The sequence below is a fragment of the Atractosteus spatula genome, chromosome 8 (genome assembly GCF_055471065.1).
Source record: "Atractosteus spatula isolate fAtrSpa1 chromosome 8, fAtrSpa1.hap1, whole genome shotgun sequence".
NCBI classification, from domain to species: Eukaryota; Metazoa; Chordata; class Actinopteri; order Semionotiformes; family Lepisosteidae; genus Atractosteus; species Atractosteus spatula.
In genome coordinates this window covers 31,838,096-32,392,232 of record NC_142713.1, presented here as the reverse complement: position 1 = coordinate 32,392,232, position 554,137 = coordinate 31,838,096, and the positions used below count along the sequence as shown (strand labels likewise).

General features: G+C 36.0%; 9 protein-coding genes across 17 annotated transcripts; 5 read left to right on the top strand and 4 right to left on the bottom strand.

The window, feature by feature from the left end:
- Positions 1-24,546: 24,546 nt before the first annotated feature.
- Positions 24,547-62,048, top strand: LOC148829432 (synapsin-3-like). The gene is made up of 4 exons (XM_088922599.1): positions 24,547-24,660; positions 47,567-47,892; positions 60,855-60,912; positions 61,905-62,048. The coding sequence occupies exons 2-4, from the start codon at positions 47,597-47,599 to the stop codon at positions 62,046-62,048; spliced, it is 498 nt and encodes a 165-aa protein (XP_088778725.1). The 5' UTR covers positions 24,547-24,660; positions 47,567-47,596.
- A 33,159-nt stretch (positions 62,049-95,207) lies between these two features.
- On the bottom strand, positions 95,208-124,404 carry LOC148829431 (metalloproteinase inhibitor 3). Its single transcript, XM_088923237.1, has 5 exons — positions 124,040-124,404; positions 107,155-107,237; positions 101,673-101,784; positions 100,103-100,224; positions 95,208-97,810 (listed from the first exon to the last, which is right to left on the bottom strand). Exons 1-5 carry the CDS (start codon positions 124,167-124,169, stop codon positions 97,613-97,615), a joined length of 645 nt encoding a protein of 214 aa, XP_088779363.1. The 5' UTR covers positions 124,170-124,404; the 3' UTR covers positions 95,208-97,612.
- A 35,214-nt stretch (positions 124,405-159,618) lies between these two features.
- Positions 159,619-190,661, top strand: LOC148829430 (synapsin-3-like). The gene is made up of 9 exons (XM_088922598.1): positions 159,619-159,672; positions 164,946-165,008; positions 169,451-169,593; positions 175,967-176,041; positions 176,860-176,962; positions 188,148-188,285; positions 188,712-188,775; positions 189,198-189,399; positions 190,529-190,661. Exons 1-9 carry the CDS (start codon positions 159,619-159,621, stop codon positions 190,659-190,661), a joined length of 975 nt encoding a protein of 324 aa, XP_088778724.1.
- Positions 190,662-241,351: 50,690 nt separating this feature from the next.
- Positions 241,352-286,548, bottom strand: rerg (RAS-like, estrogen-regulated, growth inhibitor). The gene is made up of 5 exons (XM_088924239.1): positions 286,328-286,548; positions 282,680-282,865; positions 252,071-252,127; positions 245,416-245,489; positions 241,352-244,046 (listed from the first exon to the last, which is right to left on the bottom strand). Exons 2-5 carry the CDS (start codon positions 282,738-282,740, stop codon positions 243,639-243,641), a joined length of 600 nt encoding a protein of 199 aa, XP_088780365.1. The 5' UTR covers positions 282,741-282,865; positions 286,328-286,548; the 3' UTR covers positions 241,352-243,638.
- Positions 286,549-298,903: 12,355 nt separating this feature from the next.
- ptpro (protein tyrosine phosphatase receptor type O) lies at positions 298,904-370,599 on the top strand. The gene is made up of 27 exons (XM_088923928.1): positions 298,904-298,978; positions 317,614-317,887; positions 319,306-319,464; positions 319,752-319,904; positions 322,323-322,826; positions 323,180-323,341; positions 324,418-324,635; positions 326,540-326,660; positions 329,065-329,258; positions 329,762-329,873; positions 335,285-335,448; positions 336,728-336,848; positions 338,209-338,342; positions 341,942-342,080; positions 343,865-343,985; positions 347,671-347,739; positions 348,795-348,878; positions 349,744-349,779; positions 350,702-350,783; positions 351,690-351,780; positions 352,320-352,396; positions 353,866-354,000; positions 354,256-354,378; positions 355,596-355,750; positions 365,804-365,939; positions 366,044-366,165; positions 367,276-370,599. The coding sequence occupies exons 1-26, from the start codon at positions 298,904-298,906 to the stop codon at positions 366,146-366,148; spliced, it is 3,744 nt and encodes a 1,247-aa protein (XP_088780054.1). The 3' UTR covers positions 366,149-366,165; positions 367,276-370,599.
- An 867-nt stretch (positions 370,600-371,466) lies between these two features.
- Positions 371,467-468,003, bottom strand: eps8a (EGFR pathway substrate 8a, signaling adaptor). 6 transcript variants are annotated; one of them, XM_088922875.1, is made up of 23 exons: positions 467,958-468,003; positions 467,734-467,861; positions 414,472-414,561; positions 413,839-413,918; positions 410,314-410,381; positions 409,555-409,716; positions 408,560-408,709; positions 404,896-404,978; positions 404,107-404,246; positions 401,467-401,540; positions 400,482-400,608; positions 398,988-399,076; positions 397,844-397,918; positions 396,578-396,726; positions 395,816-395,999; positions 394,729-394,862; positions 392,196-392,307; positions 391,625-391,768; positions 390,209-390,244; positions 383,249-383,483; positions 381,678-381,858; positions 379,331-379,463; positions 371,467-375,208 (listed from the first exon to the last, which is right to left on the bottom strand). In XM_088922875.1, the coding sequence occupies exons 3-23, from the start codon at positions 414,534-414,536 to the stop codon at positions 375,098-375,100; spliced, it is 2,532 nt and encodes an 843-aa protein (XP_088779001.1). In that variant the 5' UTR covers positions 414,537-414,561; positions 467,734-467,861; positions 467,958-468,003; the 3' UTR covers positions 371,467-375,097. The 6 variants fall into 6 exon arrangements, with proteins under 6 accessions (XP_088779001.1, XP_088779002.1, XP_088779004.1 ...); XM_088922876.1 differs by lacking the exon at positions 467,958-468,003 and having other exon boundaries at positions 467,729-467,754; XM_088922878.1 differs by lacking the exons at positions 467,734-467,861; positions 467,958-468,003 and adding an exon at positions 453,977-454,243 and having other exon boundaries at positions 394,828-394,862.
- Positions 468,004-472,636: 4,633 nt separating this feature from the next.
- Positions 472,637-504,042, bottom strand: LOC148829426 (uncharacterized). 3 transcript variants are annotated; one of them, XM_088922870.1, is made up of 24 exons: positions 503,738-504,042; positions 502,333-502,467; positions 501,159-501,284; positions 499,178-499,342; positions 498,448-498,567; positions 497,172-497,355; positions 495,463-495,570; positions 494,177-494,365; positions 493,169-493,309; positions 492,857-492,991; positions 492,188-492,376; positions 490,460-490,528; positions 489,712-489,849; positions 489,085-489,222; positions 485,560-485,751; positions 484,803-484,940; positions 482,155-482,286; positions 480,644-480,832; positions 479,328-479,441; positions 477,383-477,583; positions 475,450-475,590; positions 474,660-474,965; positions 473,965-474,117; positions 472,637-473,328 (listed from the first exon to the last, which is right to left on the bottom strand). In XM_088922870.1, exons 1-24 carry the CDS (start codon positions 503,927-503,929, stop codon positions 473,246-473,248), a joined length of 3,678 nt encoding a protein of 1,225 aa, XP_088778996.1. In that variant the 5' UTR covers positions 503,930-504,042; the 3' UTR covers positions 472,637-473,245. The 3 variants fall into 3 exon arrangements, with proteins under 3 accessions (XP_088778996.1, XP_088778998.1, XP_088778997.1); XM_088922872.1 differs by lacking the exon at positions 492,857-492,991 and having other exon boundaries at positions 503,738-503,969; XM_088922871.1 differs by lacking the exon at positions 501,159-501,284 and having other exon boundaries at positions 503,738-503,968.
- Positions 504,043-508,173: 4,131 nt separating this feature from the next.
- tbk1 (TANK-binding kinase 1) lies at positions 508,174-532,581 on the top strand. 2 transcript variants are annotated; one of them, XM_088923801.1, is made up of 21 exons: positions 508,174-508,236; positions 510,091-510,209; positions 511,075-511,215; positions 511,804-511,933; positions 515,832-516,013; positions 516,309-516,469; positions 516,915-517,025; positions 518,039-518,218; positions 518,855-519,051; positions 521,931-521,989; positions 523,355-523,446; positions 525,383-525,484; positions 526,559-526,637; positions 527,564-527,685; positions 528,252-528,328; positions 528,952-528,991; positions 529,084-529,185; positions 529,466-529,562; positions 530,324-530,424; positions 531,979-532,050; positions 532,223-532,581. In XM_088923801.1, the coding sequence occupies exons 2-21, from the start codon at positions 510,123-510,125 to the stop codon at positions 532,272-532,274; spliced, it is 2,184 nt and encodes a 727-aa protein (XP_088779927.1). In that variant the 5' UTR covers positions 508,174-508,236; positions 510,091-510,122; the 3' UTR covers positions 532,275-532,581. The 2 variants fall into 2 exon arrangements, with proteins under 2 accessions (XP_088779927.1, XP_088779929.1); XM_088923803.1 differs by lacking the exon at positions 508,174-508,236 and adding an exon at positions 508,573-508,611.
- Positions 532,582-550,905: 18,324 nt separating this feature from the next.
- gpr19 (G protein-coupled receptor 19) lies at positions 550,906-552,159 on the top strand. The gene has a single exon (XM_088924094.1). The coding sequence runs from the start codon at positions 550,906-550,908 to the stop codon at positions 552,157-552,159; it is 1,254 nt and encodes a 417-aa protein (XP_088780220.1).
- The last annotated feature ends 1,978 nt before the right edge of the window (positions 552,160-554,137 follow it).

Sequence of the window (554,137 nt, the reverse complement as noted above, 5' to 3'; positions counted from 1 at the left end):
TAGCTGGTGATTGGTAGGAAGTTATCGGGTAAAGTCCTAGTATCCACCCTGTAGGTCTCTCAGTGGTTGATCATCTTTTGGGTGATGGACAGTTACCTCTGACCCACAGTCCCGGGCAGAAGGGAACAGCAGATGGGAAGAGCCACGTTGTACCATATATCATTAGGGTGTTTCAGAATGAACAGAGCTATACAATTTCCTTGTCTGTGTTCTAGACCTGGAAGACATTTCTTTTCAGTTAGGTCCCTTTTAGTTGCATTTCTGTGCTTAACATACAGTAGATGCCCAGGGTGCTTGGTCAAGGCAACAGTAAGATTATTAGAAATCTCTAATAACACTTAATTCAAAGTGTATTACAATGGCTTGCTGCCATACATTTAAAGCAAAGCACAAAAAGAAACAAAAGAAAACACACAATGTGAAAGAAAAATGCAAAACATATGAATGCATATGTATTCAAACCCTTTACTATGGCAAAACTAAATTAGTTTAGGTGTACAAAATAACTTTAACAAGTCAAACGATAAGTTGAGTGTTATAGGTCTGGGTCTTATCAGACTATGAAACTTGTCAAGACGAATGGGAACATAAACAGAGCATAGTACTGGCAAATCTCAGGGGAAAGCCTGCTTCAGATCCAAAACTGACAAAACAGTCTCTCAATGACCCATAACAATAGGCTGAAGCTACACTGGTGTGGTTTAAGGATAATAAAGTGAATGTCCTTGAGTAGCCAAGTCAAAGTCCTGACTTGAATCCTATTGAAAATCAGTGAAAGGACTAAAAAAATAATTTCCATAACTAAGCTTCATGCAACTTGAGCAAGTCTGCCAAGATTTAGTCATCTTCAGTTTGAAAATTCAGGATTGTACAATGTGTATGCAGAATTTTATAATTTCATAAACGGAACACTATAGGAAGGCTCTGAATAGTTTTGCCAGGCACAATATGTCAGATTACATCTATAAAACCAAGAACTTCTTAACCGTCTTGATAGCTGTGTAGATGACTCACTGGCTGTAAATTAAAAGTAATAATCTTAGGTTTGAACAATATTTTTTAGCAAATAAATTTTAAAGGATAAATTATTACAAATGATCAAAATGTTAGCATATCCACAATTCTGATTTAATTTGCATTGATGTTAAAAGTGACATATGACATGCCTCTTGTTGTATTGACCTTTTTGAAAAGAAACTGCATAAAAAGAACAATGTTTTTGTTTTAGATGTAAATACATGTTTCTATATTTTATTTATAAGTTACCATTTCTCCAGATACACATTAATTGCTTATTGCTTTTTATTTTATTTTCATCAGCCTAGTGCATTATCATGAACGTTTAACTTCTGTTAGACATCAGGCTTTTCAAAAGTTACAACACTTTAATAAAACTAATGGAAGTCAGTCAAATGTATTGCTATTACTCTATGACTGGTACTGTATAGAAAGTATTCTTTCACTTTTGACTTATGAATACTTAGAAGTGTGTATAAAATATAGAACGGTTGTTCCACTGCTAATCCACAAGATTGTACATGCATTGACCTGGTAAAGTATAGGTCATTCTTACACATGTTGCAGAGTGGTGGGGGCACCATCGAGCAGCTGGTGCAGCATGTCCTGGACAGCCAGTGGGCCAAGCCACAGCCATGCACACACAGCTGCCTCTGCAGCAGCGGCCTGAGTGAGCGCCGTGCCAGACAAGTGTGGGAACAGAGGGGTAAAGAGGCAGAGAAAGCTCATGTCTAACTCCGGTTCTATTTTCTCTCTCCTTCCTCCTTCTGTCTTCCCCTCCCCCGTTGCACTCTCTCTCTCAGCCCTCCCTCTCCTTTCTATCCCCTTTCACGGCATTAGCTTGTTACCATGCTTTCTGTCTTTTCCCATCTTAGTTTTTGGGATAATAATTTATACATCCTTAACTTCAGTCTTAGTCCCTCACATGAGCCTGTTGCAGAAATCAGTTGTTACATGTCAAAAATTGGGGAGATACAATTAGAGGCCTGACATACTCATAAGGCCAATGCTGAAGAGGTATAGCCCTCAGCCACTACATAAAAATGACAGCTACTTTAACAAAGCAATGTGTATATAATAATATAAATAATATTTTCACGTTTCTCATAAGGCCAAAGCTGACAGAAGCCCTCAAAAGGTTTTTTAAAAAAAAAACTTGACCACAGATTTCTTCAATGATGGAGCTGTAGGTTTGTGCGTATTATATTTGTTTTGATCAAGTTGGTTTGAATATGCAAGAATTTAAGAGGAACAGAGATCAGAAAATTAGCACTGCAGAATGAGAAATGTTGCAGTGTAAGCCATCACATGCAATTTCTTTTCGCATACCCCAGTTTGCTCTCCACGAGACACACAGGCACAAAGATGGGGAGAGAGAGGCTTGGGGTCGGAGCGCAGGGAAAGCCATTTATACGGCGCCCCTGTATTCCTTGGAAAAGAAATTGATTACATGTCATGTATGTTTTCTTGTGTTCATCTTTTCATTTTGTTTTGAAAACAAGCTTTAATTGCTTATTACTAATATCTATGGTAATGCTCTTCCTTTCTTACACTTTATGAAGCTTGATTGTTATTGAACTCATGATGAGATGTTTGAAAAGGACTTTCTTGAAAGCAAGAAATAAGACATTAATCATGATTATCATGAATTTTATTTTAGCTAACATTTCAAGGTAGCAGTTTCAAGCTTTTTGAAAAGTATTCTTTTGACTTTGGCAACCTTGAAATGTTTAAAACACAAATACTTCAGATATTCTGTATATTTCTTTCATTTTTTCAATAGTTTATTTATATCACACCCTACTGCCTGAAGACAACCACCTCATTTCATAGCATTAAAAAATGACTTGTTATATAATGTCAGCTAAAAGAAAGACAGTACAGTATGTAAACCTTTTAGTTTAGTAGTTCAGGTGGGTAGCTGCGTCAGCATGCATAGGCTGCAAAGGAACAAGTAATAGGTTTATTCCATGCTGAAAAAAAGAAGAAAGAAAACACAACATTACAAAAAAAGAAGAAAGAAAACACAACGTTTCGGCCTGAAGAAGGCTCCACGGCCGAAATGTTGTGTTTTCTTTCTTCTTTTTTTCAGCATGGAATAAACCTATTACTTGTTCTTTTAGTTTAGTTATGTCATGTTGCTGAAGGTAAACAAATTCATACTGCATTGAAAGATAACACAGTAATCAACAAACATAAAACAGCACAGGCTGTAGAATCAGAAATGTTATGTCTGCCAAGACAATGACACTGGAAGGATCCACCAGACATTTTCCCTAGTGGCTTACTTGTCTTACATCTTTTAACAAGTTTATTTTGTTCTAAATAAGTCATAATTGTTTTAATGTATTTTTTTGTGATTATGTGTAAATGAATTTACTCACCTGACGTGCAGGAAAAAGTGGCAAGTTTAGTTAAAATGACAAGCAGTACTTTAAAATCATAATTTGTATAAAACATTAACATCACCAATACAATGTAATAGTTATAAATGTATTCCTTTCTCTGCTTTGAAAACCACAAGCAATATACTCCTTAACTATTTCCTTCTCTTTGACATGGAAATATTTGCACTTCTTCACCAGAATACGCATATACTTTTTTGGACCTGTGGTTATGTCTTGGATTTGTGTTTTGAATACTTGCAAAAGGAATTGACTTTTAAATGTATTTTTGTATATAGTATGTGTACAGTTAGTATAATAAGATTAATGAGGACCAGGAGCTGTCCCAATAAACTGTACATTGTTTGTGGTACAGTACATACTGTATATCACAACCCATTGCTACAGTAGCAGATTGTCATTAAAAACACTTACTGGCATTTTAAATTGTTGTATGTGTATGTAAACTGGAGTATTGTACGGTGAATGTACCTAATACAGCAATTAGTAGTTAACAAGCAACCACCTGCAAACAATTATAAAAAATAATTGAGACAGCATAAAAACTGGTGGGTGTAGGTACAGTAGGTCAAAAAGCTCTCCAGACTTTAAGAGAGCTGGAGAGTGAGAGTCAGGAAGGAAGGAAGGAAAGAAGGGATGATTTGCTGCACTATTTTGTAGATGGTATTTTTTTATTTGCTGTTATTGTTTACATCTTTGCTTATATCTCCAAAACGTCCCCTTTATTGTTGGACCAGCTCTCATTATCACAGTAATGTTTCCCTGAAAAAAATGTATCTTATGCTCCAGGCAACTACCAGCTTGTGACAAGACTATTTTCTAGATGTCCATTTCTTTTTCATAACATCACAAAGTACAGTACAACTACTTCCTATGCAAAAGTTGGCATATGTAAATTTGACTTTAAGTGAAACCTCCCATAGGTCCCACAATTAAACTTTCAAGTTACAGAAAGTGTATGTTCGATATGTAAAGAGCAATTAGTGCAGTGTATTCCTTCCGTGGATGAATAGTGTGAGGTTTATATATTGCAGTCACCACCAGCATCACCAGGACTCCATTTAAGTTCAGTCTTGCTGTGCCCTTGCACACCCGCAGCATCATCTTCTGCCTTTTCATTGAAAATTACCTCCTACTAATCAAGTAACTCATTTATTTCAGCACGCATATTTTTGCTGCATATTTCTGCAACCCTTTGAATACTTTGCTTTAACATAGTCCCTCATATTTTCCATTTGTATCCTCTGGTTTGTTTTCCATTCTTAGTTTAAAAGTCCATTGGTTTGACTTTGCCAGCTTTATTGTCTTTGAATATTATGAATACTTTGTTCATGTCCCCTTATAGTCTTCTCTGTTCAAGAATAATGGTTCTTTTAGCCTGATAGATTAGGAATTTGCCCAGTAATGATCTGCTTGTCCTTCTTGCACTGATTCTAGAAAAGGGATATCCTTTTGGTAACATGGTGACCACAGTTGTACACAGTATTCTAAATGTGGTCTTACTAATGCAATGTACAATTTTAACATAAAGTACCTGTATCATCCCTTGATTTAAATTATACTATTTTAACTGTCTATTTTGCATTCCTTTTAGATCATTTATCCAATTTGTCTAGGAAATGTAAATTATTCGTCAACATACAGAAAAATATCAAGCTCAAGTATTCCCAGTTTTGAGTATGCAGAATCATTTGTTTTCTCTACCTGCATGTAATATATTTCACTTGCCTACTTTGCACAAAGTGTTGAATGTTACAGTATCTGGTTGTTGTTTGCTTGGTGCACTAACTACCCCTTATGATTTAATCCAAAGTGTTGTGCATTTTCAACAATTTATCTAGACATTTATTCTGAAATTCTTTTTATTATATAATTTTTTTATTTATAAGAATTAAATGATTTTAGAATTCATTACTAAAACATATCATACAGTATGTGAATTTATGTTGCTATTGGTAAATTGGTAAAAATTTCTAAACTATAGTATAAAACTATATGGACCCTTTTTTGGAGAACCCAGATGTCTCGTTTGTGTTACTTCTGATTTATACAGGCTTACAGAGGCTTTTTTTCTATCAAATGATAAAGTAAAACAAACATCACTTCAGTAATCAGTACTTTCAGTGTGCTGGGTTTGCTTTATATTGTTTTCAGTTGCTCTACCTTTAATTTACATGAATTTACATACAGGCTAATCCAGATCTAATTTAAATTGGAATTAAGACTAATTTTCTTAATCTGTTCCGGTTAAATAACATTGCCTTGGAGAAACGAATAGTATCAGCGCTTAATAAACTTTCTTAAAACAAGTTAGCATTTTAGAAAGAGAAAAAAATGTTTAATTATTTTTAACAAGACATTTTGGAACCTAGTGTATTAATAACCCAGCCCATTTCAGAGACTTTGGGATTTAAGTAAAAAGATTTCTCTGTCAGTTGTTTTTCAAGAGAAAAATTCTCTCTTTTACAAATACAATGTAGCAACAATGTAATGGTAAAGAATATAGCCCCTAGTCATCATTCTGTACTTTGACTTGTTATACTAAATACAGTACTTAGGCATCACTTAAGAAAGAGTCAGGGGCACAGTGTTTAGCACTGCTGCCTGGCAGCGCTTGGACCCTGTGGTCAATTCTGGACATGGAGTGTTATCTCTGTGGAGTTTGTATGTCCCCCCTGTGTTCAAGTGTGTTTCCTATGGGGCCCTGATTAGCATCCACAGTCCAAAGACAAACTGGTGGGTTAATTGACTTCTGGGAAAATTGCCCCTCGTGTGAGTGCATACAGTATGTGTCTGTGTGTGACCTGCAATGAAGTGCCACCCTGTCCAGGAAGTATCCTGCCTTGTGTTCATCTTTGGACTTCTGCTCCCCTTTATTCGATGGTTAGAGGCTGGAAAATGAATGGAGAACGTTAATAGATATGGCCCCTCAGGACAATTCCGGATCACCCAGATGGCATCTTGTACAGTACCTCCAGCAACCTTATTTACTGTATTTCTTGCAGTAAATGCCCAGCCATCTGCATTGGAGAAACAGGAAGGAGACTCGGAGACCGCTTCAGAGAACATGTTAGGGCTGTGAAGATTAAAGATCTCTCCAAGCCCATTGTTTCCCACTTCACCTCTGACGGCCATGGCCACTCTAATCTCTCCGTCTGTGTTCTCAAAGATGGTTTTCCGAACTCATACGTCAGAAAGACTACAGAAACCAAAATTATCCTGCAGCTAGGATCACACCTTCCCCCTTCTCTTAACGACTACTTTTCTTCTAATTTTCTCTATCCATTGGAGGTTTCATTTCACACCTCTCTACACATATTCTGACTTCACACCTCTTGATTGGCCTCTCTTTCTGTCCCCTGCTCCCGCCTCTCGCTCCTCCTCTTTCCCAGCCCTTGTTCTCCCGCTACATTACCTCTGCTTATTGCCTTGTCTTTCTCACACCTGAAGAAGGCTCCACAGCCGAAACGTGTTTTCTTTCTTTTTTTTTCGGCATGGAATAAACCCATTACTTGTTCCTTTGCAGCCTACGCATGCTGACGCAGCTACCCACCTGAGTTAATAGAGTTAATAGATATGTGTCATAGCTTGAAAAAACACTAGGTAACACTACTTTAAATTGTATTTCCCAATTAAAAATATAAAAGGGTGAAATACAAATTAGAAAGATTCAGACTGCTTGGCATTAAGCTGTATCACTTCCCCAGTATCAGTTCCCCAGTTCCCCAATGTTTCGGCTGTGGAGTCTTTTTCACTCTAACACCCTTAGAAGGCTCCACAGCCAAAATGTTGTGTTTTCTTTCTTCTCTTTTCAGCATTACGTGTTTCTATTAAGCTGTATCTGCATAAAATGTATTTGTAAATATTTTCTTGGTAAAAATAAATTATGTTAATGCAGGTTAATACTCTATGAGCAATTCTTAAACATTTTCTTAATCTCACTGTAGATATTAGTTAAATAAAAGTTTTAACATGTTGCATATACTGTATCAGACTAAATGTTGAGATTCATTCTGTTCACAAACCATTCTCAGACATCAGTGGCTTAATAAAAATTATTAATAAGTTCAGGAGTTTAGTTCTTGTTTAGTAGTTTAACTACTATTGTACTATATAATATTATGTCTCATGGCCAGTTGTTGAGGGTTTATATATCTGAAGAAAATCAGATTTTTTTTTAATCTGTAGTCTGTAGATCATTTAAATATTAATAGAAGAAACACCCTCCATGAACATCATACTGTTTCTTAGAAGTATCCTGCTGGTATCTGGGTAATGGAGTGCACTTGGCGTCCAGGGAGGAATAGCAGGGTGTATAGATTCCAGCATCTGTCATACATAAAATATAGAATATTTTCTTAAAACACCTGTCCTCAATTAAAATAACCTGAACAAATGTGGAAAATAAAGCTCATCATGAAATTCAATGTTTTGTAGTACTTTTCTAATCACAAAGAGCTCTGTAGTGCCCTTACCAAAATACATAAAAAGAAAATAGATTTAAAGTGAAAGTAACATTACCTTCATTCTAACAACAGTAAAATGCTTATACAGTTTCCTTCAGGAATTTATTTTACTTTGTTTTCAATTATTTATGGTTAGTGTTGGGGAATTGATTTGCATTTCCCTTTATAAAATAGCCCTTCAAGAAGAGTTTAATGTATGTCTTCCATTAATATATTTACTATTTTCCCCACACTGTGAGACAAGGCAGAATAAATTAAAATAAGCCTTTTAGTCAATATGGATGGAGGTTTTATTTTGGGGCTCATCATTTAGAGTCCAGAGATCCAGGACTGCAATTCTGTAGCTCTTTAATATTTAATGCAGTCATCTTTTTGTCTCACTGATTGCAAATCATATACACAATGCATGTCTTAAGTGTCAGACCAAGCAGCCAGCTATGTTTTCTAGGAAAGACTTAAACAGATACAACAAAAACAAGTTCTTATCAGTCTACACTCAGAAACAGCTTTTCTAAGCTATCCTGCTATGTTGTTTTAAAGATCTTCATGGAATTTGTTTTTTTCAATATGTATCATTAATTTATTGTTCATTGGAAAATAATATCCTATAGGTTTATTAATAATATATTAATTCCTGTTATGATATTGATATAATTGAATAAAAATGACCCACTGTACTGTATATCAAATTAAAGCTTGGTAATCAAAATAATCCTACCACAACTATAACATTCTAGTTATTATAAGTTACAGTATACATATTATCAGGAAAAAATATTTTTGTAGCACGTACATTGACATTTTATTGAAGAGGTATGACATTAATAAAGTCATTAGGCAGATTAGCATTTCTGATCAAAAGGGGGTCTATTGTGACAAAGTACACATATGATAGAAGCTATATAATTTCAACATCTGTGAAACATGCTTTGCACTGTGATGCAGATTCTGTTTACCTTTCGTTGAGCCTTGTCAAACATATGCCATTTCACTGGTCTTGGAGCCCTAGAAGCCACACGTTACCCTAGCCCATCCCCCAAATGCTCAGTAGGGCTCAGTTCTGGAGAGTATAGCATCTACGGCATAAACTGGCACTGGACTTGATTAATCTAGTGCTCTGAAGTCAGGTTGACATTAATCATAAGGGGAATTCTGTTGTGAATGGACATTCCTGTGTACACCGTCATGCTCTGATCTCCCCATTAGTAAGTCTATTGTACAAAAGATGTACTGTAGAATATTGTATTTCTTGTCTGCATCACACTTGTCCACCTGGGATGACAATAGTTAGGGAAGTCTGTAGCAGCACTTCTCAACTGGTGTGCTGGATCACAATGGTATGCCTTTCAATATGAACATGTCTGCCACTGAATTATCACAGCTGAGCTGTAGTGGGGATAGGGGTTTCAGTTGAACTGCCACTAGAGGCCATTGACACCTCTGTTCTGTCACAAAGTGTTCTTTCAGGACCCTATGCAGACAACACAATCCGGGGAGGAGTGAGGAAAACACGGGGAAAAGGGCATGCAAAGGGGCTGGAAGGTAAACAGGGGTGTGTCCAGGGGAGGTGTGGCCGAGGCAAACAGTCCAAGGGAGTCCGAGACAAATCCATGAATGTACAGTAGCAATAGTCCAAGACCAGGTGATCCATCCTGACGAAGACAAACAAAGTTAAAAGCCAGAGTGGGATCCTGCGAAGGGTCAGGGGAATAAAAGAGGGGTAACGGGACCAGACGCTCCCTAATCCCGGACTCAGAAGGTCAGGACGCCGTTGTGAAGCCTATGCCATCGAGTTGCTCCTGGACTCACGGGTAGGCGGGCTTCCGGGCGCCCATCTTTCAAAGCTGAGCCCAGATTGGCAGGAACGTCTGGCTTTCATAGCACGTGGGGCAGGAACCGGAGGCAGGTGCAGGGGATCAGTACAGAATAAGGAAGGGTTGGAGTGTCCTTAAGAGGAGAGGTTTACGATTGTGACATGTTTCTTGTATTTATGTTTGTTTATGCAAGTGTACCATAGGCTGGAAAAGGTTAAGAAACTTTGGTATACACAACCCTTTAATTCATTTCTAAAGTAAAATTGGTTCCACCACTTAAAAAAATAAACCACATGTCAGGTGATTTAGTCCAGCCTCCAACATATCATAACCAGCACATGTTTGTTTCTTTCTGTTTTTCTTTTCTTTTTTTTCAGTAGGCTTGATAATCAAGGAGCTAAATCACTTCATTAATGATCATTAATTGCCTGATCAATTTGGTTGTTATGCAGCATTCAAAGTTACTATAGTGTGTCATGTCATTCATACTGTATATGATCAATTAATAAATTGACATCATAAACATGCAGGTTAGTTCCACTGATTCAAGCCTTTAGGAATGCATTTGATATGTGCCTCTCTGATAAGCAGTTTGCCCAGACTCTAACACAAACAAGGACGTTGGATCCATCTGTGGCACCTCCAATGATGAAGTGCATTCAGGTCCAGTTTGTCTGCCTCCCCAAGGAAAAGGCTCATCTGGTCTAGGACTGTGAGCTGGAGGACACCTGTCAATCATCTAACTATCACAAACTAATGAGGAACCTGCAAGGCTGAAAAAGAATACTCTGCCTGATGATGTTACAATCAATCACCTCTTGTGATAGCTGGACAAAAGTGTTGAAGGCCAAAATCTTCCTCACTCCCTCTCAGCTCTCTCACTTCAGACCTAATAAACCGACAAGCTAATGAACCATAAGACTGCTTCCACTGTTGTCCGAGTTTCAAGACAGAGAGAGTGAGTCTTTGTGTAAACAAAATTCTGCCCAAGACATTCTCTGCAATAAGAGAAATCTTATAACTCAGAAACTAAATGTACTTTCACCTGATTAATGAAATTAATACAGTTGATCTTTTTGTCGACAAGCCTCAGTTTCAGAGTACAGCAGGGTTTTGACATTTGCTAGGGTTCATTGATGACAATTGTTGCAAATAGTGGAATTCACCCATAACCAAGTCTACCTCTACACCATCACATAATGTATTACAGTTTATAGTATGTATTGTCAAAAGACATAAGTAACCAATCATTATATGATAACTAAAGTACTAATGCATTGAGTTTAAGTTTATTTAAATAACACTGAACATGTAAAACAAACATAAGTAATCAAAAATAAATTCATCAGCTAAAATAAACAACAGCTAAATCAACAATCAGCTAAAATTAACATTCCTCTGTGTCCAGCGGATACATGCACCTAATGAAAAGGGAAATACTACTGTCAGAGAGCCTGTAATGTTGTCCCCAGCCTGTCATTCCCCACACTAATGACACAGAACTAGGAGCTTTCATTATAATACAAAAACAAGCCCAGCATGTTGCTATCCAGGAACTTTCCTCTTTTCCCTGCTCCACAGGACATCCTTGGCACAGAGCAGGTGAAAGGATAATAGAACACTGCTGTGATGAGCCTAGTCCTGCATCATGTGTCTGTGTATTTTGAAATTGCTCAGAGAATGGCCTACCCAGTGTGTTTTCATGTTTTTGTGTTTTTGTTTTAACTCAATATTTACTTGTCTTCAAGAATATGAATGTATATATTATATGACACTGATTTGACTTATGAGGTTAACCATATTGAGTTTATAGTTGGTGTATATTAATCCTGTTATTGTTAATATCTTTGCAATCCCAGAGTAAATGATCAGCCATTTTTATCAAGGCAGATTAATTCAATTACTATTATTATAATTACAATTACTATTAATATATTTTCTCTTGTTATATTGTTGTGCATTTTTTGTTGTTGTATTAATAAATTGTATATTGTATATTATGAATCCTTGTGCAGATATTGCGTTTTATTTTGTCCAATTGATTCCTAGTAGCCATAAAAGCACTCTCACATTTTACTGTTTCAGATTGTAATTGTTGCAGTAAATTCCAACAATCACAGCACTACAAAAGTGCCTTCTCCATTCAATTTATTGGGATAAATGTGTTGATTAGAAGCTAACTAATCATACAGTATGCACCTGAGTTTGAGGTCTCATTGTTTTAGGAGCCTTAGTGGCTTTAGGAGATCTTCTGGACTTACATCTGTTTTTCTCTCTGTGTTTGTGCAGAAGAAGGGGGTTCTATATAAGATAGGTTTAAGAAGACAAAGAGATGAAATGGAGCCATCTATGAACACGCAGTGATGAGTATGTTGCTTTTGTGAAACAAATTGACATAATGCTAATATAAAACAAACATACAATACATGCTTTTAGATTATTTGGGTGTAACATTTTTGGTTATGTGCACCATGCTGGGTTGGCATAGTTAGACTATAAGGGATTCAAACATTTTAGCTTGCCAAAAAACTCGTAACTTTGTAATAAGGTTTTATGATAAGGCAGGGCCTGTTGGATGAATTCCCAGAATAGTACTGAGATCACTCAGAAATAGTTCTCACAGTTTCAGGGGAAGCATATGCATCATGCAATATAGAATAACCATTATAGATTTGTTCCCATTACTTCATACTTATTCTTGGTACTTTAACAAATCCAGACAAAGAAAAGGGTCTACAAAATTATGAAAAAATCTTATAGATAAAAATATCAATTGATATATCTAGTTTTGACAGCCTTACTATGAGGCACTAAAGTAGTTTTGAATTAGGATTGTAATATCACAAAATGGCATTACATTAGATTATATTTGTTATTGCAGAATATAAAAATAACTTCGAAGTACTGCTCTTGGAAGATTTTTCTTCTTACTTAATTAAACATATACTGTATTTGCAACTTTGTATTCCTCTTAAACCATTGCTTTAATTACAATAATACATAGAAGGAGTTCGTACATTAAAACTTTAGAATGCAATAGTCAGGTCTTATCAGTCTTCATTGTGGAAAATAACACATGTAGAAGTCAGGCTTGTGAAATAGAATAGATAAATGATTGATGATATTTGAAGAATCCATCAGATGTATAAATAGGAATATCTGTCTTACCAGAGATCACAGAATGGCATTAAAAATGTGGAATGCAGTTGCTCCATCCATACACTTTTTTGAACAATTATCTTAATATGATATTTAAATACTTTAAATTTCTATTGGAATGACAGATGAGTTTAAATTATTTTTAATTACTCTTACTATTGTGAATTGAAAACAGTTGTCCCATTACTTAAAAATAACCTAATATTTGCAACTGGGGGACAACTGAGTTTCAGATGAGTTTAGCAATGTGTGCATTTTCCATCTTAATCATCTTACACAGATGTTTTTGAATAATGGCTGTTGTTAGGTGGTATTGAAGTTTCTGTCCTTGGGTCATGAGGATAGTAAACACATCACAGATGAAGATGCAGATGATCAAATGATGTAGTCAGGCTAAATAACATCACTGTTAAACAATGACACCACCATATTGTTCCAAATACAGGGGTTAAGAAAATGGTGAATATAGGCTGAGTGGATTAATTAGTAAGTAAATTAAATAATTGTAACTCCCAACTTGTAAAAAAATGGCAAAAAATATACCTGAGCCTGAGAGGTTGGTATAATTAGAGACACCTGTTTTTTTTGTTCTCTGGCACTCTGGTTCTCTGGTGAAAAGACTAACAATTCAGGCACACTATGTTAAACAAACATTTATTAACAATGACAATGACACATTAAACAAAACACAACATAAGCATAAAACATACAAGTTACCCTATTTACAAACAAGGTGTCCCAATGACCAATGTCATGTAGTCCAGCCAGACTACTACAAAGTATACAAATCCTCTATAACACCTGAACAGCCCAACAGAAGACATAAAGCTGCTTTCTAAACCAACTGAACATGATCTACAGTTAAAACTCTCTTTATATACTGTATAAATCTGGGTGCTACAAAGTGAATGGGAAACCTACAGTATCTCGCTATTCTAAAAAGGAGAGCAGGAGAGGCTGTTTTAACCAAGGGATGGATTCTTTATACTGGAAAGCAGAGTTTTCTAAAACAACAGAATGGCAAGCTCTCTTAACAAGGTTACAATGTTTATTTCAAATATGTTTTTAATGGATAATCTAGACAAGGACCTCTCGCCTTCTGTCTTCCCCTACTCTCCTCTCTCTCATCTCTCTTTTTCCCTCTTTCTCTCTGTACTGTCCTGTTTTTATGTTGTGTTGCTAGACTGTTGATGACATTCTTATTAATTTACTAAGAACTTAATTAGCTAAGGTAAACCAAGATAAACCTTATGGTTGCTTTGATCAGTGAATCTCAGACCCCTACATCTTAGAAAACAATTCCTTGCTTTGAAGCTCTCAAAAAATGAAAATGTTGACACAGGCCAGGTGCTGACCATTTTAACTCAGATCACACTCCAATAGCCACTTCCCAATCAATATCCGTAACAATATTAAAGAATAATCATTCAACAGAGACCAGGCTATTCATAGTTATGACATTAGCCTCCATAATACTGGACAATAATATAAATACAGGAGCAGAAAGGGAGAAAAGACATCACCACTCATCATCAACATGTTCAAAGTAGACCTGTGAAACTCAAACTAAGAAACTTAATTCTTTCCAGGTAATCTAAGCACTGTAAAGAGTACCAGACTTTAAACATTATTAGCAGAGAGCTTTATGCTTTATTTATTTAATTAAATTCTAATTTCTTATATTGTCCACAATATAATCCACAGGCTAAAAATGTCTTTCCTGTTTTAGTAATATATTCTTAGGGAAATTGGTTCTCATTCACTTGTGGGTATTTAGAGAGGGAGATTTAGTCCTTGTAGGATCCATTTTTATTAGGGTATATTTTGTCTCTGGCCTGTTTAGTGGTTTTACAGTATTGTGTTTTAAGACATTCTGTGGGAAAGTTTAAAAGGAGGCTTGATCTAAGTAGTGCATGGGTGGTATGATGCACGTTCAACTTTGTAAGGATTGATTTCATCGTTCTCAAAGGGATAGCTCACTTTCTCCTCCCTCTGTACCTCTTTAAAACTTCATTGCTATATTGTTTTGAAAGCTCCTTGGTCTTCATGGGTAATTTGCAGTATCACTATGTACAGCGGGTGATAACTCGAAAATTCAATATCTATTGAAGGAATTTATGGAGACAGATGGGTTTGATCTGAAGTACACTAATTACACTAATTTGGCTACCTTTCAAACTATTCATTTGCACCTGAGCAAAGGGTTAAAAACTTACACAACTTGGAATCTTCAAATTTGAAAAAATCTCATTGATTTACAAACTTTATTTGTTTAGAGTAGTTCATGAGAATTCATAACACACCTTTTCAAATATAAGGACTGTAAGCTCAGTTGGCAACAAAATATAAAAACTTTCAGCGATGATGAATACATTTGCAAGGAACCGTATATTACAGTACAAGTACAAGGAAAATTCATTGGAATAAAAATTCAACTCAGCTGTGGATATTTTCTACAACTGAACAACTTGGTCTGTCTTAGTATTTTAGAGTGTAAACTGAGTTTCAATTTAAAATTGTGTCCTAGTAATATCATTATTATAATGTCTTCAGCTTGGCAAACACCATTTTAGGAACGTAAATAAATCTTGACTAAAACAACAAATGTCATTAATTCTTGGCTAATCCACCCTTTCACATTTACTAATCTTTTTTACCTTGAGGGATAGTGCAACTGAAGCTATTTATCAAGTTTTAATTTCCTTCTGAGGAAAAGAACGAATGAGCTTTATTAAATTGGTTAAGCCTGAGTCGAATTGTGCTTCACGGTGTATTTATCCATTATTGTGTCAGAATAAAAAGTGCACCAAATCAGGTCTAAGAACAAATTATTGGCAAAATTGATAAATTTAGAAACATTAAAACCCTTTCTATTTGTAATGACTTAATCACTTTTGTTTTATTGTTATTCATGGTTAAAATAGTTAGTTGCTGGAAATAATTTTGTTTGAAAAGAGAAAGCCTTGTAAACCAAAACATTATAATTTAACCTAAAAATTAAAAAGCGCGAGTGTGTGCATTTTTGCCTTGCTCCCATTGCTTGCTGCAATAGACTTTGGCTCTCCTGCAACCCTGTATTGGATAAAGTGGTTAGAAAATGGATGAATAGCTAATTTAGTTATGACTGATTGTCCAGGTGTTAGCCAGGATAAAAGGTTAATAGTCCTAATTTTACAAAAAGTGCCCTAGGACCTTTGGTGACCAAATAGTCAGGTCTTCTGTTTACCATTAAGTGTGACAGCACCTCCTAAAGCCTGATTTTCCTAGGAGGTCTCCATCCCAGACATGGTCCTCTGTTACGATCCCTGCCTCCCGGCAACGGAGGAGGCAGAAGTAGGCGTAGCCCCTATCTATCAGTTCACCTATCAGTTTTCCCATTTACCACCACACCCCCGTCTCATCCTACTTAAACACCTGTCCTTCCCTACCTCGTTGCTCAGTATTGGTTTTCCCTTTCGAGCTTCCTGGTTGCGCTTCTTCTACTCTGTGTTCGTCTTGGCTTTCGGTTTGCGGTTTTTCCCTTTGGACTTCGGCTTTTCGGATCTCGGCTTGGATTGGTTACTTTCGCTCTGTTTTGGATTACTGGCTACCCCTGGATTCTCAGATTGCTCTACGGACTACGACCTCGGATCTCGCTTCGGCTTCGGTACTCCTTCCCCTTCGGATTTCTGGCTTCCCCTGGACACTCGGCTCGTTCCTACGATTACGGTTTGCTTTCGGATTACGACTTGGTTTTGTTTGCTCCTGCAAGTGGGTTCACTCACTGGTTCGGTCCCGATTACCGAACTTATAACAGAATACTGAGCCATTTAACATGGACCCAGCGGAGCAAGAGGACATTCGCTCGGCTTTGGATCAGCACGGACAAGCCTTACTCCAGCTCCAGGCTTCTGTCCAACAGATCTCTGCGCACCTGTCTGCAATGCCGCCCATCGGCAATCGAGGAAGCAACGCTGGAGCTGCCGCTTCGGCTCCGCCCCCGCCAGCTCCTACACCTACTCCTCGGCCTCTTCCACTAATTCCACCTGACAGGTTTGACGGCAACCCTACGAAATGTCGGGGCTTCTTAGCACAGTGTACGCTGGTTCTCAGGCTTCACCCGGAGACTTTTTTTTCTCCTCAGGACAAGATCGCCTTCATAGTTTCACGGCTAACCGGCCGCGCTTTGGAATGGGCTATTGCTCTGTTGGATCGCAGGGCTCCTGAAATTCAGGATTATGATTTTTTTTAGAAAAATTTAAGGGGGTTTTTTGTCGTCCCATAGTTGGCCAAGACTCTGCCTTCCGCCTCTCCTCCATCCACCAAGGGCGTCGGTCTGTACATGATTATGCTATTGATTTTCAAGTAGCAGCAGCAGAGACTCACTGGGACGATGAGGTCCTTATTTTTTTTTTTCCGTCAAGGACTCAGTGAAGAAATTAAGGACCATCTGGTAAATATGCCGCCATTGGGCAATACCTTGGAGGAAGTTATTTCACAGGTACTGCAATTAGAACTCAGAATTCGTCATAGGAGTGCTGAGAGATCTCGGTCCCCTATACTAGAGGCTCCTCGGATATCATCTTTCAGATCTGCCGACTCAGAACAACCTTTGGAAATAGCCCGCACCCGGGTAACCCCTGAAGAACGTGAGAGGCGCCAAAGAGAGGGTCGCTGCCTGTACTGTGGGAAATTTGGACACTTTAAAGCGGCCTGCCCTGCTGCTTACTCATCTTTGAAGTGCCGCCCACCTTCTCAGAATCCTAAGGTGAGTGAAAATACTCAATTCCCTCACCTTTCCTCAGGATTTTTTATTTTTTCTACACTATTCTGGGGTAATGAAAGGAGACCTCTTCTTGCTTTTATAGACTCAGGGGCGGCGGGTAACTTTATAGACGCCGCCGTCGCTCGAGCTTGGAAACTACCCTTGACCCTGGTGTCTACCCCTCTTCGTGTCCAGTCTATTGATGGCTCCCCCGTATCTCCAGGACTTATTAGGTGGCAAACGGAAATTATAAGCCTGCAGATAGGCGCCACCCATGTGGAAGACATCTGGTTTTATCTCCTTGAGACCCCAACACATCCTCTGGTGCTAGGCTTTCCTTGGCTACAGCAGCATGACCCACACATTTCTTGGTCCCGTAAAGAGATAGTAGCTTGGGGACCCAGATGTGTTAGAAAATGCTGTCGCCTACCAGTGAAGATTGCACTCATGGCGACGTCCCCTTCAGGGGTTCCTACCATACCCCCTCAATACTCTGATCTACAAGAAGCCTTTAATGAGCAGGAGGCCTTGGCCCTCCCCCCTCATCGACCTTACGATTGTGCCATTGACCTTTTGCCTGGTACTATCCCTCCCAAAGGTCGTATTTTTCCACTCTCCAATTCTGAGTCTGAGGCCCTGAAAGTCTATATACAAGATTCTCTGAAGGCTGGGCTTATACGTCCATCCACTTCACCAGCATGTGCCAGTTTTTTTTTTGTGGAGAAGAAGGATGGTGGGCTCCGTCCCTGCATTGACTATCGTGGCCTCAATGAGATCACCATCAAGAATCGGTACCCTTTGCCTCTAATTCCAGCAGCACTTGAGTCTGTGCATGGAGCCAAGATCTTTACAAAACTGGATTTACGAGGGACCTATAACCTAATCCGCATTCGGGAGGGGGATGAATGGAAGACGGCGTTTATGACAACCCATGGACATTACGAATATTTGGTCATGCCCTTTGGTTTGGTTAATGCTCCAGCAGTGTTTCAATCTTTTATTAATGACATTTTTCGGGATCTCCTACAAAGATTTGTCTTGGTTTATCTAGATGACATATTAATTTTTTCTGACTCCTTCCAGGATCATGTTCTCCATGTCAGAGAAGTACTCTCCCGGCTCATTAAGAATAAGCTATATGTCAAACTAGAGAAGTGTACCTTCCATGCTTCGAGGATTCACTTTTTAGGGTACGTCATCTCGCCGGAGGGGGTGGAAATGGATTCGAGTAAAGTCTCAGCGATTACTGATTGGCCCACTCCCAAGAATCTAAAACACATTCAACGATTTCTCGGCTTTGCTAACTTTTACAGGAAGTTTATTCGAAATTTCAGCTCGGTGGTCACTCCCATAACCTCTTTGACCCGTAAAGGACCTAAACAAGGCAAATGGACCCCTCAAGCCGAAGAAGCATTTCAGCGTCTGAAACACCTGTTCACTACAGCCCCCATCCTAAAACACCCTGATCCAACTTTGCCCTTTGTGGTCGAAGTGGATGCTTCTGGCCATGGTGTGGGTGCTGTTCTCTCCCAACGTCATGGAGAAAAACAGATTCTTCATCCCTGTGCCTTTTTCTCTAAGAAGCTATCACCTGCCCAAATGAACTACGACGTCGGTAACCGTGAGCTCTTGGCCATTAAGCTGGCATTGGAGGAATGGAGGCACTGGTTAGAGGGTGCTCATCACCCTTTTTTAATTTACACTGATCATAAAAACCTGGAGTATCTGCAGTCGGCCAAACGTCTTTGTCCTCGCCAGGCTAGGTGGTCCCTTTTTTTTTCCAGATTTAATTTCTTGATCACCTACACTCCAGGTTCCAAGAACATCAAGGCAGACGCCCTTTCACGGATCCACGACCCCCCTGAGGCCGAATTGATTCCAGAACCCATCATCCCGTCTGGTAAGTTCCTGGCAGCTGTAAGATGGGACATTGAGGTAATTGTTCGACGAGCCTTGGTAGGACAGACGGTACCTCCTCAGTGCCCTCAGGACAAGTTATTTGTCTCTAATTCCGTCAGATCGGCAGTTTTACAATGGGGACACGACTCCCGCTTCGCCGGACACCCTGGATTCCACCGTACCTTGGATTTCATCTCCAGAGACTTCTGGTGGCCAACTATGGCCAAGGATGTCAAGGAATATGTCCAGGCCTGCTCTATCTGCTCCCAAACGAAGTCTTCCCGGATGAGGGCAGCGGGCCTTCTTCAACCCCTACCCATCCCGGACCGTCCTTGGACCCACCTCTCAGTAGATTTTATTACTGACCTTCCACCCAGCCATGGACACACGACTATTATGGTGGTGGTAGACCGTTTTTCCAAATCTGCCCATTTTATTCCCCTACCATCCTTACCGACAGCTCGAGAACTAGCAGAATTGTTTGTACAACATATCTTCCGACTGCATGGCATCCCTAAGGATATTGTTTCTGATATGGGCCCCCAGTTTGTCTCCCGATTTTGGAGGGCCTTCTGTAAGTCACTGGGCGCCTCAGTCTCTTACCTCAGCTTATCACCCTCAGGCCAACGGTCAGACTGAACGAATGAATCAGGAACTGCTGACCTATTTACGGACTTATATCTCCTCTACCCATGACAATTGGGTGTCCTTGCTCCCATGGGCAGAGTATGCACACAATTCTTTGTATACCACAGCTACCGGCATGTCTCCCTTTAAGTGTGCTTTAGGTTATCAGCCTCCTCTTATCCCTGACTCCCACCCCAACACAGAGGTACCTTCGGTTCAGGACTACATCTCTAACCTGAAGACCTTCTGGAGGAAGGCCAAAGCCACCCTTCTTCGCACCTCAGCTCAGCGGAAGAAGGTGACTGATCGGCGCCGTCGTATCCCACCCAGACTTCGACGCGGTCAGTTTGTTTGGTTATCTACTCGTAACCTTCCTCTTAAGCAACCTTCTGGCAAGCTTGCTCCCAGGTACATTGGTCCTTTTCGTGTCCTTGCCCAGATCACCCCTGTGACTTACCGACTGGCCTTGCCTCCTACCCTTCGGATCCACCCTACTTTCCATGTTTCCCTCCTTAAACCCTTTCACAGATCCACCCTGTCTAAACCGCAAAAAAAAACCCCACTGCCTCGAATAATTGATGGACTCCCTGCTTACACGGTCAATAAAATCCTGGATTCCCGATGGTCTCGTGGATCCCTACAATATCTCGTCGATTGGGAAGGCTACGGTCCGGAGGAGCGCTCGTGGGTCTCGGAGAAGGATATTCTGGACCCCAACCTCATCCAAGACTTCCACCTTAACTTCCCAGATCGTCCCGTTAGGGCGTCAGGAGCCGCCCGTAGAGGGGGGGGTAAAGTTACGATCCCTGCCTCCCGGCAACGGAGGAGGCAGAAGTAGGCGTAGCCCCTGTCTATCAGTTCACCTATCAGTTTTCCCATTCACCACCACACCCCCGTCTCATCCTACTTAAACACCTGTCCTTCCCTACCTCGTTGCTCAGTATTGGTTTTCCCTTTCGAGCTTCCTGGTTGCGCTTCTTCTACTCTGTGTTCGTCTTGGCTTTCGGTTTGCGGTTTTTCCCTTTGGACTTCGGCTTTTCGGATCTCGGCTTGGATTGGTTACTTTCGCTCTGTTTTGGATTACTGGCTACCCCTGGATTCTCGGATTGCTCTACGGACTACGACCTCGGATCTCGCTTCGGCTTCGGTACTCGTTCCCCTTCGGATTTCTGGCTTCCCCTGGACACTCGGCTCGTTCCTACGATTACGGTTTGCTTTCGGATTACGACTTGGTTTTGTTTGCTCCTGCAAGTGGGTTCACTCACTGGTTCGGTCCCGATTACCGAACTTATAACATCCTCTGCCCTCTTAGATTATAAATACTCTACATTTACCCCCCTTAGATCATAAATACAAAATGTAACAGTGACTGGAGCTTTCCTAGTAAGGTCACTAAACTGACCTTCAAGTGGAATGGACATACTGTATGACAAAGCAAGACTTTAGTCAGGATAAAATATGACACAATAATTTGAGGAGGCAGACAAAGGCAGAGCAAGGAAGAGTAACCTAAACAAAGACTGAAAGGGAACCATCTGAGTCATAAGAGAAGAACCTCTTTCTATAGACAACAGACTAAATTAGAATCTGTCCACATAATCAAGGTAGTAAAATAGCACTGAACACTAAGCGTTATTATCAAGGGGCTGGTTGTGTTATGTATTTGTGGATATATTGATTTTCTAATTGTTGAGTCCTAAGGTTAAAAGACCTCTCTCCTTGTTTAGTGACACGCTATTTTAAAAAGAAATATACAGTAGGTTTGCATTTCGTTACCATCTGTTACAAAAAGTATGATTAATTAGATTCATTATTGATAAAGACACACATTCCCTCCTTACTTTCATGTTATTTCTCATCCCTAGCATTTATCAAGTATAATATATATTTTGAAATGAAATTAAATATTCTGGTTTTTATTTTTTCAGAACAGAAAAGTCTATTTTCAAGTGAATAAACTCATACTGCAAATGGAGACTCCTTTGTATCGTGTCCAATCAAAAACAATAAATGTTGGTCAAGCACAATATTTTCAAATACCTTAAATATTTAAAGTGACAGCTTTTCAAAGGACATGAGAAATATGGAGGCAATTTAATTAGCAGATTGTTGGCCCTAAAGCAAAAGCCATCACAGCTTGTATATCAAAAACGGTGTGTGGGCGTTCTGAATTGACTGAGATCATATACACAGCAAAGTTAGCTACAGGGGACACTGGAAATGATATGTATCCATGTGTGAAGCAGAGGAGCATGTTGTTATGCAACATGGAGATAGAGGACCAGGCAAATCTTACTTTCATGTAACCATTAGGAAACTATGATCATAATGTGGTGTGCTTTGATGTGCACTTACTACACTTACTATAGGCAGAGTCCAAAACGAAGGTTTTCAATTTCAGGAGAGCAGACTATGAAGAAATGAATAATCTCAGACTAATAGAAGTTGAATGGGACAACATACAGTACATATGGATGACAACATACTGTACATCATTTGTGTCATCAAATGTAAACATCATGAAGGGAAGCAATAGAAAAACAAACATTATTAGGACGTACAGTATAATTAATCATGTTACAATAACTATTTTGTTGCTTCTAACAATTGCTTCCAACAATTGGTCAACTGATTGCAAGTACAGTAATTTCCCAGCAACTGCCATCTTGTCTTTATTTACCATCCTCTTACAGTAAATGTATACTTATAAACAAAGGAATACAAATAGTGTAAACCAGTATAAAACATTTGTTTTCTGTTTATTGAGATAATGTACTCACAGTAAGTGTACCAAGCAAAATTCTGGTCAAATTAGTTTTAATGGGATAAAGAGGGCTATACTGTATCATGAGTTGGGCGGTCTGCACTACAGTATACTGAGTTACATATTTTTTAATTAATCAGTATTAGGAATACAGTGTGTTACTTGTGTATTTCTATAACTCTACTTGTATTTTTGATCTTTGATATTTGTGGTATTCCTTTATAAAAAGTTTATATAATAGAATTAACAATGTGTCACTATATTAATATTTGAACTTCGCTGAGATGTTTTGTAATCAACATTGCAGTAAATGTTGCCTAATATCTGTAAGAGAGTGCTAAAGCTAAATAAGATGATTGCTTTATGAGATTTTGGTTGTTTGGTTGCTTGATACTGGCCTTGAAAGATTTGCTGACAGCAATCTATGGGAAAACACAAGATAAGTTTAGATAAACCACAGAAATTCACAGAGCAATAATATTTTTTTTGTCTGAATTAATACTTGTTTTAAAATATCATAATTTCTATTAATCAAAAATTGTCTCTAGAAACCTTAGTTACTTCTCACAAATCCTAAAACACCAATGTTTTCAAAACTCACAGGTAGATTCACAGGTAGAGTCACAGGTTTACAAATAATATGGACGTCAAAATGACTATGCAGCACGTATATTCTGAAGTATCAAAATACTAACACCCTCGATTGTGGGTTGATTCACCGCTTACATCTGGTCTCACTATTGATTCTACTAGATGTTCTCAAATGTCCTTGGAAATATATTAGGCCACTTAATTCAACCAAAAGACGTAGACGAATGAAATATATCATCTTTGTCAGAAGACTACCTTCCGAACAAAGTAAATGTATATTTTTTTCTGATTTCAAAGTAAATAAAAGTCGCTATCGTTTCTTTTAGGGTTTTAATTACGTTTGTGCAGCCCATTTATATTTTTATTATTTATGTATATAATATAAAATTTATATTGTCGAATTAATTGTAAGGAAACAGTCGGAGCTGTCAATGTTAATGCAAAAACCAAGACGTGCAAGGTAAAGAACTAGAGTTTTGTCCGCTTTTCTGATAATTGACTGGACTATGCAAAAGTAATAGAAGTACGAAATTAAAACGTCTATGAAAGAGCCATAGGTAGTTATAGTAATAGTAACAACGTACAAAAACACACGTTGTATTTGTTTAGATTAATATTATTAAGATGCAGGTTAAAAAAAATACAAATTCATCATCGTAATATAATATAATGGAATGACATACGTTTTTCTTCTCACACTATGACCATGAAGTGAGATGAAAAAAATGCCTTATAATACGCATCTAACCCTAATTTACCGCAAAGAAATATCAAATTATTTTATACATCTCTTCACATAACTCTATTAATGTCACCTTTTGAGCCAGCAACTGTACTCCTGTAAGTAATAAAACCCATCTTCTTATAGCTACTGTATGTGTGTAGCTGTGTATGTGACATTTGAGAGTTCGAAGCAGCTGTTCTCCTAAAATATTTATGTTCTATTGGAAAGCAGCTCATGAGTAAAAGGAGGGACCCTTTTTAATTTCAGTAACGATTCGGCCAATGAAATTTAAAGAGAACTGCGGAATGAAGGCAATACACAGGCTCCCATCATGCTTTGTTGGGTACCCAAGCGGAGAAGAATAAAGCCGTTGCCGTGTGCTTGTTCACCAATATTAGGGAGTTGCACTTGCGTTTTAAGACTCACAGGAGCAACGGGTTCTTGGAACAGGTAATGCAATTTAATAATGGTACCTACGCGACGACAAGAAATAAAGCGTGAAAAGGCAGCATGTTCAAAATTGCGTTGCTTGCTCTTGGAAGCACTTCTGCGCTTTTCTTTTCATGATGCGATTATATCAATGAAATGAACAAAAGCCAAGGAAGTTATTATTCAGTGATGGACAATTGCCCAAAATGAAAACTGACAGTTAAGGAATATGCATGTGCGTATAATATTATATCACTGCGGTGACTGGAAAATTTGTGTAACACAGATGATGTGCGTTAAGAACATGGTTCAAGCTTTGTGGAGAGGGAAATCCTTGTGATTGGAGCTAAGAAAATTGCTTAACCTACTATAAACATACTTTTATTTCCTATTTCATGCTTAAATGTCACAACCATTAAGAAGCCTTAATTGCATATTTAAGTGTCTGGTTTCATTCAAATATCTATGTATGTTGGCAGATGTTAATAAATGAACGAGTTTAATGCGTTGCAACGAAACGATAATTGGGGAATATGATGGATTCTGTGTGATGGGTGGACAGTTCGGTGCACTTGTTGAAATTCCAAAGGTTTGTCTCTTTTACAGGTGGACCCATTAAGAGGGTAATTTGTGAGTGAAACTCACTGGTCGGTTACTTAAGCAAAATGTTGTTCGCCAGAAACGTCATCTTCTATGAGACAGTGTAACAGCCACTTTCTACCAGCTTCAAAGCAAATGATAAATTCATGATGCACCGAGGCTGGAGTTTTCACTGCTCTTTGGCAGAAATCCAGGGTCCACCCTTCTCTCATGCTAAGCTGGGTTAAATGGGAGCATACAGGAAAGCTACTGAAGAAGAAAGGAGATCCTTACTCTTAGACAGACCTTGTGGAACATTACTTGTTGTAGTATTTTAGAACATGTTTCTGCTTTATTCTCCTGTGCCTGTCTCTGGCTACCAAATATACTGCTTAACAAAACAATAGAAAACAACTCCGTCATTGATTAAAATAGATGAAATTCTTTATAGGAGCAGGCATTGGGAGGGTTTTTTTTGTTTTTAATTTTTTTGTTTGTTTAGTCTTTTGTCTGTTCTGTATTTCATTATAATGGTCTTTATATTGATGTAAAGGGTGCTGGTTCTTTCAGATTATTTTGTAATATTATCCCTGGGGAGTCAAAGTAAATAAGATTGTCAGAGTAAATGAGTGTAGAATGTGTTAGAAAAAAGTCAGCCTAAACCATTTTCATGTAGTTTTACACAAATATTTCTGAGCTACCAAACAATTTGAAATGTTATGCAACATGAAAAATCTTTTTAATTGTCATATTACCCACCTCACACATTGATTTCAGATACTGGTCTGTAGTAAAAAATAATCAAATGTAAGGTGAAAACAGAATTAAAAAATATATATTTGATAAAGAAAGTTTGTATAATTGTTGAAAGTCATTCTTCCAAATATTTAAGAGATACAAGTGAAATACAATTTTAGTGATGAATGAAGGATGATGTCAATACATTGAATAATGAAACTGATGAATGTGTTTCTTCAATATTTGTTATTGTTCAGTGGAGATATACAGTGATATTGATATGAACTGTCATACTGGTTGAGGTAGTTTTGTTTTAGCAGTTACATGTGTACCAGATACGTACAGCACCTTTGTTTTAGAACTATCAGAATTTACCATTTTTTACCATAGTTAATTTTAGATAGCTGTGGTTAGGAGATCAGTGACTTAAACAGTTATTATGTAATACCTCTGTTCAAAAACAACTTACAAGTATTAACAGGGTTATCTTTAAATACATATATTGTAAGGATTAGATAGTTATGTAAACAAACAAAACATAAGGTACGACAACTTCTGTAGCTCTTCATTTTTGAGAAATAGTTCAAATATAAATTGTAACAGATCTCTCCTTACCAAAAACAATTAACAATGATGATTATCTTGTTTTAGTTTTAAAGTGGTGTATACTGTAGGTAAACTCAGTCTTATTATGTGGCTGTTTCATCCATTTCAGCCTCTAAAAGCTTCAGGTTATTTTAAACAAACTGATACAGGTATAATATTTGACGTTTCTGTTATTATGAGGCTTTCTGAAAACTAAATGCCATTAAATGTATTCCTGTTTTTTTTTCTTCAGCGCATGTTGCATTTTCTGGAGTCCAAGATTGATCAATCTGCTAAACAACACTAAATGCATGTGTTACTGTTTTTCTATAGATTAATATCATTTATGGAATTTTGTAAATACAAAAATATGTGCTAATTAAAATTCTACATTAAATGTACATTATATTAATTGGCAAATATGGTTTTACAGCCATGAGTATTGTGTACAGTATTCTTCACAATTCTGTGCAGGAAAAACTTATGCCAGGTGGTAACCTCCCCTCTCCCCAGATATCTAAAAGCTAGATTACAGTACTTGCTAGAGAACTAACCAGCTACAGTATATTATTATTATCAATATTAAACAGTATTATCCTGAACAAGACATCAGGTTTGACCACAACAACTAGTAGGAAACCTATGATGCTGTCCAAGGAAATGCTTTGTGCTTAAAACGCGTCACTATTTTCTGTTTTCTATATGCATCATGCCATCATTGTTCTCCTTTTACCATTGAGGAGCTGTTTCTTATTTTACACTCATTGAGGCAATAGGTCTTTTTTTTTCTTTGAAAATTCTGTGGCTTCCACTCCCTTTATTATTCTCATCAACCTCAGCAAGAGACAAAGGCACGCAATATTTGTCTGTAACCAGAGACAAATTCAGCTGAGAGGAAATTTTGTTTTTTTCTACACTGATTACTGACATAGCTCTCAAGGATCCAAAAACCTAATGTGTGAGATTTTCTGTCAAAAATCGCCTACTATTTGTATTGATGGTTTCTTTTATCCTAGTTCAACATTCTTTAATTAACAGAATCATGAGTCTCTACAAAAGTTTGAAATTTTCATTTTGTTCATTTATTCATTTGTTTTGTAATCAACCTACTGTAAGCTTGATGCAAATGCATGAGATTTTCAAACCATGGCGTGAGGCCTTCAGATGTCTCAATGTCTGGGACTTGAGGACTTGTGGGACAATGTGCTTACTGTTGCAGCTGCAGGCTGCCAGATGATCTTGCAGTGTACTACAAAACAGTATTTCAGTCCGGATTCTGGTGTACATTATAGCGGTGTTTGTGAATTTGCGTGGCCAGGTGGCCATACCAACTGTGGGAAATCATGGGGTGCATTTTTCATGTTCCGATTTTTTTATTTCAAATTTTAGAATTTAAAACCTAAGAATTGTCAGTTATTTTTTTGCTACTCTGCCTCATTTGCAAAAGCCAGTTGCATTTTTCACACCTCAGTGCATGGCTACAAACCACGCAGCTTTACGCAGGGGAGGTGTAGTCACACTCCTGCAAACTGCCCAGCTTTCAACCACTTGTCTTTTGTTATGTACCAGAATCTGTAGCTGGCTCCAGCAATGTAGCTGGGTAGTTTGTTCCATATTCCCACAACCCTTGGTGTAAAGAAGTGCCCCTTGTTTTTGGTTATAAATGCACTTCCTTATAGTTTCCACTTACTGTATGTCCTCTGGTGTTTCACTGTTGCTTCTGAAGAGCCCCACTGGGTTGACTTTGCCCATGCCTTTGGGGGCTTTGAATACTTGAATCAGGACCCCACTCAGTCTTCTCTGTTAATGATTAAAAATGATCAGTTCTTTTAGCCTGGCAGTAAAGGTCATTACTTTAAATTCAGGACTGTATCTGGTCACTCTTTAGTGGACTGATTCCACATTAGCAATATCTTTTTTTTATATAATGTGGTGACTAGAATGGTACACAATATTTTAAATGTGGACTTACTTGGCATTGTACAACTAAGCCATATTGATTTAATGCCTGTGCTTTAAATTATACTGTACAGTATATACTTATGTTTGTTTCCCTTTCTATTACTTTCCTACATTGTTTAGAAGATTTAAATGATGTGTCCACATTAATGTCTAGGTCTTCTACATAAGTTTGTTTTTGATATGTGCGTGTGATACTGTGAACATGTCTACATTAAACATCAGCTGTCACATGCTTCCCAAACTTAATTTGACAGTACCAAGACAGGGGGATTAGCAAACTTGATTAATTACTATCTATACCAGAATCTAAATCATTGATAGAAATTAGAAAGAACATTAGTCCTAGTACAGATCCCTGTAGTACTCCTCTAATTACATCACTCCATTTGGAGCATTCACATTTAATCTCTACCGTTTTCTGTTAATCCATTCATAATCCAAACACTCTCTGAATGCCTGCCACCTGTATTTAGATCATTAATCTGTCATGAATAACTTTATTAAAGCCTTATGTAACTGTAAATGTACATTATTGTATGACGTGTACGGTATGTCCATTATGGTTGCTGTTTGTTCAAACTCCTAAAGTTAAAATAAGTTAACCTAGGCCAACCTTTTTGAAAACCGTGTTGATCTAACATTGAGCATCTTGGTTCCATATAAGCAACTCTCTAGTTTAATTGTAATAACATTCCCATTACTTTAATTGCAGTAAAAATCTACCAATATAAATCAGATATATTGATAGTTACTTTAGATGTTTTTGTTCCATTTTTTGCATATGCAGAGCATTAGACATTTTTTCATTCCATTGGTACACCCCATGTCCAGAAGCAGCTGTTGGAAGAACCTTGTCAGTGGCCTGTGAATAGCATCTCTTGTTTATGTAAAATTGGTAGAATACCATCTGGGCCTGGAGATCTGTTAATGCTAAGAGCTTGCAGTACCTGAAATACAGCTGATTCTTGTGACGTGTCTAAGACTCCTCTGTTACCTGAGGCATGTTTTTGACTTTTTTTACTTTCAAAACAAATGAGTAAAATACACATTTAATACACTAGTCATTTCCCTTTTACTGTTTAGAACAGGGGTCTCCAAACCTGGTCCTGGAGATTTCTGGTCCAGCAAGATCTATACAGTAGGTAGCCTATAAAACAGCACTTTCTAAAGGTGAGGGACAATTTAACAGTGATCAATTGATAAGTTGCCATGTTCAGTGAAGTAAGTTAGAGAAAATCTGGAAAAATAATTCAGAATATCCTTCTACCATCAAGGACCAGTTTTCTCTTTGTTGAAACATAACTTAACGATTATTTTCTTAAGGAAGTGTTTCTAATCTGAACGTAACGATTTAAGGTGACAGTACTAGACCTCTCCAGGACCAAGTTCCCCATTACTAACTTGAATATATTTTACTCCATCCTTCAGTGTTCTTTTGCTGTTGTGATATTGAAGTAACATTTTATGACTCATTCTAGCCTCAAAACACACAGCCCTAGAAATGCAGTCCAACATTGATAAGCATCCCAGGGATGATCAACAATATTGCTGTGATGTACAGTGAGAAAAAGTTTGTGAACCCTTTGGAACTATATGTATTCCTGTAGTGATTGCTCCTAAAATGTGATCTGATTTTCATCTTTGTAATAATAAGAGATCACAATCTCATTAAGCAAATAACACACAAACAATTGTACTTTTTCATGCCTACCGTATATTGAGCACATTGTTTAAACATTCACTGTCTATGCTGGAAAAAGTATGTGAACCTTTAACCAATGTGCAAGACAGGTCAGCAGCTACAGGAAATGTTTGGTTGAGGTCATTGCTGCTGAAGGAGGTTCCACCAGTTATTAACTTTAAGGGTTCACATACTTTCTCAGCACAGACAATGAATGTTTAAACTATGTGTTCAATATAGAGTAGAAAAAGTACAATCCTCTGTGTGTTATTAGTTTAATCAGATTGTATTTATATATTATTATGCTTTAGATGAAGACCAGATCACACTTTATAAGTAATTAATGCAGGAATACAGATGGTTCCATGGGGTTCACAATTTTTTTTCTCACAACTGTAGTTCTTAAAATATACTAATAAATTAAATGTAGGAGATATGTATTCCTTCAAATACACAATTCAGTTACAGAATATATTTATTGGATAATGACCTCTGCTGTAGAACTTTATATAATTTTATTGGTAAGGCTGTAGGAGCATTACACTGTGACAGTGTCTATGATCTTGCTTGCTGTGGTTGTTCTTATCATAAAGTAACTTTCTGTAACATCCTGAAGGTTAATAGACTGGTAATACAACTGTCAGTGGTACCTGAAGAAGGCTCCATGGCCGAAACATTGTGTTTTCTTTTTTTTTTCAGCATGGAATAAACCTATTACTTCTTCCTTTGCAGCCTACACATGCTAATGCAGCTACCCACCTGAAATACTACTGTACATTATGACAGATTTCAAGCTTTCTGATTTAATGGCATGATTTTACAGTATGTAAATTGAGGAATGTGTGATGTATGTTGATAACCAACATTTATTACAGTACATATTCTTATTTTACAGTGAAGTGTTTATAAATCATTATATTATCGTGCATACCAGTTTTTTAACTGCATTTTTCAACACTATTGCCGTAAGTATTTGCTTGGGAATGGAAGATGTAGCATGGGATTACCAGGAATGTTACACTGCTGTAATGCGGAGATTTGTTTGCACCAGAAACGTACAGTAGTATGTACTGGTGAAGGTGTCTCTGCAAACTACAAGAAGCAGGGTTTTGGCAGAAGCATGGGGCAGTCAGGAGTGGTGCTGTGAAAACAAAACGCAGTCACTTTAGGAGATTGCAGAGGCAGTGCATCGTGTTCAACCAGATGACTCATATGTAATATTTTTTTGTGATTACCCAGTCATGGAGGTTGAAGTCTACAGTCTGCAGCACATTAAAAAAGAATTAAGGCTGGAGTTCTGGATGTGCAATAAGCAACGATTTAACAAGCCTGATTGTCATAGACGCCAGATCCTGTGACATGAGGCGCAGGTTATATTTCAGAGTGACTAAAAAGAGCTCTGCTTCAAGGATTGTTTGTTTAGTGAAACACTTTATGAGCCCTATATGCTCTGCATTCATTAGTGAGTGCCTTTTCATAATAGTGGTCTGCGGTGGCGTATTGTAGTTCTAATGCAGTGGCTATATAATATATGGTAGGGACGTACAGTACTGAACAATATAACCTACTGTATACCATTTCATACTTACAGTAATAAGGTTCTATAAAATATATTGGACTATAATTTTCTGTATTGTAGTTTAATTCTATAATGTTACTGGTCTTCAATATATTGTAGCTGTAATTCAATAATGATTAGTCTATTATGTGTTTTAGTTTAACTTAGTCATAGTGGTCTTATATTTGCTATGTATTGCAGAACACTACCATTATTTGTAGTGTCCTACATTTTAATTTGTTTTCAAAGCATTATCTCTCTGTTGGATTTCCAATATAACTATCACAAGCTATTTAGTGTGAGTAACATTTTTTACCCCTGTATAACTTTGTACCCTTTGTTTGAATCTTTTGAAAAAAATAACAATGGTGTTTAAATTAGAGTTATTATAATGTAAGATGTTGGTCATTTCTGACAGAATGGTCGACCTGAAATTTGTTTCTTACTTGAGATCTTTAAGCCCTTCAAGAAAAGAAGTGCAATGGAAAAATTATTCGGCAGTAATGCAGATATTGATGCTAGTGTAAAAAAGTGTGTACTTTTGTTTTGCAAATGGCACATACGGAAGCTTCCTCCTATGGTTGGAAGTGCAAAAAATGAGAGTAACCCTCTGCAAAGTGTTATGGTATCATTACAACAAACTTTTAAATGCTAGTATTTTGTTTCCTAGTAAATTTTACAGTTGCAATGTGGTTCAGTAAGCATTTCATGCATTTCCTTGTTTTGTTATTAAAGCTATACATTTAATTAGCAACATTTTACAAAATATATAATTCCCAGTGTTTTACCCAGTACCTCCATTCTCATATTGCAGCCTTCTTCAAGTTTGAAGTTTTCCAGTTTGACTTCAATGAGGAAAAATTACATGATACAGAGACTTTAGTTTTCTGTGCATTTTACAGTAAATGTTGGCACCAATGTGTTGAACATTGTGGATCTAAAAGACTGAATTCTTAGAAGATTGCAGAATTCATAGGATATTGATAAAAAATAACAATGTTTTTTTAAATCAAAGCCTTTTCCAAATATTGATATATATTATAGTTCATGTATACTGTATGAAACACTACCTGCTATCATCAGTAGATAGGAGATGCAGGTATATTTTGCTATCATTAGATCACATTGTTAAAACTGTATTGAGTATTCAAAGTGTACTTGTACACAGAGCAGTAATTACATTTCTCACAAAAGAGGGGAAAAGAAGCATTGTGTGGGTGTTTTTTTTTTTGCTGGGTATTGGATAGGTTTCTTTAGTGTTTCAAAGCAAGCAACAAAACAGCTCCAAATTGTGGAGGAACAAGTAACCCAGTAAAATCTTTGGGAAAACTGACCAGATCATTAATGGAAATGTACAAATTTGCATTAGGGACATTGTAGGGGATATAGAGATACCACTGAATCCATCCAAAAAAACATCGATTTCCAACTGGAGAAACAGGGGTGTGAGCAACCTATTCACACAAGTGGCAAGAATAAACAGCTGATATTTTAAAATTAGATACTGTATTTAATAAAATACTTTGTAGTTTAATGAAATGTCCTGTTGGTAATATATAGAATATGACAGGTCAAAACAATTTCTTATCCATTTTATTTGCTGAAGTTTGTTAAGGTAAGGTTGCTGTTGCAGTGAATGTTTTGTTTCTTTAAGAAACCATTGTTTACTGCCCTCTATGGCATGCTGTAAGCAGTTAAAAAGAAATAAGGACAAAAACAGGAACGTTGTTCCCATTTGTCATGTTGTTATAATCTACATACAGTATTTTAACAAAGTTCCAAGCCTTAGGGGCACTGCAGATTTCTTGAAATTGAGAATAAGTATGTTGTGTGAATGCATTTGGTTTTTTATATTTACAAATACAAATATAAAACATTCAAATTCAAAAATCCTTTTAAAAGACTAAATCATCAATTTCTTTCAAAGCTCATTTGTATATTTATGTGCTTTTTAGTTTTGTATTGTCATTTTCTAGCATGATACACAGTATATGTTTCAACCAGATTTACAAATGTCCGTAAAAGTTATAGAGTTATTGATCTATATTCTAACCAGTCATAACATAAAGTGTTTTATCTTCATAACTCTAAAAAATAAGTTTACTCAAAAATGATAGTAAATTTATATTCAGTAATATTAATTATTATAACATTGTTTTTGATTTTCAACCTTTAATTCATGGTAATCCTTGAATATAATGTACCAAAATTGCATACAAAAGTAAAATGTTACAAGACAGGACTGTGATCTTAGAGAGGTTATAATCTATTGTTGTGTAATTCTTTCATAACCCATGTGTCTGTATAAGAAATTTAGGCAAAACAGGTCGGGATGGAAATAATGCTGGTCAAATATTTTTATTTAATGTATGTGAAGAAAGTGTCTCTGTGTACTGCCAAGTTTTACAGTCTCTTATTGTTGCAAGTAAGAGACAGTGAAGAAAATGCTAGTTGCTAGGCAACACATTTGTTAGCTACAAAGTACATATTATCATTCAGTACCTACTGTATATTGACAAGGTTTTCTATAACTATTGTGAAAATTGTTTGAGCCACTTGTACAGTATATTCTGATTTTTGTAAGCCCAAGTTGGGTGTGTTGGAAACGAAAATATTTTCAGTTAAGAAAGCAATAAAATTATTTAAATCCACACTTTAAATGATTAGATTTATTTTAAATAAACCATTTATTAAAATGCAAAACTTGACAGAAATTTGAGCATAGAGTACATAATTTATTATCTAGATGCTACTCTTAAGGATCGTTTATATCATATAGATGATAAGTCATCTGTATGAAGCTGATATTCCTAGTTCTAAAATAGGGTTTACGTTTTTGCTATTTTGTCATTCATTCTTCTTCATACAATTTTATGTCACCAAAATAATTCAAAATATTCTTATTGATTCTCAGTTTTCCAGTTAGTCCCGTTAAGCAGCAGTGGACAGTTGCAAGTGAAATTTCCCATGCGATTTTAAATTGATTTCTTGACGAGATATGTTTACTGTATGGCATAAATACAATGTATTGAACATACAGAAGCACTTTTGAAGAATTGTCTTGGATATTATTTTTTGTCCTTTATCTGGGCTTTTTAATGAAAAATGAATTGAATGTACAGAATCATCTTGTATGTTCTCAGCAATTCTATGTGCATAACACATTTGCAATTATAATACCAAGATCTTACCTAATTTACCTTACCTAATAAAACTTACACCACATTTTTTTAACTCTTCAGAAATCACCTCATTCCCTTAGCCCTCATTTCAACATTCAGTTGTAAATTCTCAAGATTAAAGGATTTACTCCAAAATGTATTATCACCAATTAGAATCCTTGAAGACCATAGCTTCACACCCCAACAAAGCCTGATGCAGAATGCTGACCCTTGTGACTTCAAAGCACAGCTGTGTTCAGAGTTTAGAGCAGTATACGCACAACCCACCCACTGCAATAAAGATACTGTATATACTGTATAAAGGTCAGCTACAGGCAGTGCTTCATTTCTATACCTATAATGAAAATGATTTTTTTAACTTTTTGCTTGATGCTTCCTTGTATTATTGTGTCTGTAGAAATATTTGTAAGCCTGTTGTAATTAAATATTATTCGGAAATTGCTTATTAGTTTGTGTAATGTGCTACAGACCTATAAACCGGAGTTTGAATCACACAGTAGTGGTGTTACTTCTTGAATTAATGAATGCTTTAAATGAGTGATGAAATCTGTGTAGTGGGTAGATCAAATAATCTCTGTTAATGGAGAATATAAAAAGAAACAGAATATGAATATTACTTACAACCTTCCAGTTCTATTTATAGAATTAGGTACTGGATATAGATGAAAATGCTTGGAATTAAAACTTATGTTTTTCTTTAGATACATAGCAGTGTACTGCATTTCCCTAGGAGTTAAGGCTGGATTAAATGTTGGTAACAACAACTTGAAGGTTGTTTTTTTTTATCTCCAGGGCCTTACAGAATTCTTTCTCACATAAATCATTATCTTTTGTTGTATTTCAGTATTTTGACTTTTTTTGGAGATTTGTAAAGTGCCAGACATTTCAAGTCAGCATTTCAATGTTCAAGTGTTAACATTTAATATGCATATTTTATGTAAAATTAAATAACTGATTGTCATCTTTTCTGTTTAAGATATGACTATGTTTCTTGTAAAATCAATATATTTGGAGGGAATTCATCCCTCTGTTTTAAGATGTATTTTTAGAGTTTGTCGTTGTTAGTTAAATCTGCAGATGTTCTCTACTACAGTGACAAATCTAAATCCATTCACTTAAAGCAACACAAATGCTCCTGTGGCTCTCAGCAGCTTTGGTTTGAGAGTTATCATTTTAACATTGTCGTTAGAGATAACATCTATTTGCTTGGAATATAAGAGAAGGAAAAATAATGTATTTCTGTAACTGAATTATTCAGTTAACTCAGTTAATTATTCATTAACTCTGTTATTCAGAAATACTTAACTACAGTATATTGTTAAGAATCTCTTGGATCTTGATTTAAAACTCTTAAGAAGCCACCTGATAATAAACTGAAAAGTTTTCTCATGACAATGACATACTTTACAGTCAACAGCGAAACTAGGACCAAAACACAAATATTTCTGTTGTAAATACTGGTCCAATAGATTTTGATGGCTGTATAAGGTATTAAATAATTTAGTTGATATTTATACAGTAACGTGGTGTGAATACGTCTGCTAACACAAAAAGTTTTCTCATTCACTCTAACTTTATTATTTCAGTAGTTTGACAAAGGCCAAATCTCAATTCATGACGGAGAAGAAACATTTTAAAATGTAATTATTTTATTTGTGGTAAGTTCTCTGAGGGAAGAGTAGTCTGTCAACAAGGACAAGGCTGACAGGCCTCACCTTCTCTTCGGAGAGTGTGAGAGGGGGAGGGAGTGAGAAAGAAGTGAAAAGGGGGTGCTCAGCAGGGAAAGTATGTATGCATAGGAGAGTGGATATGGTGAGATTAGGAATTGCAGAAGCAGCCTGCTCATGAAGCCAAGGCTGACAGGACTACTTAGAAATAGTAAAGTAAGCCCATAATGGTGATGCAAAATTCTTCAATGGTGGAGTCTGTGATGCCTGAATTCTGAATATATATTCAAGCCTTTGGAGGTTTGACGGTTTAAGAAAAGAATACAATTGCATAAATGGTCGAAGATGATATTGCAGTGGCTCAAAAGAAGTGTGAATGTTGAGATCGGCTTGGTATCCTGACACAGGAAGGTGTGCAGGAACTGGTAGATTGGTACCACAATGATGCTTGTTGGTGATCAGACGGACTCAGAAAAGTAAAGGTAGTAATAAAGTACTCATAAGTCTAAAAGTGACATTGCGCTTGAACTATTGCATATAAGCAACATAACTGGTCTATGTTGGAATGACTGAATGAGTGAAGACAAATTTAAGGCAGACCCCTTCCAAAAAAGAAAATTGCTATTAAACAAAGGAAGGAGAGAAGTCAAAGAAATGTGTGATACTGTATATCTGAGCCTCTCTGGGCACTGGGATTTTGACATGTTCCCCAAACCAAAAAGTATGAGCGGAAAACAATCAAGACCATTGATCAAAGCTCTTACAAGTGAAAGAGATTCAATAATGCTTAGTTCAAGTCTTGATCCGACGACTCAGTTTTGGGATACAATTACAGCGCCACCCAAGCCCCAAAGAGTTTCTGGAAAACTAAATTCAGATAGGAGGAAAAAACACTCATCCTAAACCTGGCTTAGGTCCCAAAATCCCATGCTGAGCTTGACATTTTTTTAAGTAGTTTGTGAATGCTAACCCTAACCCTACCTGGGGTGGGGTGCAGTATTTATGCTTAGCAGAGTAGAAATTGTGAGATTATTTGACCTCCTCCTGAACTTTTGATTTAAAATATGTTATGTATTTTATATAATTTAATTAATGATTAATCTTGGAGAAAACTAGCAAAAAGGTTGCAGTGTGATTAGTATTTATGTCAGTATACAGTATGTAGCATAAGTTAGCTAATCTAATTACAGTACAGGCTAAATAAGAGCACAAACATACGTAGAGAAGTAAATACCTTTAGTGATCATGGAGGGAGATGAATAAAATAAAATGTGAGAGGGATGATTATTTGAAATAAATAATACATTAAAGCAAACTTTGCATTCAAAACATTTTAGCAGCAGCAATGTGCTCAAATCGCATTGCTTGATAACTTTTTTTGCCACCAAAACGTCTAAAATAGAATAAATATACTAAGAATGGAGTGATTATATAATAAAGTATATTTTCAGAAACATAAGTTTAATAATGCTTCAAAATGGGAATGTAGGTCCTGTCCTGTCCTGGTAAAGGAGGAGTACTTGATTCTTTTGGCTTTAATTCCAGCTAAATTGTTATGTAACAATTACTAAAATGTAAGTATGGTTAAAAATATGGAAATTATGTTGTTGGGATTTAAAAAAAACATCAGGAGTGATTTTTCCAAAACATTTCTTTGGGAGGTATTTAGTCAAATGCAACATACAGTAAGTGATTAACAGTCTGTTGTATATTGCATATAGATATTGTAAGCCTGGGAGAGTCAGAATATTTTAATATTCCAGTGTTCTAAATTAGATTTACTATTTAAAGACTTTGAAATATTAAGATACTATTTCTTAAACAGAGTAAAATAATAATTAAACTGGAAAGGGAGTAAAATTTTGTGATCCTAAAGATTTCTACAGCTAATTTTAGTGACTTTTTCTGGAATAATTTTAACTTGGCTAGTCACCAATCAGCTGATGTTGGATACAGACATTTCTGCAGGTGTTATTTTGACATGGAAAGTGAGCATGTTGATAGTGCAGCAAGAGAAGTGCAGCTGGCCAGGGAATTTGGCATTGTAGGTGTTAATTATATAGGAGCTGATGAGCAAACCACCAGTGAGTAGGAGGATTTATCAGTTACTCAAGACAGGATGGCAGTTGCAGAGTAAAGGGCTGGAATGGAAGACAAACAAGTGTCATTTTGGCTCCTGATTAATTACTACTGTTTCTAGGGGTAGCTGTAGGCTTTTGTTGGAGACTTGAGCTAGGATTCTAAAATACACATTCTGTCAGAATAGGACTAGAAACAAGGGAACAAATCTAGCAAAAGGTGTTGCAGAAGGCTTATAGTAGATATTTGGAATGTTTTGAAATTGTCAGTTCAGGGCTATTGATAAAACATGTTATCTTTCAATTTAATAGGTTTTGAAAAGTTTACAGCAAACTGTTACTGCTAACCAAAGTTTATTTATAAAAGAAATAATGCATACAGGGCAGCTCCGTGGTCCAAAGTCCAAAGATATATAGATGTGGCCATCAAGAATGTGTGAGGTGTCAGTCATTATACCACAATAGATGCTGCAGTATCACAGACAGCACCACGTGGGGCACGAAGTTTTTATTTTTTCAAATTATTTGATGCAGGACCACTGCTCTGTGAAACTGCCTGATGGTGCAGTGATTCCTTAAAAGCATCGAGGCTGTGTGTAGTTGTCAGACAAATCAGTACAGTAGTACTGTAAATGTTTATGTAAATGTATGCGTACTATACTAGCAACAATTTCATTACATATTATTGTTTTCCCTCGTTAATGTTTTTTTTTAAATGGCAAAAGGAGGAATAAGTCCAAGAAGTGTGGGGAGGAGTGTTAGGAATAGACTGTGAAGGCAAGGAAATGGATATCCACTCCTGGTAATTATTTTGTCAAATTTCAGGTCTCTTAACGACAATTTGAATGAAATAACGGCAAGAGTCAAGTATGTGGAAGGCTTCAGGCAAAGTAAACTTATTCTTAGGAATTAATCTTTATCTTATGAATCATGGACATCTACATGATTAATCTAAACCTCCGTCAGGACAACAGCAATGTAATGGATATACTGATATCGGAGCAGATGAAGACAAAACAGCATTGCAGAAATCGGTAGGGGCCTGTGCATCTGTGGCCATGATACTTGGGCTATGTTTTTGACTGTGTTGGAGCAGGTATATACTAAGCACTGCAAGATACTTACTATCATTCACTCTATTTTATTTACTCTGCAAGTTTAGAACGATAACTAATATTTTAGTTTATGTGCCTGGACTGAACATCAAGGAGGCTGCTGAATAGATTACTACTGTCTTATGATGCACTTTCACAATCAGCTGACCAGCTGTTTTTTGTGCTTGGAGATTTTAGTGCTCTTACTCTTTTAGTGTATCTTCTTACCCTGCAGCAATAGTGACCTGCCCTACACATGTCATGTATTTTGGATCAGTGTAATGGAAATATTGAAGATGCATACAAGGCTGTGTGCAGACTACCGAATTAGAAATCAGAGCATAATATTATTCATCTCCTCCCTACATACAGGCAGCTTGTGAAGCCTGTACTTAAATCTGCACAGATATGGACAGAGGAGAGTAATGATAAGCTTATGGAGTGTTTTGCTACCACAGACTGGCAGGTGTGTTTGCATGGCTTACATACAGTTCTGTGAAATCACTGTCATTACTTGTAAAAATATCTGCCAATAACAAACCTTGGCAGAGGATTTAAAAATGTGTTTGAATGCCAAAAAAGTCACCGTAAACCACTTTAGTTACGAAGAAAGGCAAGGATTTTAAGTAAAAAATGAGGAAGGCTAAAACGAATTTTAAGTACAGTAGTACTTTTAAAGACAAAGTTGAGAATAGTTTCTGTGTAGGCAATCCTAATCGAGCGTGGAAAGAGTTTAATGTAATGATGAGCAGAGGTTGAAAAACACAGAATGGGAATTGTGCTGTCAGCTTATCCTTTGTGAATGATCTTAAATTATTTTTTTTGAAGGTTTAACACTATTGATTTTAGAGATAAATGTAATGAGATAATTGAGGGGATTCCCAGTTCATCGACACAGCTGGTTTGAGACAGAAGTTGTTAAGTGTCTCTCCTAGATTAAGCCACACAAGGCACGTGGCCCAGATGGTTTGTGGGGAAGGGCCTGAAGATGTGTGCTAATTGACTTAGGGGAATTCTAACTCAGTTATTTCAGGCACTACTTGATTCTTGTATTGCATCAAATATGTGGAAAGTTTCAACTATTATGCCTGTAACGTAAAATCCAACAGCCAAAGCACTCAGTGACTTTTGACTGGTGGCTCTCACCCCCCTATCAGCTACAGTAAGTGCTCGGAGAGGGTTAATTGTAAAACATCTTACTCTCTCAACTGCAGATCATCTGGACCCCTTGCAATTTGATTATAAAGAACATGTAAAGATACAGCTTTGGGTTAAGTGAACTTAGTAGCTAGGCATATGTACATATTTTATTTATTGATTTTAGTTCAGCATTTAATAAAATCTAGACCTATATACTATTGGTGTGGGTTTGGATGTTAATGGGAGGTTTTTAAAATGGATTAACATTTTTCTAACAGATCACCCACTGTGGGTTCTTATAAACTAATACACTTTCAAATTAAAATGTTATAAATACTGGTGTTCCCCAGTGCTGTGTTTTGTTACCTTTACAATTTTCCATCTATATGAATAAAATGAAAATCTATTAAAGTACACAGATGATATTGCCCAAGTAGGATTGTTTACTGGAGAGTACAGAGAAGAGGTGGAGAATTGCCTTGAACAGATAAGCAAACTGGAAAGGTGGTGTCAGGCAACTGTGTTTCATATTAGTTTTGGCAAAACCAAAGAACTGGCTACTTGTGATAGTAATATGTCAGATTTTCAACCTCTTTACCTTACTCTCCCTTATTAATCAGCCTGTGGAGGTTGTTCTGTGTTAAATACCTAGGAACAGTAATAGATGAAAATTAAACTTTGTAGAGAATACAGTAATATCATCCCGAGTGCAGCGTCTTTTAGAGACGGAGCCCTCGTTGAGAAAGTGATGTGCTACCAAGGCAACACAGCTGAGAAGAGTGAGTGCCAACGAGCCTTATCAGGAGGGCTTTAAGATCGGGCACTTCCCAGAGTGGAGACCAAACCAGGACGTCAGTACTGAGTTGTCTGTTCTTGACTGCAGCTGTGTGATCAGGTCTCCCGTGTACCGAGGCTCGGTAGTGAGAGGACTGAGCTGAAGTTGAGTTACCAGCAGGTGCGAGACGCTGCTAGTGTTAGTTTTTAAGGCAAGCGTCTCCCTTAAAAGAGAGAGAAGGCAAAATGGCAGCTGCAGCAGACCCGAGGTGTTTAGGGGTAAAGAGGTGTAACATTTAGGATAATTCTTTTGGAAGCAGGTGGGTTCTGGTGAGGGACTAGGAAGCGTGATAACAAGGGTAAGGAACTAGAGTGGTGCCAAAGAAAAGAAAATAACAAACAAAATAGAGCTGGCTAGGACAGTGAGGGAAAGCTAATCGGACTACAAAAGAAAACCCGAAACACGGTCTTCGGCGTCTTCAACACCCTAACTAACCTCCCCTGACTACCCAAAACCATACAAGACAAATGGCACGCACCCGTACTAAACTAGTGTTACTAATACAAAGTCAACTAAGTGTGTAAAGTGTATCCAACAACCTAAACTAACCTTATATACAAAAGTTCACACAAAAACACAAGTGAACTAGGAATACAAATGAGGGAAAACGAGAGTAATCAACAGGAACAGGGTACAAAAGAACACAAAGGTTGAACATGTAACACGTTAGGGCAAGGTAATGGCAAAACAAGGATAAACACACAAACAAACGAAAGTACAAAGTAACTAACAGAAACCAACAAAACAACAAAGCTAAAGCTATACAAAAATACACACACACAAAGTAAAACAACCAACCAACAAAGCTGAAGCAATAACCAAAAGCGAAGCGAAGTGAAGCAATAATCAAAACCAAACGGGACCGAAGTCAAACGAAAGGGTCTTTTCTTCCTGAAAGCCTCCATGTTATATAGTGAATAAGATGTGTTCTGATTGGCTGATAGCTAATTGATGATGACATCATACTGAAACAGTGGTGTGATGGTGGGCCAATGAGGGAGGGAGAACAATCAAGGGACGTAACACCCAGATAAGGGAAGAGTGTGAGCACCAATCTCAGAGGAGTTTGGGAGAGCATATTGTGAGAGGATATGAACTATTGAACCTCAATAATGGGGCAGAGAGTAAGTAAGGTAATTCCAGAGGGGACCGTGTAATTGTGGAGAAAGCCTGTTGTACAAATGAAGTCTAATAAGATCTATTTGTTTAAAGATAGACAGCAGTCTGTTTAGTGTATGAGAGAACAGGGCTGTCTTTGTGTAAGCTGTGTGAGGGTTCAGTGAGGTTGACGTGTTAATGTTTGTGCCAGAATATGAGGTGAAGCAGAGGGACCCTCCCCCTGGCAATACGGGATAATGGGGGAGAGAGTAGGGTCTGTCTGGCTGCTAATGTCTGGTGGGGAGTACGAAGCGGTGACAGAGTGATGGTGCCTCCGATGCTGTACAGTATGTTAGAGAAGCCAAGTGGTGGTTGGGAACGGGAGGACTGGCAGCTGCGTATGTGAAATGGCAGTGGTGTCTGTGGACAGGAGAAAGTGAAACCACCAGCTGCATGTACACAGCCTAAGACACAAGAGTGAGACATTAGAGAGGCTGTGTAGATTTACTATGGAAGTGTGAGTCTCAACACTGAATGATATGCTAAGGAGACTGGGTGTTGTCTCAAGTCTCAGCACGAGAGTGAGGGGCTGCAGACTAGCTTATGTGAGAGTGTTCATGTCTTAGCGTAAGAACAAGGCACTTGAGACACAGACAGTGTGAGATCCGAGGGCTGAGGTGAAGAGCACTTGGCTCTTGCGGGGTGTGTAACAGCGAGGGAGCAGGAGGCTCCAGGATAAGAGCAAGGGATTAGAAGCCTCCAAGTGTGTGTCATCTGGGAGCAGGGGGCTCCATGTGTGGTGGCTACGAGCAGGGAGGCTCCTTGCGAAGGAGTGACAGTGTTGTTGAGGATAAAACATGTTGAGTTCAGGAATGCAAGCAAAGGGCTCAGCGAGGGATTTCAGTTATGATCCCAGAAGGGATCATAGTAGGATAGTGGTGTGTGTGAGTTCGTTTCTGGGCCTTAGAGTCCATGAGCCAAGGATCCAGAGGTCCCCGAGTATATGCGCCACATGACCTGATGCCGATAGTAATGCACGTTTGTTCGTGCCCACAGTGGCGGGAACAACACCTGTATTATCATATATTTTTGTTTAGGAAGCTTAAAGGTTTTTTGGAGTGAGCCAAAACATTTTAGAGAGGGTTTATAGAATGTTTTAGAAAGCGTCCTTACTTTATTGATTGGTATGGTAGCCTGAGTATTAAGAGTAAAGGGAAATTGGCCAGAATGGTTAATAATACTAGTAAAATAATTGATCAACTGCAGAAACAGCTTAAACAGCTGTATTATATTGCAGTTCCCAAGAAAGCTCAGATTATTGTTGATGATGCCTCCCACCCTCTTTCTTCCCATTTCCAACTGCTACTTTCAGGGAGGTGGTTTATTATGCCTGTGGACAAGATGAACGTGTACAGGAAATCCTATATTCCTTGTGCTGTCGGTATATTAAAAAGTTAAATGACTGTTTCCTGTGTGGAGCTAAGTGATAATTTATAATGGTAGTGTAATAGGGAAAGAGCGAGATGCTTGTATATGTACTGTTGCTAATGTGCTAATGACTAATGTACATTTATTTTATGCTGACTTTTATTTCTTGTTGTTTTGTGTGATGATGCCAAAGACAAAATTTTCACCTTTTCTGATGGACAATAAAGTTATATCTTATCCTAAATTTTTTACATTGTTGAGACACAAGGTTACCACTCTACTACCACAACTCCAAATAAGATACTGTATGTCACGATACTGAATAACACTAATAGAATGATCATTTTTTAATTACAAACCATATTCAAAATTATTATTAATTGCATATACATAGTAATTAGAAAACATTTTTTAGATTTTGATCAATAAAAATATATTGTACATTGTGGCTCTAAAAACATATCATATTTCTTAAAGCAAATGTACATGTAAAAAATAAGCCAAATTTAAATAGGTTTTGAGTAGTGAAGAATGACTTAGTTGGTTGCGTACTGTAAGTTGCATTATAGCTGATACAAGTCTGCACTATATAAAGGGTTTTTCTTTAATCACATACATTTGAATCCAGTACTAACACAAGATGCATCATTGTAATGTACTGAATGGTATTTTGAATGTACTGTATGGTATTCTGATTTATACTGTAATGTTATATGCAGGGATTTCACATAAATACCCACTGAACAGTAATTCTCACACTATGAACCGATGTACACGGCTGTTACTCAACTCAAACAAAAATCTAAGGTTTCTAAAACTGGAATTAGGTAATAGATATCATTACAGCTTTAGATGACTAGGAAGTGTCTAGTTTAAATAAAGTGTATGACACCTGTCAGAGTAAATACTTCCAGCTTCAAAGCAGAGGGAATATTTGCTGAGATGTGGGGAATCCCTTGATCAAAAACTGTTGCAATGCTTACCTTGGTGTACCTTGTTAATTACATTGTAGGTTAATGATTGTCAATGAGTAGTAAGAGAGGAGAGAAAGGAGGAGACCACAATAGAGGAGTCAGGAGGGGAGATCCCCTACTTCATGATCATCCAAACAAAACCTGACAGGAGCTAAGTATTTGAGCTGTGCTACAGAAAGATTGCTATTCTCTATTTTAGGAAACTTGGGTTTCCTGGGTAAAAGATATCTCAGTTAGAGACATCTTTCCTGCTTGTAGGTACATTTTCAGAATAGGGAGATAGGCTCCCATTTATTTTGTGGTATCTGTGTTTGCAAAGAAAGAGATTTAACTGCAGGTTGTATTGCATTTATTAAGAAGGCAGCCTATTTCTTATTTTGGCCTCTGTCTGCATTATTTAATAGTTCAATACTTAGTAGCAGTCTGGAGTTTTCTGGGTGATTAGGATGTTAGGCCTCTGATATGCCTTGTTTTACATACAGTAAATATAGAAACTTGTGTGTTGCATGTTTTGTTGTGTGTAGTGTAGTGTTTGTATTGCCCTTGTTAATAAACATTTGTTTAACCTAATGTTCCTGGATTATTACTCTTTTTACCAAAGCTGTGCCAGAGAATAAAGAATTCTAATTTTTATTATACCAACCGCTTGGGTATATTCTGGGGGCTATGAATATTTGTTTTACTTATTGACTAAAACGGTTGCCCATTTCCTGATATTCACAATTTTTGTAATCCTCCATTTGTAGCAAAATTATTTTTAACAAATTGTGAAAACCAAACCACTGATGTTTAATTGTGTTTTAAAGAAAACAAAGACAGGGGAGCATCAATAAGGAGATATCCAGTCCACACACATTGTATCTGTAATTTTAATGGTTTATTTTACAAAAGATAAAAAAACATACAATATGAGATATTACAGATTCTGTTTTCCTAATATTATAACTGGGTCATAAAGGACACAAGTACAGGTCAAACAGTATGTAGTGGGGAATGAACTCAGTTGCTTACTAATGTCCAGAGTCTTCATTCTAACATTATACTGATGGAAAAAAGAAACACAATACCTCCTCCTCCACACTCTGGCCGTCCCATCTGTGTGGAACAGGCTGAAGAGTGATTCATCCATGAAGAGGACCTGATGCCACTGTTGACGAGTCCATCGCAGCCTCTGTCTGGCCCAAGCCAGTCGGGTACGACGTCTACGAGGTGTGAGCAGAGGGCCTCTGACAGGTCGCCTTGCTCTAAGATCAGCAGCATGGAGCCTCACTGATGCGGGCATTGTGTCTGCCGGCAGCAGTGCGAGTGGCAGATCTGAAACGATCTGTCAGATGGACCAGTCTGATATATCAGTCCTGCTTTGGTGTGGTCACTGGAGGGCGACCAGATCTTTGGTCATCTGTCCTGCCAGTCTGCTGAAACCTTCTCTGCAGTTGGGACACAGTGGAGCAGCTTACTACATAGTGTCTGGCAACGCTGGCACATGACATGCCTGCCTGCAGCATGCCAATGGCCCTCTCCCTTGCTTCTGGTGACATTGGAGGCATTATGGAATGCACAGAAAACTGACTAAGTGTGTCCTTTGTCTTGCAGTGACCTAAGCTTTGAATTAAGGCCCTTTTACAGATGATCTGAGCAGGCATTGTTCCACCCAGACCTTGTTGGGTAAAAGTGCACCTAACGAGCTTTCGTGTGATTGGCAAGTTGCAATGCCTCACTGCACAATCTGTATTGCTGGTCAGAGGGCTTAAAAGAAATTGACACATTTTTGTCTCATACAACTATAGTATTCTCATTCCAGAAAATGTTGCGTTTCTTTTTTCCATCAGTATATAAACTAATAATTTAAAACAGAACAAATACATTACAATGTCTCCCTCCCTGTCTGTGTGTCTCATGGAGAGCAAATTGGGGTATGCGAAAAGACAAAGTATATGGCCAATAAAGTAATCTTATCTTATCTCAGTCATGAACATTACTGAATGTCCCCCACTCTCCTACACATTCAGTTGTCCAATCAGAGTGACACATTGGCAGTGCAGTGGTAGAATTCTAGCCTGAAATGCAGGAGGTCTTTATTTCAATTGAATAGGTCAATCTTGAACTAGGCAGTATTATTTTTTCTCTAAGTCATTTGAGTAAAGATGTGCCTGATTTTCTACCTCCACATAGTTTCCACTTAATATTTAAAATTTAATATTTAAGAATTGTCAGGTTCTTAGTTGTCTGCTCTTTTGTGTGCTATGTATTTTTTGTGTATCAGTCAAACTTTGTTTTTATTATAGTTAGCTGAAAAGAAGTAATATATTATACATTTTTTTCTTTCAGGAGAGGAATCTAGCCACAACTCAATCAATCATGAACTTCCTTAGAAGACGTCTTTCCGATAGTAGCTTTGTAGCCAATTTACCCAATGGCTATATGATGGACCTTCAGCGGCCTGAGAGTCCTACCAGCTCTCCTGCTTCTCCGGCTCCAGAGAGAAAGCAACAGCAGACACCAGCTTCTGCCACATCCACAGGAAGCAGCTTCCTCAGTTCCTTTTCTGGTGTTGTCAAGCAGAACACACCTGGCCAGACCGAGCCAGTGGTCACTGCTCCTGTTGTAAGAAAACCCAAGATTCTGCTCGTCATCGATGATGTCCACACTGACTGGTAAAACCTCTATAAGTATTATATAGAAATTATTAAGTGACAACTATACCGTAAAAAGTGTAAGGAAACTTTATATTAATGCTAGGAATAGATAGGATCATGTTCTGAGAATCACGTTCAGTTGAAATATTAATACAATGGCTGTTCCAATAATATATGCAAGTAAAAACCAAAATGTGCTGTCTTTTACCTCCATTTCCATCATGTTATGTGCAGTTTTGGTGGTCTAATAAATATGAATTATGTATCTACATCTAATCAAATCAAATGACGAAATAAGACCTCATTCAACAAAAGGACATACTGGTGGCAGCCATTTCTATTAACATGGTCTAAGTCCTCAGCAGAGTGTGCACAATGCTAATCTAATGAAATATTCATATAAACTACAAATAGTTGGCTGTGCAGCTTAAATATATCTCAGACCTCTTTTAAATATTAACTTTCTAGGTGTTCATGATAAATTTAAACATTAAATTTTCATTACTTTATCAGAAAATGTGCAGGGGAAATGTAGAACATTTCTCAAAATTGTCATACAGTGTATGTACATAAATGGAAAAAGTGCAGAAAAGAAAGAAAGCATTTGAAAATGTATAGACATATAGTCTTTACAAAACATAGGAGCAGATATTGAGAAAAAAAGAACTTTCTGATATACTGAAAATGAACAATATTTTGACTTTATAAAATGCTTTATAAAATGATACTAAGAAACTATTCCCTATATCCAACACACACAAGTACTGCATATACGTATTAAGTATATCAAAAAATACCCCAGCTACTCATCTTATCATCTTTACAAGCTCTAAAACATACCTGACAGTAATCTCTTTTAGAAGGATATTCTCTTAGGCTGCCCTTCCATACAATAAAAATACATTTTGCACAGGCAGCGTCTTCTGAAATGCCAGCTGATGCCTCTTTTTTTATTGTTTGTCCTGTATGATTTTTACTTGTATCTTCAGGCAAGTTTTCTTATGATTTTCTTCAGACAGTGTCTATTATTAATGTACAGTAGGTTTTTGAAAGATGAGGAATTTCTAAATTTACTTGAATCTTTAGCTTTTAAGCCTCTCTCGAGGAATTAACTACAATATAACATTCCAGGTTGCCAGAAAGAAGTTGCAGTTTATTGGTAAGGGTTGCTACACTACTGACCCTGATCCATATCAGACAATTTAAAACCTTAGCTCAATGAAAACTAAAGCATTTGACGAAAACCCATGGTAACACAGGTAGAACACGCAAACACCACACAAGGTTCCCCAGTCCAGAAGCACCCAGAACCCCAAAGCTGTTGGCACAGCAGCGTTAACTGCTATTCCACTGGGTCACTTCAGCATAATTAAAATACAACTGTGATGTGATTTATGACTGCAACAAACCTGCCTCGAGCAGACTTCCATTAGCAGAGTTTCTTGTAATATAGAATAGCTATTTAGGATTTGATTGAGAGCAGACTTTAGTTTTCTTAAAGGAACCCTTAGATGGACACCTATCAGAAAGATATTTCAGTCTCTGCATTCCAAAAAAAAAGCAAGTGATTCTCTCATTGCATAATGATGTCTATAAATAAAAAAAGTTTAAAAAAAAAACTTTGTTGAAATATTTGTCAAAAGTTTTGTTTGACAACAAATTGAGAAATGAGAAATTCCTTTAAAAACTACTTATTGTACTATAATGCACTAAATGAACAGTAGGTGGTGTTGTATGATAGTCTTTCTTGGTGTTTATTTGTAATTTCTCAAAAACATAATAAAAAAGTAAAACCAAGACTTATTACAAAAACAAGCTTGTTTCGTTTTTTGAAGGATGAAAAATCCAGTAAATGTAACAATCATGTATTCAATCTACTATATGTTCAAAATAATAATAATTATTAATAATAATTGCTTACACTTACTATATATAGCGCTTTTCTGGACACTCCACTCAAAACGCTTTACAGGTAATGGGGACACCCCTCCAAAATAGGTCTTGTAGGTAGCTGCCTCAGCATGTGCAGGCTGCAAAGGAACATGTAAAGGTTTATTTGATGTTGAAAAGTAAAGAAAAAGAAAAAAGAAACAACAGTTTCTTGTTGATAGTCATTCATTTTCATATACTGTCTTCTTTCCTGCTCTTTTTTCCATTTGTGTACAAATGACACTTTTTAATAATGTCATATAATAATGTTTGTATAATGTTCAACTAAGTCCTGTATATTTTCTTGTAGTGAAATTTTAAAAGTTTAAAATGGTCATGAAAAAAGTGTTCAGTGGCTTCAATATTATGCATTGAAACTTCTATTTAGAAGTACCTAATGTTAAAAACACAAAATTCCACAGGATGGCGCTGTAATTCAAAAGATTCAAGACAGATTATTATTAATCTCCATGCTATTAAAAATAAATAAAATAATCCATCATATAAGTATTCTATTTTCCAGTATTGTGTCACAATATTATTTGACTTTTACAAGGCATCTCATGTTACTAAATTACTATGTTACTATGTTTACTGAGGTCACTATAAAAGCTAATTACATTTATGCTAAAATTAACTAATGAAAATCAGAATAAGATCTTCCCTTACGAAATACTAAAATGTATTAAACATTTTAAAATGATTATTTCTCAGAGGTGTTTCTTTTATTCGACAGAAAACAAAGAAAAATAAGTACTTTATTTCCTTTTAACCAGCAATACATTAAACACACAGCAGGTGGTGCTGTCAGCAGCATGTTTGAGTTGCCTTCCCCTGCATTTTATTTTCTTAAAGATTCTTTCTGAAAATTAAATTAAAAACCAAGGTAACAAAAATATTGCAGTGGATTAAAAACTGTTCTCCAACGGCAAATAATAACCTCAGGATAGTAATCTTTGCATGAAAAGGCTGTTTTTTAGTCCACTCGAAAACATAAGCACAAAAGGAAGGTTAAAAAAGAAAGGGGGCCTCTCACCCCATGTAGTACATTTGATATAAATTAGATAATTGAACCAAGGATTCAGCTGGTTGGGTAAAGAAACGTCTTCCCATTTTCAGTTTTAAATACAGTACACTTCGTGAAGTTCCCACTTGTGTCCCCTGCTTCAAGTTTCACTGCTCATTCTGAAGAGGTCTGCTAGGCTGACTCAGTCAGTGCGTTTGAGGCTTTTGAATACTCGTATCAGGTGGTTCCCTTTGTAATTTTGTTTACTTAAAGTTAAAAGGTTGAGTTCTGGAACTGCTTGCTCTTCTCCAGACAGATTGAGAGCAACAATATATTTTCTATAGCATGGTGACCAAATTTGCACTAATATTATAATGATAATATAACCATTATCTGGGTTACGTTCGACTTTATGTAAAAACTTCCCATGGGTCCTATAATACAATTAGCAAATTATGGACAGTTTACATTACATATGTAAAAAACTAGTAGTGTTGTACATTTCTTGCTAAAGAAGTATTAACTGAAGTGTTGTTTCTTGTGTTATACTTTTCAGCATGGAATTAAGCTCTACCTGTTCTTAAATATTATATAAAATGTTATGGGAGACATTTAGGACTAAACAAATACAAAGATTAAAGTTGTGTGAGAGCATTTTATTAATAGGATAAATATTTATGTAAGAGAATCCTTATATCTTTTGTTTTGAAATAATTAAGGATTTTTGTATAAATATGTTATGTGGGTGCTTAATTTGGTTGGGTGTTCCTATATAATTGACTGCCAACATTTTTTGTATTAAAAAATGTCTTTACAGTAAGTGTACTCACATTTAATTGGACAGACGTGATATTAAGAAATTCATTATGCTTATTTGGAATGATCAAAAACAGCTCTTGTTTAACCACACTCTTCACATCACTTAGTTCTCACTTTAAAGTGCTTTAGCGCAAACAGCAACAGGTAACTTGATGGTGTGTGATGGAGTTTTTGAGATAATATGCACTGCACATATCAAATCTTTGAGTTGATGTTCTTCCAGCCACTGTTTTTCTGACACTTGCTAAATAAAGCAACGAAAAGTCTTTAATGTCTTTGGTTGTTCTTAATGTTTATATTGAACAAAATCTAAATTAAAATCAATAAAACTCTAAAACAAAAAAGCTACCGTATGGAAAAAAAAGAAAAATTAAATTAAAAGTGAAGTTCATTGCAAGGAATTTGTCAGTACAACTGCATTTATTCAAATTAGTCATTTAAAAGCAATGCAAATATTGTCAATCTTAACATTCTAGAAACGATTAAACAAAACCGTCTGCACTTATCAATCAGCCAAATACCTAGATATGAAAAACCATATCTGTAATGTCACTTGTGGGACTTTAAAATAAATAGCAGTTAAAAAGCTAAAAGAAAAAGAAACAAAAATAACTGCAGATCTGATGGGTTTATAGGCAAATGACTCATGAAGTTTCCACACTATACACTACCTACTACTAACAAAACTGTAACAACAATATACAGTGCTTTGCAATAGCATTCAGACCCTTGCACAGTTTTTACAATGTTGTGTCTTAAACCTAGAGGTAATTACAGTTTGAATTAGCAGTTAAGCCTGTGTGAGCTCTGTGAGGTCCTTCAGCCAGGTGGTGAATTTCAATCAAAGTTTCAACCATGTAGACAAAGCTTTAAAAACAATTCAGGGATAATATTATATAAAGACACAAGTCAAGAGAAGGAGATAAAAAAAATTCAAAGACCGATATCTTTTTGAGCTCTTAAACCATTAAGAAGTAGAAAGACATCCATAAAGTGTCTGAATCACGCTGTACCGCTGTAAACAGTCATGGTTTCTCGTTTGAAGAATATCCCAGTTACTCCTCAAATGGGGCTTGTATGGATCTGAAAACAAATCAACTCAAATTCTGCATGGGGTTTGTGCAAATGTGTAAAGCTTTTGTGGTCAGACAAGACAAAATTGGAATTTGTAGTCTAAATGCAAAGTCTTACATCTAATGCAAAACCAACAAAGTGCATCACTGAGTCAACACCTTCTATACTGCCAAGCATGGTGGTGGCAGCATTATGTTATAGGTTCTGCTTCTCATCAGCAGGGACTGGGAAGCTTAGAATCGATTTAGAATCAATTAAAAGTGTTGACCCCCAAGCAACATTAGAACGTTTGGGCAAATGTCTGTGAAGAATGAGCAAAAAATTATAGTAGAGATTAGACAGTTCCCCAGACCAGTACATTTTATTGCTGTAAATAAATCCTGGTGAGGTGTTTTGACTCATGATCTTCAGGCTATAGTGTTTAGCGGGTTAGAAATTGCTGTGTACTGTGCATTCTGGACAGTGTGCGCTCAATTAATTCAGCCATCAAAATATGAATTAGAATGTGGACATAAGTTGAGATAAAATTACTTTTGTGTATCATAGTCCATTATGAATGATCAATTAATCAAAACAGCATCAAAAACATTTAATCAGTATTAAATATTTACTTTTTTTCTTTTTGAACGAATTATTTCAGTGAATAAAACGAATCATTCCACTACCTTTAGGCTGGCACCATACTGTACATGCACACATCCACAAGGCAAGGTAACTTGGTAACTGATGCCCCTCCTCAAGAAGAACTACCAAGGTCATCAATTTGATGTAATTTCTTATTTTCCTTTTATCATAATACATGAATAAGCCTTGTTTCCATGATAATTTCTCTGATATGAATATGATTCAGTCAATCAAACTCCTTTTAGTTTGTGAGTCGTTGACTGACTGAATTGATTTGCTAATGCAAATTTGATTTGCTAATGCTATTTCATTCACTTGCTCGGATGCTCAGACATGGCCCCGTTTCGTTCAGTTGAACTGATGAATCAAATGCATGAAATGAACAAAGCTTTTGAATCGATTCATTTAACTGAAGAGAATCCAACGAATCAATTCATAAGAAAGAATCAAACTGCCCATCTCTATTTCACACACTACAAGAGCTATAGAGTGTCTACAGAGGAGTTATCTATGACTGGAGCAGTGATACAACTGTCACTGACAACAGTACGAGCTCACAGGAGCATGACACGTTAAAAGGATTATGCAGCATGCCAAGAGTAGCTTTGGCAACTTAAGCTGCCCCAATTGTGATGGAGTCCTGCCAATTATTTGCTGTTGTCCAGGGAATTCCAGTTGTAATTGCCTAATAGCCCAAGTTCAAGTCTGGTCTTTGAGGAGTTCGACTTGCATGTATGCCTGTAAAATGGTCACCACTGTTAAAACATTAAGGGTGTCTGTAGTGGCAGCACAAGAAGAGTTCTTCCTGAATTCTTCACTCTACCCTCAGGCTAATGGGCTATGAAATAATCCTAGGAACATTTTGTTGGATGGCAGCACATGTTTCAGTAGCATCCTAGACATAATGAAAGGACCTAAGGTCAGGTTTCACAGATTATGCTAGTGCATGGTTCTTTGGTTTCCTCTGTACTTTGAGATTGGAGGTTGGTAACATTAACTTGGATGATTCATATGTCCCCTTTTTGTAGGTAAGTATTTTTTTCACTGGTTTTATTTCCCTTTCCTGTCATTTTTTATTTAAAGAAATGCGTATGATATTTTACTGAAGTATTCTTATTTTGAAGTTTACAATCTTATATTTTAACTACTCCAAATGACTTACAAGAAGAGCCTTGCTGAACCCTGGTTTGATAACCTTTTCCCATCTCCACCAGGTCTCCTTTTTTCTGTTTGACAGTTTTTGTGTTTTAGTACCAAATAACTCATCTACAGTAATTACAGGTTCTTTCAAAGATATCTGAACAGTCTCGAAGCTTACACTCTGCTGTTCACTTTTCAGTTTTTGAGAAAATATAAATTTTAAGCATTTCTTACTGTACAGTCGTAGACCATATGGGGCCAATGCAATGAAGTGGTCAGGACTCCTAATTGGATGGATGTGCATAAAAGTCTCCACTGTATACAGTGCTGGTGTACCATTGAACAAGGCACTTTACTCTCTTGTCTATAGTTCACCCTGCTGTATAAATGCATATGATAATCCCTTGTTTCCCATTAAAGGGGTACTCCAGACTGATAAGCTCCTAAACTTGAGTGTGGGGAAAGACAAAATTAACATACACAGACTGATTAAAACAATTTTTATTTTTTTATTTTATAAAATTTATAACAACTATCACCTCAGTCAGATTAGCACAGCAAGGTGATGCAATTGGCAGGTTGATTGCCATCTCTAAGTTGTCACAAATATACATTCTGCCTTGCAGAGGACTGGCATGCCATCTAGGGGGTATCCTATTTTGTACCTGTTCTCTACTAAGATAGGCTGGGGTGACGGTAGCACTGTATTGAATTGAGCAGTTATTAAAATATGTTTAGGATTACCTTAAAGAATACGTAATGGTACTTAACTCTTTATCATAAAACAATAAATACAAGAAAATTCATTTTTCATTAATATGTTGAGTAATATGGCTGCTATGACGACTGTACTTTTCTTTGGTACATTTGTTTGTGTTGGGTTTGTTTATGAAAATTGGTCTGTAGTCTTATTTTTGCAATAATACATTAGAGTTGTCTATTAAATAACCTTTTATTTTGAGCTTTATATGTTTGTTGTTTGGTAATCTGTAAGCCCCATGACTTCTCTCTTTTGTTGCATATGGGACTTGGCTGACATTTCAGTTGAACAGCCTTCACATTTTAGTGCATTCTCTCTTACCGAGTCATTTTTCCATTTCTCCTAGTTCTTAAATAGATGTGGGCATAAAATCCACACATCAGTCATCAGTCATAAACAATGGAAACTTGAATAAAGAATAGATTATACTTCTCCCAGTGAAATGTACAATTTAAAGGCATATCAAGATTTGTATTTGGAAAGCAGACAATCTAATCTGCAGTGTGGTTTTGAAAAATAGCATTGTTATTTTACAACTTGCAGCTAACTTGTAAATAGCAATCAAGCTTTATTTAAGTTACTTTTTTTCTTGTTTATATTCATAGTAGCCAGAATCAGATAGGGTGTGAGGCGAGATTTTTCAAGGTTTGGCTAGGCTGTCCTGCGGATATTGAGCCATACTGTGAGTGTTTGGCACCAGCTCAGTTTGGGTGTGTCAGTAGAAAAAGGGCATAAATGCATTTGACAGTGGGAACTCTTAGATGACTTCTCAGGGGATGGAACTGTGATTGTAAATTGAAAATATATATACAGTATATTGTTACAGCTATTAAGTAAGTGATTATTGAAATGTCTTTAAGAATCTAGATACTGTAGTTAACACCTGGGTATGGTAAAAGTTTGAAGTTATAGGACCATCAAAGCAAGGAAAGAACTATGGTGTTTACTATGGTGCTGGGTAAGAGACACATTGATCAAAGAACTTAATTAAAAGAACTTAATTAAGTTATGGGTAAATGATTAAAGTGTCAATCAACAGTCAGGCATAAAAACAGGCAGGTACACAGAGAAAAGAGAGAAGGACAAGGAGAAATGGGACAGAGAGGTCCAGATTACCAGAAAAGACCAGATTTGAGTTGTGTATTCGAACCTTGTTAGAAAAGCTTGCTATTCCGCTGTTTTTAGGAAACTCCCATTTCTTGTGTAAAGAACCCTCTGGCTAAAATTGGACTCTCTTAGTGGATGCAATTTTCTAGAACATGGAGGCTTCCCATTCTCTTTGTAGCATTTATATAGAAAGAGATTTAACTATAGGTAATATTATGTTGGTTTAGAAAGAAGCTTGATCTCTTCTGTTGGCCTATGTATTATATAAAAGTTTAATACTTTGTAGCAGTCTGGGGTTGTCAGGACATTGGCCTCTGGGAAACCTTGTTTGTAAATAATGTCACTTTATGTTGTACAGTATGTTTATGTTGTGTGTTGTTTAGTCTGTCATTGTCATTATTAATAAATAGTTCAAGTAGGTAGTTGCGTCAGCATGCGTAGGCTGGAAAGGAACAAGTAAAGGTTTATTTATTTTCTTCTCTCTTTAGCATTGAACAAACCTTTACTTGTTCCATTATTAATAAATGTTTAACTCTGTGTGCCTGAAGTATTACTATTTTCACCAAAGATGTGCCAGAGAAAAAAAACCCAGGTGCCTCCTCTTATACCAACCTCTTATGTCTTGGTAAAATCTTTACTATTTGTGAGTTATGATTATTTAATTTATTTATTGATTAATTTGCTCGACTACTTCTGATATTCTCTATTTCCGTAATCTCCTATCTGTAACAATATCTAAAGAATACCATTTGCAAGCTAATCCTAAAGTAATAGCCCAGAATACACCAGATCAGCAATATGATTTTTCAGACAAGGCTATTGGATCTCCCTTCATCCAGTGGTCCCATCCATTATGTATTTAGCTCTCAAGAAACCTTTTGGCTCCTGTGTCAATAGAATAACACTGAAAGCACTTGACATTGTTAAGTTGACTGAATGGGATCAGAGGTGTTAGAGTAAGGGATAAAAGAGGTGGTCACCTAGAGACCAAGAGGGAACATAAATTGTTCCCTGAGCAGTCTTAGTTTAGAGAGGGGGAAAACAGTGCAAGCATTCATTTGTATATTCTGCTCTAGAAGGAAGAGTGCCTACAAATGGTCCATTAATAGTCGTTGCTTCTGAGAACTGTTCATTTTAGTTTACAAGGTGGTCAAACACTGCTTCTTTAATGATTCTTATTAAAAATAAACTCATCCAAACAGTTTACAGGAACCTTTTAGAATTACACAGAAGTCCTGCTTGTACAATCCTGGTCATCTATGTACCTTTATAGTCTCCTTTTCATTATATTTGATAAATGTACATGAGGTTTTTCTCAATATACAGAAACATATTTAATAGTAAAGATATCTCAAAAAGCATAACATCTCAAAATAAATCTCTAAGAGCTTTATATCCCTTTACATACAGGAAGCGACCTATGTGTGTGTTGTGCAAAAGCCATTATATGCCACCAACCTCATCACATGGCAAATCACAAAGAGAAAATGCTTCACCATTTGAATTAAGAGTGCCTTTACGAAAGCCATGTTGTATAAGCTCAGAGTGGAGTTTTGCCAGGACACCATGGTTAACAACGTGTTCTTTCAAAAAGTGCCATGAAATCTTTAATAAAACAGTAGTCAGTACCTTGGCACAGTGCTACTGGTCACCAGAATGGAAGGACTTGCCTACATAGTGAAACATGGTACAATTGTTATATATATTCCTGATTGAACTGTACTTTGCTTCCAAAGGAAATTTGCCAGGAAAAGCACAATATCATTATCTTCAGTAGTACTGCTATGCTGATATAGTGTACTGTATATTGCAGTACTTGCTGTTATTTATTTATGTGTTAATGTGGCACTTCTCTTTACCTTAATGTATTCTAGCAGAAGTTTTAATACAGTTGTTTTGACCTCAAAGTTTAATAGCTGTGTTTATCAGTGATAGATGGATGAAGCATAACCTTTTAATGGGAGAAGTTTATGTTTACATTTTTCTTCTTGAGTGCAGGGCCCAAAGTTATGTACAGTATTATTAAATAGACTTACCAAAGGTTCTGTTAAAATGAAATACATTTCTCAATGTGAAGGCAATAGGTACACAATCACGCTCTTATCTGATTCTAATATAGTTTCTGTTATTATGTTTTTCCACTTCTAAAGACGTGTAACACAAATTCTGAAGTAAATACAGCACCTGACCAACCTTTTTTGTTGTTGTTTTTGATGTATTGTCAGAAGAGGCTAACTGAAACACTGTCTGGTCTTCACTCCATTATATTAGTATTATTTTGAGTTTGAAAGCCCAATTTTTTTCATTGAGAGAGAACACAATGGAAACTGTAAATGTTTAAAATACTGTAGTATGGAAAAAAACAGTGTGACTTGTCTTAATTTTTAAATATAATTATCTGTGCCAGAGACGGACTACTTTAGTCTCTGAGGGTCATGTGGTTTTCATTGATCTTGATTAATTAAACTAATTATTTGATAATCACATATCACCTTCTTCTTTAGTTCTTAAATCAGTTAAACTTTCATATAAAACCTGGGCATCAAGGACCAGAGGTGCCCATCCCTGGTCTAAGTAATCCCTATACCACAAAATTACTTTACTTTGAGGTAAACTTTTTTGTGTGATTGCAATTGAACCCTGTTGTACTGTAGGTACAGAAGACAGTTAAATAATGTGCTGTCAGTGATCATTCAAAACTTTCTAGCCACATCTGTGATTTATTTTCTGTTATAGAGTTAATTCATAAATAACAGGTATGTTGGAAGATTGTTGAGTCCTGTTTTATCTAATCTTAAAGCTTTGTAGCTGAGAGACTGTTAAAACACACTTACAGCTCTGTATGTTGCTTTAAGTGAGGTAGTTGTCTCAGACCATTAAGAATAAAAACCTACATTATGTGAACAAAGTTGGCCTTTAGGATTCTACTTGGGCATTCCACAGGGAGTTTTCTGAGTATCTGGGGAAACCTTGCCTTTTTGCTTCTCACAGCCCTATTTTATCAGTGCCACAATCCTGATACACGGTTTGGCTCATGAGGGGATACTTTCCTGTTACACTGTCACTGAATTTTTAAAGGATTTGACCTTTTGCTACGTGAGACCTGATCTGTCCAATTATTAAGGCCACAGGATTTTTGCATTGGGCAGATGAGAAGTATTACTTTTCCATATCCCATCTTTCTCTTGCTTTAGAAATAGTGAAGACATCTGACAAATAGTAAACGCTTATACTAAGGCCACCAAGGAAGCCTTGTTCACATTTGAAACAGAGGCTTATAGTCAGGATTAACATGAAGAGACTCTTTCAGGAATGAGCCTTTCATTCTTATTAATTAAATTAATGCTGTGTAGGGTATTGTTATGGTGACTAAAACATCCGCAATCACTGTATTATTCATTATAAATGGAAATGGTCATTCTTCTTTTGAAGACCTATTTTGTAACAATACTCCTCTAGGTGTATAAATAACTTTTACATTTTAATATTGCCAAGTTTAAGCTTTGTTTCCCACTTATTGTAGATTAACTTTACTAATTTGGAGGTTTTCAGTGATATCTGAAAAAGCCCATAAACCCTAAGTTCAACCTTTCACCAATCATGGCTATCAAAATTAGTTTTATTGTCAATTACCATATGGCCTAATTATGGCACCTGAAGAAGGCTCCACAGCTGAAACATTATGTTTCTTTTCTTCTTTTTTCAGTATAGAATAAACCTTTACTTGTTCATATGACTTAATTATGTTTAATCCTAAAATGGATGTATGAGTTTGCCATTCCATTCCATCACATTTATTTTGTTAGCAGTAAAAGTAAGCAAGAGCAGTAAAACATTTTTAAACTTGATCATACGTTTATACACACAGGTGAAACATGAGAAAGTGGGTACACACCTAATAATAATCTACATCTGTAAATCGTTTAATATAAAAATAGTGTATCTAACAAAATAAAGTTCTCAAACCTAATGAATTCACCTCATATACTGTAGGATGTCCCAGCACTTTCAGAAGAGAAAATTATAAGGAGGAACTGCCTTATAATGAAATATCCAGTTTTCTTTTATGCTCACATGATTTTAGTTCTGGCTTCGACTTGCATTACAAAACACAGCTCAATGCTTTCAATGAGTTATGATAGAAAACTTTTCAGATATTTAGCAGTTACAAAAAAATCTGTGCAGAAAACAATTCTTACCAACAAATCAGCATTTACTTAGAAATTCAAAAACAAGAAAAGAAAGGTAACCATCTGATATGTTTCAACTCAACAAAAATGTAAAAGGTCATGCTGTTTTAGGGCTCATTTTGTCTTTAATTTCTTGTCTACCTTTCAAAATGTATAATTTTAAACTGATGTTTCCCTGGATTTTTTGGAATGCCAGAATATTTGTTGACATAAGCACAGAAATTCAATTAAATGATTACATTTTTTGATTATTTTATTCTTTGAATCACAATTAATTTTGATGAATCTCTACATAGCTTTTTTTGACACTACAACTCTCTCTATTTTGTAGGTCCAAGTACTTCCGTGGAAAAAAGCTGAATGGAGAGTATGAAATCAGAGTGGAGCAGGTATGTGCCATTGCTTACTAATACTGTAGGTCAGTGCCTTGTGTGTTTGCCTGGCTTTGATTTTCCAATTCAGTTAAACAACATAACAGCATGGGAACTTTCATTAAACAATTGGAAGATCAAAAGCCTGCTATTTTGCAGGATCTGTTGAAAGTATTTTATACAACAAAATATTAGCAATAATCCTGATCAGTACATTAGGCACAGGAATGACATCTTTGGTATTTCAACAACATACAGGTAGTAGACGAAAAAACTGAAACACTGGGTTAAATGAGGGACAGCACGTATATTGAAAGGGAAGGCTTCCACATGTGTTTAGTCATTTAGTCGAGTCCGACACTTCGTGAGCTTATGGACTTTAGTGTGCCAGACCTGTCTGTCAACAACTGCTTCTCTGAGCTCTTGCAAATTCATATTCATTACTTCAGTAATACTATCTATCCATCTTAACCTCTGCTGCCCCCTTCTTCTTTTCCCTTCAATCTTTCCAAACTTCATAGTCTTCTCCAGTGAATCCTGTCTTCGCATTATAGGGCCAAAGTATTTGAGTTTTAGTTTTACTATCAATCCTTCCAATGAACAATCTGTGTTTATTTCCTTGAGTATTGACTCATTTGATCTCTGTGAAGTCCAAGGAACTCTCAACAATTTTCTCCAACACCACAGTTCAAAAGCATCGATTTTCCGATGCACAGCCTTACCTATAGTCCAACTCTCACATCCATATGTTATTACAGGAAAGACCATAGCTTTCATTATGTGGATCTTTGTTGACAATGTAATATCTTTGCACTTTAATATCTTATCCAGATTTGCCATAGCTTTCCTCCCAAGAAGCAAGCGTCTTTTGATTTCATGGCTACAATCACCATCTGCTGATATCCTTGACCCTAAGAAAATAAAATCTGTCACTACCTTCACTTCTTCTCCATCTGTTTGCAAAGGATTAATTTGGCCTGTTGACATAATCTTCGTTTTTTTTTGTTAAGCAGCAGGCCATCTTTTGCACTTTCTTCTTTTACCTTCATCAACAGACTCTTCAACTCCTCCTCACATTCGGCCATCAGAGTGGTATCATCCGCATATCTCAGGTTGTTAAAATTTCTCCCAGCAATTTTGATTCCAGCATTTGATTCATCTAACCCGGCAATTCACATGATGTATTCAGCATATAAGTTTAACAAATAGGGTGACAATATACAGCCTTGTCGCTTCCACATAGGTGTGACTTATTTCTTAATTAAGCCCATAACATCTCATGTTAAGGATCATGTATAAAAATGTTGGGCAGGCCTGGTTGCCTATCATTAGACTAGCATGAAAGCAAGAGGAGACCTCAGTGTCTGGACAGAGGAGTGATTGTTGGGGTGCGCTCACTTCAGGCTTCAGTTACCAAGTTACCTTGTCTTCTAAGGGAATGAACGCACCCACAGCACAGGAAATGCTCCCCACTACATTATAGAACCACCAGAACCTTTCCATAATGCTGAAACTAAACACTCAAGGCCATAGAGGTCTTTAGGATGTCAACACACTGGGATTCATCCATTTGTCAAGAATATGGTGAAGGATGTTCATCTGACCATATCACGTTTCTTCACTGCTCTGTAGTCCATTGCCTATGCTCTTTGTACTACTGGACTCACAAACATGGTGTGATGAATGGTTTGTGCACTGCAACAAAACTATGGTATCGTGCTCTGTTCTCGGCAGACTGCTTTTGATTAAACAGACTGCTTGCATCCAGGTGGAAATTTACAGTATATGCAGTTGCTCACTTGTTTTGCCTTAGACTTCAAATTATTGCTTGTTTATCAAGATCCTCGAAGTTGCTGAAGACAACTTTACTCATTCAGACGTTATTTTCCAGTAACCCCTTTGTCACCCTTGCTCAAAACAGTACTCTGCAGAGCATCTACCTTAAACTCTCTACCCAGATGAGCTCAGATATGTTACTGGACCATTTATATCCCATTTTCTTCATTCACTCGAATTTCTCATTCATATTCTATTTGAACTTCGTTATTTAATAATTCTGCATCAGAGTTATGGGAACCCATTTGCTTCTTTGGGGACTCCAATAACATTATCTTCATGGCCAGATTATCATTCTCTCAGACAGGTGAGCTAAACCAACATACTGTAGTAAGTATAATTGAAATTATATATCCAGTACACTTACTGTACAGTATAAGGACTACGGAAAGTTAAATAAAATTATGGGAGTAAGTCATATCCTAATTTTATCCACTTCTGCTTACATATAATATCAATATTTACCCAGTTGAGCAGTTTGTTTTCATATCCCTACTTCAATCCCATTTTTACTGTTGTTGCAGGTCTGACATTCTCATTCATTCTCATGGTAAGGTTGTTGTTCACACAGCCAGGCAAGTTAAACCAATAAAGAATAATAATTCAAATTAGGGCTGTACTCCACCATAATTAGGGTTTGTCTGAAGTACTCAACTTTAAAACCAGATGGCATAAGAGGCACTGTTTTCCTCAAAGGGCTATAGGAATATGGCACAAGCTACCCAGCCATGTTGTTGAAGATGATACCCAGGCTTCTTTCAAGAAATGACTGAATGAGATCTGGAGATCAAATAGCTGCTACCAAACAGGCTAGATGAGATGAATAGCTTCCTGTTGCTTGTAAACTTTCTTTTGTCTTATGTTTCAATAATCACCCTGCTGAAAACATGATCTCCAGAGTGAGTCAGTGCTATGGAAGGAATGTTTCTTTCAAACACAGGTTACAAGAACTGATTTTCAAACAGTGAAATGTGGAACCACTTTGAATGAACATTTTCATAACATTATAACATTGCATAGTTATCCCTTGCTACTGTAGATGAGCAAACAAATGTTTGTTTACACGAGATGTACTGTAGTGTGTTTTTAACAAGCAAATTTTCACTTTTATGAGTTGAGCTCTCGTAAAACATTACTGAGAATCCTCATTGTCTTGCAATTTACTTTTTAATTTTTTATTACATTCTAACTATTTTTATAATAAAAGCTTGTGTACTACAGTTAGTACATATATTACAGGAAAGTACCTAATGTTTATGCATTTGCTAATGACTGTAACGATGTAACTACTGTAGGGTAAATGATTGGGAAACTTTTCATACCTACTGTATTGTTCATGCATTAGCTAATGATCTTAAGTATGTTATTTCACTTGTATAACAAGTAGATTGTATAACAAGTGGTTACTGTACAAAGATTTTTAGACAATAGATTTAATTTACTTGGTTAGATTACTTTCTGAACAACTAAAGAAGCGTTTTCGTCTGAAATGTGTACACACTGTACAGTATGTGAAGAAATGTCTTTTATTCTTAGTTTTGAATCTACTGGTACTTCATGTCCATTAATTTCCTCTGGTCCTTTTTTCTGTGGTGAATGTGTTTGGGATTAGTATTACCCTTTCAGAATTTTCAATATCAGTGGTTTAGTTCCCTTAATTGACTTACTTTTGAGCATAATTTCCTCCTCTGGTAATGCTCTAACATGTTGCCTTGACGAATATACAGTATACAGTATTGCAAAAGTTCTTTGTTTTTTGTCTATTTTGTAATGTTTTTGCTGCCTTACCAACTGTACTGTATGTGAGGGACTAAAGTGCACATTAACATGCTGAAAAGAAATTAGAGGTACATAATTTAACATAATATATCTGTATTGTGGGAGATATTAAATTTGATTTAGTGGAGAAATGGAGAAATAGGGTTTTCTATTTTTTTTCTATATATGTGAATGGTTACAAACTTAAAATATACAGTATTATTTGGTTAATTTAGCCTCATGAAAGATAAAAATGTAAAATATTACAAAATGTTTCTCTACATTTGTAAAGTTGAATAAGATTATTTACCATTTTACCAAAGACGCACAGGACTTACAGTATGAGACATTACAGTACAACAGCTGCTTTATATTTCATTTGAATACTTGCTGACAAAAATAGTGTAGATCATTTTTTAACCTATTTGAAGATAAAACATTTTTTGGGTGACATTGTGTTGAAGTCCTATAATTGCTTCTATTTTAAAGGTTTTTCTTTCCTAAAGGAGACAAACAAAAACTACAGTTAATTGTAAAGAAAACCATCTGTTTCCGCAGGTTTGGTCTTTTCTTTTTTGGTGACAGGAGAAGGTGGTGTACAGCATGTGTGGCAGGACTTCATCGGTTTAATATCAAGTTAATGGGCTTGGCCCTTCTAGGAAATATCTGGCTTCCTTACTGAGGGCATTTTTGCAGAGAGGCTAGATCTGATTGCTTCAAAATGCACGCCACCCTTGTGCTGGAAACCTTTTCCTGAGGGCTAACATTTGAAAGGAGTAAGGTGGAGCCTGTTCTGCTCTAGCAACAAATATTTAGCAACAGTGAGAAGCTGGGCCAGTTGCTGAAAGTTTTTTTTTTCTGCATTTAATCAGTTTATTATTGTTTTGTAGTAGATCATAAAAATTAGGGCTTACTACAAAGTGCCATTGCACCTAATTTGTTTATTTCACCTTTTATAATTTCTCATTTTACCTTGTGTAATCTACATAATAAACATACTCATTCTGAATAATAACCTAAAACTCAAATATTTTCTCATCCTAAGGTGTCAGTAAGAGAGTTTCTCATTTTTGTGTTTTTATTTGTTTATGTGAGCGTGATGGATTTTTAAGTTTCATACACCATTTGAATGTATTTGTTTCTATAAAAGCTTTCTCATCCATGCAAAATATTAAAAATTATATATTTTCTAGATAGAAACTTATTTTTTTTAAAGGTCATGATTAATCATACTTAATTCTGCCATTTTAGAAACAAAATATACAGTAGTTTTCCATTAGCTTTGTAAATATGCAATTATAGTTGCACACTGCTTTTGGGCTATTTGACTATAATGCAATCATTGTTTCGTAAGTAAATTCTCCCTGGACCTAGAAATGTGGCTGCTATATTGCGTGTATACAACAGATATCAAACTTTCTCTTTGATGTCTTTAACACTGCAGCTTTGGTAATCCATACCAAAATGTCTCAAAATACATATTGCATTACACATTATTATTTATAAATGCACTTTATACATGTAGATTTCTTCTACATTTAGTTATAAATAAGTGCTATACTGTTCTTTTTATTCATATCATGCTTTTTAGGAAACATAACATGTCTGCAAAGGGAACACAGGATAGGTTGGAGCTGAAATGTCACTAATTTATAGGATATACAGTAAAGTACAGCAAATAGCCTAATAGGGTGGAAGTGGTGTCTGTTATTGCCAAATGTCTGATAAATCACATATTATGGTTTTTTTAGTGCCAAAACACAAATTATACAGTATGATATATAAACAGTATACAGTACAGTATACACTACTATATATATACTGTATATATGCTCTCTAGATCTTTTGACAATTAATTCAAGTAATTAATCTCATTTCAGTACTTGAAGGTACATGTACAGTATATTGTATCATATTTTCTGTCACACTATAAGCAACTAAACAAAACTACTTACTGTATCTGTTTTTCTGTTACTCAAGACCAGGCGAAGATAGATGAAAGAGCTGGTTGCTTCATTATTGGGCAGGTGAACATCAGATGTGCCTAAGCCACTGATGTTTACAGAACAGAAGGGCAGCAGATGTGTATGCCCTACATGTTAGAATGAAGGCACAAATTCAAAGTTTTCAGGAGTGAGTTACTAAGAGGCAATTTGTCTCTTAAAGTAAGATAGTAAATGTGAAACCAACCAGACTGAATATGTAGTTACTAATGAAACAAAAGCTCAGAGTTAAAATTCTCAGCTTTCCCTTAAGTTTGAAGGAGGTGCAACATTTTTAATGAGGTTGTTAGTACTGTACATGTACATGGCATTAGAAAGAAATATAAAATCTTAAACCATAAATATCGAACCTGGAATAGCACTTTAAATCATAGGAAAGTGCGTAATTCCACTATATCTGTTTAAAATAATGCAAATATTTAAAGTAATCATTTTTATTTCACACTTTTATAATCTGCTCTCCCATACAGCTTTTTTTTTTTTGCAGCGCTCTGTTAACTGAACTGTTACCCACATACAGTACCTTAATCCCTCACCCATTGCTTGTACTTCCTTATAAGGTGGCAGTTAAAAGCTGCTAGTTGTTAAAATAACAAATCTCACAGGGCTCAGTGCTCAAGAACCGATATCTCTGTGAAGAGCTCTTGATACGGAAATAAAATTGAGAGACAGCTATAGGGACACTAAACGAGGTCCATGGAGAGTATTACAGTCTGAACACCCACATTTTCCTCTACATCCCAAAAACCATATGTTCTTTCAGCTCAGATATTCCATTTACAGTACATTCTTCCCATGCTACACAAACATTTCAATGCTTATGTTTTTATTTTTTGAAATATTTGTAATAAGTCTACTCCTTTATATTTCAGTCAGATTCTATTTAATGCTTGTTGTTCTACAGGCACCTTATTTAGTTTGGGTCTCTATTAGGTTTTTCATTCATGTGAAGCCCCACTTCTATCAGTGAACTTGCTGGGTTTAGGCATTTACTAATAAAACATTTTCTTCACTTATACTAAAATAAAACAAGGATAGAATGTGTGTAGACAGATGTGTGTATATTCCTAAAGAGGTCACACTTTTATATATACTGTATATAAACAAAAAATACAACCTAAACAAAACTAATGTTATGTTTTTTTTCAGTTATTCTGGTTAGTCAGGTTCCTTGAAATAGTTAAACCTATCTCACCTCACATGACCTCTGTTACCCATCCACTTATCCTTTTGCCAGATGACAGCTAGATGATAGTCTTGCAGACATGAGTAAAGGGGAAGTGGATGTGTATTTTGTTTCCTTCTTGTCAGGAGCATAATCATCATAGTCCCAGGGCCCAGACTCAGGACATACTTCAAATGGTGGTAGTGTTCAGCCTTATCAAGTCATGGGGGCTAGAGTCAAATGAATCACCAGTATCTACTAACCTGGAAGGTTGCTAGTCATTTATCAATCTATAAGGAATTAAACTGCATAATAAATAAAATATAAAAAAACAAGTATTGACTTAAATATTAAAGGATTTTGCCTTTTATTAAACAATAATATTGACTTGATAATTTCACCATTGTGAGGGAAACCTGTGCACTAATGTGTTATTTGACATTTTAAATATTCTTGGTGTATTGAAATTGAAATATTCTTGGAACAGTATTGCCGCTTCTGCAATATACCCCTGCTACCATTCAATAACTTATCAGTATCCCAAGTTCAGGAGTCTTTCACAAATGAGTTGTTTAATCCTCCAGTCCCTCCACAACCAATTATCCCCATCAGTCATTGGAATGCAGATGAGCCTACTTACATACTTACAGTACATACTTACAGTATGTAAGGTCTTCACTAGGGAGTATTACACATGGGTGACACTGCTTCAAATATATTGAACATATACAGTAGGGGTCTTGACTTTTGTTATGGTTCGATGCAAATTGTTTTATTTCTCAAGTAGCTAAATGTGCAGATAACCAAGTTCACCCCTATTCTGTTGCATAATGTACTGCAGCATATAGTATGTACAGTATAGTAAAAATACATAAGTGATCCTTTGTTATATGATAATTAAAGTACTAATGCATTGGCTTAAAGTTAATTAAACATGGATCAACTAAAACAGAAAAAAAACAGTAATCAAACGTATAAAGTAGTTTAAAACTATCAATGAGCTGTAAAGTCATCTCCACGCCACCTACACAGAACTGGGAGTGTTCTTTACAATACAAAAATTAGACCACATTGAAATGCAGATGCTGGGTAGTTGGTACTTGGGCAGTGTGCAGAGAGAGAATGACAAACTAGCATAATTCATTTGATGATCTAGTCTGTTCCTCGGCTAATTTGAAAGTTGCGCCTAATGACCTTTGGTTCAGTTTCATTCTGCTCTGCTCTATTTCCATCCAAGACCCCATCAGCCAGACTGAATGGTGAATAAATGAATTGGCAGATGATAAATTTGGAGACATAAATGTCAAGACCCTACTATACTGTGAAACTATCTGCTAGTTAAAGTTAAGGAGACCCCTGTCCTCTTGTTTAAATCTAAGAACATATTTGTTCTCTTTGTCTTTCCACTAATGTGCTAGATTTCTCACATACAGTTACTGTTTCTTTCTGCACTGATGTCTCTGAATAGTAAACTGTCCTTTTCTCATAATGTGTACTCTTATTGGTAAAATTTTAAATGGCACTATTCTTGCTAAATATTTTGTAATTTATATTTTGCTAGCTTCATACTTAAAAACAAATCAGCACGATCATTACTGGCTAGCTAAACTGATAGGTTAAAAAAGTGTGCAATATCAACTCATAGGACTGAGAAATGTGTCTGGGGTGGGCAATAAGCTGTGCTAGAAAAAAGTAGGATGCAAGACATAAGAGCAAAGTGCAAGAAATAGTGTGCCCAAGAGATCATGGCCAGAGGCCCTGCTTTCAATGAGTATGGCAGAGAATGCAACTCCAGGACTGGCTTGGCAAGCTTTTATCATTGCTGGAAGTAATCCCGAATTCAACAAAAGGATCAACAACATGCTGCCATTCTAAATGATGTTTTTGTTTTAGTTCAGTGTTGTACAGAATCATTTTCTAATGAGTCAGATGGTTCCTGTACATACAGCTGTACCACAGCACAGCAGCCTTAGCACATGAGTGTCCATTATGAAGAATTGCTGTATAAAGCATCATGAGGCTATGAACAAGTATTCTGTAAGATGAGAATTTATTGATTGAAGGGAATATCACAGGAACCTGAGACTTTGCTTTGTCTTTTATGGGGTAGTGCTGCTTCTTGAGATGATCACATGGAAACATTCTGGGTCAAAAGAACATTATTTTTCAGTCTAAAGCAGGCAGGTGGGAGGGAAGAATGTTTTAAAGCCAAATTATTCCCTTAGCACACATTGTCCATTGTTTATGATTTTTCTTTTCCAATTAAGAATATTATACAATGCCTTCATGTGTTTGTTTATATTCAGGTTACCATTTGACTACAGTAATTATTCTTTTTAAAATGTACATTTTACTTCATAACTGACTATTGATAAACGTAAAGAAAAGTTCAAAGTCCTTTGACTGACCTTCTAAATAATTTATTTGTTTTATTTCCTATAAAACAAGGAATTGGAAGCACATATGGTAATAAAAAGATGGCGTAAATTAATCCTGATTTATCTTAATACAAATTGCTAGTTTTAATTTAGAGAAAAAAGAGTTTTAATCCATGAAAATTAATGTCTGTAATAACACTGACTTATAAGTATTCAAGATTTAACAGTGTGCTTTGGGGAGCAGAGATTTGAAAACATGAAATGTTTATCTAATGAGAACAATAAACAGACTTGGCTGTACTTTGTTAGTCTCACTGGTGTAATGAGCTATGTTTAAAGTAGTGTTCCATGAAGTCTTTTGGGAGAATTTAATTTGACTGAAAAGATAAGCAGGTTTTTTAATTGTGTGTCCCAAAAACTAATTGCTGTGGTACAAATGAGCTAATTTCAGAAATTCAGCTTTTTTCCTCTTTGTATTTCTCATTCAATCCTCTTTGTTAATACATATTCTATCAGGAATACGTATTTTAAGAAAAGGGGTGACCAAGAAAGATATCTAGTGACTACTCTTTTAGAAACCAAACCAAAAATAATGCAGATAAAATCAAATCTTTGCCTTTTCATGTATGGCACTACATCGCAGTACAGAGCAGTGCATTGATGTTTGTTATTTTTTTAATGAAGAGATATAATTGACAGTTCCAATTTAAGTCCATTTGTTAATAGAATTTTCAATTATATCAATAAAATGTCACATTTAAATCTGACAAAAATAATTCATTTTTATCATGTGTATTATATTTTAGAAGCTTTTTTTCCTTTTTATATTTTTGAAGCTTCCTTCATGAACACTATTTACGGTACAATGAAGAGTTTATTAAGCATTTAAGTTATAACAATAATTCATGAGCAGTATTTACATATAGAACCAGTTTTATTAAATTCTTAAGTGCAGCACCAACCTGGGTGTCAGTAGAGTCAGCTCTACTGACACCCAGTAGGAGGGAAAGTGCTTTTTTAATTTAATTAATGAGTAACTTTAGGATGTCTATCCTGTTGTTTGTATTATGATATGTTTGTATTATGAGATATTTAAGATTAGAATTTCAGTTCAATGTTTTATCCAAAGGATGGCACCTACAAAATAGTATCACTGGTCACCATACTTGGACATTGATTTGGACATTCAGATCCAGAGAGAAAAGCACTACCTACCAGTCCTCTAACATCACTTATATCAGCAACCTGTTTTTTCTTAGAAATCTCAGTTTCCAGTACTGCCCAGGCCCGACCTTTCTTAGCTTCTTGGATATGTCAAGATCATGTTACAAAGTGGTAAATCTGCAGATCTGTTTCAGTCATTTATAAAGCTTATGAGTAAAATACTGTAAGAAAAGAAGAATACTGTTTTAGTAGTCATTTCTCTTATTTCACATACCACACTATTCAAGTGCACCTTTCAGACTGGTATAGTTTAACACAATATAGTCCAAACCCTGCAGGTCTGTTTAAAAAAGTGGAGTTGTGTCACTCAGTGATTATTTAACACTCCATCAATAATGGCACGTTGAAGTGGTGGATTATATTCTTTTCAATTATGTTCAATTTATCAATGTTGAATAATTTCTTACAGCGTTATGTGAAGAGGTGAGGAATATTAACTACTATAAAATTAGTAGTACTTAATACTATTGTTAGTATGACTTGCAAGCTGAAAGTCAAATAACACATTAGTGCACAGGTTTCCCTCACAATGGTGAAATTATCAAGTCAATATTATTGTTTAATAAAAGGCAAAATCCTTTAATATTTAAGTCAATACCTGTTTTTTTATATTTTATTTTTTTAGAATTATTTCAGCTAGGTGTCCAATAAGAAAAAAATACAAAAATAAACCTGCAGACACAAACAGTATTTATCAAAAGGTTAAGAGTTATGAGGATAGATCTTCTTGAGGCCAAGTGGAAAAAACAGTAAAATTCCAGAGTTATTTAAAACGTTTAGTAATAGCCCCAAGGTATGAGTCCAATACATACAAAAAATAAAGTTCCAAAAATGTGAAAGCAAAAGCATAAACACACAAAAATCTTGTTACATAATGTCACAAAATGATTCTTAGACCTCTTTTTAACTTCTGTGAGTAAGGTACTGTAGGTTACAATACTAAAAATTTTAGGTTAATAAAAACTAAAAAAAAATAACTGTGATTGCATAAGTATTCAGACCCTTGAACTCAGACCCTTGAAACATTTGTTGGAAGCACCTTTGGCAGCAAGTCACTGTCAACTTTGTAAATATGCTTGGTGCAATATTTGCCCATTCTTCTTAGCAAATTTGCTCAAGTTGCTTGGGGATTGCTAATGGACAGTAGTCTTCAGGTTTTTCCACACATTCTCAATAGGATTCAAATCAGGACTTTAAACTGGGCCGCTCAAGTTCATTCATGTTCTTATTCATAAGCCACTCCAGTGCAGCTTTGTGCAGCTTTGGCCTTATGCTTTGGAGCATCATTGTCCTGATGAATGGTGAATTTTTACTTTCTGTTTAAAGTTTTTGAGAGACTGAAACAGGTTTCTTCTTCTCGTGTTTCCCTGTACATTGCTCCGGCATTTTCTTCTTAATTCTAACTTTTTGTCACTGCTGAGGAGAAGCATCCTCATAGCATGATGCTGCCACCACAAACATTTTTGCTTGCATTCTTTAACTCGGCCACTTGCTGTGGTTATTTTGGAAAAGTTTTGTCATGCTGAGTAAAACTTTTGTGTGTTTATGTGAATTGTAAAATTAAATCGCTCTCCAATATCTCAATATAACTACAAGTGTGGCTGTTTGAGGCTTATGAAAGGAACATTAGGAAACACTTACATTTTCTTAAAAAAAGCTTTAAATAGAATGAAATAATACTTTGTAGCTGTGTCAATATTGTTTGAACCTGAAGATGTAATCTAAAGGGTTTCTCATTCTATCCTTGTGTATGGTTAAGTTAGACAGGGACACATCATTGTTTCTTATTTCTGATTTTCTTTGAAAGATTAAAAAATCAGGTGCTTAGCATTACGTCTGACATTGATATGTGATACAATGTTTAACCCTGCTGCACCCTGAATTTAAAAATTTACATTTACTTTTTTCACATTTTGTCCATCGCTTCCCTCCTCCACTCCATCTCTGCGTTTGAAGCTGCTGCTTAGTAACTTCTCACTCTGCAAGGGGCTTGAGCATCCTTCTTCTAAAAGGGGGTGGGCAAATTCAGCTGAGATGCAAACAAAGTTTTTCATAAAGTCACTTATCTTAAATCTTTCCCATTTATTGTCTTTATAATGCCATGTTGAGGTGTAATGGAAAATGAAACTAACTGTCAATACAACAACAGGCCAGCTAGAGAGAAAGAAACTGGAGTCTCTTTTTTAAACACGGACACGTTCTGTCCCTGGTGACAGTGCAGAATTTATATGTTCCTTCTGTTCTCCCTCCCACCTCCTTGCTCCTCGGTATGACTGCATCGCTGTGCCCCACATCAGGACATTCTTCTGGCTTTTAAACCCAGTTCATTCCACTCAATGCATTGTAGATATCTGACGGATTTTAATAAAAAATATATATTTTCTTTTCTTCTCGGTGTAACATCTGTACAGTTGGTTATGCACAATAGTGCAATAGTGTGAAATGCATATCAATTGGAGTATACTGTATCTTGTTTGGTTTTTTGTAGCAGCTTTTTGTTTTTTGACATTTGTTTTCTAAGTTTCAGCAATTATTACGTAGTGTTTCACACAAACGTGTTAATCTGCTTTTCAGTCATGCTGTCCTGCAGGTCCTGCATGCAATGTCTTTTCATGTTTATTCCTGTTTTCTTTTACCATTTACTGTAGATTGCATAATTAGCATTAAGACTATATATTATGATTTGGCAACTTTTCATGAAATCCGTTTGATGGTATTCAGTAGTGTATGGCTGGTGTGATGAGCAGTATTAAAATGTATGGGCTTAAGACTGTGAATGTAAAGTATACCCTGTCTGCTGAAATGGTATCTTCCAAATAAAAATTGGCAGCAAACTGTAAATGGTTTTGACGATCACAAAATCTTTTTCTCCAAATTTTTATTTTACATCAAATAATCCAAAAGAGGAATTAAGACAGATGAACAAAAACAAAACATAAAACAATACAAGGCCAGAGGTAATTACTGTACAAATCAGAGTGCAATAAGTTAAGGTTTTTACATACATCAATTAATTTTATGCTTTCTTATTTTTCAAGTATTTAAAGATGTTCAAGTAAAATGCAATTCCATTTTATAAGCATAAAAGAATGGAGTATGTTAGAGCATTTTGGTTAGAAAATAAGATATCTACAGTACCCAGTATTACTAACAGATTAATTATACATAAATGTTATTTTTCTATTTTATACTCCTTAAATCTGACATGAACATTTAAATGCTTAAAGATAAAGGTTTAGAAGTTTTAAAAGAACTTTGTTTATGTACAGGTGACAGTTAAATGTGTCAGATTTTGTTTTCAGCCCTACAGAACACACAGAACATATCTGATGAATTCTAAGAAAAGATGTTCGCTGTTTAATACTTGATATGTCCTCATTCTGAATAATTAAAGATGGTCCAACTCCTTTTTTATTTTTACATGGTCTATTTAAAATGGAAAAGGAAGTATTTCCTTCACAACATCTAGTTTTTATACTACTGTAGATAAGTTGGTGTTGCGAGCTGAATACATGAACAAAAAAGGACTACATTTCCCGAAATGCCACAATGTTAAGGAATCACATGAAGTCATATCCAGATATCCGTAATGCACTGTACAGTACATCAACTGCAGTAAAGTACTGATAATCAATGTTCTTGCACACTGCCTTCAACTAGATGCCATTACTTACACCACCGTTTTGCAAGTGATCATAACAATTATATTACATATTGTACTTTTTTGGGGCAGAACATACTGATAATGAAAATCATCTGGACTGGTTAAATACAGTCACCTTTTCCAAACTAGTCAGGTGGTTGTTACGTTCTCCCCAGCAGCTGCGCCAGGGGCTAAGCCAGCAGTTTTTCATCAGCCAGTTACCTTAATGTCACTGTCTCTTGGCATTTCCACACATCTAGTCCCAGAACTGTCACGGGAGCCCAGTCGGTCTCCCATGGAGTGTGCAGTACAGACCCTACTGTATATGTGACGGTATAATCCGGAAGAGGCTGGAGACGGACATCAGGGAAAGACACATAAGGGTTTATTTGGGTTGACAGACAGTGGGCGGTGACAGTAGTGATCCGGTGCATGGGGGGAAATGCAAAGGCAACCAAGTCCAGGCAGATCCAAAAGGGGTAGTCAGGGCGCAGTCCATAATCCAAGAGTCAGGAGATCCATCCAAGATAAAAGACAATTAAAATCCAGGGAATGGGAAACAAGGACCAGGAACACGGAAGATAAAACCATAATGGGACAAGGCACTCCGAGCCCTGGGTTCAGAGGTCAGGACATCGGGATGAAAGCCTATGCCCTCAGGCTGGTCCTAGGCGGGCTTTCAGATGTCTGTCTTCCAGTTTCTTCCAGATTATACCGTCACGCATAGGGTCTTTACCGCACACTCCACGGGAGGCCGACCTGGCTCCTGTGACAGAAAGCTGGGGCAACAACAATAAAGGCCCTATGCGTGATGGTATAATCCGGAAGAAAGAAGGACATCAGGGAAAGACACACAAGGGTTTATTTGGGTTTCTCCTGTCTGAGCTACTCTGTCTCCTCGTTCCTGCGCACTCTCTTTGATCCCTGGCTTTCGACTCTGACTCCTCTACGGCTAAGACTCCCGGTTACTGATTTGGCACTGTAGTGATACTCTTGGTTTGGACTCCTGCTTCTCCTACAACTATGTCTCTCTCTCTACTGTTTGGTGCTCTTTGACTACACGGTTTCTGACCACGGATCAGCTTAACATTTACATCTCTGGAAACTAAGGATTCTGCATAGGGTCCACAGACGCAACCGTAGCAGGAACACCAGAAATTGGTTAATGGCCACGCCCCGGCTGAGTGTGGTGCTCAGTAAAGACTTGGATCCAACAATCATTCTACCTTGACACTGAGCCCCTCAAGCCTAGGCTTGTTACTTCCTGCCATTTCTGTCTGTCTGTCCTGGGTCTGCTGTGGTACTTTTGTCTGGTTTGCTCTCCTGGATCCCTGTCAGCCTGGTAGTGTTTGTCGGATTCCCATCAGTCTGATACACTGTCTTGGACCCCAGTCTGTCTGGTATGTATGCTTGTTAGCTCAGTTTATATTGTCAGACTCCTTTCAGCCTGGAATGGATTCCAGTCAGCCTGGAATGCTCTCTTGGATTCTCCAAGTCGTGTTGTGCCACTTGGATTCCCTGTGGCTCAGACCTCCCTGTGTCTGCCTAGATCTGAGCTCGGATGGATCTCTCAATCTTGAACCCTTGGTGTTGCCTCTTGGGGCTGTGTCTGTCTGTGTGAGAGGCTGCTTGGTGCCCTCAAAGGCTGTCAGCTTGCCTGTCTGTCCCAGTCCCAGGCTCTGAATATTTGGCTCCCTCCTGCCATTCTTCCAGCCTGTCAAGTCTGCCCTGGTTATGGTCTGTTCAGTTTTCCAACACTGATGTGCTGGGTGGTTGAGTGTGCAGGTGGGTGTGGTGCTGTGCCCAGCTGGGGGGCCTGACTCGGCTGCCCTGTGCCCTGCAATTGGGTTCTTTCTATCCCTGGACTGCGCCATAAAAGTAATGATATGCAAGCAGTCATCCTCACACGTTTTCGGGGATGTCATAGGAGCAAGATCTGCCATTTTTCGCCCTTCCTCCAAAGAACTAAATCTTGTAGAACTTGATTATGTTAAAATAATTTTTGCTTGGTCGAAATGTTTTAGAGTATCCATTGTGCTAGTGTTGTCTCCATATGCTAAAAATACTGAATTAATTAACAGTACTATATGGCATATTACAGCATGTTTAGTCTGCTTCATGTCTTTTTTTAAAAGCTAGTGTCCTCTTTCAAATTGGCTTGTATTGTACCATGCTTCTCAGAGCTGACTGATAGGATCCGTTCAGGAATGGTGAAACAGCATGATGCAGAGCTAGAACATTGTTGCAGAAAGCTGATAAAAACTGAAAAGTCATATATCACTTTTAAGATACATTTTACCCACCAGCTAAAGACTTGCTGAATGATTATTGAAGGTGTTTTTAACCTGAACTCAGCTGAACTGCCTTCAACATCTATCAAGATTATGAAAATATTTAGAACTGAAACTATTCCAGATGAGGTCAGTGTGTAGCCTGTGGAAAAAAAGAACACTTCATTGAACTGGCACCATATTTGGAAGCCGCAGCTCTCGTTGGACTGCTCTGAGAAGGTTGCACTTTGGCAGCATTAATGTTGGCATACACTGCACTAGCTGTGTTTTTAGGAGACAAATTGTGTTTTGTATAGTGGAACTAACCTCGCTGATAAAGAAATGTCCTTACATTTCCAGCTTTACATCTGCACCACTATGTTAAATCTGATCATTTTTTAATTATACTGTACTGTATATGTACAGTAATTCACGTCAACAATTTTTGATCTGAGTTCTTAGATCTCCTGCAGTTTGCATACCGACATAACAGGTCCACTGACGATGCTATTTCCTTGGCTCTTCACACTGCCTTGGCTCATTTGGATAATAGAGACACATACTGTATGTAAGAATGCTATTCATTGACTACAGTTCCACCTTTAATACTATAGCTCTATCCAGACAAGTCACCAAGCTTAATGATCTACTGTAGGTATCAGCACCTCTCTTTTCAGCTGTATTCTGGATTTCCTGACTGATAGACCACCCTCAGGGTTGTGTGCTTAGCCCCCTCCTGTTTTTTTTTTACCCATGATTGTGCGGCCGGAAACAATATGCTGATGATACTACCATCATTGGCCAAATCACCAGTAATGGTAAAATGACCTATAAGGCTAAGGTGAGGAACTCTGGAGTGGTGTCTTGACAATAATCTCTCACTCAACATCAGCAAAACTAAAGAGCTGGTTGTCGATTTCAGAAAGCAGGGTGGTGACCACACCCCTATTCACATCAATGTAGGGATGGTTAGCAGCTTCAGGTTCCTGTGTACCTTCATTACTATCAGAAAGCCTCAGAGTATTGTTAAGGATAACAATTATTACAAATTAACATTTAAGGATAAAAATTATCACTTTTTCTCTCCTTTGCCCTCTGGTAAGTGTTATAGGAGTATAAGGCATGCACCTCAGATTTAGAGACCGCTTCTTCCTGCAAACTGTCAGCTTATTGAATTCCACCTCTATCACTGCTTCACACTATTTTCTTGCAAACTGCTTGTGTTGAGTTTTATTAAAGTTGAGTGTTATTTAACTTTGTTGTTGCTGCTGTTGTATATTTATGTTGGTGTTTCCTAAATGTCTTTGTCGTGGAACAAACATTCAAATAAGCATTTCATTGCACTTGAACCTCTGCACTCTGACTATTTAAAATATGCATTGGACCACAGCTTTGACTGTCATTGAGAATATTTGTAAATAAATGGAATGGTGACTTGTATGATTAATGCATTATATCAGGTGCTTGGTGTTCAGTGGTTGTGATGATGGTGACAGAGTGAAGAAGAGATAGAGAAGAGGGTGAGCTGAGATAAGAATAGCAGAAATTGATGGTGTTGGGGGAGGGGAGCACAAAATCTTTAAACATTTGGCAAACATTTGGCAGCCCCTGCAAGACACAAGAAGCAGCCTCTTCAATCCATGCAATCTCAGCTGTCCCCTCGATGCGTGTGCATGGCTGCAGATGAACACTTTCCACTCACTTCAGGATTTGGATGGGAATGTGAATAGTACTGGTAGGCAAGCTATAAGGATTTCAATGCAGGCCTCTTTGTCAATGGAATTTTCTGAGCAGAAAGATGATATTGTTACATATGTAGTAATAGTTTACCACAGTACCTCTTCCTATAGTGCCATGTTTGTACATACAGGAGCCAATATGCATTTATATTAATTAATTTGTACACATAAGCTGAAGCTCCACCAAGTGGCAAATGTCCTTGTTCCTTAATTGTCCATGACCCCGTATGATTGATGGATACACTGTTATAGAAACCTTCTTAGAGGTTTAATTATTATAGTCAGAAGGTAAAGGGTTTTGTAAAATGCATAACCTTTTGTTATTAATAATTAATTTAAATATTTAAACATTAGAAAATGATACTGAAGATACTGGACTATTGCAGATTTCCACTTCCATTGAAGACTGAAAAAAATATATCTTCTCGTACCCTCAATTAAAATCTATTTGTGTAGATTTCACTTGGGGTAAAAGCTAAATTAACAGAAGTTTTTGTTCTACGGAATGCTTCCTGTTTTTCTTTCCCAGGGTAGGAATTAGTCCAAAGAGCAGAATACATTATCATAATGGTAACCATGGTAGTCTGAAACAGACAAGTTCTGTATACCTTTAAGTCCAACAGCTCATCCCAATATCTGCAGCAAGGATTAAGCCAATACTGTCAAAGAGATGAACAAATAATTGTTTGGAGTTTCATTCCATGAAAGGCTTGTGGTTCATCTAGGCACAGCAATCTGCTTTGTGTGCCTGGAGCGGGATTTTGTTATGTAGGATGTTTGCCACAGATTCTACATCTGTGCTCCCAAGCTAGTTTTGGCAGGCAGTATTACCAAAGACACAGATGTTTCTTTCACAGTTTTGTATCTGTGGAGAATCCTTGGAAAACTGGTCCAAAGATGTGTCCTTGAAACAAGGCAAGCTCAATAGCAAGCAGCAGAGGATTTAAATCTTAGAGGCGTGCTGTTGAACTCTAAATGAGGCTACAGCTGCCCCCACCACATAATGTTCTGTTTTAATAAAAGTTCAAGGTTTCCATCTCTTATGATGGAATTTTTTGCTTTAAAAAGCTTCATAGTATAATGATTTAAATTTTCTTTTGCTGCACTCATTTGTATTGGCAGCACCTTTCTTGGGTCATTGTCATATTGGGTGTCTATCATCACAGATTGTCCCAGAGAGAATCTGTATTGACACTCCTTAATTCAATTTCTACATGAGTCCCATTTCAATATTTCAGAAAGGACATTTAGAAAGGAAACACAACATAATCTACTTAAACAGATTTATACAAGACATATTTAAGCAATTTTCCAGAAATATATAGTAATATACCATATTAAATCAGAAATTTGATGATAATTATTATTTTTAATATGCATTCAGCAAATTAAACTATCAATATCCTTGTAAATAAGGATGCTCAAATGTACAGACTCATTGAAACACATTGATATGAAAGAATTTGCATTGTCCCCTATGATGATGAGGAGCCGTGGCAGCTCAGATGGCAAGGGCGTCTAGCTCCTGATTGGAAGGTCCTGGGTTCAATCCCAGATAGGGGCAAACAATGTAGCTTGTGATAATTCCTTCCAGATGGCTCCCAGATCCACTCAGCCTGCTTTCCAAATGAATACCAGGGGGTTAATCCTTCTGGGGGTAATAGGCTGGCAGGAGCGTGATGCTGACCACATCACCTTCACCTCCAGTGTTGGATGGCTGAGAACAATGGTGGCCCTTGCCCCCCATTCCCAGTGGGCCTTTATGGCCTGAAAAGGGACCTACCTACCTGTGATACTGAGGTCCCATGTCAGTGATTTACCTCTGCTAACCTCAGGTTGATGCTTTGTTGAGACATTCCAGAACTACCAAAGCAACGGACTTGTGTAATATGTTTTCACATATAGTGCCTTGCAAACGTTTTCATCCTCTTATGTTGATATTCAATGATTTTGTTAAATTACAAATTAAGTACAGTATAAACAATTTTAATTCAACAAAATGCTAAATTATAGAAAGGGAGAGTAAGTTACATTATGGTTCCATGTATTCTATTGTTGTGCAGTATTTTATCCAAGCGAATGTTTAAAATAATGAACAAAAGAATGTTATACCCCCACTTGTTGGATCACGGATAGTCACACCAGACTCACAGCTAACAACCCTAATCCTGTTATTTTAACAGTAACCGCAACAATGTGCTGCCCATTAGATTCTAATTCCTTCCAGTATTTAAGACCAATGTTCTGACTGTGCTTGCTTTCTCATTGTGTTCCTTGATTTCCCCTGTACTGTACTTGACTGGACGTGATCTGGATTTTTTTGATAGACAATTTTGGAATTTCCAAGTGTGTGTTTGTCATCAATCTGCTTATAGATATAAACACCAAAGGAAGAGAACAATGAGGAAGTATAGGTAGAATCCTCTGACACACCTACAGTACCTTCAAGCCAACCATTTTTCTACACACAACAAGTAACACAGCTCCATACCAGAGGTTCAGCATTGATTGGAGCAGAGGTGTGTCCCTCACTGACAGCGCTGCAAACCTGCAAGGGGCTAGAATTATACACTTGTGGAAAGAACCCTGACCAATTACCCTTGGTGACACTAAAATCATTTAAAAAATTTGATACTGAAATTTTAATAGAAATTTGGCAGGGTACAGTCATATTTGTGATAAATAAGTCCAGAGGATCTGATTTTTCCCACCCTGTGAAGATGGTATTATTTGGTACAGTAAGTCCAGCTCTGCTATGGACTATTCTAACAGAAGCCTCCTGAATTGTGATATGAGATTCTAACATGTCTGGGGGGGATTTCTCGACCCTTCTTCCAGGCAGAATTGTACAGTCCTTTAGAACCTTTGGTTTCTATTTGTAAACTACCACATGGAGTTGAAATCATAAGTATTCATAGTATCAATTGCATTGATGCCTGGAGAATAAAGTGATCAGTCAAGAACATGTATTTTGCATGCAATAACCCATTTTTGACATTTTGGATATGTACTGTATGTTTTGGGTCATTTTAATGCTGGAATGTCAAGTTTCAGACAGGTCTGAGCTTCTTGGCAGAGGGGACCAGGTTTTTAACCTAAATACCACAGTACAGTATGTAGTGGAATTATTGATTCGTCCTATCTTAATAAGGGTTCCAGAAAGCATAAATGCTTATTCTTTATTTAAAAGAGCACTTAGAGTTGTGAGTGTTTGATCCTCATTTTTTTCTTGAATTCAATTAATTATTTATGACAAATCGGACTGTGGTCTGGTCAGTGCTAATAGGTTTAATGAGGGCGAAACATTTTCAACCTTTTTAGTCCTAAACAGAAAAGACTATGAGCATACCTGATGCAAGTATTGAAACAAGTCAAAACCTCAAACTTAATGCAGTGGACTCCTTCAGAACAAACATGAACCAGAGGACACAAGCGATACTCAGATTGGAATGAAGTAATTAGGGGCCTGTTCTAGGAAAAATGTTCTTCCTATTTTATATCAATGATCCAGATTCTGGTTTAGTTTGTAAATTTGTCAGTTTTGCAGATGATAGGGGGCACATCTGCATGGAAATCTCCAGAAATAGAAATTGTCCTCAAATGAGAAGTCAGATCCAGTAGGAGTCTGTGAGTGAGACTGTTGGCTCAGGGTGGAGATTTTAATGAGGTACAGTACAAGCCCAATACAAATAAAAAGCTTTTGTTCCATATATGAAGTGCAATCAAAATAAACAATGACTAACGAGAAAGCACAATTTTGAGGGCTGTTTTCAAGCAGCTAACTTCATTACCAACCTCCCAAACAAGACACTGAATGTTTATTTCAGTCCATTACCTTATTAGTCTTTCCAGACACTAATCATCAGTACTTTCAGTTTAATTTAGGCATTAGGCAGCATGTCTACACCCTGTCACAAGATTTTTAATGATTTTGAATAGAATAAGCAAGGTCAATTCAATTAATGTATTTCTAATTTAGTTGAATCCATTACTAAGCACAACCATAAGTGGAAGCATAGCAAAAGTTAATAAGGAGAAACACTTTTAAAGTGAGGCCAGTCTGGAATACTATGGTCATCTCAGTGAATGTGTTAAATTCCAGTATATAAATATTATTTTATATATGAACAAGTAATAGGTTTATTCCATGCTGAAAAAAGAAGATAGAAAACAGAACGTTTCGGCCGTGGAGCCTTCTTCAGGTGTGAGCTATATGATATATAATCATATATATATAAAATATATATGTATAATATATATAAAATATATATGTATATGATTCTTATATATATATATTTTATATATATAAGAATCAGCAATAACCCATTGTAAAATCAATGGGATAATAGGATTTGATAATCTCTTAAAGGCCAAAGTGCCAATTTCTGTTTGTGTGTAATATTATATTCTGTGACTTTGTCCTTGCAGCATTTAGACATACCTTTTAAAGCTTATGAAATATTTTATTATACCGATGTGCAGTAGACATTATTTGCCAGTAGTCCTACTACACAGCAGATCAGGTAGAAAAGTTAGAAATTGCTTGACTTGTAACTGAATTAAGGGAAAACCATAGGATATTCAGATTGTACAAGCCCTGGGTGTAATTTAGAGGTACTGTACCAGGTGATCTTTTGAAAATTATGCCTTATAGTGCTGGGAACCTGGGTTCAATTTTGGACCTGAGGTGCTATCTGCTTAGAGTTTGTATGTTCTCCCTGTGTCTGTGTGAGTTGCTACCGGGTGCTCTGGTTTCTTCGCAAAGACATACTTGTAGACGAAAATGGCCATGCTGTGACTGTGCATTTGTGTGCTTGTGTTTGTGCCCTGTGATGGGCTGGCGTCCTGTCCAGGAGTATTATGCCTTGCAACGTTGCTTGCTGGGACGGACAGGCCCGTCACGTGACCCTGAATTAGATGAAGTGGTTAGAAAATGGATGGATATTTATTAATATATATTCCATATCAATCTTTAATCAAATACATGATTCATAAATAATTCTATCACTTTAATATGAATTTTATTTTTTAAAGTTATTAATAGATGTGTCTCCTCCATAAGAATCGTAGCATAATTCTGAGAGTATCTGTCAATCATTTGTCAATTTTAATGGACATATTTTTTAATTATAATAATAATAATTGCTTACACTTATATAGTGCTTTTCTTGACACTCCACTCAAAGTGCTTTGCAGGTAATGGGGACTCCCCTCCACCAACACCAATGTGCAGCATCCACCTGGATGATGCAACGGCAGCCATAGTGCACCAGAACGCTCACCACACATCAGCTATTAGTGGGGAGGAGAACAGAGTAATGAAGCCAATTCATAGATGGGGATTATTAGGAGGCCATGATTGGTAAGGGCCAATGGGAAATTTGACAACGGGGTTATACCCCTACTCTTTTCGAGAAATGCCCTGGGATTTTTAATGACCACAGAGAGTCAGGACCTTGGTTTTAAGTCTCATCTGAAGGACTTCACCTTTTTACAGTGTAGTGTCCTCATCATTATACTGGGGCATTAGGACCCACACAGACCACAGGGTGAGTGACCCCTGGTGGCCCCACTAACATCTCTTCTAGCTGCAACCTTGGGCTCACACCTGCTTAGCTTCAGTGGGTTGCCAGTTGTGAGTTGCAGGGTGATATGGCCTTTTTTAATTCAATAAGTGAGTTGTTTTCAATAAGGTCATTAAGATAATTACCTGTATATATATTTCAGGTATATTGATTGTTTGCTGTCATTGTATCATTAATTTTTTTTTGATCAGTTTTGATGAGTACCACCTGAACAAGAAAATCACTATATGTTATTTTTAACATGACATTATCATTATGTTTTCATACAGGCAGAGTTTTCAGAGATTAACCTTGCAGCATATGTAAATGGAGGCTGTATGATTGATATGCAACTCATAAGGAATGGCACCAAAGTAGTCAGGTAAGACCTTCCATTATTTTGGATTGTGTTTTGTACTGGGTTATTGTTGGTCTGACATTTGATTTAATGTTTTTTTTGTTTAACCTGTAAGTCAAACAATCAAAAAGCCCTGTAGAGGACAGTGTAGTGTGGAGAATGAAGCTGCATCAGTTTACAGTAGGAACAAATAGAGGTTAATTCCATGCTGAGAAGCACAATTAACTTTTCTGTGAAGAGGATTCCACAGCCTTAACATCTTCTTTCATTCTATATTTCAGCCACTGATTAACCTCTACTCGTGACATTACATTTGAAATGCGTGTTAGACTGCCTCACACTATTGGACAGGGAGGCAAATGTAAGGAAAATTATAGTTCTATGCCAAACAAAATATTTTTAAAAAGCTGTTTAGAACATTTTTCCTGGAGTGACTGTGTTTGTGTCTGTATGTACCCTTCAATGGACTGGTGTCCCATCCAAGGTGTATCCTGCCTTGCTGGGATAGGCTCTGATTCCTCCGCGATCCTGTACTGGCTAAAGTGGTTAAAAATGAATGGATGGATCTTAGCCAGTGTATGTTGCATTTGTTTGTTCAGGACATCTGTCAGTTTCCTAACAATTTGAAAAAGATAACTTCTTGATTTGTGTAGTCTGATGCTAACGATTGTGTCTGAATCGTACTTTATATTTCTTCTTCAAGACATTTTTATTGTATTTTTATTATTAGGGATTCAGCCGCCTGTGTCTTTCATTTTTCAGGAAAAATATTCATTTATATTTTTTTGTCATTGCCCCTTTCCTAATTGTTGCCAGTTCTTCAACACATGGCAGAAGTGTGGTCTGGCAGAGACATGAGAGTGCTGTAATAACTTTAATGAGCTTTAAACTAGTAGTGTAATTCACCACTACTATTTACTATTGCTCATATTCATATCTTTCTTGTAAATCTATAATAGTTTCCTTGTGGGCAACAATGCACAATTGCAAATATCATGGCTAAAGGTTTTCAGATGATGGGTCAGAAACTTTATAGATGAAATGAACATGAACATGATGACTGCCACATCCAAAGAAGGCTTCACAGCCGAAACGTTGTGTTCAGCATGGAATAAACCTATTACTTGTTCCTTTACTGTAAATGTACAGTATATGTTTTTTATCATGGGCTTTATTTGATGTATGTTTGCCCTTTTTGTTTGCTTTTGAACTCCTTTTTCTGAACTCACATCCCTGTCTTCCATATACTACGCTAACATACAGTATTTGCATGTCCTGATCACAGTGTTAAATGGTATTTACGTTATCACAATCTTTCACTTGTTTTTCAGATATAAATTAATGTAACATAAGTAAAATAACACAGAATCATGATAGATAGATATAAAGAAAACTAATTTAGTTATGATTCTGGTATACATTTTTCCTCTAGTAGACATAAACTATTTAGACAACTTTAGAAAGCTTAAACTGGCATATGATAAGAGAAAATACAATGATAAGACAGATGAAACCTGAAAATCAAATCCAGACATGGATCAATGAATCATTTTCTCCAGATTGCAAGTTGAATATACAGTATATAAAAACTGAGGGCTACAGATTGAGGTAAGAGATTAAAGAAACAGATTGTTCACTTACCTTTTTCCCCACAAGTGACTAGACTTGGCTAGACAGGTTTTTGGTTCCCTTAATTTACTTAAGAGATTATGTGCTCCTCGGGTTACTGTTGGTGAAGTATTATTGAGATTTGACTGCAGAGGGAAAATTGTGGTTCAGCAAAGGTATAAAATGCCTTATTTGTAAAATACAATTAGGATAAGGTACCTTTTTTTGGTTTTGTTTGAAGTCAGTATTAAATATTCTACAAAGAGACATATTTCATTTGACCCTTATGTTATTTCATATATTTCCAAAACTGTTGTTTCTTGAGTTAATATTTGCAATATTCTGCTTTCTGTATGCTTTGAGTGCTTACACACCTCCCAAATACTAGGGCCAGTATTTGCAAGTAAAACTATTACACTCTTAATAAATATTTTTCTAGCATTTCAACCAGGTCTCCAGCAAACCTTCCTCTGAACAGTATTCCCTGTGAGGTTATATTGACCACTGCTAGATAAGAATAAGGTTCATTTCTATTATTCAAGACAAGTTACTCTAATGTGTCTATAACCCTAACTCTAACTAAATTGTTTAACTCTACTCTGCTCCCAGCTTTTGAGTATCTTGAGTAGCGTCAATACCAATCAATACCACAAAATAAGTTTTATTCCAAACAAACACATTTGTTAAACTAAAAATCTATTTATTAAAAAATAATTCTTTTTGATTGTTACGTCCCAGTGTGTGGTCCATGTGTGTTTTGTTGCTATGTTCCACACTTCTTGACCTTGATTGTTCTCCCTCCCCCATTGGTCCATTATTACATCATTGTTTCTTTGTGACATCATCTTCAATTAACTCTCAGCCAATCAGAACGCAGATTATTCATTATATTAGTTGGAGGTGTTCAGAAGGAAGGGGCTCTTTCGTTTGACTTTGGCTAAGCTTCAGTTTTGTTTTGCTTTTGGGTTTTGGTTCGGCTTCGTTCGTGTGTGTTTTCGTATAGCTTTGGCTTTTGTTGGTTTGTGTTCATCTCTTTGTGTTTTTGTTTGTTTGTGTTTATCCTTGTTTAGCCATTACCTTGCCCAGACGTATTGTATCAACCTCTGTATTCTTTTGTACCCTTGTGTCCACTCTCGTTTTCCCTTTGGTATTCGTAGTTCACTTGTGTATTTGTGTGAACTTTTGTGTATAGGGTTAGTTTAGGTTGTTGGGTACATTCTACACACGTAGTTGATTTTTATATTAGTCGCACTAGTTTAGGACGGGTGAGTGCCGTTTGTCTTGTATGGTTTTGGGTAGTCAGTGAAGGTTAGCTAGGGTGTTTGAAGATGCCGAAGACCGTGTGTTTCAGGTTTTTGTTTTGTAGTTAGGTCAGCTTTCCCTCACTTTGTTAGCCAGCTCCATTTTGTTTGTTGTTTTCTTTTCTTTTGCACCACTCTAGTTCCCTTACCCTGTGCGTTATTGTGTCCTATTACGTACCAGTCACTTATTCACCTTAAACTAATCACTTTTGCACCAACCCTTGTTGTCATGCTTCCTAAGTCCCTCACCAGAACCCACCTGCATCCAAAAACTGTCCTAAATGTTCCCCCTTTACCCCTAGACACTTGGGGTTGTAACATTGATCTAAGATGTATCATGGTCTGTAGTTTTAATGTTTTTGCCACTTTTGAAGTACCACAGTGTTTTAAGGGAACTCAAAAAACTATATGCTGATGTTATCTGGTTAGTGTAACTAACTAGCATATTTTATGCCACAATACTTACTGACAAATAAATATGATCGAGGTTTAGGGATTATAACAGTAGCTCATAAAACGAAATGAATGTCTGTCCTCTAAGTTCATCATACGATTTGTGCGCAAAAAATGTAAAATAAGTAAAGCAAAGGAAAACAAATCCAAGAATTGCAATAAAGGGAGCCAGACTGTAAAAGTTGCCAGATGTACAGTGATGTGTGCTGTATTTTTTTTTTGTAATAACAACAGGATATTGCAAGCAATACACAAAAAACATTTCTTGTAAAGTTGTTCTCTTGCTTTTACCAAAGAAAGAAAATAGCACAATGCGTGTTTTTTTAGGTTTTTTTAGTCATTTTTTTCACTTGTTTACTTCTTTGCCATATTACATAACTGCCAAATATTTTTAGGCATTTGCATGGAATCACATGTGCCTACCTACTTAAGCAATATATGGCACATCTCCAATTTTTGGATAACCATAATTGCCTTGTTTTCTAACAGGTATGATCACAATAGGCATTATCCATTTGTACTCCCAAATTTAGCTAAAATTATGTATTTGACATAGCCCTTCTTGCATGATGTTTAGGAAGTATACGTGCAGTGTATGTCTGTTGTAAATCAATTGGGACAGCAACCTAATATGTTTAAAAATTAATTATAGCCCTTCAGTTTGTGTAAGCAAGTTTAACTACATCCATTTATTGTCTTCAGGGGATTTCAAATGTAAAATCCCAGCTAAAATAACAGATATATTTATAACATAATGACCAAGAGATTAACTGAAGATTTACCTCAGGTTACAGTTTTCAATGCTTGAAGACATACATCTGGAAAAAAAATCTTGAACTAGATCTAGAGTCTGTATAAGTAGCTTTTGTTACAAAATTAAAACTAAAATAAAAGTCTGGAACATCTAAACCTTTCAATCATCAAAGAAAATCACAGTGAGAAAACGTTTTCTATTTTTCACTAAAATAAACTTTCTATACATAACCCATTTTGGACTGAACTAGATTTGTAAATCAGTGGCAGCTATGAAGCAACACTAACATAATCCCCCATGGGTTAATTCTGTGCCTCACTTGGCCATTTTCCCAGAATGCTTTGTAATGAGCAGGATTAAGCTGCTTTCATTAAATAGATCATCCAAACGATTTGTTCTTGAACAAGGCCCTTTTTTCTCTCTTTGCCCCCAAATAATTACTCTTTTTTTAAAAAACAGTCTGCTGAGATGTAATGTGTTAATGTGCTGACAGATATCATTTATATGCCTTGAAAAGCTACAGCTGCTTGAATAGTAAGTCAAAGAGGATCAAGGAAGAAAAAACCTTATTAGAAATGATATGGGAAACCAGGACATATCAAAAGTTTGTGTACGTTGTATCATTCAGAAGAGTTCTGAAGCATGTATATTGTTTAAAAATGGAAACATTCATTTTTTTTTTTCAGGACAGCAACGTACAATGTTTTGCATTTTGAGAAGTTTGTTTATTGTGCAGTGCACATCGCCCTTCTCCAGCTGCGCTGCTCAGCTAAGAAAAGGTTGTCTTGTTGGGCTATCATTACACTGGAGAGACAATTTATCATTAAACCCCTTGATGTTCTTACAGAGGAGATGATTATCTGCTCAAGGCTACAAGGGTTTTTACTTAAGCACAGGTCATGGGTGAAGAAAAATCAGCAATCAATCCCCTATTCCCAGTCCTTTTGCTCCTTATTTGTTGCCTTCAAACTTTTTATACAGTAGATATATAGCTTATGTAATTTTCATTCAAAGGAAAAAGAAAAGAGGCTTTTGTTCAAATTACAATCAGATCATACATACGTAATGACATTAACGACAGCATGGCTATAGCAGTAAAATGCACAAAACAGCTGGCATTCTCCTAATGAATCTAAAATTAAATTACCCCCTTAGATACTGTATACAGTAAGCAGCTACTCTTCCTTTTAACCATTGGGACAGCAAAAGCTTATGAAATGCTTGCTGTTTTTATTAAAGACAAGTTAATGATCTTAACTAAAATTATAAAAGAAGGGAAAATGCCCCGGTTTACTGTAGTATAACATATTAGAATATGAACCAAACACACCATACCTAGACTGTAAGATTTTTAGTCATCATCTAAATTATGTCCGCTCTGCTACCCCTTCTCCTACACCTTAAAAAGTTTGTTTTTTCCTCTGGTTCAACTCTCCCACGAACAGTGGAGCTGCTATTGCAGTTTTTCAGCATTGAGCCAATAATATTCTTTTTGTTTGCAGACTTAGTTATTTGTCAACTGTCTCCCATTTCTATCTCACACACCCTTCCTTTCCTATCTTATAAACAGGTCAGTTCCCTTTTGTGACAGTACTTTTCTTAACAATCACTAGCTACTTCCTTCCCATGCCCAAAGGCTTGAAGAATCTCGCTTGCTCTTGTTACAAACACGAAAGACCTGTTGTTGACCCTTGATTTATTACATCATGCAGTTTGCTATGTGAATTGTTTTATTTTTCCTTTAAATTACTGTAGTATCAACAATGTAATCATCTGTATTCTCATAGCAATCAAACTTGCAAGGTTTTGTTCCTGCAGTTTTGGAACATTACCTTATGCTTTTTAACCTTCAAGAATTTCTGGAATATTCACACTGCATATCCGGTCTAAGGGAAATTTTTATTTAGTTTGTCTTTTGTGTTGTGGATTTCTGCCGGCAACAGGTCCTTCAAACCAGACTTCGTTCTGATTCGTCAGCATGCCTATAGCATGACTCAGGGAGAAGACTTCCGCAGCCTGGTGATTGGTCTTCAGTATGGCTGTGCCCCTGGCTTGAACTCACTCATGTCCATCTACAACTTCTGTAGTAAACCCTGGGTGGTAAGTTGCCTCCAAAGCTAGAACATACTGTAATTTTCAGCCTGAAGGAGGTTCATTTCAATTTTTCTATACAATAGAGGGAATTGTAATAATGCATACTCAGAATGAGAAATAAAGTCATATTACAGCTTAGTTCTCTTAAAATTGTACCTAATGTTCACAAAAGAATGTTAAAGTATAAGCAGTCTGTACCTAGTTGTGAGCAAAATTAGATTTAGTTTGTGTTGTTGTGTTGTTAAGTGCACCTGTATAAGGAATGTTGTAGTATAACTTTACAAAGCTTATTTGTAAATCTTTACTATAACTACACCACTTAGTGCTATATATACAGTACATCAGAAATCATATATCATAAATATACTTAACAAAATCTGTGTCATATTTTGAGAACAATGCAGTATTCTTCCAAAATTCTGTTCCAGTTAAAAACTGTTTTTTCCTTTACACATCTGCCTCCAGAAATTCAAACCTATAAAAGTCCAGGAAAACAAAACCCTGAAAATGAGGGGCAAATTCTTCTCGAAAGCAAAAAGCTTTGATAGTTGACATTACTTTACCTACCATCAATTACTGTATGTTCAGTGAAAAAGACAAAAGTCTTAAATATGGTATTCAAGGAACTCTTCTATTCAAATAATTAATTTTGCCTTTTCAGTTTTCACAGATGATAAAAATCTTCCACACATTGGGTCCAGAGAAATTCCCATTGAATGAGCAAACGTTCTATCCCAATCATAAAGAAATGGTAAGAGCTCCTCATTCCCCCTCATAATGGTTTTCAGAGTGCTTGGTAAGAGACCAATTTTGAGTTGTTTACGTCTTTGGTTCAATTTTGAGTAGTTTATCAGCTATTTTTAAAGGGCTTAGAGCAGCTGGAAAAAATGTGAAAGATTATAGTTAAGAGAAAACAAATCTCTATTTTGTTGGTTTGTTTTTTTCTTTTTATCTACATTTAACACTGTTTTCCAGCATTTCCTTTAATGTTTTCTTTTAGATTGAGACTTATTTAGCTTTTAGCTTTTCTTAATAGTACATTTAATGTGTGTCGTAGTGTACCTTATTATTCTAGCAGTATTATCTTTTTTCTATACCTATTCCATCTTTTGCATACACTTCCATGTATTGATAAATGGGGTGGGGGGGGGGTATAAAGTTGGCTGGTTTAGTGGTGTACAAACATAATTTTGCACACTGTAATAGGACTGCTGAGAACCCTTCTGTGGACAATGACAGCACATACTGTACAGTTCTAGAAGGTACTAATTTAACTGTGTCTGCAAGATCTTATGCCCTGCAAATGCACTTTGCACCATAGTAGTTGTTAGTGCCCTCTGGTGTCCCATTTGGACTGCATTTCCTTTGTCCAAGGTGCACATTGTTCACAATACAATTATATGAATAGTAATTCATTCTTAATTTATAGTAACTAATCACACTCTACACTCACAACCCACAGTCCTAGGTTTCAACAGGCTTTTTTTATCATTTTACCATTTAAATACATCCTTTATGTTATGTTTGAAAACACTGTTTTCAGCACTTCAATGATAAAATACACATTTTATTAACAAAAATACAGTTTATTTTGTTATATAGACAGATATAACATTGCAGGGTGTTCTACATGCTGGAGTGGGTAATAGCATTACAGATAAAATTACATTCTATGAATACTGTATGCAACACAGAAAGGTGCAAAAAAGGTACTGGTCCTAAAGACTGGAACATTTTTTTATGTATTCAGCAAGATTGTTTCATGGTGTATGGTGAATTCATAATATTTAAACAGCACTATCGGCTATCTGAAGATATTAATACCTCACATACTGTACACGTGCAGATACACACTCTCTTACATTATCAGGGGGTTAAGCAAGTTTCAAAGACAGTCCTTCACTCGTTGGCTTTATTTCAATGTAAAGGAACAAATAGAGATTAATTCCATGATGAAAAGTAGAATTAGGGAATAAAAAACATTTTGGCTATGAATCTTTCTTCACGTGTGAACATGAAATCAACTCGAGCTTATTCATTTGCAGCTTGAATGTTGATGTAGTTTCATACTGCAACCTTTTTTCCCAAATATTGTTTTTTATATAAATATATATATATTGTTTAGTTCTGACATTTTGTTTTCTATTTAAATTATTTGCTAACTAATGATAATAATAAAACATTTGCACCATTTTCTTTTAATGGTCCACTTCTCTAACTACAGTGTTCCACAAAATCAGGAAACTACATTGGTATTGAGCTCCTCTTTTCCTTTTTTTCATTTTCTGAGCACTTTTTAAATGTTTGCATTAGATTTAATGTTTTTAATTTGCTTTTTATTATTTCAGATAAAATGCATCAATATAATACAGAAAATATATAAAAACATAAATATATCTTCAGTGATATGGATCTCTTTACTGATCCAGTGCCAGTGTGAGATCAGTGGAGGATAGAAATCCTAATGCTCAGACTTAACTAGTGTTTTCTAGGACATCTCTCATTAACACAATTTATCAAGCATGGCATTATGTAATCTAAATAGATGTTTGCTGGTATGGTCCAAGCTAATTTTAATTGCTCTTTCTTGAAAAGCAAATGTATTAGTTAAAATATATCCTTTTAATGGTCATCCAATGTGGAATCAGACAAAGTCAAGGCTTCAATGAGTGATGTCTAAGCTTTTAACCAGTGATGTCTGTAAAGTTTCTTCAGAGATTGAGTAAAGCTTCAGTTTATTATATACACAGCATATTCATTCGACTTGAAAGCAAATCCTAGATTAAAAGAAATGTAAGAAAGTTACAGAACGTGAAGGTGTTTGCAGTGAGTGTTATGTAGACAGACTGGGAAGATCAATATTTTGTTTTTCCCTCTCTTGAGTCCTGATTTGCTTTGCTTTTGGAGTGTCTAAGGTTTTCAAAAAAGCAGTTCAGGAAATGAGGGTCATTGTGCTGGCTGAATGCATTTTGTATTAATTTTGCACTGAGACTTAATATTTTTTGTGAACCCATGGGTATTGTTGGCTTCTGCCTATATTGGTGACTTGTGGAATAAAAGACTGCATATTCTGAGGAACTATGAACATTATTCTTAAATATCTTATTCCCGCAGGCCTCATTCATTTGGCAAAAAGTAGCTATATTAATCTTGATAATAAAACAAGTCTATGGGCACAGATAGCTATTTAAAAACTAAGGCCAGTACTTAAATTTCAAAATGAGTCATTTCTTTAGACTGCAGTATATTGATGTATCATGGCACTGTCTATAACTTGTGCACTTTTGAATATTGTTAGGAGACTGTATTTTTATATATAAAAAAAGAATCTTTAATTTTAAACGAATTCCTGCATGTTGATTTGTAATGAGATCTGGAATAACAGTGTGTTATTACAATGTACAAATAGTTTCATTAATAGAATAAAACTTCACTTTCAAATATTTCAAATAATGATCACATGGCAACTACCTGTGATTTCCTTTTGTAGACCTGGGATAAAAAGCAACTTCATTTCATCACAAAGGGTTCGTTTAACAACAACCAACAGGGACATTCCTCAGATACCAACAACCATGACTCTGCATAGGATATATTTAGAAAGCTTTTGTGAAGCTAAATTATTTTGATTGATAACTTAGTCGTCAAGAGCACTCTCTCAATTTGCCGTTCAACTTTTTAATTGTTACAGTACATTAAAAACCCTCACATCATTACACTGTCTTGTACATATTTGTGATAGTAAAACCACACAGATTGTTATTTTAATCTAAAAGGATTTAAGAAACCAATCGTTTACTCTTGATTGGTGATCACTAAATTCCAGTCCTTTTTGCTTCAAAGGTCTTATTACAAGAATATAAATATCTGTTTTTAATCTAACATCTGACAACCTTTACCAGCTGAATAATATTTGGAAGATGTGTAAATTGAGTAAGATGCAAAGGAACAAGTAATAGGTTTATTCCATGCTGAAAAAAAGAAGAAAGAGAACACAACGTTTCGGCCGTGGAGCCCCACCTGAATTGTGTAAGATGTTTATCATTTTTAATAATGGCTATTTGGGACCAACTGTAACCCATGGGCAAACTAAAGTGTATGGTTTTTATTATAATCAATTAATTAAAATAATGCCTTTTATCAAACATGTTGAAAAGTCTTCAGATTGTTTTTCATTACATCTTTATTACAAAAATATAAAACACAAAGATTAAAAATCAACAAACATTTCTGTAACCCCTACAGGAAATTTCTGCCCCACAAATCAGTGTTTACATATTCTCTCAAATACTCCCAATTTAGAAAGCGTCTGTAAGTACAGTTTTGTGTCATCTATTGTATTTCAACTCATGTGGAATCAGTGTGACATAGGCAGTTCTTATGTTAAGAAGATAGTGTATTTACACATGAACTACACATGTATACATGAACTAAAATACTGAAGGAAAGTTGTCACAACAACTGGGTCTTAAAGCAAAAATCAGCATTACTTTAACAGATGAATAATATGCTCTTTGAGTGGCAAAGCAACTGGTACCATAAGAGATTCACCGAGGTTGTGATCCATAGACAGTTTCTGTCCTGTACCCTAAGAAGGCAAGAGGGGGTTATGTTTAAAAACACTGTAAAAAGTTGCTTTGTAAATCAGCTTCACTATTTTAGCAGTGTTTCCAGGGAAAGACTGCACTATTGCCGTTTGACAATATAAATCCTGCCAAATCTCAGTGTTGGGTGTGGAGAGAGCAGGATGCTGTTGTCAGAGAGGTGTGATACTGGATCTCTGATAGCACTAGCTTTTCAGTTTTGTCTTGATTTTTATCATAAAAACTTATCTGATATGGAAAGAAACGGTCTGAAGGACAGCTTTATAAAGGCAAATGACTAATGTCAAAGGCTAATTAAGAATTATGGATCTTTCTTTTCTCGATGAAGTTAGTAAAAGCAGTGCAGAAAATTAATTTACAATTCTTGAAAGAATTTTTTTAAATCTATCTAGTCCTTTTAAGGTAAAATCTCTCATTGCCTTTCTTCCCTCAGTGGTGTGACAACTTCACTTCTACAGAGGAATGAATTGAAGATATTATTGGAGACCTCTCAAAACAACAACAAACAAACTAATATAAATGTTTAGTGAAAATATATTATTCTGAACCATTTTGTCAAAGCATATATTGTAAGCAAATAAGAAAATTTGTGTATATGCTGAATTATTTCTCCAGAAATCTCAACTTGAGAGCCAGAGTGTCCTATCATTTTAGTACCCAAGGCATGAACAAGCTTTAAAGAAGTACCATGTATAATTAGCAGAAATACAAATCGGTGCAGGATTTACATTTCATGTGTGATAATATTCTTTTTTAAAACAAAGCTTATTTAACCTTTAGATAAACTTACTTTAATTTCTTCATTCAAGAAACAGAATACAGATGTGAACTTGTACTGATTAAACAGTTTTAATAGAAATCACTAGCTGATGGAAGTTCTTGTAGTTTCATTAGTTTATCCTTACAGTAATTTTGTTTCCCATTGAAATGACTATTGTCTAAAAATGTATCGTCTTGTTGACCTAAATGAAAAAATGTTATACTGATGAGATGGTCACCTTTTCATGCCCTGATATACTTATTTCGTGTATAGTATATACAGAGATTCAAAAGGATAATAAAAATGTCTGTAGAACAGGTTTAAAATATGATATCATTGAAGATTTTGTGGAGAACTGTTTAATTCCAATATAGGAATAATGGGAACAGTATATAATCTCATACAAAATTAAAAGGGAGAATAGACAAGAAACAGTTTGTTTAACATGATTTTTCCTTTAAAAGCATATGTGTTATCAGCTTATTTTCTTTTTAAAACATAAAACTAATTTTAAGAGCAAAGGAGAAGCAAATTATAATAAATATGATACCGTTAAAATTTATATATACTCTACAGAATCAGCAAATAACATTCAAAGTCCTTTCTTAAATATAAGTACTCTGACAGGAATTTGTGATAAGATCCAAAAGCATAAATCTCAAAATATCCTAGAGTCATCAACTGAGATGGAAGTACATACTGTAGGAGAAGACTTGAAAATGAAAATGAAGCATTATCATTGAGCTCTAAGCTGAGACCCACTTTTTGAACCTTTGTCATTACTTCCCTCCCTCACCAGTTTTAAAAGGGAAGGAGGGATAAATTAACTAGATTATTGCCTATCATAGCATTCTTTCAAAGAAGAAGGGTCCATAATTCATGAAGTCTTAGCATGCTAGCAAATGATTTAGTATGTTGTCATCATCCTTATTCTCTATAATATGACCCTGTATGACTGGGAATTTAAGGAATATTCAGAATCAAAGATATATTTTAATTTAAAAAAACAAGCAAAACAAAATTTAGAAAAAGGTTATGGACTGGAGAAAATATAAAATCTGAGAAACAAAATGTACAGCATAGTCTTTATGTTTTTGAAGTGCTAGCACTGCAAGGAAACAGGCACTAATTTGTCATGGCATGGTCGTCACGTTGGATTAAGAGTTTTAGAGTCCTATCAAGCTCTATTTGTGGGTGAGTAGCAGCTCAGGGATCAGTGGCATTGATGATGGTTTTGTCACGGGATGACATTCCACGGTACCAACTGCAGTAACCCTCTTTTTGCTGGATACAGGCATAGTGTCTGGACTGGTATCCAGGGTATCCATAGTAAGAAAGCATGTCCGTCCATAAGCATTCGTTCTTTGAAGTCACAAAGCAGGGCAGGTAGTGGCAGGGCTTAATCTATAAACACACAAGCATACTTTAGATAAAGCGTCAAGCAACAATAACACAGTAGAATAAACAAAGGAAGCATTCAGTCTCTAACGTAGCAGTCATAGCATTGAGTAATGCTGAAGCAATGCATTTACATGAAAATCATAATACCTGTATCTACCTAATAACATTTGAGAACACAAAGGAGAGGAATTTCTAGTATAGTTTTGTTTTAAAAACATATAGATTTAAAAAAATCAGAAATCAAGCTTTAAATTGATTCTTACTTCCCAATATATTCTTTTGATGTGCTATACATTTGTGACCTCCATTGTAAAATTCTTTGAGATATCTTGACACTCAAAGTGTTAAATCGATTATGATTGCTCTGTGAATTCAAAAATAAGGTATGAATACATTTTTGACAAACAATTTGCTAAACAATATGATGCATATTTTCTTTGTGTGTATGCTAACAAGACAAAAGGCTTACAATTACCTTCTATGTAAGGCATGCTACAGTACATTTAAGAAGAGCCTTGTAGCTTGCAAGGCTCAGTGATTAGCCAATCAGTTAGTGTGACAAGAGAAAGAAAACACTTTAACCCAGGGCTTTCAGTCCTTGTCCTGCTCCTAGTGACTTCATGAAAATCGAACATACCTGAAGATAATTTGTCTTACATCTATGATTGTCAAGATGACAACTGAAAAATGTCAAATTTATTTCCAAATTTATTCCATATCTTTTAGTAATGGAGGAGGCACCTTTGCTACTGTGACCAATTTTGGTTTGACGATTTCACATTTTTGTAAAGCACCTAGCAATTCATACTGACATTCACAAAAACCAAAACAATATTTATAAAAAATAACCAATTGTAAACTAGCTTGAGCTAACAGTTTAGTTTATTCATCCATAGCCCCCTTTCAATGTGAAATAGTAGAGAGGTGAATCTGAACTATTTCTGTTTGAAAGTACAGCTTTCAAACAGTTTGCTTAATATTACAGATTGCACAAGGCTGCAGACAATAGAGTATTGTAAAACCGCTTTATACATGTTTATTGTACAGCCTGTTCTGGAAACTTCTGCGGGAAAGGAATTTGTTTCTTAAAGGAAAACAAAAAAGTCTATTGCTGTGGTTTGACTGGAGCGTAACAGAAGCAGAGGTGCTGAAATCTGAACATTTTCAGATGCTAATCTTTGAATACAGCAAAAAGTCTCTTGTGTTCCATTTTGTGATTTGTAATGTTATCTGCTATGTTTGGTCGCAACTCACAATTATGTTGCTATTTTAACCCGGACGGAGAGTCTTAATCTTGCTCCGAGATGGGCCATTCAATATAATTTAGTCAGCTGCAATTCCAAGGCACAGACATGCAAAATGTATTCTGCCGGCTCATGTACTTATTTTTATGATTTAGCCAATGGACTGCACAGATGTTTGTAGCTGCATTGCAAACTGAAATATTTATGGTAGCTGGTTAGTGTCTACAGGAACAGGTTACACATGAAGGGATAGAACATGAGGTTGAAATAAGAAGAAAAAGAATCATTAGAATCTACTGTCAGACTTACGACCTCCATCATTATGAAATAGATTTTCTCGCTTTATACTGTGTCACAATTTTACATGTAGATGGTTCTTAAGAGTGCATGAATCTAATTTAGAAACCTATCAAAAGGTATTTGTCAGTTCATCCTTTAGCAAAATGGTTCTTGTTCCTTTTATGGGTCGCAACAAGGTGAAACCTGTCCTGGTGACATAGGGTTTGAGGCGGTACTGAACAATGAACAGGATGCCAGACCTTATAGGGAAATTTAGGAATACCAAGTAACCCAGCCAGCACATCTCTGATGTGTGGGAGGGTACTAAAGCACCTGAAGAAAACATGCAGTCATCATGCACAAGGTGTTCCAGTCCATAATCAGACCCAGGATCCAGAGCTGTAAGGCAGCAACGCTAACAGCTACGTATGCCACAGTGGAACCCAAAACTATTCTCCATTTTTAATGTCTAATTTTACCCTTAGAGGTTAAAGATGAGATGAAAGCATATCTTTTAGCGGCAGAACCTAACACCTTAGTTTCTTTTATAGAAGACCTTTCAGAGCCTCCTTCTCTTGTTCACTGCAGAAACAGATATATTTTCCTCTTATGACATTTGCAGCCTTTCCTCTCAGTTTCCAAAAGGGTGAAGCTCACTCGGCTGTGACGAGTTTGATAATTTGCTCGACCACAGCATGTGTTTGCCTGGTGTCCTCACGGAGCGATGGTTGTTGTGGGTGCTCCTTTTGGTGGTACACCATAGCCAACTCACCCTGCAGTTACAGCCCAGCTGGTAACGATGGTTGATCCCCTTCTTCTGGGACAGTGTCAGTCTTTCCCACTTCTCATTGAAGTTGCACAGTCCTGTATACACCTTTCCATCAAAAACTCTGCCTGCATGAGAGGTCCAAGCATACATTCAGAAGAGGTGGATAGACAGATCAATAAAAGTTAAAAATTTTTTACAGTCACTTAAATTTAGATTCTTTCTTTTTGAAGATGAACATTACCCCATTTTTACATGAAAACATCTTACAAACACAGGCGCAGTCAACAGTTTTCAAATGAACTTAACTTTTCAAAGAAAATGGAAAACATGTTATACTGGTTTATTTACTGACATTCAATTAAGAACACTTATTGGTAGTTGTGTATACAGTGCATACATATTTTAGTTACTATATGTGTCATAGAAAATTATATACAAAGAAATGTCTGAATGTAAACAAGACATTACATTGTTCTACTCTTCACTCTACTTTTTATGCAGATAAACCATTCTACAACAAACAGACCTTTTCTGAAATAGTTGCTATATAAATAATTACTGAGCTGTGCAAGGGTCGGGTTTTTCTGTAGTATTGTACTGTAAGTGTACCAGTCTTGTAACTGCCTATAAAACTAACACCTTATTTCAGACTTTCCAAAGGTCATTCAGTTCTATTTATAGAAATGAGGCACTCATGGCTTATTACATGAGGCGGCAGAGTAACCCTGTAACAGGTGCACTGTTCCACTCTAAACATAGCTCTGGATAATATATGGATGACTTTCCAGCAAGCATGTAAACTAGAAAGGCAAAGAAAAAGCTTTGCACTCAAGAAAACTGTAACAAATTTCACAATAAAACAGCCCATGAAGAACAAACTCAAAGAGAACATGTGGTATCTGAGTTAAAAAAAGACTTTTAATTACATAAGCTTAGAAGAAGTCTAAAGCAACTAGAGAAGTTTCTTGCTTAAGGAGCAAAACTAGGCTGAGGTGTGCAAACATCATACTAAGATTTTGGAGAAGATGCTAACTTTGTAATTTACATTAATAAAGTAATATACCCTTTTCATTAACAACATGTTGTTTTAGAAGGTTTGTTTTTTTTCTTTTAGTTTCTGTATTAGTAAAATAAGACAGATACAACTGAAGCTATCTTGAGAGCTGTAACATTCAAAATATGTTCATGTCAATGATATACTATAGAATCATTTCCTGTATCATAGAGAATTGCTAAGATTAGAAAAATATTCAGCAAAGGTTGTCAAAGAAGCCTTTAGTATTGCTATACAGGTGCCTCATGGGCACTAATAGTTTGTAACTATGATGGTATAAAAAACATATGTTTTATAAACATAAAACATATGTTTTATGTTTATAATATTATACATGGATGTGTATATATGATACAGCTTTTGCTCCAACGATTCATCTGCCAGCTGCAGGATTTGAACTGGTAACCTTCCAGCCACAGGCACAGATCCTTAGCCACAGAGCCACCACTCTGCCCAGTTACACAAGTTAAGAGAAAGTTTAGATAAATCATAACACAAAGTAATTTAAAAGAGACTCACCAGTTATCAGATACTGGTACTTGTTGACGTCAAACTTAACTCCACATAAACTCTCTGAAGCATCTGTGTAGATATACTGAACATGCTGCACTTTATTAAACCCTTTGTACATCTGAAATAAACAAGTTTTAAAACACAGCAGTGAGTGTAAAATGTAAAATAATTAACAAAAGAAGGTACCGGGTGTTTAAATGCACAAGTAATATGCATAACATTGCCATAGGTTTTTTCTGTATATTTTCACATATTGTATGTGATGTAAATAATTCCCTGTGACCCTGAATTGGATGATGTGGTTAGAAAATGGATGGATGGATATAAAACGTTATGTTAATGATGTAAAAGCTATGTTATTCTGAAGAGACTATACAGTGTTGAACCAATTGTGTTTACAATTCAGACAGAAAGCTAACAGGATATAAACTGAAAAGTCTCATGCAAGGAATATGAGGCTGTTGGACTGAGATTTCAGCTAAATTGTGTGATGGCATAAGGAAAACCTGATGCCATTGTTAAGGCAGAAGCAGAGCAGATGAAAGTAGGAGGCTTACATTTTCCAAATAAGGATGTCCTACTGAACAGAGGTATGAAGGAGCAAGAAATGGATTATGTTGGATGATTTTTCTTTTCACTTTTTAACATTTACTGGCTAGTAAGTCTTTGCTGGGGAGTGGAAACAGAACATAAAAGGATAAAGCAAACATTTATTTACAGCTACACACCCACTGTGGACATTTTATTCTGTGTACAGTATGTCACTGTTCTTCATGAAAACTATAGTAGGCTGGGGAAACGTTCCGAGGTCAAATTCTTCCAGCACGGGGGTACATTTAAAGCGGAGACGACGGCACCGAAATTTTTTGGCGCGCCTTCTCTTTAAAGCCCTGGCCAAATATGAAGACAGTACGTACAGTTATAATTCAAACGGAATTAAAAACTACACATCCCAGTTACCATGGTGGTGCTTGTGATCATTGCGTTTAACCAATGAAACAGGGCGAAAAATCAGTCACATGACTATGGGGCAGAGTTTCGAAAGCTTAACCTATCAGCAACAAAGCGAAATTTACACGATAGGCTACCTCAAACTGTCAGTTACACGACTGTGTATGTCGCTTAAGCCACTCCTATTTGGCATTTTAGTTATGGAGGCGAGAAGACGCCCCCCCCCCCCACCCCTCTGGGTCCGTGATTTGTCGCCATCTTTAACTGTTCCGTGTCCGAGCCGTAGTAGCTACGCGTACGAAATAAAGTTCATCCCAGCTATAAAACATATATATTTTTGTGGTAAGAGGGAGCAAAACATCAGTATTTACTGCTATTAATTACTGTACGATTTATAGTTGAAATCTGAGCCTAAATATAAAGTTAAAATCTCGACAAAGCAATGTAGGAAATACAGAGAAAATAAATCCTTTCTGACATCTAAAATCAGTTTCGATCAAGGTCTCTAAAACGAACAAGAAAAAGAGGATTTTCGGAGGGCAATTACGCTGTGTTTATATAGAATAAGTGATTTATGAACAATCTAATTTCTTGTTCGTTTAAAACTGAAATGTCAGCTGCAAAAGATCGCACCAGAAACAGCACTCTCTCTGCCTGTCATAGACGTTCAGGAAAGGCTGAATGAAGTCATGTCAAGTACAATAATTCGGTGATCAATAATAACAGTTGTAGGACAAGAAACAAAAGATAGTGAAAACTTAAGCTTTTTAAGGCTAAAACTCAAATTCATTCTACAAATTAAGGCAAATGAAAATTCAGGACGTTAAAGTGCTAGAGGTGTAAAAACTACAAAAATGCACATGAGCAAAAAGTTTTAGAAATGGAGGAGATGTTGCTTTGAAATAAGCAAACAGAAAAAAAGCCATGACTATAGTGCAGAAGAGGGATGCAGGAACACTTGCTTAGATATACAAAAAAATCACAAAAAGGTGTATGTTACAAAAGAACATGCAAACATGTTCATCATGTACATGAACATGTACATCAATTTCCCTTCGCGATCAATAGTTTTATCTATAAACATGAAACAGAGTGAGGAATCAGAAAATTAGCATGCATAAAAAACAGCAATTCTGTCAGTGAGCCCTAAATGAATTAATAGCAACCATGGTTTCATGGAGGGCTTCTCAGATAGTTGGGCATTCAGGTAGATTGCCAGGTGAAAGGATTTGTAAACATATTTTGTTAAAGCAAGTCAGTTTTTTTCCACAACACATAAAATAAATTTTTCCAAGAAAGTTTAGCCTTTGTCACTAATGAAACCACTAAATAAAGACATAAATATAGAAATCTTAAGATTTTTTTTATTCAATGTTGGTAGCAGGATGAACTGTCAGGTTGAGCTAAGTGTATGTTTTGTCGCAGAGTTGCTGCAAGATGTTAACAGTGAAAAAAGGTATTTAGAAATGAGTTATTTCAAGAAGAAAATTTTCAGAATAATTGCAAATCTAGCAGGATAGAGAAAGCACAGAAAACAGGCAGTTAGATTGATCAGATTAGTATGAAAAGTCATTTAGCAAAGGGAATGAGAAGAGTGACAAACTAGTATACTTTAGATCTTTTTTTCTGAACCAGGGAAAATCTGATCATGTTTCTCTATAACAATAATAAAAAACTTTATTTTATATACCACCTTTAAAAGTGGCATCTCAAAGCAATACAGTAGATGTAAAAACAGATAAAAGGACCACAGATTACAAAGTAAAGGGTACGTGACTGATATCACTGGGAATACAAATTGAGAGCTCTGGGGTGCAGCTAGAGAAGACCCTGTCACCTACAGAATGTAGATGTTCTTGAGGACAGCTAGAAGACCAGAGTCAGACGGACAAAGGTGGGGAGTAGACAGATAATAAGCCATATACTGTAAGTACTGAATGAGGATGAGGATTTTGAAGTTGACTCGAAACCTGATAGGTAACCAGTGCAAGGACTTGAAAACAGGTGTAATGCATCCCTGATAGGATTCTCGCTGTCATATTCTGAACATATTGAAGATTGCTCAGTGTGGATTTAATTTCCCCAGTGAACAGGATGTGCATTTATTAATTCTAGAAAAAAAGCCTTTCTTGATTTCTCTAGTTCCCTTTAAAATAAACTATTATTCCACAATGCAGAGTATTACATGGCCAGTATTTACACATGATATTTGTGATTTAAAGAAATTAACACAAGCAGCTTTTGGAGATTTAAGTGTTGGCTGAGTTATTGCAGGATAAAAGACTAGAGATGTTGGTAAGAAGAAGATAATTTTAGGAAAGCTGGGGAATACACTGATAACAAGAACACTTCCTAATGGGGTTAGGCATACTTTTGATGAAGATGATGAAGTTAACAGACTGTATGTTTACATAGATACTGAAATGAGGATTGTATTTTAGATTTTGTGTAGTTGCTAGCATTGAACTGTGTGTTGGATGCACATGAATTGAAGTAATGGGCAAACATAGCTGATGCGGATCCACAGAGCCAGCATATTAAGATGTTTATAATTAGAGGCAATTTGTTTAAATAACTAGGTATGGATACTGATGTGCAAGAGAGGTGGAAAGGCTGTTTCCTTAAGCTTCCTTATGTTTTGGAGTGCGAGAGGGAGTCATATCACACATATGGAGAAAACCCATGTAACCCAGAGAGAACATGCAAACCCCACACACACAGGATGGCAGGAATTGAACCTAGGACCCCAGTGCTGCAAGATAGCAATGCTAACCACTTCGCCACCATTATAAATGGATGGATATCTTAGTTATCTTTCTAGTTCACAGGTTTGCATGCATAATTTAATTTTGAAAGCCACTGAGACATCAGGCACTACTGTTGTATTTATGAAAAAGAAACAAAACAAAAAGCATACTAACAACTGTGCCATCCTACTCCTTAGTTAATACATTTTATTATTCATAAACAGTTAACATTGTTAGCAAAATATTTTGAATTATATTTAACCCTATTTTTTCTTTAGTTTCGTATTTAACTTATTATATGATAGTCAGATTTAATGTATATTTGAACAATGAAAATATATTTTTACAAGATGCGGGGGAAAGTGCAATAACTTATTACAGTGCTAAATTTAATATTATTGATTGCTAATAGTTTATGCTAACACCTAACTTTCTTAATTAGATGTATTTAAAACAGTGAACTAAGTGTAACATACCATTCAGATATACAATCGAGAATAGTTTTGTGGTGTTTGTATGGATGAAACGTTTCTAAAATGTGTAACAAAATTAAAGACGATTAAAATCTGTAATCTTTCCACTTGTAATGTCATTAGACAGAACAACAAGTTTCTGCTTTGTCTGAGGATGGTATCAAAAAATAGTCTAAGTGGTGAGAAAGTTGTGCTTAATGATAATTAAGGGACTTAAAAGTAAAAAGAGATGGTTCATATTGCTTGATTATTTTAAAAACTAAGTTATAAGTGCAGACGCGATTGGTGCCATAAGCGCTCCAGGCAGTAGAACGTTCGTTCTGTACTGCTGAGCTCCGCGCCTCCTCCCTCTCTCGGTGCCGCGCCCCTCTCTGACGGAGCGCAGTGGGCGGTACGCTGTTTTCAGAGCCTCTGATTGGGAAAAAAAGACCTGCTGATCAGTTTCACACACCAGGAAGAGAAAAGAATGGGATTTTTTCTCTTCGAAACGTGTGTTGTCTTTATGAAATTCGTGTATTTTAAACATTTAATTAAGAAGTAAAAACCTTACAGCGTACACAAAGATTCTGAGCTGATCACGAGGAAGAAAAATCACCCATTTTTCGCGCATAAAAAGTGGTTTTTAACTCTCGAAACCCGTTTTTATAGGTTTTAAAGTCGTGCGATGTCTAAGTTAAGCAGGAACACATCATTATATCTCATTTTTTATTTCTTTTTAAAAAAAATAAAAATCGTTTGCCCAGCCTACTATAAGCCTTTTGCTTTTAGCAGAGTTACTCTTCAGATCTCCACTTCACCATCATCTCTTATGTAGACAATTTCAGATAAGGAACTTGACATTGGTTTTGTAGTATTTGTTCTTCAACCTCTCCTATTGGTAACAACACTAGGTTCACGAATCCCCCTCAGAGTCAATGTAATGTGAAGTGGGACAGCAGTCTGTCAATGGGAGTACTCTAGCTTTCATTAAAGGTTTGCTTTCTATGTTTTTGTCATGTAATATGTTTTTACCAATAATAAGTGTTCACCACATTTCTCTTATGTGGGTTTGAAGGTGAGTGGCACTTTATATTGGTAGCTTCACAGCCAATAACATTTTAACAAGAGGATGGAATACTGTATTAATACTGTATTAAAAATGTTTTGATAAAAAGAGTTCTGATATAATGTGTAATTTTAGTTACATACAAATTTTTGGTTTTACCTCCATAACTTTTTCTAATATTGTATATCTGCAGCTAGAATGTTTCCTTGAAATCAACCATATTATACAATAGTAAGTCTTCATTTAGCTTTTTAAGTAATCCTGTGTCTTACTTTCATCTGTTTGACAGTGTAGCGCATTGTCCCAAATGGTCCATCCTTCAGCAACTTCTTTCCTACCACCTTTGCTCGGATTACTGTGGATACAAAGATTAGAGTTATTTAGATTAATTTGATTATAACCATTTTGGTTCCTTCTAATATGAACATAAGAAGAGTTACAAACTGGAGGAGGTATTTTGGTCTTTATATGTAACAGTTTTGCGAGGGTAGGCACACAGCCCCAGGTCCATATGGCAGCCAACTTCATTCATTCCTGCTCTGATTCAAACACCCTCCCATGCTGTACGAACTTGATTTGGGCATTTCTCTATATCTCCTGCTCCCAGTTAACTCCATTTGCCTTATTATCACAGTGTATTTAAGGCCTCACATTTCCCTCACTCAGTTCTCCATCATTGAGTCTCTTTCTCAAGTCCTGGCATATCCTTGTGCTTTTTTTTCATTCCCTGGCTTTGAACTCTGTTTTGACTACAACTCTTTTTCACTCCCAGTTTCTGATTATCGCTTTTCTGCTTTTTGACTGTTTTTAGATTTTGTCTCAGACTGAGCACCATGTTGTGAACTTTGCCTGTTTTGTCCTTCAGATATTCCTTTGTGCTACAATCTGTCCCACTCAGCTTGACTTCTGCCTGTTTCATCCTTCCCCATTTTAATAAGGAAAACTTTGTTTCTCTTTTGTATTTGCCTACCAATCGCCTGGCTGACAGAAAGAGCTCAGCAATTGGATTATTATTCCTGTCTTTTGGTTGCAGCACCCTGCTGACAACAACTGTGATGTAACGTCATACTGTTTGTATGTTTGAAAGCTTTATGTGCTTTTTCTGTTCCTTCGGTTTGTCCTATAAGTAGCATAGGACAAAACTGAGGGGACGATGAGTCCAACATAAATTTTAAATTAGTTTGCCAAATTGCTTTTCATATCAGACAAAGTATCACACAGTCACAGGGAGACTTTCATTTTTACATTTTTTCTGATTTATCTGAAACTGGAAACACATTAAACTACAGAAATCTGTCAGTATACAACGTAAATGTAAAATGAAGTGTTTTGTTGATTCACACTTTCTTTGAATCGTAGCTATTCTTATATATTAGTAACAAACTACAGACCATCAGTTGTCATCAACTCTCAAAATTAACAAATAAATAAAGAATAAAGTACGTACTGGAATATTTTGAACAGGCAAAAGTATCAAGATAATTTTAATATATTACCATCTCCACTTAAAGCCTTCTTATGAAGTATCTCTTATAAAGTATCTCTGATACAACTGGTTCATGTAACCAATGCAACGTCTTTACAACTGGACAAGTGCCATGTGAAATTGTAGAATCAAGATCAACAAATCAAGATCCAAGTATTTGTGTCTCCCTATTGATGCTTCTTGTTGGTTGTGGGAGTATAGAATAAACTACCCAAACAAGTTGTTGAAGCTGATACCTTGGTTCTTTCAAAAAACAGCTAGATGAGAAACTTGTCTCAATTAACTATGAACTACCAACTGCCTCAAGAAGTTATTATTAAAGTATTTCCTCTTCTTTGTTATCTTTTCTATGTTCTTATGTATCTGATATTTTGTTTCTTAGTAGTAACCCATAATACTGTAAGATTAGTATATACAGTATTTAAAAAGCAGTTTCACTGACATTTAATTTCAAACCTTACCCTTGCAGTTTGGGCATCTCTTGCCTAAATGTTAAGCAAAAATGTCTTAGAATGGCATTGGCGATAATCCTGTAATGCTCAAAGATTACCACTGCACTACAATGGACACGTTGGAAGGGATTGTGATGTGTTATTCTGATGAAATGCCCCTGTGCTTCTTGGTGACCCAATTTGCCTTGGTTATCCAATTTGCCCAATGTGTGGATTCTGTTGCATGTCTGTGTGTTCTTCCATTGTAAACTCTTTACATAATGAAAAGTCTTACAAATGCAAAATAGAGGAACTCCATGGAGATGTCAGAGTAATTGTTTTTTTCAGCTTCAGACACTCAAGAAATTACAAAAAGAGATGTAGCAGACTTTGAGTGTTTTATTTTTATTACTATGTCAAACCAAAGAATGAAGACTATGTAGTAGTTTACACTGCACATGAAAATCAACCACATGATTTCTTATATCAAGCGTTCTTATTAATTTATTGACAACCAGTGTGTAGTTCAGGTGTTTGAGATACAGTATTTTCATAACTAACACTTTAGTCACCTAGAATAGCACATGATAGACATTAATTCTAATCTATGATTGCTGTGAGACTTACTGTCTACATAGCTCTGTTTTTTTTTATTTTTACATGTTTGTGTATTTTGTTTTGCACGTAAACTTTTTTTCAAAGTATACATCCCATAGCCACAACTATTGTAGGAAGGATGGTCTGACTGTGTCTATTCTGTCATGCCATGGCACAGCAGAGTAAAGAATTCAGAACAAAATTAGTTCATGTAGGAGAGTTATAATTCATTTTTGTTCCCAAATGCAGCTGGTACTCAGCAGACATTTATGAGTGGTCCAGAGGAGACTAGATCATACGTTTCTCTTCTAACAAGCAGATCCTTAGCTGCCAAGTTGGTAACCATAACAAAGTGTCATTAGCTGTGTGCTGAAAGAATGACTAGCATTTAGCAGGTCATTGATCCCTACTAGACTCCCTTTGCCTTATGTTGGCAGTGGTTCATATAGATTTGTGTAGCCAGTAGGTTATTTAAAGGATATGATTATATTTTGGATGACAAACATCTTTGTATTTATTTAATGATTGTATTTGCTGGTAGAGAGCTTTCAATTATCTTTAAGTATCAGTTTCTCCAAATATCACATGAGTCATGGATGATATTACTTCCTCCTTATCATAATTAAACTGTTTTGTGCTGCAGAGCAAAATATATTTTAAAATATTTGAAACTCAAAATAACGGCTGTTGTAGATCTACAAAAATATTAGAAAATTGAAATTGTATTGCAATAAGAAATATGTCTTGTGCTGTCTACCACAGCTTACTGGTATTTTGGCTAGGTGTATGTACAGTATGTGCCCAACTTCAAATTCTTTTCCATTTTTACCTGTTTCTATAATTCTTAAAACAATTGCAAAATGTTATTTGCAGGATTTCAGAATTCTAGTGCCTAGGCTTCTAGGCTTATTTCCCTGTACTATAAATGACAAAGGAACCTTAATCCTATTGCTGGATGAAATACTGTAATTTCAGAAGAGTTTTAAGATGAAAAGTGTCAGAAAACTGAAAAAAGTCAGATTTAATGTGATGTTCCAACCCAATCAGCCATTGTTTTTGCAGAACAAAGATTATTGGTATTAGTCTGTATATACAGTATTTAGGAATCAAAACACATAAGATTTTGTTTGATCATTGTAATGCATTTGTTGTATAGTTTTGTACATAATTATTTTAAATAAAAGATAATCCATAAATAATTATTGTTTAAACTCTTGAATTCCTGCTTCCAATACTAATTGAGTATTTTGGTTAAAGGCCTGGCAGGTGGTAATTGTTTCAGATTAAGACAAAATTAAGAAAAGTGATGGAGGATAAGGTGAATTTATTTTTATTATAAGCTCCACACATACATCCTGTCACATACTGTACTGTATGTTTGTTATTGAAGACAGTTTGTTTATTTTGCTATGCATTATTTCTGTGATTGATGTTTTATGAATTCTCTGAATATTTTATGGTATATATACCATAAATATTTTTACAAATGACAAGTACGCACATTCAATCAGAGACAATTCATCTTAAAAACTTCCTGAAGTGTCACAGTTATTAATAATGCATGAACGCATTAACGTGATTAGTCTTTCACTTGGTGTACTCCTTTATTTGCCTAAAGATTGGTAGAGGTCAAGAAGTCTTGTTTTATGGTCCAATTTTTTTTTGTTTTGCTGGTGAATAGACTTGGGCTGAAAACCCATGCAGACACAAGACAAATGGTCACATTGATGAGAGTCTGGTTACAACTAAGGCTCATTAAGCCTTACGAATGTTTTTTTTTCTTTTTACTGGAGTACCTGTATTTGCATGTTGTCTACAAGAAGTACTTACTTATAGAAATGCAACAGAGCATGAATTTCACCTGCTCTTCTGAAAGCAATGTAGTTGAAGTTAAAGCTAAATGTGGAACCCTGTGATTAATGTGGAATTTCCTTCCGTGAGGTATTTTGCAGGCTTTCATGGATTACATTCTTAAACCTTTCAGGAACCACAGAGTTGAAGAGGCGATGCATGGCATTTGTGGCATTCTTGCTAGAAGTACTGAGAGACCAGATTCTGGTATCTTATTTAAACAGTACATACCTTAGAAGGTGATGAAAAAGATGAATTAGTATTCAGGAAGGACTCCAAGCTATAGGCAGTATTATGACAGAAATAAATGTATAACTTTCTTGCAGAATGAATAAGGAGTCAAAAAGATCAAAGCAATAAGATAAAGTAAATCATTCAATCAACATGTGTACATTATATAATTATATGAAGAATGCTTTACTAAGGAAAATTCAAGTATTCCAGAAAATGTAATGTGATATTCCAGATTCTAAAGTATGAAATATCGAAATGGTGTCAATAGCCACTGGACAATCGATATTCGGCTTTTCAATCACTTAGAAGACAAAGAAAACATGTTTTACATGTACTTTTTTATGGTTTAATTATGATGAACTTCATGAAGCTTGATGTTTCTTGATAAAAACTATACATTTCTGTCTGCCTTTGTGTACGGTTGCTCACCCAGTGGCTCATATTCTACGTACATGTAGGTTGAGTAATTTAAAATAAAATCAAAGTCTTTCTAAATGTAAGCACAAATCTTAAAAATATAAGCACTGGCATGTGTAGTGCTATCTTCATCAAATGAATATTAAGTATGAAATATCACAGTCTGAAAGGTCTCATAGTAGTTCCCTTTATTTAAATAAGAACTTGCTCCCCCTTTTGATATTTACTATACAGTAAGTGTGCAGTATATACAATATCTTAAAACTAACAAACCCCACATTGCTAGATTAAATTATTTAATTTCTGGAGTAGTGTAGGTATTGTATTTATTCTGATTTCTCCTAGACACTGAAACATTCTCATACACAAAGAAATCTAAGGTTGACGCTTAGACTTAACAGATTTACGCACAGTTTCATGGGACAGGAGTTTTTCACTCAAGCTGTTCTCGGCCTGGGCTTATTAGCTTGTTACTGGCTAGATTGGACAGGTTTACCACTTATTCCAGATCTCCAGGTGCTGGTGTTTTAAAAAGACCTGGAAATCTTGCAGACCCATTGGCCTTCCAGGACCAGGACTGGGTAACCCGTGTTAAGCAACGTACTTTCCTTAGTGTTGAACAGAAAATAAAGGCAATGATAACATTTTCTCTGCATATTAATATATGATTAATTGTGACACAAAAACACATGGGCTATAGGAGTCAGGGAAGAGCATTTCAGTCATATTATTGAAGTAGATTACCTGAAATTCTTTACAAAACAGTTGGATAGTATGCTCAGTTAGCAAGATGGACTAAATTGGCTCCAGTTAATTGGTAATATTGTGTTATTAAATCTTAATAACTAACATTTAATGGAGTATGATGATTAATGATATTACTACTCTGTAAACCAAAGTAATGTCAATATTTAAGCAGCTGTGTTACCATTTTAGTTATCTAATAAAAGTAATCACTGGTGTTTTGAAGATAGTGTACTGTACATGAATGACTTCTCACTATACTGTATCATTTTAACACAGAATTTGTGTCAGATTTAGGTTAATAAAAAAATAAGGAAAATACTTCAGTTTTCTTTTGTTTAATGTAGATTCTTACTCACAGCCAGCTTTACATATTTTTGTGAGGATAATGATTGGCTTTGGGCTAGGGATCAGTGTATTTAAAGTGCAAGGTAGGTTGTGCCAGGATGTGGGAGTCTAGATTATCAAAGAGCATAATGCAGCTTACAGGCCTGGCATGCAGATAAAGTGGGAGAAAGAACCCCTGTGTGTCATTTATGGAGCCATGTTGCAGTCGGAGATTATAAAAAAACATCTTGCATACCTAAACCAATACAATATATTTTTAAAAATGTACCAACTGAATGGATGTCATCGCACATTTCCAGTATGTTTTATTCTAGAAACTTGAACTTGAAAAGAGAGACGTGTATAATGTATTAAAGATTTAAAAATACATTTCAAAAACATCAATGATTCTTTAGGTTTGTCTGATTTTGACCTGCAGCAGGTTTTCCATATTCACAAGTATTCACCCTACATTGTCTGTGTTGACTGAAACAGCATGACATTTTGCATGCTGTTTACAAAGCGTGGTAGTAAAGAATAAACAGCCATTTGTTGCCACATGCTGCCTTAATATGTATACTGTAAAACACAATATAACAATATAAGCAAAGTTTTTTTTTTAGCAAACTTTACATTAGCTACAGTTTATATAAAAGTGCAAGTCATTAAAACATAAAATTGCCTTCACACTGGTTGTCAGTACACCCCATACCTGGGTTACATACTGTATGACCTAGTAATGTTACTCGACTTCCTTAATTTACTGTAAAAAAATGATGGTGGGGAAATATATAGACATTAATCTAAAAGACACATTTTATTATATGGACAAAACACACTTGCAAGCTTGTAAATACTAGTTTCATGTTAACAATTGGAGGAACTTTGCATTCAACCTTCCTCACTATATTATTAACGGTGACCATATTAATATAAAGTTGATATACTATAAACCTTCATAAAGCAAGCCTGCTTTCAGAAAATATCTAATGTTTCACAGCTGAGCCTGTCCCACATACTTCCATAAATCTTAAAGACACCGCTCCTTTTCTTAGTTTACTTTTAAGTGCCTCTAGCTTCCAATACCTCATTAATTAAGTCATAATCTAGTAATGAAGAGGCTACAAAGATGTATCTCATTATGTCCTGTCTGTCTTAGCCTACATCTTCTACTGTATTTCTCTTGATCCTTATTGTCTAGTTTTTAAAGAGGCTTAGAAATATGAGTCGGGTGGGCAGTTTCCAGGTTGTCAGAGTTATTTGCTCTCCACTCAGTTGGAATTTTTTTTATCTATACATGCCTGAGTTTGAAAACTGCTTCCAAACATTTTGTTAGATTCCACAGCTGATAAATCCAATTAAAAGTTGTAGAATATTATAATTACAAATTAATTAGCCTGATGCTTTTATACAAAGTTACTTATATTTGCACGCATATATACAATCATATACTGTATATGGGTATTTTTACTGGAATATTTGGAGTGAAGTACCTTGGTCAAGTATTGAAGCCTTAACACTGTTTCACACTGCTGCCCATTTCAACAGACTACCAGCCTATATACTAAACCTATATAAACACATACTGTGTAATTTCACCACCTGTTTCAGGACAGAGTTTAGTTTAAGGTAAATCAAACTAATCTTATATGTATTATAATGTCCTGTATAAATATTTATAACAGTAACACTCCTTCATTTTATCAGTCATCCATCCATTTTCTAACCACTTCCAGTCTGGGGGCATGGTGGAGCAAGCAACAGGTACAAGGCAAGGTACACACTAGATGGGACGCCAGTCACACAGGGCAGACAGACACAGGCCATTTTTCTCAGAAGCCAGTTAATCTACCAGCATTTGACTGTAGGAGGAAACCAGAGCACCTGGTGAAAACCCACACAAACATTAGAACATTTAAAATCTAGAAGGCAGCTTCTGACCCGAAGGCGTTATAGGAGGTAAGCCTAGTCCATCATTGGAGTCCAGCTTCCCTCTATTGTTGACATCTTTAAACTCGCTGTCTTAGGAAGGCTGAAAGTACTGCTAAGCATATCAGTTATCCTGGTTTCTCTTCCCTTCCCTCTGGTAAGCATTATAGGAGCATAAAGGCATGAATTTCCAGAAGGCTCCACGGCCGAAACGTTGTGTTCTCTTTCTTCTTTTTTTCAGCATGGAATAAACCTATTGTTCCTTATTCTCTAGAGCTGAATTCTGGAACAGTGCAGTACACAGGTTGTCCTGCATAAGTACTGTAATCTTATGTGGTACTAAGGTACTGAGACATATTTGCTTGGTACAACATGGTGAAGCTTTAAATCACACACTTGTAAACAGAAAGAAATGCCAGTAGCTCTTGATCCTTGAGAATGCTTTTAGTTTCACTGACTTGTCCATTAGTGGGATATGAAACCTGCACTGCACTTAAACTTAGTCTAAATCTTTAAGACAACAGTCCACCTCTTCTAATGCATTTTACTTTTAAGTCTTTTTTAGTCTTGCTTCAAAATATATACTGTAATATACTTGGGTTGATGCTTAGTCTGTTTTCATAATGTTTTACATTTACACTTACTGTACATTATTTTAAAATATAGTGCTGTATAACATGAATAACAGAGTAAACATCACTTACAATTGGATTTTGGGAAATATATTGTAATCCACATTACGTATGTTTAATCTTATAATTTTCTCATATTAAACAAGATTGTAATAAAATTTAAAAATCAGAGGAGGCCATTAAAGCCATCTAGGTTGTTTAGTTCTTAGTAGATAATAGACCTACAGGAAGGATCATATCCAGCTGATTCTTGACTGAAGCAAGGTTATCAGCTCTAAAAACATTGCTTGGTTGCTTGTTCCAGACACCCAAAACCCTTGTGTCTGAAAAAGTGTCTCCAGTTTTTTAGGTTTAAATGCACTTTCATTGCTAATTCTTAAGAAGTCCAATAGATTGACTTTGTTAGTGCATTTATGGATTTTAAATTAATGAATATGTTCTTTTAACCTGTCAGAGTAGGACATGCCTTTGAACCCACGAATGTTTAGTCTATTATAGTTCAAGTTATAATTTCCATAACCTTGCATATAAAAGAAGTAATACTTATTGGTATGCAATTACTGTACTTGGTCACCCTTGGTGGATTATGGATTTGCACTACATTACCAATTTTTTAAGAAGAGAGGTGTTACACTTGTCCTGAAAGACTGTTAATGGTAAGAATAATTACAAATTATTTAAATGTTGTCAAGTTCTGTTTCTGGGTTTGATAGTTTTATCTTTCACAGATGTATCTAAGATCTTTAAAGTTGTTAAAATGTGGCCGAGCTTTTTAATAATCCTTGTTTTCTGTATTTAATTTCCCTATTTCAGCAAATCCCATGTGTATTTAATGACCATATAATTGTAGGGGCTTTGGTTTCTCAGTTTTATTTTTATTTTTTTAATGTATTGTCACCAAGGTTCTAGCAATAAAAGAAGGCACAAAATAAATTTTGCAGGCTCTTTCATTAGAGCTATCCAAAGTTACCAGCCATTTACAGAAGTGCAACACATACAGTACTGTAGAAAGCTTTGTAGCCAGATGCACAAGTTTCAATCACAAACAAAGGCATTGAACATAGAAATTTTAAGAATAAGTCCTCATAAACATAGCTTTTCTTGACAAACAAATGGCATAATGACCTTTTATCAGCTAAATTTGTAAACTGTTAATAATTTCAATTTCTTGGTCCTTTGTTACTATTGGTTTTGCAACTGGTGGTTGCTTTCCTTTATCGATGACCATATCTTTGTTTTTTGACACATTAAGTTGAAGAAAAAACATACAGTATACTAATCAACCACAGGCCCTCAATCAGTGTCTACATCTTGCAGGAGTCTGACAATGACAGAGTCGTGAGCAAACTTGAAGTGTCTGTCCTTAAAAAGTCTTCTACAGCTGCCTGCATATAGAAAAACAAGATGGGAGATAGCACACAGCCCTTGGGAAACCCAGTGGAAGAAAGATGATCTGATATAAAACCATTTACCCTCACTCTTTGTGATCTGTTGATCAAAAAAATCCAACCTACAAAATTAAAATAAAGATTCGATTTGAGAGTAATCTTTCTATTAACAAGTGTGGTTGGATGTCATTAAAAGGTGATGATAGATCTATAAATAAAAGCCTGGCAAGTGTTTTGGGACCATCTAAATGTTTATATAAGAGAGTCAGCAATGTGAGGGTAGCATCCTCAACTCCTCTTTTAGCCCAGTAAGCAAATTGCATGGGATCTAGTAGACGCTCTACTTGGTAGAGCACATGCCTTTAATATCTTTTCTCAAATCACTTCATTACTAAAGAAATCAATGCCAATGGTCTAAAATTATTTAATGTCTTGGTGGAATTTGTTTTTTGCAATAGGAATGATTATCGCCTGTTTCCAAAATTTGAGCACTTTCTGTATTGGTTTAAGCTGTGATTGTGTGACTCAGAAACAAATTAGAGAGAAGTGCAGGCATTCAGTAAGATCTGCTGTGGCAGTGTTCATTTATTTCACTGTACATACAGTAGGGATGGAACACAGGTGTAATTGGTTAGTCATGAAGCCAGACTAGTTTTGTGGTTTTAGTTAGATGAAACAGGAAAAATGTTATAGTTCCTGTAGGCTTTTAGGGAAAAGTGGGTTTGTTCTCCTATAGGATTAAGAAGTTTGCTTTCCTGAATGGTTAAGGTTAGAAGGGAGAAGCACAGCAAAGCAATCCTGGGCTTTAGGGTTAGGTTTTCGGTGGATTCCAGGGAGGCACAACAAGCTATGGAATGAAGCCAAGAGGTGCACATAGTTTACTATCATCAAAAGAGACATACAGTACATATCCAGGATTCATGAGAAATTACCATTCTTCAGCAATATTTGTCTGGAGAAAGCCTGGTGACATTGGGTAATGACTTGACCAGTTAAAAGCCACAAGAATCAGATAGTAGAAGCTGTGAGTTGAGCGATATCTGTTAGTGGGTTTGATGGGTCTTCCATGAATCCATTTCAGTTATCAGCTATAGGTGTTGTTATGCAGAAGATTGTCTGGTAGTAGGACTGTAGAAGTCTAGCGATGGTAGAAGAATTAATAACAAACGTCCTAGGCAGATTGATGTTGTAACAGTTGTCTGCAGTATTTCTCAGAGTGCATTTGTTCTTTGTTTCACTGAGCCTCTGTACCGATATGTTGTTGCCAAAACTGCCTTTTGGGTTTAGGGTGTTTGAAAACTCCTTGCATATACTGACGAACACACATTTCTTTGATACATTTTGTCACACTTTTGCTATTTCATATTCAAGAGGTAACAAGAAATGCACAGAATGGGCACTGAAATTTTCTACAGGACTATAATAACCTCTCATTATATTATAATAAAACAGCTTAAGCAATAGTATTATATAATAATTGTGAATGGAAATATGCATTGCAGTTATAGAATATTTTTTATAAAACAACAAATTTATTTTCTAATGATAAACAGGGATATATAGTCTTAAAATATACACATGTACAGTATACATCCTGCCCATTTGAGAATGACAACAGTAAACAGAAATAAACCAACAAACCAAAGTGCATATAGATAATTTTATTCTGTGTAGTACAATTCTGCCACACATCAAAGCACTTGCAGATTTATGCATGCTTCTCTTTTCCGATTTACATGAACATTTTCCTATATTTACATTTGTCTTTTCATTTTGAAAATCTTCACATTGGTCTGTCTTTTAACCTTCCCTTTTCTTCACATTAATGCATTCACTAAAATGTTGTTGAGTACCAGTACCAGTTTCTGTGTAGTGTCTCTTTTTTAAGTCATGTGGAAGAGTACAGAATATATGGCTGGTATTCTTTGGACTGCATTTTCTCATCCATCGTAGTTGAACCACACCCACATACTGTGCCTTTACAATTTAACACATTATTTGCAGACCAGAAATGCTCCAAACAAACATGATGGCTAGATTTGACTGCCTACTTTGAACTGTTCTTGTCTGGGTTTCAAGGGGCTGACATCACAGTCTGTAACCAGCTCTTGCAGTTGAGTCTTGTCATATTTGTTTGTTCCCAGGGGATCTTGCCAAGATGCTAAAGTCTTACTGGCTAGGAAAATGTGTCTCTAAATTCTATGTAAATTTCTTTCTGTATGTCTGCCCTGCAATTGACAGGCATGGCTGTCCAGGGAGTGGACCCCCCACCCCTTGCACCCTAGGCTTTGGGATGCCACACCTCATAAAGAATGAGAGACTTTCTTTTAATGATGGGATGGATAGTAACAGAGACAGCAAAAAGAATAGCATCAGCCTGAAAATTATAAATTCATTCTTGAATTATAACACAAGAATAAAGAAGTACATGTCTTAAATGTATGCAGAAGCAGTCAATCAGCTCATGGCGAAGATCACTCAAGAACTTACTTTAATTTCATTGTACTTTCATTTTGACCTGCTACTTGTAGTGTATCTTATTGATGTACTGTATATTCATTATCTTTAAAATACTTTAATCTTTAAAAGTGCACTAACTAAATTTGCAAATTGTTGCAAAGTGTTTATGACTATATATGCTAAATTAGTCACTAAAAAAGTTATGATTTCATGATACACAAAACAGACTGTGGGCATAATGTGAAAAAAAACCAACATGAAATATTAAAGCTCTTTACATCTTGGCAAACGCACACATCAGAATGACATTTTCTGATGTTATTGGCAAGATTATGCCATGTAATGAGTGACTACAGTACTACATTACAGATGGGGCTTAAGTTCACAATGCTGGAGAACCACTGTCCTAAACAGAATACCAAACAGTATTGAAAGGTTAGTAATATAAATCATTTTGATTCACTGGTCATTTGCAAAAAGTTTTTGTTTGCTACATGTTATACCAAACCTATGTGTGTAGGTTTTTCTTTGATATACACAGAATAAATGCATGCTTTTGCACAAGACTCTCCAGAACTAATGATAATGATTAGAAAACAAAACAGGAAAGCATTAAGAGTGTCAGTACTTGCTGGAAGAAATGACCTTGAAACAAGGATTTCATGAAGCTCTGTGGGATGGATTAACTTCACTGAAAAAACTCAGAATGTGGTGGTCTGGCTGTCATTCTTCAACAATTACAAGAATTAGAATGCATAAAACGCATTGTGTAATCTTTGTAGAAAAGGTCTCCTGTTAACTAAGACTAGTATATAATATTAGCTTTGTATGCAAAGCTCTATTTTTGTATCTGATACCTATCATAATGACATGGATGTTATAAGGTTCCCAGGATTCAGCTACCTAAAATCCCCTTTGATTAGATCGAATTATCCATGAACAATCTCCTACAGCTCTGCCAATGTTCCCTGGCAGTGGACCACAGTTTTTCTTTTTTACATAACCTTCTTCACCTTCTTTGCGAGAATCCTCTGGCTCTAGTCATAATTTAGTTTGATCAGATAATTTGTTGTTTTCTTTCAAAGAGATTTAAACTTGCTGCAGTCAAAACAAATATGAAGCCAGCATTAGATAACCCTAAACATTTTGTCATGTTGGTTTTTAATGCTAGTTCATAATTTTAGTTGTATCAATACTGTATTGAAGATCACAAAGTGTTGACTTTGTGTTCATTCTCAATGACAGTATTGTTTTGTCAATATTTCCTATTGACAACATTACGTTCTGTGAGGCTGACAGTGTGTGGGGTTAACCTTAGAAACGTTTGGCCATGTTCAGCAAAAAAAAAATAGTCTGTATCCTATTGCGCAATATTATAAAGCAAAATATATATTGTATAATAATTAGAAGTGTATAAAATTCAATACACTTGTTAAATTATTGCTAAATCCATGTATTAATGTTCTATTAGTATTGCAATACTCTGTCATAAAATATTGACATGCTGATAGTATTGAACCTTTAGTCTTGAACAGAAAAGATTACAACAAAAGTTTTCATAATCCTCAACATCAGTTCAGCAGATTTCTTCAGAATGAACAGAAAACACAAACCAGGGGTCCCAATTAGACTATGTGAGAATGCGTTTAAAACTGAAAATGGGAGGCACTATTTACCCAAAGGATATTGGAAGAATGGAACAAACTACCCAATCATGTTGTTGAAGACAATACCCCTATTTTTTTTTCAAGAAACAGCTGTGTAAGATCCTTGGATCAAGTAACTACTACCTGCCAAATGGGCCAGATGAGCCAAATGTCCTACTCTCCTATGTTCTTATATTTCATCTGAAAAACAAAACCCCACTGTTTTGTGGACCATTTCTTAAACCAATGGAGCAAAGTTATTGTGGTTCTTTGAAAAAATCTCAGAGTCTAAGAGTGATGTATTTTTTTTGATGAACTGCTGCTACCTTCTGTATATAATCTCTCTGTCAGGTGGTCAATATGCCATTCCTTTTGTCTGTCGATATTTTTATTATTAGTTCAACATAAATTCCTATTGATGCTATCTGCGCTTCAGGACAGTGGTGTATTTGAGGGTATGTTCAAGTAAGCGATGTTTACCCACTTCTAATTTGCACAAAATAACATTTACTGATTTATCGTAAGGGGCACCCATACATTTTCGGGCACATCGTGGGTTCTGGATGTGGCAGAGCAGAAGCTTAGGGAATGGGCCTCAGTAGACTCAGTAACTCCCTGAACTGCTCATGCAAAGTTCACTGTTGAATGGATGAATGTTCACACAACAACCATAATGTACTTTTCCATACAGTTATGAAGACAGAATTCACACAACTGTCCAAGCAACAGATTGAGTGGGGGAGGAAGTGGAATGAGGGCTCTGGATAACTAATTTTTAAAAAAATCAATAAATCCCCTGGACTTGTATCTTATAAGTTTCACTTTTTAAAATGATATATTTTACACTTGTTATGACAAGCCAATTAATTGATTTCTTTCATTTTTTTATTGGAAAATTGAATTTGAACATGATGAGAATGATCAGACAATCTGGGTTATGCTGAATAAATAATGTTGTCCGTATTCAATTTAGCAAGATAAAAGTAAGAAGCGGTTTTATATCATTTTATGGGGCAAGTAGAAAAATTAACTAATATGATCATGAAATCTATTCTTTACGATTATAATTTACCTTATATTGTATAGATTTTCTATCCAATTTAGAACATTGTTGTCTTAACAAAAGGCTTCTCTGAAAATATGTAAAAGAATGTTGAACAATGAACAATGATACTTGCTACTATTCAAATTCACTCTTTATAAAACACTAGAGCAATCTAATAACAGAAATGCTGGCTACAAATAATGCCATGTGGCTGCATATGACCATGTTTATGCTCACTGCATAAACAAAAATATGCTGAAGGTTAATAAGCCCTCCTACATTAGGACACTGTTCAGTGACGAGTACATGTATCTCAACTGGTCTTTGTATTATAATAAGCCCATTTAATTTAATAAATATATTTAATCATATCTTGTTATTGTAATAGTGTACAAATTATTTAATATAAAGAATGGATGCAAAAAATGAGAGATTAATATTTTGTTTAAACCATTTTCCATTTCTTGTCTTGGTAAAAGTCACATATTTAACAGATAAAAAAACAGATTTGATGGTCTATAATTCCACTCTTTATCTGCTGTAAATGCATTGTTTATCATTAAGCATCATACAATATAAAGGTTAAAAATATATACTATTGCAAAGCTGAAAGTTACAATGCCAGCTTTAGTAGATGACATTCAAACAAAACATAAATTATAATTAAATTTGGGAGAGATTTAAATACCTCAGTAGACGCAATCCACATACTGTACTGTAGTTTAAAAATGTCAGTTCTTTTCTACTAAAACTATATAAATGTTAAACACAACCTGGAGGTCTGGGTTTTCAACAGCATCTCTTAGTGTCTCTCTGGTTATTTGGTCAAGTAAAAAACCCACACTTTTGGTATTGTTTGATGTTGATACAATCTAACAATACTGAACATAATTTTTTGTAATGAAAAAAACATGCTTTTTTTCAGAGTAAAGCTATTCAACTATTTTTAAAGAAAGTTTATACAAAACATTTTGTTTGCATTTGTTTTTCCTTTAAAGGCAAAATCATTATGAAAAGAAGTGTAGTTAACGTCCCTGTGCCACAGATCCATTTAATGTCTTTCACTTTTGCCCCTGATCTCCTAAAAACCCAATTAAGCCTGAGTTCCTACCATGCCACCGTCTGGCCTGGAGCACCAAACCCGAGAGCTTCCAAACTCTTTCATTTAGCACTACACCACTGCTTTCTGGGAATTCCACACTAGTGTGAACTCTGCCACTTAGATATACTATCAGACATCTTTCTAGACCTGTTGCACATGTGTGTGATATTCACCCTTGTTAAACAGCAGTAAATAGCTTGCCAGCTACTGCTTCTGTTTGCACTGTTTTATTGCTCAGCAAGTAGTCATCTGTCTTGAAAAACATTACACATGGTGAGACTTGTTTCCATAGAAACTGTTAACTCTTCCACTCACACATGAGGCTGCATAAGAAATTCTTTATCTTCTTGCACATACCCAAAATAATACATAGATTCAATAACACATCAAAATTCAGATGTATTTAATAGGTGTCTTTAACAATAAATGTTTAAACATTTCATTATAATGAAATGTTAAACCATTTTATTATTAGTGATTATTAATCACTTCTGAGCCATGCTCAAAGGACAAGCTGTCTAACACACGTCCTTGTGACACAGAATAATCAGATTAAACAATCCATTTTTGGACTTTAGAAATATGAAGTTTCAGTACTGTATACTGGTTGGAATATATTTTGCTCATCACCCAGTTTAGTTACATTTTTTGGTTATTTTGAATAATTTTATTTGAGAATAAATTCAAAATTACCAACATGACTTTTATGAATTTCAGTTAATAAATAAGCATCACATAATTCAAACTATTGTATTAGTTTCAATATGTATGTTCAAACAGTTTCTTCACATTAGTAGGACTAGAAATAGCAGTAGTGTTAGTACAAATATATGTTTTTGAACCACAATTAAAAGTATTTTCCTCTTACCTATGTCTGAGTTGCAGTAGGCATCCTGTGGATGAGACAGAGCACATGAACAAGCCTCTGTAAATGGATTCATCAGGAGACTGCTGAGAACAAACAGCAGGCTAAGCAACGGGCAGACAAGCAGTGACATTCTCTCAGAAGTTTCAATTTTATAAGCCCTCTTTGAAAATTTAATGAAACTTTGACTTGCAAGCTCAAGTTTTCTTTTGCCGTTACTGCTCTATACCTCCTCTCTGCTCACAGTTGCAGGCAAACGCTCTCTGTCTCACTGCTGCTCTCCCTGTGAATTACAAATTAGATATAGTGTTCTAGACACAAACGCCACCCATACCACTTCATCCCAGCCCATTCCAGGACTGACCAATCAGGAAGCACAATACTTGCATTTAAACGACAGCAGTGTAAGATCTTTTTTTTATTTCCTCAGGAAAGCTGCTCTTTAACCAGGGATAGTGCCTCAACAATTCAGGAAACTCTGTGAAGATTAGCAAGGGTAGTGTTCTAATGTGATGTAATGGATGTTGTAGGATGTGTTATTCTGAAAAATGAGTAACCATAGGAGAAAGCAAGTACATTCAAATTAATGTGAACAATTAACCTAAAAGATAACTACTTGTAATTGCTTTCTAAGAGGCTCTGGAATTTTCCATAGTCTTTATTGAATACACAGACCAACATGAATATCATGCTTTGAGTATGCTTTCTACTTGCTGTACAATTAAATGATACCCAACTATCTGAAAAAGAAATATGGCTTTAAAAACATTAAGGTAATTAAGAAGGCTGTAAATTAATCTGACATCAGTGTCTTTTTATAAAAAAATATTAAAATAGCCAGAATGTGTCGCTGTTTCACTTTCATACTTTTAAGTAAAATATGAAATAGCTCAAGTATTTTTTCCACTGTTGAGTTCAAGAACAAAACTTGTTTTATTCTCCAAAGATGGAATCAAGTTAGGAAGATAGTGACAGTCATTAAAGCAAACAGACTTAAACACAATTAAAATGTTTTGTCAACGTAGAAAGACATTATTTTAAATATAGTGGGTACTCTGCAACACTTAATTTTATACAGCATAATACACATAAGAACATAAAAAGGAACAAATGAGAGGGATTCAGCCCATTCAGTAGATCATTTAGCAGTTAGTAGTTACTTTTAAAAAAACTTAATGAAAAATATTTGTATATATTATTTCCTTTGTGTGTTAGTAGTGTTTCTGTCATTTTGCGTAGTAAACACCTTTTGCCTCTACTTCATTATACTGTATAATAGTTCTAGTACTGTACATGTTTTTTATGGCTCACAAGCATATTTTGTAAATCTGTTATTATTTTTCCCATTCTTTGATGCAAGCAAGTTTGAGATTAGTTTTCCTCTTTATAAATTCTATTTTTTATATGACTGCTTCAGATCAATGCCGTGCTTAGTGGTGAACCTATATTCAGTGAGTCAGTGATCATAGGATGACATATTCATTCTTAACATTTAGTCTTTCTTCTGTCATACAAATACTTCCTGGAAAAGAAAAAAACCCTAAAGGACAAAATGGAACACTAAACAATCATTTGTCTACATGTAAGTATTAGTTCCAGCTTTGAATAATTTGAACTGTAAAATATTGTGAAAGGACATATAAAGGACTGTATCAAGAATGTCTTGGTTCATTTTATTATATTCTCAATTTTATGCACTTACACTGTTATGACCATGGTTGTTCTGGGTTCATATGATTTAAGTTTACAGTTTCTCAAATAGTACTATCTTTTCATGTTGACAAAAATGATAACAAACAAGATATATTTTCAAATATTTATGGTTTCAATACCTTCACAATCAAAGTTACTTAATTTACTACGACTAAAGCAGGTCTTTGCACAGATTGTATAACTATTTTTGGTAATGACAGAATAATAATAAGTTTTCATATCCCTAAAAAGTAAAAGAATTTAAAAATATAGTATGTTTTTACACTTTTGCCTGATTTGGAAAATAGTGATGATTGTGTGTTTTATAGTTCCAGATGAAGTAAAACATTAAGCCTGTGTGTGTTATGACCATCTAATTTAACTGATGCCTGGTTTTATATTGTGTGAAGCCTCATTGAAAACATTCCTTATTTTGTCACATACATCAGCCTAACTCTCTGGCAATAAGGAAAGTCCTATTACCAACAATATTACCTTTCATATGACTAATTCATAATATGCAATATTGCAGCAGGATGATACCAGCCTACACACTGCATACCCTAGTAGATGTGCTGTTTGTACAAGGAAAATGTCTAGTTCATGAGATGGCCCAGTCCTTGACTTCCAGTCACCTATTTTTTTTGGTCTTAATTAGTTGTTAATTTTAACTCACCAGTAAAACATTCAGTACTCCACTCTCAAGAACTGGAGTTACCCATCCATGATCTAGATTCTGTAAAGGAATGACAGTTCTTCCTTTGAAGTTTATTGCTGTTTTCCTGTTAATATGACAGTGAGATGTTCGTCATCTTAGCTTCAGTCACCTCTGAATGCTGAAAGGCAACCATGCTTCCTAAGTGTCAGTTCATAGGACCGCTTGTAGGTAATTTCAATAAAGTAAGGGGTAGCTTTAAAACTTGAAGAGATTGAAGAGACTCTCTGGTTCAGTGCATATCACCTCGTGGTACTACATACACAAAAAACATCCTTCAAGTGCCACAATGACCTGATTACGACAAGAAAAGTGGTATTGGGCAGCTGCCCTGACCTTAATTAAATGATTGATGTGACTGAACTGAAATGCTGTGTTTGTAGAACAACTTATTAATTACTTATTAACTTTTTAAGAAATTAAGACAACTGAAAAACACCTTTAAGTAGGTCATTTTTTTTCTGAAAGCCTCATGATTAGGATCATTCATACAGTATCTTTAAATATTCTTTAGACCGATTCCTATTGCTTTTACTTATACTCATGAGTTCTATGTTCATAATTTTGCTTGTTTGTGGAAAAATATTATTAACCACTTTATTCGCATTTGAGGACTAAAGTTGCCTATTGAGCAGCTGTGCAGTAGGAGTGTCAAGGCGAGTCTTCATCTTGTGGATCTGCTTAACCTTTCCTACATCAGTCTCTGCACTAAAGGCATAGTTTAGTTAAAAAAGAGTTAACATGTTTACAGTGTATGTAGAAGTGCATCATGGATTATAATAATAATTGCTTACAATTATATAGCGCTTTTCTGGACACTCCACTCAAAGCGCTTTACAGGTTATGGGGACTCCCCTCCACCACCACCAATGTGCAGTTCATATGACAGCAGCCAGAGTGCGCCAGAACGCTCACCACACATCAGCTATTAGTGGGGAGGAGAACAGAGTAATGAAGCCTGTTCATAGATGGTGATTATTAGTAAGGTAAGGGCTAATGAGAAATTTGGCCAGGACGCCAGGGTTACACCCCTACTCTTTTCGTGAAACGCCCTGGGATTTTTAATGACGACAGAGAGTCAGGACCTCTGTTTATGTCTCATCCGAAGGACGGGGCCTTTTTACACTATAGTGTCCCCGTCACTATACTGGGGCATCAGGACCCACATAGACCACATGGTGAGCACCCCCTACTGGCCCCACTAACACCTCTTCCAGCAGCAACTTTAGTTTTTCCCAGGAGGTCTCCCATCCAGGTACTGACCAGACCTTAGCTTCAGTGGGTTGGCAGTTGTGAGTTGCAGGGAGTATGGCTGCTGGTTGTGCTTTAGTCATTAATTTTCCATCAGGAAAGTGTTAGATGTACAATGTGTGTAGACCTGTTATGTGTGTAATGCCTGTATGTGAGAATTGTATAACACTGTGTTGTGTAAGAAGTATGTGAGAAATAGAAAATAACAGCAAAAAAAAAACTCAGTTGTACCCGTTCTTATCCATGTTTCAAAAGATAACAAGATAAATTAGAAAAAAGAGAATTAGACAAACTACATGAGCAGGGGATTGAGCTGTTTGAGTGGGGAGTGAGTACACTTAATTTACTTTCCAGCCTGTTATAAACTTTATTACAGTACTGTAGTGCTGCATTTGTACTAGCAATAAAACCATCATGTAGAAAGTAAAGAAAATGCACTCAGATGCGCTAAGAATGGAAAAGTCTAACTAATACAGGGTAATCTGTAATATTATTACAGTGATCTAATTTATTTGCTTGTACTATACATGCAATAACTTGAATAAATCCTGCATTTGCACGTCACGACTCTCAGAGACATCAAAGTACCTAACCCTCACAAATACTAAGGTTTTACTGTAGTCTATTTTTTTAATTTGCTGTTTACATGCCCACACCCTTAAAAGTGTATTATTCTATTTGTTCTAAAAACCTGCACTCTCACATAGAGAAATGGACCTCTTATATTTGACTCCAAAACAGGTAATCCTTTCACAATACCTTATTGACTTCGAATACATGACCATTAAACAGATAAAAAAATCTCTTGTTTTACATGGATTATTGTAATCTAAATTGTGGCAAGACTGAGGCTTTCAATAACAAAAAGACAAAGGCTTCCAATAAGAAATTTGTAAAGTCTGTGGCTTCACTGTTGTTGTTAATAGAGACGCAATCAAACTTTGATGGATAAGCGAAACACCCATGTTACATTTGACTCTATTTTTTCATTTGAAACACATTTTACATGTGTGACAATGGTATTTCTCTCACCTGCATAATTTAGCTCAATAGAGCTACTTTGGCCTATTTCCTTTTGAATTATTGGCACAGGTCTTCATTTCAGACTACTGTAATACTTTACTCATCGGTGTATCTTCCACAGTACTAAATAGGTTTTAGTAAGTCCTGAATTTGGCAATTCTAACTAAAATAATCTGCACGAGCGCATACCTCCTGTTCTCTGTAAATTACACTGGCAGCCAGTTAAATTGGCAATTTTGACATTAAGGTACTGAACAATCTAGCTCTGGGTTATTTTAAGGATTTATTACCAGATTAGGTTAAAATCTTAATATGATATTTGATTATGCAGGCAGCACAATAGGAGATTGAGCATTTTTATGTGTGTAGAACAACATCTGTAGAATTTATTACTCAATTAAAATCTATTAGAAATACTTCAACAATTTTCAGAACTCACTAAATGTGTTTCACTAAATATCATAATACATAATTTAAAGGAACAAAAGAAGATTAGTTCTAAGCCGAAATGTATAATGAAGAAAAATACAGTATTTTGCATTTATTGTCAGCTTCACAGTCAAAATGTTGCTCTTTTTTCTACTTTGCAGTAAGGGATTAACCTCTGCTTGTTCCTTTGTAGATTGCATGCTAATGTACAGTATGTCCCCATTTGAACCACTAATACTGTATGTGCAATTTAATTTTAGTTTAGGTTCTACTAAGGCAATTTTCTGTGCTTTTTCCTCAATTTCGTTTAGCTTAGGTTGTGTATTTGTATTTTTATTGTATTTTTAATGCTATTTTATATTTCTAAAAAATGGCTCATTAATAAGATTGTGCTTATTTTATGTCAGGCTGAAAAAACAGTTTATCATCTTTAAAAATATAATTGCTTAATTTGGTGTGTAAGGAATTATAGAATAATGGCAGTGTTTATAAACATGTTTGTATCATTAACATGAAAGATTTTAACATTTTCTTATGATAAGAATACTTATTTCAATCTGGTGTGTAACTGATGTAACAAACTGAAAGCTTTAAGCAATCATACAATATATCTTTCCATGATGTAGCCCAAGCATAACAGAAGTATGGGAAAGTTCTCCATTGTAAGGCACTGTATTATTATGTTGCATGGGAAATTTTGTCAGCAAAAGAAAGAAACATTTGAAAAAGACGGAATCCTTTAAACTTTTAACCTGTTTTATTTATGTAGTTCTTTAAGAAATAAGGTTATGATAACAAAAGGATTGCCTAAATTAACATTTGCGAATACTGGACTGAAACAGGGAAAAACTCTTAATGTGTAAGAATAACAGGCCAGATCTTTTTCTGTAAACCATTAAATTTAATGGAATGTGCTGCTTTGTTGATGTTATTTGTTGAGAACTGCTGCTGTGCTGTTAGGCCACCTTAATTGAAACCATTTGCAGGTTTTGCGGTTGAATACGTATTTGCATATTTTGTGTCTTTGCTTAAATTTACTACAAAATGACGAAAAGATGTATAACATGGTGAACTAGCAATGAATGTGGAATTTGATAGGCAATAATTTCTCACCTACCTGAGATACTATTTTTATATGTGCTTACAGTATATGTGTCTGCATACTGTATACTGTATGTTGTGATTCAAAATTAGTTTTCTGAATCATTTTCTGGTATTAAGTTGTTTTACCAAATGAGCAACCTAAACCAACAAATTTACACTGAAGGTATAGTTAGCTGTTATGTATCATAACCAGTGCACCAGAACTTAGATATTACATTTACAGAGAGCGCCACATAAACAGCTAATTTGGGAAATAAGTATTCATTTTTTAGTGCTTTCTTGTATTAATTAAAATGAAAGGGGATTGTGCAGTTACCTATTAAAAGGTCAATGTTAATTTAGTCTGTAACAAACTGATGGTGAAGTTCTGGTCAGATAACAAGCAAAAAATTGTTAATTGTTAAAAAATTAAAAACCGTTGCATTTTCACTGCTGGTTGATAGATTATATGAAGCAGAGTGTATCCTTGGTACTGTACTGATATTTTGATTATATACAGTATACTGAAATAATTTGTGCAACGATTTTTGTTCGACATTTATACTGTATATACTGTATATAATACAACTATAAATACTGTACTAAGTATAATGTACATTATGCATATTTTTAGATTGTGTGTATTATCTTTTACATAATTACACTTTTATTCTTGATCATTTATATAATTGCTTAACACATTAGAAAATATTAATTTAATGTAACAATCATAGCAGTGACTTACAGTATGCCATTTGTTACTATTGGTAAACCAAAAAATGCTGATGGAATTACAGTATATTATCTTCTCTGCCATTTGTTTGACATGCCAATGAAATCCAGCCGCCCAGATAAAAACTCCTGACATTCACCAGAACTGGAAAGGTCTATGGCAGTTGTTTTAATGTGAAACTTACCACACCATTGCCATGGGTTCATCACCACACTGGATTTTTGATCAAATTTGAAGAACCTTGAAAAGTGTTGTTCTCTGAAAGCAAACATTCCATACATATATGCCATATCCATGACAAAACTGGTCATGTGGTTTTAACACCATCTTGAATTGGTTAATTAATGTAGGTTGTGTTACCCTTCAAGATTTGTCACGTCAGGATGCTACCTTAAAAACTCCTTGTAGTCCAGATAGGGTCATGGTTCTAAAGGAACTTCTATAGGAAACCATTGAATGACTTACTAGCAGATAAATGTTGAAATAATATCTAAATATTTACTGGTGAAAAGGATTGAAAAATATATCCCTTATTCTATATGATGTGTATGATGTACAGATCAAGGTTGCCAGAATCTACAAGGCTGTTTTTGTAGCAAAGAAGAGGAGGCTTAGAAACAATGAAGGAGGTTTTAATCCAGGGGCTGGATACTTATCTACTGTATGTACTTCACATATCACAAACCATCTTAAAATTAAACTCTAGCTTCACGTCCAGAGCTGACTCACTTCTCAAGTGTCTCACTATTCAAATAGTATGTTCTCAAAACAACAACAGAATAACTAAAACTCACTCACTGAATATTCCTTGTGGTCAAGGATAATTGGCTTTCACAAACTGACTGATAATATGGGATAATATGGGATATTATACCATGTTGCGGGTTTTTTTAGGAGGTATCAGGCTGCGTACTATGTAGCTTGGTCATGATGAACTCTTTACCCCAATCTCACTTTGTTTCATCATTCAGACATTTTTGTGCTGAGGTTCTTCCCAGATATTCTTCCTCCATCTGGTTTGGTCAAGGACTACAAGTACTAGGACTCACAGTAATCTCCCAGGAGTTGATACTGTGGTTCGTTTTCATTTCTGATCTTTGACACTTGTTCAGGCAGTTTTCTAAATCTGTGAAGCTGTGCCTCTTAATTGTCTAAACTCATTCAGGGATTTGGGGAGAATCCTAATCCCAATCCTCTTCAGAAGACTCGTGAGACAATTCAGGAGAATTTTATAACTATCTTGCCTGCAGTGGACATACTGTAATTGAATTGATAAGACAGTGATAGGGACATCATTCATGTGTTTCTGTCTTTTCTCTGGTTATGTGGATATTTTCATGATTCCAGGCACTAACAATGGCAAAGTCAATGAAGTGCCAGTGTATAGACTGTAGACGTGGCCAGGATGTGTCTGTCAGGCTTCCTTGGTCATCTGATTCTAAAATAGGAGTAAATTAAAAAATAATGGGTCATGAGGCGATCACTGATTCCAAAAGGGATGGTGGCTATTGATTACATTTCCAATAGTATACCCAACTACATAAATGCAGTGTTGTTTCTCTTACTTCGCCCTCCACCAAAAACAACTTGGGTTGATTTTCTACAACTTGTTGACATCTATTCAGGCCTTGTGATCTCAACAGGATCTTGTTGGGATCACACCTTCAGGCCACGAATGCGGTACATGTGTTCTGGGTGGTCATTGCATGGGTGGTCCATGAGGGTTCTGATTGGAATACCAGGTGTCAAATTTGAATACTAATTTCTGTTTTTTGACTACAAAAAGGTGGTCCCACTGGATGTAGTTATTCACTCAGAACTAGCAAAGCAACCTGGAACCTTTTTTGAAAAAGGGGAGAAGAGCAGATCCTAAAAAGCTCTTAGTGCCTAAATGCATTCTGCCTCAACCCGAGCGTTTGACTGTCATCCAGTCATCATATAACAGCTGCCTGCGTGGCAGATCACCCTATCCTGCTCCTTTCACCATTAGTCACCGAAGGACTTGTGGAATATTCTGGGGATGGGATATGCCTGTGTGTGATGTCTTTTATCATTGAGAAACCAATGGATGCCAGATCCCACACATATTTTGATTAAACAAGATCCAGTGGCACATAGACTAAGGTGTTTGTAGGTCTCATTCTGCTGCAGACATGATGAAATAGAAATGCTGTCGAGATATTCCAGGTTGTGCATCTTCTTCCCCTATTCAGTTGTTGAAGACTTGGTTGCCAGAGACCTGTTTGCTTATATAGAGAATCCTTACAGGCCATTTTGATAACGGAGGTGGCTTCAGGACTCAAAGAATCCTTCTGAACTTTACTTTTCAATACTGACCCTACATTGTGCATTGCCCAGCTGTGGTGATCAACCTATAAAATCTAAAATAACCTTGTCTGGTTTACTTTTTCCTTTCCAGCTTCTTTTCTCTCATAAAATTTTGCCGCCTTTGCGGTGCATTACTGCCATCTACAGTCTTGAAGTAAAAGGCAATGTATTAATTACTTAATTATTCTTAGGGTTTGTATTTTTCAATGTTTGTTTTTGATCATGTGAAGCTATTTAATCCTTAATGGTCTTAATTTTGTATGAATGTTACCTTTGGTAGAAAAATAACTTTGACACCTTTTCAGTTGGACTTAAAGCTGTGTCTATAATGAGGAAGGAGGGACAGGAGAACACAATTGTACCAGGGTTTATTGTCCATTAATAGCAGGGCCAGCCCCTGGCATAGGCAAACTACTGGAGGTGACTACTTAGGGCCCCAAAGCTGCCAGGGGGCCCCTTTCATGGAAACACATTTTTTTAATCGCCACATTCAAATGTAAGCATAAAATTCACTGTAGTGTCTATTTCTGTTGTTTCTGTGGATTATCCCAATGGAAGCCCGGTCAAAAACTGACCAATCATAATTGAGTACATAATAGGTTACTGAAGCACAGAAAAGAAGAATGGGATCTCAAAGAAGAGATACGTCAAATTAAGTCACTGTAATAATGCATTTGTATTTCATTTGGTTGCAAGTCCATCACATCCATGTCACTATCGAACAAGAGATTGGACACGTTTTCAAGCTAGACAAGTAGACTTCTGGAGAAGTTTTACTAGTCAACCGATTCACATTTCACATAATTGTATGCATGCCGTGTGTGTCTGGATAAAAATTGGCATTCACTGCCATACAAAGGCTTGATAGCCAATGTGTAGTAAAAAAGACTGCTCATCAATTATACATAATATGCATTAAAATGCATTGTTTTCCTTGTGGTGTATTTCAATTAAATGGGTGTTTTGTAAACCCAACATGTAGCCCTTTGGGTTGTAGTCACTCTCTCAGTAGTGGCAGGAGCAGAGAGGAGCTTTTCAGAGCTCAAGTTGATTGAAACTGTCAGCACAAGAGTGTCTCAGTGGACTGGCCATCATGAGCATCAATCATGCAATGGGTCGAAAACTATCAAATAAAGAAGAAATTGATTTTGCCTCTCTAAATCGAGGCAAATTTTTAATAAAATTTTCCCATCTGCTCAGACCTACAGATCTCACCTTCCTTGTTATTTAGTGCACTTATTTCTTATGTTGTGCCAAACAAAATGACAGCAATCTGGGTGTCTGTGTAGCAGAAGTCTTCTTTATTGCATATGCATATGGGAGCCAAGCTCTTGCAAGCCAGACTCAAAGAAAAGTAACAAAAGATGGTCTTTTATATAGTGAAACAAACAAGCTATAGTGACACTCCCCCTAAGTGTTAGTAATACAGAAATATGTCTATATATGGATATATATTACATAGTTTATGCAAAGTTTTTAGTGAAGCAAGCCATTTAGCTCACCGCCCATATAGCTGTGTCTCAATGAACGTGCCTGGTGATACTGTACGTGAGAAACTGCTCAAATGTACAGATAAAAGCATAACTTCCCTGTACAAGTTTCTGAGTGAGAGGTTGTGGTATATATGCCGAACAAACATCTTATACTGTAGCTTAAGTCATATCTCTTGGCTTATTGAAAAAGACAGGTTCCACTTTTATGTTCTGGGTGCAAAGCCAACTATATTAAAGTTAGATGCAGCGGTACTAAGCTATAGCAAAAATATGTTAGTTTAAACAAAACAACAACCTTTTATTTCTTCACTTACTTAATTATTTATTTCTACAATTCCTTTCTAAGGATTCAGTGCAGTAATTTGCAAGTTATGATTTGCCATAATGTTGAAGTAATGGAGATTATGTTTTATTATTATTATTAATGCTCCTATTTATTACTTTGAATGTTTAAATCCTTGTAAAAATTGTGTTTCTTGGTCTTGTTTTTAACTTATGTGTTCTTCAAAGCTGGTTAATAAGTTTTCCTGTTATATATTTCATTTATTTCATTGTTCTAAAAAGTAATATAAGGTAATGTAAGAAGCTAATAATAGTAGTGAATGTGCAAATCATGCTCTTGAGGGGCCCCTTTACAAGATCTTGCCTAGGAGCCCCAGACAGCAAGGATTAGCTGTATTTGATAGTTAACAGATATGTGTGCCAAACACAGAGGGGGTCAGAGTGCAAGAGAGAAAGTACTGCACTGTATCTAGCAGCAGCTAGCAGTTAATGAGTTACAGAAAGAAATTAAATAAATAATAAAAAGTAAATAGAAAACATAGTAAAATCAATTAGGTGCTTCCCTGACATGATTATAATAGGGGTTACTCACAATTACCCATGAAAATCACAAGATAATATGCAGACGTTACCACGCATGCAAAAGCAAAAGAAAAACTGAAGTGTAAAACAGAGAACTGGTAGATGTGAGGACTGATGCTTACTTCACAGGATTCAATTCCAAAAAATAGCTGAACACTTTCTGTCTAATTCTGTCTAATGTAAACTCTGTTTCATTCTTGCCTAATATGGGGAGAGGTTATATTTTAAAGTGAAACATGAGGACAGGAGACATTGATCACTTGCTCCCAAATCTCCTGACAGATATACAAAAGATCTGATGACAAATATTTCAGGTTAAGGTTTTAGTTCCATTGTGCATTATTAAAGGAGATACATTTTCAAGAGCTTTTTTAATAGTGTACTTTACTTTAGACATACATATTTTACATAATTTTTGGTTTGAGGAACATTTAAAATCTGATAAATTGAGGCCTTCAGACACAGATTCCAAAATTGCTCATTTGAAACCCCAGCTAGGGTTAGGGTTAGAATTCCCAAACTACTTAGACGGTTTTTAAAATCAGCACTGGATTTTGGGGCCCAACTATATTTTAAGAAGAGTGATATTTTGCTGTTGTCTGTTTTTTGCTGTTTTTTTCTGAGAGATTTGGCTGCTTATATTGTATACTGTACCATTCCGTAATTGTATCCCAAAACTGGGTCAGGCCAAAAGGTATAAGAAAAACGTGTTCTATTGGGTAAACTTTCTAACTTCTGTTATTTAAAGTACAACTAGAAGCATAACAGCAGCCAATTTTTAATGGTTCCTACAGTATAACCCTAACCCTACTCTGGCCTCAAAAGAACAATCTGTTAAATACCGTTTCGATACTATTTTCCTGCTGATTGAAGACTTGCATAAAGAACACACATTATTGAAGAAGATACATTTCCAAGAACTTCTTTTCAATGGTTTTGAGAATTTTAGACTAATATTTATTTGGTTTGAGCAACATTTTCAAATCTGATGAATTGCGGCCTTCAGAGACAGATTGCAGAATTGCTCATTTGAAACCCCAGCTAGGGTTAGGGTTAGAATTCCCACACTACTTAGACGGTTTTAAAGTCAGCGCTGGAATTGTAGGCCCAAGTATATTTTAGGAAGAGTGATTTTTTGCTGTTGTCTTCAGTTTTTTTTCAGAGAGACTTGGCTGCTTATATTTTATACTGTAACATTCTGTAATTGTATCCCAAAACTCGGTCAGGCCAAAAGGTATAAGAAAAACTTTTCTGAGGGGTAAACTTTCTAACTTCTGTTGTTTAGAGTTCAACTAGAAGTATAACGGCAGCCAATTTTAATGGTTCTTATAACCCTAACCCTACTCTGGCCTGAAAAGAACGATCTGTTAAATACCGTTTCGGTAGTATTTTCCTGCTGATTGAAGACTTGCATAAAGAACACACATTATTAAAGAAGATACATTTCCAAGAACTTCTTTTCAATGGTTTTGAGAATTTTAGACTAATATTTATTAATTTGAGCAACATTTTCAAATATGATGAATCGAGGCCTTCAGAGACAGATTGCAGAATTGCTCATTTGAAACCCCAGCTAGGGTTAGGGTTAAAATTCCCACACTACTTAGACGGTTTTTACAGTCAGTGCTGGAATTGTAGGCCCTAGTGAATTTTAGGACTAGTGATGATTTGCTCCTATCTTAATTTTTTTTCGGAGAGAAATGGCTGCTTATATTGTATAATGTACCATTCCGTAATTGTATCCCAAAACTGTCTCAGACCAAAAGGTGTAAGAAAAACTTTTCTGAGGGGTAAACTGTCTAACTTCTGTTGTTTAGAGTTCAACTAGAAGCATAACAGCAGCCAATTGTTAATGGTTCTTGTTACCCTAACCCTACTGTAGCCTGAAAAGCACGATCAGTTAAATACCTTTTTCGACAGCATTTTCCTGCTGATTGAAGACTTGTATAAAGAACACACATTATTGAAGAAGATACATTTCCAAGAGCTTCTTTTCAATGGTTTTGAGGCCTTCAGAGACAGATTGCAGAATTGCTCATTTGAAATCCCATCTAGGGTTAGGGTGAGAATTCCCAAACTACTTAGACGATTTAAACCAGCCATGGATTTTGGGGCCCAAGTGAATTTAATACTAGTTATGATTTGTTCCTATCTTCATTTTTTGGGGGGAGAGATTTGGCTGCTTTTATTGTATACTGTACCATTCCGTAATTGTATTCCAAATCTGGGTCAGACCTAAAGGTGTAAGAAAACCTGTTCTGCTGGGTTAACTTTCTAACTTCTGTTGTTTAAAGTACAACTAGAAGTACTGTATAACAGCAGTCAACATTTAATGGTTCCTGTAACCCTTTACCTAATCTGGGCTGAAAAGCACAATCAGTTAAATGTTATTTTTACAGTGTTTTCCCAAATGATTGAAAATTTGCATATAGAAGACACATTATTGAAAAAGAGAAATTTCCAAGAGTTTGTTTCAATAGTTTCATTAAATTTGGACTCATATTTATTGGTTTGAGGATTGTTTTCAAATCTGATGAATCTAGGCATTCAGAGACAGATTGGAAAATTGCTCATTTGAATCCTCAGCTAGGGTTAGAGTTAGCATAACCACACTACTTTGACATTTTTTACATTCAGAGCTGGATTTTGTTGCCTAAGTTAACTTTAGCAGGGGTGATAATTTACTTGTATTTTCAGGGGTTTATTTGGAGAGTTTTGTACAGTATGTTTGTATATTATATTGCACTGTTCAGTAATTGTATTCCAAAACTCAGTCAGACCAAACGTTGTAAGCAAACCTGTTCTTCTGGGTAAACCTTATTTTTATCATTGAAAGTGCATCTAGAAGTATAACTGCAGTCAACATTTAACACTTCTTGTAATACTAACCCTTTTCTGGCCTGAAATGTACAATCATTTAAAGGCATTTTTCACATGATTGAATATTTGCCTAAAAAAGATGCTGTACATAATAAGTTTCCAAAATATGTCATTACATGTTTTTTCTGATTAAATCCAATTTGTTTTCCTAATTATCACAAATTGGATTTTAATGTGATGTATGTTACATAATAATTAGCACTGAAAATAATCTATGCTTATATTCTATTCATTCTAATTAATGAAAGAATAACTTTAGAAATTTCCATGAAATCCTTGCTAACATAGAACATTTCTACCAAGGTAACTTATAGTGCACCCTTCTGGTGTAACTTAATTTGCATAAGTCCACTTTCTGAGTAACCTACTGCAATGTAAGAACATATTCTCCAAATATCATTTTATACCACAGTCCTCACACTATCTACTGTATGTTTTCCCAATTAATTTAAAAGATTTGCTCAAACCAAAGTGCCCTATTCTTAGTCTCTGTATAATCAAGTAATTCCCAGAGTACAGTACTTGAGTGCCATCACACAGTTTTGAAGATGACATCCCTCATGTTCTTTTTCCATCACTGCTGTCCAAGATAATTTATGGTGTCTTTAATAATATTTTAACTTCTGGTTTGAGGCAAAAGTTAATAATTAATAATAAGTTAATAATAACTCTAATCCACCAGATCAGTTATTTAATTTACCTCAATAGTGACATTTGCCAGAATCCTTAGAAACATCCAGAAAAACAGCATGCTTTAAAAATGCAAAGGAACAGGTATCAGTTTTATTCCATGCTGAAAAGAAAAGAAAGGAAACACAACGTTTCGGCCATGGAGCCTCACACCTGAAGAAGTGTTATGTTTTTAACTGATTATTGCTGGGTGATATAGGATCTGAGTTAAATGCTGAGTTAAATGTGTATGTCCTGAAGAAAGCTATGTTTCTATATTGCCCAACATTGACAGATGATATTCACAGATGCTGTTGAACACTGACAGATTAATACTGTAAATTGAATGCTTTTTGAATGCTTTTTTGACTTGCGTTCCTGTTTTTGTGATTTTCATTGGACAATACCTCATTAATTTTAGTTGTGCATATGTTTCCTTTTATAATATTTCAGTCACTAAAGAAGATTCATAACAATTTGGGGGGTAATTTCCCAAATATTTTTTGCACATAAACAATTAAAGAACAATCCATGTGTACCTACTGTAAATAATTCTTTTGCCATATAGCAATTGCAGTACCACTACAAGGCATGCCAAGTGTGGAGTTCATTTGCTAAATACTGTAGATTCTAAAGAAAGCTGCTAGTGTTATGGGATGCATTTCAGCAAGATGTACAACACTTGCCCGCAGCTGATGCTAGAATTGCCTTTTATACTGTACATATTCCTGACTCCTGCCAGTTGGTTGAACATACTATACCTGCTTCTTCCACTAACTTAAATATATGTGACATTTGGAAGAATGAAAGATTGTAGGAGAGACATTACCACATACGTCTGTGAAGTTAGTCCATCCAAGTACTCACCGTTGAACAACCTCTATTTAATGAGTTCAGCACGGATAATGATTTTGATTCATTATATCTGACACACATCTTAGTATGTGCTACACACCTATTTGATACAGCCCAAAATGTGCTTTATAGAACAGTGTTTTGAGGTGTGGGGGCTAATATCTTTGCTTGTGTTTTAATCTGAGTGAGACTACTGTCTTTAAATGGCATTGATTAATTTGAAGTCACAATAGATGCGCCTTTTGCTTTGATATTGGTATATCAGCTTCCCAACTACTGCATATTTGGTAAATTTTCAGACTTATCAATATCACCCTGTTCAAAATACAAAATAATTCTGTTTTTAGGGGATTTCAGCATTATTGAACATTATTCATAGTCTGATCATTTAGAAGCAGGTATTCTCAAACTACTGGATAGTTTTGGTCTCACACAGCATGTCAGTGTCCCCACTCATGGACAAGTGATATCTTCTCATAACAATTTTCCTGTCAGTTTCCAGCATTAATGTCCTTAATCTACCCAGGTCAAACGTCTAGCAGTTATTCATGAACCTGATTGTCTATCACCCTCCCTCTGGTGCCAAATGGAGCATCGCATTTTCATAGTTTAAAATCACACACTACTGCTGGATTTACTGATGCAATACATAACTCTCAGTATTTGGGTGCCCATCCCAAAGTTGTATATGGCATGATTGAATTGTACAGTACAACTCTGTATATGTTTTTAATATTCTTGATTGTGTAGCCCCTGAAAAAGCAGGGTATGTTTCTACAACCCATCCCTTTCCTTGTTATAATCTATGAAAGATGCTGGTTACACTCTAGGGTGCAGGTACAGTATATGGATACAGGCCACATTGCTCATCAGCAGGCGTGAAAGCAACATCAAACTAAATGTATGGAACTCATAACATCTACAATATTCTCATTTAAGACATCTAAAATAGACGTCTTTTCTCCAAAACATGTTAAAACCACACAACAAACACACTTTGTCTACCTCTATAGGGCAGTGTAATACATGTTTGCTATTGTTCCAGGACAAAATAAACAATAGAATAGATTGATCAGAAATTAATCTATCCGTTCTCATCCTGTGCTCACTTATATTCCTATCACTTGCTTTTATAGAGTTTTTTAATCCACTGTAACTGCCAATGTGCATAAAATGCAGTTTCCTTGACCTCATTCATGCATCACACTTGCATTCCAGTTTTTTCTTGTTTTGGCACCTCTGTCAACAAACTGATGCGTTTGGTTATTGTATCTTCACTCAAACCTGCTGCTGGACCTGCAAATCCAGACCTAAATATAATAAATTATAATAATTTAAAACTTGTTCACAGACAAAATTCACGTGTATGTGATAACTGCCTTACTGCAAGACTTTTTAATCTTAAATTAGATTTTCATACATTCTCAGTAAGATTTCAAATAGTTCCATAGAACTGAAAAAGCTCAGGTGGAGGTGATTAGTTATATATACTGTATATAGTTATTTGACATTCAAATCAGGCGCATTGCTCATCCTTGTTTTGCTGGACTTCAGTTCTGGCTTTCACAATGTTAATTAGTGTGCTGTTCTCATAACTTTTGTGGCCACCCCTTGATTTACAGCAAGGGGGTTTAGTAATCACCTAATGCCTTGACACATAACTGGGGTGAACGAGATATCAACCAACAAGTATTTGTGGGTTAGATGTTCAATGAGGCTGCAATGTCTGCAGCAACTCTGTGATGATAATATTGCTGCCCTGGAGTAGGTTAAGAATAGAGTACAGTATATGTTGATTTAGTTACTCAACCATATATAATTCAATCTTACTCCGTTAAACTGAAAATCCTGACTTTTGTCAAATGTTAAAAAAAGTTATCTGGTTAACCGAGTGTTCTTGCTTAGTGAAACAGCCCTCAGGAATTGTGAGCTGGACAAAAGTTATATTTTTGATTGTGTTTTGAAAAACGGTAGATTATTTTCTTTGTGTTATTGATCAGTCGGGCAGATGAGCTACCCCCGATAGGTTAGAGTGAGATAGATGCTTGATCCACAAACTAGTATTTATTTAGGCTTTATAACATGAAATACACCATTAAATATATTCATTGGTGCTAGGTGTGATTTCTCTTGAGACCTGCCTTTGGCATGACCCGTTTGATGACTGCACCCCCAGCAGCATCACAGTGTATTCGATGATTGCGTATCAGCAATTATTTTGAAATTCTTTGCACTCTTATTTATTAGTCAAGACTCTACTGTTTCACTGTGTACTGTATCATTCTTGCTGATTAGCTCAAAAGACATAGTGTAAGGTGTTTATGTTTATCTGAATATTCCTACAATTTTTGAAAATAAGCTGTTGACATATTTGGTTAAAAAACCTTTCACAGTATGCAAAAAATAATCAGAATTGTTCTTTTTTCATTAATGATGTGCAGATAACCTGGGAAAGACACCGATAAGATGGACAGCTTTTATTTAAATAGTTTTATTAGTGTACTTGGTTGGGGTAATTCACTTTATTTTTCTTAAAGTGTATTATTTCATGTCAGATCAAAGTGGCTAAAGTGCAGCTATTAATATAAAAAATTGAGCTTTCAATAAAAAACAAGTCAATTTATTCTGGGCTAAAACAATTTCTTCTTTCAGTTTACTGTAGGTGTATCAATTGCCTGATTGAAAATTGGCAGATTCTAAAGTTTTCAAAGAGAAACGACTAAACAGGATAGGGTGGATTTCCTCTGTTTCCTTCAGAGATGTCAGCAGAATATTGCTGGGAAGATGATTCACAGTTCCTTAAAACCTTTAAAGCACTTCATCATGGCTTCTGTACTTTTTTTGTACATTAAATCTATGTCTACAATTACAGAATTATATTTTATTATAAAACTTATTTCATATGTGATTTTAAATAAACATTTTATACATTTTGTATGCATGTATTCATATAATCTGTTCTTATGAAAGAATACAAACACCTCACTTCAAATTGTATTGCAAATAAAAAGATTTAATCTGCATAATACAATAGAAAGTCAATGTGTAGACTTTAAATCAATAGGAAGAGGTGCTAAAAGAATAGTTTTATAAGTTGTATTTTGAAGCCAATTCTGAAGCCATATTTTTACTGTATACAGTATGTACTGTATGTATGGAAAATATTTTGCTGAAGAAACTTGATGCAAAAATAGGTTTGTGTATTGCCTAGTCCCTAAAGGCTCTAGAACTGTTTCATGCATCTGAAGTTGCATTGCTCTATAATGACAAAAGGGAGTACACAGTGACTCAGAGGAAATTCCATTCATCCACTTCAAATGATAACCTGTTAAATAGTAATGGGGAGAATGTAACACAAGCATTTTAACATTCACCAATAGCTTTATTATGTATTATATTTATAAGCCATATACAAATTATACAGTACTTCATATAATTTGTTATATAGTGTTATTGATCAGTGTTAATGTCATAGGATTCACTCAAAAAGAAGTTCTCAACAAGGTATTTTTCATAAATATGTATTTATGTATTAATTAAATAAATAATTTGATTATAAGGTGAATTTGTGGTCCACTCCCATTTAAAAAGATTTTTAAGTTTTAAGGGAGACATATCAGAGAAAGACGATAAGAAGTAATACTATTGCAATGCAATGAATTGGCCTACCTTGCTATTCTTTTTACAAATACTTAATTGATCAAGGGATCTAATCAGTGCTTTCCTCCAGGGATCACTGCAACTCAGCTTCCACTATACAGTATGGTATAATAGAACACGTATCGGCTTATTTTAAATTAAAAATTGTCTGAATAAAATATTTTACTCCTCAAAATGTGGATGTGTGGAGTGTTTTATTATTACAAATATTTTGATATAAAAATTAATTTGTTCATATCAATGTAGTTCTGTTGTGAAACATCTATTCAAAATGTAGAATTTTAATATTACTTTTTATACCTTATGGGAATCTGTAGGCTGTGGACGCCCATTTCTGCCAGGGAGTAAAAAAAAAACACACTATGATATCTTGTAATTGCAACTTTGTATCTCAGAATTGCGACTTCATCTCTCAGAATTCTGACTTGAAAACTCAGAATTCCGACTTAAAAACTCAGAATGACGACTTTATATCTTGCAATTGCGACTTTTTATCTCACATTTGCGACTTCAAAATAGCCCATATTTCATTGTCTGTCCTTTTGTTATTGTAACGGATTCAAGTTCTAGGGCTTGTGCCCTCGCCGCTTCCACCCTAGTCTGTGCCTCACTGCATTGGCTCGAACCCAGCATGTCACATTCTCACATTCAGGCACTACCTTGGAATCTCACTCATCAGCTCTCATAATGAAGTTTAATTAGGCTTAATAACTGGAAAACAGATCAGGTGCTCATTGTTGTACTGGAGCATAAAACAAGAGCACACTGAGGTAGTGGGTACTTGGGCAGGTGGCAGGGAGAGGTTCACTCACCTGATTGATTCGTGTCACAATCCTAGTCTGTTGTGCCGCTAATTTGGAAGTTGCAGTTAACAACCTTCATCCCACTCTGCTATTCTTCTATACAGGACCTCGTCGGCCATAAGACATCGCCAATAAGCAAATCTGCAGATGTTGAATCTGGAGATGTCAAGATCCTACTGTAAACGCTTATTATTGGAGTATTGTCCTTTTTAATAATTTCACATATGGATTTATCTGATAGCTATACATAATCATCTAATTTCATCTTCCAATTATTTACTGTTAGAACATAAGAAGGGCTTCAAAGGAGAGAAGGTCATTTAACACTGCCTGTCTTGCTGGCCTTTTAGTACTGTAGTGGTCTAAGGATTTCTTAAAGGATTTAAGGGAAATTGGTTCTGCAGTATTGTTGAGTCTTGTTCTACACCTCTCTGTACAAAGGAGTGCTTTTCTCACTCTTAAATACAATCCCTTGTACTTTCAGTTTGTGCCTTTGGGTTCTTGTTTCATTGCTAAGCATTAAATTAATCCACTGGAGTGACTTTGTCAGTTCATTTCATTATAGAATACTAGTTTCAAGTGCCTTTATAATCCTCTTCATTCACGACTAAAAAAGATTATTCTCTAGCAAATCCCTTTCAGTGTGCTATTACTTGGCCTCAGCAAAAGAATTCTTGTTTTGTGAGTGTATTGCATATTGTCTCCAGTGCAGCATCCTGTGTAAGGGTTTGTGTGTAAGACATCTGGAAACAACTGATTAAAGATAAGGGAGATGGGGGAGGGATTCATTACATGACTCTCTGAAATCCTTTTTTCTCATTCAATGACATTTATTATACTGTCCTATGATCCAGGAGATTGTTTTACTTACAGTCTGTGAAATGTGACATTTCATACTAAAAAAAAAATTAAACCTAGACATGTTGAGCTAATGTTAAGATTTGTTAAGATCTGTAAGCAAAAATGAATGTCAAGTTGTAGCTTTGATTATGTTTCTTCAGTTACTTTCATTTAACATAGCTCTAGCTCTAGTTGACATAGTATGTTTTAGTTGTTTTTATATTTCACACATCATAGTAACATAGCTGGAAGAATACTATTTATTTTATTTTTATTATAACATTGCTGTAACTGATAGTTGCAATTGAAAATGCCTATCCAATTCAGTTTTGTTGATTAAAAAAAGTTAAAGACGACATACCTGTACGTATAAGTTGAAAGGGCTAAAATTGTATTTCATTTGAGCAGCATTGATTGTACTATCAGCTGTAAAAACCTTTGGCTAGAAAAACTGGGAGCTAAAGCCAACAATATCAATCATACAACTGGCTATCAGCTACCAGATTTATGTATTTTCATTTAAATGTTTATAGCTTGCAGCGTTCTATCTTTGTTTTTCAAATTGGCTTCTGCATATTAAATGTAGGCTCATAACTTGAACTTTTAAACACTGTAATATTTCTACACAACATAAAACATGTTTAAAGTATTTTGGTAGAAATAATTGTCCTTACAATATAGCTTAACATTGTCAATACTCAGGGGTGGTACTATGTTTAAGGCATTTTATACTGAATTATTATTATTAACATATTAAATATGATATTTTTGCTGTTGCATATATTTTGAACTTGGCCATGGTATGAGGTGCCATGGTTTTTAGCACCATTTCCTCACAACTCACAACTTTTAACCTGAGGTTAAACCCCTGTCTCCAGTGTCTGTCTGTGTGGAGCTAGCATGTTGTCTCCATATTCATGTCATCCAGTTTCCTTCCACAAAAGAGATACTTACAGTAGTCTCCATAAGCTACTTTAAATTAACTTTCTTGGGTTTATTCCCATGAGGAATGTGGCAGAAGTCCCATTTTTTTTGTAATTATCTGTTAATGGGGAGACTTAGGAACCTTTCTCTTTTACAACCATTCTGGTGATGTGACCTCATACAGTAACTGGCAGATATATGTATGAAAATAATTGGCTGAAAATAATTTTCAGAAGAACAGATGAGAAATATTTTGAAATTACCTTTAGTCTTAATTGTATTTGATTGGTGATTCTTTATTATGGTAATGGTTAAATATCAAATGAGTAGTTGTGTGATAACATATTTATAGAATTTCACAAAAATTAGAGTAATAGTTTTATCTTCTGTGCATACATTTTTAATATACATACTACTGTACACACATCTTTGCACTTCTGTAAAGATGTGTTAGTTTCCAAGGGCACCAGATGCAATAATGTAATTTTGGTGTAAAACAAGACTATGTGTAATCTGTGACTCAAATAAAAGTAAAGAAGGGAGTGTGTGTCTTACTATATTTACTTGTTGTTGTGCTGGAAAAACAAGAAAGAAAAAAACACTGATATAATAACAGTTTTTTATTACTATAGACCTTTTTATTTTTTCACTTTTCTGTACTCAGTACTCACTATTACCTTCTCAGGCTGTTTCGGGTTAACTATATCAGCAAGAAATAAGTGTGAAAAACAAGAGATGAGTCTGATTCAAAGTTTCTGAAATGATAATTATATAGTTTTGATTTGATAATGCCATACACTTTAATAGTTACCACAATTGGCAGATCTCAGATGTTAGGTATAAGAATAGTTTAACAACATCTCACATTTTTCAGAGTAACCCTTAATGAAAAAAGAATAGATGCTTAAGTTAATTTGTCATCAGCAAAGTTTAATTTTTGTTGGTTGATACAAGCTGTTTTTTTAAGTATGATTTTTAGAAATCATATTAACTTGTCTTAAAGGTGGAGACTAACATTGCCACATGATTTTGAGAGGTACTAGTCTCATAAGCTTTTACTATAGGAGGCTTCCCGGAGTTATGTTACATGAAAGATTCTAAAGGCATTTACTTTGTGCCTGGGAAAAGTGAGACTTTGTTAATATAACCTTTAGAATGAAGTTCCAAGTGAAGATATATACTGTATACAGTTTATGGTATAATTGGTTATTTATTCAAAAAATGGTGACATGATGGAAAATGTCTGTTAATAAATCTATTATGTTAATAAGGTTTATAATAAAAATGTCTATGAAACAGAACATTGGAGTCTTACATGGGATCTGAGAGTGTGTTATAAACATCATTAGTACAGTAGCATTATTTCATATAATATGTGCAGTGAGCTCCCTGAGAAAGCTCTGTACCTAATATTGCTTCCTAACCCTTAAGTAATGCAGTACTGTAGCAGTTTTGTCTGATGAGAGTCTCTGATTCAAAAATGGACATGACTGGCCTGTAAATCCTTTCTTTGTCAGTTTAAGACTGCTATCTGCAGTTTCAACTGAGTGCAGAAACTTGGCACTGAATTTCTCCTTCATTTCAGGACACAAAGGGCAGAGTTGCCAAGGCTGAGGCATATAAACATTCTCTTTGCTGCACTGTCAGTGTTGCCTGTCCTCAGAAAAATCCTTATACTGGAAAGCCTGTGCTGGTTTTCTTCATATTTGCTTACTCATATTGCTGGGAAAAGTGAAACTTTGAAACTTTATTTTCAAATTGTCATATCCATGCTGGATTGTCTCTTGTATTTATTAGGATGCAGGCACTTTCATACAGTATATTGTCTCATTAGAACCCCAAGCAGTGGAAGCACCTCTAGTACTGTAAGTAATTGTAAGGATTTTTAAGGCTTCCCACAGTAAAATTGCTTGTGTTCAAAGACCAGACAGCCATACAGGTTCTTACCATGCACATATGATGGGACAGAAAACCCATTAAATTTCTGACAAACCTGCTTCAACCAAAATGGTAACCCAACTTACATTTTCAAAAACACTTTCACAAATCTTCTTATAAACAATGGCACTGATTAAAGTAATAACATCTGTTTTACTATGGTTTTTATGCCTGGAGCAGATCATAAGCTCTTCACGGAATATTGTCCTAATCAAAAATGGTTTGGCCAATTAACTTTAATTTTAATAACTCCATTAACTTTATAAATATAACTGTAGTATCCACAGGTAAATATTGTTTCAGCTAAATGTGGGTAGTCAACATCTAGCTTGTGTCAACATTTGCAGTTCTTGGGAGCTTTAAAGCAAGAAAGGAACTGAGGTGCTTTCTGAGTGTTAGAGGACTGTGAGAAACATTGATCAAAGGAATCGTGTGGTTTATCTTGGTTAAATAAGTTCAGGTTAAATGGTTAAGAATCATCAACAGTAGAGGAATAGAGGCTAAAAAAGGCAGGTAGGCAGAGAGACGGACAGAGTGAAGAAAGCATATGCAACAGACAGAAAGATACGAGAGAAGAGACAGTGCCAGGCAGGGGGTCCTTGTTCTGATCTGTTCTTTAAAACCAAATTCAAGATAAGAATTTGAACCTTGTTAAGAGAACTTGCCATTCTGTTGTTTTTTTTAGGAAACTCTGATTTCTTGTACAAAATATCCCTAGGTTAAAAGCATCCTCTCCTGGTTAGTGGGTGCATTTTTATAATAGGGAAATAGGTTTCTCATTTACTTTGTAACATCCATATTTTACAGTAGGTCATTTTCTGTTTAGTTTAGAAGGCAGGTTTATCTTTCTTGTTGCCCTGTGCAGGTTTTATAGAGGATCTTTGATTATGTGGTAGCAGTCTGGGGTTCTTCTGTATGGTCAGTACGTAGGCCTCTGAGACACCTTGTTCATAAAGAGAATACCTTGTATGTTGTTTTTCATGTTGTGTATTCTTAGTGTGTGTTATGTCATTGTTAATATTTAACCTAATGTGCCTGACTTATTACTCTTTCACAAAGCTATACAAGAGAACAAAGAATTCAATTGCCTCTAATTATACCAACTATTCGGATATATTTTTAGCATATCATTACAATTTGGAGGTTATGATTATTTATTTTACTTAATGACTAACTTGCTCTGTCATTTTTGGCATTCTCTATTTTCATTTGTAACTACTGTATATACAGTACAGTATACAGTACTGTATATATGAAAATAGGGTGTCTGCATAAACTAAAGATGTCACCCTGATCACTTTTTCTTTTTGTTTGTTATTGATACAGGATCTCTAATTTTGTCAGATTACCCAAAACATGTTGATATCTTCCTAGTTAGGATATCATTTATATCTGATAGACTGTCATTCCTATGTACACTATAACAAGATGACTGTGTTGCTGCCATTATGTTCTCACCACTCACGTTGCTTCTGTCTTGGCAACCAGTAAACCAATGTAATCAAAGTTTGTTAGATTTCAAGGACAAACAAAGCTGCATTAAATTTTGCACCTCACAAATTGCTGCAAGACTTGTACTACCCACATTGAGTCATCAATATACAGTATGTTTCTGCACTTATAACTTTATGTGCAAATTGCTCAAATACAACAAGGTGTTGGTTGAAAAATTAAGTCCAGTGTTTAAGGTATCATTCTAGTGACAATACAGTTAACTTACTGTATGGTGAAATGGGTTACCTCCATAAGATGCAATGTATGCCTCCTTCACATGTATTATGGAATGAAATGTACAGTAGGTGCTTTAATGGGAGCAGGTTACTGTTTGCATGATTCTGTTTTTTCTAATATAGAGAACACACTTTCCTTGTTTTCCAAGTAATTACGTTAAGATTCTAATATGTTTTTTCAATTTTGTGCTGTAAAAAACCTGTAAGTATTAAATACAGTTCACGTAGAAAAATTATGCATAATTTTGTGCGCTTTACTGTAAAGTACCCCTTTATGGATTGTTGACACTTGTTGAAAATAATATCACAATGTCTACTTAACAGTGCCTCCAGAACAGTCAATTTATAAGATGTCAGGAATCTAAACTCACACTGAAGGTCATAGATCTGTGACACTAAAAGGAGCCAGCAAAACATTACCCATTATTTACCCATTATTATCACTGTAACATGTTAAAAATAGATTCTCTAAGAATAGTTTATTAAGGATGTAGACACACATTCTTAGTATTTATTTTATGTTAGATGAGTAACTATCATTTAGTTTAGTACTATAGATGGTTAATTTATAAGAAAATACATTTAAAGGTACAGTATATACTGAAAGTGAAAGAGAATGTGTTCTAGATATTTCTAAAAAGTAGTGAGAAGAACAGAATTCATATCAGATATATAAGAATCCACACCATGGCAGGAAATAAAAGGTTGATTTAACAGCCATTCACAACTTTCAGATAAGTGGTTGGTCATGGGGGATGTCAGCTCTGCAGTCTTTCTGAGACATTCTGAATTTAAATCTGAATGAATGATAGGAGCAGGGATATGGTCAATTTCAGGGTAGCTCTAGTTTCTTAAACAGAAAAAAGAGCTGTATCAGCTGCTTACTGTAGAGACGCATGTTCACTGCACTCTGAGTTTCTCATTAAGAGAGTCTGTGAGAAAATAAGGAAAATGTTCAGCCTGCCAGGGACTAATTAGCACCTGTTTTTTTTCTTTCAGAGAATACAGACTGATCCAGTTTTTGCTTTTAAACCTGGTGGGTTTTCTTCTTGTTAAACTCACCATTTGGCTCTGTAATTTGGTTTAGCCTGTGGAATTTCTGCTTTCATGTTGAAGTGGTAGAGTTAATGGTCTAGCCACTGAGGTATTAAATTTTATTTCTCTTGTTCTTAATGAGGTACAGAATGTTATCCCTTGCCATATTTTTTGTAAGATTTTGAGAAGCTTGTAGTCTGACATTTTGAGAAAAGTAGGTTAAATGTGGAAAAGAGTTTCAGTTAAAATAAAAATATTCTTGCAACACAGATTTGTTACTGGTGGATGTGAGCTAAAGTGATTATTACTAGAAAGAACAATTGAATGAATATGATGTCTGTATTAACAGTAGTACCCCTTAGTGTCAGGAATGATTAATTCCTCCTTGCTTTTTAACATAATCTTTATTCAAAGGTAACTTTAAAAATATAACAACATCACTTAATATTAATGGAACAGGTGGATTTTTGTGATTTTTTTTGTTATTCTGTGATAGCAAGGAATGTATTTAATATATATCCATGTGGTTATGGAATGTGATATTTTAACACAAAGCTCTTCTTCTTTACATCCATAAATAAGTTGCAAATACAAAGTACTTTGAAAATGAAGTATACTGGCTATGGAAATCGACTAAATGGTTTTGACATCATTTTGATTAATTGATCATTCATGACTGACCGTGATACACTCAATTAACTTTGACTGTTGCATAAGCAGTAAATCACCTCATTAGTGGGAGAGTGGATTAGACACAGATGATGAGGTGATTTAGCATGTTGAAAGTCAAGCCTGGTGAAAATCAAGAAAGAAAAACACAGAAAGGAACCAATATGCCTTGCTTATCAAGAGAGCAATGATTTCACGCCATCGGTATGTAGGAGGCTAGATTAAGTCATCACACTGTTGCTGACTGGCTGGAGTGTTCAGACCAAGTCCTGGGACAACACTTGATGCCTGCCCTGTGGAGTCATCCTGCCTCAACAACATTCCAGCAGGACAATGCATATCCTCTTCTTGCTCATATAAAAACAGCTTTCTCATGAGAAGAGAATGTGGCAATTATGCCTTGGACACCCTCCTCAGCAGACTAATTAAACATTTGTGGGATGAGTTGGGATGGTGTGTTGCATCTACAGTAGATAAGCACATGTGACTTGGCATGAAGCATGCATCACAGATATATATCTTGCAATGTTTGGCAACCCATATACTAGCAAACCCTTTGTTGATCAGGCCTATTAAGGCCATGTATTATGCAGCATAAAGACTTACCTATCATGTAATGTCTCTTCAGTAAAATGTCACTATGCCCTCTTCTAAAAAGGAATGGTCACTCTCAATTCTGTAAAATTGTTATAGTAATTAGAGAACAGTAGATAAATTTGTTTTGATGCTTAGTATATAATTTAATCACAAGTTTCAGTTTCTTGTATAATCAAAAATCTGTAAGGTTTTGGTGGTTTAGATAAATTGTTTTCTTTTTGAGCATGTTTTTATTTTTTTTAAACACCAATTCCACAGGGGGAAAATACAGAAGCAATTACAGAACCAAATGGACCAAATTCTTCCCGTAATACATAATGTACATTATGTTGAAAGAAAAAGAAAAATGGAGTGAGACGCATCCTTAGACAAAGAACACAAAATATAATGTCGTCTGAGCTGTCAAATGTCATAACAGAGGCTGAGTGGAGCTGAGCTGTGGACCTTTCTAGAAGCAAAATATATCATTAAAATATCTTGACCAAAAATAAGGAAATATCCACCTCTAACTCCTCAATAGTAGTCTTCTTTGCTGCAGTCAACCCTGCTAAGAAAACCTGCTTGGCAAAACTTGATAGTATTAACTGAGATTCATCAGAGACTAACAGAAGGTCTCAGGATTGAGGCAGAAAAATGCCTAATGTAGTGTATAGGCCAAAACAGATCCCCACATACAGTAAGTATTTCCAAACTGCAATAAATCATAAGTAAATCAGTGCCCATTTCTCCACACATATGGTCTCTAAAAATTTTCAAATCTTTCTGAGGTAAATAGATTAAATATATTGATCAAAGTCTTTGGATCTTCAGTACTTGTGTTTAGTAAGAAGTACAGTACATGCTGCAAGTTTCTTGTTATAGAAGCAAAGTGAGATTACATTTTTGCATTGGTTGTCACGTATAGGTGGCATTTTTTTCTTTGGCTTTCAGGCTTTAAAAACTTTCTAAATAATTTCATGTTATATCAGGTTGAGTGGGTGTTGATCACAAAATAAATTGGGGTGTAAACAAACTAATGATGCCAGCCAGATTTTCAGCAAACAAGGGACCCAGCCATCTGTTTGTGGTTTAAGCTGACAAATTGACTGATGAAAAGTTATATTTGTTAATCTCAGCATTAGCATTTTTAAATGAAAAACACATTAGAGACTGACAAAGGAAAACACCCTGCAAGCTGTTGGTGTTTTTGTAACGTGAGGTATTTCTTGAGGCTTTATTGAAAATCAGAATCACTCTCTTTTGGTAATAAAGCTTGTAAAGTAGTTTGATATATCTATAGCCAAGTTAATCTTTTGTTATTTTCTATTGTGATTGTGAATAATAGACAAAACAAGTCAATGATAAAGTGCTTTCTGTATACAATAATGAGGGTTTTAAGGACAGATTGTGCTGTGTATTTATTAGTTTACACATACTTCTCATCTTGTCATTTTACAAAGTGATTGACTCTCACTAATAATTTCATAAGGTCATAGATTTTTTTAACAGACAGGATTCTACTAACTTCATTTTCACATATTGTACAAAGAGGATGTAACAAGATAATGTGGTTCCCGTTCCGCCGCTACGCATATGGGTCTTTATCCGCTCTCCTGCTCTCCACGGTTAGTCCCTTTGGACGTCCGTGACAACCATGTCCATCTAAACCTAATGTCTAACAGACCACAGATTGTCTACAAAGTTCTCCTTTCTATGCAGCCTGTAGTTTTGGCTTTGTATATCATGTCTTTGGATTCGTTGACACTTTTTTGGTATTGAGAGAAGGTGTTTTAAGTATTTTTGTCTGTTGTAAATAGTAATATAGTATGAGTGAAATTAGTTTTCTCTCCAATTAAGCTATTATCCTAGTTTGGATTCAGGGGGTGTTTATTTTGTAATTAACTAATGTGGCTGAAATTATGGTAGATAATGGATTTGCCAAAAACGCCTTGCTGATTTGAACTTGGAGGTAATTTTTCAAGTACAGATTTTGACTCATATGGGTTGTGGTTCAAACAGTTTCAAATAGTTCTCAACAGCATGGTATCCTGCATTCCTTTAAACATGTATTTTCTATATACTACATACTGTAATGCACTTCATAGAAAATATTTCATGTTTTCTCATAGGGGAACAGCAGAGCATGAAGTTGACAATGTGTAAATAGTCTGTCTGACAGTGTCCAATCCTCTTCAAATACCAATTTTTAACTTTAAGTGCATCATTTGGTCAGAAAACATCTGTCTTTCACATTTTCCCCCTGTCCCAAACCAATTAATAGAATGATATTGCCGCTAGAAAATTTATAAGAGATAAGAGAAGATCACTTTATTAGCCATATACAATTTCTTGCATTAGGAATCCATCTTTTCACATACCCCAGCTTGGTCTCCATGGGACACACAGGCACACAGACAGGGAAAGAAGCTTGGGGTCAGAGTGCTGGGACAGCCAATGTACAGCGCCCCTGGAGCAGTTGGGGTTAAGGGCCTTGCTCAGGGGCCCAATGAAGTAGGATTCCCCTGCCGGCTGTGGGATTTGAACTGGCAACCTTCCAGCCACAGGCGCAGATCCTTAGACACAGTGCCACTGCTCCGCCCCATAATGTTTAAAATAAATTTAATCACATAATCTTAAGCCTGCTACAGTTATTACATATGAAATGGTACAAAAGGTCTTAATTTTGTAATGCAGTTCAATGCATTCTGAGAAGTCAGTAATGAGAGACTATTTTGTTTTTGTTTGGGCATTATATAATTGCAACCATCAAAAAAGTTTGTTTCTTAACATTGCCTGTCCTGCATATCTGTTAAATGCATTTAAATGACATCTTCCTATCATAATTAAACCATTTAATTGAATAAGAAAGCAATGTAGATCACTTTTTTTTTCTTTTTGTACATCTATTAATGTTTTCTCCATATCATTCTAAAAAATGATATTTTTTTATTAAGGTGTTATTATTGCTAATTCTAAACCTTATGAAGTATACAGTATTTATTTTGCAGTGTGCACATCTAATAATAATGCATTTTCAGTTACAGCCTGTTCCATTTGGTGCCTCAAATATGCCTTGTTTGAATTTTAAATCTCTATTATTACTATATTATACCTTAAAATGGGACTCAGGAACTTTCCTCCACAGATTCGGTCCTCACATTTACCTTTCCTTTTTCATTTTATTTTCTGTTCGTCTACAGTATGCCAACTATGCCAAGACATCCTTAACTTTAAAAACTTAAATGTACTTCTTTAAAAACTTAAATGTACTTGATTTAACATTGCTGATCACTGTAAATAATTTCAACTTTATTTTGTCTCATGTGTTTTAAACAAATACTGTATTTTACTCTCTCTCTGTTTCAAAAGGAAACAGAAATCCAAAAAGCTAAAAATTCCAGACTCCAAAAAGTTCCATCTATTTATGCTAACATAGATTATTGGCATAGTCAGCATTTTTTTCTTAGCCATGGAATGTATGCAATAGATACTAACTTACTGGTATAAATTAATATGACAATAAGATGGTACTTTTTAATTAATTTCCATGGATAATAGTATGAATCACATTAGTTAGAAAGGCAATGAAGACAATGAAGAAACAGATCTGTTTCATAGATGTAATGTCCTTTGGCGATAGCTTTCATTGTATGGATCAAGCATACATGATATGATTATACCATTTAATTCCTAAATAGGTCAACACCTTGCTTTTCAGAATGCAGATGAATAGCATCTTCTCAGATGGCTTGTGTATTTGTCAGTGAAATGTGATCTCACAGCAGTGCTCTAGGCACTCTGTACACATGACAAATTTCTGCTTCCTGCTGTTTATCAGTGAAATAAAACCACTTCTAGAAAAAACAAAACAGATCATTCAAGTTACCTAAACCAGTCCTAAGATATAGTCTGTAATAACATCAACTGTAAATACTAAAAGTGATTGAATCTTAATATTTAACAAAATGAATTCTATTAATGAAAATAAATCTAAATGAATCAAAACACTCAAAAAATATTTTTCACAAGCTAATGATTTCTTATCACTCATTAGTTTTCAAATGCAAATACATAGAAGTAGGCAACACAAAAACTGATTGAATTGTACAAAATTACAATTACAAGAAATACACTCCCTTAACTGAAATAACAATACTGAAATTTATACAGTCTTTAAAACTGACTTCTTAAGGTCCCTTCTTTTTTAAATATGTCTTTTAACTTTTCAACATTATGGTCATGCGAGTAGTTGATCTTCAATGAACAAAATACCTGAGTGTACTGAATAATCCAAAACAGCCTATCTGGTTTAATGTACTGAGAAATTCCTCTGCAGAGAGCAGACACTGTGGGTGCCATACAGTAAGTGCGTCTTGCGTAACAACATTCTTCCAGGAAAAGTTAAACAAAGTTCTTCAAAGGGTATTAGAGTTTACCTGCTGTTGAAATTGTATATACTGTGTATACCTGTATTATAAACATTGTTTTTGTAATTTATTATAAAAAGAATTATAATTTAAATTAACTCAAACTGACAAAAACAGCAACTGATCTTCTCAAGTTATTTTTCCAAAATCCTTGAAATGAAGAATGCACTTTTATCATTTTTGTAGTCTGCATTGAAACCACAGTAAATTAATATCTAGAAACCATTACTTATTTCATAGACTAAATAATTAAGGCTTTTGCAACAATATTTGGTCAGATGGTGATAATATAATAGACAAAATTGAAAATTCACTTCAGGCAATGTTTCCTATGGGTGAATTACACAATATACAGTATTTCAAAATGAATTCCAGGTCTTTGTGGTTAGGATACACTTTGTACTATACAGTACATCATGTCTACAGTACCTGCTATATATATGTATAAAAATTTAATTTAAATCTAGAAAACAATCATGCAAGATAAAGACAAAATCCATAGTATATCAATTCAATTCAGTTCAACTTTATTGTCATTATACTTACACAGGTGCATAGTATAATGAAAAGTGTTTCTCATTAGTCACTCAGGTGCAGTTTATAAATAGGACATGTAAATAGCCTTGGCACTTTATACAAATACAGTTTACCTACAGCATTATAGATGTGTACTGTGGAAAAAGTTTAGAAAAGTACACTTGCTTTTGTCATTGTTCTTAGATACTGTAATCAAAGGCTATTTCAAACTAATACACAGTTTGAAATACAGTACATATTAGATCTATGAAATACAGAACATACAGTATTAGATCTATGGTATTTGAGAAACCCGGAAACATTTTGATGGTTATAAAAATACCATCTACAAGTTCATACACTTATTTAAATACACTCTGTATCTGCAGCAGTTTGACAGCTGCTATAGTCCCATATTGCCTGAGACAGTAGGAATTTCACACTTCTATCTTACGAGGTGCAGTGTGCAGTATAATGGAGTCATGCTGACTTGTGTGAATGATGCCCTTGTTTCATCCCTGTATGACTACACATCTGCACGTCTGATAGGGTCTGGTAGATTCAGTTTGTTAAAGGGATCATGTGGCTGATTTTCTCATAGCACTGTACAGTATATAATACAAATTACTGGAACAAAATAAAAGAGAAGTTTATGCACAGTGAGGTATTCCTTCCCTATTACTGTTATACCGGTTAATAAATTAATGATTTTCTGAAGTATGTACTGTATAATATTTAATCATTATAATAATATCTTCACAAATTCACACGTACATAAAAAAAAGATATTGATTTTCACAAGTTCACAATATTATTATTCAATTCTTTGTCTTTTTATTATTGTGTATTGCACCTTTAATGTGTGATCAAGAATAATGAAGTTTATCAGTTTTTACAGTATAGCATCTTCACAAAGTCTTCTCTGCGAGTATTTGCCACAATATTCTCTGTCAGTTCTGCCCAGAGGTTATTTAGTGTGGGACCCAAACCTTCCTGCAGTACGCACTTACAATAAGTGCCAAAAGTTTCACTAACCAGTTGGAAGAAGCTTTTGTTTACTGGTCTGAGAAAAAATGCTAAAAACAGTTCTTAGGCACTACAGTAGAAATTAAACTCAATTGCAACTATGTCTAATGAAAAAAGTAAGACAGCAAGCTATTTTATAATGAAGCTCCTACTAACTAGCAAAAACCTGATTCCTGTTGAGATTAAAAAAGGAGCTTTCACACTGTTTAGCTTCCTTCTTTCCTTGTCTTCTCTCTGTCCTCTCTAGTTCCTATCCTGTATTTTATGCTCCATACCAATGGAGGATGCCTAACAACCTCCTAGGTTGCCTAGGAATGGCCAGTCACTGTTAAAAGTTAATTAATATGGTGGTCTTTAATGATTTACCATGTATTTAATTAACCAGAGTAAATAATTCGGAACACTCTTTGATCACCTGTGTTTTGCCCTGTTGTCACTTGACTGTTAGCAAACACACAGGTAGGCACATACAGTACTTAAGCCTTCTGAATAGTTAAACCCTGCTGGGAAATGCAAACTATGAAACCCCCCCACCCTTGTATTTTAAAAGTAATATTTTATTCAAAACCTGAATGCTCAAACTGAAGACTACAGACGGTAAAATAAGCTACAATTAATGTTCGTAAAAACTAAAGAAAATAAATGTAATTGATTGAAGTTAATTGCATACGTATTCAGATCTGTGAGCTCAATATTTTGAAGAAAGCAGTTATGTCAGCAATGGCAGTTGTAGTCTCCACCATCTTTGTACACCGGTCGGGTGCAGTTTCTGCCCATTCTTCTTGGCAGGTTTGTTCAGCATATTTCAAGTTGCTTGGAAATGGCTTATGCACAGCAGTTTTCAACTCTTGCCACACATTCCTAATTGGATTTCATGTTAGGACTTAAACTGGGTCACTCAGGGACATTCACTTTCTTATTCTTCAAACAATACAAACAACAATATGTCGCTTCTTGACAAGCTTCCCAATCCTTGGTGACCAGAAACAGAACTATAACATAATGCTGTCATCACCATGCTTGACAGCATGGACTGAGTAATGCACTATGTTGGGTTTGCGTCAAATTTAGTCTTTTCTGAGTAGGTGCCTTGTTGCATACCCCATGCAGATTTTTTTTCAGTTCTATACTAGCGCACTTTCTATATTATTGACCTATGGCCATTTTCTGTCTTCTCAGCCACTCCATAGCAAAGTCACCATTGGCCTCAAAGTGGCATCCCTAACCAGTTTCCTCCTTGCCCATCTGTTCAGTTTAGAGGGACATCCTGATCTAGACAGTGTCTGTGTGCCTTTCTGTCCATTCATTTCACTCCATTCTGATGGAGATATTGAGATTTTTTAATATAGTACATACTTCCCCTGATCCGTTCCTTTATACAGCTTGATATCCCTGAATTGTTTTATAAAGTCTCTTGGTCGTCATGATTAACTCTTTGGTTGACATTCAGTACCTGACTGAGGGACTTAGAGACACAGTAGGTATATTAAAAATACAGAGAAAAATCAACACCTAAAATATGTTGATTGCATAAATATTCACTGTCTTCTGTGTTTATATATGATGATAACTATTCAAACTAAGTCTTTTTGTCAGTGTTATTACTTTGATGTAACCAATCCGAGTTTCATTTTATTTTGAATTAATTTACGAATTAACTTTAAGACAAAAAAAAACATAATTAATAATTTATTGCTGTTATTATAATGTACAGGTATAAAAGATATCTTGTAGTTCAGGTGGGTAGCTGCGTCAGCATGCGTAGGCTGCAAAGGAACAAGTAATAGGTTTATTCCATGCTGAAAAAAAGAAGAAAGAGAACACAACGTTTCGGCCGTGGAGACATTCACAACGGCGACTGTCAGAAGATAGGACACAGCGGCTCAGGCACCCGCTGAATGGAAAAGGGGCACTTTAATGTTCTGTATGGCTAATACTAAAGCCAATACTAATAGTCAATACTTTAATATCCTTTTCTGTATGTTTAACAATAGTGGGTACTGGCCTAATTCGTCCCTGCTCCCGTTGTTAGGTGTTAATGTGTTGTTAAGTGTGAATTTGTACCTGTTTCCCTGAGGTCTGGCTTTTTTTCTGGAAAACCATAACTCTGGTCTTGTCCAGATTGACTGTCGGCGCCCAGGCCTGACAGTGCTGCTCCAGCAGTGCCAGGTTCTGGCGCAGCCTCTGTTCTGTGGGCGACAGCGGGACCAGGTCGTCTGCACAGAGCAGGAACTCGATTTCCATAATTAATGCAGATCAGTAAATCAAGGGACAAAACAATTATTGCGCCCGGGTCCTCAATGGGCTTTGACGTGCTAATGCGTTGGTTTAACAGTCCGGGTGTGGCAAGCCTCTAATGTCTCCCGACTTCGGCAAAAGGCACCTAGCCTTCCTAGGATTGTTGACCGGGGCGGGGGACATTCGGGAACGTAAGTCTGAGAAAGACAGTCTCACGTTTGTGGACAGTCTGTCCACAAACAAAACATGTAAAAAAAATATAAAAAAAACAATTACTTTTTGTCAATGGAAACCGGTGTGTGTGTCTCTCTCTGCTGGATGTCCCTCTCACTCTCTGCTGAATGAATAAAAGCATTTTATTAAAAACGCGTTTGCGTTTGTCTGGTATTTACTTTGGTCCCTTTTAACTGTTTTTCGATCTGCTGTATTGCTTTGAGATGCCACATTTAAAGGTGATATGTAAAATAAAGTTTTTTATTATTGTTATAGAGAAACATGATCAGATTTTCCCTGGTTCAGAAAAAAAGATCTAAAGTGCTACACCTAACATTCTTAATTCGATGTATTTAAAGCAGTGAACTACTGTAGGTGTAACATAACATTCAGAAATACAATCGAGAATAGTTTTGTGGTGTTTGTTTAGATGAAACGTTCCTAAAACGTATAACGTAACAAAATTAAAGACGATTAAAATCTGTAATCTTTCCACTTGTACCGTATGTCATCGGAAAGTTTCTGCTTTGTGTAAGGATAGTATCAAAAAGTAATCTTAAGTGGTGAGAAAGCTGTGCTCAATGTATTTAAGGGACTTAAAAGTAAAAGGAGATGCTTCATATTGCTTGACTAATTTTAAAAACTAAGTTATAAATGCAGACGCTCCCTCAGTGCCGCGCCGGGTGTAAATATCAAAATATACATTCGTCCCGGGCACAGGCCGAAGAGCGCCCGGCTGGGGTGCGCGGGGAAGAGCAGGACACTAGTGAAAGGCGGGGTTTAGGAAGGCGTACAGTCTGGGCAGGTATAGATTACACTTTTCTAAAACGTATTTGAAAAATAAAAACGATTACAATCTAATCCTTCCACGTTTGATCCCAAAATCCCAAGAAATATAAATCTAAACGGGTAGAAAGCTATGCTGAAAGTTTATTAAGATACCTAGAAGACAGAGATACTGTATCAATTTATGTTGCATTAGCCTGATTACGATTAAAAAAACACATATAATTAAACACGCGTTTGCGATTTAAATCAAAACACGATTTAAATCAATATAAATGTTTATATTGTATCGCATACTGTCCAGCCTCCATTTCTCTATAAAAATTTACTCTATTACACACACACACAATAGAAGCAGGAAGCAGAAGCAGGGACCGTTGTCAGAAGGGAAGAAGGTGACTATTCATTGTTATCAAAAATGACTTAGAATCGATCATGTTGTGATATTTTGAAATATAAAAGTCAATTGATTGTCCATAATATCGCTATTCTATTTTTTCGAAGAAATGTTTGTTAAAAGAAAAGTCCAGCACCAGCTGGATTTGAACACACAACCCATGGGTTGGTAATCGGGCACGTAGACCAGTAGGCTACAAGGGAAGTCGCATGAAGAGAGAGGCGAAAAAGCCCTACACAGCCCTGTCGCAGTACACGAATATAATCATATCGTTATTAAATTCTTTAGATACGCGATTCCATATTATATTAGCAGAAAAGCTTAAAACTACCACTTTTTCACACGCTATTTCACATGCTAGTTAAATACTTCGATGCTTGAAATGTTTAGGGAGAAATGGAATACCGGTGTGTATTTTTCCTTTAAAGTACCGATTCCTGGAATCTGACTGGCTGACACCCTTCTGAAGTGGTTCCATAAAATCTGGTATACGGAAAAGAAAGCATTGATAAAAAAAAGCCTGAATTCTCATGTATCTCATACAAGTATCTTTTAATACAGTCTTTGCTGTGCTCTTGAGGATCCTTGTGATATTTTGAGCTCTAGTTGAATGATAAGTGTCGCATTTTAAATCATTTTCGTAGTTAGAAATTATGAAACGCCCTGTTAAAAGCAAGGGAGTTTTTATGCCCGTTGAAGTAAAACAAAATGCCTGACAAAGTATGGCTTGGACAGATTCCAAGTGCTTGTACAAATGTGCTAAAGAAATTATACTTTGAGTATACAGCTTGTCCAAAGTCATTCATTATTAATACTATTAGTAATATCTTTGGTAAAGGCTTTGATGCATAAATATTTCTGATAAAGGTAGGTTGTGTACTTTTGTCCAACTGAGCAATCTTTCTTTCATAAAATATACCAACATTTTAATGACTGATGATTAACATGCTGTAATAAACAGTTCAAAATTAAAAGCTCAAATGCTGTACATGAGAGGTTAAGCTCCCCCTGGCGGTTTTACAAGGTGATGCCGGATAGTTTCCGGCATGACGTCAAATGACGCGATTAACCGCGTGATACTGCGTGATACCACGTAATACCGCGTGATACCGCAACACGCCCACCGGGGTATGCCATTAAATACCCCACCCATTTTGAATGGCTGCATCTGTATGACCCTAACACAAATCATAAAAAGTCTTTATTGTGTATATTGCAAATTCTGCTGTATTCTACAGTATATTCCATAATACACTATAATACGCTATACACTGGAATAACTGCCCATTTGTGAAAACTAAACCCAAAATAAGAAATTTAAAAATTGCTAATACTAATGAAATATTTACTAACCTTTACTTTGCTTCCTTGTATTTCTTTAATACGGAAAGCATTTCCTTAGAATTATGTTTTATTTTTCAGTTGAGATGTATCCAGAATTAGGGCTGGTTTTGTTAGGACAGGCCGACCACTTTGATGTGAAAATCCATGAGAGGAAAGTTGGCAGACAGAGTGGGCAGTGCATCAGAACTCCTGTGTTTCAGAACAGGCTTTCAAAGAATGGAATTGCCTGGTTTTGGCTGGGAAATTATTTACTTCCTACAACATTCTCTGCCACTTGGAGCAACAGATATTAAATCTGTTTGTTTTCAAAGGTTGACTGGAATCATGGCTTAATGATAAAAAGAACAGAATTTTATTGTGGTTTCTCCTTTACTTGTGTTTTCTTTTCTGCCAAAGAATACATTCTTAGGTGGAGAGGTACATAAAAGCATTTTTGCTCTTTTGAGCAACATTTATATTTGGACCATTTATTCAGCTATATAAATAAAGGTTACGTACTGTTTTTTCCACTTGTACATCTGATGATTAGCTGGATTTATGGGATTAAACATTTCCCCAGTCTTCTAAAGAAGAAAGAAAGAAAGAAATCTTATGAGGTTAAGCCACAGCTCAGTCAAACATTTTTTAAAAAGTATAAGCTTTTTAAAAATAACATTTTATCAAGCTAAATTGAAACTAGTTCCTGTAGTAATAGTATTAGAAATAGTAAATAGCATTTTTATCTTTTCAATATTTTGCTGAATTTTTACAGTGTGTATTTTTCAGTGTGTATTACACTGAATATTATGAAATTGCATTGTTTTTGTAGACATTATTATATATACTATATATAGGGGATATACTTTATCAGCTCCACCTTGATTATCCCAGCCAACACCTGTGCTTAATTATTATTATTAGACTGTCAGTTGCCATTTTGGCTACAGTAGGTGATTACTCTTGGACTACATACAGTAGGAACCAAAATGGCCACCTCCCATGGAAGCCTTCCAGGGATAACTCTGTTATATGGTCCTGTAGACTCCTCCTTCAAAGAGGCCATATTTTTGCGTTTAAAATCAAGATTAACTGCATCTTTTTTGTTTTGGGATTTTCTTTTGTGTTACAAAATAAATATCCAGCATTTTTCACATTTCACGTTATTTAAAGGTCAAAAAGTACATCAAGCTCCAAAGGGTGGTAAGCTGGTTTCAGTAAAACACCAAGCGATTTAAAACAAACAGGAGTGTAATGGAAGTGCAGTTAATAAATTAGTTTAAATATTTTTACAGCTTGTGGCACTGCACTTGGTACAGTACTTATTCTTGCACTGGCAATGTTTTGGAAAGTTAACAAGGTTACTTGGAAGCTGGAAACTGCTAGGTTCACCCAGCACAGTCCACTTTGTAAGCAGGAAAAAAAGCTTCTCTTGAAACCAGATATAGAGAAAGAAATTCTGCCTTGTTTTAAGTGTGGGCTGAACTTTTATGACTCATTCCTAAAATTATTAATGTGTACTTTTACTATTTTAGTTTAATTCCACCCATAGACTAATGCATTTGTACAAGACCACAGTCTAAATTTGCAACTTCAACAACAGGTTAAAGTAATCCCTCATTAAAAGGTGTGCCAATTACCGACATTTCTTATGAGCAGGTGATTTGTTTGAGTGTATTACTACAGTTTAAACATTCTTCAGTAATGAGTAGCCGCCACCACTTGAGCATTTAAAGAAAGTATTAACATGTGAACGTTCCCTTGGAGTATAAACAATTTTTGTTTTTCTGTTTCAGATCACAGCTCCAACATTTCCAGTTGTGGTAAAGATGGGACACGCACACTCTGGGATGGGAAAGGTAAAATTGTTCTTCAGTGAAATGTAAAGGAATTAATCATATATTAGTTCAGCAAGTAATTAAGTACTACTAACTCCTGGGGTTTCAAGAGATTTATATAAAAAAGACAATTCTACAAGTAAAAATGTCCAAATGTACAGAAACATCTCACCCATTAGCTCTGGTTCAGTATAATTGAATAAAAAATGTGTCAAAACAGTAAAGCTTTTCTTTCTAAATTTCCTTTAAAACATATTTACAGCCTGATAATAATACCTGGTAGGTGCTTTTACAAAAGTGTATCATACACAAACTACTGAATATGTAATAATTTAACTGATGATTAAAAGATTTGTGATTTTGCACTGTTTTAGTTACATTCAGCATTGCAAAAATGGGAAGGTTTTAGAATGGATGCTGATAGTGTAGTGGGGGAAAAAGATATAAAAAACATCGATATATAGTAACAACATACGATATAGTAATAAGAAAAAAATAAAAGCTGTGTTAAAGTGATTTTGGAGTGGGTTAAGTTACTTCACACCCCATTGATGACAATAACTAAGGAATGTACAGTAATCTGGAACTTTTAGGGGGGTGATGATGTACCTGTATGACAGACTGATTCCTTCCACAAAACAGAGATCCGTGTCATTTTAAGTAGGGCGCAGGTCTGGATTAAGTAAAAAAAACCTGATCTGCCTGTCAATAAAAGACAACAAACTTGTTACTTGACAGTGGTTTTGTGCTCGGCAGTAGTTTTGTGCTTTAAATGCATGGGAATATCTCATCAAGTTGTGGCTATGTAATTTGCAATTGTTACAGTATGTGAATCAAAGTGTCACAGACCCCATCCTTAAATAAGTTGGTTCTAGGGATCTGGACACATTACAAAACTCACAATAATAATAATAGAATTTGCAGGAGGCTTTCTGAGGTTCTTCAGGTCCTTACAATACACCCAAGACTGCTATCAAATGCCCCAGCTAACACTGTGAGGCCCTTTATGCACCAAACACACTCATATGAGACTATGCGTTTTAACCTGTTGCCAATAATCTAATTTATTACCTCATTATCACTCAGTGTGTCAATTTATAAATGATAGAGACCTTTAACAGTTATAACAGCTGTTCTAACTTTCCCCTCAAAGATCACCCTGCCACAAAAAACTTTGTTAGTGCCTTGTTCTTGTTAAGGCTCATTCTCTTCATTTCACTGCTTTCCTGAAGTGTTTGGGACAAAACACATCCTTTCTCAATATCTCAAGATTTGCCAAGAAGTAAAGGCTTGGAAAAACAACTTTCAAAAGGGGATTGAGAATTCTTTTGCTGATTGTTTGACAAACTGGATCAAATATTCAACTGTAGGAGGAGACCCTACAGTGAAATATCAGAAAATCTGGAGACAACAAGCAATTTTTTCACTTAGCAACATGGTTCATATTTAAAAATGGAAGTGTGGACATAGTTGCAAAAAAGAAAATAAACAGCATATTCCTGGTTCGTAACTTTTCTCCACATTAAAAGTTTTTTTTGTGTTTGTGTTTTTGAGCAATAGGGACATACAGTCGCCTCATTTAAAGTTAAGTGAAACATCTGTAACAGGTCTTTCCTATTTGAAGTCAACACAACACAGTAAATCTTTAGATTTAATAACAAAAGAATAAACAAATTAGTTAAATTCTTGGCTGGCCAGATTAATTAATTTGGCATTGGGATAATCACAGAAGTGTTATGTTTGAAGGGCTTAATCTTCAAAATATTTATTATTCCCTTATGTGGTGGAGGGGAATTTTTGGGAATTGTAATCAAAAAGATCAAATAATTTTAAAATAATTTAAAATTTCTGCTGTATTGTTATACCTAATACCAAGTCAATAAAGGTATATAAAGTACTCTTTTATTTTTTACTGTATTAACAAATGCAGTTATAAATGCACATGAATCTTCGCATTATCCTAGGATTCCTTTTAGGAATATTAAAAGGGTTTTATTTTTATTGCACAGTTTGAATATATTATTTATCATTTATTTTGATTTACAGGTTGTTACTATTTATTGCATTGTGCAAAAGCTAGAAGTTTGCTTATATAAAGATATGATATGCAGAAGTTTGCTCCGATAACGTCTTTGGGATCATAGTTCCCACACTTGCAGCAGAAGAAAGGAAAAAAATGACTGAAAGAAAAGCAAAATGTTTGTTCGCCTATATAAGAGTACCAACATTTCTTACAAGGACAGTATAAGGATAGTATAAATTCTATACTGATGACTAACCCACTGGTATTTACTCAAGATATTTGGAATAACTGATTACTAGAAAAAATAAAAACAAGATATGAGATGAGAAATCTGATGAGAAATCTGACATTTAGAGTCACAAATAATCATGAATAAATCTAATATTTTCCCATGAAATTCAAAATTGTAACATTATGAGGAGCAATATCATTACTACAAACAGATATTAAATATAGATAATCAAGAGGTTTTGTTGTACAGATATTTAAATTATAGACTTTAATGTATGTACTCAATTAGGCAGAAAAAATATTTAGAGTATTTTTATAAGGTGGTTCAACCTTGTGTTTGAAATTAAAGATATGTTTATGGGATAGATAAGTTATCAAATTTTTGGCTTTGGCTACTGCCATTTGCCTCAGGACAAACACATGTTCTTTTTCCATTGATCTGATCTTAGAGATTCAGCTGTGGGAACTGTCATCTGATCATCTCTCTAGCTACTTTAAAACTGTTGTCCCTGAGTAAAAGAGTCTTACAAAAATATACAAATGCTGGTGGTTCATGGATTAAACATGAATCTGAAAACTCATGTGAATTTTTAAACCAAACAAAAAGGCATCAGAATGCCTACAGTATCAAACAGATGTAGTGTACAAACTGTCTCTGCACCTTACCCCAAAAGGCAGAACAAAAATTTGCCAGAACGTTTTCAACTTACAGTATCTTCCAGTACTTTTACTGTGTGTTAAACCTAACAATCAAGCTATGATCTGTTGTAATTTCTTACTATGCACTAAATTATATAATGATTAATAACTACATAAAGACGTCACAGTGGGACTTGTGGTCTCTGGGATGTTATTCCAACTTCAGGTGTCAATAAACTTAATTGTCTAGTTATTGGATTACTGGAGAACTGGATGCAGATCCATTCACTGGAGTGGCCTTCCAGGGTGAGAATTAAATGGGAAAATGTTTGTTGTATCAAGAAACATGCAGTCTTCATTTACAAGTAGTCTGGTTATAAGCAACTGAAGCCCATTTACTGCACCAAGCAATAGAATTTCCAGTGACTGAATGAGTTCTCAGTAAAAAAGAAAAGAAACAAAAATGAGAAACTAAAGCAGAGTGCGGTTGTAACCCTATTGCCCACATGGCAATGGTGCTGTTCTGGGCAATGCTATTAGATGGCTGTAACAGGTGTTCCCCCATTGGTACACAGAGGACCACCAGAATGCTACCTGAGTCAGTGCGGTTTGAGTCACCCGGGTGTTCCTCAGAGTGCTGAGTAACAGTGAATCCTGGGAAAGGGGAGATCATGGTTTCAAATGGTCAGTGGCTCAGACAGGCGGGTATGTCCCGAGGCTCTCATTCTTCCCATACAGTCAGAGTTGTTGTGGCAAGAAATGTTGATTAACAACTGGTGACTCCAAACTGAGGTCAAATAAAAAAAAACTGCACAGCTTTTACAGCTGTAAATATCTTTGGCCTCCAAGTGTACAGTAGTAGGCAATTTTAATTCTATACACATTAATTCCCCAGGATACACTGAGCCATTTCAACAAAGTGCCTTGTACAAAACGGTCTATGATAAGAATAAAAAATCTGACACTTAACGAAGTTATATGTTAATACCAGTATTGTGAGGGAAGTAGACTAGCTCCTCCTTAATCTAGGAAAAAGAAACAAGATATGCCTTAAATGCCTTATTACATTTATTTTGGTTGTTTTTAAGTTGCTATATTTTTTGTTGGGATATATTTTTTGTGGGATTATCTGTGTCATATGATCTTTTTACATTTTACAGTAGATTAATGTACAGTGAAAACTTCTAAACAATTCAACTTTTATGTTGGAGAGACAGGATGAAAAAGCATTCTTATAGCACTGTTGCATTTTGTGCCCCCAGATGGGCATACTCTTTTCACCTGAACAGGGCACCAATCCATTACATTGCACATACTGTACAGAGGACATTTAGAGACACTAGCCTGTATGTCTTAGATTCAAAGGTGGTAGGAAAATAGAGCACCAAGAGAAAATCAACAAGATCCCAGGAATCGAACCAGCTCCAAGAGCTGTGGAGCACCAGGGCCATATAAGAATATGACACAGTATCTTGCAACATATACTGTAAGTGTGGATATTAATTGAATTTTGTAATGTTTAACATTTACTATATTGTGTTTCTAATGTCTTCATATATTTCTTTAACAGATAAAAGTTGAAAACCAGTACGATTTTCAAGACATAACCAGTGTGGTTGCACTGGCAAAAACCTATGCTACATCTGAACCTTATATCGAATCCAAATATGACATCAGGATCCAGAAAATTGGCAGCAATTACAAGGCCTACATGTAAGTGTGTAGAGTTTTTTACAACGAGATACAGTTGCACGGGATGATAAGTGAGTGTGCCTGTTTTCGATAATCACCATGAAAGACATGCTTTTTAAACATTATCTTTTATCATTTCCTGATAATGCTCCAAAAGAGTGGATAATAGAAATGTTTGACCTGTGCCTTATTTAATCCAAATTCCTGTGTTTTATATTGTTTTACATTAGTTTCAATGTGACTAAATCTAAGGGGCTTAGAATCGTAACATGAGATAAATAAATTAGTATTCCTTTCATTAGCACTAGTAATTTGTATCTAAGGCAAGTGGAATGCTGTGAGAGACTTCAGTGAAACTGCAGTTCAGTCTAATTTTCTCCAGATGCCCAACTGTAGTCCATCTGTCATGCTATATTGGTACAAAAGATATATACATTACTTAAAACTGTAAAGTACTACAAAACTAAAAATATTTTTGTTTGGAGATGTGCAGTATGAGGAAATTAACAGTAGAATAAATGTCAGTTTCCACTGTTTTGAGAACATGAGTGATAAGATACTGTAGCTTCTTTACAAAACTACATTTGGATTTTTGGTTTAAAGAATTAATTTTTGCTTGTTTAAGCTACTTTGTTGGCATTTGCGATATTAAAGTCAAAATCTTAATTCAGCTTAAAAAAGAAGAATCTGATTATGTGTTAATTACACATATAAGACCACAAACTAAAAAGAGACCAATTGTGGGTGTAATAAGATCACTTTATTGGCCATATACAATTTCTTTCATCCTGAATTTGTCTTTTTGCATACCCCAGCTTGCTCTTCATGAGACATACACACAGGGAGAGAGAAACTTGTGGTCAGAGCACAGGGTCAGCCATTTATACAGCCCCCCTGGAGCAGTTGGGGTTAAGGGCCTTGCTTAGGGGCCCAACGGAATAGGATTCCTCTGCCAGCCACAGGATTTGAACCAGCAACCTTCCAGCCATAGGCGCAGATCCTTAGCCACAGTGCCACCACTCCACCCAATATCCTTGGATAACAATCCTACAGTATGTGATTTAAAAAAATAGATGAGAAAAACAAAAAGGACAAGGACAAACAAGATCACTGAACAGGTTTTATAATGGAATTTCAGAATAGTATCTGCTAATACAAGCCTGTAGGAATGTCACAACCTCAGATAATCACCAGTTCTTCCCAATTCCCGCAAAAGCCGGCACATTAATTAGCCAATCGCACCTCTCACCCTTCACTGCACCTTCTGACTCCCAGCTCACTAACATCACCTCAGCGCTCAGTATTGGTTTTGACCACTGGCGCTCCTGTCTCGTGCTTTTTAAGAACCCCACAGACAATCGCTGAAATATTGATACTCCAGCTTCCTGACCTGTGACTGAATTCAGACTATGATACATGATCACAAATTTGTCTAAGTACGCCTGGCTTTATTCTTCATGTCCTTTTTACTTGTGAGATCTTTAGCATTTGTGTCGCATAGGGTTAATTTTATATAATTTCACGAAATTGGATCTCCGGGACGTATACAATCTGATCTGCATCAGGAAAGGGGATGAGTGGAAAACGACATTTATGACCACACATGGTCATTATGAATATCTGGTAATGCTTTTTGGGCTTGTCAACGCTCCTGCCGTTTTCCAATCTTTTATTAACGACATCTTCAGGGATATAATTTATAAATACATTCTGGTCTATCTAGATGATATTCTCATCTTCTCCGACAACCCTCAAGTTCACGTTCTCCATGTCCGAGAGGTCTTATCCCGGCTCGTTCAAAATAAACTTTATGTAAAACTGAAAAAATATTTCACATCTCCAAGATTCAATTCCTTGGCTACACCCTCTCTTCCCTACACATCGAGATGGATTCTGCCAAAATAGCAGCCATTAGAGATCGGCCTACCCCAAGCAGATCCAGTGTTTTCTCGGGTTCGATAACTTCTACCATTTCATACGCAACTTAAGCTCCATGGTGGCCCCCATAACTATTCTCACCCTTAAAGGTCCTAACCAAGGTAAATGGACCCCCAAGGCAAACAAGGCATTTCTACGACTTTCTACAACCTGTTTTCTACAGCTCCACTTCTCAGACACCCAGATCCCTCCTTGCCCTTTGTGGTCGAGGTCGATGCCTCAGCTCATGATGTGGGGGTGTTTCTCTCGCAACGCCACAACAACAAGGGAATGCTCCACCCTTGTGCATTCTTTTCGAAGAAGCTGTCCCCTGCTGGAATTAATTACGATGTAGGGAACCATGACCTCTTAGCCATCAAGCTCGCCCTAGAAGAATGGAGACTGGAGATTGGCTGGAGGGAGCTCAACACCATTTCACCATCCTTACCAACCACAAAAATCTATCATACATCCAGTCTGCCAAACGACTGAACCCCCGCCAGGCCAGATGGTCTCTGTTCTTTTCTAGGTTCCATTTTGTCATTCTTACTCGCCTGGATCCAAGAATGTGAAGGCCAACGCTCTCTCCCATCTCTACGATCCTCCAAAACTAGAGAGCTCATCAGAACCCATCATCCGTGCTAGTAAGATCGTCGCTGCAGTCGAGTGCTCCATTGAAGATCAGGTCAGACGCGCCTTGGTCGGTCACACGGTTCCCCCGCAATGTCCCTCGGACAAACTCTTTGTCACCAACCAAATCTGGTCAGCGGTTTTACAATGGGGCCACGACTCCCGTTATGCCAGTCATCCAGGCACCAGACATACTCTAGATCTGATTTCCAGGGATTTCTGATGGCCTTCCATGAAAACTGATGTCACTGAGTATGTACGACTCTGTTCCATATGCCCTAGGGTCAAAACCCCCCGTGATAAGAAGGCCAGACTCCTCAAGCCCCTCCCCGTTCCTAATCGCCCCTGGTTACATATCTCTGTGGATTTCCTCACAGACCTTCTTGATAGCCAAGGCAAGACTACAATAATGGTGGTTGTAGATCATTTTTCTAAGGCGGTCCACTTCGTTCCTCTACCTGCCTTACCGACGGCTCATGAGATGGCGGATCTATTTGTCCACCACGTCTTTAGGCTCCACGGCGTCCCTAAGGACGTGGTTTCAGACAGGGGCCCTCAAATTAATCTCTAAATTCTGGAAAGCCTTTTGTAAATCCCTGGGAATCTCTGTCTCGCTACTGTCTGGGTATCATCCCATGGCCAACGGACAAACTGAGACAATTAATCAGAGCCTTCTGACCTTCTTAAGGGCCTCCATCTCTGCCTCTGGGTGCTGTTACTTCCATGGGCTGAATATACCCACAATTCCCTGATCACCTCATTCACAGGTTACCTCTTTGAATGCACCTTGGGATACCAACCCCCTTTCATCTCAGATACCTCCCCCCCGGATTCTGAGACTCCTTCTGTCCATGAATATGTTACCAAGCTCCAGAAACTATGGCAGGACGCAAAACATACCCTTCTTAAAACAAAACAACAACAGAAGAACATCGCGGATCGACACCACCGACCCTTTCCTCACCTTAGAAAGGGACAATTTGTTACCACTACGTCAGCCATTCAACAAATTGGGTCCTCGATACATCGGCCCTTTCCGGATACTTGCGCAAATCACACCCGTTTCTTACCACTTGTGTTGTCGTAGCAGTCTCCAAGGCACGTAAAATTTTCAGTGATCACTTGGGAAGATATTTTGTTCTGTTTTTTAAACAACTTTACTAGAAAAAATATAACCACACAAAACAAACAGTCAGGACAACATGAAGTGTTACCAAGCACCATCTCTATTACAAGACCTGAAGAAATTGTTTCAAAAACAAAAACTATGTTATTATGTGGTAAGTTTGTAAACCAGCTGAAGTTGGAATTGTATAAGTATACCCACAACAAAATATGTACCAGCAAAGGAAGACAAGTTTTCAACAAACATCCCAACAAATCTAGGATTGTTTGGATTTTAAGACATTTTTGCCCCCTTCATAAGCATAATATTATAGTATGTGTTTCAATATAGAGAGGCATTTACAGTACAGACTGTACATACTGTACATACACATGTACGTACATACACATTTAATTCATTGCACTGCAGAGACCTGCTGTGTCAGAGAGTGTTTAGTGACTATACACTAAATATGTACTGTAAATACTGTAGGTAAAAAAAAAATATTTTAGCCAGCAATGAAACTGCAGCAAATTGTAAGCACTTGCCAGCTCTCCACAGTTCAAAATGATTTTAACTGTTATTTCATGCGCATGGGAGCGAAACACAGAGACGCTCGGTGTATTTTTCTCAAATTAACTTAGAACAGTTCTTAAATATTTCTCTGTTATCTATCACGCTTTCCTGTGCTCACAAGATTACCAGGGTTCGTAGCACGTATTTCTATGCATTCCTGTGTTAACAACGTTGGCATTGTTCCAAAATCACGCACATTCTCCTTCCTCCCTATTTGCTGGAGATACAGTAGCTTTTTTAAATACAATTGGTCACTTGCGTCCGTAGCACGCATTCCTATAGAGTGGTATAGAATTACAGAGTATATCTTGTGTCCACTGAAGTATTAGCGCGCACTGTATCAGAGTACGTAGGCTGCGTATTCGACATGTATTAAAATACAAAATATGAAAACCCGTCCCGATTTTTCAGCGCACACGACACAGTTCCAGGGTCATTTGGCGTACCACCTGGCGGCACTCCGCGTACCACTGCCAGTACGCGTACCACAGTTTGAGAACCACTGCCTTGGAGCACTGTTCATGAAAGTTTCATTGTAGCCCTTTCCTTGTCACCACTATGTGACCTTTATCTTCTTGTCTTGGAAGCAACTTGAGTTTTGACACATTACATATTTAGAATGTAGTTAAAGAATAGAGATGTTCCAGACACAGATTTCCAAGTACATTAATTTTGTGAATTGTTCTTGATCCATTGTGGACTTTTAGGCTTTTGCCAGATTCTATAACATGACTTTTTTTAATTATTGGGAGAAAAAAAACTGTTGTAATAAAATAATTCCATTTTGTAAGAGTCCATCTTCACAGTTCACAGCCACGGCTAACAGCTGATGTCAAATTCATTGTTTTCTAACAGTGTTCTCTTTCGTAATGTTTTTTTCATGTTTTGCCTTGTATTACCTGAGAATTCTAGCTCTTATGTATTTTCATAGTTTTTAAAGTCTGTTTTTTTTTCAACAAACAAAATACTTTAATTTACATAATTAATGTTTTTTTAAGTGGGCTTATTTTATTAATATATCAGTCTATACATTAATTCCATCCATCCATTTTCTACCCACTTTATCCACTCCAGAACCTATCCTGGCAATATCCTGGAAGGGATTCCGGTCCATTGTAGGGCAGACACAGACACACACATTCACACCAGGGCCAAGTTCCCCATTAATCTAACATTATGTCTTTGGTCTGTGAACAAAATAGAGCGCACAGAGAAAACACATGCAAACACAGGAAAGACATAAAAACTCCACACAGATAACACCCAAGCTCTGGAATTGAACCTAAGGCCCTGGCACTGCAAGGCAGCAATGATAACCACTGTAGCACCATGCCGTCCGAAAAACAGTCAATCAGTCAATGAACCTACAGTACCTACATTGGGAGCTTGGAAGCTGTGCTGTGCTGGAAAGAAGCACTTGTCATGCCCTTTATATGACATATTATATTATATGCACGCTTGTATGCTTGTGTATATGTACTGTACATTGTTACAGTTTTTGAATGAGATGATCTGAGTAATCACAGAAAATAAAACCAATGAAAACACCTACCATATGCTTTTTATACATATGCTTTACTCAACACAGATTGACTTGTAACATGATCACCATTTTTTGCTTGTAAATCCAAAATTTTGGCTGGTACAAGACAGGATGTCCTACGTGATTTGAATGTGCAACATTCAGCGTTACGGATATGTAAGAATCTAACCACATTTAACTTCCTAATAAAGACATTTGGCAATAAGAATATGAGAATTAGTCTAATTGGTAGAGTAATGAGGAGAACTAGGATAAAAAGTAGTTACTGTATCTTAGGTAATTGGATTAATGATTCTGCGTATCTGATATGAAATGATAGAGCAGTATTCAATGCCAGTATTCAAATGTAATTTCATGGACCAGAAACCTGAATCCGACTGACAGTTTGGATTTCCATTGAAGGGTAGCTAAGGCTTAGAAGGCCAGTTTCTGGTTTCGTGTGCAAGAACATAGTTCTCTTTATAGCAGATGTGCTGCATAATACAAAAATACACATTCCAGGATGTTTTGTGACAAGTTGTTCAACTTTAAAAACTAACTGCCATACATCTAACCTGCCTTCAGGAAAAACAAAAGTTAATGAAGAAAATGTTAAATTAAATATGGTTTGCCTCCATTTTTAGGAGAACCTCAATCTCTGGCAATTGGAAAGCAAACACAGGTTCTGCAATGTTAGAACAAATTGCTATGACAGATCGGTAAGTTGCATGATTTCTGATTGGTTTTGGAAGATAAATGCATAATAGACCTTTTTTATACTAATCTTGCTACTTATATTTTTAAATCACAAACTAGAAAACAGGGAAAATTAAAGGTAAAGTATGACAGTCTGAAACAAATGATAAATTAAATCTGATGAAAGTTGTGGTTCCTGCTCAAATCTTTCTTTTAGCCTATTCCCGTCTTTCAGCAGTTGTGTGGTACAGTATACTTCTGCCAAATACTTGCTACATTCACACTGAGAGGTGGCTCACTTCTGTGTCATTGTGTTTAGGCAATATTGTGCAGTGAATAATATTTACATTCTTAAAAATATTCTTATACATGGAATGAAGTTTAAAACAAACTGTAGATATTTGTGTACCCAGTAAGCAGATTATTTATGCTTAATTAATTTAATGTCCAAATAAATCTTTTAACTGTACATGTCATGGGAACACATGAGACTAACTGCATCATCTGGCCATTTTTTTATTTCTAAACTTAGGAATTCAAGTAGTAGAATCTGTCAAGACAATGATCTATGAATTGAACATGATTGAACATGTCTCCACACAGGTTAAAAAAGTTACATTTAAAATGTTTAGTAAAAGTCCTGCCAAATCATGTAAATTCTAAGAGATCCTGGTCCTGTATGAACAATTTTTTACCTTGTCTGCATGTGAATCTTTTCATTTACTTTGCCCTAATATTTCTGTCTTCAGTGCAATATGCCAGCTAGATGACTTTTCTTTTCATCTCACCTTAAGCACAAATTTAAGATGTAGATGTAGGTTTTTACTCTACTGTTTTACAGATACCGACTGTGGGTTGACTCCTGTGCTGAAATGTTCGGAGGCCTTGATATTTGTGCAGTGAAAGCTGTCCATGGAAAAGATGGAAAAGATTACATCATTGAGGTTGGATTTTTCAATCAGTTCTGTAATTCTCCATAATTTATTTTCCTCCAGAAATCTTATTAAATTGATAACACAGTACATTTCAAAGAATTAAGTGCTTAAACTGAAATGGAAGTAGGGAGAGACCATCAAAGTAATGCTGGGAAAACAGAAGGTGGGTGTTTCCAGACATGATCAGAACCAGAAAAAATGTACTTTAGGTCACAAATGTAAATTGTCTTAGCCTCAATGCAGGAAAGATTTAAAACAATAAGATGTTGAAAAGAACTACTTTTGGTAAATAACTAGGATGTCATAAAAGTCTGGGTAACCTCTAATGATGGCAATTCATTCTCTGTTAGTGGTTATAGTGTACATTCCTAAGAAAAGATAAACAAAAAGGCAGTGGAGTTGCATTGTGTATTTAAAACTGTACTGAAGCAGTTCAAGATAGAAGTCAGTATCCATGTGGCAAAAACATGGACAATATACAAGATGCTTATTTATAGGAGAGTGCTTTCAAAAAATGAGTTCTAAATGCAGAATTGACATATAATGAAAATGTAAATACAGTATGTGCAAGACATTTAGTTCACAGCTTTTGAAAGTATCCTATAGAAGGAAACAGTGTGAGAACAGTAGATTGGAGTACAATGCTGGAGTAATATCGTTTTACTTTATAATTTCTGTTCCTTTGTCTGATAAAAATGTCAAATGTTCCATTTGTTGAGACTAAAGCTTTTTCTAATCTTAATATCAGAAGGATACATACTTATTAAAAGTGAAACTAGAAATTAAAATTTTGTCTAGAGTATATCAATATGAAAAAAACTGTTTTTGCACAATTATTTTTTAATATTAAAATGTGCTTAGATGGAAATTATTATTATAACAAAAACATGGTATTATTTATTACATATTTATTAAAAGTACTGAATAAATGCCTCCTCCTGCTATTCTGTCCTATTGGTTGCAGTTCTCTCGTCCTTCTCCTCTTTCATCCTTGTCTTTCTCCAAGGACTTTTGCCTTGTCTTGGCAGTTCCTCCTCCACAGAATGAGTGTATATTCACTTCCCCCATTCTAGCCCTTTGCCTTCTTCATCAAATCATCCAATGTACAGACATTAACCTGACTTCAAAGGAACATGCAAAGATTAGTAAGGAATAAAGCACTTCCATCTGTTACGTCTTCTTGAGGTGTAAGAAATTAACCTGGTTTCCCTTCTCTTTAACACCAGTGTGCCTTCTCAACGTTTCCACCACCAGTTACATCTCTGAAGCTCAAAAGTCTGCCAATACGTTCTTACTGCCCCTCACAATATATGAATATTGCTTCACTTTTTCTGCATATCTTATGCTCCATCTTCCCCAACCAGACAGTTTTCACTTGCAGCAATGGAATCATCACATTTACTGTTGAGTGCTAGACACAAAGCATTTGTAACCTCAAATCCGTCTGTGTAGTCAGTACGTTCAAACATTCATGTTCTTACTATTGATTCCGTTCATTGTACAGTAAATGCTGTCGTGTCCCACCCATCACTGGTTGTTATGGGACATCCTTGATGATCCCAAATACAGCTACAGTAGCTTTAGGACCAAACTCTTTCTGGTCATTAATTTTGCTCTGGCACAGTATCCTTCACTCCTGGTTGAGTAATCCCAGCCATCACAGCTAAATCCCTTGGGCACTAATCCAGTCAACTTTAAGCATCAGGTACTCACCATAATATGAAGGATTCCACATCAGTGTTATAGATCTCGCTCATTCTTCAGGGGTTTGGACACACTTGTCCCTAAGCCAGGCATGTTAAAATAACAAAGCAACTAATTCATATAATGTTTTTATGCCATTTCAATATTGGGGTTTTGTCTGAACTTTCTAAAGGAGTTATAAGCAAGAGTTTAGGAGGAAGTCAAACTCTAATCTCACCCTCTTCCCTTCTCCTGGATATAATTATCAAAGCTCTGCAGCATCCACTCACTCATTATCATTCACACTCCTTCTTCCATCCCTCCTTCACTCTTGCAACATCAAACTCATCCCTCAAAATGAGGAGCGGGGAGGGGGGGGGGGGTTCCAGAAGCTTCATCACTATGGCCAGGGTAGTTAAGCCAACAAATAACTCATTCAAATCACACCTCTAGATTGACCCAATTAGGGTTTGGGCCCAACTATTGAAATATCAATTGCACCTTAAAAAATGTCACAACTTGTGTGATCTCTCTCCCTTTCTGACACTCTTCAATAATGTACTGCTAGCACTGTTAAAAATCGGTTTAAGCTGGCTGTTCCTGGTAATGGTAGCAACATGAAACCAACACTATCAGATATAAAAATAGAGTAATCTGTGGTTGCTTTGTGATTAACCAATGAAACTCTTTGTTTAGGGTGATTGTAGTCTAATTAAAAATAAATCATCACTTTGACCATTTACTGAGGGAGACAAATTTCATTTGACTTTTATAATACAGTAAATGAAAAATGTCTTAGTTTTCACTTTTATTTCGTATGCATTATTGAAAAAATCAGGTTTAGAAGCCTTTATGTCTTAAAGTTCAAAGAAAACATTTTCAAATATCTTTTATCAGCAATCTGTTTATACCAGCAAACCTAAACTTATTCTGGAAGCATAGTATATGCAAGTCAAGACTACCATCTGGATGGATGCTCCACCCATCACAGGGCACACATGCACACATCAAGCACACAGAGGCAGTTTATAAATACTCGCTAACCTATCCAGCATGTCTTTGCAAGGTGGATAGAAACCATACAGTAGCATCTAGTGGAAACCTATAAAAATATGAGCATAATATGGAGGCATTACACAGAATGCAGCACAATCTGGAATTGAACCCAGATCTTTTGCTGCCTTTTTAAACCATACTGTACTGTATGTCCCAGAATTCATGTTTTCTTGAAATACAAAAGAGAATATCCATTTGTATAGATGTTTTATTACAGACTGAAGTATTTTAGGTTGTCTCAGCAATGTTTAAAACGTGTTAGTACTTTGGTGTTGAGAACAAAAATAAGGTTAAACAATCATTTCCCATTAATCTTATGAGGTAGTATGGAGGATGGTATAAACCAGAAATGTTCAATTAGTGATAAGCGAAATACATTTTGTGGGTTTTTTTGTTTTCACAAGATAAAACACAACCCTTCATTGCTCGTTTCCCTGTGCTATGTTCCAACCATTGTGTTTCCTTTAGACAAGACCAGTTAGGGTTTATCTGCAAATTACTCCAAATTATCACCCAAAATTACTTTTTTCAGCTAAGCTTAGAATATATCGGATAAGGAATAGGGTTTTTGCCATTTTTGAGAGAGCATTTTATTGTTAGCAATATCACATGAAAACACAGATCTGAGGGTTTTACTCACTTTCACCCTTGTGAATTATTCTGTGTAATCCACCATAAAACAATCTGTGTCACAGCCAAAGACTTAAATTTTTGGTTTCGGCTCATAAACAAGTGTTTCAGACTAATTAACTTGCTGTGTAATGTCTGTTACGGTTATTCCCCATTTTGTGAGCATGTATTATGTAATTTGTTTCTATAGTATGGTTTTGTTTCACTTAAAAAATATAAATTCTTTGGAATCTCATGTACTCCAAATCACCTAATTGTATCTTTGACGTGGTTCTTAGTGGTGGTTTTTGGTTAAACAGAGACAAATTACTTCTATGCTGTTGTGACTTTGTATGACGTTTTAATTTTTTACTGGTAGCTTGTGAGTGGCTCAAAGTTCTGACTTGATGTGGGCTTGTGAAAGACACTAGCTTAGGAGCATGTTCTGGTTATGAGCTTAAGAGCTTGATTTGTGAAATGAGCTTGAATGAGTCTGTTAGATAACAAAACAACAATAAACTGAAGAACAGTATATACAGGACATGTAACATTCACTTTATGAAATGTTATCCCTGTACATCTGGTCCATCAAAATGCTAGTGTTCCATGTAAATTATTAACACTATCTAAAGTAATTTGGAATGATATGTAGCATACTGTATGTAATACAGTATGTATAGTATGTTGCAATATGTCCACTTAGTAGTTATTAGGTGAAATATTGCAAAAAACTACAAAAATACTAGGATTGAATTATTGTACAGTGTCACAGCTTTGGTCCTGGTCACTTATCTCCATTGGTAGTGTTTGTCATAAGTGGTTGAGACAAAAGTAATATTAAATTACTAATATTAATAGCGTGTACAGAGGGAGCTAAAGCAGAAGTTAAGAGAGAGCAAGGACGCATACAGGAAGAAGGTAGAGGACAAGCTGCAAAGGAATAGGGTGAGAGATGTATGGAGCAGCATGAGAGAGATCACTGGCTTCAAACAGGCTGGGGGTGCAACAGAAGGGAACCTGGAGATGGCCAACGAGTTGAACCAGTTCTTTAACAGGTTTGATTCTGGGTCCTCTGTGGCGCAACACCCATCCCCCCACAGCCACACGCTCCCTAATCCTTCACAGCTGCGACTGCCCAACACCTCCTCCATCCCCCCACAAACATGGCCGCCTACAGCTACAACCCCCGACGGCTATTCACCCACCCATCCCCCACAGCTGCCACTCTCCAACACCTCCGCCATTAACACCTGCAGCACTGAAAGCACTATGAGCACCATCCCCCAGGCCAGGCTGACCATCACAGCTGACCAGGTGAAGAAGGAGCTGAAGAGGCTGCACGAGGGTAAGGCCACAGGACCAGATAACATCTGTCCCAGAGTTCTGAGGGCCTGTGCTGATCAGCTGAGCGGAGTGCTCCAGCGACTGTTCAACCTGAGCCTGCGCTTGGAGAGAGTCCCGGTGCTCTGGAAGACATCATGCCTGGTCCCGGTACCAAAGAAAGGGCGCCCCTCTGTCCTCAACGACTACAGACCAGTTGCACTGACTTCTCACATCATGAAGACACTGGAGAGGCTGGTCTTATCCCACCTGAGACCCCTGGTCAGCTCATCACTGGACACCCTACAGTTTGCCTACCAGCCCAGTGTTGGTGTGGAGGATGCGATCATCTACATGCTGCAAAGGGCCTACTCACACCTGGACAGGGCTGGCAACACTGTAAGGATCATGTTTTTCGACTTCTCCAGTGCCTTCAATACCATCCAGCCCTTACTTCTAAGGAGGAAGCTGGAGGAGATGCAAGTCAATGCCTCCACGACCTCGTGGATCACTGACTACCTGACAGGCAGACCACAGTCTGTGAGACTTCAGAATTGTGTGTCTGAACAGGTAGTGAGTAACACAGGGGCACCTCAAGGGACAGTTCTTTCTCCATTCCTCTTCACCCTCTATACTTCGGACTTTAAGTACAACTCAAAGTCATGCCACCTGCAGAAGTTCTCAGATGACTCTGCAATTGTGGGATGTATCAAGGGTGAGCAGGAGGAGGAGTACAGAGGACTGGTCAGCAGCTTTGTGGAGTGGTGTGGGGTGAACCACTTGGAACTGAATGTTACAAAGACAAAGGAACTGGTGGTAGATTTCAGGAGGAAAAAGGTCAAACCTACTCCTGTCTACATCCATGGGAGTGGCGTGGAGATGGTGGACTCGTACAAGTACCTGGGAGTGCACATTGACGATAGACTGGAATGGTCTAAGAACATCGAGGCCATTTACAAGAAGGGTCAGAGCCGACTTTACTTCTTGAGGAGGCTCAGGTCCTTCAATGTGTGTAGTAAGATGCTACACATGTTCTATCAGTCGGTGGTAGCGAGTGCCATTTTCTACGCAGTGGTGTGCTGGGGCTCTGGGATTAGAGCAGTAGATTCCAAAAGGCTGAACAAGCTCATCAGGAGAGCAAGCTCTGTCATTGGGTCTGACCTGGACTCCTTGGAGGTAGTGGCTGAGAGGAGAATGATGTCCAAACTAGAGGCCATCATGGACAACTTCTCCCATCCCCTCTATGACAGGCTTGCAGGAATGAAGAGCACGTTCAGCAATAGACTGATTCATCCACGGTGCGACAGGGAGCGCTACAGGAGGTCATTCTTGCCGTCTGCCATAAGACTGTACAACGCATCCATCTTGCGTCTTAGCAGAGGCAACATCGACAGTGACCTGTTTCTGGACTAAACGCATCTACACATCTACTGCTACATCTGTTCTCTTTCTTTTTCTTTTTCTTTTTCCCGTTTACAACCACTTTTTGTGCAATATATGCCAGGGACCTGTGCAATACATTTATATTTATATCTATGGTTACATCTATATTTATATTCATATGTGTGATACGATTTTCTGTGTACTGTTCTGTTCCAGTTTGTTCTTGTGTGTCCGGACTGTGAGTAACTCTTGTATTGTATTGTATGTATTGTACTATTATTATATAATTCGTTACACTGTGGCTGTGTTGTGTGTGTTAAGCTGCTGTTGCACTGCAATTTCCCTCACGGGATCAATAAAGTATCTATCTATCTAAATATTGCATTGTAGAGAGTATTGCATATTATTATGTAGCGTTTCTCATTGTTTAGAATGTGCTTTTATCTTTATTTCACCTTTTTAATGATTTCTATTTTTGTTTATGGAAATAATTATTTGGAAAAGCTCTACATAAAAATAAAGACTGATAATATTCCAATCTGATAGCAAGAAATAGCAAAACATTAAGCTATGAGGTACTTTTTACCTGGTTGTGATATGAGTTTTTATGGTATAGTTTTTTTAAATAATTAGATTCAAATATACAAGTTCATTTTATTGGCACATTTTAATGTAAACTTAACATATAAATGTCATTTTGAGCTTTGCTGCATTGTAGATTCTATTTTTATTGTTTGTACAAGAGGATAAATGCTGATGTCCTGAACAAAAAAATATTTCCCGGGTTTCACAATAGAAGAGATCCTGAGATTTCCTTATTTAGTTTGGAAATTAAACAGTGTCACATGGGTTATGGGTTTTTTCCATATGCTAAATGTTCATATTGAAACTAACGTTATCTCAGGAAATGGGTTATCCCTAGAGAAAATGAATGAAACACACAGCATTCTTTTTATATAACAAGAAATGGTAGACAGGGACTAGAATGAGTCACACTTGTAAGGCTTAAAATGCTAAACAGAAAAATAAATGACAAAAGGCCTCTGACCTTTGTCAGAACTATAAAAAAATGAGTTCTCCAGTTCTCAGACATTCATACTGGCATGAATTTAAACAAGTACCATGGATCCATATGTACAGTATGTGCTTTATCAATAAGATAGAGATTCTGAAATTTCTGTTTAACTGAAAGGAGCCTTATTCTTCTATTTTCTATTTTTTTCTTTGCTACACAGCTCTCTATTTTACCACTACCTTTCAGTAATAGTGAAAAACATATTTTTAGACAGCTTTTTACTTTTTATAACGTTTTTCATAGTAAATTAAAATAAATTAAAATTCAATAAAATAAAAAAGAGGCAAGAAAAAAATATTCCATATCAATTACAAATAAATTGACCTTTTACAACACGTGGTATGTAGCATGATAATAGCATGTTTAGAAACTTCAGTATTTTCTCATTTAATGTCTGTTTTATAAATGTCATATACTGTATGTCAAATTAATATCTCGACATAAAACATGATCAATCAACAGAATTGTAATATTAAAGAAACTGGAAGTATCTGCACAGTAAAGTTTATACTATCAAATATTGTTGTATATAGAAAATTGTGACAACAGAATTGAAACCAGTAAACACATAATAAATGTTTAACGAATAGTTATACCTGTTATAAATGTATAACATCATACATTTTTTTAAAGGAAAATGTTAGGTACAATTTTTTATTCATACCTTAACCAAAGACAACTTTAAGTGAATCACTGTGAATAACTAGGAGATAGTAAAGGTATAGTTAACATATTTTAGAGCATAGTATAAAAACACATTTATTCAATTAAGAAGGGTTTCCTGTTTTGGTGTTCAGTTCAGCTCAATAGTGTACAGAAAAAACTGACAGTGATTCACTGTATTACAAAAAATATCAAATGAGAGCACTATAAACCTTTAAAAATTACAACAAACAGTTATATTAATATTCAACAAAATCAACACTGACATGTCTTCTGTGAAATGAATTAGAGACCTGTAAATAAGAAGGGTGTATCCAATACAGATAAAGGCCACATTTATTTGAAGTTTCACTCTCTGGTTGCTGGATCCAAACCTCAACCACTCTGGTTATGACTAATGGGTAACACCACCCTGTCTTATGGTATTCCCACTAGAAGACATTTCATTGCAGCTTGTGCTAGAAAGTTGTTTGTATGAAGAGGTTTAAAGCTGAGGTTAAAACAGGAAAAAGCATTTTATTTTATGTCTGTATTTATGGTTCACCAGCCTTATTCTAATCATACTTTGGGGTACTAGTTCATTTAACATTGACTGAATTTATTTGTGATGGCCATTTTGTTCCTATTTTAAAGCATAATGGCTTTCATATTTCCATGTGTGTGACTTCAAATAATGGAAGCTCTCTGTACTTGAAGTCTCTGTATGTTTAAATTGTGAAATATACTTCTTAGTTCCTACTGTTAACCTGTAGCTTTGACCTTAACCTTGTGCTTACAGTATGTAAAAAACTGCTTATTGTGTGCTGATATTGAATTAAAATAATAATTTTAATATTTGTTTTGCTTTTTCAACTTGTAAGTATACGCTAGAGATTATCCTTGAGGAATTTAGATTGGATTTGTATCTCAAGAAGTCACAGTTGAAGATCTTGAGCTCTTACATCCTTTAACATATATTGACATCTTTGTAAACCTTTTACTTAACATGAAAACGCCATTGTTTGGACTGCGGGATAGTATAAGAAATAACCAAATGGCTCAATAAAGGTTACTTTGAAGGAGGTTTTAATTTGTCTCTCCATGGCAGGTGGGAATCCCCTTTGAATGCCCTTTGATTACAACTTGAATGTCACCCGATTGAGTTCTGGGTTTTTGAAAATGTTAGGGTTTATGTACAGTATTACTCAAGTGATCGACATCTGATTTCAGAGGAATTGAATTCCCTACAGATGCTACAGTATTACTTTATTTTATTATAGTAATCCATTATGTAAAGAAAAAAAATCCTGCATACTGTAGTGAGCAAATCCTCATTTTAATTGTCTGATGAAGGAATTTTAGTGTGGGACAGATTGGCAGGCTGACTAAAGAACTGCAATTACAACTGATCTGCCATGAGAAGTCGCTAAAGGGTCTTTAAATGCTGTAAATAGCCACATTGGGTGTTAACATTTTATTCAATTATTAGTGATAGGTGAAGAAATGCAAATTCTCACAATTCATAATTTTGTTTGGTAAAAAAAGAAGTTACACATTGCTAGTGGTGGTGATTTTTTTAATACTTTGTTGTTGGACTAAAAAAAACTGAAATAAAGCCTCTTTCTTTGTCAACTATTAGGAATTGTCATGTGTGCAGATTCATGGGATTACCCTAGTTCAGAGCAGAATCTGTCACAGGGAGAAAAAAATATTTATCAGCATTTAAAATTGATGTGTCTGTTTTAAAATGTAAAAAATGTTTTGCTTTATATTACTACAATTTGTAGTGAATTTTCAGTCATTACCTTTAAATTGTACCTGCTTGTAGGACAATGTAAATTTTATTGTTACATTGCAAGGCCCACAAGAGTTTGTAGTGATTTTCAGTGAACAGAGGTGGGTGCTTTAAAAAAAAAATTAAATTCATAGTCTTTATTGGTGTCTATTCAGTAGCCTTGATTCTGGTCATTTTCTGATACCCATTGCCTTTATTCACTTACACTCTTTGTGGGTTTTTTTATTGAACTGTACCTTTCCCTCAGTATAATTCAATGATTTTACTTAATCTTTTTCCATAATTAGCGGCTATTGAGATGTACTATTGTACCAAGTAATAAAGAAATAAAGAACTAAAGAATCTGTGGTCAAATTTAGTCTATAATTGCATCTGCAATTTAAGAAAAGCCCACTTCCCATTTTTTCTTACTGGATTCTCACTCTAAAACACTGAGGATTAAAACATTTGGATGGTTATTTGACTGTATTAATTTTTTTTTAACCATAGTTTTTTAAATTTCAGACACATTTCAGCAGTATTTAATTTTTTTAAGCCATAGTTTTTAAATTTCAGATACAATTGACTGTTGCTTTAGTGCATCTACTGTATCTTTATTGATGCTTTTAATAGTTTTACAGTTACAGCCACCTGCTGCCACCAAGTGTTAGAAAGAGGGATTGTTTTGCAGATTTTTTAAGTGATACAGATGTTTTTATATTTTCAAGAGGTCTTTAAATCATGAGAAAACACATAATGATGATAATATGTGATTTTTTAAATGAACTGATAAAAGGTATACATTTGTAAAATTATGAGGTATATCATTTGTGGAACATTTGTACATGTTCAGTCTGTGAATAGAATATTAGTGAAGATTACGATTGACCTTTTTGAAGTCAGACAGAAGCTTTAATTCTGTCTAACCATAATGAATATCTATAATTAATTGCAAATATAGTACATGAACGTGGAAATTATAAAGAGTCCCATCTTCTCTGAAGCTCCAGTCTCATTGTTTACAAATGTTATGCTATTAGATTTTCTAACAGTATGTTTGGTTCTTCTTTATTTACTTAGACTTTTTTTGGTTTTCATTTATTTAACATGTACTATATACAGAGATTTTGTTTATAATTTTGTAATATATTCATAGTTTCTGGAAGTTAACAAACCATTCATTGGCTGTTCCCACTACAGTAGTTGATGTTCTTTTTCTTTGGAATAGTACTGTGTTAACAGACCTACACGTAGTTGTAAAAACTTGCAACTTCATTTTAGGCAAGTTTTGAAAGGAAAAAGTTATCAGAGGTCTAATCTATGGTTCCATTATAGATTTCTTCAAACAAAAAATAAGCAGGGACAGTTAAATCTTGAGCTTAGACCTCCCTTCCACACATCTGAAAACCACAAGAAGGGAAAAAAGCTCATAAGCATACAAAATATATTCAATGGCTCACTCTAGTGGCCAGAATACCATATTTGAATATTACATTCTCTTTTTCATCTGTGTTAAAGTACACAGAATAAGAGGGATAAAGTTAATCTTCTCAGAATTTGTTTATTTTCTATATATTTGCCAATTAATAACATTTTAATATTTTATGTAACTATTTTTCTATGAATAAATGAATCCTGCTTCTTAATTCCAGGTTATGGACAGCTCTATGCCTCTGATTGGGGAGCATGTGGAAGAAGACAGGCAGCTGATTGCAGATCTTGTTGTGAATAAAATGAGTCAGCTTGTAACTGGCACAATATCACCTCAGAAGCCTGTTTCTTTGTCCCAGGTATTTTTTCTCTTTTTTCTCGTCCTACCCATAGTAGAACCTTAATATGCTCTGTTTAAAAAAATGTTTTTAAAGAAGTATTCGGATGAAGCAGAGACTGATTTTGGAACATTGTAAGGGTTTCATACTTTCGTACTTTCTTAAGTATAAAAGGATATAAGACTCTTAGACCTTGGTGAAATTAGAAGTTTAATTTTGTTTCTGCTATACAAGAATATAATTTTTATAGAAATTGCCCATATTATTACATTGATTAAGGAATTTTAAAACATTCTCATATAGACAGTTTTTCTTTAACCGATCCTCTCAATTTCAGTTTATTTGGAATACCAAAAATTACAATTGAAGTGCACAGCAAACAGGAAGCATTAAACAGGTGTTCTTTCTTCTTTCATACCTCCTCATAAATACCTTTCACTCCAACAGGTTCAAGTGCAGTCCCAGCCCCAGCATGGACCACCAGCTGGCCATTCCAAACCTGCAGCCCAAGGTAAGCTCCCTCTTCATCAGCATATTGATGAATACAGTGCCCAACAAGAACAAAAACATATGTACTGTAATTACCGTTTATATACTGCTTAGTCTAATTGTGATTAAGCAAACAACTATTACAAAGAAAGTCTGCATAGGAAATGTTACTTTTTGTACAATGTACCCTTTTTATCATTTCAAAAACCTATTTCAAGTATGTTCGAGTATTTCTCTTTGTTTTTGTTTTGGAATTTATATGCAATTGTACAAATCTCAGCAATCAGCAAAATCAGCAATCCAAACTAAATTACAATAAAGACAAATACAAATATACAGGAAAAAAATTAGGAACATACCATTTTAGCTCAGAGGTACAGTATATGTTGGGGTGAGGTTTATACACAGTGGTAGATATGACTGCAGTGCTTATGTGTTTGGCAGGTGGCCCTCGATCAGGATCCAGTTCACCAGCTCAGTCCTCCCAGGGGTCACCCCAACGTGCCAGATCTGCAAGTACATCCCCCAGCCAAGCCTTCCAGCCTGGCCTCTTCCTGCAACAGCAGCCTAAGCCAGCAGCACAGGGAGAGGGCACCTCTCAGACAGGACCAGGGGCGGCTCCACAGAGACAGACCCCGCAGCTAAAGTATGTCTAGACACAGCACTTGCTAAAGAAAGATGCACTTAAACCACTTTACTCCAGCTGTTGTTTGAACTTCTGAAAAACACATCCAAATTTAGCAAAATAACTAAAATGCGACAATCTGTTATAATTTTGTAAAGACTAACAAGTGCATCTTCCCAGATGAATAGTTCCCTCGCCACTTTTCTACGAAATAGATCCCCATTTCAGGGTTACTTTCAATTAAGGAACACTTGAATGTATTATATCCTTGAAATAATATGCTTGCACTACCAAAATGATCTTTGTTAATCAGTTTTAGCCTGTCGAATTTGAATATAGTCATCAGCATATATAGTATACAGCAAATACAGTACTTTTAATGAATATAGTCATCAGCATAGGCTGTACTTTTAACAAGTTGTAGGGAACACACTCTTTTGCTAGGAGTGATACCAAATTTGGTCTAAAAAAGATGACACCACAATTGTATTCATCTTCATATACAGGTACTGTATGCCTGATATGTTACAATCATAAGGGAGTAGTAAACATCATCTATATTGTTTTAAGATATTTTCTTATTTGTCGCAATTTGTTGCACGTGTATCATGGTGATTTCTGTGTGGCTCTTTCACTTTACACTGTAGTTTCATTGATCATACTAAGTATACAATCATGTATGGCTTCTGAAAAGAGTTCTAAACATTGTGGAAAAGTAGACAGCTATCTAATCAGTGACAAACAAATCTCTGAAGTTCACCAATCAGAGATTAAACCTATAGTGATTGTATGTTTAATACACTTCCTACAGTAGATTTACCTAATGTCTTTGTTATTTTTGGTGAAATATTTGTTTGGCTTTATTTTGCATACTTAATTTAAAGTCAAATAGTAATCTTAAGAAAATGCAACTTAGGTTCATCACACATAATGCATAACAGAATGTTTTTAAGTTAAAACAAAGAAAGTCCTAAACTAAACTATTATTTTTTTTGTTTACAAGTGTTCCCTACACAGAGGGGTTTATTAATAAATATAAAAATGAAACTCCCATCCAAGTCCTGAGCAGACACACTCTAGGAGACGTAAGGTACAGTACCAGATAATTAACCTTCAATATGTCTGCTTCTTGCTTCTGTTTGTGTTTCAGTAAATCCCAGTCTCTGACAAATGCCTTCAGCATTTCCGAAACCCTGCAGCGTGGCAATGCATCCGAAGACGAGGCCAAGGCAGAAACTATAAGAAGCTTGAGGAAATCATTTGCCAGTCTTTTTTCTGATTAATTTTTCAGATTTACTCAGGCAGAACCTTACAAACATACAGTACAGTATGAAGGAACCTGAAACGTGGGTCCTCCATTAAGTCAGGGGGATGATTTAACCTATGCTGCCCTCCTAATGACCTTGACGACATGACAGAATTCATAAGCCATTTTAGGAAAAAACAACATATTGATGGTAACTCTTAAGTTGTCTCAATGAGCCCTTTTAATTTTTCTTCATGTTTCTCTTTGTGGTAATTTATGATTAAGGTAACACTTGGTGTATATTTATTGAATACTCAGATACTTTACTGAACTCTATGGACTCTGATTATTATATACTGTACCATATCCTAACAAATAATAGTATAAATGCAAAATATATGTTGTTCATGTTCACAACATTGCAGTTTCCAATGCCTAAAATACAGATATTTCTTCAGTTAAGTTTTATACTACATTTGAAACTTGGTACATCTTTAACGGTGATGGATCAGCCCTCTCCTTGTCCCAGGAGAACTGTGGAATAACTGGTTTTCATTAGAACTTGAGGGATTGTGAATGACAAAATCTATAAATTACTATAAATGGTAACAAAACTGCTGGTGATACCACTAAACATATGTGCAGCTCTCACCTGTGGCAAAGAATCATACCTGTTTTCCTATAGAGTGTGCCTACTGACATTATATTTACTTTTTATCAACATTGTATAGCAAAATTCATTTATCAGCAGTTTAATGTAATACAGTATGCAGCACATTCTAACAAGTGGGTTTTTGTGTTAGATGCTTAAGTCAACTTATTTAAAACTAGAAACTTTTTATTGTATTTCTACATTTTTTTATCTTTTTAGAACTTTTTTTTATGATTTGGAAGAGTGACTCTTCACCAATTTTTCCTGCAACCAGTAGCCTGAAGTAATATGTAATATGTATAGTATCTTACATGATTTACAGTACATACAACAAGTATCTGGAAAAAGGAGGACCTACTGTATAGTACAGTACATGTACAGTACAAAAAGGGCTAACTGGTATTTAAATACAGTACATAATTTAACAATTACAGTCTTTTAATTATGGGCTTTGTCAATCCAATATGAATTACACAATACATCTAGTGCAGGATTTGTGTTTTTTTACTTTTTTAAGCCTGCCCTTTATCAAGGAATTAGACTTGCTTGGAGCGGCAAAGAGGAAAGAAAAGATCTTTCTCCTTCTGTTGTTTATCTGTACCAAAGAAAACAAGCAAACTACAGAGCAGATTATTTCTGTGTAGATTTCTATGCATGATTGAAATTTAAAAAGAAAAATCATTTTCTTTTTGACAAATTTACCTTACAGTAGATTATAGTGTGACATAAACTTTATCTTAGTGATGTAGAACTTTACAGAACCATTTTACATAAATGAAATTTGACAAGCTAAATGAATACTGTTAATTTACAAAACATGTAGTGTGTAAATATTTCCTAAAATAAGCCATAACAAACATATATTTGTGTAAGTTAACATGCATTATAGTGTTTCTTTAAATCAAGACATTGCTAGCTTAAAAAATGTATTATACAAAAGGATAACAACATAGGTAAATGTTTTTATGAAGTGTGTTTGTTTTTTAAAAAAGATATTAAATAAAATATTTGTCTGGCAACCGTTAGAACTTAACAATGAAGGCAAATATCTCAAACTAGCTTTAAAGACACTAGGTCTTCCAAACAAATATGAATGCACACTGAAGCGGTCTAATTTAATCTTTTTAATTTTACATTTATTTAACATCCCTATTTCTAAGCATCAACTGGCAATAGTGCATCCGTAGCAAGTTGAGAATGGACGCAGATCCATGGCTTTCTCTGTTGCACAGCAAAATGGAGATTTCCCAGCTAGCTCTCTGCAAACTTGGCCAGGGTTTCAGCTGCCATTAGAAACTCCTCCTCTCCATCAGCAGGCATCAGAGACTCAACATCCTTACTCAGCTTTGGATCCAATCTCCTTCACCTCTGTAGTATTATTATTTTACTATTTAATCATTTCTTATGTATTTTAATGGTGAGCCATCATACTGTACAATTCTTAAAACAAAAAACATTTTAGATAGAAGTTAGTTGGGAACCTTATAAGGTTTGCTTAAAATCTTCTGGATGAATGGTGTTTTTTTAATCACACAAGATTTAATTAACTTGACTGGGTCATTTGTTGTTTCTCAAGTTGCTTTGAAAACCATTTATGTCAGATTGTTCTAGCTGATGATGGCTGTTCCATCACATGGATAATTGGAACACTTTGAATTCAATGATGAATGTAATAGAAGCTATAAAGTATGATATTACTACTGATTATGTCATAATGTTTTGGGTATGGATAACATATTCCTTTTATAACTTGCTGGTATTTAAAAAAAACTTCATTAGCCGTTCTTGCAATGTAATTCAGATTTAATGAGCTTCCAGTAATGGTTGCCTTTAAAAATGGTTGCAAAATCATAATGGATTTGTGAAAAAACTGACTTTTCACAAATCCTAAATAATTTCTAAGCATGTTCTCCACAGCAATCCACTGCCATCTGTAAAGTGTCAGACTCATTCCTGTTCAAAACTGTTAAAAATATACCGTTTAAAATGCTGTTATAATTTATTGAGTAATTTATATTTTTTCAACAATTTCTCTTCTGTTGCCATTGTTGGTGTTGAAGTGTTTTTCATGCACTACATACTATAGGTGAGTTTGTGTTCAATGGAAGGTTAGTATTTCACCATAAAAGTATTTATTGTGTTCACATCAAACACTTATTGATTATGCTTCACAGTTTGGCTTGCTTACATCCGACAATTTGATCCAGATCATATACATGAATTTCTAATTGTATCTCCTGATTTTAATGATATAGCACCTTTATGACATATTTTATGACAAAAATGGCATGTTAGCATTCCTCAGAAGTGTTGTAATGGGTGTGATTGGAAATAAAGGCCTAAAACAACACCATGGTTGAATGAACCGAACTTTATTCAAGAGTGAGTTGTGTAACTAAACTGGCCTGATAAAACACCTCAAATATTCATCACTTCTCTTCATTGGTCCAATCGATTCAGGTCTTATACTCCTCCTAGACTCTTGTGCAAATAACTTCAACATCTGGAAGTATCATATTTCAAGGATTTCTCCTTGTCTGCTCAGTAGATACAGTTATTATTACAATAATCAGGAACAAATGCCACAGTGACCCATGGTGTACAGTATATTCACCTGCATCTCAAAACTCTCTTGTCACTCCAGAATCATTGTTTACTTTCACTGTATGTTTCTAATGCATATCCTAAAGGTAAGACTTGAGGATGCCAATACACAAAATAAACAAGATTCACAGAAATTAAAGTATATACAGATAGCACATTGTAGCATCTAACATCCAAAATGTTTGCATATTCAATGTCTTGAATGTCATGGTGGCATGGCATTTATTCATGCAGACTACAAGATAGATTGAATACATACAGTAGCTGTCATTAGACAGAAAAGGAAAATGTAGTCAGGTATCTAAAAGACTTTGGGATTATATATAGAAAAGGAAGGCATGAAATTTCCACCCCCTCTTCCAGGGGTTTTTATTCTTGGTAATTTAGAATATGTGTGCTTGGATAAAATATATTCCATTTCCTAGACCTGGTTTATTTTTTCAAATTGATACATCTGGCAATACCTTAACCAAAATGTTATTTGCTAACATTTCTCCAGCAGTTATGTTTTTTGTGGCAGCCTTAAAACAACTGCAGAGAGGTGAAATCACTTCTTAACTCTTAAAATTCAATGTTCATGTAAAAAACATGCATACTGTATAACCGCTGACCTCTTTGTAAGACTTTCTTACGTAAATATTTTTATCACAGTGAAACTACACTGTTGGGAACATTTTTCTTTGAAGAAAGAGTGCCAGAGTTTTTTGGCCCTACACATGGAATCTTGAAACCTCAGATATTTGATTTATCTTCACTAGGATAAAAGCTTGAGAACAAGCATAATTCAGGTATTCCTGAGGTGTGCATACAACGCATTAGAGAGACATAGTTATTGGATAAGTCTGTACTTAGGACATCCTTGATTTGATTTAATTTTATTTAGTCTAAAATAAACAATAGAAGGAAAGTAAGCCATTGTTTTCAAGCTCAAAGAACCTCGTACAGGCTACAACTGTAGTTAAGAGGAATGTTAAGTGTTAAAATTCAAGATAATAACATTAACCGCACAAAGGACTCCCAAAGGCAGTGTTTCAGTGGCTAGAGTGCTAGAGTGGTTTAAGAGATTTATTTCACAACAAAATGACAATATTTATAGAATGTTAATGAATTTCATCTAGGATTCTACGCTCCCTAACCTGGAGATTTTACAGTACTGTATACTGTATCTCCCAGACATGAGGGTTGGAGAAAGAGCAACAGTACTGTATTACTGAGTTTAAATTTCAAATGATATATTTATTGCCAGCATTGACTACTACTGACTGACATTCACAGCTCCTTTTGCAATTCTCCATTTAAGGCAATTAAGTTGTTCCCCTGCTTCTGTTTTAAAGTAAGACATGGCACACAACAGGATAAATGTATTTGTAATCCCTAAAATTCCTTCAGGGCTCAAAGTATAGTATATTTGTGTTGGCACTGACACTAGCTACAGAATATGGAAACTACTGTATCATAAATTGGATGACTTCTATCCTAAACTGGTCATTATTTTATGTTCTTAAAAGTTTTGTAGGACTGGGGATAAACTTGCATTCATAGAAGACTAATAGATACTGCAAATCTGAGTGATACTCTTGATATAAATGCCGTGAATGAAAAAACAGCATAAAGATTACAAGACAAAAGCTGGCATAGTTCTATTAAAAAAGCATGTCTATCATAGTTCCTTATCGCTATGTGTCAAGTGGTCCAAAAGGTTCCAGCAGAAATGAGGACAAAAAGGGCCTGTACATTTCATGTTTTTTTTATATTTAATCCATGACATACAGTAACATTTTTTTTTCTAAATACAGTAGCATTAATGACAGAAAAAAACATCCTAAACCAAATTAAAAACTTTAGTTATAATTTTTTTTGTTTACTTAATTTAAAAAAGAAAAGTACAATATTTTATAATGCAATGTATGAGCCGGTTATAATACCTTGTAAACATTGATCAAAATAAGAAATTTTCATTGATAATTTATATTATATATATTAGCATTACATACAGTATACTGTATATATACTGATGGAAAAAAGAAATGCAACACCTGCTCCACACTCTGGCACAGCATGGAACAGGCTGAAGAGTGACTCATCCGTGAAGAGGACCTGATGCCACTGCTGATGAGTCCATCGCAGCCTCTGTCTGGCCCAGGTCAGTTGGATGTGACGTCTAAGAGGTGTGAGCAGAGGGCCTTTGACAGGTCGCCTTGCTCTAAGGCCAGCAGCATGGAGCCTCAGTGTCCTGTCACTGATGCGGGCATTGTGTCTGCCAGCAGTTTCAGCAGCAGTATAGGTGGCAGAGATTAAATGATCTCAGATGACTCAGGTGGACCAGTCAATGTGGAGGTCCTGCTCTGGTGTGGTCACTCGAGGGTGACTGGATTTTGGACGGTCATCTGTCCTGCCGGCCAGCTGAAACATTCTCTGCAGTTGGGACACAGTGGAGTAGCTTACTCCATAGTGCCTGGCAATGTTGGCACATGACATGCCTGCCTGCCAATGGCCCTCTATCTTGCTTCTGGTGACATTCAAGGCATTATGGATTGCACAGAAAACTGACTCAGTGTGGCCTTTTTCTTGAATTGAACTAAGCTTTGAATTAAAGCCTTTTTAAAGGTGACCTGATCAGGCATTGTTCCACCTGGACCTCGTTGGGTAACGAGCTTTCATGTGATTGGCTAGTTGCAATACCTCACAGCTGTATTGCTGTTCAGAGGGCTTAAAACAAATTAACAATTTTTTGTTAAAATACACAAGCTATGACTATAGTATTCTCACTCCAGAAAATGTTGTGTTTTCTTTTTTCCATCAGTATATATTACATACATACTGTATATATGTTATTTCTCTTTAACTATCTATGGATGCTTTTATCTAAAAGTTAGATTTAGATCTACAGTAGGTGGTTTGCAGTCACATATAACCACTTACCAGGGACCAATAACAAATACTTTTCACTTTTTTAGGTTGACAGTTTGTATTTGATCGTTTGTATTTTAACGTGGCATATACTGTATGTGGAAAATATGAAAGGTTTGCATTACTGCAAGCTGTACCGAATGCTAGAGTATGTCTAACCTATCCTTAAAGTTGATAATAAACCCTTACAATCCTTACATTTTTATTAAATTATGATCTCTATGTAAAATCACAATGAAAGGTAAAAAAAAGATATGTGATTATCTTAAGAATCCCTCATTTGATGCTGCCAGTATTCTTTCATGTAATCACTCAAACAATTGTTACCCGATCATTGTAAATTTCAACTTAACTGATGGTCTACCATGAAGTTGTCATTCCTGTTTTATTGTATAGGGCTGAAATGTGAACAACAAACTCGAGGGACAGAAAAATACTGGAGTTATGCCACAAAACTATTAACTATTTGTGGAAGATTTAGTATATCACATGTGAGAACAGATGCATCAACATCAGTGTTCCATCCCAAGCACTGAAGCTATCAATTTTGCTGAGTTGGTCATTTCAGACTCTTACACCAGAGATGTTTCAAAAGCAAGCTAGGATATAATGAACATCACTATCAACTCCTGGGAGATTATGGTCCTTGACCAAACCAGATATAGGAATAATACCAAAGAATATAATGGAAACAAACCTAGCATTTTGAGACCCAAAGATATCTAAGCAAGGAAGAAAAATGAAAGCATCAACAAGTGAACAACTTGATATCTCCAGTTACAACACCTGTTCATCCTGCCAGAGAGTATGTGTATAGGCCTTAAAACTCACCTTCATATTCAAGAACGATAATGTTAATTAACCAAATTGATTAATGATAAAATGACCAAATTAATGTACAAAATTAGATATTGAAATTATTAATGGTACTTACTATGTTCTTCATAATGTTAAATGATAAGACTCCAGGTGTCTACAATTTTACCTTACCGGGTTATGACTGCTACTCATTTTTAATTTTTATTTTGAGACTGTTAAAAGAGTTTGAGAGAAATGCAGAATTTTCAATTGAAAGTTGTCAGTTCTAGTTTTTTTAATTTGAGGTGTTTAATATAACAGTGTTGAAAATAGATATGTTCAAAGGGACAGGTTTCGGTAATGATGGGAAAGGCAGTGGAGCGTGAACTTTGAGAAGCTCCAGAAGTTAAAATGAAAATAGACTGATAAAGCTTGAGCAACAGTAGGAACTGTTTTAACATAATGCAGGAACCCTTGTATCTTAATCTAGATGTTTTATCAAGGGAAATTTGAATGCAACATGTCATTTTTAATTGCTTTTGAGACTTACATCACAATTTTACAATGTGGTTGAATTTGCTATTGCAATAATGCTACAGTATGTGGATATAAATAAATGTCAGGGACGTCTCTTTCCAATAAAGTAGAATGAATAAGCTAGAGAGCCATGCTGTTGAGCATGTTACCCTAGATTATTTCAATACATTTATTCTTAAATTTATTTTCATTTTAATATATATAGTTCTACCAATTAAATAATTCTACTTAAGAATCTATTAATTTATTATACTGTAGCATACCATTCCCTCTGGTGTTGGACTGATCAACATCCTTCTCATCCTTGACCTTGACAGAGTCTCTTTCCTCCTGCATGACCCTATAAAAGGGGTTTCCCCCATCTACTCTTATTCTTTCGGCACATGCGGTCACCTTCTCTCTGTATCCCCCTTTCTGTCTCTCCCCTTGTGACTAGCACACCCTCTGTAAAGTAAAGGACAATAAACCCCCCTTTTGTTAGAAGTAATCTCATGTGTCCAGACTGCTCTGTGCTACCATCCAGCTGCTGAAATTAAGGTGTAGGGATGTTTATGGCAATACATTCAGGCTTGGTAAAAGGGACATTTTCTAAAGACCACCTCTCCTATTAATCAAGGAGTTAATTGCTTAATTTTATAATTAAAGGTTAAAATACATTTGTATTTCTAAAGATTCGCCATAATACTGTATAATGTAAGTATACTGAGTATTAAAAAAAACGTCATTGCATTTATGTATCCATTTTCTAAACCGCTCGATCCTGTTAAGGATTGAATGGGATGCCATCCAGGGTATATCCTGCCTTGCACCCGTTGATTTCTGGGATAGGCTCCGGGTCCCCAGTGACTTTGTATTAGATAGAGTGGTTAGAAAATGGATTGATGTTTGAAGGCTTTTCAGGCAGAATGGGGTACTGGGAAGGTTTTTTGTTAGGAATTGGGATTTGGACTGGATCATGGAGAATTTTGGTAAAATTGCATGCAGATGCTTCAGGCTAAGGGGGAGGTGTAATTTCTTCCCTCACAGGAACAATCAAAGTTGTGTAGATCATGTAAGATATTTAGTGGCAGCATGAAGTGATTTATTGCATGAATTTCCATTTTCGCCAAATAGACGATCATGTAATCATTGTGGTGAGGGTTTGCTTTCGTATAAGGCATTGCCTCCAGTTTTTGGCCAACAAAGTGAAAAGCAACGAGATGAAGAATCTTAACACAGTATATCTGGAGGAGGAAAAGGTCGCTGTAGAACTCATGGTGGCGAATTGGACTTAACTGTACTGGATGTAAGAATTTGAGTCACGTTTGGAGTTGAGGAGCAGGGCTGGAAGGATGATGTGGTAGAGAATAAGGAAATTGAGTATAGATTTGTAAAAAGGGAAAATTGGTTGAGATGGTATTGTTACAGTTGACGCTCCACATTCCAGTTGTGCCTTGTATCTCCCCCTATTTATTTTTAGCTCAGGGCTCAACATTAGGGTACAGATGTCACAAGGCCCGCCTAGCACTAGGATACCCTACGTCCATCTCCTGAGGGCACAGGCCTCATCCCCGACACCTCCCGTGTTCTGAGCCCGGGGTCTGGAGGACCTCGCCCCGTTATCCCAGGATCTCTATGTTGGTTGCCTGTTTGTGTTTTCCCCATTCCCGGGGATTTTAACCTTGTCACATCTTAGGATGGATCTACCGCTAATGCTAAAGCGAAGGACTGTGCCCCGACCCTCCTTCGGACCTGCTCGGATTTGGATGCCATTCTTTGTCTCCCTCGCTTACTGTTTCACAGACTGTCACTATTATTCTGTGCACCATTAAACCCCTGTATGGTTTCCCATACCAAGCCTCTTGTTTCCTCCAGCTCTGACCGCATCGCATAGGGCCTACTACAACACCCGACACGGACTGTAGTCCCTGTCCGTAACAGGTATTGATTCTGGATATTAGTATGGGACCTTCCTAATGGACAAAAGTAAATTTGTCTTCATTCATTGAGAGTCCAACATCATGGATCTTCTTGAGCACTAAAAGCACTTGATGAAGGTCAAATGGCCCAGCCACTTGGGACTAAAATATCACCATCTTTTCTTGATAAGCAAATGCAAAGGTAGAGCAGTCCGCTTGGATACAACATCAGCTGAACTTTGGCTGGTGCTCTATGAAATCCAGAAGGCATCATCTGAAACAGGATCAAGCTGAAGGATATTTCGAATGCTCAGTTCTTGAAACAGAGGTGTGTGACACTTGTCAATATCCTTTCCCAAGACTGTCAGATATGCTGCTTTTCCAGGTCATTCTTAGAGTTCATCATTTTTTGGCACTATGATAGTCAAACTTGATGGTATAATTTTTTTTTTAAAAAGCAGACTTTCACCTTTCCATCTTCTTTGGATACCAACACAACTGGACTGCACCAGGGACTATTTGATAGTTTATTTTCTTTTTTAATGTTCTTCTGATTTATTCCAGAGTAGAAAAGAGGTGGGGTGATAAGGTGTATTGTAAAAAAGGTATAAGGAAAGTAGAAGTATAATGGGGGAGGGAAGAGACTAAAAATGAAAAGCCACAGAAATGCTTACATGATATGCTTCTGAATACCAACAACTGAGTTTAAGCTGCTGAAGAGCCTGTGCCAATTCAAAATTAGTGACAAGAAAATTGTTCTGTGGAGAATACAGATTTTTGGCAATTTCACAAAGTTGAAAGATAAATCAGCTATGGGACATAATGAGGCATATCTCATTAACAAATAGAGGCATTGGAAATGAGAGAGCATAAGTAATATTATTTGAATAGCTCAGGACATAAGCCATGATGATGAAGTTGTGATTAGTAACAGAAAGCTATTTGATATGACAGAGGAATTTCATAATAGGGGTGGAGGGTTGGGAAGAGGGGGTAGGCAAAGAAAGAAACAAAATCTCTGGACACTTCTGATCAACCGTTATCAATGCTGTTATTGTTTCTAACTCTTTTTCTTTTCTTTGTTGATCACTTGTTTTCTTTGTCACCTTTTTATTACTGTGCAGTGTTTTTTTTCTGAAAAAAAGAGATGACAGAGGAATTTCACAACGAGCTTGGAACACAATCTTCCTTTGATCATGTGAATGACCGTCAAATGTAAAAGAACAGACTTTTGTTTCTCATTCTTATCCCAAAGAAAGTTCCACAATGCAACAAAATATTTGGGTGTAATTCAAAAAGTTTGGTAGGAAATTATCTGTGGTTTATGCTGGAACCAAGGAAATTCCAATGGTAGGATGCCTGCAGATTGAGCTGAAGGTAGGATGCCAGATAGATCTGAGGCTGAGGAGGTGGCATTAGAATCAATAGAGACCAAGAGTTAGTAATCCGGGGCCAAAGGTTATAAGGTTATACTCGATGCTGGAGATAGAGGAAAGACAGGGAAAGAAAAGGGGAATGATACAGGGGGCTATGGTGTTCTCCGATATAAGGGTTTCATATGAGAAACAGATGGGCATGGGCATGAAGGTAAAGCTGTAATAAGTGAAGGGATAACAGGAAGAGATCTGGGATTCCATCTGGGGATGGAGAAGCACAAGGAATTAAAAACCTGGTGATGAAGCTATGGTGAGCCACTGATGAATGCAAAGCTAGAGACTGGAGTGGAGAGACAGCAGATGGGAATGAAACAGCAAGCTGATTGTGAAAATCCAGAGATTAATTCTAAAACATGATTTGGAGAAATATTTTTAAAAATAAAAAAAGAAGATACGACACTCAGAGCAGAGTTTATTCAGTTTGAGACATTACACTGAGAAATGCTCAGTTTTTTGGTGGGAACTTTAGTCTTTAGTGGATCTTTAGGTTTGTTTTGAAATGCAGCATTGTTATAATGAGTACAAATTAGGGATTACTTCCTTTGGTCTTTTTTGGGTTGCTTATAAGAAAGAAGATTCGCATGTTGTATTACACGAGACAAATGACAAGATCAGTAGAATACTTTTCTTATCATCTTTGTAGTTTGGAGCATGGTCCATGTACAGTGTACATGAATAATTAAACAAAATGTGAAAAGAGGCATTTGCTTGTACAGTATATAGCGAATGTTAGTGATTATCAACACATGGGTGAAATTGGTTTGGTTGGTTTGTCATTATTCCTTACGAGGGTCTGTTAAGAACTTGCATTTAAACTGGGGAAACATTATAAATACAGTTAAAAGTCAGTTGAATGTGCTTAACACCACCTACACAATACCTAGATCAGGCTGCCCTTTCAAACTTAGTAGTGGGGCAATCAGGATATTGATTAGTAATCTCACTCTGAAGCCAAAAAATTACGTTAAAAAATTGCCAAGGTTTATGACTGCAGTAGGAGTCACCCTTCATACATTGACAATAGCTCCTACAGGAACTCGCAAATAAACATGGCCCTATGCAGGTGGGTATTCCCACAGTAAAAACAGAGCACAGGAATGTGTAAAAACAAACCCTTTATTGTACACTAAGTAACAGTACACTAAGTACTAAGGCTTAACCATCTTAAAAAAAACAGACAATAAGCAACAATACTTTTATAAGAAAAAAAATGGAAAAAAATAGGCTTAAGCGTCAAAGAAGTATGATAAATCAATGCCAGAAAAGGCTCCTTAGCATAACCTTCCCTGGCTAGGGGATTACCAAAACACTATCTCACTTAAAAAATAAAATTCTTGTGCAAAAAATAAAACTAGGGAACAAAATCCACTAATCCCCCTGGGTGGTGATACTAATGTATCCCACACGGTGGGGCTGTGGATTTACAGCATCATGATTTTATGTTCCATGGATTTATCAAAGAGAAAAAAGAAATATCTGTTTCTAATATTTTAAATATTCACTGAACAGACACGCATAAAGGCAAACAAATATAGAGCTTCGTTAGCTGACAGAAATAATCCAGGGCATACCTAACACCTATACTGTACCCCATGCTATGGTTCAAGTAGTAGCCTTACTAAAAGTTGAATCTGAGGGTGCATGAAATGTAAAACAATACTGATAGAATCAGCTTTGAATGAAAGTGCACAAGACCACACCACAAAATAGGAACATAAACGTATAAATTACAATCAATTCACAAAACAATTCAGATGTGACACACATTAGACACTGCCGATTTAACATAAAATATTGTATATTCTACAGAGGTCATGGGGACAAGCAGCCACAGTAAGGTTTGGTTTTAAATTCAATACAGTATATATCTGAAGAACTGATGTATTTACTATAAAATCAAGTACAGTATAACCACTTTGATTACACACAGATAGAGACCATTAAACTAATTTTGTGACCTTTCAAACTACGCCTGTAATGATACTGGGTTGTCACAGCAAAGGGCTTGAACACTTCATATCTTCATAAATGTGATGACCTGTTTAAAACTGTTGCAACTGCAAGCTCAAGTCACAAAACTTTGTAGAGGGGTTAATACGTCTGTCAAGGCTCTAAATACATATACAATATACTGTACATACGCTGTGGATAAAGACGTCCATCTATTTTGATCATTCTTAGTGCTTTCCAGTTACCAAAAAATCTTCTTGTACATCTTAATAAAAACAGTGCTTAGCAATGTGATCATCTGAGTTCATATTAGTATTAAAGCATTGTACTCAGGTGCATAAATGTAGTAAAAAAATATTTTACAAATATTCAATTTTCGCCTTTGCTGCTTTCCTACACTGTTAGTCTTACTTTGTGCATGTGGTTGGTTCTGTCTTCAGAAAACATTTTGATTGATATTTGAACTTCTTCCTTCCTGCCATCAGAGGGCATAATAGAATCTACAGTATGTTTGATGGGATACAGGGGTTTTTAAGCAAAGGTACTGTAAGAATTACATACAGTAGTTCTGTTATTGATATTCTGTTGTTTAGTTTTAAAACAGTAAAGCTGTTCAGTTTCACTTTGCAAACTAACTGTGATGATACTCTATAACAAATCATCCCATAGGCATCACACCATATTCTCATCTTTCCCCAAGTTTGTTGTGAGCAGAAATACTCAAAAATAAATTCCAGGGGTGTATAGCAGTCCAAACCATGTTAAAGGGGAATGATCACCTTCACCAAATATTATTCAAACTCAACAGTGCTGTGACCTGTAATGAGTGTACTGTTGATTCCAAAATGGTGAAGTGAATATGAGGAAGAGAAAATAGTTTTCTGTAACATTTTTTTGGGGGTCAACCATGTTTTGACTTTGACTTAGTCTCTTTTTTATGTTTTGTTTTAAGAAACTTTTCTGATCAATGTAAAGTGCTTAGTATTTAAATTACCTTATTTGTGATCTGAAAAGGGGAATTGAATAATCAATTCCAATGCAGTTCAGCAGCCTTTTTTTTCTTACGCATGAATATACACTTCATGCTTTATTTGTAAACCTGCTGTGTTTATCTAATTAACTAAATGGAGAATGAAGTATTCTGCCTGTACTGTATATGCAAAGTGCTTTGAGATGGAACAGGTTATATAAATGCAAGGAATTATTATTGTTGTTGTTTTTTCAGTTGTATTTCAAGTGAAATACTTGTGGGTTATTAAGAAATTTCATATGTAAGATCTATGATAGTTGAAGAACCAAAAATTGATTTAATGCTTATGAGTTTAATTTAATTTACTAGTGTTTTCCTGGACTGGGTTTGGAATGGAATGGAATGAAGACTTTCAAATCAAGGAGTAAAATAAAAGATAAATGGGCTTTTTAAAAAGAATTTCTATTTAATATACAGTATTACATACAGTGCACACAATCTAACTCATTATCTATTTACAAAGCATCCTCAGTCCTTACATTCATTTTCTAATCACTTCATCCAATTCAGGGTTTCAGGGGATCCAAATTCTAACCACCAAAAATATTGTGATGATAGTACTTCACAAAAAGTGGGAAAAAAAATTCCAGTGAGTCTTCTTTTTCCCACCTTCCCTCCTCCTCTTCCATTGTCGGAAATAATAAATCTGTCTTCCTGCAAATGTTAAAATGAGGTTCTGGTGCACTTATTGAAGCTATTAAATTGCAGAGATTTTCAAGGCGAGATAAATGTTTTTTGTTTTGACAACTATTAGCCTCCACTGGCTGCAGATTTTAGCAATGAAAAACTGCTCACTTTGTTTGCCCATTCGTCAGACTTATCTGGCTGACTGAACAAGTTAAATACACTTTTACAAAGCTGAGATATTTCGGTACTCCAAATGTAAAGCTGTCCTATGCTATGAAAGAGTGAGTCATGGCATTTTAAAATGTTTTCTTTGCTACAAGACTTTCTCATGACAGCAACATGTCAGAGTGATTTACAAGACATCATCACCAACCATCTGGACAGTCTCCAATGTCAGTTAAGAAAATGTATTTTGCAGAAGGTTCAGAAAGCAAGTGAATATATGAGAAACTCTGTCTCTAAAGCTAATTTGGCAACTGCAAAGGAAAATGCATTGGTTTACTGGTTCCACAAAAGAGTCTTTGAAGATTAGGTTCTCTCAATAAAATCTTTTTTTGATCTCCTTGAAAAGAGAATACCCAAAGTTAGCAACTTATGCATTAAAGATGTTTCTGTGCTTTCTATTTGAGAAATAAGAGTGCAGCCAAAAAAGATTAAATGATTCAACATTGTCTCACAGTCCGTACCTATCATTCGGGGAATGACTCTGAAATATTCGCTGATATACAACGTTAATCCTGAGAAAAATACTGCAGGGAAAAGTTGAGGTGATGCTTTAACATTACACATGCAGCCATCTAGAAAGCGCCTCAAAATTCACATCAGTGGAAATCGCACTGTAGTTTACTACGGTTCTATTCAGCATGCCAAATTCAACACTTTACTTCTAAAAAAAATGATAGGTGGTTACGTGTTACTGAAAACATTAGCTACATTTACTGAAATTTGTTTTTGGTTAATTGTTATTATTGCAATTTACCATGCGGTAAATCCTTAAAGTGCTGTTCTCAGACAAATCATACAGTATTCAATATTCATTAACCCATTTGTGCTTTCCTGCGCTAATAATACTGTATGCATACTACTGACAATTCAAATACAATGATAACATTGGTAATAAAGTTGTTACCATGTTACTACCACAACTGCAAAGGATGTTGTTACCATGTTACTACCACAACTCCAAATGCGATATGTCAAAATATTAATATTAATAGAATTATTATTTCTTTAATTGCATACAGTATACATAATGATCAGTAATTGCATATAAACAGTAATTAGAAAAGATCATTTTATTTTAGATTTTGATTATAAAAATATTTTTACAAATTAGGATTACGAAAAATTGGGGGGTCCAGAAATTGACCAAGTAGTTTAATCAATAATTGAAGTAAATAATCATAAAGTGAAGGGAAACCAATCTCTCTATTCTAAAAATGTGTCCACTAACTAGGAGAGGCAATTTGTAACCAAAGGATTCTCTATACAGGAAATCAGAGTTTCCTAAAACAACACAATGGTTAGCTATTTTAACAAGTTTCAAATACTGAATTTGAATCTGGTTTTTACGGATGATCCGTACAAGGACTACTTTTTTAATTCTCTGTGACCTCCTTTCTCCTCCCTCTGCTCTTATGTCCCTCCTCTCTCTTGCTACAGTACGTCTCTTCTCTCCTGTCCTTCCCTCTCTCTTTTTCTCTGCTTTTCCATGTCCTTCCTGCCTGTTTTACCTTCTGTTCCTCGACTGTTGATCATTCACACAGAATGTTATTAACCAACCAAGTAAAAACCTTAGATCTTTTCTTGGTTTGAACCTCCCTAGAACTTCACATGTTGATAGTGACCCAAGTGTTTACCATTGTATCTAGAGCCACTTCCAATAATCATAACATTATATTATACAGTATATAGTGGCTTTAACAAAGAAGAGGCCAGATAAAGTTTTGACTACATTTAATATATTGAGTATATCACACTTATTTCAATCTAGCCACTTTTTTATGTTTTTATTTGCTTTAAAATACAGCCATTATGTATATTTTGTCAAAATGAAAATGATCTGTTTTCTGATTACTGTTTATACACAATTACTAATAATTTGGTATACTGTATGGAATTTAAAAAATGATAATCTATCAATGTTGTACTGTATTGTGACATATCTCATTTGAAGTTATGCTAGCAACATGATAACAACATCCTGTCTCAACAATGTAATCATTGTATGTACTGAAATTGTTGTTAGTACGCATACAATAATATTAGCACAAGAAAACATTAATGGGTGAATAAACATTTAATACTGTACTGTTTTGTCTGACAACCACATGTAACTGTGGTACTTTAAGGATTCACTGCACCACCTACAGTAACAGTTTTACAGGATAGTGCAGTCCTGCAGCAGATTATTTGAAAAATGAAAAGGCTTATATGTGTAGACATCCGTGATACCACAGTGCCTATAGCAGTATACTGAGTGACATCTTGTACAACTTAGATGGCCGCATTTGTACTATAAGTTCTGAATGGCTAACAAATATGTCAACACTCAATCAGCAGTTCTCGTCTACTGCTGCCCATCAGTAAAGCATGCATATTCAGCATTGGAGAAGTCTCTGCATGTGGAAACAAGTGACAGGGTGCTAAAGGAATACCGTGTATGCCTCAACCCTGTTGACAGCTATTACAAAAACAAAAGTAAATTTGAAAAATGTTCCATGTTTTAGGTAGCACAGTGGGAAGGTGGTTGCTGCTATGTCTCGCAGCTGCTGGCCTCACTTGTATATGTGATGTACGCACAATGTCCCATGTTCAGATGCATCCTCACCAGATGCTCCAGTTTCCTTTCAGCTCCCACAAACATACAGTAAGTTTGGTTGGATGCTCTAAACTGCTCCTTTCTAGAAAGAGTTTGAGGAGGGTTCCATCCTTGGGGGGTTGTTTCCAGTACAAAATACTGTCTATGTAACGAATACAACATGACCTTCTAATCCATTTATTTGCGAATGTATCTGAGCCGTATTTTTAAAAAAAATAAACTCAGAAAAACAGAAGTTTTCCTTTGTATTGCCCACTTTTGCCATGGTTTCACTCTAAATTATCATATAAACACAGGCATACCTTTTTGTAAAAGAAGTTACCCAGTGCATATTTCATTATGGGGTCGTTTTAGTATACAATTAGTATGCAAATTAATTTTTAAAATATGCCTGGTTTCTAAACATGTTCAGTATGTCTTACTCTTGTCACGCCCTCTGCGGCCAGAGGGCACTCCCACTCTGTCCTGTCCCTAGTTTCCTGTGCTTTGTTCTCCTTCCGGTGTCTCTCTCTCTCTGGGGCTATATATTTCCGGGTCTCTTATTCTCTTGCGCTCAGCATTGAGGTTCGGATGTCCTGAAACCCACCTAGCACCAGGTCGCCCCACGACCGCTACCTGAGGGCATACAGTAGGTTTCTATACAGCATTTCCTGAACAGCTGAGCCCGGGCTAACCCCTGTCTCGCCGCTACGCATAGGGTTTTTTTCGCTCTCCTGCCATTCCACGGTTCGTCCCTTCCGACATCCGTGACAACTCTGTGTTCATGCAAAATCAGCAAGCAGACAATAAAATTCTGCAACACACTCTGTTCAGTAGTTTCCATTAAATCCTCTGTCATCTGCAGGTTGGCCTGGAATACAGCACTTGATTTCTGAGGTATCCATAAGGTTACTCCATAAAGAAATTACTTGGCTAACTGTCTTTTGTCATAGAAAGTTGAAATTAATAGATTCTCAAAGTATTCTAAGGTGAAATTGTTATGAAGGATGTTGTAAATTATCAAAGCATTTTTCTCAACGGCAGTCTGAGGTTGTTCTCAGATTCTGGAGAGATTCTCTTTATTCGGAGTGCTAGTAAGTAAGCTAGCTAGTAAGAGCTTTCTGCTGAATGAGCAGACTTGCCATTTTCTCAGTATGATGTATGACAATCACAATAAAATTCCCACTGCATTAATAATAATAAATCTATGTGTTTATAATGTCTCATATATGTTTAGAAACATTAGTAAAATTCACCACTTATGTGAAATGTTGAACTGTCTTGAGGAGATGAAGATTAGATGAAGCTGATGTTATTAAAAGTAATCATTTAAAATAATGATATTCTGCCCTTCCACCATAAACACACACACCATTAAATCCCTTCTGTTTCATATATATCAGTCTGTACAGACATTCCTTTTTTGGATCGCCTACTTTATACCAGTAAATCTAACAAGAAGACTTTGAGAAAATTTGTTGCAGAATAGCACGTGTCAAAGAGAAACCAAGACAAATGAGGAGTTGAGAATTTGTATCAATCCAGTTTGAAAATTCTGCAAGATTTAAACTACAGAATTAATAGTTTTCTTGGCCTTGCTCTCATCATGGGAAGTCTGGATCTATCCTGTTCATTGCTGATAATCCATTTTAGGAGCCGCTTGGGTTGAAGAGTACAAGATGGCAAAAAAGGTTAATACATAAACTTTAAGTAAAGTAAATCACCACTCCATTTTTCATCCTTCCACAGCAGTATTTCTGACCTACTGTCATTTGAATATTTATTTTAGGGAGTTTCTTTATTTTTAACTTAGTGTACACAAATAGAGGATTTTAGTTAAAAAATATTCCAAGTTTCCATAAAGACTGACAGAAGATAAAAATAAAACTTTTTATTTGCAAGTAACAAAGTAAAAAAAACATACAAAACTCTACTATTTTGATTGTTTTTCAAGTTTACTGTAAAATGAAAACTGAATGAAACACTTGATTTCACTGAAAAGGTAAATTCTCAGTACTTCGACTAAGCAATTGACAAAACAATATTTGTAACTTAAATACATTAGTTTATGAAACTCGGGGCTTTGTACAGTATGTACAGTAGACCAATTAATGACAAGGTAGCACTATTCAATTTTAATACTGGATCTGTTATTTTCTCAACCCTGTGCTATAAAACCAAGAGAATATATACATTTTTGCATTAATTAGATACATCAAAATGATGTACTGGATAACACCCCTTCTTTTCAAGTTATCAACACACCTTGCAGAAAAAAAAGTCTTTAGTGATATTTTGATCTTATCCCACTTGGTTTGAGAGATAACCATAGGACAAGGAAGTCAATATTTCCAAATCAACCCCTTCATGCCATATTGAAAAACTGTCACAATTACAATACAGTGTTTGAAATTGTAAAGGGGTATTGCAATCAGTAGTTTCCAACGGTTAAAATAAAATAAGGCAACAAAAAGTGTTTACAGAAATGTCTAAAAGTGTCACTGCCTGGCCACGAGGATGAGACAATCGGCCCTCAAATGAGGAAAGTGAGTGATCTAGCCACCACTCGTCTTTAAAAATGAGATCGCATTTTATCAACATACTGTACAATAAAGCATGTATTATCTCAAATTCATGTTGGGCGTAACTCTCTGGGTTTGAGGGATAATATCTGGTGACATGTACTGTATGAGACAGGTATACCCTTAAGAGGATTTTTAGTACACTCCCTTCACAGAAAAATAAATATTGCATTCAATATTATGTCCTAAAACACATCAATCATATTAAGCCTTCAGTTACTGAAAAACTGAAATGGATCACAAATCTAGAGAAGGCAGTGGTCACAACAATTATGCAATGGGATTAATAAAATGTTTGACAGCTGTGAATAATTGGGATTCCAAAAACTCTTTGACATTTAAAGTATGTATCTAACAATAAGCAATTGCATTCAGTGGTTGCAGATGCATTCAACAGGGGACTAATGATGAAGACAGATGAATAAGTACAGCAGATCCATGTAATGATGTGAAGATGATGGGCGCAGAGGTGGATTCAGTGCACTGGTGGATCTTGAATGTCACGATCGCTACTCCTCCTCTTAAGGGCGCTCCAGCCCTTCCTCGTTCTCTCCCATTACCCACACCTGTTCCCTATTTCAATTCCTCCTTAAAAGCCAGACGCAGACATCACTTGAGGCTCTTCATTGAATTCTGCTCTGTGAGAGCCTGGGTCCTGCTGTGTCTGGCTCTGTTATGGTTTTAACCTTCTGTTCCTGATTCCCCCTCCCTGCTGGTCCTGACATGGTTCATGGTTTTAATCCCCTGGATGGATTCCTTGGCCTTGGACTTTAGCTTCTGTCTTGGATTACCCGTTTGGATTTTCTCATGGATTGTTTGCCCCGGACTCACTCCCCCTGGACACCTGCACCCCTTGGACATGCCCCCTGTCTCCATACCCTCTCCTGCATTACTTTTTCCCCAGCATTTCCTCACAATTCTGGATTGTGTCGTCTGCATAGGGCCCGGAAAGAACTGATTGTGACATTTGAAGAGGTAATATTTTCCCAAATTTTTGTCTAGTTAAATTCACTACAGAAGTCAGGCATTTTAAATAAGAGCTTTAGGGTGCAGCTGGTATTTGACATTCAAAATCTTGTTTAAGATATCTGGTAAATAGCCTGTTATAGAATGAGCCCATGGAAGGACACAGCAGGTTCAAGATTTGGTAATCTGAAGTCATTGAGCAATGGAACATTGTGGTATACAGATCTATGTTTATAACATTAAATGCTTGTCCTTCTGAATTTGTTATGAACTTCATTTACCTTGTCTCAAATATAAAAGGGAGGTGAAAAAAGATAAGGATTACAATTTATACAAATCAATTCATGTTTCTAATTCCTCCCACTTTCCAGGTGCATTTGTCAAGCCAACCTCCTCAACAATAAATGTAGGAGTTTGAAAATTGAAAAGTACAAAGAGGTCTTGGAAAAAACAACAGCCCCAACTCCTAATTTAAAACTGCTCCTCAGTGAAGGCCTTTGTATTAGACACTAAAAGCTTTCCCAGAGTAATTGTATCACAGATGTAAACGGCTCCAGTGGACTCAAAGCAACCCATTCCCACTATTCAATAGGTCTATTGCAAATTTATTTGCAACCTAGGCAAAGTAGAATAGCAACATCTGAGCTAGAGAGATTTATGAGCTAGAGAGGGTTTATGAGAGGACCACCTGTTGAAGGGAAAACCTGTGGCATGAGACACACATGGTCTGATTGGATAATTAGCACTTCAACATTCCACATGAAGGAAAGGAGATGGAAGGGTAGGCACTGTGTGGAATTAGCCACACCTCTTGAAGGCTTATAAGAACCAGTAGCAGTTTGGAAGATGGCGATAGAGTGCTGTGGTAGGGGGTTTTATTAGTAGTGGACAGAGCTGGCTTACGCATTGTTAGAGTCAGTGACTTAGGATAATTGAGAAAATGGAGCTCAGGTTTGTACTGAGGAGTGTGATAAGCTGCTGTTTGGAAGCCATTATATTTAAGTCACATTTTAACTTTCAGACTTTCTGCAACACAGGGGGAAAAAACTTCACCCATGCAAATTAACTCGCACCAAATAATATTGTAAGAAACACTAACTACAAAAGGAATACAGTATATTGGGTTGATGATTTCCCCCTCCAGTCTTTTTGTTCACAGTTTTTGATGCTGGCTGAAATTGGGGCACATTTTCATTCAAAGAGTTGCACTGTGCTTGTATTGTACAGTAGTTTTTAAGAAGAACCACGTACAGTACCTCTTTTTAGATAATATTTTGTCTCGACCTACTGCCAAGTCCTCCCATAGTGGTAGAATTACATATAAATTACTGCTGCATAAAAACATTGTACAAATACACAATGGCTTAAATAGGAGCTCCACTAAGCTAAGTAATAATACATGTGTGCATATGTTATTTAGATAGTTTTGTTATATCTTGAAATTTGGTATTGCATTACATAATTTACTTCATTCAGTTGATTGAGGATGTTTTGCCAGGCATACAGTATTCTCTGGCTTTTGCAATGCTATAGTATCCCAATCTTGCACAGATTTTTCCTACTTATAGAATTCCATAAGGAGCTGTAATTCATGGTCACTGAAATAATGTGCATTCTTTTACTGTCGTTTGGTTGAATAGATATAGGATTCGATGTTCTATCCTCATGCATCACATTTTCTAAACCTAACTTGCTTTAACTAGACAGCTGCAACCCTGAAGTCAAATATTGGGTTAGTTCAATTCCACTGACTTGAGAAAATCTTAAAGCAGTTAAAACTGCTTCATGAAATACACCACAGGTGACAGTGGTTGACTCCTGAATATTCCTTGTTTCCCAGCACATAGACAGGTGGTACTACATAGTGAAATAAGAGTGTATACAATGACCTGGAGCAGCCTGAAGAGTTAGTGATATGGAAAACAACACAGGTTTCTGATGATGACCTGGTGCTTGGTGAAGAGTGAGAGTTTTTACAGAGTTTATTGAAGTAAAGCTTGAAAACTGTGCATTATGTGTTAAGCTGAAATAAATGTTTGAGACTCTTTAAGTTAGTGATTATTTTAAGTGAATACTGCAAATATTGGTAACATGGAGTTAATTGAGTTGAATTATCTGATGCCCACTGATTTAATGATTATTTAAGAGTAAAGATAAAAAGTATAAGAAATTGGGCGCACATGAGCTATAGTGGGGTTTTTTTCTCTTTAACACAAGTACATGAAACAATAAATCCACGGAGTTGGAGCTTCAGTTAAACTGTATTGGACCTTTCTTCCAAAGCACAACATACTGTATCACTGTGTGCACTCCTACAGGCGCATCCTGGAAGGTCTACATCTGCAGTAAAGTAGGTCTGCACACACTACATGAGTAAATACAAAAGCTGTAGTGTTGGCTGTGTATTAGTGGTACTGAATAAAAAAGCAACTGAGAAGGAGGCTAAGCATGCTTTCTTCTCTTAAAGGGAAACACCATGTCAGATCCTGGACACTGGTGGGGTTCCAAAAGACAAGGATAGACCGCTTAAATGTGGAAAAGTGACATGGTGGTAGTATCAAACTTCTGGTGTTGAGAGTACCAGCTTTTTTGCTTCATAGGATAAAACAGTGATTTTCATTCATTTTCTTTTTTACTATAGTTATATTATTATGTAAAATAAGAAGAATGAAATAAAAGTAAGAGTACGGTACATTTATGAAAATGGGGGATAGTGAATAAAAAAAAAGCCCTGATGTTTCCATTCTAGGATCACAGTATATGAAAATCACAATGCATACAGTACCTCAGAGAACATGCTTGTTCTTTTATCTCTCCAAGTATAGTGCAGGTATTGTGTGGACTAGGACTGAAAATTGTGACTGTTCCAGCTGCAACCTTATAGACTTGCAAGTTATCGTACTTATCATTTTCATTTTCTCGTATCTCTTATTCCTGTGGTTTGTATAATTTAATCTTTTATTCTCATGGATGCAATGATGTAGATTAGTGTGCTTCACTATTTTCAAAAAGCACATGTTTATTGCACTGAGGTGAAAACATGGGATGCTACTGTATCTGTAGGTTAATATCAGAAAGAAAATCAAATTATAAATATTAGCAGCTTGACAGTTATGTCAATGAGTTGGCTGTATATCAGGTTGGTGAAAATATGTCAAATTGCTTCTGTCTCCCCAACTATGTGCTGTGTGAAATTCTTGGCTAAATGCATTGCACTTTTTTCCATAATTCATTACCCATTTTGAGTAGATTCATGCCTGTCATGGCTGAGTGAAAACAGAATGGAAAACATTTACTCATCCATCCAGCTCAGAGCATCGCATACCCTGTACTGAAAGATCCTAGGGAGAAGTGTAAAATTACCAATTGCTGAAATACTGTGCTGCATGGATGCATTTTGCCTGAAGTAGGCACTTAGCAACCATACCTGAAGCAGTCAGATGGAACAGTTTGTATAAAAGTGGGATTCTGAGTGTGAATAGCATAAAGCACATACATTGCAAACCCAAAATAAAAAAAACATAATTTCTGTGAATGCAGCTCAACCCTCTGTTCATTGGGGTTAACATACAATACTGTACATACTGCAAAAAAAGAAATGCAAAATTTATGAAAATTAAAACAGGACATAAACAGGAAAGATCTAAACTTAGAAATAAAAATGTATGAACAGGGTGGACTATGGGGTAGTGTTAGAAAAAGCATTTTATTATTCAACAGGACAAATATATAAAAGTAGGGGGGAAAATGATCATTTTTAAATGACTAGTTATATCAGGAAGAGGAGAAAAACATTGCTCAAGATGGCAATTAAACATCACGTTCTACAATATGTACTTTCAGCCTTATGCCTACTTTTGCAGTTGGTGATTTCAAAACAGAAGCAGCTGATCATAAATGGAAGCCAGAGAGCAGAGATGAGCTGTCCAGCCCATATGTGCTCTTCACTTGGTGGGAGCTCCTGCTTAACACACTCCATCCATTGAACACGTACTGAACCCATACAGGGTTCTGGCAAGTCTCACGGCATGGGTTTAGACCTGTTCTTTTTATGACTCTGCTTGCTTTCCAGGTGCTAACGTTTGCCATTAGATATTTGGGAGCCTACAGCGGAAAATCTTGGCTGCTTTTACCATGAGTATTAAACTTTGACTGTAAAAATAGAGTAGACTTCTTGTGGGGATGTTAGTTATGCTTAAATGTGATTAATATAATCGAATTATTTTTTTCTAGGAGTAAAAATGTATTATATTGTAGGTTATTTTTTATTTATGTTGAATAAATTAATATTATAATATAGTAATACATTTATACTATAATTAAATAATATAAAGTACAGTGTTTTAATCCTTTCTATCCGTATTGGTGCTTATTTTATCTATGGAACAAGTAATAGTTTTATTCCATGCTGAAAAGAGGAAAAAAAGAAAACAGTTTTGGCTGTGGAGCCTTCTTTGGGTGTGAGAAAGACAGGGCAGACAGCAAAGGTTAAATAGTACGGGAGAACAAAAGCTGGGAGAGTGGAAGAGGCAGGTGAAGGGGAGAGCCAGAGAGGCCACCCACCTGAACATTTTATATTTATATTGCATTTATAATTTAAATGTTTTATTTTTTCCTGTATTTTGCAGGAAAAGTATTTGGTTTTACAGTCCTTAGCTTATCAGAGAACTTTATATCAGGAGACTAGCTCCTTAAAATAAACTGTTTTGTGGAGTTGGGTTTTGTTATTGTACATGCTGCAGAAAATGCAGACTACATTTACAGTTCTGCTGAAACAGAAATATGTTTTAGTCACTTCTTCACCATAATCCTTAGCTCTTTTTTCTAGGTATATTGTAATTAGCTTTATTTCTTACATTTTGCTTAAAATTGGGTGCCATCCGGTATAACATTAGTTGACAGATTTCTCATTCTTATTCATTGATTCATACTCATTTGCACTTGACACTTATCGCAAAACACAGTAGATGAAAGACTGGATGTCATTCAGGAAAGAAGAAGCAGTAAAAAATGAGGAGAAGCCCAATATACAGCACTGTCATATTTGAGAAAAAGATCTGAGTGTGTTAATAATTCATTAAAGCAGGGGTGCAAAAAGAAAAACTACACTACTCAAAGAAACTACGATTTTTCAGAAAAATACTTCATTAAAATGCAAGCAGAGCATGACCAATGCTTAAATGTACTGTAGTTGAAGTAGATTGTATCACTGTCACTGGGTTTGTAGTAGACTGTGCTGGTTTGCTGTATACAGAATATACAGTAAAACAATTTTCTAGTCAAGATCTATGCATCAGACTTGTAATGCCCATATTAACACTTTTTCTTATTTTTTTACATGATGCAATTTTTAGGTCCACTGCCTGATTACAATACACATGTGAGTATAAAGCAAAAAACATTAGATGTCATGGAAGGACATACTGTACAGTACAGCTCAAGTAATTTGTCAAGCTGTATGTCATGGGGAGGTTATTTCTTTAAAATGACTCCATTTAAAAACCAGGAAAGACAAAGGTCTCCGTTGTATTAAAAATTACAATTTCCCAAACTTCTTTACTGTGCCGTCTGACTGTCATTTGATTAGTTTTAGATGATATTGTGTAGATTTTGACTTTAGGAGCCCATTACCAAGATAAATCAAACGTGAAGTCAATGTGATCAACTTTGGGCACTGAAAGGGTTTACATACAATGTTCCTTATACACAGTGGTTGAACATTAAAATTCATAATGTTGGTCCATAGTATATTAGGCTGTCCTAGACTTTAACTTATGGATTTAAGAAAAGAACAAACTTGACCAGATGTATAAGATAGTGTAAATTCTAATTATGCAGTATAGTTTGAAGAGAAGTAAGTCATATATCAAATATTTCCTGGGGAAAACAAATACTGTATGTGTTATAACAACCTTTGCTGTAGTATACAGTATAAATTAATATACAAATGTATGCATTATAACAACCTTTGCTAGGGTATACAATATAAATTCATATACATTTCAACCAAAGACAAATCATCTGGTCACCATTAAGACAATTTCTTCATTTACCAAGTTTGGAATAAGATGGAAATTGCAAGATGTACCAAAATGACCTTCTGCGGGAGAAGCATTTTTTTTGTTTGTTTTTTATAGAGCATAAGAAACAATACATTGAGGCAGAATCTACTTTGTCTGCAGTGGAATTTGTCCTTTGGCCTCACTGAGACAATAAAAGTAGAATACACCCAATCCATTGGATCCAAAGAATCCAATGGACTCTACTAGATGTACTGTATACAATACATAAATAATGATACCATACAGTACAAATAAAAGAGCAAAATGTGACATACGTATTTATGTTGTTAATACAGCTCTCTGAAGGGGCTCATACGTCTGTTTAAAAGAGTAACAGCACTTGGAACAAATGATTTCTTAAAAATGTATTTTATAGCCTATGGTACTCTAAAGCATCTATCAAATGTTTTATGACGGTAATTTTTCACATTGTGAGTGAAATGAGTATGAGGAATCATTTACTATTAACATTGCTTTCCTGCAAACATTATACAGTACAAGTGGCTCAGCTGCTTCTGTTTCTAACTAATATTTTTGCAGCCCATGTTTATAATCCTTGAGAATTTAGCTCTACCCCCCGACTCCAAGATTCCCACACCAAGTGGAGATGTTAAAAGAAAGCACGCTTTCTGCCAGACTTGTGTAGCCCAGTTCTAGAATGTTTGCTTGCATAAAAGCTCCTTAGTCTTCTCAAGAGAAATGATCTCTGCATGATTTTTTAAAAAAACATACTCTGTGTTGTCTAAAGACATTTAGCTTGCTATCAATATACAGTGGTGTGAAAAAGTGTTTGCCCCCTTCCTGATTTCTTATTTTTTTGCATGTTTGTCGCACTGAAATGTTTCAGATCATCAAACAAATTGAAATATTAGACAAAGATAACACAAGTAAACACAAAATGCAGTTTTTAAATGAAGGTTTTTATTAAGGGAAAAAAAAATCCAAACCTACATGGCCCTGTGTGGAAAAAGTGATTGCCCCCCCTGTTAAAACATAAATCAACTGTGGTTTATCACATCTTTGGAAAGCTGAGTTCAATTTCTGTAGCCACACCCAGGCCTGATTACTGCCACACCTGTTCTCAACCAAGAAATCACTTAAATAGGACCTGCCTGACAAAGTGAAGTAGACCAAAAGATCCTCAAAAGCTAGACATCATGCTGCGATCCAAAGAAATTCAGGAACAAATGAGAAACAGAGTAATTGAGATTTATCAGTCTGGAAAAGGTTATAAAGCCATTTCTAAAGCTTTGGGACTCCAGCGAACCACAGCGAGAGCCATTATCCACAAATGGCGAAAACATGGAACAGTGGTGAACCTTCCCAGAAGTGGCCGGCCGACCAAAATTACCCCAAGAGCGCAGCGACGACTCATCCAAGAGGTCACAAAAAAAACCCCACAACAACATCCAAAGAACTGCAGGCTTCACTTGCCTCAGTTAAGGTCAGTGTTCATGACTCCACCATAAGAAAGAGACTGGGCAAAAATGGCCTGCATGGTAGAGTTCCAAGATGAAAACCACTGCTGAGCAAAAAGAACATAAAGGCTCGTCTCAGTTTTGCCAGAAAACATCTTGATGATCCCCAAGACTTTTGGGGAAAATACTCTGTGGACTGACGAGACAAAAGTTTAACTTTTTGGAAGGTGTGTGTCCCATTACATCTGGTGTAAAAGTAACAAAGCATTTCAGAAAAGGAACATCATACCAACAGTAAAATATGGCGGTGGTAGTGTGATGGTCTGGGGCTGTTTTGCTGCTTCAGGACCTGGAAGACTTGCTGTGGTAAATGGAACCATGAATTCTGCTGTCTACCAAAAAATCCTGAAGGAGAATGTCTGGCCATCTGTTCGTGACCTCAAGCTGAAGCGCACTTGGATCCATTGTCCTGCTGCAGAACCCAAAACACCAGCAAGTCCACCTCTGAATGGCTTAAGAAAAACAAAATGAAGACTTTGGAGTGGCCTAGTCAAAGTCCTGACCTGAGTTCGATTGAGATGTTGTGGCACGACCTTAAAAAAGCGGTTAAGGCTCGAAAACCCTCCAATGTGGCTGAATTACAACAATTCTGCAACGATGAGTGGGCCAAAATTCCTCCACAGCGCTGTAAAAGACTCATTGCCAGTTATTGCAAACGCTTGATTGCAGTTGTTGCTGCTAAGGGTGGCCCAACCAGTTATTAGGTTTAGGGGGCAATCACTTTTTCACACAGGGCCATGTAGGTTTGTTTTTTTTTTTCCCTTAATAATAAAAACCTTCATTTAAAAACTGCATTTTGTGTTTACTTGTGTTATCTTTGTCTAATATTTCAATTTGTTTGATCTGAAACATTTCAGTGTGACAAACATGCAAAAAAATAAGAAATCGGGAAGGGGGCGAACACTTTTTCACACCACTGTATGTACCCAGATATTTAAAACAAGGAGCAATCCCGTCAGGCTGATATACTGTATTGGTTTATACAGTAGGTTGAAGGCTTGTAGGGTGAAGTGTGGCTGACTCAGACCTGACTGAGTGTAGTACTAACTCTTGTTTTCTTGATGTTTATTTCCAAAGTGCTTGACTTTCACCAATTAAGAAGAGATCATATTTTTTTCCAAGGTAAAGTGTCTGGATTTTCTCTGAAAGCCAACCAAAGCTACAGTATGAAATCAGAATATTTAAACAAGCTATAAATACCATCGTTAAACTCATTTCATTTGTATAGCTTGAAAAAAAAATGGTGATAAAAAATACTCATGGAGCACCATTAATTAAAGAATGGATAAACACAAAGAGTATACCATTCATAAGGACTCTGTAATTAATTGCTAACAAAATCTTTCATCCAATGTGTGAGTCCACAATTGACCCCCAATTGAAAAACAATTTGTAATAAAATAAATAATTAAAAGGCAGGTTGTTTAGGCATTTGAATAATAGTTGACTACTGTACTTCCACAACTAAATTCATATTAGATTTTGTTCAATCAAAAACAGTTCTTAAAACTTAAGTAATAAAAAAGGAAAGTATTTTTGCATAAACTCCTACAACATGTACAGTAGTAAGACAACTCATAACTCAAACAGCAAGTACACTGTTCTTACTCAGCACATAACTGGGATCTCAGAAGTGCATTTCTAAGCCAATTCCTTTTGAATGACACTGCATTCTTGTTTACATACACAGGAGCTTCGGCGGGAATTGGATGCCTGCAAATGACTGGTAAAGAGTGTTTCTCAGAGTTAGGAAATCACATCACCTGAGTCATTCAGGCAGTACACAGACAAAACTATTGGAGTTTTGTGGGCATACTCAGGAAATAACAAAACCTCAATTCAAACACCCTGCCATCTTTAAACTGAGTGAAATAGTCCTTTACTCAGGCTCAATACTTTTAAATTGTATTTCATTCTGTCTGTTCATTTTTGTTTTCTTGTAAGAATGTTTGGAAGCATATTAAAAAAAAATCCCATTGTAAACTGAAAAGCCACTGAAACCCATCATTATAGGTGTATGTTTTTAGAAATATAAAGTAGATCAATTTTGTACTGTACATTAATTAAATGTGTTTGGCATCATTTTGATTTAAAGATCGTCATGACTAACCATGATACACTCAATTGATGTTAACTATTGTATACGCTTTGTTTATTTGTATTGTAGGTTTTCAATTATGATTTTATGAATAGATTTAAAGATGCATAGCTTTTAAAAAAACTAAATGAAAAATCTGATGTGGAATATTTCATTCTTGACTTGTGTCTAGTGTAGAAACTGAAATTTAAAGTAGAAAAACAACAAAATATGTGAACTCCAGCCCTTCATGGGGTAACAACAGGGTGGAGAGCAGCACTCTAAACCAGGCTGGGACCAAAGCCAAATATTATCTTGAAGACAGAATGAAGAAACCAAATATTGGGTTACAGTATTACTAGACTCAAACGTAGGATGACAATGCTGGAAGACAAATCATAAATTACCTCTGAAACACTCAATTCTCCTGACCTGAGCTAGTTCATGCCCTTATTTCCTCAAATACTGTACATCAAGCTTGAGCCCAGCAGCCTCTGCCTATTCAGCAAAGAGGATGTCCGTGTCACTTACTGTACACTTCGGGTATTCTAAAATGAGTTTCAAAATCCCATTTTAAAAGATAAGTTTTAAAAAGTTAAGCAGAATGTACTGTACCATTGTTATACAGTATTATGCTTATCATAAGCTATGCAGCGAGGGGATTTTTCATGTGAAAAACCCAAGGTCATTTAATTTACTGCTATTATAGAATTGATGTTTTTTTATTTTCTATATATTTAATAATTAGCAATAACATAATGTATTAAGCAGTGTCAAAAGCAATGCTTAACCCACACCCAACAAGATAGTGTTGTTTACTGCATCATCTACAGTAAAAAAAAAACTAGAAGCTGGAGTCAGACAAAAGTCGATCAGATTTGGCCTCTATCTAGATCCAGCCCTTTCATGTTGCCATGAGGCAAAGCACTCTGTAAGAATTATAACTCTAGTTTTCGGTTAAGTATGTTTCACAGGAATGAGACGTTAAAATAACTGCTTGAAGCGCTTGGAAAAACAATAGCTCATTTGTAGATGGATTTGATTATAGCTGAAACTGTCCGTCATACTGTAATTCCTGTAAGAAAAGGTCACAATAGCATAGTGGAAACTCCCAAGAGGTATTTAGGGTGTTGCTCCTACAACACTACATTGTTCTGAATAAGTGAGGACTGTGCAGACAAAAAAGGGGAAAGCCCTTAAGCAAGCAATGCCCTAGTTACTGGAAGAGCTGATTTTACATTCTTTCCTTCATGCTTTTGATTTGTGATAATTATCACTTTCAAGACCAGTGTGATCTTGCACATGCATTTTTCTAGCAATATCTCATTTTCTATCACAAATGTGTTAAAGGCAGTGATGGCTCCAGCTCATAGGGTGCCTTTGAAGTGGTTTGGACATCAAATTCCTTTCAATAATAGATAAACATGCTTACTTGTTTATTTTTATCGTACAGTAGATGACTTCTAAATACTGTCTGTTCACATTGCATGAGTGTTCTTCCTAGCCAAGAGGAATGGGACTTCACGAAGACATGAATTTCATTTCGCTTTTAACGGGATCAAAAACTACCATACCTTAAAATATTTATTTTTAGAAAATTCAACAGATTTCTTAGAAGCCCCCCAAATTCCATGAGCTTTGACCCATTGTATACAGTATAATTTAGATTCTTAGCCCCTGTAATGTTTATGAAATGTTAGCACTCTTAATAGTTTCTTTAATGAAAATTAGCGTGTTTCAGAAGCTGAGAGTGACTTACAGTATTTTTGCCTAGATCTTTTTTTAAACGACAAGGATGATGAGTCTGCACAGACTTTTATCCTTCTCCCCCATGCACAGCTACAGGGTTCGTAGCCATAAGTTGAGATGGGGGGGAAAAAAACACACAACTAATAATTCCAAATCAGGAGGGTATAACACAAAATTGGAATTCTAAATTTTATTAAACAGAAGACCTCCCCAAAAACTGAAAGTCTGGTGACTTAGCCCAGCTTCCAACATACTATTGACAAGAAGGCAGGGCCTGATTTTTTTTAATCTTAATTATCCTTCTTTTCCTTTATCTGTGAGATCACATAAAAAGGGAGAAGGGGACCTACCACAGTCTATAATGAGGTGGAACAAAGCCAGTTACCTTAAATATCACTGTATTATGCAACAATCCGGCCCTGCATTTTCTAACCACTTTATTCAATACTGGGGCGAGATCCTATCCCAGCAAGCAACATGCACTAGGTAGGATACACCCTGGACGGCCCATCACAGGGTACACCGGCTCACACTAGGGTCAATTTTTCAGAAGCCAATTAACCTACCAGTATAACTTTGGACTAGGGCAGGGATCCACAGCTCCCAGAGGAAAGTCACACAAACACAGGTAAATCATACAAAGTCCATGCACTTAGCACCACAAGTCCAGAACTGAATTCTTGGGCTCCAGCGCTGGAAGGCAGTAAGCTTACCACTGTGCTACTGTACCGTACTTATGCAAAAATACATGTGATTATTCAATGCATTTTTTACTATCTTAATTTTTGATGTTGTTCTCAGTTTAAATGGCTGTAACAACGTCTAAGCATGGGAGGTTGTTTCAGGTATCTGAGAAGGATGTTTTCTGTGCTGATTCTGACACAGTTTGTCTGAAATAAAAACAAGACTGTTGATAAATATTTGAAGGCCCTGCTCGAACATCAAAGGATCAAGAAACACTTGTCAGGTGAACAAGAGATTTAAAAACCTACTGTAGTTATTCCTATATGTGATCCAAATTTATCTCTGCCTTGTACTGTATGTCAGTGAAATTTCTCTTTGTTCTCCTACACAAGAACATTTACAGTTTTCTGCTGTTGAACACAAACATGTACAGTAAGTCTGCGTATTGTTTTGGTCACTGAGAAAAAGTCACTTCTGGTTTAAATTAGGAATGGCCTTGGTCACCATGGAAACAGCAATGCCATTCAAAAGATGAAATGGAAGAAACAACCATGAGAACAAGTTATGGAAAATACATTAAAACCAAGATATAAATTCTCAATTTTAATTAAGACTTTTAACATAATAGTGTGGTTTTGGATTAAAACATTGGGGAAAAAATAAAAGAAGTAAAATGATATTGAAATCTTTGTAATGTACAGTTCATTTACAAAAGGCAAAAATGTTCATAGAAATGGTGCTCTACATTTTGCTACAGGCAACAGAAACATGAGGTAATAAAATGGATGTTAATCTGTACAAAATCACAATCTGCATACATTACTTAAAGGAAAAAAAATACTTAGAGAATGCAACTGAAATTGAAACACAACTGTCTTTTATTTGTAGGACCCTGTGGGCTATTTCAATCTTGCTTGCTGTCTAAGAGAAAAAGCCGTTTTCAGGATGAAATCTATGGTGTGCTTTGACCAAAAAAAGGTAAAAAAATAAGGTCTTAGCCAGCTATCCAATTTGAGTGTTTGCAGGTAGAGCTAGGTTTTATTTATGGAGCTAGCTTTGGATTTGCCAGTAGCCCGACACATGGAATGTGTTTATGGAAATAGAGCCTTAAGGTTTAGCAGGCAACCTCCTGAAATGTCACACAGTAAATACACTGCAAGATCACAACCCTAGTCAAGTCCAGTGAAATATGTGCAGAGAGCTGTATTACCACTGGTACCTCAATATCTGAGCACTTGCTCTGTGGTTTTTCAGGATTAGATAGAGAATTAATGAATACAGATGAATTGGGTGGCTGATTGGTAGGGGGAAGAACATACTGAAAGATGACCCGACTGTGATCTCCCATGAGAACTGCAGGCTGTGAGCTGCCACTGGCCCGGGTGTGAAATATTGAAAAAGATTTTGCGGGAAAGCCTGATCAAAAAAATAAACCACTAAATAAAAATATTGGAATCCTATGAAAGAGGCAGCATGGAGGCAGGGCTCTTATCACTGATGCCTCCCAGCTCCGGAGTATGGAATTCTGTTACGGCAATGAGTATTTGTCTTTGTGGAGTCTGCATGTTTATTACATTCATGTCTGATTTCAGCAGGTGTTACAGGGTTCTACCAACTGTACTATATGTTCCTTCTTCATCAAAGTGATAACAGTAAATCATAATACTGTTTTCAGTTTGAGCAGTATCCTCATATTCTTATGAGATTTTCTAATGCTGGGAATCACATGATGATAAATCAATTAGATTTAATTGGTACTTGTGCTAGATAACACTTCACACAAGCTACTCCTGTGCAGTTTTACTTTTGTTGTAATCGGGTTTCTGAAGATTTAATGTGTATTAAAAGTTAAATGTCTAAGCTAGTTTCTTCTCACACAAACTAATCAGTATTAATAACAAAGCTGCTCTACAAGTAGAAAGTATTAGTGAAGACTGAGCAAATTGTTAATGATCATAACATATAAATTGTAACTCCTAACTATATGGCAGAAGATGACATTTTTGTGTTTTTACCAGTGAGGTTTATTTTATGATTTTGCCTGTTGCTTTCTTTACTGTATCTTCATTGGCAGTCAACAATTCTGAGCACAGTGGGATTATTGATGAAGATTGTTTTCAGAAGTGGTGATACATGTAGTGCATTTTGTTGTGAAAGTGGTATGGAGAATGATTTGAAAGATCAATTAATTCAAAACTATTCAGGTGCAAACTTTAAAAAGCTTTTGATTTGATGAAATGTGCTAGGATTTAAATTCAGTATGTGCAGCAGTTAATAAGAGAATTTGTAGATTTTTTTTTTTCCAATTCATGGATCAGGCCAAAAATGAAAAAGAAAAACATGTTTATAATTTATTAATCCCTTTATAACCAATATACTGTAGTCTTCCACCATTTGGAATCTTCAGAATAGTTCCATATCATGTCTCAGTTGTCAGATGTGAAGTGCAATATTATCACTTTGCCTTGTTTGGACAGGCTTTTGAATTTTGCTAACTTCCATTCTGCCTCTTTCTAACGCTGAATGCATTCGTCAACATGCAACAGATGATGTGCTGGCCTCCCGTGGTCGCAGACTGTTCTCTGGCCTAACTAAATCCTGGCCTAACTAAAATGACTGTCTCTTCCTCGGTCATTACAGGATGAAGAAAAGTATTTATATGGCAATCAAGCTGGTCACACATTCAAACAATAAATTACATTTTCATAATACAGTATCTTAAGTCCTGGAAATCAAATAGATATAGAAATAGAAAGTTTGAATGTACAATAAAAAACATTCAAACAACAGTGGAAAATAGAAGCATTTGGCTGTGAATTCTTCAGGTATCATGCTCCACATTAAAATATTTTGCCTTTTTTAATTCTTATCATTATACTTATTTTTATCCTTGGCACATGCAAAATAAAAAAAATATATTAACATTATAACTATTCAAAGAAATTACATTAATAAGGATGCATTTGACAGGTATTTTTATGCAAGTCAAGTTAAAAAATGTAGGGGGTCAATTATCCACCAATTGGTGCTGCCACAGCATCACTTACAATACAAGTTTGATTCTATGACTCATACGAAGAATAGAGCACAAGAAATGTCAGGGAAAGTCAAGTAAAACACTGGCATAAGCACAGCTAGAAATCTCCTGGATGTGAATTACTTATCAGAATTTTTTAAGACTATCTAGTTTTCTAAAGATGTTCAATTGTTACCTACAGTACATGCAGTATAAACTTTAGTAGAAAGTAATAATTAAATATTTTGTTAAGATAATGCTGTAGATCTAAGAATGCTCTGGTGAACCAAACAAATTCTTTTTCAACTTAAAAGTGAGATGCACAAGTAGGCCGCTGCAGCATATTAAACATTCTGAATGCCTCATCTGTCAACAATTCGGGTAGCTGGCTGTTTGTTTTCTTTTGAATCAGGCCAGAATTGCTTTCAGCCACATTATTAACATTTTCATGGATGTACGCAGTGAGTTTCTACATGTAGGTAGCACGGACTTCACACCTGTGTAACACTTCATATTTTAAAACAAACAAGTGACTTACGCAACTGCAAGGAATGTGACCACTTTATGGTCACGTTTTCAAGTCATGAGTAATGTAACCTATATACTAAATATCTGAATTTCCTTGCTAGCTTATAAAATCATCCTTTTCTATTGAACAGGATTTTCTATTTTAAGAGATCTCATACTCTTTTATTTACATTAAGATTGTTTTGACATGCATTTTTCTGGTGGAAAACAATATAATAAGAATATGCATTACACTGTGAAGAACTTTGTAGCATGTCATTCTCTACCTATAAATTTGTGAACTATTTATAACTGAATTTTCCTTATCTGGATCATGTACATACTGTACAGCATGAGACTATGACATTTCAACTGTCTATACATCTCATTAATCACTGAGTGCACTCATTGTTGTGAGAGATGGATAAGAATATCTTGGACGTCCTTTTGTTGTGGGAAGCACTAGACACTGTCACTTCCTGCTGTAAAGTCCTCTGCATGGCTCAGCCATAATTGTTTAACCAAAATCACTCTTGATTTTTATCATTTACTGGGTAATCTTTAAAGCATTTATATCAACCAAAATACATTTTGAGACTACTGGTTCACAATGAGATCAAAAAAACAAAAAAAGTTTACCTATAAGTATGGTATTATTATAAATTGTTAGAAATGTTTACCTCTTTCTTTCTCTGCCTTCTACAGCAAACTTATTAAAACACTGACAAGAAACTTCTTTTTTTCAATGAAGATGACAAATTTAAATTCTTTTAGGTTCAACGTGGTATGTTCCTTACCCCGTTCTTGGATGTGTTTTCAGGCGTACACAGATTAATTGCCTCCTGGAACTCAGAGCAGCTTCTGGAAGCCTCATGTAAATCATCCTGAGAGATTTACTTTGTAAAGGTTATTTCTTGGTCATGCATCTCAGTAGCAATGTAGTGCCACAAGATGCTTGAAGTTCAGACCTTTCAAACTGAAGCATTAAATGCATTTTTTCTAGCCTGAGGAGCATATGAGAAAGGTATGTACTGTATTACAACCACAGATGACTGAAAGGTTTGCTTTGCAAATTTTATTATATACATTGAGTTAACTGTTTTTTTAATTGTCAAAACTAAATTAACCAACACAGACAGTTATATCGGGTACAGTATATATGAAATACATTTTGGCCAAAGCAGATAAACAAATTATAAAATCAATGAATGAGCTACTTACATATCTTCATTACTGGTACTTCATTACCAAAGTCTTTACATGGAAACATTCCATAGTATATGTGCATCGTATCCATCCTAACTGCTTATCTGATTTAGAGTCATGGGGGGAACCTATTCTGGCAACAAACAGGTGCAAGGAAGGATACACCCTGAACGGGACACCAGCCCATCACAGGGCAGGTACGCAAACTCAGACTCACACCAGGGCCAATTTTCCCAAGAGCCACTTAACCCACCATTACGTCTTTGGACTGCGGGAGAAAAATGGAGGACCTGGAGGAAACCCAGGCAAACTTGGGAAGAACAACCAAACTCCACACAGATAGCATCTCAGGTCTGGAATTGTACCCAGGGCCCAAGCACTGTGAGGCAGCAATGTTAACGAGTGCTCCACCGTGCCATCATGTTAATTTCCAAGAACACCACACCCTGCTTCATTCAGCTATAATTTACAGTATTCTAATTAGTAAGCTATGATGATTACAATAAGGTTTAAAAATCTTGAAACACCATGTATAGGGACACTGTGAAGAAAACAATATTGTTCATTTTTCACTATGATTCCAAGAATCATTAATCTTTTGGTTCTGTGAACTTTGCCTTTGCAATACTCCAATGATATTGATGTAGATGTTTTGCAGATGCCCAGTGAGTCCTTGTACAGTTGGGACAGTGAGTGTGGTACCTAAAAATTCAATGTGGTGTACTTGCATATTAAATATTGTAGCAGTGTCCTTGCCTGAAGTTTGGCACAGAGACACACTGGGGAGAGAAGGTGAGGTTTCCAAGGTGACAAAGGGACACTGAGAAAAACAGTAACCTTTGTATGTTTTTGCTAAAAACTTACAACTTACCCAATGTCTTGCTCTCCATTTTTCTTTTTTAGGATAAACATAGCTTTAAACAGTATACCTCGAATACAAGATCTATATCCAAGGACAAATGACTAACAGCACTGGTTTCACTAAAGATGATTGCTCCTGCAGCTACTGTATCTCTTTCTGCAAACATAACTAGCACAACTGCAGTTAGACAGAAAAGTGCTGTTAGCAGAAACATTGGAAAAAATTAACATTCTGTTTCCTTGTGAATATCTTGCAGGGAATTCAGGCCCTGGTTGCCCTATTTGGACTGTTTTGGACTTGTTTGCCTGCGTTGCACCCCTTGAGCACTGAATCACTGTTGTCACACCCCCGTCTGTCATCCCATCCTGATCCTGCCGTTTTTCACAGGTGTCCTACTCCTGTCACTTCTGGATTATACCGTGTGCATAGGGTCCTAAACTACGCTCTTTATGGGATTCAGGACCGGCTCCCGTAACAATGGGCCAGCTTACAATAAGGGCACAAGTTCTATGTGGGGCCCTGATCACAGACTCACCCCACACACAAGTCTTAAACTGTTGTTTAATGACTTCAGCTTTGTATAATACAGTACCAAGGATGGTTATTATCCTGTCCAATGTGGTCCAAAGTGCAGTAAAGTTGCATTTAGATAGCCCTGAGACTGCACTCTTAATCCCTCTGGCTGTGCTGGTAAGCCAGCAGCCTACACTGTACATATGAGGCTGATGCAGTAATAACACTTTCATCCTGGTGACTCTGTTGTAGATTCTGCAGCCTATGAGAATCATGCACAGTGGCAGCATAGCTGTTCTTAAGTCCAGAGGCTTGCAGCTCCAGGGCTGGATTTGAATAATGGGCTTTAGCCTGGAGATCTGTGGGTCCATGGGTGTAGTTGAAAATAAACAGCTAAATGTGTGTCCAAGTGGATGTGGTGGTAACAGCACAGCCTCTCTTCGGCAAGAAGGCTGGGATCCCTCAGTTGTGTATCACCCTGTGCAAGGGCAGTGGCTGATGTGTAAGTGTGGGGTCGCTTGTGCCAGAGCATCTCGCCAATCTTCACTCATCTTGCCTGGCTCGGCGCTCTATACAGTATATGGAGCAGGCTGCACAGATTAGGTAGAGGGAAAGCTTTGGAAAAATTGTAAGAGTTCTTAGGGAAAATAATGCCCAGCAAGGACATGGGCCTTGCAGCATCACAACATGTTATATACAGAACTTTGTTGTTTCTTTCTGTTGTACTTCAAATATTTTGGTTGTCAACTCTATTGGATTGATTGCCCTGGGTGTGTCAAATGCTAGTTTACAAAATACAGGTAATGGAAGGTACTTACAGTATCTAATGATATTCACAAATTATCCTACATTGCCCCCACTTGAACTGCACCAGTCAGGTTGGACATTTTGTTCTGCACCAGGGTTATTTAATAGATTCAGCCAACATTGCACAAGAGCTATTATTTGATAGATAGGACCACCGCACTAAATAGGAAGTCCCATGGAAATTGATACCATTTGTTTTCAAAAACCTTTCCTGTCTGTGTATTCAAATACTGTATTTAAAAGCCCTGTGAATAAATATTTGCTTCAATGTAAAATGTAGTCAAAGTTTTATTTATATAACCTGTAATATATCAGCCAAGTGTATCTATCCTAGCTCTGGTTATCAACAAACCTGACATGGTCTAAATAAATACTGAGAGAGATTTGATGATATTACTCCAAAATCAAAACTCAATGTTCATTTGACACTTTATGGCAGCTGGACCTTAAAGTCAAAGTGCATAAATATAGTACTGTTAGGCAATATGCACCCATGTGGAGATACAGTAAACTCACCCATGTAAATATAGTAAGTAACATGATATATGTTAATGTATTAGTATGATAAATTCACTCATATAAAGTGAAAATACATTACTGCTATTATATATAGAACATAGAATCCAAACTGAAATTTTAAACTACAGGGATTTCAAATTTCTTGAAATAAGTGTAAAATCTCTTTGTAGTACAAAATATGACCGTATATATATATACCGTTTTGCAAGAATTCATCAGCTACTGCTTTTGGATATGCTCAGAAACAAACAATTTCTGTGCTTTCAAATCAACTTCCTCATTGTATAAACACAATTAGTAAAAAAGAAAAGCTGTAGGAGACGATAAATAAGAGAAGCTTAACAGAATGTAATTACAGCCTAATCCTTACATAAAATGCCAGGATATAATCATATAATGTTTCAGGAATCATTCTTGACTCTTACTTATCTCTTATTACCTTGTTATTTATAATGCATTTTACTTACTTCTTTTAAAGGAAGTAAGTCAAACAAATCTCATGCTTTTAATGATTACGTTAAAGAGCACTGATGATCTAAACATTATTTTTACATTGAAAATACTCTTGCATAGACTGAAAAAGCTAAACAAATAACTCTGTGGCAACAACAGAAAACAGTACAAAATCATAGTGGAAATGCAATCTGTAGATTCAGGGAAACTTTCTTTACCACATTGTCACAATCAAAGATATGGTAACTAATCCATCTTTCACTTTCCAAACAGGCATTTTGTAACATTTCATTAATTCATTAATGCATATAAAACCTTTTAGAGCTGGAAATAGGAAAGGGAAGCTCAACTTAGATTGAATGAAACTTCTTTTTATTACTAAAACCAAAGGAAAAGGTCTGTTTTGGTTATTTTGACAAAAACATTGTAATGTAAATTGTGTATTTCTGGAAGAAGTACATGGGATCTGGTTTGTCCTGTAATTGCTTCTTTTTCCTCCCCCACGGGTTTGAAGAAATACAAATAAATTGTTCAAAAAAAGATAACACTCCGCAGGAAGGTTTATATTATGTCAGGTTACCTACAGGAGGCAACATTACCCTTTTTTCCCGTGGAGCACAAGAGTTGTTCATGGAGTCTCCCCCAGGGCACGCGGTAAATGTCCTTTCATTTTGCTGTAGTCTTGCTTTCTACTGTTCGGTTTGTCTTCTTTCATTGTCAAAGTCACAGGTGGGTTTGTGAACACCAATGCATGCCTTTCATGTCAGTCAGTCAAAACTAGACATATCACCATGATGTATTAATCAAATGTGGTTTTCCTGCCATTAAGTGACAAAAAAACAATAGGCACTGTCCACTCAAAGGATTGGAACACCTGACAATCCAAATAATTGCAAAAAAAAAAAGACAAAACAATTTTGAAAGCACAGTGAATTTAACCAGGTGCATAAGAATTACTCAGTTAATTCAATAAAACCAATATAAAGAAAAATGTAATGATAATATTGTAAAATTGAAATTGAAAAATATATTAAAATGGCAAGATTTAAGACAAAATAAGAAGATATTATAGAATATTTTATAAATAAATGTTATCTACAATGTCTAACAAATTCCCAGCTTGACAGGGAAGTGAATACATACTGTACTGAAGTACGGTTGACCTCTTGTAATGTTAGTAACAATTGTAATTTAAAATTAATTCTAACTGAAAATAATGCCTTTAAAGGTATACTCCCACCATGAAACCTTACACACAATTTCCACATTTCCTTACTATTATGTGTCTTTTTCTCAGCCTCATGAATATGGATTAATTCCATCAAAGTCTTACATGTGGTTATTTTGGAAACGTTTTTACGTGCTCCTTCTGACCATATTAAGTTTATAGACTTTGTGAAAAGTGATAGTCTTTTAACCTTTTCTGGGAATTCGCTCGTTATCGGCGTAAACAAAAGCATTCTTATAGAATTTGATTAACGGGGACTATAATATGGAATCACGTATCTAAACAAATTATTAAAGATATAATTAATTCTATCTTCCGTGTCACATTAACTAACTCTTCAGTTTATTCTGCCAGATGGTAAGTGAATATAATTATTATATTAAAGTTATTATACTTTCACAAACTATAAAAACCTTAATATGGTCAGAAGAAGCACGTAAAAATGTTTCTAAAATAACCACATGTAAGACTTTGCTGCTTAAAATGTTTAGGGAGAAAGTGGAATACTGGTGTGTATTTTTTCTTTAAAATACTGTACCAATACCAGCCATATACAGTTTACATAATATGTTTATGTTCCTAAATTAATATCGTTTATGAGCATGTGAAAGGCATGGTGAATCGGAGATTCTCAAAACTTACTTTGTATGATTGGAAAAAAATGTGATCGGATCAACGAAATGCTGTGGTGTTACTTTTTGTTTATGAAAAAGTATTTTCGTTTACAAAGACGGTTACAAAGAAAGTGGACCAAGGTAATACTTTGAGCTTACAGCTTGTCCAAGGTCATTCATTATTAATACTATTAGTAATATCTTTGGTAAAGACTTTGATGCATAAAATATTTCTGCATAATTAAAATATTTATGATAAAGGTGGTAGGTTGTGTACTTTTGTCCAACTGAGCAAGCTTGCTTTTATAAAATATACAAACGTTTTAATGTTTAATGATTAACATGTGGTAATACACAGTTTAAATTTAAAAGTCTAAAGAGTATACAACTTAAATTCTTAATTGAATAAAGATTGTCCCTCAGCAGTGATAGGGATTCGAAACGGAGTGTTTTCTGGTGACAGCTCAAATGCTGTACATGAGAGGTTAAGTTTTATTAGCTCCACCTGGCGGTTTTACAAGGTGATTCCGGATACTATTAATATACCCTAATTTGCACGCGGTATAATGACGTGATATGGCACGTTATGATGTGACACGCCCACCGAGTTGTACCGCAGTGTACCTCGCTGGTTTTGAATGGCTGCATCTGTATAGGTATATCATGCTGATGAATCGTAATAAGGGCAAAAAAAGTAATCCATGGCTGCTACCTTTGACTGAATTTTTAATACTTAAAGTACTACAAACATAGGTTAGAAAAATATCAAATATCAGAAAATGACCAAGTGGCTTAATCAATAATTAAATTAAACAATCACATGAGTGTTTGGTATAATTTGAGCCACCTGAGTGGCTTTGGAGAAAAGAGTAATAATGCAGACACACTGGGTTAAACAAATATTTATTAACAATGACAGAACAGACAATAAACTACACACAACATAATCATACAACACACATTGTACAAATTTACAAAGGCTTCCAAGAGGCCTGTATCCTGACCACCCATTTAAAATCCTAGACTACTACTACTAAGCATTCAAACTCTTATACAGTATAATGCCTACAAAGACACAATAAGAGATAAAGCTGTCTTCTAAACCAAACAGAATACTGTATGACCTATGGTATAGCTAAATCTCTTTCTCTGTAAACCTGTAAAATGAATGGGAACTTCCAATTCTAGAAATGCACATATAAATAAGGAGAGGCCGTTTTTAACCAAGGGATTTTCTAAACAGGAAATCAGAGTTCCTAAAACAATAGAATCCCAAGCTGTCTTCACAAGGTTCAAATATTTAACTCCACCCTGGTCTTTCTGGATGATCTGAACAAGAAGCTCTCACCTTTTCTCTTCCTCTCCTGTTCTCCTCTGTTTATTTCCCCTCTCTTTATTCCCTACCAGTTATATGCTTTTTTCCTGGACTGTTGATTTACAATCATTTGCCCAAAACTTAATTAACTAAAGTAAACCAAGGTAAACTTTATAATTGCATTTATCACTGAATCTCACACCACTACTTCTGAGCAAACATCTCCTTGCTTTGAAGCTCCTGAGAACTGGAAACGTTGACACTGGCCAGATGTTACCCATTGTATCTAGATTTATAAAGCCACTTCAATAGGCACTTACAATATTTGTAACAAAATGCAGGATTGGAATCAAGACCACTTTATCTCCCAAGTGTTGTGATAGTGCTAATTACAAACGTCCATACTTCGTAGCATTTGCGTGCTGTTTTAAGGGCTCCATTGCCCTGTAGCACGCAATCCTTTTCCTGGAGGGCCAGTTTGTCTACAGGGTTAACATCTGGATGGGCTCTTAGCAGCCTTAATTAGCTCATTATTGGTTTAGTTTTGTAAGCCACACAGTTTAACTGGTAGCTTTCAATATGCTTGTGCTTTAAAGGAATCTAGAGAACATGCAGTGCCAGGATTGGGCATCCCTGCTCTGGAATGAAGGAAATACTTGTCTGTATGATCTAATGCTGTGAGGTGGACAGATGTGTCTTCTGTTTTTTGTTTTAGCCACTTTAGGATTGGATTTCATTTTTCTATTTTATATGTGTATTAAAATTGTTTTCATCTTAAGTGGCATTATAATTAGTATCAATCCTGTGCCAATGGAAATTGGTCATAAGGAGAAAGAAAAAATACTCATTGTAGAAGTATTTACAAATGAAACATCCACCTGTATCATAAACTGATCAAAAATATAGTTTTAACACCTGAGACAACTGTACAATGACTAAACAGTATCTTAATATATTTTGTCATTTAAATGATGTTTCTCTGTGTCCTCCATTCTGGGACACTTAAGATGACATTTACTTTACACTTTGTTAATATTTTTTTATTTCACATTATTAACATCTGCAGCAGATTATACATGTACAGTCTTTACACAGCAGTGTTCACCAAATCATATAAACAAAAATTGAATAAAATATCCAGATACCAAGCATTGTGTTCAAGCTACTATGCAAAATAATACAAATAATCTTGTGATTTAAGCAGATGTGCAAGGTTTCTATAATAATCAGTATGTTTGAGAATCACTGTTTCATGTCTAAAAAGATTATTAGACTTGATCATTGCGGCAGTAACCATACCCTGGAGGAGGAATATAGGGTCTCACTATAGATTACATGCTTTTGCGATCTTTACCATTTGTGAATAGTGGCTCTGTGTCTCATAATTCATGGTAATGGTATCAATGTGATATAGAAAATTTCGACTTTTGAGGTTTCATCAAAAACATGCGTATATGGCTTGTGGCATAGTGGTGTGGTACAGTAGCTATTACTGCTCTCTCACAGCTCTAGTCCTGGGTTTGATTCTGGCCTTAGGCGCCTGATTGTGTGGAGTGCACAGCTGCTCTTTGTGCTCACGTGGATTTCTGCCAGGTGCTCCAATTTCCTCCCATCTCCCATCTCCAAAAAGACAAAGACAACACTTCTGGGGGGATTATCTCCTTCACAACATAGAAGAAATCTGTTAAAAAATGAGTCTCCATTTTTTTCATTGGTAGTTCTAGAAGGTTAATTTCCAAAATACCAAAAATGTAAAAGAGCAGGACTTCCTTTAGCTGTACATTTTGAGATACCTGCCTCTCATATTCAATTAGAGTGTAAGGTTTGCAGTCCCTATTTGTTATTATTTCAGAAAGGCAATCAATTATCACAAGATATTCTGAATTCTCCAGTAAATTAGAGATTTTCTGTAATTTCAAAATGTCCTACACGATGAACAATAGCAGGTAAAGTAGGAGGATTTCTTAAGACAGTCTTCAGTATACCCATTAAAGTGCAGAAGCTGACTCCACTGTGATTTTTACCACAGGTTTAGTAGAGACAAAACTGAATAATATAAATGACAAAAGCCCAATCTTCTCCTAAAGGAACATTGCCTTCCACAGCATCTCTTATATTATTTTTTCATTTCTTTTTTCCTTCTCACTCCAAAAAGCAGTATTTTTCTGTCCTATAATAAAGAAATTTGTAGAACACAGCACACAATGGTCTAGTTACACTTGTAGTGTCATATAAAATGACAGAGCCCTGATGTTGGTGAAAGAAGAGTTGTTTATTACACTTGCAAGCGGGAGAGTAGCTTACCAAAGCCAGTCTCCCCGAACGGTTATAAAGTTAGTCTTTTTATACAGTGTAACAAACAAAGTATTAGAACATACATCATATGATTTGCTAACTGTCGACTTAGTCCTTTCCATTCTTATGCTGGTCTAACAGAAAAGACCTCCTTACAGTATATGGCACTTTGCCAGAACTCAGCATTCACAAAACAGGATGTTACAAGTTCTGCATAGACGTTATGTGAAATCATGAATGGACAGCACTTGCTATGCGTTTCCTGCTGACAGGCAAAGCATATGCAGCTTGACCTTTAGGAGATAAATTGTTAAAAGAATTTATTCTAGATTCTTCACACTCAAACCAGAAAGGAGGTTAAAATAAGGTGATCTGGGAGGTCTAGCTGGATCGGAATGATTGTCAATAGCATGAGGGTCCCATTGAGAATTTGCTGTGGAAATGCCATGCAATGCCAGCAGAAAAATGTGGGAAACAAATTAAAGACTAGTAAAAGTCTTTAATTACAAACTACAAACAGTTTCATACCAGAAAACAATATGAATCTATTGAGACTAATAGTGTATGACACTGAAAGCAGTCACCAGGACATACAACAGAAGGCTTATGAAGATCAAAGGTACCATATGTGAAGGAGCATTTTTTTCTCCTAGTATATACTGTACAGTATGTGGTGTTATGCCAGTGGTGCGAATGAAATGCAGCAAGCTTTTGAAATAATTTGTACCAGAGAGTTATAAATAATTGATCCAAGAACCCCATCAAACTGTTTTAAAGGATCCTTGTGGTCTGGCCGAATATGTTCAGTTCAACCACAATTTTTTTTATAGGAACTCCATTCCATTAAAAGTCCTTTTAAGGCTATAAAATGTGTCCTCCGTCCTAGTCAGAGTCTTTATTTCAAATCAGCATAAATATTAAGTCATTATTGTAGGGTTTTTTAATATTTTAGTGAAATCTTCAAAACCCATTTCAAGCTAATTAGCTTTTGTAACCTGCTCTTTCATATTTTTCAGTCCTGGAATTATTGTTATTAGATAATTTTGTGTGACAGTTTATTAGAAAGCTATACAATGTGGATATTGTTGTATATGTAAATAAAGCAATTCACATATAATATTTGTATATTTCAAAGATCCTTGAACAATAATATGATACATATAATTGTTTAAGGTTTAAATTACTGTAAAAAGTACTACAGAAATAGACATAAAATATATAACTTAACATGATCTAGATATACCATTAAAGGTGGATTATTTACCCATAATTGGCTGTACTAAGGGCAACTAACAAACATATTCCTGAATGTGGCTGACCTTTCATGTTGGGTTCAATTTTAATAATAATGTATGTTCAATAATAAGTAACTTATTAGATAAGGCTGAATCCTATGTTTTAATTTTCCACATTTCCTCTAGCTCTTTTTTTAATTTGGGCATATTATTTTTTGTTCTGGAATTCATTTTTTAAAATATTTCTAAACATGAGGAATTTTTAGATTTTTTTTTAGAATTTTTAGGTTTATAGTGTATAGTGTTCAATCACTTCTGCTCATTTGAACAGTGTACAACAGGTCCCTCAAAATTCCTATAAAGAAATTCACTTTAAACAGAGTGCTCAATCCAAAGTATTAGACATTGAATCTGCTGAAAGACGTTTAGACATTTTTCCTTTGGGCAATATCCTGTCTTGAGAAAAATGTACATATAACATACAATAGAAGATGTAGTTGGTCTCCCAAAGGGCAACTTGTTATACAATTGGCTTGTGGATTATTATTATTAAAATTGTTTTGCTATACCTTCAGGCAGATCAATATGCTTGGTGCTTTTCAAAATGTTAATACAAATATTTTTTGTAATTATTAGGATCACACCCCCCCTCCACTTATCTCAAAGACAGATTCGTTTCCTTCTAATCCTACTGTATTCATTTGCAGGTTTCGACTTCACACTACCTGAGTGTCCACTCTGCTTTTCTACTGCTCCTGTCTCCTTTCCACTCCCAGCTTTTGTTCTCACATGCTTTATGAGCTGCTGACTTTCCTCTTTCTCACACCTGAAGATGGCTCCTCAGCCGAAACGTTGAGTTTCTTTTCTTCTCTTTTTAGCATAGACTTTACTTGTTCCTTTGCTGCCTGCGCATGCTGATGCAGCTACTGTACCTACTTGAATTAATAAAAATATATTAAAAATAAAAATAAGATATTAGGGAGCCTACTGGTTTTATCATGAGTATGGAACTGTGTCTGTAAAAACAGATGAGCAGACTTCTTGTGGGATATTAATTATGATTAAATGTGATGATAATTATTATTATATTACTTACACTTATATAGAGCTTTTATGGACACTCCACTCAAAGCGCTTTACTTCCCTGCACCACCACTAATGTGCAGCTCACAACTGATAAATCAAGGTGGAAATGTGGCCAGGACACTGGGGTTAACACTCCTATCATTTCAAGATATTTTTTTTTATGCTTGAAGCATAGAATTCTAAAATAATCTCATTGTTAGTTAACTGTCGCATTGAATGATATATGTCTTGAGAATTATTGAAAGGAGGATATGACTTACCTTCCTGTTCAGAGTTGGTTTACTGTATTTTCAAAATACAAAAAAGACCAAGAAACAAGACTGTTTGCCAAACACAGTAACTAATTCCTACAACATTTAGTATGTACAGTACATAAAGCCTCTCTAAGAATGACAATATAGTGTTTTTTTATATTTTTATGATTGAAACGAATTAATTTATAGTGAAACTGTAATTTAATCTCATATGGAACATCATATGTTATGTGTTAAGCACAACATCCCCATTCTGGGCACCTAAGAAAGACACAAAAATCATATTTTGTTATATGGCAAGCAAATTGCATGCAGCTGTGTGCTGGTCAGACACTCTGTAAAGAAGAGAGTGCTCTGCTTACGTAACGAGGCAACCACACAGAATAATTATGGAACATCAAAAGCAGTCTTCTGCTCTCTGCCATGATATTCCCATAAACGTCCAAAAACCAGAAGATCTAAATAAAACTTGTACTGTCAGCATTTCTCAGGATGGTCAAGTCAAGCTTATGAATAATTCAGTTTAACACTTATATAAAAGAATTAAAACATATTTTCTCCTCAGGCATCTACTGAACTGTACACTATTTACCATTTTTTTTTCTTCCTTCAAGAAACAACTGTATCAGAATCTGGGATCAATTAGCAACTAATTACCACGTGGACAAGGTGGGTCAAATAGCCTTCTCTCATTCGTGCTGCTCTTATGTACTGTAAGCCAGTAAAATCTCAAATGCAGCAGATGGACTATACATAATGTATCAAGGACAGAAAGCCGAACAAAACACAGAGTTTAAAATACTTTTTTTAAGAGTGTCTCCATCCAAATTGGCATTAGCAGTACTCTTGTGATCCTATTGACTCAGGGGCTGGGAACAGAGTGATAAAATTTGGATTTGGCATTTGGTAAAGGAAGAAAAAAAAGAAATTAAGTTTATTTTAAATTTCATGGGAAAAATGAAAGTATACACTAAAGCAAATATACAGTAGTGACAAGTCGGTATTAAAGTTCAAGTGTTCAAGTACTAAATTTGGGGTGTTCTATGAGTTGTCAGACTTTTATTTTCCCTGAAATGTTCCTCTTTCTCATATGTTGTAGTTTAGTACTGTTATCCAGCTTTGTTTTGGTTGATTTGTTTTCTGTTACATGGTAATAATTTCAACCTCCACACTATTCTCACTCAGTAGACACACAAGGACATGGGGTTACAATTACAATATAAATAGAAATTATTTTAGGACAGAAGTTCCTTCTTTACAAGTTATACCAGAAAAAGTCCTGATGCTGTCCTAGACTACTGTATCCCCTCTTGGCTGGCCTCCCTTCTATCCACTCCAACTCACCCAGAATTCTATGTCTCATCCACTTTGTTCTCCATGCTGCTCCTGTCTTCAGTCCCTTATCTCTCCTTGCATCCTTTCAGCTCCTCCTCTTCCACCAGAGTTTATGTGCCCTCTGCATTTTCCACTCTTCCTCCCCTGAGGTGGAATGAACTACCTACAGTACCCAGAACCACAATACCTAAACACATTTCAGTACCTGCTCAAGTCTCGGCTTTCATTTGCTTTCTTCAGTGCACGTCTGACTCCCAGGCTGGCGGTGCAGTTTGCTTGCTGCTCCATTTAACTGTAGACATGGAGTAAATGTCCCCAGGCTGTCTTCAGTTCTACTTGGTGTCCAAGTTGCATACTGCTTAAACTAAATGTCTTATAAATATGGTAATGTTGCTGAATAATCTGACTGGCCTTAACAAGTTAAGACAACATTTAAAAAATCAAAATACAAGACAAAGACAAAAATTAGCTTCCTTGTCACAAAAATATGAACTAAAGTATGAAAAATGTTACATTTGTGACATTTTAAGACAAATCGGAAAGATACTGTAGCTTTCTGTCTTAAATAATGTCCTTGACAAAACCTATAAGCTTTGCAAGTAGTAAGTGTATTGTTCTTGCATTAAATAATTGACACAATGATTTATTTTAATGTTAATTTAATTTATAGTCAGCCATAGGGCATTCACAGTGTACATTTCACTTTTTCTAACAAATGGCTGAAGTTTGAAAAGTTTGAGTGTTTTACATGGGAACTGTTCTTCAAAGTTCTTATGTTTTCAGAAATTAACAAAGTTATCGGTCTAATTGTTTAGGAGAGAAGCTTGGTAATATGTCTCACTGTTTTATTATTGAAACCATAAGAAATTTGTATTTGCCCTTAATTATTCAAAACTTATTGTAACACTCTAGTATAAGTCACGTGACCGACATACTGTACCAGATGAAGATGAACAAAGGCATTACTTTTAACTCTATGCATTAGTATATATATATATAGTAAGTTTTCATGAACAATTAATCAATTCCCTCATGCAAAATACAACGTGCAGCTACAGACAGTTTTTGTTAAGTACATTAATACATAGAATTATAGTTTATATGTGGAATCCTCATAGAATTCAGCATCAAAAATATTTGTGGTGTGTGTTAACAAAAACAGTGTATAGAAATTAATATTTAATTGTAATCAATAATTAATCAAATTTAAATAAACTGTTAATCTCTTGACAGCACTAAAGAAAGCACACACCTGCATGAGTTTCATTATATCCATTTGTTAGAATAATGCCAGAACATGAACATTTAATGCCTTTCAATTCATCTACATACTCTAACATCTAACATCTACACAGTCTTCATTTTAAGTAATGTGTAGAATAAAGTAAATCAACTATATTTTTACCTCATTAATCACAGAGCTCAATTGGTCAAACCAGGAAGTTTTGCAGCTTTTGCATGTTTAATCTTTTTTGTTGTTCAGCACCTGCTGCAAGATCCATAAATGTTTTTAATCAATTGACAGTATATCAGCAGGAAGTACTGTATATAGAGCTTTTCATCTGTACTGCACTGCTCTTGCTTTTTTTAAACGCTATTTAAGTATAAGTTCCTTTGCAGTGTGTTTGACTAAGAAAGGAGTGTTGTTTAGAGTTTTAAACCGTGGTAATAACACTTGCCTGCCATTTACTTAAGGGTTTTCAAGTTAAGGATAAACAGCTAATGTCTAAATGACAAATTTAACATTGAAGAAGTTCAAAACAAAAATGTCAACCATTTAACTAATGCTGTTAACTTGTCCTGTACTTGTACATGTTGAACTTGAATATGTATTTACAATGAAGTATTGTAGTGTTTTCTATACAATCAAAGCTCCTTGTAGAATGACAGTATTTCTTACTAATAACTCAGATTTTAGTTAAGCTTCTGATTTAAGGATCTTTATTCAAGACTAAAGAGGATTAGTTTTGTAATTTTCTGACCACAATTGAATACAACTACAATCTGTTTTGAAGCATAAATTAATTTACATTGTGCTGATAACTATGGGCATATAGAGTATTTACAAGCATATCTTGGTGTGCTTGTTTTCCTTCAGGTACTGTACAAAATCATTACACTTTTCTGATTAAGTATATACATAATATATCTCTTTGTACATAGAATGGTGTACCATTCTATACAGTTAGAATATATAGTTTTGGAACAAAAAACCAAAGTACAAGACAGAAAGAGCAGATGAATGAAGGATAAAATGAGACTGAAAGCAGAGACACTCCTAGCGCTGCCGTTTTTATTTACAACTACATGACAATCTGATCGGAAATGCACATATATAGGAATTCAGGATGGAACAAAAAAAAACTCATAACATTAGAGGTGTGTTTTGCTGGGGTGGATTTGTGCCTACTCTTTAAACAATGCCTGTATAAACAAATTTCTAAGCCTTAACAGCCTCTCAGTTAACCCCCTCAGAAGAAGACTTTGCATTTCCCAGGTTCTCTCAAAGGCAGATAATTGACATGCTTGGCACTTGCTTACTCATTAATTACATCACCTACTGTACAGTACAACAGAAGTAGCTTGACTCCCGATGACTTCCAATGTTTCAGCTTTGAGTTTAAGGCTGGGTTTTTACAATCTGAGAAGTAATTACTTTGGTGAATAGGACCTGTGTTTCTAATTCTCTACTACCTCCGCCTTGGACCACATACAGTAGAAAACAGATTCTGCTAGGATGTGAATTAATAAAACTTAAATAAATACAAAATAATTAATTGGTGGGAAGTTTCACGATGCAGGCTGGCAGCACTAGTCATTGCTTCTTTCTCTTCAAACCAAAGCATTTTCAGTCATCTTTATATCCCACACATGCTGGTTTAATACTTGGATTATCTGAGGCCATCAGCAATGAGTGTTTCCGTATTTTTTAACTACTGATCTTGGTGAGCATTTTATTAATGGCCTGCTTAACGTGAGTGGTAGAGCTCCGTCTCCTGGTCTTACCCTGGACCATCTTGCGGCGCCGTACCTCCCTACAGAGCTCATAAAAGGCCTCTGCAATACAGCCTTCTCCAGTGCAGGCAGAGCACTCATAGAAAGCGCAGGCCATCTCTGTAGCTAGCTTCTCCCCTTCCTCAGTGCTCACCTGCCTTGAGTGCTCCAGGTCAGCCTTGTTGCCCACCAAAATTAAAGTCACATTCTTGGGTTTCCTGATCTCATCAAGGAGGTTCTTGAGAAGCACCACCTCATCAAAGCTGCCTCGGTCTGTGATGTCATAGACAATTACAAACCCGTCACCCCAACGCATGTGACCCTCTTTCTGCTGCGTGTCCTCCTGAAACAGACATTTGCTTTCAGTAACTATGAAACATTGCTACTCTTTGCAATTTGTGTACTTTTGTGAAAGTAAAATTAGAAGTTAATAAACTAAATGCACAGTAAAAACAAAATAATGTCCCCTGCATTTTTCAGACATGCAGTTATTCCACAAGCAGAGACATTAAAAACATATAGTAGAGTAGCAGAAAAATGTTGAATTAGCTAGCAATAGTGTAGTTTTTAAGGTTTTAAAAAATTATTAACCTACTGCAATTTTTTTTAATAAGGTTAAATCCCAGTTAAATGAACTAATGGGACAGGCCTTAAAGTAATTTTTGGTGAAGTCAGGATTTTAGGACCATATTATTTTAATAATCCATTATGCACCATTGGAATACAATCATTGGCATTATATTAAAGCAAAGATTTTTCTTAAGTAAAAGTTCTAAACGAACAGAGAGCTCAGTGGAATGCATCTGTTGTTGGCTCACTTAATTTCAAATGTGGTAATTTCCAGATTTGGAATTTACAGTACAGTAAACAGGCACCGATATGGATGGAAATGCATACATACAGTACATTTCTCCATATAATTCACTGGCCTCTTAGGATGCAAACAAATTTCAACTTTCTTATAACTGTGAAGGTATAAAAATAATTTTCCTTAGCTAGATGTTCTTACTATTGCAATTCAAATTAATAATAAGGTATTGTCACATCACACTGTCACATCAGGCCAGGGACATGTACTGTATATCATATCATATAAACAATTATTTAATCAACATTAAAAACAATAACAATTAAATGGAGTAAAAAAAGCAAACTCATTTTATAAACCAAGTCTATTAGTTTCAGTCAATATTCACACAAAGTATCAGAAGTATACATGTAGAAAAAAATAAAATGTTCATAATAGTAGCAATACTGTATTTGAAAAGAGTTCAAGGGAAGAAGAGCTGAGTACTCAGTGGCAGAGACAGAGAGATGGACCACGCTTTTCTGTGGAGCTATCAAATGTGATTTGGAATAAACCAGAACAAGCAACACAAATACCAGAGACAAAAAACTGCTTGTTCATCAGAGCAATAATCTTAATATATAGCCAGGAGAGCAATCACCTCAGAATCAAGAAAAACTCATGTGAGGGCTCTTTAGCACAGGTGGACCAGGACTACCTCCTGTTAAATTAACATTTTTCATGTTTACTTACTGTAAAATTCATTAAACACTGTATATGGACGGTCTATTATTTGAGTGTCTTATCAATATTCAATATGGCTCAATTTGCTCTATGTGTTTGCATTTTACCACTTTACAGACATTTGATATGATGTGTAGATCATAAGGATGAGACACCACCTTTCTAAGGAGATAGAACTCACCTGGCCAGCAGTGTCTAATATTTCCATGCTTACAACTTCATCGTCAATATTTGCTTGATGTCGATATGTTGACTCTTAAAATACAGAAAAAAAGTACAAATGTTAAAACTAATTTCTTTGTTCACAAGACAGGTGTGGAATTTACAGACAGTTGTGCATGACTACAAATACAGTATGTCTTAATACAATACAAAATTCCAATAGATAACAATTCAGCTGCTAAGCCGTCTCCTGTTTTAATGTCAGAAATAGAAACAAGCTCTGGGTCACAATAACTTTGAACTACATTATTGAAATGCCAGATTTGCCTTTGAAGCAGAATTCGCACATTTATGTAATGGCTTTTACTTTAAAGAGTAACTCTGCAGGCACAGGGTACAAGTCAGGTCTACATTCTGGATGGGATACCAATCTGTCACAAGACACACAGATGCAAGGGGCAATACAGTGAAACTAATGAAGCTGCACAGCACGTCTTTCAACTCGGGTTATAACCAGACTACAAGGGAAAAAATCATGGCAAATGCATGAAAGACATGCAAACTCAATACCAAGAATCCAGGAGCTACAGTATAATGCCACAGCTGAGCCCACTGCATCACTTAGGCAGTTATCTCTTAATGTCAACATACTGGAGGAAAGAGCTAGTGAAGAACAAATAACAATATCATCTTAAAATTGTGATCACCATCTTTTAAGCATTTTACTGTATCTTTATTTTACATATGTGTATAAAGAAAGTATACATTACAATATTGATTTTAATATGCTCAATATATTACTCAATATATCAATACTTACAGTAATATACTAAATATGAAATATTTAAAAATCTAAGTATTTCATTTCATTGGATATTAAGAAACAAAGTTTCTTAATTGAGACTTCTAAATTTCTTAAGTTTCTGTGGAGAGCTGTTCTAAATGACTCATAATAGTCCACTTGAACAGGTTGCCAAAATCACTTTTCTTTTGAATGACTTGTTGAATCACTGATGTTATGTTCAGTTTACCAAAACACTGATATGTAAAAAATACATTTTAGTTTACATTATACCACACACCTTTTAGAAATAGTGGAGATATTACATAGCATAGTAAATTACTAAATATCTTGTACTAATAATATTACAGTTGGTGATGCCAAGAAACAAGGATAACAGAAGACTAAAGCAACCACTGATTTAAGGTAACATATAAAAATGTATATACAAAATTGAGTTAAATTAAATTCTATATTTGACCATTATAGCTCACTTTGTGAAACATTGCATAATTTAAAATGGTTAAATAGTTATTTAATCATAATAAAAATAAAAAAAACATCCTTATTTACAAGTAATTCTTGTGATGCCCTTGGTCCATTTTCATTACAATTTCAAACATGTGACGTCACAAACAGTACAATTTAGATCTGGTCATTTTAATGCAAGGATAGATTGAAACAGATACTGATTGTATACAGAGTACTGAAATCAATAGCATTAATAACATTTTCAATATTTCCCTCACAATAAATATGTATATTGAATCCACTTTTTAAGTTAAAGGTGTGTTTGTGAAGGAATGAGAACTTAGTGGCTTCACTGTACTTTTACATTCTTTTTACAAGTTTACATTCATCTCTGGACACCTGTAGAAGACGAAAGCAAACCGATCTAATCACTATTGTGGAGTTGCCAAGACATGTCTACAGGAAAACATGTTTCCTGGAACAACATCTGATTTGAGAGACAGATGACAAGACAGATGAAAAGAAAGACTGGGGATCAATCTTAGGTGTGATGCTTTGTTTTCAGTATTTATTGCTTGCCTTTAAAAGCTGTAATTGACTGAGATGAAGGTACACAGTATATATCTAACATAACAATGTCTATTAACAGCAAAAAGAAGGTTATGTATTCTTGCAACACATTTAAACAAGATTTTTTTAGCACCTATTTGATAAGATATAAATAGTTGTGTAGAAAGTACATGTTAAAATGATATGCCAGATTTTAACAGCCTAATCCTGGTATATACAGTAGCTGATTTAGTGTGTGCCATTGAAAAACTAATTGGCTTTAACCTGCTTGGTACTATGGATGAGATCACAATCCAGCTTCCAACAAGGAAAGTAGCTGCTACAAGACTTGATCGGTTGCTGGAAATAATACAACTTGATTTTTGAGTGCTTTTTAAGTAACTTGAAGTGGTGTGCTATAGAAAATATGATAAACTACACAAGAAAATAGAAAGTGAAAGAAAAAGGAGAATAGCAAACTGACTAAGGAAAACCACCACCAATCTTGCATACCCCACGAAGCATTAATGTATTGGTTTAAAGCCCAATCAAAGTTAAAATTACAGACAATAGAAGCATAAGGACTAAAGTTAAAATGATTATTCACAATTATTCAAACATTAATTAAATTATTGTACAAAGTTGGAAAGTATGTATCAGGATATTTACAAATAAAATCCAGGACGTACCTGACAACTGTGAAATGAAAGTTTTTTTTTTTGAAAGAGTAAAGGCTAAAAGGCCATCAGTTGAACCGATTTCCTCTGAGTCATTTACATTTTCAATCACATTCAGACCCTGTTGTTGAAAGGCTATTTGATTACCAGCCAGCTTTCAGGGAATATACAGTAATTATTCTTGGCCTCTTACAGCGTTTGAAATATGGAGACTGGCTTTGTTTTCCCCATGGTTTAAGTGAAATATACAGTTTACTTCCAAAGCATCCAAACAACATCAACTGGACAAGTTTAATATGGAAAATGGACTGTGATCGTTTAAGTTATGTTAAAGTTTAAGTTAGTTATAGTATTTTAAAGTTATTTTAGAGTTAAAGTGTGTTTTTTTAAGTCATATACTGTAAAGAAACATTCAGTCCTACAAGGAAATATCCTTATAGTATCCAATAATAAAGTTCCAGATTTGACTAAATGTATGTACACTAAACCAATTATTTGAAGAGCAGATCTACATGTACAGTATCTGTACAAAACTACAATAGAAACTCTTAAGAGAATAAGCTTTCTTACTCTTTGCAGTAGATATGTATTAAGTGCTTTTTTATTTTGAATAATTCTTTTGTGTCATACAGCTACAATGTATTTCGATGGCTAGAATTCCCAGCCAAGTTCAGTGACCCATGGTTTACTGAAATGGAGAGAAATTTCCTTAGCTGTTGACTGAAGTCACTAGATCCCTGCTGTGCTTTTTTGTATATTATAGTTATAATGTGCTAGCTGCAAAACCTAATTAACTGCGTTTACCTTTTCAGTTTATAGTGATATAATAAACAGTAAGTGGAAATGGGAAAAGCATCTTATCAAAATCTTATTTAGGGAAGTAGAGGTTTATTTTTACAATGAGCAAAGGATCAATATGTTTGGATATAGTAACAAAGCAAATCCCACTAATTTTCTAATCATATAAATTTCTGTCACCCGTTTATTATGGTATGGTGGTTAGTTATCATAACCACATAAACCATAACAAAGCAGTTCCTGTATAATACCAGCAAACATCTCTAGTCATTTCAGTAATGCAGAGTTTTCAACAACATCAAAATAGTAATGATATCCTACAGCACAAGAATGGCTAAAAAACCCGAACTACAGGTATGTATTCTGTTTCAGTACCATGCATTAATCTAAACCCAAAATGAAATGCATGTGATTAAGTGGGTCTTGAGGTGGCCCTGAGTGGTAGACACAAAGATGATGGTGCAAAAGAGGAGGATGAGCAGCACAGGAGAGTGGAGAGAAAGGATAGCTATGCTTTGAGCAGAAAATGAGTGGACAGGGTGAGAGGTAGCTTGGGGCTAATAGAATGATAAAGGAAGTAGTAGCTGAGGACCAGTGTCTGGTCTTCCTTTTAAAGATTCCTCTTATCTCTCATTGGCTAGAAAAGTACCATAAAATAAAAATCCAAAAGTCCACAATGTTGGGTCTTATCTATTTAGAACATCTGGAGGCCATAAAAAATAGAATTCCAGAATTTTCCAATTTTGTACCCTTTTCATTGCATTTTCATTCCAAATGAATTTGTTGCCTTGTCATTTAATACCTTTGCAATGTAAGCAATAGGCCGATATTTTATTTCACTGCATGTTTTAACTGGGCCAAAAAATGAATTTGATGAATTGGATTAGCTGGAGGCACTGGTTTTGATTTCTAAAGCATATGCCTCACAATGGAGAGTATGCCTGTAGAGTGAGGCTTGGTGTCACACAGTTACAGTAGGTAGAATAGTCTCTTGAGGGGTCCTGACACTTCATTTTTTTTCTTTTGCTCCTGGCTGACAAGATTTTGAGATGAAGCTTCGACAAGGAGATGATTTAGTGGGTCAGTGTACAAAGTGAAGTAGAAAAGCAAGCTTGAGCAAGGCTTCACTAATAAATTACTTGAAATTATTGAAAGAGTATTTGCTTTCCCTGCATGCTGTTCTGAAAAATGTCTGAAATTCACATTTTCCTAAAGAAAAATGACTTTCACACCACATCAGTAGACAGTTTTGTATTGGATGACTTATTCTTCTCTACAATCAAAGCAAATGGAGCCTTACCTTGTTTGACTGGATGAAGTATCTAATTTATAAGATATAACTTATTTTTCAAGTGTACAGTACAAGAGGGCATACAGTATCTAGTATATTGCCAGTGGTCACTCTGCAAAACATTTTTTTAAGTTGGAGAAATATTGGCTAATATTGGCTAATTCACATCGAAATATATTCCTAAATGTCTTTTCTGCTGAAAGTTTCATGAACATTTCATAATATTCAAACAAAAGCTACAGAAACCATAAATAAAGGGGAGAGTAAAAGGAAAGTTAAGGAAAGTTATTTAGTTTAAATAACCACCAAAAGTGTGAATGTATACTGTATCTTAAAATTAAATCAGTACTTAATTTTTATTCTCAGATTCAGACATACTGTACTGTAGCTGTGCAATCCATCCATTCTCTAATAGGTTCTTAGAAAACCATGCCACCCAAAGTTGTTCATGTTCAGTTTGAAAAAGAATTACAGTGCAAAGTTGGGAAAAAGTACCTTTAGAAAACAATGTATTACAGTTACAAGTTATTTCAAAAGGTATTTCAAGTGCTTCCCTAGGCTATTTAATCATTACCTAAATTTAATAATGGGAACACGACACTATTTTCAGAAATGCAATTTAACTTATTAATCCTTTTCATCTGATATAGAGCTATACATTTCATATTTGACTTTCTTGTTTTAGTGATGCATTTATTTAGACTGTTCATAAATTACATTCAAACTTAATTAAATTTTAAAGCAAACAACAATATTCAATATAAAAACTATACAAATACAGTGGCAAATATAACCCAATATTTAATAAAACCATGTTTAATTAAATTAGACATAAAAGCACATTAGAAAAAAGTTCAAATACAGTGGAAAATTAGCAGAATTTAATTTGACTCCTGTTTCCTTTCTACCCAATGCTGGGTTTAGAATTTGTGATTGATGGTGGGGTTGACATTTTGTTTTAATTCTGGCACTGGAACTATATGTTCAAAAACAAGAGTGTTCCAAAACATTTTAAGTTTCTATATTCTCAGCAGTTCCTAATTAAATACTAAATCTCCTTTTACTAAGTTTCAGTCTATGTTTGCTCTGCAGCCCGAAAAACCATTTGAATTGACATCTGGACTACATAATGTTTATTTCTTTAGTAAAGCTTTGAACACCTCTGTCACATCACCCCTAGTTTCTGTCTGCTAAATGGAATTATTTTAATATCCCCCCATAAATCTTGATCCCAACTGAATCTTGAATTCACGAGATGTCCTACCGCGTGCGATACAAAATAAAATAATTTCTTGTGATTTACATACAGTATGACAGTCTTAGCCTGTATTTCTCAAGCACCATGTTGTTCTCATTAATTGCTTCCAACCACTATACAGATGCCAAAATGAACGGAAAATCCACTGTAAATTATTTTTTTTCCAACTTGTTACCACACATTTCAGTGTTAAAGCCATTTATTCTGTACATGCAGAGCTTCACATTTAGTAACAAAAAACACAGTTTTTCAGGTTATCTTCCACATCTGTACCTAACCAAAGAAAATATCAACTGAACAACAAATTCTATATATAACATACAGTTACCCCTTTGGAGATTGTCTAGGACAGCCTGATTTGTCTGGTAGAGGTCTGTGGTCTAACAAGATCATTGTAGAACATCACTGTAACCTGTTTTAATTTGTCTTATTTTGTTTTTTTCTCCTTACTAGGAAAAATACTGCATAGTGCATAACATTGTCACAACCACACAGGGCAACAGTGCAGAGCAATGCTTCAGCCTCTGACTCATGACTGAAAGGCTGTCAAAGGTTGAAATCATTGGTGAGGCACTTCTTTTTTACCTTTGAACAAGCTACTACACTCTGATTGTTTTTGTAAAATGTCAAATTGTTCACAGCCAAGTATCCAAATTACTATGGATAAAGCATCACACTAATAAATGATGTAGATTTGGCCCTAATAGGTACTGTATGACCAAGCAAAGCCTACAATTAAGTATATAAAAAATGTTTTTGGTGGTATGTAAGTTCAAACTTACAACAGCAATATATTTTGGGACTCCAGCAACAAATGATTACCTTATACTGTCTAAAATTGTCACTTACCAAGCGTTGGGTCATATTCCCAGATGAAACGCTTGGTCAGAAATCTCACCACAAGAGCTGTAAGTAAAGAGAAACACATTAATTATGACCTTTAAGCTTTCAGGGAAAAATAAGAGTTAAGCAGTAAGCCTTTATCCCATCACTGTGTTCAGACAATTCTCACCTTTTTTATAAGATTTTTTCTTTCTTTTTTTCCAACTGCATAAAATTTATTCATTTTTCACTTTATTTCTGTCCAATAGTAGCATGTTTCTCATTCAAAGTTCAGATATAATGCTTAAACTCTAACATCTAAATGCATTACTCACACACTACTTGAGCATAACATTTATTCAGAAGATGCATAATGTACTGTATCCCAACACAGATGGAAAGGTTTGGTAACTCATATTATTAAGGCTCATCACATACAGCCTAATACATGCCAATCTCCATCTCATTACAAGGTAACCTGTTTAGTCCACATTCGTCACAGCAGTGTGTGTATTCTAATAACTGAGATTGTGTAAGATTAGCCTGATTTTAGATAGGAAGTCTTCTGTTTTAACAGTTGAACATGCTAAACAGGTTGTGTCAATCTTTGTACGTAAAGACCAGTAGTTGTATGCAAAACCAGTAGTAAGTCAATACTATACCCAAAAAGTAGTACTGTAGGTGTCAATCAATAAGGAATTAGATTTGAGTTATATGAATAATATAATTTTGTAAACCTGAGGAATTCATTAATTTTAATTGCTCAGAAATTTAAATGGTTTGGTTATTTCTTAATAAATGTTCCTTCTTTTGCAGCCTTTAAAGTACTTTTCATACAAAATAATGGTTAAAAACTAGTAATATAACAGCTTGCAGGACTTTTTGGTTAGAATTTATTTTCTGTCACCAACTTTTAGCATCTGTTGAACATATTGCTGTTCCTCAATATGAATACATCCAGAATTAATTACTTTGACATTTTGATGTTATTATAATGTGTCAGCATGTTGCATTCATTAACTTCAGAATTCATATGTAATGCTCTGCTTTATTAGGTGATACCTGGTGACATACAAAAAACACTCCCGTGTACAACTACTGTACATGAGGATGAGAATACTGGATTTTTTCATTACTTGTGCCACTTTCATGCAGTTTATATAATTTTTTGTAAACAATTAAAGGAATGCAATGTATTTTGAAAATTAAAGAACATATACATTTTGTAAAAAATTAAACTGACACCAAAAACATTTTCCACATGTTTGCAGTATTACATATGTGCTTTCTTGCAAGCCCCAAGTGGAATTTGAGATGTTTATTGTAGTTCCCTTTGTGGAGTGACCTCGATTTTGTTGACCCAGATATTTTTTCCAACTCAGACACTGAGCTACAGTATATAACTCTTTATAAGTCACTGTTAGCCTCACAGGGTCTCTAGCCAGTTTCTTCCTGGCCAGGCTGCTCGGTTTGGTGGGACAGCCAGATCTACAGGAGGTAGTGTTTGGGTACAATCCACTTCTTAATGATTGATGTCACTGGGTTCAAAGAGATATTAAAAATATTTGAAATAGTTTCATATCCTTTTCCTAACCTGTGCCTTTATACATCTTGAACGTTGAGGTGGCTTGGAAGTTCTTTGGTTAAATATTTGCCTTAAATTTACTACCTGACTGAGAGACCTTACAAATATACAGTAGGTATATTTATTCAGAAATCATGTGAACTCTAATTACACACAGAGGCTCTACTAAACTCAATTGAATGGCTCATAATTATGTTGCCACTAATTTAGGTTTAATTTATGTTTGCCACAGCAAAGGGTTGGAATACTTATTCAATCGTGACCTAATTATCTATTTCATTAATTTTGCTTCTTGCCTTGAATGTGTGGAAAGAGTTGTGTGTATAACAAACATTAATTGCTACTTCAAAGTGGGATGACTGTAACCTTTAAAGCAAATGTTAAAGCCTTTCAAGGCACTTTATACAGTGACTTCAGAGATTTGCTGCTTCAAACAATAATTCATTCAACCTCCCATTCATAGCATTAGTTTCTACGGAATGAATTTTGCTCTGGGATATTTCTTTTCCAGCAACACAGCTAAAATCTTGGGCTCATGTGACTTGAAGTACCTGTTTGAATCTCAGGAGAAGATGATAAGTTTTCACTATTGAAAGAGACTATAGAAAATAATTTCTTTGGAAAATGGAAATTGGTGTGGAATTATTGTGCTGAATGCTTTAAACATAATCCTGTCCCTTAGGGCCGAATTCATTAAAGGTATTAAAAAACAGCAATCATTGATATGGTACACATTTTTTGTGGTAATGAAAAAATGAAAAACAACATCAATCTTGAAGATAGCTTTTTCCTTCCAATATAATGAAACTCCTCCAAATATCATTAATCTAGACATACTGCATCACACTCCTTTAACCTCTTCTTTACATCCTTTTTATTTCCCTCACTTTCATGTTTTTACTATGTTTAAATGTTGAGACTTTCCTCTTGTGCTGCTGTGACAGGGCTGTCATTTTGTTATGTTTTTTTTTCAAAGTAAAGTTTCATAAATGAGTTTATTCTAAAATATTGCTACATGGGCATTTTCAAACTTGATCAGAATTGAAGACACTACCTGACAGAAGCTACAAGTGATCACCAGAAGTAAACAGAAACTACTTAATTAATATGTTTACATTCATTATTATTAATGAATAATAAAATAGTCCCCTTAAGATCTAATACCTGGGTACAATTCTGCTTTGTCACCAGGTGACAATAGTGTTCAGCTTTCACTTCCCTCCAGCCCATTTTTCTACACATTTTTCTACTGCTCTACCCCACAAATTGTACAGAGACAATAGTCTGTTCATTGATACAGAAGTGCTACAAGAAAATAATGTCATTTTTATTAATGCATTCTCTAATAATATAGCCACTCACTTTACACAGGAACATGAACAGCCCACTGGAAATTCTCCTAACCAATGGCACACTAGTTTAAGAATATAGGGAAACCAGAAAGATTACCAAAAATCTTATTTTGCGAACAATTGTTTTTTCTTTCAGTTTTAGTTCAATAAACCTGATGATTTGTTTGTATGCAAAACTATCAGGCATATTACCTAGGCAGGGAACACACACAAAAATCATACCATTCTAATGTAGCCCTTTTATCACCAACTAATTTACATACTGTACTGTATAGGGACTTACTGTACATGATGGATAATACATGTGCTCTAGATACTACAAAACTATCAGTTAACAAGCACTTAACTTATACTGTACATCTAACTAGAACATTTTAATACATAACAAACAATAGTCAATAGAATGTTGTACAATGCTAAGGGTTCACACAAAGATGAATGAAATGCAATCCCTCAAATGTACATTTGAAAAGAAACACAGTATAAAATATATTGTACTATTTATATTATTTTGAATAAATAGCATGATTTAAAACACCAATAGTATGAAAAAATCTTAGACTATTTTTACATTTCAAAATAAATTTACTCTTATCAGATCTCATTATGAAGCATTGCCAGAGTTGCTTTAAAACTTCCTTATAAGTGGAATACTTTAATAGAAAACATCTTTTTTTCTATAAAAATGCAATGCATTTTTGTAAAAGGAAATCTTACCTTTGTAAATCTATTACACAAAATGTTTATCAGAATTTTCTGTTTTAAATGATACTGAATACAATTACTATAACTATATAAAATAAAATTGTCATTATAAATTGATTTGGCTGAGGACTATCCTAATCTACAGTATATTATGCTTGTTTCTATTTATATAACTGGACATTTTATTATTGCAAATTTGAGTACCTTACCTAAGTAAAATAAGGCACCATAGTACCTTACTGGTAGGTACTAAGCCAATCTGTTAATAGCAAAGAAACAGCAAAAATCTTCAATTTTTTTAACACAGAAATTAATTCTTTTTAAGTAAAGTGTTGTTGTAATGATTTTACAAAAAAAACATTTTAAAATTCCATATGTATCAAAGAGGCATCAAACCAGCAATGAATGGCTGCAATTTTTCTGCTCTGTCAAAATAAAAAAACACATTACATTTATACAGTATTCACATACTGTAGGTTAAGGTCATATCCTTATGAAATTACTGGTAGTCTGTTACAAATGTACAGAAAACAGAAAATTGTAAGGTTTAAAAAGTAAAATAAATCTGGAGGTCTGGACTAATAATGTTACACTTAGAGTCCATTTACTTGATGACTACGTATTCACCATGTGTACAATGATCCTTGGTAAACACAGACAGGCATGTGTGTGAGCTTAAGTGAAGTTTGGTCCAACCTCTTTCACAAGCTTCTCAAGCACGGTTCCCATCTCATTTCCAGTAATGAGACTGCTGTTCTGGATTACAAGGGGATCAGTCCCTTCTAGTTTGCAGGTTCCAATTTAAGCCATGGCAGAAGCTCGGTTTTCTACCATACTATGGTAATATCAGACCTGCAGTTGCCTCCAGAAAGGCAGCATGATCAACACAACAGCTTTCCTTGTCAGCAGTAAAGACTGGAATCCAATCATTCATAATGCATGGCAAAATGTCTCAGCAATATCCTGTGAATTAATGCAACTGTAACGCTTACGGCCGACAGGTACTGTGTAAGAGCCGGCGTACCAGAGCAGGTGACGTCACCGCCCTTCCCTGTGATAGCAGGACTACAGCTACTGGGCTGTGGAGAGATCTCTCTTTAGCTCACGGGGCTAGGTCGCTGCAGAGAGACGCGGAAGTCCCGGGTTCGAGCCCCGGACAGTGTGGGGCCGACCTGATGCGGCAAGGGCGCCCGCCTGAGCCCCCGTTGCGTTACATTGGTGTCAGAAGCGGGATGGGATAGCCCTTCGCCGGGGACGGCGAGTTAAGCGGGGGAGAGTGTAACGCTTACGGCCGACAGGTACTGTGTAAGAGCCGGCTTACCAGAGCAGGTGACGTCACCGCCCTTCCCTGTGATAGCAGGACTACAGCTACTGGGCTGTGGAGAGATCTCTCTTTAGCTCACGGGGCTAGGTCGCTGCAGAGAGACGCGGAAGTCCCGGGTTCGAGCCCCGGACAGTGTGGGGCCGACCTGATGCGGCAAGGGCGCCCGCCTGAGCCCCCGTTGCGTTACACAACATAAAAACTGTAAGCAATAGCACATTATCCCAATCCAAAAGGGGTAGTTGCGAGGATGACTCAGCTGAAAATCTGCAACCTTCCTGAAGGACTTCCTCTCTTCCAGGTCTCTAAACCCCATGTCGTCTTCTCATCTCCCACAAACGTGGTGATAATATGGGATTGACTCCACTTAATGGTGGTATTTAACGGAAGAGGTCAAATACTAATGTCAGATTGCCATTCCCCTAAGTGACATGAACATAGGCGATATTTTTTCTTCTTTTGGAGGGTCCTCTTGGATCCTCATCCTCATCCATTAAATTCTAGCAAACACCAGCAAGTAGTAACTCTCTACTTTTTCCTTGATCCTTCCATACCAGCTACTCTTCACTCATCTCCACTACCCTACACTTATGTTCTCCCTTGCTTCCCATAACTCTCTAGAAATCTTCTTTAGCACTCCTCCCTTCACCTCAACATTACTGTTGCAGCTTCCTCCCTGATTGATTCCTAAGCGAGGGGCGGTGTGACAGCGCTGATCTTTGGTTAGTTATATACAGTACATCCTAAAGGAATCATATAAAAAAATGTTCCCACATCAGCTCCTTTGAATTGATATAAATATTTTTTCTTATATTTATAATAAAATCCATCTGTTTTAATTACCAAAATGTAATCTACAGGAGACTGCTCACATACTGTATTTTCAAGAGATGTGGAAAATGTTTTATAATCCCTAAATTTAAAGTAACTCTACAAAAAGATTTTTATTAGGCATTCAAATGCCCATTTACACGAGGCACAGGTGTCTGAACAGTATTGGAACATGTAATCACCAGCTGGTCTTTCAGAAATGAGTACCACAGCACAGAGTCTGCTATTATCCCACTGTTAATATAGTGGAAGTGTTAATAATGTCTTAACTGGATATCCATATGTTTATTAATACTGTAAGTTTATTACTTTTTTCCTAGTTTAAATTTTTAAGTCAGATTTTTTTAAGACTGGTACTTTTTTGACTTTTTAGATTATCATCTTAAATTAAAAAGCAATTATCATTAGTCTGTTTTCTTTTTCTCTCACATTAAAATGTGTAGCAGGGTCTTCTTCATTTCTTCTTAGTTCACTGTAGATAAATGTCTTGGCTCTTACAACTTACCCATGGAAAGGTTCAAATCGCATCTTCCTTTAAACTGTTATTATGGGATTTTAGCCAGATCTGCAGTGCTTTTGTTCTTCAATATATTTCTTTTTGCCATGACTAACACTCATGACGTTTAGTCTGAGAATTATTCAATGTAGCACACCCTAGCTTCAAAACATTTAGAGCCTGTCTCAGATTTCGCTCACTGTTATGAACATAAAGCACTGATTACTTGAGGCCTAGAGATAATTTCCTCTTTTTTAGCCATGACATTATACTCCCTTTTGGATACATTTGCCCTTAACTTTATTAGAACAATATGATATTGACTGCACGATATTGGTAAACCAGATAATATTATTGCTGAACAGTAAAGAGTTCAGTAATCACTACAATACGTGGATTTCTTAAACACAACTGTTTTATTTAAGAATAAAGCAAGAACACTTCTATGTAAGTGGTGGTAGAGGCATAACATTGATGTCTGTGAATGCTTAAGACACGCTGTCTTTAAATATCTAATACTGTTGTAAGCAATATTATGATGATTGTATTGCTAAAGATGGCACCTTGCTTTTTAAAAGTCTACCAGTAGAGTCAAGTCTGAAATTTGGTTTGTTCTATTACAGTTACATATTGTGTAATGCTTATAAAGTCAGTCTTCTAAGATTGTAATTAAAATGATAATGAAATTTGCAACTCAAATATCAGAAGCACATATAATTTAATGTTTTGTAACTAGTTTATACTACTGTAATTTAAAAACAACTGAAATACGTCTAGGTCATATAATTTAATGTTTTGTAACTAGTTTATACTACTGTAATTTAAAAACAACTGAAATATGTTTAGGTCCACTGTAAGAAAATGGTAACTGCTGCTATTAATCTAGTAAGAGTAATTTACTGTACATTACTTGTTAGTGTTTGTTATTGTTAATGTGATTTTTCAGATAAAATGAAGGTTTCTCTTATTAACTCATCAGGTCTTTACAAAACTTTATATCATACACAATATGAGTCACCTTAAACAGAACCTGAGAAATGTCTTCTAGATGGAGGAGGGAGGCATTGGAGACAATTGGATTGTCTTTCTTTGTTATACTGATAGATAGCATTGTTTCCAAAGTGTAAAAAAATGATCACACCAAAGAAACGAATCACCTGAGTGCAGTATTACTGCACTACAGAACATACTGTATTATTTTGTAAAGAATGGTAATATGCAAGGCGTGCTGTCATGTAGATGAAAACCAGCATGAACGTTGGTTACCATAAGTATTGCGATAAGGATGTAATACTTCTGTTATACTGTACATTATCTTACAAAACAGTCAGTAACTTTTTTCTTTTTCCATGTGTTACAATCAATGCAACACAGCATTTGTCATTCTCATTACCATTGAGTATTACAATTACCATTACACCGCACTTTTGAATTCAAATGAAATAAATAGGGAAGTGTTTACCAATATGCATCTGCTTTTTCAACAGTCTGTTATTAGAGAATTCTAGAAGAAGAAATACAGAACTGTACATCTATTACTGCATATATTTAAATATTTACTACAGAGCTTCAGTTTCCATATAAAGTTCTGTTAACACAAACCAATTATTTTACAGGCAGAAATGTGTTACCATGTAACTATGACATACTTCTGGGTAGAGGGTACAAGTCATTTCCTTTAGCTCATTAAGGAGACAGTTAAGAACAGGAAAACAGTCAACAGTATTTGTTGATGTGATAGATAGTGCTCTTTTCTGAATCATTTGCCTATGAAATAACCACAATTTACTGTCTATTACAATTTATCGACCATGTAGACTTTCTTCCTACTCTGAACTAATATACTAGTAAATGACAGGTCATAATTTTATGTACTGTATTCATGAACCCATTCCCTTGCGTATGAAATCAGACCTCCCTCGCTGACTACATCTTACAGTACAGTATGTTGCCTTCTCCTTCACCAGAGCAAATGTAGGATACAATTAAACACAGCCAGGCCCCTTTGTGCAGGATAAACGAATTAGGTTAGAAAATATGTGGATCTGACCACAAAGCAAAGGCAATTAATGACTCCCAAGAGCTGTGCCTGGAGTACTGACATTTTTCTTGATGAGCACCCACTATTGATTTTCTCGCTCCCACACAAGAAAATAACTTGGTTGTTATTATAGCTGCCCAGGGGCCTTTAATTAGCCAAGTGATACATTATGAAAAAAGGCTGTATGTTTGGGTTTTCATTCACAGTCTGTGTTTTGGCTGTGGTATCAGCCCTGTGTTTTATCCCCTTTCCACACGCTCCTATGTAAGTAAGACTCCTGATGGCTACAATTTCCCTAAGACCTACTAAAAATGGTATGATCCAAGAAACATCTGTCTACTACAGCTACAAAATCTGCACCTAATATACCAGCATAGTATTGATTCTTTCTGTCTCAAAGAAAGAGGTTGTTGTCCTTGAGCATCTTCAAATGAAAGTCCTCAATATTAGCAATGCTAGAGGGGTAGACAGTATTAGACAGATTTAAACCCCCATTGGCAGTCCCACAGGAAGGCTTGTAACTGCATCAACAAACACCACAGACCTCCAACAAAATGCCTTCTATTACCTGAAGTGCATAAAGATAACCACAGTGACAGTGGCCAAACTACTTCCATTTCACTACAGATTTGGCATAAATTGATAGTTAAATTTGTGCAGGTCTCAAAACCTGTGTCTCTTAGGACTAATTATTCTACAGTACAGTATGTTGCATTCAATGTGCAAAAAGTGTCCATATTGGAAGGCAGCTTCAACTAACATTTCAAGATGCATCCAAAATGGTAAGGTTTCTAAAAATGCAATGAGGTTATAGATAAAATAAAAGTTTTGAACATTTTCACAAATCTTAATCTTTAAAATGCCAGTGGTTTGAAGACTCTGTGTGTCTTCCTCATGTGTCAAAAATAGGCATTTAAGTGATAAAGTGAAGGCTGTGAAAAAAACACAAATCATGCTTAACAAGATGCAAATAGTTTGATATCTCTTCATTTCATTTCATTAAGATGCAATTCAAGTTCCAAAAATGAAAATCGAGTGAATACAGAACAGCAAGCCAACTCTTTGCATTGACAATAAGTTGAATTTTCCATAACATTTGTAAGTGGCATTATAAAAACAACATAGTTTGCAAATTGCTACAAAGATGTACAAAAAGCTTTAGAGTGTAAAGAGCTTTCAGTATGTGACTCTTCACACATCACGGATTATAAAAATGGTGAGGCCCACCACCCATTCCCACCACTGAGAAGACACATTGTAACCAGCAAGGTGTAAGACACTCCCATGGTACATCAGAAAAGTGAAAGGCACAGTACGTGAAAGACAACAAGACCACCGATTTCCAGGATGCTTGGAGAGAGTAAGGGAATCTAAAGATGCCCTAAACAAAAACCAATTAACCTGCAAATGAAACACTTGTTAATCATACCTTTGCTAAGATTAGTGTTGCTTCTCAAATACAGTATCACACACAGCAAGCAACACTGAGCATCTTTTCATTTGATTTTTTTAAAATAAAAAAATAAGAAACAACAATGTACTGTACTTACAGTCCACCCCCGCCTAACTTACATTACATGGCTAGAAAAGATATAGAAAACTGCTTTAGATATAAAACTTTTTAGAAGGAAAAACGGGTGTTTTTCCAACCTTGTGATCAGCTTAGAATCTGTGTGTATGCTTCTCCTTACCACTAGGGAACACAAATATTTCTCGCAGGGATTAATTTTCTTTCCTTCTGTCTGTCTCTCTCTATCCATGGCGCTGACATTCTGAATGGTTAAAGATTGTACAACTCCTTAGATTTGTTTTACACCTACTGTACAGTAAGTTGTTCTGAGATGCTGCTTTTAAAAGCATTATATATGAATAATATAATAATTGTTACACTCTGTTGTGGGAGCATGTAGTTTATAGTTAAGAGGATCCTGGGCAGAGTTCCAAAAAAAGATTACTGGGGAAAAGTTTAGAGTTTACCAAAGCGAAGGTTGAAAGCTGGAATCCACAAACCGTAGTCAAAAGCAGAGCCAAGGAGTTCAGGTAACGAAAACAGGTGAGTTACACAGACGCTGAAACCAGGAGCCGAAATCCACAAATTGTAGTGAAAGGATGCTAAGGCAAAAAAAATTAAAAAAAATAGAAAATATGGGAAGGTTTCGAGATGCATCCATAAGATGGTACAGGACAGTATTACACTGGGTAGGGAAGAACTAACAGCCATTCTGTGCAAGGATGCTACTCCTGTGTCACAACCTCGTTACCTGGTTATACCAATACACAAACATGAAAACTGGACTATACTGTATGTCTGGGGCACTGTGAACCAAGTTGACCTAATAATAATAGTAGTAATAAAGAACTTTGATTTGTGCACTAATGGGTTAATTATTGTATTGTATTGTTAATGGGTTTCTGATTGTACAGATTTTTCTCACAACTTAGTGTAGCTGGGCTACTTTAAGGATTTACTGCGCCAACTGGCAGTCTTACAGAGTAGTGAAGTCCTCCATCAGATTAAAAAAACGTTCAAAAAACTAAAAAAAGGATAGTATGGTGCTGTCTGTGACACTGTGGTGCCTACAATGGTATAGAGGACCTACTAATTCCTCACACATTCTAGATGGCTACATTTGTAATTACTGCTTGTAACAAAATGTTCCAAAATATTCTCCAAAACACCATATGATCTTATGATGTATATGTGAAAAATGACAACAAGAAACTACATGATTACATGTAGCCTGCATGGTGACAATGAAAAAGATTAAAGAATGAACTGCAGACAGAATTATTATGGCTTATAGACCTCTGACATACAGCAAATCACAGAGAAAAGCAGCAAGAGTAAGTGATTAAGGTTATTTCTAGCTTAACAAAAAGAGGATTTACAAATGGAGACAGGCAACACATCAGTTTTCAATGTGTAAACATTTTTTACACATTTGGATGAGATTTTGGTACAGTATTTCCTGTTAAATCGTCTTTTTCTTCTTATTCTTATTGTACCCATGCAAAAATATTGAGTGCATTCAAACTAGCGAGCTTTCTGGTAATTGTGCTTTTCTTTTCCATGTATTGGAAAGGGAGTACAGAATCTGAGCTCATCCGGAGTAGCTCCTCCATGATGGTAACAGTAATATCACCTGTTGCATCTAGAGAAATATACTGAGGGACATTAAAAATGCAACACATGGAGTATTGGAACCAATTGCATTTGTTGTGTTTATAATGCCTCTCAGTACATACTGTATATTGAAATCAATTTAACTGTATACAATGCTTACCCCAAGTTCATTCTCTAATCTCTGTTTTGCAAAGTCCCAAACGACTCCGACGTGCTTGAGTTACCTGTGTAGCCACATTTCATAGTCAGTAATGACTGTTATAATAGAACACTGATGAGCTTCTTGTATAGGCCTACATACAACAGAACAGTCTCTACGGCGAAAAGCAAGAACACAAAAGTACAAATATGTCAGAAGAACTTTTGCTTTGCTTTTATGATCTAACTTAATCTACGTAGGAAGCTGTCTTAGATACTCTAACTCTTCATACAGTAACTGCAATAGACTTTCAGTTCAATAACTGTGATGTAAACAACACCTGTACTGATGCTGTAACCTCAGTGAACAGTTTAATAGAACAATTTATGTAACAATTTAGTGTAAACAGTTCATAAAGTATTAAAATACAACAAAAAAATCAACTATTTAAATATACCCGTCTGTCTTTTGCTGTTATTGGTAGCAGCATTTATAGATTACACATAAAGTGTTTTACAATATATATCACAGAAAAACTTGACACTGATTTTCTGAAAGTGACTGCAAATTGTCAAAGAGGAAAGCTATTAGGAAAAGAAAGCAGGTGTGTGTTTGAAACACAGACACATATGTTAAAACCTAGATTGAAAACCAAAAATGTGGTATTTTCACTACCTGCTTTACTACTGTACCTTCTTTATCTGCTTTTCTGTTACAGTATGTTGGCATTATCAATAGCTGTCATGCCATAAATGTTGCAGGCATATCGAAAGGGCCTATTAAAGGGAACACAGTTGTCAATATTTTGATCTGGCTGTAGCACTAGCTGCAGTGTGTCTCAGCTGTCTTCCCTATGACTTATCTCCTCATCTCTGTGTTTTTCTCATGTAAAATTGATTCAGCATCAATGATTGCCTGAGGTGAAACAAAAAACTAGAATCAATGAGTGAAATCAATACCCCCCTGTGTCTTCACAGTTTAAAGGAGGGAGGTCAACAGATGCAAAACAGGGAATGCAGGGGAAATAATAGACATTTGTTAAAATTCTGTACAGAGCATTCTATTTTGTATTGTATTTAGTAAATTAAAGATCATTGAAAGGAATTCTAAAAGTATATGCTTTAACTGCTCTACATAGAGGCTGTGCAGATGTCTGAACCTACTGTACAATCAAACTTATATGGCTACTTAGATTGTTCATCCATTAATTTTCTATTTAATAATCAATTCAACCTTAGATGGTCAATCTGGCAACCTGACAAACACAGGGTCTGAGGTAGGACTACAACCTAAAAAAGAGACATCGTAGGACCCAAATACATCAATTCCTCAAACAAGCATTGTACAGCAAACCAGACATTTGGTTAGCATGTCTTTGGAGTGTGGGAGGAAACCAGAGCACCCTGATAAAACCACACTGACTCAAGGAAATCTTACACACCCCACACAGAAGATGCTCCAAAGAAGAATCAAACCCAGGACCCAAGAACTGTGCTTAAATTGCGAGGTATTAAATTGGCTTACTGTGCAGAATCATGAATAGCAGATGTATTGGCTGTTTTATATATGCTGAATAAGTTAACAATCTTTTCTTTGCATATTTCCCTTGACTTTCAGAAGATAATAATAATAATAATAATAATAATAATAATAATAATTCAGGTGGGTAGCTGCGTCAGCATGTGTAGGCTGCAAAGGAATAGTTCATAAAGCACTTTGTCCTGAAATCACTATATAAGTGTAAGGATGTTATTATTATTATTGTTATAGGTTTATTCCATGCTGAAAAGAGAAGAAAACACAACATTTCGGCCGTGGAGCCTTCTTCAGGTGTGACCCTTCAAGTTTCTCACACCTGAAGAACGCTCCACGGCCAAAACATTGTTTTTTTTCTTTTCTTTTCAGCATGGAATAAACCTATAACAATAATAATAATAACATCCTTACACTTATATAGTGATTTCAGGACAAAGTGCTTTATGAACTATAATTGGGAAGGAGAACAAAGTAATGAAACCAATTCAAAGATGGGGATTATTATGCCATGACTGGTGTAGGCAATGGGGAAATTTGTGCACGACACTGGAGTAGCACTCCTACTCTTCTTGAGAAACACCATGTGATTCTTAATGACCACAGAGTGTCGGGGGCTAAGTTTTACATCTCATCTGAAGGACAGTGCCTTTTTTAGATTACACTGTCATTAGGACCCACAGTGACCGCAGGGTGAGCACTCTGTACTGGTCCTGGTAACACCTTTTCCTGCTTCCCAGGAGGTCTCCATTCCAGGTACTGCAATTCAGCCAACAGCAGCACAAACATACTCTGTATTTCAGATTATCCTAATTCATGCTTGAAGATCCCTGATTGATTAGATTCAATAAATAACCACTGCAATCACTTTAAAACATTGACAATCCTCTTTGCTTAAATATTTTCCTTATGTGAGTTAAAAATATAGTCTGGCTGTATTTACATGTACTGTATGCATTGAAGTCCTGCTCTATGTACAAAGTTTGAACATAGAGCTGTCAGAGTCAACCATACTACAGACATTCCTTCTGTTTTTTAGATTAGATTTATCCTTGCACTAATCAGAGCCAAAGTACCATTAGTAAATCAGATCTAATAAACTGTATTGATAATTATTTAATAGGTATTATGACAATGGCAAACCTAACTGAATAAAACATACACATTAAAGACTGTCATTCTTCAGCTAGAGGGTGGTAAAAAGACAGGGTGTTCACAAGAATAGCTATATCAATGAAACCTTTAACCCAACAGCCACTTTTCTGACACATTAGCAAAGCTTATCTTCATATTCAGCACTCCTATTATTAATGAAAGGCAGATACAATTACACAACAATTTAATGTGTAAATAATAAAGACGGTATATCTCTTTTCAACTTAAAAATGAGAATGAGCTTGAGGTTAGAGCCTGGTTTTCTATCTCTCATATTATAGCATCAACACAAAATGAATGTCAATAGCTTTAGCTGCTGTTTACATTTAGTCTACTGTCATACTGCATTTCATACAGGGTATGCTGAGTAAATTCTTTGCAATGATACTGTTGTCCAAAGACCATGTTCACTCATCGGTGTGTTTTGTGCAATTATAAAAGACAACCTTCCAGTGCAGCTGCTTTGGAACTGCAACACAAACTTTCACAATTTTATGGAATGTTAAATGTTTAACTTGCTGGAGTATTAAATGAGAGAATACAATATGTCTGCTGAAAATAATAGGAATCATGTCAACTTATCACACCTATTGTTGTATGAAATGACAAAATTGTGACAACATCATGAATATTGCAAGAATGAACAACAGGAAAGAAAACTACAAATGTCTGGTAATACCTGCACCATTATTAGGATACTACTGTCTTTCAAGGTCCACCACTGTGGAAAAAATAAGTGACAGGTCAGCAAAGAAAGGTATCTTTGTTCTTTAACCTATTCAGTTATACTGTTAATTCACTTCAACATCCAACCTTTTAACTTACATGTACAATATGTTTGCTCATAAAGAATAACAAGTTTTATTTAATAAGGAAAAAATAATTAAAATCAAGTTGTCACGGTCTCCACTAATCAGACACAAACCCCTGCTTCTTCCTACGGACACACATCCTAATTATCCAACCACGTCCCTAGTCCTGCACCATACCTCCCAACCACCCACTACTTAAGGGCTCCTCACCTGCACCTCCTCGCATAGTATTACAGTATGTTCGTGCTTATAGAGCCCCCCCTTTGTTTAAACCTCTTCTTCTAAGAAAACCACCGCCTTGAGAAATCCCGGCTTCTAGACCTACGCATCCTCCTGGCAACGCGACTCGGCTAAGTAGACCCGGTTTCCGCTCTCCCCTAAATTTCCCTTTCGATCAACTTTAGCTAAGCACCGCATAGGGTCCAATCCCCTTTCTTAACCCTCAGGCACCTTACATAAGTACCACAAGGCAAGTATATGATCTGCTTTATTATACATAACTTCAGTGTGCTTTCTGTTTATTCTTGTGTATCTGATAATTTTGCACTGCACGCCTGTTAAACCAAAGTAATGGCTATGTAAGGGCTATGTACAGTAGATTCTTTTTTTCACTTGAAAACAGTCCAAAATACAACTAGAGGCACACCTGTGCCCATCTGAAATCCAAACACAAACTTTGACTGTTTTCTGAACAAATAAGTAATTGTTCTTGGTTTTTGTGCATTTACAGATTAGGTCAAGTAAATAAAATGACTAAATTTATTTTACATGTCTCAGGAAGATTTAAGATTATATCTTTAGATTTACATATTTTCTGTTGCTTCACATGCGGTATTTACTCATATTGCCTAATAGTATTGTTGATACAATATGAAACTGCAGATCAATTTCAGAATGACTTCTCACCTGACAAAAACATCACAATTTATATTATCAATTACAAATAACTTTAATTGGTAAATATGCCTAAATGACATACTTTTCAGTGGTCATGTGATATGAATTTGTTAGCACTTATTTCCCTTTCAACAACATAACCGGAATAGTTTATAATAGATATTTTTCTAGGTTAAGAGAAAGTTTTCTTGATTTAGGTCAGCTCTATTTTTTGTGAAGTTACTCTAAACCAGAATGTAATGATCTGCTATTCTGAACCATCAGCCCCAGAGTGCAATGAAAAATGTATTATTACACTGTTTGTTTTTGCCAAGGACACTGCAGTAGGAGTGAAATTCTCACCTTGATTTGGAAAATGTTGCAATTGTGGTTTTTATTTCTAATATATCTTAAGATTTCAAGAAATGAAACAGTAAAGGAGCTGCATTGCACCATATCTAAACTATTTCAGAACTAACAACCATTAAAACTTTATCTATTCCAGGTTAAAGTGTCCAGTGTTTTTTTTTTAATCTATGCACAAACTAAGCCTAACAATTCTTGATTTTCTCTTAAATTATTTAGTATTTGTCACGATCCTCATCCTTCCTCTTAAGGGCGCTCCGACCCTTTCGTATTTTAGTTCATTACGTGCACTTGTCCCCTGTTTGTCAGTCTTTAAGGCGGGTGCTCCTGCTATGCTGCGCTCAGCATTGGGAGATGGACGCTCAGAAGCCCGCCTACCAGCAGGTCCAGGAGAGACCCGACAGCATAGGCTTCACCACGGCGTCCTGACCATCTGAGTCCGGGGCTCGGAGCGCCTGGCCTCGTTAGCCTGGTTTTATTCCCTGTCCCTGTCCTTGTTCCGTATTTTAACTTTGTTTGTCTCATCTTGGATGGATGGTTTTGGACTTTGGACCGTGCCCCAGATTTTCCCCTTGGACTGTCTGAACTTGTTTGGTTGCGCCACGCCCCCTGAGCACCATCATCACACCCCCCTGTCTGTCAACCCATCCTGATCCTCTACATCTCTTCCCTGTTGTCCTTTTCCACTTTCTTCCGGATTACACCGTCGGCATAGGGTCCTGAACTACGCTTCAGGGGAGCCTGGGCCGGCTGTCGTTACACTATTTTTCAATATCTTTCTAATCGCATGTTTAGCTGAAGCAAGAATTAGATCCACTGCCCTTTCCCTTCTGTGTTTTCAGCCATATCTTTTAGCTGTTTCTGTTTTTGAAATTTACAAAACACTTTATATAGACCTTTTCTATGTGTTTCTTGTGGTGGAAAACAATCTAACTGTGGCACTAGGGAATGCCACAGGCAACTGTATGAAGAAATTAAAGCATGCAAATGGTCCTGAGATGTAAATTTTGAAACATAATAAAGGTTGTTTGTTTCAGGTTTCATTTTGCCTGTACAGAATAAATAGTTGTACTGTATATTTATCAATGAAGTCAAAAAGTTTGAAAATGCTGAAAATAATTTGTTTTTTTTTATTTTGTCTCAAGCATTCTTAGTGAATGCTACTATAGGCCTTTTTATAGTAAAGGTATTTATTTTTTATATAATCATTTATAACAGGCACAACATGTATTTGAACATGGTATTATGGTTAAAAACTAGATAGCTTGTTCGTAGGTACCCTTTATCTGATAAAAGTATCAGATGTAGTATCTAACTGCTATTTATAACATATATTTTAAAATTCTATAACTGATTTATAGCTGTGTTGTTTTATGTAAATTGAAAAATCATATCTGACTTGTAACCAGAACATACCCCTGCAAAATATTCTAGTCAGATGACCGTCCTTTCCTTGCTGGCCTGAGGTCTAAAAAGGTCAAATAAGCCTTTTATTACATTTTGAGATCTTTCTAATCCCTGATGAGGGAGGATTACTAAACTGTGAATCATATAATGGGGGAGAGAGAAGCCTAAAAGCTCAGAAGAGAACAGTTCAAATATAAAAATCTAATTAAAAAGTGTTTAAACGATTGTTAAGCCACAACAATACCTAAGAAATAAACTGTAACAGATGGTGGGTTCTCTGGAACATTTCCAGAACATAGTGGGGCTCCTGATTTAATCATCCAATAAATATGTTTGTTAGGGTTGCAGGCCCTATGTCTGTTGGTTAGCTGTCCAGTTCAGAAATTCCCTTATTCAGGTCTCAAATCTACAGTACATCATAAGCCGATCACCTATTAATAATTTAGTCAGAAATAAGGATGAGCATGCTGAGAGGAAGATGCTTAAAGTTCTGTATGTTGATACTGATGTTTTTGAAAAAAAATACTTCTGAAGCATTTTTGAAATTAGGACTCAGTGCCAAACTTTAAGGAAATGTCTAAACAAACCCATAGATGCAGTAGAATTGGGGTTGGGAATCAATGTTCTATCTAGACAATAGGGGGAATCAATTAAAAAGACGAACAGAATATTAGGATATAAAGTTAAAAGAAACATTGGGACATTTACATTTCAGTTAATCAATTACCTGAATAGGAGAAGTTCTGAAACTCAGAAATGGGCACAGAATTTATACCAATTACAAATCCCTTTCAACTTTTTAGGAGCCATTAGCAATTTCAAAAATAAGCTTGAAATAGAAAATGAAATGAATTACCCTGTGATTAAGAACTATATATATATGATATATGGTTTATAAATATAAACCAGAAGACACAGCTGTCCCCCGGGACCAAGGTTGGGAAAAAAATGAGCACAAAGAAATAAATATTTTAGTCTCAAACAGAGAAGACTACAAGGGGGCTTGGTTTATGTATTCACAATCCACAAAGCCTTTGGTAAAGCAATCTTATGGGCTTCTTCAGAATCAAGAAAATGTGTTTTACTACACAAGGCAAAAAGATTCCTTGCTGCTGTCAGATTCTTTTGCTCTATATTAATAATTGCAATCTAAACAGGCCTGTTTCTAAGTCACTCGAAAACTACTGTATATCGACTAAACTGTTCAAGTAGGTAGCTGCGTCAGAATGCCTGGGCTGGAAAGGAACGAGTAAAGGTTTATTCCATGCTGAAAAGAGAAGAAAAGAAACACAATGTTTCGGCTGCGGAGCCTTCTTCTCTTCTCTTTTCAGCATGGTATCAACTAAACTGTGTCTGCTTCAGTTAAATCTCTGAGCAAACTACATTCACTCCCAGTTAAATCCCAGTGAAATCTGCTCTTTAGATCTCTACTAATCAATCATCCACTCATATTCTCTAGTGTCATTTACACAGTAAACTCATATTTTCCTCATTACAGCCTAGGAAAATCAATAAGCAAAATTACAAAGAATATAATTACAAAACTACTGAATTACCAGATCAAAACGTAGCGGAACACTTCAAGAAACCAAAAAGCTTTCTGCTTGAAGCCTGTTGATATTGTGTTGTTGCTGTTATTTTTACTTTATATGCTTAAACATCATTTGAGAATATGACCTAAATCAAAAACACTTTAGCTTAAGTAGTCAAGCTGCGTGCTTTGGACTGTTGTCTGTTGCTCTCTGGATGATCTCTTGTTCCATTACTACATCTAAACTGCCGACAAAAGCATTGTAAAAGCCAAGCACTAGATAATAAATCTGTTCCCTCAGCACAAACATTGTCTTGGAGAGGAGCACATAGTTGTCCTAGAATAAGTCTTCTAATATTTATAATTAAGTTAAGCTCTTTAAGCAAGAAGCAAAAGAAAAAAAAACTTAATTACAACTGGAAGGAACTATATATTTAAAAACATTTTTCTTAAAATTAGTATTTATATTTTTTCAGTTTTGTACGTAAAGAGGCAAATGATTGGCAAGTAATTTTCATTGAGTGCCAAAATAAAATTATATTACCAAAAGTATATCTGATTCTGCTCTCAATAAATATACCCAAAAACCATTTGACAAACAAAGGCATATTATTAGTTGCTGCTTTAGAGAAAAGTAAATCTTTCCTGTGTCATAAACATTGAAAAACATTGTCTTCAACACAGCTTGAAACCAATCTGAGCCATTATCATACAAACACCAGATGTCAATTAAACAAAGACATTTCCAATTTTTCACATAATTATTTTTCAAATAATCACCTACAGTTTCTAATTCCTCTAATTATACATAGACTGTAAATAAGAAATCCATCTTTATCATGAAAACAAAAGATTATTTTGTAACCTGCATATAATGAAAAAATGCAATAAAATTGCATTTTTGTTGCTTGACAAAATCAAAATATTTGGTAGAATGGCCTTTAATGGCTAATTACTGAAAATTATCATCATTGAAAATTATTACGTGTTGAATAAATCAGCATCAGCCTATACAAGTGGTTCAAACTAAAGAGAACAGCCGCTGCCTCATTAAATGATAAATGAAAGACAGAACAACTCCAAAGTGTGGACAATTATGATACAAACAAGAGAACAGGAACTGTTGAAACCAACTCCAGATATAGAAGAAACTTTGAGCAGTGTAGCAAAATCCAGAGATTATTACAAATAATTTGATGTAACAGACAGTTACAGTATAGAAACTGACAGTGGGGACAGTATAGAAGTATAGAAATGTATCATATGCAAATATCCATGATGCAAAACAAATACAAAAACGTGATTGTAGTTTAAAAACTAAAAGTAAAATCTGTAAACTGTAAAAGTAAATATCCTTTTAAGATACATTTTTTTAAATTTAGCATGATGTCTGTTAATTTAGATGAATCTCGAATAGATAATTTTCTAATTTTAGAAAATAGGTTTATAAAAAGAAAAATTAAGCAATGAATTCCTCTTAATTTTTCATAGTCTTTGTGTATGAATTAAGGGCTGATAATGTATTGCTATAATTAAACTTTGCCTTTTATTTGAAAATTTCCATTAAAAAGTGTAATGTATGCAAACAATGGAAAATCATTTGTGCTATTTATTATCATCTATTCACATTTTTAAGCTTTTCTGGAAATGTTTTAAGATTGCTATAGTATGAAAAAAACTAGTATTCTTAAAATAATTTCTCAGAGGATCTTAATCAGCTTCATTTTAAATAAGAGTTAAGTATTGTGCATACTGCAGATGTGCTGGCAAAACCTTGGTAGTGCAATTAAATATGTTCTAACAAATCATTGTTTTTACAAAAATAAAGTTTCATTATTGGGTTTTTTTTAGCTTTCATACTGTTGCAACATGTTTTGAGGATAATATTCAGTCCAGAATCCAACTAAATGTCTTGTTATACTAAAGTTATAAAAATTATGGGCACACATTGCAATATACTGTAATTGTCAGACTCCACTAAGCTTTCCCCCCCCAAGGTAAAAAGGAGGTTTTAAGCCAAAAATGGAATGAGGGCATTGATTCAGACAGTTACTTTGATTAAAGGCACTATTACTGCAGTATTTTAACAGTTAGTTGACTCTGGTAACGTGCTGAAGAGAAAGAAAGACAGCCATGCAAAACTACATTTCAATCGTGCTCAGCTACTGAATGAGTTACTTTTGATATTCAAGGTAATGTTCATGGTCCTGTTTCTCATTTAGAAATGTGTTTATAATGAACTTATAGTGAGAGTAATGAACACACCTGGTAACATAAACAATGATTCTGCAAAGAAGACTGCAAAGGCTATAAATAATGTCATGACTTATAGACTGTTTTAGCAGTATTTAAAACTGGAAGAGATTCTTCAGTATAATTATTTGAAAATATTTAAGTATTGTTGTAGAAAGGAGGTAGTGATCTTACTGCTTTTGCAACAGGAAACAAATACAATGGTAAAGAATGTAACACAATCTGCAACATAAAGCAACAGTTAACTCTAACAAGAAGCCTATTCACCCTTAACTAAGGTAATGCATTGTCATTTGTTACCTTAATTGTTTTGAGACATTTTAAATGGTTATGAAACAATCATAATGAAAGGCACAAAGATTGAAAAGATTCAAAAAGAGATTTACTGTATTTTCAATAAAAAGTATGCAAGAAGATAAGGATCAAAATTTCATTACATTAGCTCTGCAGTCAAAAAGCACTCCACTAGTCCATCTGCAGTATTTTCCCTCAGGTACTATTCCATCTATGCATATCTATAAAAACCTGGAAATATCCAGGGAAAGTAGTTTTGGTTCTTTATAGATTCTAATTCAATCTATTCAATCCTTCAGTTCTAAGAAATCTACTTTTCAAGTAAATACCAGTCCACAAACTGTACACAAATATAGTTCTGCTATTTCAGGCTTAAGTATAACTATTTAAATTCCTAGCAATATCAGGAGAATTTTAGACTTCAGCTGAAAATAAAATCATTGTATCTGCTCTCAATCTGACATAGTGCTGTTATTCATGTTATACATTTATACTGTAATTGTTCTATCAGTGCTATACCCATAAAACAAACATAAAAATGAACTTAGACTTTTACTCCTTCATTCCAGTCAATAGTTTATAAGAGTATAAATTAACAATTAATTTAAATTTTCTAAACAGCCACTCTGAAGTGAAACTGCATTCATGGTCAATCTTTTTTGTGTTTTCATTACAACTGAAAAGCAATCACAGGTCATAGTGAAGAAAAAGTGTCACCTTTAAAATCTGAATTTATAAAATCTGAATAGTTAGAAGTTATGATTCCATTTCCATTCCATCTTTAATATGATGGTCATCCGTTGATCCAAAAAACATGCTAACAATGTACAAAAGTTAATATTATAAATATAAAAAGCAAAGAATGGCTATAAACAAGGCTATTTGTCTCATCTAGCCTGTATGATACTTAGTTGCTACTGTAATTGATCCAAGGATCTCATCCAGCTGTTCTTGACAGAAGACAGGGTTAACAACATCAACGGGTATATGTGGCTTACTTTCTAACTTTGAATTAGTAAAGTGTATCTTAAGCACCCTAAATGTTTAATTAAATGGCTAATTAATCATTATTTGCCGTATTACATGAAGTTATTGTTACAACTAACATTTGAGAAGAAAACCAGAGAACAGCTTTCATGTTTTTCAAATTGCCAATCAATATTTTATTTTCGTTTATAACCACTAGAGGCTTTAGATTAGTGTGCATTGGACATCCTGAAACTTGAATAAGTGCAGTGTATACAACTGGTGGAACAAGAGAGAATAAAAAGCCTGTTGTTATAAACAAACCTGCAATAAGATGGATGAAAATTGGACTACGTGAATCTGTGTTTATGTACAATATTTGACTTATTACTTCTGTATCTCCAAAAGTAGACAAAAAAAATAAGATTTACAAGTGGTAGTCCTTCTGTTGCAGACACTACATTACACACACAGTATGTATATTTCTATGTTAGGTTGGAAAGCTGTGTCAGAGTGTGAACTTCAAAGGAACAAATGGAGGTTAATACCATGTTGACATCCAAAAGGAAATAAGAAAAACACAATGTTTTGAGTGCTGAGGCTGCTTCAGGTGTGTGTATACAGTATGTACTGTATAGTGACAAATTACCCAATGAAATATTACAAAAATACATACTGTATTGTATAATGTGTCTTGCTTAAAAAAACTAAACGTGTACTATAATAATAATACCATTGCACATAGGAAATGCATATTTGCACATGAGTTTTAAATGAAAGTCATGGAGAAGGTCAAACCCTAATCTCATCCTACTCCACTTACTGTACAAGTACAGTACATACATGTAAGCACCAAAATTCTAAGTTGCCCAATTGTGCATTTAGCTTCTACATCCACCCCTTACCTCATTTTAACCCTTGCAAGCTCACTGACTCAACCGACAGCATCATTCACATGGCCAGATCATCGTTTTCTATGCAAGACAAGTTAAGGCAATAAAGCATGTGCAAACATGAGGAGAATATACAAACTCCAAGTACAGCAGATAGCACCCCAGGCCCAGAACTGAACCCAGAGCCCCTTCAAGGCAGCAATGCTAACTAATGCACTATTGTGCCAGCCCTTGAACATAGTTAGAAACATAAAAGCATGTTATGTGTTGATGTGAACTCTTGTACCAGGAAGACTTTCACTGATATCTAGAGAAGATCGGATGCTGGCATCATGCAACATGAAACCTCTAATGGATCCTATTCTCCAACAAAGTAAAATATCTAATGTAAGTTCTCTTTCAACTTAGACCATATTCAGACGCTGGTCCCCAATCAGATGGGGGCGATGAACTACAGGATAGGCTTTAGAACACCACATAAAAATGAATTCAGATTCTACTTCTCACAAGATTAGAATCCTGCATCCCATGAATGCCATAAACCCGAGTTTTCCAAGAAAATATAATCCAAATACAAAAGGCAACACAGTTCAAAACAATGATTGAATCTCTCAAATATAATATATTCCATATATAATTATAATTTATACTATAAACAAAAACAGTTTTCTTCATAACATATTAGAAGATTATCCATAATTAAATAATCAATTAAAAAAAACAGCTGTTTATTCTCAACAGTTGTTCATCCCTTAACCCTATAATACAGATATTGCATGGTTGAGTGTGGGTTAGGTCTATAGCTAACTGTGATCATGGAGGCAGTAGACAACAGGACAGCACTGCCATTTCCTGCGGTTTGACACTGCCTGTAATCCTGCACTATCATCAGCAAAAACAGCACCAGTCCTCTGTTCAATGCTGTCCGCTGGTGTCAGCAGTGTGAAACGGGTACAGATTGGTAGCTCATCAATGTCTTTTTCATGCGACTCTGCAGATCAGAGCAGGTGAGAAAGTTAAATGACAATTGAGAGCAACAAATTAGGAGAGCATGATGATAAATTGGAAATTCATCAAGAATGACAAAACCCTTTGGTTAGTTCACCTTCTACACATTACTAGCCTAATTTCCAACCCTAGCTACTGGATATTTTACAGACAAAGCCGAGCACTTGTAGCACTTCCACTCATATCTACAGATGTACAGCAGAGTACCTCATTATGCTTTCCCATGCCTTTGCAAGAAATTGTTCTCCAATCCCAAAGGTACAAGGCTCTCAACACTAATTAAATCATTGGTTAAGAACATTAAAGGAACTGACAAAGAGTTTTAAATGATTTGGTGATAAAGCCTCTTAACCTTTCCTTGTTACATTCCATTCATTTAAACTTCTGCTTTTCTAATTTTCACATTTCAGGCTTTCTGGCATTAACACACATTTTAATTATGATAATACATCTGTTTTAACACCTGGTACATCATAAATTTCTCTGGATGAGAAAACAGTGATGATAAAAATTAATAGTAATATTTTTGGGAAATTACTGTAACTTAACAAATTGCATTTCTGCTTTGCATGTACTGTATGTGCCAAGAGGCACTGAAAATGCAACGACTGGTTCTGGATCTGTTATTTTGTATGTACAGTATATATTCAAAAACACCTATAAAATCCTTAAATTAGCTTAATTTTCCAAACAATCATTTAATCAAATATGAAAACAAATCATGTGGGTCAATCTGCATATTTTTAAAACACATATTTTACACAATGGTTTGCTGACAAGCAAAGGTGGATGTGTTTCTGAAGATGTTGCTGTTAATACATGTGTGGGTACAAAAAGTTGGGAGGTATGTGTTGTAGTGTTTCATAGCCGTTCAGGGACGCCAAATATGTAATCATAGTGGCTCTCTGAAGGCACCAGTTCTGTAGGGTTTGGGCATTTACTGAGACAATTATCAATTGTAGCAGTAAATCACAAAGTTGATTCTTTTGATGGCTTTAGAATCCAACCACGCGACATAACTCAAACAACGCGCACACACAGGTTCTAATACACGAGGATAAATTTATTAATACATAGAATATGCATATAAACCTAACAGATCTTATCGAGAGGGTTATCAGAATACAAAAGGTATATATTCAATCAGTTACGAAGTGTTACACATCAAGAGGACATACGTTCAGTATATCATTCATTAAGACCGTTTCGTAAATGAACTTGGTTGTAACTTCTACATTAGATACTCAAAACAAGTACATAACTCTTAGGAATTAAATTGATATCAACTGGTTGGGATAACAATTGAATTCTCGAGCTGTAATGCATTGAAGTTGAATACTCATCCAATTTCTGGGGATTCAGATCTCCTGCAGGCACAAACAATCAGCTGCAGGCTTGTTGCTGTCCAATCCGCGCTCTCTGGCTCCGTGCCAGGCTGTGCTGTGCGGCTTGCGACGGTGCGCTGCTGATGCTCACTGACCGGCTAGTTAGTGTTGGCTTTAACTAGCAAAGTTTGTGCACAGGAGAAAAGATGACTGTGGATCCCAGCAAGTCAGGAAGAGGACCGGTTCGTTCCTGATGAAGAGCTAGTTCTGAATAGTGATTCAGCTGTCCACAGTTCTGACCTGTCCACGAGGCCTGCTGCTGGTTACTCTCTGGCAACCTCCACTCTAGACTCTTAGAACAAAGGAAAGTTCTGGCACTCGGACACACTGGCCGTTCCGTGGTTGTCCGGGCTGAGTCTCGGGATGGTCAGGAGGCGCGCTGCGAGAATGTCCTGCCCTTGGGAGCCTTCTGCTCCTGGGCCGTCCTGCCCTGGAATTCTCCTTTGAATTCCCTTTAGAACAGTCCACAGAATCCTCTCCAGAATCTTACTGAATCTCCCGAATCTGAATCTTGTTGAATCTGAATCTCCAGGCCTGTGTTGCCTGTTTTTACCTGGAGGAACTTCAGCTCGTTGATTGGCTGAAAGTTCCATGGGCATCAGAGTCCCACGTGGGTTACTCGGCCCTACCAGTCCCTGATTGGTTGATCACAGTGAGATATGAGTCACTTAGTCCTGACACTTAGTAATGCAGTCCAGATGTCCAACTGGCACTCCCTAGACAGATAGGCGCCAATGGATGACCATTGATCATGATAGCCAGACTTAGCTAAGTGCATCCCCCTTTGGGAGCTGTCCTAGGAAACCTTAAATCACCCTGCACTAATGGTCTCTCTGTGGCTGCACCACAGAGATGAACAGAGAAATGGGGCCTCATTTGGGAAGCTCAGAAACACTTAATTCTGCCTTATTATTAAGCCTCGCCGCTACAGTGTGCTTATCATACTGTAGCTAAACCCCAATGGACAACTGCCCCATGGTAAAAGGGAAGAGGCCATTGGGTTGCTAAATGCCAGGATATCAAGTCCCAGTATCACGAGACACAATAGTATGCACTGGCTGACAATACTACGCCTGGAGTCTTGATTCATTCAAATGATGGACATTAACCAGGACTGCGATACCTGCACAAGATGCATATACATGTACTGTATCGGACTGAGGAGGCATCTCTGGGATCAACATTACTCAACATTCCAAACTGTCACAGGGAGACCTGGATGACACCATGGCCAGATCAGCTCCAACAAGTCTACCATACACGTTGACTTGGTACTAAATAACTGGAAGAAATCAATGTTCATGCTTGGTTATGAAGACATTCCACCAGAAACTGGCCAAATATAATCTGGTGTAATCTTGTGTTAAGTGGCGATTCATGGGTCTATCTGTTCCAGCACAATAGTAAGCTGAGGGTCGGCCTAAAACATCCACCCATTTTGTGTTGCACGCGTGAACCACTTCAGAGGTAGAAATATGACTGCGTAGACTGCAACAAAGTATGGTTAGAAATCATAGACAGTGATTATCGATAACTTGACTTCAATAGGTATAGAGACAATCTTATAGAGTGGCACGGTGACGCAGTGGTTAGCAGTCCTGTCTCACAGCGCTGGGGTCTTGGGTTTAATCCTGGACCTGGGGAGCTACAGGTATCAGTGTAGATTTCGTACATTCTCCCCGTGTTTGTGAGGATTTCCACCAGCTGTTCCAGTTTCCTCCCACAGTCCAAAGACATACTGGGAGGTTAACTGGCTTCTGGGAAAGTGTGTGTATGTTTGTGTGTTATCTGCAATGAACTGCTGTCCTGTCCAGGGTGAATACTGCCTTGCACCTATTGCTTGCTGGAATAGGCTCCAGCTCCCCTGAGACCCTGAATTGAAAGAACCAGTTAGAAAATGGAAGAATTTATAAAGTATTCAGAGGTAAAAAGTAAGACTATGTTTTTTCTCATAGAATTAGGCAAATGTCCACCGGAGAACTGTGAGGAAAGCCATGCAAATACGGGTAGAATATAGAATCTCCACACAGATAGCACCCCAGGAATTGTACCCAGGGCCCCAACGCTGCGGGGCAGCAATGACGTCCACTGTGCCAACATGCCACCAGAATATGTTTGAGTTATTGTATTGTCACTATGGTACTATCAGCTGTAACCCTCTGGGTGCTCCAGTTTCTTCCCACAAAGACATTGGACAAACATTGGCCCTGGTACAAGTGGGCGTACAGTATGTGTTTGTCTGTGTGTGCCCTGCAATGGACTGGTGTCCTGTCCAGTGTGTATCCCACCTTGCATCAGCTTCTTGCCCAGGGTTAGACTCTAGCAGCCTCTGCAACCCTGTTCTGGCTAGAGCTGGATGGACTGAAAATGGAGGGACTATACATGGTTATGTAGTATTGCAATACAGTACTTGTCTTTGGAAAATAAATTAATATCCACTTAAAAATAAAATGTTTCACATAATGTATTATGTACTTTGTACTTCATATGTTGTAAAATGTGCAGATTTTTCGGTATGAGGTAAGGTAATAATTCACCAGATCCACAGCTGTTCGTTGTTAATAATCAACACAGATGCAGTTCCAAAAATGACAATAAAATTATTTCTGGCATTTTTCAGGGATTTCTAAAGGTTCTCAAAGGCCAGAGATGAAAAATGAAATGGTTTTGCTAATTCTAGTTGGAAATGAAATTGACTATTAAATTGCTTTTGCTAGATGTGGCAAATGCAAAAGCTGTCTGGTTCTAAAATGTTTTTAATAGCTGTTATAGTGATTTCAATAGTTTTCAAAGAACACTGGCATAGACAGTCTTGAGTGCTGACCAATAGAGGGCTGCCCACTCACAGGTGTAGTGCTTATCATGGAGTTTGTACGGTTTATCTTCTATCTATGTGAAATCTTGAAAATATTTGCTGTTTCCTTCATTTCATTTTTATGGCAGTCTCTCTATTCATCTAAAATCCAATGAAAGATCATGAAAGATAAAAGACAAACAAGTGGCACATTTCCTTCTATGTTGTTTCTAGAATTCCAGTATAATTAGGGTATTACAGCAACTCAGTTCTTCATTAAAAATATTTACCTTTTGAGGTTTTCATTTGTGTATTAGTTCTTAATTGAAGAATTGTCATTCTTAACTCAAAATGAATTTATAATCCCTGGACCAAAAACAATTACTTCAAAGATTACAAACTATTTAAGGACAATGGGACAGAGATCTCAATATCCAGAAAGATACAGATAGTTGGCATTTGATCTGCCCAAATATATTTACAGTATATATAAATATGAAAACAGTATTTATATGTCTCCCATATGACCAAACTTGCAATATAAGATACTACACAGGGCATATTACTCTGGGAAGTAGTTAACTTTTATGGGTTTATCAATAGTATCACACAGAAAATAAGTCTGATAATTATACTTATGAATAAATGATATGATAAATATACTTATACTTATGAGGGCATTATGAGATTTTGAACTAATTCACCAGTTCTAGCAGTATACAGTACCGTATGAGTAATAAACACATTATCTTGTATGCTGTGCCATAGCAACTCAGTCTCCCCAGATATTTATTTAAATGGGGAACTTTCAGCCCTGAATTTATCTTTCAAATACACATGATTACTGGCATAGTATTTAAAACATATTTCCTTAACTGTAGTAAAGAAAGTAATATTAAAAGGCTAATAACCATATGTATAAAGTATTTTTATATAAGTGACAAAAGGTATACAGTGTCCTGCAAAATTACTTACATCCTACCTATGGAGTTCCATTTTATGAAATTGCAAATGCATACATAATTTTAATATTTTATTCAAAATGTGAATGCTCAAACTAAAGACTTCTAAACGTTAGATAATTTACAGCAAATGTCAACAACAAATTTTTTAATCTCATGAGTATCCAAACCCTTGAACTTTATAATTAGTGGAAGCACCTTTGGCAGCAGCGAGTCTTTTTGGGTCAGTCTCTACCAACTGCATACCGGCTTCGTGCAATTTTTTTATCACTCTTCTCGGCAGATTTGTTCAATCTTGGGGAACACTTACGAACAGTCGTTTTCAACTCTTTCCACTGATTCTCAAAAGGATTCAAGTCAGGACTTTGACAGGGCCACTAAACTAATCATATCTATTGTTAAAATAGTTTTGTGGCCCTAAATCAGTTTAGGTTTGCCACAGCAAAGGGTTTTTATCTTTATGCAGTCAAACCATTTTTTTATTTCATATACATTATTCTTTTACTTCTTTTTTAGCTTTGAATATGTGTAGTAGGTTCTGTATATAACAAATATTAACTACTTCAAAATGCCAAGACTGCAAGAGTTCAAGCAACAAAATGTGAAAACTGTACAAGGGACTGAATCTTGTGAAGTAACTAGTGACAAAACCTTCACATATTTGTTAACAATGATATGTTAAGTTTTATCATGTTAATCACAAAGAACTAGTACGTCTTACAACACATTTCTAAAATACCTTGAAAAAGAGCAGAACACATTGTAATTGATCTGGTAAATATCGATAAACATAGATGCAAAGCCTACCTGATTTTCCCACTCCAGCTCGGCCAAACACTGCAAGCTTTACCTCTGCACTTTTAGCCATGGCAAAGGCAAGGAGAATATAGAAACTGAAACACCTGTATGGAGCCTTGATACGGGCAGCTTTCACAGTATGCTGCTGTCTCCCAATTTAACATTTCATTTTCAGCTTCGTTAGTGCTCTTGATTCTGTAAATAATAAAAAAGAACCATATAAAGTATATAAGTAGAAAAACAAGAAATTAAATATTTCATCTCACTATCTTCTAAATCAAGGGTTTCAACATGATGGCATGTTCAGCTTGTTTCACTGAACGTTTCTAAGGAGCACATACAAAGGAATTTCAAAACTCCTGCAAAGAAAAAAGTTGTGGCAAAAGTGAAGAAAACATGAGATTGTGGCTCCTTTGATTTCTGCCTCTACCATCTGATAACTTTACAGTCCACATTTAAAAAAGTAAGTAAAATATCAAATAAACTTTTGGTTTGTTACTTATCTTGTTAGTATTAGATGGACTTGAAGGCGCTATATAAACATGGTTCTGTTCATATTATACATTGTATATTTTTTCATGAATACTGCAAATATGACAAAGTAAAGTCAGTACTTCCCCAAATTTTCAATAGAACCTGTCTGAAGTTCTTGGATTTACTCCTATGTGATGGGAACTTCCCGTAAACCCACAATCCATTGTTTTCCATTCAAAAATGTTAGCTAGCCAGGCAAAAATGCCTGATGACCTTTGGTTTCGAAAAGTGCATTAAGGAATAGGACGGCCAGGTTGACTTACAATTTTGGTTTTAAAACAAGGAGATTTCTACATTTATTTAATCCATTTTTTTACAAAACAATTGATGAAATTTAGGAAAAAAACAGTCAAAGAAGATCCTGTGGGCTAGTGGTCACTGCTATTTAGTCTGAAACAAGACATGATGTAGCGGAAGAAATAAATAATCTGTTCTTTTTTTTTCTGGAAAAAAAGGAAAAAGATAGACACAATGGATGGTCTGGGTCACAAAAAGTGTAGAAAAGATTTTCGTCAAAAATCTCCAAAGACTTTTACAAGCAATGTTTTCAGTCCGGTTTCAGTAGGCATTGTGGCATAAGGTAATTTAATAGCAAGCTTGAGAAATGTAATAAAATTAAATTATACAGATACTGTATGGCAGCATGCTGAATTTGTGGTCATAAACTGAAAAAGTAATTGGTTTCACAAAGATCCCTAGATAGATCTCAGGAGTGTAACATTTTGATATTTAATGGAGAAGCAAAATAAATACAGAAACTAATTGTTTAGAGAATCTGTAAAGATGCATAATAATTTGCAGCAGAGGAAGGTCACATCTAACATCTCCTCAGTTACATTTTTCAATCGTACAACAGCTTGAATTTGCTCTTTTTTTCTGCCCACTGAAGAATGTTCTGATTCACCAAGATGAGCCCAACATCCAAGACAGGAAGGCCATCAAGTTAACCTACTGTAGCTGAAAAACAGGGCAGTTTTAAATAGCATTGGGTCCTCAGTTCTCCCTTTATTCAGATTTGCCGTCACTTCCCACAAGCAGTAGAGATGTCTGTGCTGAATCTCAGAAACCTTTAATTAGAGAGACTAAATTCATCTGCCAGAGGATGAACCACAGGAAAAGAATGGTCTTCATCACAGTTACTACAGTTGGTCACTTAATGCCATTCTTGAATCATTAGCACTGCAACCTGCAAGGTTTTGGGTCACTGTGGTCGCTAGGTTTTTCTGGACTCCCTAGACCCTAATGAAATTACTGTTAGACTTGCTCTTGGCCTGATACTGGGTGGCATGTTGACCAGGCTCTCTCCAGGCTCTCTCTTTCTGTATGGTAGTCCTGTGACAGTTTCATCCCTGTTATACTCTCCCTAAGCCTGAAGTGCTTCTTCTGTGCTGCTATCGGTGCTCTGAGGTTGCCCATGTTTTCTTTAGGCAGGTTCTGCACAATTCACTGTTTGTCTCTTTGGTGTCTTTAGGTGAGTGGTGTTTTCTTAAGTACTCTACTCTAGCCATTCTGCAACTTAACTGTCTCATGCTGTAAGAAGGAAGCTTCCTAGTTCATCAAAGCCACTGAAGTGAGGCAGCCCTAACCCCTAAGATCTCTTATATCCTGGGAGAATTGTGATGGCAGAAGCTGTTCTTAGTTCACTCAATTGTTTGTATCGACTACAGTATATCTTCCTTCTGGAACCAACAGTTAAGCATGATCTGTTACAGGATGGCCTTTTTTAGCCTGAAGCTAAACAAAAGGATCAGTTCTGGTTCTCTCACTTTCCAGTTTTAATTTCATTATTGCAGTAGGTGTGTTTTGGTACTGTATAAACAGCTACCAGTTTATGGAAGATTTTTTTTTTTTGGAAGAGTTCTGAACGAAAGCTGCCATCAAAAAAATCTAAGTTTAGAGATATGTTGGATGGAACTTCAGAGAAGAAGAAAATAATAAACTGCATATGCAACACAGACCAATATGCTTATTTCATGACTTAAAGTTAAGCCCACTGGGAGGGATTATAATAGTATCTGACTCCACGCATCGGATCCTAAAGAAGGAGCTCCCAACCCAGAAATGCATCCATGCCAGAGATTGTGCTGTTGGGAATGGTCAGTTCCACAAGTGCATTCACAGACTCCCTCCAGTCACGTTGCCCTATGCTGCAGTAGAAAACTAAAGTGTTGCAAAGATGACTTTATACATGTATAAATCCACTTCATTGCCACTTTCTTCTTTTAGAGAAATACACTGCAGGAGATTAGCTGCCTATACCTTTTTATAAAAAGTGCACACAACTGAATGTGAAATCAAAATTATCCTAAAATGGGGAACATCAGGTCAAATTACAGTCCCCACACAAGTGAAATTATATTAACAAATCATGCATTTGTTTTTGTAATTATGTACATAAACTGTAATCTTAAAATCTGCAGTTGTCCTTCACGCTCTTTGTAAATATCCTTCAGGTATTTTTTTTTGTTAAAGTAAAAAACACCTACCTGTAATTTTTAACACCATCCATTACAAAATTTGATGGAATAAAAGAAATAAAGCTTATGGCTGCAATTAGAAACATGACGAATTTATCTTTACAAGTCTATTGTGAGAGGACGAGATTACATAAACGGGTTACTGTGCGTTGTGATTCCATGGTCAATACTGTGACGAGCTGTAATTTTAATCTCTTGCGCGTTTTTATTGTCCACTATTGGGGACATGGGGACACACTGTATAGCAACAGGTGGATATTAGATTACCTACTTCTCCACTGACAGAGTTTTTTTGGCATTTATAGCAAACATGCTGTTTGAGAAAACAATAACAATAAGAGGACAAACTATTAGGACTTTCACAATTTTAGCTAAATGATTGGAGTTGTCATTAGCGTAAAATACTGTACTGTACACACCAAATAAACTAAGCATACCTGCTTTATCACAATCTACAGTTCAGTAACCATTACAATAACAAACTCTGAATAGATCATAATGAATATGAAGGCATTTCCATTTCCTACAGCGCTACGATAAAAAAAAACAAATATTTTACATATGGCATTGTTGTACTGTATATGCGGTACAGTTTGCCGACTCGTCCAGAAATATCAAACAGTACAATAAAAAAATGTTTTCTCACCCAACTCGACAGGAATTGGAAATAATCCTCCGTTTCGGAAGAATAACAGTGCGTTGCAATCAAAGTTCAATGACCTTCGGCGGTTTTTGAAGAACACCATTTATTTAAGTCCTTGAAAGATGTTCTCAGCCTAAAATAAGGAGAAGCGCTGGCAGCATATATACTGTAGCGTGATATCTGTGAAGGGCACACCTCTGATTACTGTCCGCTCAAAACGGACTGGAAGCGACCGGTGATGCTAACTGGGGTTCTCCTGGTTATGGTCAGTCGTAATATACGGGCTGGAGTTCCTGTAAAAAGCGCTTTGTGAGGAGGCAGCAAAATATTTTTACTCCTGAGGTACACTGCTGATGTGGATATCATTGCATCATATAGCAGGCACCAGGCAAGAGAGTGCCCTCTACCGAAACGCAAGCACATAACTATGGAAGTCGGTCAGTCCTAAAGGATCTTTTGAATTGTGAGCTTTTTATTTATGTAAATGTTTGTCCTAATGGTTATGTTTCAGATACAAAACATCCTGAAAATCACTGTTTGTATCTATATGAAATTACAAAAGCAATTCATTATAGACACAAAATAAAAACATAGGGATGTATAGCATCTCCATGTAGCCAAATGTGAATGGGTCTCATAGACCAGGATTCATTTCCTTAAATGCAGACAACATTTCTCCATAGCTCCTTAGAGGTTACTGTAGCTGGTGGATGGCCATTATTTCTTCTGTCTGTCTCAAAGCCTGCCTTTCTCTTAAAAAAAACTAGTTTGTCAAGCCTAGCAATGTATAGAAGGTGAAGTGGCAGTGAAAACACAGGAAACTTTACAAGCAAGAGAAGGCTGTTGAATCACTGTAGCTCACTTGGGTACTAGGAACTAATTGATCCATACCCCACCCAGCCACTTCTTAAATTAAGTCAGGCTATCAGCTTTGATAGTATGCTGAGGAGCTTGTTCTAAAGACTCTCATAACTTTTTGTGTAAAAGAAAGTGCCTCCTGTTTCAGTTTTGAATGCATTTCCACCTTTAAATTTACGTTTTAAATAGAGTTCCACATAGAGATATCTGTCTTAAGTTTCACTATGAGGTTGTCTTACTGTATTACTGAAGCAGTGGTTTCTTCTTCCAGGAATCTCCTTGGCACTTCAGACTACAAAAGGGAATGCAAACTGTCTCTCCATGGTAGTGATATGGAATTTAATCACGATTTCATTTTTCCATAGACGTGTTTTAGTTTGTGTCATGTGTGCAAAACCAGATGACAGGAGAAAATGTAAAGTTACGTTGTTTATTTTGGGAGTTTAGGTAGGAAGGAGCAGCAGTGACATTGAAAGTGTCACTCACTGTTTTCCTATTACACAGATACTGTACAGTATGTGACCTTCAGGCTTTATACAGTCAGTGCTCAAAAGCCGCTATTGATTTGCCTGCTGAGGACCAAATGCCCACAAATTTGGAATCAGTTTAGTGGACTCATATTATTTAGGGTTATATTATTAACTGTTTCACTCAGATATTACACCAGTTAGTATATAGTATCTGTTTTGCACAAAAATTATATTCCATAAGGAGGGACAAAAACAAAATAAATATCTGTATTAGCCAACGTGTTGTTCTGTGAGTTGTTTACAGCACTGATTTCCTGCATTAATTCACTGTTACTATTTGATTATCATCATGACCTCATTTCAAACCTCGAGAGACTGAATTCTAATTAATAAATTTCTCATAAAGTTGTCTCTTAAAAATTATCCATTTACTAGCACTGCAGAAGAATAGTGCTGTGGTGTGGTGATTAGTGTTGTTGTCGCTCAGCTTCTGGGTTCACGTTTGGACTGGGGGCACCTTCTGCATGAAATCTGTACTGGATGTGCCACATGGGGTTTTCTCCACATGTTCTGGTTTCCTCATCATTTCCCATTAGTGTATGAAGCTCAGTGTTTTGATGTGATGTCCGTAGATGGTCTTAAAACATCTTTTAAAAAATTGTATTTTTATGACAATGTATTACTTGTGCTGACCACTGGACTACTGGTTAAATCATTTTAAACATTGTTTTCATAATAGTTTGGAATAGAAATATTTTTCTATTCATAACCTTACAATCTGAAATTCAGTCATTTGTTGAATTCTGCTTTGCTACAACCTCCACAGCAGCATAGGGTAAACTGTAAATACTCTTTTTTGACATGCCTATTGTTGAATCAGTGACGAATGTGCAATGTTGTATATGCTGCAAACTTGACAGTGCCTTACAAAAGTGTCAGCATGGACAGGAGCAGATGTTACAAGCTCAATGAACTGGACTGTGTCTTGAGAGATACAGTACTAATGATAGCCAAGCACTCCAACACCACACTATCCACAGTCAGATAATCACATAACCCAAACCTACATGGATGATGTCTGCACCACTGGGTTCAGCCTGTGCTCCAAGCAAGTGTCTAGTTGTTCAGACACTTGAAAGTTGGAGGTATTTCAGACACATCTTGGAAGCCCTACTAAATTTCATCCATTCTCCTTCCTGTTAACTGGAAATTACAGTATTTAATGAATGTAATAAAACAGCCTATGGCAAACTAAAAGCCACCATCAAGAACTGGGGTTGTAATTTGCAGTTACTGCAATTAAAAATTGTAATCTGAGCTAATTTCATCAGCCTCAAATGTACTGATTACTCTTATATGCTGAAATAGTAAAGGAAAATAGAGAAAATCCTGATCGATACAGTGGCTCCAAAAGAAAAGTATCAAATTATTTGATTAAAATTATTTATTATGGAAGGATTTCAGAATAACAAGTCCACCTCCTTCAGAATGAAAGCAATAGACAGGAATGCCCCATTCTGGGTGGGGCAGAATACAGTATGTGATCCAGGGAATTACCAACACATCCAATAGCCATCAGACACATTCTCACACATGGACATGGATAAGAGGCTGCAGTAGTATTCTTAGGCACAGCAGTTTTTTTTTTTTATTCTCTGCACCGTTTAGATTGCTAGGGCAATTGCTGCGTCAGAGCTGAACATAGGTGACAGCACACTAAAAAACATGGACTGGAATTAGAGAGGTCTAAAACACTGCAAACCTATAATATTTTATTATATGACTCACCCTAGATGGTGTGAGCTGTGAAATATCAAATTCTCAGTAAAATGGAACAAAAGAGAAAAAGAGAGACTGTAAGATAGTGATAGAAGGGTATATTGTGAATTATTTATTGTAGCTCCAGGGAAGTTTATGGACTAAAATTTAAAAATGGACTAAAGTACTTTTCAAATGAAAAGATATAAAGAAATGGAAATCCTACCAAAATGTGTAATGAGAATAATGAGAATAACACCAGCTTTCAAAAGTTAAAATGCTGTAAAGATTAGTCATTTTAGACAAACTAATGGTCAGAAAATCATGAAATCCCAAGCCAATAAAATTAAAAATAAAAAAAAACATTCTATTTTTTCACTTTGCATAAATTCATGGTTCAAGTTCTGAGGTCACACAAAGAGGACATAACATAAAATTGCACAGTTATGTATCACAAGTTAAAGATAAAGGCTAATGAACAGGTATGAGACAAAGGCTAATGAGCAGGTATGGAATTTTATGCAAATGTGTGAGACTACAAAAGTAGCCATAACCCAGGAAGTCAATCAAGTGGCCCATAAATACTCTAAACTACATCCTAATACAAAACACAGTAAGAAAGGTTCCAAATCAGAGGAGGCCAAGCAGCCCATCTTACTCAATTGGTCGCTAGTAGTTTTTAATTGATGCATCTCATCCAGATGTTTCTTCAGATTAGCCAAGGTCCCAGCTTTAACAGCAGGGTTGGGTAGTTTTCTCCTAGTGACCAAAACCTTGTGTAAAAAAGTGGCATGTGTTCTTCATTTTAGATAAAATTCCTTGTACTGTATCTAAAACTAAAACTATTGTAGTTTCAATATGTATCCTCTGTTCATGATTCACTTTTGATTTTGAAAAAAAGACTATAGACCATCTGAATAATGTAGAAGAATATTAGTCCATACAGTACATGATTAAGATAGCATTACATAAAAATGTGAATTTCTCTTTAGACCTCTCAAGTATAAGAGGAGGTCTAATAATAAATTCATCATCTACTGCGATGTACAGTATGATGACAATTTCACCGTCATTTGAAGACACTTTAGCTCTTCACCAGATAGAAACCTCTCAATCAGTGATTCCCATCCTTGATCATGGAGTGCAATATGTTCTTATTTCAGTCTCATTCTCAGTCAATTCAACCTGAAGTCTTCACTGAATACACCCATCTGTTTTCTAACTGCTTTATCCAGTACGGCAAGGAATGGAATATAGGCAGGATACACACTGGATGAGATACCACTGAATTACATAATTAAGCCTTTTAATGTTTTAGTTCTCAAATAATTAGGGGTTAGTCAGTTAAATAATTATTAAATAACTAAGAACTAAGAAAACAGTTTTGGATCAAGACATATTTCTGGACCAAATATAACATGACAAAAGCTCTTGTTTGTACTGATGTAAAGTTCATGCTTTGAATAAATTATTTCCATAATACTGTATGTTACTTCAGTGGAGTTTTAAGTAGCTGCCATAACACCTTCATAGAACATATGAATATAGAGTTGCCTCCACATTTATTCATACAGTACATTCAATGAAATAGGAACAACATTTCATATAAGTCAGTGAGTTAATGATTAGAGAATCTTGCTTAATAGAAATGAAAAATTATATACCATTACTATTATAACTGGACTGTTAACTAAGACAATTAGACAAACTCAGATCAGTTAGTAACTAACAATCAAGCAAGACCAACCAAGTTAATTGGTAGAATTGGCTCCTCTCATTTACAGACATTCTTCAGAACATTATTACAGCTACAAGCAAGATGAAGCCCATCTAGCCTGTTGGTAGTTAATAGTTAATTGATCCAAGTATCTCCTTTTTAAAGGAGTTCAAGATATACAGTACTGTAGGCTTCATCAACGTGACTGGGTAGCTTGTCCACACTCCAACAACTTTGTATAAAAAATAATCTTCTGTTCTCGGTTTTAAATGCATTTCGACCTACTGTAGATTCCACTTACTGTATACCCTTTGGTTTATATTTTTCTGTTGATTCTGAAGAAGTCCTCTGAGTTGACTTCATCAGTAACTTTGAGGATTTTGAATAATTGGATCAAGTCCTATCATAATCTTCTCTGTTCATAACTAAGAAGATTCTTTCGGCCTGTCAGTATATTGTATGACATTCCTTCCCAGAATATATCTGTTTTGTATTTTCTGGACTAATTCTAGACCAGCAATATGTTTCGTAATATGGTGTACAAAATTCTACACAATATTCTAAGTGAGTTCTGACTACAGAATGTTTAATTATAACTAGTACAATTTTAACATAACATCCCAACATCCCCTGATGTACAGTAATTAGACCATATATCCATAATCCTTTTTTTCTATTAGAAATAGAAATGGTAACTCTTCTTGACTGTTTAGAAGAGTCAAAGAATATTATCAGATTGGCCTTTATAGAGTGCTGACAATGGCAATAGTGTCAGTTTGCCAGCCATCCAATTTAATAATGAAGAAAACAAAACACAAAAGTAGGAAGATATAATATGCCTTCAGTCCATGACCATTTGGCAGGTACATTATATCACAAATATAGCAGGAAATTGAAAGTGATACATGGTAATAATAAATCATGCCTCTAGTGTATTTTATTAGATTTGCAGTGATACAGAAAAGTATTCCTTAAAAGGTTGTGTGAAAAAACACCTTTATTTATGCTGTATTGCTTATCTAGTCATGGTTCAAAACTCTTTTCATTTCACAATAATAGAACCATATTGTAAATTTAAAAATATCTTGTCTATTGAAGGACACATCATGCAAAACACTGTAAAATGGAAACATCTGATACACTGGGATTATAGAACAAAAATCTATTTGGCACTGTCATTCAAGGACAGGTTTTTGCTACTGTATATTTTCTTGTTTTTTGCAGTTACGAAGAAAACCATATTGAAATAAAAACTTCACATTCATACAGTATATGAAAATTCAAACAATTTCTTAGCATTTGCCACGTTAAAAAATCAACATTTAATTTAGGAGAAAACATTTGTCTCACATACTGTAAAATGCAGTAAGCACCCAGTAATTTGGGGACCCTTCCTATTGGGAGAAGAGTTGGACAGTAATACAGAAGGTATGCTGAAAGTGAGCTGGGAAGTTACAACACAGCTATATCTAGTTTATGGTAGTGTTTGTATTTTTCATTGTCATTGGTTTTAAAACTTTTTTATAAGATCTCATTCACTACAGTATATACCATATACTGTATATATACAGTATATTGCCCTTGTATTTTTGAAGGGCCCAATAAAATAAACATTTGCACTGAAGTGCTACTACTCAATGTGTTACTGTGTGCCATCATTGGATTGACTTATTTTCTCCTGCACCTATTTGCCAGGGGTACCCTCACCAAAGAAGGACAGTACTAAATCACATCTTATTTTCCAATTTAAATAGAAAAATCTGTGTTTATGGAATACACGTACAGCAGGATACTGTGCAGGATACAAAAATGTAGCAGCAAGGTATATTATTACATGAAGAATTAAGTGTTATTAAAATAATGATTCTGTTGCCTTGACAAGACAACAACCTTAGCAAATTAAGACTCTGGGTAAAGCAGTAGGAATGCGGATGAAAGGGGACTCTTTGATTGATTGATTTGCGTGTCCAAAGCAGCATGTCCTGAGTCTCTAACACAAACTAGGATATCGTAAATTGAGTCTATTTTGGCACTTCTCATGGTTGAACGTGCATCATGGCATATCTCAGTCTGGAACACACCAAGGGAAAAATTTTTGACGGAAACCCTGAGTCAAAGGTCACGGCCAATCATGGTCCAAAAGATGATCAGCCAATGAGGATTCTGCAGGGTGGGGAAAGACACTATACTTAGAACTTTAGTCCAAGACACCATGCTGAGAAATTGAATCCGTATGTAAATGAACTTCTGCCCAAGATTCTGTCTGCACAGTGAAAATCTTGTAGATTGTAATCTTGTAACGACTTTTTAAAAAATGAATGAGTAATTTCTCTTGATCAATGAAATTAATACAGTTTCAAAGTATATTCAATAACAGTGTTACAGCCCAGGGCATGTTCACCCCACCCATGTCACCAGTGGCCAGACCTGAGTTGAATGCTGTGCAGAAAGTGTTTAAAAAGCCACGTTCAGTACAATACTAACTTCCTTGAGGTTTTGTCTTCAGCATTAAGCTAAGGAATGCTTTTTCTCTCCCGGAACCATGGGACAGCTTGGGCTCAGAACCATCTTATGGAGATTAGACAGCTGCAATAAACAAAGCTCTGTCTTGTGGAGTCTCTTGTGGAGACTTTAAACTCACCAGAAGACCGATATGGACAGCCTGTTTTTTGGATGAGTAAAACTTCCATGTGTTGACATTATAATCTCAAGTGTCACATGTATTGTGTATTATTCATTAAACGTGTTTGATGAAGTTTAGTTCTTTATGAGAAAAGTTTAATTTGCAAGGTAGACCATAACAAATATTATGATGATTGATTCACATATTTACTATTACTCATGTTGGTTTGTTATGCATGTATTAGTATTATATTAATAATCGGTACTGTACAGTATATTGCACATTTTAATTTGTGTGTGGCAACTGCCTGTTATTCTTTCTGATTGATTCTTAATAGCCATAAAGCACTCTTGCAATCTAATTCTTCCAGTAAATTAAACAATCACATCACTACACAAAGAATGGCAAAACAAGAGATTTGTCAATTTGTGGTTAACTTGATTGTATTTGCAAGTTCAAGAACTAAGCTTATAAACATATACATACAAAAATTAAATTTCAGAGACAGAATGATGTTTCTGTCAAAAAGGAATTTTAGCACCACCTTCATGATTAATAGATATGTATTTTAGCAAATCTGCAACAGCAGAGAAAAAGCATTTGTGTGTTTTGTGCTGTGTTATTGAACATATTGTTAAACTATCTGTTGCAAATTCTATGTCAATTATTTGGATTCCATATCTCAAATTGCATACCTCAAAGCAAAAAAAAGCTCAAGTTTTGATTGTGGAGCCTTCTAGAAATGTATGGATTTGGATTAAAAACCTTTCAATTTTTTACAACTCTGGACGGCCTCTTTTGCATATGCAAGCATTGAAAAAAGTAGAGAAAGATATTGACTCATTGATATTTTCTCATAATTTCTCATAATAAATGTTTTCCTTGTAATGCCTTTAGCAGGTCCCAACAATAAACGTAAATTGTTCATTTTCTTATTGTCTTAGCACACGGGCAAGGACACATATCGTATACTGTACATTTGTACAGTAGGCTGTGAGGAGGGAGTAGGTACTGTGCTATAGGTTTCTGTGCTGCAGTCAAACCAGCGAGCCAGATTTTCCATTGACACTCTTTAGTTGAAGTTGTGAGTCCTTATTAAGCTGTAACATAGCTGGATCCTATGGTATGCTTTCTTGACAGTACAGATTAAACTTGCTATTTTTTTAAATGACTTTGAATTTGACATCTTGTATGTCTTCAAGAGCAGGACATACCAAATGAGGTCAAATAAAATGATGTCCGTGAAAATGAAAATTAGAGAAACTCAAAGAAAATGCAAATGACAATTACAATAATTATTCTACTCATAAGGCCTTTCTTAAAGCCTTGGGTTTTCTGACTAAAAATTCACTCCCTAGGTATGGTCTAATGTACTACCACTCTTAAACTAACACAGTCACTACAGGAATAATAGAATTTCATGTTCTACTGAAAGACGTGTGAAATCTGATTTCAAAACAGAATTTTAAAGTATTGCCAGTAAAACTTGAATACAAATGTGGGATAAAGATACATTTAAAATGAGGGTTGTATCTGTGTTAAGTGAGACAACATCTACTGTAGTTGCCCAAAAAATATCAAGTTAGTTTTTGAATTTCCCTTGTGCCTTGGAATTGCAGTTATGGGAATAAGTTACAATATTAAAGTATCAATATCCATGATTAGGGATACTCTTGCAGAAGTGAAATTATAATTCTGCCAATTGAATAAATGAAGCCATTATGTCTTCAGGTGTTGCATTTTGTGTTTGATGGAAAGTCCACACACATGGTAGGGGGTTGCCGGTTATAATCAAGTGACACGAGAACTTGCACTCAGTCACTTTGTCTGTGGAAACTGACTTTTAAGAAAAACAAAAGTTGGAGATTTCTACAGAGAGCAAGAATTGAAAGATAGATATATATATACAGAGCATTACTGCTTGTCTCTCAGTTAGTTACTATCTGACTATAGTCCCAATCCCCAATCCCTTTGAACATGCTGTACATGTACTGTATGATTCACCCCCATGGTTGTCTAAAATGGGAGGCATAGTGAGAGCAAGATCCACTAATCAGTTCCCTCTACTGCAATATCACAACCCCTGTGAGAACATCACTTTAGTAGTTAAAATCCTGAGAAATACTAACAAAGTCAACCCAATTGACTACTTCATTCTTAGCAATTAGAGCATGTATTCAAGAACACAACTGGAAAGGTAAAGAAAGTGCATTCAGGACCGAAAATGGGAGAAGCCTCTTGACATACAGTACCATTGTGGATGACTGGATTGAACTTTTTAATATACCTGGGATCCTTCAAGAAACGGCTGCACAAGATCCTAGGGCCACTAGGCCCTACATGTCCCTTGGACCACACCTATACCATCTACCTCATTATGATTTCTTATTTATTGCACATCTCCAGTCATTATTTACACGTCTGCATTGTTTACATTCAAACTGTTTACTTGTTTACTTGTACATTGTCTACTGTTTGTTTGTATATTGTCTTGATGCACTGTCTGCACTTTGTGTTTTTACACTTGTTTTAACAATCGAGAGACTTTCTGTAAGTAAGAATTCCATTGTACCAGTACATGTACCGGTTACATATGGCAATAAAGTTCAAGTTCACTAGATAACTAACTCTGATTGAAACCATTTCCTGTTTGAAACTTTCCTTGTGTTCATATTTTACACGGTACCTCAAATGTTTAATAAACACATAATTCTAGCAAAAACAAAATAACAAATAATGACATTGTGGTGCTTTCAAAAATTAAACAATAACAGGTTTTAAACAAAGTTTTAAAGAAAAAGCTGCAATTCCTTGGGCCATTGCAATATCGGCATGAATCTGTCTTGAACTGATCACCTTTAATTATATACAGTACATTACATGCAGTACAATTCAAAGCAAAAAGTGTGAGTTTGGCTGGTGTATTTCAACTAGTACTGTAGTTAACACAGTGGTTGAAGGAAAAAAAAACAGTGCATGAAAAATATTTAATGACTTCCTTAAATGCATCTTATTCACATAAAACAGCTCTGGAATGAACTGGAACTGCAAAACAGCTAAGATTCTCTGCACTGGACTCCTCTCAGATAGAGGAGTGGTACAATATTCCTGTAACCATTTTAAAAAACCTTCCTTCCAGTACTGATGCTGTTAATAAGGCCAATTTTGGTTCTGCACACTACTAAATACATAATGTAGTGCTGACATTTGCTATTTTGCCTTTTGTCCGACTACGTTTGAGAAAAGTGATAGAAAATGTTAGTATTTTACCCATTTAAAACTAAAACCTTGACCTCCCTGATAACCTTACACTCCTAACCTTGCACACGGTAGTGGGTCTGTGTTTCCTAGCTTGGTTGAAAGTTTTTATTAGCAAGAGGATCTGAAATGTAATCTTAACAAAAATCGGAGCTTTTTTTCCCAGCTACAGCAGAAATCTATCACCTGATAATCACTGCTGTACTAGTAAATAATATACTGGTATTCACTTATGTTTCCCTTCAACACTACAGGTATGTACTGTATTATTTCATATTATCAATAATAAAATGTACAGTATACTGTATCTACATGGTGCCCCTCAGATAAAAAAAGATTTTTTAGTCAATAACATTTCTTACAAAGAGTGTTTTTTACCTTGGGAAGTGTCTTTATACAGTAACAATATATATTTTTCCAATTTATCATAACAATACATTGAATTAATGTACAGTATTTCCTTTCATACACAAAATCAAACAACCGTGTAATAAAAATATGGAAATGAACAAATCTAAACAAAAGAACCATGTTAGATTCTGTCATTTTATAAGATTCTAGATTCTATTATTACTCATACTGTATAAGGAGTCATATACTGATCAACATAAAACTCTGTAGGAGTGCTGATTTAAGAAGGCAGGTTCAGAAGCAAAATTTAAGAGACTCAAATTCCTGATCTCAGGGAAGAGTACTCCGTAGCCTACGTTTATAGGAGAACTCTCTCCCCCACTGTTCTGTTGAGAACACAATAAACTAGTGTCTGAGGACCATAGAGTGTGGCTGAGGGTCGTGATTTGTCAGGTCAGAAATTGGAGGGGGGATCCTTCATGGCATTAAAAGTCAACAGCGGTGTCTACACTAAGTGAAAATTTCCAGCTGTCTCAGAAGAGCGGTTTTATGTTCACCAGAATGAGACCAAGAACATTAGCTGCGTTTTGGACATAACGTACTTGAGTTTTTGTGAATGTATCTCTCTCTCTAAGCAACAGTGCTTGTAACTGTTTCAGTAATTAATTAAAGAAGGTGGGGGAGTACAGTGGGTGTTAAAAAAATTAACAATTATATTAAGGAAATACAGTATGTCAAACTAATGTATAAACCGACGTTTTCAGGATGAACATACAGTACCAACGTTTTAACTTGGTACAGAAGAATCGATTAAATCAAGTCTTAATCTCGGAAGAGCAGAGAATAAGATAAAACATCGTGTTTCTGCTGTTCTTATTGTTTCATAGAGCTACTGCAGTCATCATAGTATTTTCAGTTTAATAAATCAGCTTTTTTCTTGGCATCGAACTCTGCTTGGCCGGTATCGTTTTTATGGTTTGAGCTCAGTGCACTCAGATTTCTAATTCAAATATAAAATGTATTTTCTGCAATACATGAACGTAACAAGTTTCTACATCTTGGTAAAATTGAAACACATCGTGCTGCAAAGGACCCCCTTCACCATGAGAAAGTGAATTCTGTTTTAATATGCTTCTTCACTCCCCAGTCCATTTGGTGAGAGATCTGGGCGGGGCGTCGAGGGGAGGAGAGTCAGAATGTGCCCCCTGCATGTGTCAGTCTCACCAGGAATGTGATGGGAGATGCTGGTTTCTCTGTTCATCTCATAAAGCCGTTTAGGGATTGTAGCTTTGCATCTCCGACGTAAAGTATTCTTCTTAACTGATGGCGATTTTACTGTTTACTGAGATCAGAACTTCTTTGGTGTTTTGAAAACAGCTTTAAGCGGCGCTCTAACAAAGGTGAAATTTAGGGAGAGAACATCACTGTGCGCCTAAGGTTAGGTGAAAGGGAAGCAGTGCCAGCGATCTGATGCTGCAGAAAATTCGCCATTGTTTCGACGAGAAGCCGATTTATCATTACTTAGATTTATAGTTACCTTTTCAATGTTTTGCCAAGTGGCTAACAGGATCTCCATTTTCATGCTGCCTTGTATCATATGCCTCATTTTCAGCATCCAGGTAGGAAATTCCTGCTTATTTCGCCTTGAAAATCTACAAGCAGCGCTTGACGGGACTGCCATGATTATACCGTTGCACGTTTCTTTTGGTATTTTTGTACAACTTGTGTTGAAGCTGTGTGCTATTTTAATGTATCTGATGGATCTAAAGCTTGAATTTAAATATTAAAACATATTATCTTGTTTTAGCAGTATTGCTCCATGTTAAAAGAGTAGCATGGTCTGACAAATGCTGTCGCGCTTCTGCAAAATGCTTCTTCAGGCAAAATGGGGTCATTCCGTTGAGACTGTTCGCTATTATCCTGCATTGTGATTTCACCCATTCTCATCATTTGGCCTTTGATGAAAATGCATGTGTTTTATTCTGAAACGGCACCGTTTTAACACGTTTAACTGGAAGAAAATGCGTATGTTGTAGCATTTGCTCTTTTGTGAGTTCTTTAATGAAGTTAAGTGCAAACTCTGAGCTGTCTTGCCTTCTTAATGACGGTATCGTTCCACCTGTAACATGTACTGTATGAGTTGAGTAGAATTAAAATCTAGTAGCCCCTTACATAATAATATGTATTAACAGGTCTGTATTGAAAAAGAAGACGTGATGTAAATAATTTGTTTGAACAGAAACTTAAGTTTATGTTAATAAAAATGAATGAATGACGAGTATAAAGTAAGGATAAAATATGAATAATAATTTCTGTACTAATACCACGTTGTTATCCTTCTGAATCAGTTAATTGAATTAGGCCTGAGGGTTTTAAACAGAATATTTTTAATAAAAGCCTTGGTTTATTTTCTTTAAGCTTCTATGACTTTGTAAAATGTTTTGAGTCTTATGAAACTACCACAAATATTATATAGGAATAAAAATAAGGTGGAAAACTATAGGGTGTGATGTCAGGTAAAAAATAATCTGCTTTACTGGTGTAAAAGACCTCGAATGTATTAACTCATTTCAAATAAATAATTTGCAAGCCTTTTAGCTTAGGTTTAACACCACTTTATATAAGTTTATTTTTAAAAAATGAGAACAGCAATAATAATGCAGTCATCAACTTTCACTGTAATTCTATTAAATGACCTTTATTCTGACCTGTGCTGTAGTTAATATTTTTTTAGTTTCCTGACTAAAACATTATTTAATACAATACAGAAAATATTACAATGCATGTTCTTACTCTTTCTTTAAATATATAATTATATACACTACAGTGTAAATGTTAAAATAACCTTCAACCATTAAAAAATGCATACTATAGTAGGAATACTAGTAGTTCCCTTTGTGAACTTACTGTATGTGTCATGTAGAGATAAGGTTATAAGGTTTTGTTTCCATTAGGACTGTGAAATTCCTAGAAGCACTAATGTTTTTTACACTGGAATTCATGACATTTTATCTAGTAATGAAAAACTGATACCAACTTAAAGCTAAATGTTCGGGGGAGACATGGGGAAAACAAGACAGTAATATAAAAAAATTAAGCATAATGATTACTTACCGGCACAGAAATCTCAGTGTGTCAAAGAAAAAAAAAAACATGGAAAGGATTTTAATTGGGAAACTAGCGTAACAGAGAGATTTGAAGCTTGAAATTATTTCCAATCCCCCAACAATGCTTGGAATGGGAACTAAACCATAAAGATTGGTGGAAGAGTTTCATGGATATGTGAAACAATGATTTTTAGCTCTTAAATTAATATACTGTATGACAAGTAATGCAATTAAGAGATTCTATCGTGGCTGTACTAGTAAACTTGGATGTGGTTACATGAAGAGTATAGAGGTAGCCTACCTAAGTGGGCCAGACCTTTGGGGTATCAGTTCTGAATGTGTTGTAGTACTGGTGTAATGGGTTTGGATTTGCACTTGGAACTCAGACTAGTAGTCTCTTTATAGTGTGCAGCTGTATTTACTAAGTAGAGGAGATTTCGACTAGAGGAACCAAAATACCCTTTGTATCATTGTCTGTTGGAAATATTAAATGTTCTTTAGTGTGCTTGCCATGGTAGTATGGTACAGTAGTCAGTGCTGCTACTTCATGGCTCATAGATCCTGTGTTCTGTGTGGACTATTTCTTTTGCATTGCCTTCCACCTTGCAAACAGGTTCCGATTAGGTTAATTGCCATCTCTAAACTTTCCCTGTGTATCTGTGCCTATGTGTGTGCTCTTGCAGGATATACTGTACTTCAAGTTTATGCTGGCTCTTCCTTTCTTGTTTGTATTGCAGTAAGAATTCCATTTGATCTTATAGTTTTTAACCAACAATGTATTTAAGTCTGTGTCGGTAAAATAAAGCTTGAATTAAATTTTGGGTCATATACAGTATGTTTCCAGGTACTGTACAGGCTTTTCTTGTTTCTTCTGACTCATCCTGTCTTTGAAGACACCACCTCACCCATCTCCCTACATTGCTCAGAATGGGATCTCACATTGCTCAGAATGGGATCACTTATCTTCCTTGCTTCTAATCATTGTAGTGAAATATCATAATAGTGATTGAATCTACATGTAGGATAAAACTTAACACATATGCAGGACTCACCCATTTCAGAGTAAATATAATACAATACAAATATTTGAATAGAAAAGGTCAACCGGCTATTATTGTGGTTTTAACCTTTGCCAAATAAGCATAATTAAACAAGAACATTTATTTTTTGCTGCTTAATCAAGTAGTTGAAGCTAAGATTATTTTATTATCTGAAAGCTCCACAGTCAGTTTACTTATTCTTTCTTTTCATCTGCTTCAATACTAAATTAATGAGAAGGGTTTTTAAAGCCTTTACAGATTTGCAGTACTATGGGCGATGGAGACCAGACAATAGCTCACATCAGCTTCAAGTGGACTGGACCGTCAAGTGTGCTAGGACTACGAAAACTGTGAACTGATGGTTGGTTTTCCATCAGTTTCACCACATTTCATTTAAAAGTGCAGATATGTGTATTTTTGTGGTTTGTAAGCATTATGTTTTTGTGAATCATAGGAAAAAGTGAACAATTGTACAACTGGTATAATAACACATCATAAGCTGAGCTTCATTCATTTGATCAAATAGCCACTGTTTGTTCATGAGGTACAGAAATCAAATATTTAGTATTTTGTATACAGAATAATGTACAATAGACACATGTCTGTATATTCACTTTACAAATTAAATAGCTATTGATTAAGTGTTTTATTTTAAATATGAAAGTACTGAATTCCACTTTTCCTTAAATGTCAAATCCTTGCTTTGCTGTAGTTTGTAATAAATGGCGTTTTAACTACACTCTGGTCAAGCACGCCCCTCCTCTGACAAAGAGATGAGGGAGGACGTCAGCATGTCTTTCATCTCTGGACATCTCTCACTTAGACTTCTAATAAAATTTTCATCATCTGGTAAAAGGAAAAGTCCATTTTGTGTTGTTTTATTATGCACTGAATCAGATGGAAGCAGAATGTAATTAATGGCATGGATCAACGGCTTGTGGAAAGTGCCTTAATTTGATGGGGAAGTGAGATTTAGAATGTAAAATTTGAAGCACTCTCCTTTTTTGCTTTTTATGTTTCTTATTTACTGTATTTTACAAATTCTGTAAATTTTAGACTTAGAATAATTACACAAAAGCAGTATATGTGCCTATTATAATACACAATTTTCCTTCTTCACTGATGTTCTTTATGATTAGTGAGGTGGTTTTCATTTGATATTCCCAACCTATAACACAATTTGGGCCTCGAATTATTATACAATGGATTTGTTGGAACATTTTAAATATTGCCTGTTCTTCAGGTTTTAAAAAGTTTTATACTGTATATTGGCTACACAATTAATTTCAGCTTAGGCAAGTTGTCAGAAGATGTTTTCATGAAAAATCTTCCAGAATAATTCCTTATTACAAAATGAACTACAGAATTTACTTTTCTAATTGTAGAAAGGGAATATGAAAGCAAGCTGGCATCTTGATCAGTAAGTAATATTTGACATAAGCTCATGTCATTTATGTTTGACATTTAAATTCTGAAGTAGCATTCATGGTTGGCTTTTTAAATGTTTTAAGTGTTTCAAGCCATGCATTTTGATTGAGGAGTCCAGTCTTTTGGTGGTCTACATTGTACTGTAGCAATGGTTGAAAGGGACATATCTATAAAATAATGTTGCTGTCTGTACATACTGTACAAGGCATGTTGTTCACATTTGGCTATGATAAGTGTAGTAATGTGTTATTATAGTAGAATGCCACTAAAACACTCAACTTCACTCTCTGTACTTTGAGAATATGTATTTATGTTGATATAAATCACAACTTCATTTTGATTCTTTCTTTCTTAGTTCTATGTTAGTATGCTTTTATAAAGTTCCAGTAAAATTTGAACATTATGTTAAATGTTTTTTATAGATATACTGTATGTTTAATATACATCACACAACACCAGAAGGTCACCTGCATATATCAGTATTTAATTGCTCTGTCATAATCCCTTGTCAAGATTATAAGAAGTAGTTCAAGTAGGTAGCTGCATCAGCATGCGCAGGCTGCAAAGGAACAAGTAAAGGTTTATTCCATGCTGGAAAGAGAAGAAAAGAAACACAATGTTTCGGCTGTGGAGCTTTATAAGAATGCTTATAGCCACAGTTTGCTGTGATGTTGACAATTCTGTAGACTAAAAATGATCAGTGAATGAGGTTATATAGTAGTTGTAATAATATTAAATATTTAGTAATAATATTTACAGTATGTAGCACTTTTCACTTAAGGAATTCCAAAATCCCATACATAAAACAGAGGAACCACATCCATTACTGAAGTGCAGCACCCACCTGAGTGACCTATGGCAGCCATTATGTACCAGCAACCCAACTACACAGCAGATCAGGTAGAGACATACAGCACAGCGCCAATATGTATATTTAAATTGCAACTGATCTATGCATTTTGATTGTTAGAAATCTTTGTCAGAGTGAAAACAAATGTGTATATTTTAAAAGTATTTTAGTGTTATATTGAATCTTATCAACCCAACTTTAAGGATATGTACATGCTGTATTATAAATTGCTTTATTTTTTAGTGTGTTACGATCTTACGCTGATTATTTTATCACTTTTTCCACAGTTATTTGTTAATTGTGAAAAGCACATGATAGTGTTCAGTTTTTAGTTTTGACAGGTTTCACATTTATATTAGTCATGACTCCTTGGTTTTTACAGTTTCTCATCAAATGAAATAAAATAGTTGACTTGGAAGTATTCACCGCACTTAAAGAGAATCAAAGGGATGATTGTGAGGGAATGTAAGAATCTAGTTTACCTTTGCTCACATTTCTGCTTGTGTTTTCATGTCCTGCAGTGCACCTTTGCATTGAACACAATGTTTTAGTTTGGCATGTTCCCAGCCCCCTTTTAAGCACCAGAAGGACAGTGGAAACAACTCTGTGCCTTGTCACCATGGTTTTAAAAACCCATTTCTCACTGCGTGTTATATCGATTTAAATTTAGTGTTTCCTGTATTGGTAGACTGCCAAAGTGAATAGCTGATTTAAGAATACTGAAAGTACTCATGAAGTCCAGGAATTGAATTGGAACTTTCCATTCAGCACTGTTTTTATCTTCTTAAGTGTGAAGGAACAAACATGAGCTACATTCTATTGATCCTGACAGAAGGGGCAAGTCTTTACTGAACCTTGTTAATGCTCTAAATTCTAAACTATAGCAAACCCACATCCCCACACTATACAGTATATGCTGTATAACATATTGTACAGAAGACACCAAATGTGAGGTCTTTTATACGGATTGGAATACAGCTGTATTCTGCTGTAATCAAAAGCGAATGGATTATATCAGGTTTTAAAATACTATATGACAACATATTTGATTAATTCATCCAAAAGTATTATCAATGACTGGTTTGAACATTAAACTGATAAATACAATGTTACCCCTGACAGTTACTCTTCACAATAGACTGCAACAGCACAAATTGCATGCAGCACAGCGCCAATCTTCAGTTTGCGTTAAGTTAACATTAAGTTAAAATCCTCAGTGTTAGATGAAAAACTACAGCAGGGATCTAAGAGATCAGTTACATGCTGTTCTAAATGTGCGGTCAACATGAATAAGTAAATACAGTTATCAGGGGGTAGGGGAAGTTGTTGCATAACAATTAAACATTACTGGTGTGTTCTTTATCAAATCAGTCATTTCCAAAAGCAACCAGTAAATAACATGTTCTGCTTTCTATTAAATTGTCATGTTATTTTTAATTCTCATTTTGAAGTTTTTAACGGCATGTCCTGGTATTTATTGCCATCGTGAATTATGCTGAAAGGTTCTGTGATGTGCTTTTATGAAATTCCACGAGTAGACAGCTAATGAACATGTGTCAACTTTACATTTCATTTCTAATTGTTAATTATCTAATCAGTAATGTTGTGCCTACAACTCAAGACCCAGACACTGAATTAACAGTAGAAGAGGCTACAAAACCCTAAAGAGGGTTTAGTATCCTGGGTAAAAGGAGGATAAATTTGGCCAATAGTGGAGGAGGGGGATAGGAGCAGGCACATTTATACTGAACTAATTATCCTTTAGGCTTTGAGATAATGCGCATTTCAAAATGTGCAGGTTGTCCTCATAAAATAGGTCAACATAATCTCTGCAGGCAGCAGTGTGGAATAGTGGGTAGGGCTCTGGTTTTATAATTGGATGACTGTGGGTTCAAGCCCCAGTTGTAATACTATTGTTGCATCCTTAATCAAAGGTGTTTCACCCCGTTTGTTTCAATAATGAGTACAAAAGTAATTTGTTCGGGATAAAAGAACTGGCCACATAAATTAATAAAGTATGTTTTCATAAAAGATTATATGAATGTGTTTGCCAAATGTTCACACTCAGACCTGTTAATTAAGATGATGTCTTCACATTTGTTAGATCAACAATGAATAAATTCACTTACTATTTTAGAATTTGAAATAGTTGGATAAATTTACTTTTTTCGTTACTCAAAAGCAATTATCACTGCACGTTCTGTGGTGGTGATCAGTTTTTCATACCTACATTCAATTTCAGTTTTTTAGTTTATTGGATTTTGTAGAGTCCTGTCAGTAAATCAGTACAGTGAAACTTTATTAAGACTGAATTGTGATAGCATTACTTAGCTAATAATCTGATTAAACAAAACCAATGTGCGATTAAGTGTCTTACAATTAACCCCATAATCTCCAGTCAATTAGAAAACAGTTGCCAGTAGATCAAAGGGCCTTTGATGAAATCTTAATTATTTATTGATGGTAAGGAATAAACATAAGAGAATGAGGTCGTATTAATTTAAAAATAGAAACAGCCTTCTACAACAGTAAACACTATCATTAAATGTGAAAGCAGCAAATAAGGAAATACCCAGATGTGAAATGGATTCAAGGCATTATTATTGCAAAACATATTTCTATTCCATGAAAATAATGAGTCTAGTTCTTTTCTGAATTGCTGATGTAAGACAGTCTTGCAAAAATTAATACTCGGTTTAAACAGTGAGTGCACATCTAAATAAATAACACACCATGAGGTGTTTTAATACATTTCCACACTACTGTTTATGGTTGTGTTAAGCATTTTTGACTTTACAATATCCTGGATGTGGCAAATTGACAAAAACCATGATGATGGATACCACATACAACCTGAAGCAAAATAATATTGGTCTAGTACAGTGTTGTAACATTTCTATTGTGTTCGCGGTGTCAGAAGCATGTGACTACAAAGTGGCCTCTCCTCATTAGCCCTTAAGAGTTTATTCATGCTTTCATTCCTGTTATAGTTCAGTTTAAAGTGTTGTCTGTCCATTAGCCTATCTGTGGTCTGCTACCAAGTTTATCCCAATGTCAGGCCACATTATTTCTCAAAGGTTGGATAAGCCCCGGCTAAGCAAAAATGGCCACCATGTGTGCCAAAGCACGAGGATATTGGCAGGCCTTCCCCATTTTTCTGTTTTGTAATGGGAGTGGAAGTGGTGTTTAATGATTAGTAAAAAAACTATTAATTGTTTTCACATAGATCTAAAACCAAGGGAGCTGTAGAAAGTGACATGAGGAAATCTAGCATAAACTAAACTGAAGAAAAGCAAAATATCTCTTAATGATGAACATTTTCCTAAAGTAGCATTTCAATATCACTTTTCCTTTTTTCAGTAATGATGAAAGCACTTAAAAATGTACAGTACATGTACTGTACGTGAGAGCTAATTTTAACAGTCAACAGGGCCAAAACTGACACCAGAGGGTAAAGAGAGCATTGTTGCAGTGTAAGACTGCCAACCATCAACTGATCTAAAAACGTGTAATGAATTTGGAGTCGACAGTTTGTCCTCTGCAACTAACAGAATATTAAATCCTTAATCATATTTAAATCTGGGAGGTGCTAATTGTAAGTGGGAAACTGTAAGTATTGGGAAGGTTTACAATTTGATGTGGAGTGTTTGGATTACAGAGTAAAAGAGTACTGTACACTAATTACTTTACTAATTACTAAGTTCTGTTTTTTAAAGAACTTAATAAAGGTTTTGTTTTCTGAGTGGGCAAGTATCTTGCTGAAGTTGCCAAAGTTGTGAAATTGCTTCATGTTTGCTTTTAATTAAAGGACTATCTCAGTTTTAATTAAATTACGTTACACATAAGTACCAGAGGAGCACTGGGGCCAGTATCACCTCATCTAGTTGCTGTCAGCAAAACTTCTTTAAAAAAATCAGACATGAATTTCTGTAACAATTTTTTTTTTGTGTTACAGTATAAATACTGTTTAAGATTGTTTTCCAGTGCACATTTTCTCAAAGGCCTGCATCAAAGATAATTGGTATTTTGTGCATAATGCTTATAATATTTGAAAGTTTATAATATTAAAATATTAACTTGGAATCCCCAAGCTTCTAAGGGGTTCTCTTTGATATGACCCAGAATCTGTGGAAGACCCCAGGATTGTCAAAGCGGGATCTTCTTGAATATGGTAACATTTACAAAGCAAAAGCCAAAAGCGACTTCCTTTGTCAAAGATAACTCGGTTGAATCCCAAGTGTGCCAGAAGGCTCCATGTGACCTCAAGGCTACTCCCTGGCCTTTTGCCTGGTAGACCAGATGATGCTCCAACATCTGAAACCAAAGTGTAAATGATGTGCTTAATGACAAGCCTTAAGACATCCTGGAGGAATAGGGCCTATATCATCTAAGGGCCTTAAGATCTATCATCCCAACTGGAAGAAATAGGACCAAACAGACCCTGGGAACCTGCTGAAGGTCTGGAGGGACTTGGGTCAGAAGAGAGACCTGCACTCCAGGGAATAGTCGATATATACTCATCACTGTTTAAAAAAATCTAAATGGTAGTGTATTTCACTTCTTACAACATGAAAATAAATGGCAGGACAAAGGAAAAACATAAAGAGGGAACTTCAGATAGTAATACAGTATGTACTTCATGGGTTTTATATCATCAGTGGGTCTTTGATACTATATGTCCAAGTATATTCTTGCAAATACTGTATTTTATTTGTCTTCATTTGAACATTTGCTAATTTGTATTACTCAGATGTTTTTTGTGTCATGTTTAATGGAAATGTTGAAACTTTACGTATCAGTAGTACTATACTGTATGTTTCATCAGTATTTTACTGTTCTGATTCAGCTTGAAATCTTTACCTGAGTTACTTCATGTAGACTGTCATTATTATAATTAATGGTATTCATTATCATTAATATAATAGGTTTGGTTAAAAAATTGAGCATATGTATATGAGAGAAAGTGTAACAAAATCTTATTTGAAATATTCTTAATGGATTGATTCACATATTTTAAAATATGTTACTTTCTTGTTTCAAGGGAAACATTTATTTTAAGTAATTTCATTTTCATGCAATTGCAGGACTTCCTGTTCCGTCCTTCAGAAAAGCAAGAAATGTGTTTCTCTGTAGCCTATACTTAGCAGCGATAAGATATTGGAAAAAAAACTTTTCCTCACTGCAGTTCCAGCATGACAGTGAAAATAAGGAAGGTCCAGGATCTGTAAGCGAGGAGGGGGAAGGTGGCTAATTAAAAGTGCTGTGCTGCCTTCACCTGGCATTTGATGGTAAACAAAGCTGAACATGGACAGCAGTTTTCCATTTTGTTCCCTGCCATGGAGGAGCACTGTGAAGGATCCAGGCTGTCTGAGAGACTTTAATTAAACTCGCTGATGGAATGCACAAGTGGGAGGTAGGAAGACTGCAGTCTGTCTTAGGACACTATTAAGATTGATTATCAAGTGGAGGTAGTCATCACAGGTGTGATGTGTGTCAAATTCTGTGGGAGGAATTTAAATTAGTTAGGAGGACACGATGGCAGATATGGTGGAGCATATTGAAAACAAATGAGCGTTTTTGACAGCAAATCCTACTTTGAAACCATTTGAAGGATGTTTCTTGTTGTGATTTATCACCATAAACTTGTTTGTCCAGATTTGGTTGTTCATTTCAAATAAAATATTTTAACATCTGCTATTATTGTTGGTAAATGCTGTAAAAGTCTGAAGGAGGATCATTCAGGTTTAGGAGCATACAGTTACAGTACAATGCATTATGTGTACAAAAAAAAATCTGTTGTCCAATCACAATGCTGCAGGAGACTAAGCTGTCTTATGACAGTTTGCCATTTCACATTTTTACGTTATTTATACTTTAGTTGCTAGGGTATCCAAGATAACATGGATAAGAAAGACCAGCCGTGCTGCTATAAGTTTAGTTTAATGTAATTGGTATCAGTAATCAGCTATCCAGCTACCTGCTTTAAGAGTTTTCCACTTGCTCAAGTGTACAGTGTCAATCCACTAATGTAAAGTGAATAACATTGTAGCTTTTTGTAGGACTACCATTGTGTGCACCCTTCCCAGTGTTGATACACACAAATACAAGGAATTTAAACCTGACAATTTAGAACCTTTCATACTATTCTTCTAGACATAGTTGGGATCACATGATTTCAAAGTATTGTTGCCCATGAACACATTTTCTATTTATTTAATGTGTACAGATCTTAAATAAAAGATATTTAGATTATATATATATAAAAGTTACTGACAAGTGCAAGTGCAGTGCTTTCCACATTTTTTCTGGTTTTGCTGGATGCATTTCACAGGTGTGGTTACTAAATTGTGATGTTGCAGTCCAAAAGCAAAAGCAGCAAGTGGAAAGTAATTGCAATGCCAGTTATATTGGCAAGAAATAAGCACAGAGACAAGGAAAGTGATAACTGGTAATTTTACTTAATTATATCCTCAATACTATTTTTGCATGGGGAAAGAACCACATGGTACTTTAGAAGGAGATCCAATAAATCTCCCAAAATAGATGGACTTGCCTATAAACTTACAGGATATCCAAAAATGGCAGGTCAAGTGAGAGCTTCTAAAGTAAACTATTGACAAACAAGTTTCCACTTCACGATTTGCTCATTAACATAATGAAATGCAGATTTAGTCACATTAAATGAATAGATGGTAATTTGCTTCTGAAGTTTTTGTCTTAGTATCAGCTTAAGTAGAATTCACTTGTTTGGAATGTATTCTTGTGCAGGAGCTAGGGAGCATGAGGGGAAATACAAACATAATGGATCTACTGTACACCATTACAACAGTATCACTGTGTCACAAACTGTATCAAAGTATCACATTTCTGGATGATTATTTTCATAAAGTTACCACAAAGAAAGAGTTCAAATGAAATATTCCTCCAAACAGAAAGTAAATCACTGGCCCAAAAGCTCATTTAAATTGGTCAGTCAGAATGTGTTGAGAAAGAAAACACTTCCTACAATGAATAAAAAAAGACCTCAAAATTAAAGAGTAAGTGCTGACTACAAGTAAAAAATATCGGAAAGGCAGAAATTAAAAAAATAAAACAAACAACCACAGCAGAGTCTACAAGTCTAAAAAATTACATTTGTTGTCCATAGGCTATGAAATCAGTCAGTCTAGCAGAGGGTAATACCCATTGACTGGAAAATTGCTAAAGCTACTTGCTAATGTAGCTCCCATCTGTAAAAAAGGTGACAAAACTTATCCAAGTAATTATAGACCAATTAATCTTCTTCTATTATTTGCAGTGTTATGGAAATGGTCATTAAAACAACTGGTGGATGCTCTATATGGTAACTGGATTCTAGGGTACAGATACTAGGGTCTTTTTTCATTCTAGGGTCATTATTGATTTAGAATTTTTCTAACAAGTTATAGTAATAGATACAAGCAGAGTATATTGATATGTTAGGTAGGTTTTATTAGAAGAGGTTTTGCAATCATTAAATGTTTGGCAAATATTTGTCCTGACACCTGCTTAAGTGCAAGCAATTTATAAACATGTAATAATAATATACAGTACTTCCAGCAGCCAAAGAATATGAGTATATGAGAATTTTAGTGAAGTCTTTGAGTCCATCGCATTACATTTGTAATTTTACACTAGACTGTTAACATTTACCACCCAAATACACTCAGTGAATATACTGTCAATCTTCATTAAGGAAAGTAAGACTGCTTTTATAAAATAACTAATTTTGCACAGGTCAGCCTGCCCTCTAAACCAATGATAAAAGGAGACAATCTTTGGTCCCTCACAAAAATGCGATTTAGACAAACTGCCGATTTAGGAAGGAAACTTAATTGTTTCTACAAATGTGCAAGCTTTGTCTCTTTTTCCCTCAAGTTAGTCTGATTCCCTTCAATGCCCTACTCCTGGCAGACTTTGGTTCAAAGCATGAATCCAGTAGATATAAGGAGAATTCAGTAAAGCTCTCTCCTGTCTTGTTCCTCCTTCTTCTGTTCTCCAATGTAATATTCCACCTTTTTACTGTTCCCTGCCCCGTCTTCTACAGTATACTGTCGTAGCTGGGGAAAGCTGGGAATGTTCCAGGGAAATTCTAGCCTCATAAGTTGACCAACCTTCTGGTTTCCATGTGTTTGGGTTGTAGCTAGATTCCTCTGGGTTTGTAGGCTGCTTGTGTAATCGGATATCTGAATGTCCAAACACCCGTTATCATGTGTGTTAAGCAGTTTCATCTGCAAGATTAAGAAATAAATAAGTTTAAGAAACAAAATCAAGACAGATGATGGGTAAAGTGGACAAGTGGTTACAGTGTTTGCAAAAACATAAACTATAAATATATGATGTGAAACATTCAACATAAAGAAGCTAGTTAAGTTAGAAAACAGCTTATAAGCTTATGATAAAATTTCACAATGCACCAAGAGCTCATTTAGAATATTTTAACTTACTGTATGTTATAAAATAGCATGTTACAAAAATGATCCAGACACATTCCCAGACTCAAATATATCCTATACTGGAACAAATAATAGGTTTATTCCATGCTGAAAAGAGAAGAAAGAAAACACATTTCGGCCGTGGAGCCTTCTTCAGGTGTGAGCCCTGAAATCTAAAGGTGGTTTTGTCATCACTTCTGTTTTTTGTGCACTTTATTTCATTCATTCTTCTTATCTCTGTCTTCATGTTGAATTTGGAAAAATTGGATTGGTTTAGTAAATCCCTTCCCGGATATGTAATGTTTTAATCTCCTCAGTATCTTTTTTTCAATATTAAAAGGATTCATGTTTTAAATCTTTGATCTTTCTGGAGGGCAGAGATATTATTTTTTTACGTCAGAAATGATATTGGTCTTCAGGCTACACTACAATACATTCAGTCCTTTTAGGCTATTTGTCTTGGTTTAATTGAACACTTTACATTAGAGAGTCCTCTAATTCTAGTTCCGGAGAGTCTTGTACATCTTCAGTGGCTGAATAATGTTAATAATGAATAATGATAGTTAGTCCTGACTACTTAAACTAGTATTTTATTCACATAAATACTTGAAAGTCAGGTGAGCTTATTTAAAAACGCTTGTAATGAACTGGGATGACATTGGGGTGAACTGTACAATATTTCTCATAAGACATGACTACCCGCTACATTTTCACACACAGTCTGAGTCATGCAAGATTGTACACTCTGCTTGAGCAGTATGTTTTAGCCATTAGGAAATGAACCAAGTGGTTATAGAAGTTTCTTTAAGAGTATATGCACTGTTAATATTAAATATAGAGATGAAGCTAGGAGAACAACACACACATGCAGAGCATGGCAGTGGTGCAAGGAGTGTCAAGGTACACATCTTACTTCAATTGCTCTTTTTTGTTGCCATGGCAATAAAAATGACAAGGACCGTCTTCGATCTCTGTGGTCACCATGAACACAGCCTGCCAGATGAAGGCACCGTTTTATCAAGATTAAAATGTAAATATTGGCATTTTGGAAAGATACTGTGAGTCAGCCTGAAAAGGGCGAATAGATGACCTTTATTTCCTTTGAGAAGCAACACTAGGCAGGATTAGCCCCCTGTGGTGATAAAGTAATGATATTCAGGCTTGCTTTAAAACTCCGAACTTGGTGCTTTTATTATACAAGAGAAAAAAGAGAATAGCTAGAGGGCATGCTTAATTCAATAGCCATGTGCCATCATTTCCTGTGTAACAGGTGCCTGGCAAAAAAGTATGTTAGTCTGTTTTTACAATACAGGAATCAACTCATTTAAAAAAAAATACTTTGCTCTTCAACTACACAACTAATTCATGCCATTCTTAACAGGAACATACAGTACGAGTAAAGGTTATGCTTTTACAAAGGCAGTAGATGACTTTGTTACTACTGCCAGTGAGCAAAGTCAGAAACATGTTAAAGCAGATTTATTTAGCCAAGACTTTAGACCTTCTGTGAAATGTAATTTACAGTATACAGTATATGTGTTCAGAAAGAGAGCAGCAATGGAGAATTAAGGACAGGGTTTCCATATTGTCTTACTTAGAACCTCAGTATCTTCTAGGTTTCAATCCATCTTAGCTCCTAATTATTTAAAGCTTTAAATCAATTGATAAATTGTTGACATAATTTTTAATAAAAAATACTGGGAATTGCAAATTACATAGAACAGTTCATTCTGGAGCCTTTAAGTACTAAGAAGTTAATATTAATATTATTAAGAAACTGGAAATTATTTTGGTATTTTCAAATCTATATTCATTCAGATAGTCATTTAATTAAGATAATGAGAAATCTTTTCAAGATTGATGGGTCAAGAGGACGAGTCTGTAAAAGCCCTGATTTAAGGACACTGAAAGAACTTCATCTCAGGGGATGGGAGAATTTGTGTTATATGTAATTAATCACAAGGGTGAGAGTTTTCTGCTATTCCCAGTAAAAAAAAATCATAAAGGTTATTGTAAGGGACAGATCATATCCGTTAACACCTAGTTCATCACGAAAATGCTGCACAGGGTCCATCACAGGCTTGACATTATCATTTTCTTTGTTTCCATTGTCTGCTACAGTACATCCACAATCACCTTTTCACACCACCACAAACATCTGGCCTTCCTGCAGTCTCTGTGTCTGTGTTAGTTTCTAAACCCAAGGACAGTCTGAGCAGTCAGTGAGCACTGCAGGCTATTTGTTTCTCACCCACAGAATGTGTACAAAGTCAGTTGAAAAAAAAGTGTCAGTGAGGGATTGCTTTATACCTAGAACTGTGAAAGATTAGCTTCAAATTGTGGTTCTACCTATAAAAAAAGAAAATAACATATTGAAAGAATTAATAGGAAGTCTGAAGTAAATGGAACAACAGTGTGGGAGGCAGAACTCCTACATAATTAGAGATTCATAAGAATAACTGTTCTGGAAACAATACTGTTTAATTTCTTATGGATGGATAAGTAGGTATGGAATCTGCAAAAACAAGGTTATACCAAGAGTACTTAACACTTTCATTTAATTAAAATACCGTCGTAGAATAGCTGGACATTGTGTATTTTTGTTGTTATTACAAATATTACAACATAGCTTCTTGAAAGAAACAAAGTGTAACAGAGAGTAACAAAGCTTGAGTTGTATTAGAATGTTTACAACGTAAAAATTGTGGATTCTTTCATTTTTTGAGCAGTGCTTTCATACCAGCATTTCATACAGTAAATGTTAATTGTGTACAAAAGCTGTGAGATACTGCTTTGTATTTGCATGCTTGTATCAATACAGGTTGCTTTATAATTAAATCCATCAAGAGTGAGGGTGTCACTGCTTAAGTTCATTTTGGGGCTGGACACCTTCTGTATGGAGTTTCCATCTTATTCTTTGGTCAGATGGGTTTTCTCTTGTCTCCAGTTTCCTCCCCCCTTCCAAAAACCTATCTTAATCAGTGTCTCTAAATTGCTGCTGTGTGCTTAGCTGTCTGTGTCTCTTGTGATGGACAGGTGTCTCACCCAGAGTGTCTTCCCAACTTGCACCTGTGCTTCTTGGATAGTGTTTGGAATAGCAGGAATAAGCAGTTTTCTGATAATGGATGGATGAATAAGTATAACATCTAAACCTACAGTATATCACAGCTGACAGAGAATATACTGAGTAGTAGAGATACAGTAACTGAGAAGTGATTATTAACAGATAAGGAGTGGCATGGTGGTGCCTTGTTTCACTGGGGCCCTGGGTACAACCCCTGGGGTGCTCTCTATGTGATGTTTGTATGTTCTCCCCATGTTTGTGGGTTTCCTCTGGGTGCTCCAGTTTGCCCCCACAGTCCAGAGACATATTGGTAGATTAATTGACTAAAGTGGCTCTAGTGTGAGTTTGTGCATGTTTGTGTGTGCCCTACATTTGACAGGCATCCCGTGAAGGGTGTATCCAGCCTTGCGCCCGTTGCCCGTTGTCAGGATAGGTTCCGGGTCGTCTGTGATCCTGTATTAGATGAAATAGTTATATGGATTAACAGATAATAGAAACAAGATATAAGTAATTATAAACAATCTATTAATACATTATTGTTGATGGATTACACCTTAATCCAATTATCACACAATGTTTGTTAGTAGTTATAGCATACAGTGTTATTTGAAATAATAAGAGCTTTGTTAAATAAAGTTCATAATGCTATAATTAACTTTATTTTAAGATTAAAGTAAACAAAAGAAAATTTTAATTCTAATGTTTTATATCCGTTAATACCATAATTTTTCAAATATTTTAAGATTTTTACTATTTGCTTAGAATGGAACACTACACTGCAGTATTTCCAGTATTAGCACAAAATACTATGGGTTGCTGTTAGTGATAAATTATTTTTTACCTGTTGTCATAATTTAGATCCATAAACTGTTAATCCCTAAATTGTTTAGCAAACAATTTGTACAGTGGGAGTAGCTAGAGACACTTGAGTTGGAGGCATTCATTGGAGTTACAATGCATTGCCAGGCCTCTTAATGAACAGGACAGGCTTGTGGAAGAATGATTTCTGCTTTGTGTAACATTTGTATTTTGTTTCTACATTAGTGGTTTAATTTTGATTAACAGTCAAAAAAGTATAACAGTGAATTCTATTTTTGCATTAAGTATTTTAGAATATTGGTCAGCTATTTTGCATTGTGTTTAGTGTTATGCATGAAGTACTACACATTTTCTGCATCTGTGGTATTTTATATATTGTCATTATTTGTGCACAAGTTCACTGAAGCATTATTCAAGAATATCATGCACTACAAAATCCCCAGTCGACAGCAATTCTTTCAGCAAGCCACCCCAGATGATTGTGGTCACCTTATCTGTACAGTATGTTTGTGAAAACTTCACTAAAGTGTTTTTGCTTCCACCATTAGCATTATTTACATGCTACATTTATGTAGCATAATTGGGAAAGGGCTTATTCAGAGGCCATTTGAGTTACAGTAGTTTGCCTGCCTGTGATGCAAAGGCATTACTGAAATCTCTTTTCACTGTTGTTTACTGTCAAATGTGTCTGATTTCATCTAACAGGAATAGCTGGAGGGAGCAGGGCTTCATAGTATCAGAATATACAGGATTGTAATCGGACCCGAACAGAAGCACAAATTCTATAACAACCTATCACAAACAACTTCCTCGGGGTGACAACAAGCCGAGAGAGTAGTATGGCAAAGCTGAGTGCTTTCGCAAGACTTACTGACCAGAACTAATGCCATTTCTATTTGCCATATTGATCTTGTCATCTCCTATAACAGCACTGCTCAGCAGATTACGTAAGAAGCTATCCACAAAACAGTTGCCTTGTTCTGATGTCAAATCAAAACAAGTGATATTTACAGTACAACAGATTTTTCCCCTCTAACTCTTTACCTGCGACATAGTTTTCTATAGACTTCAGAAGCTTATTTCAACGTTATGAAGCCTGTCACACTGACATTCTCACTGGTTTCATTTGTACCTGTGAAAAGCCGTTCTGTCTTTCAAGACAGGTTGGCTTTCTTGTTTACAATGAAATTGTCATTGGCTTATTATTGGAGGAAAAAGATTTTAAAAATAGCTGGGTTTTAATTGGGAGACCTACAATTTTCAGTAACAATTTGTGTTGTTACAATTACAGTTAAATATTATATATGGAATTAATATACTTTTAATGCCAAAATTAGTCAATAAAAATACATAAATCCTACTTTTAAAAAATACATCCTTTCTTTGATCTTGTTTATAAAAGCATCTGGCCATTGTTGTTCAGGAAAAAAAACTCAGTCTAGAGAAAATCATGTATGGTCTTAGCTAATGAATCTTTTTATTTTAATTTCCAGGCCACTGTGTCTTTTCTAGTCCATGTCAGAGATGGCAACATTATCGTGATGTCTTTGGAGCCTACAGACCTAACTGAAAATGCAGTGGCCTATGTGGTAAAGGTCACTGGAGAGACCAAGCCTTATTTCCTTGAGTTTAAGAATCTCAGCGACGCATTGCCTGCTCCTATAGTCTTTAATGCCAGCTACCACGGCCTCTGCTATGTCATGACCCTCATGATGAAGAACACCAAGGTGGAATTAAAACCGGTCAAGTCTGTCACTGTCCTGACAAGTGAGTAAAGCTAGATGATTTGATTACTTGTCACTGTGTCTATTTCTATTCAGCAGCAAAAAAATAAATTTGACGGGACTGTTAATTTCCAGTCTGTTCTATCACCCATTTTCAGGCTTCATTCATAAAAGGGTATAATGCGATTAGACGTGTGCCCGCCAAAGATAAGGAATGCGTAATGAAACGCTGTATTCACAAATCAAACTACAAAAATAGGTATCTGAAAGACTTACTGGCACATTCATGAACGGTACACGTGTATATATGTGCATGTGCTGAATGTGTGAAAATCACAAAAATGTATTCAAATACTGTGGAAAGATAAAAAGTAATAACAGTAACAATACACAAAAAGTATGAAAAAAACCTTTTAACTATAAGCATCACCCAACTTCCATGCGTATTTGCATTGTTACACATCTGGTATAATGAGCTGAAATCCTTATAAATAGCTGCCATGCAGAGCACGAGTAGGCACTCATTTTCAGTAGAGAACGTTGCAGCTATCATAGGAAAGAAGAAAGGTCCAGAAGGACAATAGTACCCAGAATCAGCACTACCTGGATTGTCAGAGGAAAATACAGGCTTCTGTATCTACAGTATACAGTATGTATCCTCACAAGAGATACAGGCAGAGCAGAAACACAGTACTGGGACTATAAAGCAGAACCACTTGATTTACCAACAGGCTCACTTTGACAACTGTGCCTGCTTTTAGGCTGTGCGGACCTGCAACATTGTGACATTTCCTTTTTTAATTCTCTGGCCTTTGGATATTTGCACATGCTATCCTTCTTACATTCCTGCCATATTCTCAGTTATCACTATTTTTTATAGTCAGTGGCACGTAAGTACAGTACAGTGTACTGACTTTTTAAAGTCTTCACAAAAGCACTGGAGACAAAAGTGAGAACAATGACAAAATATGAATTAGTAAAAAGTCTATGAAAATTAACCAGACATTACAGGTCATGAATAAAGTGTCATATAAAATACTGTGAACATTGGTTATGAAAACATTAAGATTTTGTCAATAAATTGATAATACCACATTATTAATATTATTAATAAACCAACAAAATATTACATATTAATTAACAGTGTTTAAAAATTAATTTACATGTTATTTTTTCATGCATTCTTTGCCTTTTTTAACCTGTGCACTTATGCTGGGTTTCCATTAGAGTAGCATGTTTTATTTAAAGTTTTTCCTCGTTCGTTGTCACTGTCAGAGATGAGTCTAAAAATAATTGTTTAGCTACTAAAAATAATAATTTAAAATTCCACGTTTAAAGAAGAATGTTTTCTCTATGCCCCTTATATATTGTTTTATTATTTAATACCTATCACATGTATTGGATTGGGTTGGAAGTTCATCATCGACCAGCATTTTTTATGTTCAATCTATTGTTTCCTAGACCCTCTTCCAGTGAACAGTGTGTCTATTCATGACTATCAGCCCTCCCCTGAGACTAGCGTAGTCTTTGAGATCAAGTGTGCAGAGAAATACAATGTTTTTACAAGAGTAAACATAAGTTACCTGGAAGGAAGAGAGCAGCGCTCCATGCTGTACAAAGGTATGTCACACTGCTTGCATGTTTTTCTTTGTTAGAATCTACAGATAACAATAAGCAGTGAAAGACCCTGAAAGATATAACCAAGACGATATAATTTATTGGGCTTATTCAGATCATTGTATGCAATAGTAAGAATTCTGTTGTTCAAACCATTTCCTTATAAGTATTTTACATTTTACAGTAGATGAGTTATTTAATGCTGAGATATATTAATAACTAACTACTGTATGTATATTAATAACTGAATGGTATGTAAAAATTAATAAGGTCTTTTATGGTTATTCCAGATTTTTTTAGGGGAAAAACCATTTTCAAGCACTGGCTGCCTGGAATGTGCTACAGCAACATCACTTTCCAGCTGATGTCTGAAGCCACTGTCAACAAGACCACCCTTGTTCAATACAGTGGTGTGGGTCACGAACCCAAACAGCACAGAACAGGTACTCTGGATTTCACCTGTTTGGGAGTTTTTACTATAGTTTTTTTTTATTTTATTAATATTTAAACTTAATATTTCCTTGTCATACTAGACTTTTTTCACTGAACATATCAGAAAGTAGATATTAGAGGTTCTATTTAAACGTAGAACTATAGGCTTTATTCTAAGACATCTGTACCTTTCTTCCCTTTTCACCTTCCTATCAGACACAACTCTCCACACACACTCTCTGCTGATTCTTCTGAAGAGTTCCCAGCCAAAACTGTTAAGTTAGCATGGCTAGAACATCTCCATTTAAATATCCGCAAACAATACCACAAGCTTACAATAAAAGGTCATTTATTCATTGTTATCCAGCATCACGATACCTTCTAAACCTATAGTTTTCTAGATCCTGGTACCCCAATTGTGTTGCATGTGTAAATCAGTGAAACATTTCTCTAAAACAAAACTTCAAATGCATTAAAACATAAATACATTGAAAAATAAGGCATTGCTAATATTTACAGATCTTATGCTGTACATTACTAAGAATTTTAATTTTTCCTGAACATTTTGATGCTCTGTTGAATATGTGATTTTACACAGTATTTTATGTGCATGAAATCCCATGGAAAATGAGATGGAGACGACAGATATGTTTTGTATTATTGTTGGTAGATGTTCTGTTGTAACCACTTGCAGATTTGTAAATGAGCCTCTATATACTGTATAAAGTGTTTCCACATGCCTGTCAGGGTATAAACATTAACAAACCATTTTTGTCAGGTGGGAAGACAGTTCCAGTACCTGCAAATTGCTGTTAATGGGACTCGCACATTTCTCAAAATTGACCACTGCAAATGTGAGACTTTCCCCAAATGCAAATTGATTTTCCGAATGAGCTGCAATTACAGTAATGTATGATGCATCAGTACAGTTTTACCACTCCCAAATCAAGTTGTGCTACAATTTGTACTGTATGGCAGAATCTTGACAGTAGTCCATTATACATACTAATGCAACATAAAGTATAGGTGCAGTACACGTTGATATTTGGTGTTCTTGCTCTTTAAATTTGATCAGTTCTTTTATGCGTGTGTATTACACAATAGTTTCCAAATCTTGAGTGGAATTTTTTCATGTCCTTGAGATTTGATTTTTTTTCAATAACTCATAAAATAAAATAGTAAATACTTTATACTGTTTGAAGTTTACATATCTATCTCTGTCTTCATAATTAAGACAGAGATAGATATTAACATCCAGAAATCTGTGTTGACTGGTACACAAAACACATAAAAGAAAAGCCCCAGATTTCTTTTCTTCTGATTAATTTTTTTCTTATTTTATTGAATTTCTAAACATAATACAACAAGAACAACATTAAAAATTCTACCTCTACAGTTAAACACACCAAGAATTTCCCATTTCTTATCTCAGATAAGTAGTTCTGCACACACGCCACTGATTTTATTATATAAGACTGCTTTTAAATTAATCTGTGAATTTGGAGGTCCATAGTAAATCAAGTATACTGCGCAGTTCAGTTTGGGTTAGTTGTTTATGTCTGATCCAAATTCTGATACTTTTGACTTATCCATGTTATGTTCTTGTGCCTGAATGTACGTTTTGCTACAGTATATGCAGCTATATGTCCGCCTCTTCTACAGTATCTTTCTTGTCACTCTGGAATGCTGTGTATCTTCAGAAGCTGTATTTGTTGTCATGTTAGCCATGTTACAGTAGCTCCCATTACCTCATATTCACCTGATAATGCAGTAGTTTCTATTTATTGTATTTTGTTGCCAATATTCCTGGTATTTAAATATACTGTAGGTGTTGAATTACCATGGTGCTTGGATATTTCTCCTTGGGATTCTCTTTTTGGCTCTTTTCTCTTATCATCTCTCATGCACATTTTCTTTGGTATCTACCCTCTTCCATCATCAAGTGTTTTAGAATTGCTCTGATCCTTGCCTCAAACCTTTCGGTGCCCTTCTTGTTCAATCGTAATCCATTACATCTGTACAGATTACCTTATTATAGAGAGGATTCCAGTGGCCAAAAATGCTAGAGCTTTCTCCAGCACACCATTCCTCAGCAATGTGTTATATTTATGGTTTAATAAGAGCTTGCAGATGGTAAAAAACTTTAAATCTCCCAAACTGCTGTGCAAGGGGAGCCTTATTACCGCTTCTGTAGTGAGTGTTTGCTGACAGAAGGCAAAGGAGGTGAGGGAGTGTGGGGAATGAGGATATTAGGAAGGCACATTTGACGTTTATTTCATCATGAATTACTTGTCACTGACAGGCATTTGAGAAGTGTAATACTTTTCAAAAACATTTGAGAAGTCTAGTGAAAAGTGTACACTGTGTTATGTTCAGGCTGATCGCAGATAGCTACCAGCTTATATTTGCTCCTTGTGTCTCTCTTGCAGTACCAAATCCCCCCAACAATGTCACCCTGCAGATAGTGCAGTTTGGCAGGGGCAGCCTGTCAGAAAGGGCTCACAGCAGATCTCACACCAGGAAAGTCAGGGAAGAGGTCAGACTGCTGGAGGAGGAAGAACAAGATGAAAACAAGGAGGAGCTTATGAGAGACGATGAGATCGACACCAGCCAGCGGCCCCGTAACCTTACACAGAACCTGAATGAGTCCTACAGTTGGGTGGACTATAGCTACAGTAATGGTACAGACTATGAAACCACCACTCAACCCTACTGGCCACATGTGGGTACAACAGCCTCCAGTGATGAGGATGAGTTTGTCAACCAGGTGGTACCGGAGTATGATGATCAGAATGAGCTAGGCTCTGCTGGGGACTTGCCCTTACCCTTTATACCCTCGGTCAGACTCCCCCCCCTGCTACTGGAGCTCCACTGGCTGCCCCCTCACCCTCCCACTGCTTTTGATGGCTTCAACATCTACATCTACAGGGATGGTATGTTTGTGTCCGCACTGTGATGTGACAGTTTTCAGAGATCGTCCAATTTAACAAAATATATGAAAAAGACAAAAACCTACGAAACTGCACTTGACATAGTGTAAGAGGATGCAATGTTACTGGGCATCCTGAAATCACATTTGTTGTTCTTTTGTGTAGTGACATCACCTACTGTACACTGTAAAAGAAAAAAAATAAGTGTGGTTAGATAAGTATGAAAGAGGTTCATGTTTTGGACACAAAATTGATGGTTGCCCTGACTTCTATGAATATGACATCATAGTTTGTTTCTATAAGTCTAATATTCGATATGTTATTATATTCACATATTAGATATTTTGCTCCTGCAGGAAATTCTACAGAAGTGGCTACTGTAGATGAAAACGTTCATGAGTTTTTTGCTGAGTTGACAGAACCTGGGACTTATGTAGTCTCTGTCACGACATTCAGCTCATCTGGAGACTGTGAACCCCGGGAAAGCACAAGTCACAACAGCTTCACTTTTTATCTCAGTAAGTTATCCCTTACACATATGCTAGCCACTGCTATAAACAATAGTCTAGCTACTTTTACAAGTTTTTAAAGGACATAAGTTCAGAACTCCTAATTACTTGGAGTTCATTTTTTTGTTAATTTGGTCACTTTTAGTTCCTTTTTATATTTAACTTAATTGAAAGCCAATAATTATTTCCAGTATAAAAATTAATCAATTGAGAAGCATTTAAAATTAAAATATATATATATACTGTACATACCAGTATGAAAAATGTGTTGGACTTCTGTGCAGTACTGTAACAAATATCATTGTCTTTGAGCTGAAGTAAAGCAGTCAATATTTTGTTTTATGGTCAGATCCAATCCAAAAATTTTGGATTGATTTGCTAGCAGAGTGATTAGATTATGACTGCGTAATATTACCTGGATAGATTTCATTTTTTGTTTAACATACAGTATAATTTAAAATGTACACAGTAACGTGTAAAACCTCCAATTTACATCACAGAAAAGACTAAATTTCCAGGTTTGTGCAGCGCCATGTTCTGCGTTTCAGAATGAGACAACAAATCTGTGATGTGAAGCGGCCCTGTTACATTGTAAGCAAGCAGGCTTGTGAATACATCTCTTTCAATCCCATAGAAATAGTGCTCTCGATTTTGAAACAGTTTTGCCAACAAATACTACATACTTGTTAACCGCATGCAGATCACTTTGGAAACTTTCTGCCATGAAACATCTGCTGCACAACCTGTACTTCTTTGCTCATACATCCCATTACATTATTCATATTATTACACATCCAAGTGAGCAGGAAGGACTGCTTCACGTGGTAATTCTCGCATATTCTCGCTCTCACCTGTGGTGAGACCAGGAGTTGAGACAACATGGTGACTTGGTGACATGGTGATGGAACTTTCACAAAGTTTGCCATTTTGTGCTTAATTCAGAACTTGTACAATTTTTGACACGTCAAAACACGAAAGACACGAAAGAAACTTTGACTACAGTTCCCCTTAAACCAAAAAATAATTTAATACATTCAATAGCACACTGTGTGCAGCATATCAGTGTACTGTATCTTATCTTGCAGGTCCTAGTGGTGAGTGGTTTGAAGAGTTGAAGGAGAAGCCTCAGGATATCAATGTGAGGATACTAAGTTCCAGTGCAGCAGAGGTATCCTGGGTTCCATCCACAGAGAGCCACAACACCACCCTGGTGACAGTGATCTCACTCACTTGCCACAAACCCAACCTGAACCAGAGGATGGAGAGCAGATACTGCAGTGAAGTAAGCACAGCTCCCAGTCAGGTATCTCTTCAAGGCTAGCAGTACAGCCAGCCACCTCATACTGTACATACACTACAGTACCAAGCAAGATCTCGAAAGGAAACAGTGTCACTCTGTTCACTGTAAATAACAAACAGATTGCTGATACTGTATTTCACATAAGTAGCACAATTATTGGAGTCTTAGCTACTTAAAAGTTGTACAGTGTTATAAACTTGTGATGCAGAGGTATTAATTTTACATATCATTTTATGCTAGAATAGGAAAGAATAGTAAAGAAACTGCAAAATATGCCACTATTGAACGCCCCTAACACCATGGGGCTTGTCTTTGCTAGAGTGGTACATAGTTTTCTTCACCAATAACAAGTTATGGCTTGCTTGGCTGACTATGGCTAACTGGTCACTGGAGAGCATAGAGAGTGTTGACTCCACCCTGCTTCAGGTACCATGGGACTCACTGTGGTGCCTTCACCCTTCAGCCCTCCATGTAAGGGGTCTATCTCATTTGTGCCTGATGTGGCAAAGCAGATGTCTTTGCTTTGGAGGAGTCCGAGATCTAGACGACCCACTAAGCAGCACCAGTGGCTTCCCTGTCAGTCTTCAGGAGAGAGTCTTGTCACCGCTATTGACCTCAGGGGCCCTGGATAACAGAGTTGCAGCAGACTTTGGATCCTGTAGATTCTAGCAGTGCCCGCTTGTGGAAGATAGATTGTTACTGGATTTTGATTTCCATCTGTTAAGCCAGCATTTGTCCTGGATATTGCTTCTGCAAAATGTGTCCGTGTTCTCCACGCACTTTCTTTATCTGGATTTTTCTGGTGATGACTAGACACATCCAGAAGATTCCTCCCAAAGCTCAAAGCTGAGAGTGCAGTTCATTCTCCCACAGAAAAAGATTTTTGGAAAAGAATTATTACTGTATATGCTTTTTAATTTTACCAATGCATTTAGACAAACAATTTTGGAATAATATTCAGCAATTTGAGAAGTGTATCAAAACCAACAAGACAGTTACAGTATTTATTTATTTAAAATAACACTGCATTATCTGCAATACGGGTTTGAAACATTTTTTTATTCAGACTCATATATGACTTCTCATTGTATTTTACATACATGTGCATGGAACTGTACAGATCTATGTAAAACTTCAGAAATATGAGCTACAACATCTCACTAGTTAATCACCTATAAACTCTGAAATGTTTGTGATAAATGTTGTGTGCAAAAATCTTACGTTTTCAGTGCACAATCGCTATCAATGTATTTTGTCTATTTTCATTGCTTGTCTGATCTTTAGTTGAAGAAAATATGGTTGTTCTGCAAATAAAGCATGAAAGTGATTTTAGGTTTTTTACTTTAATTAACTTTAATTGATGTACATTTTGCCTCTGAAAAATAGTATCCTCCCAGGAAGATTTCTACACTGTGTTGCCATCTGAACTTGTAATAGTTCAAATAGTACTTTTTATTCAGCTTCACAATCTACTCCAAATTGATAAAGGTAAAAACTGCTGAAATTATGTAAATAAAATAGATCTTAATTAAAATGAGAAGATTCTCAGTTGTGTAAGTATTCAATTCCATTGCTAAAGAAACCCTAAAATCAATAAAATGTGTTTTAACTTCAGAACACTGAATTTCATAATTTCATATCTCACATTGGGATTGACCATAGTGACCAAAGAGCTTTTGACAACTCTCAAATGCAGTTTTGCTAGGGTTGACATGTAGCCGAATTGCCATAGTAAATTCAGCATGGAGTTCAGATGTGTATTTTGCCACAGTCCATTTTAGATCAGAGTACTGAGTCAGTTGTAGTCAATTATCAGTTGGGGAAAATATTGTGGATCTTTTGAGGTTCTCAGATTAAATTCACAATTCACCCTTTGAAATCAGATATGGGATACCTTCTTTTTCCAGGAAAACTCCACCAGTAACATCATCACAAACCTGACTCCTGGCGCTCAGTATAAGGTGGTTGTCCGTCATGTGAATGGCCCACTGATTGGTCCAGCATCAGATCCAGTTGTATTTGAAATAGGTAAGCATACCTGATATCTTGTTACCGATCTGTTCCCACTTTGCTTCAGAGAGGTAAATATTCTGTCATCCCGTCATTTAATTAATAATAATAATTGCTTACACTTATATAGCACTTTTCTGGACACTCCACTCAAAGCGCTTTACAGGTAATGGGGACTCCCCTCCACCACCACCACCAATGTGCAGCATTTACCTGGATGATGCGACGGCAGCCATAGTGCGCCAGAACGCTCACCACACATCAGCAATCAGTGGGGAGGAGAGCAGAGTAATGAAGCCAATTCATAGAGGGGGATTATTAGGAGGCCATGATTGGTAAGGGCCAATGGGAAATTTGGCCAGGACGCCGGGGTTACACCCCTACTCTTTTCGAGAAACGCCCTGGGATTTTTAATGACCACAGAGAGTCAGGACCTCGGTTTTATGTCTCATCCGAAGGACGGTGCCTGTTTACAGTATAGTGTCCCCGTCACTATACTGGGGCATTAGGACCCACATGGACCGCAGGGTGAGCGCTGCTGCTGGCCCCACTAACACCTCTTCCAGCAGCAACCTTAGTTTTTCCCAGGAGGTCTCTCATCCAGGTACTGACCAGGCTCACACCTGGTTTTGAAAGAATCACAAGCCTGAAAAATGTTAAAACGTTAATTTTATTTTTAATTATAGACATAATTTTGTCTACAATCCACTGGATCTAAAATGAAGGCACCTCTTCCTTCCTGCTCTATATGTTGTGCTTTATTTTCCTTTACAATTAATATCATTGCTGTTGCAACATCTTGGTTTACATCTCATTAAGATTCTGAACTTCTCATCCTGTTTGTCAGTCTGTCATTTTTTGGCCAAGCAAGTTGGTGCCAAATTGTATCTATAAATTAGTTTGATCAAAATCTGCCTAGAACATATGGAACACCATACTGGAGTTCCCAGAGGAAAAATGCTCTCACTCCTCTTTGTCACATTCTGTGTCCTAGCACCTTCCTACATATTAATCTTATAATAGAATGCTTTTGGGTGTAAGTGACTAATGCAATTTTTGGGTTTCACTGGTGTGACAGTGTTGCTGCATTCCCTTTTCCAGTGATGACTCTCAATTTACCATTAATCTTCAGGCATGGTGCACTACAAGGTTGGGGACAAACTGAGATACCTTTATGTTGCATTTGGTGACATTCAATAAGATGAATTGATCTTATGGAAAAACATACAGGCAGGTTGCATTTTGCCAGTGGAAAACCTGTGGCCACTTTCCTCTTCCATCACCCATTCTGACCTGTCTGTATGACTGAATGTGCTTTGGATTTGTATCCAATACCCTCTTTAATTTTGGAAATAGCTGAAAAATAAAAAAATGTCAGATCACGTGAAGAAGTGAAAAACTACCATGTTTAAAAAGTGCAATTGGAACATTGATTACTACAGTATTTCAGTAACTCAACTCAGTCTAACACCTCTTAAAAAAAATGACATCTCCAGAACAGTGTCCCTGGTCAATGTACTGAGGCATTGGTTTTAGAAATTCTGTTTCAGAAGGAAGGGTGCCACCTAGTGGTCCACTAACACCACTAGAAGCAGCAAGCTGTTTTTTCTTTGAGGTCTCCCATCTCAGGACAGTAGTCGAGAGGTTTGCTTAGCTTGTGGGATCTGGTTACATTAAGGTGCTAATACTTCTGCTTAGGTATAAAATAACCCAGTGAAGGGTGATTTTTAGATTTTCCTTTTGGGAAGAGGTGGGGAAGTGATTATTTCATTAGTGGGTTAAGGTAAACTTAGGACATTTAAATAAATTTATTGCTATTCATACAGTATATACTGTAGAAGGAGGTAATATTAGTGCAGTTACTGTCACATGATCACAAAGGGTCTCCTTTTTGAAAAATGCATGGGTTTTCACAAAAAGATGGCTATAAAACTATAACAGGGATTTTAATTCTTATTCTAAATAATTTGGAAAGAATACCCAACCAGGCACCACACATTAGCAGTAAAATAAAACCAGACACTATGATTGTTGTGATTTTTGAAACTCTCTTAAAGAAATGTATTTTTACTAAAGCTTTTAATGGTGGAATTAACTTCTGATTTCTCTAAATCAGAATCTTTTTCTCCTTTCACTTTTTTGAAGGATAAGTTTATTAGCACATTTAAGTTTCCTTAAATGTGCTAATAAAATTTATTATTAGCAGTACAACTGGTAGCTTTAATGTTTATGAGATTGCATTGGCTTAAAGACTGATGTGAGACTGCATTAATGATTGATTTCAGTTTTGAGGAAGTTGTATCACAGTCCAAGGGTTTTAAGAACATTTTACTTATTTTAGTCTTCAAACCAAGACTGTAGCCCTAATATTGAAGTGAGACATCTGTATACAGCTAGTTGAAACCTTTTTGTTGCGCTTCAGAGCCCACAGGAGTTAGGGACCTGGTGCTTTATCCCCTGAGTCCAACAACAGTGATCCTTAGCTGGAGACGGCCTTACCATGTGGCATTCCGGAAGTACGTGGTGGAAATGTTCTTCTTCAACCCAGTGACCTTGACTTCAGAGTGGACCACGTACTACGAGATCGCAGCTACCCATTCCCTCACATCCACTGTGGTAATATGTTGTTTTACTCATTGTTATAAAATTATACAGTATGTTTATGGTAATGGACTGCTGATTTTGTAATATTATTTTGAATTTAAAATTATTTTTAGATTCAAATCGAACTACTCATAACTCCTAAAACATTAGTCATGCTGACTCATTGCTACATCCCCAATATAACCCCTGTTAATGATGAATTAGATACATTACAGTACACGACATTCAAAATATGCATCACAGTCCCATCTGTTTCTTTTTACATTGCAATCCCTGAGTGCAAACTGAGTGCAAACAGCTTTGTGTCTCTGGTACAGCAAGCACAGTGCTTTATGATTAAAGACTATGGAAGCTTCTAGCCCATACTATACCACTTGACCAACCCCAGGTAATAGGGTGGTCTTTGTTTCTGATCAGAGGCATTTACCAAATAAGCCACCCTGGGATTCAGGGACTCAGTTACATTGAATTGATAGTCTGCATTAGAGCACTGAGTGGTGATTGATTTTTTCTAGAGAGTGACTGACCTGCTGCCTGCCTGGTACTACAACTTCCGTGTTACCATGGTAACTTGGGGAGAACCAGAACTCAGTTGCTGTGACAGTTCCACTGTGAGCTTCATAACAGGTACAATCTAGTGTGACATTGAGACACTGAGACGGAACCTGATGTATAAATGCAGCCATCTAGAATGTGTGAGGTGTCAGTTGGTGTACTGCTGTAGGTACCACGGTGTCACAGACAGCAGCGCATCATGGCTTTTTTATTACTTCAGATAATATAATGCAGGACTCCCCTCTTCCACCAGCAATTTGTAGCCCCCACCTGGATGATGCCACGGCAGCCAAAGTGTGGTGCCAGTATGCTCACCACACATCAGCTATCATTGGGGAGGAGAAAAGAGTAATGAGGCCAATTCATAGATGGTAATTATTAGGAGGCCGTGATTGGTGGCCAGAGGAAAATTTGGCCAGGACAAACATCCCTACTCTTTTCAAGAAGTGCAGAAGTCATTTTAATGACCATGGAGAGACAGGACCTTGGTTTAACTTGTCATTCTAAGGACAGTTCCTTTTTAACAGTACAGTATAGTGTCCCCGTCCCTATACTGTGGCATTAGGACCCACACAGACGACAGGGTTAGCGCTTCCTATTGTTCCCACTAACACCTCTTCCAGTAGCAACCTTAGCTTTCCCAGGAGGTCTCCCATCGAGGTGCTGGCCAGGCTCACACTTGCTTAGCTTCAGTGGGTTGCAAGTTGTACGTTGCAGAGTGATATAGCTGCCTGCGATAAACAAATCATATTGTATGCATACTAGCAACAGTTTCGTTAAATACAGGGATTATGTTGTTGAGACAGGATATTGTTACCATATTGCTACCACAACTACAAATGAGATATGTCACAACACTGTATAACACTAACAGAATTACCCTTTTTAAGTACATATGATATACATAATTTTAATTATGTATAGTGTTGAGGAAACATAATTTTATTTTATATATTAATTATAAAAATATATTGTAAATAGTGGCTTTAAAAATATATATTTAAAAGCAAATAACCATGTAAAACACAAAATAGAAGACAGATTAAAATAAAAGTTACGAGTGATTTGTTCCATACTGTAATAATGGCATCTAGATGAAGGCTGTCTGCAAAAAGATGCTATTACTATAGTTGATGTACAGTATGGATATCTTGGGATATTACTTCACTGAATTCTTTAATGTGTGCGGCATGTCAGGAAATGTTTTCTTGTCCATGTATTCTGCTCATTCAGCAAATAAAAACTGCTGCTGCTAAGTGCCGTCGAGTCAGTGTTGACTCATGGCGACCCTATGAGGGGCATCATAGCTGTGGTTATTGTATCAGTCCATCGCATTGCTGGTCTTCCTCTTTTGCATTGGCCTTCAACCTTGCCAAGCATGATGTCTTTTTCTAGGGATCTATCACTTCGCATGATGAAGTATGAAAGTCAAAGTCTTGTCATTTGAGCTTCCAGGGCAACACTTAGGTTTGATCTCCTCCAATACTGATTGATTAGTTTTTCGGGCAGTCCACAGTATACACAGTATTCTTCATCAACACCATAATTCAAAGGCATTGATTTTCTTCCTGTCTTTTTTCTTTACTGTCAAACTTTCGCATCCATATAACGTTATTGAAAATACCATGGCTTGAATAAGTCGAGTCTTTGTATGCAAAGATACATCTCAACATGATCTTGTCTAGGTCCTTGTATAGCCATTCTGCCAAGAGCGATTTGTCTTTGAATTTCTTGACTGCTTGTCATTTCATTGTTGATTGATCTAACCAAGCTGAAGTTGTCTACTATTTCTATTTCTTATCTGTCAAGAATGAAATTTTTGATTTTACCAGTTGTCAAGATCTTTGTCTTCTTCACGTTAAGGTGCAAGCCCATTTTGAGACTACGTTCTTTGATCTTGATAAGCAGATGTTTCAGATCGTCTTCACTTTCAGCCAGTAATGTGGTATGGTCCGCATAGCGAAGATTGTTGATGAGTTTTCCCCAAATTTCACACCTCAATTTTCTTCATACAGTCCTGCCTCTCTTATGATTTGTTCCGTGTATAAGTTGAACAGGTATGGGAAAAGTATGCAGCCCTGTCTTACACCTTTGCCAATTTTAAACCATTCTGGATCTCCTTGTTCTGTTCAAACTACTGGTTCTTGATCGTTGTAAAGGTAGTGCATGAAAACTTATCAGGTGTTCCGTTATACCCATGGTTCTTAATGTGGCCCAGAGTTTTTCATGATTTACGTATTCAAAGGCCTTGCTGTAGTCCATGAAACACATATAGATATACTGTTGATATTCTTTTGTCTTTTCAAGGATCCATCTCACACCCGATGTCTCGATGACGACGATGATGTCTCTTGTTCCTTGCTCTTTCCTGAATCCTGCTTGCTCCTCGGGCAGTTCTAAGTATGGTTATAGTCTCCACTGAATGATCTTGAGTAGAATCTTGCAGGCATGTGAAATCGGAGCGATTGTGCGATAATTTCCACAGTCATTCAGATTACCTTCTTCAGGATTGAAATGAATACGGATCATTTCCAGTCAGTCGGCCATGATGTTGTCTTCCACATTTCCTGGCAGAGCCTTGTGAGTATTGTAACTGCTGCCTCTGATTGCTGTAATACTCGATGGGAATGCCATCAATGCCAGGTGCTTTCTTTTTTGGTAAGGCTTTCAAAGCTGGTTCTACTTCTTCTTTCATCACCAACGGTTCCTGATCGTAAGGAACAGGTTTAAACGGCTGTTGATCTGCTTGATCTTTGTAATATAATGACTCGGTGTATTCTTTCCACCTTTTCTTGATCTTCTCAGCGTCGTTAAGCATGAATCCTTGAACATCTTTTAGCATTCCAATTAGAGGCTGGAATTTTCCCTTTAGCTCTAGTAGTTTTAGGAATCGATCTTGTTCTTCCTCTAATATTTTCTGATTCTATTTCCTTGCACACATCATTATAGTACTTCTTCATTATAGTCTTCCGGCACTTTTCAAATTTCGGCTAAGTTCCATGGCTGCCTCTCTTTCCCCTCTGGCTTTAATTTCTCTACGTCTCTACGTTTCTGGACAATTTTCAAAAATTCATCAGTCATCCATTTTGGTCGTTTTTGCTTTGTCACTTTTTGCAGGGAGTTTTCACTTTCTTCAAGCACAACCTTGTTGATGTCTTCCCATAATTCTTCTGGTAATCTGCCATTTGTATTCAATTCGGAGAATCAATTTCATAGGCAGGCTTTAAACTCTGGTGGTATATTTTCAAGATCATACTTTGCTACACACCTAACTGGCTTGCTCTTTTGCAGCTTTAGCTTGGGTTTGCATACTAATAGTTGGTGATCTGTACAACAATCGGCTCCAGGTCGCCGCTTGAGTTGCTGGAAGAAGGTGTTTGCAAGAAGAAGCAGGTTGTTGGTCTTGCAGAACTCTATCAAACGTTCGCCCACTTCATTCTGTTACCAAGCCCATATTTTCTAAACCATTTGGCCTTCTTCTTTGTTTCCAACCTTTGCTTTCCAGTCGTCCATGACTATAAATATGTCTTGTTTGCATGTTCTGTCGATTTCAGCTTGCACTTGTTCGTAGAACTGAACAACTTTGTCCTCTTGTGCATCTGTTGTTGGCGCATATACCTGAATGATAGTCATGTTAATGGGCGTTCCTCTTAGACAAATAGAAATTAAGCGTTGGCTAACAGCATTGTATTTCATTACTGTTCTTGCAAGCTTCTTGATTATAAATGCGACATCATTTCTTCTTTGTCTTTCATTTCTGGCGTAGTATACTATATGTTCATCGGATTCAAAGTGTCCAATGCTAGTCCATTTCAGTTCACTGACACCCAACAAATCGAGTTGTATAGGTTCCATTTTGTTCTTGACCACAACCAGCTTTCCTTGGTTCATACTTGGTATGTTCCATGTTCCAATGTGTAAGTGATCTTTGCAGCTTCTGACACTCATTTCATGCCCAGCATTCACGTCCCGAAGGCGCTGACCCAAACTCATCGCATACTCTGGCTTTACTTTGAAGAGTTTTCAGCTCTTCCCCAGTTGCCCGTTTAGTGCCTTCCGACCTGAGGAGCTTACCTTCTAGCACTGTATCGCAATTTTGTTTTATCATCGCTATCCATAGAGTTTTCTTGGCGAGATACGGAAATAGGTTGCCAGGCCTTTCTTCCATGCAGATAATGTTAGTGTTGTTGCCGCCAGCACCGTCCCATACTGCTGCTGCTCGGTATGGGTTATTGAGGCAAGTGAAACCCTTTTCTGGCAGGGTAACAGTCGCCATGTAGCAGTACTGTCATTCAAGCTTATGTGGCTTTTTATAGGAGACCCGGTCGCCAACCATGAATCCACCACGCTCTTTTAGTGCCACCGTTTGTTGTCCGCGACTACTTATTCATCGGGCAAGCCCGCTTATTTCGCAGCTAACCTCCAGGAGGTAGTTCCCTAATCCGCAACCTGGGGACGCGCCCGGTGGCATTGAGCTCGCTGCTCCGGGAAATTAAAAACTACATGCTTTTTAATATGTATTATATGTATTATTAATAAAATATACTTTTTTAATATTATTAATAGAATATCAAAGCACCTTACAGTGGGTATAAAATAAATCTAAGGAGTTGTATTATCTTTCAATGTTCAGAATGTCTGAATCATGGCTAGAGAGAGATAGGCAGACAAAAGAGAAGAAAAAAATGAATCCCTGCAACGCTTGAATGCCCTCAGAAAAAAAAACTGTTTCTTGGGCATAACAAGTGTTTTTTAATTGTCTAAAACTATTTTCTTAAGCATTTTAAGACACACAATATTTAAGTTAGGGAGAGATACAGTAAATAATTGTTTCTTCTGCACCAATTGATTGCAGTACAAGGATGTTTGATTTCTGAATTTCAGAAATTATTAATTAGTGTTTCACCCAGACATGCTAATCTGCTTTTCAGTCATGCTGTGTGGGAAGAAATCATTAAAATGATATTAAAATGTTTAGAGCACTTCATACTGTACCTCAACTATGCAATGGCAAATTGCAACAATTTAATTTGCTTTGATTTGTTTATAATCACTCCATGAAATTATTGTTTTCTGAGAATTGGTGTGAAACCAGGCACAATAAAAGACAAGGTGTGATGCAGGATCCAGTCGTGGCATTTTAAAACAGTAGTTAGGGTATGTATTTTTAATGTTTACATAAAGTATAAAATGTTATATTTTCAAAAAGTATGATTATTAGACTAAGAAAAAACAGATTAAATTAAGCTACCATTTCAGTAACATCTGACAGAGCACAAGTGTCACCTATCGATGTGTTTTGAGCTGTGAAGGGTGTAGTGGCACACCAGACCAAAACGTAGTATACTGCAGTGTGCTTTCCTCTAATGTGAGTTTTTTATGCACATTCTAGATGACTGCATTTGTATGTAGAGGATTATGTTCAAAATCATTTCTGTCCCTCTAAAGAAAAAAAAATTAAATAATTTGCTTTTTGTTTTTAGCTCCTGAAGCTCCGCACATTTCCTCGGTTGATTATTCCAACAGCATGCTGTACATCAGGTGGACATATGGTGACGTTTTCACAGACCTGTCGCATTCCAGAATGCTCCACTGGCTGGTTGTCGCAGAAGGCAATAAGGGTGTCAAAAAGAGCATATCATCTGATGTAAGTCATTCTCATTTGTCGGCAACGGATAAAAGCTAGAAAGGTAGAATCACTTCACTATATCCTTAAGCACTTTCACATTCAATGTTTGTGTACCATTGCTCCTATAGCACCAAGCCTATTAAAAAGTTGATGTCAGCCCTCTTGGAATTTGGAAAGCTTCAATTATCCCACAGCAGGGGGACTGGCCTTTCGGTGTACAGGCTGTGGAGCGGCGCTGTGTGGCTCTGAAGCTGTAGGTGACAGTGAGAGGCCATGAATGCCTGCAGGACATGCAAAGAATTGCAAATTAAAGTCAATAGAAACGGGACAGAAATGTATACATACTTCTAGAAGCAGTACTTTGAAGCATAACTTCACAATGAGGACATCACTTTCTGTTAATAGTAATTGGTAATATCTGATTTTCTATTAACTGCGTAATCAAATTTAAATTTCAAAAATGTTTATTTTCATTCTATTTTTAGATAGAGCTTTTATTAATAAAATACAAGTTCTGAAATGGCTGCATTTACTATATAACATCTTAATTTTCCTTCAATTTCTTACATTTATGTTTAGTTTTTGCTACATTTTAAGAGAGTATAAAGGTGAAGAGTTTTGACCGAATACATCACAATACAAGAGCTATTTTGTTAAAACATTTCTTAAAGATTCAGTAGCACTTGTGTACCAAGCAGCTTTCTATTTGAGAGATCAGTTGTGCCTCTAAAAGTCTGTAAAAAAGCTGAAGTATTTTCTGGAGAATTGATAAAAGAAGTAACCACATGATCAAATAAAACACATTTGAACGATGCAGAAGTCTCTCGCCAATGATTTAATAAAAAATCCTTAGATAATTAGATAATATTCTGCGTTTAAGTGCAACAGATGAACAGTATTCAGTCATTAGGGGGACATAAATTAATAGAGATGAAAGGATGCAATGTTCAGTGCTTAGTCTAATAGTTATGTATTGAAGGTAGTCTATTTGATATTAGGTGAAATTATGTTATCTCTTTTTTAAAAAAGGACAGAAACAATTTGTTCTTTCAAAAGCATGATTTTCTTTTAATCAGCTAGCAGTACAAAGGCCCTTCTCTTAATCAGCCTTCTTGGCTGTGTCAGGTGAAAGTTGTAAAATGTAGTCTTATTTCCATACTATGCATAAACTAATTACTTCTCTTTACTTATTACTTCATATATTAATATATGGCCATGCATAATTCTGGCCATTGGGTTTTATAAACGTTCTACTGAAATGTTAAAAGTGCTTCAACTGAATTCCATATCTCTGCAGGTGACCCGGACTGTAATGAAAACAGTGCTAAGTTTACCCCCAGGAGACATCTACAACCTAACTGTCACAGCCTGCACAGAGCGCAGCAAGAACACATCTGCACCACACATCGTTAAAGTGGGTCAGTACCTGAGTGTACATGAGTGAGTTAGCATTCTCCTGGGAAGCACTGCAGTGCATCATTTTTTAATCACTAGTGTATGAAATAATTGCCTTAAATTTATTTTTACACATGAAAGTCCCTTTGGAATATAATATATTTCTCTTTATTTTACTTTTGTATTTGTAATGGCTTCACTGAATGTTCCTTAGTTAGAATTTTTATTGTTACAAAGAGAGAGTAAAGAAATTAGAGTGGGCAAAACAAATAATTAAAACCCCAAATGTCAAAACCATACCCGAGTGGTTGGTATAATTAGGCATGTGAGTTCTTTATTATCTGGCACAGCTCTGGTGAGTAATACATTAGAGGCAAACTAGGACAGGTAATTATTAATATGACAATGACACAAAACAATATGGCATACAATGTTACACACATACAACATTCACCGTTACCTTATTTACAGGCATTCAGAGGCCTACTGTACATACTGAAAAACTATTCCTAACCATGTATTCTGAAATTCTCTATAATCCCTAAACAGGCAAAACAAATAAAGGGGAATCTAACTTTTTAGAGCTATTGTAAAAATGTTACTTTCTAAATTTTCTAAACTTTCTAATTTTTTAGAACTGTTCGAAAACTGTATCACTAACTTGAAAAGAATGTTTTAAGCCTGAGGATTCTACAACAAAAAGAAATCAGAATTTCCTTAAACAATAGGACAGCAGGCTCTCTTTACCTGCAAATTACCTCTGATTACCTGGCATGGTTCTTCTCTCTTTATTGCTTTTCTCTTTATTTTCACTCTTCCTTTGCTACTCTGTTGACTCTCTGTTCCCTTTTTTCTGGGTGTTGAAAATATAATCTTATCTTATTATGATTAACCAGAGTAATTCAGCAGATCATTTTTGATCATTTGTGTTTACTGGCCTGTAAACTCAGTTGCAAATAAGTAAAATTGAACTTTTCTATTGTTGATATGAAAAGGTCTGTTGCTACACACAGTATTTCTTTCAGAGTATGCTTTATTGTAAAAAATGAGTTTTTCTCACTAATACGGTATTTCCATCATTAAAATGTTTCAACAGTATATAAAAAATCCAACACAAATACCACAAGAAAAACTGTAAGTTAAATATGATCAATACTGTTTCCTGACACTGTTGTTTCAATCACAAGATTCATCACCTTTTTAAACAGAGTAGGACTAAATAAGAATTATTGTAATACTGTAGAAACTGAAAATTGCATTTCTTCATTTGTGAAGAGGAAGTTTCCAGACTCAAAATAGCTTCTTCTTTTCTACTCAGAAACACTATTTTTATCTTCTGCAAAGGCCTGAAAGCTTACTGGATAAAGGTTTTTTGCTTTACAGAGCCTGCACCTCCAAAGTCTTTATATGCCGTGAATGCAACTCAGACCTCAGTCACTCTCCTGTGGGTAGAGGAAGGAGTAGTGGATTTCTACCAGGTTTACTGTAAGCAAGTTGGTTCGAGTAGAGAGCTGAAGGTAAGACACACAACTCTATTACACAAGATTTGAAGTAATAATAAAACAGATACTGTACTTCAACTGCATTATGTAATGTTTTTAATTTAATGTTTCTTCTTAATGCCTATCACTACTTTTTTATCAATCAGTTATGATTTAATCTCCATTAAATATAAAAAACAATCTATATTTTAAGTGTTCTTATTCTGTTGCTTATGTTAAAATTGTTAGTTTTATTTTTTGTCATTTTAACCCTCTTTATCTTTCTCAAATCAAATGGCTCATGCGAAATTGAATACATATCTTACATTCTAAGTGGAAGTCATTCTGTAAAGAGATTTTAATGTTTTAATGAACAGATATAAATACTGTAGCTGTCGTATCTCCCAGTTCAGTGTACTGTCAGTTCAGTCAATAGGTACTTTTGCAGCATCATAAGTTAAACGGAGGCAAATTTCAGATGGCAAGAAAGTGTTCTGTGGTGGAAATCATATGCTTGTATGTAAAATAAAGGATAGGAAAAAATAAATATGTAAATAGTTTATGTTTTGCTAGTGTCATATTCGTTTAAGTCCTTTGCTTGGCCGATCACTTTCAGAGGACACATATCTGCAGTTTTGATAGTCTTCATTGCTGGCTGTAAAATGAGAAATGACATTCTAATGACAGTCTTTGAGAATGGAGAACCATGTAATCCATAAACTAATTTATGCTTAGCTGTATTTTGTATTGTTATTAAATGGTCTTATTAAAATAACTATTAATAGTTTTTACAACACCTTTAAAAGTAGCTTCTTAATGCCCTTTACAGTAAAAAAACACAGTTAAGACAAAAGAAAGAAAACATTTATCAAAGTTAGGGGATAACAAAATTAGAACACATAAACACAAGGGATTAAAAACGCAGTTGAAGAGACAAGGACCAGACACAGACACCAATTACATAATAGCTTTCCTGAAAAGGAGGTTTTGATTCTGGATTTGAATGTGCTCAGGGTAGGTGACTTTCTGATATCCTGGGGGATAGAATTCTAGGAAGGTAATAAGTCAGATAGGAACTGAGATGCCAAACCAAGTAGAACTATAGGTGAGCATTAGGATTTTGAAATTGACACAAAACCTGATAGGAAGCCAGTGCAAGGACTCCCAAGACAGGAGTAACATGATCACTTGTGCTCGACCTGGTCAGGAGCCTGGCTGCCGAATTCTGGACATACCGTCATAACATACAGTAAGTTTGTTCAGCATGAATTTAGATAAGCCAGCAAGTAAGGTGTTGCGGTAATCAATTCTAGAAAAGACGATTGTATTGACCAGCTTTCCTGCTACAGTCAGAGACAACACAGAACGTAGTCTGGCAATATTTCTGAGCCCGGATCAAATCTCACCCCTATATTTGTCAATTAGATTTTTAGATTGAAATTCAAGTACAATGCCATCCACAGATAGGGTTACTGCAGTAGCATTAAATAGCTGATGGGAGGTGCTGAGAAGTGTGACTTGCAATTTAAATGAAGGGAATTTTGAGTCATCAGGGTTTTTATGCCAGAGATGCAGTCAGAGAGTGCAGAAACAGCTACTTCAGTGTCATGTTTAGAATGGATGTAGATTTGAGTATCATCAGCATAGAAATGATCATTCAGACCATGTTATTTTACTAACTAAGTGGGAACATGTACATACTGTATAGTAGGGGGCCCAGTATTGAGCCCTGAGGAACACCAGACAAAATGAACCCAACTTCAGAACTAAAACCCCCAAGAGAGACAAAGTGTTTGGAATCAGTAAGGTAAGACCTGTTTGAGAGCAATGGCAGAAATTTTAAACAGTCTCAAGACAAGAAAGTAAGATGCCATGATTAACAGTATTGAAATCAGTACTGAGGTCTAGGAGGATAAGGATAGATAGAAAAATGAAATCAACAGCCACAATAAAATCATTAATAACTTTAACAAGGACAGTTTCTGTGCTGTGTAATTGTCTGTAACCAGATTGCAGGAAGTTATTTGTAAAGAGCTGGTTGTTCTACAATTCTAAAATTTTTGCAAGAAAAGGCAGATTGGATATTGTTAAGGTGTCAGAGCCATGTTTGGTTTTGTAAGCCATTCAGTGTCAACTAGAAGCTAGAAAGAGGAGAACTGGCAAAATTAGGCATGTAAGGAGGAGGTGTAGTAGTAAGATGCATGGTGGAGAGAATGTGATGCTAGATGTTATCGATCTTGGAAGTAAAAAACTCAAAGAAAGTGCTACAAATTTGCAATGATGCAGGTAATGTAGTAGGGCAGTTTAGCTTTAGCAGTCAATTGATGGTGGAGAATAGGCATCTAGATTATGGCTGTTTTCAGTGATATGGGAGAAACAGCTGGATCTAGCAGACTCCATTGAATCCGTGTATTCAGTCCTCCTTTCAATACCGAAGATGTACACTTGAGCCAGAAAGATGCAACCTGCATTCTAGTTTGTGGGAGGCAGCCTTCTCTGAATGCAACTAGTCAGTATACCATGGTGCAGAGTGAGTATAGGAGATAGTTCCAGTTTTAAGAGGAGCTAAGGTATAAACAGTAGTCTTTCAGAATATCAGAGTTGGAAAAGCAAGACGATGAACAGAATCCATAAAACTAGTCTGGTCAATTGATTGAAAGATGCTAAAACTTACTGAGCATAAGGGAAAAGAGAGTTAGACAGGGAAATCTTGATCAAGAGAACAGCCAAGTGACACCTGCGGTAGGTCAAGATAAGTCCAACTTGTGACCTTTGTTGTGACCTGGACTGAGTGCAAGTGTTGTTTGAGACCAAAGCATTCTACAAAGTTAGAAAGTCATTTTCTATGCTGGAAGGCTGTGATGCAAAATCACCAAAAATAAATTATTAAAACTGAAGCGTAACAGAGACAATAAATCAACAAACTCACCTAAAATGGCATCATTACGCTTGAAGGGTCTATAAACTGTAACAATGATTGTAGAATGTTGAATATCTTTTCACTCTGCTTATGTGAATCTAATTTCTACTGCAATATTGACAAAAAGAAAGAAAATTGTATGCTGAAATGTTTAAAACTCTATATTTTGTTTAAACTTTTAGCACATTGTCTTGTGTGTTGGAATTCATATATTCTTCATTGGGTGGGTTGCTAAGTAATTTCACAGTAGCAGTTAAATAGGGGATAATGCATTAAAAATACTTTAAGACTTTAAATCCTTAAACTACAATGGACTTTAAAATCAGGCCATGCCCAGCAGTGTAGATAAATATTTTCAGTCGTTCTGGATTCAAAAACTTCGCTATATGAAACAAATTCTTTTGAGACTGATGAAATAGGAGAATAGTTTACTCAGTCAATCATTAGATCAGATTTGTGATGCCCTACTTTTATTAAATGCAGTGACTGTAAACAGACTTGGCATGCTAAGAATATCAGTAAGGAGAAAATGAAATAAGATAATACATTATGCTGCAGTAGAGTTTTGTTGGTTTCTTTCAATGTTATTGGGTATTTTTATGCATAAACATCTACCAAATAAGTTTGATAACATGTACTCAGGATGTGATCAGACAATCCACGTTGTGTTCATATATCTTAGTTTGTATCACCCACCTTTGAATCTTCTTTGCAGGAGAAGGAAGCCCAGACAGTGAACTCTCATGTGGTGACCATATCCAGTCTACTGCCCTCCACTGCTTATAACTGCAGCGTCACTAGCTACAGCCATAACACACCCAGCGAGCCCACGTTCATCGCTGTCTCCACACGGGGTAGAGGTCTTCTGTTTATAAGCACATAAAACCTTCTTATCATGCATTCTCACACACAATGTCTACATTCAGCATGCATTAATGATCATCAGCTCTCTCCTCCTTCATCCTACTTGACAGAAATAAAATCAGTGCTATGTTATGCATGTGTGATGCACAGAAGAAAACCAACACTGAGGTCTGATGGATTTAAATAATAAATACAGAAGATGTTAACACAAATGTAACGAAAGTGTTCTTTCCGGACCCTATGCGGACGACACAATCCGGGGTTGAGTGAGAATACACGAGGGAAAAAGGCATGCAGGATACGGGGATGAAGACAGGGGGGCGTGTCCATGGTGTGCTGGTGGTCGGGGGGGTGAGTCTGGGGCAAACAATCCAAAACAGAGTCCAATGCGAAATCCAGGACGAAAGCAAAAGGTCCAAAGCCAGGCGGTCCATCCGAGACTGATGATTAAAAACGAGAACCAGGTCGGAACAGGCAGGGGGAACGGGAACAGGAACAGAAACTTAAACCATAACGGAGCCAGGCGCATCCAGGTCCCAGGCTCGCATGATGCGGAAACCAATGCAGAGCCCAGATTAACGTCAGCGTCTGGCTTTTAAGGGGGGCTGGATGGAGGCTGGAACAAGGGGCAGGTGCACAAAATCAGGTCCGAAGTGGAAGAGCCGGAGCGCCCTTAAGGGGGAGGAACTACAATAATGACAACAAAAGCATTTAAAAAACTAAAGTTTTAGCCTGAACATGACACACTGTCAAAATTAAAACACTGCAAGATTAGGGTCAGGCATTAACACAGTCCTGACAGTGTTGAATCATAGATATGATAAGCCTCTGGACAGAATGCTGTGAAATGTTCTATCACCCATTTCCAGCCATGTAGTGAAAGCTGAATAGGCTTGGTTGTCTCCAGTTGATAACACTGGTGAGTTGCTCCCACAAATGTTCTTTTAGATTCCGCTCCAGAAAAAAGGCTGGCCAGGGCAAGTCTTCAGCATTGTTTTTCATGCAATTTTAATTCCAGCCCTATTGATTCCTCTCCACAACATTTCCACCAGTCCACCGATTGTCTTGAGCAATAACTCGGTCTGGATAACACTCAACATAATGTCAGATCTGTCAAGGACAAAATGGTATTCGTGGTGTTTAAATCAGACCAATTTTCTGTCTCCTGCTTTAGATATACTCTGTCACACAGAAGACAGCAGTTGTCTCTGTCCTGCACCTGTCAATATTACCACTGTAGGCACTGTCAGGAACAGCCAGTCTTCGTTACTCATGCCAGGCATGGCTTCTTTGTTTCAGCATTAATTACCATCATTAATTACTATATCAATTCATTCTGAAGATTTTTAATTGAATTCAAATATAAAGCACTGAGCTACTGGCATATTTACGAACTTACATGAGTGCTAAAACAAATGGACATACACCCTAGCAAGCCATTAATGTAAAATTTAGATCATGTCTAAATGTCATGAAAATAAAATAAAACATTTTTTTTCACTGTGCATCACTATGTACACAATATTGTTGCTTGTAAAGGGTCAGGCTTTCTGTTACATTTAAACAATAATATCCCAAAACTCAAATCATGAAATAGTTTATGTGTAGACCATACACTTACAGAAAATATTACTGATACTGTAGATGATCTGCTTCTCTACTGAAGTGAACTGTATCTAGTATTTTATGTTGAATATTGTAAATGTTTTTTTTTTCTTTATGAACAGGACCAGTTTATTTCTTTCAGTCTACAGCAATGTCCTGTGTTTTGCAGTGACAGAGATGAATCCTAACGTGGTAGTGATCTCAGTCCTGGCCATTCTGAGTATTGTCCTGATCAGCCTCCTACTGTTCATCCTCATTATGCTCAGGAAGAAGCACCTTCAGATGGCCAGGTGAGTGTCTGGGAACCAGCCAGCCACAACAGTGCAGTTCAAGTCAGATTAAGTTATGATTGCAGATAAGAACATAAGAAAGATACTGTACAACTGGGAGAAGACCATTTGGTCCATCTTCCTCATTTGGTTGCCAGTAGCTGATTGAGTCTGGGATTTCACCCCGAGTTCTTTCTCGAAATAATTGGGTATCAGCTTTATCAAATTGACTGAGTAGTTTGTCACAGAATCCTTCAACAACATCTATAAAAAAGTGCCTCTTCTCTGTGTCTAACTATTATGAGGTACTCTCTGTTGTATATACAGTATGAATAACTAATAGGATTTCATACTGTATAAACTAAATTTCATACTGTTTTATTCTTTTCACTAGTGATCTGAAAAAAGTACAGTATTTTGAACTTCTTAATTTGTTACTGAAGTGGTTATTTAGTTGGAGCCATTCTGTCTAAACACAGGCATGCAGTCTGTATAGCTAGAAAAGCCAGTTCACCTTTAACAAAACATCAGACACACATACTGTAGATACTGAATATAATTAATCTTTTTAGCGATAATGTAAGGTTGGAAGTAGCTTTTAAAGTCTTGACAAGATGACAACAATGTACTGTAAGTACAAAGAGTTTTTCACAATTCAACAAAAAAATATAACAATTTAATAGAAAGAATAAAAAAACTAAAAAAAAGATATAATTGTATGGTACCACTTTTCCTAAAGAAATATTTTAAAAAGCTTCTTTTCTTTATGAAGAACCTAGTTTATAATTGAAAAAAGAAATACATACTGTAGCTGTTACTTCAATATACTTTAATTAGGCTCAGTTCTATTCAATTTGTACTTTTCCTGCCAAACCACCAGTATATATATTTTTTGTTTGAATTTGAATATATAGTTGTTTATAATTTGAATACATTGTTGTTTTTAAATTATGCTGCAATGGCACTTACGCATAAATATGTTTCCACTGCAACAACTGCTTGACAAGACATATCGCCTCATGGTGATGATAGATCCCTGCTCAGAATCTCAGAACAGATTGTGCCATCTCCAGTTTATCTTGGTTGTTAATGAGGGTCACTTAGCAGAAACCTGCAATTTGCATCCTAATGTCTTTCATTAGGACATCCGAGAAGGACTTCTCTCAGTGCACTCAGTGCTGTGCTGTTTGCTTTGCTGTCCTCTGTTGGTCTGTGTGCACTTTTAGGCACCAGCATTGCCATTGATCTTTCAACTTGTAATGATAGCTGGAGAACCTGTGTCCTATGATACAGAAAAATGTCCTCTGTCACTAAACACCTTGGTAACCTTCAAATTGATTGATTTAAACAGTTTGTCTAACTAATAGTTAGCAATCAATCTGAGCAACACCTGTAGTTAGTCTGCCAACTTTTTTTCTTCCTTTATCTGCTTACTCTAAAGTGTAATATGTGAACTACAACAGAAGCTAGAGAGGGCAGGGGTAGAAAATCATTCAATAAGCTATAGTTTGTAAGGACACTGTAAACACTGGCCTGTAGACAGGGTGGTGAGAGAGAAAATTAACCATTTTTAACTGGGGCCAAATATTGGCCAGTCTAGCTGTGTTTCAGGCTCTCTCCTTTGTCATAAAGGTAATATAACCCCAATAAATTCTCCATCCATGGAGAATTCAAAAATTTTCTGGTACAGAAAATTGAATATTTTATTTCTCTTCTCTGGCTTTAGACTGAATATTAAAATGGATACAATATGTTATTCAGACTGAAAGAAAATCTTTTGTTGCCAATGCAAATCCTGTATAGCCATTACATTTTGTGTTTCAGTCGACGTGTATGACCTAGCATCTGCATGACCGTAGATGAATATTTATTTTTATTTTAACAGGGTAGTTTATTTTTTGTGTGGATGATCAATGATCACTGCCTTTGTGCTTACACATATAATATAACCAATTTTTGTAATTTCAATCCCCTGGACAGTATACATTTTTAAAGAGCCTCTCATTCAGTACTTAAGTATTTTAAAAGGTTCAATGACACAAAACAGTATGATTTTTGCTACTGAAAAAAATGATTTTGTGGTATTATAGCAGGAACAATGTAAGGTAGAACATTTTTTCCCATCAGCTGTAGCTTTCATAAATTCCAATTAAAAAATATGAAACTGGTGAGTTCACATTTTAAAAATGAAGTCTCATTTCTTCCTTTCCTATGAATGATTACTGTACAAGCTCTAACATTTGCCATAAAACCTGATATATAGGGGTATCAGTTGTCTTCCATAATAGAAGTACTTCTATTATACTGTATATTAACAATAGTTTTGACTCCCAGGATTGTCTAACATGAATTTGGTTGACACATTAATACAATGACATCTGTGCATACTTTCTCAGTTTTGCTAAAACATGTGCATCAGACCATGAAAGAACATCCTAACATAACCACTATTTGCTTCTAGATAAATGCCAGTTCATCCACAATATAAAGTCAGCATATCAGTTTCCTTTGAAAAGAGGAACATGGGTACATACAGTATTGCTGATAGAATGTAGAAACTAACAGGGTAATTTCATATTAGTCTGAACATTTTACAGGATGTGTTTTTTTGGGGGGGTTGATATTTGCATTATTTCAACATTCTTTCCTTAATGTTATTGCCATTTCAAAGGCATTTGATTTTTTTTAGGTACAAAAAATAAAGCTTCACCAAAAGTTATCACTCCATTGAATACTGGGATTATTGCGGTTTTAAGCTTTTGTCCTGTAATGCATGTACAGTTGGTAATCCACCTTCCTTAGAGTTGCCCATTCGAGTGCTTTTGGTATCTACAGTAACTGAAATAAAAATGACTTATTTGGTAATAAATATTGCAAACTCAGACGGAAAACAGCTGTCAGGATTAATGTCTGGAATAAAGGACTATATACATATTATAATTGGTAACAATAGGGGACAGTTTAGTGCTAATTCTTGTGAACTGGTACCTCATGCCAAAGTTAAAGGTTCTAAAAAGTATGCAGTATGGTCACTCCAGGTGGGTCCTAATGCTTGTCCTTTAGCAAAAAACAGTAACTTCCTATTTTATATTCCAGATTCAATTATGAATAGGAAAGGTAAGTCTCATACCCTGATTCAATGTGACAGTACTTGACTAAGAAACTCTGTTCCTCTTTCATTTAAATGACAAAATATGAATCCTTCAAATAAAAACTTCCTTCTTGTTCAGTTTATCTACAACACTCTGGTCTTGGTTTCCAAACAAAAGACCTGGAGCTGTGGTTGTTGCTGCCTTTTAAACACAAGCTCCAGGGGCAATGGAAAACAACTGTAAGCAGTCAATTAATTGAAACCAATATCAGGCCCTCAGCTTCTGACTATTTACACTTCTGGCTTGCAGGCTATAGTTGGGAACTACATATATTATCATGGCAAGGTTAAAGGGGTATAAACTTTTCCATAACCTGGGCCAATTATATACCCCTTCTATTACCTTGCCCCTTATATTTTTACAGTATTGTTAACATACTGTAGTGGGTGTTGGCCCACTGTCTGGGTGTTTAGTTCTTTCTTAAAATTAAGCTTTTAAACCTCAAAAATTTTTTATTGTTTTAAAACTTGAAAAAAACTTGAAAAACCTAGCACATTGGTACCATTGTATTGCTTCTGAAAGACTAAACTAAACATTTCTAAATTTTCTTTCAGAGAGTGTGGTGCTGGAACGTTTGTGAACTTTGCCTCATTTGAAAGAGATGGAAAGCTGCCTTATAACTGGTAGGAACATGTTGCCAATGCATATTACCAATGTTATCATTCTTGTTTTTCTTTTTAGAAAATTAGCCTCGGCCTTCACCATTCTCTGAAGCACAAATAGATTAAACTAACCTAATATGCTTCACATTCACTTTTTTTCAGTTCTTAAGACATACTAGAGCTTGCCCTCTTTAGTTTCCAGAGTTTCCTGACTTTTGAGGAGAAAAAAACACTTGGAAAGGTTCTATGATTCTATAATCAAGTTACTTGCTATACCAATTAAAGATTCAGTTGTGTAATGAGTACAGCTGGAACAAAAGCCAGCACTTTTTTGTCCATAGAACAAGAAGTGGTTTGTTTATTACATTTCAGTGATGTTTTACTGAGAAACTGTATGCCTTGGAGTGCCCACATATTCATAGCACACTAAAGAATATGCAGGCCATACAGTGCAATATTGCTGTGACCACAGTGGCTGTGGAACTACAATTTCTTTTGAGGGGAAGATAAACAGATTAACTACAATTCCAAACAAGTAGAGTCTTATACATTGTTTCATTTAACACTCATGAAAGCTAGACTGAAGGATCTCGACTCGCTCAGTTCTTGTGAGAGACTTTATCGTTAACTGAAAGACACTTACAGTATGAAAGCCTCTGTAATTTGTGGTTGCACTATCTCTGTGCACAGCCATATTTTATTGCCATACATCTTTCATAAGCCCTAAATATTTATAAACAAATGAAAGAAGCAGTAGGATAAAATGCTGAGTAGCTTTGCGGTAAGTCCACTTTGACTCATCAGATTCAGAAAAACCTTTCACTTCTCAGCGTAAACAAAATGAATTAATCAAAGTTTATCCTATTGTAGTGCTGTAGGCACAATGAATAACACCAAAAATGTCGTAAGGAAAGAAGGAGGAAAGATAATCTAGGAAAAAAGATCAACAACATTCAAGCTGCATGTCTTTGTATTAACCACTATTGACCAACTAACTTTGTTCTTGAGCACTGTCATTGACAAGTACTAACTGAGCACAACTTTGTCCCTACCTGTACCTGTTTTTAATTCTTCAGGCGAAGGAGCATTTTTGCCCTCCTTACACTTCTACCATCCTGCCTTTGGACTGATTATCTTTTGGCTTTTTATTTTAATCCTTGGTAAGTAGCACTTTGTCTTGCTTCCAGACACCCACGCCATTTTAATGGAACAGATCTATAAAGAAAAAAATCCCCTGTCACTCTCCTTCCTTGTGTGCTCTAAGGTCACATTAGCTTTGCCAAGAACTGTGGGTAGCATTCACAAAGCTTTTAGCACTGCACTGAGCTTGCGTAAGTTGTCAATAAATACAAAATCAAGCTGCTGAATTTTAACACTAACAAGAAAACACTAATAAGGATGTGAGAGCTCTTGCTTTAACCTCATATGGTGCTTGTGAGGCATTACAATGTAACTTTTTTTAATTCTGAAAAGAATCTTCTCAGATACAGACAGATACATTGTGTCACAACACATTTAGAATCAACGATTGATCAATGGACAGGTAATATAGTGCTGCAACATAATGTGTTAAGCTCCCAAACCAGAGGGATATTGGGTAAAAGCCTTCAGAGACAAATAATCCACTAGAATTGATTCTTGACATGTGGAGTGTAATCTGTGCTTATTCTTATCCTTGATGTAGTTCCTCATTTACAATGTAGACATACATTGTTTAGAGTGTTTAGCATAGATCCTTCTTCTCATTTATATAGTGCTCAAGGGTGCAATTTCTCAAATCGAGGCAGGTATGGAACAGTGACTCATGCTGGCCAGGTATGGCTGATTTATACAGACACTGACTGCCAATCTACCCATGGGGAGTCTCTTTATTAGCACAGTGTACAAGTATGTCTTCATCTTAGATAGATACTGTAGTACATTCTAAAAGAAATATGATTAAAGTGCAAAAGCATTAAATGGTTATACAGTAATTACATGCTGCATATGATGGGCTAAAGAATCATCTTCTGTTCTTAATTGAAGGGGCAACACTGCATTGAAGAAAAAGAAGCTAACAAAGTAAGATTTGTATCTAATTTTATTCATGCATTCATGAAGACAACTTTATATTATTGTTTTTTTGTGAATTATCAGTGTCTTATCAAATTTTTAGTGGCGGGTAAGCAAAGTGAAGTTTTTTTTTTAGTCATGGTGAGCTCATTGGTCCTGCTTTCTTTTCATTGTAATGTGCTTGGCATTAAAATGCAATACTAGTTTTAATTGCAGCATTTGATGAATTAGTACAAGAAGCCAAAAGAAAAAATGTTCACCACGAATATAAAATGCAGAAAACATTTGGTGTGAAAGTAAAAAAAAAAATTTTCAGAGAATAAAAATTAAAATGGTTTGATGGAATGGATGCTTTCTGTAACACGTTCCACACATAGCTGGTTTTATGTTTTCATTTCTTTGCACATTCCACTAACAGATGTTTTTAGAGAAAATACTCTTTCAATTTCTGATATGTTGTTGGAACTTGTAATATTAACTATTTTCTTTGCAGTATTTTAAATTGTATTGGTGTATTTATTGTTTCTTTAATATAAAACGTTTTGAATATATTGAGATGATGGATTCAGATTATTTAAATGCTCAGACAGCAGCAAAAAATCAAAAATAATGTGTCACCTCATAGAGGTTTTAAGGAATGGTCAAGAAGGATCATAGCAACCAAGGTGTGTCTCATCTCTGCATCTCATAATTGTCCATGACATCATTTCCTAAAAAAAAAAGGAAATCCTCAGCCAGTGGTTGTCCCACCTTTAACATTCCTAAACTTTGAGTCATGCTATTATTCCCTGTGACATTATTTAAATCCTCAAAGAGCAATGAAAAAATGAAATGATTTCTCACTTAATGATTGTGGAATACCCTGTGAACTAAAAGCTTTATTATAAAATCTGAGGGAAAATAAACCCCATTATCTTATCTCCATCTCTAGCCCTGTCCAGTTAGACGATTTTGATGCATATGTCAAAGATATGAGCAAGGACTCTGCTTACAAATTCTCTCTGCAGTTTGAGGTAAGAGGAAAAACTTCAAGAGTCAAAACTGAAAAATAATTGTATCCTCTCATGGTCTCGGAGGAAATGATAACACAGTTTGTAGATTGGAAAGATTGTTAAAATCAGATTACATTACAGTATGTCTTTGGAATAAAGGATCAAGCAGAAATTTTACCTGGTGAAGTCCTTGTTAATCCAGCTGACTGCTCGAGAATACTAAGGCGTGAATAGAGGTTTTGTAAAAAGTCTTCAGAATAATTTCCAGCTCTTGCTGTGTGAAGAATGAAGGGGAGGACAGCAGAAAGAAGACCAATCAAGAAAACATTTATTGTGAAAGAAAGCATTTTTAGTTTTGGTCTGTTGATGTATGATGGCACTCTTTTATAATACCACTATTTGTTCTTCTGTAACAATATGTACTTGAATAGGAGATGGAACTAAATTATTTTCCAAACTGTCTTCTGGATCACAATGAATCAAATGTGACATGTCTGCTTTATAGAAACAAGACAGAAAATACAATGTGAGTTTTAAAAAAATATTGTAGAGGAAAAAATGTCACTTTGATGCATTTCAGAGGACAATTATTTATTTTATAGTTTTAGTATTTTTCTTTGGAACATTTTAATAGGATCATTTCAGAGCATTTTTTCCAGTTTGAAATTTTGTAAGTGTCTTTGAAAATTAAAGCTTACTGTAACTTTAATTGAAAACCTCCAATTACAATATATACTGTAAATGGAGACAGTGAAACACGAATTCGGTACTGTACAGTATATAAAAAGATTAATGTTATGCCTGAAGAAACATATAATTGAGATATAATTGTCCTGCTAATGTCAGAAAAACAATCTTAGAAGGAAAACAGGTGATTGATTCCAAGGTGAGGTACAGGTATTTCCTAAGTCCTGTTTCTGTTCCCAGGATCTCAAAAGTGTAGGACTTGACATCTCCCATGAAGCAGCTGATTTGCCAGTGAACAGAGCAAAAAACCGCTATACAAATATCCTGCCATGTGAGTTGGAACATCTCACTTCACAAAAGAATATGTAGTAGCTAACTACACATGAATGTTGTGTAATTCTCAATATTAATGTTAATCGTAGTGTTCATAAATTTAAACTCTACTTCCACTTTATCAGAATAGAATTTCTCAATAGTATTTCTTCAATCATTTTTTATTGAAGTTTGCATTCATTTAAAAAGTTGTGATTCATTCTAGTAAAAATATTTTCAATTTGATATATTAATGTGTTAACCATAACTAGGTATTCAAGTGCACAGATGAAACACGTACTATAGCATACTGATTGTAGTTTTGTAACAGATTATTGGTCATTATTGGGTTAAAATACATGAGTAACAAGAGTACCAGAACAAAGTTGGATATAATTGTATTGGATGAATTTAATAACGTTTTTCTTTGTCAAATGTTTAGGCATTTATGCTCTTCAGTGGAGGACATATTTAGTGACATTAAGTGTTTTATGAACAGATTGACGGTGCGTGCTGAAAATGTAATAATATTCTCTGACATATTTCTTTCATTTACAGATGACTTTAGCAGAGTGAAACTAATATCTATGCACAACGATGAAGGATCCGATTACATCAATGCAAATTATATACCAGTGAGTGTCATCAAAATATGGTTCTATCTCTTTACCTCTGTGACAGATCGTGCTAAACATTGTACAACAAGATACAGCCCGATTATATTAGGAAAGTCTCAAAACCCATTGATTAACTGGGAAGAACAGGAGTTTTGTTTATTACAATACTGACCTCTGCTGTTCCTTTCTGAGTATTTCTGATTTTAGTGTCATTGTAATAATTGGGAGCAAAAACAGAGAAAGAGTTTTTAAACAAAACATATTTTGTCTTGACACGAGTGAAACACAGTGCTTACAAAGTTTACTTAAAAAAACATTACAAATTGTTTTAGACGTTATGGTTTTAAAGCTAGGGAATGCCATAACAGACAATTATACAACTTATCATGCAGAGGCAGATCTGATAGGCAAGGCAACAGAGCAATGTATCGTAGAGCATATGTATAAATCTCTCTCTTTCCCAGCGTTAATCCCGCATCAGCAGGGTTCGCTTGTCGGCACACCAGTCTCCATTTGGTGGTTTGAACCAAATCTTTGAGCTGACGTTGCCATTAACTGTGACTGAGAAATACTCCAACCGGCGCGTCGCTCCGCCTGCCGTCGGAGTGGGAGGTGGGGGGGGAGGAGAACAAAGTAATGTAGCCAATTCATAGAGGGGGATTATTAGGAGGCATGGGAAATTTGGCCAGGACGCTGGGGTTACACCCCTACTCTTTTCAATAAACACCCTGGGATTTTTTAATGACCACAGAGAGTCAGGACCTCGGTTTTACGTCTCATCCGAAGGACGGCACTTATTTACAGTATAGTGTCCCCGTCACTATACTGGGGCATTAGGACCCACCTGGACCACAGGGTGAGTGCCCCCTGCTGGCCTCACTAACACCTCTTCCAGCATCAACCTTAGTTTTTCCCAGGAGGTCTCCCATCCAGGTACTGATCAGGCTCACACCTGCTTAGCTTCAGTGGGTTGCCAGTTGTGAGTTGCAGGGTGATATTGCTGCTGGCATAGAGCATATGTATAAATAAAATATCAAAATATGTTTTCATACAGAAATTTAGAATCATTCAATTTAACTTTTGAGAAGGTATATAAACCTCTTCTCTTTCACTTACACAATATATATTATATATAAAATATATAGTCAGTTTTTCTCATCCAGTAAAAAGTATAACAAAATATTGATTTTCATATGAGTATCATTACTAACATTAGTACTGTAGCCCTCAAATATCAAGAGCAAGAGCATTATCTAATTTCCTTGTTCATTATCTAATGTCCTTGCCTCATATTTTGTGTTGTCCCTCTGGCTTGGTAAAAATAGTCCAGCAGGCAACAGTATAGCACCGATATTCCCAGGGGTCTTGTCTAGTTGGCTTGTTCCTCAATAAATCCTGCTGAATATATACAAATCTTGTGCTTTAGTGGTGCATTGTTACAGTAAATAGTACATTTTTTGTCCCGTTCCCTGGCTTTGCCCTCTCAGGGTTACAGGTCTCCACGTGAATATATTGCAACACAGGGACCACTGCCAGAGACAAAGAATGACTTCTGGAAGATGGTCCTGCAGCAGAAATCCCACATCATTGTCATGCTGACACAGTGCAATGAACGGAGAAGAGTAAGTCCCTTTATCTTCCTTCAGGTTTAAGGGTATGTGATCAACCCCTGAGATCAGCTATTGTGAGCAGGACAAACTCTCATTCTGAGGGAGCTGGTGTTTTGTGAAATGGATTCTACAAATGAAGAAGTATACATTTTTGATAATAGACATGACTGCTGAGGAATATGATAAACCCTTGTCGTCTGTGATTGAGGAGGCTATAACAAGGTTATGAAGGACATGAATACGTATTGTTAATTGTTGTTGTTGCAGGTTAAATGTGACCATTACTGGCCATTTACAGAGGAGCCTGTTACTTATGGAGAAATCACTGTTGAAATCACCTCTGAAAAAGAAGCCACTGAATGGACTGTGAGAAATTTTAGACTTGGCTATGTAAGTATTAATTAAACATCAATGATCCTTTGTAGTTTTTATGGCAACTCAGGATTGCCAGTGTGTGAGGTAAACTGAGAGACACCAAGACAGGCACTCCAAGAGCTCTGTGTCACTCACGGAAGGAAATTGTAATAGTTCTTGAGATTTTTAAACTGTAAGAACTTTTGGTTATAATCTTCTTAATATATATTAATAAAAACATAAATAAGGTTGATCTTATGTTTCTACGTTTACTCATGTTTTTGTATTCCATTATAAATACTTTTGCCTTTTGCAGCATGCAAATCAGATCTAGAGGTGTACAGAGAGAATATTAAAGTAATCACATAAGATTAAATATTTGGATTCACTAAGTGATTTGCTGGTTTGATTTAATTGTATTTTTTGCATGTAAGAAAGCACAGAAGTAAATAAATAATTGTGAAGCACGTTTCAGTTATACTACTCTAGATATTATTAACTCTAAGTGTATAATCTCTTTGAGAAATCTTTTTGCATTGCTCGCAATCTAGCATTAACAATATAGCTTTGCAATATATTAAAATAACTGAAAAGTGTCATCTCTTAGGTCTGTTTTAGTTTTATTTTAAAAATACAAAAATATATTTTATCATACAGTGTTTAGTATGTAATATAACATATAAGATTATCAGAAATTGTTTTTGTTGGAATAATGCACTATATGGTAAATTCGTCATTAAAATCTTACACATCATGTTATCTCTCACAGCACAGAACTGAATGGTGCTAAAGGGGTTTCTGAACTGAAGGGCATTAACAGTATTTTGAAAACAGTATTAAAGAAAAAAACTAATTGCTTCAATGCACATTTTTTATTTTTTTATTTTTTTTGTCCAAAATAAAATGAAGAAAAAGATCCTTAAAATATGCAAAGGCTCTTTAAAGCTTTGGAAAAATGTGAAGGGATGCAAGCACAACGGCAAAGTTTTTTTCTTGGAAATTTAATATCATTTTTTATTTTTCATGTTTGATATGTATATAATCTAATAAACCTTTTCAGACTGGCATGGTATCAGATAAATACATTGTAGACTAGAGTGTAGTAGCAAAACAATATTAAGAGGAGGGTACAATGAGTAATGGAATGAGTCATCACTACTAATGCTACTTTGATGAGTGTTTGTAAAAGAGTGTCTGTAAGATGCGTTGTACTAGTAATGTTTATTTACATTAATTTAATGATTTCTCTGCAGGCTGATGAGACACAAGACGTCTTGCATTTAAATTATACATCCTGGCCTGATCACGGAGTTCCAACAGTCAATGCTGCTGAGAGCATTCTGCAGTTTGTGCAAATTGTCAGGCATCGAGCAGCAAGGAGTAAAGGACCCATAATAGTGCACTGCAGGTAAGGTGACATTAGAGGTATGAAATTGCAGAGCGCAATTGCCGTTTCAGTATTGGTCTTTTGAAATATGGCACATTTTCTGGATTATGCAAAGCTTTAATGCAACCAACAGGACTGCACGCTTGTCAATCAGCCTTAGGGAACTTTAATTTAGCACTGATACACAGTAAAATCTCAATATTTATGACTTTTACATTTGCAATTTTGCCTATAAGCTCAAAAGTATTAATGTCATCTTTATCTGCATTCGCTGACCAAAATTGTCATTCATGGGTTGTGCAGTATGGGCATAAATGCAGGCACCCACTTGTGCACCTACATTTCAGAGATCTACTTCACCTCACCTGCATTTGTCTCTACAGTAAAGGCATACAGTAGCTTGGTTAACAAAGAGTTAACTTGTTTATGGGTTATGCTTTAGTTATTCAGTTTCTGTCAGGAAAGCATTTGATGTGTGCTGTATGTAGACCTGTTATGAGAGTAATGCTCATGAATGTGAGCGATGTAATATGAAATAAAAGAAACGTTAAACTGTTCCCGAAGTTTTCATAGTCTCAGTTCTCACACGTATCATGGAAAAGGTTAAAAAATGTTATTTAGAACTAAACAAAATGCTGAAGCAAGAGCATAAATACCATTTATAACATGGTTAATGGGACTAACCCCTGCTCTCACCACCTGCAGGATGTTTGAGTAAATCAGGAGTTTTGCTTATTAATTAATTAAATTGGACATATATTTTGATATTTTTGATCTGGTAATAAGATTTGATTAAATAAAACTAATTAATATAATGGTATTTTACTGTGTTGAAGGTAGTTTATTTGTATACGCTTGTAGACAAAATTATTTTGATGTACCTTTGTAAGGCTTACAGGTGTTTTGGAACAGAAGGTCAGGTGGAAGTCGAATTCTAATCTCTCACTTCTGCTTCCACACTCATAAAACACCCTTGCTGCGTGTGACACTGAACACTTCTTTTCTAGTACTCAGCGTTTCGCTTCATTGCTGACAGACCTGTTTTGCACTCTTTCGTGCTCCTGGAACCTTACTGTTATTGCGTTCCTCTCCTGTGAAGAGCGGAGTCACTTTCTCATCTCTTCAGCATCAACCCTTCAGGGAAACAAGCGGCTCTGCTACCACAAAGTCACCTGCATTTTTCTTTCAGTGCTCCTGATGTCGCCAAGCTTTCCAGACGCTGTGAACTTCTGCAGTAGTTTTCTCTCTCCTTTCCCTTTCCTTCTCTCTCTTCTCTCGCTCCATTCTTCTTCCCCCTTTCTTTCCCGTTTCTGGTTGAGGGTCAAAGCCACTGCACATACAGCCCCAGCTTACTCCATCTCTTTCCTTTCCCCTATTCCTTTTTTCACTGTTCCCCCTAGGAACTCCTGGTCGCTGGTTCCCACTCCTCCCTGCGGGTCCGAGAGCATGGCGACAGTCGGCCTCACAGCTCTTGCTCACTCTTGCACTCAGGCCAAGGTTGCTAAAGTGATGAGTCCCCCCTCACCTATTTATCTCCACCTGGTCTAGTGTCCAATTGGTATATGTATTAGCCCTCGACTCTTCTCTCTCTTAAAGCTTTCAGCCACAGATGTGGCTGATATTTCTTGTTTGGGGGGGTTCAGCTCGGAATGCATTCTCATCTATTCTGTCCAGCAAGCGGTCACTGTCTTCCTGTTTCTGGGTCACTGCAATGTTTTCTGCTGTCCACCACAGAATTCTGTTTTCAAGCTACAGATGCAGCCATTCAAAATGCGTGCGTTATTTTGCGGCATACCCCGGTGGGCGTGGCGCGGCATCTCGCAGTGTCACGCAGTGTGACGTGTTAATCGCGCGTCATTTGACGCTCTGCCGGAAACTATCCGGCGTCACCTTGTAAAACCGCCAGGGGGAGCTTAACCTCTCATGTACAGCATTTGAGCCTTTAATTTTGAACAGTGTATTACAGCATGTTAATCTTCAGTCATTAAAATGTTGGTATATTTTATGAAAGCAAGATTGCTCAGTTGGACAAAAGTACACAACCTACCTTTATCAGAAATATTTATGCATCAAAGCCTTTACCGGAGATATTACTAATAGTATTAATAATGGATGACTTTGGACAAGCTGTATACTCAAAGTATAATTTCTTTAGCACATTTGTACAAGCACTTGGAATCTGTCCAAGCCATACTTTGTCAGGCATTTTGTTTTACTTCAACGGGCATAAAAACTTCCTTGCTTTTAACAGGGCGTTTCATAATTTCTAACTACGAAAATGATTTAAAATGCGACACCTATCATTCAACTAGAGCTTAAAATATCACAAGGAAAAATACACACCGGTATTCCATTTCTCCCTAAACATTGTAAGCTTCGAAGTCTTTAACTAACGTGATACCGGAGTCAACAAGCATACTTTTAGAATTTGATTAAAAGGGAATATAATATGGAATCGCGTATCTCAAGAATTTAATAACGGTATGATTATATCCGTGTACTGCGGCAGGGCTGTGTAGGGCTGTTTCGCCTGCCTGCTCATGCGAGCTGACTGTAGCCGACTGGTCTAGGTGCGTGCCTGCCAACGGGCAGGGTGTGTGCTCGAATCCAGCTGGTGCTGAACCTTCCAGTTTTATTTATTTATTTTTTAATCGCGTAACATATTACCGTATGCAAACTGTACTGTATACAGTATGTATATGTATATTTAATGTCTTAATTGTGCCCGTTTAATTGAATTTTAAAAAATTATTTAACACGAACATTAAGCTGTTTACATCTTCCGCCTGAGAACAGTCACCCGTTGCTACCCAACGCAGAATGGTGATTGGCTGACACCATCTGACACCCCTCTGATTGGAGAAAAAAGACGTGCTAGTTTGCTATACATACTGTAACAGGAAGAGGATTTCTTTCTATTCAAAACGTGTACTTTAAAAGTTTAAGAAGTAAAAACCTTACAGCGTACACAGATTTCTAAACTGATCAGGATCGTTATCTTTGTCTTATGCATAACAATATTCACCGCTCTGTGCAGCAAATTAATAATAAACTTTATTTTATATAGCGTTTTAAACGAATAAGTAATTAGATTGCTCATAAACCTAATCACTTGCTTTTTCTTTTTATTTAGGCTCAGATTTCAACTATAGATCGTATTATTAATACCCTTGGTGATACCCCTTGGTGTTTCTCTCGCTCTCTCTCGGGTCACCTGATCATTAGCTCGAAAGATTTGAGTGCTTTGTGTATATTCTAATGGTAGTGGGGGCGGGGTGTGTGGGAACAGGTTTGGTTGAAATTGCATTGGAGATCTATGTTCTTCACACCTGAAACATTTTCTCTGAAAGCATTTTCTTCGCTGTTTAACCGATCTTGTTACAGCATGTTACAGTTTACTATTATTAACCATATTAATTTTAAGTGCTTAATGTAAAATCTTGTAAAAATATATTTTCATTGTTCAAATATACATTAAGTCTGACTATCATATAATAAGTTAAATACAAAACTAAAGAAAAAATAGGGTTAAATATAATTCAAAATATTTTGCTAACAATGTTAACTGTTTATGAATAATAAAATGTATTAGCTAAGGCGTAGGATGGCACAGTTGTTAGTATGTTTTTTGTTTTGTTTCTTTTTCATAAATACAACAGTAGTACCTGATGTCTCAGTGGCTTTCAAAATTAAATTATGCATGCAAACCTGTGAACTAGAAAGATAACTAAGATATCCATCCATTTATAATGGTGGCAAAGTGGTTAGCATTGCTATCTTGCAGCACTGGGGTCCTAGGTTCAATTCCTGCCATTCTGTGTGTGTGGGGTTTACATGTTCTCTCTGGGTTACATGGTTTTTCTCCATATGTGTGATATGACTCCCTCTCGCACTCCAAAACATACTGGTAAGTTAATTAGTTTATGGGAAACCTGGCCCTGGTCTGTGTGTGTTTGTGTCTGTCTGTCCTGTGATGGACTGGCGCTATGTCCAGGGTGTATTCTGCCTTGTGTCCGTTGCTTACTGGGATAGGCTCCAAATCCTCTGTACTGGATAAAGAGATTAGAAATGGAAGTAAAGGCACTGTGTGGATGGAACTATACACAGTGTTAGAAACCCACTATGAAATGGCAGCATCTCACTGAGAATAAAATATTTTTTACTGCTGGCTTAAGGAAACAGCCTTTCCACCTCTCTTGCACATCAGTATCCATACCTAGTTATTTAAACAAATTGCCTCTAATTATAAACATCTTAATATGCTGGCTCTGTGGATCCGCATCAGCTATGTTTGCCCATTCCTTCAATTCATGTGCATCCAACACACAGTTCAATGCCAGCAACTACACATAATCTAAAATACAATCCTTATTTCAGTATCTATGTAAACATATAGTCTGTTAACTTCATCATCTTCATCAAAAGTATGCCTAACCCCATTAGGAAGTGTTCTTGTTATAAGTGTATTCCTCAGCTTTCCCCAAACTATCTTCTTCTTGCCAACATCTCTAGTCTTTTATCCTGCAATAACTCAGCCAACACTTAAATCTCCAAAAGCTGCTTGTGTTAATTTCTTTAAATCACAAATATCATGTGTAAATACTGGCCATGTAATACTCTGCATTGTGGAATAATAGTTTATTTTAAAGGGAACTAGAGAAACTAAGAACTAGAGAAATCAAGAAAGGCTTTTTTTCTAGAATTAATAAATGCACATCCTGTTCACTGGGGAAATTAAATCCACACTGAGCAATCTTCAATATGTTCAGAATATGACAGCAAGAATCCTATCAGGGATGCATTACACCTGTTTTCAAGTCCTTGCACTGGTTACCTATCAGATTTCGAGTCAACTTCAAAATCCTTATCCTCCTTATATACTGTCCTACAACTGTTATTATTGATCTCCGAATTATTGTACTTGACATGACTTCATTCAGCCTTTCCTGAACGTCTATGACAGGCAGAGAGAGTGCTGTTTCTGGTGCGATCTTTTGCAGCTGACATTTCACTGTTTTAAACGAACAAGAAATTAGATTGCTCATAAATCACTTATTCTATATAAACACAGCGTAATTGCCCTCCGAAAATCTTCTTTTTCTTGTTCGTTTTAGAGACCTTGATCGAAACTGATTTTAGATGTCAGAAAGGATTTATTTTCTCTGTATTTCCTACATTGCTTTGTCAAGATTTTAACTTTATATCTAACTTTATATCTAGGCTCAGATTTCAACTATAAATCGTACAGTAATTAATAGCAGTAAATACTGATGTTTATACATAAAAAAGTCATGCCTTGGAGTCATGCAAAAAGTCATGCCTCAAGAGCACAGCAAAGAGTGTATTAAAAGACACTTGTATTTATCAACGCTTTCTTTTCCGTATACCAGATTTTATGGAACCACTTCAGAGGGGTGTCAGCCAGTCAGATTCCAGGATTCGGCACTTTAAAGGAAAAATACACACCGGTATTCCATTTCTCCCTAACGATTTTAAGCATCGAAGTATTTAACTAGCATGTGAAATAGCGTGTGAAAAAGTGGTAGTTTTAAGCTTTTCTGCTAATATAATATGGAATCGATATTGATTTAAATCGTGTTCTGATTTAAATCGCAAACGCGTGTTTAATTATATGTGTTTTTTAATCATAATCAGGCTAATGCAACATAAATTGATACAGTATCTTTGTCTTCTAAGCATCTTAATAAACTTTCAGCATAGCTTTCTACCCGTCAAGATTTATATTTCTTGGGATTTTGGGATCAAACGTGGAAGGATTAGATTATAATCGTTTTTATTTGTCAAATACGTGATTGTATTTCTGAATGTTATGTGACGCCTACAGTAGTTCATTGCTTTAAATACATCGAATTAAGAAAGTTATGTGTAGCACTTTAGATCTTTTTTCTGAACCAGGGAAAATCTGATCATGTTTCTCTATAACAATAATAAAAAAAACTTTATTTTACATATCGCCTTTAAAAGTGGCATCTCAAAGCAATACAGTAGATCGAAAAACAGTTAAAAGGGACCAGATTAAATACCAGACAATCGCAAACGCATTTTCAATAAAATTATTTTATTCATTCAGCAGTTTGTGAGAGGAACATCCAGCAGGGAGAGACACACACACCGGTTTTCATTGACAAAATTGGTTTTTTTCAATTCCTTTTGTCTAACAGGAATGTTTTGTTTGTGGACAAACTGTTAGACAAGAGGAAAAGACCGCCTCCTCCTACGAAGCATTAATCGCGTATCTAAGGAAAATTGCAGTATACCTTTGTTCATGCACATCATTATACAGTACAGTATCTCAATTTGTATTTCGATAAAAAAAATCGTTTGCCCAGCCACTACTGTTGTTATTGTTTTTATCCTGTAAAGCGTTTTCTTTTTCTGCGTTTTCCATTTCCTTTTTCTGATCACTCGCTTTCTGGATACACATCTCACCTGTCCTGTTCTTTGTTTTCCTGGTTTGCTGATTATGCCTGCTGCGGTCCACTCCTACCCTCACACCTAAAGAATACTATTTTAAATTTCTTGGCGCAGTTCATTAACCCTTGTATGTGCTGTCCGCGCCCAAAATGCAATTAAAAAAAAGTAAAAAACCGCGCTCAAAATGCAATTTAGAGCTTAATAAGATACACTCCACAGGCAAAATTAAAGACAAAATTAAAGACGATTAAAATCTGTAATCTTTCCACTTGTACTGTGAGTCATCGGACAGTTTCTGCTTTGTGTAAGGATGCTGAGAAAGCTGTGTTCAATGTATTTAAGGGACTCAGAAGTAAAAGAAGATGCTTCATATTGCGTGACTAATTTTAAAAACCAAGTTATAAATGCAGACGCTCCCTCGGTGCCGCGCCGGGTGTAAATATCAAAGTATACATTCCCAACAAGAATTGTACCCATCTGTCATGCAAATAAAACACCTTGAATTGAATTGAGGGAGAGATGGGGGTAGTGGGACAGAGATACTGTAGACAGACTCAAGGCAAATAAGATACTTATGGGTACGCAGGCATTCACGACAGCAACATACGAAACGTTTGCACGTACTGTATAGTTAAGTTATTACTTGGTTTTCAAAGTGCAACGAAATACAATATTGTTGTTGCTGCTGTTCTGGTTGTTTTTATCCCGTAAAGCGTTTTGAGAAGCCACCTTTAAAGGCGATATATACTGTAAAACCACTGATTCTTATGGAATGTGTTCCGCGGGAGATTCAAATTTTTATTTATTTATTTTTTAATCGCGTATCTTAGGAAATCTCAGTATAACTTTGTTCATGAACAGTGGCATGTTACATTATCATTCGTTTTTTTAACAAGGCTCGCCAGCTAATGTGAATCGAAACCTGTCTTGCTAGCTTTTAAAGTCGTGCATGTGTAAACTGTACTAGAGGGCATGCAAGTTACTCTGCCCCTTTCAGCGGCAGGGAGTCCCTCTGCTGCAACACACAGCAGACAGAACGGGAGACTATTGCCTTTCATATCTGACACCAGTGAAGTAAAAGGGGTGTCTAAAGGGGTGATTTTAGACCACATTTTAGTTACTTTATTTTGTTTACTTTTAACATTTCTGTAATTTACAGTAGATGTCACAATAGAAGCCCGAAGCCTATTATACTCAGTCTAGCCTTGGATCCTCTGAGTCCCTTGACTCAGTTATTGCATATTAATTTCTTGAGATACGCGATTCCATATTATATTCCCTTTTAATCAAATTCTAAAAGTATGCTTGTTGACTCCGGTATCGCGTTACTTAAAGACTTCGATGCTTAAAATGTTTAGGGAGAAATGGAATACTGGTGTGTATGTTTTCTTTAAAGTACCGAGACCAGCCATATACTGAACGTTTAAGTTCCAAAATTAATATCGTTTATGGACTTCACACGCGTTGCAGTATGCTCCTATTCTTTTTATGCTCAGGCACTAAAATCTCCCTTCTGCTTTGTGTAAGGATGGTATCAAGAGCAATCTTAAGTGGTGAGAAAGCTGTGTTCAATGTATTTAAGGGACTCAAAAGTAAAAGAAGATGCTTCATATTGCTTGACTAATTTTAAAAACCAAGTTATAAATGCAGACGCTCCCTCGGTGCGCTGCTCTGGTGCGCCGGCTGTTACACAGTGCCTGTCTGCCGTAAGCGTTACAATATACATACCCAACACTGCTTGTACCCATCTGTCATGCAAATAAAACACCTTGAATTGAATTGAATTGAGGGGAGAGGGGGGGAATACTAAAGCCAATACTGGCTCAATACCCTCAATGGGCTTTGACGTGCTAATGCGTTGGTTTAACAGTCCGGGTGTGGCAGGCTTCCAATGTCAACTCGACTCGATTGGAAGACAATGAACGTATTTTAGCCCTAAATGAATTAATAGCAAACATGGTTTACATAAAATACATTTTTCCAAGAAAGTTTATAATAATACGATCTATAGTTGAAATCTGAGCCTACTTTAAAAATAAAGGAAAAGCATTTTCAGAGAGTAATCATGCTGTGTTTATGTAGAAAAAGCGATTAGGTTTACGAGCAATCTAATTACCTATTAGCTTAAAACGCTATTAAAAATTTACTCTGTTGCACACACACACACAATAGAAGCAGGCACCGCTGTCAGAAGGGAAGATATGTTCAAAATATCGCAAATATCGATCATGTTGCGATATTTTGAAATATAAAAGTCAATTGATTGTCCATAATATCGCTATTCTATTTTTTCGAAGAAATGTTTCTTAAAAGAAAAGACCAGCACCAGCTGGATTCGAAAACACAACCTGTCAGCTGGTAGTCACGTCTACAAGACAGCTCACATGAACAGGCAGGCGAAACAGCCCTACACAGCCCTGTCGCAGCACACGAATACCATTATTAAATTCTTTAGATACGCGATTCCATATTATATTCCCTTTTAATCAAATTCTAAAAGTATGCTTGTTGACTCCGGTATCGCGTTAGTTAAAGACTTCGAAGCTTAAAATGTTTAGGGAGAAATGGAATACTGGTGTGTATTTTTTTCTTTAAAGTACCAAGACCAGCTATACACTGTATGTTTATGTTCCAAAATTAATATCGTTTATGACCTTCACACGCGTTACAGTATGCTCCTATTCTTTTTATGCTCAGCTACTAAGATTTCCCTTCAGTGGTAAAATTCAATACCTACAACGGGCACAGCAAAGACGTTTACTGTCTTTCTACGACAGACCAACGGACCACGAGTGCCCCTGTCGGTCAACCAATCACGTACTGCGGTGCCCCGCGTCATCTTGCGTCATACTGAGCGACGTCACCTGCGGTACGTGTCTGTAACGCGCACTTTGAATGGCTGCATCTGTAGCCTCGCTAGGTTCTGCTGATGGCTGCTATAATGTTGCCAAATGTTCACCAGCTCACCTTTTGTCACCCAAATCATACGTTCTTCTTAAGCTTCTAATGCACTGCGTATACGAATCAATTCCTTCAAACAAGCTGAAGCCCTCATCCTACACTCTTCTTGTTCATTCCATGCTACACACACGTTCTTCTCGTTAAGGTGAAACTGGAGCAGAACTGACTTGCATTTAGCTCAGTATTCGAAATGTGCGTTGCTGTTTTGTGGATTCTTTTATGGGGATGTGATAGCACTGATCCCCAAACAGCAGTGTCATCTCCTCAGCCAGGTGAGTTAAAGCCAAAGTTTTAAGCACGCCACTTCTTTTGTCACTGTTGTAAAACTGTGGAAGACTCCATCAGCGGCTTGACTTGACTTCCTCTCACCTGCTGATTGCTGCTGCTCAGCAATTTAGCTTGACATAAATAAGAAGAGAATTAAAGTGTGCTGCTTCTTCTACTTTTTTTTAATCTTCTTTTATGATATAGCATAAAAACAAATTGAAGGAGACAAGGAGGAAAGAAAGTCAGAATCAAAACTCACCCTAATCATCTGGTTTGTTCATTGCAAAAATGTACTGGAATAGTACATTTTTTAAATGCTGAATTATATTCACGAGCTTTGCAAACTCCCAAAGTTGACCATGATCAATGTTTTGTAAGAAACAAATGAAATGCTATTGTCTCTTTTTGCAGTGCTGGTGTGGGACGAACAGGAACTTTCATAGCTCTAGATCGTCTAATGCAGCACATACAAGAACATGAGTATGTAGATATTCTGGGACTTGTGTCAGAGATGCGATCTCACAGACTCTCGATGGTCCAAACAGAGGTAAATCTGCCTGCTCCTGGCCCAGAGTAACTTTTCTTTAATCCGTGCTGGTTAAAAGTTGAAATTTTATATTTTAATGCAATTTACCTACTGTGCTTTTGCAGGAGCAGTATATTTTCATCCATCAGTGTGTTCAGCTGATGTGGAAAAAGAAGAAGCAGCAGATCACTGCTGGTGACATCATATATGAGAATGTCAGCAAATCCTAAATGTGGTGTCTTACAGCGTATGTATCAAGCAATGTCGATATATAAGCATATGTATATATGTAATTAGAGTAGTTTAGTAAGAAACTACATACACTGAAGGATAAGAAATTAAAGGGAATCTGCAACACTATTTTTACGTTTCGGGGTTAAAATGAATCAGCCGTGATGAGTGCATTTCAAACCACAATGAAACTACCAAGTATATGGTAACGTGTACAACCTCCAATATACACTACAAAAGAGACGAAGTTTCAATGATTACATAGCGACATATTGTCATCATAGCCTGTGATTCAGAAGGAGGCAACAAAACCTCCAGTGACACAAAAGCGACCCTAATACATTGGAAACATGCTTTAGGCCAGGTGAATGTTGCTACCATATAAATATTAAATATTTTTATGAAACTGACACATACAAGCTGACAATTTTTCGATGCTTTATCTAAGTATTGCAAAAACGAGCAACCTGCCAACCAACTAAAATACACTCAGAATCATTTTCTAAACTCGCTCTATCATTTATATTGGTGGTAATTGTATGGTAAATCACACCTAAAAGAAAGAAATTCCAGGAATATTTTTGGAGGACTTGTAGCCTGTGCTGTCACCTAAACAGCTGATTTGAATGAGTGTGATTGAATTTAATTCATATCGACTTTGAGACAGTTTTACCAACAAATACTATTTACTTGTTAACTCAGCATGCAGATCATGTTTGACCACTTGTGGGGTGAAATGTCTGCTACACAATCTGTACTTATTTGATTGTACATCATGCTGAATCACATTGAGCGTGGCGGTGGAACCAACATCAGTGCCCATGCTTATTACCCATCTCTTGGCTAGTTGACAATACCTTGGAGAGGGAGACGGTTTGACTTTCTGCTGATTCGATTTTCTGTTTTGTGTGCAACCACTATGATCTGGACAGCGAAATGCTCGACAGTGAGGCTTCATTAAAAATAGTTGAAGTAGGTAGCTGCGTCAGCATGCGTAGGCTGCAAAGGAACAAGTTAAGGTTTATTTCATGCTGAAAAGAGAAGAAAAGAAAACACTTCTACTCTCTAGCTGTTATAAGGGAAGAGTTTCTTACATTGCACTCTTTTTCTCTTTTCTCTCTTGTAGATTTAAATGGTTCACCTGCCTTCCCTTGCTTCAGGCTTTACTGTTCGCTTTCAGCCAAGAAAGTTTTTTTTTGTTCCAACTGCCATTAATGCCAAAAACAAGAAACCAACAACAAAGAGACAAGAGACTTTTTGTTTGGAGTTGTGGAAGCACTGGAAGGAGCTTTGCCTTAAAGAACCTGACTTGACTATGTTGTACTCGTCCCGCTCCTCCTGTTCTCCTCAGTGCTGGACCAAATAGTTGCCTACAAGGAAGATCAAGATGGTCAACAACACACCACTTGTTTAGCGCAACACCTGCCCTTCCAGTAGTAGTGATGTTGCCTTCATCTTTTGAAAATCAAAAAGGGCAATAAGTTATCTCTTTACATACAAGTTGAATAGGAAGTGATTACTGTTAAGGAGGTTTGTTTAGTAGTATGAACAGAATATCATTAGTTACCTTATCTCAGGATTAGTTTAACAATTTTAAAATGTAGTTTCTAGGTTGTAATATGATCATTTAAACAATATGGATGACCTTTTCACACATTAACCTAATTTCACAAACTAGGTTTAGTAGTCACATATTTTGTGATACAGTATACTGTCATTGTACAATGGAGTGGGATGCTTAGTGTGACATGAACAGACGAAGGAATAACACTGCCACCGAAGTATAGTGAAAACTTATATTCCATAAGGCACAGCAACATGTACTGTATACATGTACTGTATAGATAAGAATTGTATAATGTTGTAGGTAGTCTGGGATATTGATGGTGCACTTAGTCTCCTCGAGAAGCTAAACAGTTATGTCTGTTGCCAAATTGCCTTATCAGTTGCATAGCATGACGACTGCATTGGTGTGCCAAATACAGTTTGACATGAACGACAAATGAACATAGTTCAGTATAACTCGCATGTTCAGAATCTGTGGCAAGTAAAGTTTTGATTTGGCAGGTTTAACATGTCAAAAGATCAACTGGAAAGGATGCTGGATAGGCAGAGCCAAGCAACTGTTTAAATTAAAGCTACATTCTCCCAAGCTGAACTGGGATACAACTGAGAATATATTTAATTCTACTGAGCATCTGTGTTTTTCTCTGTGTATGTTTTGGAGTTCTTGGGATTTATTGTATGTTGTTGATGTGAATCTAGAGACACCCATGTATACCTTTAAAAGTTCGGTTTACACTATTTCTGGTGCTTTTGGGACAAAGAACTAGCAGGACAGAAAGCACTGCAGCATTTTAGGTCTCTTCAGATGGTGTCTTACTACTAGGATATGCACGCACAAACAACACTACTCTAAAAATGAATCATTTAAAGGTATAAAATATTGTTTTAAGTTTTCTTATTTTAGAGGCCCTTTGCGTACTTGCTGTGTGAAAGAAGGCAGATTGAGAGTGCGTGTTCCTCTTATGTGTCAATGAAGCCAACAGCAGATGTGGCTAATGTCATTTTGGAGAGCCTCAAGGGCTTACAAACAGTGGTTGGCAGATAAATAAAACACCAACAGGAAGCACAGCAAGATTTTGCTGGACCAAAGGGACAGAGTACATATTTAGAGAAGGAAAAAAAAATGTTAGATTTGGGGAAAATTACTCAATTCATCATTGGCTGTAAAATGTTTGTAGCACCCTTACACTGGTGGATATAGGACATTTACTGTAAATAAAACGTATTCCTCAGAAAAAAAAGCAAAATCAGCCTCATTGATGCTGTGAATGGAAAAATGGATTAGACCAATCATATTTCATGCCTTCTAGCACTAATAAACAAGCCAGCCCATAAAGTAATTAATTAGGATGATAATGCCACTGTACACGGAGGCAGAATTGCAAAACGCCGTTTACCATCACATCCGACATATTTGAGAGCTACCCAGGCTGTGCCATTTTCTGGTGGTCACATCTGTCCACAGACATCAGACAAGTGGGCATCTTGTATCGCTGCTCCCCCGAGTGGGAGCAGCTGCTGGCCATAAGCTTATAAGAGCATTCCCAAGCTGCTGTAAGAGATGAGACATGAGCCAAATTTCTGGTGCTTTGAGTCCCTCTAGCACTGACTTAGCAAATATTGTGTGTCACAATATTTCACCATATAGTAGTTTAGATTGCTGCTCAATCCCATTAGCATTCGGCAGTTTGTGCAAGGCAGGTGTCATCGTTGTCTGTGGTAAAAGTGGAAGATATACACGCAGAAGTGAAACTGATGTTTCACCTGAAGGAAAGTGGGAAAGGGAAACCTCATGATGACAGAACAGAACCCCTCCAGAAAGTGAAAATGTTTCATAGCTCCTGCCACATGGATGTCCTGTCCATGAAAAATGCTATTGCTTGAAGTGGTGCTGATCTCTGAACGCCACTCGCCTTTTCAATTCTTGTTAATAGTACACACGCCATGGCATACTGTTTTTTTTAGTTATGGGCCACTTTGGGATTTTCTAGCTACTGTGTGTAGCACAGCCTTTCTTAATATCTGCTATCAGCCAGGTGCACAACACCCATTTCTCATAACTTTTTAAACCTCTGTGGGACTGTTCATGCTTTAAAATGCCCCTCGTAATCTTTCTAATGCAATTATCACATAAAGCAGCATGGAATAGTTGTTAGACCTCTGTAACTACTAGATTACCAGGTAGCTCTTCAGTTTGAATGCTGTTGCTGTATTCTTGAGTGATGTACATACAATAGTTTAGCTATATGAATGGGTTGCAGCATTGCTAGGGGTTAACCTACAGAACTAGAAACATTGGTTTAAAATCCGGAATAACCCCAGCCCTAATTAGTTTTGTTGAGGATATTTAATTTTTAACCAGTATAAAATACAGAAATATAAGCTTATCTGAAACTATCCTATAAATTATCATTCACCTCTCAAAACAGAGAAAGATAAATATGAATTCTCTGGAGATGCACAGCAAAAAGGCTGCTTTGGAGTGCTGTCTTGACTTTTTGTCCTTCAGGTCTGGTATTATTTATGGTGTCTGGATAAAGAATGCTAAAAAATGTCACAGATGCTAATGTTAAACTGAAAGATTGTACTGTAGGCATTTCTTCCCACTGTTTATATGTAATTTCTTTTGGGTCGAGAATTCAGTGGTGCTTAAGAAACACCCCTTTGTTTACTCAGACCATAAAGAGAGATAGCCGTATACTGTACAGGTAGGTACACTTTTCACAGTTCTCCCTACTCGTGTGTCAAATTCCAACTGTATTTGTTGTTGGTGCCATTCTTGTGCATTTTGTCACTGGAAAGATGTCTACTGCTTTAAACAGTAGAAATGGTTGCTTTTCACAAAGTTTTAACGTGTTCTTTAAAAAAAATAAACGTTTGAATATCATTCTTATGAAAAAAGAATGTTTTTTTCTACTAAGATATTGAAAGTTTCAGTAATATTTTTATATTACTATAGTGAAAAGGCTTGGAGACAGAAATCATGGAGAAGCAACAAACTGGAGAATATAATCTGTTATCCACTGCTCTAATGGTTAGAGACAAGTCCTTGGCTAGCTAATTTTGTGACATCTCTACACATAGAACCACTTTTTTTAACAGTCTGATGAAACTGATGAAGACTAGTTTACTAGCAGGACCCAAACATGCCTTCCTTTTCATTCTCTCAAAATTGATTAAGATTATTTTTGAGAAAAGAGGTCCTGATGATACTACACTGTTAAGACAGTTTAACAGATTACACATCTTCAGTTTTCTAAGATTTCTTGTACAGGTATGGATAAAGGCTTTAACATCTATCCTTTGTATGCAAATGTTATTTTTAACTCCAGTTTTGTTACCAATATCAAATCAATGTTCAGAACGTGCTCAAGTAATTAAGTGAACATTTTTTAACTTTTTCCAAAAGATGTTTATTTTTGGTATGTTTGGATTTGCATTAGTTTTTGAAATTGAAACTTTTCATACATGTTACAGTACCCCTTTGTACTCCAATTACTCGAATTGTTCCTATTGATCAGGTCACTAAAAATGTGGGCAGTTCTATTTTTTTCTAGTCATCACTGTCTCCAGGCCTTGGGATTGACTATTAGGGTAGAGTCTTTTACTAGTGTGAAAAACCTAGGGTTTATCACCACACTTATTAAACGTAATAAAAATCCATTAAATTTCATCGTACAGTAGTAGGTAATGAAGCCAACGTCAATATAATGGTTTTGTGCAACATTTTCTTCTTAATAATAAAAAAACATTTTTAGAATAGTGTTTATTGCAGAATTTCAGCAGGATCATATGAAAAAGGCACCATGAAAACTATACAGGTACAATTATGAATTATACTACATGTGCTGAATTGTTTCCTCAAATATACATTTACAGTATGTAACTCATACAACATTAAGACTACAATTGCACATCTTTTTAGAGGGGGGTGGGACAACACAAAATAACAACCTATTCTTTCAAAATATTTTCTAAATTTGTTAATTTTTTAAATTGTTAAAAATTTAAATAAGAGAAAGTTGTCCACTCAAACAAGGTGTATTTTGTTTCAAGACAAAAGCACAAAATACAAGAATAACAAAAATAAGTATGGCAAGAAAACAACTTTGAAAGTCTTAGGAAAACAGATAAAGTAACAGTAAGAGTTCTAAATGTACACTGTGTGGTTAGGTTTCCTAGAAACTGAAAAATAATTCAGACAACTTCTGATGAATGCATCCACTATTATGGAAGGAATGAGGAGAGTCTGTAAGAACAGTAAACATGAGCACTATCAACTCTCAAAAGGATAACTAGAAACCTTCATTTTCTCAATTATGTACTGGCAGTTTATTTGCATCTAAAACAAAAGTCACTGAACATTATGCAATGTACACTGGTGTACTATGCAAGAATGGGTCTGTTTTAATCATTGGGTACAGTCTTTGTGATATAATTTCAATTTTGCAGTGATTAATACATGCTTGATAAATTAAGCACACTTAAAATTGAAAGATCTGGTAACATTTTAGGCAATTAGCTGAATAATGTGAGTCAAACAGACACAAATACTTTATCTTGACATCTAAGGAGGAGTTCTTTTTAATCCAAGGTCAAGAATAACCTGTCAAAACTTGACTAGTATTGGCTAGGACAGAAGCAATGACCCATCGACTGGCACAAACCGGATGCAATTACTCAGTAAAAAAATGTAGCACATCTAGCAAACACTTAAATCAAATATTGCTCGGTCACAACAAAGCACTATGTACTGCACGTGGACATGAATATAAAGCAATCATGAAGGAACTAACCAGGCCCACTGCTAATAGCCGCATGCCACCAACAACACATGAAAACAAAGTAACTACAACTGAGGCAGAACCTGGTTACAAAAACCCTTAAAATATTGTTTAGCCTAGAATAAATATATTAAACTAACTTTGGTTTTAAGATTAGAAACCTGTATTTAAAACATTTTTTTTTTACTTTTTACTTCATGTTCTTGAATTGCCAGGCATTTTGAATTCATAACCTTTTTTCAAACTTAAAAAGTTTTTGGGGTACTTACTGTATGTGCTCAGACTTTTTTTTCAGACATTATCTTGGAGTATAACAGTAACATAACACTCTCTTGAAAATATTTTACAGAGTATATGGTATGAAGGGAAAACAATATATTGTACAAAATACCCTTATGAACTGTTTCCTAAAAGAAACTGACAACCCAATTAATGCATATATTTCCAAGAAATGTTGAATTGTAACAGTAGAAGCCTTTGGATAAACATACCTATTACTAAGACATTATACAGTGTTGCTTTCTTGCTTTACGGTATATTCAGAAAAATATGCAATTCCTCCACATTGATACATTTTAAAACCACTTCCTTGTTTTCATTCAGAGGCCTTCCTGTGAATAGCAATGATTAATATGCAAACACAGCATATATGAGTACTTGAGAAGCTTGAAAAAATAATCTTGAATGTTTCATATAACTACTTTTATCACCGCACTTTATTCCAATAACATTACTTGTAGGTAGAGACTATTATACTGAATGTACATTTTAAAAATATCCATCGTAGTGTAATTTTCTTTTGTACACCACACCTTATATAATATAGAATAAATACTTACTGTAAATGCTCAACATAATATCCATTACATTTAATAACCACTTTTAATTATTGAAGGGTCACTAAAATCTCCTGAAATTGTATCAAATGTTTTGAATGAAAAAAAAACATTGTATAACATATGGAAGGAAATCCATATCCAATCTTAAATACTGTCAGTCCAGAGGTATCTTCAATCAAAATAACTTCCAATGATTGTTCTTTCTTCTTCTTAATTTCTACAATAACTTCAGTAATCAGATTTCAGATAATGTCTTTTGAATTACAGTAACCCCTTTGATTTCTGATATTACAGTACTAATGCCTCATTGTAAGAACAGGCAAACTGTTCTTTGTATGCATTGATGTCTTAACGCAAGATGGATGGGGCTTAAAACCATCTCCTATAAAATACCATTCACAATGCAGCTGAAGAACCCTTTAGATGTTTCTTCAGAAAGAACAATCCTAATCTTTGGACATTATGCAGATGAAAGCAGGTCCCCAGAAGACGAGGCAAAAAGCAACAAGTTTGCATTACTGTAAAAGTATATTGTGAAAAAAGAGTAAGATAAAGTTTTTTTGTAATGTCAGACCAGCATGATTTGTAGAAATAAGTGAAAATATGGAGGCTTGTGGTCAGTATGACTTCAGATATTTTACCAGATAAAATGCTTAGCCCAGTGAAATTTCAATAATATGAACATTGCAAAACGTGATTCTGCCAGATGTCCAGTCTGACACTATGAAATGCCTACTATCCTCAATCTTAAATTGTCACACTATAGATAAATGCAAACCTTTCCTTCTTCGTCTAGTTGTCTACATCTTCACATTACAGCACAAGATAGTTACAACAGAGTATGTGTGATCATTATTAGGGCGATGAAACAGTCAAGGAAATCAGCCAAACTAGGAAAGAAAAGTGTAAGAAACGTTTCCTAGGAACTCAGGAAAATAAAAGGCTATATTGCATCTATAAAAAATAAAGCAGGCACTATCTAAAGGACTTGTGAAACTAAGGTGTCTCCTGTCAAATATATTTAATTTTTTTCCATCAGTCATTTTAAAAAAGAAAAAACACTACATCATTGCCCCACACCCTCCCCAAGTCTGCTTAAATTTACAATTAGTATTATTTTGGCAATTCTTAAAATAAAATTAAACCAAATAAGTACATTCATTAATGCATATACATAAATATAATCTTCTTGTTGCCAAAGGACAAAATGAAAACAAATAACTATCTTTTACAATCAATTATTCACACTCAATACCCTAAAGTAATCTTTGTTTTATCTCCTTCCACATTACTCAGAAGCTGTTTAATGGGTCAAAGACGCCTACAGTATGTGAAGCACATACAGTACATTGCACATTATATTTGCTCTCTCTTTAGAGAATGGGCCATGGGAATTTCCAAAAGGCAATCTATTTCAAAGTGGAAGCAGAAATGCTGTATCAGATTTACGCTGTAGGCATTTACTTGTGAATAAAAAAGCCTGAGGCGTTTGTCTGTTTGCTTTCTTCTCCAAACAAGAGCACTTGCCTTCATTCTATATGATCTGAATATTCAATTCTGTCATTTTTAGCAGTTTTGGTACAGCATGTGACTAGTGTATCCAGTTAACAACAGTAAGACTGATTTCTGGGAGTATTTTAGTTGTATCACTGATCTGCTAACTCTTGACGGCGGTGCACGATCTCTGTGAAGTCCAGGGTCCACTCTGTTTTGTCCTGGAATACAACATACAGGAGGGGCAGTGTTAGCTCACAGCAAGTCAGTGACCACTGCCTTCATCAAACGACTCCACCCCAGAGTCGCATGCTGCTGCATTTATTTTTTCCTGGCGTCTCCGCATGATCTCCTGCAGCTCTGAGCCGCTGCTTCTCTGCAAAAAGAGAGAAAAAGGATGTTTTACAACATATCCATCTTTGGTTTAAACTGCTAACAGCACCCCTGCTGTCTGACAGAAATCAGAGATGTGAAAATGTCTCTTTGATTTTCCCCATCTACTGTATGATGTTCCTTAAAAAATATATATATATATTGCACAATGTCAAGGCAAAAAATATCTTCAAATCATATCCTCAGGAGGCTGAAGGCCAAAATGATTAGCTGCTAAGAGGATATTCCAAACATCTTTTAACTATTTAACTTTTAACTATTCAGACTTCAAAGTAAAAAAATAATGGCATTCAATTTAGAATAATGAGTCCCAGCTGGCAAAAAAGACTTCCATCATACACTGAATTTTAAAACATTTTTGCTTATCTTTCATCATGGTAGACTAAATAATTGTGTGGTGTTTATATATTTAACAATTATTTAAGAAACTCAGTATTTGATCTGGCATTTTACTGGTCCATTTCCAGGTAAATCTCAAACAATGTATTTTTCGTTAAAACAGACTAAAAACTGATGGGTAACCTAGAGAAAATGTACATTGAACAAAAAGATGGATTTATTTTTAAGCAGGAGATTTAATTTAATGTATAGTGTTTGCTATTAAATATTTGTAAAACTATATAACACAATTTGGGTTTTTTTAGCTTTAAATAAGAGTCAGCTCTTAGCCCCACTGTGCTGAAGTTGTCAAAACGTGTTTTTCAGCCGAGATAAACGCGTTTTTGCAAACTTTGGCATCCAAATGTAACTTATGGGGCAGGAACAGCACACTTTTCAAAACATGTTTTTCAGCCGAAATACTACCTAACCAACATTTGACAATAATAAGACAAACACATAAAATTAAAATGAGATGAACTGCACAATTTAATAATATGGATGATTCACACCTAATGCTCTAAACTGAAACTGAGAGCCAGTTACAGGGTTATACTCTGGAAGAACTGGAACAAATGCTTTAAATGACCATGGCAACCGTAAAGGAAAAGATAAGAAAATATGGTTTTCTAATGGCTTATATAGCTCCGCTCCATTATATCCATGCAAATCTCAAGTGAAAATGACACTCAAATCAAATCTCGTACAAATAGTATAATGAGATTAAGCCCAACCACTGGAAATTTCAGGTTATACTAAATCAAAAACAGGAGAGAAAGTTCTGCACAAAACCTAGATTATACACCATCCAAAGGATAAAGCATAATTAAGGAATGGACAATAAAATCACTGTGACTTGCCTCTTACTTCCATATGCAAGCAGCTTGAGACAGCACTTTTTTCACCAGTTTCTCTCTATTTTTATATTCAGAATCTTACAAACCACTCTCTTATGCTAACGAAAGAGTGAATCAGGAGAACCTCTCAGGTTAAAAAGTGTATCTTTGATTTTTTTATGACTGTGAATCTTCCCCCTCAATACTTGGCCTATGGTCTCCAATTTGTGAGCCTTAAGGTCTTCAGTCTTGGCTTGAACTTCAGTCTGTCTGCAACCCTTTCAAATTTTTAATCTTTTTTTTATATTCATTCAAACCCACTAAGAATCAACAATAAGGTAGTTATAATGCTCAGTTTCTGAACAGCGTGGCAAGTATTTTTATGTACTACTACAACATGATACTAGATACTACAGACAGGTGCTATGCTGCACCTTACATCACAGTTAGTCCCATAATGTTAGAATTACGGGACTCATGGAAGTTAAGCGCTGCCTTTTCTGTCCTCCTGGAATGGTGGATTAACAAGATTTAACAAGAGCAGTCCAACACAACCATAAACTGTGGCCGTTTCGAAAAACAAAGTTACACCGAAGCATTTTTTCCTTCCAAACAAAAAAAATGTTGACTGAAAAGTCATGGTTTACCATTAAAGACTGAAGAATGAGAACAGAAGATGCAAGCTAAGAATTACCTACTGGGTTCTGGACTCCATGACTCTGTTTGATGATGGAGTAACTACTACAAACAAGGTAAAACTAGGCTATGGAAACTAGCTGAATAAACACAAACTATTTTTATTTCTATTTCAAAAGACAAAAAGACAATCTCTGTTGGCCAGATTCTTTACATTTAGGAGAAATAAAAGCAAAATCTTCTGGAATGACAATGTTGTGTAAGCATTGAATAAAATGTGCATTTATTTGTTGCTGAATTAGTCTATATATGTCACAGAACATATTATTATTGTATAGATAAAAAATATATTAATTATACGTATAGTTTTATCTTGTTGCAAAAGTAGTTCTGTGAGTATACTGTATATATATTCCAGCATTAAAGCAGTAACTAAGTCTGTCATTGTCCGCAGTTGTTCACAGTTCAAGTGCAGAGGAACATACTGAAATTTTGACAACATTGTGTGGCCAATTAAGGAACTGCAGTTTTGCTTTTATTTGAAATGTTTTTTGTTTAAATAAGAGCCTCTTCAAATTTATTTAAGAGCTTCTCTGTTTAATGTTTTAGTTCATCTTCTCCAATAATTAAAGCAAACTATGCCAATGTTGCAATATCTCCACCTAATTCATGTTTTCCCTTCCAAAAAGTTAAGATGTCACTAACACAAAAATAAATTTCAGATTTCTCTGCAAAGTAAATGCATAACCAATAGGATGTGTGATTCATTAATAAGGACCTCAGATATCCCACAAAGGATTGTATTTTGGTCATGTTGATGAATATAGTGGCACTTAGTCACCTGACCTAAGTCCAGAAGCAATGCTATGAGTGGATGAAATTTATTGAAAGCTAAAAGATAAAATGTTAGATTGAATATGTAATTACTACTGACCATACAAAGTATGTCCGTGCACCATCTATAAAAACCTGGCCAACATAGAAAATCCACCTGTCTTTTTGTAACATGATACCTTTAAAGGTTTTTGAATGGAATCGGAAGAGTTGCCAACTGGAATCAGCAGAACACCTGTAGATAGGAGATAGATACCACAGAAACCCAAGGCCATGCGAGCACTGGGACACATTATCTGTACTACTCTCCCACATAGTATCAGCACCCATACAGATGCCCACAACCATAAACGCATGGCAACTAAATAAAATGACAGGAAAAAGCATTGCATTATTGTTGTTACTAGCTTTTCATGGATGCAGGGCACTAAATTTCAAATTCAAGATTTTAGATCCAGAAAGTAAGTCGATTTACATGGGTAACATGGGTTATTCACAAGAATAATTTTCCACAACCCATCATTGGTAAGAATATCTAAATGATTTGAACAGAGTAGACATTAAGATCTGAAATACCTGAATTCTCATATTGATGACTTTTTTCATTTTCTCATATTTAAAGTGATATGACAGGGGATAAGCAAAGATCCATGTCAATTATTTTATGATCCAGGCTAGAAATAACTCTAAGCCTTTAGGCCGGAAAACAGGACAATCTTCCTGGATTACATAGGCCCTTTTTACCTCACTGAATGTTAGCTTGATTACACACTGGTCAGCATTAAAGTGTTACATTGTGCTCTTGTCTTTTTTGGCTAAAGCAAGCTGACCCCTGCTTTTGCCAGGTTTCATATATTGCCTCTGACTGATACAGTAACATACAACCAGTAAATGACAATGCCTATTTATTTAATTTTGCCAGAAAATGAATTTACTTCTAGCCAATTTTTGAAAAAATAGGTCAGAAAAATTCAACCCTAAAATTATAAAATTGCCTTCAATATAACAACTTTGGGTGAAAACCATTTGTTGTTTTAATCATACATATGTAAAGACTTTGAAAACAGTGAATAGTCCTTTATTATTTAGAATTATGTGTACCGAGGGAATATTATATCATTTATATTATATATTATATTATATTTAAATTATATCATATTATATAATTTTCTTAGTGGGAGCATGTTTGGGTAATAACTGTATAATGATACCAAAGAAAAGGGACTCACAAAAAGTGACATTGATATCCTTTAAGACAATACAGAGGGCAAGGTCACAAACTTGATTTGTTCCATCATATTGCATGTTGAAGTATTTACATTCTTGCTAATTTAAGACAATAGAGCATGTCAGGTTTTAATAGTTCATTATAGACAGGAGGTGACTGAAGCAATGTAAAGCTAGCAGAGGGTAAAACGTACCTCCAGAGCCGCCTTCTGTACAGTGACTTGGCTATATACTCGCGCCCCATCATCAGGACACACCGTCTTCAGCTCATCCTTGTTCAAGGAGAAGAGTTGGGCACCTGTGAGAACTCCCAGACTGTTGATGGTTCTGAGAAAACATGACAGAATGGATTTCATTCACTTCTTAGAGCTTCAAACCAAGGGATGTTTACTTAGTTTTGCTGGGTGTGAGACACACTGATCAAAATAATCTGATTTACCTTAGGTGATTAAGTTCTGCGTAAATGATTAAGAGTGTCAAAGGTGTAGGATAAAAGACAGGGAGATACAAGGGAATAAATCAGAACACAAAGAGAGAGAGCGCGAGACAGGAGGACACAGAATATAAAGCATGTGCCAGGTGAGAGGTCCTAGTCCAGATTATCTGAAAACACCGGATTGGGGTTAAGTATTTGAATTTTGCTAAGAGACCTTGCTAGGCTATAGTTGCTAGGCAACTCTAATTTCCTAAATAAAGAAACCCTCGGTTAAAAACAAGCTCTCCTGGTTTGTGGGTACAGTTTGGAACAGGGAAATAGGTTCCCATTTATTTTGTGGGATTTTTGTTTGAAGAGAGAGTGATTTATACACAAGTTGTATTCCATTTAGTTTAGAAGGCAGCTTTGCCTTGTTCTGTCCTAAAAATTGAATACTTGGTAAGAGTCTGGGATTTTTCTGGGTTGTTAGGGCATTAGACCTCTGGGATGCACTGTCTGTAAACTTTTATTGTATATAGGGTAACTTTGTGTTGTACATTAATGTTGTGTGTATTGTCACTGTTAATAAATATTTGTTTATCCAAGTGCCTGAATTATTACCTTAAGAAGTGCCAGACAATAAAGAACTAATGTGCCTCTATTTTAACCGCTCAGGTATAATCTTGGCAAAATCCTTACAAAATGGGGGTTATGATTATTTACTTTTATTTACTTACTGATTAACCTTCTTGGTCAATTTTCTGATTTTTTTCTATTTTGTAACACCCCGATTTGTAACAATATATTGCTGACTGGCCAGTGAAGAGCAACTAAATACAGTACATTCTGGGGCTTTTCTACACTGACAGGCTGAAAGCACAGACCTTTTCAGTGTTGAACAGGAAAGACTACACGCAGACCTGATACAAGTATACTCAGCAGATTTTCTTTTTCCTAGAACGGACAGTGAAACACCACCTTGAGGGCACAAGGAGAAACTTTGTGGAAGTGCATTTCATCCCAAGAACAGGAGGCATTTCTTTAAACAAAGGGCTGTAGGAGTGGTGATCAAGCTACCCAGCCATGTTCTTGAAGCCGATACCTGGGTTTCTTTCAAGATGAGATCCATAGATCAATTAACTACTAACTACCAAATTGGCTAGTTGGACAAAGTAGCTTCCACTCATTTATTTGACAGTTTGGTATGGAAACCTGGGGTTGAAAAGCAAAACCAAACTGTCTAGGAGTGTGAAAATATACAACAGCAGTCCCAGCTCAGGGATTTATATCATAATAAAGTTCTGAGAATAGCAAGAAACATCACAGTTGACTCCACACACCCATAATACTCCCATCAAGAAGATGGTATAGGGAACCAAATTCAAATAAAAACAGTTATAAGAAGTCCTTTGTTCTCTGAGCAATAAAACTACTCAATGAATGTATGTACTGTAAATGTATTCCCCCTACCTATTTATTTATACATCTATTAATATATCACATACTGTTGTCGTGATTTCATGTGATTTTATGTGACTCTTATACAGTATTTTGCTTGTGTGTTTTGTACTTCTGTGGGAGAAGCCAAAGACAAACTTCCACAGCAGTGGACAATAAAGTATCGATCTATCTATAACTGTTCTTATGATAGAGAACAGTTAGTTTCTTACAGTTAAAATGATGCAAAAACACTTTAAACACTAGGACTTTTATCTATTTGCCCTTTGCTACTGCATATGTTAAATCCACAAAATTTTTTGAATGATTTCCAAAAGAAAATGATATGATATTAATCATTTCTTTTCTCTACTACAGAATTCAAATGAAAGGCTCTATAAATTCATAGTGTTATTATATGTCAAAGAAAGGAAGATCTTATTGTTAATTTTCATTTGAATTTTACTTTTGTCAAAACAAAAAAGGTTAAAGTAAAAGTCATGTTACTAACTTAGGACTGAATTATAATTTTGTAAAAGATCAAAATGTAATCTTTTGTAAAAGAGTGATTTATAGTCTCAATTTACAAAACAGATTAGAACAATGATACTAAAGCCCACTGTGTTTTACCTTTTCTGACTTTTGGATATTTCATTTCTTAAAGGTATTTTACACAATCTTTAACTTACACAGAGCTGAATCCTTTGGCCTGTAGCCACACCTTCACTTCCTCAGGGGAAGAGTCATAAGTGATATTAGCAGCAGGGAGGCTGGTGCTACGTGGAACCTGGTACTTCTTCTGTGCGCTGCGTCCAATGGTCAACCTGTGCATCAGCTCATCCTGGACCTCCTCCATATGGGATTTTCTGCCTGCAGGGCCATATGTACATTTTTAATTAACACTTTATCTTTTGTGATTGTGCATAAAAAGAAATAAGAAGCAAGAAGTAGAAATGATTTTTTTAAACAATACAATTGTGAAAATCAACTAAATGAACTCTACCATGGCAAAGCAATACGTAATCAGTCAACAAATTCTTTGTTTGAACCAAGAAACACTTCAAAATAAAAACAGCAATAGCTAAAAATGTTGGCATTCAAGAAAACTCCCAAATGTACACGATTTCTCACACAGCACCTTCGACTCATTATTTTAAAAGCTGACAAGTAAAAATGGTGCCTCATGTTCATGACCTTGATATTTTAGATAGTTCTACAAAGCATTTATAAATTATATTTATTTATAAGTTATTTTGCATCTCTTTCTTAAAACTGTAGAGGAGACAAAACAGCTTTTTCTGTGAGTCAACAGTTGAAACTTGAATTTTCATCTGTGTCTTTAGTGATATTTCTGAATATGATGGGTTATAGATTATCTTTATCTTTCTGAATCGCAAAAACAAACCAAAAATAAAAAGCAAGAGCAACGCATTCTGTCCATCTTCCTGTACATCCTGCCAAGACAGTATTAAATGGTTGCATGTCTTTGAACCTCTTCACAACATTTACTGAAGCATTGTGACAGGTTAATTGCTTTTATGGGACCTATATCCTTAAAGACATACAGTATGTATGTACTCATGTTATCTCATTTTTATGCATTGGGCAATTGCCCTGGGCAAACGCCCAGGATTGTGGTTTTGAGTTCTGCAGGATGAAAGACAAACTGAGATCCTCAGTGTCTCAACACAACGTTATAACAAGAGTCAGACAGCTTGTTGGGGTTGAGGGTTTGACTATTAAAAACAATATGATTTACACTACTGAACCCTACATAGTGTATTGCATTCATAATCAAAGTTTTTCTGGCTAGAGCTAAAAGTTTTAATCTCAAGATTTTGAGATGCCGTCTTAGTGGATATGTAGCCTTAATCATTATCTCCATGCCAGTGCTTCCAAAAGTCTACAAATGCTGGAAAGGTTGTTACCCTGAACGTCCTGAAAAACAACTCTTATGAACTGAGCTGTATTTCACCCAAACAGTGTTCAATTAACTTTATGCTTATTTTTTTTTCCCCACTGCCTTGCTTTAATCTGACACATAATCATTATTTTTTCCCATACTTAACCACTTCTTCATTGCCTAGCTGGAATCTTAACTCATCACTCGCTGTCTTTGAAAGAAAAGCTGAAAGGTGTTTTCTGGCCGTGTGGTTGGACTTCTGATCCCGGAGGAATCAGATTTCAGAGATGCGGAGCACTGCCGGACCTCTGTTCCTGCAGTTCTACCCCTCTGGAAGCGACTGGCAGTTTGACTCACGGGTGACCGGGGTCGGCTTCTCCTGCTGTCTGTCCCTCAGCTTCATGCTGCCGTTGTCACTGGAGTTGCTGCTGTTTTGCCGGCTGACGCCCGTGGAGGAGGACCGCTGACCCGCGCACAAGGGGACAGCAGCAGGAGGCATGGGAGGAGTGGGGGGCTGAGCGGCGGCAGGCGGTGGAGACGGGGCCGGAGGGATGGGGTGCATTGGTTTGGGAACATAATCCGTTTTCTGCTTCTGCGGAACAGAAGTACGGCTTAACTACATGAAGAATGGAAGGGTTTCTAATCTGTCACAAATGCCACACAATTTCAAAATTCCAACATATTTACCTCAGTGTAACCAACAAAACACATAATTATGCCTGTACTCTTGTATGAGTGCTGTTGTTACATGAGAAGCATGAGGACTTGTACTGTTAGAAGTAAATGAGATTACTGATAGATAAAAAATTTAAAAAAAAAAGAATAAAAAAAAAAGATAAAAAAAATTTGTTCTTTGGCTCACCAATAAACCAGAATATAAGGAATGTGTGTTTTTCACACTGTAAAAACTTAAAATTGATAAGTAACAGCAGTATTGTGTGCTTCAAATTCTTAGTGCCAACTAGCGTTAAAATTACTACAAGAATAACAATGTATTTTTAATAATAAAGTTTTGGCAAATATCCAGGAAACTTGCTTTCAGTAAACAGTTTGAGTCTTCTATGCAAGAAGTCAAAGTCTTATACATGTCACTGGCTAGACTCAATTTCTTTTCACTCAAAAAATAAAAGAATGCAATTATAAAAAAACACAATCTTCTATGTAAAATTATTTGAAATACATACTATACACTAAATACTAAGTTACTAATTTCACATTATAAATGTGAATATACAGTTTAATAGTTGTATGCTTTACATAACCACAACTGCTAAGTTTGACAGTTAGAGGTATACTCAATGAAGGAAGGATCTACTGAAGAAAAATGTCTTCAAATCATATTTTGGTACCATTTCTGGATACAGTTCTTGATACAGAGGCCTCTTTGGATACCCACTGTACTAGCAATGAATCACTATGTACTGTGAGGCATTATAAATCATCAGAACCAATAACATTTGATTAATTTTTAACAGCTCTCAGTAAATACAGGGCAACCATTATGTAACCTCCCATGCTGGAGCAATAACACCTCTTTATAATTCCCTCTGACCTACTGTATACATTACTGTATTAGATTACAAGGATTAGCTACAATCACAAGATAATGTGTACATTTACATACATACAAATTAATTCATATTCTTTAATCTACACAAAAATATCTTAATTTACCTCTGATAGCTCCCCAAGTAATTGCTTGCAGGAAAAAAAGTAAACATAATAACAAAACTAAAAATGAGCAAAACAAAATTGTAAATCATAACTAAATGCACTGCAAACACACTACAAAACACTCTCTCAGGGTGAAAAATTCATTTACTGAAGAGGCAGCAAATGTTTACAGTAGATGTGTTGTTTTTTTAAGAGGACAAAAGAGGAAAGCAAAAAAGAATTACTGAGCATCCAAAGAAACATATTGCTTTTAACAGCAAGAAAAAAACACTTATCCGGAAAACAACAATCTTTTTTGTAGCATGTGCTCTGACATTTTACTGAACTGAATTAACTTAGGTATTTCCATTATGCCCATTAACACTAATCTTCAAAGAGGTTTGTACTATGACAGTAACAGTCTATTGGCTACAGTCTATGTGGGGTCAGTACTGAAAGCATTACAAGCTGTATATTTGTGACACATACAGTACTTTAACCAGGTTGCAGATGCTGTCATGCTGTCTTGTGGGATTCAGACTCATTTTGTTGTACTGCCTGGAACAGCCCTGGTCTCTGAGCCACACACTACCCCAGCTCATCCCACAGATGTTCAACAGGTGTGAAGTGTGATGAGTACAACATCAATGGCAGAATCGTCACATTTTTATCTTGTTTGAATGCTGTTGTTACAGTACATGAGCAGCATGAAGACTTGCACTGTCCTGCAGGAATGCTGTCATGTCCCAAGTCTTGACCAATGTAGAATTGTGTGGTCAGATTGCCATCCATTATAAATGGAGTTCTGTAACAACTAGATACTCCTACCCAGACCATGACGTTTGGAGTTCCCCATCAAATGGTCTGTTGCACTTAAACTTTTTCATGTATGCACCACACCTGCTAATGGGATCCCTCTTTTTTTATCAATTAATATAAATGATAACAAAAACATTTAATCAGTATTCAAAATTAAAATCTTTACTTTTATAAAAATGATGTATAAATAGATGTTTCTTTTGATGCCCAGTATATTTTTTGGTGGTGGGGGAAAAAAAAAACTAGGGGACGCTATGAAGCTCATATTATGCCTATAAAATTGACTATTTAATAAAATCATTATTGCTTAGTGTTTCTCATCATACACCTTGAACTCGAGTGCTTCACAGTAAAGTCATAGTTGAACCAGTAAATGTCAACCAAACTGAAGCCAACAATGGTGTGAAATGAACCACTAATGTTGCAACACTATGTCACACATATTAAAACAATGTTAGAACAAGGTAGAGATTTGCTCTTCCTAAAAGCAAGAGTTGGATTTTACTGTATATACTTGTGGCTTGAAATAGGTAAGCCAGTTATTGTCTTCTACAGAAAGCTGCTCTGTGACCCTTTCTTTATCTGAACCTTGTTGAGAGAACTTACCATTCTGTTTTTGTTAGCTCAACCTGGTGAAGTGCTTTTATCTACAGTATTTTAGTTTTCTCTAAAAGCAAAAAAAATCCAATAACTAGCTCCAAATACCTACCAGAGCTTTGCAAATAAGATACTACTTTATTGCTCGTAGGTGGTATTTTTTCACAATGACCATGTGATTGGTCTAGATACCACTATTAGTCTGGCATATTTATTTAAAAATGAACACTCATATGTCATCAATCTCACTAATGTTATGTTATAGCCTATAAAGGCAATGTTAGTCAGAAACAATCAAATTAAATGATTCAAGTGTGTGAGAAAAACTAAAAAATAAAAAAGATTTTTATTCATAAAGGAGAAATAAAGTAGAATTACATTACAATTTACAAATCATCACTCCTTTCTTCAAAAAGAAAAACAATACGGAAATAGCAGCATTGGCATTAGTTCAGCAGTCGGTCGATATCAATGCAAGCAGCTGTATTGTTAGGTCTACTCCTGTCACAGAGGGAGTAGAAGGACGGTATAAGCTGAAACCGCCAGCTGCAAAACTCTCGCTACTAAAGGAGGCTATCAGCAACGGAATCAAGCTGCTAAATAAGGCTTCATAGACAGCATTGTTCCCACAAATAAGGGTGCTGCAGCTTCAGTACATAAACGTTTTCTCCTGACCGTCCCTCTCACTTTTCTGAAGGGAGATAAGAAGGAGGTGGAAGAAGGAGTGGAAGGGAACTAAAAGATACTTGGTTTGGCACAATTCCCCCTAGAAATCAATAAGGGAAGAAATAATCTCCTTCCAGACTTGAAGCATCACACACAGATGCACTGTTATAATATTGACAAATTATACATACTATAGATGGTCACCTTCTTAGAGATTCAAAGCTAACTCCATGGCAGTTTTAAAAATGAATGGAACTTCTCCAAAATTAAAGAAATCTAGGCTTAAGGCTACTGTAGTGTTGTTAACTGTTCACATTAATACTGTTATGTACTGTATGATACCATGTTTTGGTTAATATACAGTACTTGTCAAATGCGGTATGCCTATTTATTAATATTTTTTTTCATTTTGTTGTGTTACTAGCTGCTGGTCATTGTTTTTGTTATTTTCATTGATTTTGCTGTTTTGTTTTGTGTAAGAAGAGTAAATGTACCTACAGTATATGTGGATTCTTTATACAGTACAGTGTATGTGGGTATTTGTGGAGACTGAAGTATTCATTACCTTATTATTATCCTTTTGTATTTAACCCCTTTCTTATTTCTGTCTTTTTGAAAAATTTCGCTTTCCTCCACTTCACCCCCTTTCTTTTTCCTTTCTCTCTTTACCTCATATTTAATTGTTTTTGTAATTTAAATTTTATTGAATAAGAGTACTGGTCAAAAAGTACAGTTAATATATCGCAATCTATGAATTTTAGGTTTTGGAATGTTAATGGTATCATTGTCTCCATTAAAAAGTAAGAAATAATAAGCTTGTGCAGAAAACACAATTGCTGGACTTAGAACATAACCAACTTTTGCAATGTAAATGGGTTTCAAATATAATTTCTGCCTCTTCAAGTGGTAGAGACATTTTCATTAATAAATCTATTCACTAATCAGTCCTGTACTTTCAATAATCAGTCCTGAAGGGAAATATATATTGTAATTCACTGTGAAATAAATACAAAGCATTTTATAATAATAATCATAAATGCCCCAAATGAAGACAATCCTGAATTCTTTCACTTTTTCAGAAATTAATTTATGCTCTAAAGAGATTCTGGTCATGGTGGTGACTTCAATTTAATGCTACAGCATAGTTTAGACAGATCAGTCATGTCAGATATTTTAAACTTTCAGTTACAGGTTTCGTAGTTAATACAGTAAGTATATCAATGATTTGGGTTTATGTGACATTTGGCGCCTATTCAGTCCAACAAATAGAAAATATACTTTATTCTTTCCAGTTCATAAAACCCATAAACACATTCATTTCTTTCTTATGAATAATTTGATTGTTCAAGTTCTCATATTGTATAACCAGTAATAAAGTCTGACCATGTGCTTATACATTTTAACATCTTAATCATAGCCAGTTTAAGAAATATAGATGTTGCTTTAACATCTCATTATTAAAGGATGAATCATTTAATATTTTTTCAGAAGGAATGGGAACTTTTTCTGGAAAATAATAGTTCAATGGAGTGCTCTCTCGCCATACTTTGGGAAAACAGCATAAGCTGTCCTCAGAGGTAAACTTAGCTCATTTTCTTCATTTAGGAAAAATAATATTTTCGATTAGAACTAAAGAAGATGGAAATTATTTATCAGATCACTCCTTCTGAAGTACATCATAAAAAAGTTCTGGAGTTCTGGAGTTCTAGAGTTCAGACATCAACTTAATCAAAGAAGTGAAAAGGAAACTTGATTTTTACTGTTTAGAGCTCATCAAACCCAATTTGAATTTAGTAAAAAACCTGGACATCTTCTAACAATTAATTAAGGGAAGGGAAAAAAGTGCAATTACAAGTATCTTAAAGGAGGATGGGAAAACTACATATGATACAACCGATATAAATGGTACATTTATATTATATTATATTAATATATTCCTATAATCTCCTGGGGGAAATGGCTGGATTAGATTCCCCTGTCTGCATTATATTTTATAATACAGCATTATTGTCTATGGAAATGGGAAATCTCCTGGCTTAAGACGGCCTTCCAGTAGAGTTTTTTGTGCAAGTATTTTGTGCACCTTTTTGCACTTCTCTTTTTTAGGATGATTAATGAAATATTGACATCCAAAACACATTTTTTCAATTGATTATTTAAAAAAGAATCTCTAACACCACTGTTAGAGCTATATTCATTAATTTACTTTAAAGTAAAAAAAACAAAATACTTTTGTGGAGGTGTGATCATATACTGTACATGTACAATAATAAGGCTGACAACTTCAGTAATAAAAGCAAATTCATGCCTTGTTAAAAAAAAACATAACCCAAATGTCTACAATTTAAAATAAATTAGTGTTAATCTATTATTTTTTGCCAATTATTTGTCCTTTTACATTCTGGATGTACATTTTTACATTTTGCAAAACAAATTTGAAAAAGTGTGTAACTGGAATGGGGCCTTCTCATAGTTTGTAAGGTTTCAAATGTAACGGACACCATAAACACCATCATTTTTGATGAAAAGGTAGGTAAACGAGGTAGAAACATGGTCTCCCTAAAAACAGCAGAATAATTGTGAATGTTCTTATGCCTTTAGATGTTAGAGAGTGTTAATCATACTACATACAGTATCATATTCCTGCAATTGCTATATTAATGTAATTTAATTATATTAAATATATTTTGGCAGGGCCTGTATTTTGCAGAAGCTTTGGGCTAAATAAGTCTACATTCTCTATAGGAATGTCCTATAAAATGCTCTGTTATGTCCACATCATCAACAACCGAGCTCTCCAAGTTGATAAAGAAAATGTGAAAATACTATAAGCTATACAGTACTATAAGTCTATAGAGTGTTTTTATAGAGTGTTTTTCAAAAATAACAACTTTAATAAACATCAGTGTATCAGACCAAATGTTAGAAATCATTTCCAAGAGAAGGCCACATATCATAATACAATTTTATATAAGAAAAGACATTTGGGTTTCTAATGACTTAAAGCTGACAGATTGTAAAAATACAGCTCCATACTGTAGCTTGACAAAAGCTTGACTAAAACATTAAAAGTTTATAAGTAACCTTTAAATTACCATGTAGTTTTAATGCTACACTTTTCTCTTATATAAAAAACTATTCAAATTAAGTTTTCCATGAGAGACAGGAATATCCTAAACTACTGAGCAGCATGTCAATGTCAAGGCAATCTAGACACTAAACATTCCTTCAATCTAGTAAATACCTGATCTTTTTTTTCTTTTCTAATCATTAAACAAACCTCAGTAAATACATACTGTATACTGAAAGGGGGGACTGGAAACTGTATGATGAATTCTAGCCACTCCTTTTGATTTAACGACTGATCTTATCCTCTCCTCTCCACTTCTTTTTTGAAGAACAGTAAGATAGCTGAGAGCCTGTTGCAGTGTTATCTAAGATTTATTTGATTTTCAAAACAGCAGGGTTTCAATCTGCCAACATCTTTGTCATTAATAAGGAAAAAAGACTGCATGTCTAGCAGATTAAAAAAACAAAGGGAAGGGTTCTAGTAGCACAAATCCAGCACAAAAACAGCCCTACCTTGAACAACTCAAATTCCTTCTTTGGCATCATTAGCTTTATAAATTTAAAACAAAAAAGCAAAGGAAAAAATTGAGGAAAAATTAAGATATTGCAAATATGATTAATACATATTAATCATATACTCACATTGCTTTGGCAGAGCTGTAATATAATTCCCAATTTTTAAGGTCCACTTTGGCACATCATTAAATTAAATAAGATTCAGTTTGTTATGCAGTTGTATATAGTCCTTAGGACATTTAATTGAAAAAATCTGTTTTCAGTGGATTTGCAATATGTTTATTATTAGAATGCAGAGCTGAAGAAAGACATTATTAACCCATTTAATATTATAGAACATTAATATAATGACTTTAAGGACAGGGTCATAACACCAGATTTACCAATATTTCTTGTTCCATAGCTTTTTATATACTCTGGTCATCTGCTGGAGCTCATGAAAAGATTAACCAAACAAATGTTTGCTTCTGGCAAAATAATTGTGGAACCAGTCTGATTCTGAGAAAACATTTGAATGAAGAATGTTTCACACTGTGCTGATATGCCCAGCGCACACTCTTCTTTGAAACAGTAATATCAGTTCCAAAGGGCCTGGGAAAGTGTTTACAGGGAATTTTAATCTACAGTAGCATAATCGTACTGTGTGATGTAGTTTATTCAAAAACAGTAAGAAAAAAATAAGAATATTAAAAAATGAAATAAATGTAGATAATGTACAGTATGCAAGTCCTTTTAAGTATTTTATGACAGGTTCTTAATATGGCAGATTAAGTTGGATGTCTGGATCAGTACAATAAATAATGCATGCATATGCTATTTTCTTTCCAATATGATGAAACAAATACGTAGAACTATTTTGTTCTGTTGATTATGCATTTGAATTAGTACATTTGAATTAATAAACCACTTCCGAACACTCCGAATACAGCACAATTGGCTCTGCTTTAGTAAGGGATTGCATTTCAGCATTCAAACTCCCTGCCTCCATCCTCAGAATGGAGAAAAGGCTACATCATAAGCAGCACTGAAGAAATGCAATAATAAAAATTGAAAAGGGGCAATGAAAAGATATTCATTACCATAAGGCTGTGTTAAAGGAAGAATCCAAAAAATTGTGGGTAACAACAATTATGTTTTTGAATAGTCAATATATTATTTTTGCAAATTCACTAATGATGTAGAATCTGTTTATGTCATGTGATAAAACATATTAATTGCATTGCTTTTACACAATCACTCTGATATTTCACACATTACATTCAACAGCAATATTTATTGATTAACATTAATAAATCCATAGAATATAAGGTACTGTACATACACTCAACTGGCAAATATTTCATATAGTAAGCCTCCCCAAGCAGAAACTAAGTTGGTGCTGATGAATAGTCTGACCTTTGCCCTGATGCTCACCTGAATGGTGTGGCTATAGACAGGGTCTGTCCGTCCTGTAACCATATCCACAGTCCTGGTAATTTCCAGGATGTTGTTTGGCACGTACCCTGAAGCCCCACTTGCATTTCTAACTTTCCACCACTGCTTTCTGTCATCCAGCACCTGCAAAAAACAGCCTTCAACCACAATTTGTTCCAAACTGAAACTTTTTATCCTGCATAAGATTAAAACACCTGAACCTTAGGATCTGTACCAGAGATATTTGAATTACCAGTTACTGATAACTGTGAACTAGTCCTGAAAGAAATTATAGCTCAATACACAATAACATAATTATTTAAGAATTAATTGCATTGATATAGCACTTTTCATTCCACAACACTTTACACAAAGTAGGGGACCATTATGAGCTGGCAACACCAGCATATGGACAACATCAGGTGGACCTCTGAAAACGTGCTTCAATAACTGAATGAAGAAGGCCCTTATTCACATCTCCAAATCTTAAACAGAAACCACATTAATATTAAGTTCCCTCATTGATACTAACTACTTTGTTTTTAAACCAAGAAAAGATTAGATCTTCTACCTCTAAGACTTCATCCTTCAAAACAGATAATTCGGTGGTGTTCCTTGCTACAAAATCGTACTTAGATTTGGCATAATTCTTTGGTTGGATTCTTCCATGGGCTTCATAATTTCTGAAAAAATAATACACATTAAATTAAAAAATACAGAAATAAAAAATACATGCATTTGTATTTTACTTTTCACTCCCATCTAGACAGTTGAACAAATCTATAAAAAAATTAATTAAGGGAAAAACGTAGGTTAGGCTAAGCTATGCAAACCCAAATTAAAATTAAGTTTGGAGCCCACAAAACAATTATACTCTTATGAATATTGCCATGGGTCATTTAATGATCAAATATTTAGGACCTTGGTTCAATGTCTCATTCAAAGGATGACACCACCTGCAGCATAGTGTCCCCGGTCACCAACTTGGTGGTCTAGTATGTACACTCTAGTCCAGGGTGAAGACCACCTTACGGTCCACAAACACCACTTACACAGCAGGAACCAGGTTTTCCTCACAGGCCGTCACAGTGCTGAAAAGGCCGAATATTTCTTAGATATTAGATCAGGTTACAAGGTGGTAATGCCGTAGCAACCAAGCTGTTACCATATCCAGAAAAACATTTGCTACGGCTGCAAGGCAGACACACCCAAGTTGGGAAGCTAATTTAGTTCATCACAGGGAACACACAGACAGAGACAAAGACACACTCACCCCAGGGCCACTTTTCCTAGAAGCCAATTAACCTACCAGTATGTGTTTGGACTGTGGGAGGAAACCAGAGCACCCAGAAGAAACACTTGCAAGCACTGGGAGAACACACAAACCCAGGGAACCAGCACTGTGAGGCAGCAATGCTAACCAGTGCACCACCGCCCATACAAATAATTTCACGTAACAAAAAAACTACAATTTTGTTAAGACACGTAGATGATGTTTCTGTCACAGTGCAAAACATTCATCAGCAGGCCCAAAACAAACATGAAACAGGTGGCTAACTAGGTTGTTGACTGTCACAGCCGTGGAGAAGTGTCCGTGCTTTAGTATCAGAAAGGAAGGAAATCTAGAAAATACAAGATTTTAAAGAATAAACGCAAAAAGTAACACTTTGATGTCTCAAGGATAGTTTATAAAGACAAATTTGGAAAAACAAACCTATAAGGAGGAGATTTAGAGGGAAAAAAGCATGACTTTGTACCTGAAGAGTACAAAGTAATGAGTACAGTATATGCTGCATGCCTGACCACAGAGAAATGTTTGCACCATAAGAATCTAGTAAAAAGAGTATTAAAATCTAATTGTCCAACCTTTATGATATTCTACCTTTTTTGGAGAAATGTTCTTTATCTAAATTGACTGGTTTACATTACATATTTCAGTTATTACGTTTACCATAAGCTTGTGTTGCCATGATGTAATATTTACACAAGCAGACAGAAATATTATGTTACATTTGAAATTACAAGAATATCTTGGTTTAAATGCTTTGGCCTTTCCCAAACTGATTACTTTCTTTAATGTAAAACTTTATATTTTTATTCTATTCCATTTTTAATGCACTGCTTATTTGTGCTATACAGAAACACGCGAGAAGAATAGGGAACTATGCTTGAAAGAGGGAATATAAAGGATATAAAATGGACAAACTTAAAAATATCAAGTTTAAGTTTTATTACAATACATTTTGTATGAATTAATATAATTTTAATTAATTACTAATAATTACCAATCAGTGTGATCAGAAACATCAACTGTAAAGAATTAATCTATTTTTCTAGTACCACAATAAATTAGAGTGTCAAAATTTCAATACAAATCTTATAAGTTTAAAAAGTATGCTTTCCTTTTATCTGACCTTGATGTTAGTTTCACAGAATAATATTGGAATAATTATCTGGCAAACTCACAGTAGACAGAATGAAAGAGGATAGAGAATAAACAAAGAATTGTGAACAGGATGTGACAGATGCATTATTGAAATTAAAGCTGCTGTCCATGTACAATATCATAAACAGAATTAAAACCTTTTGAATAAAGCTCTTTCAGGCATCACAAAAATGTAAGGAAAAAACTGATTGCTATCTTTACTGGTAGAACAGAATAAAAAATATATTAAATTGAACAAAACAGATCATGCTTAAATCTTTTTCAATTCTGAGAAGATTGAATACATATTTTGACCTGAAATTCAATGACAGTTAATGAATAACAAATTCTCCAGGTCTGCATGGTAATTCCTGTAATTTTGGGGTTTTGTTACAAGTACACTGGTCTTCAAAAATATCAATAATCAGTTTTCTATTTTTTTGTTTCCTACATATCTTTGATTCTCATATACATTAACTACTTGGGGGAACTGTTTTCTTATTTTCCTTTTTTGTGAGATTTTTCATTACACTGATAAGAGAATAAAAAGGCATTCTTAACAAACAAGGAAGGATGAACAATATTGAGCGAGAAAAGAATCCCAGCACCATTCCCTAGGTTGACAGTAAAGCCTGACAGTTATCCACGGCCTGTCACTCAGCCAAGTGTCTGTTGTTACCTATCTACATGCCGACTGACTGCCTGCTTAAAGGCAGCGACAGCCATCTCCTGGTCCAGATAGTGCCCTCTTTTGTAAGCTGTGTTACTGAATGCATACCCATCGCTTGGAGGAAAGTCCTGGACACTGGGTTGCTGAAAAATTGCAGACGAAAAGAGAAAAAAAAACAAGGAGTATTAGATCTCAATACAATCAATATTATGTCACCCCATAACATGTCTCAGCATATCTTCATCATTTTGAGTTTAAATAGTCACACTTGTTTCATATCCAACCTGTATCTTCCATTACACACAGCACATAAACAGAATCTAGAGGTATGCAACTCTTGCTGAGTTGACATCAAAAGACCCTAGTATGACTTGACCCTATAGCATCAACCATATCCCTACTGTACATCTACATATAGACACTGCATCAATATTTACAGTACATTTGAAAAAAAGAAAACCACATACTGTAGTATTATAAATACACAACAACTGTCCTGTTCTATTCTCGCACCTACATAGCCACCCATAATTAACAAAATCAAACACAAATCTCACACCTGCACCTGCAAGTAACACATTCACCACAACACTCTCAAACCACCTTACCAAGTTCTGTGCCTAAATCAGCTGATTACACTCTGAGTGTAGCTGCAGTGTTGGCATCACATGGTCTAGCCTAGGATTTAACATTTCTGTGCTTTTTTCTACCACTTACTGTAAATGCTGTAAAGCAGGTCAAGCACCATTATCCATCACTTTACCACAACTACCACTAATATTTCTCAACCACTACTTTTTGTCTTGACAACTACTTTCCCTTCCTTAATTCACTGCCGACTCATTCTTGAGATTCTCTTCTGTTTCTTGAGAAAGTCAAATACGTTGACAGCACTTCCTGCTGCCGAAATTCCTTAACTTGATTGGAATACACACACACACACCTTTAATAAACATCAATCAATACAAAGGAAAACTTCACATGTAACTGTCAGAAAAGTTCAGACTTCTATTAACATTAAAGGCATTTCCTATATTAACACATCTCAAACACAAAGCAGCAACTCCGGGACAAATGCTTCTCACACACAGCTCACCTCGAGAGACAGTCTGCGCAGCTCCTCCTTGCGCTGGAGCTCAGCGACGTTGGCTAAAGACTCTGCCAGCTGGTTGAGCTCTTGCTCGCGGGACGTGCCCATGAAAGTGAGTAATGGGGGCTCCCAGCCATTGCGGAAATGAGGGACATAAGGGGGAACATACTGCTCTTTGGGCCATTCCATCCTGGAGAAGACGAGACAACAGAGCAGAACACTGGAAGAAGGATTCTATAGTATTTATTCCTGGCAAAAAATATCCATCTATTACACTGTTTCTTCCATCACCAAAATAGCATATTCTTAAAATGTCCTGTCAACAGCTATGAACAACATAGCTGAACAACAGCTATTTCTAGTTTTTAGCAGACATATGACAGGAACTTAAATTCAGATTAGAAAATTATATCTCAGGAAAAGAAATTGTATCTGCATTTTTTGCCTGAAATACATTATTACAGCATCTAAATATATTATCAGCAAAGCTCTTTATACTTTCCAGACCAAGACTAAATAGAATGAATAGTTTCTACATATTTAAACAGAATATCTCTCTAATTTCATACCACATGAAGATATTGTAATAAAGTAAATAAAATAATGACTGTGGAAACTATTGTATTCTATGTAAAACTACAAAAATATGCCTCGTCACATTTTAAATAACTACTTTATCATGTCACAGAAATGCTTACCATGCTTGCCTGTAGCAGCTATGAAAACAAATGCAGGCTTGTGGAGAAGCCCTGAAGCTTTTTTTTTTACCTTGACTTAGTCCATGTATCGCCAAGTGACATCCAGAGCTGCCTTTCTTCAGGAGTGACAGTGGAGTGCAGAAAGTCAATTGCATCTTTGGTGAGTAGAGGGCTGAGGATGCTTTTGGCCAACTCCACCCCTCCTGTAGTGTGAATGACCTGTTGTAATGAAAAGCAACAGCACTGAGACATCTGACAGACCATGCTATGGAATGGGAATGAATGGAATTTACCTCCTTCCAGAATTGAATCTTAAACATATTCAGTGTATCAGTATACTGTAAGTGAATAGTACATGCATCTACATGTTACTTTACACAAAGACTGAATGAATGAAAACAAGTTAAAATATCAACAAAGTAAGTGGTTTGTTGAAGACTCTACACAGATATCAAATGTTTCTGCATTTGTACATTCACAAATGCGTGCTGACCTTTGATGGGTTAACCTGTGAAAAGGACTTAGGGGTCTAAGTTGACTTACTGATATCAGAATTTTGACAGTGTTGAAAAATCTGGAAAAACCTCAGTAGAATACATGTACTGTATATACAACAAGAAGTGCTTATTTCAAATAAGGCATGGCTAAAAATGATGTCGAGAAAACACTTGACCCAAAGTTGAAAACTGTTTCGAGAGCAGAGATTAACTCATACAGAGAAGCAATGAAAGCACTGCATATACTTTATTGCCTAAAAAGTAAATATCTATTCACTCAAATGACTTCCTTATACAGCAGGGTCCCAACATTTGTGAGGGTTCAGTGCACAGAACAAATTCACATATACAGTAACCAAGTCCACCCCTATACTGTCACATAATGTATTTATGTTACTTACTGTCTGTCACATACTGTAAGTAACCCTCCCTTTATATGATCCTTAAAGTACAAATGCTTTGGTTTTAAGTTAATTAAAGTGACATTGATCCACAAAAACAACAGCAATCACAAACTTAATAGTAATCAGGTAAAATGAAGTGAAGTCATCACCAGTCCATCATTCCCCACACTGCCGACACAACTGGGAGGGTTAGCAACGATACAAAAACAAGACCATGCTGAGATGCAGATGCTGGGTAGTGGGTCCGTGGGCAGGGGGCAGGTAGAGGTAGATTTGTCTGTGGCCCAGTTCGTTTGAAAGTTGCAGTTCACAACCTCTGGCTCAGTTTCAACCTACTCTGCTCTTCTTCCATTCAAGGCCCAATTGCCAAGACCCTAACTGCACTTAATACCAAATGAAAGATGAGTCGAAAAAGGTAATTAAGTGCGCACTTACCATGTTCAGTGGTGTGAACAAAAAGTGGACCAATTCCAAAGCACTTGGGTTTTGAATGTGTGATTTTAACTTGCCCTGGACAAAAGAGCAGGTATTTTACTAAACAGATCAAACTGAAAGCCAGAAGCTTTTCCAGCTTTTGAAAGTTACCAGAATGTCATTTTCTTCTGTTATGACAGAGTACAATAATTTTAATAATAATATTTCCACAATGTACATGATTTTTTATCTATTCTAGCCCTGAAATTCTCAGTATAGCCTAAATATGACTACACTGACCTTATTGGAGTTATTACTGAATTTCTGCCACTCATCACTGAAAAGACAGCAATTTCAGAAAGGTATATTTTAATTGTGTTTCTGGTTTTATATTATACAGAATGTGGTATGATATGTTCTGCCATCCATGCAAACTGGAAGAACCATGCTTAGTTCCTCATTCTTCCAGGCTTCCTTTGTTGAATTTATTTGATTTGAATTGAGAATATATATGTTTATAACAGCAAAACACAACACTAAGTACCAAATGTCGGTATATCCATATGCTTAAAGCCTCAGTTCTCCTCACTTTTGTTAAAAACTAATTCTGTAATCATAAATACTGTAAGTCTAACCTATAATGTTTATGTAAAGTTTAAAGAACTACAATTGAAGAAGCTACAATTTTAACATTTAATATTGAACATTTTAACCCTTTTAACATCAAAATTTTGATTTGAAATAAGGATGAAGAGCCACATAAAAATAAAAACAATTGATGTGTTTAGACATGTGATGATGTGAACCTGCAGAAAAGGTACTTGAATTTCATAATGCAGAAGAAAGTAAATTAATATCTGTTCAAAAATATTTTATTTTTATTTATTTTATTATGGTTTACCATAAATAAGGATTGTGAGTGACTGACAGACTCTTAAAATCATCAAACTATTTTGTGTTGGTATGTTTAACTAATATAAATAAATCTAATACAATAATACAACAATTAAAAAACTGACTGGTGTGTTCTTTTAAACATTTTAAAGCATGAGTATCATACCCATAATAAACTGTTGGATTTGAAATTTAAATATTTTTTTTAAATATTTGATACTTGAACATTCTAATGACAAACAAAAAAGACTATAATTCACAGCAAACTTACAAGCAGATTGAATGCATGCTTAAATTTTTGAAAACAGTCAACAAATTCCTCCTGAGATGGTGGCTTTGCCCGTAGTGTTAGGACACCCTCTAGTGGACAAAAGAAGAATGTTACCCACAAACTAACATCATACACGGACAACCTTCTGCATATTGAAGAGTACATTGAAAACCCCCTGACTTGTCTCTGTGATCTGTGATGTGGTCACACGTTTAAAAAAAACAGAGGACACAATGCTGTTGGATGGGCGACTTAATGCTGCATTTAGTCAGAGTGTTCTATAAATCACCTCTAAACTACCGTTTAGACTGCTGTTCAGAAAACTGTCAAAAATCGTTTTTTCAACAAAGTGGGCCACTAAATTGCCAAGATTACTGCCAACTTAGAAGATAAAATAAAATCAGCATAAGTGCAACAAAACGTGATTGTTTAAGCCACAGAATAAAATAATCCTTTTTCTTTTCAAAACCTCTATGAATTCTACTGCAAAGACATACTGTAGGTCAAATGATAATTAATTAAATTATTTAATGGATAAACTAAGAACAACGTCTTAGGTCACAGGTCCCTAAATATGGTCTTGTGATGTCAGTGTGTCTACAGGTTTAAAATCCAGCTGAGCTCTCGACTACCTCTGTCAGCTAATTTTTGACTTAACTGGAACAGTACAGCAGCTTTACTCTCTCTTCAGCTGCTGATTCTTAAAAGAGACCTGGAAAACCCACATGGCTAGGACCCTTTCTTAGGAGCTGAAAGCTAAAATAATTGAATATTTGGAATAAATTATAAACCGAAACCCATCAATGAAAAAAAATATTTATGCTTTTTGTTTGCAAGAGTTATATGACCCTGCAACACATAACTGGCAGCCCACAGCAGGTGGGTCAACAGGTGTGAGCCTGGCCAGTACCTGGATGGGAGACCTCCTGGGAAAGCTAAGGTTGCTGTTGGAAGAGGTGTCCCCATTACCTGTAAAGCGCTTTGAGTGGAGTGTCCAGAAAAAGCACTAAATAAGTGCAAGGAATTATTATTATGGACGATCTGGTGAATACTCAACGGAAGCACACCAACAACTGCGGGGCTTCTAATTCCTAAGACATTCCTTCAAAAAACATCCTTGTGTTTTAAGCTTTAATTTTGATATTTTGTATAACTTATGTGAATATCTGACCTGTAATAACTGTGATACATATTTAAATATAAGAAAGTTTACAAGTGAAGAGATCAGGTTTTTAAGCATAGTTTGCTTACTTGGTTATTAATAACTAATGGATGGGCAAACTCAGTGAGTTAATTCAGTTAAGATAAACTAATGAATGTAATTAATACTTCTTAACACTTCCTACAAAATAAAGTGATGAATACTTTAGCTTTATGAAAGGCGTAAATGATTTTAGAACTAGATGCTATAATTAGAAAAGAAATTGTAGTGATTTTGGTGAATCTGCATCTTAGTTGTGTCTAATAATGAAACAGCAAAAAAGACGTTCTTACCCCCTGGTCCCTTCTTTTTGTTTTTCTTTGATTTCTTCCTCTTTGAAAGCTCATTAAAAGCTTCAGCAGCTTTTTGAAGTTTAGTGACAAAAAACTCTATGTCATCCAAAATGTGGTTCAGGATTTGCTGGAACATTAAATAAAACAAAACTTGCAGTTCTGAAGACATTTTAACATTTTGTGACTCTTTTTCATGTTACATTTAGTATTATTCTTAAGCTATCGTAACTATATTTCAGAGAAAGAGAGAAATTTAATCTTAAAATTTAACTAATGAGAATGTACAATATCAAAGTTAACATGCACACTTTAGTTTACATGGAAATACAAATTTATAAAACAAATCAAGAAAACAGTATAAATGCTGCAACCAGACAATCTTAGCTGTCACACGCACCAAAGTGCAAAATCTGACTGCAAGACACCCAACTTCACCCAACAGTTAAACCGCAAATGAGTTGACTATAATATTCAATGTTGACTCCACAGACAGAGCTTTCTCTAGCCTGTATACCAGCTTTTGCATACCGTATTTTCTTACATTAAAATTAATGTAATGATTTTTAATGAGATTTAATGACAGCTAGCGTAATGTTTAAATTGCATGTATTGTACATGTACAGTATAATCAAACATGTCTGCATTAACTTATGTCAGAAATGCTAATAAATAAAATCACGCAGAATGACTGGAAACAATACCATTTCCTAATAGCTGAAACAGTACATTTTTTTATTCTGTCATTTTATTTGGTGAAAAGGGTAGAAAATATTTTTAAGAGGTGAACACATTCTTCTTTGAGACACTGTATATCGTTTGGTTCCTGTGCATTATAATCACATCTAAATAAAAATGTCAAATGATGAATAAAAATGAAAAAAAAACATGCTGATCACTAACTATCTCTGACTAAAGTACCACCTGAAATATTATAGGTATGTGCTGACTCCACAAATACTGCATTAAAAAGAACACTAACACATACCACATCTCGGTCAACACGGGCAGCCATTGTCTCTGGTGGCTCGTCATGTTCAGAGAAGTATTTGTGCTTGTCATCTGCCAAAAGAAAGGGGGCAAATCAAGTTCAGGAAGTCACAATAAACTCTCTGCAAACCCACTATCCACAGCTGTTATTCCTCATGACAGGCTGCCCCAATGACTCTTCTGGTTGGAAATGCCAATGTTACTTGGATCTCTGCATTGTTTGCTCTCTTGCTCAGTGACTTTACCAAATAAACTAGACTACGGCTTGTTTCAGAAACTAAATATGGAGTGACAGAAAAAAAATCATATTTTTTAAAGTACAAATATTTTCCATAAAAACTCCTAGTCAATGGCCAACAAGTGCACAAAGGAAGTAAAACTTAGAAAGATATAATTTTATATCATGCAATTATCTAAAAGGATTATGCTTTTTATAATATTCAGATATCAAAAATACATTCTATTTGTAGAGATGAAATATCTATTATTTCATGTCTACAAAACAGTAATTTCAATAACCACCAGGTAAAATACACATATTAAGAGAGAAAGATTAGAAAGGTATATTTACTGTAGGAAATGAATATTAGTTTTTTTATATTTTAATTATTAAAAATGTACACATTTGATTATATTATATATAAAGGTATCAATATAAATATATTACATTTAAAAATTAATGTTGTTAATAACATTTGGAAACATTAATATACTTGGTATTTTTTTCAGCTACCAACATTTCTCTTTAGTTACACGATTCCATATTAATATTCCATATTACGTGGATTTTAAAAAAATAGTAAAACAGACTAAATGAAGCTACCATTTCACCAATGTCTAATGGACCACAAACGCCACCTCCGCAGTACACTGCAGTTTGCTTACCACTAACATGGGTTTTAACGCACATTCTGGATAGCTGCAACTGTAGCATTTGCTGGTTATCCAATTGCACAACACTACAAATGGAGTTCTGTACCAGACAGACACTCCTGTCCAGATCGTCACGCTTGGACCTCTGTATGTATTGTTTTGTTTTTCACAAAACCTAGCGTTGTTTTTGCTCTGCAATTGCTTGTGTTAAATCGGGATGGTATGTGAGGGCAGTAGGCTCAGACAAGTTGCAGATTTTCGTCTGGACCACATTCACCAGAATGCTGTGTGGAATGAGCTGCCGCCCTCAGTCACCTAACCGGTTGGTGCAAGACAATTGGACAGGTGTCAGTTTATAAATAAGGAAGCTCAGGTTTCCAACTGTAATCCAATGTTTGGGAACAGAGGGCAGATCCTCTGCGGTGCACACTCATCAGATGGAAGGAAGAAGGAAGCCACCAACCTGGGCTCAAAGGCGCTATGTAACGTGTAATTCTGAATCATTCTGAAGCGCTTTAGAGAAGAGGGAGACTAAAGATTTGAAAAGTCAGAATGAGACTGAGAGAAGAGACATACTGTTTTGAGAGGCTGGTAAGCAGCTTAGCTGCCCTGTTATTATTCTCAGGTTCATGGAAGAAGTTGAGTAATAACCTCAAAAAAGAGCTTAGGATTGTGTTCAGTATGATTTGAACATTTTCCTGCACACTGTAAATAAAAGAGCATTTTTTTTTACCTTACGGCTGCTCTGTGTGCTCAGTCTTTCCCTGAATGGCCTATAAATGTTATTTTCTGACACCCTGCACAAAACCCTCACAGAGGGTCTACATTGCAAAAGAAGACCTGGCTCCATTGCTGGTGAGTCAACCTAAGATGGCATACAGTAGTCTCGCCTCTAACATACTCATTGCACAAAGTCATTATTCTATTGATGCACATTGGTTAGTTTTTGTATTTTTGCTTCTTATCACCAGTCTTGATGTTAAACAGGCTAAATCACCTTCTCACCTAAAGCAAATCGACTCTCTCACTAATGAGATAATGTAATGCTAAAGCAACAGTGTATCACAGTCAGTCATGAATGATCAATTCATCAAAACGACATCAAAACAATTGAGCAATATTGAAAACCTGTATATATTATTTGTACATTGATTTAAAAAGAAACATCAAGTGATATGTTTCTTTTGATACTCATATATATATAATCATATATAGTACAGTATACTGTATATGATCAACAATGGGTCAGAGACAAAACTTCATTAGCACTGTAACATTATTCATATTGAGCAGAGGACAGATTTACTACTCAAGAAAGTCAGGCCTAGAAAATATTAAAGAGATTTGATTATAGACATACTCGTCAGACTCGACAATATTTCCCTGTTGCATGACATGCCTGCCCTGTGTGTATAATTGCTGTCTATTGCCCCTCAGTGCAGAAAGCCTTTCTGGTGCCCTTGAAATTTCTGAAAAGAAGGTATACAGAGTTTCAAAGTTCTGAGTAATCCAGCCTTTTAAAACCTAGGCCAGGGACGAGTCAAAAACTCAGGCCAGTCTTGAAGTTGTAAGGTACAGTTTAAAGTGGTTTCAACTGCTGAAATCTAGCCCCATAAAACAGAAATGAGGTTATCAAATTTAACACTATTTCCATCCAATACTTGAACTAGCAGGTGGAAGTTACATGTACTGATATATTTCTAGTGATACCGAACAGCTGTAGCGAACTATTTTAAGAAACATCATTTGAAGTGTTTGTTCTCACAGTCGTGCTGCTCCGCCGAGGCCCAGGCGGACCAGGCTGCCACTCGGCTCTTCACATCCACCTGCGTGACCGTAGCTGGGGGCACAGGCGCCGGCGCCGAGGGGGGGGGAGGGATAGCAGCATCAGCCTTTAAAATCATCCTGGGAATAAAAAAAAATAAAGCAATGTGCAACAGAGGCAGAGGGTTATTTGAGTACCGCTTGAGGGAAAATCTGAAACTGAACACTTTTTAAAAAAGGAAAACGCCACAAAAAGGTCTCTAGTTTTCCTTCAAATATGTTTAGGAAAAGTGGTTCTTCATATGATCCTCAGAAAACACTTAAAATGCATGATAACATTAAGGGATATAATTATCATATCCTTTCTTAAAGGTAGTGCCTACTTCTCTCATCTACTTTTTTTTACAATAAGATGATATTATGAACTCATCCTTGATTTTAAACAGCCAAATTCCAGAAACAAACAATTGAAGCACATTCGTTCCATCAATAAAAAACAAATTGTCTGGCTGACAGTACAGAATTTGCTGCCGTGCCAGGGTATAATCTACTGGGAGATCCCTTCTGTACAACAGAGATGCCTCCTGCCAGCAGGGTTCCAATGTTACACTAGCAGTTGTTCTCCTATACAAACATTTCCTTGTGTCTTTTTCAAATATTAGAATCAAAGGGCAAACAAAAATTGTGTAGGCAGTCACTGACAGGCCAACAGAAAGGGGAATATGATTAGATATTGAAAACTGATTTTAAAAGGGGCTGGTTCAGTCACAAGCAAGAACCTGCTGTATACCTCAGAGTGTCTGGACGCTTCTTCTGTTTCCCTCCCTTGCTATCACTGATGGCACTTTCGATATCAGCATGGATCAGGTTCGCCTTGAAGAAAACAAGTAGTGCTTCTTTAACAAAAAGATAGCAATGCTAAGCAGCAAGAAAAGGCTTTGTAGCCCTTAAAGTGTGAATATTTCATACATTTGGCAGTAACGTTTTAAGTTTCTTAGGCTTTTGTCTGACTACCAGCAACCTAATAAGATATGATGTCAGGTCTTATGCCATCAGGTACATACTGTACATGTAAGGCTCAGTTACATAAAAAAGAAAACAAATTAACATTAAAATTAACTTAAATAAAACTGAATCTGATATGTACTATTTTAAAAAATACAATAAAAGAAAAAAAAATGTAAGTTCCCTCAAGGCATCTGTAAAAAAAATCTCATTATTCAGTTCCCACATGTCCTGTATTTGACATATATATGACTGACTAAACCACAGCCCTACTCTTCCACCCTAACCTTCCTTAAACTCTTTCTTTTTTATACGTGAAAGATATATTTGGATTTTTTTCAGTCAGAAAACAAATAATCATAAAGCTACCAAAAACCCCAGTAAATATATAGTAGCTATGACTCTGGGATGTCATTTATTATTTGAAATAAGGTTTTCAGCAAACATACAGTATTTCAACTCATAAACATTGTTTTAAACATTGTGTAACATTAAATGTTATAGTTATGTCCAAATGTTTAGGCATCCCTGGTTAAACTATGAAGAGAAGGTAACACAACCTCTACATGGTACAAAGCTAGACCCAACATCTTTTATGCAAACTTTAATGCAAATTTTCTATTTATTTTTAAACAGTTGATTCATTACCACTTTTTTAATTTGTGTTTTTCAAAATCTCCAAAACTTGATCGAAGCGTTAGGCCTTAAATTAATCAATAAAAGTTAATCAACAAATACCTTGACCCTTCTACCCTTCTCAGGCTGTGATTGTTTTCTTCCTACTTTCAACAACCATGGGCCTTCCTAAGCAGCTGTTTGATGACTTTGATGAAAATAAAGACAATTTACTCTTACAAACCAGGGAAAGGCTATAAAAAGGTCTCTAAACGTTTCCAGCTTTCAATTTCAAGTGTCAGAAACATCAATAAGAAATAGAAGTCAAAGGGAACTGTTGAAGTCAAGGGAAGATCTGTAAGACCCAGAATAATCAGATAAAACTGGTCAGATCCACAAAGCAGAACCCACAGATCACTGCAAAGGACCTGCAGAAACGTTTCGTTCACAATGGAGTAGCTGTTCACAAGTCTACAGTAACAGCAAGCACTGCTTACACAAAAATGGTCTGCATGAGAGAACTGTCAGAAGGAAACTTTGCCTATGATCTCATCACAAATATCACTGTCTAAAATTAACTCTAATCAAGCAAACAAAAACTGGATGAACCAAAAACATCTTGGAACAAAGCTCTGTGTATTGATGAAATAAAAATCAAACTTTTGGCCACAACCACAGAAGATACTGTACATTTAGAGAAAAATGGATGAAGAATTTTAAGAAAAGAACACTCTGTCAAACGCTAAGGAAGGGGGGAAGGGATCTGTTATGCTTTGGGGTTGTGTGGCAGCCCCTTGCACAGCATATACTGTGAACCTAGACCTAAGAAATATTTGATGTGTCATATTCACTGTTTTAGTATTTTGAATATCTTCAGAACTGTAAATAAATAATAATTTGTACATTACAATTTGCAGAAAGATGTGATGTTGATACCATACAGAGCTTGTGCCAACTTCTTTTCACTTAATTCACTGAGACATATCCTTTGACCAAAAGTGTAGGGTGCCTACACTTTTGCACACAACTGTACAGTATGTGTGTAACATTTTGTGTTGTTTAGCTTTGTGTTATTGTTAATAAATATTTGTTGGTCCTTGATTGTCTCCATAATTTGTTATTCTTTTGCCAGAGCTGTGCCAGAGAATAATTAACTCATGTTCCTAAAATTATACCTACCATTCGGGTGTATTTTTGACATCTGCGGTGATTATATGAACTATTTCGTTTCCTGCTCTGTTTTCTATTTTCTTGAGAACCTCACCCTTCACAATTTGCAAGAATAGGACATTAGTGGAAACCACACATACAGCAATTAATGAAAGTCAAAAGGGATCTACAGCTGCAGACAGAAGTAATAGCACCATCAATCTTCTACAGAGTAATTCACTAATTCATTAAGTGTAATAAATATTGTTTTTTAGCTGTGTAGATATATTTTTGACTTTGAAATCTATTTAGTTTCATTGAACATTCAAGCATTCTAGCAAGTGATATCTACAGTATGTTTTCTAGTAAATTAATTTAAAAGACAGGGTGTTGGTACATACTCTATCAATGCAAATCTACAGCAATCAGCAGAACCCATGATGAAATACCCCTGTCAAGTATTGTTTAACACTTTATTACACTTAATAAACTAATGTGAACCACATTACTGGAGGAGGGAGCCAGTACTTATACTGGTAACGGTATAATGCTCAAGAGCACAGATCCAAAAAGGGGTTATCCTGGGCCAGTAACGAAGAAGCCAGGTTTGTAACAACGTTGTCCTCAAGACAAGCACTCTGTTAATGTTATAAACACTAGTAATACTTTAAATAATAAATAATAGTAATAATAAGTAATAAATAGTAAATAATAAATAAGAGAAACACTGTATTTACAGTTAAACACAAAACAGGCTCCTTCATTAATTTACAATGACATGTTAAGAAACTATAAAAATGTATCCAGTGCCCTTATAAACAGTCAATATTTGTGAATTTCCAGGATTAATTTTGCAGAGACCAAAGACAACATTCTACATATTTAAAAAATCTGTGAGAGAATACAATAGAATAAAAGAGCATTCCACTGAAAAATTATGTGTATCTATTGACTGTTTTCAGTTCACAGTGTACCCATTACTGTGTATTCCATATCAAACCCAGATAATCTTAGGATACAGACCTATAACTTTTTTATTTTATTAAAATGTAAATTACTGTTGCTTTCATAATGCTTTTTAAGCAATTAATAATATTTTATCTTAATGTGTTAGGTCTTAAGACCTGAACAAATTGAGCAATACTATTTGATGTGATACACCAATAATTTCATATTGTAATAATATATTTATATACAGTGTGTTCAAAACTGAACAGATTTGTGACACGTCTACATGACAATACATCACAATAATAGCACAAATCAAACCATAATACTAGTATCACATGTACCATCTATTAAATGTAAATTACTGTCAACAACCTGTTAACATTAATATTTGTTAGCACATTGATGTAGATGAAGAGGTTTAAGAATATGACAAGTGACAAGCGAAAGATCTATTTAAATTTAATTTAATTTTTGTAACCTATGACCCTGACCAGGAAACAATCTAGCTTGTTCATTTCACACAGCCTGCATTCATGAGAAAGGTAACTTCTTCCCTAATGGAAATGAATAGATTAAAACAACAGAAGATTTCATTCAATAAAGTGAAAAGAAAATGAAGTCTAATGGAAGATTAAAGTGTTCTTCAACAAACATTTCCAATTGAAAACAAAACAAACAAGCAGAAAATTCTTCACAAGCACAAAGAAGTCTGAGAGCATCCTCATGAGACCCACCTTGACATCGTCGCATTGAAAGAGATGTAGGTCTGGTTTTCCTTGTCCTGGTTCTTTACAAACCAAAGCTAAGATTGAATCGTAGCTGCATGCATTCATCACTGCCTGGCAATGCTGAATAGTGCTCAGAGGAAAATTTTCCAATTCATTCTGAAATCAACAGGAAGATATTGACAGCACAACTCACTCTCAAAGGCTCTCCAGTTACTGGCATTTGAGCTTCATGCTAACATGTGAGTGCTCTCACAAATCAGGCCATTTAATTCTCAATAGCCATCCATCCATTTTCGTACCACTTTATCCATTACAGGGTCACAAGGGGAGCAAGGTGGGATATAGCTTGGATGGAACCCCAGTCCATGACAGGGCAGACACACAAATATGCAAACACTCATATCAGGGCCAATTTTCCCAGAAGCTGATTAACCTCACAGTAAGAAAACTAGAGCCCCTGAAGTGCTAACTACTGCAGCACTGTGCCACCCATTCTAAATATAACTGTATAAAATGCTTTTTGAAAATAATGAAAGGAAACAAAATGACAGAATCTAATCAATAGTGGTCACATACCTCACATATCCCAAGCACAGCCTCCATATATGTAAGTATATGTAAATGTATATGTCAAGTTTTCCACATAAACTTCCATTGGATCATATGTGGAGCAGGCATAATACTGGAGGCATTGATCTAATTAATCTAATTTTAATGAGTTTCATTTGGTATCTCAATTGTACTGTTCAAATTAGAAAAAAATACACATTTTGTCATTTCAATATTGCCACATTATTTATTAAATAAGCAGATGTTCAGTCCTTACAAAAATAATACTCAGACTGGACTACAAAGTCATTTCTCAATGTTATAAAAGAGTGCTTCTGAAAACAAGTGATAGCTAGTCATGATTACATCGTTTTTAAATTTCATTTCTGCTTGTGCTAAATCTCGAAAGTTTAAGATCTGACAACAAAAGAAGTTCAAATCTGTATTCTTACTTTGGTTTCCCCATCTATCAGACTGACTGTTTTGTCATCCACTTGCAGAAGCATGTCCTGGGTCCAAACCTTGCCTTTGGCATCTAGAAGTTTGAGTTTCCGGATGCCATCCTCAATGGTTATCATAGCTTCCTTGCGGTCCATGACAAATGTTGTTAAGTGCTAGATGCAGTGAAAAAACAAGCAAACATGAGAAAACCTCTGTTTTTGTGCCCTCCATAAGATCTTTCCACAAGAAGTTTAATAAGAATAAACGGCCAAAATCACAAAACATAAACCACTATTTTTAGACTTCTTTTGAACACTGTTGAAAAATGCTTTAGGGGGAGAGGATAATTAATTTTATCTATCATTAAAATCTGAAGGCAAATATAAATTAAAAAGCTTGTAAAATGAACTAAAAGATCCAGACAAAGATGGTGGTATTAAGCAGCAGTTATATAATTTTGGTCACAAATGGTGAAACACCAGATTGCTAATTGACTCATTTTATTGTCCAGCCATGTAGAGATTCTCAGCTCAATTATATTTGGAATTATCATGAAGAAAGCTATAGAAATCAAGATAATCATGTTTTGGAATATAAGATTTCTATAGTATTATAAATCCTGATAATATCTGTTGTGACCCTGATAATATGCACTGAGAGATGCAGAAATGGCAAAGAAGTAAAGAAAAGAAAAGACGGACCACTGTATACATGTAGTTTCAATGCAAATCTCTTCAACTTTAGTCCACAACTATTGTACACATTCTTACCTCCACATGGTACTGCGATGTATCAGTCATACTGTTAATACTGTTTTTCGCATAATTCTTCCTTTGCTCTGTGCAAAAGAGTCACATAATTGACAAGTTTAGAAGAAAATAAAAAATCTCAATTTCCTAACTTTAATTTCTGACTCTTTATCAAGAACATTTCCAAATAAGAGCAATGGAGACAAATATTGGAAATTATATTTTATGTTTCTGTTTTAATCAGGTCTGTAGTGAACAGTAAAAAAACAAATGAAATAATACTCTTTTTCTTTTGCATATTTGACTGACAGGGCTTCAGTTAGAAAAGGCTACAGAAGCAGGAAATCCACAGTTTTTTTAAGATATTGAAACTGAGAATTCTGGTGAATCCCACCTTGAGAACCTTTAGTACACAGCTGAGGAATGAACTGTAATTTGTTGTGCACAAAAGTACACATACAGTATTAATACAAAAATACAGCTTTCACACAGGTGGAGTATCTTTGTCAAGGTAATATTTTCAGCAGGATTATTACTATAAGAACAAGAATATGACGTCCTGAGCGAGGTCTTTTCCCAATCTCACAATAATGTTAAACCTTTTCAGACCTCATTAGACATTTTAGTGGTTGGATCTTTAAACAGCAATGCAATAAACACAGAAAATCAGAAAAACAAACAACCTAGATTTTCACCTCACATGTCCATTATCACTTCAAGATAAGCCCATCAGAAATGAACAGAGCTCTTCCTGACATTTTTAATACAAGTGCTGTACAACACATTGTAGTACTAAACTAGAGAACTAAAAGAGCTTAAAAATAAATGAATCAACAATAATTTATTTATTATTTGTTCAAAACTTAAAAACACAATCAGATGCTTCGCTTTTGGTTTGTTTTTCACTAAACATTAAAACACACATACTGTACCTAAAATAACACACATCAGATGAAAAAATAGGACTTGTACTTATTATCTATTAATAAGCACTACATTTAAGCAAAACAAAATGGGTCTACAGGCGTGTAAGCAGGTTCTATAAAGATGATGCACTGTATTGCACTACTGTTAAAAACTGTAACTCTAGAAAAAAAGGATCACAGTCCAAGGTACAGTATAAACATGCATTAGACACATCATGTTGGGATACCAGAAAAGCACAGCAAACCATCACTTATTTAATATAAGATAGCCTAGTATCTTATACGTAATGAAAACACTGTGTTTTGAAACCATTACCAACGTAACCAAGATTTAAGGGAGTCATGCTCAGTTGTTTAAAGAAGATAATAAGAAACAATGAGAATCCCTCAATAAAAATGTCAAGATGTTAAAGTCTTTATACATCATCATCTTTAAAAGTACTGGAAAATTAAATAAGGATTAAAATATTTAGAAACAGCTTCTGTACTTTAACTTGGAAAGGATCACAGATTTCGAAAAAAAATAAGCAGGGCTATCTACAAGAGAATATAAATATGACAATTCTGCAAAACCAAAAAATATTCTTTAAGAATCTTTTCTTTTATTAAATGTATTTCATTTTCATATAACCAGAGTAAGATAATGGATGTTCCCAATATGTAATATGCCTTTCTGCTTGGTTCTGACCCTTGCCAATAATCACACAGACAGCTGTAAAAAATGATTAACGTGATCAACAACTTGGCTTTCAGCATTTTTGGTTTTGCAAAGGTTTGGGGGAACTGCTCCCAACAGTACAATCACCAAACCAGCTGTTGTTTGTTTGTCTACCTTTCTTTTTATGTTTGGAAGATGATCTGAGGAAGTACAATCCATCCATCCCTGTGCACAATAAAGGAGACAAAAACCTACTGTGGGTGGAACTGTAACTTCATTAAGGTAAAGGATTCCATTTTTCTTTAGTCATGATGAAATTCTAATACTGTAAAGGACTTGATTACATATCATACATATGATATTACATATCATAAACATATAAAAACATTTATGTTTTGATACTGATGTTTTTTAAATCTTGAACTTCAAACTTTTTTCAATGTTCTTTATTGTATTATCTATTTCATGTAATTTCACATTGATACATGGTTTCATAGTATCTTGTATTTACTGTACTTTGTTATATGTATAATTTATGTAAAGTGCCTTGAGAATGCCCTGGATTGAAAGGTGCTATATAAGAATAAAACTGATTGATCACTTTCTTATTTTTTCCAACACAAATATGACTTCATTTTCTCCCTACTGTACATACTGTATCATGTCAAACCAATTTGCTTCAGAATATCCTGATCATCAGAGCATAAGAAAGGTTACAAGAGAGGAGGCCATTTACCAACATACTCCAGTACATTTGGTGTTAGCAGCTAACTGATCCAAAGATCTCATTCAGCTTTCATTGATAGAACAAAGTCTGTTAGTTCTGAAGCACTCTGATTTGACAATAATCTGTTCAGTGTCACTCCACATACCACTCAATTAGTTCTTTGTATTTCTTATTTTCCTGCTGGAAAATAACATTTAGCAGCAGACAATGAAACTTAGGGAAATGGACCCTATTGTGAAAACGTATAAAATAAAACCTGCAAAAACATTTATCCAATTTAAATGACAGACATTTCATTTACATTTCTAAAATACAGTGCCAGTGATAAATGTCTGAAAATGAGAAAATCTTATCTCAGGTAACCTTGCAGAGGTGGCAACTCTAATCAGATTGTGCAGCATAAACCTTACAATGAACATCAGTGAACTCTTTGCAAATGTTCTACGGCCTTGTATTATAAAAATAACGAGATTATACTAATTGAGATCTTAAGAAGGTCACAATAACATTGTATTCAATTCCAAAATAGTTTGCCAGACACCAAGTACCACATTTACTCATATCACATACAATAGGTTGTTATTTGTATCTCCCAATTTTCCCCACAAATCCAAGAATCTGCACTTCTACCTAATTACAATACTTAATATCCACCTAACTTCACATTATCACACTACAATATTCAGAATTTCAATTTGTAATGTTGTGCTCAATCATTGACAACAAACTGATCTTGGTTAAAAACATACACATTCCAAGTTTCAAATAAATTACCACATGCTAATTATATACAGTACGCTGGGTAATATAGATTATATGGTTCTGGCATACAAGCATAGGTATATAGTGGGGTTCTAGCTATCAAACAAGAACTGTTTTAGCATGTTAGGGTTGTACTCTAGTAAGTTCAAGAATACTTATTTATTTGTTGCCAACTCTTGTAGCTGATGTCTGCCTGTAAAATCAGAAGAGTATGTTGGTTTTTACAGAACTTTGTTATTGGTTATATATGTAGTTGATTGACTTTTTGTCAATGTACAATATACAGGATCTACTGCATATGTGCTGTACGTTCTAACAGCAATACTCACTATTCCTGTAAAGTCAGGACTTTATAAAAACTTCCACAAAACCTTCCAAAGTCACAGATTAAATAAAAATAACAAAACAATGCCAAAGATTTCACAATTTTCTGTTGTGTAAGAAAGCATCCCTGATTCAGGCTATGTACCTACCATACAAGGCTTTTGCATTTGTTTTGGAGGAAGAGCTCTGGTCGATCCCTGGGTGCACTGGTGGCTCTGAACTGCATCCACTGTTAAAGAAAATAAGCATGTGAAGGAAGAGAATAATGGCACCAATGTTACCTCTTATACCGATCACGTTAATCACAATTTGTATTGTGTCTGCAGGCACATAAATTAACACTCATGTAGTTCACATTCCATGTTTAGAGAGGTGGCTGAAATTTGACCTTTTTTATATTTCTTAGGTTCTTCCTCTTCTGCTACTCTCACATATCTTATAAAAAATATCCAATTCATAATGCTTTCTTAAGAGGTATTACAGAGAAACATCTTTCCCTTGAAATGTAGTAGTAAATACATGAAAGTTGGAAAAATTAGATACTATAAAATATTTAATAATACTGACTGTGTTTACTTGAATTATCAATTATTTTTTTTAATTATTTCCTAAAATATTTAAATCAGACTGTATTTCTAAATTGCACTGCTTACTGAGACAGTAGGTTCTCCACTCAGTGAAAATTCCTATAAAGAAATGAATTGTCTTTAATGCAACATGAGTAACTGTACAGTATGTGCAAGTTTCTCAAATTATTTCAGAAAGGTAGTGCATGTACTCACTTCAGCTGGGATGAGTAAGAGCCAAACCCTCCAGATGGGTAGCTTGGAGAAGAGTATCCATTCATTCTGAACTTCTGCAAAAGACTTCACCTGCAATAAACACAAACATGGATCATTTCTTTTTAAAATAAGATTAATTATTTCCAACATAGTGTTAATCTCATCCAATAACTATGTGACAGAAGTAGAGGGTAGACTGCACTGCAGTTACCACACTACATTAAAAGCCTAACAACTTTTTAACCCATACAAAATGACAGATTTTTACTGAGTTCTCATATTAAGGCTCAGAATACCTACATACTGTATAAATACCAAATACACGTAAAAAAAGTGTTAGAAAAAGAAACCACTGTATTGAAATACTTCAGATATTTTGATTGATATTAAGCAATATTTTGATTGATCTCTAGTACCTCTAAGGTACATGGAGTAAATGAATTCTGCTCATTACTCAGTTTTTAGCTCACTACTACACAGACAAAAGTGAAGTAATTCAGTAAAAATATCAAAACAATGACAAATGAATAGTCAAAAAAATTCTGTTGAGTTAGAAAGCATTCCTGATACCTACCACACAAGACAAAAAACATGACAAATGATTTGTATTGGAAAAAGTTACAAAGTACTATATAGGTCATTCAAATAATAGAATACATACAGGTTCTTAATGGTATGTAGATGCCAAGTGTATAAAGGACAAGGTAAAGACAGACTGGAACATTCCACATTACTGCACAATACTTTTGGCAGAATAGTAATTAAAGTGGAAGTAAACAAGAAGTATGGACAGAAAATATTTATTTATCAAAAGAGTAGTGAGTAAGGCATTGTTAATAACCTGAAGATGAACTTTGGAACATGATTCACTGGGCTTTTCAAATAAAGCATATTATTATGCTTTTGGAACAACACAGAACTCCAGAAGGAAGTACTGTATAATGCAATACCAGGAACAAAAAAACAAAATCGAGGACATTGTAAGGTATAATTACTTTGTGAACCTCATTGTTAGAAATTAAATACTTCAATCTTAAGTGGAAGTGGAATGAAGCACAGGTGGGTAAAATAGATTTGTTACCACTTTAAATATTTTAGTGACCAACAAAAAATGAGAATTCAGATAAATCAGCATAGGTCCATTCTTGAGAGCACAAGAATATTTCCCTGCAAGGCACAAAGTTATTTATCACATCCTTTCTAAATAAAGAATGCTTACAGGAAAAAGGTAATGCATATCACACAGCTGAGAAAATGTTAAATAACACAAGCACATATCATGCAAATTATTTACATGTAATAATCCTGCTTTTAGCATCTCTTAAATGAGTTTTGCAAAAGCAGAACTGTTAAGTTTTACTGATCCATCCCCACATCTAACCAATACATAAAAATATAAAAAATAACTATATATGCTCTATAATCAAATAAGGATTATGCAGTGTGATAAAGTCTAAACTGCATTCTTACTTGTAACAGTTAAAGAAAAATACAGCAATAGCAGCAATATCTATTATTTTTTAACAAACCTAAGTTGTAGTCATTGATAGAATTACAAAGTACAATGTATAGTTAATATAAACATAAATCAAGCATCTGTTCTTTGGTGATAAAAAGATTTACAACCTAAGACTTTCAAGGGAACACATTAAATATATTCATTCACAAAGAACAAAATGAAAAAGTCTTGTGAAAGAGCCTCATTAAAGTTCAAAACTCTATTTTTTTTTAAATCTTGTAATCTATACAGAAATAAAGCAAATGGGAACACAATAATACAATGTGAATTTACATATAGGATCCTACACAGGTCTGGAAGATTCATTCAACACATGTGCAAAAGTGGGAACCAGTATCTCTAAAATGTTTGCTAACATTTTCATATACAGTATGTGTCAAAGTTCTACTGTACAGAATAATTTAGGAGAAATGTAACTAGGGAATACTGTTCAGAACAAAAGTCCAATCAATGCACAAGGCCAAGTTGCAAACCTCTTTTGGAGGGAACATGTAAAACCTATGACAATATCATTAGATTTCATAAATGAAAAGTGCAACTGCTTACAAAACAAGGACAATGAAATGTTTATTGCATTTTCATTACATCTAACGGTAAAACTATTCATAGACTAGAAACCTGTATGTGAGAGAAGAAAATGAAATGCTGCTAAGTAACAAAATATACTACTAACTTCATCACAGAAATACAAGGCATAGTGCTTTAGCACAACAATTATCCTGAGCACACAACTCAGGATCACAGCTCTAAAGAAAGTCTGAATAGAAAAAAATATCATACTACTAGACCAGCCCTCAAATTCACTTAGCCAGAATCCTGGCATTATGGGTGATCTCAGTTATACAATATGTTAGATTTCTGTCTAATCCTGTCAATAGACCCTACGACACTAGACTCAAAAGCTAGATTTTCATTCAGGGAAATATGTGTTCAGTACACAATTTTAGATACCAGCCACGGGTGTGTGTAGCCATTGTCCTGTCTCATACCTCTTCAGCCTCAGCTGCTGCATTGTTGGGTTAATAAACCCTGCTTCATCTGCAAATCACCTTGGGCGGCAGGTTCTGACATACTGAACACAGCATGGAGCAGTTCGGGTGGCCAACTTCTATCCAAGTCAGAGGAATACGAGTCACACATACAGTAATCAGGTAACAGGTGGGCTTAGATCGTTCCTGAAGCTGGCTGATAATGAAACAAAATGTGTGCAAGGTATCAGCTGATTGCCAGTGAAATCTACAGGGAAATAACCGGGTTTGGTGGCTTGACAACAGTCATACTAATTCAGTCCTTATTATATTAGATCTACAGTATGAATGGAGTTTAAAGATCATAACCCCAGATAATAAGCAATTATTTCAGGTGTATTGTTTGTTTATCAGCAGTTACCCATCTTCAAATGTGGAATTAAAGTGACTTCTATACCATGTAATCTGAAAGAAGTGATTCTTTTAAAAGGAGATACACTGCAGGAAAATAACTTTCTACACTATGTCTCAACAAAGACACAGGTAATGTTAATAATTGATTTGTATACTGCATTAAGTACATTTAGATTGTGTAAGGTAAAGGATTCACCTAATTATACGTTTTTTAAATGTATCTCTTAAATCTACAAACTCCTTTACCACACTTTGGGTGAAGACTGGGTAAAAAATCCAATTCCTTTAAAAGAAATTATGCACAGCAGAAAAAAGAACTGCTTGTAGATACCAGAAATTTAACTTGCATACTATAGGACTGTAGGTTTAATCTCAGAAATGCAGTACTCTCATGAGAACACTTAATCAAAACTTTATCTACAAAACAGCTACTAGCCAAAACAAATCAAGGCTACAGGCACAGAAAACCACAAGTGTTTTGAACAAATCTATCTTACTGGTTTCAAAGTTCAGAGTTACTAAATTCCTCTTTAATTTTAGTTATGCTCTGCAAACTGTAGTTACTATGCCTCAATATGCAAAGAACATGCCATGATTTGTTTGTGACTTATCGTCCTTGCTTTGTCCCACATAGCACTTGATGTATTTAACATTGTATTGCTTCAGTGTTCCCACCTGCCATAATACACAGATAGTGAAAAGCTTACGAGTGGCATCTGACTTTGCCTGTTCTTTAAATACTGTAGGTAAGGGTACAGTGTTTCATATCATTGTTCTAACCATAAAAAAAACTTTCTTTACTGCCCTCTTTAATTTGGATCCGATTGCAAGATGTTATAATTGCAGTCTCAGGGTCACACGGAGGCCTATAATGGACAAATCTCATTCAACATTATTTACAGTACATAAGAACATCAGCATTCAAGGTCTGCTTGCTACCACTGGCATACTGTACTTCAAGCGTCATGCTCTCTTTGTGACTGATCTTAAGTTAAGGAGAAAGGCATTACACCAGTCCTCCTTATTCACAGGAGACATGTTCCTGAACTGTCTGCGGATAACAGAAAACATGTATAATGGAAAAAAGCTCTTCTGTAACATAAAAATGCCATGGGCATAGCTAATACACTGTGCAAATCAATGTTAATATGCCACATAGAAATGTGACAGAAAATACAGTACCGTACAGTTTTCTCCTACAAAAAGGAATGTTATTAAAGTGATTAGACAGTCATTACGTAGTAAAATGTATGTAAATAATGATTTACTGTATGCCTTGGAGATGATCTGAAGCTTTGGGCCTGTGAGAATGTTCTAGAAGCTTTCGAGAATGCTTCTAATGCCACGCTTGGCGTGACACTGAGAATATGTGAAACCAGTGAAAAAAACATGGTTAAGGAGGAAGGAGTGTATTCATAATCTCAGTTTGAAAGTGACTTTAATTTCATTCAAAACATTTACAAGCATTATCTCTGTGTAAAAATGCGTTTTGAAATTAAGACACTCAGAGATATTAACTTTGTCTCAAACACACTTTTTCTTTACCCTCACCTGCCACAGGTTTGCATCAACCCACCAAACTGTGATCATTTTCAAAAAGAACTCCCCACTCATGCATGCAAGACTGGGTAACCTTAAATTCAAACCACAAATAAAACAAGTAAAACATGCATCTTGATTCCCTGTGTTCTCAAAAGTCTGCAAAACATCTTTTTCTCTTTACTGGGAAAATGTATTTTTCTTTCTCTTTGTTCACACAAAATGCTGGTCATGTCCAAGATCAAAAATAAATTTAAGAGAGGCAGAAACAGAAATATATTTAGTTTTAAATTCCATCCTACATGTGTCATGCTGGCAAGACAGTATTGAGGCTGCAATCCTTGTGTTTACAGCTGATTGTCAGACTCAGAAGGTCAGGGTTTCTCAGCACAGGCGCCAGTAAATGGTACTGTAAAAGGTACAAAGGAGTTTTAACAGTGAGGCAAGGAGGAGTCTGTGCCATCCTAATCAATACGCAGTAAAAGCAAAATGAAGAAAGCCAGCACACATAAAAATTCAAAACCTGACAGCAGGTAACTCGTGTTTAATATATACAGTACATTTAACTAGTCATTAGAGTTATTCCAACTGATCAGTTTTTTTCTCTCTAAACAGAATCAAAGACTTTAGAAAATGCAATACATATATTTTCCTCTTTTTTAGTATTATGTGATAATATCTATCCATCAATCCATTTTGAAGGGGGAGCTGGAACCTATCCTGGCAAGCACTGGTACACAGTATCTCCTGGATGGGATGCCAGTCCATCACAGGGAACACAGACACAGACAAGCACACACACACACCAGGGCCGGTTTTCCTAGAAGGCAATTAAACTACCAGTTTGTCTTTGGACTGTGGGAGGAAACTAGACCATCTGGAGGACATCCATGGGATCACAGGGAGAACAAAGACTCCATGCAGATAGCATCCCAATATTGAAACCAGCTCCCCAGCACTGTGAGGGAGCAATACTAACACCTGTGTCGCTGTGACACCCATGCTATAATATTTGAATTATTCATTGTATTTATATTGTGGTTTTATTCTAAACAGATCTCAAAGCACTTTACGTATAGGAGGGGACTGACTTCATGCACCACTGAAGTGTAACTTTGATGAATGCAAGGCAAGGCAGGTATTATGCACCAGCAACCCCACTACACAGCAGATCAAGCAGAGAAGTGAGAAACTGCTTCAGAAATTGAATTGTGGGGACTTTTTTGTAGGACCGAGCATGTAAAACCTGAGCAGAATTTATATACTGGACACAAGGATTAACATGACTACTGGGGTATAAATACCATAATACCAGGACATTAGTTTGAACATTCTGGTCCAGAGAGAAGAATGCAACCAAGTCGTCCAGCACCAACACTTAAAACAGCAACCTGATTTTCATTAGAAGTCACCAGCTGTAACACTGACCTGCCCCAGTCTAACTTAGCTTCTAAGGTCCAATGAGAATATCCTTGAAAAAGGTAATGCTGCAATAATGATATACCTTATACAATACATTCATACATTTGTTCCCTGATGTGCCCTTTTTATTTCCTCCTGAGTATGAAATGACAAAACGTGACAATCTGCAAGATAAGCCTGTAAGTTTTGATATGCAAAGATAACGCTTCCATGCACAGAATACACACAGGTTAAAAACACTACAAATGACGGCTCACAAAATGAGAACAGGAACATACTATATGGCAATGATACAGACACAAATCTCAAAATATGAACTTGTTCCGAAATTCTTTTTCAATACACCAACACATTCTTATTTTATTAAAAATGCTGTATTCCCAAAAATATGAGGGCAAGACACGGCACATTCTAAAAGAAAAATAAAGCTTTTTGTAGATCTGGCGATTGTTATTTCAAACATTAGAAGCAGTATTATAATAACTATATTAACTTCTACCTGTCTTGAAGGTTGTGCATCCTGTTGGGGGGATTTCTACTGCAAACACCAAAGAAGACAGGAAATGTGGAACAGCAAAAAAGTCAAAATACTCATCAGCAGATTTTTTTATGATGATGACATTTTTTTATACTACAAATGATATTGCCCAAAAAAGCAGAGAAAAAAGAGAGGGGATCAATAACACCCTCCGATAGGTTAAAACTGGTTGATCAGATTTACTGGTTGAGAAGCATTTGTATCTCATTCTAATCTGATTGAAATTCCAGTGAAATCACGAGGGGAGTCCTAATTTCAATTCTGGAAGAGACTCTGGAAGCAATAGCCCATTTCATGAAGACCCTCTAAAATAATTGATTAAGAATTCCTAGTGTCTCCAAGTTGAATTTAATTACAAGTGCTAAAGTTGGAATGGAAGATAGTTGGGTTTCAAAAGGATCTGCAGCTTTCCCTGTATGTACAGTACAGTCCCATGATTACATTTCCCAGACATGCTTTCTGTGTTTCCCTCAAGGACTTTTCATTAAAGCTGTATTTGGACTGACAATATGATGTTGAGATTGGTTTTTGCTGCATTCTGAGAGAGGAGAACTCTCCCTTAGAAACCATTTTTTAAAGTCTAGTCATGACATCACCATCAACTACTGTTAATGATACATAAAATGTTTTATAAAAGCATCTGACTAGCTTTACAATTCAAACAATTGCACATAATCAGAATATAGGTACAGGAAACTGCACATTATTTTCGATACATTGTTAATAATTATTACAATTTCTAAGAAGATGTCTAAGATGTCCTTTAGCAAGCCAGTAGACCCCTCAGCATCACTTTTAAACATTACAGATTGCACTAGAAGTTTCAAGATTTCAGATTTTTGTAACACAATCTAAAAGGACATGGCTCAGATGTAAGAGAAATATGCTTATCAAACATTTGAACCTCCAAATGCGATTGCCTTCTTGTTATACTTAGTCCAGTGAGCCCTGAAAGCTAGGTTCACACATCTGCATGAAGACACGTTAATAAAAAATAGAATGAATCACCAAGCAATAATCACCTCCAAAGAGAGTACTGCCTCACAGGACCACTGACATATTTTGTTTCACACTCACTAAGCCACTTCAATTAAAATGTGGGAAAGTGATACGCAAGGTTAACAAATTCATACCATTTCCAAGATTACCTGTGTACAGTGTTTTTTGTTGTTTCTCCTTTTTGGTAGCTGCACAACAAAATTATGATGATGCCCTTAACCCACAGCCAGCTGTCTTAGCTGCAGGGATGTTTGTTTCTTACTCCAGTGAAAAGTCTGCCATAGCAGATTTAACAGCCAATCACAATGAAGTTCCCAAGAAAGTTTTAGCATTGCTTTTTTTTAGATCATTGCAATAGTAAACTACATGCTCTCAAAATAGCCAATTTATCTCATTTTCCCACAGAACGTCTGTAACTGAGGTATAAATACAGTATCAACTTTTGGCAACAAAGCTCACATTGGGCCCTTGTGATGCATAAAGCTAAACTGATAGTCAGGAGTGCCTCATGTTTTGTTGCTGTTTTTATCATTCTGAGAAACCTGTTGGTTTTTAACATTTTTATGGACCACTCTGTGATATAAAGATATAGAGAAAGGGTGAATGAGACAACAAAGAGTTCAGAATATTTAGCTCTGTGACATTTATGTCATTACCCCAAACCACAATAAGACAGGAGTTTTATTAGGAAGATCTTTACAGTAATGTAAGCACCTATGGTGGTGCTTCATTGAAACACATCCTTGTTGTACCATTTGTACAAAGGGGTTGTCTTTACCCTTGTTACTTATATGTGTTCTAATATCAAACATAACTGTTGATTCCATTGAGAATGTAGACATAACTAATGACTAATCATAATTTAAAACCATGTTCTTACACTGAGAACAAATTTCAGGGCTGTCTCTTTCCAGCGTCCAATGCTATTTATTACTTTGTTAATAACAGCTACAGCCTACAAGTCAAACTGCCAGATACGTATTGCATCCGCAAAAAAAATTAAATCCTCCTTTAGCTTTTTAATTCAGAAAACCATAGCTAATAGATGTAAACATGTAAACTCACAACTGGCAACCCACTGAAGCTAAGCAGGTGTGAGCCTGGTCAGTATCTGGATAGGAGACCTCATGGGAAAAACTAAGGTTGCTGCTGGAAGAGGAGTTAGTGGAGCCAGCAGGGGGCGCTCACCCTCCTAATGCCCCAATATAGTGACTATATTGTAAAAATGAAGTGTCCTTCGTATGGGACGTAAAACCAATGTCCTGACTCTGTGGTTATTAAAACTCCCAGGGCATTTCTCAAAAAGAGTAGGGGTGTAACCCCAGCATCCTGGCCAAATTTCTCATTGGCCTTTACTAATCATGGCCTCCTAATAATCCCCATCTATGAATTGGCTTCATTACTCTGTTCTCCTCCCCACTGATAGCTGATGTGCGGTGAGCGTTCTGGCACACTATGGCTGCTGTCGCATCATCCAGGTGTTGCTGCACATTGGTGGTGGTGGAGGGGAGTCCCCATTACCTCTAAAGCGCTTTGAGTGGACTGCCCAGAAAATAACTATAAGTTATTTTAATATAAAGATGGTCTTGGTACAGTTTATATTTCATTAAACGTGTGAATACAAATAATAATACAAACCTGTCAAAATGACTGTCCTGATCAGCAAAGAGCTCAGGCTTCCCCTCCAAAGCCAGCATGCAAATTTACTGGAAGTGTTTGAAAATGATGGCTCTTGATAAAAGCTGCACTGTGGTGCAAATTTTGTCACAGCAACATACATTTTTCACTGATATAATTGAGATTTTTCTATCTTCCCTCTCTCAGTCTCCCTCAGTCTAAACCTTAATTACTAGTTATTAATACATCTACTGACACTTCAAGAAATCAGCAAAAGGTTTGATGATCTTCTAAAAATCACCTTCATTTGCTTAGGGCAGTGGTTCTCAAACTGTGGTACGCGTACCGGCAGTGGTACGTGGAGTGCCGCCAAGTGGTACGCCAAATGACCCTGGAACTGTGTCGTGTGCGCTGAAAAATCGGGACGGGTTTTCATATTTTGTATTTTAATACGTGTCGAATACGCAGCCTACGTACTACGATACAGTGCGCGCTAATACTTCAGTGGACATAAGAGATACTCTGTAATTCTATACCACTCTATAGGAATGCGTGCTACGGACGCAAGTGACCAATTGTATTTAAAAAAAGCTACTGTATCTCCAGCAAATAGGGAGAAAGGAGAATGTGCGTGATTTTGGAACAATGCCAACGTTGTAAACACAGGAATGCATAGAAATACATGCTACGAACGCAGGTAATCTTGTGAGCACACGAAAGCGTGATAACAGAAAAATATTTAAGAACTGTTCTAATTTGAGAAAAATACACAGAGCGTCTGTGTTTCGCTCCCATGCGCATGAAATAAAAACTTTAATTAAATACGGAAATCAAAACGGAAACGCGGAAAAATGCAAGCTTGCAGATTGCTAAAGCAGGTAAGCTACACTATTTTTGAAGAACCTTATTTACTGTTGGCAAAAGAGCTGACACGTATTATGTGTAGAGAAAAGCTGCTAAACAGCTCGACCTGCTGCCCCCCTCCCCCTGAAAGACACAGTCACTCATAGAATTATTGAAATGAAGGATTATATCAAAAGTACACTGATAGAGCGCGTTAAGATGAGCGGATGTTTTTCACTGCAATTAGATGAGTCTGTAGTCGATTTGGCCAATTTGCTCGTTAATGTTAGATACGAGTTTGAGGGTACGTCCTATGAGGACTTTCTGTTCTGTAAGACGCTACCAACAGGAACTACAGGAGAGCACATATTTCAGCTTCTGAATGAATTTATCGAAGTTAATGGCCTCAACTGGATAAAATGCGTCTGAGTTTGTACAGACGGTGCTAGAGCAATGACAAGCCGACATAACGGTGTAGTTGCACGAATTAGATAGGTTGCTCCAGAAATTAATGGACGCATTACAACATCCACCGCGAGACCTTTGCGTCAAGAAAATGCCTGACGATTTAAAATCTGTTAGACTCTGTTGTGAATTGTATCAAGGCTCGAAAAATTAATTCACATCTGCTTTACTCAACTAAACAGGCTCACCCCTCTCACTGAAATGGTGCTTTTTTATTAGTTGTTGTTAATGTTTTTTTTCTGTAAAACACTTTGAGAAGCCACCTTTAAAGGCGCTATATCAAATAAAGTTTATTATTATAATATTTATTATATGTATGTGTGAGTGTGTGTGCACGCGCTCTCATGTTGGTCATTGAGAATTTCTGGGGTTCCTATGAGATGATGACTTGTAGGTGGTACTTGGATGCTTTGGTTGGATTAGGGGTTGTACTTGGTCCAAAAAGTTTGAGAACCACTGGCTTAGGGCACAGATGAGAGTTGCCCTGTATGATCAAAATGATGGCATGTGGTTTGCTTTGAGATCTGGGGTATTGCTGTGTATTGCACTGATGAAGTTCAAGAAACTCATTCCCCACCCCAACGTGCAACTTCACACTAGCTGACATGCAGAAAGAACAGTGCTGCAATAATAGTGTGCACAGAAATTAGGAGTTCAGATTTGAGAATGAGAAGGGCTGAACTCAATTAAGACTCCTGACTGTCTTAAAGGGAGGCGTCCAGCACAGTGCTATTGCGAACATTTCCTTCAGTTCTATTCTAAGACTCGCTGTCCTTGTATATGAAGAGATACAATAGTTTCTTTCACTCTTTGTAAAAGAACAGCAAATGTTTTAACAGAATATGCAAAATAATACTGATAGTTATTAGACATTCTTTCATCACCACATGCTTGAAACTTTTTTTCCCCACACCTGCTTAAACAAACCTTTTTAAACAAAACCTGTTTAAACAAAGCCTTTAAAAGGTAATGATTGTGGTCAGTTTAAGAATGCTTGCGTTGGGATTCAGGTTAATATTAAATCTAAATGCAAATTTTATTAAATCTATAAAACAAATAATATTACATGTGATGTTATTATACCATGGGTTATTTGTGTTTTTATCATGAGTTTTTTCTGTATGTCCTCAATATGTCCTATAATGTATTATATATACTTTATATGTGAACATTTCTCATTGACAAAAGGAGGAAATGTGTTAAAAAACTATGTTAATGTGCAGAATTTTAAATTTAAATATTAAAAATATTCCATTTAATCATTAAATTGATGTCTGAGGTTTTCCCACTTGGCTTTGAAAATACTGTCAATTACAAAAGAGAATTACAATCTGTTTCACCTGCATTTTGTTACTCAGACTCTGTTTATCATTATCTACATGCATTTATATTAATTTTGTACCTCAAATGTAAAAGAGAAAAATATTCACAAAGTAAACAGTGGTCTTGCAAAAGAAGCTTAGAATATCACCAAAGATAGTACTGTTTTTAACTGGAAAACATCAAAATGATGAATCCCAGTTCAAAGGGCTTAGCTAAATACTGTATACTTTGTCAACCAAAACTGATAAAATGATCAAATATTTTAACAGGTAAGTAACAAAGACAGTCAAAGGCAGACGGACAAAGAGACTGTAGGATATGACAGATAAATGATAGAACAAAATCTTCAAATACGTATGCAGATTAGGTCAGCATTTTCTGCAGTAAGTAATGAGAGTAATGAGAATTACTAATTGCTTACACTTATATAGCGCTGTTCTGGACACTCCACTCAAAGCGCTTTACAGGTAATGGCGACTCCCCTCCACCACCACCAATGTGCAGCATCCACCTGTATGATGCAACGGCAGCCATAGTGCGCCAGAACGCTCACCACACGTTAACTATCAGTGGGGAGGAGAGCAGAGTGATGAAGCTGATTGGGATTATTAGAAGGTCATGATTGGTAAGGGCCAATAGGAAATTTGGCCAGGACGCCCCTACCGTTTTCGAGAAACGCCCTGGGATTTGTAATGACCACAGAGAGTCAGGACCTCAGTTTTACAGGTACGTCTCATCCGAAGGACGGCACCTGTTTACAGTACAGTGTCCCCGTCACTATACGGGGGCATTAGTACCCACATGGACCGCAGGGTGAGCGCCCCCTGCTGGCCCCACTAACACCTCTTCCAGCAGCAACCTTAGTTTTTCCCAGGAGGTCTCCCATCCAGGTACTGACCAGGCTCACACCTGCTTAGCTTCAGTGGGTTGCCAGTTGTGAGCTGCAGAGTAATATGGCTGCTATGATATGTTATGTTTCCCATACACCATTATCACAATCAGATTTGAAGCTTCATACTATGTGATGTAAAGCCTAGAAGTTTATAATAGACCTTAATTTTTATATAGCCACTAAATTATAACATTCATTTAACTTCCAAGGCATACCTCACTTTAACTGTGTCCAGTGTGAATGATTTATGAAGTCCCATATAGTCATGACTTTATTCCCTAACTCCACTTTAATCAAGGCACTGTAATTAGTCCTGATAAAGGAGGAACTGACCTGTGCACATTTCACAACAGTTCATTAATGGTCAACACAGGAGGTATCTGACATCACTAAGAAAATCAATTTACTTCCGAATGGAATGAAAAGGCCTGGTGCTGTTTCTGAAATTAACCTTTAGCAACAAGACACTGCTATCCATAATGCAAGTGATTAATCTCCTTTTTCTGGAAAAGACATAGTAGCAATTATTACTTCCTAGTTTACAGACACAAAATGCAAACACATTTCAACACCCCAAGTTTTACAAAATTATTTTTATAAAATCATCTCATTGATGTAATTTTGTTTGAACGGCATTATTTATTACGTATTTTCCAGTAATTAAATTGAATAATAAAAAAGAGACATAAAACTCCTAGAAATAAACTTCTTTAAAGAGCCCTGTAGTAAGTCCATGATCGACATGTCTACATTTAGATTTCTTGGGATTTTCTGGACCAACATCACCGCTCACAACAATGCTGAATATGAAACACTGAAGACTAAATCATGACAATATCACACATCTCATAAAACCTTACTCATTAAGGCAGCTGTCTTTGAAAATCAATTTTAATTTCAAATATTTGCCACACACTTTAAAAAACTCAGAAATAATTTGTAGGATGGAAGTTAATAATACATATTATGTATTTAAACTAGGACTTCATCTTATTTGTCACACTGATATTTTATGTATTTTGTGTTTTCATAATGCCTTCCTCTAAAATATATTTCCATAATGAAATTTCACTTTATATCAAAACACTTTGAAGCAGACAATGACTTATGATCTCACCGACTGCCAAGAATGATATTTTTCATTTTTACCTGACACTGAATAATCTTACACAAGAGATTCAAGCCTCGATTATCTCAGGCAGACCGCCTTCTCAGAACTGGTCACTAAATATAAGCGAGGAGAGTGAAAAACAAAAAAGATATCCATACACCTAATTTTTCAATAAAAATGTACTGACACAAGCTATATAAAGTAAAACGCAAACAGACTCATCAGCAAGAAAAAACCTGAGCAGGAGAATATTTTGCAAGAGAAAAAGCAGAATTAGTGTCTGACACTTGCCATCTTTTTGTGAATCAAGTAAAAAAGAGAATTTCAGATCAAGACCTCAAGCAACTGGAATATTTACCATTACGGATCTAAGCCTTTAACTTTCTTCATGAACAAGGGCAACAAAACATATCTGCAAAGTAATAGTAAACTGTGAAAATGTATTGATAGTTTTTTATGCCACTTGGACACCAATGCCAAACCAAAATGTTCTAGAACATTTTTATTTTATGCCTGCTTAATTTGTTCAGGAACAACGCAACCTCTTGCATATCAAACCAGAAAATATAGACAAAAATGGGTCATGAATATTGAAACCCCATGTTAAGTGTAAGACGCAGTATGCTTTCCTAACACATAAACAATTAACAAAGAGACAGGCAAAAGAAAAGGCATGGCAATCAATTTGAGAGGTTAGGCCCATACCTCTTGTGGATGGCTGCAGACCTCTGCACCCTGGATGGCTGCAGTCCAGCTGGAACCACACCAGAAGATAGCTCTGTTTGGGTTGAAGGTACTGGCTGAATATCACCATGGTGATCAAAGTCCTTTACTGCCAGCAGGGCATGAGAGTGTAAAACGCTTAAAAGAGGTTAAACTATGTACAGTAGGTCTGAGCAACACAACACTTGAGCTGTGCTGTGTTTGCTACTGTACCTTATAGAGACTTCATACACCGCATTCAAAAATATGCTGAATTCACAATAGAAATGAAAAGTATGTGCAGCCAAGAATTTCTAAAAATATCTTCCCACTGCAAACACTAAAATGTACAACTATATTTTATGGAAAATATTTTTAGACTATACATTCTCAATTATCTTCAAGAAAAATATTCATCCATTGTGATTTTTATTCTCTTTATATATAAAACAAATATTGTTTTGGTATCTGGAACTGCCTCAGCTTTAGAAATTACTTGTTTTTGTGTTGTTGTATTGGTGTACATGTGTATAACAAACCACTTTTTTTCTGACTTATTTGCATTATACCACATTTTTTAAACAATTTCAGGTGATATTTGAACTGTATGTAGACAGTATTTTGTTTTTAGCACAAAACATTAATGAATTATATAGTGTACAACTATATTGGTCATATGGTTAATGTTACAAACAGGGAGTTGTGAAAATAGAGAATACCAGAAATAGAACAAGCAGGTTATCCAAAAATTAAAATAAATAATCTAACCCCAAATTGGAAAAAGAATACCAAGAATATACCCAAGTGGCTGGTATAATTAGAGGCAGCTGAGTTCTTTGTTCTCTGTCATAGCTTGGTGAAAAGAGTAATAATTTGGGCACTCCAGACTGCTACCAAGTATTAACCTATATACAGTAACACCTACACAGGCTAACAAGAGAGATTAACCTGCCTCCTGCACAGAATACAACCTAGAGTTAAATCTCTCTATATAAAAACCTGGATGCTACAAATTGAATGGAAAACCAATCTTCCTATTCTAAAAATGCACCCACTAACCAGGAGAGGCCATTTTAACCTAAGGATTCCCTATACAGGAAATCAGTTTCATAAAAACGACAGACTGACAAACTCTCTCAACAAGATTCAATAAATGTAACACTATTATTTTACTGAGATATTTATATTTTACCAACCTACTAAGGTTCATGTAAAGTTAAAATATCACTTTAAAAATTCTGACAATTGTACTGTGTTGATCGTATAAAGACTATTCATCTTAATACTTAATACATCTTAAAAACTTTATAATAATATGTCTTAAATAGCAATTTAACGTAACTTTTCTCAGGAGTTACAGAAGACAATTGCAAACATCATCCGATGCACATTGATGAGTATAAATGTGTTTGTTTCACATCTTTATTTTAAAAAAATGTCATATATTTCAATGAAAATGTTAAAATCCCTAATGTAACAATACAGAGGACAATAATGCAGAACAAATAAAGCTCTAAATTGAAGATCTCCATGTTAGGTATTTTCAGCCCTTCTGTTTCTTAAAATAACAAACACCATAATTGCTTAAGTTACAATACAACACAGGATTATATCTTTAGAGTGAAAACAAAAAGGTATAGAAACTATACCATCAATTTCCCTTCGGGATCAATTAAGTCTTATCTTATCTATCTGTCTATCTATACGTCAGTTAGTGGATACTAGTTTTTAAACAGGATGTTTATATAAAAATGTTGCCTCCACCTATTATATTTCAATAACAGCTCAAAGGAATTGACTTAAAACAGCTACCCAATAGAAGTTTTAGCTGCTAATTCAGATCGTATATTCAGTATAGAGATAATAACTATTCATTACACTTAATTAAAGGCTAAACCGGCAAAAATGTTCATATTTACTATATGGTACAGTTTTTCCTCTAAAGGTATTTCTGGTAATACAGTTTATTTCTTGTAAGTCAGGAATGCTTTCCAGACCTCATGTCGTTACTGTCTCCTTTTGCTTTTGTGTTGAAGAACTTCCAGCAGCAACAGCCAAGAGAAAAAAGGCAGGAAAACAGCTTGTCAGCATGAGTGAGAGAATTGTAAACAAATCTTCCATGTCCTGCTGACTGACATACATGAATGATTTATGAAGAGTGGCACATCTTAATGTGGGCCACTGGGAAGTGCAGTCAGTCTTCCCTGCTTCACCTGGTGCCGCAGGCTGTTACTCCATTGTGGAGAGCTCACAGAGCAGCTGTGCCTGCTGCTGCCACTCTCTCCTTTCCATTGGGCACCAAGCAGGCAGCAGAATTTGTCAGCTGACTCGCTGACACTAGTTTAACTTCTGCCGTTTTGTTTCATTCCTTTCATATCCAGCACCAAAATTAAAGTTTCCTCAAACCAATTAATTTCAATACTATTGCTATTTCCAAAAAACACAGTGCTGTTGTGTCCAAAGAGATGAAACATTCCTCAAGCAGACAGAGAACATGACCTATTCTGTGCAATATTCCGCTCTATTACAAAGCTGCCTTCAGGATAGCCAGGATTTTTGTCACATGCCCCACATTCCTTAAATCCAGAATTTGTCATCTTGGATCAGTAGGAAGGGAATAAACAAAGCGTGGTCACTTCACCTGCGAGCATTCTGCATTTCGGATCCAAGAAGTGTTTTACACTCTAAAGCTCCACATGGAGTTGAATTGCACACAGAGGTCATAATATCACAGTGCACATCAAGCAGCAGAACAGGAAAATACAGGATTTCTAAGACTGTATCGGCATTGAAAAGAATCAGAGACAATGGTTGCAAATCGGACCCGAGCGTTTTTGCCTCTAGCTTGAAACTCCTAGATCCAATCACACCTTGCCTGTAAGGAGGTCTTGCTAGTCGGGGACTTTTGTTTTGCGAGTTGACCAATTGACCAGGTTACACCTGATGGACCTGGATATTGCACCATTGTTAACAGAAGCCAGGCTTTCTTAGAATTTGTTCACAATGAGGTGAATGACCAACCCAAAGTGTATATATAGACACCTCATACTGCACATTACATATTATTTTCCATTTTAGCTTTGTAAGAGCACCACCTAAGAGTGTTCTTCAAAGAAATGTAATAGGTTCAAATACCTCTGTATTACATTTCATAAAGAGTCTTTGCTGGTTCCCTGTTCAACAGGGTACTACAACATAAACTGAAAATGCAAACTATAAATCTCTATTCATCTCATTATTACAATTTGCATCACCATTATGTGTAATACATTTATGCAAATTCTAGGTGACCTTTTCCAGTTTTACTGGCAGTACTGTATATGCAGTAATTCCTATTCATTATTCCAAGACTGTGTTACGTGATGGCCTGCCTTCTCCTATATATAATGCCTTTCACAATCAATTCACTGTGGATAATTGAACAGAAACAGCTTCAGGTCCCAATGTGCCAAATATTTCCATATAATTGGAATGCAAGTGTCATTTGCTTCTACAATAAAATGAAGGCAGTAATAATAAAAATGACTCACCTATTAAAATAATTATACTTGTTGCTGCCTAGTATTTACTTGCATGAAATTGTGCAAGCACAAATGACATACTGTAATCAAACAAGCAGGAATCAATTGAATGTCAGAGGTATATACAAGAAATGGCACTGTAACTTCAATAAAAATGTCCAACAAAGGATGGTCATGTCTAAAGGAAGTCAAGGCTCACCACAGTCAAGGTTGGCTCATTCTTGAATGGAGGAAATATTTAAAAGTATTATACAGTGTCCTATACCTATGACAAATGCCCAAGACAGCACAAAAAGTACAAAGTCAATTACAATTTTCACACTGTGTAGTGCTATTAAAGTTACATTACACAGTAACACTTTCAAACTTTTTAAGCAAGGCAAATTATTCAATCAATAAATTATTTCTGTTATGTAATCTTTGTAATCTCTGAATGGGTTGTGACCCTCAGTTTCAAGAATGGAATTTAAATTCCTCCCTATTACCAAGCAGGCTAGCATTTCCACCCTTTATTTCAATTAGAAAGCCTTTACTTTAAGCACTTATCAGGGGGCGGAAATACAATGTTAAAAATCCAATTTCAGATATCTCCCTCCTCCTGTATATATTCTATTCATCACTGTAACACATGCCGGACATAATAACTACCACAACTGTAAATGATCATATTTTAACCACTCAAAGTACTATATTTCAAATTTCAACAGCATACCACCAATTATTAAGTGAGCAGTTAAATCATTTAATGATTCATATTTGAACACATTGTACAAATATGAAGGATTTTCATCGAAAAATAGTTGGCACATACTGGAATTGAAAAAGGATAAGTGCGTGTTTATTTTTTAGTTCTTATTTTAATACTTTATTAAACCGTCTATTAAGTCATTTGACAAACAATTTCCATTTGTAGTGTCAACTTGGAAGATGTCCTGCTGTGTAAATGGGTATTTACTCAAACAGAGAACTCAAGAGAAAAATGGCAACGCATTAAGAGTCCTGAGCCCTAAGAACTTTCACACTGGTGTCCCAAAAACGTGCACATACTAGCTGGGAGACAAATTCAAGTCACAACAATGGAAATCTTGTGATATCCAAAAAGTATCTTTTGAGATTTTCACTTTAATCACATTATTATTATTATTATTATTTTAAAATAAGAAATGGATTTAGCCCATTTATTAGCAATAAATGCTTACAATTAATTTTAATGTCATATTTTGGGAGAGATATGATGAGATATTTTTTTATATGAAGCCTAAAATATTTATTATGTTGCTTTTTAATGTCCATGTTGTAAAACATGCAGAGGAAATAAGAATAATCCTAGACAAAGTATGTCCAGTTACAAACCAAAAGCTCCATGTACTGGTGCACAGCTTTGCAGACATTATAAACAATATATGGTACACAACATAATTCAGGTTTCTAGTGAGATTCTACACCCATTCTGGCCAACATAATACACTAAATGCACAGGTACTATTAATCACACAAAGCATAGCTGGCTTGAATAGCATGAGAGGAACTTCCATAGCCTTCTCTTAACAGAACAATGCCCCAGGTCACAGTTACAATGTAACTGTTACAATGTTACAATGTAACTGTGATGTATTGTACACTGGTAGAACTGGGTAGAACTGGGTGGAGGTGCAGTTCAATTCCACTTACTGTACCTTACAGTGCACAGCTTTCAGTTGTAAGGTTTCCCAATATTTTGGCCAGTGAACATATACAGTACAGTAAGTTGAATTAATGAGCATTGTTAAAACACATATAAAAAGGTTTATAGAAAAATAAAAAGGCATTTACTTTTGACTGGGCAACCTGAAAAGGTCAGATCAATGCAAGCATCGTGCCTTGTGTGTGATCTGACAGGCTAGGCAAAAAAGCATGCTTTCACTATATCAACCATTTCTATCACAGGATCTCTGTTCCCGATTGATTGTGCTGTCTTAGTCTATGTGAATATAAATCCCGGCAAAATATGATCTCCTCCTATTTTGGGAGAGTGTAATCAGAAGAGGTTCCTTCACCCTGGCCCATACTGTATGTCATTCCTGTCTGTCAAGAAGCACATAATCCTGTGCAAAAATAGAGAAATGGGCTTTTTGTTTGAGATCAATCTTATGATGTATGGAATTCAAAGAGAACTGTAAACATTTACTTCCTGGGAGACGCACAGCAATTCCTTTTATTGTGGAGCCTATCACTTTGTTTCTTTCAGTTAAAAGACAAGCATCATAAAATCAAATCATTTGCACATTTCAGCTGAAGTGCAAAGAGCTAGCATTAAGGGATTGCAACACTGTGACTTTTAAGCAGCACGGCTAAAAAATAAGCATAAAATATCACTGCATTAAAACCACAAGAGACAAAATATTTTGTCAAAGTGCTTCTATATGAAAAAACATCAAATAACCTTTCATTCAACACTTGTTCTATTGCACAATATTAAAAAAGTGAGAAAAACAATATAACTACATGTGAATTTATTTTAAATTAATGGCACAAATAATGTCTGCTTACGTGATACAATCTAACTATTATTATTGAATTTAGAACCATAGAGAGAGAAAGCCCTTCTGCTTCTGGTAGGCACATACCTCATGTTTTGTCTCTGGAGTGTAGAACTAATTGCAGAATTTATTAAAGCATGACAGCAGATCAAAATCTCAATCATGCACCTCTTCTAACACGATGAAGGCAGATCGCAAAATGATAGTGTGCTATTTATTTGAGGAGCACAGGAGAAACTGTGGAATCACAATCCCAATAAGCACAAACACACTTTCAAAGAAAACATTTGGAGTCTCAGCCATGACCATAAGAATCACGTACCCAACTCAGAAGGCCTTTGCAATATACTGTACTGTAGCTAGCGTACCTAACTAACATTACTACCTAGTCCCTAGTTTGTACTGTTACTCAATCATAACATCAGGTTTGTGGGAGACACCCTTGACAAAAAAAAGTGTCAATTCCATAGCAGCCACAAACTTTTCAAATAAGGATGTTCTGTTCCTATATCTTACATTGCAGTTAGTGTTAGTTTGTCCTCACAAGATTATGCCATTCTTAATTCTTTTGTGCTGACATTTCTCTTGTGGCTTATTTTGTACAGTAAGTAGCTGTTTTCACTCTTTCCCCGCTGGTATGGCCCTAAAGAGGATTTGTAGTGCTATTTACAACCATATACTCACACAAGCATGCTATAATCCCCACAGGGTGATGTATGCTGGGGCACAGCATGACTGTACCTTCCTATAAGTTCTAATGTATTTGCACAGCAGTCTGGAGCTCAGTTCTTGTATACATGCAGTTGCCAGCTCAGTAATGATGAATTATGTGCACACAGGGAAGTCCAAGATTCTTGTCTAGGAAGAACCTCACCATTGAAAAAATGAACTTCAAGAGCCAGACAAACATATTAGTCTCAACAAAATTACTTGAATTCTACCCGAACTGTGTGAATGATTAAAATAAAGTAATAAACAACCAACAACAATCCTTACTTAAATGACTCCCTAAAAGTGAAGGTTATAATCAAATGGTGCCTTTCTAATCATGTACTGTAGTTAATCACTAAAGCAGATGGTAAAGGACACTCTTTGATATGAAGCCTAAAATATTTATTATGTTGCTTTTTAATGTCCATGTTGTAAAACATGCAGAGGAAATAAGAATAATCCTAGACAAAGTATGTCCAGTTACAAACCAAAAGCTCCATGTACTGGTGCACAGCTTTGCAGACATTATAAACAATATATGGTACACAACGTAATTCAGGTTTCTAGTGAGATTCTACACCCATTCTGGCCAACATAATACACTAAATGCACAGGTACTATTAATCACACAAAGCATAGCTGGCTTGAATAGCATGAGAGAAACTTCCATAGCCTTCTCTTAACAGAACAATGCCCCAGGTCACAGTTACAATGTAACTGTTACAATGTTACAATGTAACTGTGATGTATTGTACACTGGTAGAACTGGGTAGAACTGGGTGGAGGTGCAGTTCAATTCCACTTACCTTACAGTGCACATCTTTCAATTGTAAGGTTTCCCAATATTTTGGCCAGTGAGCATATACAGTACAGTAAGTTTAATTAATGAGCATTGCTAAAACACATATAAAAAGGTTTATAGAAAAATAAAAAGGCATTTACTTTTGTCTGGGCCACCTGAAAAGGTCAGATCAATGCAAGCATCGTGCCTTGTGTGTGATCTGACAGGCTAGGCAAAAAAGCATGCTTTCACTATATCAACCAGTTCTATCACAGGATCTCTGTTCCCGATTGATTGTGCTGTCTTAGTCTATGTGGCAAAATATGATCTCCTCCATGTCACAAACAGATGTGAATTTTGTGTAAAGGATCATAATGACTATTTGTGTTGGGTGGTTTGTAGCACAATCCCCAAACCCATCGACGTTTTGTGCATGAATTTGATAATGTAATGATTCAGAATCACTTGTACTTTTTTAAAGTTTTCCTGCTCATATGCCACTTTTGATACTTCACCACCTCTGTGCCTTGTTTCTGGAAGGTCTTTCTGCTCAGCAAGCCGAGGAGCCTGGCTGACTCAAGTTTCATGCAGATTGATTCAGAAGTAATTAACAGAATTTACTTTCATGGCCACAAGTGAAACCATCTTTTATTCTCTGTTGTCAATGGTATATTTAAATCATAAAAGAGGTCATTATTACTTCAGTTACTAAAGAGAAGTTTTAATTTCTTTTAGTCTTTGACTGTACAAGACTGCCTGCTTATGCCCATTATAAAGATAACATTTTTAACAAAAAACTAGAACATTTTTAGGCTAGAACCACATAGAAATGTCTACTAAAACAATATCCATTTCTGCTTGTTTGCTAGGTCCTTGCCAAACATTTTCTTCAGTTTAAATAGTAAAAGAAGCTTACAAAAATAAGGTAGGTTCCCCCTTTAAGATGTTACCCTTGCAATGGCATAAAAGATACATTTTCACCCAGTTCCCAAATGAATCAATTGTCTGGCACTTTTTTTAGAATAAAATGAACAGATACTATTTTGTAGCCAATTTACTGAAGGGAATGCAATGCCACTATGAAAAGACCCATATCTTTATCTTTATATTCCACAAATATCTTAACCTGAAATTTCTAACTGTTTTCAAATTTTGTACTTGAAGTGAAATCCAATTTTGCTATGTGCCCAGACATGCCTTACCACAATTCAGCTCATTACACTTCAGAAAACCTGTCACAACATATTAAGTAACACATATCAACAGAGTTCAAGAAAACCTCAAAACATTTTTCGGTAAGAACCCTATTGTTGTCTTCACACACTATGTGTCTGATCGTTACGTACAGAAACAGTGGTACAGGTTTAAAAAAAAGACATGGACATAAACAGTATGCTTCATGTCAGCCACATATAAAAAGTTGTAACAAATTTCAACTGTTGAAGCAAACAGTTTTTAGTGCTCAAAATAATTTTATCTTAGAATGGAAGCATTACAGTAATGTCATAAATGTCATAAAGCTTAGTAGGATCTGAAGCCTAAAAATCCTTGTACACAGTGACACACATCTTCCAAAGAACACAGAGCAACCCAGTCTGCAGCCGTACAGTTCTGGCTCATGATCTGTCAAGATATTCATATGCACTGAAATATACAGGGGGTGGACAAAAAAATGGAAACCCCTAATGCAAGAGGACTCATAGTTTGAAGTAACTCAATTTAAAAGGATTTTACATTCGTTTTATATTAATTTCTATACTAATTACAGTACCAACATGTCTCTGCTATAAATGATGTCCTAAAATCAATGTTTTAATATGTGAGTTTATAAAGCAGATGAGAGATCTAACACATTTTGAAAGAGGTCAAATACTTGATGCCTGAGTTGGAGGTGCATGAGTCACAAAAACAGCAAAATTACTTAATGCATTAAAGGAGAACAGTGTTAAAAATCACGACAGCAAACACTTAACAAAGGAAAACAGCATCCGTAAAGAGGAAAGGAGGATGCAAGTCAAAGCTCACTGACACAGATGGACACTTAGCAGGAAAGTTGTGAAAACCACAATCAATGGCCTCAAAAATGACCACAGAACTGAATCTAAGCCTCCGTGGTAGGGCTGCCATTTGGAAACTGCTTATAACCAATGCCAACACACAAGAAAGCACATTCTGGTGTAACGTGCACAAATCTGGGACATCTGAGCAGTGGAACAAAATAATATGGTCTGATGAGTCATCTTTTACTCGTTTTCCTACATCTGGTTGGGTTTACGTTTGGAGAAAACTAAAGGAAGCTGATTGTACCCAAATCTTACACATTGTGATGGCTCTGCTATGGTATGGGCAGCCATCTCGTGGGAGTCACTGGGTCCGATTATTACTCTGCATGGTAGAATCATGACCAAGGAAGACAAAGCCATCTTAGGCAACCAAGGGCTCCCTACGGTGCCAACATTGATGCCTCGTGATGTTCCCATACTCCAAGAAGAGAACGCCGCCATGCACACCGCTGAACGGATTCAAGAGTGGTTTCATGAACACTGAGATGAAGTCAAACACCCTCCATGGCCTCCCCAGTCACCAGATCTAAACATCATTCAACCTTTATGGGAAGTTCTGGAACAGAGTGTGGAGTAGATTTCCAACACCTACACCTCTGAAAAACTGGAGGCTTTCTTGAAGAATGGTCCAATACCCCACTAGAAACAAAACTCATATATTAGTATTCCAAGAAGGGGTGAAACTGATTTGAAGGCAAAGGGTGGTCTAACTTCTTATTAATTAAGAAATATTTAGATATTGTTTATTGTTTTTATTATTTTGGTCACCCCCTATATGTCTATATCTAATAATATCTACACCAGATATTATTTTTTAACGGCCATCTCGTTCACAGTGGCACGGTGGTGCAGTGGTTAACATGGGTTCAATTCCTAGAGTGCTATCTGCATGGAGTTTGTATGTTCTCCCCAAGTTCCTGTGGATTTTTCCAGTTTCCTCCCACAGTCCAAAGACAAACTGGTAGGTTAATTGGCTTCTAGGATTGGCCCTGTTGTGAGTGTGTGCTTGTCTGTGTCTGTGTGTGCCCTGTGATGGACTGGCATCCCATCCAGAGTGTACCCCACCTTGCCTGCAGGGATGGGCTCTGGCTCCTCTGAGACTCTTTATTGGATGAACTGGTTAGAAAATGGATGGATGGATTTCATACAGTACATGGCAATTTTCCTGTTTGTGGGGCTTATGGCTCCAAGGTGAACTAGTATAAGTACTATAAAGCTGAAGATTATTTACGCCTTATAGAAGCACGGATCTGAACATGTGCCGTGACGTGTGTTTGGTCCTAGTCCAGTCGTAGTTGACAACTAAGGGTCCTTCACTCATTTGGTTTACTGCCACCAACGTTCATTGATACACAGTTTCAGCGAGAGAACAATTTTGTCAGGGCTACTATGTATTTAGATCACCTTCACAAGTTCTTTTTTGCCCATCAAACATATGCTGCATGGAGTCATTCTGCCACCAGCACACCCAGACAATGCTATATGCCTTGTCCAGCTGAAGCACATGGCTCTTTTTAATGCCTGGGTCTAATCATAAAACACTCCCAAGATAATCCAATAAATCTCACAGAAATTAACACCCAGTTACCTGTGTCAGCATCAGTAATCTAATATACTTGTGAATTCCCATAGCACCTTTCCAAACACTTACAACAGCTTCCTTAAGGGATAGGAGGAAAAAATGTTCCATTCAGCAACAAGTCTCTGGAGCTTGACTTGCAGTCAGGAGAAAACTTTAACTTTACACAATACAACCACAAGTCCTGAAATCCAAACAGCTTCCGTTTTGAGTGAGTTTCTGGCACTAATGCAAAATTAGAAAGTATATTCTGTCAAACACTTTTTTCTGTGCAAAGCTCAAAACACACTTCAAATAGACTGGCATTAATGACAGACTTAATAACACTCTGAAAAGTTACAATTATCTGAAGACACAATAACTTCACATAGCCTTTGCTTATGAATTGACATCACAAGCCACACATAAAAAAATATAGCATGAAAGTTATTTTCTAAATAGACTTAGCTCAAAGATTTTAAAAAAAAAGTTTTTAGAATGTTTTAAAGTGCAACTAGCAACTACCCAAACCAACTATAGATGTCACCATGAAACTAATTAGCATAATCACTGTACATTAAGTCTGTAAAACCTTTAAAAAAGTTCACACTGAACAAGAGATAGTAGCATTTGTTACATTCATTCTTACAGTTTTATTATACTTTGCTTCTTTGTGCCTGGGAATCATGCAAAATTGATTTTTGACTCAATCTTAAAGTTTCCATTTAATGCAGCTGTGCTACACATTTATAGACACAGTGTACTCCCAAGAGAGACAGCTAACCATGATGAGGTTAAAGGCCAGTCAATAAACCAGCAGGGGAAACCCACAATATTTCCATCTGTTAGAACATTTTTTTACAAAAATATAGTAATATAATTTTGTCAAATTATTTACAATAACTTGATGGATAACTGAGTTAACGGAATAGAGTTTCATAGGGTAACCTACATCCTGACATTATTTCCTGCTTTGAACCACCGGTTTTACGCAAATATGACTTATAGAGATTGAAACACGCAAGCTAACACACTTAATGTAATGGAGATAACACCCCGCATATAGAATGGAAAACATATGAGCCTCTACGAAAACTAAACATGCTCTAGCAATTTGTCAGCCAAAAATGTTATTCCAGTGTTCACAAACTTTGGTACTAGTTTATACTACCCACAGAAATTCACCTAAATGTTATTATCATTATTAGTGTTGTAGATACTGTTTTAACCCACAGCTCAGCAGCAGAAAATTAAATACAACAAGCAGCAAAACATGAAAAAAACGAAAGTAAACCCACCCTACCTTAACAAAGAATCCAATGTACCTTGATCTGCAGTTGCTAATAAACAGTTTTACAAAAAGTTAATAATGCTTCCAGCAAAGAACAAAACGGTGTTTCACTTGACACAGAAAGACCTTGTCGTCTGGTCTTCTGTTCACTCTTTGCCCCACATAGCTTTAGAGCTTGTTAAAAATCCAGAATCCTAAGTTCAGCAATTGACTGGTATAATAAGTAGACCAGGAAGAAAGACAGAATAACAATAATAGCTACTCATTGCACCATAGCCAGTATCTTACTGGACACATGTAGCTTTGTGAATGGCAAGACACCCCAATGACTTCACGTCAGCAGGAGGTTATCAGTGGATTTACTTCTATTGTCGTTACAAGAACAGTAAACTTAAGCCTTTAATTAATGGCTCATTAGAGACTAAGGCCAGGCTCCTATGGATGTGGCTAAATTAGCATTAGATTAGTGTAAGCGGCTGTATGGGATCTTGAAATAGCAGTTGTGTATACCAGTAGCACAGTCCCTGCTTGAAAGACTTAACATATCCATGGCAACTGCAGACAACAAAAATGGAGGGTCTCTGGCTAGAATTTGCCATATTAAGAGCCCTGAAAACAAAGCATAGGAAACTCCTGAGTGTGAGTTTCTTTCAAGATCAATGTATGGAAACACCTTTATAAAATATGGACCAATGTAACAACACAACATGCCGTGAACCTGCACATGCACCAGCAAACAACTGATAGATCACCATCTGTGAAAATCACCCCAGCATGTAACATGCTGATAGAATTGCAATGTTTTAACATTCGACGATTAAAGTCATGTGACTAAATGCTAAAAAAAAAATGACTAAGTAACTATTTACAATTCACTTAATAAGCCAGGATCTGTGCTTGAGCAAAACTATTTTTAATACTATAAGAACAGTTTTCAAGTCTATGAGCAGTAGCAAAAAATAAGTTGGAGCAGTGAAGTCCAAAACTTTCTTTAGTATGTTTTTAAAAGACTGCTCTTCCACTTGAAAAGTCATGGCTGGATAGTTTGGGCCAGATCAAGCATCAAGTGCAGCATCCATATCACCCCGCAACTCCCAACTGGCAACCCAATGCACACTGGTGGTGGTGGAAGGGAGTCACCATTACCTGTAAAGCACTTTGAGTGGGGTGTCCAGAAAAGTGCTATATAAGTGTAAGAAATTATTATTAAGTGTCAAGACATAACTAATTTAATACCGTACACAAACAATGTATCTACATAACACCCTTACATTGTTAATACATGTGTTATTATGTTTCTGTTTGGGTTTTCTTTTGGAATCATCTTTTGTGTTAACTAGCATAAATTAGAAACTAGAAATGAAACGTTTAACAGATTTGAACAGAAATGTGATAGAAACACTGCATAGTACTGAAAAACTTCTGTTGCGTCACCAAAATATTATTTTTATGTAGTTATAAGAGGTATTATGCAAGAACATAACAAAGGTTACAAAAGAGAGGAGGCCATTCGGCCCGCCTAGCCTGTTGGGTGGGTAGCAGCAAATAGATCCAAAGATCACATCCCGTCATTTCTTGAAAGTAGCCGGGGTATCAGCTTAAAGGTATCAGTATCATGGCAGGGTAGCTGGTTTCATACTCTCACAACCCATGTATATTGTCTTCTCTTTCCTGAATGCTAGTAAATGGACTGAGAAAAAGACAAATAAGTTCAAAAACTCCCACATCAAATAATTATCAATCTGTTGTCAGCTAAAATAACTTACCTACAAGGCGGACAACCAGGTGTGCTTGTTTCCTTTCTTTCAAAGTGTTTTGGAATGTTATTTATAAGTGTAACAGAAATACCAGGTGGTTCCTGAGCCCCTCAGCCAGCAAGCTGAGGAGCTCACTCCACATACACAGTGAAGCAGATGTCACCGGATCAAGCCTGGGTCATCATGATAGTAAGCAAGTGTGACCTGGATTGTGGCTAGAAACAATGCAGCTGTGGTAAGTAGGGCTGGGGTCAGATGATCAGGGCTATCAGCTGCACCTCAGATCAACACTGACCCGAATGTGAGGCACTGTATGCTAGTAACATTGAAAGTTCAGCTGTGAGACACCTGAAGAAGGCTCTACAGCCAAAATGTTATGTTTCTTTTCTTCACTTTTAAGAACGGAATGAACCTTTACCTGTTCCTTGTATGTTAAAATACAAATGATTGTCTGGGTAGGCAGGTCAGAGGAGCTTGTAGCTTGTCTGCTTTTCTTCATTCTCCCTGCACAAGATAACTATGTTACCAACTACTAGCCTGATCTCACCAGATCCCTCAAGTTAAACTATTCCAGAGATCCTTTAAGATAAACAGTGCTACATACAGTCGATGTAATTACTAGTTCATTATTAGTTCAGAAATGTTATTGTGAGCAGAAATGTAATGAAACTAGTGGTAATTCCAGATTGGAATACTTGGCTGGGATACTATCTAGATTAATTGGAGTCTCTAAATTGTCACATACAGTATGTGCCCTGCAATCCTGCAACAGACTAGTGTTACATTAAGGGTGTATCCTGCCTTGCTCCCATTATCTGCTGGTAAGGTTCTGGCTCACTGGGACCCTTAAAACCCAGGACTAAGCAATTATTGAAAATGGATGGCTCAATACATATACTTTTGTTCCATGGGAACCGTTTCTGTATCACTAACTACCAGAAGAATCTTGTTAGATAAACAGTGGGAGGTAACATATTCTAAGCCTTTTATTGACCCAAAGCCTGGGTAACATATGGACTGTAAAGTAAACTGCTTAGGTCTAAATTGGTTTAAAGAAATACCTATAATTAGTTCCCATGCTGTAATATATAGGCATACACTATTTACAATATACTGCCTACAAAGTGAGACTCATAAGAATATTTTGATTTTACGGCACCTGCTCAGCAACACTCGAAGAAGCGGCTGCTTCTGTAGTATCTGGTAATCATTTCCACTGCCCTGGCCTACTCCATTCAAGCTTACCAGCCCACACCGGTGGAATCGAAATTAAGACATTACTCCTTCTTTGCGTGTGTTAATATTTGCACACATTTATCACTGTTAATAGCTAGCACTCTGCGATTCTGAAGATATGCACATCAGAAGAGCACCTTAATTGATTCAAACACTACATGTTCACTATCTTAGTGAAAAGCAATACGGTTATAAAGATTATCCTTAGCTCCATGCCTTGCAAAACTTTACAAAAATTAAAGTTTGACTCTTAAATGAAGGATTGCTAGGACTAGACGTTTGCTTTTCTTTCCATGATTTAAAAATATTTGTGCTAGTTAATAATCATTTCTTGGAAACTCATGCCTACATATTGTTTGAAATCAGTGAAATAATCTTTAGGTTTCTGCATACTTCAGAGAAGATTCTAAAAGAAAACTGCCTTCTAAAATACTGGCTTTGATTTTGACTGTCAAACCTAATGTAGACCTCAATAAACCGAGCAGATAGGGTGGGCCTCCCCTTCACCTCTGCTTCAGGCCCAGGGCACTAGTGTGCAGACACCCTGAAATGGAGACTGTGATTCACTGTTGTATATGTATGGCAAGTTCACAGAACTTCACAGAAAATCACCTAAGAAAATATATTTACAGTACAGCATCTTAACAATGATAGCAAAGAAACAAAAATGACTTTATTTCTGTTGTTTTTACTTCATGGAACCACAAACTTGATTGAATAACTGTTCTTAAAAGTATAAAATGTACAATGCAGTTATAAACTATTGAAATTATTTTAAAGTTCATTGGGATCATTTATGAAGTTTACTCACAGATCACTATATTTCTAGATCATTTCTAGATTTTTGCTGACATAACAAATACCTAAACTGAAAAACGGATCAATACAAACAGGCAATGGATATACATACACTGCCCAGGATAATCTTTAACATGGTTAAAGATTACCATACCATTTATGGTATTTCCAAACTATGACACAAATGTTTCATAAATTATAACAATGCTTTAATACCGTAGGTTTTGTGACTGAAATGTTGTTTTTGTTGGCATCTTTTACCTTGCTGTATTAAAATGTGAATTATGCAAAACAAAATACAATAATGCCCAGTATATATATATGGTATATAATTATAATTATAATTTAATTTCAAGACTGGGAATTGAACTGAAGCCTTCTTCAGCACACCTGAAGAAGGCTCCACGGCTGAAACGTTGTGTTCTCTTTCTTCTTTTTTTCAGCATGGAATAAACCTATTACTTGTTTCTATATATGGTATACAGTGGTGTGAAAAAGTGTTTGCCCCCTTCCTGATTTCTTATTTTTTTGCATGTTTGTCACACTGAAATGTTTCAGATCATCAAACAAATTGAAATATTAGACAAAGATAACACAAGTAAACACAAAATGCAGTTTTTAAATGAAGATTTTTATTATTAAGGGAAAAAAAAAATCCAAACCTACATGGCCCTGTGTGAAAAACTGATTTCCCCCCAAACCTAATAACTGGTTGGGCCACCCTTAGCAGCAACAACTGCAATCAAGCATTTGCAATAACTGGCAATGAGTCTTTTACAGCGCTGTGGAGGAATTTTGGCCCACTCATCTTTGCAGAATTGTTGTAATTCAGCCACATTGGAGGCTTTTCGAGCCTTAACCACTTTTTTAAGGTCATGCCACAACATCTCAATCGGATTCAGGTCAGGACTTTGACTAGGCCACTCCAAAGTCTTCATTTTGTTTCATTTTGTTTTTCTTAAGCCATTCAGAGGTGGACTTGCTGGTGTGTTTTGGATCATTGTCCTGCTGCAGAACCCAAGTGCGCTTCAGCTTGAGGTGGCCGGACATTCTCCTTCAGGATTTTTTGGTAGACAGCAGAATTCATGGTTCCATTTACCACAGCAAGTCTTCCAGGTCCTGAAGCAGCAAAACAGCCCCAGACCATCACACTACCACCACCATATTTTACTGCTGGTATGATGTTCCTTTTCTGAAATGCTGTGTTACTTTTACGCCAGATGTAATGGGACACACACCTTCAAAAAAGTTCAACTTTTGTCTCGTCAGTCCACAGAGTATTTTCCCAAAAGTCTTGGGGATCATCAAGATGTTTTCTGGCAAAACTGAGACGAGCCTTTATGTTCTTTTTGCTCAGCAGTGGTTTTCGTCTTGGAACTCTGCCATGCAGGCCATTTTTGCCCAGTCTCTTTCTTATGGTGGAGTCATGAACACTGACCTTAACTGAGGCAAGTGAAGCCTGCAGTTCTTTGGATGTTGTTGTGGGGTTTTTTCTGACCTCTTGGATGTTGTCGCTGCGCTCTTGGGGTAATTTTGGTCGGCCGGCCACTCCTGAGAAGGTTCACCACTGTTCCATGTCTTCGCCATTTGTGGATAATGGCTCTCACTGTGGTTCGCTGGAGTCCCAAAGCTTTAGAAATGGCTTTATAACCTTTTCCAGACTGATAAATCTCAATTACTCTGTTTCTCATTCGTTCCTGAATTTCTTTGGATCGCAGCATGATGTCTAGCTTTTGAGGATCTTTTGGTCTACTTCACTTTGTCAGGCAGGTCCTGTTTAAGTGATTTCTTGATTGAGAACAGGTGTGGCAGTAATCAGGCCTGGGTGTGGCTAGAGAAATTGAACTCAGCTTTCCAAAGATGTGATGAACCACAGTTGATTTATGTTTTTAACAGGGGGGGCAATCACTTTTTCACACAGGGCCATGTAGGTTTGGATTTGTTTTCCCTTAATAATAAAAACCTTCATTTAAAAACTGCATTTTGTGTTTACTTGTGTTATCTTTGTCTAATATTTCAATTTGTTTGATGATCTGAAACATTTCAGTGTGACAAACATGCAAAAAAATAAGAAATCAGGAAGCGGGCAAACACTTTTTCACACCACTGTATATGTGTTCTGATGTACTTACTGTATCAAAACATAAACACCACATAATAATTTATTTTTCTGTTGTACATTAGGAGGGCACATGGTTTTTCTGTGTGTGCTTAAAGACAGGGAGAGCGTGAAAAGAAACACACATAAAAGACACGCTTTGTGTAGTTAATCTATGGGAGGCATCACATGAAATCTAATGAAAGCTTATCTATACGAAGTGTCTGTTGACAGGATCCCACCCCTTCTGACAGCTACCACACAATCACATGGGTAAACCAAGGCTGTTATCCTTCAGTCTCATGATATCAAAAGGACGTTATCAAGACTGTGGGGACCTCGGGGAATTTCTTTCTAAAGTACCACCTTGTAGAAAAAGAAAATCACAAATACGCTGGAAGGGATGGCTGTTACTGTACTTTAGAACATCAACAGGGAAAGGCTGATTTTCCAATTGGAATTAAATACTGTATGTATTAACTGTGGGTTAAGCTTCTTCATGCTGGGGAGGACTCCCTGAACTGTGAATGTCCTGTTGCATTATTTTTTCATATTTTATGTATACTTTATGTATATTATGTATTTATGCAAGTATACTTATTGAATATGGCTCAAATTAAGGAAAGAGACTTCAAATCTCAATATCTAAGCATCTGTCACAAACAATGGCATCTTAACTACATACTGTAGCTCACAAAACATTTGATAGTTTAGAGATTTAAGCATGCTCCGAAACACTCCCGAATTAGCAGGAATGGTTATGATTGACTAAAACCCTATAGCTTAGTGATTATATGAGCATAATCCTTTAGAATATAATTTATCAAGCCTACTTCAAAGGAGATATGGTGTTTATTAGGTGTTAGTGCTTATAGAAATCTACACAAGACTACACTTACAATTACAAACGGAGTCTTACCAGAGCTCAGTCATGCATTACTAAATATGCAACTATATGCATTTTATTCTGGAAGTATTGACGTTATGTTACCTACAACATTTATTTATTCCCGTCTTACATATTTTTCACCTGATTGTGACTCAAATTCAAGCATTCACAGATGTAGTAACCAGAGCACACATAATATTTTCTAAATTAAAACTGATCAGGTGCAACTATGGATTTCTAAACTTGCAATTAAAGATGAAAAATGAATACAAACAACAAACTTCATAAGTAAATTACAGCACTACATTTTACACACCAGCAGAAAAAGATTATGTGCTAGAAAAATACATAGGCACTAGGCAACATTTCCCTACTGTACCCTACATACTATAATCACCTACCACTACCAAATATTGTGTTCAAATCTGTCTCCTCTCTATACAGTATATCTCAAAATGCATACCTCACAAAAGCTGAAACACAAAGTATCATTTTATTATGGAGAACTGTTTTGGACCGTTTTAGCTGTTTTTGCTGTTTATAGACGGTAAATGCTGAGAAATGTACACTATATGTAGAATAAACATACACCAAGGTAAGTCATTTTCTAATGTAAATTTTAGCTTTGATTAAAAAAAAACATTTCCCCATAATACATTTGAAAACCAATAAGTAAAAGATACCAGAAAAGAAGATTCTGACTTTGAAGAGAAGCATTCTTGCTCAAGAACATTTACAGTTTAAATAATAAACAGTACTTTAGAAAGACTTAATTTAACTTTAAAGGCAGATCTTGATCAAAGTCAAAAGAACATGTGTCCTGCTCTTTCTACAAGTATAGTTAACCGTCAGCTGTACATTGTATAACAACTCCATTTTAAACGTTTGCTTATTCAGCTCCCACAATAACCTATTTATTTCTGCCACTTAAGTAGCTCGTTTAAATGCAAATGACAAGGAACAGGTTCTGAGGAGTAAAAGGGACAGAACATTCAGTTGTGTGATTTTTCAGTCACCACCATTTCAGGTTAATTGCAGGTGAACGGGGTTCATTCAAGGTGCAACTCATGCAGCCTCTGTATGACAGTGAAATAGGCAGCTATAACGCAATACTGCATGACTGTGTGACAAAAGACATGTACTGTATATTGTTCCAATCATGTGGACTGAATCCGACTGGATTTCTTACCCATGTACCCATCATTACGCAGCTGTTTATAAACAACAGAAGACAGAACAGAAATAATAACACAAACAATGGTGTTGAGGACCAGATCAATACTCCAGGACCACCCACTGTACTGAGGAATGTATGTCCAAACTTCAACAGAGTCTATCTCAGACTCCTTTATCTACGGGTCCAGGATGTGATGAGGCCTATCACTGAAGTCAAACAGACTCAGTTGTAATAATGAGACAGCTGTTAAATACAGAAAAAACAGTCTTGAGGAAAGTCTTGAGCATACAGTATATAGCCTAGCATATTCCATGGCTCAGCTTGAAAAAGAACAACATAACACAATGCATTCCTAATGTCATTAGCGAACATTCTAAATGGATTCTAAATGTAATTAGTTTCCTCCACATAGCTATGTTAATACTCAATCTGCAAGCAAAGCTGTTTTGTTCCAGTTCTATATGGCAGGGAGAAAAATGCTGTACTTTATCGTCATGGAAGCATAATTCTACTCCTTAGCAACAGTTTTTAATGGATAGAAATTTGAAAGGCAGTTTTTCAAGCAGCCCTGCAGTTATCTGTAATTCTGACATAGCAGATAAAAGCTTAGATAAACAGAAACACAGCACTATAATTTTTCCAGAATTATTAAATTACTTCCCAAACTGTATTAAAAATGAAGAGAAAAATCTTTAATGCAAGAGATTTTCTGTGTTGTACCAGAAAAATGCTCATGCTAAATGTGTGGAAATCTAGGCATATCCCAGCAGTACATGGGTATAGGGTATATCGTTATAAGGTATACTGAAAGACTACACCCATACACTCAAACATACTTTATAGTGTTAATCCAAACCCATCTAGGAAGAAGCTGGCAATGGGAGTACCTGGAGAAAACTGGAGCCAAGATCCAAACTCCACTTAGCAACTCGGGAAAGGAGAACAGGGAGGCAGCAGCCCCAACCATCATGGTGCCATGCTACCCTCTGTTCAATTAGATGCAGTTATGAATAAACATTTTTACAAATTAAAGTGCACAACATTTTAGTGAGAGGAGGTATTATTACCTACTAATTTACGAGATTGACACTTTAATCCAAAGTGACTTGCATTTGTACCCATTTGTACTGCAGGGTATTTTATTGGAAAAACTTGGGTGAAATACTTGGCTTGAGGATAAAGTCCCAGTGGCTTGGATTTGAACACACAAATTTACAGTTACAAGACCAGAACCCTAATGACTACTCCACACAGGTGCCCGGTGCTGCCTTTTCCTTCAATCCATGAACTATGATATTGATGTCTCATATCAACTTCAAATTAGAAAATAAACCCATGCATTTTTTCTTCAATTGCTGTAGCCTTCTGCCTTCATGTTTCAGGTGTCCATGTCCATGAAACAGTAGAACCAATAAAGTACATTAACTTAGTTATCTGTGCTGGTTCATAAAAATGCTGATTCCTCTTACGACACATTGTAAGACATAACAGTAGGCTTTCTGAGTACCAAAACAAGCAAAGATTCACTCCAAGCCTCTGGTCAGAATGCACAAAGAGTACAGTGATCTGTTTATTTGCTGCTTCAAACTCCAGCAGAGATGGTCATGTCTCCATTATGCAATATCCTACACAAGACACCAGCTTGAGAACTGAACTTCAGACTCTAAAACATAAAACCACTGGGATTTTACATTCCAAGGGAAAAAAGTACAGTAAGAGTTACTATGGTAAAAGGGATTTGAAGACATTTTCAACACATACTGTGTAAAAGTATTAATGTACAACAAATAAATAGCTTTAGGTACAAAAACAGTACATAAGTGTGAGTTACATATAGTATATTCACAAGTTTGAGGACCTCTTAGGATCATGACAGATACCAAAATATACTAAGAAAACAAAAATAATAAGTGACACCTATTGAATGACTGTAGTAAATTAACCATCTATTGTAACAATGTACTAAACTATTTCAATTATTGAACAGAACCTCTGAGTGCTTTATAGCACAGAACCCTTAACTACTCTTTTATGAAGAGGTCAGAGGCCTCCAAAATAAAAAAAGTAGATTGTGTTACGTGTTTAGGCAGAGAGCTGCATGGTGTTTTAAATCTCTATCCACTTTATCAGATGCTATCCATATGTTTAATAAAACTCACTATAAATACATCTATCTCTTAGTGCCAGAGGCCTAGTGCATGTGATCTCCGCTTACTTAGTGCAACAAGTCTTTTTTAGTTGACTGAAAGTTAATGTGCCTTGTTTCTTACAGGTAAATGTTATAAAATTATGAACTGCGCACTTTACACTATGGGACCCACTCCTCTGTTTTGGAATATATCCTAACTGGAAACTGTGAACCACTTCAGTTTCCTACAGAGTTAGTACTATTTGCACTGTACACTAATATGCTATTTCTGATAACCTTTCGCCCTAAGACACAATTACAGCATTTGTGTAAGTTTTCATTAGTAAGCCATTTTCATTTCCAGTAAATGCTTGGTTTGCTTAATTGTGTGAAACAAAGAAAAATTAGTATGTTTAATATAGAGATAGAACTGTAGCATTGTCATCAATGTTCTTAGATGATTAAATTACTCGGGGTGATTCTCTTTCATCATAAAACAACATTGTCTGGTTACATCTCAGCAGTATATAACGATGAAGTTCTCCAGGTTAAAAAGAGAATAGGTCTTGGCAACAACATGCAAGACCATTCATTTTTGCAGAAATTGCTGATGAACAAGTCAAACATCAGGAGTTGAAGGTAAAGCGAAGAATTACTGCTCTAGAAAAGAATGGTTCCTGAGAGTCATGGGATTTATAGGTACCACAGTTGTAAATATTACCTTAGAAGAAATGTTTAAGTGGGTCCAATAAGCAAGTAATCAAAGTATTTCTGTAACAATGAGGGTGGGTTAAATGAAAATGACTTGATCCTGTATCCATTAAGGACCACATTCATAAGGTCTCTTTCATCAGATCAGATTAAGATCAGATCTTAATTCAAAAGAATAAATCAAGCAACACAACATACAGTAAATCCACCTCTTTATTTTAAACATCAGATGTCCAGTATTACCTAAACTGCAAAGTACATATTATTCTAAGTAGGCACCTAATAGATTCAATACAAATTCTTTTCCCAGTTTTAAGATCTGGATAAAAAGCAATTTCTTTCATCAGAGGTTAAATCAAAAATCAGAAATTCAGTGCTTATTTTTTTCAACTTTGCATGTATTATTAAGTCGACCTGATAATGCTAAGCTAGGTGCATATATTATGTGACACTCAATAAGTATCTGTAAATTCTAAGGTTTCTTTAAAAATCAATTTGTCTGAAAATAAATTTAAATAAAATTTAAATTTCTAAATAAAATCTTCTTGACTTTTTGATAGCATACTGCTTGTTAATGACACAAGTAATGTCTACATATATGAAAGAGAACATGTACTTGTCCTTTTCTTTTCTAGTTCCTTCTTAAAACATTCTTTGAAGAATTTCTTTGATATCAAAGGTTATGAACAAATACTTACAACAAAATAACATTTAAACATAATAGTTGGAATACAGAAAATAATAGAAAGTGTTCTTTCCTCCTCTCAGTGCAAAACATATACAGTAGCAGCAGTATATAGTAAAATGCTATTCAAAGTCATGCACATCTTTGGCCTGTTAAGACTTCTACTGTGTAATAATGTTGCAGCATGTCAATCCAATGTATGCAATCATTTGTGACTAATGAGTCATACAAAATAAACAGAAGCTGGTATGAAACATATTGTGCAGAACAGATGGAGCAAGATTCATTCCAGTCTATGCTCTAATGTAAAGTTCAGGCACTGAACATTCAAGTGTTTGTGAATGCCACAATAAAACACATACTGAATGTATTTTCTTTTCCCATTTGGCTGAATTCCTGCCTCCTTCTTAGATCTACGTATGCTACCACTGAGGGCTTGGATCTAGAATCTACTATTAGTGACAGAACGTGAAATTTGTACCTGATGGGTTCTAATATGTAACCACACATTCACATTCTTCTTCTTTACAGAGTTGTTTCAGAGTTGTTCAAACACATATACACAGCTCTTTAGATGACAAATTTTGCCGTATATTCTCTTGCATTTTTCTCTGTTTTGCTACGCTTTCAAGAGGAACTTGTCTTCCCCTCTCCCCTCAATTACTGCTTTGTAGTACTCAACAGGCTTTACCATCGAGGATGCAGCATCTCTATAGAAAAATTCACACTCTTCTTCAAATGTTCAACACCACCATAAATAAAAATGTGTATCAGCTATAGGTGCTACAAGATTTTTTGCTTGACTCAGCGTGGTTGAGTTTATTTTTGCCCCTGTCCCTGTCACGGTCACTGCAGAACAAGAGCCGGCACGCCCAGAGACTGGACATGTAGCATATTCACAAGCTAGGCACAGGAACAAGTCAGAAGTGCAATGCCTCAGCAGTGCAGACCAGCGAGAAACAATGTCCACTGAGTAGTAAACAACATGCAGGTAAGGGATCACTGATTACAGTAAAGAAGGAATGCCACTGAGCACAGCGCTTTGTCAATACACTTTTCTCAAGTGATCCCTTACCATGGAAATGCACTTCTAAAAATACTCAAGTTTGTTCACTTAGTTAATTACTCCTCTTAAGACTACAATAGAGTTCTGTTGGACTTGTAGACTTTAAACCTTTGATAAGACACAACAAACATTCTAATGATAAAAAAAATAAATTGGTTACTTACCCATCAGGATAAAAATCAATATGTGCCCATGAAGACTTCTATTCTAAACATTTATTAGCTGTTTAACTCACAAAAAATATATCACAAATTTACAGGAATTTAAACCAGTTTCAGCTAAGCCTACGCAGTCTCACTACCCAACACACTGATTCTGTAACCAGGCATTGGGCTAAATAAAATCTCAGCTTGACTTTTGTCAAGAATGTTGAAAGAACTTAGTCAGAAACTTCTGATAACACAGGCAACCAATCATTTCTTAACAGCATGCTGCACAGTTATTGCAATAATAAAGAGGCTGGGCTTTCCTGTTCTTTAGCGCCTTTCAATCATTTACTTTTTAATGCAATCTTTAGGGAGTCGCTTTCTTATCACCTGAGTGAAAGAGTAGAATATTGACAGAGCACAGCAATTCAGTACACTGTTAAAATGTCATTCTGAAGCCAAAGGTTAAACAATCCTGTTCAATTCTGGACTCTGATTATAATGGAAAATAGTGAAATGGCAAATACTAGATAGACCCACTTAAAAAAAGAGAATGGAAAAAAACACTCTGATGTAAACAACACTGGTTATGGAATGTTCTGTAGAAATTCCCATTGTCTGGAACCCTGTTGTTCACATTTGTGAACAGAGTATGTCATCAGGGTTAAATGTCTAACGTTATCTGAGGAATATATACAGTATTTCTTCACCGTCTTAAATCAGTAGGAGACGCCTCACAATACAACACACAACTAACATTGAACATCTCTAACAGATGTGTCATTGAAGCTGTGCTACACAACATAGAAAACAACGCAGAACCACCCTCAAGCTTTCCTTCAAACAAAGGCAATATTTTGCTGTCTCAGGTGCCATTGTACCTTTGTTTTGTTTTTTTCGGTTTTCTGAATGCTTTGTTCCAACTTTGTCTCTGACCAGAGAAGCTAGAGTGTGGTGTACCTTAGTCCCATTTCTATCATCTACATCACAAAAGCACATCAGTAAATTCCTCGAAAGTAATAAATTACACATCACCACATTACTTCAACATACAAGATGTGCTTATAAGTTTTATTTTTGCACTTTTTGTCAATTTAATTGATAAGGGGAATCCTCCTGTAGTGTCAGATGTCATAGGACAGACTAAAATACAGTCAACACAAGAATATTGCATTGCTACCATTACTTGTGATCAATAGCTTTTTTACTTATGATATACTGTACATTAAAATATTGCCAATTATTTTTCTTTGTTTACTATCACTGGACTGTAGTGTTCACCTTCTGCTCTAAAATTTTACTAGTTACAGTAATCAGGAGTCATTTTATTTAATTACCATTTGAACTCTGTGTACCATTAAAAGTTCTAAGTGTCTCCTAGGTAAAACATTTCAGCTTAGTTTGTAATCTTTTAATTTATTTGTATTGTTAGTTTATAGTTTGTGAAACTAAACTTGAACTAAAGCTGAAAGAGCACATAAAGAACAAAACTGCTGGTAGGCAAATTGGGCATGTACTGTATTTAATAGAGAGATTCAATTCATGCAAATATACTGTACAGCTACACTATATGAAAAAGTAAAAACAAAAGTAGAAAGAACATCAGTATTTGAAATAGTTTCTTGTACTTTCATGTCTGGAAGAGATGATGTTTTCCACTTTTACACAACAGTAGTAGAAAGAAGGGGATCACCCTACAGTAGCACTAACACATTATAACCAGAACCTTGGAAGGCATTAAAGCTAAGGTGCACCTTCCCTGTTTAAAAGGGAGCCAACACAATCAATTTCTGAGCAAGAACTTGAACTTGAACTTTATTGCCATATGTAACCGGTACTGGTACAATGGAATTCTTACTTACAGAAAGTCTCTCGATTGTTAAAACAAGTGTACAAACACAAAGTGCAGACAGTGCATCAAGACAATCTACAAACAGTAGACAATGTACAAGTAAACAAGTAAACAGCTTGAATGTAAACAATACAGACGTGTAAACAATGACTGGAGATGTGTAATAAATAAGAAATTATAATGAGGTAGATGGTGTAGGTGTGGTCCGAGGGGCATGGCTAAATGTGTTCACCAATCGCACTGCTTGTGGGTAGAAGCTATTGAAGACTCTAGTGGTTAGTGTCTGTATGCTCTTGTATCTCTTGCCTGAGGGCAGTGGGGTGAAGAGCTCATGCCCGGGGTGGTGACTATCCTCTGTGATGGTCAGAATTCTGCCACGGCAGCAGTCCACAGACCGCTGATGTAACAGATTTAACAAAACTTAACAGACGAAGAAAAGAACAGACCAAAAGGCATTACTGTGACTTTTTATAGAGGGTATCACAAGCTCTCTTTAATAAAAGGCACAGCCACTGTATTCTTATCAGTTTCTTTTCAAATGCTTCTCGCTGGCTGAGCATGTTTAAATGTCATTCTTAAATTTAAAAAAATCACCCTGCTGCTACTGACCGCTGATTGAAAGAAACCATCCTTGATCAAATTGGTTTGCACAGTTCCGCTAGGACAAACAAGTGGGATTAAAATCAGAATACATCAATGTAATCTTTCCAGATACAGTAAATAGGACCAAAAACTGTAATATGCCAGTTCTGTACAAATTTCTACAAATCAGGTATCCCAGGAAGTCCTGTAGCTGTAGCAGCTCAGATAGTCAGGTCTGAGCTGCTAAACCAGTTCCGACTCAGAGGAACATAAGTCAGCTTTTCACTGTTGCACAATACAACTTCACCCCCAACATTTCACCAACTGCTTAGGAAAACATTTAATAATTAGGACTTACAGTATACTGAAAATGAAGAGCAATGAAAGAAATATAATCTTGAAATGAGAGTGATAGGAAAGGTTCCCGTCTCACGTAAGATCTGTAGAAGAGACCCATACAGTAAGTCTGCTCTTTTAATGCCTTTTACAAAATGTTAAAAATGTGCTTATGTTTGGCCTTGAATTTTAGTAAAAGTTTAATTGTAAAATGTGTATTATTAATTCATAAGAACACCACATTGTAAACTGTTAACATCTTAACCCAAATCCAGGTAATGGTTTGAGCAGTCAACATGAAACTCTTACTTAATATAGAACCACCACGTACTGAAAATCAATTACTTGTAATTTGCTACGTTCATTTTTAATTGAAAATTAATTCATGAGCCATTTTTATTTGCCCTTTCCCTGACTGATACTAAAAGAAAATGACAAATATACATATCTTTCCAAGTTAATGAAACAGAAAATAACGTGAATAAAGTTATTTTTAGATAAACTTTATTTCAACTTCTCATTACCTCAAACAATAAATAGCTCCGGTTTCCTCCCACTTCCCAAAGACATGCTTGCTAGGCTGGCTGGCGTGTCTAAATTGCCCCTGTGCTCTCGTGTGTGTGTGTGCCCTGTGATGGACTGGCATCCTGTCCAGGGCGTATCCCGACTTGCCCCCAGGGTTCCCAGGACGGGCTCCAGGTCGCCACAGTCTTTACCCAGAATAAGGATGGATGGATACAGCAAATAAAACATACTGATAACCTTTGAATGCAGGGCTCAAACATACTGCCCTTAGAATAAGACCGTCACTGCTTCAATGACTGAGTGAGCCAATACTATGTTATATTCACACAATAATTTACATGAAACCCTATATGGTTGCCAAGCTGACAGCCTAACTTTAACCAGGTATCCAGCCAGGACATGAATACCCAACTTCTTACTGGATCACTGGTTGCTAGGCAACCATGTTCTTTCTATAACAAATTATTATGGAAAGGGTGTGGCAGCATCTGGTGGAAAATAGGCAGCTCCTGTAAGCGCCTTTGAAGAGATTCAGCTTTTAATAATGATTTAAATACAATCATTCAGATTTAGACAAGAGAGGGCACTATAAATACAAAAAGCCGATAATGACTTTCTAGAAACAGTTGTGTTGACACTCAATAAAAACCTAAGAAGAGAACAAAACTCATAGTGAACATAGTGAACTCATATTGAATTCTAACCAAATTAAGACCAGTTTTAAAAGACATTCTTTTTGTATCCTAAAAGCCCTAGTATTTAACTTTTAAGTTTAAAGTATTGTTGATTTTAATAACAAAATAAAATATTTTTCTATCTATACCATAAAACCTATACCACCAGGACGAGGACTGGTTTTTGCCCCAGGCAGTCACCTAAGCCAAGGGCCGGCTCCGTATACCACACAGATACAGTTTCCAAGCACCTCTGAAGCAACTCCAACGCTATTCAGTTAGGCACCTGAGGAATGATTCCCCTATCAGACACAAACCTGCAACATTTTCCCTGACTGAACTGTACAGATCATGTTGCTTCCGGGACAGGCAGTGTATAGTCTACAGCTGCTATTTGTAAACAAAGATCACAAGGGATACACAATTCTCGGTACTCTACTTTCGATTTTATGTAAAGATCTTGCTTTTCTTGCAGAGCCACAGCAAACAGGAAAAAGAACAAAGAGGTATGTCCAACCACAATCCTTCCAGAAATAAGGCTATGAATAGAGTACAAAGAGCAAAACAACACTAGACATGAGGTCAGAGGAAACTTCTTCAATAGCACCACACTCAGCCAAACTGACAAAATCTCTAAGGGACACAGAGATGTGTTCCCTATGAGTTTACCAATATGCACAGGGCTGACTGGCTCCATTTTAGAAAGATAAAATACAAAAACCTCACACTGATAAACTCCTGGACTGGTTTTACATTCAAATATATTGTTCCAGCCCAGTTACCACCAATCAATGCTTTTATTTATGCAATTAAGACTTGTATTTCATGATGGGCACATATGACTCACAGGAGGCAAATCAGAACACCAGACTAACAGTACAGTCCTACACTTCCAAATGTCAGCATAGACACCTACTGTAAAACTGAAAACTAAATCCAAGCTAAGTATGACTAAAGAAGGTGGTAACTGAGCGGATTGAGGTATTATCTAATTTTAAGTATTTTACTGAAAAAACAAAGTAAAGAGGACTGCAATTCATGGTGCAAATGCCAGGTTATATAAACAGGGCTCACAATTATATTTTTGTGCTTTATCACTGAATCCAATTTCACTTCTAAAATTCATATGAGCCCCTCATACTCCTTGCTATTCAAGGTACAGTATTTAAAATATTTTACAGTAGAGTAAAATATAATGAAAGAGACTAAAAGATGACAGATTCCACCATAAGTTACTGTACTTACAGTACAAGCCTATATTTGCACAAATGTTAAGACTGCTCAGATGGTCAAAAAATATGTTTTTTCTCTGAAAAAGTTCAGAAACAGAAGTTCAGAACTTGCTTTTTTTACCAAGAGTTTGAACATTGTGAGTTAAACAATATTTGTTGCATGAAAGGAATATAAGGAAATCAAGTTAAACTAAATGTGTAAAAATGCAAAGGGAAGTCATTAATTTCTATGAATTATTTTTAAAAAATGAATACATTTTATTTGTGATGATGAACTGGATTATGTATCAGTGCACAAGGAGAACCAAATATTAAATGAATGTAAAAGGTTTAGCTAATATTTTTTATAATGTGCACATTCAAGTTAAACTAATATAAATTTACCCATAATTGTGAAATCTATTATAACAGTTAAAAAAGATGAGTCTTCACTTAAAATGGCTTTTTAATCTTTTTTATTCCTCTTTAATTTAGTTTATTTGTTTGAACAAATGATGTTGATTGCCTTATGGCAAAACCATCATGATGGTTTGCAATATGTTTTAATCATTAGACTGTTATTTTATGAAGCAAACAATAGAAGATGAAAGAAATGAGAGCACAGAACATTCTTACTGTAGATTCATTTTCCTTCTGAATGCTGTTACTTTAGAGTCAATGCATTTATTAAGTCTGATAGGAGACTACAATTTTGGAGACTTGTGACTTTGAGTGTAATTGTGTGCAGTAAAAATTAAACTTGGCTAGTGATAATAATCATCACTGTTATTAAATAACGTTATTACGTATGTGCAATGACTGGGCCTTAAGGGCAAAATAAACCCAGAAGCCACCTTGCAATCAATCTGTTAATTAGTTGCTACAGAAATGAGATGAACATATTAATAACAAAGTGTTGTCATTAGAGACTTTCTCCTGAGTGCTAATTATCTAGTTAACTGCGTAGACTAAACTAAGTGCTTGTGACAAGAGGACTCTATTAGAGTCTAATGGATAAATAGCAGAGAACCTGTGAAAAAGTCAGAGTTAACTGTAAATCAGTTAGTATGCAGAGTACAACAAAGGTTACAAATGAGAGGTCCATCTAGCCTGTTTGGATATAAGTTACTAAAACTTAGGATCTCACCCTGCCATTTATATAAAGAAGCCAGTGAATCAGCTTCGACAATATGGTTGGGTAGCTTGTTCCATATTACTGCAACTCTTTGTGAACAGAAATGTCTCCTGTTCTCAATTTTGAGTAAACCTTCATATAGTCTTCACTTATATGTCCCTGTTCATGTTTCACTGTTTAATCTGAAAAAGACCACTGGGACTCGAATGCTACATCTCTAGAAACAGAACTGTACTATTACGCTTTGTCTTTTCAGAACTATGTTTTCTGCCACTCAACATTATACAACCCCCCGGGCACACACAGTGAAAATGTGACCCTGCCTAAACCCCTGGAATCTTGATTTCCACACCCCTGACCTGCATTGTGCAGGTACAGTACATCAGAGTGATTGCAGAAAAAAGCATTAAACATGTTTCTAACATCCACACAAACTGTCAACACAATTTCTTTTGTTTAGGTCTTTAATTTCAACTCTCTAGAGGTAATAAAAGTTTCCTGCACTACAGAATGCTCAGTTCGCGCAAAGACAGAAAAAACATCTCGCACACACAGAACGTTTCTCCTCCCCAGGAAGGGAACACTTTTCACCGCAAAACAAAGAAAATCACCCATTTTTAAACAGAATAAGCCCGATGAGTGCCAACTGTTAACTTCAGGTAGTACATCAATTGTGTGATGGATTTTAACAAATTTTTTGTATTTTCATCTCATTTCCAAAACTGTCGATAAATAATACAAAGGGGCCCAAAAGCATCCATAGTTTAGAGTGTCGGGAGTGTTGTCTGACTTGCAATCATGTTTTTTGACAAACTAGCAGCTGTCTATTTTCCTAAACAACATTTTTTGTTGGAAGCCACTAAACAAACATGCTGCTGTCCTCCAGTACAGTTAACCTCCAAAACCAGTAGCAAGTCCATTTAGAGTGAAGATCACAATTCATTACGCACTTCGACTTCTCCCTTCCTTTCAGCTACCCACCTTGTCATCAACACCCTTTGCAAACTGCACCACGCATGTTTGTATTGGCAAGATCGCGTTTTTTGAATCAGCAGACATTTTTTTTTTGCATTTTACAAATTTACAGATAGTACTAACACTGGATCTTTACCGGAATTACTGTAAATGGCAAACCAGTTTTAAAAAGTAAAACACAAGAAGACCTATCAGTGTCACAAGGTTGTCTACATTATATGCTTTAGGAATTGCAGCTACTCTGATATCTGTTACACTTGGCTTCAACAGTCAATCAGAGCCATCGCCCAGCAACTTCAGATTTTGCTAGGAAAACTCATGTGGCTGTTTCCAGGACCTCTGAATTGAGAAATGCTATTCTATTTTTGTTTTCAGTTTCGCTGTGTTCTGTGACCTGGCAAAAGTCAACCTAAAGTGAAAAAGTGATTCTAAACAGAAAGAAAATATTTACAAAAACCAAGAAATGGTTAAGCTCTCAAGCATTAAAATTTGGCAATCATTGTGTTTACTTTAAGTTTATAGTTTTGAAAGCACAACTAGGCTAGGTTACAGCAGTTTCACACATCAAAGGGTGGAAGTCACGCAAACTGTCAGTTTTTATACCCAACACTGATAATGAAAATACTCAGAAAAGTGCCATTTAAAGTGCTAGGAGATTTTTTGGATAGTTGCAGGTATATAAAAGCGCCTGAAGACACCTGAAGAAGACTCCACAGCCGAAATGTTGTGTCTCTTTTCCTTTCAGCCCGCAATTAACCTTTACATGTTCCTTTGCAGGCTTCGCATGCTAAGGCAGCTACCTACTTGATATCATCAATACCTATTCAATATCCTCGGAACCCAGATTAAATGTAAAAAATGTGCAAATTCAAATCTGAGAAGGGGGAAATAAAATGTAAGGGGACATGAAACCAATCAGAATTTGGTCTGTAAGGTTCATAAAGAAATACTAACCACAATGCTAAACTTAAAGATCCATGTCCCACACATAAGAACACAAAACAAACAAGAGGCCTTTTGGCCCATCTGGTAGTCAGTAGCTTATTGATCCAAAGATACCAGATGTTTCATATAAAAACCCTAAGTATCAGCTTGGAATTATGGTAAGGGGCTAAGTGTGAATAAAACTCATCACTTATACTATACTTTGTCTACCAATTTTCCAAAAATTATTTAAGGGCTCCTGATATTTTATTTCTTGAACACCCTGTTGATTTACACTGTGTGTTGATTGCTACACACAGTGATGACATCAATCTTCAGTGCAGGGTGCAAGGTGAGCATTTAACTTCAGATTGACTTCTGCCAGATCACACAGTAGCTGGAAAGGAAAGATGCCTGAAGACACCTGAGAAAGGCTCCACAGTCGAAACACTGTATCTCTTTTCTTTTCAGCATGGAATAAACCTCGACCTGTTCCACTGCAGCCTACACATACTGGCACAGCTACTGCACCTACAGTACTTGATATTATCTACCTCCTTGATATTAAATGCAGGGTGTGCATTTTGCTAAAGGTCACCGTTTAACTTTAGACTGACTTTTGCCAGATCAGAGTTGGAAAGGAAGGCTTTTAAAAATGACTAGCTTTTCCAAACTCCGAGACCCAAGGTGAATTTATCTTACAAAAGTTGAGATGGTCAGGTAAATAAAAAGGCCCCAGGTACTGAACGTGCCATATGAATGCTGACCCTTATTATTATTCTTTAAACAGATGAAAATAATCTAAAATAATTAGACTGAGGCATTGTGGTAGAGGGTTAAATTAAAAACAAAACTATAAATTTCTAAAATTGGGAGCAAATTAAAAGACTTTCTCCAGATCCAGTTTCTCAGGGCAGCTGCTAGTCAGTCCTAGTTTACTGTGGCAAATCTAAACACTTCTTGTTTCTATAACTGACTTGTATCAATTATGTCTCTACATGCTGCCAATGAAGAGCTGGGAGTGCTAAAATAGTAAGATCAGTTGGGACATCATTTAAAAAAATCCCAAAATACTTATGTGGAATGCATGAAGTTTATTTAACTAACAGAAGTTTCCACATTAAGGTCATGCACAGGTCATGCACAGAGTCAAAGCACAGATAAAAACGTCAGGCTACAAAAATGTTTTAAAAGAATACATGCTTGAAATTGAGGCATATTATATGATGAAGTCTTTGGTCTTGATGTTTTAATAAGGACACTAAATGACAGCTATAAAATGAAAGACATTCTCCACACAAAGTTTTATGATGGAGCGATCAGCAGCTCTTTAAATATTACTGATTCTGCTTCTTCATTAGTGTTAGCATTCTGTGCCATCTGTTCCCTTTATTTCAGGGGTGTTCAATCCTGGTCTTGGAACGATGGTGTGTCTATGAGGTTTCATTCCAACTCGGCTCTTAATGAGCTGAACCAGCTGGTTTCTGCCTTCACTGGACTGTTTTAACAGCTTCTTCCAGCTCTTCAGGTGCTGCTGCTGCTGCTCTAAAATTGCTGGGAAAACCTGCAGACACACCAGACATTCAGGAGCAGTACTGGACACCCCAGCTTTATTTGGGTTTGGAGCTCCGATTTTAATTATTAAAAAACACAAAAATGTCTTAAGTCGGGTGAGTGCACCATCAATTTGCTTACTGCAGCGTCTGCTTTATCTACGAATGACATCACTCTCAGTCAACACCCCTCCCCCTCAAAAAAAAAACATCCTCTATTTCATATCATACACCTTCCAAACAATAGCATGGATGCCTCTGAGGTAGGATGTGTAAACAGATTCTTCTTAAAGTAATCACAATTTGTATATATTTTAGGCATCGGAAATGACAAACAGAAAGTAGAAAAAGAGCCAGAACACTGAAGCTAACACTAGAAACTGTTAAGATAACTTTTCTAACAAGAATTGAGGAAGAATACAAATGAATTCAGTAAGGTCACGTTGACTCAAGCTGTACAATAGTAAGCATGGCACACCCTGAGAGAGTCACGTACTGTACAAACACACTGTAATAACTATTTGCTAACTGGCACAGTAAAGAGAAATTAATGTCCAAGAGAAACAGAAGAGCAATAGACCCTGAGTGGATAGAATGAAAAGGGTTTTTTTCTTCCAACCTGAATTAATATCTAGTTAACAACCAACAAAAGGTACAGTGATGCCTGAAACTTTGGGACATCAGCTGGCCACACAAAGCAATGACTTTTCTTTTAATGTGGAGTCATATTCATTGGTAATTTTATCAGTAGTAATAATCAGAAAAAATATACACATTGCATATTTAAATTACATACCTTGTAGATTACAAACATTCAGTTTCTAATATGCAATGAGGACTGTTCTAAGGCATACCATTTATTAGCTTGATGACTGTTGTGAGAATGATATTATTCCAGCTGATGTGTTACATGAATCTCTATTAATGCTAATGACTAAATGTAAAACCTGGAAACCTCATTAACACCATATACATGTTCAACTGTTATACCAGCTTATGCTTATTACTTATAGCTTATTTGTAAGCTTATCAGAAAGTATTGGAAGGTTAATTTTAATTCTATGTGAGAGGCATCTCAAATCTGTATATTACTGAAAACTAATTTCTCTATCACTCAAGTGCACGTCACCTCACACTGGTCAGCTCCATTGGACACTCTTAGTATAGACTGATATTGAATGAAATGACTCCTGGGATAAAGCTGAAACTACATGCTATGATTTTTCAACAGCAAATGGGAGACACTATCATAGACAAATGTTTATAAGGTTGAATGTTATTGTAGGTTAATTTTTGAAGAGTCGCCATTTCACCATTGTGCTGTATTGCTGCTTCAGTAAGTGGACTGAAGCGTTTGAATTAACAGCTAGACTTTGGCTAATGCTCTGTTAATATTTGTGCTTCTGCAGACCCTTAAGACTCATAATTGTTTTTAAGTCATTCAGACCCTATATATTTGTATCCAGTGAACTTTGGAAAAAGTGTCATTCAGACCACTAGCACAAGACCTACAAAAATGCAATCTGCAGTCAACTCTACATAAAACCTGGGAAAACAGCTCATAAGAAGATAATGGAAAATTGAACAGTTATCCAAATGTTGTGCTGCTCTCATCCAAACCATTCTGTTTTATGAAAACTGATGTTGAATTACATTCAACACAATTTGTGTCACCTTTTGGTATAAAAGTTCATACTGTATAAACCATGCTGCAGTATGTTATATTTTACATGTGTAGAGTTAGAGTACATCATTACTGACAATTGTTAATGTTTATCCCAACTTGAATACAATTATTTTGACAAGAACACATTATACATTAGGACTTTCATATTTCTTGTGCTGCCCATAAAACTCCAAAGAACCACTTTTTAATTAAAAGGTCATCTAAGCTAATTTCTTCCTATGAAAAAATTAATTAGGTACAGGATACTAATGAGGAACTCCCCATCACATATTTAGATAAATACTTCTTTCCTTTATAAGATTATATCACCAAACAGTAAGACATTTTTAAAAAGGTGATTTAATTTTTATAAAAGCTCTGGTATTCAAAGAATTTATTTTTAACTAAAAAGACCAATAAAATCAGCATATCAGAAAAAAAACAGAAACAATACAATGCCAGTTGTCACTATGGATGAAGCAAAAGCATCCAGAAGCATCCTATTATACTGTGGACTAAAAGCGATAATACTTCAAAAACATATTAAAAGCACATGCAAAGCAGTGTCACTTCATATTAATTTCAGTGTACTTATCAAGAACATCTAGACATTAAAACCACTTAAAACATGAATCGTCTGACCAAGCAAGCTATGAACTATATTACAGTTCTTCACCCACTTTTTAGTGAAATGTTTCAGGGTTTTTGATTAATATTCTCTAAACTGGATTGAGACCTACCAGAGGCCAGTAGATTTATACTTAAAAAAACAAGGGAAGAAAACTAATGGGACACTTGTGACATTTCATACTCTCTAAAAGAACTGTCAACTACACAGAAATAAAAAATAACTTTGGTAGACAGTGGAGTTTTTTTTTCCTAGTCTAGTGTCTAACAAACAGTAATCTTCAGCCCACCATTGGAATTTCACATGCCTCTGGTGGTTATCACAGATGTTTGATTTAATATCAAGGAGCAGTGCCACAGAGGAAGTTTTTTTTTTTTAATGTAACAACTGTTACACCTTTGGGACATACAGGAAAGCATTGTGTATACTGAAAAAAGAAAGTTTAAAAAGTGATCGTGTTAATATTTATTATCTCTAAAAGAAGCAAACTAGTGCACTTGTGAGTTAGTTATTAAATACTGGCTTGACAATAATCTATTTACTAAATATGTAGTAATTGCATGTAGCATGTGTAGTAATTAAACACCCCCAATTAAATCAACAACAATAAAATAATAATGTGCAGCAGATCGACAGTAGGACAAACCCATATTCATAAATGCACACTTTCTTCTCATACCATCATTTAAAGACAGCTGAGCAATGATGTGAGCCTCCTTTCAATCAGTTAAACAACCATAGCACTCAATTATTTGGCACCATACTGTGCGTTCAATTTGTTCAGTCTAAAGCAGAGATGGTAGCAGGACCGCCCTATTCAAAAAACGACTACGCTGTATATGGTTGTACGTGGTTATCAAATGGAATGTTATCATATCAGTTTCAATGTTCATTGATAACAATAATATCTATTCTTGACAGTTTGGGGAACACCGCGCTTCAACACAAAGAACGTCTTATTTTACATCTATAAAAAAGCTACTTTTGCCTACGGGTTCTTACAATTAACGTTTCCTCTATTTTGGTTTTAATAAAGCATCCTTTGTTGGCTTTAAATGGAACCTTTCATGGTCTCGGTATTAATAGGTTTTGTATAACACGAGTTAGGAATGGGGAAAAAAGCGCAGACTGTTGTCGAAACTGTTATGGCAACCGAGCCAGGCGAGTAGTCAGGATACAGGTGTGGCGTTTCTATATACTAACCCTTAGATATCAGGTTGCCCTGGAGGTACAGTATACAGTAGCAAGCCCTTGAGGAACACTTTTTTCCACCACACTACATCGCTAAATGTAACGTTTTTAAATACGCACATTTTGTTTGGTTCACCTTTGGCAAACTACAATCTTAGCCTTTTCTAACAATGGACTGAAGCAGTAAAACACGATAACAACAGCAGACGTGAGCTTTAGCACAATAGTACAATCTACAAGCTCACTAAGATCTTACTTTTGTTATGGAAAACGAAGATGAAAGTACTTATAATATAACAAACGGTATAATAAAATCGACTAAAGAATCTTACGCCATATATCTCTATTAACAATTAAATACAAATTGGCTTAGTTTTTTCCCCCACATTTAACCTCTGCTTTCACGACTTTTGCGCTCCATGATTCTTCTGACACGCCAAAAGATGAACACAAAGCTTAGAAGGTACTGCAAATAAAACAGCAGCTTCAGACGCAGAGTAAAACAAAAAAAATCTTACCTTACCTGTTTCAGGATAAGGACGGACGCACTTCCCCCAAGCAGGCAAGTGTTACCGCATGGCACAATGTGTCACATAAGCAGAACAGAGGAGAACTGGAGAGCTTGCAGCAGGGCACAGGGTAGCTGACCTCCTATAAAAGAATCAAAAAGATGTATCCGGAGAGGACATAAACCACAGAAAACCTACAAAAAGTTAGCAACAGTTTCCGAAAACAGGGAAAATTTACCCAGGTAGCTAGTGATGTTCAAATAAACTCAGTGACGTCCCTGTGTGTTTTGTTGAGTTTTTTCCTGAAGGGTCCGCCTCACCTCTCCCGTTAAGCACAAATTGCGCCCTCAAGTGGTGTGAAGAACATCGAGAATGTATTAAATCGTATGTCAGGATTTCGATTCTAACCTCGATTATCGACTTCGTTTCTCGAGAGTAGAACACTATAGTAATTTCTGTTTTATATCCATTGTGTCCTATTGTTCTCGAGAGTACAACATGAACGCTTGTTTCTAATGATGATGAAGAACACTGCTGCTAAAGTAAATTTAAAAAATACAAACCCTGACAACTGCTAATTTCTTGAAACTTTTAAATTCATGAAGTTACAGTATATCTCTTGAAACGCATATGTGACACTTTGGAAACAATACATAGTATTAAACGGTTCATAGGTTTTGATATGATTTTCTAAATCTTATAACCCTTCTGCTAATATCATAGAGATCAAACGTTCATGAATAAAGGATGTTGGCACTTCATTTAGATTAGGATTGGGTTATTGCCACTTGTTGGTTAGTCATCAGTGTGTTCTAGAATGTAGCCACTGCAGTATGGTTACATGGTTTACATGGTTAATTTTGAATAATAAAAAAGAAATACAGCATGTTTCAGGAATTCTGAGCTACTGTATGTCACCAAAGATGGACAAGGTAAAAACAGTGTGTGTCACAAATAAAAGCACAAGACAAAATGGTTGTGTATTTTTGCAATGTTATTGCTTTTAATCACATACGAACAAATGAAAAGCCTTGTTACAATGTGTTAACAAAGAGAAGAGAACCTTATTTTTCTAAAGTTTTTATAAACCTTGTGTACTAGGAGCTCAGTTGGCCCTGAACATATTACAGAGGACAGTGTCACCTCCTAGGAGCCTAGACAGTGGTGAATGTTCTGCATCTGGAGACATAGCTTCCTGAAGGGGAATCTACTCTCTTTAGACAGCACCTGAAAGCTGAGATTTAGTTGCAGGGGAAGCTGACCACCACACATTAAATCTGCACTTTAACATACTCACTGGCAAAAATATCGCACTGGAGGGGTATGGCTCATCTTGACCAGGATGGGAACCACTGTCTTACAATATTTTCTTCATTTTCCCTTTTTAACCCCTACATGCTCCTCTGCACTCCTCCAAAATTCACAATCTCTTTGACACCTCTCTCTCTAACTTACTTCCACCTCCTACCAGCCCCCTGACTTCTACTTGCTCTTTTTGACCCCTCTCAGATTCTGAATCAGATACCCTGCTCCACACCTACAAACACATCACCTCTATCCTTGGATCCGTCCCTACTACCGCCTCCAGGCTATCGGTCCCTCTTCCCTTACCTTCTTCTCTGCTCTTCTTAATACCTCGCCCTTCTCTGCCCTTTAAGTAGGCAAATGTCACAACATTCTTAAAAAGGCTCAACCTTGATCCCTCTAGCCTTCAGAACTATTGACTCATTCCTTGCTTCCTTTTCCCTCCAAAGCTCTCAAGTAAGCAGCTCGCTGCCAGATTTCTGTCTGCCTATCATCCCACTCCCTGCTTGATCCCCTCCCATCTGGATCTCAACCTGTTCACTCCACAGAGACTGCTCTTCACTAACACTGTACTCTCAACTTGTCTCCTACATGGTTCCCTATCTTAACCCTGTATTGATTGTTCTGTCCTTTAAATCCACTAATGACTTTTTCCTCCTCTCATCTCCCACCAGGTTTGGTATCTCTGGCTCCGGTCTGACCAGTATTTCCTCCTATTTCTTCAATCACACTTACCAGATTTCCTGGCTTGGATCACTCTCTACCACACAATATCTTTGGAGTTTCCAAAAGCTCAGTCTTGGGACCCATTTTCTCTCTATATCTGCTCCCTAGGTCAACAATTTCATTTCATGGCTTCTGCCAACATTTCCATGTTGATAATTATTGAATTTTCTTTTCTTTTACTACTTCTTCCCTTAACACTACCTTGTGTATCTGGTCTCTCAGTCACCTTATCTTGCATGCGATAAAATAATCTCAGACACTTGTTCTGACTCCAACTTTCTTTTTTGCCCTGTTTCTCATCTTCCCTGAACCTCCCTCTGAATCCCCCATCCTCTTTTCCTGCCCTTTGCAGTCCAAATCTTCCTGAGCAGCTTTTAGCTGTACAGTACCTGCCTTACCCTAATAATTACTCTGCTACACAGCAGCTGGAACTGCAACTCTTTCCTGAATGGATTCCTGCTTTCATGATACTTCCCTACCTGCTCATACACAATTTGGCTGCTTTATTCTTTTCCCTCCCCTGCCACTCCCTGCCACACTTACTGTACATACTGTACATTTGTAAAAGTGTACTTACTTCTCTCTCATTTACTCTGCTCTTATCTAGCTGCACTCCCTCATCACTCAAAAGTCTCCGACTAAACAGACCACTATTTTTCCATTGCTGGAGTCTACTGTTTCTTCACATCCACACCTCAATGATGGAACAAAGCAATAACATTCACAATTCTGATCCACAATTTACAATGACAGAATACATTCTGCTGCTCTAGAGTGATCTGTTCAACCAGAACCTGTTCTTCTCCCAGCTTTACTGCATCTTCTTCCACTGCACAAGACTCCAGCCTGGTGTTTTGTGCCTGGTGTCTGGAGCTGGATCCTGATAATATTTCATTTCTATTACCTGTATTAAAACTTTTATGTATTTAATTGGTTGTTTAAGACACGCACGGTTATAAATTTCTCACTTAGACAGCAAAATGCAGTGTGTCAAGAACAAACCACTATCTGGGAGATTACAATTCATGGCACCTTCCCTTGATCAACAGACACATCATCATGATACCTTAACTGCTCTCTGACAGTCCACTGTATTGGAAATGTCCTGGGACCTCACCTGCTGCCCCTCTATGGACTTATCGTGATGTGACAACATACCAGCAGGACAACACACATCCTTAAGTAAATTAATCCTGAAGACAAAAATGTTAATAGACATAATGATTTTGCCCATATCCTGTCAGTACCCTTTCTAAATAAAAATGTAATTTTCCAGATAACTCTGTGAATTAGTTGCAGTTATAAGTGGTCTGTTTTGATGCCTGGTTTAGACAAAGACTGCATGTGATCTTTGAGTGCCATCTCAGAACTCATCTTTTAATGCTGCACCTGTGATTCCTAAACCCTGTCTCCCCTGATACCTTCAATTCATCACCAGCACTGCAGTTTGATGTTTTTTATGGAATGTTTTTACATACAAAATTCAGTTGGTTAGAAATTTAGAAACCAAAAGGCTATTCCATACTGCCACCTAGAGTATAGGACAGTACAGTTCAGCTGTTTTCATATGCTTTAAAGTAGGGATTGTTGTTTGAACATCAACTATTGTTTAAACACTATTCAAAACAGAAAATTAAGAAAAAAGTTGAACCTGCTAGCAAACTATAATTTAGGACTGTATTAGTGAAGTGAGCTGAAAAACATAATCACATAGTTCCAAATATAGTTCAGGTGGGTAGCTGCGTCAGCATGCGTAGGCTGCAAAGGAACAAGTAATAGGTTTATTCCATGCTGAAAAAAAGAAGAAAGAAAACACAACGTTTCGGCCGTGGAGCCTTCTTCAGGTGTGAGAGAGACAGGGCAGTAGGCAAAGGTAAAGTATTGGGAGAACAAAGGTAGGGAGGGAGGAGGAGTGAGAGGCGGGAGCAGGGGACAGAAAGAGAGGCCAATCAAGAGGTGTGAAGTCAGAATGGGTGCAGAGAGGTGTGAAATGAAACTTCCAATGAATGGAGAAAATTTAAAAGAACAGTAGTCTGTCGTTAAGAGAAGGGAGAATGTGTGATCCTAGCTGCAGAATAATTTTGGTTTCAGTGGTCTTTCTGATGTATGAGTTCGGAAAACCATCTTTGAGAACACAGACAGAGAGATTAGAGTGGTCGTGGCCGTCAGAGGTGAAATGAGAAACAATGGGCTTGGAGAGATCTTTAGTCTTCACAGCCCTGACGTGTTCTCTGAAGCGGTCTCTGAGTCTCCTTCCTGTTTCTCCAATGTAGACGGCTGGGCATTTACTGCAAGAGATACAGTAAATAAGGTTGCTGGAGGTACAAGATGCTGTCTGGGTGATCCGGAATTGTCCTGAGGGGCCTTGAATGAGTGTGGTGGTGGATGTGTACTTGCAGGTGATACAGCGAGCTCTGTTGCAAGCATATTTCCAAATATGCTCTGTTTCAGCACACTCCCAGAACCTATGTACTGTAGGCACATACCAGGTATGTGCTGAAGGTATCTTGCAAAGATGGCAAAAAAATAATTGTCATCTGTGTATAATGTTGTGCATGTATTATACAAGCATATTTAAAGTGGATTAGATGATGCGTTAGATTTTTTAGGGAAGAAAAATTAACTTAATCAATCAGGACTACCATCCTGGAAAAGTTAAAAATTAAACTCTTACAATTTGCAAAGTATAGTGGTCAATACTTTGATCTGATGGTTCAAAGAGTTTTAGGGTCCATAAATAATTTCTTTCAGTACAATTGCATTGCTTTAAACTACAGTTTTTCATAATATATTTGTTTGAATAGGTCAAATAACTTCTTCAGAGCTTGAACAGATGGCAAATGAGGATCTCAACACATTAAACACAACACCCAGATGCAAGTGAAATTCCAGGTTGGTTCCTGCTTTTATTGAGCAGTGAAGGGATCCATTCACCAACAAAACAAAAAGAAACATGTTTTAATGTGCACAAATAAAGATCTGGCTAAATCAAGACCTCATTGAACTACAAGTCAGTACCTTATTATAGTACAAATAAACTGCTTACACAGCACACACATTCAACCAAAGAGTGTACAGTATTTGTGACTATTCTACCAATAGACCATTCCCTCTGTCAATCAAGATAAGACAAACTATGACTGATATATCTCATATATATGTGTTATATGTATGTACTGCTTCATCTATAATGTGCAGATTTAAAAATTACACAGAACAGCATTGAAAGACACCTGTATAGAAACAGTTACCCTGTATTTGCAATGAGCTGTTTTAACAAATGGTTCTTTGGCAGCCTCTAGTGGCGAACAGTTTGTCATTGCATTCCCTGCTCAATTTAGCTGGGATAATCTGACACAGTACCCAAGTAATACACCTATTTTCCAACTTTATTCATGTAACACATTCATGTGTTCTCACAGTCTTTAAAAACGTATACAATTGTTACAGTTTATACAAGGGTTATGCTGACATTTAGCCATGTCTGTTTCATATTTAAAACAATTCTAGGAGCTTGAGGCGTTGCAGAGCAGACTTGTGCAGTACTTCTTTCAAAAGGTCAGGTGTTGGTAGGCAATCTGTCAAAGTCAAAGAAAACATGATAATAGACAAGACATAAAGTGTTTTTTTGTTTGTATAAATGTATAAAAACATGCTGAAGGAATAAGTCTACTATATTTGTTTTCAAAATCATATGGTGTTTTTGTTTTTAGTTCGCATCAAATACATTTAAATCATATTTTCAAGGCTATAATTCTGTACAAGGGCAAGAAAAGGGAGTACAGTAGTGCTTCCAGTTTGTAAAACAGACAGGGAGCTTGAACTAACCAACACTGGGATTTGTTCTGACTGGACATAGCTTATTGTTCAAACTGAATTCATCATAACATTAAAATTGACATCTTAACACAAAGTGATCTACAATCACTTTTTTAGGGTTTGTTTTTTAACAAAGCTTTGCGTGTTGGTTTTCAGCCACATCATTTCTAAAGATGAGATTTTATAATGGTTAAATTTACTGGTGCTCTGTCTGGTTAGATTATGCAACACTGACTGAACATGATTATTAGGAAAACAATATGAACATGAGCATTCAGAGGAAGAACAGTATTTCAGTGTCTGTGTTATATTAGTTTTGCTTTATAAAATAACACTCTAGACTGAATTTAAATTCATTCATAAAATAAAGCAAAGTGCACTTGGATTGAAGTTACCTTTCTCTTTCACAACCACTTCTGCAGTAAAGGTAGCTTTACATTTAAAGCCTCCACCTGTTACTGGATCATCTTCATATTTAGGAATTGGAAGGTTATCCTTCTGGAACCATTCCTGGATGCGGTTTTTCAAGGGCATTTTGTTAGATATGTCTGAAATCATAAACAGTATGTATTTATATGAGTATTTCTTTAGATTGTTTTTGCTTCTAATAAAATGAAGTTACAATAATATATCAAAAGTCTCTAAATGATATATTTGGACTCACAGTTAAGTTCCAAGAAGTTACAGGCATAGGAGCCAGATAATTCTTCAGGTACAGTATAAATAGAGTACATGTATGGCACACTAATGCAGTAATAGCACGTTTGTCAATCTTTTCTCTTTAAGAGGCTTTGTATCAGAATAAAATCATATTCTTCCCAATTTTATAACTAATGTCATTTTAGGATGTTATGAATATTTTCCTGTTTTAGTAATTTAGTCTTTGAATTGCCAATAAGGAGAAGCATTTCATAACACATTATTTTCCTAAATCGTTCTCATCATAAAAATGAAAAAAGCAAGTGCAGTTCTCATGGGGGTTAACTGAGCACTCTGAATTACGCTGGATTGAAGCTTCAAAATTATTTACACAAAGATATTCTAAACAACACTAAAACAGTAAGTCTTTTTATTATGTAGTATTTCTCACCTGATACATTCAACCCCAGCACACTTGCGAGCCTTTCACAGACTTCTTTCTGAGCTAACTTCTTAGATGGGTGTGTTTGCTTTGTGCATATAGTAAAGTCCCTGAAAGAAAAAACTACACCCCCAGAATACAAGTCATACGATGATTCTTCATACTGGCAGTCATTCCTCAGATGTCTCTCTAGTATTTCCACGTAACTTTCAGCTGCACCCTTGGCATTGTCATTTGTATCCCATTTCAAGATGGGTGCCAGCTTGGCAAATGCATTCTTTGCTGCATCTTCTTTGGCCATTTTTCCTTCTTTACCTATAAAAGTGTATGAAATTCCAGTTATTGTATCTTGACTTACAGTAATGGTATTATGTTAATCCTCTTCAGTCCTCTTCATTGTTAGCTAATATTGTAAGCAATAAATCAAAATTGCACTGTCTTGCTGTTTGACATGATCTTTCTGGTTTTCATGGAACATTTTCCTTAATCTCATAGCTGTTTAGTATCATAATAAAACCAGCTAGGTCACAGTGGCACAGAGCTAATTTCATAAAATATTTAGTTGCCAAGTACAACAATTTTGAAATAGTATTTAAGTTTTTTTACTAACATTTAAATTAGAACAATGTTTAAGTAAAATTTGAAATACTCTTCTGAAAGTATATTGTATTAAAAAAAATTCAGTTATGTAACTTTTGTCAAAGGTGTTATATAACTCAGATTCATTTATGTTTAGATTCTATGCTATTAGACCACAGTTGAAAAAGATTACTGGAATCAACCATTTATGAACACATACCATAACCTTTAAATGAGAAGTTCATAGAAAACTCAAGACAGCACATCAATTCATTGTCCTTTCTCTTCCAAGTTTCTTGTGGGTGTGGTAGTTGTTTTCTTTCAAATAGATTTTTTATTTCATCTCTAGTTTCAATTCTATCTGTGAGATGAAAGAAAGCATTAAATAGGCAACAAACACTAATTGATCTAGTTGCTTAATTAAACATCAACCAGAGCAAAGATGTGAAATGGAAGTACAGTACCTAGGGTTTAATTCCCCTGTCCAACACATTCTCTATCCTTGAACTCCATACTGTTTGTATAGGCTATAGTGACTAGATGCTATAGCTAGAAGCCATATCACTCTGCAACTCACAACTGGCAACCCACTGAAGCTAAGCAGGTGTGAGCCTGGTCAGTACCTGGATGAGAGACCTCCTGGGAAAAACTAAGGTTGCTGCTGGAAGAGGTGTTAGTGAGGCCAGCAGGGGGCACTAACCCTGTGGTCCATGTGGGTCCTAAAGCCACAGTATAGTGATGGGGACACTATACTGTAAACAGGCACCGTCCTTCAGATGACAAGTAAAACCGAGGTCCTGACAGTCTGTGGTCATTAAAAATCCCAGGGCGTTTCTTGAAAAGAGTAGGGGTGTAATCATGGCCTCCTAATAATCCCCATCTATGAATTGGCTTCATTACTCTGCTCTCCTCCTCACTGATAGCTGATGTGGGGTGAGTGTTCTGGCACACTATGGCTGCCGTCGCATCATCCAGGTGGATGCTGCACATTGGTGGTGGTGGAGGAGAGTCCCCATTACCTGTAAAGCGCTTTGAGTGGAGTGTCCAGAAAAAGCGCTATATAAGTGTAAGCAATTATTATTATTTCTGTTTTCCTCCTCAGATGCAATCAATAGGTATAGCTTATTAGTACTTAAAGAAAAATAGATAGAGAGATAGAGGAGTTTATTTATGTACTGTACAGTCCTGGATGCGTACATTGGGATTCTTATTAATGCCGATTTTTTAAGGACATGCATCAGACAATACCACACAATGCAGACAATACATTACAAAATAGATACTTTACATCATATATTACACAAATAGAAATAGTGACAGTGAAATTTATCTGGAATCTCAGTTTTGATAGAATGAGGAATTTTCCAGCAGGAAAGCCTTGACTTTCCATAAATCTTCCATAAATACATTAATACTCGTGCTAGAAATATCTTCACAGAAGATGTAAGTCATTTTAACATGGAATAAAATGTTCTCACTTTGCCACTGATGTGATTAATTTGATTAATTTATTGATTCATATTTTGAGTCAAATTATGTTTGTGACGTAATAACTATTCAGTTTTCTTTGAAAATGGTGGAAACAAAGGTCTCTTTCAAAATAAACCAAAAATATTAAATTCTTCTTTGCATAATTTCAAGGTGGTATGACTTTTTCTTGGTAATTTTGGTAATTAGATTTATTTTTTTTGTTTCACACCAAGATCAAACATTATAATGCAACAGTAGAATGGTTATTCAATTTAAATTAGTATTCAATTTAAATAAACTCTTAGCTCCACTAAGCATTAGTGAAAGAAAACATGCTACTGTTTTACAAATCTCAAAAGGATGTCTTTCTATGTCTTTTCAACATATGCGTCACATTCTGAATGTATGTTACCCTTTGCTGTTCAATGTTTGATATGGTCTGTCACTGTAAAAATAATAAGTTAATAGTCTTGTGTTGGATATGAACCAATTTATCCAGAACTTCTTTAACAAGTTCCGCTCCAATTACCAGTGCTCCTAAACAGATTTTTGGTGAAACCAAATTTGTAGTCCAAATTCAATACAGTATTGGTGGGCACTTAAAAGCAGAAACGGTAGACACAATTTTCAAAATGCCAGCATTTCTAAAGCATAACTTTATGACAACTTTATTACCTTCTTACCTGAGATTTGGCCAAGATCATACAACGTCCTGCCTAGAGTCTTGTACGATGTATTGAGTGCTTCCTCTTCTGTGGCACACCATTCCAGAGATTCTAACATGATGTTTTTTTTACTGATAATTACAGATGATGCATATCCTTCACAACTAGTGTATGTAAAGTTTTTTTGAATATTGTGTTTTGCCAAAGCTGCAGTCAGTTCTAAAATAAAATGAAAAATCCAGTTAACACATTTATTTAAAACAGTATCTTTACAAAGAATTGAATCATACAATATAATCTGCTGAAACATATTGTTCAGTATTATCATTCAATAAAATTCCCATCAATCCATTTATGTTCAACCACTTTATCCAATACAGGATCTCGGGGGAGCTTGAGCTTATCTCGGCAAGTACTGGGCTCATTCCAGGATACAACTTGGATGGGGTGACAGCCCATTGCAGGGCAAACACAGGCAGAAAAACAGACACACACTCATATCAGGGACAGTTTTCTGAGAAGCTAATTAATCTACCAGAATGTCTTTGGACTGTGGGAGAAAAATGGAGGACCCAGAGGAAACCACCGTGAACACAAAGAGAACATACAGTACAAAGATCCATGCAGATAGAATCCCAGTTCCTGAGTTAAACCCAGGGTGCCAGAGCTACAATGCAGTAATGCTAACCACGGTGCCACTGTGATGCCCCTTCAATAAAACAGTGGAATGGTTATGCGAGAAACCCTAACTTAAAAAGCCTAACAGACCCTGAGCACCTTAAAATGAACAATTTGTTTGGCAAAATCTCCTCTAATACACACAAAACATTGATACTTAAAAGTCAAGTCATCAGCTAACGCCATCAAACCCCTAATACTCCACACATTCCTTTAATCTCACTGAATGTGTGAGAATGTGTCTTCTAATCTTTCTCCAATTATCTAATTAATCTTCACACAAAGATCTTTTACAAATATCAGAGGCCTAAAATGGCCTCTAGGGGCACGTTGACAGTAATCTCAGTTTCTTTCGACCAGGCATGTCACAAATAATTACAACAAGTAGAATTTTCACTAGGAATGACAAGCTCCATGAAGTTTTCATACAGCACAAACAAGGAAACCCACCACATTTGTTTGTGCTCCATTTGTTCTGGTTTGAGCCACTGAAAGTAGCGTCTGTCCTGCTTTTGTTCCCAAGATATAGCACATTCTTTTTTGGGGGGAGCCACCTGATTCTTGTCACCATTGTAGGGAGTGGCGAAGTGATCATTGAGTGTCGTCAACTATTAATTAAGGGTATTGAAAGATTTTTGGAGAGGTTTAGTTGGAGTAAATGTGGCTAAACCCGCTTGGCTGAGGACTAACCTCCTGGCCCCAGGACGAGGAGTGTCCAAGGGGTAGCTGCAAAGGTGGAAATGGAAATGGAAATGAGGGTGGGATGAACAACAAGCATGTGAGGGAGGGAAACTAATTACATATAGTGTTTATAATGTTTTAGATGACTAAATGGTGTCAGGAGTGATTACGGATTACTCACAGCTGAGGCTGGAACTTGGCTAGTGTCATCCCTCCTGAACTTTAATTAAAAACTTTCTTTAATCATGGTGCAGCACAGTGGCACAGCGATACGCATTGCTGCGTCACAGCACTGGGGTCTTTTCCTGTTCCTGGGGTACTACTGTAGCTGTGTGGAGTTTGTATAGTGTATTCTCCCCAAATTCATTCCTCTGGGTACTCCTGTTTTATCCCACAGTCCAAAGGCACATTGGTAAGTTAACTAGCTTCTGGGAAAACTGAACCTGGTGTGAGTGTGTGCTTTCTTGTACAGTATCTGTGGCATCCCAGCCTTGTACCAATTACTCCTGGCATAGGCTTCAGCTCCCCAGATCCTTAATTGGAGAAAGAGGTTACAAAAAGGATAGATCATTTTAATCATAGTAATAGTTGTGGTATACTGTACCTTCAACAGTTTTTGGTCTCTCTTCATCCTCAGTTATATAACATGAAATGGGGAGCATGTTTTTTATTGGGACAGGATTATCACTTCTACGGTCTGTTTTGTTTGAGGGTGATCCTTGAAGTAAAAACAAAAACATTTTAAATTAATTTCATCACTACTAAAACTGAGCAAATGATGTCTGACTGAGAGACAGGACTCTGTATAAGACAGTATTCTGATTGAAGTGTTTATCAGTGGCGGCTCATAAGGGAAGGGTGAAGTTATTTTATGGGGATTTCAAATTATTTTTCCCTTGATACACTTATTATAGCGGATAATTAAAACAGGGTGGAAAATGTTATGTTCATTTTTAAGATTACATTCCCTGCCTTTTCGTTAATTTTCACAGGTTGTTTCTGTACTACTACTTTAACAGTTTGTGTGTTTTTTTAATTATCTGCTATGTTAAGATATGTTCAAAGGGGAAACAATGAGATATCTCCTTCAAGTACAGTATGTACAGTAGCTCCATCAGCATGCGTAAGCTGCAAAGGAACAAGTAAAGGTTTATTCCATGCTGAAAAGAAACACAATGTTTCGGCTGGGGATATCTCCTTCATATGCTTTCCCCTTCCTATCAAGAGCAGCAACATTTCTTTAGCAATACTGTTGACTGTTCGTTAGCGTCTAATCTGATATGAACAAGATTTACATTTCTACAGCACAGATGGAAAACACCACCAGACCTTTTGCACTCAATCTTACCTAGGGTAGCTCTTATGGAACCATGAATAATATACTCAGCTGGAGACTCATAAAAATATAAAATTATTACTAGCAGACATGTGTTGTGATTACCAGGGATAGTTTGGTTTGTAATTTAACTTTATTTCTTGGAGTGTGGGCACAGGGGTGATGTCCACACACTGTGAAATACCTTTAAACTTTATTTAAACAATATACTGTATAACTAGCGCCAGCATATAAAATACACTGGGATCTGGACCCAAGGGTCTTATAATTAAAAATAATTGCTTACACTTACAGTATATAGTAGTTTTCTGGACACTCCACTTAAAGCACTTTACAGGTAATGGGGACTCCTCTCCACCACCACCAATGTGCAGCACTTACTCCTGACTTCTGTGCTAGATGTGCTTTTGTTGCTTTTCTTTACCTCACAATACACAAGCAAATCGGACGCAATGTCTTTTTTGTATTTTAATAAGTTAAAACATATATTTTAGTGTACAACATGAACATACTATGGTTGACAAATTCCACAAAGTCAAGACACAAAACATAATGACTTTTAAAATGGTAAAAGAGCAACCTACCATAGATACACCTGGTGCTGTAAGAGGGGAGGGTCTGGCCTTTTTCCTGAACAAGTTCCTGCAGTGCTCCCTTGTAGTTTTTCTTAAGTATGGTAGGATTAGAGTCATTCCAGAGGAGCAGGGGTCTCAGCTTTTGCAGAGCTGACCAAGCCACCTGTTGTTCCGCAGAAGTTTTTGAAGCTGCACTCTCTGGAATACAGAGATCACAAAGCTGCATTAATGTCCTCTACACTCCCTCAAATAACAAAGGCTGAAAGGCTGGAAGTATCGCTAAGGATACCAGTCATCCTGGTTTCTCACTTTTCTCCCCCCTTCTCTCTGGTAAGCATTGTAGGAGCATAAAGGCACGTACATCCAGGTTCAGACACAGATCCTTCCCACAAGCTGTTAGATTACTGAACTCTACACCTACCACTGGCTCACACTGATGTTTGTATGTTATTTAACTTGTTGTTGTTTCTGCTGCTCTTCTGTGTTTATGTTTTTGATGATTCTTTAATGTTTTTGCATTGCAGCAAACATGCAAATAAGCATTTCATTGCACTTGTCCATGTGACAAATAAACTGAACTGAATTGTTGCTATCATACCATTTTGCTCTTTCTCAGTAATTACCTGACTGTGGAAAGAATAAAAAAAATATTTAGAAATCTTTCAACTCCAGTCCAAGTGAAATATCAGACTATAGCACCATAGTATCCATCACATTGGAACTCCCATGAGACAGGTCAGCTTATCTTCATTGGGGCAGACAAACACCAAATGGTGTTTGGTGTTTGTCCAGGTGTTTTTGCACCCTGTTAAATCCACCTTAGATATTCAGTCTTTACAAATCTGGCTTACTTGCCTCAGACATTAAATTTTGCTAAACAAAGTCAGAAAAAACTGAAATTGCTTTAATCAGAAAAGTAAGGTTTTGAATTTGACTTCTGTGGAACTACAGTACATGGGAATGCAACTTTGTAATGAAAACAACAAGGAATTAGGATTTCCTGAAACCAGGAGCATTCTGTTATGATGCAGATGTATACTTGACACAGCCTTGGAAGTGATTAGTCAGAATCCAAGTGCGAGGGATTGGAGAGTTCCCAACTGTAGGTGTAATTGTTGGGAACTGTAGAGAGACCCAACTATAAAGGGGTTGAGCATTCCGATACAGCTGAGGGAAAGTGATGAGTAATTATTAAAGGGAGTAACTGGAAGGCAGTGCTTAAAAAGCAGCCATTATGGAAAACATGGAGCCTGGCTCCGGAACCAAGAGATTGGGACATCGAGTCGGTCTTCTGGAAGTGCTCCTGGAACTGGAATGAGTGGATTTATCACAGGCTGAGACCAGGCCAAAGGATAAGCCCACAAGATGGTTGGGTCCAGTGCAGGACTCCAGGGGAAAAACAGAAATATTTTCAGAATGTGAACATTAATTATTATTGAGTCCTAACTTATATACTCATTATACAGTAGTTTAACATTATTATAGCTGAAGAAAAATAGAAAATATTAAATTATTCTTACCTTCATCTTCAAAAGATAAAGGTGTATTGAGAATTAACTGGCATTTGTATTTGTTTGCAACTTTAATTATCTTTTCTTGCACACTGTCTTTTCCCAAGCATTCAAAGACTCTGGCCTTAGAAGCAGACAGCTCTTAAAGGAAAACATAATTATTGTCACAAAGTGCACATTCCTACACAATTTCAAAACAGAAGTTATCATACATAATTAATGATTCTTTAAGGTAAATATTCGCACAAGAATATTGATGTTTGTTCTGTAGGCTTAATAGATTGCAATATATTTCTTTTCTTCTTAAAATATCAGAATGATCCTACCCCAGCAATGCAGCATGAAAGAAGCTTATTTTAGTTTAAGCTTTATTTTGCATTAGTTGGACTTTATAGAGATCAAAGAATGTTTTTTGAGGTACAAGTATGAGTTCTCTTCAACACTTTCTTGATTTATATGCTTATAAACTGAGAGTCAGTCCTGTAATTCATGTTGTCATGTGGATGCAAAACTAATTTTTATTAAACTTTTTTTGTCACTTTTTTTTAACTGCTTGAGATGTGTTAGATGGCATTGTAGAAGCCAGGCTGACCAAGCTCTAATATGCCTGTACTGAGCCCTCCAGATATTCTCCTGATGAAAAACAAACAAAAATATTATATATGAAAAAATATTTACTGTTAAATGCTTAATGTGATTTGATTAAAGAAATCAAAATATTATTATACTGCACTCACATCAGCATTAAATAGAACAAAAGTCATATTTGTCATAAATCATTAAAGTTAAAAAAATATGAAAATCACAGTTATTCACACCCTTGTATTTATTATTTTGTAAACTCTCCTATGGCAGGAATTACACTATCAAGACAGCTCCTTTAGTATGCTGTGAAGTTCTGAGGAGTGATCTTAAACAGTTTATCCATGAATTTCTCTACGATTGTGGGAACGTTTGGCTTCCATGTGTAAATTGTTTTCTTGAGTTCACACCCCCAATGTTCAGTTTTAATGAGGTCTGGAGATGCCCAGTCGAGAACATTTAATGCGTAGTTGGGTAAATTTTGTCAATCTGGATTAATTCTTTGGATCATTGTAATACTGGAATGTCCATTATTGGCCTGGCTTCTCGAATGAGGGAACCAAGTGTCTGACCAAAATGTCAGTGAAAATGTTCATGATTCCCCCTCTCCTAACAAAGTCTCTAGGACCTTTAAATACCAATCATATTTCTGAGATGCATGAACAAAAAGGTGGTTGATTCCAGTTGTCATTAGACGTAGAAAGTCAGCACATTTTGTACTTCATGCTCAAAAGAGGTTTGTTCCAAGAAGCATTCAACATGCCTGATTCTTGCAGGTGATGTTCTATACATTATGTATCCTGAAGATGCCAGCTTGTGTTGGAGATCATCAGCTCTCACCTTTGGAATAAGGGTTACCTCATGAACTACTTGCTTCACAAAACATACATCCTCTTCCTGGCAGGGTTGCCACCCACTATACACAGTAGACTTAAATGTCTTAATAATGGACATTACAGTTGAAAACTCTGTATTGTCAGAGCTCTCAGGCCTTAACCACAATGATGCATGCTACTCCTGAATGTCTGCCGTGTGTTAACTCCTTTCATACCCTAGGAAAACAGGAAACCTGTGGAGGCCTCTGTGTAGCTCCAGAGGATTCCATTACACTTCCAAAGAACAGATCTTAAATAGGAACTTGGGCAGCATGGTGGCGCAGTGGTTAGCTTGGCTGCCTCGCAGTGCTGGGATCCTGAGATTAGTTCAGGACCTAGAGTATTATGTATATGGGGTTTAATATGTTCTCCCCATATTCATTAAGGTTTCCTCTAGGGGCTCCAATTTTCTCCCACAGTCTAAAAATATACCGGTAGGTTAATTGGGAAATTGGCACTAGATCTGAGTGTATGCATGTCTGTGTTTGTGTTTGCCCTTTGAATGGACTGGTGTCCCATCCTCAGTGTACCGTAAACAGTAAGATATTTTTGTTGACCAACAACTAGGCATCAGGAAAAGCAAGTAATGAAGAGAGAAGCATTTGACAGGACAAGATTTTACTATTGGGCAAATAATGGACTGTATGTGGGAAAACTAATCAAAAATTCACAGTGAACCAGGACTGATATAGCTTCATAAATTGAGAGCATTTTGGGGGGTTGAAAAATATAGAAGAAAAAAGTTTCCTACAACAAAAAACTTTCAAAGTTTCAATCAGAAAAGTGGTTTATGCTGCCACATAGCCACAGCTGCTAAAGCATGAAGAGAAGAATGAGGAACTAAATAATAATGGACATTTCACAACCCAGCCTGAAACTACTCAGACTTTCTTCGAGAGCCGCTACAGTACATTGTTATCTACAGTGCAGATATATAACAAACTTGCTTCAGTACATTTTCAGCATGTCTAAAGCAAAATTTAAGATGTGATCTTGTCAGAGCCATAAAAAAGAACTTAGAGTTAAAAATGATTGACTAATCTTTGTGGGACAAAATTATACACACGGATAAACTACTTTGTATGACATAATTATAAACACTAATAAATATGTAATTCATTTAGGTAAGTGACTAAATTATTCCCTCTTCATGATGCATATTGCTCAACAATACCTTCTTAATAAAATAAAAACACTCACGTGACCTATCCATTGCTGAATTCAGGACTAAATCCAGTTTTTTGTAAGCTTCTTCAACAGCTTTGTGTTCATTGTCATACTCCTCCGGGAAATCAAGATCTTTTATGTATATGGTGACAGTAGAACTGAACTCCTCTACTACATTATTAAATATAAAAAATACAAATATAAAACATTGAAAATACTTAAAACACGACCGTGGGCTGTGGTGAACGATGGGTCAGGCATCAAAGGGTTAACTTACATCACTTACATCAAGGGTTAACTTAACTTACTCTGCTAAAGTGAAGCTTAAATTTCATATTTACCTAACTGCAGAAAAACAATTCCCTTCAATTTGCAATCAACATGTATAATTAACAGGATATTAAAATAATAAACGAATAAATAATTATTGAATTAAGTAAATGTATGCGAAAATACATTTAAACTACAGTATACAAAACTTACTATTTTCAATACAGCTTAGTCTGTGTAAGAAGAGATCAGGATTTTGTCTTAGAAATCTTCAATTCACTTCAATTAATATACAAAAAACCTGACCACAACAATTTGAGGTAAACTGTACATGGATAGCCAATATCCAAATCCAATCCATATCCAAATTCACTTTTCAGATTCTTGGTAACTGTCATAGCACTGTCTTGATTCCCTATAGCATGAAAACAGAGGAGCAAGAAACTGAATTCAAAATAGGGTACATTTACTTTACATGACAATTTCATTCAATTACAAAAAATAAGAATCAACAAATTACCTGCATTATTGTGAATAATTTCATATGTAGGCAACTCTTGGTTAGCCTTCTGAAAAAGTTCTTGTAATCTGTTCCTGTAGTTTACCATAGGTTCAAAACTGGTACCGGTGTGAAACTCACTGACAGGGGCAAGTCTTCGAAGCCCTTCTTTAGCAGCATTTTCGTGGGCTGATTTTCTAGAGGATGCATGATCTGGAAAAGCAAAGAAGATTATACACATACTATGAAATCAAAATGAGTGTGCTACAACTCTTAATCAGGAAATAGATAAACAGTGTTGTGTGGAGGTTTTTGAATGTTTAAATTCCACATTTTACAAGTGTATAATAGAACCCCGTTCTTTAAATGTAAAACAATGGGCTTTCTTGTGGAGCATTTGCATAATGGTGACCATATCTTGTCCCTTAAGGCAGTCACAATGACTAAAGACCACAGTGGGCAAACTATTGTAGTTAAATTATTAAGTCAGCCTTTATGGGTAAATAGGACATAGAAAATGTAGTGCCGAAGATAAGATGGAAATTGCATGAAGAAGCAGGAAGTGAGTGATATGGTAAAGAGAAAAAAGAACAGCAGAGAGGAGAAGCAATTACCACAGATGGTCTTAATTTGAGCACTAAAGAGACAGACTCTGGGCTTTAAGAAAGTACCTGTTGTTTTTCTAAATTTGTGGACATGTTAATTCTATTAGTGGTATTCTAGCGGCGCTAGTTTGGGCACGGTGACGTCATCCCCCCTCCCCGCGCGTAGCAGGGACCTCAGACGCCTAGGGTGGGGGAGGTCTCCTTTAGCTCATGCTGCAGGTTCCCTGTTGCAGTACGCCAGAGACCTGGGTTTGCGCCCAGGTGTTGCGGGACGAACCGGCGGGGTGGAGCAGCGGAGACACGAGTCCGCGCGGTCACACTATCTACCAGGCTAGTTAGTGATTTAGCACATTGAATAGAGAAATAGGCCACATTGGTTTAGCATCCATTTTAGAGAGAAATTGTGCCCTGAGTAGGATGCTTTATATTTGATAAGACATGAGCTCTCTTTTTACACAAAGATGGTATTTGTGTCTTACTTACTGGACATGTTCTGTTTTTTGTGACTTAAGGACAGGACTCTGGAACTCACAGATTTGTAAACAGCTGTACAGAGTAGTTGAAATGTGATGTATACAGCAGTGATTTTAAATAAATATAATGCTTGTTGTTTTAACTTTGTCCACGTGGTTATTAAGTTCTTTTAGAAATTTTCATTTTTCATTACTTTCTATTATTTTAGAAAAAAAACATCTTCCATATAATACTAAGTATTCCCTGACAACAGGGTGTGTATAATTGTTACCTTTTATTAATTTGCTTGCATATCAAGGTGCTGTAGGGACCTGATATTGATTTGATTTTCAGTGATATCAATTTGAATGATCAGTTCAATTCAGTTTATTTGTCATATGTCCAAGCGTAATGAAATACTTATTTGTATTTATGCTCAGATACAAAGACATTAAGAAATCACCCAAACATAAACACAGAATAGCAGCAGCAACAACAAATTAAATAACCTGCAACTTTAAAAAAAACACGTCAGACAAGCAGTGTGAGAGGAGAAAGAAAGCTGTATTCCAATAGTGAACTGGGCTGGTAGGATAATAGTAGGATATTTCATTTTCCCATACATTGCCTTACAGTGTATCCAACCAATACACACCTATACATCTACACATTTGGTTGACCATAAATTTATTTTGCTTTAAAGTGCACCTCTGAAAAAAATGTGCTTGTTTGAGAAGGTATGAACCCTTCTTTAATCCACCTACAGTTATAGGGTACTTCTATAAGAGGTGTTGCTGTAAAGAGTTACTCTGGTTTGCAGCAGTAATATACTTTACAACTGTCGCAATAATATTGGAAGTGTATACTTATGGGAACAAGAGCACCAAATCGCAGTAGCTGACTCACTGAGAGTGGTCGATTTGAGTTTAGTCAAATTAATATTATTAAAATGAAGTATTAATATTATTAAAATATTAAAATTAAGTGCGTAGGCCTACTCACAAAGAGCAACAAAATGCATCTAACTTATTGTGTAAGTTTCCTTTGACTTATTATGAAACATATTAGCTATAAAACAAGGAGTATATACAGTACTAAATCATACAGTTGTGCTAAGGTATGGTCCAGTCTGAAGTAATTAATTATTTTGAATTTTACTTTGGGCTTAAGATTGTATATCTCTCCCTGTAATAAAGTTATCTTAATTATTATTTATATCAACACCTGTGTTGCCTCTATTCTTTGAGTGAGTGTAAGGTTATGCTTTTATTAAATATTTTCCTATATAAAATAATGGAAAATAAACTATATTTATTTCATCTACCACTTATTGAATAGTTATTATTCTTAGGTGCCCCAGGATTAAACTTAGTATTGCTGCTTCAGTCCTATCTGTGTGTGCCATGTTTGTAATCCCTCCTCTTAAGGGCGCTCCGGCTCTTTCACATTTTACTTGATCATGTGCACCTGCCTTCAATCCTGCCCCTCCTTATAAGCCAGACGTTCACTCTATTCCGGGCTCTGCATTGGAAGACAGACGCCCGGAGGCCCGCCTACCACCAAGTCACCCTACGCCCGCGGCTGAGGGCATACTGTAGGCCTCCTATCGGCGTCCTGACCCAAGTGAGTGCGGGGCTCAGAGTGCCTGGCCTCGTCACCCCCGTTTTTATTCCCCGTCCCTGCACCGAATCCCGTTCCGGTTTTTAACCTCATTTGTTTTGTCTTGGATGGATCACCCGGTACTAGACTTGGACTGCTTCCTGGTTTCCCCTTTGGGATTGTTTTGGACTAGTTCGCCTGGACCATGTCCCCCCGAGCACCAGTCCACTGTCGTCACGCCCCCGTTCGTCAACCTGCCCAGTTCCTCGCCGTTTCCTCCCCTTGTTTGTTGCACTCCCTTCCGGATTCTATCGTCTGCGTAGGGTCCTGATAAACGCTTCGTAACAGTGTGGAGTTTGAAATTTCTCCCCATGTTTGCATGGGTTTCCTCTGGGTGATCAAATGTCCTCCCACAGTCCAGACACATGCTGGTAGGTGAACTCTATTCTGTATAAATTGGCCCTGGCGTGACTGTATGCCTGTGTGTGCTCTGCAATAGACTGTTGTCCCATCCAAGGTTTACCCCCCCCCTTGTGTCTGTTGCTTGTTGGGTTAGGCTTTGAATCCCCCTGCAGCCCTGTACTGGATAAAGCACATTAGAAAAATATATATATAGATGTTACTCTTGTCACACTAGTTGAACAGAAAAACAGACTACTTAAAAAGTTTAATTATTGGTCATATTTTCACTAGTACACCTGTTTTTGTTCTTAAATGTTGCAAGAAATTAAAAAAAACATAATATCCCTGGATTAAATTCAATTAAATCCACTGGGAATTTTTATCCTTTCAGCACATTGTGAATTTGATGAGTGTCAGCATGGTAGAAGCATGTTCAAAAGCACAGCAATAACTGCAGAGCTAAATAAAAGGACTATAAATCTCTTACCCTGACCCGTGAAGGTGCACTGGACTGTAAAGGTCAACACACAAGCAAGAGTGTTCTGGACACGTTCGTACCCAATTTGAATTTTATTTTCTTTTGATTTGGAGAAATACTCTTGGACAAACCTCTCAGCATTTTCCTCTAAAGAAAGATAAAATATGTTGTCAGTCAAGAAATGTTTGAGCTAGTAAGCCTATATTTTATCTGTAACTGAAAAAAGATTTTTAGCTGGTTTTAGTGAAGTTCTGTATCATTTTGTCCAAACACCACAATACTTATCTTTTCTAAACTGGAAACTTGTTTACAAAATTTAAGGATGACAGTTTCTCTTCAAAAGTGACACAATCCTCAGAATTTCTGTATAATGAATCAGACCTATGTCTCAACCATAGGATGAAGAAACATTTTTGAATTATTCTGTAAGAGCTACAAGTTACAGTCACATTTTGACCTTGAGTTGTTTAACTAAATGTAACTTTCTTTTGAAGCTAAGTTGAATCAAATTAAGTTTTTGATATTCACATCAATCCAAATTTTTCATTACTGACTGATAATTCAATTTGTTGGACTGTTGAAAAAAGACAAACAAGGGCATAACGTCTGGAGAGATAATCAAATCATCAACTTTACCTGATTTGTTAGCACCAAGTACAAATCCAAGTTTCGCGAAGGCTGACTGTTTTGCCTCTTCCTCACTGGTGAAGCTGTTATCAGTGCTAATTCTAACATCCCTCATTCTCACAGTGACAGAAGCAATAAAGGATTTCCCTGATTTAAAATAGTTTAAAAGAAAGAGTTGGAGTAAGGCAAATGGTAAGTATAGAGGGCATATGGTCATATGGTTAATACTGTATATAACTATTCAAACTATAAACCAAAGCCTAGCTCTGAATCCATTTAGTCAGTTTAGCACAGTATAGTATATAGTGACAAAATACTAAATTAAATTTATTTTGTGACTTCTTTGAAAATTGTGAAAACTAATATATTTAGCTGACATTTCAGCAGCTGGATATTTTACTAGAACAATTAAGGTGAAGCGTTTTGCTCAACAGTACAAGAGCATCTAATTCAGAATCTGAACCCATGACTTTACAGTTACAATTGTCTAGTGTATTAGCTCTATTGTCCTCATAGTTTGACCATGCTCATGCTGGATGTACTTTGCTCTGCCTTGGGTTCTATAATTTGTAGCATGTTTCACCATTCCTGCCTATGCTTTGCTATGACTTTACAAAATACCACTCTGATTTTACCATTAGAATTACCAGCACGGCATATCCAAGTAAATGTGAGAGAATCTGAGAACATACACTTATCAGGTGTTGAGAGCTTTGTGTATTAAGAAGTAATAAGGCAATATCAATAAGCCTACTACCTGTGTTTTCTGCAGAGTGATTGGGAAGGTTTGTTTCATTCTCTGTGCTGATCCCTGCTGCCCTGCTGCCTGTTCAGAGATTAGAAAAGTACCTGAGTTCTTCTGTTTTCAATACTCTCACTCCTCATTAAACAAGTGCTTTACTTATTGAGTTTACACATACCTATTTTTGTTGCACGTGTGAACTTTCCCAACTAATACAAGCTCCAAAAGTGTAGCGTGTTCTTCCATTTTTTATTTTTAATTCCATTCAGCTGTTGCCCTAACTGTCTTACCAAGACTAAGGCCGGTATTACTAGGGGTATTAGAGGGCAGAATAATATTTTGAATGCATAATTTGTAAAATTAATATTGTGGCATTCTGCACCCTCCAGAGTAGACTAATCTAGCAAGTTCTGCCCTTTCCTCTTAAGCCTAACCTTTTTCCTCCTCCTCTATAAAAACTGAGAGAAGTACTCCTTTCACCCTCTCTCCTTCTCTCCCTCAAGCCCTTAGCTACTGCTCTCCAGTGACTAGCATGCCCCCTGTAAATAAAAAGGGTAATAAGAAAAAGCCTTCGTGAGTGAACCTGAACAGCCTTCTCCAGCCTGTTAATCCCCACTCTGCCTGCACAAAAACCAAGCTCCCCATTTTTTAATATTTTGTACAATTAAATGTTTTATTTTTAGTGTGTGCACTATGAAACACCCAACTAACATAATAAACATTTGTTTAGTAAGAACGTTGATTAGTTCTTGGTCTTGTGTACTATATTGCACATTTTATTTCTCATCCCTTCTTCATATTACTTTTTGAAGTACTTTTACAGCTTTTTTTTTTACAGTAAAAAGCTAGTAATGCAGAACATTACACTAGAAAAGTACCTAAACTTAACTGGTTTACGTCCAGTTATGAGCACTTGGAATGAGTTGGAGATTTACAGATATTTTAATGGGAATTTGGTATTTTTACAATTTGAACGAGATTTCACAGAGAACAAGATTACATGATTCCACCTTTTGGAAATTTTGGAACCAATTGTGCTCATATAATACAACTGAACGAGTAAAAGGTTTATTCCATGCTGAAAAGAGAAAAAGGAAACACAACGTTTTGTGAAACGTTATTGTGTCAGAAAATGTTGTGTTCCCTTTCTTCTCTTTCAGCATGGAATAAACCTTTACTTGTTCCTTTGCAGCCTACACATGCTGCCTACTTGTATTACTCACAATACAATTGTGCATTGTATTAAAAAAATCTCAGTTCAATGTTTTAATAATATACAGAAATGAAAAACAAAAACAAAAAGGAGAAAAGTAAAAAATTGTGTTCATAATAAGCACAGATCATTTTGAATTATCTGAACACATGGGTAGTTCATTTTTAAGCATTTAAAACCAAGACTATTTTAAAAGATGTTTACTATTTAATCTTTAAATGTGTTAGTGCTGTGTATCTATTGGTTACCAGCAATGTGAACATCATGAGAGCTTCTGATTCTCTTCTTATTCATCAAAGAAATGCTCTAATTTACAGTATATAGAAGAAAACAAACAAACCAGTTCACCTTTATAATCAAAATGCTGTAACGGATATTTAAAATGTGGTGTTTTTTTAAAAGTGAAATTGATTTTGTAATTAGCATTGGCATGAAGGTCTATTCTCTATATTAAAATAAGACCCATGAGAAAAACAGAAAAGCAGGAAATTTTAAGGCCTTTTTGTCTTGTCATTTTGCAAATTACATACCTGACTCCTTGGTGTCATAGCTTGGCAAAGGAAGCTTATTTCTTTGGAAGAAAGACTGAAGTTTTCCTTTATAGTCTAATTTTGAGTCTTTGGTTAAATCCAACTGCTTTTCTTGAATTTGATTCACAGCAACCAAAGCCATGAAAGCTTTCTTTGCTGCATTTTTCTCTGCTTGCTTTTTATCATCCCCTGTGAAAATGTTATGCAAAAGTGTGTCAGCTATGTTTGCATTTGTTAACATTTTTCATTTGGAATAACATTTGTAAAATACCCACAGTCTATTTGGAATATAGATTTTAGGGCATTTTATTAATCAATGAAATAAAGCAATGTCCCTAAAGTCCCATCTTTAATTGCAAAGTCACTGCAAAGTCATCTTGCCACGGCAGTGAATTCTGATGTACATTCTGAGTGGCTGCAACACTACATAATAAAAACAAAAATGCGTATAAAAGTATAAAAAACAGATATAGTTAAGTATGACACTGAATCACCAATCACTCCATAATATGGAGCACACATACTTTACACATGTAAAGTATAAACCATAAATCATAATATTCAATTGAATATTAGATAACAAAATACATAAGTGCAGTGCACTTCACCTGAGCCATGGAGTCACATGATACACATGAATCTTTTAAGACATTAAGTCAAAAACAATACCTTGCCCTTTGAATCGACAATTTCCATTAAGTTTCAGTTTGCAGGTATATACATCTCCTTCCTTTGTAGAGTCTTCTGAAATCACCAGATCTGATCTAGAAGTTTCTTGAACAATATTTTTAGCTTGAGAGACATCTAAAAAATGAAAATTTGGTATACACGAGAGTGCTGTAGTTTTATTTTAGAACTGAAATGAATTAATGTGGCTTAGCCTGCAGAAAAAATATTAAAATACATAAAAGGTGATTAAAGGAACTTTATTATTATATGAGCACTGAAAATGGGGGGGGGGTCCTCTTATAATGCACATACCTGAGTTGGGATTTAAAAATCCGAGAGCCAAACCAATTCTTCTGTAAGATGATTGGATAGCTTCTTCCTCTGTACTCCCTGAAGATTTTAGAAAAATTCCCTTCAGCTCACAAGTCACTTCTGAGGTGAATCTCTTTGCATCTGGAGACATTTTAAAAACACCTGTCATAATGTAATTTTTCCATTTCCAATACTTTTAGAACTACACACACATTTAAATACAGGATATAGTGGGAGCACAGCCCTGTCAGGAGCACGTTCCACAGATACCTCTGGTGGAATGAGCTTCTGCTCTCAGTCACATGACAACTTAGGAAGACCACAGGTCAGGTGACTGATTAAAAGTGGGAAGCGGAGGCTTGGTGTGAGTCAGTGAAAGTTAGAGGGTAGAAACTCCCTGTGCACTATTCACAGGAAGGAGAAGGACTGACCATGGGCTGGAGGAACTAGTGAGTTTTGTGGACCAGGTTTGAAATGCTTAAATGGTGAGGACTCTCAGAGTCACTCATCATTGAGCCACTGAGACTTTTTTGGAAGAATTTTGCAAAGAGTCTGATTGACTTTTTTGAGTCAGGAAACAGAAAACAGTCAGCTGTGACAGCGAGAGACTTCAAGAAGACTTTAGTCAATAGTTGAAAAAGGAACTCAGGCTTTTGTTTTCGTGTTTGGTTGTGGTGTATATTTCCTGTTCAATTAAGGGATATTTTGAAACTTACAGCTGTTTGGTGTGACTGTTGGCCAGGACCTACCTATTTTAAAGATCTTCTGACATGCCTAATGGGCTGTCATAATACATATACCCATGAAAAGCAATAAATATTGTGTGTTCAAATGTGATTTGGGATTTATTGCACTAGCTGTTGAAATCCAAAATAAATTCCAAGCAAAATTAGCTACTTCTGCAACTAAATTGCCTTTGACTTTTGCTATTCTTATCTTTTTTCAGCAATGATTTTTCTGCTGCAATTGATACTGTATGTGGTTATCTAGTAATGCATTCAACTGTACCTTTATCATCTGAGGGTAGATTCAACATAGGTCTTGGATGGGGAATTACAGATCTTTCTTGTTTTTCTAATTCCTTTTTCAATTCTTCAAGAGCTATCTTTGACACTTCTTGATGAGCGTCCACCTTTGATGGATGAACAGACTTGCCCTTATATTCAACTCCATTCACTCTGACCTTTCCAACATAACCTGCACATAAAATCCAAGCACAGGGTTAATAGCAGAAGTAGCTGATTAATATGTAAATATTTCCATTAACTGCAGCATCTCCACTTTAAATCAGGGGCTCCCAATCCTGGTCCTGCAGGTCTTCATTCCAGCAGAGTTTAGTTACCTAATTGAAGCCTTAATTGAATTAACTAGCTGCTTGATTGTAACATTTGCAATATTTTTTTTTTCGATTCAAGAGTTTGGGATCTGATTCTCATTAGGAAATACAATAGTTAGTAGGTTTAAAAAAAAAACTGTCTGAAACTGACAACATGGCAGGAATAAGAACTGACAGGTGTGTGACAGGACCAGGTCTGGGAACAGCTGCTTTGTCAGTGTTTTGGACTGATCATACCGTTTCCTATGCTTGGACTAATCGAGGATTTCAGAAAAAAAGGAAACTTCTAAAATTTGTTTCATTCTGGGAATCTTGGGAAGCATACAAATACGTTCTTTTTCTATATAAGTGCAAGTAGATTTGTTGTCCCAGACCGAACATGTTGGCAACTATTTTCTGGTGTGATTCAACAGAGAAATAGAAAATCTTCATTTCTGTTTAAGGTACTTCTCCTGAACCATCCTTTGTTGGAAGTCATGTTCATAAATCATGCAATAACAAGCAGATTTACAAAAAACTATGCTGGGAAAAGTATATAAAATTATAATCTAAACTCCCAGAAGGTACATATGTTACCTGTTAATGTCCCTGAGTATCTCAGTACATTATACAAATTGTCCTTTAACAAATACAGAAAACTCCTTTCTGTTAACTTTTTGCTTCCTGATTCTCTCTGATTTTTCTCATCAGCATAATGCTAACGGAATGTGGCATGCCACTGTCAAGTCAGTATAGGAATTCAAGCAAATTTTGGAGACAATCCTTTGAAGCCTTTGAGTGTACTCAATTCACTTTACTATTAAAAATATTTCAAGTTACTTGATTCACATTAATTCACATCTCAATACACTACAGTATGTACCAGATATGTTGCATTTTTAAAGACGGTATAGAAATGTATATCACAGCAATTTATGGATGCAAAGTATTCAAGTATTAATGCTTAAATAGACTCTACCATAATTTTTGATATCCTCTGAAAATAATGGTGTTTCCCATCTTTTCTTCTGCGTTAGTGAAATAAGATCGTTCTTATACATGACCAGCTTTTTTGGATTGTGTGGATCTGGAATACATGGAGAACAGAATGAGGAGTGAAATAGATATCGGTTAATGAAGTTGATTATTCACAACACTTCAGCAATTAATGATATGGCAACAATTAAACACGTTTCTATAGGACCTAATGTTTTATCTGTATTTACAGTTACAAAGCCTTTATAGAAGTGAAAGTAATACATACAAGTCAAATGTGAACAGTTAGTTACCTTGTGTTTGCACAATTAGGAGCTCTATTTTTTAATCAAAGTAATGCATGGAAAACCACCCAAGGCAAAAAAAAACAGGAGTGTATTTTAAATTATATTAAATATCACAGAGCTTACAAATGATCCTTATAGGTAAGCTGTTGGATGACAAGCTTCCACACATCACACTGACCCAGTTTAGGAAGGGAATCAGCACAAACATTGATAGTGTGCGAGTGACACTTGTCTGCGGTTTCTGAATATGTTCTGATTCATAAACTGCTCTTGACAGCCTTATTGGTCAGAAAGAGCAAAGGAAGTTTTGAAATTTCTTGCTGTTTTAGCTTTGTTCTGCCACTGATGGTCACAAGGGGCTAGAAAGTATTTTTACTCTAACATTTTTGGGCTCAATCTTACTTAGGAAATAATGGAAAAGACAAAGGAAGACTAAGAAGATTGAGTTCTAATCCAATTTTAAATAACATATACTTTACAGAAGAATATGTACAATGGTATGTTCATTCAAACATAGTGAATAAAACATCTAATGGTTCTGTGATGACTGAGTCACAAGACCAGGGAAATAGATATACTCACCTGAATCCCAAGACCCATACCCATATATCGTCAGCACATGATTTATTACCAGCAATTGTGAATAAAGGAGGAAGGCAGACAATAACAAATAAAGACAAAACTGATGCATACAGTACATCTTTACACATAGATATGTTTTGCCATTTTGGAATATTGTGAGTCTTGTATTGTCTGTGTTAGAGACCTCCACTTGCTTCAGTTAAAAAAAAATAACAAGCATATATATAATTAGCTGGATAAGGACAAGTGGGATGGGCATAGTTTAAATGTTGTTCTATGTCCTCTGTTAGTTTTTGGAGAAATAAAAACGTGGTGTTTGGTAAGGATGTGGGCTTCTAAGATGCCTTGTCTGTAAATAAAGTAACTTAAATTTTGTATATCGTATTGTGTTTTGTTTAGTTTGGGTTATTGTCATTACCAATAAATATTTCTTTATCAAAGGTTTGCCTCTGATTCATTACTCTTTAACCAAACAAAGTACTCAGATGGCGCTAACTATACCAACTGCTTGGGTATATTTTTGGCATATCTTTTACAATTTCAGGGGTTAAGATGATTTATTTTAATTATTGATTTTCCTGCTCAATTTTCTATTTTCTTACCATCTATTTGTAACAATATTAAAACAATTCCTGTGAATTGAGGGAAAGCCTTAAACATGAAATTATTACCTCCATAAAACAAAAATATTAGAAAGTTGCAAATCTCGTTACGTTTTGCTTTATGTACTATTTGTCAGAAATAAATGTTTTAATAAGTGTTTCAAAATTGTGCATATTACAGTATCAAATTCAGAAAGCTCAAACAGAAGACCAGTTCTCACCTTCCAGCTGTGCAACCCTTTCGTCTATGTTCTGAAGTTTATCATCTATGCAGTCCACTTTCTGTTTAATTTCTGTAAAGTCCTGTTTTAGCTCATCACGAACTTTGTTTAAAAGTTCAGCTAACCCCTGGGGATTGCCATTCTGGATGCACCACTCTTGACGTCTCAGCAGGATGAGATTGACCTACAAAAGAATGGAAACTTTTCAATGACTTAATACTGTATTTCTTTTCTTTAAATTATTGTCACATGCTGTTCTGCATCTGTCTATACTTTATTATTTTGATGAAATACCAGAATAGAGACATCTGTTGTTAAAATATGAATACAAGTTATTAATTTAGTGCAGAGATCTCCTGAAAGGCCAGAAGGTTTTTGGTTTTCCTTCCACCTGAATCCATAATGACACTACTACAGTACATAATTGAACTAATTATTTGCTCAATTGGACAAGTTGAAACTTTGCTTTTGAGAAGCCGGAGATTAAGAGATCTACAAAGCTACAAATATACAGAACAATAAACAAATATCTCCAAAACCAATGTTGATATTTGCCTTTGGAGACAAAATGGACACTTCTGATTCAGAGGCCAACTACAAAGCATATAGAAACCAGTTTTTACATTTTAGAAACATAAATCTCTTCACTTTTGATTTCTTTCACTTTTTCCACTATTGTACAAAGAGTGAAAGATGATTTGTTTAAATATGTTAGACAGTATGGTTTTCAGAATTTTTTCACATGGTGTTTGTGTTGTGTTGAAGACACAAAAACAGCTCCAAAGACTGAACTGACCTTAATGACCATGACATTTACATTTTTAAAACAAAGTTGATAGTATTATCTTTCTAGGCTATAAATTCTAAACAGTTACGTCAATGGTGTACCGGATGAAATAACAAGTACTATACAGTACATCTACAGATAGAAATGATATTAAAACTCAGAAAATCCCATTTGCTTGTAATTATAAAATAATCCAAATACAGTATGTCTGAAAACTGCAAGATCTAGCACTCCATTACCAATGAATTAGTTGTTTTTATATAAAATCACATTATTTCTCATTTATCTCTTAATGTGCTATCACTGAACCCATCCTTTCCAAATTTAATACATTCTCAACAAATTTTGGATTTTAAAACAACTGTTTCCACAGTACAGCCTTTGTGTTTTAAATTATGAAACTGAAGTTAAAACAGCAGAACAGCACTTCCTCCAGGAAGCCTCTTCAACCTGTTCATGTATCAGTAAAAGAGCAAACAATATACTTACTTCCTGAAAAGAGTCTTTGTCAGCCCCTGAGTGAAGAGCTAGTATGTTTTCCTTAAAGACAGCAATCTCTCTGTTTTTAAGATCTTCCTGAAGACTGATATTAAGAGGAGATCTGCAAATCTAATAGAATGACAAATATTTAACAGCATCTCTGAAATATTAATGATAAGAATTGTTGTTTTATTTTGCACCTTTAAAAGTGGCTTCTCAAAGCACTTTATAAAAAATACACAGGAGGAGACAGCAGAATACCACTATTGGGTTTGGAATACAGTTGGAAAGCAAAGGGGCAGACACAGAACCAGTTAAATAAAAGCCCTTCTACAGAAGAAGGTTTTGAGTCTGGATTTGAAAACACTCAGGGAGGGTGACTCTCTTATATCCTTAGGGATAGAATTTCAGATCTTTGGGGCACATATTATGTCATTTATATTATGTAGACTTACAGTATGTTTATTTTATGTCGGGCTTGAGGGACCAGAATTAGACAAACGAAGGTTGTGAGGTGGGGCGTAGGGCGATGGTAACTTACATGTAATGAGGTACCAAGCCATTCAGAGCCTTATAGGCGAACATGAGGATTTTGAAGTTGACACAAAACATGATGGAAAGCCAATGCAAGGACTCCAGGATAGAAGTAATGCAATCACTTGCTCTAGTTGCAAGTAGTTAAATGATGATCTTCTGGCAGCTAATAATGATTTTTTGTTACTCTTTGCAACAATAATACCTTATGGGTTTTGTTTTCCACTTCACACACTATCTCTTCTAGTAGAGGGTCTGTACTCTTCATTGCTTCAAAAAACATAAATATATCTTTGAAGAAACCTTCAGCGTCTGTGGAGGAAATCTTCATGTCTGGTGAATGCATTAGTGTATTTCTTATGTCCTGAATCTTAAAAGAAAAGCAAAACCATATCAGTCTATACTTACTCTTAGAGTAGTGTCCAGTCCAGTGAGTATAATAAATTATTTAGAACATGAGAAACATTGAAATTAAACATGTATTCAATACTTCATTTAAAAGTGAAAATATAAATAAAAATAACATATTAAAGTGTCATTAAATTATATGATAAAATTAATTGTGTGTGTAACGTAAAATCAGCTCAAATTATTCTTTTATCAGGAATTTTAAATTTTCTGCAATTAACTTCTCTGTGTAAGAATGAATCACCTTTTACCGTAAGAACTTACAAATCCAAAAATTTCTAAAACTGAAAACTGAAATTGAATTTAATTTGTGAATACTTAAAAACTGAAATAGGCAAGGGAAGTATTATTAGTATAATACTTTATTATCCAAATCGCAACTGTTATACAGGCTTGATATCTCTATAGGCTTTATGGAGCTGCACCTCTGTAATGCAATGTTGCCTGTTGATATAGACAGAGTGATAGAGTGGAACCTGGGAAAACCATCTGAAACACAAGATGGTACTTCCCTGAGCCTATCACAAAGCTGACACCTATTGTAACTCTATCATTGGCCATGAAGGAGCAGTTCCACAAGGAACACGATGTCTCAGCTGTTATGCCTTCTTTAGGTGTCTTCTGCCAAAACACAAAATGTTGTGTTTCTCCTTTCTATTTTTTAGTGTGGATTTAACCTTTACTTGTTTCTTTGAAACAGAAGTATGCTGACACAACTTCCCACTCAAACATCTTTATATTACAAGTAGCATAATTCCTTAGCTCGGATGCAATGCAGATAAATACTTGCATGTATCATTATTTATTTAAGATGCTGCAACTTCTAATACCTTCTATTAAATCTCTCTTCCTTCCTGGGCACCTTATTCTACTCATTTATTAAACCAGCATGTCTCTTCACATCTGTTTGTTCTAAGAGGAGATTTTCCAAACACCTTCTAATCTTCTACAGACATTTTTACAACAAAGGCATCCTGAAAGGATTTCATCTGAAATTCAACACATTTCCTTTGGTTCTGATACTTCCCAGATCAACACTCAAAAATCTCTCCAACAATTTTTCAGAAAACTAATGCTTTCTATTAACCTTTCCCTTGAAAAAGCAGATCCACCCTTACACTGACATAGGAGAGGCAAATAACTTTTTGCAACAAGCAGCTCCACAACATATTCCTCTTATTACCTGCTTTATCAGGACCCTCAAGTTCTACCAGTTCCTCAGTGCAGACAACGACAGAAAACAAAACTTTCAACTACAATATAAACCCAAGAAAGCATCTACTTCCTCTACCAAAGCTGATCTTATTGTTACCATTCCCTTTGACCAGACACCTGAAGAAGGTTCAACAGCCAAGACATTATGTTTCTTCTTTCTGTTTTTCAGTGTAAAATTAACCTTGTTCATTTGTTGTAATAATAATAATCACAGAGTCCCTGTTATCTGTTCCACACTGTCACAAACCAGTGACTATGACTTTACTATTTCCAAAAAATTATCGGATGTGATTTGTTTAAATATCCATAATAAATATCAAAAATCAAAATTTTCTATTTCATAAATGTATGTGTTACCTTGCTTCAGTTACTCAGTACCAATATGTACTGTATGTGTGCAGCTGAACATAAAACATTGTTATATCACTAACATCTGATATCTTGCCAACACAGCAAAGCTTAGTATTTCCACTCCTGGTGTTACTTAGCTGTTCATAGTTTAATTATAATTTCACTGGAAGAAAGAAAGACTAAAAATAAAATCTCCATGCAGTATTATTTACCTTGTCAAGGACTGTTTCAGGAACTAAGTTTTCAAAATGTGTACACTGCTTCATCAGAACCAGAAGTGCAGCGATATCAAAATCTGACATTTGGTTATTATGTTCCTGCCGACTCGGCATGTATGCCTAGGGGAAAATATATATTTTATTGTATGCAGTATAATATATTTTAATTTCATTGAAGGCATGGATTGTGTTTCATCTGTTGGGTATATAAAATCTGAAATACATTAAATATCTTCTAGTATTTAGACATTGATAGCTTTTGTACTCTTTGAGCACAGTACTTGCTCTCCTAAGATACATAGTATATCAGGCAATGCAGTATAGTAAGATAATAGATCACAGCACCTTACTGTCTATTGCTTGTTGACACCTACTGTACCTAGGCAGTGAAACCAGCACAGTATAACAGTGTTAACCAGTAAAAGAGTGAGTTTACTAAACATGCTACTGCAGTAAGGTCCTCTCTCTTGTTCTGTTCCTACCAGAAGGAGCACCCAATAGGAACTGGCTTTACACGGTAAGAGCTGGTGCCATAAGACTCACAGTTTTACGTAACGTTATCAGCCAGCAACATCACACTCAAGTATTGTACCCTAGTACTAGAACATGATCCTCCTCTCAGACACACATAATTTACAACACCGCAAAAGCACTTTACCAGAACTGCACCCCTCGGGATACCACAATATAAAACAAGTTCTCATTTGTGGCTGGTCTCATTGTTTCTCACTAAGCGACTGTCAGACTAAAACCTACAGTACCAGCCCCAACGATACTCAGTCAATTGTGCACCACATGTATTTATTATACTGCATTGACCTATTTAATACGACTTAAATATGCAGTACTTAGGTTATGATACAGGATGTGTTCTTTTGATAATTCAATGTGCAATGGTTTCTTATAAGAAAATGCACACTGAAAAGCAGTGAAGCAAACTAAATATAGCATATTCTTAAGCATAACAAAAGTAGATGTTCAAAGACAAATAACTTTATATCTAGCATTAATCAAATTATTATTATAAAGTCGCTTTCAACTGTGATGGACTGGCGTCCTGTCCAGGATGTACCCTGCCTTCAGCCAGCTGCTTGCCGGGATAGGCTCCGGTGGCCCAGTGACCCTGAATTGGATGAAGCAGTTCGAAAATGGATGGATAGAAACTCACCTTGGCAACCTCCAAAGCATCATCAAACCAGCGGAAAGGCTTACAGTTATTCCAATAGATGTAGCTCTTTGGGTTTTTGTGGTAACTTTTGATCACTGTAGACCACTGTCTGCATATCTCACATAGATGTGTAAGCTGTAATAAAATAGAAGAATAACTCATTATTAATAATAATATACATGTAGCATACTGCAGGTATCACATTGTATATTAATAGTGAGGTAGATGGGTGACATGCTAGAAGAAGAGATCATTGTGGAATGTAAGAAATACAGGAATGGATTGCAAGAATGAAGAAATTACCATGAAGAAAACGGTCCTCAGGACACTAGAGTGGTCTCATAAGGAATATGCAGCTGGCTGATTTAAGACCATTGCTGAGGAAAGGCAGCCACGGAAGCTGACAGAAAGGAGTAATAGAGATGACACACCCATGAAATTGCCTTTGTACTAGTAGGTACATAACCTTTCCAAGAGTAACATTAATGCCACAGTGTGACAAAAGTGGGATTGAGTGTCATAGAAATACATTTACTTGAGATAAATGTATAACAATCTTTTTGTAGAATATGGTGTGTTTTTTCTCTGTTCTCTCTCGTTTTCAGGTCTTCCTAACACCATAGCACAAACAGTACAGCACATACGCAATCTTCACATAACTGAGTGGCACACTGTTTGACTAGACTGCCTGCTAATTACTACACAGTCAGAGGTGACACCACAACTCAAAGTTAGTACTTTCTATACAGTTTTTACTCAGGGATGGCACTTTCTTATTATTTCTGGTCAGTCATAAAGTAATGTTCATACACGATTGCACTATGGTGCAAGTTTCACATTCCAATTACATCAATTCAGTTAATTTTTACATTAAATTATATTCTAGAACATGTAATTATTTAATGTACCATATAAAATAAAATGGGCAACACAAAAGATGATTCCATCTTTACCGGCAGCCTCAGAAATATATCAACTTTTAAACATCCAGCAGCTACAGAACAATTTCGCCCTAACTGTGTTACTATGTCCTGACTATGTCCCTTTGCTATTTTTACCTTCAGTTCAGGTAGCAAATCTGCTTATTGCTTAAGAGAAAAATGCCACAAAGCTTGTTCGTGGACACTAAATAAGACTATACTTAAGGTTTGTACTCCACTTTGTAACAAGTCTTCTAATTGTCGCAGTTGTAAATATATATGTGCTGATACATTAAAATGCAACAAATGGGTATGGAAACCAATAGCACTTGTTTTGTTTTAATGCCTCTCAATCATTAATCAATCATAAGTCAAATCAAAGTTCATAGTTCCATAATTGTTAAGGCGCAATATTAAAATAAAAAAAATAGATCACAAAAGGTGATTCTTTTAGGTTTTTGCTGCTCACAGGGAAATAGTTTTACCTTCTGATCCTTTGCAACAGAACATCTCGAAGAACATCTCTTATCATTCCGTTTTTCTTTCAGTTTCAGGTGGAATTCTTCTAGTCTAGTTTCAATCAGAGTTGATAATAGAGGTCTAATCTCCATTAGACAGACCCCTAATTTGAGCCAGTTAATATACTCAGTGTCGTTTAATCTGTCTACAGTAGACATGTTTACAGATAGCTGTTACAGACAGCAACTGCAACGGTATTGCCTAAAATACTTAAAAAGTAATTTAAGTTTCGTTTTCTCCACTCGAAGCTGACAAATTCGCCTAAATAGAAACTGAAACTAAATTCCTTGCTGTTCAATGTTTTTATGTAACAATTTGGTGTGCCAGAGAATGACATTCAGAAAACTTACTGTAAATAGTGATTTCGTTCCGGTTTCCGTTCACTGTAAATATCTACTGTAAGTTTCGGTCTCAGATTCGCAACAAATAAGAGAATCCATCAAAAGGGACTTAAATTACTATCCCACATTATCAATGACATTTTTTTTACAGCAATTTTATGTGTAGATTTCTAAGTTATATTTTAGGAAATCTAACTATGTCAATTCGAGAGCACAGTACAGTAATGAATAAATTGGTAGTACAAGGTACAAAAATAGGGAAGTATCCAATAAGCAATAATAATTTTGAACCAGATATAAGGTACACCAAAGATTTTTTTTTGTAATACATCCGATGTAGTTTAATAAGGTACAATAAATGATTAAAATGCTTTGAATAATTTTTTACTGTAAATCTTAGATACGTTTAGATAGGAATGTAATATTTGAAAACTATGCCGAGTTGTATTGCTAAAAGACAACTGTTCGCCGTGCACGTTTCTTTTTCTTCGCGGTTAGTTAACGTGTTTACTAAGCTACATATTTATTTATTCCATGCTGAAAAAAAAGAAAGAAAACCCAACGTTTCGGCCGTGGAGCCTTCTTCAGGTGTGAGCATATTAATTTAACTTGTATTCACCGTATCAATGGTGGTAATATTTAAAATAATGACCAAATAAACTTTTGATGAGATTTGATGAGATGGTGAGACCGTGTTTACTTATATCCTACTGGGAGGCAGTAAAAATGCAACAAATGATTGCGTTTAAAATGATGTAATAATAAGTATTCAAGAATTTTCTGTACAATAATTGAATTCACTTACTCTAAGAGACACCACCTGAGTCTCACAGAACCACCAGTGCTCCCACAGGCCAGACAAAACAGTTCTCTCACATAATTATAGTTGTTATTTGCTACCAGGCTACAAACAGTTACCTTTATATTATTGTGAGACATATTTGGTTTAACATGTTCAGTGTTCAGTGTGTGGTAATTTGTTGGGTGTGAGTGAAGTTTTGTTTAATCTCTGACCCAGGGAAAAGTGTGGTGTGGAAGGTTGAGGAGAGAATGCAGGCTCGCGCTGTGTCCGTTATTCTTTATTCTTTTTCTTCTTCTGGCTTGGTCGGCTAGTTTTGTTTTTTGTTTTTATCAATAAAGTTTGATAATCGGCCAGTGAAAGCTCTGTTGTCCTTCACATGAATGCCTGAAACATTATACCGAACCCAGGATTTTACATTATCATAAATGAGCACACAAAAAAGTATCCACAAGGGACACACATTTTGGGACAAAAACTCAACTGACCCCAGTTACCCAAAATCAATATCCCCAGAGAGCAGTCCAGCATTGCCATTCTCCAGAAACAACTCTGTCTGGTAACCCCCTGTTCCTCTCTCTGCCCTAGTGAATAAAAATATGAAACTCTGGTCTAGTCCCTTTGGTGGCCAAAGTGTTCATTTCAGTCACAGCCATTTCGAAACACATAGTCCCTTACACTCCAATCAGCCCTCTTTTCTACGTTCAGTATTGCAGTTCAATATTGTGTAATGGTAGGGGGTAGGAAGACTATGCATGAGACTTTCTCTGCTCTCCCTCTCGTGTCCGAGTCCTCGCCTATATCCAGTGGTGCAGTCTGTTCCCAGGAGTTCTCCTGACTGAGGCTTATAAATCCCCTTCCTGGCCAGGGCTCAGGGTTCCAGAATGAGCAGAGGAAGTGTACTTGTGATGTCTTGGGTGCAGGCAGACCTAACAACTGGGGGCTAATTAATGAAGTGACTGTAGAGTGCCAAGTGTTACAATGCATGTATTGGCTAGCAGCTGTATCACCTTGTAACTCAATACTGGTAAACTATTGAAGCTAAGCAGATATGAGCCTGGTCAGTACCTGGATGGGAGACCTCCTGGGAAAAACTAAGGTTGCTGCTGGAAGTGGTATTAGTGGGACCAGCAGGGGGTGTTCAGATGAGATATAAAACTGAGGTTCTGACTCTCTGTGGTCATTAAAAATCCCAGGGTGTTTCTCAAAAAGAGTAGGGGTGTTACCCTGGCATCCTGACCAAATTAGCTACAGACTGTTTGACCCTCTACCATCTGGAAAATGGTACCAGAGCATCCAGACTCGAAGACAGTTTTTACCCCAGCACTATCAAACTATTCAACTCCCAGCCTCTCTCACCTATGATCTGAACCCTCACAGCGCCTTTTCTCTTTATCAAAACTCAAACACACATTGAAATCTCTCTCTACCTCACATGTCAAGAAATTCACTCCCCGTAATTTCCTATCCTTTATTTCATTCTGTCGATGTACAGTATGATTTTGCACAAGTGATGTTGTTTTGCACATTACCTGTTACCTGTTGTTGTTTTGCACATTGGCTGTTGTCTCTGTCTTTCTTTTCTTATACAATTGTATTGTTGTTGTTTTTTATTTTGTTTTTGCACTGCTTACTGTCTGAGAGCTACAGTAGCTAACGAGCATTTTGTTATACCATATACCTGTGCATGAGTATAATGACAATAAACTTAAACTTGAAACTTGAAATTTCCCATTGGCCACTATCAATCATGGCCTCCAAATAATCCCCATCTAATGAATTGGCTTTATCACTCTGCTCTCCTCCCCACTGATAGCTGATGTGTGGTGAGCGTTCTGGCGTACTATGGCTGCCGTCGCATCATCGAAGAGGGTGCTGCACATTGGTGGTGGAGGAGGGGAGTCCCCATTACCTGTAAAGTGATTTGAGTGGAGTGTCCAGAAAAATGTTATATAAGTGTAAGCAATTATTCTAAAATTATTAATTATTATTATCCATTCTTCCTCTGTTCTGGAGCCCCCTCTCGGTCCCAGGCCTAGTCAAACCTGTCCCACAATCCTATGTCTCCTTTGAACTGTGTTATTAATGAGCATCTATGCAAACAGTGTGTCAAACCATCTTTGTTGACTGCCAACTGTCCTACTGTTTGCCCCTGGAAGTCCTGATGTGATGCTGATTAGAGGGAAAGCTCAGAGAGCAACGAAGAAAGGACAAATAAACCAACTCTGATAAAGACACTGGCCATTGTAAACAAACCTAAAGTCAATATAGTCACTGAAACATGTTGCCCAACATCCAATTTGTCACTGTGACAGTATTATGGTTTATTTTATTTAATGATAATGTAATAAATCAGTCAGGCAGAAGAGAGAGTTATACTGATATTAAAAATGTAAATTAAACAGAATTAGACGTTATTGTCAGTGTTATTCAGGACATTCCGGACAAACTTTCGCTCTCACATTTTCTTACTATAAATTAAATTCAAGGTGCTTTATTAGCATGACTGATGGGTACAATCAGTGTTGCCAAAGCAAATATAAATAATGAAATTCACATGAATAAAATAAAAAATAAAAGTAAAATAAAATCTACAGACATATTACAGACATTTACAACATAGACATATCATAAAATATTTACATATACTGTAGACAGATTGAGCATTATTGGGAGACAGACTCACTGTTCCTCAGGCTGTGACAGGAGATCATATACTGGGCTGCCAGTTCAATTTAATTCCCTCCTCCCTCTCCCAGTAGGATTGGGACCCGTTGGGATTCTGGCAGGTGTGGGAACTGGGATTAGATTTCTGAATTTCTCCCCGCTGGCAGTGGGAGCACAGCTTGTCCTCTCTGGGCAGCCAGGTCTGCCTGTGTTGCCCAGTTTCTATGGCCAGGCTGTGGTCACTGAGCCTATACTTCTTCAGTGTCTGTTTCTTTTTGCTGTTTCTTATCTTGGTCAAATATTCGGCTAGTGTGTATTGTCTGTTTAGGGTTCTGTAGCATTCCAGTTTATGTTGTGTTTGTGTGTGTGTGTCCCAGTGTGTGAGATATTGCTGTTTGATCTGTGCTGTGATGTGCTTGAGTCTAAGTTGTGGTGCTCTAGCAGTGCTGTCCTGAGGCTGGCTGGTGTCAGTGTGGTATCAACACACTAGTTTTGCACACTTAATTTTTTTCTTTTATATTTGTATAATTACGGTAGAAAGATCAGCTACGCCCACTCTCACTCTTCCTCGGTATCTCATTGCTGATTGAGTCATTTTCAACTCGTGACCATATGATGTCAGTGAAAGAAACTAAAGGGGACTTAGCTTTTTGAGGGGGTAAGGAAATAAAATTGTTTCTATTTATTATTAAGGCATAAATGTATGATCTTAAAACAACGTATAATAAGCGTGCATATCAGGAATACATTTTGTAAAGCTGAATAAATTACGTTGAACAACGTGCCTTGAAATCAACGTTTTGCTGCGATCTAGTGCGTTTTGTTTCACTTGAGTTTCCAAAACAGGAACAGTACCATATCGCTAATTATTATTGGTCGCCAATTTGAATGTTAAGCTTTGTGGCTTTACCTAACGGGGTTATAAATATGTTATGACCGTTAGGCCTGAAACATTTCACACAATACGCCGGTAAATTTCAATAATGATGTGAAACAGAAATAATCAACGTTTCTTCCGCTCAGTCGTCTCTTGGTAAATACTGCATTAGCTACTTCTATCCGTAGAGTGGTAAATCGTTCATGTGTGCTACGCGATCATACACTTAGTTCTGTTTTTCAGTAAGCTCCTATAATAAATAGTGGTGTTTCCATCGGAAATAATGTGCGCCACATTTTCTAAACTGGCATCCTACTGGCCTTGTCTGATCTCCTCAGTTTGTATATTCGTTGTATTTGTGGGAGATTTCCTACTCCAGCGGCGCTGCGTGCCCGCAACGCCGTCGCGCTCCCAACCACAGGCACATGCGTTACAGTTGAATTCTGTTTCCTCTTACGGTACCGTGTGCTCGTATTTGTTACCTTTTCACGTTTTTAGCAAATGATTAATTTTCTTTTTTGAACCGGAGAGCACGAATAGATTCCAACGTAAATCATGTATACAGTCTAAAATATGTATTTGAACAAAACAGGCGAAGAAAATTAAATAATGAATTAGACGTAGTTTTCATTTTACCCAGTTGGACACGTTCACTATGATGTTTCTGAATTTATATCCAGGTTGTTAACTGTAGTAAATCCTGTAGTGTAGTGGTTTCAAAGTCTTTGGCTCTGTGAGGGGTTATGTACAGTACAGCAACACAATTACAAGAATTCTACTTCTTGAGTCAAGGGTGGGTAACCTTGTCTTACTCGGTGTAATTCTGGAGACGTTTTTTAGATATTTTCTAAGAATTTCGAAACTCTTGATTACTCAGTTTTACCCATTGAGCTCAGGCTAAACTCTCTTAGACGAAATGTTCAGAAGTCTTGCTTATTGATTATTATCTATAATTGGTCTTTTATCTACATTTCACATCTTTAGTTTCCTTTTTCCTATACGTTAAAGCCTTAGTCCATAGTCCAAAATGAATAGTCAAAGCACACCAGAGAACGGTTAATCATATATGTAAAAGTATTTACTACTCCTGGGATACGGTTTTAGAAATTAACAACATAAAATTAATTAAGGTACAAAAAGTGATGCTACTCTGTTAAACCTGAGACTTTATTGAATTGAAAGAAACAAGATTAAAGAAGTAACAGTTTGAATACCGTTGCCCATATCCGGCTCATAAAATCCTCTAGTTTGTTTCTGAATAGTTGTGTACATAAGGAGACCGACTGTATTTGCATGTCGCTATACATAGCTAAAGGCAGCTTCCTTGTGAAACTGAGACGTTTGCTGTCCCTTTCTAAAAAACGGTTAAGCGAATCACAATTTTAAACGAGCGTAAAAACGTCACGATTAATACAGAGGCATTAACTTAATAACAATATATTAGTGATTTTCTTTGCTACTAGATGTGCAGTTGTTTTCCATGATGGGAAATTGAAGACTTATGCTACTCAGTGAATACATTGCAACAGACCACAAGCGTGCCCTGTTCTGTACTGAACACTGTTTAACCACGAAGCAATGCAGGAGGCCTGAGGTGCACTCTGAAGCTGAAAGGATGTGCTTTGTTGTTGGCAGGTGCTGTTGAGAGTCTCTTTTGAAGAGCAGATATGCAGAGCACAGCAAACTATCTCTGGCTCATGTCAGACCTTCTTGGGCAAGGAGCAACTGCAAACGTGTACCGTGGGAGACACAAGGTCAGTGGGGTCCCCGATGCCTTATTGACTTACAACATCAGGGATGCGTTAATTATAATAAATAAGTGTTACAGCTAGATGGGGGTGATCAACATTCAACATCTAAGTGGTGTCAACATTTGCTGTAGTGGGTTGTAGTGGGTCTGAGAGATGTTGAACAAAGGAATCTGTCTGGTTCACATTGGTAATTAAACCCCCAGCCCCCACACCCCATTTCTGCCTGGAATATATATGCCCTTAACATCTTGAATTATCATGGAGAGTATAGACAGTACAAGTCTGGATCAGGGCTTGAATTCAAGGTTAGCACTTAGGCATCAACTCTGAAACATCAGATTTTTAACGTCTTAGTGGGTACACACACTGGAAGGAAGTATAAACATGGAAAAACAAACACATTTCAAGAGCTTGCATATATATTTCCAAAGAAATATATTCAATTCAAACTGTGTTTTGCTATGTTTGTTTATTTAGTTAATGGAAGAGTTACTGACAGAATTATTAACGTACACTTTATACTGGCAATCTTATTCTGGAAAAAAATCTGGAAGAACTATAGACTTGAAGTAGGATTGGTATTAGCCAGTTGGTGTTACCTGTGATTTCTGATGTGAATGCTTTGACACTGCCTGGCTTTAAGGGGAAGTAAAACGTCAGTTTCCCCTCAGTTCAGCTCGGATTACCCATTCATGGCTCCAAAATTGAATCCACATGTAAATCCTCATCCACTCATTTGAGGAGCACTCTAATGTGAAAGAAAAAAAAATGTTTCACACGTGCCAGAACAAATCAAATGTGGGTGGCAGCCTATCCGTCCATATTAATAAAAGCCCCCTCATCATTTACTGTGTTTTGTCTTGAACAGAAAACTGGGGACCTCTATGCTGTGAAGGTTTTCAACAACCTGAGTTTCCTGCGGCCCCTGGATGTGCAGATGAGGGAGTTCGAGGTGCTGAAGAAGCTCAATCACAAGAACATTGTGAAGCTCTTTGCTGTGGAAGAGGAGGTAGGTATTCTGCCTAAATGGAAGCAAATGTGTTTTCTGCTTGGTTTTGGAAAAATGAGTAAGACGCTTGGGCCTGCAATGTGAATATGGTGCAGTTTTGTTAGGAGGTTTGTGATTTAGAGTGGTGCAGTGGTTAGCATTGCAGCACTGGGGCTCTGGGTTCGATTCTTGAACTGGAGTGCTCTCTCTCTGCATGGAGGTTGTATGTTCTCCTTATGCAATTATGTATTGCAAGGGTGGCAATTTATATTTTATGTAATTTTTTCATAAAATAGTTTAGGCTGTCATTACAAATATACAGACTCCATAAAAAATAATTGCCAATTCTAGTTTAAAAACACAAAACTGAGAGAAATGGTCTTGAAGTTTTCTCCTGTAGAGGTGTAAAATTCTAAGGTGTAATAGAACCAGAAAAGAACCTTATTTGTTTGCTTTTATTTCCCGACAGCGGGTAGCATTCATTGAAACATTCTGTTTAAAAAAGTAACAATACAGTGCTGTCTGTTTTGCTCCTTTGTATGCCATACAGAATTGCAGTATTTGTATTTATGTATATTTAAAAAAAAACGCATTTTGTTTCTCTTTTAGACGAACACTAGGCACAAGGTGCTAGTGATGGAGTACTGTCCCTGTGGAAGTCTCTACACGGTCCTAGAGGAATCCTCTAATGCCTACGGGCTTCCAGAGGATGAGTTCCTCATCGTACTGCAGGATGTGGGTGAGACAGTTTTTCTGTTTTCAGAGGAGGCTTGTTCTTGAGACCTGGACATCTAAGCTTTTCTCTCCTTTGGGTTTTCAGTTGAATAATAGTACTTCAGATGAATAACTTCCTGGTGAGGAAGGATGTTTCAGTGATAATTGAGGTAGAAATCGCGTATCGGAATCACGTTGAGTGTTTCTCTCAGGATATTGATACTAAATCTTTTAAGATACTGCATATTCCTCTAAGCAATATGGAATATTAGGAGAGTTCCTGAATGTATCACCATTTTGGCTTTTCAGTATATCTTACTGAAATACTGGGTATCCATTAGTTACAAAATGTTCAGAAGACTCAAAGGCGTCAATAAATCAGGGTACTTTCATTGAAGCTACTCTTGTCTTAGGCAGTCACTGGAATTTACTGATGATTTTGTGGCGTTAATGGATAAAAATGCTGACTTGTTTTGGAAATTTAATCTACCTTCATACAGGGTTATCTGTAATAAGTGGATACGTAATTCTGTATTGATGATCACTTTCTCAGATCGTTGTAACATGAAGGTTTTGTAGCAAACGAGCCTGGAGATATTCACCTTTGCCTCAACTCTTGGCCTTGTATGGGAGGTGATAAAGTCCTGAGCAAGATTATATTTTTCTCTTAAACATGACTTGTATTACACTGCTTCCTTCATCTCTCTTTTTTCTTTCATCTGAAAGGTTGTAATTAAATCTAAGCTGTACTATTTTATTTTAATAAGAACAGGTTTGTAAATATGTGGTGCTATTCTCTGCATAGCCTCGCATATTTGAAGTTTCATCCAGCCAATTGAAGGCCAATCTTGAAGGTATCCAGAATGCAGGCCTTCCATGACCTGGCTAGGAAGCTGATATCCACTGCTCTTGGTCAAAAAATAACATTTCCTGTTTCTCATCCTAAATGAATTGCTTTTCATTATTAGCTGTGACCCAAATCCTTCTTTTGGTAATGAGTTGAGCATGTCTTTACCCTTTTCAACATCAACTACGTAGATTGAATGTCCTCTCAATCCCCACTGCTCAAGACTGTAGAGATGTAGATCGTAATCTACATATTACAATATTACAATCCCCTGAGTTCAGGAATAATTCTTGGTGCTCTTCACTGAACTTTTTCTAAGGCTGTAATATCCTTCTTGTGATACGATGACTAAACCTGAACTAATATTCTAACTCGATACTCTAATTGAGGCCTTGGTGGTGAGTTGAAAAGCATGAGCAGTTTCTCTTGATTGAAATTGCATACATTTTCCCACATAATCAAGCATGGTTTCCTCATTCTTTCTCTCCTCGTATTGTTTTGTTAATGGCATAGGCGAATGCCCATTCACACACAGATTCCTTTTCTTGCATAGTATCCTACAGCTCAGAACCACCTGTACAGTATGAACAATTTATGCCTCTACTTTCTTTGTGAAGCACTTACCAATGTTGAATTTCATTTGCCAAGTCTTTTTGTAATTGCCTTGCCACGTCTTTTTGCCACAGCCCCTATTTCCGTGTGATCTGCAAATGTAAGAAGATAAACTATTCCACAATCTATGTACAGTAGTTGATATAGATCAGAAAGAGCAGCAGACCCACTACAAAAAAAACCTCGCGGTACACCAGATGTAGTGTTTCCTGTCTGTTAGTCAGATCTCAATACATGTCCATGCCTTGAATTATTTTAGTGTAATTCAAGAATGATTTTAGTCTGAGAATTAAATTTTTATGAGAAGTAAATTTGTATTCATTATCAGAAGCCTTTTGTAATGTATCATGTCATATGCTTTAGTGTTATCAACTGTCCTTGTTGTTGTTCAAATTAAACACAGTCTTACCTTTCACAATTCATGTTCACCATCTCTTCAGCAGGTTGTAGCAATTTATGACTGTTAAGCTGAAGTTGCCTGTGTAGATCCTCAGTTTTAATATGCTAAAATTACGTAATAGTGATGGAGCTCCTATCTCCCTCTTTCACACCCTTCTGTGTCTCAGGTCAATCCCTTTCATTAAAGACCCCTGCCCCCTCACCTCCCTTAGACACTGCCACTGATGTCACGCCCTCTGCAGCCGGCGGGCGCTCCTACCCTGTCCTGTCCCTAGTTTCCTGTGCTTTGCTGTCTGTCCTTCCGGTGTCTCTGTCTGGGGCTATATATTTCCGGGTCACTCATTCCCCTTCGCTCAGCATTGACGTTCGGATGTCCTGAGACCCGCCTAGCACCAGGTCGCCGCATAGGTTTCTATACGGCAATTCCTGAACTCTTGCACTGCTGAGCCCAGGCTAACTCCCTGTTCTGCCGCTATGCATAGGGTCTTTTTCCGCTCTCCTGCCATTCCACGGTTTGTCCCTTCCAACATCCGTGACAACCGAGCTCCTTCCTTGTGTTTCCTTTTCCCTTATTACCTCTCTTCACTCACTCATTAGAATGGCAGAGCGGTTTGAGTTGCTGCCTTTTGATCGTACTTTCCCCTGGAGATGTAGGTTCGAAACAGGCTCCACTCTGTTGAACGCTTTTGGGGCGGAGCAGTGGCTCTGTGGCTAAGGATCTGTGCTTGTGACTGGAAGGTTGCTGGTTCAAATCCCGCAGCCGGCAGAGGAATCCTACTCCGTTGGGCCCCTGAGCAAGGCCCTTAACCCCAACTGCTCCAGGGGTGCTGTACAATGGCTGACCCTGTGCTCTGACCCCAAGCTTCTCTCCCTGTCTGTCTCTCATGGAGAGCAAGCTGGGGTATGTGAAAAAAGACAAATTCCTAATGCAAGAAATTGTATAGGGCTAATAAAGCAACATTATCACATTATTATTGTTTTCTTTCTGTTAGGTGTGCCTACATTACACCATTAAAGCCATCACACTAGCAGTTCACCGCCAGCTCTCTGTTTTTGTCTTGAACACGCACTGCCTGACCCTCTTATATGTTGTTTTAAATTAGTAAATTTCTCAGAAACTACTCCTATCTTAATCCTTCTTGAACTTTCTGCTGCCATCAACAATGTGAATCACTCTATTCTCCTGTCAAGACTCACTGACACAGCGTTTTCTGCCACTGCTCACACTAAGCTAATGATGCTCATCACATTTGTTTCATTAATTATATACTGTTTTTTGAAAGACCTGATTCCTAGTGCCACCTACTGGGTTAAGAAGAAATCACTAACCATATTATTTCAACCTTATACATTTCAGAAAATTTGTTTTACCTTCAATCGGCCTGTTGCGAATCCCAGTTCCCTTGTTTAAATATTCCTCAAAACTAGTTTATGCTTCCTCAGTACTAAACAATGCTACTCTTCTGGTTCAACCATAACCAGTTCTGCTTGTGCAGGTCCTATTTGTTCCAGAAGGATCCTAACTACCCCATCCTTGCTGCACCAGTATATTAGCCCTATGTTTAATGCCCATATTTCCCCTTAAAGCCTTAGGCTTACATGTGGCACTGGTGGAATTTCTGACAAGACCACTCTAGATATCCTACTCCTACGTTTACAAGCTAAATCCTGATATTTATCCAGCAGAATCAGCAACCTACCTTTACCATGAAGTAGTTTAAGTAGGTAGCTCCATCAGCATGCGTAGGCTGCAAAGGAACAAGTAAAGGTTTATTCCATGCTGAAAAGAGAAGAAAAGAAACAGATTGTTTCGGCTGTGGAGCCTTCTTGCACCCTTACCATGGTCATTTGTTCCTATTTCTCTAACAGATTCTACCAATATTAAAATTATTTAGGATTTGGGGATTAAGTTCAGAATTGCTTAAGGTTTTTTGTCCCCTACTAGTCAACCATGTACTTACCAGTACAAACACTGAAGTGTTTTTTAGAAGGCAGGAAGTGTTCACAAAACTGTTCATTGCACTTTGTTTTAATGGCTGAAAGGTTTGCTGTGTGTCTGTTTTAGTTGCTGGAATGAATCACCTCAGGGAGTATGGCATAGTTCACCGTGATATCAAGCCAGGAAACATCATGCGTATGATTGGGGAAGATGGCCGCTCTGTGTACAAGCTGACTGATTTTGGAGCAGCTCGAGAACTTGAAGACGATGAGCAGTTTGTTTCCCTTTATGGGACAGAGGAGTATTTGGTAAGTTCAAGCTGGGAATCCATTTTTGTTCCTAAAATTTTGCACCCAGTATGTAATCTTGAAATTGGTTTCAGTATCTCCCATCTTTTAAATTTACCGTTTGTGGCCAAATTTATTGCGGCCTGTAGGGATGGATTCTGCAGAGAAGACTTGGCTGCGGCCTGCCTTCTTCCCATCCCTGAATGAGTGTTACGGCAACTCCTGGTTTTGCATTGTGGTTTCTCTAGCAAGCTCTTTAAGTTGCATAAAAAGTCCTTTGTGACGTGTAATGGCACGTTTGTGCTGTGTCTGACAGCATCCCGACATGTATGAGCGGGCCGTCCTCAGGAAGGACCACCAAAAGAAGTATGGGGCCACTGTTGACCTCTGGAGCATTGGCGTGACATTCTACCATGCAGCCACTGGCAGTCTTCCATTCAGACCCTTCGAAGGACCACGCAGGAACAAAGAAGTCATGTAAGACCAGCAGCTCACATCCATTTACTCTGTAGCGTCTTGTAGGGCGATTTAAATTATTGTGAATGACAAAGGTGGCACAGTTATTGGAAATTCTGCTTTACGTGATTCTGTTTAGCATTCAAGCAATTCGATTTGGAGCAGATTTATTTTTTCTTTTATTGGAGGATAAACCTTAATAGCAGATAAGCTTTGCATTCTCTCCTTTCAAATTCCTTCATGACGATTAGATAATGTAATGGATGTACAAAACACTCCGAAGTCCTTGGCACAGACTGGTCTGTTTGGAAAAAATGATACTAATGATGCATAAAATAAAAGTAATTCTGAATTCTGAGGGTGGAATCAAATTGATTTCTATGTTTGTCAAGTTGAGTCATTTTTTTGCTTTATATGCAGCAGAGAATACCAAGTACGTGAGAAAACCTGATTTTCTTCTCCATAGGTACAAAATCATCACAGAGAAGCCACCTGGGGCAATATCTGGAGTGCAGAAGTTTGAAAATGGAAAAATTGAGTGGAGTTCAGAGATGCCAGTTTCGTGCAGTCTTTCCAAGTAAGTGTTTCGGTTACGGAACATGTGGTAGATGGTAATTTTTTAAGCATATTACATATCTTGAAGGCTCTGTTGTCAGAAGGGTTCAGTCTGAAGAAATTGAACAGTTTTTTCTCTTCTCTGGTTCACTGTGAGGATTTTCCCTTTTCTCATCCATGTGTTCTGGTATCAAGTAGTAGCATAAATAACTTTGAATAAGAAATACATTTAAGCTGTTTGATTTCTATTGATATTAAGTATTTAACACATCACATCATCACACAAAACAAGACTTATATCAGGCTATCCATCATGTATTGCCAAATAAAAAGGTTACAGGTAAAAGTTGTATGATCTTGAATTGCAGGAGCCCACTCAAGGGTTATGTTGTACACACGACCTTGGGCCTTAAAGATTAAAAGTCAACTGTGTGATGCAGTCATCCAGTGGACACTAAGATAGGTGGGGCTCAAGACAGACACATTTAAAGACAGCGGTGCAATTAAAACAGCATTCATTATATTAAAGGAACAAATATTGAAAAATAAAATGATAAACTAAAATTACACCTAGCTCACTTTGAGTTTTCAGGTCTCTGAATGTCCCCATCTAATATTGGGGGTGGCCAGTCTTTCCCCGATATTGATTCTTCTAAAAAATAAACAATAACAGCATTCTTCCTAGTTCTAAAAAAAAAAAGAAAAAAGCTTCTCTTCTCCTTGCTGTAAAACTGCTGTCGGGTTCCAAGGTTCACATCTTTTCTAATGAAAGACTTTTCTTTCAGCCTTTTCTTTTACTGTCAATACTCAGCCTGTCTGCCATCCTCTTTGCTTTATTTGGTTTATACTGTATTTGGGTCATGTGTCTGATTTAAAGAATAAAATAGTGAAGCTCTGGGCTTTATGGATGTTTGCATTTAGGAAAAGCCTGTTCTGCAGTTAGTCAGTTAATTCCAACTTAAATTGGAAAACACGTTTTTAGTCAATAAATTGTGTAATTTATTTTACCATATTTACTATTGTTGCATTTTTCAGGGGTTTGCAGAGTCTGTTGACACCAGTGCTTGCCAATATCCTGGAAGCTGATCAGGAGAAGTGCTGGGGTTTTGATCAGTTTTTCGCAGAAACCAGCGATATCTTGCACAGAACGGTGGTGTATGTCTTCAGCTTTCAGCAGGCAACACTCCACCACATCTACATACACCAGTACAACACGTGAGTTTCATCGGTCACAATTACCCTTATGTCTCCCAATGGATAACCTCAAGGTTATGCTGTAGATGCCCTGCTCACCACACTTGTATCCCATTGAACACTTTTGGGATGAGCTGTGAACCTGTGAAATACAGTAGCATCTGCAACCTAGTACAGTGCATGTGTTGCAGATATACAGCTTGAATTTATTCCAGGAGTGGCCACATGCTACTAGCCCATGATTTTTACAGTCACAAATGTTAATTTGTTCAATTGGATTTCAGTTACCAGTTTGTGTTTTTTTTTCAAATCATGAATTAATGTTGCCTATAATAGTCAGGAAGGTTTTTCAAGAAAGTTGCATACCATGTAATAACTTGAGTTGTGAATTATTTGCAATAATATATAGAATTTATTTTTATAGGGTTGAGGTCATGTCCTTTATTCATTAATTTTCTTAGACATTATATGGACATATTATAGATTTCAATGTATCGATCAGTGGTTCTTAAATAGTTTAGCCATTGTGGAATTAGTCTTACTGTATAGCTTGTAGGTCCCATTGTATAGCTTTCTAAGGTAATCTAACTTGTATAGTGGAAGTATAGATCTTCTCTGAAATTTAGTTGTCAGTAATCGTGATCTGGCTTTTTTTAGGGCTACTCTGTTCCAAGAGCTACTATTTCGGAGAACCAATATTGCTCCGCCCAATCAAGAACTGATGTATGAGGGTCGCCGACTGGTGCTGGACCCGAACAGACAGGCACAGGCCTTCCCTCGCACCTCCAAAGACAACCCCATCATTCTAGTGAGCCGGGATCTGGTTGGCATGATTGGGCTGCTGTTTGAAGAACGTAAGTTTCTGAGTAATTTCCTACTCAGCAAAATACAGCCATAACCAACACATTGTTTTATTAAAGTCCATGAGTAGCCTTATTACAAATAGCAGTAATACCTGGAAGCATAAACACTGGAATCTCAGATCGTAGAATTCTAAGGCAGACTTTTACTAGTTGTAAAATCAACAGTGGATCCTCTACAAAGCCCTTCCCAGAGAAATCCCAACTGAAGGAAGCCAATTGAGCATTCCGGACACTGTTGGACATTACCATACAGGATTGTGCTTTTCCCACCATGTAATAGAATACAGACGACTCTCATACAGTATGTGTTCATTCTAATTTAATCTGATGCCGGCCAGAGGACGATAGGCTCCCCCTTTCGAACCTGGGTTCCTCTCAAGGTTTCTTCCTACTTTAGTCCAGGGAGTTTTTCCTTGCCACTGTCGCCTTAGGCTTGCTCACTGGAGGTTCAGGCCTGGAAATCTGTAAAGCTGCTTTGTGACAGTGTCCATTGTAAAAACTGCTATACAAATAAACCTGAATTGAATTGAGTAGACTAGGACAGAGTGTGTAAGAATAGGCACATGCATACATGCAGGTAAGAAGATGTGAATTGTAAAGATAGTCTTAAGTACTGAAGTCTTTCTGGAATATAAATCTTGGAGTCTCTATAAAAGATATGCAAATGGAAACACCAAAGAAATCATGGCCATGATACGTGAAATGGGGAACTGTGGGTTTTGAGAGATCTTTGGTCCTCGCTGCTTTGATGTGTTCTCCAGAAAGGTCTTCTTCCTCTTGAGTCTCTTCCAGTTACACCAATGTAAATGGCAGGGCACTTTTTATATGAGACACCATAAATGAGACCTCTTACTGCACGTGCTCTTTAAATGATTTTGAAATGGCCAGAGGAGCCATGTAGGTGCGTGCTACAGGACATATATGAAGGTGATTTATTGACTTCTGTTAACAGTCGACACTGGCTTGGATGGTGGCTGTTGAGAAGATGGCTACATAAATTAGGTGGTCGGTGGTATGAAATGACTGTCGGGTCTTTTCAAGTTAAAGAGTCTTCCTATAAAATGGATGTTTTCTTGGATGACCCCAAGGGTGTTGGGGTATAATGGAGGAGCAGTTCTGGAATGCCTTGTTGGGTTGATGTTTCAAGGATTTTGAGGGGTTGGCTGAAGATCCTGTCAATGCAGCAGCTTCCCCAGTCAGTGAAAAACAGTGCATTTTAAGGTACTGGTTTTGGAAGTCCATCTCATTAATGCAGAACCAGAAATTGTAAAAAGGAAGAACATTTTGTGTTTGGGATAGAACAGGCTGTAAAGAAAATAACCCTGTGAATGGTTATATCATGTGAATCAGTGTGTTTGGAATATAGAGCGATTTTCAGTCCTATGTAGAGAGGTCTTTGTCCAGAATCGTAGGAGTGATTAACCTTGAATGTAGGAGATGTTTGGAAGTAAGCAAAGTAATGTAGAAATTTGCTGTACCTGGATGTTCAAAAATTGATTAAAACAAACCAAATATTTGTAAATGGGCAATTACAACTATAGCATTGTTTGAATTGTTGCCAACTATAAATCACTATTCTTTTTCACTCAAAAGCAAAATTTTTAAGAACACTTTGCAGGAAACACGGCACGGATCATACAGAACATATAATTGATGCTATTTGATTTAACATTTCTGTATTAAAGTATCAAAAGAAGAAAATGGGTGTTGTGGTACAAATTGTTGCAATGTATTTACTTCTACTGTAACACCATTACAACATGGATATACAGTAGTTCCCTGTTAGCTTAAATCCCACTTAGTTTTACTGTGGCCCAGGAAAATTTCCAATAAATCTTAACATTTCAATTAGTTTGAAACATATTCAAATATAAAGTTGCGTATTGTCCTTTTAGTTTACAAGATGACAGTCACATCCTTATTCTCTCTATTGAAGTGTATAGGAACAACTGGAACTACTTCCATAAAGCAGGAAGATATTTCATTGGGAAAATGTTCACAGACTTAAATGCTAATATTTAATATTGTAATGTACTTTTTCTGTACCTAGCATATTTATTTGTCTATTTTTTAATGTGCAAGCTTTGGAGTCATAATTTGTCAGTGCTTTATTTACTAACTCTACCAATTGTTATTTTTTAAATTGAAAAAGCTGGGGATTTGAACACGGTTAAAGATGACAAACAGAAACTTTGTTCAGAGCTTATTTGAAACAAATATTTGTTCAGTGTGTAAATACAGTATAAAGAGTTAATGCAGAATATTTAATTTTACAGTTAATAATAGGATAATATTTGAATGTAAAATTACCTATTTTCCTGGCTGTGCTTTGATTAAAATTCAGACACTACACTACAAGTTTACATAGTGACAACACCTAAAACATGGTACAAATCTGCCAAGAGCATTTCTGTCCAGCATGTATCTCCATGGCTGTCTCTTAATACCTAATTTGTTTTTATTCACTGTTGGAATATAGTTGACAATCTGTTGTTGTCTGAAGGAAAAACATCACTAGATATAAAGAAAAAACACAGTACCATGATTAGTTAATTTTTTTAGCAGGCAACAATCCAAAATGTTAATGATCATTTAATTGATTAATACCTGAGTATCATCATTTTCTTTTTGATTTTATTTCAGCTTTCTTTTTGGAATGCTGTGTCTCTTGAAAGAAGGGGTTTTGTTTTTCTCACATTAATTTTTTCCATGTTTTTTTTTTGGTCTGAAGCAGGAAATATGGCTTCTGCTAGACACTTTGCTGAATTTCATTGCCATTAATCTATAATCATGAATACAAAATTATGTATAATTATGTATAAATGATGTATAATATAAAGGGATAGAAATCTGAAATCTTTTTTTATCAGCTACTGCACCAAAGATACAGCCCCGCTATGACTTGGATTTGGATGCTAGCTATGCAAAGGTACTGATCATGATTTTTTTCCATGTTAATTTTTAATTTCTATTACCTAGTACAGGTAGTCTGAATGTAATAAAACTGTAACTGTTTAATTTGGGGTAGCATTTTAAGTTTCATTTTCATGTGCTATATTTTTTTGCATATTTTTGAATATTTTCAAGACAGTGGAAAACAATTGTGAATTCAGACATTTGCAATTTGTGTGCCATATTTGTCCTAGGTCTATTTGTCCTATTTGTATTTGTATTTTCACACTAAAAGACATTTCTGTGAGATACAGACCAAAATTCTTTAAAGCCTGCTTATTTCATTTTCATTAAATATTCTTCAACATGATTTAATAAGCAGAAATTAATGTAGTGATTGTTCTTTCAGGATTGGGTAGGCAACTCATCCTTGGCTGTTAGTTAAGAATATTTATTTTGTTAGAAGAGGAAAAGATTGTAGCCTGTACAATCCCTAATACAGTATGTGCAATGTGTACTGCAAAACAGATGAAAAATAAAATGAAAAAAATGAAAGAAAACAGACGTAAGCTAGATGCACTCATTTAGTGCCACACTGTAACATGTCCAATATGCAGATACAGAATAAAGATGATACCTTTTTTTCCTTTGGAACTTTTTGCCTTGAAGGGCAAAATTTGATTACGCAGAAACAGAGGGGGTTTCCGAGCAGCATTTTCTACATGGCACTGACGTTCACTATCAGTCTCATGTTATTTAGCAGGTGCAATTTTTGTGTAAAAGGGCAAAATTTACACACATATTATATTTCAGTATAAAAACTGAGTGTTGTGTGCTGGCCCAGTCCATTTTTAATATTTTGAACACAGTGTGGATTGTCAGATTGTTATTTACTTGATGAATAGCATTTGAAGCAGGTTGTTCACTGGCACTTATTTATTCAGTAATTATTTCTTGATCCCTTGCAATAACAGCATTAATGCTCTGTTTAGTAATATCAGCAGCTAGGTATCCTTTCTCTGGTTTTAAAAGTTTTTAATTGAATATCATACGTTTGGTAGGTAAAGTGCAATATTCACATTTTGAGGGGCATTTTTTTTCTAACACAGTTGTATTTTATGACCTGGGGAGAAAAAAACTCGCACCACTTGCACTGAAACTGGAATTTTTCTTTAATACCAAGTTCCAATCTACTGTACTTCATATAAAAGAGAAAATGAGTATACCCCTTTCCATTTTAAATTCCTGGAAGGGTTCTTGACATTGGGAACATTTACAGGCCATTTATGTTTTAATAATAGATATCAATAGAGTTGTGTAGTTATCTCAATAAAAAATGTGTTTATTGCAAAAGACTGGGCTAACGGGGACATTCATTTCTGACACCTGCTTTTTCTTGCAGACTTTTGCAGGGGATATTGGTCACCTGTGGAAAATATCCAAATCCCTTCTGATGTATCAAGAGCTGGTGCGAAAAGGAGTCAGAGGCCTTATGTAAATATTGGCAGTGATGCTTGCTTTTATGTTCTGAGCACTCATTCTTTTTATTCCAGTTTTTTCACAACTGTTTTGTTAAATGGCGGTGTTCTCCTCCATTGCAAAAGTATAAAGACCTTTCCTCCATATATTTTAAACTTAATATTTGATTCAAAACCCGATTGCTCAAACTGATAACTTCAAAATGTAAGAAATGATACAGTAAATTTCAACAAAAACGAAAGAGAAAAGAACTGGCAGAAACTACTGCCACAGGTCTTTTTGAGTAATCCTCCACAGACTTTATACACTGTCTGGGTGTAAATGTCACTCATTCTTCTTGGCAGATTTGCTGAAGCTCTATCAAGTTGCTTTGGGTTCACTTATGGACAGCAGATTTCTATAGAGTCAGGGCTTTGAGCCATTCAAGAACACTCACTTTTTTCTTTTTAAACTGCTCCAATGTAGTTTTGGCCTTGTGCTTGGGATCATTGTCCTGCTGAAAGGTGCATTTTTGCCCCAGTTTTAAGTCTGAAGGTTTTCCTCTAGTGTTTGTACTATGCTCTTTTCATTTTTCCTTCTATCAATCAAGGACAAAGAACAATTTTCCTTACTGACAAGAAGCATCCGCATAACAATGATGGTGCCACCAACCATGCTTAACTTCAAGGATGGTATTGACTGGGAGATGTACTGTTTTAGCTCTGCATCAGACATAAGGCTTGGCATTTAGATCACAATATTCCAGTTTGGTCTCATTTAACCAAGACACCTTTTGTCACATTTTTGTGGGAACGCTTAGGGTCTTGCAATCTCCATTTGTGATACAGTATGAGATGGGTTTTCCCCTCTGCCATACAAGTCAGCATTGTGAAGTGAGCTCTGTAGCTCATTCATAGTAGTTGTTGGCTTCACAGTGGCATCTCTTGGCAGTTTTCTCCTCACTTCTCTGCATAGTTTGGAGGCCTGATCTAGGCAGGGCCTGGTATAACAATACACCTTCGATTTCTTGATGATGAGTGATGTGAGTTGACTGCCCTTACCGGGATATTCAGAGACTTACACATTCTTTTGCACTCTTTTCCTGACTTGTGCTTTTCAATAACCCAATTTGAAAGCTCCATAATCTTCATGATCTTCATGACTGAGTCTGCATGAAATGCACTCTTGCAGAGAAAATTCCTATTATTGCACTCTGACCAGGGCAACTCAACTGATTTTTTTTAGTCACAACTTTCTCATGTTTCTTTTACTGTATATTATCAATTTACTTATTTCTTTTTGTTTTTTCTTTGAATGTGTGGAGTAGGTTGTGTACATTACAAATACTATTACTTCAAAGTGTCATGACTGCAAACGTTTAAAGCAACAAAACGTTAAAATTGTACAGTACTCTGAATGTTACATTTTTTCAAAGACCATCCAATTTTGTCACTACTTTTGTGTCTGTACTTTAGGATGGTACCATAATGCAACAGCATTACCACCTTGTACCTATTCTTCATAGATTGGAAGCGACACAAGGCTTTGTCTGGTCAGTACTAGGACGGGAGAACTTTAAAGAACCCAGGCTACTGTTGTGAGCAGTAGTTGTGGACTGGTTATCATCACTTTTTCCCTTGGCCCAGAATTTATAAACCATTTCATTAGTTTAGGGACAAGGGTTTGTGGAAGTTTCCGTGTTTTAAGCATCAGATGTTGAACTAAGGTCCTGAGTGCTTGGTCATTAAAGATCAATGCCACTGTTTGGCGACTGACATTGTCCTTGTGCAATCAGATATCCGATTTCTCCAAAATTCATTTGGTGAGGTATTTAAGTGAAGTGTTCAGGATCCTTTGGGATGAAAAGTGCTACGTAAACAAAAGCAGTTATTATTTTGATATTGATAGGAATTCATATGTAATATAGGTCCTCAATAGTTTTTTTTTGCAAATCATCTTTTTCATTTTGTAGAGAGCTGATGAAAGAAGATTACAACGAGACTGTGCATAAGAAAACTGAGGTCATTCATATGTGCAGCTACTGCAATCAGACATTAGAAAAAACAGAGCAGCTGTAAGTACATTATTAGACCTGTTAGTTCAACTAACTTTAAGAGGAAGCTCTGCTTCTTTGATGCACTTCCTTTTAGGACCCCTTGGATACCACACCACAATCATAGAGTGGTCCACTTATTGCTCTACAAGTCTCCTCTTCAAAGAAAGAAAAAAGCAAAACAGTCTCTACTGAGGGACCATGTGTTTGTATGTTTTTATGGTATTGTTTTGTGTCTTTATATAGAACCATTGCACATTCAGCTAAAAAACAGAATATGTAGTTCTGTGCTTTATTGAATAAGGTTAATTAAGTGATAGTTTTGTGCTTCTCTGTTTGTAGTGAGTTGGTCAGGTTACATCAAGGTATTATCTGTAAGCATGTCTAGTTTCTGTTCAGAATTATAATTTCTGGTTAGGAATTTTGTGACGTTCCTAAAAAATGTAAGCAACATAAGTAAAGTTACAAATGAAGATTACAAACGAGAAAGCAATTTAGTCTATCTAGCTTGTTTGGTTGCTAGTCACTCATTGGTCCAAGGATCTAATCCAGCCCTTTCTTGAAGGAAGCAGTGGTATCACTTTCAGCAACGTAACTGAGCAGCTTGCTCTAGATACTGTACCTGCATCCCTTTCTGTCAGATCAGTCTGGAGAAGGTTACAAAACCATTTCTAAACTACAGGGTGTGAATACATGTGGCTCTCATATTTTCTAGAGTTCAGTAAATTATGATTAATATACCTTTGTACTGTGCAATGCTACTATGATTACAAGACAACGTTAGATTTTTTAAGTGAGACACATAATTCAGTCCATACATCACTCTGTTTTATATGTTGTTTTTTGTTCTTATTTCATCAGGGTTACGAATAAATCCAGTGGGCATTGCACAGTGTTTCTGAACATTATTAATATTTTAAAAGATATTAACAAAGCAGATAATAGTTCAAATGCTCGTTCATTGTGTTTTAATGCCTCACCATAGATTGTACTGAATGTACTGTATGACAATTCATTCTGATATGTATGCTTTTATTTAAAGAATTTCTTAAATAAAAGGTCTTTAAGCTGGGTCTTTATTCTTTTTGTCAACAGGTGTGAGGCCCTGATCCAAACAAATATGTTATCATCAGAAATGAGTGAAATTTCAGAGATTAGAACAAAAATCATACGGGTTAGTATGTCGGTCTGAATGTTCTGTTCGCTGTTTATCGTGTAATTGAAATACTGAGCCCAAAGGAAATGACAGTGAAAATGGACGTTTGGCACTCTAGTTGCAAATCTTTGATGGTCCTGTGTTTGGTTGACCAATTTTTCCAAATGAAGTAGTGGTGTGAACCTTCACAAACAGCAGAAGGTTTCAGCCAGCCAAGGTATTTACTTGTAAATGGATTCCGAGTCAGGAAATAGCCTTTATTTTATATAGCACTTCCCATTGCACATTTAAAAGAACTGTGTAATAAAGCATATGAAAGATAAGCACACACAAATTAAAACAGTACACAGAATGAAAAGCCGGTGTATAAAAGTGAGTTTTTAGCAAGATGTGGGATGGGCTGGGAGTCATGGACCACAGAACAGAGAGCACAGCCCCTGTGTTTGGAGCCTCATATGGGCAACTGAAAGACAGCCAGAATCCAAAGATTGCAAATGATGTGTAAAGAGTATAGGGGGTTAAATGTAATAAAAATGTAGTAAGAAGTTTATTTTTATGTTGTTTTATTGGTAAAATGCATGGAGAATTTGATTGAGCTTGTCCAGTATTTTATAATATAACTTTTAGTCATATGAATTTTTTTATGTAATCGGCAAACATATACGGAAGTGTTGTTAGACAGCAACTTCATGAAATGGCATTTTAAACAGTCATTCCTTCTGTAATGACGCTGAACTGAAAATATCTCATGTACTGCTTTAAGTATGTGGAAGATTGCTGATTAAAATCTGACAGAATTTAAACATTTGGGAAAGTCAGTTAATTTCTAAGTAGTCTAAATTTCATAGACAACACACCCACTTCTCTCATCTGTACAACATTCATAGAATAAAGGGGTATGCTGGAATAAAACTGAGTGTAACACATTTTCTGTTTCTCTGCAGCTGTCTAGCTCTTTGGCATCAATGGACAACACTCTGCAAGAAATTAAGAACAAGTTCTTGCCTGGAGGTTTACTGACAGACACCTGGTCAGAGCAAGTTGGAACCCATCCTGAGGACAGAAAGTAAGACAGGCTTTATGAATAGTATTCCAACCTCAAAACACAAAAAAACATTCAGCAACACTTACTGTAATTTGAATGTTGCTGCATAGTGATTTCATAATGCCCTCATAACTGCTACTCAAGATGTTATGATCTTTATAGACTTTATAGAGCTGTAAACAAATGACATAATGTGTGCTTTAGATTTGTTTTAGCTTCATTTCTAGAGCTTGGTATTATCCAAGCTAAAACCTTTGCTAAAACGTATGTCATGACCTCTTATGCACACGCATGTTCCCATAAAGCATTATGAATGTTATTATAACATCTTGTGTTACATCTCTACATTCACTTTTACTGTTTTTGATAAACATTTCTGTAGAACCTTTTGTGAAATGGCATTTAAGGCACCTTTTCGGTCTGACACCTTTTGATTTTTATCAATCTAAAAGCAAGCACTATTAAAAGCTCTTTCTAAATTCAAATTAACATTTGCTTTTTTAGTTTTAGATTCATTTGTGATGTTCCAACAGTGTCTGTTATGTTGTTAATAATCAAGTAACTTGCCATGTTTTCTCTGGGCATAGTGTTGAGAAAATTGAAGTGCTCCTGAATTATATCACTGCAATCTACCAGCAGTTTAAAAAGGACAAAGCTGAACGACGTAAGTGGGATGCTTATTTAATCAGCCAACAATATATCAAGGACAAAACTTAGACAGAACAATTTAGATATCGATTAATGTTTTATGGATTGGCTGGCAAAAAAATATCCATACACATTTGACTTCACCCTTGAACTCTGTTTTGAATGCTAATGAGGGCAATACAATAATTTTTTCCAGGGTTGTGAAAGTGTGTAAGGAAAGCTTAGGATTCTGCTTCTTTTTCCAACAAATCTCAATTCCAGGATGTTCAATTTCTTTTTATAAGAATGGTGACAAATGGGAGGAGGCCATTCGACCTACCTAACTAATTTGGATTTTCAGTAGATATCCAAACCGACAGTACCTCATATAGCTATGTCTTGAAAGACAGTGTGGTATTATTGTCAACAACAACCCTTTGTGTAAAGAAGTGCCTCCTGTTCTTGGTTTTATGCAATTCCACCTCGGACGTGTATCCTGGTTCAAATATTTCCCTATTGATCTACAGTATGTGCTTGGAATTACTAAATAGGATAGTTATGTTGTGCTAACGGTATTGTCTGATGAACGCAATTTGTGGTTTCATTTGGCACAATTGAAGATCTAACAGCATCCTAAATAGTTTTCTGTTTGTTTTCCAGGCCTGCCTTACAATGAAGAACAGATACATAAATTTGACAAGTATGTTCCTCTAGTTTCACTCTGCATGTTAACACTTTCATGATTTAAAAAAGAATCACTTAGGTAACTACAGCTCTGCTTCTGCTTTTTAGGCAGAAGCTTGTTTTACATGCAACAAAGGCAACCACCTTATTTAGCGAAGACTGTGCCATGAAGTATCGCATTTTCCTGTCCAAAGCTGAGGAATGGATGAGGTAAGTTCTCTGTAACATTTTCATATTTAATATTGCCAGAGAATTTGTAGCAATTCATGCGCAGTCCTGCTTCATGTAAGGTCTGTGCCTTCTGCTTATGGACAACTGAAAACTTTCACAAGAAATAAGGAAACATGTGCATACAGTAGTGTCACTTTAAAAGTCAGGTGTTCAGTTTGAATATGAACAACAATGTTCAAGTCCAGGGGTGCACTGTGTAATTTTTTAACAAGCTGTTAATGGTTAATACTTCAGTTTTTAATTTGATCCTTTGTTGCAGGAAAGTTCATCAAGTCAGGAAGCAGCTCCTTAATCTGACTAACCAGTTCATTAACATTGAGCAGGAGGTGTCTGTTTTCCTGGAGCGGGTTTATCAGGTAAATTAAATGGAGATGGAAAAATCTATTTAAAACAGTGTCCAAATCTAAAGACACGTGTGTTTTCTCCTTCAAGAGAGAGTGTTTTTTGGTCTTCTTGTGAAGTTGCAGCATGGTTAGGTAAATATTCTCAAAGACCTTGAATGTGAAGAGGATGGTCAACTCCAGTCTCTTTCACACTCTCTGGAGGTTTTCTTATTGCCTTTGTAAGGAGTACACAATTAATGACAGGCTTAAGGATATCATTATAAATGTGAACAGTAAGGAGTATATCTACAAAATATGTTATTTATGTCTCAAAATATCATTCTTTTTAAAAAGCATGTTTAAAAACAACCTTGCCAAAGCACTTCACCCAACTAGTTAATCTTAGATTGGGATGTCGGGGTTTAGGAAGCATGTGAAGCATGCAATTAGCATAGAGTATTATGCTTGTATGTGTTCAGACCACATACAGTAGGTTTCTTATATTTTTACCATGCTGGGATGCTAAGATATGCATACCCTAGGGCATCACAAACCCTCTAGACTTTACATTCATTGATAGTAAGTTTCAGTAAAATGCATAGACCTAACAGCCACCTACCTGACAATGGTCAGCACCCACTGTATTTGGTAACTGTGAAGAAAATACTGATAGTTTATTGAATTATAGTTAAGAAAATACTTTGCTTACCAGTTAATTTTAAATTTGTGGCTCCATAGTAAGTTTACTTCTGTATAATATATAATTCTGTAAAATATTGTTTTTGCTTGTACAGCTACAGGAAGTGTTGCCTCAGAAGATCCTGCCGGTGACTTCTAGTGGAATAAAACCTCAGGTTTATCTCAGTCAGAACACCTTGGTGGAGATGACACTGGGGTAAGTATCACTATTGGGTGCAAGTGAAATGTAAGATTTAAAATACTAATCCACCCACCTCTTGTGTCTTTAGCATCTTAAATGGATATGATTGTTACTTGCTTTGAATAATGTTGTCACATTTATAAATGCTAATTTGAGTTATATTTTTCCTAGTAAAATGTAAATCTGGAATGTCTACCATTAGTCAATGTTGTAAGTGAACCATACACTGTACAAGATTGGTTATGTAGGATGTAAACTGTAAGAAATAAAAATTGTTACCATTGTATTTGCTTAATATAATCAGTATGCATTTATTCCATAAATGAGGTTCCTAATGTAGTGTAGATGTGATAATGCATAATGCATTTATATTCCCCCATTTACATTAATAGACTAGAAAACTCTTATCCAAGCTTATGATGATGTCCCAGAAGAGTTCCCAAATTAATAAAAAAAACTTTCCTTCTTTGCCATTCTTTGTCATTGATAAAAAAATCTTTTATGTATTCTGTGTACCTGCTCAATTAATGAGAAACATATATCATGTACCACCTACAGATTTAGTTTTTTTCTCAAAATCTGAAATTAATCTGTAACTGAAACCTGTATCTTTAATGTGCCCCTATTGTGGATCTCCATTTTTTTAAATCAACTTCACTTTGCCCCTATTATTCATGCCATCACAGGAATGGTGAGAACTGTGCACAGTTTGCTCTGGAATGTGCATTGTCAGGACCCCCTCCACAATGATAGTCCCATAGTGCCCTCAGAAGTCATTACTAATTAGAACAAATAGAACAGGTCTCGCTGTCAACACGATACGTTTGCAGGCGCACGGCAAGTCAGAGTTCACTCAGAGTCATAGTGTTACTGTCTATCTGGCAAATAGTGCCCAATCACAGGCTTGCATGTTGACTCTAACGGACAGAATTGGAGGGCTGCAACTGGGCTCAAAAAAGCCAATATTGTATGCAAACTGACAAGTATCAGGGTGTGCCATTTTTTTCCCTTTTCTTTTTTGTTTTGTATTTATCCCTCATTTGCAGCTGTTCTTGTCCGCACCCCAGAGACAGGAACAAAGCCTTATTGTGTATTGATTGTTTGGCACCTTGATAAACAAAAATAAAAAAGCTGCATGGTTGCAGAAAACACTTTCTTGTACAGATTTGACGAACTGACTAGAAGAGGGCACATGTCTTGTCAATACTTGCCTATGCCAGCACATTGGGTAGTGGTAGGATGGTTTTAAATGCTATCAAATTAAAAGGATCTTAATCAAGACTAAAAATACTAAAACCTCTATACATTTTATTTGATCAAATTAAACTGCACTGTGATTAAAAGTTACTTTTAGTCCATTTTTAGTTGACAAGTCCAAATTGAAAGTTGTGAGACTAAAATGTGACTATATCCCTTAGACATTTAGACATTTAAAAAAAAATGATAACTGAAGTAACGCTGTTTATTTCCCTGCTTAGAGGTGTGACTCAACACACTCCCTTAACGCTGGTAATTAGCACTGTTGTTGTACTAACTGCATGTTGAAAGGATGACTCTTTGTATTTGCAGAATGAAGAAACTCAAAGAAGAAATGGAAGGGGTTGTAAAAGAACTGGCAGAAAATAATCATTTTCTCGAGAGGTAGCAATCTGATTTCACAGTTTTTTCATGTGCTGTATAGTACGTACTGTTAAAATAAGAACTTGTAACTGAAAGTTACAAACCTGTTGTCATGCTTTGCCCTGTGAATAACTAGTTGAAAGACTCCATTTTAATTTAAATTTGTAACTATCTTATTAATATCTATTCCTAGATTTGGTACTTTGACAGTGGATGGTGGACTGAGAAATGTCGACCGGATATAACTTTGGACAGGTCGATTGTACTGCAAAGAAATGTCATACAAGACTTCTTGGTTCCTGTTATGAAGACATCTCCAATTTATATATTCCAAAATGTATATAGTACTGTAAATATATATAGAAAAGAACTTTAAAATACATTTATACTTTATCTTCTTTCCATTGTCTCATTGGTCTTTGCTTCCCACGGTACAAGGTTGTTCAGTTTTATTCATTCAGTTAAATGGGTAAAATGTTTCAAGGCCCTCAGAGAGGTAAATTAGCTCCAACCTCAGTTATAATGTTCATTAAAAACTGTTACTCACGGAAACCTTTAAATATGTTCTGTTTTATTCATTTTTTTACAATTGATTTTAATTTTCTTGTTCTGGTTGTCATAGTATATTTCAGTTATGTTACTAGAGTCAGTGTCATTCTTTATACCTTGTTTGTCATTAACATTTCTTACAAATGCACAAGTTCTACAATAATAGAAATCCTTTCTGACACATGCATGTGTGTATTCAGCATAAAATGTGATACATTTATTGCCTGATTAAGGTATTTGATGGATCAGAAATGGACATCTCTTTTGATATGAAAGTGTTTTGGAATGTGTTGTGACACTTATTTGCTGGTAAGAAATTTCACATGTTCTAAGACGATGAGAAAGGTTAGAAATGAGAGGAGGCCATTTGGCTGGCCTAGCCCATTTGACAGCTAAGAAGTTAATTGTTCCAAGGATCTCATCCTGTTGTTTTTTGAAAGAAGCCAAGGTAATGACTTCAAAAACATGGCTGGGTTGCCATTCCTTAGTTCCATGAATAAGTGCCTCCCATTCTTGGCTTTAAATCCACTTCCACATAGTCTCAATCTCTCTGGCTCTGTGCTGCCCAGTTTGTGTTTCACTCTTCATTCTGACGAAATTCACTGCGTTGACTTCATCAATGCCTTTGAGGATTTTTTCATTTAAATTTCATTTTCTTCTCTAGGCCCTCTTGGAGATATAGGCAATGTAGTCTGGTATTAAATTTATTCCAGAAAAAGCACATTTAAGAGAAAACCAGTATGTTTAAAAAAGAAGATTTGTGACACTGATTGCTTTTATTGTGAACATTTTAAGTTCTACAGTACCTTTTCTATATGAGGAGATGTTACTCTTTAGCTGATACCGAGCCTTGATGACTATTATATGGTAATTAATGGTTACTGTAGAAAATGTTTGTCTTTTTCATTCAGTGCATTCTGTCACCATTTATCAAGCTCACATAGAAGCAGAATCTTAAAGTTCTGTTATAACATGCACATGTTCTTAAAGTATTGACCACTTTTCATTGAGTTCTGTTCTGACCACCCAAACTCACATAATTTGTGTTTAATTGGACAAAAGCTTTTGATAAATTAAAAACTGTGAACTGAACAGTACTGTGGTCCTTGATTGCCGTACTCCCCAAAGTATTTCTACAAACCTTTCTACAAACTCTAAGGCAAGTGTGGAATTCCAGGAGTGACACTTCTCCTAAAACATAACTCTTCAATAACTGAACATCTTAGTAACTTATAGACTTACATAGTAATTCAAAAGGTTTTAGTAATAACAACTCCCCTCTGGGTGTAAATAGGCTAGACAGGATTACAGTTGCATTCAAAATCACTGTTATTTTACTTTTTCAGAAAATATTTAACAATCAGTAGAATATTCAGTGACTTTTTATCAAGCTCACATAGAAGGAGAATCTTATAAGTGCTATTATAAAGTGGACATGTTCCTAAAGTGTTGACCAGTTTGCAATGTTTGTATGTTTTTTGCTCAATAAAGTCTTAAAGACATAGATAAAACTTCTGGATTAAACTAGGAGCTCCTACTGGACTGCAGCTTAAAGATAATTTACTTTTTCTCTTAAGTTATTTTGTCCAAATTTGGTTCTGTCTGACTGTATAGTTTTTAGAGTCTCATATGATAAGTTTTGAATATAATATAATATATACTTTGGGTCTGGTTACTCCAAATGAGTCCTAGTGCCTGAAATATGGTGTAAATGAAAAACCTTTGGTTAGACATGAACAAAGTCCACTAACAGGTACTGTACATGGTGAAGAAGGACCAAGGCACAATCTTTTGTTTTAACTTCTTGAGATTGGTGTCACAGCACTATATTACAAATAGAGAAGACTTAGTCAGATGTGAAGTCCTTTAATTTGGAATATCACTCGAATGGTGTTCCAGCTGTCATCTGATAGCTTTTAGTAGCTGACATATCAGGAGCAGTAGTACACCAGCTGTGATATTAAAAAGAAATGAATGTGGGTAGCAGGTCAGGCACAGTTTGAGTGCAGTTTCTTTTTTTCAGGACATCCAAAGATTTCACTTCCCCTTAAAAAACGATTTATATCATTTTGATGGGATGAATCAAATTTGAATGGAAAGTGCTTACATTTCTTTTGTCAACCATTAATCTTATGGGATTTTTATGATAGTTATATTTACAATTCTTTCACCTGTATTTAGGAGATTTAGTTTGGGTTTGATGTACCTCAAAAGGATAAGTAAAGTGATTACTGTGAACTGTGTAGTTCAAGACTACTGTGTGTATTGAAATCCACACGATCTTTTTTGTTAGGTTGTGATCAGAATTGTTTTTGAGCCAAAGCACAGTATGGGTTCCCTTCAATATGTTCAGTTAACTTCAACTTTTCCACAGTTTTTCTAAACTGTAGGACCAATCACAAGTGTTTTATGGTTAGTATGTGCTCTCAATCATATCAGAAGATATCTGATATTATATGGTTTGATACTTGAATGCGCCGTCCTTAAAAAATAACGTAATTAAACTTGATCTTTATTTGAACATGTATGTATGATCAATTTTTAATCTATTGTGGAATGTGCAGTAGGTGATGACGAATGATGTATATTGAATTGTCTACATGAAAGAAATTAAACAGTTAATTATATTTTGTATTTTTCTGTTAATTGAGTGTGTTTGGGGCATGTGTTACTATCAATGTAGGGACAACATTTGTGAAAATGAAAAACATGTTTTGGGGACATCTCCACAATGCCACTTACTTTTTTTTCATAAATCAAAATCAATTCTTCTTTTATATCTAGAAGTGGTAAAGTGGTCTTCTTGGATTCTGCTTGTATTTTGTGGCATTTCATTTGGTGGAGTAGCAAATAGTAATAATGGAATAAGAATAAATGGGTTGTGCCTACCCAAGTAAGAAGGGTTTACAATTCTGTCTAGTGCAAGGTTTAGTCTGAAGGTAAAAAGTAGTTTAAAATATACTAGCAAAGCAGAAGAAGCATCTCTTTAATTACAATATATATGCAGAATTTGGATATTGATTGTTTTGGTCATTTTAGTCATTTTGATTGAAGGGGAACTGCAGTCCCAATTTCTTGGACCGGTTATTAAATCTCTGGAACAAAATTAATTCATTGGTGTTATAAAAAATAATTACAAAATTAGAATTAAGCACAAAATTGTGAACTTTGTTCAAAGTGCTGTAAGTCGCCATCTCACAAACTCTCATTCGAGTTCCAACAAATTGCGATCTGAGGCTGCCCTTCCTGCTCACTAGTTGCTCTAATGACTAATGTAATACGATGTACGAGTGAATAAATACAGGCTGTGCATGTGTTAATTTTATTGTCGTTTGAAATGCACATATCAATGCTGATTCTTTCTAACTCCGAAATATGAAAATAACATTATAGTTCCCCTGCAATAATTGAACGTGACCATAATTGAACATGAAACACTCAAGTGACTTTGATATATTTTACAGTATTCACCTCACAGGTAACAAAGTGAATACACAAGAGACTGAATTGTTTTGAGTACTAGAAACATTTAAGCTAAATCTCTAAGGCCTGATGGCAAGAAAAAAGGATGTTCTTTATAAGCCATTAATAAAAAAGCCATACAACTCTTTTACAAAATTGGTAGTTCCCATGGACTGGAAAATTGCTAATGTAGTGCTCATTCATAATAATGGAAGGCAAACCTGAACCAATTAAATATAGACCAACAAAACTTTATTAAAAAAAAGATTTATTCTTAAATCGTAGGATGTACTGTAAGTAGCTGACTGAAGGTTAGAAAACAGTAAGGATAAGGGGTAACTGCTCAAATTATGGTCATGTAATTACTGGAGTAAGCAATACACCTTGTCCCAAATGCACGTAGCTGGTGATTTTCATTGTAATGTAAGTACACCCACTACAAAAAGATTTTGACTGTCTCAATAATTGTAAATTTGTTCACCCTTTCCAGAACATGTCTAAATAGCACTATCTTTACAAATTAGTTTTTGCCTGTTATTTCACTGAAACATCCCCTTTATGACCCATTGAAAGACAGTCAACTTGGTTCAATTCAAACTAAGATTACCATTTGATACATTTACAGTACAGTACTTTATTGCTAGCATTTTAAGTGATTCTGAATAAGGTGTGAGTCATTAAAGAAAATCTTCAATCTGTTAAAGGCAATGTTTGAGATATAGTAGCTATTTTAGGAATGTCCAAACTAGGGTTAGGGTTAGGTTTTCCGCAACTCAAAAACACTTTTGTTGCCTTTACTGTGTTTCAATGTGTATTTGAAATTCAGAAAAGTGATTTTTTTCCTGTTTCCCAGACAAAAATGTCGGCCCAAATTCAAATTTTTTTGTTTACTGCAGGGCTTATTGAAAACTCCTGTGGTTTTTCCAGAAGGGAGGAAAGTGATAGCGTCCATGATTTCTTGATCCAAGATTGGGGAACAAAACATTAATTGCTCTTGTTCATTAAGATGGTATAATTTTAATCATTTATAACATGCTTCAATTTCTTGGGGAGAGGGGATACTTTGACCAGAGTGCATATTTTCATAGAATTTTATTGCATCATCTATGCATTTTGGATCAAAGGTAAGGGTTCCATCTTCTTGTTTAAGAACAGTATTTTATTTTTTTGACGTTTTCTTAAGGTATAAGACAGATGTTTTCCAGATTTTGCACCATTTTCATGATATAGACTTTTCAGTCTGTATATTTATGATTTTCTGTAACCAAAATAAGGATATTGAACTGAAATTTGAGTTAATTAAAAATCAATTCTCTGTAATTGTTTGCTTTGGGATTTGTTTGAAATAAAGTCTCTATTTTAGTTTTTTAATAGCTCGATTTTTTTTCTTTTATGAAGTGTATGAATTCCTATTTATACTTAAGAGATTCTCAAAGGAAGCATGTAGATGACATTCAGTGTTTATTTTAATCAAGAAAATTGCATGCTTCTTTAATTGCATCACAAATTCTTTATCATAGGCAAGATAATTTTTTTAACAACATTTAGATTGTGTGTCACATATTTTCTCATTTATATTTAAACTTAATGATTTTGTGGATTGATCAGAGATATGTATAGTTCCAGTTTTAGTTTCATTAATTTGTTAAAAGAATGTCTAGATTTTTTTCAAAGGGAAAATATATATATATAATCCCTTTCATTGGGATTTAATAATGTCCATGAGTCCAAAAAGCTCAATTCAGTTAAAACACATTTAAATTTCAAAAAAGGTTGGTGTGGATTATAACTGTATCTGTCAATGTATTGTATAAATGAATAAAAGTGCCCTGCAATGACAAAAGATGGCCAGGCCAATATTAGGAAAATAAACATTTATTATACCCAATTTCTTGTCAACTACTTTTATTCCTTTTAATCTGCCTACTACATCTTGAAATGTATCTGTTAACTGAAGATTATCCTTTTTGTATATTAGGATAAGAACTGTAGATACTGATAATTATAATAAAAAGAATCATGTATAGAATAGATCATTCAAACATTATTGAAGGGTGACAAAATGTATAATAACGGGTATTATTACTGGGAAATACTGTTTTAAAATCTTCAGATAAACTTGATAGCTTCCCATAAATATTTGTTTTATTGGATCATAGTAGCGTCTTCTGCAAGAGTAGTTCAGTGATTGAATGTATCCCAGATTACTTTTTTGGTTTTCTCTGTTTTTTTAAAAAGGAATTCGATCTTCAAACAAGACTCTTAAAGATGCTGGAAATAAACCATAACAGTCACCTTTCTCATTAAGGAACTGGTGAATGTGGGTAAATATTCTCCTCCTTCTTTGGACAGATGATAAAGAAAAGTCGGCATAGACATTCAGATTGATATTTCGTGTAGCTTAAATTATGTATTGTTCTGGCACGTTCCAGCAGCTTCTCTCAGTCTTGGAACCTAAGAAGTGTAACTTAATTTGTTCTTGATTTAGGCACTAAATGTCTATGACTCATTCAAGTTCAAAGATTGTGGTGATTCAGGAAAGTAAGCTTTAAAGATATTTAAATGCGTGTTTCTCACAAACTCAGTTGATTTCATGCTTTCAATATTTTTCTTGTAGTCCAAAAATTTTCATGTTGTTTCTCCTAGTTCAGTTTTCCAAATCATCAGTTTTCAGTTTATGGCTTTTCACGTAACACAATTCTTATTGATTGACATTAATTGTTTTCTCCAGTGCACTTATACATCTGTCTGCTTCAAAAAGTATGTTTTATATTTTCTTAATATTTTGGCATGTACCTTCTGGGTGTCATTTGTAGACTTAATTGTATTTTCAATTTTCCTCAGTTTGGGCAGGATGCAGTCAAATTTCATGTTGCCATATGGCACTTTGAAATGTTAGGATCCAATGTGCCAGTGGAGGGATGGTAGAGGCAGGGATGCTGGTATCGATGCATGCAAAGTCTTTTTGCATGGGGGTTCCATAATAACTCTTTGATTTTAGATTACGTAGTGAGATAGTGAGGCCCGAAGGTAGTGATGTGGAAGGGAATATCACTGAAGTTCACAGTGTACCCTCACAAAAGAGTGAATTGGTACAGATTTGTTTGATGTTTGAGATATCGAAGGATCTGGGGCTTAAGAAAAAGTTAGTTGATCATTTTGTAAAATCAAATAGGTGCCTCTTGTGTTATGGAATTAGTCAAGCTAAGAGCAATCATTAGCAAATCAAAGTGTAGCATTCAGTTTGACTGTGCATCTATTTAAATAGCTCCCACATCTCAAGGAGTCCTTGAATTTACTCTCTCACTAATTATAAACAGAGATGGAGAAAGATCCTCAGTAATTTGCGATTCAGATTTATTACAAGACCATTGGACCTGAACTGATTTTAAATACAGCAGATTAGTAGCCCTGTGGATCAATTATAATATTTTAACAAAACATCCTAAGCTAATTCCAAACATTTCCCTTTAAAATGGTCTCCCTTAGAACTATGAGGAAATATTTGCAATTATCAAGGTTTTATCAAGGTTTTAGTTTTAAAACAAGTTTTACATGTTGGATTTTACTTCCCCTCTTATTAAGGGACATTCACAAAATACAGTAAATGATCCGGTGGTCTTCTTCAAGCCAAATTCACATGATCTTTTTTTATTCTCATTTTATGAATCTTCAACCTTCAAACAGACTTTAAAATTAGTGGAATTGTTAAACTTTATCTTAAATTGCACTGTGTATTTTGCCTAAATTAATTTACTGAAAAACTGTGTACTTGGTTTACTTTTAATGCAATGCTCCTTTCGAGATGTCGCTCATTATTTTCTACAAAGCACTGAGAATGAGGTGTTGATTCAAAGGGTCTATAATGCATGAGTCAAACCAATAGCATGAGCCAGCTGCTGCAATAGCCTTGCAGCCAATTAAACAAAGTGATTTTTGATGAGCCAATGCTACTGTTATATTATTTCTTCTAGGCAATTTTGAAGTGCTTCTCTCCTCGTTCTTTCTCCCCTTCAGCTGCCAGGCTCCCATGGTGACCATTGGTGAGGAAAATCATCCACGTCAGCATTGAAGTTACCATGGCAACAAAAGCATCAGCACTTCTACAAAGATGCACTGGAAAAAGATGACCCAAACGTGTCATTTTATTTTGTCTGAATTAAGAGGCAGCTTAGTTCACAGTCCTCTGTCTCATTGGAATGCTTTTTTTTTCCTTTACAATCAAAATAAGTCACTTAGAACAAAAACAGCTTAATTATATGCAAATGCACATTAGCCTTTAGCAGTTTTTTTATAGTATAATTTTGTTGTTGCATATAGAAGGCGGTACATAAATCATGCAGCATTGTAGGGCAGAGTGCTAACCGGAGGGAATGAGAAAGAAGACAATATAACATTGATACTATAAAGCCCATCTTGGCCTTAATAGGTGTTTACTGCTCACTCAGATGCATACAGATACATACTGTTTACTTAGTTCTGGATAGGACATTTTTGGAAGAACCACTACTACACACCTGAATAAATGGAGTATAACAATTCTAACTCCTCACCTTATTCCCAAGCTCAAGGCAAGCATACATTTAAACTTATTGTGAATGTGCACAGAAAAGGATAACAGTACCTTTTATCCACAAGAGAAGAGGGACTTCATATTTGCTACCAATGAAAAGGAAACCACAGACCTCTTAATCCATAGTTTAATCCATTCTGTCTGTTTTTCATCTAAGTAACCATCAAACCTTACAGGATTTCTGCAAAACTCCTATGAAACTATACTGTACCAGTACATTGAACTTGTCATGGTGCAGTGTGAACCCATGTCATCTGACAGTTTTGTTAGAATAAATTATATTTTGCACATCTGTGCCATTATAAACATCCTTATAGTATATGCAGTGCTCCAGCGTGATCGTGGTTCAGCACAGTATTCCAGACATGTCCAGTCTTGATTAGACACTCTCTTTCTTGGGAGGTGGATAGATTGTCCCACAAGATATGAAGATTTTCTTTCCTCTGTAGATTCTTGCAATCACTGGTATGAATTGGCAAACTCCATAGGCAGAATGAACGTAAGCAAGCAGATGCAAATACAAAGAGTGATGCTACCATATCAATTGGCAGTAGCAATAAAAAAGATAAGATCCAGAAAAACAGGTCAACAAAATAGCAGTGGTAAGCTTCTGCATTTTTGCTGTTAAGTTTGCTGCTTTAAAAGACAATTAGCAGTCATTTAGCCTTCTCAAAATGAAAACCGATCAAAATGTAATCATTGTCCTTTGGGTTTAGGATGTGTTTTTATCATTTTGCAATCATAGTTACTTTAAATATTAAGCTGTGATTGTTTTGCATTGAATACATCTTAGTTTTGTTAAAACAATAATTTGTGAGATTTTGTTTCGCAATGGGCACAAGCATGTACATTACGCATACATCATCACGGTGAACTGTACAGCTGAAATGGAAGTTGAATGAGTTAATCTGGGATTAGAGACCTGCACAACTGGGAGAGTGGTGTATCAAAATATCAGATACTAGGGTGTTTATTGAAAAACAATTGGCTTTGTTTCATAATTAGCCAATTTTGTGTGTTTTTAAAGGGGAAACAGAAGCTGTGAAATGTACAGTACATGTAATATCAAAAGCTTGGAAAATTGAGAATTTGGCTAAAACTGAAGTTTTTTTCCTGTTGGAAAATGTGACTGCATTCATGCAAAAATGAACTAAAAAGCCACCATTTAGTGTGTAACTCACAGGAAAAAAATCTAATTTAGGAAGGCTCTAACATTAAATGAAAACATAATTGTAGCTTACAGTTTTCTGTAAAATGAGGTGCTCCATGAATCAATGGCATCTTGTGCTTGTGACTTGAAGCAAAATTAATATATAAATAAATGTTATGTTCAAACATTTCGTATAAGCGTATGAATGAGCTTTGAATTTTATATACTGTCAGCATTTAGTCAAAAAGTTGCTTTTTTAACTTGTAAAGTTAACATTCTTATAAGATGAACCAGGAAATGCACCGCTGTCCTTGGTCCTGACGGTCTGACATTTCCATTAACAGTTTTACGGTATTTCAGTATATACTGTATATAATGCTGTGTTTTCTCTGAGTGTGTGTACAAATGCTGTAGTACAGTATGTACTTGTGGGGTCCAGTTATTCTTATTATCAGCGTGTTCTGTTGAAACTTCTCTGTTTGACTCAGTGGCAAATCTGCATAATTCCTATTCAGCACTATTTCGTCCTCTTCTTTGTTTACAAAAACTGGGAAATCTTGTAGATTATCTAAATAAATTAGAATTGAGATTTTATTTAATTTCACAAAAAAGGCACATGATCGTTCTCTCACGTGACGGTTCCTATTCAGAAAATGGATTGATCATCAAGCTTTCCCCACGACATCTTGTTTCAGTCAAAGCAACCTATTACCAAGGCTACCGCAGGCGGACGAGAAACTGAAGCGTGGTTTTCATCCGCGATCTCTGTTTCCACGCATTTGAAGAAAATGGGGTTGCTCTGTTGGGATTCGAAATAATATAACCAAAATGTTGTCACGTTTGCTATAAAAAAGGAGGTATGTGGATTGTTTTTCTTTTTTTCTTGTTCATTTGACTAGGAAAACAAAAGAATTAAGGAAAACCGTGTGTATACGAATTACTGGTGGAAAATAAAAAATATATATTTACACTTTAATTATTTTTGTTGTGTTCGTGACCAACTAGAGAATATAGCTTTTGGGAGCATTTAACCGTTTATATAAGCAAATAAAACTGACGATGCAATCTAGTCCAAGGACAGCGTGCTCTGATAAGGACCATTTATTCATTAGCTCACTAAATATATTATATGTGGTTATTAAAGACGGTTGTTTTTGGAAATTGGTTTTATCCGTTTTTGGATCATACGGTATGCAATGGGGTTGTTTGCCTCTGTTCATTTTTCTATTGTTGGATTATTTTAATTGAAGAATGAACCTTTCCATACTAAACATTTTTAACACTTTTATTTTTAATTTTCCAAATATCAAGACATTCTATGAATATAGTGGTTATGAAATTTAGAAGCACCAGCATCTGCGTTCATGTCACATTCAGGAACATTTTCTAATTGAGATTTATGTCCACTGTACAGTATACGGATCCTTTCGGTATACATTAGCTGTTGTTGAAAACCTATTGCTGGAAGTTATTAGCTTCTCACTGGAGTCTTTGCAGCTCATGCAATTGCGTTATTTTAAATTAATGAACAAATTATAAAAAAATAGTTTAGAGAACTCTCCTCTAAAAAAAATATGTTTTTTCTGTACTGGCATATGGCGCTGTTCACACGGAAGGTGTTGGCTGTGCGCTGTTAACCTTTTTCAGAAGTCTGCACAATCGTTAGCATATTTTTCGTACAGTACTGTACTTTTCCCTTTATTATGGAAAAGTGTCTTGACTTTCGATTTGATCAAGCAGATAAGACAATAAATCGCGTATAAATGAAAGACTTTTCAGAAGGAATGGAAGACTAAAGTCAATGTCTTTGTTAGTAGAACTATTATTTATGTATTCCAAAAAATAAAGGAAGATCTAACTATGGTATATTAAAACTATTCAAGTCCTACTGTCTACCCAGAACCTAAAGGTATTTTTCCCACGCTTTTCAGTTTAAATTACCGATAAACAATAAAGAAATCGAAATCAAATTGTTGGTGTCATTAAATGCAATTTGAACATTTAAGAGTTAAGTTAACTTTGGGATTTAACATAACAGTGTGTTTCACCTCTTAGTGATAGACAAAACTTTATTTAAAACAAAAAAATACTCCATGAGGGTTTTTATGAAAAAAATAGTTGCCAAACATCTGTTCATCATCGCGTCTGCGATTTGTTGTCATACCGACGGATCCCTGAAAATTATTTGCCTAGAATTTTAAGAATGCAGAAATTAAGTGTTCTAGTTGATCATGGTTAAAAAAGAATGTTATGATTGTTTATAATATATATATTTATCATTATATATATTACATTTCTTGGTGTATCAAAGCGCTGGCAGACTTCCAGACTGCAATAATTGAAAATGAAATCCTGCAGTGTCGAACATGTTACAGGTATGTTGAGCTACACAGTACCGGCAGGCGTGTTAAGAAGGATTTTGCGTTGCCTAAATGTCTATTTTTGTTTTATTTATTTTCACAGTAAGCTAACGTTATGTTGGAATGACGTCAATGTCCACAAATGCAGCTGAGTCCAAAAGTGCCCTCATTTGGCGTGAGCTCGTGAGATGAGTGTGGCGCAGTGGTTAGCATTGCTGCCTCACAGCGCTGGGGCCCCTGGGTTCAATCCTAGACCAGGGGTGCTACCTGTGAAGAGTTTGTATGTTGTCCATGCGTTCAAGTGCATTGCCTCCAAGTGCTCCTTATTTTTCCCACAGTCCAAAGCCAAACTGATAGGTTAATCTCCTAATGTATAAGATAACACCTAAGCACTTGCATGCTAAGAATTAAAAAAAGGAAATACATCACAGTCTGTTGTGTTTTGTAGCAAAAATAGTTGCCAGTAATGTTAGTTTTTTACTGGACAAAACTCTCAGACATGTTTCATGGAACAATGCAAGGCTCATTTAGTTGTAATTGCTTCCTTGAAATGTATTTTTCACTTTGAAATTGCAATAATTCTCAGCAATTCACTTCAAACAAAGACATGATCACTAATAAACCTGAAACCAAAGCTCCAGATTAACTATACTGTTGGATGTAATGATGTTTTAATGGTGATTTCTGCATTCTGTGTCTTGGACATCAACCTCTGGGAGTTTGTCATGTTCTCAGCTGGTATCGGCAAGTATTAAAGTAGATCAGTTTTTCCTTTGCTTTTTACTCTCAGGACAATCTCAAGCCAAAACGGTGAATTGTACTTAGTCAGGACTTCAGCTGGTAGTTGAGTGAACCAAGGCATTTATTGAAAGTGTTGCGGCTCCATTTCCATTTTGTTTTTTTCTTTTTAGTCTAGCAAGAAGCTACAATTAAACAAAGAGGGTTGCACTGCATTTCAGTTCCAATAGGCTTCAGCAGTCATACAATAGGTGTTAACTGAAGTGGCATTATTCTAGTTCCATTGAATTTCTTTATGATAAGCCTGCATTTGTCTCAGAGTCTGTAAGAAATGTAGTAGCCAAAGACATGCTTTGAGTTGGAAGATCACTTGATGCATTATTTTTTACAGTGACACATGAAAAAAAATGAATTAAAATGATTATTTCCTATCATGTAGTAGAAAAAAAGATGTTCCTTTTGTCCCCAATGAGGAAAATAATTTTCTACAAGGTCATATATAACTGGTTTCATCCAGCTCAGATACCACATGACGGACTCAAGGTTCCTCTTTCAGGTTTAGGGCTTTCTAGATTTTTCTGTTCTATTACAGTTTTATCCACCACTGTCTATGTTTAACAAAACATAGTTGTCCAATTTGTATAGTTTAAGTGTCTGTAATATTTTCACCTACATGACACTATGTGTGCTATTACCATGTATTAATGCTTCCAGTATAAATGTGTTTGTAAAGTGTTGTCTAATACCATAGTTTATGACATTTTTAGTCTATTGCTAATCACTTAGAATAAAATATATCTTCCTATGCCAGTATCCCCGTTGTTCTGAAGGCAGACTATAAATGTATAACAGGAAGAAGATTACACAGGAATATAGAACAAGCAGCTTACCCACACTTAACTTTTCTGGGCTCTGTAAAAGTGCAAGTGAAAACACTCTAAGCCTATTTAAAATTTAGTTTTAAATCATATATATTGTATTAATCTCAAACAGAGAATGGATGTTATAATCAGGTTTAGTTTTGTCCCAATATTCCAGAAGTCACAGCACATTATACCCTTCAAATTATTCTTCATCAAAAATAGTTAAAAAAAATAAAATGTTAGGTTGTTGTTGGCAATAACAACAGCAGTAATAACAATCATTCATTAATTTTACATGGCTAATGTACCTCCATGTAAGATTGTAAGTCATAAAGTAAATGTGTTGCATTGTCTGATTGGCAAAAAGTAGAGAGCAGAACTTAAATAATGATCACATGAAAACACTGAACATTATCTTCAGACTTCTGTGCAGATGTCCTGATGAATGCTTTCTTAGCACATTCATCCGAGTTCGTCATAACTACAGGTTTAAATATCAGCTTTGCATCTGAGAAAAGTATTATCTGTTTATAATGGATAGAGTTAAACAAATCGTTTTAATTTCAGACTGTAGTGAGAGCTCTGAATTGTACTTTTCCTAAGCATTTTGTTCTGATTGCTAATGACTTACAACAATATGGTACTATGTTACAGTGTGTGATGAAGTATATCTAGGTGCCTTTTAGAGGGTGTAGACATTGTCCTGGTGCATAGAGACTAACGTGATGACATCATAGATATAGTAAGAAGGATTCAGATGTTCAGAGGAAAAAAAATCTGTTACATAGAAAAGAATAATTTAAATTATTCTTTTCACCGCACCACCCCAATTACTATTTGTACTGGTGATATTCATTGGTTTGACTTTGTCAACAAATCAAGAACTTTTTAACTTTTTTCAGGAATTTGAATACTTGTAACTTGTCTCTTTGCTTTTTGTTTCTGTTTGAGACTCAAATGTTTTGTTTCATTTACTCTGGAAGGGGAGCTGGCTTGAAAAAAAATCAAGAAAGAACAAAATTCCAGAAAAATTCAGGACTTTTTTTATGTTCAGGAACGTTAAACACCAAAGGAGGGTTGATTTCATGTGCAGATACTCAGTTTACTTAAATTACTCAGTATACTTATAGGAGGTAGCAGGACAACTTCATTGAACAAATAATTGTGCAAATACAGTTGACTCAACTTACACACTCTCAATTTATTCAGTCACAGCTTTACGCGGTTGGCTTGGGAAGATTAAAAATAGTGATAAAAATCCTTTATTCTCTAAAAAATTGGTCACACCTACAAAAGCTAGTTAGTGACCCTGTACAGTCATCTTATTTGCTTTTTACTGTTTTTACACTTATATTTAATATCTTGAATTACCGTAAGAGGTTAGTAAGGGGCTTTATAAGGGTTATAAAGTAGCATTTGTGACTATAGAGAATATGGCTTTATATCCTACTCAAAATCCCTGACCCCAGCGTAAATTGTGACTCAACTGTAGATGTATATGATATGCTGTGCAACATGAAGTAAAATAGTTGGTCATGTAATCTGAAAAGAAACTAAGTGGTTTAAACTGCAGGTACCTCTTTATATCAAGGCACCTCCCCTCCACATCATGTGTGCATGCATGATGCCAAAAAATATCTACATGGGCATAACAGTCTCTGTTATGAGTTAAGGAAAGCCAATTAGTTAGTTAAGGAATTAGTTAAGGAAAGCCAATATAAATATAAAGTTCTGTAATATCAAAAATGGACAGTTGGTTCATCAAACTCTTTCTTTGCCTGTAAAGAAGCTGCAAAACAAGAATTTGGGGATTTTCAATTCTGAATTAAATGAAAGAAAAGCAAAAGGAATTAATTATCTCTTGTATTTTTCTGTATTAGAATCAACAGCTTTTCCTCGGTTCACACTCACTGTTATCAAAGGAGACCCCTGTTCTACATACAGGTATTCTTACTGTCTGGACATTTTAGATTCATCTTCCCTTTGCGGTGGAAATACCAATTATTCCTCTCCTGTTCAAGAGATGACTATCTCCCCAGCTTTAGTGTGCTGTTTTTTAAAGCTCTGAGGTCATTAGAAGTAAAAACAGCTGCACTCAGCTCATGTGGGAGTAGTACATATATAGGACTAAGAAAGGACTGTGAAATGTTACCAAGGGATTATTGAAATAAACACGCATGATAAGTATAAACAACTCCCACAGTGAACTTCCTGTTTTCCTTAATTAACGTTCCCTGTGCAATACCTGTATACTTGGGACAGCTGTTTTTTTTTACCTTTGGTCTTCTGCATTATACCTTACTCTGTCTGAAACAATTTCCTCTCTAACTGTATGGGGAGTAACACATTTGCTACCTGTTTTTGTCTTAAAACGTTTTGTACCACTGTTGGTATGAGATATAACCCCACAAGTTAAAACTGTAATCTTGTTATTTGCTACAGTTGAAACAGGAATATTTCATCCATTCTTCTTGTGTCATGTGTCAATTTTCTTCAGTGATGGTTGATGGACAGTAATTTTCAAGTCTTGTTAGATATTTGTTATCCACCTTATTCACCTTTTGATAAGCCACTGCAGTATTTCTTTGGCCTTGAGCTTTGGGTCACATGTCCTCCTGAAAAGTAAATGGTTTATCATTGACACCAGTCCAAGTGAATCCCAGCTCAATGTATTTTTCATTGTATAAGTGTTTTTTTTGTATAAAGGATGTGATGTTGCTTTCAGTGATTCACTTGACATGTGGAGGGCAAAGCTCACATACTGAGTCAGTCAATGTTTGTGTGATGTCCACAGCAGGCATATTGGTTCATCAATGGATTGTGTGTTCTTTTACCACCTACAGGCATTCTTCTGAAGAATAAAGGTCTGTGTATCTCTTCAAATAAAGTACCCTTATACCATATTTGCAGTTTTGTTTTAGTTCTTTTGATGTGTGAAATAATTCACACAGCACCAAACAGTAAGAAAATGGTTACTGAAAAATTACATTTATCACGAATCATTCGAATGTAGAGCCTTACATTTTGTCATTTAAAGATTTATCTTGTTATCCTCAAGATAAGAGAAAATATATTGTCCCATCAAAATAACTTTAACAGTTTGAAGAGCGTGAAACAAATTGTTGAAGTTTGATGCTCTCTTGTTTTGCTTGTAATTTTGCTTTGAAGTTGGTGGAATGAAAGTAAAAAATGAGTCGACAGATCTATAAACAGATGAAAGAACTGATCGTCTTGTTGTAATGGTGGAAGGAGAGATAGGCCACAGCCACCTTAAAATAGTACAAAAGAAGGAAATAGAGCAGGTGTGTGTTTTTAGAAATATTTTACATTTACTGTATGCATTACACAGTGGGCAGTAGGTGTAGCACACAATGACTCAGCAATGTCTTGTTAATAAAATTAGGTACATAAGAATCTAAGAAGTGTTACAAACAAAAGTAGGCTGTTCAGCCAATATAGCTTTTTGGCAGTTAGTAGCTAATTGATAGAAAGAGCTCATCAAATTGTAAAAGAGGCCAGAATATCAGCTTCCATACTAACACACCCTTTTGGGTACAGAATTGTTTTCTGTTCTCAATTTTCAATTAACTTCCATATTTCATTTAGTTTCCACATGTGTCTTTTGCTTTACATTTCACTGTTATTCAGAATTCTACTGGGTTGACTTTCAATATTTTGAATACTTGAAACATGTCTTGTCTATGTTATAGACTGAAAGGTTTTGGTTCCTTCAGCCTGTCAGTGTAGGACATTCCCTTAAGATCTGTAATCAATCTGGTTGCTCTTCTCTGGACTGATTCCAGACCTACGTGGTGACCAGAGAAAATCACAGGAAACGTTAATCACAACGCAGAACGAAGAATCCTGTTTCCAGTATGAAATGTGACACGGAACAAATTAAAGGTCTATTCCATGCTTTATTCCATGGTGACCCGAAGAAGGCCCCACAGCCAAAACGTTGCGTTTCATTTCTTCTCTTTTTAGCATGGAATAAACCTTTAACTTATTCCTTTGCAGCCCACGCAAGCTGACGCAACTACCTACTTGAAAGGTGATACACTGTCAAAATGAAAACATTTCAAAGATAGTACCCTAGTATCCAAGTATAACACAGTCCTCACAGCTTTGACACTAAAACCTGATCAGGCTCTGTAGAGACTGTTATAGGTTGTTCTGTCACTCTTCCTGTGTAGCTACAGCCATCTAGCAGAGGTTAACCAATTTCCTGTTGATGGTACTGGTAGGTAAGCTGGTCCCGCAGACATTCTGTTGAACTCAGGTCACGAGAACAGTCTGGCTATGGCAGGATGTCAGCATTGATTTCTTGAAGGCATGGATCTAGCACTGTGTCACCTTTGCATTGTCCTGCTGGAAAAGTGACATGGCTTGTGGGAATGTAAAAAGATATAGGTTCAAGGAATTCATCAATATATTATTGAGTAAGACTGCCTTCAGTCTGCACCGGAGGCATTCTTGCGTTTAAGGATATAGCTCCTCACGTCATCACACTTCCACCATACAATAGGTTGACTTGAACAACACAACAGTCAGTATAACATTCTTTGCATCTCCACATGATTGCAGTTTGAGAACGGTTACACAGATGGATCAGACAATGCTGTAACTTCCAGAACATGATCTGTCCTTTACAGAGCCAGTTTAGTGGATTCTCTGGATAAGTCTGCAGTTTCTCAGACAACAGGCTGCTTTCAAGCTAGTAGCAAGCTTCAGTACTTAAGAGGGGTACTATTTTGTCTTTCACTGTTCAAAACTAAGTTAAAAATTTTGAATGACTACACAGATTCATAATCAAGTACTGTAATTGTAACACTTTTTACTACAATTTCAAAGCTGGATCTTTGTGAAATTACATGTGGAGTATTGCAGCCAAAAATCAAAAACATTCTTTTTAAACACTACAGCAGAAAGTAGTAGAAAGCTTTAAGATGAGGAGAGATCAATTTTTCTCTGTTTTTCTTCATAACCTTTAGTGAGGTATTTGTCATGATAACATTGTGTCAAACATGCAACATACTGTATATCTAGGGAAGATAGCCAGATGTGTTGAATGCAGAATGATCCTTATCCCTTGTGAGAGCTGCTGTGATGTTTTGTGAAACCAAGAGATTTGAAAGCCCTCTCTTCCTGTTTCCACAGATCCTGCTTGAGAAGACATCAGCAATGGTGTATGACCAGTCAATGGATAATATAAAGCCCTCCTCACATTCGACCCTCTTTACTTACCTCCTGTTCCAGAATACCAGTCAAAAAGACAACACAACCCTCCTGGCTGGGCTGATACGAGCAGAATGCAACAAGGATGACTCCATCCCCCAACAGAATGACACCTTTTCCACCTATGAGTTGACACCTGGAGAACTTGTAGCTACCAGCATGGTCTTTGGAGTACTCTGGCTAATCTCTGTTTTTGGGAATGCCTTGGTCTGCTTGGTAATTCACCGCAGTAGGAGAACTCAGTCCACGACGAACTACTTTGTGGTGTCTATGGCATGTGCTGACCTGCTTCTCAGCCTGGGCTGCACCCCTTTTGTCTTGCTCCAAGTGACGTCGGGCCGCTGGATGCTGAGTGGTATGATGTGCAAGGTGGTCAGGTATGTCCAGTACCTCTCCCCTGGTGTCCAAGTCTATGTCTTGCTATCAATCTGTATGGACAGATTCTATACCATCGTTTACCCACTGAGTTTCAAAGTGTCTAGAGAGAAAGCCAAGAAGATGATCATTGCCTCTTGGGTTTTTGATGCAGCCTTTGTGTCTCCGTGCTTCTTTTTTTACGGCTCAGTACAGGACAACAGCTGCAATTTCTTCCTCCCAGATACGTGGGAGGGAATTATCTATGGCACTGTCCATCTTCTTTTTGGGTTTCTTCTCCCTTCTGTTCTCATTCTCTTGTTCTATCAGAAGGTTGTCAAGTACATTTGGAGAATAGGCACCGACGGTCGGACAGTAAGGAGGACCATGAACATAGTTCCCCGGACTAAAGTGAAGACTATCAAAATGTTCTTGATGCTGAATTCAGTATTTCTATTGTCCTGGCTGCCATTCTATGTTACACAACTCTGGTACCCCAAGGACTGGAACTCAAGGCAAGGGGCTTTGGTTTTCATGGTTGTTACCTGGATATCTTTCAGCTCCTCAGCATCCAAGCCTACCCTCTACTCCATTTACAATGCCAATTTCCGGCGTGGAATGAAAGAGACCTTCTGCATGTCTTCAATGAAGTGTTACAGGAGCAATGCCTACACCATCACCACAAGTTCGAGGATAGCCAAAAAGAACTATGTAGGAATAGCAGAAATACCTGTGCCTGCAAAGACCATCACCAAAGACTCCATATATGACACTTTTGACAGGGAGGCAAAAGAGAAGAAGCTTGCATGGCCTATCAATACAAACCCACCAAACACATTTGTATAACCTAATTTAGGTACTTGGATGCACAATGAGAACAACATTAGCAGCAAGAAAATAATAAAGCTTTATCTGTATCTGCAGTCATCACCTTTCTATATACGCAATGGCATTTTATTAACTTTCATTTTGCAAAATACGTTGAATGTCTTTTTTAACTTACGGTGTATCTTAATGCAATGTTTTAAATTGTGTTTAATTTAAAATTGTCCTTTTAACATTACATTGAAGCATTGGTACAAAGTGTGTTTTGATGCAATGTAACCATATAGCAATATCATACAGATGTCAGAATGGAGATAGTGGGCTCTGTCTCCAGAGACACAGTGGCTGTGACCAGGAAGCCCTAGTTCTGCTGCTCTAGGATGTGGACAGGTGATTATGGCTTGTGAATCCCAAATCAGATACTCTGTATCAGCCTGGCCAGTACTGACATTTAAGGTAAGGAAGACTTTGACATTACTCTGGTCAACCTGGTCAAAAAGAATCCAAGGATTGTGAAAGCGCATGTGAAAGCACACCTTGGCACTGGCTTGGCTTCTCTAAGTCTGGGGATTGTTCATGAGGATTGTGTCCCCTTTCTAGCTGCCACCCAAGCTAGCTGTATCTTCTTTCTACAGAGAGACCTGAAATGTGGAGTATGTTTCAGAAGATCACGCTGTTTGTGTTTCTCCTAGTGCACCGCAGGCTTGTTGTGGGCAATGTAGATAAAGACTCATTAAACAGGGATACAGTGGGGGCAACTAATTACTAATGAATCTGTAAGTTACTTTTTGCTGAAAAGATTCATTTTCATGTGGTATCAAACATTTGGCCACAATCTAATTGATACATTATGAAAACAAAATAAGTGTATCATTTCTTGGGCCTGTATTGCAAAATGTAGGAGTAATTAGGGTGGTAAGGACTTTGTAAGCCCTGAAAAACTGAAAAGGTTGCACTCTGCATGCCACCAGTGCTGAATATGAGAAAATGAAAGGGAGAGTTTCCATAATAGCTGAATAATCTGCTATACATTTTTAACCAACTCTTAAAATTGCTTTTTTTCTCTTCCTCTGAACCAAACATATTGCTGTTGTGTTATTATTTTTTATAAAATCACTGAATATTTTAACTGCGTCAGAAACACCTACTAGTAAAATACATTTTACAACTACAGTACTTCAGAGCCTATTGTACTTAATTATGGTAAATCAGAAGATGTCAGAATGCCAAACTGTTCCAATATCAGAATAAGCAGCAACAATGTATATGCAGTGAAGATGTCAGTTTCAGTTTCTCTTTATTTCCCGTTCTAGAAGCCAGAGTTTGCAGTAGATAAATCAGTTATGAAGTAATAAATTCACCTTCAAGTAAAACTAAACAATATTTTATAATATTATTTCAATTAATGAAATATATTGATATAAATATACACAAACATAAACACAATCTGGTACACATTAAAATAAAATAGATCATGTGATTTTCTCATGTGTAGCTTTCTTCCCACTGGGCACAAGTTTATTTCCAAAAATTATGTATATAAATACATTGTACATGTATTCACAAGTTTTTGAGAAGTGGGAATTCAAATCAAGACAGAGTAGTAATGTATTGCAGAATAAAAAATTTGAATCGCAGGTAGCAGGAATCTACCACAGTGAGACTACTGCATTATATTGCACTAAATCTCCAATTACGTAGTACTTTAATGATTCTGAATTCTGCCAGATGAATGAAGCACAGGTCTAAGCCAAGTTCTGGAATTCCCATGAAGCACTGATAAGTCCAATCCAGCATCTCCACACTCTCTTGAGGTAACTACAGCGAGGTGGTTTCCAGAACAGATCCATTTTCAAGAAATCATTACACGTTTCATAATTATTCATATGCAATTATTTTAATGCAAATATGAAGAAAAAAAATATATTTTCCTTATTATTGAGTTTCCTTTTTAGCAGAAACAAGCTGATTTCAAAGTGAAAGGGGAATTTTCAAGTCA

Excerpts from the sequence above, each read along its gene's own strand:
- LOC148829432 (XM_088922599.1), top strand. The coding sequence starts at position 47,597 with ATGAACTTCCTTAGAAGACGTCTTTCCGATAGTAGCTTTGTAGCCAAT. Across the intron at positions 47,893-60,854 it reads GATGATGTCCACACTGACTG|GTCCAAGTACTTCCGTGGAA; the intron begins GTAAAACCTCTA and ends TCTATTTTGTAG. Across the intron at positions 60,913-61,904 it reads ATGAAATCAGAGTGGAGCAG|CAGCAGGCCATCTTTTGCAC; the intron begins GTATGTGCCATT and ends TTTTTTGTTAAG.
- LOC148829431 (XM_088923237.1), bottom strand. The coding sequence starts at position 124,169 with ATGTCACTGCTTGTCTGCCCGTTGCTTAGCCTGCTGTTTGTTCTCAGC. Across the intron at positions 107,238-124,039 it reads CTACTGCAACTCAGACATAG|TAATCCGAGCAAAGGTGGTA; the intron begins GTAAGAGGAAAA and ends TTGTATCCACAG. Across the intron at positions 100,225-101,672 it reads GTACCAGTATCTGATAACTG|GCAGAGTTTTTGATGGAAAG; the intron begins GTGAGTCTCTTT and ends CCTCTCATGCAG.
- LOC148829430 (XM_088922598.1), top strand. The coding sequence starts at position 159,619 with ATGATTAACTCTTTGGTTGACATTCAGTACCTGACTGAGGGACTTAGA. Across the intron at positions 176,042-176,859 it reads CAAATTGCTATGACAGATCG|ATACCGACTGTGGGTTGACT; the intron begins GTAAGTTGCATG and ends ACTGTTTTACAG. Across the intron at positions 176,963-188,147 it reads GAAAAGATTACATCATTGAG|GTTATGGACAGCTCTATGCC; the intron begins GTTGGATTTTTC and ends TCTTAATTCCAG.
- rerg (XM_088924239.1), bottom strand. The coding sequence starts at position 282,740 with ATGGCTAAAAGTGCAGAGGTAAAGCTTGCAGTGTTTGGCCGAGCTGGA. Across the intron at positions 252,128-282,679 it reads AGCTGGAGTGGGAAAATCAG|CTCTTGTGGTGAGATTTCTG; the intron begins GTAGGCTTTGCA and ends CTTTACTTACAG. Across the intron at positions 245,490-252,070 it reads GGAATATGACCCAACGCTTG|AGTCAACATATCGACATCAA; the intron begins GTAAGTGACAAT and ends CTGTATTTTAAG.
- ptpro (XM_088923928.1), top strand. The coding sequence starts at position 298,904 with ATGTTTTGCCAAGTGGCTAACAGGATCTCCATTTTCATGCTGCCTTGT. Across the intron at positions 326,661-329,064 it reads TCCAGTTGTATTTGAAATAG|AGCCCACAGGAGTTAGGGAC; the intron begins GTAAGCATACCT and ends GTTGCGCTTCAG. Across the intron at positions 342,081-343,864 it reads CATCGCTGTCTCCACACGGG|TGACAGAGATGAATCCTAAC; the intron begins GTAGAGGTCTTC and ends TGTGTTTTGCAG.
- eps8a (XM_088922875.1), bottom strand. The coding sequence starts at position 414,536 with ATGAATGGATACTCTTCTCCAAGCTACCCATCTGGAGGGTTTGGCTCT. Across the intron at positions 400,609-401,466 it reads CCCGTGTTGACCGAGATGTG|CAAATCCTGAACCACATTTT; the intron begins GTATGTGTTAGT and ends TTAATGTTCCAG. Across the intron at positions 391,769-392,195 it reads TGAAGGATGAAGTCTTAGAG|GTGCTGGATGACAGAAAGCA; the intron begins GTAGAAGATCTA and ends TGTTTTTTGCAG.
- LOC148829426 (XM_088922870.1), bottom strand. The coding sequence starts at position 503,929 with ATGTCTACTGTAGACAGATTAAACGACACTGAGTATATTAACTGGCTC. Across the intron at positions 499,343-501,158 it reads CTGAAACAGTCCTTGACAAG|ATTCAGGACATAAGAAATAC; the intron begins GTAAATAATACT and ends TTTTCTTTTAAG. Across the intron at positions 493,310-494,176 it reads TCTACCCTCAGATGATAAAG|ATGCAAAGAGATTCACCTCA; the intron begins GTACAGTTGAAT and ends AAATGTCTCCAG.
- tbk1 (XM_088923801.1), top strand. The coding sequence starts at position 510,123 with ATGCAGAGCACAGCAAACTATCTCTGGCTCATGTCAGACCTTCTTGGG. Across the intron at positions 526,638-527,563 it reads TTAGAACAAAAATCATACGG|CTGTCTAGCTCTTTGGCATC; the intron begins GTTAGTATGTCG and ends GTTTCTCTGCAG. Across the intron at positions 527,686-528,251 it reads ACCCATCCTGAGGACAGAAA|TGTTGAGAAAATTGAAGTGC; the intron begins GTAAGACAGGCT and ends CTCTGGGCATAG.
- gpr19 (XM_088924094.1), top strand. The coding sequence starts at position 550,906 with ATGGTGTATGACCAGTCAATGGATAATATAAAGCCCTCCTCACATTCG.